Below are 576,716 nucleotides of genomic sequence, written 5' to 3' on the forward strand. Positions count from 1 at the left end.
GCTAGCTAGCTAACACACATTCATGTGTTTTACTTGAGGAACAACTTCCGAACAAGAGCAAGTTGAGTATTGGTATTGGGGCAGCTGTTTCAGCTGATACTGTGTTTGTCCAGTGTATTACTGGTTTGACTGGGCTGTTCCCACACCTGAAGTTTAATGCCTTTAGATACATTTCCACTCTTTAATTTTGCAGATCCATTGGCATCAAAGTCAGGTAAAAACCTTCAAAAACTAGCATAACAGTCAACTAGAACCACTATAAATCAAAACTTAGCAGTATCAAAAATAGAATGTGAAAATATTTTACACAATACATCATATTAACAGCATTAAACACAAGACCATATTTAACAACTGTAGAATACAAATACTATTACAAAATATAAGCTCCAATTAATGAATCCAGCAATTAAATAATATTACTTTGACTTAGTATTTACTTAGATGTATAAATATGTATATTGCACATTAACCCACCTAAATAAATGCTACATCACACCACAACATAACAGTTATTTTATTCATATTGTAGCGACCCTAGTCTCTAGTGCGCGTGCGTGCGGTCTCTGGGGCGGAGCTAAGAGCGGCTCAGGAGACGAGGTGGTTTTTGATGTTCCTGTTCCATCACCATGGTTACGGCCAACAGTAACCAACTCTGTTCAAGAAATAAAGTGACAACTTTTGAGCACTAAACCATTACTGACCTGAGCGAGAAGTTACAATATTTACACCCAAACCAAAGCACAACCCGCTCCTTTAACAAGCGTTAAACTAACTCACGGAGCGGCACAAGCGGCGACGCACGCGGCGGCTTCAAACGCTTCAAATAAAGCCAGCAATCTTACAGCTGCCGCCTCAATGTTCGGTCTCTCGCGTCTTTAAACTCATTGCGCCGGCTTCAACTTCTGCCGCGCGGAAGACGCGTGCGTCGCTAATGGCTCCGGGTGCACCATTGACAGTGTGTCAGTGTTAACGTCTTTTCCAGCGCGAATTTCGCGATCTATGGAAGGTTTCAGATGGTTTAGATTCTAGAACGTAAAGGATATAGAATGTGAGTGGTAGATTTTTAATGAGTCCAGAACCAAATCACCGGGGTTTCGTTTTTTTTGGACCTTAACCGAAACGTTTTTACAAGTCCGGATTCGGTCCGTCGTAGCGGTACACATCCCTAGTTGGGAGCGCTAGATACTTGTTAAGTAGAATTAAATACGTACTTTTCCTTTCGCAGTTTGAAAATAGATGGTCCAGCTTTATAGAACATATTCCACGATGTCCTCCACAGGTTTGTTCAGTTGAGGAGAGAATCCAGCCTTCTTTTGCCTTCTTTTGCCTTGGACCCAACACAGATTGACATTTTCATCCAATACCAAGCCACAATTGATTTTAGACTTCGTTGCAAGTAATTAAGTGTGGCCAAAAGCATATTTAAAAGCCCATTCGACCAACACACGTGCATAATGTCCACTTTAGGTCACAATGTATGCATGGCTAACCAAGGGTAGCTCGCTGATTGATTGAACCTTGTTAGAGTTTCCAGAGAAAAAAACTAACACTTGACTAATTATTGCATGTTGTGCCTGGCTCAGTGAAGCACAGACTGATTAAATGACTGAGGTTGAGGTTTTATCAAGGTTCTTTAGGGTAATCTGTAATGGAGGAAATGAAATCGTATACACCTCCAGATATATTTTTTGATAAATGACATAGGGAAGATATCAACAAAAACTAAATGAGCATTTCTTGGTAGCTAGTTCTAGCAATATTGACAGCACAGTTGGGGTGAGTATGTTGAGTGCTTGCAACTAAATGTTTCTACAGAATATCTATTAGTTGTTCCACCTCCATTTTACAGTCATAAATACCTTTAACCATTAACCAGAAGTTGTTTTTGGCCTTTCTAGGTCCGCAACATGTTTCGCTCATTTACCTAATGCCTTAGCATCCAAAATATTCACTGCGATGAGTTTATAAATGCGTTTCACAACTCTTTGAATGTCGTGACGGCAAAGCTAACAAACATTAGCATGCTAACGGCACACTTCCTGCTTTGCGGAGAATAAAACTCTCTATAATTAGATGCAGACCTGAACAGATGCTTCTACAATTATGTCTGTACTGGCGTACTGCTTTTGAGGACTTCTACTTTGGCATTCTCATGTTTTAGAACTTTTTTCTATTGAGAGACATTACTGCAACATCTGTGAGGCGTTCCATTGTAAAGATTTTTGTTAAAACTCCATCTATTGGCAGCATGTGGAAATAAACAAAAGCTAGCTTTCTCCAACATAGGAAATTTCTGAGGCTTATAGCGGAGAGGTCATACTAATCCAGTACTAATACTCAACAACTCCAGGTATGTTTTTGATGTTGGTTAAAAGCTCAAAATATGTTTACTTTAAATTAAACAAGTAATAAAACCCACAATGTTGTGTATTTTATTGTTGTTGATGATATTAAATAGTGTAAATATATTTTATAACTGGCCTTTCAAATTTTCCTGTAATTTAACAGCTTTGTTATCATTTCTAAACAGTAATCCTTGTATCCATGCCTTCTGCATTCACACAAGTCGCGTCTTTTCTTCAGGTGAAATGCCGGCGACGCAGATGACATGTTTTGGCGGTGAGCGGTGTGATGGATGGACTATAGTCGCCGTCTGACCCTGCCAGAGGCACTTGGACATTTGCTCTATGTTCCGGTGACAAGGTGCTGATGAGATGTAACCTTGCTTTCATAATATCAAGGTTAAAGTCCTGTTAGGTACCAATCAAACCAGACATAATCACTATTTGTCCTGCAACTGTTCAACATTTCAACCTAGTGATTACAAGGCCATTAAAGTGTTATGACATAATGAAGTATCAGCTGGTGTCCATTTCCGAACCAGACAAAACACAGTTAGATACATGATGGTAGCTCACTAGGTAGACCCATTAACCCACACATTAGAGCATTAGGCAGTTCAATTCTGGGTCGCGGCGTTGGATACAGTTGTTGTGTCCATTGACTGGACACTTATCCTCTTTGTGTAGACTTTTGAGCCTATATGTGCTTATTGGGGGAGACAAAACAGTAATATGAAAATGATGGAAACCCACATTAGGTAGATGATAGTTCAAATCCTGTTACTTTTGTTGGGTTCTCAGCAGTAGCTTTCCATCTTTACACAGAGGAGGAGACTTGAACAGCGCCACATACTGCGCTCAAAACAAGTATGCGCGCATGTGCGCTCTAAATATGAGACATTTCTGTCCCCTGACCATGGGGAAGTGAGCCATAGCAGCAGTGTGTGCTCGTTCTTTGTTCTCTTGTTGCTGTTGTAAAGAGTGGGAAATATCCATGCACTGCTTATTTCATACTTATGTAATATATCAATAATCACATTATAATACAACTTCAAACTTTTGTGTCACCAGGGTCCGGATCCGGTCTGGAGTCTGCCTTTCCAGAAATGGTGTGTAGGGGATTAAATTAGGCCTAGATGTTTGGAAGGAATACAACCTGCAAAAAACACTTAATGCACTTATTGTTTAACAAAAATAACTTCTACATTATGTTATTTTATGGTGAAGTATGGTAATTTATGGAATAACATTTACACATTTGATTTAGCAACACAAAACATCAATTATTCATTGATAATTGATATTATTATATCATCTTGTAGCATTGTGCTTACGCATTTCAGAAAGTAATTGTAGTCATGCAATTCAACAGGTGGCGCTAATGATTGTCTAAAAGGAAATTACTACTTTAAAACAGAAGTAATTTTGTGGATTTTGGTGAGTTCTTGATGATTAAAAAAAAAAAAAAACTGTTCGTAATCTCAATGACATCAAACGCAGATCGCTGCACACAGACACATGAACTGAGACTGACAAACCAATACATGGGGAAGGTGGGGCATGCGGCAGATAAGCCAATCAGAGCTGTGCATAGAGGTGGCGAATCACAGCGTTTCAGCGACGTACGGAGTCGCTGTGTGTGTCTGTGTGTCAGCCATGCTGTATTTGGTTTAAAGGAGACTTACTGTGCTTTTTATGTAGTACTTTGTATATAACATCCGTAGATCATTATTTTTAAAAGCAATTCATTGTAAACTGCTAAATTGATATAAAACAACTTAGTCATATAAATGGGACTACTGACTTCAGAATTGACAAGCATTTACATTTCACTGGTTTTATTGTTGAAAAATGACTACACAACATTTGTGCATCTTACTTGTTTGACCAAGTCTAATCTTTGTCAGCAGAACAACCCCGCCCCCTTTTAGGTAAAAGCGAATGCAGCGTCCATTGAAATGTATGGGATGTGATCAGTGGAACTTCAAATAAACGTCCAACATCTATATTCAGTGATTTTTATCAAATGGCCAAAAAAAAAGGGTTTTGTTTTCAGACAATTCACAAACAATTGTAATTGTTTTTAAACTGACTGACTTGACTCAAAGCTAATCATACATGCTTGTATCAGATGCATGTGTTTTCACATCAAACACATGTTAGTGTTCACATTTTATAATAAAATAGTAGGCAATGCAAATAAAATATGAATCTACAGTATGATTCTTTTCTTTTTTACATGAGCTTTTTGTGTCTTTATTATGCCAATATTTATTGAGTGGGATTTCATATACTGTACTCACGAAGCAACTAAATGGATGAATGAGTTTGTTTTATTTACATTTTTCATTTTACATATACTGTACAACAAAGACAATAAACAGGAACAGCGACAAAACAACAATAACAAGAAAAAAAAAAGAAAAAAAAAATGCATGAATGAAAGAAACACCCCACATACACACACACACACACACACACACACATGACATAAATAAATAACAAAATAAAAATACAATAAACAAGAGTGGACAGAGTGGCTTGTCATTGTCAGTGTTATTTCAAGATATATTCCCATATGTTTAATTTTGAGTGTTTGTATGTCTAAATTACAGCCACTATGTTGAGCCAGTCATTCACCAGAAGCCGAGGAAAGTTAGCAATAATCGGCTGCTAACGCTATTTCCAATCAAAACACTCTTTATCGTCCATTGGTGGTGATTTCATACATCCGTGTGAATGAGCGGCTGTTTTCCCATGGTTCTGATGCTGGTTCATAATAGTTTAAGACTAAAAGGAGAGAAGATCTGTCCATTTGAATCTGCCACCATTGAACGAAGCGGAATGTGTTCACCCAAAAGAAACACTGTTGTAACATGGCTATATGCTTTTAAAGGTTGATTTTGCATAATATGTCATCCTTTAATAAACATTTATGTTATTTTATGTCATTAGAGGCTGATTCTTGAAAACACACAGCTTTTTCTGAAACAAAAGAGAAACAAATCAAACGTATGACTCACCAATCGTTTATCCAGGTAGGTAACAATAGGTGCATAATGTCTTTGGCTTCTGATTGAAAAGCATGGAAAAGTTAGGCCGAGTCAAGTCAAGTGCACCAGACGACGGACAAAGAGCAATACACTATAAATGATACACAGAAAAGGATACAAAATATCTCTAAATACAAGTCAGATTTTCAGGTCTCCAATGTTCTGAAAGATATCCGCAAGTCAGTGAAAAATTGCAATCATTTCAGTATTTGCAATTTCCTTCTACCACAGCCTACATTCAACAAGCAGAAAACAAACTGCTTCGACTGAACTGCAAAGTGGGGTCATTAGTGCGATTAGGGTGGGTCTTTGAAGCTATCCGCGGTAGATGCAGTGTGCAAGCATGTTCAGTCGTCACGCTGCTCTAAGAAAATGACCAATTGAGCTGACACAAAGTGATTTCTCGGTATACAGATGTGGGGGAGCTGAGGTACTGTAAGTGTGAAAGGAATCATGTTATTGTCACCGTGTGTTACCTCTGGGCTGTTGATCATATCTGCGGGCTGAATGTGTTCGCGCAAGAAATTTGGAGCCATTTAAAAAAACATGATTATCTGTGCCCACGGGTTACAGTGAGAGAGCATCTGCGAATGCACCTGTTTTGGCCTGAAAATAATGGGCCGCCTATAGAGAGTGGTGTATGCATGCAAACCACTTGTCAACCATTGGGAATAAGAAAAGGGGAGGTTATCGGGGAAGCTATGCATTCTGTGTTGGTGTATTAATAAGCCCCATTCGCGCATCATTCCCAGTAAGTTGTCCGGTGCAGAACACTCTGACGCTCGTTCACACATTGCCAGGTTTGCTCTGTTCACACTTAACCTGGGCATTTGTCACTTTGTGTTCTGTCACTAAAGTAATGTGCTGAATCCTTAAATGAAATGAAAAATGGAACTTAACTGCATAGAGTAACCTGAGAAACCAAGCACGTAACCAAAGAAACGAGCAGTGGTACAGACAATGTTCTGGCTTTATTCACAAATACACCTTTCCTGCATTAGTCCTGGCAATTAACCAGGGAAATTGCTGGGAAATCAGTTATGTCTGGTAAATTCCTAGGGTATTATAAGTAGGGCGGCATGTGTGAGCAAGTTGTTAAACAAGGTGTTACTGTAAAGTGATTGTTCACACGTGGTTTCTCCGGATTAAGAAGTGTTCTAACACAATCCTCATTGATCTTTATGTGTAAAGTGGATGGTGTATACTACAGTATTGATACTGTAGTATTGAAATATCAATACTCACTCGATTACTCATTTGGGTAGTGGTACTTTTAACTCCTTCATTTTCATTGTTAATATTGATCACCATTGTCAGTATCTAAAAAGAAAATAATGAGAGTAAATTATACAATGTTATATTGATTCCAAACATGTAGGATTGCTCATCACAACCATTACCTTACAAAGTTTTTCTAAAATAGGTTAAAAATGACCAAAATAATAATGTCACCTTTTACAAGATGTCATCTAGTTGGGGGGTGAAGCTAATTGGAGGCACTGCTCTGTTTGAAGCTCTGTCAAGTTGGACTTTAATCTGAGCTTTGTTTGAACACAATCTGACCATAAACACAATTCAAGACAACTGGAATTCATGTGGATAACAGGGTCACCAAAAATTTCAGTCTTTTTTTTTTGTCTACAATATCACATATCTGTATATATAAAATAAAATGAAGAAATTTAAGTAAATAATATATTATTAGGGCCTATTTATAATTGCATATTATAATCATTACTTATAATACTATAGGGCCTATAGTATTATTAGTAATATTTATAATATGCAAAGCCTGTATAGGCCTACTACTAATAATGACAATATTTCATATGATAAATCACGACCGCCCCTTAAATTCATGAGTGTTTATTGGCATTCACTGCATCCCCTACATCAAACTCAGAGTTTCACCTCTGGTCTTAGCTCTCTACAATATATTTCTTGCTACCAACTAATCTCAATGCCAGCAGTTATTGATTTTGGCCTCATTTAGACTGCTTTGCTCCCCACTGTTCTTGTTTGATTTAGCCCTTTGCCATGCATTTTGACCACTGAACCCCTTAGTTCCTACATAAACATGATGTTAAGTGATAATGGACAGTCCAAAGAGTCTACATAAAGTATATTATAGGAAATTTCATTTTTTATTGACTTACACTGTTGCTAATGCTAATCAGGTACTCATGGTGGGTGAGCCAGGATCTCACAAAGACAAAGAGGATACTAATAGCCCATTAAAAGTCTGAATAGGCTAGCTCGGTAGATACAAGGGGGGAGTTTCTGTTGAAACAAACAACTCTTTCCACTTCAGGAAGTCTCCGCCCAATGGGCTGGACTTGCCACAGAATAGTACAAAGATCGGAGTTCTCGACCTCAATTCTTTTATTGACAATGACTCTTGGATGAGAGTCGAAATGTCTAATTTTTCTAACTGAGTCCAGATGATACAACTGAAGCTTTTTCTACAGCTTTTTCTACAATCCCTCATTCGACGAATGAGGGATTACACCGACACTGTTGGTTTTGATTTTTGTGTTGTGGAAAGTGAAATGAGACAAATAAGAGTTCTATATTGGTAAAGAAAGAGCTAGACCGAAATGTATTTATATATTGATTGGGACCCAAGTAAACACCATCTGCTACAGTGCCATGGTTATAAAAGGCACATACTACTTTCTAAAGAATTCTATTCATCTTCTTCCTTTTATCCGGGGCCGGGTCATGGGGACAGCTTTCCAGACTTCCCTCACCCCCGACACTTCCTCCAGCTCCTTTGGGGGATCCCGATTCCCCGGGGCGTCTTCTTGGTGGGACATGCCCGAAACACACATCCAGGAGGCATCCGTAACAGATGCCCGATCCCCCTCAGCTGGCTACTCTCTATGTGTGGAGGAGCAGCGGCTCTACTTCAAGTTCCTCCCTCTCCTTGTTATCACTGCAGACTGCAGTGATAAAAACTTGGACAACTACTGCTTGTAGACAGACTCATCCCTGCCCGAGATGAGCCTGATGAGTGTAGTGTTGTCTGCAAACTTGATCATTTTTACGGAGTCGTGGCTGGAGGTGCAAAGTTTGTGTAAAGGGAGAAGAGCAGAGGAGAAAGTACACAGCCCTGTGGAGTTCCTGGGCTGATGATCCGAGTGTCTGAGACATTCTTCCCCAGCGAATGCATTGCCTCCGATCCGTCAGGAAGTCAGTGATCCACCTGCAGGTGGAGTCAGGCACGTTGAGCTTGGAGAGCTTGTCCTGGAGCAGAGCAGGGAGGATGGTGTTGAATGCAGAGCTGAAGTCCACAAACAGGATCCTGGCATAGGTTCCCGGGGCGTCCAGATGCTGCAAGATTAAGTGGAGTGCCAGGTTAAAGGCGTCGTCTACAGACCTGTTGGATCTGTAGGCGAACTGCAGGGGTCCAGCAGGGGGGAGGTGAAGGACTTGAGGTGGATCAGGACCAGGAGTTCAAATGACTTTATGACAACAGACGTCAGTGCCACAGGCACTAAGTCCAGTGATCCCGAGCTTCTTGGGGACAATCATGATGATGGGGATTTGAAGCAGGCTGGGACATGGCATGACTCAATGGAGGTGTTAAAAATGTCTGTGAAGACAGACATTGCACCATTTGGAATCCTGCCTGATCTGGCATGGTTTTTAAAACTGCACAGGCCCAGATCCTTTGGTGGAAGAACTGAAGCCGCTATAGTAACTGTACTTGGGACAAACCTAATTTTAGTGATTTGATTGATGAAATTTACATTTGGAATATAAACTGTTTACCATAATAAATACATGTTTGTAAAAATGAATAACGTTAGAAGATGGAGATTAAGTTGTATAACAGCTAACTTTGAGGATGATGAGCTAAAACAATTACTTTTGTTTCTTTTTCCCCTAATAAACTATTCAAAATGACCACTGTTTTAGGCCGCAGCAGACAGAACACAGAATAAGCACATTTTAAAGAGTTATACAATTTTATTGAAGGATTTGGGCCGGATTCTAAATTGGGCAACCACCAATGTTTTATTTATTCAATTCAATTTATTTTTGTAACACCCAGCGGTTGCCACGAAGGTCGACAGATACTCCTGGAGCACCCCCCACAGGACACCAAGAAGGACTTGGTAGAATGCCTTCTCTTGATCCCCAAAGTACATGTGGACTGTTACTGATGATGATTTATCTCCATGGCGACAAGCAGTTGGCACCATCAAGAGTTTTTTTTTATTTTATTTCTTTAAATGTATGACAAATTGATGCTAGCAGACTTTGTTTATAAAAGCATTGGATCAAAGATCATCTTGTGATTGGCCTCATTGATGAAGCATTCTTATGCACACATTTGTAACTTCAGGCCTTCTCTCAGAATCTTCTTTAAGTGGAAGTATATTTCAGGGCAGAGCTATCCCAGTTTTTATTTTCAATTAAAAGCTTGGTTGAAAAAGGAAGTATGAGCGGTCTAATTTTATATCTGGATAAGGATTTTATTCCTTTTTTCAATAATAATAGGTTTTGTTGTGAATGAGAGTGGAGCCCAAGGCAACACTCTGTACAGTAACTTGTATCCAAAGCACATCAGAGCAAAATTTAGTCTATGATTTAGAGGCGCTAACTTCAGCCTCTGGTAATCAGTGTCTTGAATTGATTGTGGGTTGGAAAAGTGCAGTATGACCCTTATGCTGCTGGAGCTTTTATAGAACAGGAAAAGAGCGGCCCAGACAGGTGACGTGTACTAAAAATGGGGCAAAATATAATCAACACAAGAAATGTGTGTTCTGTAACAGTCTTCGGGAGAAATATTTGAGATGTCACATTTTTGCAAACATAGTCCTCTTGTTTATCAATGTTTGGATTATTAGTTTATCAGAAGCCTTAATGATTAGGTATTTTGACTATTTCAACTAGATTAAATAAACTCTCCACCAGAACACTTTAAATGAAGGTAACAGCCACACATGTAATAGTTGTATGTATTTTATTTGCACATATTTCATAGTCTAAATAATATAGCCTTATTTTAAGCACTCACACATCACATTAACTGTGTGTAACATGTACTAGTCTGGGTGGGATTGAACTGATAGCGTTCTCTGAGTAATGTACATAAAATAAAAATAAATGCATTTACTATAGTAGTATATTGTCAAGTTTTACTATCATATTTCCTTGTTTTATGATAATGATGCCCAAAATATGGCTGGGTACACAATACACAGCTCTCAAAAAAGTGATCTTTGATTTTGTCATACAAGCTATAATCGGTCATATATCACAATTTTTAAATTGTGGTTGCCAGGAAGCACACATTATTGTGTTCTGGGACTGTTCTGTTGCACAAAAATGTTGGACAGAAATGAAAAATGCTTTGTGGACTGTTTTTGACTCCACCATCTATTTCAGAACTATGTATTTGGGCCTCAAAACTCCTGCCATGGACAGCATGAATGGATACCATCACAAAAAACTGATGACACAAACTGCATCTACAGTCAAGGACTGGACTGACATTATAATTGGAATACAGACGATTGAAAAAAAACTTAATTTGGAAATGGACTTTTCTATTCTGGGTTTGATGTGGCTTGACGTTTGTTTGTTTGTTTGTTTGTTGATGTTCTGTGTTACCTATGTTCATTTTGTTTTGTTGGTCGCTCCCTGGTCTTGCTCAGTGTTTTGTTTATTTTTGAATATCGGGGGGGAAATATATACATATATATTTGAACAAAAGTTTTTTCTTTACTTGACTACTACATGCACAAAGTTGTTTAGAAATACACCAATTTTAATAATAAAGTCAGTGCGAATGTTTTGCATAAATAAGTTCCCTTCCCTAAACAGGCAACGAAATTGTTGCGCTGTCACAATTTTTTTTTAAATATTATACCAGATAAATATTTCATATATATTGATACAGCAGCTACTGTATCAACACATTTAGCATCACATAATTTCAATATTTTAGTACACCCTTAGTCCAAAATCCTCCCAGATACTTACACCATTATACACAGTACAATATAAATATCAGAACTTAAATGTTGCTTTTCCATTTCTTGTAGTGACTTCTTACTTTCACTTATCTCATATTTCCTTATCAACCTGTCCTCTCTACAGAGCACAGACCTCTCCCCAGACACTGCTATCTATCTGTTAGCATGCACGAGAAGGCAGATGAGATAGCCTCCTGGCTCACTGTTCGGGCACTTCATATCTTTTTAATTTTATATATTTATCAACCTTTACTTGTTTCTCCGAGGAACGAGGCGCAACTGCTGCTGCACGACACGGCTGGAAAATGGCACAGCGGTAATTGTCAAAAAACGGAGCTATAAAGAGCAGCGCGTATCTATGTTTCAGCGCGGCGAGGAGAGGAACACGAGAGAGAGAAAGAGGAGAGAGGGTGGGTGTGTGTGCGAGTGGGTGAGCGAGAAAGCAAGCAAGGGAGGGAGGGAGCCAACCCGTTCGTCTCCTCATTCCGCGGCTTTCTCAGCATCCATTCCGGAGAGGAGAGCGCAGAGAACAGGCAAATTTGGATGTATTGTACGTTAAAAGCTTTTTCTTTCGCTCTTGAAGGAAACCAAAATTGAGGAACTACCTCTGACACAGCTTGTTCTGGTGCCTGTTAGGGCCACCGTTGCCTGGGCAAAGTTTATCCCCCTCTACAGTCTTGGAAGATTGGATTTCGATTCCGATAGGCAGTGCCGGCGCAGGGAGCACAGGGAGGGAGCTTGGATAGACTTGCTTGTGGTGGAGCGCGCGTTTGCAAACCCATTTTTTCATTCCGCACAGAAACAATATTTCAACCGTGCCAAGGCAAAATACCACTAGGACGCGGCAGAAAGGAAGATTTGTCCACCCCTCAAAAAGTGGGGCTCCAATAAGAGGGAATGGATTACAAGCGGTGAAGGACATCCTGTTTCAGAAGTTGTGATCAGCTTTCAATTGGAAATCCGAGAGACTTGGAAAGGATTTAGGAAGCAGGATTGTCTTTTTGTTGTGGAGCAGCCTAGATTATCCAGTGGACTATACAGTGCGTTACGGATTTCTTATTTCCAAGGTAAGCCCTCCACATCTCTGCGCTTTTGTGTCCTGATTGAATTCATGTGTGCTGGCTATATATATCTGTGTGGATGCAGAGGCAAAGCAGAGATGCTCAATTTTTGGGCAGTTGGACAAAGTTAAACAGAATTCTTAATTGTGTTCCATCCATACCGTTGAGGGAGTCGGATAGACTGTGTCTGCAAACCGAGCTCTTCTACGTTGCGCCTGTCACTGGGGGAAAAAGCGTGTGGAAGCAGCATAATTGCAATGATTGTTGTTTTTTGTCCAATTACCGACACAATACTGTGTTACTTTTGCTTGGCATTTTGCATAGATATCAGCATGTGCCTTCCCATACATTGTACAGGTACGTTTCAATCCTTTATTAAGAACCAACAAATGTACGGTAATAATTAGTTAACAATTTTTTACCCCCTACTGAACGTGCTGCCCTTTTGATCAAATTGAAAAGACTGCCATCCCTCACCTGAAATATTCATGACTTGCATCCTGTCCAGCTTTGAAATATTAACAATCATTTAAATACCTTTTCGGTAGCTTGTGCACTGACCTGTCTGGGCGCTATAATGTCGCTTACGTGGAAGGAAGAGGAGGAAAGAAAAAAAAAAGCCTCTGCTAAATGGCTTAGCTTTTGGACATGAAATTTTCAATAGTCGCGTCTCTCTCCTCTTGCAGAATGCACACTGGGGGGACGTGGAGGCTGATAGGAGCTGTTGACAGCTCCTTGCATGTGGTTACATCTGCTGTAAATGCCCATTTGTTCTGCACACACTTTGCTCTTCTGTGACTTTTATGTAACTTCCATACCGTGCAATGTTATCCATCTTTCCAATGCTTATTTTATGCCAAGTCAGACAGGATTAAGAACCAACAAATGCATGGCTTCAAAAAGGTTTTTTTTCCAAGTGTACTCCGTGGCTGAATATGTGTCCAGAGCGTAGATCTCTTTCGCCCTTTTGATGTTTTATTGAGCGTTAACCATGCCAACATTGACGCAACGCCTCTGATATGGAACAGCATGCGCTAAGGGAAGGTCTGAGACGGGCTTTGCTCCTGCTTGCACACGGTTGGAAGTGTGAATTAGCAATGCTGTGACTGGAATCTGTCAAACAAGGTTGGATAAAGAACAGGCCAGTGGATTGGTGCAAGGGTGTAGCATTTGATTTTCACTGTGGACAGGTGAGAGTGGTCAGCAGTGCTTTTTTTGTTTTTATAATCCCCTTATCGGTGGGGGAATAGATCTTCAAGCAATGAGGAGCAAAAGTACAGGAGGCTATGGTCATTTTAGGATCATGGCAAGAGCGTGTTTGTTTAATTCACAGTTTGCTATTTCTGTATGGATTCTATATTGTTGTTTTTTTGAACTTTTGCTCTTCCAATTGTGGATGTTTGAGGGGGAAGGTCCTGCTTAGCTTTGGGTCAAATTACAGGAACTGCCCCACCTAAAACCCATAGGAGCTGGGTGTGTCGTCTGCAAATATGGCATTTACAAATTCAAATATGTTGTATCAGTTGTATAAAACTCCATACAATTTTGCTTTAGTTTTTAAATACATTATTACTATCAAGACTTGGAGATTGGTCCAAATATTCAGTTTGAACCTTGTAATAAACTACCTTCTGAAACCTGGACATATAATTTTTTTTGAACATTTCAATTTAACATTATACTGGAGTGTCTTGTTACCTTTTCCAGTTTGTGATGTTTTTTTTCTATCAATATATTTCTTCCTGCTAATTTCATTCGATCCCAGACACGTGTGGTAACGCTATACCAATCTAAAGGAGTCTAGGAAATTGAGTATCTGATGCTGAGTGGTGAACACCATCTGCCTACTGAATCTGCTATTGACCCAAGCTAACAGGCTCTGCACATGTTATTAAGCTACTCTCTATACATGCAGTAGTAAATAGACATAGAGGCACAGGTTTTTGTGCCTGCCAGGCTCCATAGGCCTAAGCACTGTTAAAAGGTACCAGTACAGTACCAAAAAAAGGTACCAAAAAACTGATAATGAAAGATATTTTTCTTTTAATCTTTCTTTTAAGTTTTGATATTTTGTCGATGTGATACTGTCATACACTCATTGCTACTGCCATCTTGAGGACGTTAGCCGCATGCTCACTGCGGGCACTGCCAACAAAAAGTCTCAAAACAAAGGGTTCCTCTTTTGTAACATAATTGTTTGTCCAGAAATGTATTACTGTGGTCAGGAGGGACCAGTGGACTTACAGAAATCACTCCAGAATGAGGCTGAGCTGTATGTTTCAGGTAGTTAACAGCTGGCTAATGCTAGTTTACATATTATTGCGTGCGTATGCAATAAACGTTAGCCTACTTCAGACGGTGGGGCTGATTTCCAATATTTTAGGCTCAGATACTAGCTCTTAAAAGCGGCGGAGGGCTTGTGGACAAGGAAGAGCAGATGGCAATGTTCACAAAAGTTTGGACTCGCTGCTGTAGATAAGGATCGAAACCCAAAACTTCATTTCATTTTCAGTTTCATGTGGCAACGTCTTCAAAATCATGTCATGTTACTGAAACCCAACATACTACTTATAATCATATCTTTTCAATGGGTTAAGCTCCTCAAAATATCAATGGATCAAGGAAACGCAAACAATATATGAACAATAAAACATACTGCTTCTATAAATAAATAGCATTCATTGGAATTTATGCCCAATATAATTCTGTTTTATCACTGAAAACTATGTCTCAATATGTAACAATCTATCCTCAAAGTGTGATATACCAGTCAAGACCCAGCACATTATGGGGTTGTTACACAGCTCACACTTTAATTTTGCCAACAATTTGTGGCATTTGATCCTCTAATGCGGCAACACAAAGTCAGAAAACGACAACATCTCAACTCAATTTCAAGCAAATACGAAGCCATTTCTACTTTATTCTGCTTTTGGGTGAATAAAAAAAGTTCAGCGCAGCAAAGAAAAATACTCTCTCCCTATCACCCAGCGGAAAGAATTTGCATGCTCTTCTGCTTAATACAAATCTTGCAGTTCTCATCTTTGCTCTGTCAGTTCACTATAATTCACGCCTATCGATCAGCACTTGTAGACAATTTGCAGATGTATATAGTTTTGCATTGGGTTTCAAACTTAGAAATTACAAATGCAAGAACTTTTGGGGTTCAGTTCCTAATCTACATGAAATTACATATTGAGTTTGTCATACTATGCTGGATTCGCTCTTCAAGAACTTAGGTTAGAGGTTGTTAAATAAATGAAAACCTCCCAAAACTATGATTGAATATATTCTTGAGGCACAAATGATTGATAACTTCTGGACTATATTAGAAGATAACATAAAGCACTGTTCTTGAGCTTGCTTCTGTGTCCTCCTGTGCCAGTTCTCCATTCACTCTTAATGAAACCTCCATTTGCAGAGCTAGAACAGAATTATATCGCAGTGTGGAGTGAATCAGCAACTGGACAGAGAATTGCCATGAGGAATTACGTTATCCGGTCGACATCTCCACTTTTTGGATAGATAGAGATGGAGTGACTTTTACCTGGAGTTGTATTTAGCTCCGTTTGCGCTTCTTTCGTGAAGCCTGTTTACGAGGTTCTCTTCTTTGAGCGCTTGTTGTTGTTGCATTACAGGAAAAAAAAATCTAGACATGTTCTACACAGTTTTTATGTTCATTGGAAAAGGAGCTGTTTGTAAAGTGTGTTTTCAAAGTTAGAAAGTGTAAAATGACCAAAAGCATGTTCAAAAGCCACATGAATGCATAACATATACACTTTAAATTGCCTTTTTTTTTTTAGATTTTGCACGCGTTTGAAAAATGATCTCATGAGATTTTCTTTTCATGTGCCACAAACAGAAACAAATGAGTTAAGCCTGGAGAGTTGTGTTTTGAAAAAAAGCAGACAAAAAAGCAAAAAAAATGTCAAAGAAAAATAACTCAAAATCTCAATCTTGTCTCATCCAAACCTGGGGCCTCATCTATAAAGCCCAGTACGCACAAAACTCAGCCCAAAATGTGCATTATGCATATTTTTTTCACGCAAGGAGTGTGATCTCTTAGAAAATAAAACAAATAATTAAAAATGCCGCGCAAAGTTTGGGAAGAGGTGGGCAGAGATGATATTACGTGGAAGCTTGGTCAAATGAGACCATAAACAAAAGCGTCAATTCAGTAAAACCAACATTAAAATGTGCTTTACGATCTTTGTGAGGGTCCGCACAGTCGAATCGGGGAAAGACCCTTCACGTGCTCTCTTCATGCACGCAGACCAGTCACGCATTTGAACGTTTCCCGATGCCCTCCCTCATGTCACAGATCCTCCCACACACTTACCTGACGCACGGAGCTCTGGAGGTCCGCGCTCCTCGTCGCTCCGTGTCCTTAACGGCTGTTCAGTTCAGTCTGGCAGTTTCCAGTGACATTACTCCCATACAATTAAAGTTTAGATTGATCACTTTGCGTACAGGGGATTCTGATGCAGGACGGTGTTGGCTACAGTCTGATCCGCCCACATTTGTCACAGTCTGGCCCATATTATGACAGATTTCCTCCTGCTGTCCGGTCTGTGCCACCGCGATTCACACTTATGAATATGCTAAACGTGTTAATTCGGTAATTTCCATAGCCATATATGGAATGTTAGGGCGGGCTCAGGGCGGAAACTTATGAGGAATCGGCACAGATGTGGGGTTGGTTGGGATTTAGGAAGAGGGAATTGCGTACGTGTGCGCTGCTGCGGAAGTTTTTATAAATTGTATACATTTTTATTTTATTTTTTACAAACAGAATTCGTTTGTTGAATTTGTTCTTGAGCACAGATCACCAGCTCGTGACTGTGTCCGTTGCATTCACTTTTTCAATGAAACAGCAGTTGTAAACAAGAGCCTCCATTTGCAGAGCTAGAACAGAATTACATCGTAGTGTGGAGTGAATCAGCACTGGACAGAGCACACTCCTCCTCCTCCCACTCTCTCACAACTGTTCTCTCTTCCCTCCCTCTTTCATTTCTCCCCCTCCCTTCTCACTTCCTCTCTCTTCCTCTCTTGACAATTTATATCTCTTCTCTCCTTTCTTTTTTCATTTTTTTGTCTTTCTCACCTCTCCCTTCTTTCTACTCTGTCTTTCCTCTCTCTCTTTCCATCTCCTTGCTTTCTTATTCCCTTCTCCCTGACTCCCCCTCTCTTTCTTCCCTTCCTCTTTCCCTCACTCTCACACACACATTTACCTCTTGTCTCCCTCCCTCTTTCTCTATCTCTGATTCCTCCCTCTCTTTCTCTACTCTCACATGTTTCTCTCTCATCTACCCTATTTCCCTCCCTCTCTTCACTCTTCACACGCTTAATGTCTCTTTTTCCTTTCTCTCTCATACTCCTCTCTCACTCTTCCATCTCTCCCCTCCTCTCTCCATCCCACTTTCTCTCCATCCCTCTGTCAATTAATATCCTCCTATTTTGCCCTGCTTTCTTTCTTTCCCCCCTTCTTTTTATGCTTTTCCCTCCATTTCGTCTTTCTCTCGCTTCCCTTCCTATTTCTTGCGCCATCCCTCCCCCTCTCTCTCTCTCCCCCGCTTTCCTTGTCAATTTCTCTCATCCTCTATCTCTCTCTCTTCCCTCACTCTCTCCCCTTGCCCTTTCTTCCGCTATACCCCACTCTCTTCCCTTCCTCTTCCACTCTTTTTCTCTCTTTTTGTGCTTTTCTCTTCACATCCTCTTTCTGTTGCTTCTTTCTCTCTTTGCCCCACTCTCTTTCTCTCTCCCCTTCCTTCTTTAAACTTATTTTATGCCTTTCAATGTTTCTCTCTTTAATGCCTTTTAATTCACTTCCTCTTTTTCACTTTCTTTCCTTTTTTCTCTTTTTATAGGCCTTTATCTTCACTTCCACTTCTTTTTGCACCCCTTTCTCTTTATTTACCCCACTCTTCACTACCTCCTTTTCCTCTCTTCCCACCGTCTTTCTCTCTCGTTATCCTGCTCTTTTCCCTTCATTCTGTCTTTATACCTCACTCTCTTCCCTTCCTCTTTCTCTCTCTTCCCTTAATCTTTCTCTCTTTTAAGCATTTCTCTTTCTCTCTATTCCCATCCACTTTCTCTCTGTTCCCCCCTCTGTTTGTCTCCTCTTACTCTCTCACTCTTTCTCCTCTCTCACTCACTTTCTCTCTCTCTCCTCTTTCTCTCTCGCCCCTCTCTCTCTCCTCGATCTCCCCGCTCCTCTCCACTCCTCTCTCCCTCTCTGTCTCTCTCGCTCCCCCTCTGTCTCCCCCTCCCCTCTTTCTCTCTCTTTCCCGTTGCATATACACCAGGGGCTCGGCGTCACAGCTAACGCTCGGCATCATTAAAACTGTGTGGATTTTGATTTATTACGGCCACTCTCTGGATTAGTACGTGTTGATGGCAGGTGGAGAGCTCAAGTCTGACACACCTGCCTTGATGGGTAATACATCATGTGCAATCTCGTGCGAGGCGCTGGCGTTTGAAGACCACAAATGTCAGCGAGGTGCACTTTTGCATTCAGAAACTTTATTTTGAAATTCTAATCACCGTACAGAACACTGATTGATGGAAGTTATGGGTCAGCTGGCAAGACTATTACAACATGTCTTTATTCAAATGTGTAAATATGACATGACGCACAGCACATAACAACTACACCTTCATTAGCATAAACAAAGACTTTATTCATAATGGTGAAATACATTTCTTTTCTAAGCATGATTTAGGCTTTTTAACTACTATTAAGATGGTAGATTATGGTATTAGTTAAGTAGCTACCAAGCTTGACTTGTACTTTATTTGTTCATTATTTATTAAGTAATTGTTCATGCTTTATTAAGGGTCATAAAATGTAGTTATTAAAAGATAAAGCCAATCACTAGACTGGATTATGTATATTATATCCATATTAATGCGAGACACATTGTGCTTATTTTTTTAATAAGAGAATGACATTTAATTGTAACACGCAGCAGATTGACATTTACATGACGGGGATAGGGGGTAGGTGTAAACAGCAAATTTCCGAGCGCTCGAGCCTCAGTTGCAGGACAATACAGGATAAACTCAAACGTGCAGACATCAATCAAAACACTAGTAAACTAATAATGAGGAAACACTGTTGTACCAAGGTTAAAAGCTCATTAAAGTTGCACAATATGTCCCCTTTAACTTAAAAACACACTTACTGAGCATGAGCCATTATCTTGTAGTAATTACCAAATACTTACGTTGATATTTGAAAACGTTTATCGCGGTCCCTTTCTTATTGATGTTTCCAGAGCAAATACGCACACACTCCTAAACCTCACATGTCACATTACCTATTTACTATTGCGAACAATGGCGCTAATTTGAACCGTTCCACCTTAACACCCGCCGTCATCCTCCTTAAATTAGTAACAGTGCCTCCTACCACACTAGTGCAGGTGATGGAGACGGTGTGGGACGCGTTCTGCCAGCTCAAACTCACGCCTTATTGGTCCAAACTTTTTTTTCATTTGCAGAGGCAGTGAGATAATGGCGCCTTCATAACCGCCTCATCAAGCTCACTAACATCGCAGTAACTTACGAACGACACCCAGAGGCACAAGGAGGAATGCAGGAAGTCTCTGTATGTTCCAAATGTTGTTAATTGTGTGTTTGAGATTTCAGATATTCAAAAACAACGCTGCATCTTTCATTCACACTATCAGTGATTGGTAACCACAGCTGCCCAGAGACAGTCGGATAGAGACGTGGCATTAAATCCTGCCATCCTCAACCCATTTCTGAAGTATTCCGAGTATTGTATTATCATGGCATTAAAGGTGCACTATGTCACTGTATGGAATTATAAAAAAAAAAAATATTTTCAAATTTTGAGTTTATTTGGTGCAATAAAACTTGTTGTAAATAGAAATTATAGCTTTGCACCAGAAACCTATTTTTAAAAGTCCTGGAAGTAGAGTTTTGATAGCATCACACTCGGGAGACTCGGGAGACCCAAGAAACCCTTTAATTCAACAAACTAAAGGTTTTTTTTATGTATTTGTAAAATATTCATTTCTATGACATTTCAATTTGTTTTGCTCCTGTGTAGAACATAGTTGCTAGGTAACAGTTATGTAATGTCCTAGTCGTGATTCCCATCCAAGTAAAATGATACAGCTAAAACATTGCAAAATTCGATTTAATTTTATTTTTGTTTTATAGTGCATTATATGAAGATGTGTAGTCCAACATGTCATTGGCAACTGAAACTATTCTATTATAGGTGATCTTTGGACAGGCCGTTGGTGCAGAGTAGCAGCAGGTCTCACAGTCAGCCTCTGGGCAGCTGAGACTTCAAAAAACACACACACAAAAAGCTTGGCACCTTAAAACGAGAACAAAAAACAACAAAAAAACAAATCTGAGCCATTAGAACAGTCGTTCAGTTTATTTGATTTCCCAGTTCAACTTATGACAAGCACGTACAGTAAATCCTTGGACTCCTAATAGTGCTCCTACATTGTCAATTAAATCTACCCTGACAAAAAACGCAAAACAGATACTAGAAATATGTTATTGCTCTGTTAAAAGTTCCTCAGTTTTCTACCTGGTGTGTTTTAATTTGTTTTTAGAGGACAGGTACATAAAGCAGTGTCATGATCAGAGGGAGAGAGACGCACCCTGCAGCACTAAAGAGTATTTTTAGCCGCTCCATTAAGAACACAGAGAAATCAATGATCACACGCCGAAACAATGAGACTCTCCGGCTTTCTGCTCTGTTTGACCTTTGGGGACGACTGGGAATATGCTCTGTTAATATCAAATTCAAAAGACGAGACAGAGACGGGAATTTGCTTGGTGCTAACACAGCTGAACTAGAGCCGCAAAGTCTCTCAGATAACATGAAGGCCACCAAGCGTTATGTGGAGTTTAGATGTCCAAGAGCACCAAGTTTGGACCAAATGTAAAGAATCTTTCATCTTTTTGAGGTATATCATTGCCAAACTGGATTGAATTTGTAAAACATCCATGCGTGGCAGATTGGATAGCATGTACTGTTTCGCCCTGTGTCGTTTCTGTTTCCCGTGGACAAGGATAAACATTTATCCTCTAATTAAGGCGGCTAGACAGCGTGTATGTGTTTCTGGACAAGTTATAAGTTGGCCCACAGTTTTTGTTTTCGGCCTGAACTTCCAGCAGTGTGTGATACAGCGATGTTTATTTTGCTCTGCTTTTCTGAGGATTTTGCGCAAACGACCGGCATGAGTGTATTGTTTTGGCTTTGTTCATCATCTGTGTCCACTCCATGGCAGGTAACAGGCTCATGAGTTTTAATATTTTGTCTATGCAGATATTAAATTGGGTTTCCACCGCTCGTTGCCCGGTGTACACTTACTGCAAGTCGGGGGCGGTCTGGGAGCTGCACAGACTTAGAAAGGGACAAAATTGCGTCCAGTTACACAGACCCCGGAGCACTGGGGGTGTGGGCCCGGGTGAGTTGTGCTTCTGCGGAAAGAATCTACAGAAGGAAAGACGGTCCTATTTTCCCAGACACTGCAGCGGTCTGGGGCAGTTTTCAGGTAATCAAATGAGTTTTGTGCAAAATTGTGTGGATCTGCACAGTATTTGCCAAATACGTACTGCAGTGGAGTTGGTGTAACAGGAAGAACTAACCCGCTGAACCCACCTTGCATTAGACATACATCTGGCGTTAGGAGATATGTGATCATACATGTTTATTAGTCAGATAATAATGATTCTGTAAATTATACGAGCTTTGAGTTTTGGCCCTTGTTTACAGCATGGTTGCTAGGTAACATCTATGGAATTACCTCTACATTTTTTTATTACCTGTGACATAGCCACATCGGTGCCCATGTTCACCAAAAAACTAGGGAAAACTATGCAATTTTTTTCAAAATCTTAGAGCAAAACTAATTAGCTCTTGCGATAGAGCTCCCCCTGCAGCTCCCTGGTGAAAATACTTGCCAGAATGTATTCTATCTTTCTTTATCATAAAAGACAGCATAATTACATACAAAACAAATATATATTTTTCAAAAAGAGCCAGGGTTTCTCGGGAGAGTTATCGTCAGGTCCATGTGAGAAAATGTTGCAAGGCTGGTTTTCCTCCCCTGAGACAGCAGGGGACAATGATCGACACTTCAAATACCCTGAGAATTCAAATTTGACCTTCACAGGGACTTACAAAGACGTTAAGTAAGGTGAACAACTTTAAAGGTGCATGAATGAAAAATAAACACATTAAAAGTATACAATAATAGGGTTCAAATGGCATAAGAAGATTAAAATTGTATCATTAATTATGGTAATTTATTCAGCAGAACACACGTTTCCCTGTATAGAAAAGTAATTTACCGTGCATGTGATTTAAACTTCTTGTGTCATCATGTTTTCACATCTTTCCCAAGCCATCTTCGAGGCTAATTCACTGTAATTACACGGCACATTATCAGACCCTTACTGATCGGCACACATCTGCAGCATATAGACCACCAGCTGGCTCAGTGCATACCCCCGTGCAGGTCTCTTTCACCATCGGGGGGCGCTGTCACAGGGCCCCTGAATCTGTGATGGAGCGAAACACAACATGATCTTGCAGCTATGGCGGTTTATGGGAAATGCTGAGTCATCATGGAGCTGCAGTTAACAGAGCAGAGGAGAAGAACGGTCGTCTAATCATCGGAGCTCGGCAGGAACAGGCCGCTCTGATTGGAGAGCGTTGGCACAGAACAGAAGTTGGAATGGAATGGAGAGCGAGTTTGTTGGACATGACGACTGCACAGAGTGAGAATGTAAGAGGAGCTGATGTAATTGATATAGCAGGACAGTTCATTATGATTTTGCTATTGCTTGGTTTTACGTAACACCACTACACAGGTCTGTAGTAGGGCTGCACTCGAAATATCAATACGGCAGTATATTCTGACAGACTTCTTTGCAATAACTGTGTCAATACAAAGGCTGTATTATGATTGTCATGAAATAAACATAATAATCAATAAAGCAAGTTAGCTCCTTCCCATGTCTGAAAGAGCTACACCAGTCTTCAAAGCGTTTTTATTTGAATCTTTATTTTAGGGACATGTATGTATAGACATACCGGTCACGTAAAGATGCACAAATATTCAAAGATGTTTTAAGTATTTGAAGATGATCAATTAATGGACCAGTGAGCTGCATATGCATCAGAATCAGAAAAGGTTTATTGCCATTGTCAGTGAATAGTGTTGGATGAGTATTGTTAAAGTGGAAGGTGTTAAGTCCAACGGCAGACGGAAAGAAACTGTTCTTGTGGCTTGTCCTAGAGTCCTGGAGACGTACAGGTCCTGCAGAGATAGAAGTCCGCAGCCGATCACCTTCTCAGCAGAGCGCACAATGTGCTGTAGTCTCTGTTTGTCCCTGGCTGTGGCTCCAGTGTACCACACGGTGATGGAGGAGGTGAGGATGGACTCAATGATGGCCGTGTAGAACTGCACCATCATCTCCGCTGGCAGCTTGGCTTTCCTCAGCTGCCGCAGGAAGTACAACCTCTGCTGGGCCTTCTTGATCAGAGAGCTGATGGTGGGCTCCCACTTGAGGTCCATTGGCTCATTGGATTCGTTAAAAGTGTCTGAGTTACTGAAGGCCAGTTTGCTTCAGACATGTTTCGGGCTCTGATGGTTGCGGAGGTTCCTCATCATTGGTGTCAGTTTACAGTTGGATGAGGTTATCTTACAATCTCAAATCCTGTTGCAGTTCCTCCTCTTTTCTGAGTTTTGCATTCACTTGTAAAGGTAAGTGTCTGACATCGTCATTGGGCCTGTTGTTTTTCCTTTGTTTTTGCTGCCTCCTCTGTCTGAGGTGTCAAAGTGCACAACACCTGGCTCTTCATATGCAAGCTTGACACATGCTTCAACATCTAGACAAGCGGGGCCGCCCTCTTTTACTCTGTAAGACACCTGAACAAGAGAAGCAGCACCTGGCCTGTGTGTCCTCCTGTTGGTGTGACTCTGAAAAAGGGTGACCTCACCAGACACAGCGGAAATGAGTGTCATGACACCAATGGGCGCACCTCGCTTTGGAGGAGGAGGGTTAGCCATGGGCTATTTTTCCAGGTACTAAAAGGAAATGTCAAGGTTTGAGGTTAAGAAGGGATAGATCTATAACTACCTCGCGTGAACTTTTGGCTTGTTAGGTTCACGTTACAATCCCTATCCCATCATATTTTGTTTTGAATTGGTATTTGCTAAGTAGCAAGTCTCATCAGCTACTGGCATTAAATCTCCAACATGGACCGATATGCTGGTTCCTGATTTAGCTTTATTTGAACACAACTCTCTTTTGCAGTAAAATGAGGTTGTGGATGAATCTGTCACTATTTCAAATTATATAATTTTGGGAAAATTGGTTTTACATATGGACCAAAAAATAAAATCCGGTCTATCTTTAGTTTTTTTAGCAATATCTTTGTAATTACTGGGCCTATCTACACAAAACAGTGGCAGTATAAATGAAAGTGGTGCCATTATCCCATCACAAAAGGCTGAACAAGATGAAAGAACTGAACATGGCAAGTCTGTGGAGTCAGTCCCTAACAACAAGTCATCGAGTGTCTGCGTGATGAAGCTATATGTTCTTGTATTGTGAGTGATGTCACAATTTTTTTATTGAGCGTCTGCGTGATGTCACGCAGAAACTATATGTTCTTGTATTTCACATATTTTTTATTATTATATTTTCCATGATTTTCCATTTAGCCAGTTTCAACTCCTTAACGCTTCAACTGATTTCAACATGTTATACCTCATTATGATCGCTTTCACAGTAGTACGTGTGCTATTACTTTTGACATTTGAACAACTTGTACTTTTTGCAGAATTGTTGAATTTTCAAAAGTATTAGTTTTCCCCATTTAAATGAATTTGGGCATTGAGTGTCTGCGGAATTCTTTAGACTTTATTCTTTAGGCTTTATTCTTTAGAATTTTGGGACGGAGCCAGTCGAGCGAGAGAGAGAGAGAGAGAGAGAGAGAGAGAGGGGGGGGGGAGGGAGGGAGAGAGGGGGAGAGGTAGATTTTATTCTTTAGGCTTTATTCTTTAGTAGTTTGGGATCTCTGTCAACAACAGGTAAGATTATCTTGTGTTTTATATACATTGATGCAATATATATACTCTAATTATATAATTGTATACTGAACGTGATTATGTAAAATAATCACGTTTATTCGTGATTATAAATAAAGAGACTTTATTCTTCGCCTGTCCAGAGGCAGGAAAATAAAGAGGAGGAACTACAAAAATGGAGTGAGACTACAAGAATAAAGTCTAAAGAATAAAGCCTAAAGAATAAAGTCTAAAGAATAATAATTCTAAGCGTTTCAACTCATTTAGCCAGTTTCAACTCCTTAACGCTTTAACCGATTTCAACATGTTATACCTCATTATGATCGCTTTCACAGTAGTACGTGTGCTATTAGGTTTAACATTTGAAAAACTTGTACTTTTTGCATAATTTTCAAAAGTATTAGTGGGGGGGAGGGAGGGAGAGAGGGAGGAATGGAAAATATAATAGTAATAATGACATCACTCACAATACAAGAACATATAGCGTCTGCGTGACGTCATCACGCGCAGACACTATGTTCCTGTATTGTGGAGAGAGAGGGAGGGGAGGGGGAGGGGGACACTCCAGCAATGGCTTCAGCCATTGCAGATTTTCTAGTTCTACATGCCGGTTTTCTGTTGACAGAACTCTTCCATGGACAGTACATCTCAAATAGTCTGTAATAGTAATCAAATGATAGAAGGCTGTAAACATTACTATTTAACAGTTTCACAGCTTTATATCACAGCATTCTATAGGCGTGTAGCATCTAGTTGCAATGGTTGCAGAAAGTTGCAGAAAGGTTTTCCCTTATAAAAATAGCTGCTGTTCGATGCTAATGTTACATGATTATACCGTATACCATACCATTTAGTACAACAAGAATAAACAGCACTCTCTCTGCTGTCCAAGTCCCTCCACGTCGTATAAAGAGTGCAATTGCATAAACTGGTGACTGGTGTTTGAAAAACAGTTTGAAAGGTAAAGTTGATTTTTGCAAGCAGTATGTTGATTGTAGTAAGATGCTGTTGACTTTTGAATACATTGCTATATAAAGACTTAACTGCTAGCCACCGACCTTTTTTTTTTTTACATTTTTGAATAAGATGGCACTAATCTGCTGTTGCAAATTAACTTTTCATTTCCACTGTAGGAAAAACAATCATCAGCTTCCTGAGAATCTACATTGCCTCCTCTTCACTTCAACCACGTCTTACAGGATGCATGTTGTACGTTGCCAGTCTAATATGTTTTTAGTTCCTATTTTAGTGCATTATTTGTCATTCTAATTGATTATAATTTGTAATTGGAAGGTATAAACATGAAGCTGGTATGTTAAAAGGATGGACACAATCCTTTCTGAGGGAGCGGTTCAAGAAACACAAATGTTCAATGAATCCTTGTTGTCAAAATAAAGCTTTTCCCACTTGTAAATTTAATCACAGAAGAGAGGATAATATAATTTAAGAGTGAAAGTATCGGGACTGAAATCTATTCCAAGAAGCACAAGTTCATAAAAAGAGTACTACCCACTTCTGCACATGAACTTGATGGTATTAGTATTTTAAATGTTCACGTGCGTAGGGGGCCCGCCATTAAACATGTTGATGTTGACATGGATGATAAGTTTAGCCTCAGCAGTAGAGCCAAACAAAGATGTGATTGGGCTCCCACCTGCTACATTTCAGCGTGAGACTCCAGAGTGTTCAGGAGAAAGCAGTCTTCACGGTCTCCGACACAAGACAAAACCCACGAGCCGAATTTACGAGGCGCTCTTGAGACGGCGTGAGAATGTGGGAGGCCAGATGGTTAAGCCCCTGTCAGAAATCAGATTCTGTTCCATTGTTGATCCTACAGTAAAGCAAAGGAAATAGTGAAACCATTTGACCTCCTATGGTTTTAATCAACGAAATAAATACAAACGTGGCTTCAGATAAACCGATAAGGAGCAGCATGTGGATTTCCTGTTTCCTTCACAAATTGCCCGTAGGGTTACAGCCGACCTCTGAAACCATATCATGCATTTCTAGAACGTTCCGAATGGCTTTGACTTACCAGGGTTTTGGTATTGGTTGGCTGTCGGTTTCATAATTCTCATCAACTTCCTGGCTCAAGATCTGGAAATGGGTCACAGTACGTACTGTTCCTGACAAACATCCCATAACCTCCCATTGATGCATGGTTCCAATACAGCCGGGATATCCCTGCAACAACAGTAAAGTCTATAACACTAAATGCATAGAAAAAGGTAAATTTAAAGTTGTAGTAGCAAAAGTTTCTTCACAAGAACACAAGACCATTTCTAAACTACATCCTCCATTTCCGTTACAGGGGAAGCAAAAAGCAGTCACCCTCTCACACCACTTACGTCCCATTACTGCCCGGGCCTAATTAAGCTCCATTAAATATACACACAGTAGAATAACCTGTCTATAGCCTAATAGCAGCGCAAGATTAATCCTGGCGTGTGTTGTTTGGGGGGGCTTTTGTTGAACCATCCATTTCATTTCTGCCTCCCTCAGCCACTTTGCCTGTCCTCTCCGTGACTTTGCACCTCTATTCTTCTACGGGACCCCAACGCACTGTATTGTATTGACTTTTTGCAGTTGTGCCTGTTGGAACAAGACGCTGAAATGGACTATTAATCATGAAGTGTTGGGCGTGAGTACAGTGGGGCTGCAAACAGGAATTTTTAATTTTACATGGCAGCTCACCGGGTCGTGTGGATGTATGAGGCAAGCTGAAAATAAATATGAGGTCATTAATATTAGTTTTATTTTCATTAATCGTCTGCTGCTTTTTGAAACTGAGAAATGTATAATGTTTGTAACTGCCACTTGCAGCAGTTGCAATTATGTAAACAGCTATTACAAAAAAGATTGGCTAGCTTGTAGTTAGCTGTTTATTAATCTAAAATCTCTTTTTGCATATTGTATCTCTATCAAAACATTCTTAACGTTGTATTTTGTTTCATTCATGCAGATTTGACTTGTCTTGCATATTTTAAAACCATTCTAACATTTTCCTTAGGTGGTAAACCAGGCAGTCTAGTCACATTCACCTGATCTATATTTATCAAGCTAAACATAATGCCAGCAACTTGAGTCATATAAGGCCTTGAGCAGCCTCCTCCTCCTGCTTGCAATGGAAATGTTATGCTTTTGGCTATGAAGTGATGAAAATAATAATAATAATAATAATAATAATAATAGTACATAGACCTGTGTAGCACTTTTCATGAAACTCGGTTCAGGACGGACAAAAATACAATCAAATAATAAGAGGCTGTTCGTAAAAGATGGAGAATATAAAAAAAAAAATTACGGAATCATGCCTTCTGCTCCTCGTTTCTCACCATAGTCTGCATCGCCACAGCTTTTTCAGAGTTTGAGCGGTGTACTTTTGTGTTTAAGCCTTGAAAATTATCTTTAAATAAATAATTCTAAGCACATATTCTATTTATGAGAACTGGACCACGAGGCTTCGACGAGGAGGACCGATGCAGAGTTGAGACAAGGACGAGTCGATGTGAAAAAAGTATCACAACAGAAAACATGAGTTCTGATTCACCTCCGTTCTACCGGCCTGCAATTCACAGTTCACGCCAGAAATCCCCAAGCGCCCCAAAAAAACTTCACATATTTAGATTCTGCATCGTCATCAACCCCTGAGTTTCCTGTTTGCGCATTCGTCATTGTCTTCAGATGAGATATTGCAGATGTGACCCAGACTAAACAGCGTGACTCTTTGGTTAAAGTGGGTGCGGGCTAATTCCTGGGCTGTGACAGTAACGGAGCAGGTCAATGATCCGCACTGTTTACACACGGCGCAAAACAACCAGCCAGAATGTGACTTTCAGTGTAGGAAAGTCAGCTGAAATGACTTTATGTTTTGTTACAATGTTATTCTCACGCAGAGGTTGGTAGAGGAGCAAAAATTGTACTTGTTATTTCAAAAGAATAGTACAAAGCAGTAGTCAAATAAACTTCATATTGTCAAGAAACAACCCCCAGAAGCAATAGTTTTTTGGTCAATTTGCGCTCATTATAAGTTTTCACCTAGAAACAACAACATGGTTCAGTCTGCACGTAAATATGTTTTAATATTTCATTGATTCCACTTTCAATATAATTCAATTATATTTATTTTTGTAAAGCCAAAAATGTCAACAGCACGTGCCTGGCAGGGCTAGACAAAATCGTTGGTTTTACCAGCAGAAAATCCATCCAATCTATCAATTCTTCAGATTTTCATTTCCTCCTATTGTGGCATTTTTACCCCACATAAAATACCTTATTATATGAAATGATGACATAATAATATTACATGATGAAAATACCCTTTTTATATCATTTATAATTAAATAAAGGCCAACCCCTTGATTCAGTCGTTACAAAGCCTGAATCATTCTTAATAATGATTTTTTTTTTATTGTTTGTCTGTTCCTTATTAAGGAATTTGAAAGTAGATTTTTGAGCCGATACCGATATTTGATATCAGTATTGTGTCGATCAACCGATATTTAACCAGGCCCACAAATATATCTTAAGTTGAAGTAAAGATCACAAATGTATTTTTCACATTATTAATAATTATAAAAAGAACAGATTGCATGCATCTGGTATAAAAAATAAGAAATGTCTGCATAATTGTATAAACATACAGACACATTTTTAGCCTAATTACTTTTCTATTTCCATTCTCACTCATTAGTCTGTTCAATGAGACAAATCTGCTGCAGTTAGGATAAACTGACACAAGGCACACAGACCGGGACAAAATTTCCTCTGTTTTTCAGATATCGGTGAAAGTTGATCGATACAAATACTGGAACCGATATGTTACCTGTAATTTTTTATTTTTTTTTATTTCTCAACCTGCAATTTTACTGGAGCCGGTAACGGGGCAGAAATGTCTTATGGGACACGACAGCCGCACGACGTGGAAATTGAACTGGCAATCCATTAGTTTATTCATGAACTAAATTTACCAACTCGAATGCACTGATAGACTCTCGAGAAATTGAACGTACACCTGAGAATCGGCGCAATACGAGGCATAATATGTTGTATATGTAATTTTTTTTTTTTTTTTTTTAATTCGCCGCCCTCTGCATTATTTATCCTGATGAATTCTTTGTGGTTTCATTGAAGTGCACATAAGTGTAGGTTGTAAACACAAGGCCAGGACCGTGCCACATTACTCCCGCACCTATAGCTCTTTATTAAGACAGCGACACTTGGCCGCGGCCCAACTCCGTTACACCACAAGCAGGCCGGCTCTTTTATCACGCCTCCCAAAGTGAAATAAAGGCTAATAAATAGGCAGCAGCAGTTGTTCATTGTCTTGGCGGTGGCGGCGGTGTTTGGCTGGCAGAGGAGTCGTGACAGCGCGCTAAGCCAAAATAACTCGGACTTGAAAAGCAGCGGGAGGCGAGCGGGAGCTTGCGAGGAAGGGAGAACGGGAGTGCGCTTGATGCGAGGTGTAAATAGATCTGCATGCTTCCCGTCAGGCTGATAAAGCGGGCGACACAATCCGGCCCCTGCACGTGTTTCAATCAAATATGTCCCCGGGATGGATTTCCGAGGAACAGAAGTAAATGTACATCGCTCAGAGAGACATTTGGATCTGTGTCAGGAGTGTTTCAGTTGGTTTCAAGGCTAATGAAGTAGTAAAAAAAGTATTTTTACATGTGGACCCAGTTAATGACATTGCTAGGTTGAGCTCCGCTAAGAAGCTGAGCAGCCTGTTTAGCCTGTTTTATTTTTGTTTTAATTTTACTTTTTTATTTTCAAATTGAATAGAACGCAATAAAAAAAAAGAGTAAAACACAACAAGACAGCAAAGAGAGAACAGCAGAAACAAATCAAAGGCAAATAGACATCCAACAAAAGAGACTAAGGAACAGAAATATAAATGAACAAATAAACAGAACAAAACAGAACAGAACGACCGAAGATAATGACATAAAAAACAACAACACACAGATAGACAACAACTAAACACAAACATAATCTTGGCATATTGTTTAAGTGCCCAGTTAAAAGTACTGAAATCAAAGGAGTAAATATGTCTTTTAGAGGTTTGCACCCATCACTGCACGCTGCATCTCCAACACTCATTGGTCATTTCAGCTCCCTATTTGTTTTTTCATCTTTCCTGCGAGTTTACAGTTGTGTAGACAGGAGCATGTTCACCTCGGGCCATTGTGCCTACATCTGCCTCAGTGATTTTATACCTCTCTTTATTGAATCTAAAGAAAAATAAATGGAATATATTGCACGTGGATTAGATAACTGGGTACCGTGCACTCTTTCCCTGCCTCCCCGAGAGTTTTTACTAAATTTCAACAATATTCATAGCCACATAGAAAACATTTTAAGGTGTAGGTTTAGCCACAAGCCACAGTTTTGCTAGAATTTACATTTGAAAATACATGTGTTCATGTTGCACATTGAAATCTGTAAAAAAAGAAAAAAATGCGTTTAGATGTGGACAGCACACAGCAGTCTCAGAAGTCTACTTCTACTAACTGTGGGGCAAAATAGATTTTACTTTATCACCTGAACAAAAAATAGATTCAGCTCCTTTAAGTGTAGTGTAAAACTAGATCGTTGATGCAAATGTCTTTAATAATCAGTTAATAATCCAGCTGCAAAACCAAAGCTATCAAGACAAAGAAAATCCACATTTCTGCTCTCCCAATCCGCTTTTCAGAGATGCCATAGTTTTCCAGGCTCTGCCCTCTCACTGTAAAGTGTATTCCTCTGTGTCCTGGTCGTGGTCTGAATTATAACTCAATGAGCAAGTAATAGTACTAGTCTTAACAGTGTGGGGCTGGTCTTGTGATGGGGCCCCAGGGGACGCTGCACTCAAGGCACCCACCCTCAACATGACCCCCTTCATGTCGATGTGCACTGACACAGACTCAGCAGAGCGCCCCCTGTGAAGTGCTGGTCTGGGAGTTAGACTTTTCTTTAGGGAGCAGGAAAATCTAGAAATGAGAACAGGTTGTGTACAAGGTGGAGGAGTGTACAAGGATATACTGTATACATAATAAGTCCTATTGTGAGACTCATCTTTCCACAGGCAAAGCAATAACACCCTTGTGGTGCCAAGCCAGTGGCCATGACCTTCACCAGAGATGTTACATAAACCACGTTTAGACCTTGGTCGCCCTGACTGCTTCACTTTACAACGCTTTGGAACGGTTCTGTTCGTGGTGGATGTGTATTCATGCTCAAGGCCTGGCTCTGCATCATGAGGCAGAGGTCTTTGACGTGTGCAGACGTCATTCAAACATAACTCATGTTTTCTTGACAATAAAACCTCTTTTTAATCATGAGGCTAATCTCAGAAAGTAATTCCAATTGTCTACACTTAATTTTAATATCTCTTTACGTAATGCATTGAGTTTTGGTTCATGTCTGTGCATTTATAAAAAGGAAACCGATGATGAGCTTAACGTCACTGGAAACGTGAAGATTTATCATGACATCTAATCAGCATTCAGTGACAATCTATTACTTTCTGTTTATATCTGCTTTTGCCTGTCTGGTTTTCACCTGAGTCTGCGCTCTCTCTTGTCCAAACATCTCACTAAAAAGCATTTTGAGAGCGAAAAGCGAGTCGGACCACTTTGGAAGCTAGCTAATCAGTCGGATCACTTAAATGGCCTGGTAAGGTTCACTTACTACAGAGGAAGGTCCCAATCTGCTCCAAAGTGAACCCGTCGAAACGTGGCTTTAGCGCCCCATTCAATTGGCAAGACAATATTGATATTGCAGAAAACTGAATACAAAATATTAGTTTCATTACATTGCTTATTTGGGTAGAATAATAATTTGTTTTTTTATGTAATACAGCTTGTTTTCATGCAGGAGTAGGCCATGGCAAAATATTTAAAGATAGTCATCTGAACTATCCTTTTGTAATCCAGTTTTCACCACCATTTTCAACCTGAAGGTACTGCTCTGAGAAACTGGTACTGCCTCCTCTATTTTAGCTCAAAGAGGTGTCCAGATAACTACCTTTAAAATTTCGGCCGTGGCTGCAGAGCTGCGGAGTTTCAGGAACCGCGGGACTTCTCTTATAGCGTCATGGCTAACCCTAACCTTAACCTTAACCTTAACCTTAACCTTAACCTTAACCTTAACCTTAACCTTAACCTTAACCTTAACCTTGACCCTGACCCTGACCCTGACCCTGACCCTAACCCTAACTCTAACTCTAACTCTAACTCTAACCTTAACCTTAACCTTAACCTTAACCCTAACCCTAACGCGCTAAAACGCGGTCAAATAGCGGCGCAGTTTCAGGAGCCGCGGTCGCGCTGCAGGCACAAAAATAGCATGGCAGTTTTGACTCCCTAAAATTTGACTACCAAAGCCTCATGTAGTATATAACTATTTATACATGCATGCTACTGAGTTACTAGAACACCCACAGCAAGAATGTTCATGGGTTTTCCTCCTGGGTGTATGGGGTGTGGATTTTGCATGTTCTCTCCATGTCTGCGTGGGATTCTTCTAGCACTCCAGTTTCCCCTATCAACTTTGAATATGTACAAAAGGCTCATCCTCACGACTAGAAACGTCTTACAACAACCTTAGCTCAAGATTTGGAGATGGTTGACAGGGAGAACATAAAGTACAGCTAAACATTCACAGGTTTCAAAGGCTTTGAAACTGTTGTTACCATGGGCTGCAAATGTGTTTCTTTAAATAGTTGACGTATCGCAGGTTACACGGTGCATGAAATGAGTTGAGTAGGTTTCCAAAGCTGGGAGCGATCCACGGGGCAGTACTGCGTGTTTACTCATGTAGAGCAGAGCGTATTGTGTCTGAACGCCCTTGTGCTTGAACATTGGCTCATGGCAACCGCAGTTTGACCTCTCTGTGGGTCACCAGTCAAAGTAAACACTGCGCAGCCTGACTGACTGCATAGAACTATACAGCATAAAGTATTTAAATTGTCAAGGTTGCAAATGCTAGTTGTGTGAGTTGGGTAAATTGGTGAATTACAGACAGAAGTGTAAAATAAATTTAAAAAAAAACAATGTCTGGTTTGGTCCTGTTCTTGTTCAGTTTATGACTATGTTTTGTATGAAATTGAGAATGCAGGCTCTTTGTAATCTATTTCACTTTTATATATCAACTCCAATATAAAAATATCAATATATAATGATACTTTTTTTTGTGATACATCAATAAATCTACTATAGTAGCATCTACTGTTTTGGTAACTAAATTGTGTCAGAACAGATGATTTTGTTGCTAATTTAGAGAAGGTATTGATGGTTTTGAATACTGAAAATGAACAGAATATGCAGGTTGTGGTTTAACAAAGAAATGTAATAGTAAATGTGTAAAAATAAATGGGAACATGTCTTGGTTGCGGTTGAAGTATTGTACCCATGGGGAATGAAAGTACAAGTGGCCAAAACCATCTATTAAAGCCAAATACCCTTTTTTTTAGTTTAAAATGCGGGTTTATTTAATTTCAACGGTTTATAGGAGCATTTTGAGCACTTTAAGTACTGAATTATTCAAGACAACTATTTTATGGAGCAAAAACTGACCTTTCTTTGTTTAAAAAAATTGGTATAGAATTGAATGAAAAAGCAACAATGGTAAGAGCAGATAACGTTAGTCAATTAGCATGAGGAAAACAATAAAAGATAGCCTGCCCCAACATGGTAAGATAAGCACGCAGTTGTAAATGAAATGAGATGTAACAACAGAAATGCTCAGAACGAGTCTTTGAATGATGTACAGACATAAGAATGCCACGGAAATCTCTGGTTTTGTACCATGAAGTCATAATCTGAAGACAATTGAAACAGTGATTTCCGAGGCTCAGATTAAGATGGCCTCATAAACAGGATGAATGAAATACACATGAACGAAGCTAAATACAACTCCTGGTATGTTTTTTGATGAGGGAACAATGGTTAAAATCTCAAATTGTCAATTTTGCATTTCACTCAACATACATGACATTACACAGCTGTGTCCCCATATAACTTCACATTACAGCTAGCAAAGATACACATGTGCTCGGTGAAATTCTACCGAAATTCCCAATTGCAAATGAATGTCAGTGTGATTTGTTGCCCGTGCGTGCCTCTACGTCAGCTCTGCGAATAGCTGGGAGAACCAATTTGGCCCGTTGGTTGCAAAAAGCGCTCAAACTCCTCTCGGACCGAATATTTCTAAATTTCTTATGGTAACAAGCCTGAACTCCATTTTAAATCGACATCGGCAGAACCTTAGGCTTGGTATAATTGACTCCTAAATGTCCAACTCCCAAGTCTAATAACCCCAAATAGTACTGAAAGAGTGATAGAAAATACCGTCCAGCAGCACTTACATACTTCAGCTGCCTTTTTCCATGGCACAAGCCCAAGTTAAAAAAGAGCTAGCCTCCCCAGAGCGCTAGATGGAAGCTTGAGACTGAAATATAGTGTTGTCCGTCCAAAATGTTTGTGTGAGTTTGTTTAGAGAGAGCACTGCAGGATGTTCTCAGTGTGGCACTCGATAAATCAATGAGGACTTTTTTTGTTCCTGGACTGAAAAGGCCAGAGTGAAGAATTTGGAAGGGAGGTTTATATTTTACTGTCCACAACATTCTTTTATGGATGCAGCTGCAGTGTACGAAGGTCTGCGATTGAATGAAAGCTCACTGTGTACAGTTACATGGCCAGTACAAACCCAGTAATTAGATATGGTTTTATGTTGTGTGTTTGCGTGAGAAAAATACATCAGATTGTGAAAACCACCTAGTGACATGTGTCAGTTAGTCATTGGTTTGGAAGTACAATGGGTATTAAAATAACTATTTCAATCTTTAATCAGAAAGAAATCAGATCACATCTCACATCAAGTTACACTTGATGTGAGATCTGAAAGTGCACTTTACTTTTCCATTGTTCCTTCACTCCATGGTAGTAAGTTTATTTGTAGCTACAGCGTCTGTAAGTGAAGTTCCCAGTGGGCTCCATCAGCCCCTTCGACCAGCACTGATAACTCACACCTCAGGACCGTCATACACAGGCCAGGTCTCCAGAGTGTCTTGCCCAGTGACACAAAAACAGTCTGCACCTATCACATCTGGTATCAACTGGAAAACGCTCAAACCAGTGATCTTAAAGGAATGTATGCAGTTCAGTAGTAAGAGTTTTCGGCCTACCAAACTGAAGGTCGAATGTTCAAATCTCCCAGTTTTGCAACATCAAAGGATCTAGAGTTTTCCTGTGCTGTTTTGAAATCCATAAATCATTATTCTCATTCTGAGCATTTCTGACATCAAATCATGTTCATTACAAATGTGCGTTTGTATTGGAATAATAATTTCCCTATGGTAATTATTTCTGCTGCCAGTATGATTGGTCGAAACTGGCATGAATAGTGACTATTTCAGAGCTTGTATCGAATATTGCCACTAGAGAAATGCAAGTCAGTATTATCTACAGTGCATCCAGAGAGTATTCACTGCATGTCACTTTTTCCACATTTTGTTCTGTAACAGCCTTATTCCAAAATAAATTAAATGTATTATTTGCATTCAATTAATTCATAACCATAATGATTAATGTTTGAATTAATTCTTATTCACAGCCTTTGCTCCATACTTTGTTGATGCAACTTTGGCACTAATTACAGCCTGATGTCTTTTGGAGTCTAATGCTAAAGCCTTGGCACAGCTATTTATGGACAGTTTTCCCCATTCTTCTGCAGATCCGCCCCAATAAGTCGGTTTACAGCCATTTTCAGATCTCTCCAGAGATGTTCAATTGGGTTCTGGGCCACTCTAGGACATTCCCAGAGTTTCCTGTAGCCACTCCTTTGTTATTTTGTCTGTGTGGTTAGGGTCATTGTCTTGTTGTCTTCTCCTCAGTCTGAGGTCAGGAACACACATCAAGGATGTAAACTGCTGCAGTGTACATTAAGACAACCGTTGTTGTGATTTTGGAAGTTACAAAAATAAATTGAATTGAATTGAATCTTTCCATTGACCCTGACAACTCCTGGTGCTAAAAAACATCCCAACAGTCTGATACTTCACTGTAGGGATGGGACTGACCAGGTGATGAGAGGGGCCTGGTTTCCTCCAGATATGACACTTGCTTTTCAAGCAAAAGAGTTCAACCTTTGTTTCATCAGACCAGAGAATTTTGTTGTCCTTTGGGGCCTTTTTGTACACTCCTTCACTTTTGCTTTTTTTACTGAGGAGTGGCTTTTGTCTGGCCACTCTACCATTAAGCGTCATTACGCAGACACTTAATAAATACCCCTTAATTAGCCTTGTGTAGTTTTTATATTGTGGGACCAACTTATTTATCTAGTTCATTTGTGTGTTTTTATGTTTTCTTTATTTAACCCTTATTCTTAGTTAAGTTGATTGAGAACAATGGGCCATAATTTGCCCTCAGTTTTGTTATGTGAGCGTTGAGGAGCTAATTACCTGACATCTTGCTTCTCTGCAATTGCTGACAGCACAGGGTGTGGAAGAAGAGGTGTGATCATGCCAAAATATGAGGAGGCACACATCTCTGCCTGAAACCTCCCGCACTGACCATCATCAAGGGCTCAGAGGCCTGGCACCAGGACTATGCGGGTCATTGCAGCAGTCTGGGAGTGTGCACTTCGGGATCATCCACTCACGTGCCACTCCCATGCTACAGTTATCAGTCATTGGTTCAAACACTATCACCATATATGGACTGGCACCATCCCACTTCAGTCCAGCAAGTCCAGCCTCTTTACGCCAGCGTTAATGTCGGGAAGGTAGCAAAATAGCGCCCTGGAACCGGTCCCTGGCAAAGGCTGCCGTTAACGCCAAGTCCGGGGGCAAAATACGGCCCTAAATCTCATTTACACCGATGACCTGGTCCAGAGGCTGCAGTATGAAGAGCAGAGCAACAAGAGAAACATTCAGATAAAACACATAATCTTTCACACTAGACTATTTATGTAACCATGCTTTGAACGCACTGAGCTGTTCATGTACAGAAATGGAGCATAAATGAGCCTTCAACCCTCTTCCGTAGTTGGAATGGGGTCTTTCACTTCAAAACCTATACTGGAATGAAGTCAAAAGCCTGTCCATAAAAAACACCACATATTCTCTGCCAAATCGTGAGTTGGCGGTGCAGTTCAGTGGACATGTCACACTGCACATTTTGAGGGCATCTGTGAAAAGGCTTCATATTGGCTCTGTCACGGAGAACTCAGAGGTGAGGAGCCTGAGAGACTGAGAGAGTGTGAGTGCAATATCAAAATGGCCTCTTAAGTACTGCTAATGACACTAACGGAGCTTTAAGTTACGCTACAGCACTGAGACCACTTTATGACAAGGCGAGTAACTGCGGAAATGATTGTGTGGATAAAGCCTTTGACAGCACTTCTATAGTAGAGATGAGCAGTATCGAAAAGCAAAAACAGGGTGGGGAATTTGTTAAGAAATATATAGTTCAAATAAAATATATACACGTGAAGATAAAAAAAAAAAAAAAAAAAAAGTATTTTAATACAAAACTCATGGTCTCAATTTGAGTTCAGGTTTTCTTTTGTATTTCTGAATTCTTTCAACTTTGTTTTCTCTTGTGACTGCAAAAGTATCTGTCCATCCGATAACTGATACTAAAGCAAGCGCTTTTATATGTTTTGAGCCTTTCACATTTTTTTCTGGATCCTTACTTGCTGAGTGACCACTGCGAAGAAGGTTAATAATGAAAAAAATATTGTGTTCCTAAACTGTGTTTCCAAACTGTTGCACTACACGGATGGCTATTTTTAGCTTTAAACGACACATGTTATGCTCTTAACCATGTTCTAACCTCGTTCCCTCATCAAAAACATACCTGGGGTAGAATGTAGCTTCTTTCACCCTCGTTTGATGAATCCTTGTTAGAAAATGTTCTAAAACACAAAATTTCACCAACGTGTGACATTTTCTCATTTTCTTCATCTGTGCTATTTTTAAGCCCATAAATCATAGTCAGGCTCATTCTGAGCATTTCTGCAATCAAATCACGATCATTTCAACTGCTCGGCTACATTAGCCTGTGGCTTACCTCAGATCAAATATGGGATGAACCAGAGACAGTGGAAACCTTCTTTTGTTCTAAAACATGAGATGCCAAACTAAACGTCCTCAAGAGCATGTTTAAAGGCCAATAGCAACGGCAATAATATGTAATATATAAAGGATGAAACAAATGTAAACATCTAAAACAAAAAATAAAACGCAAAAGCTAAAAATAAAAAACTACCATACTCAAATCAAGCTTAATTTTCAGAATTTCTTAATTCTTATTTTGCCACACAGTTTTAGTGTGAGATCTTGATATTTTACTGTGATGTAAAAATAAATAAATACATAAAAAAAAAAAAAAAAACTCAAAAGGTTTTATGCAGCCCTTTCTACTGTATTACCGTATTTAGCGCACGAAAAAGCGCACCGGATTATTAAGCGCACCATCAGCTATCTGTGTACCATGTGTACTGGTCCATACATAAAGCGCACCGGACGATAAAGCGCATAAGATGAACAAAACAGACGGATAAGTCAGAGTCAGTTGAGCTTTATGAAACGCGTTCAACTCATTCAGATCAACATTGTTCAACATTAAAACACACTCTGCTATCGCTAACAAACACGTTAGCATATCCAAATCAATTCTCAGTCAAGATCACTTGTAAACACATAAAATACAAACACAGAACACACTCTGCTACCGCTAAAAGACACGTTAGCGTATTCACAACAACTCCCAGCCTCGCTTAGTTGCAACACGTAAAATACAACACAGTCTGATATCGCTAAAAGACACGTTAGCATGTCCACAACTCCCAGCCTCGTTCAGTTGCAACACGTAAAATACATCACAATACACTCACTTTTTCAGTTCATTCCTCGTCATTAAATCCTTCAAATGCAGCTGAAGTACATCCCGCATAGCTATGACCAGACGTCCCGATTTACCTGGGACAGCCCCAGACTTTGTCCCGTGTGTCCCGGTTTAATGTCTGCTGGGGCGCATAATGGTAAAAGCAGCCAAAGCGCTGATAGTGCTCCGTGCTAAAATCTCTTTGGTCATGTGATCCCGCATCTCGGATCCACGCAGCAGTTCAGTGATGAGTCCGGCCTTTTGATTCCCACAGTTGACTGATAGTTTAGCCTGTAAGCGCATAATATAAGAGTTCCAATAGTCTCTCGGCAGCAGCCATCTTGGGCCATCACCGGTAGGTGTCTGCGTTGTGCCTGACTGAAAATGTTGTTTACGTTTTGACAAAGTGTCGCGTGTGCCGCATGCAGGTAGACTACTATTCCCAGAATGCTTTGCAAATATGTTGTTGGGACTTTCGGTTCCGGAGTACTGTAAATATAGTCGCGCATCGGCGTCTCGTGTCCCAAATCTTCTTTATACACAATGTACCACACAAAATATCTTCGCGGTCAGTAAGCACAACCAGAAATAAACCATATATTATGCACACCGGACTATTAAGCGCACGGACGGCTTTTGAGGACGTTAAAGACCTTCACGTGCGCTTTATAGTGCGGAAAATATGGTAGATCAAAGTTTTTTGCACTAGGTAAATTCTCTAGTTTGTGATCATACGGGGAGCTCTAGTCTTCTAGTCGAGCTACTTCACAACAAATCAAACTTTTCCACAAACATTATTATAAACTCTGTATGCTTTGCTGAAAGCACCGTTCAATCTGACACGCACCTATACAGTTCTGCTACGCTTTGGACACTAAGCATATGCGGAGCCTGGAGGCTTTTTCTATGCTAAAACCCGCTTCGCTCTGCTGTGCACTCAGGCATCCTCCCCCCGTATTTAAACTCTTAAGACACAAAGACAAATATGCATAATTTATGGCTTGTGAACATGTTAAGGCACATTATTTCCTTTGGCACTCGGCAGAGAGAAAATCACATTATCATTCATGAGCGAATGCAGCAGGAAGTTGTTTATGTTACTTAGGAGATGGGAAACGCTTAGGTCTTATTCCACTAATTAGAGGCAGAACGACCTGGGATGTGAGAAACTTTGGCTTAAATTCATATGCTGATCTGAGTCATATGATAAAATAGCTCTTGCAAACAGTTACATAAAGAGGAGAGGCAGAAACAGCCAATGACGCTCGTTTAGCCTGAAGGAAGCTCATGGACGATAGCATAAAGATGTAAGGGACTGAAGCCGGGACTAATGTCATTTGAACTCAATATGTATGTGTGAGTGTGAATGTTGTTGATGCATATTATGCTGAATCCACTCTTTGGCCTTTTTTGCAACTTTTCTCTTTTCTTACTCAGAATTGTATTTATATGGGTGCATTTGGCCTTTTCAGACAGAAGCAGGGTGGACCACGCTTGTACGGCCAATCAGCTCTCAGCCCACTGCGTCATATAGTGACTCACATGGCTCTGTCTCACAAGTTTGCAATAGATAAAATTAGGGCTGAACAATTTGGGAAAAATATCGAATTGTGATTTTTCACGTAAATAATTGCGGTTAGATTTGTAATTTAATAATACGATTACCGTATTTTTCGCACTATAAGGCGCACTTAAAAACCTTTCATTTTCTCAAAAAACGACAGGGCACCTTATAATCTAGTGCGCCCTATATAGGGATTAATTCACGTACACGTTTTGTTTTGCTTAATGCGCCTTATAGTCCGGTGTGCCTTATATATGAAAAATTATCCAAAATAGACCATTCATTGACAAGTGCGCCTTATAATCCAGTGTGCCTTATAGTACGGAAAATACGGTACGTTCAAAGTTAACATTTTAGTCAGTTTTATGGTTTATTTATCATTTGCGGTTTAAAAACACTTATAAAACAGGTAAAAAGTTCAAAGTGCACAGTAAAAGTAAAAGACCTCCAAGAGAATTGAATAAAAGACTGAAATATGACGAAATACAACAATCACATGCATTTGTTGTTGTTTGTGGAGTAAATTTTGGTTCTTAGAAAATTGCTCATAATAATTGCGAGTTGCTAGTAGTATCCATTCAATTTATGATTTTGATTTGATTGTGATTACTCCTAAAGAATATAAATAAACAAATGAGTTGCAGCACGCAGCTGTCTGATTTGATACTTGATACTGCTTCTTTTACAGAACACTTTTTGAAAAAAGTTGGGTAATGCAAATTTTATAATTTTTCTCACTGTAGGAAATTCCATAACAATTACCTAGCAAGGTTTGTACACTGGGGCAAAACTCCTCTAATGTACACAAAAATATTGTCCGACAAATAAATAAAATACACTTATTTTGTAGAATTAAAGGGTTGAAAAAAATAGTTTATTGTATGTCAATTCTGTCAAACTTTTGAATTCTTCTTCCTGAGTCATTTTCAAAAAATGTCTTCACAAACTATACTGTAATTTATATTTACAGGTATCAAGTCAAAACTCCCTTGAAAAAAAAAAAAAAAAAAACGTTTCTCGGTTTGAACTGGCATTGTTTTGATTTGTGGCCATTCCTCAAACTAAACCTAATTCTGACTCTTAAATGCACATCGACATTTCTCTCTCGTCTTTTTCTTTCTTTTTTACGGTATGGCATAAAACACATACTTATACAACTACAGAAGATGTACAACTACAGCAGGTGGCGGTAAATGCACCTTTTCAGTTGGCTGCCAACCGCCATTAAAAGTAACACAACAACATCATCTTACGTAGTATTATTTTTAGCATTAGGTTTTCCTTCTTTTACTTAAACAAGCCTTAAACGTACACGTTGCCTCTCCTTTGTACCGCTCACCTCTCCCTTACCGAAAGTGCATTTGAGCTCTTCATCATCTGCACAATTAGCCCTGTGTTTGGAGATGAAAGCCGGGCGCTGTTCCGTGGGTCCTTTCCATCCCTGCTCAGGTTTTTACCCGCACAATCACCGCGCCACCCCTCCGCTCCTATTACCACTGGTGACTCACTGCTTTCAACTGTCAGGAGCAGAGCAGCCCGCCATAAATAATGTATCCCTCTGGTGAATCCGTCCACCCCGCGATCAATGGCAAAAATACAAAGACCAGCTACAAAGAGTCCTGGCTCAAGGGCCCATTTGATCACATCCACGGAGCAGCACCCAGCACCGCGCCTGCTTTTTGTCATCCCGCCGAGACGTAATTATTTCCAAGTGTATGTAAGTTATTGTTGAAAGAGGAAAGGGGTATTTAAAGAAGGCTGGCGGGGGCGCAGGAGATCTTTGTTGGGACGGGGGTGTTCAGTGTTGTACGGAATAAAACGGATAAAGACAGTGGTTCTGGTTCTGGAGGATCAATTGGTGAACTCCAAAAGGAAAGGAGAGTGTGTGGTGTTATTCATGGGTTCGAAGTGACGTCACATGCTCGTTGGTGCTGCCATCTTGAGGACGGAAGCTGCTTGTTGCTCTGTGGGCCCTGCTTGCCGCTCTGTGGGCCCTGCCAACCACAAGTCTCGAAAGGAAGGATGACCCTGTTCGTCGCCAGGAAGTGCTTCACAATTAAGTACAAAAGTAAAAGTGCACGTGTAAGTCTCATTTTACAGTCGATACTTTTAATTAATTACATTTGAGAGCAGGTAGCTGTACTTTCTACTCTACTTCACTAACACTACAGAACTCAAAATGAAGAATACAAGAATGTATCAACTAAACATCAATAGAAAACAAAATTACGGCACAGTTAATCTAAAATAAAAGTCCCACTCAGGCCAAAGTCTGAATGTCAGTCCCGTCTTTGATCGTTGGTGAGGTTTGTGTCATCCGTTTCCTTGTGATGCCTTTATGCTTCAAAGGAATCCATCCATTTGTTGCAGTGCATTGTTAATTTTAGTCCAGTCTTTTTGAGTGACAGGACAGTCCCAAAACATGTGATGGCCGTTTGCCTCCTGGCGGCCACAGTTTCTCTAACATTTAGCATTTTCCCTGAGAATAATGGGTACTTTGACATGGTGCTGTGAAAAAAACATGACACATTTTACTGGCAGAATTCCCTCCAAACATGTGACTTTTGCGGTCCTCCACTACATGCACTCTTTAACAGCTCTTTATCACCACCACTGGTTTCAGCTGGTTTACTCTTTAAATTACCCAGTTAATTGTGTGGCTATGCTAATAAATGCTATTACCGTATTTTCCGCACTATAAAGCGCACGTAAAAGTCTTTAACGTCCTCAAAAGCCGTCCGTGCGCTTAATAGTCCGGTGCACTTAATATATGGTTTATTTCTGGGTGTGCTTACTGACCGCGAAGATATTTTGTGTGGTACATCGTGTATAAAGAAGATTTGGGACACGAGACGCAGATGCGTGACTATATTTACAGTACTCCGGAACCGGAAGTCCCAACAACATGTTTGCAAAGCATTCTGGGAACAGTAATCTACCTGCATGCGGCACACGCGACACTTTGTCAAAACGTAAACAACATTTTCAGTCAGGCACAACGCAGACACCTAGCGTGTCTTTTAGCGGTAGCAGAGTGTGTTCTGTGTTTGTATTTTATGTGTTTACAAGTGATCTTGACTGAGAATTGATTTGGATATGCTAACGTGTCTGTTAGCGATAGCAGAGTGTGTTTTGATGTTGAACAATGTTGATCTGAATGAGTTGAACGCTTTTCATAAAGCTCAACTGACTCTGACTTATCGTCTGTTTTGTTTATATTTTGCGCTTTATCGTCCGGTGCGCTTTATGTAAGGACCAGTACACATGGTACACAGATAGCTGATGGTGCGCTTAATAATCCGGTGCGGTTTTTCGTGCGCTAAATACGGTAGTCTACTTGCAGACAAATTTTTCTTCTGTCCAGTTGCTATATTTTCCATATTTGAGTATCAGACACAAAGCAGCCTTGGATATGTTGGCTTGACGAAAATATTGCTGCTTTTAAGGGGTGCAGTGGATAAGGATCAAAACCCCCAAACTTCTGTCTTCTTGAAATGGCGACGACAACAAGCGTGATTGAACTTTCGAATAGTTTTCCCAGACAACTTTTTAAGATGTCCAAACTTGGGCTTAAAACTACTTTAAGGGACAGTATGTGAAAAATAAGAGTACTTATGCGTGGTCATGTTAAATTTTATTGTCTGATACTGGTCTGGATGATTAGAGTTGTGTCCAAGACGCTGAAGCATAGATGTATTTTTTATCATTATTTTATTTATTTTATGTTTTTTTCCTAGAACTGTGACACAAAAAAGCCTTTTCATCCCAGCTGTAATTTGTTACGTCCTCCTGAACATCTGCAGTCCCCAGCAGCTTCGCACCTCTCTGACTTTTACCACAGCTAATGGACAAAGGCCAAGGACAAGTGCTAAATATAGATCAAACATGCAGCGGCCTCAGACGGGACACCGTGGGGCCCTTTACCCAAGCACTTACCTTATATGTTACCTGCTTGTAACCATGTTCAGGTTCTTTGGTATTCCACTCATGTATTCCTTTGTTATTTCATTGTTATTTTTTCCATTTTGTTTTAAAATGATGTACACTTAAAAAAACAGTAACTTATCACCACTGATTATTTTGAACAACGTTGGTGCAGCAGTTAAAGCGAGATCAGTTCTCTCTCCCTTTCTCTCTACTCTCTACTGTCTTTCCCCTCTCTTTCTAACCCTGCGCTTTCCTCTCTTTTTCTCCTTAACCACGTTCTGACTGGCCCCGGTCCCCTGTTCCAAAGCACAAGGAGCGCTTTGGAACGGTTCTTATTTGGCAGAGTGTGTTTCCATGTTCAGAGCCTGGGTCCAGAGTGAGCAACTGACCTCACCCAAACATAACACATATTTTTGTGATCAATAAAATCAACATCATACCTCAATCACACTTTTCAGAAGACAAATCTGAGCCTTCAAAGAAAGACGTTCAGTAATTCCAAGTCTTGACGTGGCTAAAGCTTGAGTAAACAGTTTTTCTGCATTAATTCCCTTATGTAGAAAAAGCTTCAGTTGTAGTCATCTGGACTCAGTTAGAAAAAATAGACGTTTCGACTCTCATCCAAGAGTCATTGTCAATAAGAGAATTTAGGTCGAGAACTCCGATATTTGTACTATCCTGTGGTAAGTCCAGCCCATTGGGCGGAGCCTTCCTGAAGGGGAAAGAATTGTTTGTTTCAACCGAAACTTACCCTCTATTAGTATCCCCTTTGTCTTTGTGAGACGCTGGCTCACCCACCCTGAGTGCCTGATTAGCATTTAAATGTCCTGGTCCTCTACCTCTCCAGGGGTTCAATATTCCATTATAGATTACAGGAAGGTTGAATATTAGCCCTCCATTTCTGTTTAAAGAAGGTCTTTCTTTCTTTTCTTTTTTTTTTTTCTTTCTTGGACTCTTGGATGAGAGTCCAGATGACTACAACTGAAGCTTTTTCTACAATGGAACACGCCTGGACGAATGAGGGATTACACCGACTTAGTTCCCTTATCTTCGCCTCTACACCACACTTAAAGTCTCTTTATGTGATGCACTGGGTTTGGTTAATGTCAGATGCATTATGCTATGGAAATACCATACATGGTTCCCGTGCGTCAATATACAGGAAACCGCTGATGCTAATCAGCGCTAGCTTTGTTTTGCTACATCATCTCGCTCTGGTGTGTAGCTGCTACTTACTGTAGCTAAACCCTTCCGGAAACCAAAGTCCTGTTTTGAAACTTTGGATGGTTTAAATGGGTTTAAATGTTTAGAGGGTTCTTTTTGACTTGGCCTCAGTAACATTGCTGTTTTCCACTTTGAGCGAGAGCGGGACAGAGGGAGGGAGTCTGAAATAGGTCAGTGGGGGCTCAGGAGAGGTGTGCTGAAGTCCCGGCCCGGTCCCTGATGTGGAGCACAGATATCTGAGTCTACATGCAGGCGCCGTTTATTAGCTCTGCGGTGGAGGAGCAGCTTCTGATAATGGCATGAGTGTATAGGCTAAGGATATGGATCAAGCACTCTATTTATAGACCCTTAACACATTGTAAAGTAAAACATTCTACATTCTGGAACATAGGCAAAAGAGAAGTATTTGATTTGATTGGAGAAGCTGGAGTTAAACTCAGAATAGCACAACATATGGCAAATGAAAACCCCTCAGACACATGTGAGTGGGCCTGGGTTAAAGACATTTGCTGTAGTATTTTAAGATAAGATATGCCTTTATTGTCCACACATGGGGAAATTTTGGTGTTACAACACAGGTAGACACAGAGAAAAAGGACAGATAACTTATAGGGAGTTTAAAAAACACTCTTAATAGAAGAACTCTTATGAACAAAAACTCTTATTAACAAAACTCCTGTAAACAGGTCCTCTCATATCTTAATAGGGAATGGAGGGAAGAATAAAAATAACGATAAAATAAAATAATAATAATAAAAATAGCTGGCATAAGACAAATAATACTAATAATAATGGTAAAGTAAACACTCTAGTTTACATCAGTTATATGCACATGAGTATGACATTAATTGCGTATGAGTATAACAGTAATTGCACATGAATATGACGGTATTGCACATGGTTAAGTCAGTATTGCGCACACGCGTTCAGGGCTAGCAGTGTTTGTTATAAAGTCTGACAGCAGCAGGAAGGAAAGACCTGCGAAACCTTTCCTTCACACAGCGAGGATAGATCAGTCTCTCCCTGAAGCTGCTCTCCAGAGCGGACAGAGTGTCCTGCAGGGGGTGAGACTCATGGTCCAGCATTGATGTGAGTTTCAGCCAGGACCCTTCTGTCCCCCACCTCCTGCACCGAGTCCAGAGCGCAGCCCAGGACGGAGCTGGACTTCTTATTGACTTTATCCAGCCTCTTCCTCTCCCTCTCTGTGATGCTGCTGCTCCAGCAGACCACACCGTACAGGAGGGCTGATGCCACCACAGAGTCACAGAAAGTCTTCAGGAGTGGCCCTGTCACTCCAAAAGACCTGAGCCTCCTCAGGAGGTAGAGCAGACTCTGGCTCTTCCTGTACAGTGCGTCTGTGTTGTGAGTCCAGTCCAGTTTGTGGTTCAGATGAACACCCAGGTACTTGTATGAGTCCACTCCCTCAATGTCCCTTCCCTGGATGTTCACTGGTAAGGGGGCAGCAGAGTGGCGTCTGCAGAAGTCCACCACCATCTCCTTGGTCTTCCCCGCGTTGATGAGGAGGCAGTTTCGCTGACACCAGTCCACAAAGTCCTGCGCCACTCCTCTGTACTCCGCATCATCGTCGTCCGTGATGAGTCCGATGATGGCAGAGTCGTCAGAGAACTTGTGCAGGACATAGCTGTCCGTGTCATGTCTGAAGTCTGCAGTGTAGAGGGTGAAGAGAAAGGGCGCGAGGACAGTGCCCTGGGGCGCCCCCACCCTCCAGGTCCTGGTGTCAGACACACAGTCCCGGGCTCTCACAAACTGGGGTCGGTCTGTGAGGTAGTCCAGGATCCACTCTGCCAGGTCGTACTCCACACCAGCCGTCTCCAGCTTGTCCCTCAGGAGCAGCGGCTGGATGGTGTTGAAGGCGCTGGAGAGATCAAAGAACAGGATGATCACAGAGCTGTCAGGCTTTTCCAGGTGAGAGAGAGAGCGGTGCAGCAGGGAGAGGACGGCGTCCTCCACTCAGGATGCCAGGCCGGTATGCAAACTGCAACGGGTCCATGGCTGGGCTCACGGTGGAGCAGAGGTGGTCCAGGACCAGCCGCTCCAGTGTCTTCATCAGATGGGACATAAGAGCCACCGGCCTGAAGCCCATGTTCAGGCTCATGTTGAGGACATGCTCCATAACTCCACACAGTTCGTCTGCGCAGGACTTAAGGAGCCTGGGGCTGATGCCGTCAGGTCCTGCTGCCTTCCTCACTTTAATCCTCTTCAGCTCTCTCCTCACCTGTGCTGTTGTGACAGTTAGTGGATGTCAGGGGGACTGTGTGCTGGGGAGATGGGTGAGTCCAGGTGAAATGGGGAGCTGATGGGCCGGAGCATAGGTGTGAAGAGGGACAGGTGCAGGGCATTGTCCAGCTGTGGAAGAGGGAGCATGCAGCTGTGCAGGGGGAGGGGTGGGTGATTGATCAAACCTCAGAAAGTGATAATTTAGCTCATTCACCCACTGTAGGTCCCCCTCCGTCTGGGCAGGGGGGGGGTTTTGAAGCCTGAAATGGTTTTCAGGCTCCTCCACACTCCCTGAATGGTCTTCTGCTGCAGCTGCTCCTCCATCCTCCTCTTGTAGCCGGCTTCCGCCTGCCTGATCTTCCTCCTCAGCTCCTCCTTGTTCCCTGACCTGAATGCTCTCTTCTTCTCCTTCAGCAGAGCCTTCAGTTCACGGTTAATCCACAGCTTGTTGTTTGGAAAACACTGCTCTGTCCGGGTGGGTACAGTGTTCTCGAAGCAGAAGTTAATGTAGTCCATGATGCACTTTGTGATGTGGGTCAAAAAGCTCAGTCCAGACAGTGGTGTTGAAGCAGTCCCTCAGAGCCTCCTCACTCTCAGCAGACCACCTCCTCACCACACGGGGCACCACAGGCTGCCTGCGCACAATGGGTTCATACACAGGCCGCAGATGTACAAGATTTTGGTCCGAGTCGGGGAAGGGGGGGGGGGGGAGAAGCGTGGTTAAAGTCACCAGAGATTAGGAAGAGGGCCTGCGGGTGCTTTGTTTGTAACCTGCTTGTGCAGCAGAGCAGTGTTTCACAAGCATTGTCAGTGTTAGCAAATGGGGCTACGTACACTGCTAATACAATAACATGTGAGAACTCCCGGGGCAGATAATATGGCCTCATGCTAACCGCTAAAGGTTCAATGTCTCTGTTACACTGCTGTTTTTTAACTGTGATGTGACTGGGTCTACACCACTTCTCATGGACAAACACTGCCAGCCCTCCACCTCTTTTCTTTCCACTCTCCTTCGTCCGGTCTGCGCGCAGGGGTTAGCCAGGTCTCTGTGAGCAAAATGATGCTAGAGTCTCTGTATTCCCGTTCGTACCTTGTGAGACACGCCAGCTCCGCTGTCTTATTTTGAAGGCACCTCACGTTTCCCATGACGAACTTTGGGACCGCAGGTCTGAAAGGGCGCTTCTTTTCCCGGCCCCTCTGTGTCTTTTTTAAGATCTCCCCCGGTATGGAGTGCTTTTTCTCTCTTTTACATGTTTTATTTCATGGGAGATTATAATAGACACGGCAGGAGAGGTTTTAATGAATAAATACTTATTACTCTATTATTATTGATATTAACACAAATTGTGCTTTTGTGAAGCTCCAGTCCAATTTTACGGCTAAAAATACAAAATTTTTGCTTTTTTTATTACAATGATTATTCTAAAATCATTCGTTTTTAGATCAGATATTGGTTTACACTTGCAACCTTACACACACAGCCTGTTACAAACAAATGGTTGGAGTCTTTGTGAAGCTGGGACTCTGTAGTTTTGGCTTCTGATGTCTGATTTACTCTAATTATAAGAGGTCATGAGGTCTGCCCAGAGGAAAATCTGATTTTAAAATAATGAATGAATGGACAAAATTAAATAAATCAAATAAATTCTGACATCCCGCTGGTGGGTCAGTTGCCTCTAAGGCGAGAGTTTTTTAATAAGCGAGCCCACCGACGTAAAAAAAAACGTAGATCCGAAAAAAATAAACAAAAAATTCCTTCTGTGTTTGCAGATTTTTCTCAGTTATTTTTGCCAAAACCTCAATGAAAATAAAAATACAAATTTATTCTGCACCAGCAACTCTGACAGCGAGTTAGATCACTTGCGTCAGAACGTCAGAGAGCTTTAAAACTCTTGCAACTCACGGCTTCCTAGATCGACCATAGATCCATGAGATCGACTGGTAGATTAACATGAAGGATGCGGGGTGGGTGTGGCTTTGGCTCGGGCTCCCATTCATTGAACTCGTCGTGTTCGAACGAGGAAATGAAGAATAAGCGTCTTGACCGATTGATCAGAATAATTTTGTTGCTGCCATTTAAATGAAGATAAGATTGTAATCTTAAGTTCGGGAGCAGGACCACACCTCTTCCTACGCCCCTTCCTGCGGCTACACTACTTAATCATCCAGATCACATACACCTGTGTTCGTGATTTTTGTGACCCTCCCTCCCACCCTCTTTTAAACCGTTCCAATTATTCTAATTTATCTCCTAGATGGGGGTATCGAGGCCCGGGAGCCTTCAGCCCGCATCGCAAGAAGCCCTAAAACGGCATCAACTTCTGTACATTTGTGTTGTTCATGTTTCTCCCCTGCCAATAAACACCTTGCATCCTATCTGGGGTTGTGGTCCTTGCTAGTGAAGTAACACAAGTCCTCCTCATGTCGACATGTCCAGCTCGTCTGTGGAGTCACGCGTTCTCATCTGAAGGCATTGTAAGACCACTACTTGTCCCGATGAGTTGATCTGAGCTGCGTCTACACTACTCGAGCGTGTGAAAGATTCCTACGCCACAGCGTTGGATCAAATCAGTGTGGCCAAATTTAAGCTAGCCCAATAAGACATTTTCATTCATTGCACATTGTTCCTGTCAAGACTCAATAAAGTTTATCAAACCGACTTGTTTGGTCAAGGGATGATTCATTTTCTGAGAAGCTGTCAGTTTGGGACTACTTTCTGTCTGATCACTATGAGTTCCACCTTCCATTAAATGGTTACCCCCCACGAGTCCGAAGGTTCGATAGTCCAAAGGTTCGCTTGCACGGTGCGCCAGTTAGGGACCGTTAAATTACGACTGCACAAGTGTTTGTTTAAAAATGTGTTATCTTAAAAAATATCAAACATATTTACACAAAAAAAAAAAAAAATAAGTGATAAGTAATAATAGTAGTTTGAGTCTCTAGGTAACACCTTTTACTTTTTTTTTTTTACTATGTTTGATATTTTTTTAAGAAAACACCTTTTTAAATAAACACTTTACGTACTTTAGACCCTAACTGGCGGACGAGCCACGAGGAGAGCTGTGCAGGCTCACAGTTTCGGACTAGTGAACCTTCGGACTTGTGGGCAGCCTTCCATTAAACAGTTAGTTTATGACATTGCAACGCCAGCGGTCCATCTCTGAAACCTATGGAAGGAATGTTTACTTTAAAAAACAAATTACAATGGATGTAAGGGTGTTAAACATGAATACAGGATATCATAGTACTCAACATTAAAGGTGAAGTTAATTCATTCACCAGGCTTAGAGTCAAGGCAATCACTTTTTGTCGTCTACTTTATTGTGCAGTTGGCCAACATTCAATCAAAAATATTGTGAGCAGGCTACACACCAGTGGTGCATCTATTAACTTACATCGTTGACATTTTGCTGGAGCCATCTTTTTTGAAGGCATTTTTGTACACCGCTCAGTATAATAAGGGTTATTTTAAATTTCTTGCTTTGATAACTATAATTATGTAGATAATGTAAAGAGGTGGTAGTAGGGCCTATATTCGAAGAATCCAAGAAATGTATTTGGAACATTTTTTTATTTTTAAATTCAACTCCGACTTCTGGATGGTAGAGATGTGATTGGAATGTGAAAATAAAATCTTATTTTTATTCTGTCCTCTCTTAAAAAATGCCAAAGAAAGTCTGTGAATCAACAAATTAAAAAACTCTCGCCTTACGAGGCGAAGTCCATAAACTGTATTCGCTGTGAGCTTCTTCTGCACTCACAGTGTGCTCACTACAATCACATGGATTTATCACCATGACAGAGCTGTTGTGACTGTCATGCTCCTGACTGCTTTTTCCATGATGCCTATTGCTGCCAGGGGGAGGAAGTTTACATTTCATTTCATGTTTATTGTGAATTGTTTACCTGTAAAATGACAGTGTTTAGAGAGCTGCACACACATAAGCTGTATCAGTAAAATCATGTCTGACCAATTGAAAATAGGACAGTGCTGTTTCCCAAACACAGGCACTATTTTAGGGTCTAAAACCTGAAATGCTAATGCTGATGTGACAAAAGCATGTTTAGGAGCCAAAGAAGGCACAAATTAGAGATGGACCAAACTATCGGTTGACTGAGAAGTGCAGTTTTCTCGTCTCTCAGCCTGAAGCCTCCATCACAGGTTAATGTTTAGTTTAGACTGACCAGTTGTTTGAATGAAAGACATAAAGCTTTCATTGCGAAGAGGACACTGAGCAAAATATGACTGCACTGCCGTCCTAAAGGTTAATAAAGAAACAGGTTTGTGGATGTCTTGTGGATATTTTTTTCCAAACATACACTGCCAATTTTGCACTATTGCACCGGTGTTCTGCCCACACTGTACTTAAAATTCAGATCTGTATGGAAAAAAACTGAACTTCCTGAAGGACAAAATAAAGTTTCTGGGACAAAAACAGCTGGATAAAAACCTTTTTTTTTTTTACATTTAGATGTATTTTTTTAATTATGACATCAATTAAAAAGACAAAAAATTGCTTTTAAAATTATCACAATTATTATTTTGTGATTCTCATGATTGTGTTGTGACCTGAATAATCATTTATTACCGACTAACCCAATAATCTTGACTTCCCTAGCTGTCCATTTTGTAAGATATTTAAGACATTTTTTAAAATTGTCTTTATTTAGTTTGTTATTCCACCTCTTATTTTTCATATATGCCTTATTCTATCATATTTTATATTGTACTATATTGATTTACTGATTTATTCTGCATTTGTTCTCTGAAACTGGCAACAAAACCTACTCTGATTCTGAATTGCTGAGCTCAAAATGAGACAGAAAGGCTTAATGTAAACTCCCAAACAAGAGTATAAAGTGATATTTGAGCAATACTTGAACCTAAACCAAGACAATAAAAAAATATCAATCGATCTTTAATGGATATGAAAAATTTAAAACAAAATAAATGGTGAAAAGTCCCTGCGCTAAAACAGGAAACTGACAAACCCCATGAATGGAACATTTATGGTGAACAAAACGGAGAGAAAGAAAGAGGCCGCTGTGTTGATAGAGTGGACTGGTCAGTCAGAACTAGAACTGGAGCAAGAGGAAGAGAAATGGCCCTTGTGTAGGTCAGGCCTGAATCTGGGGCTGGACAAACAGAGGTCATCGAGAGGCTGATGGAATCCTGAACGAAGTGTGCCACGATTTGAGGTCTTAGAATATTGAAGCTGGTTACTATGGTGTTATGACGTAAAATCAGCTTTGAAAGGAGACATGTGATAGTTGTATTCACGTTTTACCATGTTTTAAAGGTTTTCCCCGCATCATTCGTTAAATCAGAGTCATTCAAGTACAGTTTGAGTTATCCTGTATTGTCCTGCATTTACCGTTGTCTCCCTACTGTATTGCTTCCCTACGGCCCTGTATTTTCTTAGTTGAAAAACAATCAGACCCAGATAAACCGATCAGCTTTCGGCTCGGCACTTGATAATCCGTTTATTTCTGCAATAAATAAATTCCTCCAAAACGAGTCAAAATGCAGAAAGGAAAGTCAACCAGCTCTTCTTTATTGGTGTCCATGATCTAGCTCGTCTGGCCTTGAGAAAAAATCTGCACAGATCCTGATGAATTCCCCAGGATTCTGCATCATCCAGGCTCAATTGTTTATTTAATTTAAGCTCATTTAACCTCATTGATGTTTTGTCGGTGATGTGTTATGTTTAATGGCGGTTGGCAGCCAAATTAAACGGTGCCACCTACTGAAGTTGTACGACATCAAAGTATGTACCCTAACCCATACCGTAAAAAGGAAAAAAAAAAGGAGAGCGAGAAAGAGAGAGAAGGATTGAGAGAAAAAAGCTAGCCATTAAATGTTGTCAATCACTGTAAATTAGTCAGATACAATGAAATGTCACAATGAATAGGACACTTTGTTTTGTTTTTTAACAGAAAGACAATGGGGCAGTCATTTTTGTTGACATTTTCATAAATGTTTCTAATGTATTTATTAACCTTTATTCAACCAGATAAATATGAAATGTAACATGCAAAATTTAAAATATATATTGAGATATTTGGTTTGTAGTCAAGACTCAATTACTTGAGGGCTTTTACTTTTAATTCATATAATTTCACTGTCTGAAAAGAAAAGAAAAGAAAGACATTCCTTGAATAAACAATCTCAGCTTGGATTCCCTTGGTTCAGAGGGAGCGTGGTTCTGCACACCTTCCACACAGGAAGTAGGTCACACAATGTGATGTGTCGAGCAAAACCTTTGAGTGTGGAGTCAGCAGCTCTTTTCTAGGATCTCGGTTCACCTTACAAAGAGGTTTCTAAATTAATGCATTGTTTTGTCTACATGTAATATTAGCCAAGCTCTCAAGGACATACTGTACTGTATATTTTTTGCTAAATACACTTTTTAGCATAATATACTTTCCTTATCTACATTACACCTGGCATTGAGTTTTGTTTCATTCACATTTGCTCTTATGTGTTTAAAATAATAATAACGGTAATAATTTCCTCGATCAGCCCAAACCCAACCCAAAACATACAACCTCAACCTTAACCCTGTGCACTAACCCTAGGGGGGCTATTTCTCCTAAAACGCCTGGACTCTTTTTTTACTAGTTTTGGAATCTGTTTTACTCTCATTTTAAGTATACGAAATAAGCTCTGCGCAGAGAAAATCAGGTTTTAAATCCTGCCTAGATTTTCTTTGTTAAATATATAATATGTAAAGCTGGTTTCAGGAGGGATCTGCTGATTGGCACTAAAATGAGCATCTGTTGGGTTTTGACAATTCTCTTTGAAAAGCGGAAGGTAAATTCACTAAAAATGAGCAGGCGGGATCCATATAAAAGTCCAATTCATTTTTCATTTTATTTTAGGGTAACTTGTAGGTAAGTACAAACTACTTCCCAGAATGATTAATTTGAATTAAAGTACAGCATATAAAGCAGCTTGAGAATTCCCTTTTATAAGATAGTGGACAAAATGGAATAAATAAAGAAAAAGTCCCACGTCCTATGCGTAGGATGCCCGAAGTGTAAGGGGTTGCACATAATGGGGGGGGAAGTGTACATAACAGGTTGTGGAGGACGAAAATGAGCACATCCAGTGTCCAAAGCATGTGACTCATAATATACAATCTAATTAAACAAAGCAATGGAAGTTTGTATTTCCGTTTGTATCAGAGGACTTCAAACCACTTCTGAGTGTATGGCTTTCTTTTATTCAATTAGCTTGTGTATTTCCTGTATCGATTATGACATGATTGTTGCTGAAGTGATGTGGATCTTCACAAAGGAGCAAAGGAGACTTGAGGAGATTCTTGCGGTTTCACCCAGAAATGAGTGCTCTAATGTGGCCATTTCCTCTGTCGCAGGCCTCTCTGGACTCTTATGACTGCTCACAAGTCACAAATGTATGTTCTGCAGCGAGATGGGAAATATGTGTGTTACTGTTGAGTGCAATAATGAAGTCACTGCTGTTGGGGTGGAAATGAAGCGTAGCAGTATTTAGTTTGTTTGTTTATTATTTAGTTTGTGATTTTATTATTTCTGTATTTATTTAGTTTGTTAGTTATTTAGTTAGTGTTTTATAATGTTGTATTTGTTTTATTCAGTTATTGTTAATTTCCATGGATTTATTGCTTTATTTTTCTTAATTGGTTTAGGACTAGTAAAATCAAATTGAGCCCGTATAATACTTTTTGATGTCTTATGTTTTGACGAATTGTTGCATTTGATTGTATTGCTTTACCTCTGATGTCACAAAATATAGAACCAAAGACTCAGATGTAGAGTAATTGCTACACAGGATGAATGAAAAAGCGGGAATGAAAGGTTAAAAACAAAGAATAAATAAAAAATAAAATTTATCATAATATGTACCCTTTAAATATGTTTGTTTAAAGTCATATAAAAATACCCATTATAAATCTACCTATGTTGATATTTTTCAAATACAGGATTGTATGTTGAAAACCCTAACAACAATTATATTATAATTATACATACATTTAATTATACTTCAAAAAGTATTTGGACAACCAAGCTTAAAAAGCAACTACATCATTTTAAACATATGGACAGCATACAGTCCAAATGCCCGTTAGAGGAAAATAGAGGAGGCTGGAAAACATGTTGTCAATGTAGATTTCAGCACCATGGACAGCACCAGTGCTGAAAAGAGTTTTGTTTCTAAGGATACAGGAGCATTTTACTAACAGTGTGTTCACACACTGTTCACACACATATATTTGGACTAAACTGAGACTAATCCCAGAAGTAAACCTGAACCAGACCAGGACCGAACCAGGACTACATCAGAACACAGCTGAGCTCACGCCAGGACCAAACAAGGGCTGGTGTGAACACGGGCTAAAATGCGTGCAATCTTGTGAACTAAACTAAACAAATATAATTAAGATTATTATATATCTATCCATCTATCTGTCTATATATCTATATATATAATGTATGCAAAATGTACATACTAAAGATGCAAGCTGTTTCAGCACGAACCGGGGGGCATATATATGACTTCATGTGACATGTAGTTCACTAGCCACATTTTCAAGAATATAAGATAAGATAAGATGAGATATTCCTTTATTGTCCCACATGGGGAAATTTCATTGGTGCAACGCAGGTAGATACAGAGATAGATACCGAAGAAAAGAACAGATCACTTATAGGAAGTTTGAAAAATATTGTGTTACATTAAACATATAAATGACAAACTATTGCATGTTACAGTGACATTTCACTATAAAGAGGCGGGGCTTATCAGTGCTGCGATTTTGAACAGGAAGTCATTGGACCTGTTTCTATGCCCCAGCTCCAGTATAATGCAGGGCACGAGCCACCCCCTGAACGGGCTGTTGCAGTACCTGACATCGGGGCAAAGACTGGTCCTGACAAAATGCAGGACCAAAAGATATAGAGACAGTTTTATCCCAGCAACTGTAATTGATTAATCCATTATGTCAGTTTTATATTGTGTGCATGCATGTTTGATGCCTCTTATTCACTGCAAAACAATTTACCCAATGGTATGTAGAAATAGCTTCAGTTGAAGTCATCTGGACTCGTTTCGACTCTCATTCAAGAGTCATTGTCAAAGTCAATGTATTGACAATGACTCTTGGATGAGAGTCGAAACATCTAATTTACTGAGTCCAGATGACTACAACTGAAGCTTTTTCTACAATGGAACACGCCTGGACGAATGAGGGATTACACCGTCATACCCAATGGTATGAATAAACCACCTAACCTGACCATACCTGATCCAACCTATGATCAAGTCATTTTAGATCTATACTGCAGTTTACAATGAACAAAATGTTAAATGATTGATGATCTGCTTATGCTACAGTTCTATACTAAGTCACTGAAAAAAGTCTCCTTTACGCATGCATTTGCTACTCATTTATAGCTAATTATTAAAGTGAATCTCGCAACTTAAACCCACAGACACCGCAAGCGCTTTCCCATTTCACCAGCTAATTTCACTGCAGTGTAACAATACACCCTTTAATTAGCATTTTCCCAAACTTGCTAATTTCACTCAAAAAACTCGTCTCTAATCACCCGTATAATAACTCATCTTCATATCCCCAGACTGTGGTACTTTTTAATACCGGCCCCCAATGTCAGAGCGCAGACGTGGGCAGAATCAGGACACGAGGACGTCATCCCGGAGCAGACAGCAGCTGCTTTACGGCCGCGGCAGCAGATTGTAACGTGGCACTTTGTGATTTAGCACGGCCGACGTTTTGTTTCGCTCCAGACACGGGCATATATAAGCAGCAATGTGCCAGTCCATGTTCATAATTACAGCAGCAATATATTCCACGCCTTTTGTGATTTATGGTGCGGCTGGCAATGCGGGAATTGTGCTTGATGATTAGTACAGTGCTTAAGGGTAATGGAAGTCAGAAGTGTGAAGCTAATAGAGTTAGAAAGGGGTGTTGTCATGGCGCTAGTACCGAGTCTGATGGCAGTCCAGATCCATTTATGAGATTTTGGTGGAATTTTAACCGGCTCCAAGGATTGGTATAGGGCTTTTTAAAAACGTTTGACAAAAATAATGAACAAATAAATAATAACAAATATAGTTTTATTAATGTAAAACAGATATTTTATTTTAATTTATATATTTTTGATAGCTCTGTTTCTTCTGCTGGCTAGGTGCTAGTCTGTAACAAAAAATAATTCCCCTTGGATATGAATAAAAGTCATTCTTATTCATATTTGTCTCTGTTGGACTTTTAAAATTGACATATCCTTCATTCTCTGGTCTTTTAAACATGCTTTTGGTCATTTTAGCATTAGTATTTCACATTTTCAAACTTCAAATAATAACATCATTTGGGATACACACTCTATTTCCTCTCCTTCTGAGCACAATAAAAAAAACACTCTGGGCATTTCTGTGGTCAAATCACAAAATTAGCATGTCGAGCCAGGCTAGCATTTTAATTTCCATGGTACTTCCCTCTGCGCCGTGCTCTCTCCTGTTGCTGTAAATAGGAGATGATTTTCTTCAGGGATCGCCAGGTCTCTTCCCGGATCAAGACCTAATCTCGGTTGGATAACGTTTAATAGTTCTGCCTCCCCTTTAAGGCAAACGGCTTCTCTTTTAAGCTAACTACAACTATAGGATCCACGCTTTCCGATGCACACAGAATATAGATGTATTTTGTGTCGGTGTGGTGTAATTCCTGGTGTATTTTTAGCAGGGCTTTAGCTAGCACTGTTACCTTGTCAGAGATTAGTGTCTGCGCGGCTCCATTAGTCTAAATTTAAGGAACAGGGTTGAAAAGGTTGTCCCAGAGATTCCCCTAAACAATATTACACAGTGATGGATCTTTTTGGCTTAATTTTCTATCAGTCTAACTTAACCTCCTGCAGGTTTCTGAACAGCTGCAGGGTCTTATCCACACTGCACAATACTAGATAGGTATTTGACCTTTGAATGACTTGTTTTATATTTCAGTATGATTTGATCAATTACAGATACAGGAGCAAATATTGACTCAAGAAAAAGTTTAAATATCACATGAAGATTTTGAAGTTTTTGAGTAAAAAGAAAAGTATCTCAGATTTTAAGACGACTCCGTAAAACTGATCAAGTTTGCGGACGACACCAAACCACCCTCATCAGGCTCATCTTGGACGGGGATGAGTCTGTCTACAGGAGGGAGGTGGACCGGCTGGTGTCCTGGTGCAGCAGTAACAACCTGGAGTTCAACGCCCAGAAGACAGTGGAGATGATCGTAGACTTCGGGAAAGTCCACAATCATCTATCAAAGACTCCCCCATCACCACTGTGGACTTCTTCCGCTTTCTCTGCATCATCATCACCCAGGACCTCAAGTGGGAGCCCACCATCAGCTCCCTCATCAAGAAGGCCCAGCAGAGGATGTACTTCCTGCGGCAGCTGAGGAAAGCCAAGCTGCCAGTGCAGATGATGGTGCAGTTCTACACGGCCATCATTGAGTCCATCCTCACCTCCTTCATCACTGTGTGGTACGCTGGAGCCACAGCCAGGGACAAACAAAGACTACAGCGCATTGTGCGCTCTACTGAGAAGGTGATCTGCTGCAGACTTCTATCGCTGCAGGACCTGTACGTCTCCAGGACTCAGGGACGTGCAGGTTGGATCACAGCTGAGAACTATTTGAACCACTCCCCTCAGGCAGGAGGTTATGGTCTGGATGGACCGTAGCCGCCTGCCTGAGGGGAGTGGTTCAAATAGTAATAAGAACAGTTTCTTTCCTTGGCGTTGGACTCATGAACACTTCATAAACACTTAATTGAATCACTCACCCCACTGTTCACTTTCTGCACTTCATATGTTTTGTTCTTCTTTACTTTCTACCACTGGAGTTTACTTCAGTGTTATCCCTGTACAAAATGAAAGTACACTTATTTACTCCATTCCAAATGTCAAACTTCGAATCCAAACTAAAGATAATTACTTCACCACCAGTTGATACATGTCATTGTTGCGACATACTGGGGTCATGTACTGTATATCTTGCTTTATTTAATCTAGCTTCTTCTAAGTCTTTTTAACTGCTGAGAGATCTGAGGCAACTGATAAGCTGTGTGGGTTTAATTAATCATAAGTCAATTACATTGCTGTTGCCATGATGGAGTTTGCCTGTCCCCTTGTTCTACATGCTTATCATTGTCCCTGAATAAATGCGCCGCTGATAGTCTGGCAGAGTGTGTACAGGGCATTACACTTGAAAGGTGTAGGGATAACTATAGGCACATGTTTTATTATAACTGATCTACGAGCCAGTTATATATGCTCCAAGTTTGTTCAATAGAACAACAGAATGGATGGGATCTTTCTATATGACGTTTGCATGTTCTTCCCATGTCTGTGCGAGTTTCCACTGGGTGCTACAGTGTTCCCCATCAACCTAAAACAGTGGAATCTGAACAATCCTCCAGCTAAGGTAAAAGACTAGCTAAAGATCTGGTAAAACTGACAAGTTGCTCTTGCTGCACTGATAGATGGGAAAGACGTTTTGGCATCTCATTTTTAAGAACTTAAAATAATGAGCGTGATTTGATGGCAGAAATGTACAAAACGAGTCTAGTGATGATCAATGTACTTGAAAACACATCTTGGGAGTGAATTTGAATGTTTTGTGAGTGCTCAGAGCATGAGGACCTTGTAAACAGGATTAATGAAACAAACAGAAATGAAGCTAAATACTACTCCATATATGTTTTGATGAGTTATAACATGATATAAAAGCTCAAAAAAGTAAATTTTACAACAGAAGAGAAGCACTCATCTGCACAACTACTTATACCGTACATGTTCATAAATATATATGAAAATGTATGGTACAATTTTGACATCGCTTTTAGTACTTGAGAAGATTTCTATTGTCCCTTAGACAATCCTCTACTGATGACATTATATCCTTCATTGTTACATGTATTGCATTTTGTACTACTCAATAACCAACCTCTGATATTGATATTCACCAAAGCATGTTCAAACAAACCCGTGGAAATATCACACATAATCTTAGTTATAATTACCCAGCGTTGGATTACAAGCTTCAGACAGTGAGAACACATTAAACCTTGTATCCATTGATTTCCGATGGCGACAAAACAATTCCAAGTCTCTTCAGTATGCACCGGCATGTCCCCCCAACCTCCCCAGCCTCCCCCCAACCTCCCCAGCCTCCCTTCCCTCCTCCCACACCACATACGATCCACACATCTTATGGTAATGGCTTTCATGCTTAACCAAGCCGTGGAGCGGGTTTAGAGTGGTTTTCTGCTGGCGAACGTCAGAGCGGGCTTGACAAATGTGGAGGTTCAGCGTTTCTACAGCTTCCGCGGATCGGGAAGGGGAAAACGATTGGCCTTTCCCCGGCGTTTTCAGAAATCAAGGTCACACGGCACACGCAGTAAATCAGTTTGAAGACTTAAGTCGTGGCGATGGCAGAACAGATAGCACGATAAGGCTGGGTTAGCGTCACTTGCTGGATGGCTGTGTTAGAGCTGAGGATTAACATAGCAACAGCACGGAACTGATACTATTCAAATGCACTATTCAGGCACCATATCAGAACTGGGACAAAACTGTGTCTAAATCTGGAACTAAAACAGGACTAGACCAGGACTAGTATCGGACCGAACCATGTCAATAAAGTGTGAACTGTCAAATCTTCAAATGTTCAACTATGGAGAAAATTAAATAATTATAGGATAATTAGAGTTATTTAAAGATTAGAAATATATTGTTTTTGCTGGTAATACAGTCTTTTTAAACAGAACAGCAACATTCTATACTTAGCTTTAATGCATTTTCAGTGCAACAGTCAGCATTAGCCTCCAAACATCACGGTGTGAAAAACCAGGGCTGTTTTGGTGACTCGACCACACATCAGTAACATGTTGTTCTCTTGTTAGAGAACATTACCACGTGTAGTTTATTGACGTAGCAATCTGTGCCGAAATTAGCATCTGTGTTATCAATGACATAATACAATTGGACGCTATGCCGGACAGTAAGGCATCAAAAATGTATAGGGCCACAACAGTTTGACAATTATATTTAATGTAGTTTTAATTTATTCCAACATAAATTTGTGAAATGAAAATGGAGCTGGAAGTTAGATATCGCCTTGTTACCAACTGTTAAAAACAAAAAAAAACACGTATCTGCGTAGTCTACAAATATCAAAATGTGTGTCTATTTTGCTGCAAAGTATTCTAAACACATCCAGCTGTAAAGGTCTATAAGAAAACCTGTATTTGCCCCACAGTGGGAAAACTTCAGTTACACAATCAACCTTAACCCTCACTATTACTGTTACATTACCAATTAGTGCTAAAAATCAAGCTGTTATTTCAATTAGGGTCTGAACACTGAAAGGGCGTTTTCTGTATAAATGTGTAAATTAGTCAAAGCGTGTTCATGTCTCGTTCTCATTGCACATGGAAACAGTGTGTTGCCCCCTACAGTCTATCTCTAACATAACTGTGTAAAAGCTTGAGCTTGTCACACACTTTTGGGTTTGGGTGAGTGTGCATTAGAAAAGAGGCAGATGTTTACACAGAATGCCCAGGTGGGTCTTGGAAAAGGAGACTCAGACAGCACAAACACTCTCAGACCAGACTGTACCAGATGGCCCACTAATGAGCATTATTACAGCTAAACATATCTGTATAGAAACAACACTCTCGATTGCACAAGACCTGACAGCTTGCAGTGTAAGCTTTGTTTATGAACATTGTCTGGATTTAGATATATTAGTTTGACCGCACTTATTTCATTTTGGCTCATTTACAAGTGTTGGTCATTTATTATTGTACTTCCTGGTTGAACATGGGCAGCGGATGTGACATAATGTAGAGGTAATTCCATAACTGTAACCTAACAACCATAATGTAAACAAGGGGCAATGGGCAAGTTAAAAATAATTTGTTTGTCCATTATTTGCTATTTGTCCATTATTGGTAGTAGTAGTAGTGGTGGTAGTAGTGGTAGTAGCAGTAGTAGTAGTCATCTCAGTTTTAGTAGTAGTAGTTGTGTTTTCTGTATTTTAAGCTTCAAAACACTGTGTTTTATTACAATCCAACAGATATTCACTGAGAAATTAGTACAATTAGTCCCACAGCGCAGCGGACCGCAAGTGCACCGCAAGTGCACCGCAAGTGCACCGCAAGTGCACCACAAGTGCACCGTGAGATCCCTGGTTCAAAAGACGTGTCACTACCGTGTAGTAAATGTGTAAATATCTCATGTTACAACGTGGGCAAATGTGGCCCGTTAATGAATTTATTTATTTTTGTGCACCGCTGTATTCTGTTTATCCCGAAAAGTATAATATATTATTTTAACACTGTACAACCAGTACTCTAGGAAATGCCTGCTAAGGCCCAGTCAACCCCTGCTTGCCTTTTTGACAAGCCTTTCCATAATCGTTAGACACTGATTGGGGCCGTCTCCCCACTGGCAAAGCACCGCCTCTGGCTACTTTTGCTCCATCCTCCTGCACTTTTGCCTTCCATAAATAACCCGGGCCAGAACGGAGACAATGAGGAAGTGTGAGCGGACAATGCGGCGAGCAGGCTGCGAGTGTGAATAAGAAGCCGCCAGCCGCTTGTCGCCCGGAAACAAAAAAAGAGCACAAGTGTGATTTGTTGTGGAGAACACAGGCAGATTGGAGGATGAATGGTAGCATGACATTGGCGGAACAAAAAGCGCGGCGCTGCGGAGGGGAGATAAGGCAACGTGTACCGAGGTAAAGAGAACACAAGATGGTTGTCCGCACTCGCAAAAGGGTTTAGGCTACGTCATTCTGCAACATTTATATCATTATGGTAAGACCCGGAAAAAATCTGTGCTGGGGATTTGGACAGTTTGGTCTTACATGGATATGTCAGAAAGAAAAGTTAAATATTATTGACACTGAAATTGAGGTATTCATATTTTCTTGTTCCTGAAAAGCTTCTGTACTTTGTCTAGATTTTGACGGATCTTTTTTAGGTTTATATGAGCAAAAACTAATTTTACTCTTACATAGTTGTGCATGAGTGTAGCAGTGCGGTCTGTGGTGTTTTAGGGGTCTGAAGGGAGCCATGAGAGGTACGTGTTTCTCGCTTTAGGCCTGTGGAGTGGTTTAGCAAAAGATGACTGGGCAAAAGAGAACAAAAGAGAATGCAGACTCAGATGAAAACAAAAGGGCCAACACAGATATGAACAGAAAATAACCAGTCCTCACCGAACACTGACATGATATGTTGACAAGCGCTGTATTTCCAGTGATGATAACTGTATTTGTTGCGCTAACAGATTTAGATTAGTATTCAGGTATGATTTGGATTTTACCTAGCTTTTAGACACTCCGAAGTGAACCGGGTGGACCAGGGCTAGAGGAAAAGTGGCTATTCTTCGGCCTTTTTCACATTGACAGTTAAATGATTCTTGGACAACCATTACCAGTACTAAATATAAAAAGCATTGTATAATATTTACATCAGGATGGGAGTTAAAATGTATGTAATGTATCGTCTACACACAACGTCTCAAATTGGCATTAATGTTAGGAAGAAAAAGTAAAGGCCCGAGTATGATGCCTTGCAGGACTCCCATAGCTCAGATCCCACTGTGACCTGTTACTCTGATATGGTTTCAGAGAACTTTGTTACAGTTGAAGAAAAATGTATGTTTGATCAACAAAACTGATTCATCTTATCCAATCAATAAAAATAACACTTGTGACAGAACCTTTGTTTAAACATGTTATGTGAGAAGTTAAATATGTATATGTATATGTGTATATATGTCTTTATTAGATAGGACATTTGAGCACTAAATGCGGATGAGAGAGAAGGGAGGACATACATTAAAGTGTCAGAGCCAGGATTCAAACTCGCGACACTGTTACCGGCTGCACATGGAGCCCGGCATGTGTGCACTCGACCACCAGGCAACACAGAGTAAATAATATATTAAAATTGTTTTGATGTAAACAGCGTTTGTTGAAGTGTTCTTTACTCTCACTGCCAAGGTTTTGATTACCCAAGATACCCAAGATGTTTTTTTTCTTCTTTTCATTTTTTAAGATAAAAACAAGACTGCTTGATTTTGTATTTACTTCATTAATATTATTGGCAATAAACATGACAAAAAATTGCTTAAATGGAACAAAACAAAAATCCCTGTTATGCAAATCCCTCATTCAGCACACAAGCATTTATGAAGTGTTACACAGCAGCTAAATGTGATTTATGCCTCAATACACATTTCAATCAGCAATTATGGAACTGTCTTCCCTTTATATTGTCACATTTGACATCCAAACCACATAAGCGTAGTTTTATAATACAATATTTAGATGATAATGATTTCCATTTTTGTCAACCAAATCTCATTAAATGGGCCATTTTCACAAAGGCAAATAGGAAAAGTTATCATTTCTGATGTATTTGATGCTATGATTAGACGACACGCTCTGTTGGCTCTGTCACGCTCCCATGGCAACATTTCAACACACAAGCAGGCAGTTAATCACTATATGACGACCAAAATGTATCGAGAAAATAATATTGTTTCAAATTCAGTATCATAAACGTCCAAGACACGGTTTACGAGCTACTTTGACCATGCACGTTTTGTGGACAAATGCTAATCAATCATTTTAATTCAGTTTAGACATTACAATGACCTATTTTATTGTGACCGTTGCCCACCTACCATAGCTTTTGGATTTGATTCAATCTCGTCTTTCAACGATGCAACTTGTGGTTCAGAGAGTCATGTTAGCTTGTCTCAGGGCAGATGTGGCTTCATAAAAAGCCTACCTAACTTTTTAGTATTGTTTTCCATTCTTAATCATTTATCTAAAGTTGTATTCAGAGTCAATCAAATAAATGATAATAATGTCCTCTTTACACCCTGTAAAATCTGTCCCCTGCATTTGACCCATCCTTCCATGAATCGCTCTGGGACACATCTCCATCTCCAGATCTAGGCTTGGTCTGAACAACCTGAACTGGAGGATATTTTGGCCCGTGGCTTTATTTGGCAGGACAGTGCAGTGTGAAATGGGATAAGACTGGGGCAAGACATGCAGTAAATTGCTGAGAGCTGGATTCAAACTCACAACACTCCACATGACATGCATATGTGCTATCCACTCAACCACGAGCAGAACTATTAGAGGATTTTACCGTGTATTTTTACAGTCTATGTGAAACTGCGTCCATAACATTTGGGTGTTTTTCTATGAGTGAAATAAAGCTGTTCTTGATGCAAACAACTTGTGACCACACACTTTTTGACCGCGTGGAAGTGCTGTAAACGGGAGCACTATTCTTGGACTTAAAGCTTAGGTTTAAAAGAAAGATAAATATTTACACCAATGGCTTCCTTTCAAATCCTTGCTCAGAGTGTGGCCGACGTAGTCAATGTCATTTTGGCTGGTAAACGCTGTCTGAACGCTCTGCCTTTAAGTCAGTGAGCAAACATTGGAACATTGGAAACCCATTCAGACTTCCACCAAGTCCAAGCTCAAACTTTCTCTGAGCGGAATGAAAACTCTTCCAACTTTTTACTGATAGAACATGGCTTAAAAACATTGAGGGCTACTTTGTGTAACTAAAATGTAGCCTGCTCGTTTTCTGGAAAAGAAAAAGCCTGTACTAATCAATCAATTTATCGAGACTAGTCAATTATAAAAAAAAAATATTGCAGATGTGTTTTGATAATAATAATCACTATCTGGATGGTACAGACTCTTAAACACATACTTTTTACTATTTAATCAAATGCAAAAAAGAATAAACTACTTCTGATCACTGAATGTTCACTATTCAGAGCCTTCGGTCACCATATTTCAGCTTTTAATTAGAAAATGCTCTATGTACGACAGAAATAATCGTTTGACCCCATAGATTGTAAAATAATTCATATGCGGGATTGTCCTGACCAGGCCAAGCACAAGCTATGAAGACAATAAAGGCAAATCTAATCCATGCGCAAAAAAAAAAGACTATAAATCATTAAAAATACTTTTTCATACTTGTGCTTAACCCTTTTCCCTTGTCTAGTTTCCTAGGACTTGGGTGTCAAATTGGCTTTAGTTACCAGAAGGTCCTTGGTTGGATTCCCAGATTGGGCAGGGCCTGCTCTGGCTTTGTTTGATACCTCCAAACTAGATCTGAAACCTTCATCTCATCCGTTGTACAACCTCTTTGTAGAGTAGACCCTAACCCTACTAAAACACTTCATTTAAAGATGCATTAACCAATTTGACCAATTGTATCTGTTTGTCTGCGCTCACAAACCCTTTGGCACATCACTAGTTGGGTTTCCGGTGGATCCTACGCTTACAGCCCTTTCTCCCGGGTTTGTGGTCAATAAAATACTTTGTTATTAGATGTGGCCAGTGCGTAATATAGTATAGAAAGAAGAAAAGACATTTACTTATTTACAAGAACAAAGTGGGTATATACTTTTTGACACCTTTGCTACTGTAGGACCTTTAAAGTAGATCTAGTATTGTTTGACATAAGTATAAGTAGATCATCATTTTACGTTTTGTTCATTGTAAAACACCATAGTATTGATCTAAAACGGCTAGGTAATAGAAACTACTATTTTTTTTATTTTTCAAAGTGGCTACGTGATATTTAAGAACTCTACACAGTCAGAGTCTGTGATGGGTTTTTACGATTTTCAAATTTTGACTTTATTTTGTGAATTTAAAGCTGTTGTACAAACACATTATAGTTTTACACCAATCGGCTGGGTATTTGTCAAATAAAAAAGACTGTGACATTAGATGAGTTTGTGTTTGTTGGGTAATTTCACAGTGTGATGTCATCAATTACAAACAGGAAGTGAAATTATAAACCTCAAAAAAGTGCTGTTCTGTGAATTTATTATAATTTTTAGCAAAATTTAAAATATATTTATCTTTACTGCAATCCAATGAATCCAATGAGTAGTCCGACCTGTCAGAGGCACTTAAGGGCGGGGATAGGGGGTAGGTGAAAACAGGAATTTTCTGCACACTCGAGCCTCAGTTGCAAGACAAAACATGATTAACTCAAACATGCAGGAATCAATTTAAACACAACTTTGACCAAACGAATGATGAGAAAACAAGGTTGATGTGTACCCTCTGTGACTGATTTGTCTCACTACACTACACTTTGGTCCTAAGCTAAACAACATGTTGAGCTCTCTACAGCAGGATAGAGTGGATTAGTCGGGAGCTCTTCTTCTTCATCTGGCCTAGTCCGTAGGTTCTTTGCAGATTCACAGTGCGCCACAGATTCAGCTCCCTGTGGGGAAAGTGACAGTGTTTACAAGAAGGCTCCAGACATTTCATTAAGCAAGCGCCCTCTCAATCAGAGCGGTCGGGCCGTGGGAGCAAAGCCAAGATGGTGGAATGTGTTGGTAATTGGTGAGCTTTTCAAAGAAGTGTCCATGTAAGAAGGGACTTTTGCTTTGGGTTAAATGTAGAGAGGATAATGGTACTGATTGACAACATATTAAAACACAGGGATGATACTGAAGGTGGAATTTTGTTGTTTCTGTGTTGGAGAAAGTGGTCCTCAAACACTTCAAGGAAACATATTGTGCAAAAAAATGACTTTTAACGTGTTCTATTATGGTATTCAGAGTGATTCATGAATGTTTCAGTATTTTGTATTATTCTGCATTCAAGACGCTAATGCTTTGAAGATCCCTATTTCCCCTAACCCCCAAGACCCGCCCACTCATCTGTACTTAATCTGTTCTCCATTTATTTTTACATTTTTCTGAAAGCGGTTAGAAACGTAGAGGCACATTGAGAACAGTAGAATACACATACATTGTACTCAAAAACAAATATAAAGTGTGAGTGAGTATTATGGTGATTTAATAATGTGTTTTATTAAATTATTAGTTAAATACAATAAAAGCCTGAAATGTAAACCGGATATATGTTTTTATTTAGCATTTTTCCAGCAATATTTTGAATGTGTTTTTTGTCCCTTTTAATGTTTTTAATCTTAATTTTCTAGTTTTTCTGTTGATTAGTGGCGTATGTCTGTCACAGTTACAATGACAACACGTATTATGTAACAGATTCAACTATGTACTATGCATGCAGAAGTAGTTAAAAAGAAAACTGAAAAAAAGAGAAAAATAATTGTCGTCAAAAATCTAAATGTAACACCGAAGTCGTTACACGCTTCCTCAGTCTGTGCACATTAATTCCAGAGCTTCCATAACTTGTGCTGTTCTGAATAAACTCTTGTATGTTTGAAAAGCAGGCATTAGCGTCATCTCTTTTCTTTTCTTCCGACACACAAAAGCCTTTTGAAGTCGTCTTCCTGCGAGGCCTTGGAGATGAAGCCCGCATTGTCTCCTCCAAACTACTTATTATCACTGCAAAAGTCTCATTTCAGAGAGTTACAAAGGAGAATTTAGACTTTATCAAATGCATTTTTTTTTAATAATCATTTATTTATACAGGGGGAGCCCAATGAGAGAGTCTGTCTTTTTCGTAAGTGTCAAATACACAATCCCAATAACATCCAGACAATCCAAGAGAAAACTGTGAGCTACAGAATTAAAGGAATTTGACAAATTGACAAAAACAGCAGCACATTCTTTATGATTGTCCAAAGCAACAGCAATATCATTTATAACTTTGGCAGCCGCTGTGATAGTACTAAAACTGGACTGGTGGCTATTTAAACTGAATATTTGGTTAAGAGAACACACACTTGGTAATTTATGAGCTTCTACGGTATAGATTTGAGATTAAATAATTCAATGAGATTAAAAACATGAGTTAAACAATGTACTCTTAGTCGTGTTGATAACAAAAGTAACCTAGGTTCGAGGGTGTCAGCTACGGTGGACTTTTATGGATCTATAGACAGCAACATATTTAATACTTCATACTGTGTAAAGGGCTTAAGGGAAAATACTTGATCATCAGGTCTATTCTCATGTCTTGGAGTAACAGCAACATAAGGAGCAGCAGCATCAAATGTATTTCAGGAAAGTATTTTCTTTGTCAAACTGATTTAATCTGAAATAATTCACTTTGGTGAAGAGGGAGTCGAATTTTGGATTTAAATTTTGCAGAATTGCCTTGAGATTCCGTTAAAGTTTTGATGTAGTAAGACTTATGACAAAACTGCTGCCAATCTGCTGCTGATTTGGTTGCCGTGGCTTCTGCCCAGTCTTTGTCACGTTCTCAAGATAATTCTGCAATGTCTGGACAAAACCAAATGAATATGTCATCAACACCAAAACAACAGAAGCCTAAAAAAACATTCATTTATCTTTTATTGTATGGAAACACTTTATAATAACTGCATTTGTATTAGCCTTGAACTAGCATGAACAAAGTCTTAATTCATAATGGACAAGCAGTTTATTAAGAAGGTTATTTGTTTTAGATTCAGGTGTTTGATTAATAGCCAAATCCCAACCCTATAATTAAATAAGCCTAAATCTTTCTTATTTAAGTATTTTTTCATTATCAAATATATTAAAAATCTTTGTCATGCTTTATTAAGGGTAATTGAGCTGCATTTTCTCATGCATTATATCTTGCCTGTTTATTTAGATGACTGAAAACTAAGATAAATATTATGTCGACACAATATCACGTCGCACCAACAATTCTATACTTTTTTTCCACCAAAGAGTTTCAAGTTTTGCTGGCTTATCCTTTCTTGTGCTCGAGCCCGAACAGCTCCAAGTTTCATCAATAATTGAGAGGGTGCTGCCTTCAGGGAACGCTGGAGAAATGATGATGATGCTGAATGCAATCAGACGGAGGCAGAATCGATATATATGTATGTCAAAATGAACACGCAAAAAAATCTGTCTCAGGTTTTGAAACATGCATTTTAAAAGCGTATTGAAAAGTAACGGTACACGGTTAAAATATAGTTATTTAACCCTTAAGTTAAAGATTTTGAAGCACATATATTTGCTTTATATTGGTTCAAGCTGAGGTGGAGAGAAAATATTGATAGGTGAAACTATGTTGTAAAGAAGTTTCGACACGCTTAGAACGGGAACGATACTGTTTTGATTGGATTTTTGTTTCAATACATGGTCAGCATTTCGATATAATGCCCCAGAAGAACCAAAAACTTGCACAGCTTTTTTTCAGTTTTTTGTTTTTGCTAAATAAAAGTGGGCTTTTCATTAAATTACATGATAGTCTATAGGTAATTAAGTCAGGAATGTGTTATGTATTTGGTTTAACGATGAGACTGTAGCTGTGAATTGTTTCTAACTGAAGTAAAATAATTTAATCTCATAAAGAGCACGATATTAGACAGACATTGAATCATTTTTTTCTATTATCATTTATTTATTTTAAAGTCGGTGTTTCTCTGCCTTGTCCCCAACAGCAGCTCCTCCTCTGCCACTGATAAAAACTCCACTCTTCTTCGATTTCACTACTAAACAAATTCAAAGGAAAACTTGGAAGATAATGTCATGAGAAAAGGTCACGTTCTTGCCTTTAATCACTGATACATGAAGCCAAAAGTGGTGTTTAAAAGTTCATATTTGAGTCATTCGTGGATCGATTTACATAAAATAAAAAGTGACAGAAAGATAAAACGCACCACTATCAGACTATAAGTGCAGTAAGTCAGCTGTGTATGTCTTGTCTGTATAAAATGCCAGGCTTTCTCTTTTCCTAGCTCACCAAAATGCCAACACGTGCGCACCGAGGGACACATGAGAATCCAACGCTTAAATCAGATCGAAACACCAGAATCAAAAATGTTGATCTATTTTAAAAATGGTCCCAACTCTAATATTAATTACTCACTCATTGTTACTCGTATCAGACTGATATTGCGATACTGGCCATGCTATTATTACTTGGTACCGAATGAAATGAGATTATCACTGGTATCGCCCAACACAACTTAACTATAGTGTCCCCAAATCTCCACAACCTTCTGTTCGACGTCCAGAACTAAAAAAGGGTCAAAACAACAACAACAAATGCCAAGGTCAATACCACAGTGTCACATAGATATGACACAGACTGACCCGAGACATCATGGGAAGAAATGTTTAACAAAATATACTAAATAAATAGCATACTTTCCTTTGTACCTTATTTGATATGTTGGGGTTTACTTAATATTTGAACAATATTAAGAACAAGCTTTTCCTCTTGGACCTTGGGGAATCTGTAACAACTGGTTCTGACTGGATAAGCACGGGTCAGGACAGAGTTTGAACTGGTTTTCACTGGGTTATAATTACTTGTCTAGACTGTGTTTGATCTGGTTCATACTGAGATTTTAATGGTCAGGACTGAGTGTGGACGACTTCTGATACATTTGAACTGGTTTCATCTGGATTTAAACCGGTCCAGTCTGGTTTTTGGATTAGTTCTGACAGATCTACAGTGGGTCGAAGCAGGGGCTGACCGAGGTTGGACTGTTTTTTTAGGAAGTGCAGGACATGGTTTAGCATCTACTGGATGTGGGATTACCTCTAAACCTAATCCCTCAGTGGTCCAGGTGGGTTCCATAGCAGGTTAGAGGCCAAGTACAATCTAGTTAAATCAAATATTTTAGCATAATCCTTCATGCCCCTAATGGCCCATCTAACTCATATTAGCATACTCTGATTGTTCTTTTTGGTTTAGGCCTGAGGAAGACTTTTTTTTTTTAAATCACTAAATTCTAAATATATTTATCCGACCTGTCAGAGGCACTTTAATTCTGCATACAAAATGTGTCACGATTATTTTCATGATTATATTGTGACCTGAATTATCACGATTATAATAACTTTAACATCCCTCTTTGACAGTCGCTGGAACATCTCTGCATGTCAGGCTAAGAAGCATTCTTCACGGTCGCTCCTGCTTCTGTACACTGTGTGCTCAATAATGCATCGAATCTGTGACTTGGCATTGATTTCTATACATATGTGTTTGTTTATACCGCTGGGAAGTGCTGAACTTGTATGCGCGCATTACCACACCCGGCAGATCCCTACAAACTCAGGCGGCACAGGGAAGGACCACAAAAAGCACTTTCCAGCTCCTCTACTGTTTTCTGCGACTAAATACCCATAAGGACCCTGTCTCCTGTATTATGAATCAGCATGAATGTTTCACAAACGTTAACTAGTCTAACATGCGGCAGGAACGGGAACATTGTTTTTGTGTCTCATTGAACTTTTATAAGACGACCGGCAGATGAGCCCTTAATGGAGGGTATGGATTAAATTGAAACACTAAATAACCTTTTAGAGTGGAGTTGCAGTCTGGCTTTGGGGACTCTTGGTACTACAGTCAGCCTTGGTTACGGTGCTATAAAGAGGGCAAACTGAAATTGCACTACTAAAACATTGGTTAGAACTGTCTGTGGCTATAGTAGGAAATGAAGGCTTGGGCTGGCGGGCGAAATCGCACATGATTGCCGTTCGCTTGCATAATTACCCCGCTCGAAACTAATAACACCGGTGCTGCATTCGTCTCTTAGGGTCCGGAGCTAAAGTTCTCCAACCAGATATCACCACATTCATAATCTGAAGCCGTATTCGGACGAAGATTAGATTTACCTAGGGACTTGTAATAATGTGTTTCTAATGCCGTGCAAATTGGCCATGCCTGCGAAAATGTCCATAGAAATGCAACAATTCTCAAGTAATTCTAGTTCTGTGCAAATGCTCAAGGCTTTGGGCTGTTTTTAGTCCGTGCGTTGAAGTTTATAACGATTAAAAGTGTCTCTACCTTCATTTTGAACTATAGAACAATGTTACTAATTTGTCACGTGCTCTTCTCCAATCGAATTAGCGTTTTTCTCTATAAATAAAAAGTAAGATACTGTGTTTAAAACGTGATGCTGGAAGAAGAACACCGTTGTCGTGGCAATCGAGGACCAAGCAGTGGTCCATGCTAGTGTACAGCTAAAGCCACATAACGCAAAAAAAGAGTTTAAAATAGAAGAGACACTACTAAGATGGATGAATTAAAAGGTTGTTGTCATATTTAAATGTGTTAACCTAGGGGTGTCCAAACTTTTTTCACCAAGGGCCACATTTTGAAACTTAAACGGAGCAGAGGGCCACAAACAACTTGACGATGTCAAATTTGTTCAATGACAAAGTGAATCATTTGAAATTTTGCATTTGACATAATTGCGATGAGCCTCCACACCTTTAATTAGACTTGGAACATTAATATTAGATTGGTATAACATCCATTTGCCTGAATTTTCCCAATTTCCCAATTAAAAGTACTACTTTTTGTTGTTTGGCCCAACATAGCAGGAAGCTAGAGGGCCAACAGAAATTGGTCTGAGGGCCGCATTTGGCCCCCGGGCCCTAGTTTGGACATGCCTGTGTTAACCAATATGTAATTTCTAGGAATAAAGTCTGTACAAACAAGTGAATTACTGACATTTCGGATTCTTTGCCAATAGTCACAAAAAACAAGGACGTGGTGGGGCAATTTCAATTTAGATGTCATTCCCATGTGTATGTGTGAGTGGGAAACGACTTCAATGATTATCTTTCATAAATATCACAGCATTCGTAGGGATTTCTCAAGCTCCAATAGTGGCATAGTAATGAAATGCAGTGTGATTTGTTTTAATCTTTTTTAAGTTTAACATTTTTTTAAAACAATAAACACAACACATGACACTGGGAGAGAACAAAACTGATGATAATAGCACAAGAAATTGAACGAAAAATACAGAATCCTTTCTTTAACAGCATTTGAGTTCCATTTAGTCCAAAGTCTGTTAAATAAGTCAAATGTTGTTATTTAGTTAGTTAGAGTTCATTTTACTTTGACAGAAAAATAAAAACATTAATTTTGACATTTGAAGACAGCGCAGATGTTGTTCATTTATATGTTTGTTAAATGTGGCAACAAGTTATAAGAGCCAATATAAACCTTCTAGCTCCAGTTTCTAAAGTTCATTTTTACTGTCATCACTGTGGCCTGGTATATTTCTGGTGCATCATTGTGGTAAGTAATAAGCACAAGACTTATTATGTTTCTGTTTTTATTAACCACTAAAGTATTACAATTCAGCAGAATTTAAAGTTTTACATCTGTTTTTTGGACTGAAAATAAACAAAGCTGCTTAATTGTCATTTTGACTTTCTAAATAATTTGGGCAAAAATGACATGGGCGGGACTGTCCAAACGGGGAGGATGCAGGTTACCTCAGAGCTGTGTCCTGCCTCGTCCCCAGCCTCAGACACTTGAGCGGTCGCATGTGAGGCCTGTCAGTGGAGACACTCTCTCTCCCTGAGCAAAGGTCAATGTGTTCAAAAGCACATGAAAGCAGCTCTGTCACCTGTCACTACATCATCCGGGTCTGGGCTAGTCAGAAGCTGCTGTTGAATCAAAGGAATATCCAGCACATACTCAGAGTGACAATCTACTGTGCCATTAACAACAGTGTTTTGGAACATTTGCTGTTAATTCCTCTTCTAATTTTTGTTTTCAAAAATTGAAAGATGAAATTATTATAAAATTAGTCAAATCACAGAGACATGTTTGGTGCTGTACTCCGTCTGTGCTTATTTGGAACTCAAACAATTTGCACCATCTGTTTTATTTGGATATATGATGCATGTGGCTTTACTTGGTTTTTTAATATACTTTGGGCATTTGAGTAGTGGAAGTGTATGATGAAATAATAAATAAACCAAGCCATTAGGCAACGCAAATGTTGATATAGATCCATGCATTTATTGTGAATGTAATTTGACTGCAGAATGATTAACAATCACCAAAACAGCCGGCAGCAGCGTTGTGAGTTCTCCATTTCACACTACACTGTTGAATAAAGTCTAGAGGCCAAAAACTCTGCCCAATCCACACAATCCAAAAATTCAAACGGAGTGATTTGTGAGCGCTCAGAGAAGACAACCTTATAAGCCGTATTTATTTATTTTTTAAAAAAAAACTGTAAAAGCTTAAACTCATACACAACAAAGTTTGCAAAATATGTGTTCTTTATATTTCTGATGAGTTTCAACATCTATAATTTAGCTGTCCATATCTGTTTTCGAGGGCAATGACATGTTCTGTGCTTGTTCTTCTTGGGGGCAGCATGCTAACTCAACTGCGCTAACCTGCTAGCTTTGCGGTGCAGTTTCATTTGGAGAAGTGCTGACCTCGGCATACTGTGGATTTCCGTCTCATCCCTCTCCCGGCGTTCCTCCTCTCCTCTCATCTCCTCACCTCAATCCCTCTCCCAAATCCTCCCGGGATGTAGCCTTTCTTCTCATTAGACACACTACATGCAGAGGGCGGCTTAGCTTCTGTCGTTTGGACCACCTGGCTGTACGCAGGACACAGTATTTGACGGGGAACAATTCATGAAAGTCTGGAGTAAAGGTGTGCAGTATACAGTACAAACAACTGGACTGCAAGTTGATGGACAGCAAATATGGAGAAGGTGACAGGTGAAATAACTACAATCACGACGCTCAGGTGTACAATTGTCACAACAATTACTACTGTATATTGACTTTTAGTTCAATAAATGAAAGCTAAAAATTATATTTTGGGGGGCACAATGAACAGTTTTCTTTTCACTAACAGGACACTTTTGTTATATTTTTTTGCAATATATAATGACATTTCAGCTGCAGAAGGTTGAATAATTAACATACAACTCATAAATTATATTAATTACTTAAAGGCGCAATGGACGATTTTTTGGCGATTTGAGAACGCAGGCGGAAGTGCGCATGCGCACTCCCCGTGCGGACTGATACAACACACACGTGCGTTTGTTTATTAGCGTGAAAGATCGCATTGCATCTCTCGTCTCCCGTAGATTTCCGTCTACTTCTGAGTCAGCTCGAACTGTCTTTCTCCGTCTTCATTTTGCCCCGTACACTGAGGGAACTATATTATGATAGATCCATGCGCTTAGGCACGCGGAAACGTGGGACGAGCCGCACGCGGCTGCACGTGAGCGATAGGTGCGTTTTATGATTGATACGTGGCAGGACTAATCGGCAGTCCACGCCACGAGGAAATAAGACTCAGATTTGGGCCCAAAAAATCGTCCATTCAACCTTTAAAGTACACACATCGTTTTTATTGTTATTTACCTTTAAACATGCTCTTATACCTTTGGCATCTTATAATGTAAAATAATGCATGCATTGAAAACCAACATCACTTTCTAACATGTAGGCGTTCCCTTACCGAAATTTGTGTTAGCACGCCATCTACTGACAGCATGAATTACCATGGTAAAATGGACAAAAGATAGCCGACATGCGCATAAGGATGTTTTGTGGATTTAAAAGCAGCAGAAAAAGTCTGGATCGCTAACTCTGACGCCATCAATCTGGGAAATTTGAATTTTATGAGGACCAGCTAAGATGGCCTCGTGAACAGGACAAATTCAAGTGTGAATGAGGCTAAATACAACTCTGGGTATGTTATTGATGTGGTTACAAGCTCAAAAAAGTCAATTTTGCATCATATGTGCCCTTTAAGTGTGTCATTCTGCTCTTTAGTCATTACTGCTCCTTCTTTTTACAATAAGGTTTATTCGTAACACTGTGTTTGTGTGTCCTAAAGTAGTTTCAATATTATTGTTTGGCATGGAATTTCTGGAATATATTACAAATATATATATATATTTTTATTGTGACAATCCTATTAGGTGCATTATAATATAGTTTACTTCTAGGGGGTCGGCCACCTGAGTGCTATTGGTTATTTTTCTTTGTGTTATTGAGATAGAGAGTCAGAGAGCCATCTGCATTATCCGCTGGGCCTCGATTAGCTCTGTACACAGAGTCATTCAAATATGGATGGAAGAATGCTCACTCATTTGTGCTGGCTCATGCCTTCTGGGCCAAAGAGTGCCGAGATCTCATTATTTCAAGAGCAGCGCTGTCAGAAAAGCTGAAGATGCACAGAGTGGCAGATTTTTGTTTGTCTCGCTCTCTCTCTCGCTCTTTCCTCGCTCTGTACATTCGTCAAACTGCGTCTGCTTGAATAGAGGAGACACACGAGGAAAAGGAAGAAGCAGCACACCTCAAAGTCGGAAAGGAAGGAGTTGTGTTGTTCTTTGATTGTGGACAAATACGACGTTTGGGTGTTTTTGAGTTAAACAGACTAAACAGACTATTATTTGTATCATTCATACATATATGTTTGAGTAATACAGGTGCTCCTCTTTGCTTTTAAAGTCCACACAAGGGTTAAAGTCATGGTCATGGTTATGCGTTCTTTTGGTATTAAACTATAACATAAGTAGATTATTATTTTACATTTTGTTCATAGTGAAGGAATTAATAAGCATTTAATATTGTAATGCATTAATATACCTATCATTGTTATTGCAGACTGAACACACACACACACACACACACACACACACACACACACACTGCACATTCTTGCTCTGTCTGCTTGTGTCTGTCTCTGCTCCACCAACTTCTCTGTCTGGGTCAAGGGTCGTATCTCACGACCATATTAGGATGTCCTGGAAGGTAGAGCCTGGTACCAAGAGGTACCAGAAAAGATCCACCTTCTTATGAATATTCATATTCTTTGTTCTGTGTGTGAGAAGCCCCCAGATGAGGACCAGATGTCTGATGGGAAGTTGAGGGACATGACATGCGTTTTTAATCTGTTAGTTTTGTAATCGTAGGGAATAAATACTTTTATTTTAAAGACCATAATCTTGTCTTGTTATTCTCAGTAATTAGAACCAACAATAGTAAGCCACATTATTGATCTTAAACAGCTTTATAATAGAAGCAGTGCCTTTGACAAATCTGCAGAACTGATAAGCTCTTCATTGTGACATTTAAGCTTTCTACATGAGCTCAAATCTCACTGGAAAATAGTGAGAGAGAAGTCCATTGTTGCAACTCTGACACCACATTGAGTCACCAGAGCAGGGCCTTGTGTCTAAAGTCTGAACGTTCTGCTTAATAATATCCACATCTGCTCGGAGTCTGCAGTGTCAGTGTAAAGTTGAAGCCGAATGCAGACTATGAGATGATCAAATCCCTGCCAAAGTCCTCCACCTACGTCCAGGTAAAAGTGTTAGAGTGGAGCTCCACATAATGCTGCAGTCTGTATAAAGAATCCTCCTCCTCAAGTAAATTGAATTATGATTGAACAAGTTAGAAATTGGTTAAAAGCTTGAACTAGATTTACTTTTGCATGATATTGGCCATTAATTTTCATTAAAAAACTACAATCATCGAAGAGAACTGTTTGTGTATTGGTATCAAAAAAGCGGAAAATTCTTAGATACTGGTTTGAAAAACTGAAACGTGCCCAACCAAACTTTGACCAACATAACGATGAGGAAAACACAGTTTATAACATGGTAAACCATTTGTAAATGTACAATTTGTCTCAAAAAAGTCCCATGTGCACAAAGATCCCTGACAATATTTGCCTGCTCTGCACAGGTCTTGACGAGGCTACTGCTGTTGTGATTTTGGGCGTTACAAAAATAAACTGAATTGAATTGACAGTTCCAACCAACAAAGACATGTGTTTTTTTAGAGCCCTTGCCCCCGCCTGGCCTTGGTCAAACTTTACAATTGCTGCACTCACAGTAGAACAACCTGGTCTGCAGGCCATTCCCAGCTCATCTTGTGATTAGGGTTGTTATAACTGAAAAGGTGAGATGTTCTTTCTAATTATGCTCTATATAAAGCCTATGGTAGTTCACTATTAGCCTCATTTAAACTGCTTTAAATGTATCTGACTGCAACCATGGCGTTTTACATGCACGGGCATTTATTATTTAAAATGTTACATCAAAGCTATCCTCTTACCAGAAGGTTATCAGTTCAAACCTACACTCCCTGTTCAATACAGCAGGTTCTCTCCTTCTCCTGGAGAACTGCTGCAGGTGATGATCTTTCAGCTTTAACACAGTATTTAAACTCGAATGATGCAGTGACCGGCTTCTCATTTCTGAAACAACCATGTGGAAAGACAAATCCCATGGTCATGGAAAATATGTCAGTGTGTTAGAGAAGAGTCAAATCATTAACATCAAGCAGAGAAAACCTCTAAGGAGAAGCAGAAACTAATCTACTCCTGCTCTGAACCTCAGTGAGAGTGTTTGTGACGAGCTGGAGACAATTGTAAATAACAATATGGAACGATCATGTAAAACTACATTTCATTTCACAGGCTACTCATACCTACGGTTTCAGGGGGTGCATTTACATGGTCAGGGGGAATTGGATAACTAGAATAATAACCCAGTAATTAAATCAGATTTTTGGTGCACAAGAGAAATATGATCAACCATTCCTTGTCAAAACCTGCCGGACAATCATAAAGAAATCAGATGTAACTGTTCACATTTCACTAACTGGATCTGAACTTCAGAGATCTTAATCTGATACAAAATAAGAATATAGCAAGTATTATGATATCGATCTGATATCAATACCAATGAGGTTTTGTTTTATTAAAATGCCAAACTATTGCACTATAAAGAATTTGTATCGCCTAAAAGGTGAATTTATGTTCAGACTAAAAGACTGATCTCAAACCTTTCACACCAAGAACCACCTAAGATCATATTTTACTTTCTGACTACCACCAGATCTACACCTCAAATGTATCAGGCCTGAATTATGGCTAAACACGCTCTAAAATGAGACTAAACCAGTTCTAAAAGGAGACTAAACCATGAATATAGTAATGAATCCAAAAGGGGACAAAAACATTAGAAGATATGAACCAACACATATAGCACCACTGAATCACACTGCAATTTGAAAACACTGAACACAAATCCAGTACAATATGATTTAAAAACAGAAGTGTAAACTTTTAACCCCTTCTTCTCTCTGGTGAGCTGCCATGTGCTCCCGTCGAGCCTCTAAGCCTCTGTCCTGTATCTTCCTTGCCGTCTCACTGTAATCGGCACTAATGGCATCCCATGTGACCAAATCTATTGCTTATTACATTTCCGTCTGATCATAATCACGTCTCTAACCGGGTTTCCCAATCAGTGGTATGAACCAACTGTTTATATTAAACTAAAGAGGTTTTATTGAAGGCCAAGTCAGGTCTGTGAAGAGGCAAGCACAATCGCATTAAGCACACCGGATTTTCAGACTTGTGTAATGCAATAAAACTCATGTGATGAAACATTTTTAATGTAGTCCAAAGATTATGCATCTCACTTGTGCAAATTAGGTATTGATGTTTGTGTAATTTTGAATATAATTTTATATTTGTGGGTATTGTTCTTTTAAAATCCAAATAAATATTTAGGAGTCATGATCTATCGTTGTAATATCGTCCAAAAACTTCTTCACGTGCATTTGAACACATCAAAACTGTTTTTGAAACTGTTGTTAGCGGAGACTGTGGAGTTTCAATGTCCAGAACATCTTTTAGACGGTCCAGTTAATCAGGGCAGAGTTACACACATGATAAATTTGAGTGAAATGCATGTTGTTATTTTTTTGTATTGTATTGAACACTTGAAACAATACATTGGGTTCTCCATATAAAAAATTGATGAAGACTGTAAAGCACTTTTTGGTATAAACAGCTCTTTATAAATGGTTTGGTTTGACTCGACATGACAAATCCCCCACATTCTAGTGCACTGCACTGCACACTTTAATGATACATGAGAACACTTCAGGGAACACATGTAGTGGAAGGGTAAAACATCCAGCATTGAAAAACTGAAGTTAAACTACAAATTATGCTAAATTGACTGTTCAGTCCTCTCCCTCTGAGCCTCAGAAACATTTTCCAGATTCTTGTCCATTTTATCCCGGTAGCGCTCGCTACTAAGTAACTATAATACAAATGTTGCAACGCACACTTCGCTCCACATTATCTGGAGAAAAGTGCGTCATTAAGTGCGCAAAAACCCCACAAAAACAGTCTAAAGAATTAGGAAAAACTGCACAATTCAGCTCTTCACCGTTAACAAGAGTTTGAATGAGAATCATGAGCAAAACAACTGATAAAATGTGTTTCTTTGCTTTTTTTTTCTATTATTGGACGCTTTCCTTTGGTTTTCTACTACTGTTCACTACTAAGTCAATATGAAGCGGAATTGCAAACTTTAAAGTGTTATATTAACATATTTTTCACTTGTCAGTTGTGTTTTACAGGGTAAAATGTCATTACTCACCAACAACACATACAATTTTGCCTTTCTTTGCGAAAATCTGAACGTTATTTAATTTGCATAACGTCTATTCGAGCAGGTATAACATCATATCTAAAAACAATGTTGTGAATTACAGACACATTGACATGCCCTTAACCTCGAAATGTCTCTGTCCGTTGTAGATCGCAGTGGGCACCTGCCGACCCGCTCCTGGCACAAGCGGACATGCTCCTCGCGGCCGCTCTCGAGTGGTGAGTTAATTGCTTGTGTGCTGCTGTGGTTTTTGCATGAGTAAATGACTTCCCGGGGCACGGCGAGGAGGATTTTCATGCCTGACTTGCGCTCCTGTATTTGGTGCCCGTGTGGCTGGACTCAGATAGAGGATTGGGGCTTAAAATAGGGAGCGGTCAAGTGGTACCAGAATTGGAGCGTCCCTGGCGATGTTTGCTCACTGACAGGATTACTACCTTCACTCGCTCTGGCCCAAGATTGATATTGTACAAAACTAAGGTTAAGTTTGAATTCATTGTTCCTGTTGGGGAAATGTATCCTCTGCATTTGAGTCATCCTTTAAAGCCATAGTCACCTGTCACAAGCATGACAATCAAAAAGAATAGCCATATTTTGCTAAATTCTACATGGAGAAATGGGTTTTATGATATGGTGTGGAATGCTAAAGCCAGTGGGGTTTTAATAAAGGCTAGAAAGGGCTTTGCCATGGTAACCTATGGTAACAAACAGTTCAAACTTTCTACTGAAGAAATCAGACGAACAAACTTTTTAATGGGCTCTGTGCACCTGTCAGTACTTCCTGTCTAATTCTATGGGCTCAAAAAAGAGCTGGAGAAGGCGTGGAAGGTGAAGGTGAAAGTGGTCTCAGTCCAGAAAAGTGCAGTGTTAGGAACAGAAAAGATACTGCGAAGGACCCTCAAGCTCCCAGGACCTTGAAGCTTAGAAAAAGGGACGAGACCACCTGCAGAGGGTGACAAGGAAATTTTTCACACACACACACACATATATATATATATATATATATATATATATATATATATATATATATGATTTTATTGAATTTAATTATTTTTTTTATTATTATTATTATTTTTTCTTTATTAATGTGATATTTTCCTATTTGCCCATGCTCTACCATACGAATGTGGATGTATTGTATTTATTTGTTTGTCTTTAAGTAATACATTATTTTATAGCCGAGCCGCGGCGCGGTCAAATGGCCCAGCAGTTTCAGGAACCGCGGCACTGCCATACAGCCTCATGGCTAACCCTAACCCTAACCCTGACCCTAACCCTAACCCTAACCCGGCGCGGTCTAAAACGGCGCGGTCAAATTGTGCAGCAGTTTCAGGAGCCGCGGCTCTGTAGACACGCCCTTATTTTATAGACCTGTAATAGTGGTGATGTAAACAGTCATGATCAATGGTTGTGTCCTTATGTCTATTGAGACACAAACATTGTTTGATTCTGCCTGAAATACAGACCAGTGCAGTGTTTTTAAAGTAAATATTCATTTTCATAATTCAGTGAAAACAAATTGTGACAGAGACCAGTAGAGTGCAATATAATACCCACAGTAATACATTAAATTAACTTTAAACCCTTTAATCAATGCACTTTCTGGCCCTGTTTTTTACATAGTTTTTACAATGTTGCTGCTCCTCCACTCTAGCCACAAACCTTAGCCTTTATTATAACTCATTCCATCTCAAGACAACCACACATGTTTTTCAAGGTCATAAGCAATTTACAAAACCTGTATAGAAATACGTGCGTTTGTAATTGTCAATTATTGGCTGAAATGTTCTGCAGTTAAATTCATCTATTATTATGCATCTCCCTTCTGATGGGTATTTTGTTTAGGGCGTGCGTAATGATCAAGGACTATTTACATAATTGTCCATCATTCTTGCTATACAAAGAACTAACACATGTCATTTCCAATCACATATATTATACACTACCAGTAGAAGGTTTGGATACACTTTTTATGTCATGTTTTTCTGTATTTTCACGACTAAGAGAAGGGTGGTATATTGAGTAATCTGAATCTAAAAAATATGTTGAGCTATTTTCTCTTTTGTTATTTGCTGTGCATGCTGCGTACAGTACATGTAAAGCAAAACATTGAATCAGAATGTGTTTGGTTAGTAGTGCTGACAAATTTTAATCATTGTAAAAGCAATAAACAATTCAAAACATGTTATATCTTTTGAACGGGGAAAACACAATTCTCTGATCCGAAATACTAAATACTCTCCGTCAATATGTCTCCCCTTGGTATATTTTAGGTTCGATATTATAAAAACAAAGTATAAACGTTGACTACTAAAAAGATCGTTACTTACAGTCCTAATTTGGAAGGCTGTAGTGTTGATTTTTTACTTTTGATTGTTGCCTAGTATTGGAACGGGACACAAGGCTTTAACTCGCAAGCCAAATCCGGAATTTGCATGTTCTCTCTATGTCTGAATTGGGTTCTTCCTGATGTGGCTTCCCCATCAGCCTAAACATGCAGTAAATCTAAAGATGCGTTCCTGATTGAAGGACGGGTGAAACACACAGCTCATAAAACACATTAAAGTATGACTGAAACATGTATTTTGTCTGCCGAGCATACGCAGGTGTAAAGAGAGTGCGAGCGAGGGTGAGTCCGTGTGGGTGGCGGTCCAAAATAGAGCGGGCACAACTTGCTCTTCTGTTCTTTCTGTCGTTTGAGCGAGCGCACAGATAACACTGCTGACTACATAACCCGTCATTAAATGCATGAGTCTAATGAGTAATGAGAACGCCCAAACAAGTCAACAAACGGACAAAAATAGGAACAGTAGAGCGGTCAAATGATGGTGGAAACAGAGAGGATCATGGGGGACGCACCAGCTCTGGTACTGAACAGAAACCTTACACAACTGACATATTTGAATACTATTTTTCTTAGTATTGTTTGGTGAAAATGTTGGTTGGTGGGAGCTTCTCTTGAATACATTGGTAGTCATTGAAACCAGGAATAAACATGTTTTTAAAAGGGAACTCTGAAACATTTCAGCTTGTCTCCATGGAGATGTTTTGTTGCTTGGCTTGGAATGTTGTACGAAATGGTTTTAAAAAGATGTAACTTGCTTTAATTCAATCACAGGTGTTAAATAAAAGACACTATATTTTTCTGTGAGTGGGGTCTCCTCAGATCTGATCGTAACCTGGACCTTCTCTCCATGGAGATAGATAAGGGTAATGCCATACTGTGGAACATTGGCATAACAAGTAGGTGGCAAATCCTCTTCCCGAAAAGTCTCTCTTCACTCTTTTAATTCCAGTGCTTTGATTTGCTATTTCGATTGTTGCCTGTTGACAAAAGTAAAACTCATCAACATATTACTACATCATTAGACAAAATAATTCTGTTCACAGACTCATTTTTCATAAGAAATGTTCACATTGTAGAGTGTAAATGTTCTACCGTAGCATCACTGGAGTAGTTTGAGAATATTACAAAGATCTGATATTATTCTTATCCTATCCAAAAGCTTTTTGGATTAGTTTAGCAGCTCATATTTCACTTTTCTATCAAATGCTAATGCTCATTGACGTTTTTGAAATGAAACCTTTAACGGTAAGAAAGCTGATTTTTAGATTTTAACAGAAATAGTTCATTTGAAACTCTTTGCAATAATCCACATGTATCAGTCACTAACCAAAAAAAGCATTTTTCTGCCCTTTCTGAGGCCAGAACGAGTTTTGCCGCCACGCCAAAGCTAACAAACTTTAGCACGCTAACAGTGCTGCTTCTCAGAGGATAAAACGCTCTATAATTAGAGAATGCAGAGAAAGCGCTGTGGTCTCATTTTCACCCGTATAAATGCTTTTAATAAACAATACAAAACAATAAACAATACATCTGTACGGTTACATGGAAAACATTAGGAACTTACCATTAAAAACCTCAATATTTTCCCAAAATTGTTTGGCTTCCATTAGCTTAGCATTAAGCTAACTATCTTGATATATTTGTTCGCCCACTAAACAATATCAGCCAAGTAATAATAGCAACAATACATATTTTACTTCAATTGCGATCTGTCATTGCCATGCTATTTTTTTATCCAGTTTATGCTTTTTCTTTTCCTTAAATAGGGTCAAACCCCGCTGCCTCCCCTGTCAATCAGCTAAGGAAGGAAAAAAAAAATGTGTCTAAAAACAATATCATTTGTTCCGAATTATCTTTTTATTCTTATTAGTTTAAATATGTAAAAGGAAAAAAAAAATATATATATATGTAAAACTCTCACTTCACCCTCCGCTGGTGGTCCCCTTTCAAGCTCGGGTCCTCTACCAGAGGCCTGGGAGCTTGAGGGTTCTGCGCAGTCACTTTTTTGAACCGATATGTCCGATGTTTTTCCTGGGATCTGCTCAAGCTTTTCCTCCAGTTTGGAGCTCACTGCCCCTAGTGCTCCGATCACTACAGGCACCACCGATACCTTCGCGCTCCAGGCCTTCTCCAGTTCCTCTCTGAGGCCTTGGTATTTCTCTAGTTTCTCATATGTTCCTTTTTCCGGATGTTACCATCCCATGGTACTGCAATGTCTACCACCACTGCTTACAAGTTACAGTATCACTGAGATTTTTGTATTGCTCTTTACAAACTGATGTTTTAGTGTAAAATGCCATTTTATTTCAAATGTATTTTCTCACAAATTGTATGCGCCTCTTAGTCATTGTATTGTCATTACCAAAAGTGGAAATAAAGTGTGTTTACTTAATTAATTCAGTCGTAAATGTGTATTCAAAATATGTATTATACAGTCAATGTTAAATATTCAATTTTGGACATTAAAAAAAAACACACGGTCATGTCAAATAGCCCCCTCTATATTTTGGACCACCAGCCGCCACTGGTCAAACCAACACCATGCAAATCCGTGTCCTCCCTGCATTATCAGCACAAGTGAACTAACAAAATGGCTGTGTTAGCTTTCCCGCTGCCCTGAGCGCGCCTGAGTGCTAGTTCTCACCTGAGGGCCTTACATGCAGTGTTATTAGGCCTTTTCCAATGTAACTCTGTGCTCCACATGATAAGACCAGAGCCAAATCTGCTGTTACACACTGTACCAGCCTGGTTAGAGGCAAGGACATCCAACCCAGCCATGCACAACGTGGCCAATTATTAACAAAATCTCACATTAATTATCTGCAGAGTTTCCATGTAAATGATGACACCAACAGCATGTTCCTGTAATTTGTAATAAGATACAGTTAACCAAAAGAGATGCTATATATATATATATATATATATATATATATATATATATATATATATATATATATATATATATATATATATATATATATATATATATATATATATAAGCAGGCTGCTAAGCATTACTGTGTGGGAAGCCTGATTCTTCTTCTCTCGCTCCTTTACACTTTGTGGCCGTGTTCAGACAACCGCGCATGCTTCGCTCTCTCACATAAGCTTTTTAGAACCAGAGCGGACAGCAGCTTCTTTTAGAGGTCTGCACATGCGCTCTGAGGACCACACTAGGAATCTTGGATGTTTGAGGGTTCTGCCCAAACTGAGCATGTGCAAAGGAGTTTCAAAAAGTGACTTAAAAATATCTTTTGTAGCTAAGGCTCTGTTCTTGTTTCTAATGTTTCTAATGATTAGACATTTGACACTTGGCTAAATACAATAGGTGTTTGCCCTTAACGCCCATCCATAAAAGTCACTGCATGCTACTTCAACCAACAGCATGTTTCTGTAATCCGTAATACAATTGAAAGAGATTATGTAAAAAATTACGAATGAAATGATCTGCAATACACGCTTACAGTATATTTACAGGTTCTGTAATTGTAGCAATTGTAAATGAACTGCACATGAGAGTGAGAGAAATTGTTTCCCTCTGCAAAGTTTCTAGCAGAGGTCGTCAGACACTTAATCCAAGCGTAGTGTTTCAACCCACGTCTGTTGCTTTTTAAAATTTGAAATATGTCCCAAAGTATATATTAAGTCACAAATTGTAAGTCATTTTTAGCCCAATACTTATCTATAGCCTAACAGCTTGTCTGATGACGCGACAATAGCTTTCTGTAATTCTTACTACAGCAAAGTTCCTGGCAGAATGAAAAAAAGTTGATAGCTTTGGGAAAAGTGACAAAATGGAAGCTGACTTCTGTGCAAGACTCCGGTGTTATAGGACTGCAGTTAATGCTATTGTGATGGCAGTAAAAATTATATATCTCCATCTTTTGTACAGCTTGTCTGCCTTGAACGGCCTATCAAGTGCTGGGCTACATAGGAACAGGAAATGGAAGGAGAAAGAGCAATTTAGTCCCAAACTTTAAAAGTAAATCCTATTTGAAGTTTTTCTTAGAACAAACTTCCTGGGTGTTTTTGGCATACCTTTATGTCAGAAAATGTTTATTTGTTAATGCATTTGGGCACAAAGGAATGACACTGCACATTTAAAGTTGTTTTGTAAAACAAAAAGTTAATTGATACAATGAAGTTGCATAAATGTACTCATGTAATAGCTTTTTATTCACTAGAAATGTGCCATATTAAAGAAAAATATAATAACTTGCCCAATATAGCTATATTAGGTACATACTGTAACTGTCCCTTGCTAAAGGATATGTTTTTGCAATTAGAATTGTAAAAACTAATCTGAAGCTTAAACTCTGGACCCAGAGTTTGTCCTGGATCATAAATGACGGATAAGCTTCTGGTTTTTGTGTAACGGTTTCATAAAATGTAATATTTCATGTCAAACTGCAGGACACACTTTTGATCAAATGAATAAAAATAGGTTCCAAAAATTTGAAGATGATGTTAAAAAGTCATGAAAAAGCACACAAAACTGAAATGAAAAGGGTTGATACTTCAAGAAGACAGAAGTTCTGGGCTTTGATCCTTATCTTCAGCGGCGAGTCGCTGACATTTAAAAGCAGCAACAACTTTTGTTTCTCTTTGCTCTTCCTCGTCCACAAGCCCTCTGCACCGGACAAGCCCTCAAAGCTTTCAAGAGCACGGACTTTGTGTCTGATCCTAAAAAATAACAGCAGGACAGTTGTAAATTAGGCTCATTGAAATGTTCATTAGCATAGCAAAGCAATAGTATGTAAACTAGCATTAGCCACCACTGTAATACATTTCTGGTGACAAACAGGGTCTTTGGGAATGTTAGAGAAGAGGAATCCTTTGTTTGGAGACTTTTTGATGGCAAAGGTCTCCAAAGTCCCTGTGCGGTCAAGACAAACAATGTAAGCAGTGATGTCACAGCTATATTTAAACTGTTCAGAAATGTATCCAAATAATTTAATAATATTTTCTGTTTTCCACTCACTTCTGCTGCTGAAGCTTGGCGGAAAGTCACAGTGTCTTTTAGTGGCCTCTACAGGCCGCTAAGCAGTACTGCAGGAAGCTTGGTTCTATGTCTTTTGTTTTTAATTGTAAAGGGACAACACATAGTAATGGACATTATACATATAAATATGTAAAGATTATAGCCAACATGGCTAATTTCCATCTTCAGTCCCTTGGCAGATTGATGCCAAAATATCTACAGGACAAACTTCTGCTCCCACAGCTGCTCAGTCTGGGATCGTGTTCAGAGGCTCGTTCATGTTCTGCTCTCTAACATGAGCTTATTTAACCAGAGCGGACAGCAGCTTCTTTTAAAGGTCTGCAAGTGCGCTCTGAGGACCACACAGCTTCAAACCACGCTGAATAAACCTGTGTGGGAATCTTGGATGTTTGCAGGTTGTGCCCTAACTGAGCATGTGCAGAGGAGAAGCGAAGAAACATTAGCGCCAAGTTTCAACAAGTGACTTAAAAACTATCTTTGTTTGAGGAAGATTCTGGTCACATTTATGATTAGAAGCTAGTTAGAAATACAGGCAGTATTTTAATAACGCTTGTGTAATGAATTGGTAAGACCTTTTCACTTTTGCATGCAAATGTTTTCCACTAAATATTGATGAGCGCCCAAAGTCTGCTTGCCCATCCATAAAAGTCACTGCACGCTACTGACACCAGCTACAGCTGTGTCCTGCAGAAGTTCTCTGACGACTCTGCCATCATCGGACTCATCACGGACGACGATGACGAGGAGTACAGGGGATTGGAGCAGGACTTTGTGGACTGGTGTCAGCGGAACCACCTCCTCATCAACGCGGGGAAGACCAAGGAGATGGTGGTGGATTTCCGCAGACGCCACCCCACTGCCCCCTCGCCAGTGAACATCCAGGGACGGGACATTGAGAGAGTGGACTCATACAAGTACCTGGGTGTTCATCTGAACCACAAACTGGACTGGACTCATAACACAGACGCACTGTACAGGAAGAGCCAGAGTCGGCTCTACCTCCTGAGGAGACTCAGGTCTTTTGGAGTGACAGGGCCACTCCTGAAGACCTTCTACGACTCTGTGGTGGCATCAGCCCTCCTGTACGGTGTGGCCTGCTGGAGCAGCAGCATCACAGAGAGGGAGAGGAAGAGACTGGACAGAGTCATCAAGAAGTCCAGCTCCGTCCTGGGCTGTGCTCTGGACTTGGTGCAGGAGGTGGGGGACAGGAGGGTCCTGGCTAGATTCACATCTATGCTGGACCATGAGTGTCACCCCCTGCAGGACACTCTCTCCGCTCTGGAGAGCAGCTTCAGTGAGAGACTGATCCACCCTCGCTGTGTGAAGGAAAGGTTCCGTAGGTCTTTCCTTCCTGCTGCTGTCAGACTTTATAACAAAAACTGTTAGTACTGAACACTCGCAATACTGACCTAACCTAATACTGATGTGCAATTCTGTCATATGTGCAATTGCTGTTGGAATTCATGTGCAATTCATGTGCAATTACTGTGAAATTCATGTGCAATCTATGTGCTGTCGTGACACATATTCATGTGCAATTACTGTCGTGATCACATGCAATGGTATTTATGCATTTATTTATTTATTTATTTATTTGTCTATGGGAGTTTTTATTTATTTATAGGAGATCTTCTACTGAAAGTGTTTTTCAGACTTCCTATAAGTGATCTGTTCTGTTCTTCTGTATCTACCTCTGTATCTTCCTGCGTTGCACCAATGAAATTTCCCCATGTGGGACAATAAAGGAATATCTTATCTTATCTTAGCAGCTCAGTGAAATGCCATGAACTGTGTGCACTTAACGTAAATGGAGTTGAGTTTAGCCAAATATTGTTTTTGTTTTTTAAAATATATATCTGCCAACACCAATATCAACAAAAATAGATTGAAATCAGTCAATACAGATTTTGGAACCAATATATTGCTCATCCCTAATCATGTTTTTGAAATGCACTTTAAATATAGTTGCGTTGGATGCAAAAATGTTCAAAGAAGGGAGTAGGAGCTATTGTCTTACAGCAAGAAGGAGGGAGAGTTTACTGTATCTATTTAGGGCGAGTTCATTTGATCTGGTCTGGACGAGCCTTTCATGAGAGATTTTGCATATGTCATCTTCTTATGTTTATCATGAATATAGTATAACAATATAACCTGTTTTCTATCAATATTATACAAAATTAATGAAGAACTACTTGTATCATAGGATGCGATGCTATTGAAATGGCAATTATGCTCCTTAGACAGCTGGTAGAACATTTCTGGGGGTAATCCCATGTGCTCCTCTACATTTTTTAAGTCTATGAACTTTATCAGAGTCATTTGGATTATTTTAGGGCACACATGTACAGTATGTAACTACGCAGCTAACTGTTTTCCGTGTTACCAGAAACGATTGATTAAGTAAAGTTGTTTTGAACTCTCTAAATCGTCATACAATTTTAACAGATGCATTTTGACGGCGGAAATGCTGAGAACAATTTTCCCCTCAAATTGTGTTTGTTAAAATTGCGTACATATATTTACATACCCGCTACACTTCTTCAGTGTTTTATGGCGGTTGGTATCCATAAAGTGTGACATTACAGCCACCTACTGTAGTATGTCTTCAAAGTATGTGTTTTATGCTACAGAGAAAGAGAGAGAGTTGCTAATGTTGATAGCCTTTAATTCCCACTGTTGTCATGACGATAAGGGAACACGGACTGATGCGAGTAAATGTATCTTCTAGAGGCTTTTCTGTAATTCATGTAAAGATATGAAATGCCAAAGCAGAGACACTCAAGAGCATGTTTAAAGACTAATCACAATACAAATAATGCATAATATCTGTCCTTTGAATTAGAAAATGACAGAAACGCAAATGTTGTCCTTTATGTTATTGAATCGACATTATAGCTTACCCTGTACTCTGCAGTAATATACAGGCTAATATGCAGTGGCAAGGCAAACTTTTTTCATATTCAGACTCCACCACTTTTGAAGCGTCTCTCAACCCTGTCGCTCTATATAAATGCACTGATTTGTCTCCATAAATTTTAATCTTATCCCTTGGAGTCTCCGCTTTGCCTTTTACTGACGCCGTCTCACATGTGCACCGGCAGCAGTCTCGCATCTTTGAACGTGCACTTTTTCAAACAGTCGTCGCGGCAGCCCAGAAGAATCACAAGCGCTTTGGAGAACAGAGAAGAGGCTTTAAAGAGCGCGTATACATCAACCGCCTGCATCCGGGTTAAGGCTTTACGCCGCTGTCGAGTTGTAAGGTGTGCTAAAATGAGAATCGGGAAGGCGCCCTGAAAGATGTCAATGTGTTTATCCGCACACAGCGAGGGGCGGCCATTGATGCTGCCGTATGTTGTGGGGAAGGGGGGGAAGAAGGGCTATATGTGTGTGCCGGGTGCAGTTTTCCCTCTGTAGATCAGACACGTTGCGGTTACATGCAAGATGGCAATGTTGCAAGATAAACATAGAAATAGGTGCGTTCATATAATGTCACATCGAGAACAGTGATCTTGAATCAGTAGAAATGGCTTGGATTAAAGGACACATATTATACATTCTTTTTTGTACTGTTGTTGGCTTTTAAACATGTTCTTGAGTAACTATGCTTGGGAATCTTATTGTATACTATGAAAACCATACATGATCAGTGAACTTGATTTGAGATGACAAGCCGGAATTAAGTTAATAATATAAGTCCAGTTATGCTTTCATGGGGGAACATTGTATCAGGGTTAAAGTTAGTACTGTATTTTCCGTACTGTACGGCACACTTAAAAGCCGTTAATTGTCTCAAAAAACGACAGTGTGCCTTATATATGGATTAATTCTGTTTGTGCTTTCTGACCTCGAAGCGATTTTGTGTGGTACACGCTTTCTTTTGCTTAATGTGTCTTATAGTCCGGTGCGCCTTGTATATGAAAAATTATTGGAAATAGACCATTCATTGACAGTGCGTCTTATAATATATGGAAAATATGGTACCGAAAAAAATTGAAAAATGCATCCAGATTTTTGCTCTAATGGAAATAAATGCTTGTCTTTTATTGGAATACAGTATGACTTCTTTTGGCACATAATTGATTAGAATATTTTTTTTAGAGACTGACATAGTTGGATATACAGTAGGAGGGCTTCACAAGATATAGCTAAAGCTGATATTTACCACTGATATTTATTCCAAACTGTCCTCGTTTGTCTTTGCCCATGTGTCATTCCCAGTTCATCAGTGACTTACAATGGATAAGGAAGAACAATTAGGCTCGAGGTATGGCTGTATGCAATAAATGACTTTATATCCTTGTTAATGCTTTTAATCATGAGTAAATTGAACATTTACTATACATTAGTGCTTCGATTACATACATTTGCGGGCCTTACGATGGATTTTAAGACCCTAAAATATCGGCAAATAGCGGTTATCAGCCATTGCATATCGGTATGAAATCAAACAATCCATATTAGAACATCCCTTGTAGTAAATCTCTGTTTTGTGCAAACATTTCTCATCTTAATGCCCGGATAATATAATTTACATTCTGCCATCGTCTTACACTGGAGGCAAGGTGGGTTAAGTGCCTTGCCCGAGGACACAGCATCAGCGTGCACGGCAGCTGCCAACCTCTATTTGAGCTACTGCCACCAAGTGAGGTGCAGAACAATTCTCTAGTTTATCAACGTCTTCCCTGACAATTCCAGGTCACAACAATTATTAAACTTCGTGCCAAATTCCTTTTTTACCATTTGTGCTTGGTAGCTCATCCAGTCTTGTTTAGAACCTAGCTTGGTGCTTACAGGGTTCCGTCGGTGAGCCTTCAGTGAGTGATGTGCGAGGCAGTATACAAGTCTTGCCTAATACAGAATGATGCATATTCCCTGTTCGTCTGTCATTTTGGCTTGCGTCACTTGATAAAGAGCTGTGCGGGGAGTGGGGCTGACAGCTTGAACCTGGAAGTAGGCCATTTGACTGACAGCTGCATGTTCCGTAGAGGGGCTGATGGGAAATACATGAACGTTGTGAATATTCAACACGGGGATAATCCGACATCAACTCTGCTTCCAGTTACAGCAGGGGCAGGCCGGTGGGAGGGGTTTGGTGCTGGCCAATTGTAATCTACGGGACAGTCGTTCACAACCTTTTTTTTCCCTTGAGACTTTCCAGGTCCGAGGTCCAAAAATGTGGCTCCGACAAATGTATTACATGATGAGAATTATTACCAACAAGCTTTTATTTCAAACATATACAGATTATTTGTGGTGTTTATCTTCTTACACCCAACTTCCAATGATTTCTTTGAGATTTTTACCATTTAATTTGCTCCATTTATTAGTTTGATGAGCTGACCCTCTGACCAGACAAAGCTTTGGGGATCCCTTGTTATCTCTGGTTTACATTCCCCCCTGGGCACCCCACCCCTCAGGTTGGGAACCACTGCACTACCGGACAGTGTCATGGTTAAACCAGTAGAGACTATTCTGACTCTATAGTGAGATAAATGTATTTACCAGTAGCGACCCAGCAGTTTATCAAGTTCTTACTTTTCTTTTGCGCACATTTGTTTTTGCTTATGTATCCGTACAGCCACGAACAAAAAGGTTTTTGACATTCAACCCTGAGCTCTATTAGGGTTGGACTCTTACCAACACTGTCTGAATTCCTGTAGAACAAAATTGTTTTCTGTCTCATCCAAGTAGCTTCCTCAGTCAATGGGAGGACGACTGAAGACGGACGAAGGACAATGACTCTGAAGGGAAGAGCTAACTACACTGAAACTAACACACACTAGTTGTTTACAATAAGAAGTAAATGTTGTTAGTCAAGTCTATTGAACTACCCTAATGTGTGAACTGTTACCTGAGTCATCATCATAATCAAGCCCCTAATGGGCCATCTTATGCTATTAACATATTCAGATATTTAAGGCGGTGATTTACCATAACTTTGGGTGAAGGGCCAAACGTATCCACTCTTAAAGTCTTGTGTCTTGTTATAGAATTATATTTTCTTTTAGAATGTGACACTAGCACAGAAAACACTGTTCAAAGTTACAGTATCATCTTTCCATTCCTTACGTACATTTGTACATTTTGCAGTAACGATGTAGTGAAGTTTGGAGCCAATACCTATTACCAGACTTCAAGCGACATACATGTAGTAAAACTCAATACTTCCCAACTTTATTTGTCAAGTGTTGTCAAATCAAAACCCTAAAAATACCTAACTTTTAGAAGTATCCAAAGCTAAACTAAAACTAAACTGGGCTGCCCAGATTGCGCACACTCCATCAACCAGTCCTGAAATAAAATGGCCGCCTCTCAAATATGGACGTCTACAAATACAACCCGTGCTCGAGAGACATGAAGTGAAGCTAACACATTCACTCATTGTGTTAGCTCTTCGGCTAGTTGTCCCGTACAGTGATGAGGAGACAGGAGAGGAGCCAGGAGCTTAAATAAGATGCGAGAGGAGCGGTGTGTGTCGGATGAGCCCAGTATTGATGTGTCTAAGTGCGTGTCCTCCTGGAGGGCCGCGGGGAGGGGAGCTGTATGGATTGTTTGGGACACCGTTGAGTGGCGTGTGCCCACAGTGCTATCCTCTTCAGCTCTAGTCAATCCTCACAAGGATCTGGATCAAAGAAAGAAGATCACACTAATTATGTTTACATGCACAGAGCAGTCTTTTTCACTCACATTTTGTTGCAAATAAAATGCTATCGGCGAGCGTAGATAAGTGACAGCACATTTACGTTGAACATTTGATTTCACAGTTTCTTCTTTCCGGTGCAGTTGAATGCCTCTCCTCGTCTGCTCGTAGTGTAATAGGACGACATTGTTACGGGCAGCAGGGTCACCACGACACGTACACTTCTACACATGTCTTATTGGGATCCTTGAGTCATTTTGTAGTCGATTTCTTAAGCAATAAAAATGAATACATGAAAGAGGGACACGTTTAATGCCACAGTGCATTTCAGGCAAAGCATTAACATCGCCATGGAGACAAGCAAGTGTTTACCAGAAAATGTACAAGTACCTTCAACTCTCCACCACAGACAGAAGTAGATATTGTGACAATGGAACTTCTTGGAACCCATTTGATTGGTTTCCAGGAAGACGGTGCTCGGTGGTAGTCCATTTAACATTAACACAGCTACTTATAAGGATTTGTTAAGAGCAAGTGCAGTTCAGGGCAGCAGTCGTGGTTTGGTATAATGTAGATTCAAAAATGGAAACGGAACCACAATCGATATAAGACGCCTCTGCTCTGGAGGTGTATTATGTTCAATAGAGATGTGCATTCCAGTTAATAAGCAGTGAGGAAATTACTCAGTTGCTAACTATTATGTGTTAAAGCTATCGATTTTCATGCATTGTCTTAATGTGATTCGTTTGTGAATGGAGTTTATGCCATTGCAGTGAAATTAATTTGTAGTAGAACATGAAAAAGTCAATATTTTCAAATAATTTAGCAATCTTAATTGAATAAAGCTAATCATCTAGAGTTACAATTATTTCCCAATCATAATTTGTACATTAGAAAACAAACAGACTATACATAGCCACTAGCAGTCATTGCGAGCCCAGCCAGCCTGATTTCTCAAAGTTCTAAACAGCCAGCTGAGTTTTGCTTAAAGGTGCCATAACATGCTTTCTTTCACGTTTCGTAGTCTATCCTAAGTGTATAATTGATAATAATAAGGGTTGTGCAACACCCTTAACATAATAGTTAAGAAATATCACCCAGACCTTGGACCCCCTCACCAACCCGGAAATGCAAACGGCTTGATTTGATATTCGCCCCCACCCTTGCGAAGAGCGATCTGGATCCCCCGCCCAACCCGTGACGTAGTCTCAGAGCGCGTGTGTGTGCCCCGCCCACCCGTGACGTAGCCCCACAGCTGTCTGCTCCGCGATGCACAGCTCCGCGCCAGTGAGTGAGAAAGGGAGAGGGGGGAGGGGGAGGGGGGATGATGACGCGTGCCTGTGATTATGTCGCGGTCCTGTGAACACCCCCCGTCAGTTTGGAGATTCAAGGAAAGGAGATAGTCTGTAATATAGCTAAACACTGCGGGAATCAATCAAAAAAACACTCTGGGTACATATCCATCCATCCATCCATCCATCTTCTACCGCTTGTTCCCTTTCGGGGTCGCGGGTGACTGGCGCCTATCCCAGTGACTCCGGGCCTTAGGCGGGGTACACCATGTAAGAAGGTTAAAAGCTCTGAAAAGTCGATTTTGCATGTTATGGGACCTTTAATGGAGAACTTATAACACATTTTATCCAGAAACTGACAAACAACTAATAACCACGATGTAGTTTGAGTTCTTAAAGATACTGTACCAAATTTTTACTGGCGTTATACATGAAAAAAGGAACAGGTTCATTTTAAACTGTTTAGAAACGCTACCGTCATGGTAAAGCTAACAGCAACTAGCATGCTAACGGCGCACATCCTGCTTCGTGGTGGATATAACACTCTAATTAGATGCAGAAAGCACACAGCAGTCTTATTTTGATGCAAAGAGCTGCGTTTAAAATTTATCTGTACTGGGGCAAAACAGATTTTACTTAAGTATATGAAAAAAACACAGGTAGCTCTTTGGACGAGAGTATTTCTCCTCAGCACTGTCCCACCCGCGACCTCAGACAAGAGGACACTAACCTCCTCGCTCCCAACTAATCACCAGGACAAAGCACCAAGGCCTTTTGGGACCAAGCCTACGATGCAGGCGCTCTTAACCTCCAGAACTCACTTCCACAATCCATCAGAAAGTCCGACTCATTACAGAGCAAATCTATACTCAAATCTCACCTGTTTAATCTCGCATTTCCTTGAATTTTACCCCATTGTTCTCTTTTTACGAGGTTTTTGCATTGTAAAGTGTCTGTGAGTGTACAAAAAAAGCACACTATACACACTATACTGTATGTGTTATGTATTATTATTCATATTATTTGAAGGAAGCGGACTGAATATCCATGGGGCTTAGCGGTTACGGTAGATTACCAACCCAGAGTTGCAGTTTGATCCAGTGCATATTGTGCAGTAGTAACACACTTCACACACTTTGCCTAAGCATGAAATATAATTGAGTAGTCCAGTGATTAAGCAGGTTAATCTTACTTTATTGTGTGTGTGAAAACAGACATTTTCATCCTTAAGTCATGTAGTTTCTGATAGTTTCTGATAGTGCAGCTGTTTTTACGTGGCTCATTCATGCGCAAACGTTTAATGTGTATATCTTGTTGATCCCGGTCGTCTTTGTAAACAATAATTTATTCCCCATTATCCTATTTGGATATATAAATGTAAAATTGTTTTTTAAAAAAATACACAAGCAGTTATCCCTTAAATGCAGGGCGATACAGAATTACTCAAACACGCAGAAATCAATCAAAATACAACAAGTAATGATCTTACAGCTACCTTTACATAATGTTAGCTATAATGTAAACCATCTAAAATCATCTTAAATCATATTAAAGCCTCAGTAGACCATGAACATTACAGCGTCTATTGGCCTCACTCAGATATCAGCACAGAAAGTATTTGATGACGTCCATATCCCTGTCATATCAGCACTATTATTAGATGGATAACTCACTCTTATCTCTTGCTTCATTTTCCGTCCTCTCATTGTTTCCAACGTAGATTTCTCCTGCGGGACACCTTGGAGTCCCAGTGCCCCTTCCCCGCCTCTATAATTAGCCGTTCGATTGTGTGGCCACTGAGAGAGAACCCTCAGACCACTGGCCTTGTCGGGGCAAAGGTTTCCCCCCCGCTCTCCGATATGACTTTGATTAAAATCTGCAATTACCGGAAGGAACGGCGGCTCTCGTTTTTTCCTTTCTTCGCCCGGTGCTGAGGAGTGCGGCGACGGATTGGCTCGACCCACGATGCACCTCTCCGCTCCGGGCTTGTCAGTGAGGAAGTCCACACCGCCAAGCTAATGACTATTCAATGCTAAATCAATAGAGTCAGTTTTTCAGGGCGGTGAAGGTAGAAAAACTAAACGGGAATGCATCTATTCACCGTCAGACAAAAGTGGCTGTGATTAGTTTGGTAAAAGTGTGTAAAGAAGTGAAGTGGTTGATGCGGTGATGGATAATGGAGTTATTGAAGTCGACCTGATGCAATGAGGTCGGATTCTTCATCAAGACATTTGTGAAGGGAGTTTGTGGTCAGTGTTTGGGAATAATACTTTAAAATTGTACTGTATTGAATAACTGCCACATGGTGCAATCAGAGTACTGTGTTCTGAATTCTTTCAATACTTTCACATTTACTCTCTTTATGTAATAATGTCAAAATGCAACATTGAATTAAAACAGCTGTATTTTTGTGGCACCGTTTGCTCTACATTTATTTATCACTAATTAGAAGAAAAAATTGCACATGCGCTCACAGCAAATGCAGTGTGTTCTGTTTTTTTTACTAATTCCGAGCAGTTTGAAGCCTAAATGTTATGATTAAAAAGGACAGTGTAGTTCTTTGATTTTAGGAAAACAACTGTACTGTACTGTAAAAGACTGTACTTTTGAGCATATCGACTATCAGCATAATTTCTACAGAAAAGGCCGATATTTTCTTTTTGTCCTCTGCCTAAAGCTTTACTGTTACGGAAAAAATATGATGCGTTATTGTGTGCTTTTTATGGCCTTTAAAGTGCACATGAAAAGTTTTCACGATTTTTAATGTTGACTTCATTTGGTGCAGTTATACATATAAATGTTAGTTTTACACCAATCGAGCAGGTATTTGTGGAGAAAAACATGTTAAATCTGAAGAAAATGACAGGAAGTGACATCACAGAAGGGACACTGTAGTTTATGCAGAATTTACACAAAAAAAAACAAAGTTTTTGACTCTCTTAACATTAATTTAACAATATAAATGTGCTCTCATATATAATTTATTTGTCAAATAAATCAAATTGTGACATTAGATGAGTTTTTGCACAATGTTTGTTGGGTATTTCCTAGTGTGATGTAATCAATTACAAACAGGAAGTGAAATTATAAGCCTAAAAAATGTGTTATTCTGTGATAATTTTTTTAAATATTTTTTAAGCAAAATTCTAAATATATTTATCTTAACTGCATTTTAGTTCAATGAGTTGTCCGACCTGTCCGAGGCACTTTAAACATTATAAACCAATCCAAAACGAAACATCAAAACATCTTGATTTCTATCACTATGTCCTGACGAAACCTTTTCTACTTTGGACGAATTAATTATTACATGGATTTAGGAATATTTATGTTTTCCTGTTCTCTATGCAAACCTCCTTTTTCATACCACGGTGACATTCTGCACATAATGGGACGAGGGACGGTGCGGGCATAAACCCTCCAGCGACAATCCATGAAGGTAACCGCTCGCCCGTCTTGCTTTCCAAAGACACACAAATCTTGGCCACGTCCCCTCGCCCTCACTTTCACTGCCATTTGAATGTTCTAATGAGTCCCGTGACCCTTTGATTTGTGCGCGCTGTCACCTACAACCTCCTCACAGCGAGCGGATATTTACCCTTTTCACATTTTCTGAAGGTGAAGTGGGAATGCGCGCTGTTAATGAGCATCACTTTGGACAGTATCTAATTACAATGGCACAAACGTAGATTTTTAGAGCGCAATAATTAGCCTAACGCCAAGGATGATATGATGCGAGGATTTGTTTGTTTTTGTGCCACGACCAAGGATTTTACCGGTGATTTGAAGGGCAGCAGCCGAGATTAAAGGAGCGAAGTTGTGCGGATAAAGTTTTTATTCTATTAAATATTGATGGGATTAAAAATGTATATGTTTGCATCTAGTAGTGCTTTGTCTAATAGGCTTTGGATCAGCGCTGTTACATCATAAGGATCGTCCGTGTGAGCACATTTAGAAATAAACTTAATATTTGTTTTTTTTAATTTAAGCCTAAAGTAGCAGTTAAAGCAGATTTAAAACTTTTTTTGTGTGTGTGTAAACCATTGAAATAAGGCATTGTTTAATGTGTGTTACTGAATAAAAAGTTTATTCTGCTGTTGCTGTACGAATATAGTTAATTAGTACTTTTCTCAGTTACATACAGTGTCAGTTACATACAGTATTAGGTTCGTTTTAATACTTTTGTGAGCTTTTCTGACGCCTAATTCCCAAACTTTCTTCCGATTCAAAATACACTGTTATAAACTTATATAATGAGTAAAACAATACTGAGTAAAGAGCATAGCACGGTTTGTGGGCATGTGCAAGAGAGCAATTCAAAGTTTGAACTTCAGCGCAGTCCTTTTTGTATGCCTGTTAGGAAATAAATCCCAACAGTTTCAACATTTCTATTTCAAATCTCTGCATTCCTTTGAGCCCATGTGTGAATGTACAGTTTTACTTTCTTGTGAGAAACTATTTGTGAACAGCAGCACTTACAGTCCAGTTTAGTGCACGGCCAAACCTCAGGCTGGAGTGGAAATGGTGAAACGTCGATGGGCCCCCTTTGACCCCCCTCTGACCCCCCTCTGACCCACCTCTTCTGTCCAGTTTCATGTACGTTCAAGGCAAAATCTACTGCCTTTTACTGCTCTCGTATTTTTGGACAAACATTACAACACTCCTGATACTTTAACAAACAACAATAGTGTTTTCTTTAATCCAGTTAAGAATACTATTAATATCTCATTTAGCCTAATTTAAGGCTGTCAAAGTTCTCATTCAACTAACCATAGGAAATTGACGCATTAATCCTGAAATTTACGCATAATTATTATCACGCGGTCTGTTTAGCCAAAACGCAGATCAAATCCATCAGTCCTCAGAGCGGTATCATTTTTCTCTGCGCTGTGGAACAAACAGTGCACTGTGATGAAAATGAAAAAGTTGCGTGTGAGCGATGAAACAGATAAAGTGGGTCTAATAGTCCACTAAACTATTATACACAGAAAACCAGGCCAATCCAGGTAGCGTGCATCTGTCACCTTAAGCGCTCTGTCCCACAAGACCTGTTGTTTGGTCTTGTAGCCTACATTTACCTCAAATGTGTGACAAAACAGCATGGAATACAATGTCTAAACTTATTGTATAACCAGTTGGGCTTTAAAATAGTTCAAATTGTGAAATAATTACCCTAAATTATGTCTTTAGGGGTGAGACAGCTCTGATTGGCAGAATACAAGGAGTAGACTTTGAACCTAAGTGTGGTTGAGGTGGCTATTTCAGTAAAAAAAAAAAAAGGTCACAAAACAGCATTTTCTTGCTAAAATGATCACATATTTCCAACAGTTTTCTCCAGATTTACACCCGACAGCATATAACATAACACTCAATGGAAGTAAATTCATGACAGTTGTGTTTCGGAGCTCAGAATTGCCTTGAAGTTTGCAATATGTACGCGTCATGTGGAGTGACAGGCTGACGGACAGGAGGAGTCTGGCGAGAACTGGACGTCCGCTCCCTGCACCAGACTGTCCACAGTGGGCTTGGAATGAGGCGGATTGTGGTTGTCAATTACACTCCAACAAAGACCGGAGCGCTCAATTTCTGCATCAAGAAGCTCAACAGTATATGCAAGCTCACTGTAGAATTTCACAAACCCCAAATGATATGCTCAAAGAGTTTGTATTTCTTTTTGCACTCTTGTCAATTGCTGCTACAATTAAATTTTTGTGACATTTTAATATACTTTTGGGCACAATCGTTGCAGTTATATTAAAACTAAAATGTACATGCATTCATTTATTTGTCAAACTAAATACAAATTTCTGTCAGATGGAGGAGTTTGGTGTGATTTCAATATTATTAGTCAATGCTTTTGCAAAATAAAGTGCAGCTATAGTTTCTTCAATACTAATCAATGATAAAACCAGTATAAAAACTCTAGATCATTTTGAGCGAGCGACTTAACTGTTTGACAAATGTATTATTGTTTTGTTGTGGCACAAATCATTCTTTAAAACTAAATGAACTTAAAAAAATAGACCTGGCATTTAGACGTTAAACTTTTTTGGCAAATGTACCAATCATATAAACATAAATCCAAAATATTACCATTTTTATTTAGCTGTCTCAGTGCCAGGCTGTGTGCTTTACTGTTCGAAGCACGTCACTCCTGGAAGGGTCGATAACATGTTTATGAGCTCAAAAAAGGGAATTTACTGCCAAAATAATCATAATAATCCATGATATATCTTACAGTTTCTATTGGCGTAGGGATTTCCACAATGACAGCTTTTATGTTTATCTTTAGCTATTATTGAATATATAACCTACTATAGCTGTCAATTCCATTCCTGCAAAGACAGGAGTTTGAAATGTTTGCATCAAGTGTGTCAAATCGTTCCCCATCACAATTTTAGAGGAACAAGTCTAGTTTTTCTTCGCTTTAACTACATCTAAGTTGACAGAGGGATATTGCAAAAACTCCAATGTTAGAGGTGTTTTGCCCACTTACCTGAAGGTTGATGGTTCAGTCCCTGGACAAAAACCTTGCCTTAAAGGGGCACTATATATAACATTTCTAGTGGCGAGTACATCACATGCTTCTCTTTAACAGTATGACATAAAAATCCTCTTTCTTGCGTTTTATTTTGTTAGCACATTTTTCAGTATAACACAACAAACACAAACAATAAATTCACATACAAGTCACCGACACTGTTTTACACAAAGAAGAAAAGGAAAATGAAGAAGCTAAATCTCTTAATCCCTGCTCTTTTTCACAGGTAAGATTCAAAGCCAAGCAATACCATCTCCATGGAGACAAGAATGTGTTCCTCTCTCCACCAGAAAGGTTACAATAGGTCTTGGTCCCCCAGACAGGTTCTTTTTGGAGTGATTTGGAACCATTCTGTTCATGGCAGTCTTTTAATGCCGACTCTCTGCCTTTGTACATCTCTAACATATCTCTATGTTCTACGCAAACATGAAATAGTAGATTTCTTATTTCCCAAAATGTGTTAATTTTAAAGGGGAAAAAAGCAATGCTAACACTTTTTATTGTATGTATCAAACTCAATTCTGCCTGGAATATTACCACCTAAAAATATCCAGAGAAGCTACAGCATCAGTGTTAATGATCTGCGTGAAGGTCAAACGTGTCTGTAACAAAAGGCCAATCAGTGACAGGTTGGTGTCGCCATGTTTGATTACATTACGTCTCGACCTTTGACCTTTGGAGTTGGAGCCCTGATTGGTCAATGAGCCTTGAAGGTGATTATGTCGCCCGCCGTTGCAGAAGAAACAAATGTTGGCCTCATTTCCTGCTCAGGTGAAAACTAGGACTGTGGGGCTGGAATAGAGGGGAATAGCTGAATGGTCTTTTATTCAAATTATATTCTAAATAACTAAACATGGCATAGTTATTGAGCACTCTCTGCTGACTGCAGAAAGATTCACGGTTTGATTTCAATATTGTGTTAACCCTTTGTTTGTACAATATATATATATATAAATATATATTTTTTAACCTCTATATGGAAAATTCATGAAAATTAATTTACACATTTTCACATATATTGTTTTTAGCAGTTATAATTGCTATTAGTGGCCTACAAAACATCAAAATGTATGTTTTATGATCATAGAGGAGCTAAAATTGTAATAAAACAGTTTGGCACAGTTGGCACATATTTGGATCACTTGTTCCGAATATACTTTTTGATACAAAAAGGTCAACAGCACCAAAATGCCTGTTCCTAGAGATCTGAAACTTTACACAGTTGTTGTCAACAAGATAAACATCATGTACAGTGAACAACATATGCACACAATGAAGTATGTCATGCTCAGAACCATTACAAATTGACAATATTCAGGCGAGACTAAAAAAGGATGTTTTGTTTATGTTTGGGCCTCTGTAGTGTAAGTTCTGAAGCCCTGACAGTGTTCATGTGCACATCTGCAGAAACTAGAAGGCCTAAGCTTTCTAATGATGCATCACACTTGCATGTGGGCTGTAAGATCCTCTTTTAATAAGCAATGCCATTTGGGTATGTCCAACCATTGTGCACAGGGCGAAAATAGGTGGATGGTAACAGGACACATGCAATGTCAAATTTACTTTCTTGAGCTTTTAGCCTTGTGATAACGTTGTTCCCTCATGAAAAACATACCTGGAGTTGTATTTAGCTTCACTCACACGTCATTAACCCTGTTAATGAGTTCCTTTGGTTCTGAGCCTCACAAAAACACAGATATTTATGACATCACAGGAAAGTCATTACAACTGCCTGCTTATATCATCATGTCAGGGGAATATTTCCATATAGTAATTCACTTTGCTGCCAGTAGATGGAGTTCTAACACCAAATTCTCATGTGGTTTTCAATACAAACATTATTTTAAGCTCTAAAATGAGTTACAGGCTATACAAATAGCCTTTAACCACAGAATAGTATAAATATACGGAGTTCTCGACCTAAATTCTTTTATTCAGATGATTATTGGATGAAAGTCGAAACGTCTATTTTCTCTAACTGAGTCCAGATGACTACAACTGAAGCTTTTTCTACAATGGAACACGCCTGGACGAATGAGGGATTACACCGACATATACAAATAAAGTAATACAATTATACTTGGATACTTAACAAAACACCAGTCTTAACCTCTGCCTTATCCAAAATCCTATTCCAAACATTTTCCTGACTCTAACCTATCCAAACCTGTTCCTAAACCCCACCTCTTCAAATGACCAATCACAGCAGCATCAACCATTGCATAATGGGAGTGTCTACAGGCCGAAACTGCTGGGCTATTTGACCGCGCCGGGTTAGGGTCAGGGTTAAGGTTAGGGTTAGGCATGAGGTTTAAAGGTCCCATAACATGCAAAATCGACTTTTCAGAGCGTTTAACCTTCTTACAATGCTATTTGTGCTTCAGATATGTACCCAGAGTGTTTTTTTTATTGATTCCCGCAGTGTTTAGCTATATTACAGACTATCTCCTTTCCGCGAATCTCCAAACTGACGGGCGGTGGGTGCAAGACAGTGTCATAACCACAGGCACGCCTCACCCTCCCCCCTCTCCACCACCCTCCCGCCTCCCGTCTGCCGCCTCCTTCCCCCCGGCTCCGCGCTGCTCGTGTCTCCCAATACAAGCCTCGGAGTTTTTCTGCTTCGATTTACGACGAAACACGGTTCAAAGAGGCCCAAAACGTCATTAATGATATCACACTCTTTACTATTATCACAATGGTGAAGGTTTATGTGGTTGATGCAGCAACCAGGAAAATAAACGGAGAGAAGTTCTATCCGATACCGAAAAACCAGGAAATAAGAGCGCGATGGACATAAGACTTATATATATATATATATATATATATATATATATATATATATATATATATATCTGTTCTGCGCACGCTGTAGAATAAACACCAGATTTATTTAGTCTCCAAGTAGACTCTTTCTCACTCACTCGCGCAGAGCGGCGCACCGCGGAGCTTACAGCACACAGCTGTGGGGCACACACGGGTGGGCGGGGCACACACGCGCTCTGAGACTACGTCACGGGTTGGGCGGGGGAGCCTGATCGCTCTTCGCAAGGGTGGGGGCGCAAGCCATTTGCATTTCCGGGTTGGTGAGGGGGTCCAAGGTCTGGGTGATATTTCTTAACTATTATGTTAAGGGTGTTGCACAACCCTTATCATTATCAATTATACACTTTGGATAGACTACGAAACGTGAAAAAAAGCATGTTATGGCACCTTTAATGGCCGTGCCACGGCTCCTGAAACTGCTGGGCTATTTGACCGCTCTGTAGCCACTGTCATGCATAATACGTTGTTTTTACTGGGCCGTCCTATGCTATTGTCATACCAATAAAGGTTTGGATAGATTTATCATTTCATACCATTTATTTTTGAAGAGCCCAAAATCACAACATCAGTCCCCTCACAGGACTTCACAAAACAGTTGATTTTACCAACATAAAGTTAGGGAACAAACATTGAAACAGGCATAAAGATAAGCAAACTTGGTATACCCAAAAACCCGAGTTACATCAGGGGCTCCCAAATATGGTGTTGCTAGTCAGCGGCCTGTGTCTCTAAATGCTTATGATAAATGTCAGCTGATCACAGATAGGCAGAGTTATAAATGAGGGGTCATTGCGCCAACAGACTCCATGTATCACTGAGCATCAGCAGGAGACCAGGGCCAGAGAAGACCCAAAAAAGGTCAGGTATACAGATGGCTTTTCCCCACATGAAACCTGCCCCCCCACAAGCCAAATCCCTTTGAGATAAGTGCAGCTCTGTCAATGCACGCAGCGGGGAACAAAATGCTGTGGAATACACTGTAAAGAACCACTATGCAAGTTGATCATGTAAAAAGTGGAAGGTTTCTCATGTCAAACAGTAGATTTTCAGTGGTGTTTGCACATAGTCAGGAGGACTGGGCAATATGACGAAAAATTACACATCATTTGTCATTTCTCATGTTGATTGATCACAGTTTTTTATTCTATTTCCTTTTGTCCGACTAAAGCTGGGGACACACTAGTGTACAGGACTTGTAAGAAATGTAGAATGTTGAGGAGGGTCCACACTACACGACTGGACTGAGAGTGATTACGGAGTCTGAGGTCATGAGAGGATTCCAAAACAAAGGATTTCTCTTCTGTAACATCCCCAAAGACCCTGTTTGTCCAGAAATGTATTACTGTGGTCAGGAGCGACCTCTAGACTGAGGCTGAGCGGTTTGTTTCAGGTAGTTAGCAGCTGGCTAATGCTAGTTTACAAAAACAAATTCCGATATCTTCCATTTTTCAAGACAGACTATTGAATAATACAATTTATTCTACTCCAAACAACCCAGCTGTCACAATTATGTGTGTGTATTATATTAGTATAGGACACAAAAAAGGCCGACATAAAAAAGATTCAAGTGGATTTATTGGAGATGGGATGGTAAGTAGCTGGCAGGCTAGTTGAAGGCAGAAAGACAGTCATGTCCTGGACAAAAGCTAAGCATGAGTGGCAAATTTCTGAATAACTAGCGTCAAACAGGTACTAACATGCACAAGAAGCAACAACAAACTAGCAAGGGCCGTTTCTCAATCCCCGTACTTGTGCAGACTTGTGTGCTTGTGAACTTGGGAAACGTGATCCTCCACGTCACAAGTCCTGTTCCAATTCAAAGTTCACATCTCGGCAAGTTCGCTTTGCCGTTTGCTGTACCGTTTTACCGAGGATGCATCATACTCAGCTCAACTTCATATAGCGCTCGCACTGGTGGCTGATCCTTATAGATCCATGGGCTGATCGCTGCGAAACTCCACGCTCCAACCACTGCCCTCTCCTCAGTGAGCACAAAGAGCAGAGCGCACGGCACGGTCAAGCAGACAGGTCAGCCCACTGCAGCGCACGGATCAATGATGTGTATGATCAAATCCATTTATTTATTTCTCTTCAACAGTGTATACATTTCCTCTCAATTAATTAATACCACATTTATACCAAAATTATTAATAAAAACCTAATAATAATCACTGAGGCCTAAATTTAGCCATAAAGCTTATTAAGCTACTTAAAATGTTGATTTACATTGTATTATAGTGTAGAAACAGAGAAAAGAAATCTGTTTCACTCTTCATTTATCACAAAAGAAAGTAGAGAAACGTTGTACATACACTCACCTAGGGCTGCAGCTATCGAATATTTTAGTAATCGATAAATCTATCGATTAATTGATAAATCGGTTAATTTTTTTGTACAATCCGTAAACCATTTAAAAGCATATTAAATCGTTTTTTAAATAAACGTTATAGTTCATTGTAATAAACAAATAACAAATTGATTTTCTGCCTTAAAAAAACACATTTTATTCTTAATTTCACATAAGTTTGTCCCCAAAACAGCAAAATTTCACTTCACCAGTCCAAGTGTTCTGTTTGAACATAAAGAATATATAAAGAAATTATATAAAGGGCTAATTAACTTGTCACCAGACTGTTTGTAACAGTTACAGTATGAATTAATTTGCGTTTCTGTCACATAACTTAATATAGACATTAGTTTGTAAAACATTGTGTGTGGGACAGTGATGCTGGTGTTTTGGGCGGTGGCTCTACATTTTGTATTTTGTCACTTCACGGCGTTGTCTCCATAGTCCAAGGAGGCTCAATTCATTGCCCTGTATATTTTCAGCCGAGATTCCCTATCAGCTCCCCAGTGTGACCCATAGTAAATGTATAACCTTATAATTTGTTTCTGTATTTTCTATGTGTTTGTCTGTGTATTTATCATCAAACCACTAACACAAATACACAAAAGCATCCACTCGCTTTATCGAGCCGCACAGTAAGCTCTGGGACATTTGCCAACTTTTATTGGTAACAACCATGAAGCAAGATTTTTCAACTGACATTTTAAAACCCCAGTTATATGACCACTGCGCTACAGTCCTAATAGCTTTTTGAATACACTTTACAACATGTGCATTTTGAGCCCTTTTCCAAATAGTTCCATCATCTGCATACAGGGCGAATTTGATCAAAAACGTCATTAATCATCACGTTGAAAAGAACAGGGCTAACTGTACTGCTCTAAATACCATCATAATTTCAGACTCAATTTTTTTTTTTTTTTTTTTTTGTCCAAATAAAGGACTTTCCACCAATACCCAACTGACCATCTCGCCACATTGAGTCATCGGCTTTCTCAATGTCAATAAATACAATTACAAACCTTTCTTTCATATTAAAAGCCTATTCAAATTCTACATCAGTTGTAGACCTACCTCTTCTAAATCCATTTTGATAGTTACAGAAACAGATTTTTTCCCCCCAAATGATAAGAGATTCTGTTACCTACCATCTTCTCCATTCATTTGCATGAATGAGATTTGAGCGCAATTGGTCTATAATTTCCAGGGCTATCAGCATCTTTACCAGGTTTGACAAATGGTCGAATAACAGCAGACTTCCAACTTACTGGTAAAATACCTCTGGACAAAATGGTATTAAAAACATTGCAAAACAACATTCCAATGCATCATGTGAGAGATGCTTGAATATAACATAGCTGTAGGATATCCAGATATCCTCCCCCTGTTGCCATGGTGACAGGAATGTGGGCTAGGTGTTATCAACTGCCTGTGTGGAGTTTTACGGCCCTCAAAAGAAAGAGGACGTGATAGCGACAACAGAGACGCTCGGAACTTTGAAAAAAAACTTTTCATCAAATGACTCCTTTTGGATTACAGAGAGTAACGATCTCTCCAAGACAAACGCTAAAACACTAAAAGACTATGCGGTTATAGTGGTTTTAATAGACAATCATCAGATTGCAAAAATGTGTCCACCAGATGACTTTACATGTACATATTGTGATATCGTGTTTAACATGTCATTTTAACTGTTTCATAACTTGTTTTGTGGACAATTTTACCTTTTGTGTAACTCTTGTTGCCTAAAGCCAGATCTCGTCTCCTTATCAGCTCTGACCCCAGCGTGCATGCTGATTGGCTGAAGCCACGGCGATAAAACCCCCGCGGGGGAAAGACAAAAGGAAAGAGCAGGGAGTTACAGACCAGTACCATCCGAGCTCCAGAGCGAGTTCCATCAGAGTTTCTTTCGAAGCTCGACCCTCCATCCAGGGTCCCACCAGCAAGGTCCATGAGGCCTTGGGAGCAGGCCTCGGGCCTAGTTAGCGTGAGCGATGCTACGCTACGGGACAAAGACTTTTCCAAGAGAAGCTAATGTTCCCTCCCGGAACTAAGAAACCTGTCCCCGTTTTTAAAAACGTGATTGATGCTGCATCACGCAAACTCAAGCAAGGACCTTTTGCAACTTTTCCAAGACCACAGCCTTTTAGACCAGCCACATCGGTGAAGCAGCACGACGGCCTTTTCATTCGGGAACGCCTCAAAGCCAAGGAGAACGCCTCAGAGCCAAGGAGAACGCAGATTGCAGAACCTGATCCAGTCCTTCTTTGGCCAGACAACGTCAGAGCCGAGCTCCAGAGCAGCCCTGCTCTGGCCAACGTGTGGACTGAGCTGCAACGTGACCCCTGAGTGAAGCCTGGAGGAGACACGAACCCCACGCAGGCCCTTGGACCACATGCAGGCCCATCTCAGGATCACAGCTTCTGGTTCCGTTCGTATGAATGCACTTCACAGGCTGAATTTCTTCTTAGAGTTAACTCTTGCACACACCTAAATAGATCTAGAACCATCATGTCTAGTGTTTTCCATCTGTTATCGACTAATTTGCATATTCCTAATTCATCTGTTTAATTCTTTGGTCATTAAATCTTCACAACCCACATTTGGTTAAGTGTTCCTTCATTTCCAGAAAAGGGGTCAATGTCACGGTTACGTTCTCAACCCTTTAGATCAATGAGCAAATTAATTTCTAATTAATTAATTAATTTAGATATCTGATTATAGCGTTGTTAAAATTGCAGATTATCCGGCTGGTGCCCCATTCTTCTCTTAAAAATATGATTCAGACTTACCCACACTTATGCAGTGTGTCATGTTTGAATTCTTGAACAATTCTTTAATCAATATCAACCTTGAATGCCCCCCCTCCTCCACAAGTGGGTGGACATTCATAACCTTACAGTACTTGTACTAGTATGTTACCCTACATAGCTAAGCAAATTTTGGCCTGGGGCTGAGTTCTTACCTCCATCAAGAGCTCTTATTAGCTCAGTCAGAGTGAAATCCAAATCCATTATGGAGTTAAAACTATTTTTCCTGCTTACTTTACCAACATGTGCCCCAAACATTTCTTCTTTCCTATTCTTGTGAATATCCGACAGATGCTTTTTCTCAGTTTTGAATAGCTATTCTATCACCATTGACCAAGACAGGGATTTTAATTGAGGTTCTTCTTCCACTCATCTTCTTAAACCTAAAATATCACAAAAGCGTCTCCAAGAGTTCTTCTGTGCTGATTTAATAGTTTTCTGAGCATATTTTCCTTTTATAAGCTATCAAATTTCCAACTGTCAGGTTATTCTGATATTTCCTTAAAGCTTCATTTCTCTCCTTAACTGCCGAAGCACCATCATTATTCCCCCATGGGACTATTTTCCTGTTCCTTTGAATGACAGATTTTGGGATTGCCTCAAATACAGCGATACTAATCATTTTCTGTCACAGTGTATACAGACTGCTCAATACTCCCCTGATCCAGGGTAATATCCTGGGCTAACTGTTTTAATAGGCGTTCCACTCTGTCTACAGCTGTCAAGACAAACCAGATTTCTGACATCAATCATGTCTTCAACTAGTAAACCATTATTATCAGTCTGATCACTCACCCACAAATTGTTATGTGCACTAAAGCCGCTACAACATATTTCTTTATGATTACCCAAACCTAATATTTCCTCCAAACCATCCAAAGAAAGGCTAAGAAAAGTATTATAAAAGTTCATGATGATAATAGAATCTTGAACACTAAAAAACTAATGCACTGTCCTCTGTGGCTTTTTGGTCTATCATATCTGGATAACAGAATAGTATTTGATGAGATCATCATTAGGGTGTGGACAAAGCCACCTGGCTTCAATAATTTCCTAAATTCATGACCATTAGAAATCCTCCTAGCATTCTATTGAAAAATGGAAAGCGCCAAAATAAAACTAATCAGAGGTAACTTTCATAATTTAAAGGGTCCATCTTTTCTTGAACAGTACTGCACTCCAAATTTGACATACCCAAATTTTGTTTAGCAGCCTCCACAATAGTCTCAGGTCTATCACTTTTATCACTCTGTTTCATAGCAATAAACACAACTTTATTGAGTGTCTGCGTGATGTCACGCAGGCACTATATGTTCTTGTATTGTGAAAATGTTGTATTATTATATTTTCCATGATTTTCATTTAGCCAGTTTCAACTCCTTAACGCTTTAACCGATTTCAACATGTTATACCTCATTACGATCGCTTTCGCAGTAGTACGTGTGCTATTACTTTTGACATTTGAACAACTTGTACTTTTTGCAGAATTTTCAAAAGTATTAGTACTTTTTCCCCATTTAAATGAATTTGGGCATTATGAGTGTCTGCGGAATTCTTTAGGCTTAATTCTTTCGAATTTTGTGCCGGAGCCAGTCGAGAGAGAGAGAGAGAGAGAGAGAGGGGGGGGGAGAGGGAGGGAGGGAGGGAGAGAGGGGGAGAGAGGGAGGGAGAGGGAGGGAGGGAGAGGGGGAAGGAGGGAGGGAGAGGGGGGAGAGGGAGAGACGCAGACACTCCAGCAATGGCTTCAGCCATTGCAGATTTTCTAGTTAATAAAAGCTACAGAAATGACTCACTTTTACCCTTCATTTTAGGAAGCTTTCTGTTTAGCTTGTGAATTCATCCTGTTAACTGCCTCTACACTGGCAGACCATGTAAACTATTCACCCAGCACCAGCTGCACTGTGGTGACCAACGCAGTTACAGCATTTCACCGAGGCTTCTGCTTCACATTTACCATAGCTTCCACATACCATTTCCACCACATCGGGCACATCTTTCCCTTCCTTTCCTTGCATTGATTACTGGTAACTGTAACTGGTCCTAATTTCTGACACTTGAAACACCTTGGCACAGGAGGAATATATTCTCTAACCGGGTAGCGGAAAAAACCTTACCATAACTTTACCAGGAAGATCTCTTTTAAGTCATTTCTCCCTCTCCCATTTCCTCAATAGAAACAGACTCCAGAGATAAACCTTCTGTGGCCCCCGTTATTGAATATGGACCTTATCTTTTTTACCATCAATGGCACTAACATTGTGATTTGTAGCTCTCGGCTAACCCACCATCTTCTTTCAGTGATGATTTGAGTGTTACAGCACAACACATATTTCCAATTGAATAGTGTTCCTCATTGTAGATTTGTATTACACAAATTTTAGATAAACGTTGGATATAATAGGCCTGGGCACAACCTTTTTTATACATTTAGCTGAAAAATAATCAGGAAAAAAGGTTGAGTTAGCATTTAACCACAGCAAACAGAAACCAACTCATTCAAAAAAGACGATACCATTAAATATTGTATGAAAGTGCCTGAGGTCAATGAGGAAATTCAATCCACAATCTCCTTGCAGGATGGCACTAGCACAACCCACTCTTGTATCTTTTGTCCAACCTTTAAAACCCAACGGTCTCAAATGCTAATGCACATCCCTCAGGCTTCGTATGTGTTTCGTTGATCGAGGCCCAGTGAATTATTTGTTTTTTTGCCACTGGTACATTACCATAAATATACCCACCTAACGAGACTCCCCGTTCACATTTTTACATCCTCGCAGCTGCACATCTAAAATTATTTACCGTTTCTTTGTTTCCGAGATAAGATGATAGCCAGGCATCCCAATTTAGCAAGCTAAAAGCAAACAGAGATAAATTACAAATGAAACGTGGCATTACCAAAGGGGGAGACTGGTAATGTATTCTTATCTTGGCGTAACTTTACACAAATTAAGAAATGGCAAATACTCCAAAGCCATCTCTTGCCTGTCATTGATTTTTCTCAGACTTTTTGGATGGATCCGCCATCGATCGTAGCGGTGTCAGATTCTTGTCAAGGAGGCCAAGACTGCTTCCTGATGCTTGCTTTGGATGTCTGCGAGAGAGAGCCAGAGAGAAGGGGGAGAGCGGCAGTGGGCGCGCGTGGGTGGAATTCTTCAGAAATACAAGCCAAATTTTGACACGTGTTTGAACTGCGCTTTCTTTTTATAATACAATCAATGGGAACTAGAGTTCTTGATACTCGTTGGGTCGCGCGAGTCAGAGCGTTAGCAGCGCTTCTGCATGGATTTGGCCTCTTGCAGGGGCTCAAGGCGCCACGCGATGCTTGCACATGTCGGCCGTCTTGGTTTAAAAATAAATGAAAGGTGTAGAGAAAGGGAGCTGGAGGTGCAAAAAGTCCTTGAGCAATGCTGGTACATGCAATGGAGAATATATAAGGGCATTTTTCAGACCGTTGGAGCAGAAATAGATGTGTGTACAATGAGGGATATGCAGAAACAACAGAACAGAAAGATTGCCAAATGTTTCATCCGGTAGTAGAAGCTGAAAAGAGGATGATGGGAAAAATGTAAATCCTGTAGCTAGAGGTTTGATTGAACAAGCTAGCAAATACTGTTTGACAAGGTAAAGAAAAGAGCAATTGTGCAATCTTAGAGGCCAGATTTGAATCCATCATTGGTCATACAATCAGTGTTGGGAAAGTTCACTTTCTACATGAACTAGTTCAGTTCATAGTTCACACATTTTAAAATGAACTATTTCAGTTCATAATTCAAAATTTTGAACTAAGTGAACTAGTTCAGTTATTTTTTGCAATATTATTCAATAATTGTTCTAAATTATTTCCACAGCCCATATACAACCACAGGCAGCAATTATTTTATCAGTTTAATGCTGAAAATATGTGTGAGATTTCATCTTCATATCCAATTTTGAATCCTTACCCAGGATTTACATTCACATTGAGGGGACAGACTTCCCCCATGTGTTGCTGTCCATTCAGTCCACACTAGCAGCAGCAGCAGCTTTCAACCCCACAGTATATTCTCAAAAACATGAGGGAAAACTTGCTGGGCAAAGTTTGCACAGAAATGTTAGATTGTTCCCATCCTCACCGACCTTATCATAAAACACACGTAACTGGTCGTAGCAGGGCGAATCGTTGCTGTTCTGTTGACTACACGTTGCGGTCGTGTCCATGCTGCTTTTTGTTTTGATGCGCATGCGCAGTGTGGTGCGACGCGCGAAATCTCTGTCTGCGCTATCGGCCTCTACAACTTCGAAGCTCTCACACTTGCCAGGCATAGGCTCTTTTTGGGCGACTTAACGGTGTGTTTTTCGCCTGGAAGTCTCTATAAATCTGACACCTTATTGAACGAAAATCAAAAGAACTAATTTGCCGGTCACAGACACCAGAATGAACGCGTTCATATTATCGTTCGTCAGCAGTAATACCGTTCGTTCAGTTCACGTTCACCAAAATTATGAACGCGTTCATGAACTTTCGTTCAATGAATGCGTTCAGGTACAACACAGCATACAATGATGTCACACTTTTTGTTAAATTTGAAGAAGTCCACAAACTGAGACATATTGGACTATGCTGTACAAAGTCAAATCACAATAAACCATAATAGGAGTTTCACTAGAATGGACCACAACCCCAGCTGAGATGCAAAGTGTTTATTGATATACAAGAAACATGAAAAACACAAATGTACAGAAATGGATGCCATTTCGGCGCTTCTTGCGGTGAGGGCCTTACGCTCCCGGGCCTCAATACCCCTGTCTAGGAGATAAATTAGAATAATTAGAAGAGGGTCAGAAGGAGGGGCACAAAGTCACGAACGCTGATGTGTGTGAGCTGGATGCCACGGTCCTGCTCTCCAAATTACTTGCTTTTACTTAGTTACTTTTTAAGTGTTAGTGGGAAATTTCAAACCAAGAATTGTTGTGAGGCCCACTGAAGGAGCAGAGAAGATGACCTCATAAACAGGGCAAACGCAAATCAAGCAAATACTCCAGGCATGTTTTGTATGAGGGAAAAATTTTGAAATAAATGCTTGGTGGTCAAGTGGATAGCACATATAGCACATGTGAGAAACCAACTGCATCGTGAGTTCCAACCCGGCTCTCGATGGTTTGCTGCTGTGTCCTTTCCCAGTCTCATCCCCATTTCACGCTATGCTATCTTGTCTAATAAAGGCCCAAAAAATGTGAAAATAAGATAAAAAGATAAATTGTTGAATACACTTTGCATCATATGTTCTCTGTGGTTTTAAAATCTACAGTAAGTATCTTTATCAGACATTTACATTTCTTCCACTAACATTACGTTGACAATTGCATAATAATATTTAATTCTAATACTGCTACTCTCCACATAATATAAATATAAAAAAGTCCACCATTCATTGTCCACCAATATTCATAACACCAATAAACTCACATAATAACACCAACATATATTATACTTGTGATGCTCTTGTGGAGATTCGCTGGTGCCATCTGAAGGACAACACCACGGACCAGGAAAGTCCCAGCGCGTCATGTGACCTGCGGCATTCAAAGCTTTCAATTGATTTTCTCAAAGTCAGCGCTAACCTGTGAACTGGAGCTGGAGTCTACCTCTGCTGCTCCTGTGTGGGCCCGAGTCATATTAGAGGCACTCCTCCAAGGATTGAGGTCAGAGGAAGTGGAAATATATTAAACCTACAGCAAATATTTTGGTTTTGAATGCATGGTCAGCAATGCAAGTTCAGTATTAAAGGATATGTAATGCAAATAAAGGGAAACATGCTCTCAAAGGTCTCATAGGTCACAAAGGCGCCGGTCCAGCTGGCAGCCCGGTGCAACGCTCCGCTCTTTTTTCACACTTTTTTCACACTTATTGTGCTTTATCTTTTGTATTTTGTAAAAAAAATTCTACTTTAGTTGTACGATCGGGAAACACGCTCTAATCGTTTTAATTAACTTGTTTCGACTTTGTTCGGCTGGATTATTGAGTGTTTTTCGTCGTGATTTGCGCTAGCTCCGAGCTAGCCCCCCCGGCCACTGCCGCCGTACGGAACGGCACCGGTGCGCGTTTATACAAAGGAGGAACTCATGAAACTGTGGAGAACCATCGTCTTACCTGGGAGGTTTTGTCTATAGGAGTTTTTGTTTATAAGAGTTCTTCTATTAAGAGTGTTTTTTAAACTTCCTATAATCTGTTATCTGTCCTTTTCCTCTGTATCTACCTGCGTTGTATCAATGAAATTTCCCCATGTGTGGACAATAAAGGAATATCTTATCTTATCTTAAAATTAATCAAATGGATATGACTTGAAGAAGTATGTTGAAGACGATGCATTGAAACCTGTCAAACATTGCTTTGAACAACTTAATTGAGTTCACTTCATTCTTAATCATAATTTCAAATGGAGATGCCTCTATAAATTCAATGTTTTTAAAAGCAATAACTTAACAGCTATTTTGAAATGTATTATTTAAATACGGTCATGTTTAGTTTGTTTGTGCTGACTGTTGAAACCAGTGGCGGACCGTGGGTCTGGGGCTTGGGGCTTCAGTGAGGTCATACACAGTCCCACCCGACTAAATCCACCTCTTATTACCATCATATTACCATCATTATGATGCCATGGCTCTAGACACTATACATTTAGACACAAACTCAGTTTAAACAGGCGTTGCCTCACCTTCTCTGTGCCGATGTCCGTGTGTTCTCCGCTCCGCTCTCCTCACGTTGTCTGCTCGTTCTCCACATCGTTCTTAACGCGGGTGTCCGCTCCGTGGGTTCTTAACACAGGTTTCCGCTCCGTGCATGCTTAAAGGTCCCATAACATGCAAAATCGACTTTTCAGAGCTTTTAACCTTCTTACATTACTATTTGTGCTTCATATATGTACCCAGAGTGTTTTTTTGATTGATTCCCGCAGTGTTTAGCTATATTACAGACTATCTCCTTTCCTCGAATCTCCCACTGATGGGGGGTGTCTACAAGACCGCGTTATAACCACAGGCAACCGTCATCATCGATGTCATCATCAATTATACACTTAGGATAGACTACGAAACGTGAAAAAAAGCATGTTATGGCACCTTTAACGCAGGTGTCCGCTCCGTGGGTTCTTGACGCTGGTGTCCGCTCCGCGCGTTCTTCACGCGGGTGTCCGCTCCGGGCGTTCTTCACGCGGGTGTCCGCTCCGCGCGTTCTTCACGCGGGTGTCCGCTCCGGGCGTTCTTCACGCGGGTGTCCGCTCCGCGCGTTCTTCACGCGGGTGTCCGCTCCGGGCGTTCTTCACGCGGGTGTCCGCTCCGTGCGTTCTTCACGCGGGTGTCCGTGCATTTTCCAGCAAATGTCCACGCGTTCTCCACGCCGTTCTCCGCTCGTTGTCAACGTGTTTTCAACGCGCCATGTCCAAACTCTGAAAGTGGGGAACAAACCCGCCTGTAACAGCGTCGGCGTAGGACGACCTCTCCTTACAATGTCTAACTTTTGTTGAAAAGTTTGTCTTGAGAAAGGCATTATAATTATCCTCGATCAAATCGACATATTGTCCTCCTTCCGCCATTGTGGGTTAAAAAAACAGCTTTGTAATACACGGATTAATGTGTCTGTCAAATGCAGTTTCCTCCATCAGTTTGTGAGGTTTCGCATAGCCCCGCCCAGAGGACCTGCTTCTTAATATTGGTGATCCAATCAAAAGACGTGCACGTGATGCACCTGCTGCTCCTGAGCAACAGCAGCAGACGTACAAGAGCCAACTCTGAAGCTGATTGGTTGACACATAATTTTCATTTCCATTCACTTTAAGCTACAAGAACCAGCTCTGTTGAGTCTGAAGGCCTCGGCAGATTTTAGATCCCTGGCAACACATGATGGCTGAATATGATTGGATAAAAGCTCTAACATAAAGACCAGCCCTCCAAATCTCAACCTGGGGCAGAAGTAGTGCAACCAAGAGGAAAGCCATGAAATGAAGAGTATAACTCTCACTTTGGGGAATAATGTAATAAATATTTGTGGAAAAATATATATATATATATATTTTAATCATATTCTGATTATGTTTAGGCCAGCAGAGAAGGTCTTGCTTGCCCTGACGGCCCACCACTGGTTGAAACCAGGACAAAACATCTGAATTGTGTTGTATTTCATCAGAGAATCCCGACTTGTCCTGTAGCTCAATGTTCAAGGATAATATATGAAGTATAGGCAGTTTAGAGTTGTGGTCAAATGAACCCAACCCATTGAAGAGGCTGTACTTCTTTTTGTGTGTAATAAAAATAAAAGCAGATCTCAAGGTGAAAATTAAACCACTGTGCTGTCTGCATCTAACTATTATTCCCTCTGTTAACACGGTAAAACTCTGCTTTGGTCTGTGAAGGATGTGAAAAGTGCTTGTAAACGGTGAATAATTAGGACGCTCAGAATGCATTAGGAAAGTGAGAAATGAACTAGCTCTGAAAAATTGGCTACATTACCTTTTAATTAAACATATAAGCTATGTTGTAACGTATTACCATAAAATGCATTATTTATTTATTTTTGACTTGATTGTAATATAATGTAATGTGTATTTGAACATAGATATACATTTGTGTTAAATACAGTGGTTCATCATTATTATTATCCTATTTCTCATAAGAAGCCATCTATTGCCGATTTGCTGAATGCTTTTCCTGATCTCAACCCCCATTTCACAGTATGCTGCCGTGTCTAACAAAGCCTATGGGCCTCCTTTTAAAAAATAAAATAAAATAAATAGATAAGGAACGCCTTATCTGCTGAACGCCATATAAAGAATTACAGTTAGTTGCAAATAAGAATGCGTGATATAACATAAAAAAGCAGCAATCTTATGCTTGACATTTATTAAGCAGCATGACATTTATGGATATTACGTCAGGGGTCCCCAAGCTTTTTTGCACCACGGACCGGAATAATGTAGGTTTTATTTTCACAGATCGGTGTGCCAGGTTATGTCGCGATCAGGTTAACTTGCGCGGAAGTGGGCGGGGCTTAGGCTTCCATTCGATTCAGCTCAGAAGACGAAATGTTCTCAAAAGACGCCTTTGTACATTATTAAGTGTACCATACCAAAAGATCCGAATTGGAGTAACATAACGTACGTGTCCTCGCTGTTCTTCTGACTGGTGGAAGCTCATCATTTAAATATGGCAAAAATAAGTGCATAGAAATTACAACTCACCACACGCTGAATGCTCTGCGCGTGTTTCTGTGCAATGAGATGGTCCCATCTAGGAGTGATGGGAGACAATGACCCGCAGTGTGTTTCTAGTTTTGTCTTGTTGCCGTAACTGCAGAAAAGCCCGCTTCACACAGATAGGATGTTGGAAATGGTTTTAAGGTTTTTAGTGCTCTTGTGGCGATGTCAGGGTATTCTGGCTTGATTTTCATCCAGAATGTCAGCAGAGTTGTTGCATTCAATCTCCAACAGCTGATCCTCTTGTTGCACATGCTCGATTTGCCCGGTTTAATCACAATTGGGTCGCGGATCCATTCACGTGCAGTTCATGGATCTTTTGCGCACGGGAAGTAGCGCTCAAAAGTAAAAACAGGTGATCGCATAGCAGTTGCAGAATGCTGGCCCAGGTGACGTGTCCTCCAAAATCCTCGCTGGCTCCTCGTCTGCTCCTCACTTGGCCTTTTCCCCTTTGCAAAAATGCTCTTTGTTTTTTACTCATTTTCGCTGGCTTGTGGGTCTACTTTTGGGCAGCGCGTTTGATGCGACGCATTCGCGATGACGTATTGCGTGTAATGCACGTATCAGAAATTTTATCATAATTTATAAGAGCAGAGATATAATATACTTGCCTTGATATTTAATGGATTTCATTGGCAATTTCCTATAAGGCTTTTCATTATATATCCACAGACAAGCTTATTAGCGTGTCATGAGGGACAGGCCAAAGTTACGTCGGTGAAGATGCTGTCACTGATAGATTATTTCCAGCGGCCCGGTAGCAAACGCATTGCGGACCGGTACTGGCCCCCGGCCCGGTGGTTGGGGACCCCTGTATTACGTTGTACATTGTCTAACTATGTCACTTTGATTGCCATGATGATATTGAGCAAACCAAAAAGTCCAAACCTGTGACAGCAGACATGTTCCTTCAGGAGATAAGCCCATTGATTTTTGAGCAAGATGGAGGAAAATGAAAATACAGAAGAAGAAAAAAACCTGTCTGCGAAGTGTTGATAAAGCCATACTTGCCCGGTGACACATCCTCTACTTCCAGACTTAAGCTAATTCTGTCAACACGTCTTCAAATTTGACATGCGGCCTGACGACTGGGGCCCAGAAATAACCTGTTGCGATGTAAGAAGGGAAATCAATTAAAAAGCATGCAGATAAGAGTGACATTTTGTGCTAACAGGAGTGCGATGCTATCTGGAAAACGAATACTCAGGTCGAGATTGGCTCGTCTTCTTCACCAGCTGGGGCGGCACAAGGGGATTAGACTGCACCTGTCTGCTTCTTACTGGACTATTTTCAATGTCTTGGTACAGATACCATCGGGAACTATTTGTTCTATGACTGTTAATATTAATAAGTGAAGATAAGAAACGGATGTGTTTTGCATAGAAGAGCTTGATTAAAAGGGATGTCTGATGCTTTTAAATAGCTCAGACAACCTTTACATTTTGTCTTCTGATGCAAATTCATGTACTCCCTCATTTGTTCAGGAGTGTTCCATAGATGGGTGGATGGATGGATGGATGTTCCATAGTAGAAAGTGCTATCATCTGGAAACTGTTTAGAAATTCTAGATGCCTTGACTTTGCCTAAATTTCACTTGAGATTATCTTCTTTGTTACCTTAACAGGCTGCAATGGGCCATAGCAATCCTATTGTTTGCTGACTGCAGCTCCCTTGTCACAGATGAGTACCTGATCAGCATATGAGTGACCTGTACTGTTTGCTGAACAGGGCGACAAAATGCTGTTGTAAACAACTGGTAAACTGAACATTAAACCACCATTTCCGTTTAAAGGGGATTCTGTTTTTTTAACAAAAGTCGCCTCTGTAAAATCCTCTTTCAAACCACCCCTTCTCCTACTGAAAATCTTCACCTCACTGTTTTCAAATAGGTGGTTTGTGGCTTTCAGATGGAAATGCTCATCGCTCTGTAATCTCTGCGTTGATACAGCCTGTTGTGCAGTCTCGCTTTTTGCAACTTTCCTCACTGCATTGAACTGAACACACTCTGTTTTGTGTAGGCATCTAGTCCTTCGGATGAACCAGTCTTAAAGTATTGCTCAGTTTGAAGTAAACCAAAATGTTGCGCTGTCTAAAAATCCGTTGTAGTTTTCCAGACAGCTAAATACATTCTTACTGTCAACGGGCTTGCATTTCCACAGACCTGCCTCATAACTTACTTGTCAATGGAAATCTCCATTCATTGTCTGAAATGTACTTTAACTTTCAGTCTTCCTGGATTGCAGGTGACCTATGTATTTACAGGGTTTGGTGGTAGAGGGGGCTTTATTACTGGTAATTGCTAACGTATTGTGATTGACACCTTTTTTACACTCAACACAGGTTTACAGGGGTTCACGAGAGAACAATATTATATTTGTATGAAAACCTCTCAAGACACCTTTGGTGATTCTTTCTGCAGACCCGCAACTCCCCTGAACCTGCAGCCACAGTGCTCTGAGGTCAATTTAACATCACGCAGGGATTTTATTCACTTTGTAAGTCTTGCAGGACCTGCACGGACCAGAATTGCACCCAACTAGCAATTGGTAATGGTAAATCCATACCTATGTTTCCAAATGTATAAACCTGTGGAAATAGGTACCTTGCTCTATCCTTAACCTGTTCCAAATCCTAATCTAAACATTTACCCATTTGAGCAATTTGAGAAAACGTTAAAAAAGGTTACTTGGGAGCTTAAGTACCTTCATACCTTCAAGGCAACTATGTTTCCCAGGGAAGTACTGAGGAACATTGGTGCCAGGGCTTACCCTGGTATAAACCGAGTGTTAGTCCTCCAGACCCTGCATCTGATCCCACTTTTCCCACTTTAACGCCTCACTCAGATCTATGCTGATCACTGGCATCCATCTTAAATTGAATCCAAATGAAATACCGATATGGCTCCTCTGCGGGTACGGCCGGACCTGCACTGCATGTAGTCTGAGTTCCGGGTAACGCCGGGTGTACACTGACTCCGGGTGCGGGTCCCGCCAGACTTAGAACGTACTTAAAATCATTGTGCCCCGTTACACGGACCACAGAGCAATGCGGTCTGTGGAAAGAATCTGCAAGAAATCTTTCTTTGCCTGAGACCATAGCAGTCTGGTGCGGCAGTCATTAGATGAGTGTTCTCACGCAAAACCAGGTAAATCTGGTGTTTGTCAAAAACAGACCGCAGAGGACCGGAGTCAGCGTACACCCAGCATAAGACCTCCAGGCACTGCCCACTTCAGCAGCTCTTTTTGAAACGTAGTTGAGTGCAAAGAGGTTTAGTACCTCCCACTTAAACTGTCTAAGGGTTATTTCAGGTATATTTTCTTCTATAAAATGTTAACAAAAGCTTAGGAAAATTTTAAATAATAAAACATGAATAATATATGTTACAATACCCAAAAGAGGTAAATCATAAGCATAGTCTGTTCCTATTTAGTTCTAATCCTTCATCATGTGCACTCCATCCTACACCTGGCGTTGGACCATCTCATACACACAGACACGTTGGCAGAAGACCACCACAGCCACGATTCGGAGGAACTCTTTCAAACCCGCAATTTGGAGAAAGACAGCAGCTGCTCAGCACGGAGAGGCTAATCAGTTTATCCGAATGCGGCGGATTATACAGTCAAAGGAGAGTTGTTGTCGGGTGCACAATGGAGCTCACTGGAGGCACATGTGCACAGCTTTTGTTATCGGGGAAAGCCGGACTTAGCCTTGTTATTTGCTGCCGGCTGCTGTTTACCCCAGGCTGCGTGTAATGGAAGTGTCCAATTAAGAGTGGATTTGCCGAGGTGCGATCACGCTCCAGTCCCCGGCGTGTCCCGTGGCTGCTGGGGTGTGGACGATGTGAATGGGGAAAGGGTTAGACGACAGCACAAATCTAACTCGAGGTCTTGTAAGGTGTGCTGCGTACATGTGCCGGGGAATTTAGATTTATTTATTGGCAGTTGCTGAGTATGTACACGAAAAAGACATCTGCTGTAGTTATGAGTTGTAGCTCTATGATTTTCTGTGTTCGGTTAATTAGGCGAATACATTGATTATATTGTACCTTGAAATGTTTCGCACCTCGGTGGCCAATTGAGGTGCAAAGCTGTTTATTCTCAAATATTTGTAAAACCACCACATTTTTCAACTTCACTTTTTGATTCTTGGGTCGTTTCAGTCCCGGAGATGATATAGTAGTTGCATATAGTAATGCAGATTTGAGCATTCCTTATTCGAATGTCTAAAGGAAACTGAAGGGGCGGCACACACTGGTAAAAATGTGGATGAATGGATTGATACCACATTTTTAGAATACAATACACATGCTTGATGTTAGTACTTACGTTAGTACAGCTGGGAATACCAGGTGCCACAGTGGAGTGGCATTGGCTGCATTTCATACTGTTGTTATGTCCTTGAGAAAGCCACTTCAACCACCTTTCCTCCAATGCCCATTTATGCTGGTGTATGAATACGAGTTTGTGAGAGCGAATGTGACAGATGGAAGGATGGAAGCCCATGGCTACAATTTGGCAAATTTAAAACATGTTTTTCATGTATGATCATTACCATCTACCAGTACTATCCCAACCAAATAAAGACGTAATTATAATCGGTTCTGACACAAAAGACTGATCTAGGTCATCATATGTCTACAGTTGATGCCTCGCCTTACATTGTATGAGTTAAATACAGGGTTTGAAAATGTATCACTTCTGTTTTCTTTGTAAGTATGTAAGTATTATTGGACAAGACAGTGAAGGGGGATGACAGAGGGAAGGCAGAAAATTGTCAGAGCCAGAATTGAATTCACTACACTGCAGCCACACTATCCACTCTGCCACCGAGCGGCACAAGATTCATTCAGTCTTTTCTTATAATCGATCGATTTACTATAAAGAATCAGACTTTGGAGGAAGAAATCTTAAAAAAAAGTTAGATGGGACTGATTAAAAGTTTGTATTGTTTATGTTAAGCTGCTGTATTCATCAATATATCGATACCCTGGTATTGATACTGAAAACACGATGTCCATTGGATTTTACCCATACTTTGATTTAACAGAATCAAATCGGTCTGGAGCAGTGATCAAGTGCAGAACGGTGCAAAGAAAATCCCACAATTGATATGCAATAAATGTGATGAAAATATTCCACGGATAGTGGTCATTAATAGAAGCAGTAGGAGTGTGCAGTCCCTAAAATGTAGGGTCTTCATTGATCAGCTTGGGTCTTATTAATCTAGAGATCCAAAGCAGTAAAAGCAAAAATATCGACTATTTTGTTTATTATAAAACAAAAAAATGCCATATATCAATATGAGGAAAAATGTTGTCCAATGTTTGTCATATCGCTCAGCCCTCAGGAGCAGTCCTTTTGAATTAGCATGTTTTCAGCTGCATCTGAAAGAATATTTTTTACTTTTTGTTACAGTTATGTTCTTATCTGGCACTAACTTGACCAAACGCCACCTCCAATGTGTGCTCCAGTGTTCATGTCTCTGCAGGAAGCACAACCTGTACTAGGGTAAGGGGGGTGATTTTTTATTTTTTTTCTTTGCAAATGGCCTCATTTTCTGAGGGTTCTGAGGTTTAGACTTGGCATGGAACCAACATGATGCAATGAAGGCTTGTTGCACAGAGGGGAACACAGAGCACAGCCAGAGACAAATGTGATAGGAATAAACGGCAATAAAGTGTAAATACATGCAGATGATCTTGTATACAATATAGGGCAAGTGTCTGGGAGAGGTAATGGCTTAGTGGGTTGAGTATTCACCCCCATTAATACATTTGTAGTTGGTTCAAGCCATACTGTGCTATACTAGCACATACTGTTGCTAACCATGAATTGTCCTCTCCAGGTCAAAGAAGATGTCACGATATGAAACTGTAACGTTACGATTATTGTGAAAAGGAACAATTATTCACGATTGTTGGCACCATGACCAAACAAGAATGCAATCCTCAATTCACGTTCTAAATGAAAAAGTAATGAGGTTTTAGGTGAATGAAAAGCAACATTTACTTGGTTTTAATCATGTTATTAACTAGGGCTGTCCAAATTAATGTGTAATTTATCATAGAAAATTGACACATTAATCATGAATTGACGCATATTAATCACGCAGTCTGTTTAGACCAAATGAGCACTTTTAGATTACGCAGGAGGCTTTCCCCAAGCGAAGGAGGAAGGATCAGGAGCTGGGATTGATTTTACACACTTAAATTTACCCGTAAAGTCCGTCAGTCCTCACGTGATGGAGCTCACTCAGCGGCTGATGTTTACGAGCATGGAACGTTGGAGAGGGCTGTGTCTTTCCTCTGTGTGGCAGAACAAACCAAAGACCGTACATATTTACTAAACAGATTTCTTATGAAATAGACAGCAGGTGACAAACCAGAAAATGTACATTGTTCTTTAAATTTATGACTAAACGCACCAAAACAAAAGGTTTCTAAGAACACAAAAAATATACTTTGTTCAGAAAATCCTTACAACAATAACAAATAGTTCAAAGAGTCGTTGAAAAGAGGCAGACAGATCAATGGGGCAAGGCACACTGTCTTTATTTGACTTTAAATGATATGTAACTGGGACTCCAACAATGGAAACAATTGATGGATACCTGTGGAATATACCTTTAGCTGCAGCAAAAAATAAAAATTGACTCCTTTCTCCTATTAACCTTTCTGCAAACTATTAAACTCTTCACCCATCCATTCTTTTATTCCATCCAAACACGCAGCATACAAAGAGACACTAATTACGCTGTGTATTTTATTCCCTTTGACAGTTAGCCAACCTAAAGCACTTCAGTTGGTATATACTGTGGGGAACATTCATGTATTAGAAGGTATTTCCACTAACGTAAAGACTTGCATTTGTGTATGTGAAATAGGATTAAGCAGTGAATGCGCCTACACAGGGTTCTAAAGCGCGGCTAAAAGTGAGTCCGCCGTGTGACGGTAATGCTCCTCTTTATGCATGTAATTCAATTGGGCCTTGTGTCCGTGCAGCTGGGCCTGAAAGCCTCATTTGGTACGTTGGATGTTGAGGACATTAATTGAATTCAAAGAAGCAGCGTTGACTCCAGCCAGTGTATGGCCGGGGTTCAAACTTGAATCGTCAAAGGGAACCTATAAGCAGCCATGAAGAAAAAGGCTTTGGTTACATTGATCATTGGAAATTATGGACGGTTCAAATGGTAAATTGATGGTTTGGATCAAGTGAGTCTCATGAAATTAAAGTTACTCAATGTCAATTTTCAACTTTCATGAGTTTTCCATTCGCTCAAAATTGGTCTCTCAGCGTATACGCTTTCACCTGGAATCAACACCACTGTATAGTCTTGACTTAAATATGTTGTATCATTCTATTTGATCCACTTGTATCTTCTTAAAGTGCATTTTTCTCCCAGAGACATAACAATCAGCCTTTGAAGTTGCACCTACAAGCACCAACATTTACAGTCTTGGACAAGATTTTGACAGATCGCACTGAAGGATTTGTTGATAAGCTAGAGTAGGGGAATGGAGATGGACATTCCACGGCCAGATATCAGAAAATCTCTCTTTGAACATTGGGGGTTTTTCGTTCTCCCTCTGTCCCTCACCGCAGGGAGCCGCTGTGACTTGTGTGATAACAGATCTTCTCCCCACAGTCTTACAGGAGGACGCCCCGATGAAAACTATGTTTTATGTGATTATGCCATGAATGTTTGTCCGAATCAACTCCGTACACCGCATGTTTCACCTTGTGTTACGTATTTTTCCACTGTTTAAGGTTTTATATTCCCAATGCTTTAACTCGAGTGCCCATCACAGGTGAAAGAAGATGTAAAATGTATCTACCTCAAGAAATAATGTGTACAAACTGCCCAAAAGTGTTTAACGTGTAAATGTTAAAACAGGGTTTAAATGTTTTGCCATTACTCTAGCTTTATTTTCTCGACCAGGAAATGTTAAACGGGAAGTCTGCGCAGTAGCGCTCGCCCCTTTCGCTCCCAGCATGCCCTGCGGGCCAGGTATCAGACGGACGCTCCAAGCTAGAAACGTTCTCTTTTCTCTACTCTTCTCTTCTCTTCTCATCCACTTTGTCTTTTCTCTTGGGAGCCGTCTCCACGGACGAGCCTTTCACTTTTTTCTTTGTCTCAACAAAAATCCGTCCGTCACGTGGTCGACAAGGCCATGCCAGCCCTGGACTCTGAAACCACCTGAAACCACCTGGAACCACCTGGAACTAAGCTTAAGCGCTAAACCGGACAGAGACTTTCTTTGCTACTTCGTTTCTTTTCTTTTTGAAGTAATCTACGCCGTTTACGTGGATCAGCGCTACGCTCTCATCTGAGTAAAGGCCGCGTGAGGAGCTAACACGCCGCTAAAGCGTTCTACCGCTAAGGAACTCTCGGATATCGCCTCCGTTGCCACCGGCGCCAAGGACCTCACAGCCGCCGCTGCCTTCCTCGCTCCACGGCCAGCACACCGCTCCACGGCCGCCGCCTGCTTCACGAACCTTCGCCGCCACACCGCTACACGCGACGCCTCGCTACGGACCTCGTCCGCGGACAAGGACCAGCCGGACCGAGTCTCTACAAACCGTAAGCCGAGTTCAGTGTGCGGTTCTTTTGTGACGTGGTTTGGGTAGAGCTCAGCTGTTCCTCCTCCCTTTAGCTTCTCACTTTCCCCCTTTTTGATATAGATTAGCATAGACACGTTTGATTATCAAAGGCAAAACCCTGGTTTAACATTATCTGCATGAAATTTGCTGTCAAATCTGATATAACATCACCTGTGATTTACCTGTGCACATTTCTGCTCCGGTGTTTTTGATTGCCCTTTGGATAAATAAACTACACGAAAGAGTTATTGACTATTGTTTGTTTGAATAGACTATGTGTAAGTCCCTGAATCGTGAAACACCCTTCAGACCTTTTTAACGAGCGCGATTAAGGACCGTATCTTAGCTCTTTGGGTTTTACCCTGGTGCCCCGTCTTGTCTCGTTTCTGCTAAGAAATCTCCCTTAATCATAAACTGAATACATGTAGTTTGAGACCCTACATATTTGATGCCCCCGCGTGAGCCGATTAAAACTTTTCATAGTCTTTGAATCAGATTAGTACTCATATAAACTTTTGTGGACGTTTGAACTCAAACTGTATGCTGCTGTGTCGATGCTGGAATATGAGACTGCTTTGTGAACTTGCCTGCGCTGTAGCGATGCTTGGATAAACCGTACGCTGCTGTTACCGTACGCAAACCGCCTAGTTACTTCACGAACACGTGCACAAGATAATTATCGAACCTGGGGAAGCTTATTAGGGCTGGAACGCCGCATAAGCACATCCACCCCAAGACGGCAGGGGCAGTACGGCGAATTTCCCGTCCCCGAACAACTGCCACGCTCGTGAATACTTTTGGCTCGCTACCAAATGACACGAGCAGAAGCTAGTACATAGGCTATGGCCCTGAGCTAGCACAAACACGAGCCGAGCTAGTATGCTAAATGCCATGTTGTTGTGCTAACCGCCATTTTGTCCTTACAAACCATGCGGCCGAGCGTGGATGCTAACGCTAACACATGAGCTAAATGCTAACAAAAGCCGTGTAGAGCGTGCTGAGTGACGACTCGACGCTAACTCTGACCCCCCCTAGAGGCGGTCCCAAGCGCCCTGCGCCCAGCTGGAATTCCTCCGGAGGAAAACTGTCCAGCCCAGGAGCTTTGTCTCCACCTAGTGGTCATTAAATTGAATCACACCCTTTGCGGAGCTCTGTCTCCACCTAGTGGTCATTAATTTGAATCACACTCTTAGCGGAGCTTTGTCTCCACCTAGTGGTCATTAAATTGAATCACACTCTTTGCGGAGCTCTGTCTCCATCCAGTGGTCATTAAATTGAATCACTCTTAGCGGAGCCTTGCCCCCACCTAGTGGTCATTAAATTGAATCACACTCTTTGCGGAGCTCTGTCTCCATCCAGTGGTCATTAAATTGAATCACACTCTTTGCGGATCTTTGTCTCCATCCAGTGGTCATTAAATTGAATCACACTCTTAGCGGAGCTTTGTCTCCATCTAGTGGTCATTAAATTTAATCACACTCTTAGCGGAGCTTTGTCTCCACCTAGTGGTCATTAAATTGAATCACACTCTTAGCGGAGCTTTGTCTCCATCTGGTGGTGGGTAAATTGTACTACACTTTACCCTTAGGCTGACCCTGTTCCCCTGTCAACACACACCGGGGGGTGACAATTAAGTCTCACCTAGACACTAACGAGATTAGTGTTTACTTTCGCACTGCATGCTCCTCGCTGCTAACACAGATTGTTTAAATGCTTTCACAGTTTCCCCACTGTTGTTTTAACGCTTTAATCAATATTTTTCTTTTAGAAGTGCATGGCCTGTTTTAACTAACCGCTTTGTACCTGTTCTGCTGCAAGTGTGTACACGCCCCAGAACAACACCTTGTTTAACGCTCGTTCTGCACAGCTGACGCTGTTTCAACGCGTTAATCAACATTTTTCTTTTGAAATGCATGGTCTGTTTTAATTAACCGCTGTGTATCTGTTCTGCAAGTGCTTGCATGCTCCTAAGCTCACACCAATTGTTTAAATGCCTTTTTGCACAGTTTCCCCACTGCTGTTTTAACGCTTTAATCAATATTTTCCTTTTAGAAGTGCATGGCCTGTTTTAACTAACCGCTTTGTACCTGTTCTGCTGCAAGTGCGCACACGCCCCAGAACAACACCTGGTTTAACGCTCGTTCTGCACAGCTGACGCTGCTGTTTAACGCTTTGATTAAACAAATTTTTTCCTTTCTATACACTGCATGATTTTCAACTAATCTCCGCAGGTGTACCCCGGCGCTAAGTAACACTTCACTGAATGCTGCACTCTATCAGAATAACAGCTTGTTGTTTACCTGTTTGATTGCCAACTGAATGCCGGTCAAGAACAGCGCGTGTCGCCCCGATCAGACCTCTTGTTTCGTAATTGCATGGCCCTGACCCCGCTAAGCCTTGCCGTGTAACCTAGTGAATTGCCGTGGACACTGCATGCGTCCATGGTTGATGTCTAATTGCAATACCATTTAACATGCCTTGTTAACTGTTGTTTCATCCAAACATCAACACCCGCACGACTGCATGCCCCGCTCACGCACGAACTAGCAAGCTCCACGCAGCTACACGCACAAAGGTTTAGCCTAGCCACCATAACTTAACACGAACACTCTAAAACGTTTCTTTAATTTCTCCTAAGCGAGTGATTGTAATTCAGAAACTATCGGCGTCCCGACATACCTGCCCCACTTGACTGTTGGCAACACACAGACCTGGCAACCTGGGACCTTCTCGTCCCGACCCTGCCTAAAGTAAACATGGCGGACTCTGATAGTAATTTCATTCACTGGCCTGTAGACAACCTACACGAGTCCATGGTAGACTATACCAGTGAAGTAGCCCCTGGTGTCCTGGGAAGGAACAGGCTCCTCTCCAACAGGAACCTTCACGAGGACCTTGCGCTGTGGATTGGACTCCAACAGGGGCCAAAGGCTAAGGACATGGCCGAATGGGCCAGCCATGTTGCTATCGATTTGTATCTCATCCTGGAAAGGATCTGGGAACTCCTTGAACTTGAGCGCCACAAATCGGAAGCCAGGAAGACAGACCTGGAGGCACAGAGAACTGAGACCGCCGACCTCAGAACGGAGGTCGACCGAGCCAACGCAGACGTTGCGCTGCTAACACAGAGCGTTGACGCCAGGTCAAGATCTGAAGGAGCAAAAAGGAGGACAAAACCTCGTACCTCCAACAGGAGCTTCAACGGGCGGAGCAGAAATTTGCTGACCAGGAAGCTGATCTGGAAGATGCTAAGCACGCGCTCCACCGATCCATTCAGGCGACTGAAAAGGCAGAGACTGAGCTGCATGACCTTAGACTCCAGATAAGAGACCTGACTGACAGGCGAAGCCGTGCGAAACCGTCCTACGACCGACCGAGTACAGACAACCGGGAGGACCACGGGCGGGGGACTCAACCCAGTCCAATCCCCGTGGCCCGCCTGGATCCACAGAGGCTGTACTTCAAGGAAGAAAGGGGAGACTGGACAGACCGTAGCTGGCCACCACGGGGCCACGACTACGACAGACGTAAGAGCCCCACCCCGTACGCTGACAATGACCGACCCAGAGACGATTGAACCTCCGACTCTGACACGCATGGACGAACCTACGGGGGGAGGAGCCCAAGCCGGACCTACACTGACGGTAGACGACTGGGGGGCGGCCGTGACCGAGACAAGTCCCGGTACCACGCCGGACCCGACTCTACCAGCTCCGCCCGACGTTATTCGGACTATCACCTACGGGACAGGCGACGCGACAGACGTGACAGACCCCGCAGACATTACGCCGAACTACAGGAGGCGCGACGAGACGACCACGGTAGCCCCCGCAGGCACTACGACGACCACAGGGATGCGCGACGAGATGACCGTGGGGACACTCGCAGGTACCCCGATGACTTCAGGGACACTCGTGAAGACTATCGCGAGGGCAGAGACCCCGATAGACGCCATCGAGGCCCGACCGACCATGACTTCGACAAAATAGCCAGGCATATCTCTCGGTTTGAGCCCAAGCCAGGCGCCGCTAACGACACCAGCGCGTACCTTAGAGACATCGACTTCTATGCTGGACACCTGTCGGATCCGTCAATCAAAGACAAGATCTTCTTGATCAAACTAACGTCCAGCCGAGACGTTAGCAGCTTCATGGAACGCCAACCTCCTTACGTCCTGAAGGACTATGAGCTCTTGTGTCATGCTCTCCTCGAAGAGTACTCAGATACAGGCACCTCAATAGGGTTGCCTGCTGCCCTGATGTGCAAGCAAGACAGACACAAGGCTCCTCAAGCCTACTACTACTGATTGAGGAAAGCGTATTTTGGATCACAAAATGAAGCAGGGATGGAGGAGGACAAACATTTCAAATCTTTGTTCCTACAGAACCTCCAACCAGCTACCACCTGGGCGTGGCAGCCTGCCCAATAACTCAAAGCAGCCGCCAGCTGCGAGATTTAGCGGTAAGGAGCTACACCAAACAGGCAGGAACAACAATCAGAACCCAAGGCCACTCTTCAGTCCTGGGCGTCGAAAGACCTCTCGAGCTAGAGGGCACCTTGGAAAACCATCGCTCGGGAGACACCCGAGGACCGCCAAGACCGTTTAGGGAAGGGGAGAACGCCTCAGGTAGGTATAACAACCGAAGGGATGCCAGACCGTTCAAAAGGGACTCCCGGCCTAACGGCTCAACGAAGGAAGAAACCCAAGGAGACTCCGCAGGTAAGTCTTCCTCTAAACCGAGTCTCGACGCTTCGAACCTCAGTAAAGAACAGCTGAGTAAGGTGCTGAAAATGATCCAAAACATGAAATGGAACCAGAAAAGTAAAGCGGAGGTCCTCGCCGTAACCTCCCTCGGACCTGAGACGAGTGATAACTCAGCGCTCAGCCAATCGGAAGACGAGTTAGAAGACTTCTATCGGAGCCCTGTGGACCTGGACCCTCTGTCGGAAACACCTGTCACTGGGGACCAACCCCCTGAAGACCAGGAACTTGACAGCGACGATCAAATGTCACCGGAGGCCAACGACGTCTTTGTGGTCCAGGTAAGTTCTATCTCCAGCCCACAGGATTACGACCCGTCGATCATCCAATGCGAGCCCCCCTTTACCCAGTTTCTTGGTAACCTTTCCGAAAAGGGAGCCGCACGCAAGCTTTATCTTTCAGTCCTCTTGGAGGACAACTTCGTGCATGACGCACTCCTTGATACAGCCGCCGACATCAGCTTGATCTCTCGCGATCTTTTCAGAACCTTACAAAAAGTGGCCCAGCACTCTCAATGAGAACTGAAGTCACAGCCCTGCTGCTTGGAAATCCGACCTTACTCTCAGGTCAACACCACCCTTGACGAGGTGGCCCTGATCCAGATAACGATCGGCCCCATGAAACTGATGCATCCTGTTTACGTTTCACCTATGAATTCTATTCCCCTTCTTTAGGTCAAGAGCTCCTAAGTCGCTTCGAGCCACTGGTTGATTTTAAACGACTCAAAATCTGGGCACAAGTCCGTCGACCTCTGCCCATGCCCCAATCAACTCCGCCAGTTCAGTGCTGTGCCATCGTGACCCCTCCCAAGGTCGACGTGCCACCAGACAAAGACCTCAACGACCTAGCCGACTCCCTGGCAAAACAAGGGGCCCTTGAAGGGGCTCCCTGTAACTTACAGGCTGACTCACTGGACAGTGAGTTGATGCCCACCCAGCCCACCCTTTCGGTGGCCGCGATCACACGGCCCCGTGCTGTCACCGGACGGCCCCACCCCGATCGCGCCCTTCTTGAAGTGTCTCCGACCTTCGCCTCCTCTGACCTTGTGTCTCTACAAGCAGCCGATGGGGCCATAAGCCGCATCATCGGTTTCCTTCCTGACCCTGCGCCAAGTGCCATCCCTCCTGATGCACTTGCTGCCGACGCATCTCTCGCCGCGCTGTGGCGCACGAGAGAACTTCACCTTGCGTCATGGACTGCTGGTGTTTGCCTCTGAGATCCTCACTGCACCTGCATTTGTGGTACCTCAGAGCCTCGGGGGGGTTATGCTGACGCACGCACACGACGCGCCAACAGCTGGCCTCCGGGGGGTCAATGCCACATACGAACTCTTGACTGACCGACAGATGACCCTCCCCCTACACCTGTTGTACAAACCGGGAGAGGTTAGCATCGCAACCGCCTACACCACCCACCAATACATGTCGGACTTACAGGAGCACCTGAAAGCGACCTTCTCTCTCGCTCAGAAGAAGCTTGAGAAAAGTGCAGAGGATTGCAAGGCTTACTACGATCAGAAAGCCCCAAACGACGAGCTCCAGATCGGGGACAAGGTATGGTATTATATCTTAGCCCACCCGATCGGACAGACAAGAGACTGGCTAACCAAGCTAACCCGAAAGCTCCTCCCACGTTGGTCGGGACCCTACGAGATTGCCAACAAACTATCTCCGGTGGTGTACCACGTGAAGACCACCAAAGGACGCGGAGAACCTACTCTGAAATGGGTTCATCGCAACCAAATCAAAGCGCACCAAAACCCCATGGGACATGTCAGGGATGCCGATAGTTCCAACTAGAACACAACTCTGACAAACACACGCCCGTTAGGGACTGTACTAACAATTGTTTTGCACGGATTGTAAAGTCTACTAACCCTAACCACTAAAACCTAATCATCAAAGAGTTATGTGTTAACTAAGTGTCTCTAAAAACATCCCCAGATGTGTGTTGACAGAAGCATGTGGTCACAACGCCTCCTCCTGGTGGCATGTGACACTTACAGACCCCAGACGCTAGTGCGTATCGTGATAGCAATACATGACATTACCGGCGGCGTTTGCGGTTGAAAACCTGTGACAGCAGGCAGCGCGTGCCCAACCTTCGTGGCGGTGCGAGACCAGGTCACAGAGACCCGGGCTAAAACAGTTGGGGGGCCGTTGACTCGTGAACACTTCCCTCCGAGAGGTGATCCTCCACTATGACGAGCATGACACAGCAGCATGAGTTGTTCTGCCCCGACGACACCTAACACAGGCGCCACCTACTGGAGCTTGGAAAATTTTAGCCAAATCCCCGACTTACAGCTGGTCCTAAGCCCGCAAAGTCCCTACCACTAGCCTCGTATGTTAATCTCCCCTGCATGCAAACCATAGAGTAGAATATTCTGTCACCCGTTTCGAACAGAAGCGGTCCAACCTAGAAGTTGCCCCTTTGCTAGGGTGACACGTATGTCAGGAACCTTGTTAACCGCTTTCATTTTTCTTTCCACCATAGACATCCACTTTGATCTAATTTTGTACCTCGATACTACGTAAGCTACCTCGGTGTCTTGGAATCTTGCTTCTACGCCCAAATTCTTGCACTAGGAGTCAAGAGCTCTTGCATGGTTTACCACTCCCTCTCAGGATGATGTGCTGAGAGTTAGTAGCCTAGGGATAGTGTAACACCCACTAGCACCTGCCCCTCAGCCCAAATAGGATAAAGCGACCAGTCCAGGTTCAGAGGTTTACCCAAATCATGCCACTCTGTGCCGCTCACTGACTTGGTATGGACATTCCCTTTGACATTTGCCCGATGCTTCTTCATCGGAGAACCAACGGCCAATCGGGGGGTTGTAGGGGAATGGAGATGGACATTCCACGGCCAGATAACAGAAAATCTCTCTTTGAACATTGGGGTTTTTTCGTTCTCCCTCTGTCCCTCACCGCAGGGAGCCGCTGTGACTTGTGTGATAACAGATCTTCTCCCCACAGTCTTACAGGAGGACGCCCCGATGAAAACTATGTTTTATGTGATTATGCCATGAATGTTTGTCCGAATCAACTCCGTACACCGCATGTTTCACCTTGTGTTACGTATTTTTCCACTGTTTAAGGTTTTATATTCCCAATGCTTTAACTCGAGTGCCCATCACAGGTGAAAAAAGATGTAAAATGTATCTACCTCAAGAAATAATGTGTACAAACTGCCCAAAAGTGTTTAACGTGTAAATGTTAAAACAGGGTTTAAATGTTTTGCCATTATTTACGTTACTCTAGCTTTATTTTCTCGACCAGGAAATGTTAAACGGGAAGTCTGCGCAGTAGCGCCCGCCCCTTTCGCTCCCAGCATGCCCTGCGGGCCAGGTATCAAAAGGACGCTCCAAGCTAGAAACGTTCTCTCTTCTCTACTCTTCTCTTCTCTTCTCATCCACTTTGTCTTTTCTCTTGGGAGCCGTCTCCACGGACGAGCCTTTCACTTTTTTCTTTGTCTCAACAAAAATCCGTCCGTCACGTGGTCGACAAGGCCATGCCAGCCCTGGACTCTGAAATCACCTGAAACCACCTGGAACTAAGCTTAAGCGCTAAACCGGACAGAGACTTTCTTTGCTACTTCGTTTCTTTTCTTTTTTAAATAATCTACGCCGTTTACGTGGATCAGCGCTACGCTCTCATCTGAGTAAAGGCCGCGTGAGGAGCTAACACGCCGCTAAAGCGTTCTACCGCTAAGGAACTCTCGGATATCGCCTCCGTTGCCACCGGCGCCAAGGACCTCACAGCCGCCGCTGCCTTCCTCGCTCCACGGCCAGCACACCGCTCCACGGCCAGCACACCGCTCCACGGCCAGCACACCGCTCCACGGCCAGCACACCGCTCCACGGCCGCCGCCCGCTTCACGAACCTTCGCCGCCACACCGCTAAACGCGACGCCTCGCTACGGACCTCGTCCGCGGACCAGGACCAGCCGGACCGAGTCTCTACAAACTGTAAGCCGAGTTCAGTGTGCGGTTCTTTTGTGGCGTGGTTTGGGTAGAGCTCAGCTGTTCCTCCTCCCTTTAGCTTCTCACTTTCCCCCTTTTTGATATAGATTAGCATAGACACGTTTGATTATCAAAGGCAAAACCCTGGTTTAACATTATCTGCATGAAATTTGCTGTCAAATCTGATATAACATCACCTGTGATTTACCTGTGCACATTTCTGCTTCGGTGTTTTTGATTGCCTTTTGGATAAATAAACTACACGAAAGAGTTATTGACTATTATTTGTTTGAATAGACTATGTGTAAGTCCCTGAATCGTGAAACACCCTTCAGACCTGTTTAACGAGCGCGATTAAGGACCGTATCTTAGCTCTTTGGGTTTTACCCTGGTGCCCCATCTTGTCTCGTTTCTGCTAAGAAATCTCCCTTAATCATAAACTGAATACATGTAGTTTGAGACCTTACACTAGCGATCAACAAATCCTTCAGTTAGCGTCAACTGTTTCCTTTTTATCCGTTGCACAGCACTCGCGTCAAGATCCAAAATACTTCCAGTGCCTAATGTATCTAACATCAGCCAAACCGTATGCGTAAGGAGATTTTAGAATGTGATGTAGAGATGCAGAGAAATAAAGGCAGAAATTTGATAACAATAAACCAGAAGTAGTTTACGGTTGACTACGAATTACGGTTCGAAATACGGTTGATTACGAAACGTTTTTTTGTGTGTGACAGATTTGGCTGCAGCATTTCAGCTTTGTCAAGGTTTTCAATACGGGAGGAAGTCAAGTTGTTGGACTGAATGTCATTTCCAAAGACAGAACAAAAGGTGCAGAGTAAACAACTAAACCAACCATGGACACAGTCGATGTGATGTGTGTTCATTTTATTTAGAAGTGAAGACAGACAGCTTCGCAGTAGTGTCATTTTTATAAAGAAAAGGTGCCAGTCACTGTGGTTTGAAATACATGTCGTGGTCATTCGTTCAACGGAACAAAGGAAATCCTATCTCTGTGGATCAATACCTGACAGATATTCTCTGTAAAAGAACACAATGAAATGGCCAACATGACTATCATTTTGAAGTTGCGCTTTGGAACTTAGGTATAATTGATGTTACACATTGCAATGTCGGACACAGGTTGGACAACTCATTAAACTGAAATTCAGTTAAGATAACTATATTATGAATTGTGCTAAAAAATATTTTAAAATGTTTCAGAATAGCAAATGTTTTAGGTTTATAATTTCACTTCTCGTTTGTAATTGATGACATCACACTAGGAAGTTAAATACCCTGCAACCACTGGGCAAAAACTCATCCAATGTCACACAAAAAAAATATATATCTGAGAGTACCTTCATGTTGTTAAATTAATGTTTTGTTTTGTATAATTGATGCATAAACTTTGACTGGAATGAGTATCTTAGTGTGATGTCACTTTTTGTACATTTCTACAGATGTCCTCCACAAGTACAATTGGGGTAAAACTAAAACTAACAGGTATAAATACACCAGATAAAATCAAAATCATAAAAACCTGCCATGAGCCCTTTAAGTGACTCTGGGTATTGAACCCTTAACCCAGAGCACTTAAAGAGCTCTGGGTTCAGACTTCAAGCTTCATTTTGTCTGTCGTTATTGTTGACATGATCTTTTAAAAAGTTTCAATCTTCTTAGCGTTTTACTCATACAAACTGCTATTTCGATACCCTTGTCAGGAATCTTGCTGCACAAAAAGCAAACCTTTTAAACTTTAAATATTTGCTGTAAAAAATGTGATGATACCTACATTTTGTCTTGGGTCATATCTATTTCTGTGCGTCCGCTGTGCCAACAAAGGGACTGCACTTCTGTTCTGAGTGAGCTGAGCCTTGTTGACAGTGTGGCATTTGCTCTCCTTGGAGGACACTCGTCAGATTGAATTGCCCTGACTCGGGAGCTTAACCATTCATCTTGGTCATATCTCGAAAACGTCTGTCACGGCAAGGTGGGCTTAGTCCAGATACAAACTTTGTGCTTTTCTTGCCCTATAGATCCCTACACAAAGACATTCTCGCAATTGTTGAGCTGTATGGAACGCTGATGAAATGGGGGGCGACAGAGAACAGAAATGTCACTCAACTAAGTAAAAGCAGTTTGAGAATGAATCTAATGTCAAGCGATGTATTCGGACAGTCACTGCAATAATATAACATGTTAAAATTTAGTTCCGTTTCCATCTGACCATTCAAGCGCATATCTAGGTGTTGGTTGCCCTGGTTACGGGAGCCACCTGTCTGTTCTGTGTTGTGACACTACAACTAGTGTCCTCTTTTTCATCATGTCAAAAATTAGCAGGTTGTTAACACTTTATTGACGCTATAAGCCTGGATTTTTGCCAAAATGTTACGCTGCAGTTTAGTGTAGGCTGCAGGCCTTCTTGTGCGTTGTTTGTTTACCTCTTTTCTGGAGGATTTGTGGCAAACAACCTGAACTTGATGTGGATCATGCGGATTATTCTGGCTCTGTTCATCACCTGAGTCCGCTCTGCCTGGTGCAAGTCTGTAGTATTATGGTCACGTGAGTTTTAATATTCACTTCATGAGTTTAACTGACTAAATGTGTTTTGACTGCGCATTCAAAATAAGGGAGTGGAAAAGCAGTTAATGACAATCCCCTTATCAGTTCTGCAGATTTAAAAAGTAACTAAATAGACCCAATTCTGTTACTAAGTCATCAATAAATCAATATTGCAGTTTATAAGAAACAGAATGTAAAATGATGACCTACAAATGTTAAAGTAAAGTAAGTATTGTAAATCTTTTGTCAAAATAAATTGCCCTACCATCACAATCAGAACTTGTCCCTTCCCTTCCTCTTTACCCAGCTTGCTTTAGCTTCACAGTGACATTGCAACAAAATGGCCGTCAAAGTTGTTGGATAGTGGTACAAACTGGACCACACTGTTGTATATGCCAATCCAGAGCCTCCCAAATATTTAGTTCTGCCTTGGGCTGGATCCAGTTCTGGTTGTGTTTTGGGCAAAAGTTTTTCATTGTGAACTCTTTGAACGTGACAAACCAAAAGTAAACCATAAACAATTACAATGCAGCTTTGTTTTGGGGTCCATTTGAAGTAAAAATCATTGTTCGGAAATAATTCATGCGTCAATCTGTTTTCTCCAATAATTCTAAGTTAATTAGTCCATGGCCAATGATATAGAAATAAACAAAGCTGTATATTGTTTTTATGTACAAAACTCTGTGTCAGACTTATAAAATGATAATTATGCTAATACTGGAGCAGTTGCAGTGTTGAATGGCTGAATGCTCTGTCGCCTCCTCTGCAGTCACAGTCGAACAATACCTCACAGGGATTTTCTCTCCCTCGCTCTCACCAGACCTCCTCCGTGTTCTCCGCGAACAAATTCACCCTAAACTAAAAGATTTTTAAAACACTGCAAAACAATATGTTGTTAAAGCTTAAATTCAGTACATTATTTGACTTGTTTCACAGTACTTGTACCTGGTTTAACAAAATAAAAATCTGATTTCAGTGTGACAAAATTTCAAAAAGAATGTAATTTTGTCACTCTTGCACTAAAATAAGGAAAAATCAAATAAAAAAAAATACCTTCCACAATCATTTTCTGAATGTCTATACCCTCTCTTTCTGTCTTGTTGAATAAAAGATATTTCTTTAAAATATATTAAAGTCTGTTTTCTTTAAGGTATTATTTCTTTAAGGTATATTAAGGTCTTTATTTTCTTTCTCACTGATGATCACTCAACCAAATTGTTAGCTTCATAGCGTAATTGCCTCAGTATATTTTCAAGCTTTTTGAGAAAATAGAAACACAAATTTTATCTTAAAGGACCTTTTAGACATAAAGTGTTTTTTGGCTGCAAAAATCTTTCTGCTTGACCAAGGATGAAGCCAGTGGCACCTGTAGCGTCTGGAGAGTAGAATAGACTACGCAGTTATTGTTCTTTCATGGTTTTCATTGTTATCGATGACATCAGCAACTTAAAATATATAAAAACATATCTTCAAAATGACAAATTTCAAACGTATATTGTTGATGGCTCCCTGTGGCTCAGAGAATAGACTTTAAAGCAGCTCTGCTTGTGTACAAGTCTCTCCATGGCCTAGCACCAAAGTACATCTTGGATATGTTAGTGCCATATGAACCATCTCGGACTCTGAGGACCTCAGGGACCGGCCTCCTGCTGGTGCCCAGAGTCAGGACAAAACATGGGGAATCTGCGTTTCAGTTTTATGCAGCTAAAATCTGGAACATTCTTCCTGAAGATGTGAGACAGGCTTCTACTCTGACAATGTTCAAATCTAAGCTAAAGACAGTTTTGTTTAGCTGCGCATATGACTGAAACAATTTTTTCTTTGCACTCTTCTCTTTTGTTTGTGATTTTATTAGTTTAGACAATCAGTTGGATTGATAATTTTTAATTTAGTTAATTTTATTGTATTTCTGTTTCTGTAATTTCTTTGTGATTTGAATGCATTTTTCCTGCTGTGTGAAGCACTTTGAATTGCCTTGTGTATGAAATGTGCTCTACAAATAAACTTGCCTTGCCTTGCCTTGATACACAGCCAACCTCTGCTAATCGACTGAAGCAAGCAAAACTCAAACACACACCAATTTACTATTTTGTACTTACTGAGTTTAGTTTGGTTGGATTGTGCTGAAGGATTTAAGCCTGCAAGTCAAGTCTTTACTCCATAAAATTAGGCAAAATTAGAATTTTTACACCAATTTCCAGCAAGATCTAGTTTATTCAAATACTAAAAAAGAAATTGAGTCAACAAAATAAATCAAGACATTCAAAACTTACCAACCAATAATATTTGGGACGTATATACATATACATATGTGCAATTTTGGTCATTTTCATGCCTTAATTATATGAAATCATGCAAAATTACATTACATTTATACCAGTAAATAACAGAATAAGTTTCAAATTGGTATGTTCCCACTCTTCTCCGTTTGTGCAGCGCCGTCACTCATCTTCCTAAATGCCTGTCTGTGAGGCCTGTCGTCTCTACCTGCCCATTCCTACACCACACACGCTAATCCTGCGGGGTCGTCATTAAGCCTTCACTCCAATTAAACGCCCTCCCATTCTCACTGCCGCACAATCCGCGTCGGGGCTAGCAAATCCTCCGACACAGGGTTAGCTCGATCAGGGGGTGGGGATGAAAATGAAGTTGTTACATGATGAGGAGAACATATTTTGTCAAAGTATGTAGCAAAGAAGTATCGTCTCCACAGAAAAAATATCCCCGAAAAAATTTAAGAATTACGCTACGTTTGGAGGCGCTAATTTGACAAATTTGGTTTAGCGCCGTAACGGTTTTGATATTAGGGGAGCAAACCGCGAGGCATCTAACGTTACCTCGGAGTGTTAGCATGTTGGAGTCAATACGGGAGACTGCAGGGTTTTCAATGGAAGTAATCATGGCAGTGCGGCTTCAGTGGGTGCGGTAATCAGTGATACGCGGTGGACTTTATGAAGAGCACATTGAGCTGGCAGACTGACTATATCACAAAAAACTTAACGACATCACGGCTGAAAATGAGATTATTTAGTGATGTCGGTTACTAAAAATGGTGCTTGTAGGCTGCCGGTGGGGCTTGGTCAAGATAGATCACTGGTGAAATCTGGAATAGGGTCGTGTAATTGCACATGGGCATATGGGTTTCAGAACTATTTAAAACAAATTATTATATCTTATGAATGGGGACAAGACCTCAAAATGTTGCATGAAGTAACAGGAAGTTGAAACCCTTGAATACTGCAGCTGATTTTACAGTGTTTACAGTGGAGGAACTGTAGTTTGTCTTCACTGCAAATGAGTGAGTCCATCTCCAAAAATATGTCTAATATTTTCCATTTTGGTGCAGTTGAATGCCTCTGCAAACATGTTACATTGGTATATTTCCAAATCTTGCACATTATTCATGATCTTGAACCCTGGAGATTCTCTGCTATAACCCATAGTATAGATGTCCTTCTGGTTGGCTGTGCTGTCAGTCAGTTAGCCGCTGATGGACAACTGAGTCCAGTAAAATGGCCTTTCTCTTCTCTCCCTCTCTCTCTATCTCTTCTCATATGTCTTGGTCCTGTGATGTGATGGAGTAATGAGCCGTTGCCTGGCAGATGTTTAGGCAGAAAACTAATGGGATCGCCAAACCCACACACACGCGCACGCACGCACACACACACACACACACACACACACACACACACACACACACACACGTCAGAGCCTCCTCTCCCTCCTCCTTTCCTGCCACTCTACCCCTAGTGTTCTGTACAGCGCTGACATTTCCTGGCTGGATGTTTATTGTGGATCGCTGGGCATCGCTTTAAATGGTGGAAGAACGTGATCTGATTTGGTTGCCGCTTCTGTTTCCACTTCAGAATGTATGTGTGTCCAACTGATAAGGAGTCTGCTGGGCTATGATTGCCAGTGGGGTTGTATTGTATTGTACATTAGTGGAAGTAGCAAGTTGGTGTAATCCTCTTTTGCCCAAGAATGTTCCATGTTACAACAGCCTTATCAAATATTTGTCAAAGGAGAAATCAAGTTAGTCAAATGCTAACCAGCACTGTTCCCTCTAAGCTGCGCACAGGCGCAATTGTGCACTGCTTCAAAGCCGCACAGAAAATGTGCACTGCAAACAAAAGAAAAATCCAACCTGAATTGAAAATAAACTAAACACATGAATATGTATACTGTGTGATTCACTGAGTGACAGGCAAGAGTTGACTGGCATACAGGGATTTTCCCCGTGGGTTGATTGGTAAATGGTAAAGGGTGTAGGCCGAGCTGTAGAGGAGGCGAGCAGCGCCGGCGGGGCCCCATCAGCCTCAGCTTTAGCTGTGTCGGCTCTGACCAGAGACCTGTGGCAGATGGGATTTCCCGCGGGTCAAATGCTGCAGGATCAGGCGGATTTGCGTGGCTTCGTCCAAGAGCGCCCCTGTCCCAGAGACCAGCAGCCACTGCAGAGTGGTGATAAAAAGGCAGTACGAGCGGTGTATGCGTGTGCGTGAGAGCGCGTGACCACTCCCATAACAGAGGACTGAGTGGGTGGAGACGAGAGGAGGAGAGCTCTGCATCAGGTGGATGTATTATCATAGGACACTTTGACCATGTGAGTAGAACAACTCTGGTGAAACTTTATGAATGACCGCAATACAGTCTGTGAGTGAGCTTTTTGGTGTCATACATTTATCTCGCTAAACAGTTTTAGTGGGATTTGTTCAATTCAGTTCAGTTTTTTAGAGTTCTGTGCATTAACATAGCCCTCAACTACTAGGCCTATATGAATCAGGACACTGTATTGTGTATGTTTAAGTTAGTTTAAAGCAGTGGTTCTCAATCAGTGGATGAATGTCCACAAATGGGCCACAGAGAGTAGACTATAGGCCCACAGAACATTGAAGTGTGAAGGTGGAAGATGTAAGTTTTCTAGATTCCTTCACCTGATTTTCACCTGATGTTTTTGCTTTGTCTGGAAGGTTCCACAGCATGATATAACTCATCTAGCTTTCATTTATCTAGTTAAAGGAGTTTGTATTGGCTCAAAAGTACTTGCTTACATGCTGTATTAAACAAATGGGTGCTGGTCATGAAATAAAAAAAGAATCTATACAAACCAATATTCAGCTCAGTTTATTTAACAAACCAATTGGATCAAGCTGACATTATATTGCAGAATATCAGACATCTATGGCCAACTCTATAGTCTATAAAAAACACAACAAAGTACATGAAACTTTCTCCTGAGATGTATAGGACTCACAGTAGTATATTACTCAACTCCCGGGCCACTTTTTAATCAGTCTGCCCCTGCTACACAGGTCATGAGCACGAACAAGATTTTAGTCTTTTTCATTGTTAGTGGATTATATCACTTAATTTAAAAGTAACCAGATAACAGCTGTGAGGATAAGGCTGGCAGAGAATATGGTAGAATGACCCATAACTAGGCTTGCAGATTAACAATAGGGCTGAGAATTGCCTAGTTTTGTACGAGGCAATAAGTGTAAACAAACAGGGTTTGTACGTTTACTACAAATATATTTTTGATTATGTAGAATACGATGGGAAGTTCCTGTTCACAATGCTCCTTTCTTTGCAATGTCAGGAGTTCAAAATAAGCATCCAGGGGTCTTATTTATAAAGCGTATACATACGTACAAAAATGTTACGTGCATTATTAATTAATTGAGTTTGCAATCTGTAAAAAAAGAACACTTTACAGAGAAATGTGTGGTCCGGTCCACACACCAGAGACAAGGCATAAGACAATTTGAGGAAATGTGTGTTTTGTCTGTATGCACACTTTAAAGAGGAATTCCAGATAAAGTTTTATGAAGTAAACTTTTTTACAACAATTATGTGATAGAAATAGTAGTGGTGGTAGTACCTTTTGTAATTTCAGAGGAATTATGGACAAATTGTGTATACTGTCATTATGTCCTCAGGCACGACACCCCACCTTGACTCCAGTGTTTACGTACCTACACTGGTGTATGAAAGAGACATCCCAATTATGTGCAATTTTAGCCATTTTGACACTAATTTGGATAGTTTCCTCAAAATGCCTTCACTACGCAGGTTATCAAGTTAAGTGCCATCAACCATTTTTTTTCTTATCTCCAAAGGTAGATGTGATCATGCCATGCTGTGGAAAATTCTAAGCATGCTAGAATACCTCATGTGACATGTACTGGTTTGAAAATGGCAGTACCATTGCGACAAAACCTGGGACACCAATAGCTGTTATATACTGGACTGAAGAGCCGACATATCACACAGAGACTTGTTTGGGTTTTATTGATTTCAGTAGCAGTGTCTCGCAAGAAGGATTGACACAGCACTACTTGAGAAATGTCCTATACTTTCATACTCTCAGTACGCAAATGCTATACTTTGACCATACCGACAAGCCCGGCTCTCGTGTCATGACTAATATTCTTTTGACCTTTCTCTTTTCTCCGTATGTTCCTTGTGGATGACTGGGCATAGTTGCTGCTGTTCCATGCAGTCCACCGTCGGAGGCCCTCTTCTCATCTTTTTGTCCCTTTGTTTTCCTTTCAGACCCCGGAGTCGGTGAGCTGTGAATGCGCAACCGTCCGTGACCTCTGAGGGACTTTCTTCTGTCCATAACGCTCTGTGGACATCTGACATCGGTCGCCCAGCAGGTAGGTTCACGTGGTTTTCTCTTGTTGGAAGTGGATGTGCATGCTGCTGCCACACGCTTGCTCCAGTGAAAGGCTGGATGGACAGTCACGAACAAGGAAGCACGCCCCGGGATGGCCTCTGGGGACATGGCATACACGAGCGCACGTCACTATGGGAGACGTCGTGAGTCGCCACATCACATCAGTGTGGAAATACAAGCGAAATAGACTTAGGGTCATCAACAGATGCTACAGTGAATTGAGCAAAGTTTGTGGTGAAAAATAACAGTACAAACAATTACATACATTTTTTTTTAACAATTTGAATAAAAAAACAATTAAATTAGAAATTGACTTTAACTGTCAATGTTCACCAACAATTACCATAATTCTTTATCATTGTCACTACATTTACCACTTCAACAATTCTCAGTCTGTGTGAAATAGTTTTACATTTGTATTACATTTTAAATGGATGCTTATAAGCTGTATCCATTTTATTTATATTATTGAGCAAAATTTGTTTTCCCCAGCACAGATTGTAAAAGCAGCTCTTTGTGTCAAAATAAGACTGACAAATGTGTTCTGCATCTAATTATAGAGTGTTTTATTCTCCAGAAAACTTGCATGCTATTTGTTGTTAGCGTTACAGTGATGGAAAAACGCCACTTTGGAAAATGTTAGTGCTTATACTTTGAATGTTCGGAATAAGTTATGAAGTGAAGAATTCCTTTGGATTGCAGTTTAAAATGAACTTTTGTTATGCACATTTAAAAAAAAAGAGTGTATTATACTTCCATGTAATTCGTTGTTATTGTGAATATTTAAATGTGTATCATGTAACTTTTAAAGCACTTTGAGAGGCTGGTAAAGCTTGAAAACCACAGTTATTAGTATTATTATAGGAGGGTTAATGGAAAACACCACCTCTGCCTGTCTATAATCTTTTTTTTTTTAAACATTTGTGGAACTTTCTCAAGGTTAATGACATTAACATTAACATGTGGTTATGTGACATTGTGACAACTGCAATAACAATGTATTTTTCATGAAAACCCAAGGAAACTAATGTCCCATATACAATGCACACATGTAACGTATATATATATGTTTTCCAATTTCCTGCTTTGTGTAACCCAAACACAAATCCACCTGACCTCTAGCTATTAAGTAAATTGAGGTGTGACGCTTAAATGTGGGTAAGAATATGCAAAACAGCCCTTTGAACATTTACTGTAGGGCTGTTATGGCCCACGTGAAAAGCGGTCGTGTTTTTTCAATTTGCATCAGCCTTCAAATATGTAAAATTTCAATCAAATAGTTTTGGCAACTATTAACCAATCAATCATGTGTGATGTCAAAATGTAATTAGTAATATTATTGTTGCACATTTTCAAATTAGCATGGCCATTTCAAAGTCATGATCTGAACATTCAACCAGGCTCCTACAACAAGAACTTTTGTCTCGATACATTTACAAATGGCTGTGGGATTCAATTTGCCAAAAAAAATCACAAAAACAGTTGCCTCAAAGGGCGACAGTGAAATAGAGAAGTAAATTAACTAATGTTCACAGGAAAATAGAGATCCTACTCCCACGGACAGACAGGCTGCAGATGGTCCAGGACTCAGGCACTTGCAGCATTTGCAGATAGACTTTGAAGCCAGAAACACTCAGGAGGAGAGAGGGAGGTCCGTCTAGGGACAGTTCCTCCAGGCAGATGAGGAGAAGTTCATCTAGAGTAGAGCGGTCCTCCAGGCCGATGATGGCCAGGTCTGTGGCATGAGAGGGTTCATCTGAGGGGCGGTCATCACTGGAGCAGCATCAGCAGTGTCTGAAACAGTACCACTCCTCAAGGGGAGTGAAAAAATGGGGCTAAAAATTAAATCTGACTTAAGGTCATATGTTTAAATTCAGCAACATTTGGACCCCCCTGATACAGTCCTGACTGCCAACCTGCATCAACAGCCCATCCAGCCACTGAACATGGTGTGGTGAGCTTTGGTACGGACATAAAATCAGCTGGAACACATATGCCAGGCTCCTAGTGCAGCCGCGCACAGTGTCGTGACTTCGAATCACGACTTTGACATATTACTGCATGTCCTCCCTACTCTCTCATCCCCCATTTCATGCTGTCTTTCCTGTCTAATTAAGCCTACGGGCCAAAAATCTTAGAACAAATTAAAAATAAAATGTAATCCACGGGAAGGGGGTTTAGGGACAGGGGTTTCAAGGTCCTCCCCCAAGAAATATGTCATTTTGTCTCTCATACATTAGACTCACTATTTTTAGCAGCTCTTGAGTTTCCCTGCATCACTCATTCACAGGCTCCTCCTCTCCATCTCCGCTCTGCCTCTGCGCTGTGGACAGAGGAGATCCAGAAAAAACCACAAACTGCAAACTCTTCTATCTGAACATGTTTACATATACAACACAGTGTTTCCTCCTCCTCCTCCTCTACAAGGGGGTGAAGAGACCACCGACACAGCACCAGTATGCCGTTAACACTGCGCAACAAATGTAATATAAAAGAAAAAATGCTCAATATAATGATAGAGAATATATTTGGAAACATGTTTAATGTGGGTCAATCAATAGATCCTGCGATGTTCTAAACTGTAACTTAAACACATCGTCTGGGTTGATGGAAATGCTTTTAAGAATAAAGAAAGCACACAAGAAAAAGGTAAACCAAAGTCGGGAGGGACAAACTTTGCACTCAACGACATCAAAGTGTCATTTGTCTCCTAAAGGCCAGAGCTGACAGCGAGCGCCAGTGTCCGCTGTCACACACGTCCAGCCGCTCCGTCGCACACGCTGCAATGAACAGCCAAATGCCAACCCTGCCTTCACCCAATATAAGCCCATCGTTTTCAGTAGTTTTAAATCATACTTTTTTCTGTCTTAACAAGATTGATATCAACAAATCAGGTGGTAATATTACAGCAATATAATATGAACTTGATGGATTCATTCATCCTCTGCATTCTACCCATATTGCTTTGCTTTTTAATTTTTTTTAACATTTTATTCATCGTTTTATTCACCACAGCTTAATCTACAGCTTAATAACAGAAATTTGACTGCGGAACTCTTCATTGTGACATTTCACCGTAACAAGGAGCAGATTGTCATTTACATGTGATACACCATGTGTCATTTTTTAACCCGCCTTTTAAGACCCAGAGTCTCATTTCAGGATGGTGATAACGGACATTTTCTGAGCAGCTACGCCTCAAATGCAGGACCATACAGGAAATCCGACTCTGAGTAAGCGAACGATGAGAAATTGTCCCTCTCTCTCTCGGCTGTACCATCGGGTTCGCGTCACTAACTCACCCTCGCAGAATTGCCCTAATGCGCGGGCCCCTGAGTGCTCTCACCGATCACTGCAGAGGCTTATCAGTGTAGTGGCTCCTCCGCAAATTGGCTCCCTTCATTTAGTCTGCGCCCGTCGATTCTTCTGACGGAAAGGTGCCAGTGCAAAGGCAAGATAAACATACTTTTGGCGAGGAATCTGGAATAAAGAGTGTGTTTGTCGTGTTGGTTTTGAAGATGGAGAATTGTGCTGGGATTGGTTTAAGAAATACATCTTGGGGGGAAGTGGTGAGGAGAAGTAGAAGGCAGTTAAGTGCAAATGTGTTCACAACTCTGAATGAACGGTTAAGTTGTTTCTTGTACTTGACAAGTCTGTAGCACTGAAAAAGGGAAAAGAAACTGAGGTGGGTATTTATTTAGTCGGAAAGCACCAACTTGGAATTTTTCGAAGAAATTGTACTTCTCTTCCAAACCTACTGACACACTTTTACTGGTGCTTGAGTAATATATTGCGGTGTAACGGTCTCTTGCTTCAGTTAAAGGGTTGGGAGTAAATCTACAAGTCACGGAAGCGTTCTGTTGACAATATGAAAACCGCTCCTTCATCTCATATTTGTTCCTACAATTGAATTGAATCATAAATCAGGTTTTAAATACATTAACGTCAGCTTGTTTACATCATTCCATCCATAGTTTTGTACTCATACTTTAGTAATTGTTTGGGCCATCATTTACCGTTTTACTTTTAGTTGAGTAATAATGAACAAATATTGGTAAAAAATAGAATAAGAGGGTTAAAGAAAAAGGAGTAAAGTGGAAACAAATGAACAATGGCAAACAAAAGAACTGAAAGTGTCTGTATTTAAACAAACAAATTAAGAAATAAAACAAAAAGCCTTACAATTTATACTAAACTGTTAAAAATATCCCTTTTTGTGCAAATCTCTACTGTACTGTTATAAATAACACGTGCAGAAGATGGGGGGAAAGCAATACATTTTTGGAGTTCTTGCAGATCTGTTTTGGCACATGAACTCTTTGTGTCTTGTGTCTCTACCTTGTTATGTTAGACACTACACACTACTAAAAGGTAGGTAATTCGTAATAAACAAATTTCCCTTTTGCCCGGCGTATTTCCACATAACCATTCTGTCGACTTTGATTGCTGTGTTCAGACTGTTCCGCCCACTCAGCCTGAGCTGCGAGCTCCACACACTGACAGGTGAGGAAAATCTCACTCGCACAGACATGACAATAAACGATTTATCTTCAAACTATATGTGCAATAACATCTCTATCCACTGTGTGAGGGTTCAAACGACGCCCACTTCAACACTGCAACACGCTGAATATCAATATGAGTTAACATCACACTGTTAAAGCAATCCTTTTTGCTTTTGCTTACCACTTTTGTATTTGTTTTAATCTATTTCAGACCCATATGTTTGTTTCTTTTATGTTTGGCTCAATTAAAATGGTCTATCCATGACTTACGCAGTATAGTATATACTGTACTTTTTGGGCTATAAAGCGCTCCTGAATAAAAGCCGCTCCAACGAAATTTACAAAGAAAAAATAAATTGTACATAATTGCACTTGTCAATAAGCTGCAGGTGCCCACGTTGTAACATGATATATTTACGCATTAGTACATGGTAGTCACGCGCTGGTCTTTTGTGGTCTCGCGGTATTCCTGCAGTGCAGCAGACCTAATTAAACTCATTTCTCAGTGATTATGATTGGATTCTAATAAAACACTCATCATTTTGAAGCTTAACAAACACATCACAGCTGTCCCTACTGTCCCACACACAGCGTTTTGAAGCTTAAAATAAAGTGACCACTGTCCACTGACATCTTCTTCTACAGTGTGTCAAATGCTTGCTCTTCCTGCTGGAGTGCCCCTCGAAGTCCGAAAAGTACGGTATATGTATCTATCTTGCATTTATTCACAATTACATACGTTTTTAAGGCTAAGAAATACATTAAAAGCACCTCTCAACAGGCGGAAAGGTGCAGCTGCTGCAGTGATGCAGTCGCTGCATCGCACTGTTGTGGTGAAGAAGGAGCTGAGCCGAAAGGCAAAGCTCTCAATTTACTGGTCAATCTACGTTCCTACCCTCACCTATGGTCATGAGCTTTAGGTAATGACTGAAAGGGCAAGATTGCGGATACAAGCGGTATAAAGGAGTTTCCTCCGCCGGCTGGGCGCTCCCTCCCAGATTTAAAACAAAATGTTACTAAAGTTATCATGGTAGAAGATTTTTTGAAAATGCAATAAAAAGTACTTCCCTGGACAATTTTGGACAGTTCACCATAAAGCCTGAGGGCCAAGAAAAAGAGTTTGGACACCCCGAGCAAGAGCTCAATTTATTCCAAACTGCTAAAACCAAATTAAATATTCTTAATTCAAGTCATTTAACTCAAGTATCTGATCATTTTTTTGCAGAAAACTACCCCCAAAAACCCAAAATGTTCCATTATTTTCCTTTTTCATGAATTTGGAAACCCCAGCTGAACATTGCTCTATGGCTGCACTTCACTGGAACAAATGTGGAGGCATGATTAAGCCATTAAAGCCACATCTGCCAGACTAATTCCTTTTTAATTTGCGGGGAACTGTGCTACAGTGACATTGTAATTATGCCAGCTCAGTAAAAATGATTACCATAAGGCTATTGCTCTTATCAGTGGGGCAAACAGTGGTGAACGCTGCCAGGGAAGCGCGGCCTGGACATGACATGTCTAATTCCAGCATTAAACTGTGATATGAGCGGTCAGCAACCCAAAACTCAAATCTGATCTAATTTGTTATTTTCATCTGTAGAATCATTTTAAATATGTAATATCTAGGTATTTCTTGTTTGTGAGAGTAGCTCAGTGGGTAAAGGTTTCGTTTTATAATGGAAGGTTTGAGTGTTTCGAAATCTAAATAGTCTATAATGTTGTTGTGTCCTTGGGAAAACCACCTTACCTTATGTCAACATGAATATGTGTGCAAATGGTTAGAGGCAGCCATGTATTTAAGAATGAAGGAGTAAAATAAAATGTAAAAAAGATTATCGTTTTCTCAAGTAAAAAGTAAACAAAAATGTATACTATTTTTTGTTTTTCATTTTGTGTTATCCCTTAGTGAAGAGAGCCCATTGGTAGAATATGAAATCAGATTTACCTCTGTGCAGAGCTTCTATTATTATAATTAGAGAAGATTAGGGGTAAGGCAGGACTGTGCCTGGTCCTCCCTCTAATTTGCTTTGTACTTGGAACCATTGGCCCAATATATTAGACAATCAGAAACAATTCATGGTGTTACAGGAATAACACGATCTCCAGATTGATTGGCATGGTAAAAACCTTGGATCCAATTCAAGACCATGCAACTACCAAAAGGAAAAGGACCCTGGAGTGTTTGTCTGAAAAAAATATATTATTTCAGCTCAAATCAGAGCACTGCTGTACTGGTGTGACCCGGAGTATGAGGCACAACCATCTTCTTCTGCTTATCCAAGGGCCGAGAGCAATGTGGTGCCAGAGGTTCCAGTACAGGCCTTACTGGCAGACGACAAACGGCTCGGAGTTGAAAATCCCTGGGTAATATATTTTCTTATAACGTGGACAAAACTAATCAAAACATATAAATTGAACAAAAAAATCACATTTTAAGCTGGTTGGTTTATGACCAACATTTCAAGCCAAATAGAACCAACCAGAGACATATGATTTTTTTTTTTTTTTTTTTACCAGATCATAAAAGAAGAAAAGAAGATTTTCTTTTATGATCTGGTAAAAAAAAATCCCCCCAAAAAAAGCTTTGATATGTTGAAGGAGTCCTTTGGCTTGGAGAACCAGGATTTATATTTACAAATAAGGAATTATTATATCAGGAAATCAAACAACATTTATATCCCTCTGAAATCTTTATTAAAGCATGTGGAAGTCAGACCTTTCAAGGGGAATAATATCTAAAGTATAAATTTAATTGGACAGCCAATCTACTAAATATATTAACATAAACAGGAACATTTTGTTTTGACGAATGAGGAGTGGGAAGAATCATGCACAACGGCCACCACAAAATCTTATGTTTGGAGGGAATTTTGAAGGAAGAATGTTACCTCTTTTTCATAACACCATGGCAATACAGACTATTTTTGATACAAGCATCCCACTCAGTTTTGGAACATTGTATTTAGGCCTTAAAACCCCCATCACGGACTCGATGGACGGATATCTTTGCACATATTCCTGGTAGCTGGGATGAAAAAATGTTATGAAACAAACTGCTCCAAGAATTAAGGACTGGACTGACATCATAACTGACATACGCACGAAAAAAAAAAAACATCTGGACTCAAATTGAAAAAAAAACAAACCTTTAATTTTGGACTTTAATTAGGCCCGAGCCCCAGCAGGGCGGAGGGCCTATTGCTCCCGCAACGCTGCCTTCGGCAGCGTTGCAACTGTCTGACCAAACATGCGGGCGCAGCCCGCATGTTTGGTACCCCGTCGCCCCTGGTAAGTACAGTGAACTAGCCCATGCCGAAGGCATGGATCATGCATACTTACTCCTGCTATGACAGAAATAGTCAACAATTAGTGAATGGGCGTAGCCCATTCACTAATTGTTGACAACAGCAGCGCGAAGCGCTGCATTCCTCCAAAAACCCTCCTGGCATCGTCCGTACGCGAGAATCCATGCCGCAGGCATGGGCCATGCTTGTATCTGCTCAAATCAATGGAAGTCTATGGGGAGTGGGCGGGGCATCCCGACGGAATAGGGAGTGACGAGCGCGTAAGCGCTCGTAATGATGATTCCACCCCATGGCGGCATGGGGAAGGCTTAGAGCTTTCAAACGATGTATAATTTGTTGTTATAGTGGAAACGGCTATATTGTTTTTGCTAAAAATATTATTATTTTTATTATTATTTTTCTTGTTCTTCTGCTTTTTGAGCTCTAATTTGACCCCCTGAACATGCTCAAAAACTCACCAAACTTTGCCCAAAATTCAGAATCGGCGAAAAATTTGATTTTTTCAGGGCCATTTTTTTTTTCGTTAAAAAATGGCGCGACAGCGCCACCGACAAAAGTCAAAATACATTGCGCCTATGGGAGACGCCCCGAGGTCAACTTTGTCGTAGAGCTACGAAATTCGGGACACGCATTCCTCTCTTGAGGACAAAAAAAAAAATATTACTGTGGCCACGCCTCCAGACTTACCCTATGCCCGCCATCTTCCTTTGAAAATGAAAACAAGCTGTGTTAGCCATTTTGTTCACGTCAAACTTTGACGAACTCCTCCTAGGGCGTTTTGCCCACCGACTTCAAAATCGGCGTACGTCCTCTGGACAAGTGGGGCATCTAAAGTTATTCAATTTTTTGAGATACCTTTTACGGTCTGTGTGCGGCGCGGCCGCAAAGTTGGACAACTTATTTTGGAATATTGCAGATCTAAAAATTGCTCCCTTTTGATCAAAACCAGTCCGATTAGGACCAAATTTGAATCAGTTGTTAAACTTTCTAGTTTGGACCAGTTTAGGCTGACAAAATTGAAATGGCCGCGATAGCGCCCCCTACAGAGTGACCTTTAAATTAACATTGAAGGTCAAAAATTAGTTTTACCAAAATTGTCTAAACTTTACCCAAAATTCTATTTTGCCGTCCCGATCACAAAAGCCAATCACAAAAATGCCTAAATTTTTACGGCGTAGTCGTAGCGATGACAGAAACCTCCCATGTTATCCCTATGGGAAAACCGCAAAATCTCTCAAATTACCACATTTTTATGTTTTACACTTTAACGAACTCCTCCTAGTGCGTTTTGCCCACCAACCTCAAAATCGGTGTACGTCCTCTAGACAAGTGGGGCATCTAAAGTTATCCAAATTTTAAGGATAACATTTACGGTCTCTGTGCGACGGAGCCGTAAACGTTTCCCAGAATTCTGACTATTTGGCCTTCAGAGTGGCCTATAAACAATATAGTTTTTCCAAATGACATGATATTTTGAACAAAATTCTAATTTGCCATCCTGATCATAAAAGTATGAGAGCCAAAGTCATATTTTGTACGGCGTAACCGTAGCGATGACAGAAACATCCCATGTTATCCTTATGGAAAAATCGCAGAATCGCTCAAATCACCACATTTTTACGCTTCACACTTTAATGAACTCCTCCTAGGGCGATTGTCCGATCAAGTTCATATTTGGAGAATATCATCTACACAAGTGGGGCATCAAAACGTATCCATATTTTGATTCTAAGTGCTACAGTCTCTGTGTGGCGGACCCGCAAATATATGTCAGAAATGGGAAAACCGCGATATCTCTAAAATGACCACATTTTTATGCTTCACACTTTAATGAACTCCTCCCAGGGCGATTGTCCGATCAAACTCATGTTTGGGGAAAATCATCTACACAAACGGGGCATCAAAAGTTATCCATATTTATATTCTAAGTGCTACGGTCTCTGTGCGGCGGCGCAGCAAATTTGACTGACACTTGTGTTCATTTGCACTGGATTGGCCATGTCGAATGTGTCGCCGTCTGTCAAGTTCTTTTTTAATTCAAGACACAATAAGGGCGCCATCTTTATCAAGTCGAAAGCGCAGAGTCGGAAGGCCGGCGGCCCGCGAGGGCCGTTGGATGCCGCTTGCGGCTTTAATTTTCCTTGGACCCGCTTATTTTATAATTTTATTCTTTATTTATTTTGTGTCCTCTCTGGTCCCTCTGTTATTTTGTGAGTGTTTGTTTTATGTATGTTTTTGTTATTTTATCCTTAATCTGTGGATCTTATGAAATTTCCCCATGTGGGACAATAAAGGATTATTTTATCTTATCTTAGTCTGAGAACTCTGATATTTATCCTACTCTGAGTAAGGCCTGCCCACCAAGCGGAACCTCCGGATAATAGCCTGTCCTGATGGTCTATTTGTTTACACTGTCTAAATTTCACCTGAATCAAATCGTCTTAGTTCCCTAACAGCCATAGAAATCCTATTGTTAGATTTCTATTAGACACTTCACAGAGGGGCTTCAAACGCCAGTCACACATCAGTAATTGCACAGTTTGTGGGAGTTTATTGCTCAACAATTAGGACAGTTTTTTTTTTCCATCCAAAGTTGCACACACAAAAATTAGAAGTAAATGTCCTGCGTGTATTATCTCTCGTAGAAATGATTTAAGACACTAAGAGTTGACATATCACCAACACCTTTGAATCTATTTAGGAATTTTTATCCACACCAAATGCCTCATGAGATTTTTTATTTTTCATGGCGCCTTTGGCATAAACACGGAGATGGAAATAGCAGCAGCTGACTCTACATTAATTTGACACAAAATGAATGCAAGACAGAGCGGTAGCACTCGATATATGTGAATACTGACGATGAAATAGACATTATTATATTACACTGACTTCTATACAAATATTTTGCACACAATACAGGATAGTTTTGGTTTTTTTCTTATTATTTCTTCTTATCACATTATCAGAACAACAGTACACTCACTTGAATAACAATATTTTATCTACTTGTGGTTATTCCCAAGTTGTTTGGTGCTGTGTGGTCCTGACCTAAATGGGATTATTAGCTTGTTCCATATATTCCACTCATATATGTATTGTATATGTTGTTGAATGCACATTAAAGTGAATATTAATGAGTATAAACAATAGATATAGTATTTTTTGGCAGTGCAGATCCCCCAAGACTTAAATGTAATGAATTGAGCCAAAGATTCATGTTTTTCCCCATAGAATAACAGTTTGAAAGGGAATAAGAGTTCTTATTATTTAGCACCATGTTCTCCCAAAGCACATAATTAACGTCCTTTGCTGTACACTTCTACAATACAGTAAATAACAAACTGATTTGTTTTGTTGAGGTTTTCCCTGAGAACACAATCCCAAAATACAATCCCACACTGCTTCTCTGACCTGCTTCTTTAAATTATACAAGGAGAGCTGCTGTTTATTTAATGTATCAAATCTGAAACGACACGAAAATCTGAGAAAATGTAACATTGAGCATACATATTTAACAGAGCTGTTCACAAGTGCAGATACAAGTCCCATGTCTTTGGTCTCAAATCCAGTCAAATCTCAAATCTTCTGGCCCCAAGTCCAAGTCAAGTCAACTCTGAATTCCCAATACAGATTACCACAATACAATGCCATACAATAAACCAGTGTATGCTTGTCCTCAGGCAATGAAAAACATCCCTAAAACAAATTTAGTGGATTAGCAAGACCTCCGACGCACGACAAGAGATGTTTTAAAACTCACCACATCACCCTAAATCAGTGGTTCTTAACCTTTTTGGAGGTACTGAACCCCACCAGTTTCATAAGCGACTGAACCCTTCTTAATTGGAAAGATAAAATATGATTTTTTTGATCTCTCTGGGTGGAGTCTGCATGTTCTCCCCGTGTTACTGTGGGTTCTCTCCGGGTTCTCCGGCTTCCTCCCACCATCCAAAGACATGCATGTGTTAGGCAAAATTGGTGACTCTAAATTGGCCCTAGTGAATGAATGTGAGCGTGAACTGTCTGTAACGTCTATGTCTCTGTATTGACTCTGCGACAAGTTGGCCACTGTCCAGTCACCCGCGACCCCAGCGGGTGACTGGATAGAAAATGGATGGACACAATTAACCGTGCATCAACATCACTGTGTTCAAAGAACAACATTTTCACACAAAGACAAAAACATAATCATGAATATTTACTGCAAATCAGTGTGACTTCTGCTGTTGCCTTTCAGAGACCAGTTCAGAAATGCACCTTCACCTTGGCAAGTGCCACTCTCATGTCATTTTCGCAACAAAGTCTGTTCCTTTTCTTAATTTTTATGTCCAGCTTCCTCGAAACGGATTGCTCGCAAATATATTATATTATAGTATAATAGTTATAGAAAAGGACAAGGAAATTGCCCCAGAGGCTGACCTTTTGGCCCTTTTGGCCCTTTTGGGGCCAGGCTGGTGCCAAGACTTTTCCCAGAAAGGAGGGCTTTGATATAGGTTAGTCTCTTGGGACTCTGGCCTTGTCGTTTTGGCCCTTTTAGGTGCAGGCTGGTACCAACCAAGACTGTGAGAGCCAAGTTTAGTTTATGTATAATTTCGTATGGAAATCTACTCAGTGATAAATAATTTTGTTGTTTAAATAAGGTAAATTAATTTGATTACATTTGTTTTATTTGTAGAATTTGTTTGTAGTCTTTTGCCTACTGTTGTAAATATGTTACTGTCACTTTAAGAGAGCTAGCGCTCAGGGGTCGTACAATAAACACGCAAAGAAGGAGCGCAGGAGACAGCGCAGAATTCAAGAGCCAAATGGTTTTCTTACCGTAGTATTCTATTTTTTGAGAATAGCTGTATTTGATTACTCCTGCAAGAAGTGTCACAAAACTGTGGATTCAACTTTGTTAACTGGGAGTTATTTCTCATCAATTAAAGTACACGAGTAATACCATTGGCAAAAACAAGACCTTAGCACACAGAAATACTTTGCCCAGAAAGGTGGTCTTCGATTCAGTCTTAAATATTAAGAAAGAAATCACAGGACGGACATCACGACAGTCACAAGTCGACTACTGAGCGCACCAAATTCCCTGCAGCACAGGTAGGCCAAGCGGGGCGTGTCACGAATCATATGAGTCGGATGTGTGTCTTGACCTCCGCTGAACTCCTGAGATTGACTCACCGAACCCCTGGGGTTTGATCGAACCCAGGTTGAGAACCACTGCCCTACATTTACTCCTGAGATACAAAATAGTGGTTATAACGATGGAAAATTAGTTTTTCAAAACGTGCATCTGACACTTTATTTCTCTTTGGCGTAAGGACAAGAGTCCCAGTCAAATTGTGCAGTGCGCAGTGTGCATGCTCACAACACACCAGGGATTGAGGTGACGAGATGAGATAGGCACAAAAATCTTAATTTACTAGATTACATCGGTGTTAATGACTAATTGGCTAAAATTACTCGTTACTCTAAAAAAGTAATTTGGGTGCTCTTACATGTTACCAGCTAACCCATTACCTCCAACTCTGGTTGAGAGTGACAGAATTGTCTATGATTAAAGCTGCTGAGAAGGACGCTCACACTGGGATCTGAACTGGACCCAAAGCTGCTCAGATGGACCTCGTATCCCAGGCATATGGGGCTGCTTTAGGGTCAGGGATTAGCTGCTCACACTGTTAGCCCATTGGATTAAATGTTTTTTCTGGACCTGGCACGTAACAGAGGCATCACGGGACTATTACAGAGATATGGATTGTCTCGCCATATCTCAGAAAATGAAAAACAAACAAGAGGAACACAGGGACTGAAAAGACCAAGTCTAAAAATGTCTGATAAATTTGTCCACTTTCAAATACATAGTGAAAGTACATTTTTCCATTTCGTTAATTGTCCAATGTCCAGCACAGTATCTTCAACTTTAGGGCCAATGTCAACACATAAACTTAGAATAAACAATAAACAATAAACTCACACTCAACAATGAACATATTCTGTATCACTATTACAAACTATGGAATGATTTGATACAATATTCCAGCATGATGAAATTTAAGAAATACAGTTTAAGAAAAATATGAACTATGAAATAAATATTGTTAAATTTGATTAGAAGATTTGTCGTTATTATTAGGAAACGGGTTGGGATTAAATAAATGGAACTTCTTCCCACTCCTTTTTGAAGTCCATTCATTTTGACTTGTGTTCTTGCGATGTTGTATCACTTATTACTTAGGCTACCCCAAATAAATTGTCTGTTTGCTGTAACCCGACCCACCATTTTTCAAGTGGGTGGGTAGGTAGGTAGGTAAATTCTTTTTTATTTAAACTTTAAAAAAGATCCAAAATTATTTGTATGTTTGGTGTAACCCTACCAACATTTTTCAAGTGGGTAGGTAGGAAGTTAAATTATTTTTTTCTTTTTTTTTTACTGTAAAGCATACAAAAATTCAAATTTGTATAAAGAATTTAATGATAATTTGCCTATGAAATTAAGTTAATATTATCATTTATCAAAAGAGATGCTACCGTAAATGTACAAAACAAAAAAAATGAATAAGTCCAGCCAATAAACTATTTTTGTACAGGACAAATGATTTTATTTTTTGGCCATTTTCATGTCGTAGAATCGTCGACGTCTCGGTCATCATATATGACAAATTCTGCATTTTTCAGCCCACTGTCAAATCCTGTTTTTTTTATTCTGCCAGTGACAGGCAGTGACACGCGGTGACCGCCAGGGGTCAGACTTCAACAGACAATGAGTTGAACGTTCTCCGCTCGTGTTAAGTTTCATTTTAATTTCTTTTTCGGCTTCGTAATATTTTAAGCGAGTTCCAGTGATACAAAATTATTCAACACAGCGCTTTTTTAAAAAAACGGTCGGTGAGTCTGCGAAATATAAGAAAAATAAAAGAATTTAGCATAATTTGGACAAAATGCTGATATTTCTTTTCAGTCGGCTATAATTTTGACGGCTCGGTCGGGTTACGGCAAACAGACTCTGCCTTATGTTTTCTCATTTGAAATAAATTAATTTATTCTCTGTTTTTTCAGTCCAGTCCTTGACAGTTGGTTTCATCCATTTCATCCATTGAAAATGGATATATATGAAAATATGTTTTTTGCTTCAGCCAAAAGTACACAAGTATCCATCTATCCTTTCCATTGTTGGAGTTTTACGTTTGATATACAAATTTTTCAAGTCAAATGAAGTATGTGTGTTGAAGACAGTTTCCAGCACCACATTAATATCAGTCCGGTATTTAAGATAAGATAACCTTTATTTGTTCTACAATGGGGAAACTCCAGTGTTGCAACACAGATAAGGCACAGAAGTGAATAATAAAAAAACAGATAACATATAAAAACACTCTTGTAGAAAACTTCTTATACTCTTGATAAAAAATAATAATAACGCTCTATACAGCTGTTATATGGATGGAAAAATATTGCACGAGGATGATTGATATTATTTCACAGTATTGCACATGAATATGACTGTATAGGGGGAGCGTTGCAACGAGCAGCCAGTTCTCACCAGCGCCGGAAGTCAATTTATGAACAATAGTCCCAAGACACACAGTAGTTATGTGCTATTTGGCTGTCACTGTTTCTCTAGCACAGGGGTGGGCAATTATTTTCCTCCGAGGGCCATATTCGAATCCAGGCAAGTAGCGGAGGGCCGGCCTGCGATCATTGGAGTGAAAAAAATATATACCAAAAATTAAATATCAGATAAAATATCACTTTTCTTTCAAATAGGCTATTGAATCTATTATTTAATTCATTTCACCTCATATTTATTAAGGATACAAGTGCAGACAGATGCCTGAGGGCAAAAAAGGGAAAAAATAAATTAAATTAAAATTCTTCTTAATTATTTTTTTTTTTTTAAATATTACTTGGACAAGCTTGGCGGGCCGAATTGAAAGCCCCAGCGGGCCGGATGTGGCCCGCGGGCCGTAGTTTGCCCACCCCTGCTCTAGCATCAAGTATTTCACATCTCAGATCATTTTCAGTTAGCCTAATAGCGATTTTAACATGCTGAATATTAAAGAGGTAACAATAACATAAATATGGTCATATTGTTATTTCGTATTGATAAAAATTTCACAATAAAATAGTGGGCTCACACAATATATCCTGTCTCACAAACTTATTTTCTTAAATGTTTTGAGGGAACTACATAGACCATCCTTTGCCCATTTCAGTGCAGACAACATGAAATAAAAACTGGTAGTAAGCACTTTTATGTCTTAGTTCTTTTGCAGAAATGATACAGCACCAAAAGACAGCATTTTAAACACAGTACATTTTGCCATTGTAAGTTCAAATAGAGCCTCTGTTCAGGTTGGCTAAATAAAATATAATTAAATGTGTTAAAAAAATGATTGTTGCAAAAATTCGAATAGAATGAACAGAAAGGACCATTTTGTGAAAAACGTTTTTAACTCTGTCTTGAACAGGCTTGTGAGCTTGTGATCCGGTGACGCAAGTCTCTGATTGGAGCATTCATGCAGTTGAAAGAGCAGCTAACAAGCTCTCCAAGACCTAGCTTTTCTTTTTATGACCCTACAAATGCTAAAGCCAGGCACATGCAGTATTTCACTACACTGCCAAATACCTTTCATTCCCTTTCAGGCCTTTTCCGTGCTCTTGAGCAGTTCTAGCATCTCAGCTGTTAAAATAATGTATGTATTGAAAACCGCACATGCCTTTCTATCCGTCAGGCGTTCTCTAATCAGCATTTGGTCTTAGCACAACATTTACTGACAGCAGAAGAAATCACCATGGAAAAAATGCCTCCATCAAGTTCATGTAAGCACACAGTTGTAATGAAGACAATTTGAGGCAGCAATGCTTCAAAAAAGTTGGCAATGATTTATGAACTTATTATTAAAACAGCACAGACGATCTCAGAGCTTCATCTGTAACATCACACATTTGGGATCACACATATTTATGAAAATGTTTTAAATTTCTGCAATTATAATGCAATATCTTATACTGCTCATACTCAATTGTGTTTAGGCCAAAAGTTTGGTCTGATCCGACATGCTGTATCGCCCAGACCCTTCAAGTGTGAAAGTTTCTAATCAGTTTTTACTCAGTGAGGGCTTTTAAATGTCACATTACAAGAAGATTTTTGAAGGGTGTAACAACACAGTGTAGTATCTTTAAATGTGAATGGGAATCTTAAAAACAACTTAAAAAGGATGGAGGTGTCTGACCTCCTGCTGGTGCCAGAGTCAGGACTAAACATGGACCGGCCTCCTGCTGGTGCCAGAGCCAGGACTAAACATGGACCGACCTCCTGCTGGTGCCTGAGCCAGGACTAAACATGGACCGGCCTCCTGCTGGTGCCAGAGCCAGGAATAAACATGGACCGGCCTCCTGCTGGTGCCAGAGCCAGGACTAAACATGGACTGCCTCCTGCTGGTGCCAGAGCCAGGACTAAACATGGACCGGCCTCCTGCTAGTGCCAGAGCCAGGACTAAACATGAACCGGCCTCCTGCTGGTGTCCAGAGTCAGGACTAAACATGAACTGGCCTCCTGCTGGTGCCAGAGTCAGGACTAAACAGGGACCGGCCTCCTGCTGGTGCCAGAGTCAGGACTAAACATGGACCGGCCTCCTGCTGGTGCCAGAGCCAGGACTAAACATGGACCGGCCTCCTGCAGGTGCCAGAGTCAGGACTAAACATGGACCGGCCTCCTGCTGGTGCCAGAGCCAGGACTAAACATGGACCGGCCTCCTGCAGGTGCCAGAGTCAGGACTAAACATGGACTGGCCTCCTGCTGGTGTCCAGAGTCAGGACTAAACATGGACTGGCCTCCTGCAGGTGCCAGAGTCAGGACTAAACATGGACTGGCCTCCTGCTGGTGTCCAGAGTCAGGACTAAACATGGACTGGCCTCCTGCAGGTGCCAGAGTCAGGACTAAACATGGACTGGCCTCCTGCTGGTGTCCAGAGTCAGGACTAAACATGGACTGGCCTCCTGCAGGTGCCAGAGTCAGGACTAAACATGGACTGGCCTCCTGCTGGTGTCCAGAGTCAGGACTAAACATGGACTGGCCTCCTGCTGGTGCCAGAGTCAGGACTAAACATGGACCGGCCTCCTGCTGGTGTCCAGAGTCAGGACTAAACATGGACCGGCCTCCTGCTGGTCCATGGCTGGCTGCTTCCTGAAGATGTGAGACAAGCTTCTCTGACAATGTTCAAATCCAAGCTAAAAACAATTATGTTGATATGACTGAAATAATTTAATTTTCACTCTGTTTTGTGATTTTACTGCATTTGTTCCTGTTGTGTGAAGCACAATTCATTGCCTTGGTTATGAATTGTGCTCTACAAATAAACTTGTATCTGAATCCACGCAGCGCCGGTGGAATTGACTTTCTTAGGATTCTTTCATGTTTATGTTTGGATGTGGACAATAGTTCTTCGACTGGCTGTTCTCCAGGATTCGCCCCCTGTGTTCCCGGCACACGACCCTGTCACACCTGCTGTTCCTGGGTGAAACCCGCTGTTTTCCTTGTCAATCCAGACGCCATCGTGAGATCGATCAATATACACCATGATATGAAGTGCATTTATGGCATGCTTTTACAAATGTTGCACCAGACACGCCGAGTATCAGTGGAGTTTAAAAGGCTGGGATTGTAGATGTTGATCTGGATGGGAGCAGTTTGGATTATAGTCAGTTAGACCTTTGGACATGTTTCAAAGTAAATGTAGAGGAGAAAAAATATATATAATATATAAAAGAAAAAAAAAGAAGCTGTACAAAGCTAATACAAAAGTAAATCTGCTTTAAAAAACAAAAACATAAAAGAAAATTGCAATCTAGTCCTCTTTTTAAATGTATAAAGTGATATTTCGGCTCTTTTGTGGTTAATGTATACCATTCTTTCCTTTTTTGTGCAATATTGAAATCTCAGGCACATTTTCACATATTTCAAATGGATTGCAAAAATATTGTAAGTAATGTTGTCAGAGAACAAAAGAGATTTTGTACTTGAATTTGACCTTTGTTCAATTGGTATAGCGTCAATTGTAAAAGCTGCATATTGAAACCAAATCAAACCACAGTGTGCTCTCTGCATCTAATAATAAAGTATTGTATTGGTTTCACACCAGGAAGTGAAAAAAACACATTTGATGCATGTGTGAACTAGCTTGGAGCAACTCAACATAAAAAGATAATTTAATTTCATCAATACAAAACAAAATGTTCCCAGAGATCTTCGACATACTCCATGTATATTGGTTTCATTGCACTTGAAATTCTTGTATTATTTCATTGTAGTGAATCACGTTTCTTTCAACTGTCACTTGTAGTTCTGCATTGAGATGGATACGAACTCAAAATGCATTAGATAAAATGCGGCGAGTGCTAATGTAATGTTTGATGGAAATGCCAGGAGGGGCACGTGTGCCATTACCGCCTCTGCTGTCATGGTCACGAGGAACAAGATCTAGAGGGTGAAAATAACAGAAGAATAACTCATGGTGGCGTGTGACGAGAAGCAGTTACAGTCCGAGCATGATCTACAGTGGGCCGGGCTTTTCAAAGGACTTTTCTGCATTTCTACATATATAATTAAACACTTGCAATTTTTAGTCCTTTCTTGCCCATTTTGAGTCTAAATGTATTCTTGCTTTGGTCCTTCTGTAGTCCTGGTCTAGTCCAGATTTGGTTTAGTCTTAATTTTGACGTGTGCAAGTTCTTTGTTCTTGTTCTTCTTGGTTAGAACTACATGGGCGATGGTGTCGTCCTGTTTCGGACCTGGGTCAGATCTGGTTAAGATCTGGTGTTACTGTACCCGGAAAGTCAAATCATGACTTACTTTTAGATTACAAAATGATGTGTCTGTTCCAAGATAAAACAAGACATTTTTCAGGCAGTCATCCTCAACTGCTCCGCTACAACACATCCTTTAACATTCTATTTATTTATTTGTTGGCAGAGATAGTGAACATTGATATTGTAAACGCACCAGATTTAACTACAAAGCTGATTTAATTTGTAGTCTCCGGACAGATGTTACCGTGTCACCCTAAAAAGTGTTTACTGTTGAAAGAATGTTCGTGCAAAATGATTTATCAACTACCGGTATTTGCATTTACAGCCATTTGAACACATAAGCAACTCTTACATTTACTGAACAACAGAGGCAAAATTAATGTGACAAATATATCAACAAACACTAAATCAAGTACATTTTGTTACCAAGCAAGCTTTAAAGGACCTCCACATGAAACCTTTTCATCATCATCGTTGCTTTCGGTCAATCTGCTTTTTCAGTACAAGCAGTTTTGCAACACGATACCATCGCACACACACAATGAAAATACACACAGAACTTTTAAACATATGTTGAAATCATGGTAGTTTCCTCTGCTGCTCTTGTGCTGCTGCCTCATGAGTCTCCGTCTAGTGTTAGGCTTGTCCATCTTTTTGTTGTCTATTGTTGTGCTCTTGCATATTTCTGTACATGTTTCACTCAGTAATCTGTTTTTACATGGACTCGTAATCTTTTATATTTTTATACTAATCCTAATTGTACTGTATATAATGTAAATGTGTGTTTTGTATATTGCTGGCATTTTATACTTTGCCTGGGACTACAGTTGGAAACAAGCTAAACTACAGCTAATACTGGCATATAAATGTTGATTAATGTGCACTGTCCCAGTTCAAATTAACTAATAACAAATAAATGGTTGATCCAGTTCACAGTGCACATTTTAGACACATACAGGAGCATTAAAGGTGTAGTAATTCTAGTAGTACAAGTACTGTAGTGTTATCCATGTCCTCCCACTTAAGAAAGAGGGTGACATTCAAAGTTGATATTGATTTAAGATTTGGATCAACATTTCAAACATGCTACACAGCATGAGAGTGTGGATAAGTAATTATCATGTTTTAAGAGTTATGTGGGGCACCAGCCTTTATTAGACATATCTCAATTAATTCTCTGAAGGTTATGAGAACATAATCACTGGTAAATATGAATGCATGAAATACAGAATATGCAAATTGCTCAGACAGTAGATATGATTGATGATCTAGTTGTGTGTAGTGTTAAAGTTGATACAAAGAGGATATTATCAGCCAAACTGTGAAATATGTGCATTTATAAGAGCAGAAGCAGGAGCTGTGGGATCCAGCTGAGATGGGCCTGCGTGTCTGCGTTGGTGGAGCCGATGCCTCCAGGGTTTGACTCTGCAGGGGTCACAGTGGGACGTGGGCCCCTCACTCTGGAGCTCTGGCCCTGACAACAAAGGCTAAAGAAGCGCTGGATCAGGGCCGCTTGATCTGCATTTTCCTGGGCTCTGAGGCTTTCCTCCATGACAAAAAGGCAGTTCCCCCGATTTGCAGATAAGGACATTTTTAAGATCTTCCTGGAGCCAAATTTTGTTGTGCACTTTAAAAGTTTCAAAAAGACCTTTGCATGGGTTTGCGTGTTGCAGTTTATAGTAAAAATTACGTCCAAAGAGAAAATGACTCTTGAGGGTTTTAATTCAGTTTCAAATTGAAAACAATAATTGCAGGAAAAGTTTATTCCAATGTTCGCAGAAGGAAGTGGGATGGGGTGAGTAGTGGGATTCCTGTCACCAAGGCAACGCTCTGAGGTCATCTGCAGATGACTAAAAACGTGCACTGCGTAACTTTTCCGGTGGATGGTTCTACCCCCACTTGTCTCCATGGAAACGTTATTGCATGCAAGTTCATATTTTGCATTTATTTAATTGCTGGTGTTGTTATTGCTCAAAAATACCTTGAAAACATCCAATATTACTGAAAATGTATCGTGGAGACAAAAACTTTTAACATTGGAGGAAATTCTGAATTAACCGTGTTTGCAAAGGTCTAAAACTACAATAAGATATTTTTTTGTTAATGCTAAATCAACTTAGTTTGCATTTTTCCAATCTCATCTGTATTCCTCAAGTTGACATTCTATATGTGCAAAAAAAAAAAAAAACTGGAAAAACAAGCTTTGATGTAAATGAGAGTATATGCTGATAGCTTCTTTTGAACGTCACACACATGCGCAAAATGCTGACGTCAACTCAAGAAAGCACAATTGAATCGCCGAGACTGAACAATGTTCCCGCAAAGAGCTGCTTTAATGTAATGCATAATAGAATCGTCAATCAAAAGGAGACATTCAAACAGATTTTAGTTACATTTCCAGGTAAGATTAGAACACAATAGCTACCTTTGTTTTCCCCATAATTGCACCGGCTGAGCAAAAACAACCGTTGAACAATGTGACTACAAACATACGTGACACAAAGAAATCAATCAAACAGAACAATGGACTCCAGCAAAAAAGCGTTATTTTATTTTATTTATTTTTTCTCTGACTGATGCTTACAAAAACACATTTCCTTAAATTACATGCAGACTAAAACGCTATTTCAAACCGCCCAGACAAAAAGTGCATTGTTGTCACACTTTTTACACAAATCTGCCTTCTGTATCCATGGGTTTTGGAGCGATGAAAATGTAGCACCGTTTCCATAACAGTTAACAATTCAAACAAAATATTAAAGTTTTTGAATCATTGACACTTTTAAACATACTAACTGACTTTAGGTTTTATTTCTTCTTGTGGTTTTCTTGTGTCTAGTGACCACTGAACATCTTTTACATTTTACTGGCGATGAGACGGATAAAGGACATAAATATCATGAAATAAAGGTTTTATTTACTTCAACATTCATTTGTACGTGAAGGAGCATTCGATTTGACCCTAAGTCCCTGAGCAATGCACAGTTAAAGTTTTGTGTTAGTAAAGGTTTATGTTTTGAATGAGCATCACTGATAAACAGGAAGCTGAAACCCTTGAATATAATATTTTAGCTAGTTTTACATTAAAATGAATGCTGTTGTGGAAATATGGAAAGAAATCAGACGTGAACGAGGGAAAGGCAGAATAAGAATAAGGGCGAATAGATGAAAAAAAAAAAACCTGATATTTTGATTTCATTAAATTTGATCCGGCAGTTGCCGGCAGTGAGTCAGACCTGTTCCCAGTGCATGTTGGACTCCGCCAGGGCTGCCCTTTGTCACCGGTTCGGTTCATAGTTTTTATGGACAGAATTTCTAGGCGCAGTCAGGGGTCGGAGGGTGTCCGGTTTGGGGACCACAGGATCTCATCTCTGCTGTTTGCAGACGATGTTGTCCTGATGGCTCCATCAAACCAGGACCTGCAACATGCACTGGGACGGTTTGCAGCCGAGTGTGAAGCGTCTGGGATGAGAATCAGCACCTCCAAATCCGAGGCCATGGTTCTCGACCGGAAAAAGGTGGCTTGCCCTCTCCAGGTGGGTGGGGTGTCCTTGCCCCAAGTGGAGGAGTTCAAGTGTCTCGGGGTCTTGTTCTCGAGTGAGGGAAGGATGGAGCGTGAGATCGACAGGCGGATCGGTGCAGCGGCTGCAGTGATGCAGTCGCTGCATCAGACCGTTGTGGTAAAGAAGGAGGAGTCAAAAGGCAAAGCTCTCGATTTACCGGTCGGTCTACGTTCCTACCCTCACCTATGGTCATGAGCTTTGGGTAATGACCGAAAGGACAAGATCGCGGAAACAAGTGGTCGAAATGAGTTTCTGGGCGCTCCCTTAGAGATAGGGAGATGAGGAGCTCGGCCACACGGGGGGAGCTCGGAGTAGAGCCGCTGCTCCTCCACGTTGAGAGGAGCCAGCTGAGGTGGCTCGGGCATCTGTTCCAGATGCCTCCTGGGCGCCTCCCTGGGGAGGTGTTCCAGGCATGTCACACCGGGAAGAGGCCGCGAAGACCCAGGACACACTGGAAGGGACTATGTCTCTCGGGTGGCCTGGGAACACCTCGGGATCCCCCCGGAGGAGTTGGAGGACGTGTCTGGGGAGGAGGAAGTCTGGGAGTCCCTGCTCAGATTGCTGCCCCCGCGACCCGGCCCCGGATAAAGCAGTAGAGGATGGATGGACGGATACATTTGATCCGGCTTTTGAAAACACTGCTTTTTTTCCTCGCAAATGAACTCTTTTTCAAAGTAACTGACGATACATTTGAGAACATTTGAAGAGACAATTATGTTTTTAAAAAAAAACAATTTGTCCAATATATTGATTTTGCATTCAAACAACTCAACCACTGTCAGAAAGATCTAAATAAAAGTTAAAATTAAGTATATAAAATAAACAAACATACAATATATATGTTTTGCAGTAGTCGTTACTCCAAGACCTCAGTGTTTTCTGAAAGCTTTCCTCCTCAGTTATACCACACTTGAGTAAATTGCCCCACATGCTCTGACAAGTGTTGAATGTGCTGTCCTCGGCGCACTCTCGGCTTCTGCAGGATGAGACTTGAGGCACTCGCCGAGCAGCCCCGGGACCCTCTTCAGACCCGACCAGGCGCTAATTGGCTCTCCAACAAATATGGCCGCTCCGCTGTGTAGAAGTCTAATTAAGGTCATCGTGAGCGTGACTCCTTTGGTCATTTCTTTTTATGGACCCGAGTGTTAATGTTCTGGTGTGGGGCATGGCCTTTGGGCTGCCATGTGCATAAAACGACAAGTGAGGATGAAACGAAACCAAATCTGAGCCATGACAAATTAAAAATGTGAAATTACATTGTAGTATATGTTACGTTTGGGTTTAGAGGATTATGGGGTGTTACATGTCAATAATGAGAGGGTACATTGTAATACAGGCAAGGCAAAGTACATTATTTATTTCAGAGCCTTAAAAAAACATTAATAAAGAAGTAATTCATAATGGACTAATTGTTTATTACAAATGATTCAGGCTTATTAACTAATTATTTAATACCCTGACTCCTAAGCCCTTACTTAAGTAATTACTAAGCCTGAATCATTTTTATTTATATATTCGTTTATTATGATTTAAGCCTTTATTAAGCCTAATTAAGAAGTAGTTATTATAAAGTACCTTATTTTTTTTTATCATTTTCTGTCGTAGTTCATAGGTACATGTGAATGTTTGAATGGAGTTGTGCAATTACTACATAAAAATACACAAAACAACAATTAAAATACTACATTAAAAACTAAATGAAATAAAAATTACAAATTAAAAAAAAAACTCAATACAAAATTACAAATAAAAACTAAATCTAAAATAAAAATTGCAAATAAAAAACTCAATAAAAAATCACAAAGAAAAACTCAATAAAATAAAAAACAAAAACCTCAATAAGATAAAAATTGCAAATAAAAAAAACTCAATAAAATGTTCTCACAATTCTGTTTATTCACCCCAACAATAAATTTATGAGGTGATAAAACTATTTCTTCTTTTCCTATTTTGAATTTCACAATGATTTGATGACGTCGGTGATACCTTTGGTCAAGATTATTGAGGGGTGTGAAGCTATTGGAGGCACTGCTCTGTCTGCAGCTCTGCTCACCTTTGCCTTCAAAGGTCGATTTTTACTTTTGTGAAAGACAGAACTAGTTTGTTTCAAGCTTGTCTGTACTTGTCCATCTTAATTATTCACTGTAATGATTTTAATTGCCATGCCAATTGCAAGCTAATAGTGCACTTCTGTTTCGCAGTGAATAAAACGCTCACACCGGTCTCACCTCAGTATCTGCTTTTTTTATACTGTACTGGGATAAAGATAGATTAGCCTTAAATACATGCAATGGGTACATATTTTTTAATTAGAGTTTTGATGTTTTAACAGAATTGGACAATAAAGAACTACAACCACTGATTTGTGCTATTAAACAAGTCCCTCCATCTCAAAGCCACTTCTCTAGCATTAACCACCTTTTTACTGTTTGTCACATTCACCTTTTTTGTTGAAAATCAAACACTTAAACAGGAAAATGAACATTCAAATTTATCACAGGCTCAGGAAAACATAGTGTTAAAATCTTTCCCCGTTCAAAAGACATACTACTTTGATGTTTAGTTCTTAAACGCTATGACAACGGTCCTAATTCCTCCATTTCTGAAACTCATGGATAGGAAGAGAGGACGTTAATCACATTACACTTAAACCGCCTAAAAAACATTTGTCTTTCCATCGCTACATCGCACACACATAAAAACAAACACACCATTATCTATCATTGAATCTCCGAACCTGTAAGTTTATCTTGGAAAAAAATAAGTCGTCGTGGTAAGCGTTTGTATCTTAAACCGTCTGCTCGATGATCTATTAGTCTCTTATCTCAGCTACAAGGAGCAGATTTAGTGCGTGGAGAATTGAAGGGAGGGGGACACTTTCCATCGTCCCCTGAACCTTAAAGGCCACGGGGCGCAGAAATATGGCCTACGCCTCCTTCGAATGATGTCTTTGAGAGATCTCGCCGAAGATGGGCATCAATAACATGGCCACGCGGGCTGACAACCGCCGAGTTATTTATAGTCGCGGTGAAATATTTGCAACACAAGGTGGCAGGGAGAAATTGTGGTGCGGATAAACCTACACACAGCTTATAAGCGGTATGAATGGGTCTATTTGGCTTGCATTGATTTCCTTTAGTCTTCTTTTTAACGGATACAAGGCAGCTCTGGTTGCGGCCGTTACCGGAAAGGGAAAAATGATGGTGTCGATCTGATGTTCAAATCAAATCACAGCGTTGGCATTGGTGTTTAAGGGGTACGAGGCGGTGGTGGATATTGGATCGGTGAAAGTGGCAAAGGACAAAAGAGTAAGCTTATGTCTGTGCGGTGGTAAATATGTATGGTTATCATTACTGACAGGCACACGCCGATTATTATGTTTCCAAAATCCAATTGTAAAGACCTCGTCAACAGAGCTGGTGCCCTTTCCGAACATCGTTAACCACGAAAAGTACATGTAACTAACACCAGAGCCTCTTTAGAAAACATGACCACGTGCAGAACGGTTTAGTTTAATTCATCAACGTACTGACTTGCATGAATGCTAATAACCCTAACCCATGTAATCAACATTTCTTCTATCTATAACTTTGTGCTCAACCAATCACACCCACAATGTGCTGGGCCACAAGAAAATGTGTTTTTTGTGTCATCAAGTTCTACATACAATCAGGGACTGGACAGACATTACTTTGGACGTTCATAAAATGGAAAGGATTACTTTTGGACTTAATTTGAAAATGGACAAATTCGACAGACCGTGGACTAAATGGGACGCTTTCATGGGGTTCTACGTGTCATGATTGCTCTTTTTTTTGTTCTGTTTTTGGTGGATGTCTACCTATTTTCACTAGTCTTTTCTCACTAGTCTTGTTATCATTATCTGTGTTTGATTTTATATGTTTATACATTTGAAAAAAGAAAATAGAGTTGGTATTTGGATATTGACTCTTGCTGGATATTGATAGTGTAGATTTGATAGTAGGGTTGCCAATCCGGGACGTCCCGGATTGCTTGCCCGGGACGTCCCGAATTATGGGTGCTCCAGTCCCGTATTCCAATCACAGGCTCGCCGGCCAATAATTGGCTACTGCAAACGCGCTACGCATACATTTACCACGCGCCTCTTGAAGCACCACTTCCTGGAATTACCGTGACAGACACGCGTCTCAGCCAATCAGCGCGCAGCAGCCGAACTCCGGCTGCTGCGCGCTGATCCGAGGTTAGATTGAATTAAAATACCTGGCCTGTCCTCGTTCTCTGACTGCCACCGCCAGCTCAAGATCAAGTATTATTCATATTCATAAAGGGAAACAGAAGGTAAAGCGTCAGTTCAGTTCAGTGTCTCCAGCATATGGTTATAGAAGTGGTGGCTGGTGATTTTTTTTTTTAGGTGGGGCTATTTAAAATGTTGAATTTCGTAAATGTGATTTCCTGCATTCTGGTGCATTTTAGGCATAGTTCTCAACCTATTTGTCATCCCAGGGGGAGATAACGCGTAGTAAAGTGGGAGATTCCCCCCCAGAGCGACCGCGGTAAAGTGGCCCGCACGAGAAAATCTGCTGCGCGATGTGGCTGTTAATTACGGTAATCGTAAAAAGCACGGCAGTGGTGTTTGGTAAAACCACACATAACTACTAATTTACCACAACAGTGTGTCATCCCAAACAAAAAAACGTATCAGCCATGCAATAGCATAGCGCTCAGTTAAAACTAGTGTGCTCACATTAAAGCTAGCTCGCTAGCCGGCATCACTTTCTTTAATCGTGTCACGCCGCTATTGACGGAAAATACCTTTCAAACTCGGTGATTGTATTCACAACTAATGTGTCCTTCATCCTACCAAATATAAAGAAACGGTATGTAGTATTGCACCCGTGAGCCAAGCGGGAGCAGAGTTTTGTTCGGTTATCCTTCAATCTACTCTATGTAAACAATGAAATCATGAATCCACATGGCTGAGCACAATACTAGAACTTCCCATAAATATCACAATTTCATCACCACAAAAAAAAAAAAAATGATAGCCTACCTGATGTATGCTGTGAGTGAACCTCTGGGTGATCCTGCCATGAAGACAGAGTCCAACTATCACACGCACAATCTCGGGAAAAGGTTCTGGTGTATGTTTTCCCCTTTTCGCTCGTCTGTTGGGTCATGTTCACTTCTGGCTTGTCAGGTCCGAGTTGTTTTACAATAAGCTTTTCCTCAAAAGTTCTTCTTCAAAGTGATGCAGATGTAAGGATTTGACTGAATTTGCGACAAATTCATCCGACGTCGCCATTTTACACACTTTGCTGCTGGAATGAAAACATGTGTAAACAAGCAGCTGCAGCGGTGCATCTTGGTACTTTGGGGCGCTAGTCTTCAGCGCCCCAAACCCATAAAATTCATCGACGATGATTGGCGGATATGTATTCTTTTTTTGCCTAGCAACAGGGAGGCCATTGGCTTAAATACAGCACAATGGGGCTGAGCGAACAAGCGGCCCGGCAAGACAGCCTATTGGCTACTACACCAAACATGATAAGCGTTCACGTTTTAAACGTGGGACTTGAAAGTTAATGTAAATATAATTCTGGAGAGTTCTAAACCCATAAAGCAAAATCATCAATAGCATCTAATTAACACAGGTTATTTTTTCAAAATGAGAGATTATTTAAAAAATAAAATAAAATAAAAACAGGCAGTCAGGTCAGGTGGGGCGGCGCCCCCTATGGGCGAGCCGCCACTGGGTTATAGTCTAATGCTAACATGACATTTGAGAGAAACTTAATAATAATTAATAATTGTCTTCACTATTCCCATGAACAATACATCCAAGCAAGTACAGTAGTGGTTTGCCAAAATTACACTGAAATTAGTAGGTTTATGGTATGGCTAATGAAACCTTGTAATTTCTGTAATTTTTATTGGTCAGCTGTTGGCGTGCGCACCTGGAAGAAAGTGTCCCTCATTTCAGGTTGAGATAGTTGGCAACCCTAAGTGTAGTCCATATGAAAAAAAAGGCGCTTCTTAAGATGGAAAAAGAAAGAGCCGATGAAAGAGGCGTGTTATTCTGATGTGAGAGATGTTTCACATGGATCACTCAAGTAAACACGTCTGACTCTTTTTAAATTATTAAAGAACACACAACGAGAGCGAAACTCAAAATAAGAACATGAGTAAACATCAGCTAAACACCACTGAGTCCAAAGTCTGTCAAATAAATCAGCAGTCTGAGATCATAAATTCTACCTCAGGTTATGAGTTCAAACCAGGCGATACATACCTTAAATATATTCCAGAGCTGAACCATAGCTGGCTTTCAATAATTCACAGAGCAAGCCGGCGTGCCGTGTGCAAAAGGGAGCTAAGGGCTTGCATGGAGAGCCGGGGTTGGTGGGCGTTGACTGTCTAGGTGTCCACTGGATGAAGCGTTTGTTAGTTTTCGAGGCATGTTTGGCTTTGATGCAGCGTTCAAGTGAGGCTTATGCAACTCACCGCTCGTGTTACACCGGTGTATGGAACAGAGCCCTGGTTTGAGGATAGAAATCACAAAAAAATCACAAAAAGTCAATTCAAGTTAGCGTGGAGTAAGTGCAATCGTGGATGGTTTGATGCTACATTTGTCTTTTGTTTGAAGAGAATATGACAGGTTCTCAAGTAAACATTTAATAATTATAGTTTTACTTCCATCCGGTTGTAATTTGGGAAGAAAAAAAATTAATAAAAAGGTGGAAAATTGCAGGAAGTAGTGCTGAGTTCTCAAACAGAATCCCTCTGTGATGTCATCAATAGGAGACATTTGATCAAAAATGCACAGACAATTTAAACATATTGTTATTTGTCAAATCAGTAATATATTTTTCCTTATATGAATGTTGGCTGTTGTTTACTGTATGGTTGCTAGGTAACAGTGGTGGTATTACCGCTACCTATGTCACATCTGCTGCTCATGTCCAACCAGGAAGTAAAATGTAAACTCACCCACCACATTCAAAGGAGCAAATGGATGTGTCTTTTGAGCAGTTGAACAGTATTCACTGGTCAAAGCTGGAAGTGACTTGCCGTGGGTAAATGCTCTTACCACTGTGTAAGTGTCTGCTGTTGCTATTAAACCTAATTTAGGTGATTAGGTTTAATGGCGTTTAATAGTGTTTTACTAATTTACAATTAAAATTATTTACTCACATTTGTACCATTAGTTTAGAAAATAAGGGTTAACATTGCAGTTTAAGTGCATATTACAGGTGTTCATGTTTTGTTTTGTTTTGTTTTGACCTAATTATTATCTTGTTTGGTGGGATGGTACCTGTTCGAATTTATTGTTAGTTTTACTCGCAACAAGTGGGGGGAAATATTACCAAAAATGTAGCTTTGGCGATCCAAACTGCAGAACATTATTATTTACATGGAACAATTCTTTCTGGCAGTTTCAATGCACATTTAAGAAAATAAAGATGTCGTGTATTCTATTTTTGTATGTTCCTTTTGTCAAATATTAAGGTATTAAGATAGACTATTGCTTCTGTCGGAAAGTGTGTCTGCATTTGACCCATCCTTCAATGCCCTGAGGCCGTGGCGGTGATTTTTACATGAGGTGCATGTTTTGATTTGGTGGAGGAACCAGAGCCCGGTAACCACGCCACTAGGGCGAATTCTTTTTCTGAGTTCACAAACTCTTCTTTTCTGTTTATAAAATCTTGTTAGGCTCCCTCTGATTAGTTTGCACCAGTGGTTCAAGGGGCCAATCACATGGCATTTAGGGCTCATAGGTGGGACTAGAACCAATCACTGTGTACCTTATATAGAGGCACAGCATTGTGGTTTGGGTGGAAGTCAAAACAAACAATATGGTGCCAATTGCCGTACTTTGGTCTATTTTAGGAGAAATACATGTATATACATTTGTGGATGAGAATGAGAACTGTGCTTTTCTGAAACACACAATTTAGATTGACACTTCTACACTTCGAGTAGACGTCTTTTGGTGAGAGACTTCCAGACTGATTCATGTGAAGAACTCAATTCAGAGTGCCACACGGAGCAGTCTGGTTAGGAGCCTGGAAGAAACCCACCCAAACCCCGCAGAGAAAGACCCGGGAGTCAAACCTGTGACATTCTTACTGTGAGGCAAAAGTGCTAACCATTTTCCCACCATGCCACAAACTGAATATTATATTTGTCGAGCTTTACAGTCTGGTTGTTTGCAATGACCATTTAGACACATGGTCTTTATTTGAGTAATTTAACACTTGTGTTTATTTACTATGTGTTGATGTGGCCCCAAGTAGTGCTGAGTTTTAATGTAGATATATAACTTTTTCACAGAGTTTAATCTTAGAAAGAAATCCAAAAGTACTGTTTTTGTTCCTTACCATTAAAGTAAGTCACACGGCTTTAGCCTTCTCAGCTCTCTTCTATTTTATTAACTGTTAAAATATCTTTTTACAGACTTTCAGCAGGAGTTTTTCAGTAAAGGGGGTTATATTCTAAGGTTGTCCCTATGGTTGCAACTTTTCCTTGCGCAAATTATATGGATATTCATCATCTATTGCCCATGTGCTACCAGAAAGTACAATTATAAAGTTCACCAACATTTTCAGACATTTTAAAAATATTTTCGATTATGTGAAATGAGTAGTCTATGAGCAGTCCATTGCATTCACTGCTAGTACTATATCATACAAAGTGTTCCTTGTTCTAGCTCCTCTTTCTGCATGTTATCTTGGGTCTTGGTGAGATGGTATCTTCTGGAACATCTCACATGCTCCTCCAGTGTCCACTCATATCAGATTGGCTACTTCACTCTATATGCAAATGAACATTGTATCAGAGGACTTCACCTCCGTACAGCTGGGATCTCTTATGTGTCTTACTCAACGCATGCTGTTAAATGCGCACAGAATCCTATTACTACACCATAGAATGTAGGTGAAGGGTTGCCTTTGGTTGCTTGTTGGCTTTAATTGGGTAAATTTCATGGACGTCCTTTGAATTAATAAAGGCCAGCAGAGGGGGCCAGAGTAATGATTGTATTTATTAAGTACATTAAAGGAGCACTGTGTAACTTTTCTGGTGGGGGATCGACACCTGCTTGTCTCCATGGAGATGTTATTGTTTTGGCTGAAATGAGACTTAAGCTCAGTAAGCACCAATCTGCCCTCCACCATGTATCAAGGAAACAAAGTGACCCGCAAAGTGACCCGCAAAGTGACCCGCAAAGTGACCCACTGTTTCCCTGCATTTTGTCCCTCTGGAACCAAACTCCAAACAAGCCCGAGTGTGACTGACTGTGTGACTGACTGTGTGAGTGTGAGTAAGCATAAGCACCACTTTTAATCGACAAGAAAAAACACAGACTTTAGTATATTGTAAGAAATGCAGACACAAAGACATGGAGAAGAATAAAGTGATCCAACGTCCCACATTTGTATGAATATGCTATTGATAGCTGTGGGCTACATGCTACTGCTATGCTAGCACCACCTATTGTATATTACTTATTACATGAACTACTGAATAATCTGGTTACTTTTCTGCCGCAAAACCATGTCAGCAATGTCCGTCAAGACTCAAGTGTGCTTGAAATGCACACAATCTGACATCTTAAAAGAGTTGGGTTGGGTTTCCAATAGAAGTCTATCTTTGTTGGAGACCTCAGCAGTCTGGTGCAGCTTCCCGGGCATCTGACGAGTGTTCTCACATGAAACAACATGAATCTGTCTGACGGTTGTCAAAAGCGAACTTCAGTTGACAGGAGTTGGGGTAACAGGCAAGTAACCCGCACAGGCCCAGTTGCACAATCACCACATTGGGAATAAACTGGGACTAAAGCAGGAAATAAATCAAGACTCGACCAGGACTAGAATGGGACTAAACAAAGATCAGATCAGAAAATAATGAAGGGAGAGTACCATTTCCTTTCTCAAGTATGAGTACTATTACTTCAAAGCAACAGTGTTCAAGTGAGAGTAAAACACACACACACACACACACACACACACATGGATGTGTTTTTGTATAAAAATATGTATATTGTCTAAATGAGATCTTATGGGGGTTCTTTTATTTATTTTTTATCTTTGCACGGCTCGCATGTAGAAAGCCTGCTCCTTATTTGCGCCAACACTTTTAAAAACACACCATTATCTCTTTTCGTTCTTGCTTTCCGAAAAACAAAAGCCCAGCGCGATGACGGACACGCTGGTGTGATGAGCCATTCCGACCAAAAGCTGCTTGTTTACACTAATACAGCCTGACAGCCTGCATTTGCGCCGCCATTTTCCTCTCTTCTCCTTCCATTTGAAGTTCCACTGCGGCTCGCTCTCAATTTATTCCAACATTTCTGTATTTATTTCATCTATTTTTCAGTTCTCGTATGCGTCTGGCTTTCTTTTTTTTGTACTGAACATAATTATTATTTGCGTTACATGACTGCGGGGAAATGACAATATCTATTCAGTGGCTGATATGGGTCAGTCTTGTTTATTCCATGCCCTTTTCCGTGTTCAGTGTTGTGGGGCTTTTTTGGCATTATTCGGCCAGCTTGTTTGTTGTCATAGTCGCTTTAGTCAACTCTCGGTGTGGCGCGGGCTGGGTTGAATATTTGCGGAGTGCGCGGTGGTGTATTTTGGTGGGGAAGAGTAGGACGAGGAGAAAAGCAGGGTCAGGGAAAGCCCAAAAAACACAATCATGCGCTGCAAAATGTGTTCAACGAGAGGCAATGGGTTGTATTAAAGGTGGCAAGGCAAGGCAAGTTTATTTGTAGAGCACATTTCATACACAAGGCAATTCAAAGTGCTTCACAGCAGGAAAAATGCATTCAAATCACAAAGAAATTACAGAAACAGAAATACAATAAAATTAACTAAATTGAAAATTATCAATCCAACTGATTGTCTAAACTAATAAAATCACAAACAAAAGAGAAGAGTGCAAAGAAAAAATCCTTTCAGTCATATGCGCAGCTAAACAAAACTGTCTTTAGCTTAGATTTGAACATTGTCAGAGTAGAAGCCTGTCTCACATCTTCAGGAAGACTGTTCCAGGTTTTAGCTGCGTAAAACTGAAATGCAGATTCCCCATGTTTTGTCCTGACTCTGGGCACCAGCAGGAGGCCGGTCCCTGAGGTCCTCAGAGTCCGAGATGGTTCATATGGCACTAACATGTCCGAGATGTACTTTGGTCTTAGGCCATGGAGAGACTTGTACACAAGCAGAGCTGCTTTAAAGTCGTTCTCTGAGCCACAGGAGCCAGAGCAGAGACCTGAGAACAGGACTAATGTGATCATACTTCCTGGTTCTAGTCAGGACCCGAGCAGCAGCGTTCTGGATGTACTGCAGCTGTTTTACAACTCGTTTGGAGAGGCTAGTGAGCAGGCCGTTACAGTAGTCTAATCTACTGGAGACAAACGCATGGATCTCTCTAAATCTGGTTTTGACACTATATTTTTGATTTTGGCAATGTTTTTTAGATGGTAAAAAGCTGCTGATGTTATTGATTTGACGTGGCTATTAAAGTTCAAGTTTGAGTCCATTATTACCCCCAGATTTCTAATTTGTTTTGTAGGTTTTAGAGCGAGACTCTGGAGGTGACCGCTAACACTTTCTCTTTGTTTCTGTGGGCCAAAAAATGATTATTTCAGTCTTGTCTGAGTTCACCTGGAGAAAGTTGTTTTGCATCCACAAACTGATCTGTTGGATGCAGTGACAGAGTGAATCCACTGGTCCATAGTCACCTGCCGACAAGGTGCTGTGCCTAGGTCATTTAAAACCTTTTGCTGTCGTCCAAAGTTATTCCTCGCTTACCTAATTCCTTCTGAGTGTCCCAATTATTCACCGATCGCTTTTCACAACTTTCAGAAACCAGAGAGGCTAAAAGCTAACATTCATTAGCATGCTAACAGCGCACTTTTGTTGAGAATAAAATAATAAAACCCTATAAATCTGCACCGAGGCAAAACATATTTTACTTTATTACATGAAATAAAGTGTATACAGACCCTTTATTTATTTCCTTTATACAATGTTTAGCATCTATCCCGTTAGCATCACATTGCCAAATCCATTTCTTTAAAGTTTTTGAAAGTTGCATGCAAGTTTTGATAGTTTGTGACTTGTGGAGCTGAACTTTCACATCTTAAAGTGTGATTCTTAAATACTTTTATGGTCTATTTCACAACAATAGACCCAGAGTTTGACTGAAACGTAGTCTGTTCAGCTAATTCATAGCTTACCTTCATATCAGCCTTGTGTAGCCTCATGTAATAATCCTGTATGTTTGCTCCATTTCTGGGATGCCATGTGCTCATTTCGACTTCAGAACCATAGTTTATTGCTAATTACGTTGGTCAAACACATGTTTATTTCAAATTTATTTACAAAAGTCCTTTCTACACAGTTCAGCCACTAGCTGCTGTTGTAGAAACTATGTGTATTTCGGTCTCTGCATGTGGGGAGACGTGGGGAGACATGGGGGGACGTGCTGTCACCTCAACTCAGTGACGATACTGGGACGTCTGATTGGTAAGAATGAGCTTTGGGTCTCTTGGTACTATACAAGTTGACAGACGAAACCCACCCAGACACAATCGGAGCATGCAAACTCCAGTAACCTTCTAACTTTCTAACCACGATTTATTCCTGTCTAGTCCGGATCTGCATGGTTTTGTTCCATTAGTCCTTGGGTTAGGATTAGGATGGGTAAATTTGGATTAGGTGCAGTTTAGTGCGCCTTGAGACCTGATTAAACCCCAATTTGGGCATTCACAATTGGGTTTTCTGAGCTGTGACTTTTGAGAACCAATGGTGAAACGAATAACCTATACGCTAATACCTTACAACGCATGACTTACTATTAATTTTGATTAATTTGTTATAAAATGTTACAATTTATAAACTCAATCTACTTCATTACATTGCAAACAACCTTCGCTGAAATTACTTTTTTTTTATATACACTGTAATCATAATGAGTTGACGACCAAAACAGAATGAAAAAGGACTTGGGTGTTTGTCGTTTCGTATTTCGCTGCAATCGCTCCGTATACACCAGTGCATCATGTTTTACTGTTGTGCCATAGACGACCCCTTGCTACGCTATAAAGGTTGACATTGCACCAAGCCAAAATATGATATAAAAAATGTAGAACCTCTTGTGGGAACCGGTGGAAATGCCAGGCCTCTGTGGTAGTGGTGAGAGAGCTCTGGGGAGGCACTGACCGCTCTGACACCCGCAGAGCTTCGTAACCTTTGCCCTTTAAGATTAGCTCGCTCTGCGTTTGATCTGGGTCACACTCGCACAAATGTCGGGCCCCTCCAAGTGAGAATAGTGCTAATGTGGACCCCGGGGAGGGCTGCTAGCGAACTGGTTATTAGCTTTGCATCGCTGCAGTAGTTAAGATACATTAGTGTTAACAAGAAGAAATACAGTATGTTGGAAGGAGTTTGAGATTGTCATGATAAATGGGCAAAAAAATGGAAATCCTTAGTGTCCTCTGCATTTGACCCAATCTTCATGACGCTGGAGTAAAGATAACTATATTAAAACGTAGGCAAGTTTCGGGAAGTGTCTTGCTCCTGGAAACAACAGGTTGCACTGGTGGTTGGAACTGGGACACTAAACTCAGAGGAATAGAACTTGTTTCCATCTTTTCTTCTTCTAATGATTACATTTGTTGATGAGATAGTACTTAGTTTTACATCGGTCAAGTGGCAGGTTGAGAAGGAAAGTGTAAAGAAAGAAAAAAGAAAAAAACAATTACAGACAACGTAGCACTGAGTTTGTTCATTCTCGATACATGGAGCGGATCGCAATAAAACAAATGTATTACCAATGACTGATGATTATATAATTATAATTTATTTCTTTTCAGCCTAATTATTGACAGTGGGTTCATTCTCTAACTGATTTCTTAGTGATTACTTTTCTATTTAGTATCCATCTACTGTTTCCATTGCAGGAAATGTATGTCCCAGGTACATTGTTTGAAAGCCAAGTGGGATGTTAATATTGAAAGTAATTTGCAGTGCTTTATTAGTCTCAGTCCAATAATTAGGAGCAGTCAGACAAGTGACTTGGGAACTAATATGTAGTAACCCAGGATGGTTGCTAGGTAACAGTTATGGAGTCACTCATGTCAGATCTGCTGCCTATGTCCACCCATGAAGAACAACTATAAACTTCACCACCATTTTCTAACTATGTTTTGGCAAAAGCAGCGTAACTTGTTTTTGAGAAGGAAGAACTCAGCATGTTGGCTCTTTGACATCTTTAGACAAACATTCTCTACATGAAGGGAATTTCCAACACATTTCTGATCTTCTCCGACTGTTTTTGGGCATAGCTTTCCCTGTGTCGTGCCATCACCCAACATCTCCTGCGTGTGCTGGGATCCGCTGTGATGCAGTGTGATTCCCCCTTCACCAACTCAAATCTGAGAGGATGGCATGGGGCTCACAGGGTCTCTCCGTCGGCAAACAGAATCAGGGCAGGGATAATGCTTTGTGGCAGAGGTCTGGAGCACAGCTGCTGTGTGTGTGAAGGACTGATCGTGCCACTCTGCTCTACTGAAGAAAGAAAGAAGGGTCTTAAACAAACATCATTGCAGGAGTAGATGGTATTGCCCAGTGTTCGGGTCGCAGTGTGCTTGCAGGCTTACAGGAACGACATTGAAAAAAGGTTATCGACATGTTAAACGTCGGTGCTTAAAGAGAGCGATTGTTAGACTAAATGCCAAGGTGGAAAGTAACTCATTATAAATACTCATGGTACTGTAATGGAGTAGCTTGTAGCATGTACTTGTTTTATAATTCTAGTCAGTTAATTGTAAGATATTCCTTTATTGTCCCACATGGGGAAATTTCATTGGTGCAACGCAGGTAGCTATAGAGGTAGATACAGAAGAACAGATCACTTATAGGAAGTCTGAAAAACACTTTCAGTAGTAAATTGATACATTTAAAATAATTTAATTACTAGTGTGACACTATAGCTATAGCAATAATCCGGCATGTTTGCAGCATGTACGTATATCAAATATCCCAACCAAATAAATTAATATTTCAAAAGTCCAAAATGGGCCCATGCATGGTTTTCACTGTCTGCTCCTTTTTACCTACAAACTCAAATTGTAGCACTGAATCGACTGCGCTGATTAGGCAGAGCTCTGATAATATGTGGATTGTGGTTCCAAACATGTCACCTGTATGTTTCCTTAAATAGAAAATTAAATCAGTACTTTGTAACTCCATGAAGATAGAAATGTGTCATGCCATGTTGTGGAGTATTATAAAACATTTCCATGGAGATGAGCAGGTGCAGGCTCGTCAGGCTTGTGGAGGTGCAAACAGGTTTTTAATTGAGTAAAGTATGCATTATATTATGCCGTGTACTAGAGCAAAGGAGGGGAGATGGAAAGGCTGAAGCGGCGCATGGTTCTGCTCATGTGCTGGTGGTGAGTTGATGCAAAGGTGATGAAGCAGCAAGAATAGACAGACCAATACATTTTAGTTTGAATGCAGAAGTGTATGGACCAATTTTCAGCAGTCCGAATAGAGCTGTTGTTGCAGCATGTGTATCAGATATTTATTCTCAGACATCCTCATATCATTAAGGCTCTGACAGATCATTTCTTTCACTCTTACCTGTTCGCTGCTATGTTTTGATGTGTTGATTCTACAGACTCACCGTTTCTCTGATTGGCTAATTCATCTTAAAATCTCAGAAACTCTGAAATATCTATGTAATATGGAATTCCCAAAATCAGCCAGTCCATGAAATCAGCAACAGAACTACTAACGTTTTCTAGAACTGGACAGCATAGAGTGAACTTGATCATATTTGCGGATGCATTGGAAAGCTGTAAATTCTAAAAAAAAGAACGTGATGTGTAATATTTTGTTGGGAAATCGCTGTGAAGTTGAGCCATCATCCCAGGCTAGGTATTTATACAATAGAGGAAAACGCAGGTATCTGGCAAGGCTAGAAGAGTATTTATCTGAAAGGCATGAGGAGGGATTGGTCAAGAGTCAAAGGTATCAGTAGACAGAACGTAGTAAATGGAGTCTTCCTGGTTGAGCTCGCCTTCAGAAACGTTTGAACCTTTCCTCTTTTCGCTAACCAAACAAAATACAACCAAACAGCATCAACAATTTTACGTTTTTGCTACAGGTGAACTTACCCTGGCACCAACATTCCGTAGCATGCTGTAAGTCGATACTTTCTAACGCCACGGCCGCTTCAGTTCAGTTCGCTCACACACAAACCTTTTCCCTCCGTGCTGCAGGTGAACACGACTCTCTGGAGCATTTGGAGACAGGCGCCACTTTGTGAAAGTCTCATTTGCAATGTGCTGAAGCGCCGACCGTGAAGCATGGCTACAGCGGAAAAGGGCACGCACAAAATTTTCTCCGTAATTAGATGTCACTTTGGATTTATACACAATGCAGCATAATGCAAACACCTATTAATCCAACGCCGAGCCATTTGTCTGGGGTGTTTGTTGCACAGAGAATTCAATGAAAAGCCGAAAAAAAAAACCCAAAAAAACTACTTGTTGAAGAATTGGATTGAAAAGAAAGGCAGAGGTTTAATTCACGTTACGGCTAAGCTAGCGTGGCGATTCGAAGGAGGGGATGGTCAATCTAGCAATCTTAACGTAATATCCTTCAGCGAGGTACTCAAAGACAAAGACCCTGGTGCATATTTTAACAGGGTTTTATGGGTTTTTCTCAAACTTGGCTGACTGATCCTGACAGCGGTGGTGAAGAATGGCTCACACGCACACAAAAAAGGCCAAATTGCATCATACAACTAGAGTAAGGAAGGTAAGGACGTGTTCAACCGGCGATGTAATCCCCTCTAACCACCAGTCACTTGTTTACACACCACGTGCATAGGCAATGTCTGTGAAGTGTCTTGCTCAAGGACACAATCGTATGCACGGGTCAGAGATGGAAAGAGATAGAAAAAAACTATTGAAACCAGTCAAAATATATTTTAGCAAGTCCAAAAAGGACTAGACATTTTTGTAAATACAAATACATTGTTTTTAAAAAAGTTGATATTACATTAAAGAACATGCTTTTTTGTTTTTTATTTGACATTTTAGAATAGGTTGGTAGTAGATAAAACAATTTACCAATGGAATAAGATTTTGTCTTATTTCAATAGGATAACTTTTCTTCTTCTTCTAAATTCAAGATAATATTATCATTTTTATAGTTTATTTTATATTTCCAATACAATACAATACAATTACTTTTTTTCTCAAATAAAGATAAAGTAGTATTCTTCCCAGTTAAAACTTTTTTTTAAAAATGCATTTTGAAGCCAGAATGTTTTTATTCTTAGGTTTAGTTTCGGAAACCAGCTTTGAAAGACAAAGGAAACCATTGCAATTCCACACACACTCCAATATATATTGTCATATATATATATATATATATATATATATATATATATATATATATATATACCCCGTGTACCCCGCCTAAGGCCCGAAGTCACTGGGATAGGCCCGAAGTCACTGGGATAGGCCCGAAGTCACTGGGATAGGCTCCAGTCACCGCAACCCCGAAAGGGAACAAGCGGTAGAAAATGGATGGATGGATATATATATATATATATATATATATATATAATACCTTCTTGTGATTGTGCATTGAGCTGTTTGCACGGTTCTGTCCATGCCTCACCTTGTAGCCTGCAGATATCGACTGGCGCGGCGAGTGTGCCAATGGTATATTATGTGCTATCCTTATGCTTGCTCTCCTCGGCTGGAGATATTAGCGATCGGATGAGAAACTGCTTGGAGTTCTTACAGCCCAGCACGGCGGATCAATTCCACTGTCAACACAATTAAAGGCGTAAAGATGCACGGCTTGAACTCTGCAGCGGGCCGAACGCGCAAGTGTGGGAAAGGTGATACATACGGCAGACAGCACGCACTGACTGGACTGGTGAGCTGAACTCTGCAGGAAAACGGATACGGAACATATGGAATCCAGGTTCAAAAGCACTGCAGCAGAGAAATGTTTGTAAATAGTTACAGTTGAAGTTCACCTCTGGCCAATAGTGTCAACATATCAGAAATATATTTGAAGAAAGTGTTGTTTTTTGGTTTAGTTACACTTATAAGAAATCTTTGATATTTGATTTAATTTGTTTTAAGTCAATGAAACTTGCACTGTGCTTGTATGTAATGCTACATGATGGGACATTCCAGGTAAAGCAGTTACATCTCCATGGAAACAAAGAGCTGCTGGTACTTTTAATGGTTATTTTCATTATTATTTTTATTACTAATCGTATAAATGGCATTAATTGATATTGGGGTGAAAAAAGCCCTAGTTTAGTTCAGGCAAATGGGAACAGAATGGGAGTGGCTTGTTCTTTGTTTTCAAGGCAAAATGAAGAAAATGTTGAGTAGAAAGACTTTCGCACAATTCAGAAACAAATATGAATTAAAAATGAATGTTCCTCTCATCCTCTCCTTTCATAATTGTATTTGTCTGTAGGTGAACTTATGATTTGTGATTTTTATAAAAGGGATGTTAGTGGCACTTATCTGGCCTTAAAAAAGCATGAACAAAGACTTGACGAAGACTTATTATGAGCAAACCGTTTATTAAGAATCATCAAGTTAGGCTATTCATAGTTTAGTTACAGAATCATTCTTTATAAACTGTTAGGTTATGAATCATGTATTTGTTCCTGCTTTATTAAGGCTGATAAATATTATTATTATTATAAAGCATAATTAATAACTTTATGTGGTGGAGTGTAGGCCACCTTTTCATGTCAGTGGAGATGCTATTGCTTTGCTTAGAATTTTCCACGGTATAGCTTTAAACTTATCTGTTTCCATTTAGACAAACAGGCGACATCGCAGGTCAAAACTCCTGTATTTTATTCACATTTTCGGTCAGTTTGCACAAAACTGTCCAAACTGCATTGTATTTATGATTTCATTTAGGGATCATCTCAAAATGGGTTGAAGCTGAAAATACTTAATATATTTAGTCTTTTTGTTGGTTTGAAGCTTCAATACATCGTTGTGGCAGTAATTATTTTGAAATGCTAAAAAACTCTATCAGCAACGAGCATTAGGCCAACATTAGGCGGCAAGTGCGTGCGCGGAGTGGTCAGCGCGGGGAGCGGGCGTCGTCGTCGCCAACGCGGCTGGTGCAGAAAAGTTGGAAAAGCTTTTTTGCGGCAAGACGCGGCGCAGCAAATGATCAAGAGATTTTGCTCTAGTAACGTGCCTTCTCACTGACCGGAAGAAGGACCAACACAAACCCGCATGAAAAAAATTAAGTCTTTTCAGCTTCAACCCATTTTGAGATGATCCCTTAATAGACTTACATCAGATTTATACGGAACATTGCTTTTTTCTCCCATAGACAAAAATATAAGCCTTTTAAGTGGCACATACCAAACGTAAACATTTTGGACATATCAACATTTTGATTATTGTAAGCCTCATTTATTAAAGTTTTAACAAAACATTAGGCAAGATTTTATTTTTTAAGTCTTTTCAGTAAGATCTAGTTTCCTCAAATTGCCTCAGTACATTATTATTAATTTAATTGTAACTAACATCAGCAAAATGCTGAGGAATTCAGACCTGTAGATTTAACATTGTTTAAATTACTTTACAATATTGTTTCCTCTTCAATTGCACTCTTGCCTTGAATAATTGCTGCATATAAATGTCTAATGTTAAACAGTGGAACTGCAGGACGAGATATTCTGTTTGAACTAAATCAAGCACGTGACACTAGAGTCTTACAGTCATGATCTCTTCCTCTCGATGACAAACGTGGTAGTGCATTGATTCTATAATAAGCTCCTCCACGGGGAAAAAGACAGTAGATTTGCATGTTTTATATTCTAATTGATGTAAGTCTGACATTTACCGCCCAAGGCTCAATGTTCGGAGCGCTAATGGTGATCGTTAGGAATGAAACGTCTGTCATGGTGTCACTTACACACGTTGTTAAATCTGTATGTGTCTTTACGATACACAAGTGCTCCCAATAAAAAATGCAAAAGTAGCAATATAGCTTTAAAATAAGTTGGCACCTTGAGCAAAACGTGGTCAATCACTTCTAAATCCATTGTGTCTTTCTGAATATTTGTATTGCATGAATTGAATTGCATTTCTGCCTAGAGTGGAGATATTTTGCATTTTTGTGGTTTTAATAGTCTTTTTAAACCTGCTTTTAAGTCACCTTGGGATAAGTATTTCACATTCTCTAACCTAAACTAAGTTTACATTATGAAAACACACTTTACAAACTACATCTCCGTTTCCAATGAGGTATTTAGGCTTTCCAGCGCTCTCTGTTGTCAGCAATGGGAATGAACAGTGACAAATAATAATAAAGGAAGCCCTTAAGCAACGTGACTGCTATGTTAATAGAGAAATGTGTTTTTTGTGAACACAATTTGACAGCAGAATGAGTCCGGTGAGGGTTTATAGCACAGGTGTCAAACATGAAGCCTCCCAGACGTTTTAATCCGGCCCACCGAACATATCTAGTTCATATTTATTAATTTCTGATCGATATATAGCGTTTTTATTACAGATAAGGAGTAAAAGGTAAAAACACAGGTCAGAGTGTAATAAAGTGTGAACATGACAGGGTGAAGCTGCTGTGAGCACTCTTGATTCACTACATGAATAATGTGTCACTAAAATAAGCACATATTAAGTTTTTGCAGCAACAGCAACATGTCTTGTGATATCAACATTTAAGATCAGAAATCATATCACAAGTCCATATTCCTGTTCCTGCTGCTGATGCATGAATAATATTCATATGGTCTTTCACCTGCTGCAGATTTGTGCAGCATAGAACTGTGTCTAAGCTATATAAAGCTATTTATTTCTTCTGTTTGTAATTGTTTTATTTTTTTCGTTACGTTCGGCCCGCGATCCATAATTAGTTTTACACCCCTGGTTTATATAATCTGTGCAAGAGAAGTCCAGATCTTTAACTGTACTGCAACTATCTGGGGAAAATTGAAACAGAGTGATTTGTGAGAAAACATGCTCGTAAACAGGAGTAATGAAACAAGCATAAATAAAGCTAAACACAACTCCACAAATGTTTTTGATGAGAGAACAATGTTATAACATGGTTAAAAGCTAATACAGAGTGTGAATGATTCCATTCAAAGCAATACTAACATCTCCATGGAGACAAGCATGTGGCAGAACAATAGAGAAATGACATAGTGCCCCTTTAGCGTGGATCATTATTTGAAATGGCATTGCAATCAGAAAGTTAATCAGATCTTTGAAAATGATTGAGTCCTTGACATTTTCCTTCCTCCTAATTACAAATTCCAATCACAGCTCCAAATGCATGCTGCCCTTATGTCCTTGGGCAAGACACTTTCTCTCAGTGTTTATGTATGTGGACTTGGTAATTTAATGTATAGTTCAATAAACTTAATATTTGACAAACAAATCTCAAAGTAAGAAACTGATAATAAGCAGCTTGTTGTTTACTTGTTTTCTAAAGGAGTCCAGTGTTTGTGGAGCCCTGCGGTGTCCTGGGAAGGGACCCCGGAGCCTCCCGTGGGGCGGAGCTTGGTTCTCTGTGGACAGAGGCGGTGACTGCCCTGTGAGGAGGTGTCTGATGGTGGTGTAAGTATGTTCTGGCAGTTCCATGGAGGCTTTGGTGCTTAAGGAGATTTTGTAGTGGATTCGTTGTTGGATGGGGAGCCAGATCTTGAAGGGTCTGAAATGGGAGGACAAACCCAAAAGGGGGGGGGGGAAATTGTGGATAAAATGTGCTTTAAATTGAGACGCTACAGGCAATACAATGTTTTTTTGTCAGTTTGCTTTCTCAAGATTTAAACTTTCATATGGAAACAAAAAGTTGGCACCTAAAGATGTTTTTTTATTTCACTGATTTACACGAGCCCTTAAAGGCGCAATGGATGATTTTTTGGAGATGTGACCCCGGATGGATGGAGAACGCAGGCGGAAGTGCGCATGCGCACTCCCCCGTGCGGACTGATACAACACACGTGCGTTTGTTTATTAGCGCGACGGATCACATTGCATCTCTCGTCTCCCCTAGATTTCCGTCTTCTTCTGAATCAGCTCAAAGAGTCTTTCTCCGTCTTCATTTGTCCCGTACACTGAGGGAACTATATTATGATAGATCAATGCGCTTAGACACGCGGAAACGTGGGGACTAATCAGCAGTCCACGCCACAAGGAAATAAGACTCAGATTTGGGCCAAAAAAATCATCCATTCAACCTTTAATGTAGTAAATTTACACTAACCAAACTTTACAAATGTGTACTTAAAAGATTTTGACGGATTGTACTTCAGGATTGGTTGATTGTATGTGTAAACTCCCAAAAATGTTTAGAATTTTTCCGCCAATGTTCAGTCAAAACTAGTTATATACTAAATACTTAGAAAAGTATTTTTTTTTGTATATAATATGTCAACAAAATGAAGCAAGACTTTTAGCAATTTTTCAGATTTTTTCCCAAATTAACAATTTTGGCATTTTTACACACAAAATGGCTTAAATTTATATGAAAACATGACATAATGAAAAACTCACAACACATTTTTTTCTTCCATGTATCTTAATAATCAGCAGAAGAAGTTTCCCACTGATATATTGAAATGTAATATTTTTCCCCATTCACTGAAACTAACTATGTATTAGAACAGCAGAGGAGAGATATTACCATTTCCGATCACAACCACCACCACTGATTGTCTCTCTGCGCGGCGCCCGTTGTTGCCACGTCATCTCGTACTTTAAAGAAACACTGAGCAAACACAACCTCTCATTAGCATGTCCGATCCGACGCTAGTGCTTGTTTTCCCAAGAAGGCGGCCATCACAATGAATTCTGATTGCGGATGATTCAGAGCGGAGAGCGAGCCGGGGCCCCGCTCGCAGACACAAAAAGCCCGGCCTGCGTACACTTTTCATCCGGCCATAAAGTGCAGTCGCCCACGCGCTCCCCCTCTCTCCCTCGCCGCCCGCCGCCTCGCATCCCTCTCCTCTGAAAAGGCATTTGATCGGCGCCGCTACTGCCAAGTGGAGTCAGTGCGCGAGTTGGGATGCATTGTGAGGAGTGGGCCGCTGTGATGTCTTTATCTGTGCTCATGCAAATATGGAACCAGACAGCAGCTCCAGCCGCCGCACTTTGCAGGCGTTTGTCACCGTCCATAGGCGCTTTTTATTTGAATACGGCATGCCGAGTCCTAGTATGTCCTGGATGGGTTCTTTGCTTCTATTTCCATTTCATTTCATTCACCGCTTAGACTTTAACACTGAGGTGCAGGGAAAGTCAGTCTTCTATGATCGAGCAGAGGTTTGTGCACATAACGTCGTGCAATTTAGAATTATTGCAGTGACTGGCAAAAGTGGTTTGTTTAACTGTGATAGGGGATGAATTGTGCTGCTGCAAGAACTCACCTAAAACGTGACAGTGCTGTTTAATATCTGCAATTCTGCTTGATATTTTGATATGCACACATTTATTACAGACGTAGACTTTGGGATCATACACGGCTGAACTGTTACGTGCTTGTGGGGCTGAGAGAAAGGGCCCATTATATTCTCCTGAGTATTGCAGCGGTGTAAAATAACAACAACAACAACAAATATTTGATCATTTATGCTACCTCTCACTCTGAAATGTAGGAGGCACGTATTTAATAAAAACAGTAAAAAAAGATGTGCATGCATAATCTTAGTTGGTATATCTTTTTACTGTTTAGATACAATAGATATGTTGGCGTGGCGTAAAACACATCTTCTTAGTCTTGTCAATATAAAAAGATTAAGTGAGGTTATGGTTTAAAGGGCACATATGAAGGCACAATTTATATATATATATATATATATTTTATCTTTTAACCACATTTTCCCCTCATAAACATACCTGGAGTAGCATTTAGCTACTTTTATGAATCCTGGTTAGAATATGCTCTCCCCTTCCAAGCGTCAGGTCTGAATTTCCCTGATGTGTGACGTTTTCTCAATCTGTGACGTGGCTCAGAGAATCTTTTCTGCTGTTTTTTAAGTCCATGAATCATCACCAGACTCATTGTGGACATTTCTGCCATCAAATCGTTTTAATTACAACTGCATAGATACATCAGGAAGTCGGCAGGCTAGTTTGGAATGATAAACATGAGTAATTCTCTCTGGAGCCAGTAGATGAAGCCAAAGCTCAGTTACAAGACATGACATGATAAAAACTAAAGGTACTCAAGAGCATGTTTAAAGATCAATAACAATACAAATAATGCGTAATATTTGCCCTTTAAGAGCTCTTTATCTTGCTACAGCATCATCGAAACATGCACAGAGTTTTATTTAGCCTCATTTACTATTTTCATTCATTCCAAGTCTTTTCCCTCTGAGCACTCTCTGCCAGGAAATGTTCTCAGAATTTCTGCCGCTAAACCTGATATATTACACAGGGCTCAGATTAAGGATTTTCACTTGTATAGCGGTGCTGCTAAACAATCCGTAAATTTTTCGAAATTTGTATAGCAATTTCATAATTGCATAGCAAAACACGAAAGTGACTAACAATCAATATTTTCCATTGATATAACACAATCGTTTATTTAAATGTATTTGTAAACATTCTATTAAAGAAAACTCTTAACAAATTCACTTTTAAACACTTTTTAAACATTTTTTCTTTAAATAAAACTTGCAAATAAAATTAATTGTTGAACAAATGAATCAACACAAAGTCAGATGGCCTTATTTACAACTTTCTTCCATATCATCATCAATCAGATGACTTTTTGCAGGAGTCTCATTTACATATTAATTGTCTTTACACTCACAAAAAAAGGTATTAAGCTTCTGATGGAAAAATGAAGGTTGCTGTAGTGTCCATCATGGTGTATTTTATGTGTTATTCAAATTGTACCGCTCCATTTGACGTTCCTTTCAATTTTTCGTTTTTCCACTTGATGACGGTCCCTAAGTACTCTCGTCACCGCTCCGGCTGCACATTTGATGATGGTCCCTAAGCACTCGCCTCGGCTCCGGCTGCACATTCAGAGCCGTGTAATTCGCTGCGCCCAAAATACGCATCTGATTGTTAAAAACGAGGATGTGGTCACTTGGCAGTGTAAATATGAATATTTTGGCATGTGTATGATCTGCAAAAACTTTTGCGTTTAGGAGCTATTGACCTTGGAAGTCTGTATCTGTGACGCTAACTTTACCGACTATCTGAGCAGCAGCGGGACTCGTCATGTCAACACAGCGTCCTACATGTGTCATGATATTATTGACGATCGATTGACGAGTGATCAGTACTTTTAGGCGCTTTGGTTATACAATTGAACACACATTTTTCTATCGCAAAAGCTGCGATACAAACACACTTTTTTCTGACGAATCCATCACATTTGAGAGAAATTGCGTCGCATTTTGTGATGCGATACCGCTTATTCTGAACCCTGTTACAACTGCATGATCATCTTATCTTATCTTAACATGTGGGGCCTCTCTGCTTAACGGCAAGCTTTTTTTTTCATAGTGATTCCCATTGCTGCAAGTAGATGGTGTGCTAACACAAAATCCAAGTGTGTTTTCTATTCATAGGAATTGTTTTATGTTGAGAAAGCAAATGTACTCACAAGCATTTGGTTATAAAAGCCAATAACAATACGACTAATATAATGTTCCCCTTAACTCAAGATTGCATTATTCAAGCATTAGGACTAAACTGTTGCCAGATAAAATTATTTTAACTTCCCAAAAACTGATCCATTAAAACAAAAAGCTAGCATGAACGACACTGCTCACAGTTGGCTGACCTAGTTCATTGAAGACACCAGACCTGAAACACCAATAGAAAGTTCAACATATTTTTACTTCCTCATCTGAATAAAACAGTGCGGTAGAGTGTATAGTACGATCCATAATGCTGCTGACGCCTTCGCTGTGGCTTTTCACACGCTCCCATTCTGCAGAGGTGGACGCGATGTGTCAAAAGCTGTATTTTTTTTTGGTCAGATGCCTCTTTAGCTACGAACAGACCGCAGACGCCTAATCGCGCCCGACGCTCAATTTGAGCGCGTGTACATTTGAAAGGTTCACGCACCGGACGCGCGCTCTCCACGCCCCGGGCACTATACACAGGCGCGCGTTTGGCGCGCTCGAGCTCTCTGCCTACATGTGCAGTAGAGGTGTTGTCGCATGAGCAGTGGAGCTGTTGTCGGTGTGGCCTTTCATTGTGTAAAATTGCAGATATCGAGAGTGTTGTTTTCGCGTTTATGGTTTGTTTCTGTCTCTGTATTCCACCGTGAATACATTGTACAGCTCCTTTCTCCCACAAACAGCCACAATCAGTCTTTCGTCTGCCATTGTTGACGAGCAAGGAAAAAGTGGCTCTTCTTGGGGAATTCCACGGGGAATACGGAACGGGCAATACGTACGTACGTACGTCACTGGAGCGTCAGCTCTGATTGGCTACTGCGGCGCATCTGCTGCAGAGACCTGAACATATCTGAGCACGTCGCGCGAGGCGCTTTAGCTTCCTCGGTCGCATCATACGCGCGCTCAAAGCGTTGAGAGCGTAAAAAAATGCATCAATCACGCCGCAAAAACGAAGAAATCGCGCCGCGGATAACGCACTACGCACTCAACGCGCGTTTACATAGACTTTGAATGTAAACTGGACGCTTCGGCGGCCGCGGTGTGGAAGCCCCTTTTGTGTTTGTGGAGGTGTCTGCTCGTCTGCCAGGGCCTCAGAGCAGGCTGAAGGTTGAGTTATTTGAGTTATTTTGTAGATTTCTGCAGCCATTGAATCGGCCCATTGTGCCTGGCAATACTTAAAGGAGACACACTGTGCAGAATTGACTTTTAAGAGCTGCAAACAATTGTTTTCTCTCATTTACTCGCTTGAAGTTGTATTTAGAGTGATGAATGATTTGGTTATCTCTAGGACTAAACCCGGAGCTATAAATGGATAAGCCAGGGCTAAAACAGGACCAGGTCAGGTCGACATCAGAATTAAACTGGAAGTGTGAACAAAAGTGAGTACCAGCTTGTTAAAACTATCCAAAATGTACCCTGCAAAGTACAGTATTAGCTCCTGAAGCGATCCGGAACACTTTAACCCATGACCTGAGCATGGATACACGCTCTGCCATTTAAAGAAGCATTCCGAAGCAAACCGGTCCAGGAGAGCGGTCGAAATGTGGCTTATGTTCTGTACGTGTTCAGTCTATTCACTACAGACAAAGGTGAAAGGGCCACTCATATTTCCCACACTGTGATGTAGGACCACATAATCCCGGGACAATATCGATCCAGCGATATCAGTCTGATTGGCTGTGGCCTCCGCGCTGCTGTTACATGCGTGCAGGATCATACACAGTAATACAGCCGCAGAGGTTCGATATACGGACAACTGATGAGTGCGACACAAGAGGAGCAGGGCGCACGTCGCATTGTCCCGGAGTCAATCCTGTTGCAAACTCAGCACAGAGAAAATTATTGGACTTGGATAGATTTGATCACACTTAAACACACTTAATCAGTGAAACTATTATGTTTCTTACTGTAAAAATACTCTGTTATAGTTATATTAATGGCAGTAATATGTGACTGTGCTATGGGTGCACTGTGAGCAAATTCATCTTATGGTACAATTTAAAAAGAGGTAAATGGAAAGTGATATGTGTTTGATGCCTTTTTAAATCAATACATTTAAAGGTCCCATAACATGCAAAATCGACTTTTCAGAGCTTTTAACCTTCTTACATTGCTATTTGTGCTTCATATATGTACCCAGAGTGTTTTTTTTGATTGATTCCCGCAGTGTTTAGCTATATTACAGACTATCTCCTTTCCTCGAATCTCCAAACTGACGGGCGGTGGGGCAAGACCGCGTCATAAGGGCAAGCACGCGTCATTATCCCCCCTCACCTCCCGCCTGCCGCCTCCCGCCCCCTTCCCCCCGGCTCCGTGCTGCTGTCTCCCCACAAGCCCATTCCGGAGTTTTTCTGCTTCGATTTACGACGAAACACGGCTCAAAGAGGCCCAAAACATCATTAATGATATCGCACTCTTTACTATTATCACAATGGTGAAGGTTTATGTGGCAGTTGCGGGAAAATAAACGGAGAGAAGTTCTATCCGTGTTTGTTGGAGTACAAGGGCATAGGAACTAGAAATGATCACAACACGTAACTAAACCCTAAAGGAACTTGAAAACGTGTTACCCCAGTATTACAAGGCTTCCAGTCCCTCATATAATTCACTTCAAAATACTTCTGTCGGTCCACACATCTGTAAGTGGCAGAGGTACTATGTTTTAATAAAATGTACAGTCAAACCTGTCAAATGCACTTTAAGGAGAGGCAAGTATTCATATTTTCATTGAATTGTTTAGCCTTTGTCTTTATATGTGTAAAGTACTCTCAGTTGTCTGCGTGCATGAAAGGAGCTCTAGGACTATTATTTACTGGTTGCTATGATCACTGAAAAACAAGGGATGGATAAAGACAAACGCTTTATAAACATGTCACTATCATGCTAGCATCCGGCTTATTCAAATGCGCTTGTTTTACCATTATTATGTTGGTATTAGCATGTCTTTTCATAGCATCAGATTATTGCTTCTGGAGTGTCATCACTTCTGAACTTACAAGACTTCATGTTGTCACTGGTGCATGGATCGATAGCGTATGTGTCAACGCTAGCTGCTAATTGCTCATTTGACCGGATTATAAGTGACGCTGCTTTAACTGGTGCTTTAAGAACATTACATTTTTGAATCTTGTGGAGTGTCGGGGTCAGCCGGAGCTCCTCTGATGTGCTTTTATAATTACCTTTTATCAGAGTCATTATTTATGGGCTGCTCTGAGCTCACTTAACCTCGCTGGCCTTCACTGGAACAGGGAGGATTTAAACAGACCTGGGCACTCACCTCTCTCAAACGTCATCAAGTAGATTAAATAATACGGAGAAAAGGAATTTATTGGAAAATTGCAATTACAATGATCCATGACTCCAGTAATACTAATGGATTTATCTCTCTTATCACTGAACAAACCTGAGTTGTGGATTTACACTACAATAAATAACACTTTAACACTAAAAAACTGACTGGCTTCTACATCTGTTTGCCTCAGATGGAAGTCGAATGGTAAGCGACTAATGCTAACACTGTGACTCTTTCTTTAGGAGTGGTTTATTCATAATCGCGACTAAACAGTGCATTAAAGCAGTATTTGTAGATGCTTTCATTCAGTCATGTTGTGGACAGTTCAGAGATTTGTCTGTCGCTGTCCTGTGGCTCTGCGTTCACTCTTGTAGTGCACTGTGGTCTAAAATGGCCCACGCAGTGAGACAAACAGCAACAAAAACCTCCTCTAGTTTCCTCTCTGTTTGTCCATATGTCTTTCCCGGTTTGTGCATTAGATCTGTTTTTAAAGTCTTGCCTAAAAAAAAAAAAGGAACTACAATGACACCTGAGCCTGTGTTGCCAGAGCCTTTTAACCTGCAGAAAGAGACAGATAAAGTGTGTTCAGGCCCTTTCTCTTCTCTCCTTCCTGCCTCGCTGAGCTGAAGAGGCTGCACTAGCTCTGATTCATGATGGGTGCAGCTGCTGGGCTTTAGGGTATGAATATTTAGATCACAGAGACTTAAACACAATTAATTAAGCTTTTAAACTGGTAACGCCAATTAGAGACTCATGAGAGACACATTCAGCTTTCTGATTTCATTTTAGAAAAACTCAAACAAAAACTGTGCTGTCTGTCTAATAGACAGACAGCACAGTTTTTGTTTGAGTTTTTAATGTAAAAGGCATGGGGTTTGGTGTGTACGTGGTTTTCCTTTGTCCTTGTGGCTCGATTCATGCTCCGTCCTCACAAATGAATTTCTCAAGGTTGCTAGGATATAAATCGTTTCGGTGCAAAATGGCTTGTGCCCAGAAAGCAGTTGTGTTTGAAGGATACACACTTTCGTACCTGAATGAAAACCATATTTATTATTGTGCTGCCCGGTGGTCGAGTCTGCCAGGCTCCGAGTGCAGCCGGCCGCAGCTTCGCGAGTTCAAATCCCGACTCTGACAGTTTCCTGCATGTCCTCCCTTCTCTCGCATCCCCATTTCACACTCTCAGGTCTAATGAAGCCTACATAAAAAAAAGGAAAAAAAGAAAACCATTTTTATTATATTCAGTTTCAAATATCTGCAACTACTGTACGTAAAATTGCTTGATACTTGATACAGCATTACAAAAATTGATTAACACATTAAATCTTGCCTTTTTTCCTGTTTCTGTGTTGATGGAATTGTAAGATAAAAGTATCCTGAGACCATGACTGATGTGCAATAAACTTTATTATTATTAAAGTTATGTCTGAGGCGGCTGAACTTCACATCTCCAAAGCAGGGCGCTGGCAGTGGACCTGAAATTACACACTGTATTTCCCTGATCAACACTGTGAAAAGCACTGGAACAAAGTCCTCTAAAACGTTTGTGCCAACGACCACAGAAGACACAGACGGGTGATGACGCAGAATGTTTGGAGCGGTGGCGTTTATGTCCTGCACAAGGGCACCAAGATGACAGGAGGTGTAGGCCTTTCGCTCGCCCACATCTCTCACCATGGAAGATCCCAGGACGAGTTCAGTGGATTTCTGTGTGAGGTGCGAAAACTCATTCTCGTGCAGTGGACCCAGATGTGACGGTGATCTGCTGCACCTACCCTGGAGGGGCTGGTGTAACATGTAGCTGCCCGCGCGAATCCTCACAGCCGAGCCACAGGGCTGAGCGCGGGCAAAAGATGGGGGAGACTCCAGGGGACCAAACCGATTTTTAGGTCCACAAATGAGCTCGGTGCCCTGTCATGCATGACCCGACCAAAGTCCATGAGCTCTTGATGGGCGAATAGCTCACCGGAGCCTTGGCTACCTGACGGAACCAGTCTTTCGAGCAACCGAGACGCAGACTGGAAATGGGTTAGCAATTTCCACTCCCACATCGATAATAACACTCATTCTGCTACTTTCACCTCAGTAATATGTCTCGTCTCCGCCCTTCTCTCACTCGTCACTACCACACATGTCCAGTCTCGTCACCTGTCGGATCAATTAATGTTACTCTCGCCTCTTTGGTTTCCTTGGCATCATCACCAGGACACCCTCATACCACCACATCAGAACCATCCTTAAACAACTTCATTGGCTCCCCATAAAACAACAGATTCACAGATTCAAAATCCTCTGAACCACTTTCAAAGCTATACATAACCTGGATCTCTGGCCTCTTCCAAATCTCCACTCCTCGCACCCGCCACATTGGATGCAAGAAGAGAACAGCACTGCCTTTTGTTAATTGATATGGCTCTAGTTTGCACTCTCTAAACAGAGCCTTGTTACAGTCAAAAGTTAGTGACAACACAGAGTCCAAGAGCTTTCAAGACCAAGACAAGACCAAGTGCAAATGTGCACTAGACGAGACAAAGACCTTAAGAAAATCTTGAAGCCGGTTTAGAGTACTACGACACTACCAGGTGCACTTAAACTGGGCAGACCGTTCGAATGAGTTCAAATGAGTATCTAGTTTTGATAAGTTTTAGTGGCAATTCATATCTGAGTGTTGATTTCTTTTGATCAAAATGTCTATAGATAACATCCACACAGGTCTGTCGGTTCAGTGTACTCGTGTCCCTGAAGAGCACAGTGGAGTTTGCCAGGGACACAGCAGCTGATGGGTGCATTTGCAGCGCGTTGCCATGGTGACGCCAGCAGAGCAGATCGTAATGACGCACTTTGTACACACCTTGAGCATCCAGCTCCGTCCTGGCTCTGGAGAACCCAGAGAGGAAGGATACCATATTGGGCACGAGTCTGTGTCCAGGTGCAGCGAACAGATCATTTCTTATCCTCTGTTTGCTCGGTCTAACTTTAGAGAGCACAAAATGGCGACTTGTCTAACGCATGACATACATTTTCACCAAACTTGTTCAGATCAACAACATATGCACTGGGACGGTTTGCAACCGAGTGTGAAGTAACTGGGATGAGAATCAGCACCTCCAAATCTGAGGCCAATGCATTATAGTGACACAACACAATATTTTTATTTATAGAACATTCATCTTTATAATTAATTTTGACCTTTATTGACAGCTGTGTCCATATGGAACAAACATTTGGAATTATTTATAGTGATCAGAAACGATAATTTGGAGTTATAGTTCATGAATAGTTATGTGCAGATTATTATGGATAAAAAAAAAAAAGACTGTTGTTTTAACATAATGAAATAATTACCAACATGAAGTACAATGTTGTACTTCACCCAATAAGTGTGCACCCACTTATTCAAAAAATACCCCTTCAAATCTCTGGATAAAATAATTGGGTTTTATGTTTTAGTGTAACTAATTTTGGGGGTCATAGAACACAGACAGTGGTTGCAAACTGAACACAGGTCATTGAGTTCTGGAAGTAAATTATTAAGAGTTTAAAGGCACAGAGTTCAATAAACATTGGCAAATTGTTTGACAAATTTAGGGGTTTGTAAAATTTCAGAAAGATTATAGGTCTTGTGCTCATTACTTACCACATGCTTGAAAATATAGATGGATGGGTAGATTCGCTTCGTCGTCTTTGTATCCCAGTCAAAGGTCTCAGTGTGGCTTAGCAGGAGGATTCATCAGGTAGAATCAGCAGATACTGTGCCAGGGCAGTATGAGGAGAATAACCCTCGGGACAAAGCAGCAGTTCTGGCATCGCAGCCCGTGTCCAGGAGCCAGGTGGCCTCCGGAGCCTCACTCATACTTCGCTCTGTTGTTGTGGTCTATCATGAATCCAGCCTTCTCGTCGACGCAAGTCTTCTGGAACAACATCTGCAGCATTTCGATGTCCACACTGTCTCCATAGATACATCATCCAACAGTCCTTAACTTCTGTTTTTTGATCTGCTGAAGCTGCTCTTTTTATTTAGTAAATCCCAATATTCGTGTTAGCCAGGTAGCCTCAAGAGCAGCCAACCACTCTGTCGCAAAACCATTAATAAAACAGTCTCATTAACTCTTTGTAGGCTGAATATGTTTAAAATGTATGAAATAATTAAAATAAGCAGTACGGATTGATAATTATCTTTTTCTTACCATTGTGGAACTAAATAAATAAGTTGCTGTGATAAAATGATGTTCCTCACAAAACCCAATATGATATAATGCTCATGTATATATATATAGCGCTGATATACAGCTCATTATGTTTATTTCAAAATTTGAAATGAGAATTAACTCAGCATGAAGATTCAAGTGCAGAATGTGAGCCTCTGTGAGACCCAGCGGCTGCGCATACTCCATCATTTATTCATAATTTCCACAGGGCGCCTCATCGCGGCTTTGTGAATGATTTATGAGTTATTTCATACAGTAAATAACAAAAGGTGAATCCGGGGGTCCGCGCAACGCTAGCTTAACCCAATATGACCACACCCCCGCTGCTAACTTTTGCATGCCACACTCCCGATTAAAATTTCATGCATTTTAACAAATTTTCTTCCGGCTAAATTGGAAATAAAAATCTTTCCCTACTTTCCATTCCAGACAAATGACTTGGCACTGTGGGAAAATATTGGGGAAAAGGAGAAGAGAAGATGGATAGTCTCTCCTCATTAGCCAAGACCGCTATTCCGCCGCAAATCAGGAGGGTCCGACCCAGAAGCATATTCAGATCAAACTGAATTATCAAGTAGCCCTGCAAAATTGGGGTCACTGATGGAACTCTTTGATTTTCTCTCTGCCGTGCAGCTGTGTGTTCAAGGTCTGATCTGAAAGTCAAATTTTAGTAAGGACAAAAAAATCATAGTTTTCATGTGACAAAGAAATGGCAATGGGTTTGTTTTTAAGTGCCTTCTGTGGCGTGAAACCTCATTCTTTTCCACATCATTGCAATCAGAATGACATCCACACAAATTCGTCATATTTGTTACGAAAAAAGCATCCAAACTTTCCCAAAGAGCCTTCATGCTGCTTGGGCTGCTATGGCGACGCCAACAGGGTGTACTACGGGGTCACGTCTTTACCGCAGGTTCTTTTATGTTTTTTACTTTTTAATTCAAGAAGTAATTGATTGTGGAATGGTCCATGGCAAATTAATACAATTAACATGGTCGTAAAATGGAGTCCAAATCCCAGACGTGAGCCCACAACTTGAATGACTTGAGTTTTTTTTAATAGATACAATTTGAAGGAGTTTGCACAAACATTTTCACACACATGGACAATTCGCACCAGATTAGAAACACAAATGACAATTACAATTTACCGGGTGTGTACCTATATTCTCCGGTACATTCTATGTTCCCCCTTTTCTATGAACAGGGGAAATACGCAAACACAAGCATAGGCTACTGGTTTAGGTTCCACATCCCCAATAGTTCTTCATAAATGTCTGGTTTTACAGCATAAAATATGGCAGCATATAACACTAATCCAAATCCTAACCCAGGTCTCGGGTAACGTAGGTACCGGGGAACAATTTACCTGAGGGCCCTAGGTAAAATTTATCCTGTCTGAATAGGATTTTACATTCTTTAGCATTCTACCCTAGGGCAGATTAGGTCATGGTTACCACCATCAAATGTGGAGTGAATGTCATACTCTCAGATTCAGAGAGTATGACATTCAAACATTCAACATTCAAAGGTAAATTCATACATGTTGAACCCAATAATTTCTAGTATTGTCTAGACCCAAGAGCTAGCTAAATGACGACATGCATTTGATCAATATTCAGTTTAGTTTACTCAGTTTATTTTCTTATAAACTCAAGGTTCTGAATTGTTTCCAGAGATTTAAAGAAGAGTGTTTCAGTGTGAATTTACATGTCAGAACTCTGTAAATTCAACACATCTGCAGACATGTTGAAAGCTCCCCTTCCTCTCTGTGGCGCCCTTGTTTAAGTGGCGTTCTGCTGTTTGAGTGCTATTTTTGATGTGAGCAGATGTGTTTTTCTATATATCTTCCCGGTAGCGCTCGCTGGGTGGAAAGGAGTCCCCCGCGGTGCCAGGCAGGGGGGCCACAACAATCAGGGCTGTGACCCCGACTAAAGCAAAACAAGTCTCCCGCTCATTCACCAGCGCTTTTTCACTTTGAGCATGTGTAACCAGAACGACGGGTGCCTAGTCCAAGGGCGACGGTGTATTATGCTTAATTTCTGTTTTTTAGTCATAAACTATGTCTGTAAATATTGATTGTACATTCATTTCATTGTAAAGCACAACATTGATCTAAAACAGTTCTAAAACGGAACCATTCACTTCCTGTTCAAAACTGCAGATCTGATCAGAATCAGAATCAGAAAAGGTTTATTGCCATTGTCAGTGAACAAAATTCACAAACATAGGAACTTGCTTTGGTGATTCGGTGCAACATACAACGATGAACATTTATAAAAGCAAGATATATCAAATCAAACTGGGCATGCATTAGAGAAAAACAATTTAAATGTACTATAAGATAAAAATAGACTTAGTAAGTACACGACAGCCTCTTCATAGTGGCACTTCAGTGTATCAAGCCGAAGAGTTGTTGTTTACCGTGCTTTTCATTTTAGAGAATTGTGGATAACTAATGTGGAATTATTTGTTATCAGTTTTTTGATAAAATGTTGGAAATGGTCATCAAAAAGATATTAAAATCCATCTTTGACAAACATTATCGGATTTGAATGGACCTAATGAAGCATCTAGTATTAAGGTTCTCTAGCGCTCTCTTAAGGTTTTGTTGGTAACACATTAGAATCCTGCATAGCTACAAAGCTGTTAGCTAATCATTGATAAAAAAAAACTAATAAGTTACAAATGTTAAACATTTACTTATCATGAACAAAAATTAACTAATAATTAACCATAAGGAATATTCGCAAAGCATTTATACATGTATAAAAAATAATCACTTAACAAAAATAAACTGATCATTAACATTAACTAAACCTAAGCTTAACTCTAACCTTCGTAAATGATTATTACATTATTTGTTTGCTTATCAATGATTGATAAATAAGTATACATGCTTTGTATCCATGCATTATTCTAAAGTTTTATTTGTTTATTTTGAATTAAATAGTGATTACATAAAATGACTAAAGGGACATGTGGAATTTTTTTAATCAGATTTGTCATAAACCATTCAAATTGATTACACAATCCCCATCGTACAAGAACAAAAAAGTGAATGAGCATATTCAGATTGTTAATTTAACAACTTTAATAACTACGCAAATGTGATTGGACACACTTTTCTCTACAATTTATTTTATTTGCCAGTGAAACATAAATGCATGTTGTAGTACACGATGAAGTTGCCCAAAAAAACATGGCTCCTCATTAACACAGATAAAATGACCCATAAACGTTTTCCATTTGGACAATTCATTAGCCGGGCGGTGTTCTGACACTGTGCATTAGTAATCGTTATGAATATTCACATGAGTAATGAGAGCCCGTACAACAGGTGAGCGCCGCCCGCACCGTCGTGGATGATAAAGCTGCAAATGTTTGATTACGACCATTAAACCGCAGTCGAAGGACTTACATCTGTCACTGTGAGAGCTGAATGGAGCTCCAATGAAAAGTGTGTGAAATCAGGCAGTGCGGGAGAACGGGACAATTTTACTTATATTCTGAGATGGACCTTTGCAAATGTTTGTTCAATTGTTAAGTTATTGTACAATTAGTTTAGTTTCAGATAAATCACATGCCACATGCAGTAGTTAAACAGGACATTAAAAAAACAGGAATAAATTCTATTATTATCTATTATTATTATTATGTATTCATTATTATTTGCATTGCTTTCTTAGATTAATCCAAACTGGAAAGAATAACAACTGGGTGTTGTAAGAATTGTCAATGACCTCAATGATTTCAGGCTATAATCCAAAAATAAATGACATTACATTTGATCTATTGTTCACCTTTGACACCTAATAGAGAAACAAAACAACAATTAAAAAAACAACAACATTTTATTACAATTTATTCAAACTGTTGTTTAATGTATCATCTATATTTTATAATGAGGGTTCGAAGCTTTTCAGAGTTATTTTTGAGGTTGTTGTCGGAAAAGATTATCACTTTAAAACGCTGCACAGGGAAAATAATGCCCTGTTTATTTTGGGTACAAATTACACAACAACAGGACGATATAGTGTTTAACTATTGGGTTAGGTTAGAGTTATTTGGGTTGAGGTTAGGGCTTTGTAACATGGAGCGTTAGTCCTTTCCCACCACAAATTGTGGTGGGAAAAAAAACGTTTAGGCTAGGCTTGGGTTTGGGGGTTGGGCCTATTCAAATTAAGGCCTGCGGGCCAGATTAAGCCCTCCAAATAGTTGGATCCGGCCAGTGGACCATCTTCCATATAATAAGAATACACATGTTCTCTTGTTTATTGCTATAGTACTGCTTTGGTTCTGGTTTAGTCCTTGTTTAATTCCGTTTTAAACCTGTAATAGGTCCTGGTTTAGACCTGAATTAATTCTGGTTCAGTCCTAGTTATATTCTGTTAGAGTCGTCCAGGTTTAGACCCTATTGGTACTAGTCTAGCCACACTTTAATCCTGGTTCAGTACTGGATTGGCAGAATTTATGATTTATGCTATTTTTTAACAAAAAATGAATATAGCTTTTGTTATATAATCAGTATTGAAACAGATCTAGTGTTGAGTGTTGTTGAGTGTGTTTTGTGCAACACCAAAACTTCAATAAAACTGTCCCACTGGAAAATGTTAATGATTCAGCCTGATCCATGGAGTCCCTCAAACTACTGTGTGACTAGCTTACTGTGGAAAAATGAAGCTTATTATCTGTGGTACAATTAACTGATGCATACAATTACGCCACCATTTCCATTATTCACCCTTCAACAGAGCACCTAAAGAAATAATTAGTGGTTGCTCAAATTGAAACAGTTGCCTATTTCTGTACCAGTTGTAGATATGAACCATCATTCATACAGTTTACCACAATTAATGAAACGCAGCTACGTTAGAAATAACAAAACTGAGCTTTCTCATTCATCAGAGCTACAATGGCACACAAAGGATATCATGCTCGACACAATATGGCACAAAACGTCCTGTAAGGCCTGTGTCAGCACCCCATCCATCTGCCTCACAAAAGAACCAGCAGCCCACTGTAAATTACACAGGCTAACAGCTACGCTAACTCTCTCTGGCACACACACACACACACACACAAAACCCCCATATTCCTAAAGAAAAGAGAAATATCTACGCTCCGGTTAAGCTTTATGGTTTGCTAAATGGAAGCATCCATCAAAGGCGTTATATTGTTACGGTCTAATCTCCGAGCGCAAAAGCAGTTTTCCAGTTAACCTGCACAATGCTGTTAGCGCCTTCTGGCTAAACGCAGCGATTTAAAAGAGTTCAGGTGAAAAAAAAAAAAAAAGAAGCAAATGGGACTTTCTGATGGAGTTTGGTCCAGATGTTGATGTACAGATGTTGGAATGCCAGAGTAGCTTGCATTAAACTAAACTAACCAAATCAGGCAACGTTCCAGGCTATTTCAACCAGGGGAAAAGGCAATGCAGAGGAGAAGATGTAGATGTAGCGGCTGAGGAGGTTGATGGTTCTACTGCACTGTTGGAGGCTGGATAAAAGAGAATTGAAGACTGTTGCTGACATTGCAAGAAGTAATTGGGGAGAGATTGAGAGTTGATGGGTTTTTCCAAAGAGTTTACAATTCTGTGTATTGTACATTCACTCTCCACAGCAGACACTTCCACAACACATTCGTTGGCAAGGTGAACTTCACTTCAGTCGGATTATTATCTGATTTCTGGATCTTAAAAGAATGACGTCCAAAATCGGATGTGAGTAATCAGAGAGCTTATGATCAGTTTATTTTGCTTTTTACATATTATTCTAAGCGACCACAGCCACTGACACTCAACATTGCTTTAGACTTTATTTCAATGACACATTACATCATAATTTTTGCTGTTCGGGATGATATATAATTTATCTTTGATATTTGAGGGTTTCCCCAGATATTGGTATCGGTCGATATTTGACATCAACATTTTTTCCTGCATTTCCCCAGTGTACGTTCGGTAACAATGTATTATGGGATACACAACTAGCTGATAATTAGCCTACTTGTAATTTGTTATTCAGTTTTGATTAGTATTTATTCAGCCCTTATTAATAAACTCCTTATTACTACTTTTTAGGATGAAGTTAAGACACAGATTATGATCTTACAAACTTGGAAAAAAATGTCCGACATCAAACTGATAACTTATAAGCAGTAACAAATAATTTATTGATAAGAAATAGCACGGACGTTTCTAAATCAGCAGCAGAATAAGGTTATGCATTTGTAAGGGCCGGATAAATATAATGTAACACCAAATCATCCACTTACAATTTAGCAGGTAGTTGTTAATAAGTGCACCCTAAATGAAAGTGTCACCAAACGTACTTCTTGCCTTTAACACCAGTGTGAGGTCTTCCAAAGTCACCTACCTGCCCTACTCTAGTAGAAGCACAAATAATAGTGCTAACAAAGTAGCACAAGTCCCACCATCTGACCAATCCCAGCGGCACACGCCCCATTTGGAACAATAGTGGTGAAGAGACACATTATCAAAGCGCTTGCGTATCCCAACATCTTTGATCACACGGCAATGGGGAAAACCCCATGCCCATCTGCCAAGCGTACATGAGCCCCAAAGTCTAATCCAGTTACTATACATCATGAAATATTCATTCATATCTTGGCAGAGAAAAGCCAGCTGTTGTGTCGGCATATTTAAAACGGCTCTTCTCATCTCTTTTTGAAATCTTGAAAGCTTTGGAAGAACCCCCCCTTCCTCCAAAGGCTCTCCCCGCTAACTTTCCGAGCCCATTGGCATGACAGATTGTTGAATAAGTAGTGTGTGTCGGATAATTTTGATAAATGGGACAGGGGGCAGTGGGTAGGTGAGGGCGGGCACTTACCAGAACCACGGTTTGATTGAAATGTCGTGATCCGAAATATAGCCATCTTTTCGCCACGTCCTTGAGCCTGACAGTAAATCAGAGGAAGTTGCAGGTGCGTTACTTCACGGAGATAGAGCGCAAGCATTGGCATCCCACGAGAAATTGCCAAGTGGAGAGTGAAAGTGAGTGGAAATATATAGCGCCTTGTTCAGGGTTAAATATCGAGAAGTTTGATGGAGTTGTGATTGGGCTTGTTTGTAAGGGATTCAAAAAGACTGTTTGCATGCATGCTCAAAAATACGCCGGACTTGTGAAATATAATTTAAAATCAGATCTCTGACTACAGAGGCAGAGTGCACATGAGCCAGTTTAGGAAACACCATCAGATGTCTTTTTTTGTGTCCTTCTCCTCCACAACTTGCTGAGAATGTCCCTTTTTATTTGATGTGTTATGTCATTTTATTTTATTTAGACACATGCATTTAGGGATATGTATTTATTGATCAATTTCACTTGCATTCTGTACATACATGAATGAAACAAAACACACACCCTGATATCGTTGTGAAAGTGTAACTATTTTGTAGCATGGTTAACAGCTACAAATAAAAAACAGTCCTCCCTTTAAAAACTGCTTTGTAAACTTGCTAAATAGTCATCTATGACAGCCATGGATCATTATTTTATATTTTGTGCATCTCAAATGACAATATTGATCCAAAACCTAATTAAAGAAACAAGGCACATCACAAACCGTCATCACAACAAAATGCCAAGTGCCTGATTGGCATTTGACAGGTTTGATCTCTTCGAGGGTTTGAATGGTAATTGATACTTTAACCTACCATTGTTGACTGAAGGCCTCGTTTGTGGCGAGCTGCCTATTACAAGAGCAATTAATGAAATCAACTTAAAAAGTATAATCATTTGTTCCAAAATGGCTACAGGATGCTACTGAATCTTTCATGTATCATTCATCATCAAGAAAAACAACAGTGAAGAAAGTGCAAGAAGTGGTGGTGTAGCTCAGTTGGTAGAGTGCTCGTCCTCTGATTCAAAGATTGGTGGTTCGAAAATAACATTGTTGGTAAGTCCCAGCTCCCTCAGGTGAATACTGGCACTTAACCCGTCTCACCCCCAGTGTCTGTGTGCACTGGTGTGAGAATGGGTGAGTGGTTCCTTCCACTTTGAATGCCTTGAAGGGTGAAAAGTTAAATGTGACCATTTACCATTTTTAGTTTTTGGGGAAAACAATGAATGCAAGAAAATAAATGAATAACTAAATAACAAACATGCATGAATCACTCCAAACACAACTTTGAGAGGGGAAATGAGAAGGGGAAACAATGATACTATGGTTAAACTACTGGTCGATGTTCCACATGTAGCCGTTAAGTTCACTTAATCAAATGATATTGCTTGATATTAAAATGTAAATAATGATGCTTTGTAGCTCAAGAGTCCAGTGACAATTTCTTCTCTTTTATAATTATGCGTTGTCCTATTAAATCTGTCACTTAGTTTTTCAATAAGATGTATGTTCCACAGAAGATTGCCAAATAGTATGCCAAACATTTGAAAGTATGACTCAATTACTCCAGCCAATGCACCCTGTGGGACAACATGCTGACTAAAGTGAACCTGCTGTACTTTGGGGAAAAGAAAGCAGACAAAACAAAAATGTGTTCAGTATTGAATTCATTTGAGACGTGAGAAAATAGGGGGGGAAATATATACATATTTGGAGCATCCCTGTAGAATACTGACCTAAATATAAGAAAACCGGCAAGTTTTCCACCATGGGCTTAAATGGAAATAAGGCATTTGATTTTCAGCACCAGAATCTGAATACTGCGTAAAGGAGATTATGTTGAAATATCAGATGCAACTACATGCCACGGGAATAGAAAACAAATTAAAAAATGCATCAGAATGAACATATACAAAAATAACATCTCCTTTCTAAGCATATATATTATTCAGCCTTTTGGTAGAGTAGTATTTTGATAAACTACTCAAGTAAAAGTAATGTTCACATGTTCACACCAAAAATCTGATCATTATCTGATTTCTTGAGTTATCAGATTTTTTTTTTAAATAACGTGGCAAAGACAAAATTGAAGAGAAACTTTTAAAGATCGAAAAGGTTATTCTATTTTTTTTTTTTTTAATTTCTCCCAAACACAACAGTTAAAAATCCATTGATTAACTGACACATGTCACCAGATACTTGTGATGATCTGATTTCTCTTTGGCATGTAAACCCATATTATTCTAGTTATCCCATTTTTACTGGCCATTTGCATGTACACTATCTGGACAAAACATCGGCTTTATAATGTAATAGTGATTTAATTGTGACGACAAAACCCGCAAATAATCCACTAGAACGGTCCGCAAAACTTAGAAAAGCCAAATCCATCTTCTTTTGACAGTGACATTTTTAGCAATTCTCAGTCTGAGATGTACTGACTTAAATCCATACCCTACCATACTTATATCCACACCCACCATACATTTAAATATGTCTCCCTTTTAATATGAATTCAGGGTCTTGTAATGTGAAAAGTCATCCCCCAGGTTAAAATGCAATATAGTTTTCACAAGAGGAACCTGCAGCTGAGCATGTCAAGGTTGCGCCGCACGTATGAATACCAAATATTCTATTCATCTCTATATATGTATGCATGTGTCACCTGCGTATAGGGCCATTATACAAGTTTCCCGGTGCTACGCTGCTCTTATTGAGGTTACAGATTCAGAAATTGTTCTTTTTTTGACAAATGCCTTACCCGGCCTGCGCTGTAATAAGAGATTTGACAAGGCGGCGCACCTCGTTGATGTATTCTTGGATTACTTTTGCACTAAGGTTGTCATGCATGGCCCGAAAAAAAAAAAAAAAAAAAGACGTGTAAGATTGGCACGCAACATTCGTCCAGGAGTGGTAGATGATAGAAATGGGTTCAAAGATTATTGTTGTTGTTGTCATTTCAAATGTACTAGTTTCAGAATGTAGAATTTATACTATCCTAAGGTAGATTAGTCCTGCTCTAAATACTATAACCTGAAACGGCTCTGTCTGTGTTACCTGAAGGCCCAGTTTCACATTGATCTACCCTATTGTTTTCTAGTAACCTCTCTGTTTACAGCTGTTTACCTGCTAAAGCTTGGGTCTCTCTGCCCCATTGTTCTATGCAGCCTTTCCCAGCTGAGTCATGGGTTGTTTCTATCCTATTGTTCTCTTGTTGCTGACTCTCACAGATGTTATTTGACAGGTTATGTTTGATCTCTGCCACGGTTTGAGGATACTGTTGTCAACTGAAGGTGGATTATACCATTTCTGTTCCAAAACTGATATTCTTTTTTAATAGCAATAGCTTCCTTCAGCCCTCTTTCCTTTACTGTGTTCAGATGAGTGGTTTGTGGTGTTTAAATTGGACGATCGGATGTAAACCCAAATCTGAATGTATTTTTTGGTTCTTTTTTTTGCAGATATCTAGGACTAAGAACGATCTCATCAGTGGAAACCATTTCAGACCTCCAGGATCTGATGATGGTAAGAATCCTTCCCACTACCACAGCAGTTTTTCAACTGACATAACATTTTATTATAGGTTATATTACAGGTATTTTGTGTCTCAAAAGCAAACAAAATCAAGCTGCATTTACATTTACAATTCCTGGTTTGGTCTTAGTTTTGTCATGGCCTAGTCCAAGTTTAGTTCCAGGATTAGTCACAGTTTTGGGAAATGTGAATTCATTGTCTAAAGTTAAAGGCGGTATGGACGATTTTTCGGCGATTTGAGAACGCAGGCGGAAGTGCGCATGCGCACTCCCCCGTGCGGACTGATACAACACACACGTGCGTTTGTTTATTAGCGCAACGGAGCGCATCGCTCGTCTCCCATAGATTTCTGTCCACTTCTGCGTCAGCTCAAACTGTCTTTCTCCGTCTTCATTTTGCACTGAGGGAACTATATTATGATAGATCCATGCGCTTAAGCACGCGGAAACGTGGGGACGAGCCTGACGCGGCTGCAGGTGAGCGATAGGTGCGTTTTATGATTGATACGTGGCAGGACTAATGATTTATCCACGCCACGAGGAAATATGATTAAAAAAATTGCTGAAAAAAATCGTCCATACCACCTTTAAGTTCACTTAAAATGTTCTATGTACGTAATTGAAACCAAGAAGTGTTATTTGTGTTTTACAATTAGTGCTCAACTATACATCATCTATCTCTAAGCGCTATAATGACATTAGCCATGCTGCTAATTTGTCTTTTATAAAAGCTTCAAAGGGCAGCAGACAAATACCATGGTAAAATATTGAAATAACAACGTAACTAATAATTTTGAGCAATAAAAGCACACATATCTCATAGTAATCTCTGTAAATGTCATCTTGGAAGAAAAAAAAACCCATAGGATTATCATGATTATCACAGGCCCATGTGTAATATATTGAGAACACTCTCCCAATGTCAGCGTTTCAAGTGCGTTCTCATCAGCGACAAATGAAGTGATCCTTTAGCGATTAACAGTGAAAGGAGCCTGATGGATTGATGAGCACGTCAGCCTGTAGCCTGCTCCCCATCTGCTGGTAGAATGGAGGGAGAATCAACATTTATTACATAAGACCATGGGCGTCGCAGTGGCCTGGGAGCTGCACACTGCCAGACAAGAGAGGAGAGCAGCGGCATGGCCATGTGGAATTATTTATAGCACGAGAAATACAATTCGAGCATTATACGTCTTTCAAAATGTTATTCAATGTGTACTATCTAACGTTTCTGCTTTGAGTTTGCCATGGATATACAATTATCTTGCATTGTACTGCTGTTTTCATTGCAAAACATACATATATCTTGAAAAAGCATACATTGTCCATGCTATGTTAATGTATCGTTTGGGAGACATTGGATTGGATAATATTTGATAATAAATAATATTATACCATCTTCAATTGCACATGTTTTACCATAGACAGGAGTACAATGCTACTGCTGTATATTAATCACTATAAAGCGACTACGGTAAAGTTGTTCAAAGTCTGCAGCCTGTATATTTTAAGTGTGCAATAGCGTTCAACCACTGCAAAAAGAATTATGATTTTTCACATTTTGAGAGGGTAAAATCAGGTACAGCCCCTTTGACCACTATTGTGTCCAGCTGACATCTGATGATAGGATTGAAATTTCTGACCTTGAGTGGTTCTGGCATAGTGACCACTCGATCTCTGATTACCTCTGTTGATGATGAGACACATTCATTACCAAATATGACTCAAAAATAACATTATATAAATGTTTATATGGGGATTGGCTTCACTATTCATTTGTATGTGATGGTTTATGATGTAACTCTGGGGTAGCATGGGCAACATTAGCATTTTAGCAACAGGCAATCATAAAGATCAGTGACATCTTCATTTGTCTTTATGACATGAGACTACTTTACCACTTTGGGTTGCTTACTTTTTATGATTGGGAGTTGTGAACGCCAACGCTTGTTATTTTGGGGGTCGTGACTGACAAAAAGGACCACTGATTTAACCAACAAAGTCTCATGTCTTAATCTCTACTCTTTTTTAAAAAACCTCATAATGAAAAAATTGGCCCAATAATTAACTTAATGACTACTTACTACTAAATTCCTGCTTAACTCGGAGCAAGAGGAAGACTTCTTTTGACCAAATACCGAAACAATGGATTCAAATGCACGCAGAACTGCAGCCATAGCTAAAGCTTATTGGGGGATAGCATCATGTTATTTTTAAATGACTAGTGCAGTGTATGACGCTTGCGTTTTTGAGCACTGGGTCATTTTTCAGGCCATTATCGCTTTATTATATTGATAACACCCACTATTTTACAGTATTCCAGGTTACGAGCCTAGTCAATTGTCAATTGAGGTTCGCGTTGGTCCATATTTCTCCTGTTTATTTGAGCAAAAGAGAATACTTAGCATACATGTGTACACGCCCTCCGGCTCCTATACGACTAGATAAACAATGATTATGAAATGCCTAATAGCTTTACATATGCGCTAACAGGCCGTGCCATATGAAAGAAAGCATTTGAGTGCACGTGTCATATTGGATCTCTCCATCACTGATCTGCAGCCCATTGTACTGTCACTTCATGGGATCGAGTGTAGACTTTTATGCTCACACGCCCACCCAGGCTAATTTTAACCCGGCGTTATGCTAACTCGGACGGCGTGCACAATCGGTCGCTTGGTTAGCTGCTGTGCTCCAGTTCCTCGAGTCTTGTTCTAGGATGATTCCATTATAGTTTGATAATGTCATGGTAAAAGTACTTTAAGTGTACATGGCAGGTTTTCAGAGTTTTCTAAATAGTTTGCTGCTATGATACTTGAGGTAAATATTCATCACAGTTTCACACCTGCCAAGTTTGTGAAAAAAGTTGATATAGAATGTTATATAGAATGGTAGAGGGACTCCATTCAAACTGAACAGTATTCTCATGCACCTGAGTACCTTTGGCTTTAGCATCTAATGTTTTAGAAATAAAGTATACATTAAACATGTGACATATACAAACTGAATAAAAACAAAACAAATACACACACATACACACATACACGCACACACATTCACATACACACACACACACACGTAGCGTTCCTTTATCAGGATGGATGTTAGCGCCAGAGGTTTCTGTCTCTTGCTATAAATATAAAATATATAAATATATATAATTTTTTTTGTTAAAGATCCCATATCATGCTATATTTCCTGTTTCGTAGGAGTATGTTTGATATTAAGTGTTGTGCAACACCCATAACATAATAGTTATGAAATATAACCCAGACCTTGGACCCCACTCACAAACCCAGAAATGCAAACGGCTTGGTTTGAGATTTGCCCCCACCCTTGCGAAGAGCGATCTGGCTCCCCCGCCCAACCCGTGACGTAGTCTCAGTGTGGAGACGGTGTATGTACAGCTCTCGCGCTCCATCGTCTGTGCCAGCACTCAAATGTAACTTTGTTGTAAGAAACACAACACAAGTCCGAAGATTCACAGCGCAGCAGGCTCTCCTGTGCAACGTGAAACTAACCGCGGTGGCTTTTCCGCATACACGCGGAGCAACAGTCTCCGCGGCACCTCTCACCCTCCCTCCCCCTTTCCCCCTCGGCGCGGAACCGGGGGGGGGAAGGAGGAAGGGAGAGGGGGAGGGGAGAGGGGGGAATGGTGGCGCAGGACTGTGATTATGACGCACCCTTGTGAGTAGACCCCGTCCATTTGCTGATCCGAGGAAAGGATATAGACTGTTCTCTAGCTAAAAACTGCAGGAATCAATAAAAAAAAACACTTTGGGCACTTATACGAGGCACAAATAGCACTGTAAGAAGGTTAAAAGCTCTGAAAAGTCGATTTTGCATGATATGGGACCTTTAAATATAATGTATGTGTATTTCCTCCTTAAAACTCTTCCTTTATCGTTTCACACCAACACATGCAGACGCCATCTCCTCTCCTGTACTGCCACATTCTCTGTATTTTTTGTGGTATAAACTAGTGGCTAAGTAACATAACGTAGTAAAGCGGGACAATATGACAAATGAACTAGCCCACTCGGGGGTCTTCACATCCACTTCCAGCCACATGTGTCACAGTTCTGTGTTTTTATAATCTAAACATGCTTTCTGCTGGTTATGCTGCACATTTATTGTGTCAGATCTGAGGTACTAAAAGGCTGTATTCTGGAGAGAAAAGTGAAGTTGTGCTGTGGAAGAGGTGCCCTGAGAAAAGTTCGGTTTTAGTTCAGTTTGTATATTGGGTCGCCAATACATTCAAGAAAGCAGCAATAGAATTCATTTTTATTGTCAAATAACAATTATATATAATTTCGTACACAGCATTGTAGTTATGCCATTATCTCTACCTATATGTCACCTCTGCTGCCTTTGATCAACCAGGAAATAAAAATTAAACTACCAAAAATTTAAAAGAAGTGAAAAACTATGCGCAAATATAATTTTTGATGCACACATATTTTTTTTCTAAAACTAGCTAGGAATCTTGCTTGGTAACACAAAACCCCTGAGCTAGATGTCATGTTATAATGTAGCACGCTTATGGAAAATGTATGCTCTTATGCTCTCCAGCCCACCTAGGCTAAATATAACCCAGCGCTTTGCTAACCGCTGCTGTGCTCTAGTTTCTCAAGTGTCGTTGTGTTGGAATTTAACTATAGCCTCATGGATCAATGGCCTGTTTGCCTCATCAGAAACGTTACTGAGTACATCATAGGGCCTTTAGAACAGTCGCACCCATTCTTTCCCTTAATAGTGGACGCAACAACATCAATCTATTTCCTCTTTTGTTCATCAAAATAACAAAAGGCAATTTCAAATAAATTCTCCAGCCTAGCGACTCCAGCCTAGCGACACCAGCCTAGCGACTCCAGCCTAGCGACACCAGCCTAGCGACTCCAGCCTAGAGACTCCAGCCTAGCGACTCCAGCCTAGAGACTCCAGCCTAGCGACTCCAGCCTAGAGACTACAGCCTAGAGACGCCAGCCTAGCGACTCCAGCCTAGAGACTTCAGCCTAACGACTCCAGCCTAGCGATTTCAGCCTAGCGATTTCAGCCTAGAGACTACAGCCTAGAGACTTCAGCCTAACGACTCCAGCCTAGCGACTCCAGCCTAGCGATTTCAGCCTAATGACTTCAGCCTAGCGACTCCAGCCTTGCGACTTCAGCCTAGCAACACCAGCCTAGCAACACCAGCCTAGAGACTCCAGCCTAGCGACTCCAGCCTAGCGATTTCAGCCTAGAGACTACAGCCTAGAGACTTCAGCCTAACGACTCCAGCCTAGCGACTCCAGCCTTGCGACTTCAGCCTAGCGACACCAGCCTAGCGACACCAGCCTAGAGACTCCAGCCTAGCGACTCCAGCCTAGCGACGTGTGAGTCAGTGGCTCAGCAGTTTAAATGTTTGTTAAAGAACCAGAATGTTACCGGCTTGAATCCTGACCAGATTTAAAGGCGTAATGGACGATTTTTCGCCGATTTGAGAACTGAAGTGGAAGTGCGCATGCGCACTCCCCCCGTGTGGACCTACACAAGAGCATCGCGGCTAGACGTGCGTTTGTTTATTAGCACGACAGATCGCATCTCTCGTCTCCCGTAGATTTCCGTCTCTTCTGAGCCAGCTCGAACAGTCTTTCTCTGTCTTAATTTTGTCCCATACACTGAGGGAACTATATTATGATAGATCCATGCGCCTAGCCACAGGGAAACGTGCTACTCTCCTGGGGACGAGCCGACTAGGCTGCAGGTGAGCGGCAAGTGCGTTCTATGATTGATATTGTGCAGGACTAATCGCCAGTCCACGCCACGAGGAAATGAGACTCAGATCTGGGCCAAAAAATCGTCCTTTACCTTTTAACTACCAGTAAAGGCAAATTTATATAAATTTTCACATGTACGGATCCTTGCCTTCCAAGTGTGGTTACCATCACTTTTTACATTCAACTGTTTCCAATGTTTTGTGTAACATTTTGCCTGACGATAGTCTTTATTGCCTAAATAATATAAATAGAAATGCACCTTTCAAGTAAGTCAGTGTGCAGGATTTTTTCTCAGTTGATTCAGCGTCACGCATGCTTTCTCCAGCGCACCTGCTGTAGAACATGAGGTGCAAAGCATCGTCTTCATATGAACTGTTTCTAAATCTGTGTTCTGTTTAACAAAATACAGAAAGCACTTAAACAGACAATTTACCAAAATGAAAGTTTTTAGATCACATTTGTTGAAAAAGAGAAAAAAGAAAGAAAAAAAAAGTTTTCTTTGTAATTGCTAGAAAATAGATTTGTTTTGCTGCTTGTTACAGCCACTATAAAAAAGTGTGAGCTGTGTTCAGCACATGTACAGCTCTGTTGCTATGCATCCACAAGCTGAGGAGACGGGCAGAACAAGGCAGAGGACGGACAGAAGCCTCCGCGCGTATGTGTTTGGAACATAACCATACGTCATAAGGCGCTGGTACAGCTGGCAGCCCGGTGTAAACGCTCTCTCTTCTTTCTCACACTTATTGTGCTTTATCTCCTATATTTTGTAAATATAGTTAGTATATTTTTTCTATTTTACTGTACGATAGGGACACGCGCTGGAATAGTTTTTTAATTCAACTGTTTTTGACTTTTTTCGGCTGGATTTGAGCGTTTTTCGTTGCGTTCGTTGTGTTGTTGTGACGTGAGCTAGCTCCGAGCGAGCCCACCAGCCCCCCCCCCGCGCCCTCCGGCCGCGCTAAAGTACGGCGTGTCGTCAGTACACGTTTATATACACGTTTATATGAAAGAGGAACTTCACGAACGATCAGGACACGCACTGGAATCGCTTTAAATTAACTTGTTTTGACTTTATTCGGCTGGATTGAGTGTTTTCGTCGTGTCGTTGCGATGTGTCTTGGCTCTGAGTCCCCCGGCTCCGGCCCCGCCCCCCGCCCGGCGCCGTACCGCGTTTACACAAAGGAAGAACTAATGAAACTGCGGAGAACAGTCGTCTTACCCGGAGATCGTCACGTTATCCCGGCGGACATCCTAAGGAAAACGCAACGAAGCAGACGGGCTGGACGTAAACTCCGAGAGAAGAGAGGGACAAACAGGAAGTCGGTTCCCGCCGTAGTCATGGGTAACGTGAGGTCCCTTCAAAATAAAATGACGGAAATAGCGAGCCTCATGCGGTCCCAGAGGATTTATAGGGACAGCAGCGTCTTGATTTTCACAGAGACCTGGTTAACAGCAGAAATGCCAGACTCTATTGTAGGTTTGGACAATTTTCATCTGCTGCGGGCGGACAGAACGAGAGAATGCTTGAAGAAAAGAGGTGGAGGTCTGGCGGTGTATGTGAACACGAGCTGGTCCAAACCCGAACACTGCACAGTGAAGGAGCAGCTATGTAACAGGGATATTGAACTATTGGCTATTGGCATGAGGCCATATTATCTGCCCCGGGAGTTCTCACATGTGATTTTGATCGCAGTCTATGTGGCCCCGTCTGCCAATGCTGAAGATGCTTGTGAAGCACTGCTCTCCTGCACTTGTAGGCTGCAAACACAGCATCCACAGGCTCTCTTCCTCATCTCTGGTGACTTTAACCACGCTTCTCCCTCTTCTGTTCTACCAACATACACCCAGTATGTTACCTGCCCCACCAGAGAGAATAGAACATTGGACTTGTTTTTTGCCAACACCAAGGAGGCTTATTCTTCTTCCCCCCTCCCTCCCCTGGGCAGCTCGGACCACAACCTTGTACATCTGAGGCCTGTGTATGAACCCATCGTGCGCAGGCAGCCTGTGGTGTCCCGTGAGGTGAGGATGTGGTCTGCTGAGAGCGAGGAGGCTCTGAGGAACTGCTTCAGCACCACTGTCTGGACTGAGCTTTATGACCCACATTGGGAGGACATCAACACCATCACAGAGTGCATCACGAACTACATCAACTTCTGTTTTGAGAACATTGTTCCCTCCCGGACGGTGCGGTGTTTTCCAAACAACAAGCCATGGATTAACCGTGAACTGAAGGCTCTGCTGAAGGAGAAGAAGAGAGCCTTCAGGTCAGGGAACAAGGAGGAGCTGAGGACTGTGCAGAAGGAGCTGAGGAGGAAGATCAGGCAGGCTGAGGCCGGCTACAAGAGGAAGATGGAGGAGCAGCTGCAGCAAAAGAACATTCAGGGAGTGTGGAGGAGCCTGAAAACCATCTCGGGCTTCAAAATCCCCCCTGCCCAGACAGAGGGGGATCTACAGTGGGTGAATGGTTTAAATGCTCACTTCTTGAGGTTTGATCGGTCACCCGCCCCTCCCCCTGCACAGCTGCATGCTCCCTCTTCCACAGCTGGACAATGCCCTGCATCTGTTCCTCTTCGCTTATCTGCCCCGGACCATCAGCTCCCCACTTCGCCTGGACTCACCCATCCCCCCAGCACACGGTCCCCCTACCAACCACTGACTGTCACAGCAGCACAGGTGAGGAGTGAGCTGAAGAGGATTAAAGTGAGGAAGGCAGCAGGACCTGATGGCATCAGCCCCAGGCTCCTTAAGTCCTGCGCAGATGAACTGTGTGGAGTTATGGAGCATGTCTTCAACATGAGCCTGAAGCTGAGGGTGGTACCACAGGTCTGGAAGACCTCCTGTCTGGTACCTGTGCCTAAGACACCGCGCCCCAAAGACCTCAACAGCTTCAGGCCAGTGGCTCTCACGTCCCACCTGATGAAGACACTGGAGCGGCTAGTCCTGGACCACCTCCGCTCCACCGTGAGCTCAGCCATGGACCCGCTGCAGTTTGCATATCGGTCTGGCGTCGGAGTGGAGGACGCCGTCATCTCCCTGCTGCACCGCTCTCTCTCTCACCTGGAAAAGCCTGGCAGCTCTGTGAGGATTCTGTTCTTCGATCTTTCCAGCGCCTTCAAAACCATCCAGCCGCTGCTCCTGAGGGACAAGCTGGAGACGGCTGGTGTGGAGTATGACCTGGCAGAGTGGATCCTGGACTACCTCACAGACCGACCCCAGTTTGTGAGAGCCCGGAACTGTGTGTCTGACACTCGGACCTGCAGTGTGGGGGCGCTCCAGGGCACTGTCCTCGCGCCCTTTCTCTTCACCCTTTACACTGCAGACTTAAGACATGACACGGACAGCTGTGTCCTGCAGAAGTTCTCTGACGACTCTGCCATCATCGGACTCATCACGGACGACGATGACGCGGAGTACAGAGGACTGGCGCAGGACTTTGTGGACTGGTGTCAGCGGAACCACCTCCTCATCAACGCGGGGAAGACCAAGGAGATGGTGGTGGATTTCCCCAGACGCCACCCCACTGCCCCCTCACCAGTGAACATCCAGGGACGGGACATTGAGAGAGTGGACTCATACAAGTACCTGGGTGTTCATCTGAACCACAAACTGGACTGGACTCATAACACAGACGCACTGTACAGGAAGAGCCAGAGTCGGCTCTACCTCCTGAGGAGACTCAGGTCTTTTGGAGTGACAGGGCCACTCCTGAAGACCTTCTACGACTCTGTGGTGGCATCGGCCCTCCTGTACGGTGTGGCCTGCTGGAGCAGGAAGAGGCTGGACAGAGTCATCAAGAAGTCCAGCTCCGTCCTGGGCTGTGCTCTGGACTCGGTGCAGGAGGTGGGGGACAGGAGGGTCCTGGCTAGATTCACATCTATGCTGGACCATGAGTGTCACCCCCTGCAGGACACTCTGTCCACTCTGGAGAGCAGCTTCAGTGAGAGACTGATCCACCCTCGATGTGTGAAGGAAAGGTTCCGTAGGTCTTTCCTTCCTGCTGCTGTCAGACTTTATAACAAAAACTGTTAGTACTGAACACTCGCAATACTGACCTAACCTAATACTGATGTGCAATTCTGTCATATGTGCAATTACTGTGAAATTCATGTGCAATCTATGTGCTGTCGTGACACATATTCATGTGCAATTACTGTCGGGATCACATGCAATGGTATTTATTTATTTATTTATTTGTCTATGGGAGTTTTTATTTATTTATAGGAGATCTTCTACTGAAAGTGTTTTTCAGACTTCCTATAAGTGATCTGTTCTTCTGTATCTACCTCTGTATCTACCTGCGTTGCACCAATGAAATTTCCCCATGTGGGACAATAAAGGAATATCTTATCTTATCTTATATTATGCAGTATTGTACCGTTATTGTCCTTTAAACATGTTCTTGAGGACCTTTACTTTGGCATCTCATGTTTTAGAACTTCAAATAAAGTATCTATTGAAAACATAGTTAGAACTCCCTCTTCTGGCAGCAGAGGGAATTATTAAAGGAAAATATACAAAAGCTAGCTTGTCCCTGACTTGCTAATACAAGCATGCAGTTGTAATGAATGTGATTTGACAACAGAAATTGCAATTATTTATAGATGTGAAAACAGAACAGAAGACATCACAAAACTGGGAAATTTGTTTTGTGAGGCTCAGAAGGAGAGGACTTACTTAACAGGACTCATCAAATAAGCATGACAAAAAAACAACTGCTGTATCTTTATAATGTTATAAAATGGAAAGAAAAAAAAAAGTCTGTTTTGCATTATATTTGTCTTTTAAGTGGCTGGTGACCATGAAAAGGTTTTACTTTGAAGAATTGCAGTAGGTGACCTTGTTATCTCTGTAAATTCTCTTTTCTCTTTCTAAAATGTAAATGGAGAGAATAAAAAGTTGCTCGAATGTGCGGTTTGAGGGACAAGAGCACCAAATGGCTTTGCTGCACCTCCAAACCGGCCCTAGAATGTGTGAATGGGACGGCTGATGCTGCATGATAATGAGGTGGCTCTATTGAGGTTTAGCGGCGAGGTGAGTGAGGGATGGCCATTAGGAGACGATCGGGCACAAGTGCACGGCTTAATTGGTTCGTTTCATCACGGCCACGGAGCTTTAATTGGGCGACACACAGGAAGATGGATGGAAGTGCTGCAGGAAGAAATCAGGTGCTGAGAGGAGCTGAGACTTGTACAAGGTAATGAAAGTTAGGTAAGCTAGGTAGAGTCTAAATGCATTGTAAAGCCAAAGCTAACCGCTACCGTTCTTAGCTATAGATAAATATACATAATAGAGAAGAAAAAAAAAACATATATAAGTCTAAGTATAAAATTATAACTTAGAGAACATGGTAAATAATGTGAACGTATGCTAACGTAGCGGCTTCAGCTACATGACGCATAGAAGTGACGAACTGGCGTAAGTGTCTGGTATGTTAACGTAACATATGAACAGTTATTCAGATAATTATAGCATAAAGAACATGCTAACAAGTTTTCCAAAGCATCAGTATGATGCTTCTTCCTCTGTGTCACTTCTAAACAACTCCACAAACTCCAGACGTAGAGGAAGTGCATTCTTCTTCTGTGTTGCTTAGAGTCTAGCGCACCCTCTTGCGGTTGCCAGTGTGAAAATAACGAACAAAATGATATAATAATGGGTTGATAATTTCAGATAAATCGCTCCGGAGTATAACACGCACCCTGACCAAACTATGAAAAAATGCGACTTATAGTCCGATAAATACGGTACACTCAAATCCATGGGTCTTCTGCTGGCAATAATGACTTTTTGTACATACAGAGGTTCGGGTAGAATTATATATTATATATATATATTATATAATTATGCACATTCAAGATTCAAATTTCAACACTAATGCTTATGGCGTCAGAAAATTGATGATTAATCAGTTATCATTAAGCCCTTAAAACATTACGGGACATTTTGCCTGATTTAGGCCCTGATTTTCTTCTCCCCGACTTCAGGGAGGCGTAACACGAGTGTCTTGTGTGCTCCTGTCATAATGTAACCATAAAACATCACCACGACTGCAGCAGCCAATAAAGCAGAGCATCAGGGGCAGACGGAATGACAGATACACACAGGTGCAGAAAACACTTGGAAAATAATGACTTTATTACTCACCTCTTTTAAACTGTAGAATTTGAATCCATTTCTGAGCAAATTCTCCTTCTACTTTAAGCATTCTTTGAAAAGTGAGAAAATGGGTACAATAGTTCCTCACATGTACAGTATTTATGCTGCAAACATTGGTGAATATCTCTCTGATCCACGGTTTGATTTTCATCTAAACTATAAGGTAAGTGCTCTGGTCGTTTTGAACACAGTTTTGTAGTTTCAAGTCGGTGTAATCCCTCATTCGTCCAGGAGTTTTCCATTGTACAAAAGGATTCAATTGTAGTCATTTTGAAAATCATCTTTCATCTGAAAATCATTCTCAATCTGCAGATTTGTTTACACTCCTTGTCACTTTAGAATCTTAGTTAGTTTATTTGACACAGGGACAGTGCATAATATACATTAACCTCATCAGGAGAGATGCATTGTACCTAATTGTAGCTCAAGTGCTAATTTCCAGCCATGTTTTTGTTGTTGTAGGAAAAGAGTCGACACTAAATGCAGTAGCTTTGTTTGCACCCACCCTTTGACTCTGCATTCTTTGCTATCGGAGAATCATAAGATTTAAACACGTAAAGTAAATTCTGTAGTGCATACCAGCCTTTAGTTAGAAGTGCAGTAACTTTAGTATACTTCAGTGCATGCGCCCTCCACAGGCAACAATGGCATTTTGAGTTAACATTATCTCATTGTAAAATCACAGTAAGGCCATTAGCAATATGTTCCTTTAGTGAAACAAGTTTCTCCCTCATTAGAAGTTCAGCGATGTGTTGCTAAAGCAAAAGAAACAGAAAAAGCTCCTTGGACGTGTGGAGAGATGTTTACACTTTTTTGCTTCTGCTTAATCTTGCCGATAGCTGCTTTTGTTTTTAGTCTTATGTATTTACACTAAAGTCCATTTATTTACACTACTGGCAAAAATGGCATTTTGTACACATGGAAATTAGTAATCATGAAAATAATTTATCAAACTTATTTAGACACTTTACATGCACTTTATTTAGACACGAACCGACAAACGACATTAAAGAACAACATAAGGAAAGGCCAAATGGAAAAGAGGAGTTTTATGCAGTGATTTGAAGTTCTGTAATGAGTTTGTGATGGTTTCAGACGATGGGGGTAGATTTCGGAAAGACTTCGGGACAGCTCAGTGACCAGACAAAGCACCGGACCTTTGGGGAACAATTACTGTTACAAGATTTAGACTCCAACTCAATAGCCCTTGTTACCTAATGATAAAATGACACTAAAGCCATTATATTATGTTTTGTAACTGTAAAGTTCTGAATCATGCATTTGTTATCATTAGCTAGTACAATGACAAACATCCATCAGCAAAAGCTAGCTGCTATTGTTATATTTTTTGTCTCATTTATATACTCTTAGTCTTAATGACTTTTACATATTTTTCTCTGCATGATTTTACTGATATGACCGAATCAATGTCTTAACTGTTTGAATTTTGGTCAATTTTAACTCAAAACTTTAACAGAATTTGACCAAGAATGTGCTAAATGAGCAAAAATTCTGTCCAGTTCAAAAATGTGGTTAAATAGAAAATAGAACAACCTCTTCTCAACGTTGTGATTATAAAATAAATAACGAAGAGTTCCTGCCATTTACATAAGCAAAAGCAATGTTATTATCCAAACAGATCTTGAGGACATGCTTTACACCTATGTGTACGTGTTACGCCCGGATAGCAACCTCAGCGGCATTGACGAGGACAGAGCAGAGCTGAGACGGTTTAGATGATGCAGATCCACGTGCATTTATTTTACAGTGATTTCCAAACAAGAAACTGGTTTAAAATACAGCAACATGTTCACACAGCAGCAAGACACGAGCAACTGCCGCCAGGCGCCTTTTATAGGCCACTGGGTTAACTGGACCCTCCTACTCCGAGGACCAGGTAAGTTTCAATCTTCCTAAAACCGCACAGATAAAAGCTAACTGTAGAAAAACAGTGTCACTATACATACTTCAATTAAATACAAAAATATATTCTTTATTCAATTTACTGTGCACAATTTCAATCTCAACATATATTCTAAAACAGTCAATTCCCTAAAACACCCCTCCTATTTTCCCCCAATGTTCTGCCCCGGAACCTACTTAAGGTGCTCCGTCTCCCTGGGGACTCTTTTGTCTGGCGCACCTAAAATGGCTGACACATCAGGTAAGGTATAATTTAATTTTGATTAACCAACAGTTACATTCTCTTTTCTGTTGCAGGTCAACTTACACCACAACCTTCTCAATAAATCCTTTTAAACATCTACTTGTTTCCTTGTACTCTTCCTAAGCCTATGTAATGGTACATACAGCTACATTACAGTACGCCTTTGCTTTTTATGACCCATTGTGATCCCCAGGGGCTTGTTATGGGTATGTTTAGTCTTTTTCACACCTTTAAATGTGGTAAAAGGCCCAATGATCATTATCATGGTTAACAACAAGAAACTCTTGTAATAATGCTCCAGACTCCGAGGTTAATGCATGTGGGATTCTCAAACGCTTATGCTTTTTTTAATTTAATATGTTAATATGTTCAATGGGAGAAGTAACTGCACCTTACGTAGAAATATGAACCTCCGCTTTCACACAAGGACAGGGAATATTTTTGAGATTTTTTTTTGTTGAGGTTTTTTGGTTCATAGGGTTCCCGCTATGTTCCATCATCAAAAACATACCTGGAGTTATATTTAGCTTCATTCGCGCTTGTTTCCTTAATATTGTTTACGAGGTTCTCTTCCTCCATGTCTGAGCTTCACAAAACAATCCGTTTTAAGTGTCAAAGATGGAGCGCCGACGCCTCCTGTGCTTTCCACAAATCAATGTCTCGTTCTGAGCTTTTCTGCCTCAAATCACGTTCATTACAACTGCACGTTTATATCAGCATGTCGGGGGGGAAAGCTAGCTAATGTTTATATCCTCATGGTACTTCCCTCTGCTGCCAGTAGTAGCTAACACCAAATCCTGATACGAAGATAGCGTGTGCTTTTTCAATACCTACATTATTTTAAGTTCTAAAGCATGAAATGCCAAAAGAATACATAATGTCTCCATGGAGCTAGGATATTTATTCAAATGATAGAGTTGTTTTTACTGCATAATGAACATGCATCTTACTTTGTGTCGGATCATTCCTCAGCATCTGCCCTGTAACCTGTGCTTGCTGCAGTATGTTTAATTTGGAACATTCCTGGCTAAGCAATAACATAATGGAGAAAAGCGCCATATAAAAGTGTGTTAAACTACAGGTAATTCCTTACTAGTGTGTCCAAAGTAGTTAATAATAATAATGAAATAAGACCACTGTGTTAGATGGAAGGAACATTGGATTGGCTCAACGTTCCAGACTTAAGCCGAGTCTAGCCCTGCTTTGGGAAACACTATCCACAATGCTTTGGGAGTGCATTGGCGTGTTTTCCTCCCATTTTACCGCACCAGGAGGACGTCTGCTTATGCCGTATAAAGAAATGACACAGTCTGCAGGCTTTACGACTCCCCGCGCCGTGCTCCCAGCTCTGAGTTACACTGTGGTGTAAAGCTGCTGTTTAAGGTGAGCCAACGGAGACCTAAGACGGCCTGTGCGCTAGCGCCGGGTGCAAATTATGACAAGGGAAACACAATGTTAAATTGTCACTTTTCTCAATTATTTCTCTGGAATTTTGTCCCTTTTGGCTTGCCGTAAAGTGTATTGAAGGCACTGGAGACATGAGCAGATATGGTACAAGGAGAAGCAGAAAAGTATGTGTGCAGCAGAGGCCTTTGGGAGTTCCAATGGCAGTGCAGGTTACTCAACCAGGAATGTTTGTGCCGCAAGGATTAGATCTGTTGGGATGGATGCCTCTTTAAAGGAGTGGCTGTAAACAGAAGCACAATAGTCATATTTTGGAATATGTCGGTATTTAATCTAACCCTTAAATAATCTGGTCCAAAGGCTTTATTTGTCAGAACAGCTGTAGAATTAAATGTGGAGCAATGATAATAACATAAAAAGGGCCCACCTGGTCCAAAGTATAATTCATGTTTGCTTGTTCAAGTTGAGAATGGAAATACTTGTCGTAAGCTTCATTTTCTAATTGAATTCTTCAACTTGGAGAAATGCAGGAAGCTGCCAAACGTAAATAAAGATCATTGGCTTCAGTCACTGGGATAGGCTCCAGTCACCCGCGACCCCGAAAGGGAACAAGCGGTAGAAAATGGATGGATGGATGGATGGTCTTCGAAGCTTAAAGGTAATATTTGTAGTCTGTTTTGTTTAAAAAAGTAGTGATCAGAACAAATCATGATCAAGCTTTGAAGCCGTAAGCCGTAAAATAACAGACCACTGACTGTGTCTCCGAGCCACAGCTGCATTAGCCGCATTCGGACGGACAGACCTGATTCCGAATGGCTCTGAGCTGTATTATGTCATATTTAGTAATTTATAAATGATCATATACATGGATCATGATTTGACTTCATTTTAAACTAAAAATAACTTATAATAGAAACAGTGTGTGACGTTTTCAAAGAATTGCAAATAAGTAGTAGTAGAGTTGTGGGCGGGGCTAGGTGAAAACAGAACAGTTTTTGAGTGCTGGTACCTCAAATGCAGGACAAAACTGGAGATAGCTTAGGATGAGAGAAAGACATTCAACACTATGCTAAAATCTCAGCTCATGACTTACGGTGTTTGATTTATTAAGCTCTTTTGGACCCTCATGACACATTATCAGCTGGTTGTGCAGACATTGTTAGATTTTTGTTTGTTTGCTTTGTCATAATAGAAATCATTTTCTCTTGCACATTTTTACTAACAAAGCAGTCCTAGACACTGACTCAGAATCTGTGTGAGTTCAAGTTTAAAGAAAAGCACAAGTACAAAAGATCAGAAGACAGCTTGACTTGACTACGGCAGTGAGCTAAATAAAGCCTTTTGTGAATCTAATGGAGACTTTTAAACAGATATTTTCATTCATTTTCTTGTTCACTTTTTCAGTGCTTGCTATAATTAAATACATTATCAATTGTCAGTGCAGCAGTGGTAAAGGTAGAGAGGCTGTTATAATCTTAAAATGTCTTTGTATAGCCTTTTGTGAATGTTATATTGTGTCGTCGACCAAAAATATTTGGTGTGTCTTTTCTTAGTTTTTAAACGAAGCTATAACAATTCCCCCTCATCAAAAACATACTTGGAGTTCTGTCTCTTCATTTAAGCTTATGTCATTGTGATCGCCGTTTGAATTGATTGTGATGTCAAAGGTCGAGCACGGGGATCTCCTGCTCCATAAGCCTGACTCGTTTGGCACATTTCTGCTGTTAAATTGCGTTAATTACAGGGGGCATTTTGCTTAAAGCTGTCAGTAGATGGCGTGCTAACACCAAATCCAGACAATAGAGTGCCTGACTAATGGAAAGTAATCGTTGCTTTAGTACACATTACGTTCTAAAACATGAGATTTCCAAGCAAAGACACTCAAGAACATGTTCAAAATCCAGTATAGAGATGGGAGTATTGGTATTGAAGTATTGAAATATCAATACTAATCAACATATGCAAATTATAAGCCAAAGCATTCATTTAAGGTCCATTTGTTCATTGTTTTGTGTCAAACACTTCCAGCAGCAGCAGACTGGACTGGTCCATCTGTCAGGTGTTACGTTTGTCCTTTAAAGCCTATTTGAAACTTGTTTTTAATTCATATATGAAATGCCTTCAAAGATAATGCTAGACCAGTATCAAGTATTGGTATCTGTAGAAAAAAAAAAGAAAAAAAGAACCCCAAAAGTATTTTGTATTGTATTAATGTAAAAAAATGTGGTATTGCCCATAACCAAGCCAGTAACCATACAAATACTACATTTTGACCTTGAATAACATTTACGATGCTGTAATATTCTTCTTGAGATGTTTTTTGTAGTTAATATTAGAAAATGTCTCATGGCTGACTCATACTTTCCTTTTGTAACACTAGGGTGCTCAGAGAGGCAGCACAACATTGATTTTTTCGCTGTTGACATTTGCCAAAAAATAAACTTGAAATAGAAAACCTTTCATGTTGTGTCACATTATAGCATGAGACATGTACACCAATAACACCAATAAGTGTGAGCAACAGTGACTTCAGCAGCAGAATATTTAAAGTGGATATATTTTACATTTATGTTTCTTTAATTGGCTTTTAAACATGCAAGGCTGTAGCACTCCCCCTATTCAATTAAATTTATTTTTGTAACGCCCAAAATCAAAAGAGCAGTTTTCTCGAGGGGCGACAGTGAAAAACAGATTAAACATTGTTCATAGGGACTTGGCAATGTCCCAGCATCCGGTGTCTGTCACTAGTTATAATTAAAGAATGACAAAAAAGGCTCTTACATAGCGTGGCCGCTGACCACAGAACTGCTAAGAACGACTCTGGTGATGGTTTTGGGCATAAAAGCCGTACGGCAATTCCTGTATTCTACTTGATAGATATATAAACAGAGTGATTTCTGAGTACTTGAAGAAGACAACCTTGTAAAGTTAATGACATGTGTCCCTGTTATTAAAGCCCCTGGGTGTAACATTCCAGCCTAAAAAGGAGATTCAAATAAACAGTTCCAAAAAAGTATGGCTAGCCTCTATACATACATACTGTATATCTGACCTGTAGCCTGAACTGATAGATACCATTAGTGTAACAGTTTTAACATTAACAGAACATTACTTGATTTAGTTGTGTTTAAAATACACATAATCCCACAAGAAAGAGGGAATAGTAGCATTTTGACTAGGGGATTGTTCCACACATATACTGTACATAAAACATCTATCTACACCACAGACGTTTTAATCCGACCCTCAAAACATTTCTATATATATAGCGTTTTTGTCGCTAGAACTACAAGTCCCACAATCCTTTGCTGCAGCCGATATCAACATTTCATATCAGAAATCCTAAGTCCATGTTCCTGTTCCTGCTGCTGATGCATGAATATGGACTCAGTCTTTCACCTGCTGCAGAAGAGTGTATTTCTCATATTTTGAATTGTTTTATGTTATGTTCGGCCCACGACCAAGCCTGAACGTCAAAATTTGGCCCAAAACGAGACACCCCTGATCCTCTCCAGAAATCTTAGGTGGTGCTGCTTTAAGTCACTTTTGCATTTTTGTTTAAACTAAAAATACATCATCCAGCTGCATATTTTTGCTCTCCACATCCTTCCCTTTTCACTGCACCTGATTCTACGCCTGTGCGCCGTTCCTCGCCTGCATTTGACCTATTTTCCCGTCCCTGTGAATGAACTAAAACAATGCCTCGACGAGAAGACTATAGCGTTGCAGGTCAGTCTCCTTGCCTCACCGCTCCTCTCTTCCCCACCAGTGTTTTTTAATTACCCTGTGGCTCCTCGCACCCGATATCGTGCTGTGAGCGAGGAGACGCTCTTAATCAATAATGCATTTTCGGGTCTTTCCATTTAATTTGCACGCACACACCAGCATCTCCTTCCAAAAAAACAAAAACAAAGTACAACTGACACCTGATCTCCAACACTCCACCCCTAAGACTCACCCACGCTCCGTCTACAAATTGATTCCCGAAAGGAATACAGAATACTCCCGTGGGAGTAAACGGATACGGCAGCGTCTTGGATTAGCAGAGGCTTTTGTTCAAATTTGTACTTTTTTTTTGTCGGTTGGAGTGCTCTTTATTGTTAAAGGACGGCTAATGCTGGCTTAATGCGTTGTTTGTGTCGTAGGAAAGGAATAAGGGGCGACGCCAGGTCAAGCTAACGGTCGCTAACGGGTAGGTCATCTGAGCTTGTGTGTGATTTATCGACTGTTTGTTTGTGCGCTTTGAAAGGAGAGACAGAAAGTCTCAACCTCGTGCTCGTTTCTTTGTGGTTTTCTTGAGTTGCTAATTGACCGGTCACTCTCGCACGCTGGCCGGGATAGTTAGAAGTCTGTCCAGGTAAATTGGTGGTTTCGGGTCAAAAGCATGACTCCTTGAGTGAGTCCTTGAGTGAGTTGTTTGTTTAAAGAGAAGTTCAACACATTGAAGGAGTTATAGAGGTTCAAAATGGAACATGTGTGGATATTATTTGATAGACTTCACCTTTTTCAATATTTTATAAGTAAAACACTAGAATTTTGGGTCAGAAATGTTGAAAATAATGACTTCAAATTGATACTGGTTTGAGACTCATTTTCAGTCATTTTTAAATAGTCTGAAGATTATTTTTAGTGCTACAGTAAGTGCAGTGTCTTGCTATTTTAAGTTTTCAATGTTTTTTTGATGATTATGATGATAATTATGATTTTCTGATTTGGACTTGAAGCTAGGAATAGTTCTTGTGTGTGTTTGCTCTCTCAGCCATTTCTTTATTTTCAACTTGGAAACATTGTCCATTCTGCACAGCAATATGATTTATTATTTAATTTAATCAATTTGCACTCGCAGAGCCATAAAGATCAGCCCTTAAAGCTGCACATTGACCATATCCCATGGCCATAAACGTATTTACTTTACTCTATTGTATTGTATTGTATTGTATTGTCTGTTTTGTCTGTAACTGACACAGAAGAAGTGAGCATTCCTTGCTGTACCGAAAACAAATTCCTCCAAAGTGTGGCCATTAATCAATTATTCTGATTCTAAATAACGTATCCAAAATCCTGTGTACGCTTGTGTAAGTGACCTGCATCTCGAAAAATGCATCTGGTAAAATCCTCCAGCTGCAGTAGTCCTGACCAAGCTGAGCTCAAGCCCTGGAGGTGGGTCCCCGGGCGCTGCTCCTGAGGTGATGCCCCAATAGCATTGAAGGATGGGTCAAATGCAGAGGACAAATTTCCCTATGGGGACAACAAAGTGTACCTTAATCTTAATCTGAGGTCAGAACTTTAACTCTCTGTCAGCTGACTCACTCCTCTGGCAGCCGACTCACTCCTCTGTCAGCCGACTCACTCCTCTATCAGCCGACTCACTCCTCTGGCAGCCGACTCACTCCTCTGTCAGCCGACTCACTCCTCTATCAGCTGACTCACTCCTCTATCATCTGACTCACTCCTCTGTCAGCCGACTCACTCCTCTATCAGCCGACTCACTCCTCTATCAGCTGACTCACTCCTCTATCAGCCGACTCACTCCTCTATCAGCCGACTCACTCCTCTGTCAGCCGACTCACTCCTCTGTCAGCCGACTCACTCCTCTATCAGCCGACTCACTCCTCTGTCAGCCGACTCACTCCTCTGTCATCCGACTCACTCCTCTGTCAGCTGACTCACTCCTCTGTCAGCTGACTCACTCCTCTGTCAGCCGACTCACTCCTCTGTCATCTGACTCACTCCTCTGTCAGCTGACTCACTCCTCTGTCAGCCGACTCACTCCTCTATCAGCCGACTCACTCCTCTGTCAGCCGACTCACTCCTCTGTCATCTGACTCACTCCTCTGTCAGCTGACTCACTCCTCTGTCAGCTGACTCACTCCTCTGTCAGCCGACTCACTCCTCTGTCATCTGACTCACTCCTCTGTCAGCTGACTCACTCCTCTGTCAGCCGACTCACTCCTCTGTCAACTGACTCACTCCTCTGTCAGCCGACTCACTCCTCTATCAGCCGACTCACTCCTCTGTCAGCCGACTCACTCCTCTGTCATCTGACTCACTCCTCTGTCAGCTGACTCACTCCTCTGCCAGCTGACTCACTCCTCTGTCAGCCGACTCACTCCTCTGTCATCTGACTCACTCCTCTGTCAGCTGACTCACTCCTCTGTCAGCCGACTCACTCCTCTGTCAACTGACTCACTCCTCTGTCAGCCGACTCACTCCTCTGTCAGCCGACTCACTCCTCTGTCAACCGACTCACTCCTCTGTCAGCCGACTCACTCCTCTATCAGCCGACTCACTCCTCTGTCAGCCGACTCACTCCTCTATCAGCCGACTCACTCCTCTGTCAGCCGACTCACTCCTCTGTCAGCTGACTCACTCCTCTGTCATCTGACTCACTCCTCTGTCATCTGACTCACTCCTCTGTCATCTGACTCACTCCTCTGTCAACTGACTCACTCCTCTGTCAGCCGACTCACTCCTCTGTCATCTGACTCACTCCTCTGTCAGCTGACTCACTCCTCTGTCAGCCGACTCACTCCTCTGTCATCTGACTTACTCCTCTGTCAGCCGACTCACTCCTCTGTCATCTGACTCACTCCTCTGTCATCTGACTCACTCCTCTGTCATCTGACTCACTCCTCTGTCATCTGACTCACTCCTCTGTCAGCCGACTCACTCCTCTGTCAGCCGACTCACTCCTCTGTCAGCTGACTCACTCCTCTGTCAGCCGACTCACTCCTCTATCAGCCGACTCACTCCTCTGTCAGCCGACTCACTCCTCTGTCATCTGACTCACTCCTCTGTCAGCTGACTCACTCCTCTGTCATCTGACTCACTCCTCTGTCAGCCGACTCACTCCTCTGTCAGCCGACTCACTCCTCTGTCAGCTGACTCACTCTGTCAGCCGACTCACTCCTCTATCAGCCGACTCACTCCTCTGTCAGCCGACTCACTCCTCTATCAGCCGACTCACTCCTCTGTCAGCCGACTCACTCCTCTGTCATCTGACTCACTCCTCTGTCAGCCGACTCACTCCTCTGTCAGCTGACTCACACATTAGCACATGTCTGATGTCTGATTGGTTGAAGCTTTCCGCCAATATTCAAGGCGTCGCCTAAAATACACAGGCCAGCCCCAACCAGTTCCACCCAGGTCCTCCAGGACTGAAGAGCCCGTCTTTAGTTTGAATGCGATTTTGGCTTCAAACTTGACCACATAAACTCAAGCGAAGCATTCTCCAGCTATCAACTTTTACTCAGCCTTAATTGGTGATAACCGTGAGCCTTTAAAACCATCTCTTCTAGACCATTGCTCACTCCTCTCAAGGAAAAGAGAATCCAACACTGTCTGAGCCAGAGTTTCAGACCAAATGACCCATGTCCTTTTCAGCGTGACCCCTGCAGAGCTGGGCCCCTGGAGGCATCAGCTCCACCAACGCAGACAGACCCATCACGGCTTGATCACACAGCTCCTGCTTCTGGTCGTTTAGACGCACATGCTTCACAGTTAGACAGATACAACTCTCAGCCTCAACTCTAGATCACAGTCCAGGCCACTTCTTTCACTCAGGCCTAATTTGCATATTCAATAAATCTTCATAAACAACAACTGATAAAGAGCTAATTTTTTTCCAGAAAAGGGGCCGATGTTGATTAACTAATTAATAACTATTCATTATTGATACAAATAAATTAATTTTGATATTTGATTTAGAATTGGTGGTGCCCCAGACTACTACACACTCAGAAATGACATCCTCTAACTTCTATTCCATTCAATATCAACTTTGAATCAGTGGGAGAACATGAACAGCACTACAGTTCTTGGATCAGAAGTCACACTACATTTGTTGTATCTAATATGTCAACTAAATGAAAGAAGACATTTAAACCTGGCTCTTTACATTTATCAGAGTTATACAGAATGCAGTTTTAGCCATTTGGACACAAAAATGCCTGTCTTGTCATGACTTGTCATGATGAAAAAATGAAGATGCATTTTTTTTCCCCTTACATTAGTATAAGTAAACTGAATAATTTAAAAATTGATATTTCTAAATTAAATATTTTTGTTGTTGTCTTATTCACTTGCAGTGTCTTGCCTTAATGTGGGCAACCAAAATCAATACATGTGATGGTACTTGATTCTGGTTCACACAAAATTAGGGGCAAAACACAAAAATCATATACAGTTATAGTAACTTCTTTTATTTGACAAGTTCCTGGTTAAAAAATGAATATATTCCCCATTAAAATTCATCTTCAAGCATTGCCTTCCATTATGTCTCACACAGACTGTAATGTCGGAGCTGGACCCACACATGGGCTAATGATGACGCTGAGAGTGAAAGTGTTGAAAGTGTCGAGTGGGACCACCACAAGGACACACTCGTCCTGGGTCAGCCTGGTCCTCCTCATGCACTGTGTATAGATAATAAATGAGCTCCTTGTCCTGTCAGTGCATGGCTGTAATTGCGGGGCTTGTATATTAGCCAGCAGACACACCATGTATAATACATGAGGAGGGATATGCAGTCATGTATGTGCTGGAAATGATGACGTTTTATGTAAGAGAAAACCGTTCGAGCTCTGAGAGTTACAATCTGTGGGGTCAAAGTTGAGGAGCGCTTCGACACATGCAGCTCCCAGGCCCTGGGAGAATGCAGCAAGGAGTTGTAGAGTTTGCTAGATTTTTATAACTACATTATTATCAATACTAAATTTAAATAAAACATACATTGGCATTAGCATATAGGAAGAAACTAGCATTTGTTTATCTTGCCTATATAATTCTCTCTGGAGCCAGTAGAGGGAGCAAAATCCAATTCCTGGAGTGGGAAAATATTTTTTTTTAAAGTTTAGTTTAAAGTTTTTTGAGCTTTTAATCATGTTCTAAGATTGTTCCCTGGAACAAAAACATAACTGGAGTAGCATTTAGCTTCATTCACACTAGTTTGATACGTTCTGATGAGAAATCTGATTGGCTCCGATAATCTACTCCTTGTTTTTAAGTCCATAATCATAATCAGACCCTTTTTGTGAATTTCTCCCATCTAATCACAATCACACAATCAATACAACTGTGCGCTGAGACCCTGAAGTGAGAGGCCAGGTTGAAATTCATTGAAATGTTTAAGATAAGATAAGATATTTCTCTTAAACTGTGTGTAATTCCCTCTGCAGCCAGGTAGTTCAGGTTATAAACTCAAAAAATAAGATAATCTGAAACATGATATGCCACACTAAATGTACTCAAGAGCATGTTTACAGGCTAAAACAATACAAACAATTTACAATGTGTCCTTTGAATGCCAATAACTACAACAGTGCATAATATGGTTGTCCTTTAAGAATGCCTTTGTTTCACTCGTGAATCAAATGTCTATATGTCTAAATGTGAGAAGAGCTTGGTGTTTTGCTGAACGCCAAACCAATTAAATCCAACCATGTCCCTGACCTGTGCAAATCAAGTCATCCACTGACCACCTCGCTCCGCCGACATGCCCACTCCTCCAGCTCATTTACGCTAAGTGCAATATTATTTCAGTCTTTTATTATGTTTGGCTTGTGAGGAGATAGTTGCTCGGAATTAATAGCTGATTAAATAAACATTAACCTGGCGACACCATTTGCCTGTGTATAATTCCGCTGTGGCACCGGAGGGAGATTAAATAGTTTTTTTTGTTTTTTGTTCCCTCATCTTGTTGGCACTGTTGTAAATAGAACAGGTGTGAAGCATGATGACAATAGCAGCATATGTTTGTGCACTCCGTTTCGGTTACATCGACGGTCATTTACACTGTTGCTTTGGTAATTGAGACACTTGTAGGTCCATACATCTGTCAGGTAGACTTAAGTTAGACGTCAAATGTGCCCTATTTTGCATTGAAGTATTGAGAATTCAGTTGACTTTAAAGGCACATGTTTAGCAAAATGTACTTTTTTGAGCTTGTAGCCATGTTATAATATTGTTCCCTCATAAAAAAAAAAATACCTGGAGTTTTGTTTAGCTTCATTCACAACAGAATGATTAATCCTTCTCTGAGCCTCACAAAAACAATTTTCCCAGGATTGTGACACTAAAGTTGCATGGATGACAGGGTCCAGCAAAGTCGCAATCCAGAAGTCTCCTTTGGTGTTTTTATGTCCATAAATCGTCACCAGACTCTTTCAGAGCACTTTTTCTGTCAAATCATTACAACTGCATGAATAAGTTAGTATTTTAGAACAAGCTAAATTGTGTTTGTTTCCCCATGATAATTCCCTTTGCTGCCAGTAGATGGTGTGCTAACACCAATCCTAATCAGAGAATTCCAGAGTGCTCAAAAATCACATAATTCTCAGCTCTAAAACATGAGATGCCAAAGTAAAAGATCATGTTTAAAGGCCAATAACTACAAATAATGCAGAAGAAGAAACAGTACATAAATATAAGAAAATACCTCAAGAGTTGGTCAGTACTACCTTTGCTGGAGGATTTGACCTATTCTCCATCCTTTTGGTTATAATAGGCTAAAAATTACGCAACAGGTGAGTCACAGGTGATAATTACAGACAGCATGATAACTTCCGATGCAAGGATATGGTTGGTGCTAACTTAACAATGGCGCAGAGTCAGATTAGAGAAAATGTGTGAATAAAGCAAAATAAAACTATTTTGGAGCATTGAAATGATATCAAATTACGTTGGTAAATCTGTTAGTCAGAGCATCATTTTGCTACGTTATTTTGCCACAAAACTTTTTCTCTTTTCTTTCAGCTGTCTTTGTATCTCTATTACCAACAGAAGTACAACCATAAAAGCCTCACTCTGATGTAGCTCACACAAAGCTGGCCATTCTAAATCATACTTACACACGTGGGGTTCTTATTTGGCCCGTATTCTCTGTGCCTGGTAACAGAAGAGAGCCATTTCCTGACGGTAGCAGGACATAACGCGCGGCATGGGAGGCTGTTAGGTGCTCGGGTAAGGCCATCCAGGAGCAGGAGATGGACCTTCTGCGGCCGTGGTGACCCTTTGTCATTGCTTTGGGAACAAGGTGGATCGAAAGCAAGTCATTATTGAGAAAAAAATGTTAGACTCTAATTCATGGTCTCATTCTGCACAGTGTTGTACTGTAGATGAGGCTGGGACCATGCCATGAGTCTAAATTTAGCAATAATTATGATATTTTTTGCTTCTCAAGCCTTTCGTAGCTTATACTGTAAATACCCTTCACCCCATCTTCATTGTATCACAGCAGCAGAACTATCAGCCTCCCCAATCTCCCCATCTCGTCCTGTTCATCAACACTGTTTGGTTGGCCGAAGGACCATTTATCCATACAAATAAATCAGGAGGGCTAATGCTGGTTTAAAAGACTATCATTTTATTTTTAATGGCATTTATAGACCGTTCCAGGATGTGTGAACAGAACTGGTACGATTCAATCCACTGGCTTCACTTCCTGTGCAATGGGGAAGTTAGCGTTAGCCTTCAAACTTTGCAAGCTACGAAAAACTAGGGCTGCTTTGGTGACTGACAACCACTTGACTGCACGTGAGTAACACCAGAGCCTCAGCAGAAAACATAACCACATGTATACCCTTTTTCATAGTTTTGGCCGGGGTGCAACTTATACTTATATTTATACTTATATGCTTATACTCCGGAGCGACTTATATCTGATATTCTTTGTTATTTTCACACTTTCAACTGCATTTCATACTCCAGTGCAACTTATATGTGACCCGCCGCCGTAAAACCCGCCACAAGTCGGCGCAGACGGAACAGAGCAACAGAGCTTTTAAGTTTTTTTTTTTTTTTTTTAAATGAGTGATTTTCGTTTTTTTGCAGAATGTGCAAATTAAAGTCACGTAGAAGCCACTTGGTGTTTCAGATAACAATATTGGTTGTCTTAAAAGTACACATTAAGCTGTTAAAGATGGGTAGTTTTCGGGTCTTTGCGTGCTCCGCTCGGGTTGTCACCTTCTCCATTATGCATTTTTTGGCTGGTACAACTTATACTCCGGTGTGATTTATAGTCCAGAAAATACGGTAAGTGTTTAGCGTAGTTTCTTAACGTAGCTATTAGCGCTCAAATTAGCATAAATCATAGTGACCATGTGAGAAACATTTAAAATATATTTATAAAATATTGACAATTCAATATTTATGGTTTCCCCAAGCGCCACAAATCCGTCGTTGGCAAATCGGCAAATGTAACAGACATTTAAACAACAACTGTTTGTTAGCGCTTGACGACAAGATTCATGATTTTAACTTGCATGAATTGGACAGAATGTTTACATTAGTATCAAGTTGTGTGCACAATTGTTCTAAACACGTCACACCTTATGAATGTTTTGCCTGGTGGCTCCATGGCGATGGCAAAGTTTAATGCCATACTTTGAAATATTCCAGGCATTACATTGTAGAAAACGATTCAGTTGTAGTCATCTGGACTTTTTGGGAAAAAACGAAATGTATCGACTCTCATCCAAGAGTCGTTCTCAATTCATTCTCAACCATTTAAATAACATTTGACACCACAGTGCTTGAATTAAAGCTGCAGCACTTCATTATAGGGTTTTCGTATAAAATTGTCTTTCTTTTCAATATAATAATACAATATTAAAATGGCTTTCATAATTGATTTCCTGAACATAAACAATACTGACTGTTAATTATTTCAGTAATTTAACAACAAAAAAAGCCGAATATATTTCTCTAAAGTCTAAACTCTGATCCAAAGACATGCTTTTACTGACAGCTGATTAACCTATCGATCAAAACAAATCGTAGCATTGACCTTTAGACATGACTCCATCCATCTTCACCCGCTTATCGCAGGAGCAGCAGTCTCAGCAGACACCCCAAGCGTTCCCGGACAGCTGAGAGACATAGTCCATCTAGCGTGTCCTAGGTCTTCCCCGGGGCCTCAGGTCTACCTCAAGAGGAGCTGCGGCTCTACTCCGAGCTCCTCCTGTGTGACTGAGCTCCCGTATCTGCGATCTTGTCCTTTCAGTCATTTCCCAAAGCTCTTGACCATAGGTTAGGGCAGGAACATAGATTGACCGGTAAATCGTGAGCTTTGCTTTTCATGCCCGGACATGACTCATAATTCAAAACTGTCCAGCCACCAAAGGAGCAGGGTCATACAGTGGAGCACATGGCTCTTTCCTAGATGTTTGTGATAGATGGGGGGGTAAAAAAACATCAATTTAGAAGAAAACATTTGGGTAATGCAGCTTGTATTTACTAGTTCAGGACGACGCCCTTTACATCATACAGCTATTAGTGTAAACAATGTAATCATCTATGCTTTTGAAAAGCACATTTTTATTGAGAAGCATACATGCATGTGGACCATGTGGAAACAACTGCATGTGTCTTACATCTGCATCAGAAATAAAGGACACAGTGGGCGCACATTTGCCTGGTTTTCAGAGAGCAACAAGAGAGCAAGCCAATGAATGAGTGCAAATGTTGTGCTCATATTTTTACAGCACATTTTACATCAATAATGGTTTTAAAATATGAGCGGCTTGGATTTCTGCCATTACTGGGTCGATTAACAAGAAACAGAAATGAAAAGGGATAACATTCACCACTTTCATAAACACAACCTGTGACTCTGAGAATGTTTAATCAACTTTCCTAAAATAGATGCCCAAAATCACTTTAAAGAAGCAGACTTGGCAACTGTTACTAGGCAGGGTGGAGCTAAACCATGTTCCTCACACACAGTTTTCCTCTTCTTCACAGAGAATTGTAAATAGCTTTGCCAAACAATAAAGTTTGTGTGTCTCTAGCTCAATCAGGCGAGATTTAGATAGCAAGATCGACAAGATAGTTTTGTTCTATTCCATTCAAAGTGGATTCCTGACAAATTAAAAGTCAAGACTAAGTATATACAATCAAACAATGTTGAAAAGATGAACAAATGTATCGTACACAAGTTGTCAGCTCTATTTACAGAGGCGTACGGACTTCTGAGCCCATATGCTTTCAGTCTTCTATCTCCAGCTGTATCTTGACACACAGGCCCTGGAATCCCCACCAAGTCCCGGTTTTGAAGTCCATTTTACCCACTACAACACTCGAGCAAGCTTGACCTTTCTCAGCTTGTTCTGACACATCCAAACATCTCCTTCAAGACCGCCCCAGATACTCGACGGGTCAGGAGAAAGATGACTGGCTCAGGGGCGAGAGGAGGCGAAACAGGCCCGTGCTGTGAAGTCAGACCAGATCGATACAGAACTCTGGTTTGAATCTGCACTGAGTAAAAATCATTAGCATTAAAAAAACGGAAAGAAATCGATGCATCTCACTTGTGTGTGAAGTGAACTCTAAATTGCTATCTTGTCCAAACCTTTGATAGCGTTTGAAATGCTCGTGACAAGACGGTTGTAGGTTCTATTCTTGCGTTTGCAGATTCTCCCTGTGTCAGAGTGGGTTTTCTTTCGACGCTTCTTTTTTCCCCATCGACATAAAACGTGCACTACACCACTTCTTGGTCAAGTCGAGATCAGGAAAGGGCCTTGGACGATTTCTGATCGGTCATATTTCGTACAGAATGCAAGAACGGAACACATTGGAAGTATTTATCTTCTTCCATGACTTAAATTGTTGGCGACTTCAATGTTTTTAGGTTTTATATTTTGAGATCAATTTTGTTTTGTGATCACATTTGTATGACACGCTCCAACTTCCAAAAAGGCACATCGACCCATTTAACTGTTGTGCTAAAATATTGATATACTGTGATTAGGGATGCGTACCGCTACGACGGACCGGATCTGGACTTGTAAAAACATTTCGGTTCAGGTCCAGAAAAAAACGAAACCCCGGTGATTCGGTTCTGGACTCATAAAAAAATATAGCAGTCACATTCTATATCCTTTTCGTTCTAGAATCTAAACCATCTTAAACCTTCCATTGATTGCGAAATTCGCGCTGGAAACGACGTAAACTCTGCCTTGCACCGCTGTCAATAGCGCACATGGACCCTAATTAGTGACGCACGCGTCTTCCGGGCATAAGTTGAAGCCGGCGAAATAAGTTTAAAGATGCGAGAGACGGGAGCGCCTCGTACGTGTGAGACAGGAGCGCCTCGTACGTGTGAGACAGGAGCGCCTCGTACGTGTGAGACAGGAGCGCCTCGTACGTGTGAGACAGGAGCGCCTCGTACGTGTGAGACAGGAGCGCCTCGTACGTGTGAGACAGGAGCGCCTCGTACGTGTGAGACAGGAGCGCCTCGTACGAGTGAGACAGGAGCGCCTCGTACGAGTGAGACAGGAGCGCATCGTACGTGTGAGACAGGAGCGCCTCGTACGTGTGAGACAGGAGCGCCTCGTACGAGTGAGACAGGAGCGCCTCGTACGTGTGAGACAGGAGCGCCTCGTACGAGTGAGACAGGAGCGCCTCGTACGTGTGAGACAGGAGCGCCTCGTACGTGTGAGACAGGAGCGCCTCGTACGTGTGAGACAGGAGCGCCTCGTACGTGTGAGACAGGAGCGCCTCGTACGTGTGAGACAGGAGCGCCTCGTACGTGTGAGACAGGAGCGCCTCGTACGTGTGAGACAGGAGCGCCTCGTACGTGTGAGACAGGAGCGCCTCGTACGTGTGAGACAGGAGCGCCTCGTACGTGTGAGACAGGAGCGCCTCGTACGTGTGAGACAGGAGCGCCTCGTACGTGTGAGACAGGAGCGCCTCGTACGTGTGAGACAGGAGCGCCTCGTACGTGTGAGACAGGAGCGCCTCGTACGTGTGAGACAGGAGCGCCTCGTACGTGTCGAGCTGTGTGGAACCGTGTATCCACATGTGAACATTGAAGTGAAGCCGGTGAGATCGCTGGCTTTATCTGAACTGTTTAAGCTGTGGCCGCCGCGTGCGATGTTGTGATGGTTAAAGGGGCGGGGTCAGCTTGGTCTTGTCTGGGTTGTGCTTTAGTCTGGGTGTAAATATGAATGAAATAACTTAAGTGTTATGTTGTGGTGTGATGTATTTGGCATTAAGCAAATACTAAGTCAAAGTAATATTGCTTAATTGCTGCATTCATTAATTGGAGTTTATATTTTGTAATAGTATTTTGTATTTGTATTCTACAGTTGTTAAATATGGTCTGGTGCTAATATGATGTATTATTTTGATTTGTTGTGTAAAATATTTTCATATTCTACTTTTGATACTGCTAAGTTGATGCTTTATAGTGATTCTAGTTGACTTTTCTGCTAGTTTTTGTAACTCTGTTATTTTACACTGTTATTTAATTATTTACACTGGTGTATTGTCTGTTTGAAGGTTTTTACCTGACTTTTGATGCCAATGGATCTGCAAAATTAAAGAGTGGAAATGTGTCTAAAGGCAAAACATAGTATCAGATGAAACAGCTGCTTTGACCCTTGACCCAGACTGACTCAACATACTCAACATGCTCTTGTTCAGAAGTTGTTCCTCAAGTAAAACACATTAATGTGTGTTAACTGTTAGTTAAGATATAGTTTAGCTGCTACCTCGTAGCTTGTGATTTGTAAGGTGTAACTTCTGTTAATAAACAGTGAATAAACCAGATAAATTGAGTTTCTTTCAATCTGCAGTTCAGCCTTGTGTTTGATAGTCGTCCTTGTTCAAGTGTCTTCAACTTAATTTAGCCAAGTAGCTTGTGTTATGCTGTTATAATATTTTGCAAAAATGGCATGAGTTCAGGTCCGGACTCATTAGGTCCAGACCTGAACCTAAACCTCTGGATTTGAATCCGGACTTGAACCTGAACGTGGGTTTAGGTATGCATCCCTAACTGTGATACTACATTTGGTGATACAGTATCAATATTAATTTTGTAAGTAATTTTTTTGATTTTTGAACATTTTGTGACAGCGCTACAATTTTATTCCTTGATTAGACAAAAAACATTTGAATGGGTGTGTTTCATATTAGGTTCGTGCATATAGTGGTTTTACACAGACATATTGTTGTCAAAAAGTTATCGATTATCGCATGTATTGCAAAATTGTGATATTATCGTATGGTGAGCTGTGTATATACTTAGTCATTTGGGACCCTGTCATTCATGCAAAAGTGTTGGCAAACGCTGGAGGTAAGATCAGTGAAGTGTCTTGCCCAAGAACAGAGATCGAATTGGCAAACTTTGGCAATGGAGCAAGTGACCTTCGTGAACTTAGCTGCTGTTTTACTACACCATTTATTGACTGGGGCATTTATCCTTTGAACATTTGCAGTTTCCTCATCAGGATTTGGTGTTAGCAGCTTGTGGTTGAGTGGATAGCACATATGTCTGCCATGTAGTGTTGAATCTGGCTCTCTACATTTTACTGTATGTCATTCCCTCATCTCCATTTCACACTGTACTGTACTGTCAAATAAAGCCTATGGGCCAATAGACACAAAAAAAAAGTAAAATAAAATAAAAATAATAGTACGTTAGACATTAAGCAACGTGCCCTGACATGCAATTACAAGCATGCAGTTGCCGTGAACACAATTTGATGCCAGAAAAAGGATACCAGGGTTCTACCTTCCAGGGATATGTTGAAACCAAGTGTTTCTGTGAGGCTCAGAGAAGGAGCGGAGAAGATGACCTCATAAAAAGGATTAATCAAACAAGCGTAAATTAAGCTAAATACAACTCTAGCTATGTTTTTGATGAAGGAAACATTATATAACACGGTCAAAAGCTCAGGAAAGTCCATTCTGCATAATATGTATCCTATAAGCGTGATCTTTCACACCCTTCTTCTTCTGTCCCCTCTAATTTAACACCACAACTTCATTCATATCCAAGGCCGGCATTGCGCTGGCGTCTATTAGCAGTTATAAATGAGGGCAGCGGCTAATGGCTTTATGACATAGCACCACATGCACAGGCGTTCTCTATCCTCATCTGTTACTGTTACCACTCAAAATGGCTGTCACCACTTTGGCCTGGCACACCAGCTCTGAGGATCTGCAATGGCACGTGCTTCTTCATGCATGGACATCCTGAGGGGGAGTCAGCTGATTGGCTTACAGCAGTATTTTGAAGATTTATTGTGTATCGAATTCCTAATCTGTTTTGTTGAGGTTTTAGGTCATACTTTATATATGATTTATTAATTGGACACATGTATTTGAAGTCGTCTCGTGTCTGTACCCCATTTTTATCGATGTCATTGAGCCGAATTACTTTTGCTTCAGCACAGATATGTTGTAAAAGTGGCTCTTTATGGTGAAAATGAGACCTCTGTCTGCATCTAGTTGTCAAGTGTTTTATTGTCTGAGAACCAGGAAGTGCCCTGTTAGCGTGCTAGTGGTAGATAGCTCAAAACTCGCTCTTGTCTCTGAAAGTTCTAGAAGGTTCATACTGTATACTTGTAAACATATAAATCGAGCCTACTTAAAATGTATTTTATTAAACATTTGAATGTAGAGTTGAGTAATTTTGACTAGAAGAGATTTGTTTGGGACAATGGGATAAGAAAAATGTCTGTAACCCACATTTATATCCTGAAATTAATAATGTTTAACTAATTTATAAATAAATATTCATATTTATATGTGCAAACATTCATATTTTTTACACATTAAAGGAAAATATAAAATACTTAATTATAATTTTGTCACTATTATACATTTATAAAAATATTTTTTTCTTATTCACCTGCCGCATTTATTTTCTTGTATGTATTTCTTGAAATGCATTTTGATGAGAAAATACTTTTTTCCCCCTTCTTTTTTGTAATCTTCATTTTTTATTTTTTTATTTCCTACTTTCCTTTTCACCTGCAGCATTTATTTTCTTTCCAAGTTGCTGACATAAATGTTGCTCACATAAAATGAAAATATAAACTGAAGAAAAAAAACAATTGAAACACTTCATAGTGCCAGAGCTGTTTTTCTCCTCTTCACCTGCATCATTTTTTTTTTTATGGAGTAGTAGAAACACATTTGTTGGCGCGTCTCCGCACACTGTATGGCAGAGGGGAGGGGCGGGAACGTTGTGACAATCAATAGGAGCGCTTCATTACCTTTATGTGCAGTGCCGAACACACCGAGCTCTCTTGGCCGCCTGTTATTATCGCCGCTCCATCATCTCAAGTGCCAACGCTTGTCACATCCGGCTCGTTGTTTAGCCAAGGAGGCGTATAAAAGTTCTTCATGTGCAATGCTGTGATATTAAGGGCGGGCGTTCTGTTTTATGCTTTATTCTGGCTTTTTCAGTTACTCTTTGACAACTTTGCACTTCTATTTGGTAAAACAATGTGAATATATGGAACATGTGTGTTTTGGCAGAAACCTGGCGTCCTCTACTGGCATTATTTGAGAGTGAAACATTTTGGAAAGATATATTAGCAGCGTGGCTATTGATAACATGATGCTACACAATTTAATCAATGCAATTATTGGGAACAAACTTGGATAAAAGTCTTACCAGAAACATAATGTTTCATTGGCTTTTAAACATTTTACTTTGTTCCTCATCTTTTTGAATTGTGTTTCTATTGATTCGTCCAAGTTGAGTCGGTTCTCACCGTTCACAGTTCCATGTCACTGGGTAGATTTTTAAACTTGTTTTTTACTCTGCAAAAGAAGGTTAGTAAATAGCGTATATTGGGGAATATACACAGATATAAATAATTATACCACGGTCAGCGAGAATTCTCATGCTAACTGGAGCGCGTTATTTTTTAATAACCATACAGGTTGTTCCGGCAACAGTTAATCACATTCATATCACTATGCTGTGGACCATTGCAACAGGTAAAAAAAATGCTATTGTTAAAAGGGACTAGCTTCACCTAAAACTGAGATAACTGATCCTGCAGAGAGGACTTTGATTTTTGTGTCCAGTTTAGTGTCACGATACAAACATTTATTTTCTTTATCCATTGTAAATCTTGTTGTCATAAAGGTTACGTTATTACACAAGTCAATTTAGCATAGTATGAATAGCCACAAATGTTGAGATGAAAAAAAGTGTATTTTAAACTTGATTTCCATCACCACCAATATTTGTTTGATCCACTTAAACATCTGTGGTAATTGCAGTTTTGGTTATTTTCTGAACCCAAGAACTGCATTTAAAACATTTATTATTGCAATTTTAATCCATGGTGATTGCAAGAAGATCATTTTCGTCTTTTTTTTCTCACATTGAAAATATATTACATTTTACCACAATTTACCACCAGCAAAATCTAAATATCGTTGGTCTGTTTGGAAGAATTGCACACAAACATGACAAAAATGACACAAGGAGAGCATGGCACATTTCTTATCCGCACTTGAAAACGCACCTGCCAGCTCCAATCTCCAACACGCACCTTGCACTCTCCTCGCCCTTCATCAAAGTGTCAGTCTACTGAAAACCACTGCATCCTTGGCGAAGAAAACTTTATAATTCTTTTTTTTTTTTTAATGTAATCACATGCACGGGGCAAAAGTCTGGCTTAAAAAGACAAGAAGGCGTCCTATTGAATCCACCCATTAATCCTCTGTCCATCTGAATTAACCGCCGGCATTAACGCATTTATGGAAAGCCTATGAGGAGATGAATAATGGGCATAATACTGTTTTTCAAATTCAAAGACGTGTGTAGGTTTACGGTAATCTTCTGTAGGACGGTAGCTGATTTTCTGGGTGTCATTAGAATTCAGGATGTCAGAGTCGACGCGCCCACACAAGCTGACAAGCAGGTGGTCTCCCATCGCACCCCCGCCGCGCATGGACGGTGTTAACGCGACACATATAGGAAACTTCCTACACCATATTTTTGCATAATCCTTGCACGCAGAGGGAATAGATCAGATTGCCACGGCTGCATACATACGTTTGGATCAATAGTAAAATCAGTATATATTCGCAGCTTTGTTGTTTGTCAGTTTGTTTTAAGGTTATTGAAGAATGAGTCACATGTACATGGAAATGGAGCTCAATAGTGACTGCACACCACTTGGTTCTGGAAGTCAATTTCTCATTCATTTTTCACACAAACGTTCCAGAAAAAAATTAAGTAAACGTTCAAAAGATCCCCCAAGGCTAATAAACTATGTGGTAAAGTTTAAAATGTGGTTATTTGGATGTAAAATTACTGCGTTAGGGACATTAGCTGCCACATAACTGGTTAGCAGGGCCGGATAAACAAAGAGGCCATATATGCGGCTGCCCAGCCCAGGGCCTCGCCAGCAGGGGGCCTCAAAAAGAACTTGACTAAAAAACCCTGAACATGTCCAACAATTTACTAATTCCAAAGTGTTTTAGAATACAGAGCGTTTTACAGTTTTAAAAATAAAATAAAATGCTAAAATGGACCAGAACCACAACCAAGGGCCTCCAAGATCCTTAAGCTCTGCTTTGTCATGTCTTTAAACTCTTGCTATTAGAATTTTTCTAAATCTATGGGTAATCTATATATTTCAAAATTGGTGGAAATGTTGAGTAGATTTAATTAATTACTTGATTTATTTATTTTCTTTTTTTTTTGGTGGAAAAAAAGGGAATAATTAAGAAAAAGTACATTGTCGGGACTGGTGGGACGTTGGAATTATTGTCTACTCTGTATAATATGAAGACCATTTTGCTTAATTTTTCCATTACGAATAATCATTATAAATATGTCTTTTCTGTCACCAGTTCGACCTAAACATGCAAACAAATAAGATAAGATAAGATAATCCTTTAATGTCCACACATGGGGAAATTATGTTGTTACAACGCAGTAGAGACAGGGGGAAAGGACAGATTATAGGAAGTTATAGATTATAGAAAGAACTCTTAATAGAAGAACTCTTATGAACAAAACAAAAAACTCTTAATAACAAAACTCCTCTCATATCTTAATAGGGAATGGAGGGGGAAAAATAAAATAAAAAGATAAAAATAAAATAACAATAATAAAATAAAATTAAAACTAAAGTAAAGTAAAAAAAATGCTAGCATAAGACTAAATAATACTAATAGTAAGTAAGTAAACAAAATAAAACACTCTTATTTACATCAGTTGTATGCACATGAATATGGCCTTAATAGCTTGTGAGTACGACAGTAATTGCACATGAATATGACTGTATTGCACATGGTTAAATCAGTATTGCACGTGTTCAGGGCTAGGAGTATTTGTTAAACAGTCTGACAGCAACAGGAAGGAAAGACCTGCGAAACCTCTCTTTCACACAGCGAGGGTGGATCAGTCTCTCACTGAAGCTGCTCTCCAGAGTGGACAGAGTGTCCTAAAGGGGGTGAGACTCATGGTCCAGCATAGATGTGAGTTTAGCCAGGACCCTTCTGTCTGGAGGTAGAAGTAGAGAGAAACGTTTTGAACTCATCATCAATCATCAGCATGAATCTGTATCTGTAAAGCAGCATTTTGAGCTCATCTGTCATCATTCAAACCAACCTACGTCATTTTCTTCATCAACGCGTTTGCACTGCCCACACAACCTTGGGAGTACAGCTGTTCAAAAAGCAAACTCACGCACACTGGTTTTGGTGCAGAGAGCGAGTGCAGCCTGCAGATACAACCTTGACCTTTCCGTTCATTTACTCCAGAGATAATTAGTCAGCTGCCTTCTCCTAATGATTAACTATTATCCACACATACATAAAAAATACTATAAAGAATATGGCTGAAAAGGCACAGCAGACTCCCGTGTCCACGTGTCGTTTGTACGCAGCGTAACCATACTATCCCTGAAGGTTGGACCCTGCAGCGCATCCCACACGCTCCACGTTTTTACAAGATTAAAGGAGACTTACTGTGCAAAATCAACTGTTTTTGCTTGAGATTCGCAGACATTTCTGTCTTGTTAGGTCGTTCTGTGACTGTGGTTTGTAAAATGCTTTAATACAGTTTGGTGTTAACTTCAAATATCTATGTCCTGATTTCTGTGCGTTCAGAAAGCAGCTGTCGGAGGCTTTTTAAAGGTCCTGTATTTAGCTAGATCAACTTTAGCATATTTGTGTTCCATTTTTCTCGCACTTTTGAGCAGGCTGACAAATTTAATTTCAGTCACTATCTTTAGGTGCTGTTTACAGTTCATATCAGTTCAGTACATAATACTTTCTAATCAGAAAGCCGATCAAAACACTTCTAAGTTTGTGTTGCTGTGAGACGTGGATAAAGCTGAAGGAAACAGATTTATTGTCAGCTTTTTCTGCATTTTTTGAATTTATTCACTTTTTCTGCAAAGCCTCGACTGCATTTTAACATATTTTTATGTTATAAAAAGATGTTAAATAATGGTGTGAATAATGCTAGAGGTAATATGCACTGAAAATATTCAATTTTCGGTTTGCGAGGGCATTGAGAGAATAATAGAAACAGCGGTTGCTAATGTGTGGGACCCGTGATTGCAGAATACAACACATTTAGGTCTCAGAAATTGGCAGTTTCTCACTTTTAATTTAAAACGTGACAGAAATGCCCCTGAGAAGCATAAGATCCCAGCGTTATCTCCAAACAATAAACGGGGTAAGATGTTTTCTCTCATAATACAGTGCGCCAGTAGCTTTGTTTGCTGTACAAATGCATGTACCGCCTGTACTTTCACACTTAAAACAGATTATCCTCATCTGCTACGTCTAAAAACAGATTAAATATGATTTTTTTTCCTCACCAGCGTCGCATTATTCTATTAAAAACTTTCAGTAATAGCGTTAAACATCCAGGCAAAGGCAAAGATAGCCTACAGTCGCCTGAATAACACATCACGTATGACCTTTAAATCCCAGTTAAACCAATAAAGTGTAGATTCGTTCTATTCTTTACTTGCACAGAAAGTTAAAACAGAAATACGGCAGTGGCGAAAGAGAATGAGAAAGAGAAACTGCCTTTCAACCACGAACAATTTTCAGAAGACTTAAGTGATTCTCAATCCCTGCGTGTCCCGGCCCGCCAGCGCCATGACAGATGCTCTAAAATTGAATATAGATTTCGGTGAGCGGGGCGGGCGGGCCTTGATGAATCTCAATTTGGTGCTGTCCATTTTTCATAGCCGCCGGTCGGGGCAGCTCAAGGGGGAAAGGAGAAAGACGGAGAGGGAGAACGAAAGATACTGAAGCCCCTGCCAAACTGTCAGAAGACCTGTTTCAAATAATGATGGCTACTTCATAAAAAAGGCCTATATTTGTCCCATACTAATTCAGTCTGAGTGCGGTTTTATCAGTGGGAAGCACATGGAGGCGCACCTCATTGAACCGCACCAGTCTAAAAGAGGAAAAGAAGAAGACGCAACATGGATGAAATGTGCTGGAAAAATGGATGGATACAAAAACCTACAATAACTGGACAATTGGAATGTCGCTTTGTCATAATTCAGCACTAAATTTGTTGCAGCTAATGAACAAAAGCGTACTGCTGGGGATAATAACGATGAATCTCGTATTTTCTCGTTCCTTGTTTCCTCGTTATTATTTTCTCACTGTGAAAGAAGGAGTAGGTTGTTAGCGATTATGCTAACGGTTCATTTACAGTACGCGTTACATTTGAGATGCATAGATACGTCTTCTGTTCATGTACTGGCCTCTGAGGGCAGTAGAGAACACAGCTCAACATCAAAATGTGATTACAAAACTGTATTGACACACAAAAATGCCATGGGTGCCTCCATGTTTGTTTTTCTTGTTGTTTTCTTCTGTTCAGTAAATTTTCTATCTCTGTGATTCTTGAAAAATATTTTTTTTAATCTCAATGAAGTTCTGGTAAAATAAAGGTGGAATAAATACAATAAATAAATCCTTTTTTAGATTCCTTTCGAACTGCTTTTTCAGATTGAGAAGTAAACAAGAGCTGACACGCTCTTGTTCCAAAATGTAACATTATTTATTATTTGACACACGCCGTGCTCTGATTTTATGTTAAGGCACGTTTATTTGCACAATCCGTAAACAAAGTAATTCAAAGTGCATTAGAGAACAAGGAAGATTCATCACAATCACTTTACAAACAACTATCAACAGAAAGAGAAGAATCTGGTCAAATCCTTTTAGTCATTTGCAGCTAAACAAACCTGAGCCTGGATTTGAACATTGTCTGAGGAGGAATTCTCCGGAAGAATGTTCCAGATTAAAACTGAAACACTTCCCCAGGTTCAGTCCTGACTCTGGCCACCAGCAGGAGGCCGGTCCATGTGTATTCCTGATTTTGGGCACCAGCAGGAGGCCGGTCCATGTTTAGTCCTGACTCTGTCACCAGCAGGAGGCCGGTCCATGTGTATTCCTGATTTTGGGCACCAGCAGGAGGCCGGTCCATGTTTAGTCCTGACTCTGGCACCAGCAGGAGGCCGGTCCATGTTTAGTCCTGACTCTGGACACCAGCAGGAGGCCGGTCCATGTTTAGTCCTGACTCTGGCACCAGCAGGAGGCCGGTCCATGTTTAGTCCTGACTCTGGCACCAGCAGGAGGCCGGTCCATGTTTAGTCCTGACTCTGGACACCAGCAGGAGGCCGGTCCATGTTTAGTCCTGACTCTGTCACCAGCAGGAGGCCGGTCCATGTTTAGTCCTGACTCTGGGCATCAACAAGAGGCCGGTCCACGTTTAGTCCTGACTCTGGGCACCAACAAGAGGCTGGTCCACATTTAGTCCTGACTCTGGGCACTAGCAGGAGGCCGGTCCACATTTTAGTCCTGACTTTGGGCACCAGCAGGAGGCCGATACACATTTTAGTCCTGACTCTGGGCACCAGTAAGAGGCCGATCCATGTTTAGTCCTGACTCTGGGCACCAGCAAGAGGCCGGTCCCTGAGCTCTGAGTCTTGGATGTCTGTTACAGTAGTCAAACCCAGGAGTCGCCAAACTTTTCAGATCTGAACCCCTAAAATAAGGGGAAAAGGATCCAGGACCCCCACTGTTAATTGACATTAGCATCTAAGATAATTTCAAGATGCATAACATTTAAAATGGTTTATTTGAGGGAATTATAGTGTAATTGCACCCAGTTTCACTCAAATACACAAGTCAGATTTAGACACCTTTCTAAAATCATCTCGGGAAAAACTAAATGTACCCCTCTACAAGAACAGAAAGTTTGTTATCGCGGCTCTAAAAAATATGCATTTTCTCTGAATAAAATTATATGATATGTTGCATTTCTCTAGTTTACTCGTCTCACCTTGAAATACTATTCAAATCAACATGTACCTGCCGTATGAGTATTTTTAGACGCCACGCCAGAGCAGCTCATAAACTGCTGCGGATGCTATTGTTTTACGAGGCGCTCTTTCACTGGGGCTTGTGTTGACTGGTTGATGGCTGTCTGGAGATGTCGGATTTTAATGAACTCCCTCACCTCCGTGCGCACATTATGACACCTCCAGAACCGCTCCCGCCTCCCCCCCACTGGGAGGAGAATGTATGTGTCAGTCAAGCCACTTTAGAAAGAAGTACTTCAGAAAGAAATGAGTGCATGTCATCACTGCTCCTGATGAAATGGAATATCAGACTATTTCTTAATCAAAATAATAACTATAGGAAGACATGAAATTGCACTTTTGGTAACAGGGTAGAAAGACAAAAAATACAGCTGGAGAACAGAAACATGCAATCAAAGATAAAGACAAATCATTATTATTTAAATAACCGTTTAACAACTACAGAAAGTATAGGTTAAAAAAATACATAAATATGTGCATTTATACAGTTTATTTTCCTGCTCATTTTGATCATTAAAAAAAAAAAGTCATAGCCACACAAACAAACATGGAATAAAGAAATAGTCATTAAAATAAATTGTAACAAATATTGAAGAGCAATTATCAATAATAAGACTAGAAATGATAATTAATAATAATAGCAATAGTAATGGTAAGAAATATAAATAAATAAAGCAAGTTCATAAAAACGTAAAATAAATCAAACGAATTACAATTAGATTAAAGAAGACATTTTGTGCTATTTCTTTTTTCTGGTAAGCAAATTATAATTTCATGTTTTGTTCACTGCAAAACTGCAAATTCTGATCATTTCTGCCGCAAAACAACCTTGCCATTCATGTTTGCTTATATATATATATATATATATATATATATATATATATATATATATATATATATATATTATATTTGAAACAATGCAACAGAGGCCAAACCCATATGAACACACTTTTGTATTATTATTGTCTGTATTAGCATTGATAACAGACGGCAGGCAAACACACATGGGTGATCCAGGCTTGGTTTGTCTTCCTACTGGTCACAAACAAACATAAAGCTGTTTACCTCTTCACCACTACATTATTTAGAACAAACCTTTACAGCTCAGCGCAGACAGAGGACACGCCCAGTGGGTATAGAATGCAGGAGGCCGTCTGTCACTGCAGTGCAATACAATATGTACCACTGACCTTATGTTGCTCACTCCTGTCAATGAGCAGATGTGGTGATTAAGAACGGTAAAAAGTGCACACATTTAATACAATAAAAAAATGATACATTATTAGTATTCACACATTTTGATGTACTCACTTAAAGAGGCCCAAACACACACAACAAACAACAGTATGTTAGCCGCTTGTGGGTCATCCAGACATAAAGATAGCACGAGGGTTAAGCCTCTTTGTGTTTGTGGTGTCAGCGCCATGTCTGATCCACATCTTACACACTAATGATTGCATAGTTAAATCGCTCTGACCATTTTCAACACTATTTCGTCTCATACAATTTTCCTCAAGTCTGTGGTCAGCACTTTTAGTCTCACGTTTATTCATTGTTTCAGACTCAAAACTCCTGCAGTGTCCCCCAGCCATTAGAATGGAATTAGGACCATTTGATTAACATTAAGTGAGCACAATTGTACATAAACAGCACCCAACTCTGACATTGCTGCTTTTGAACTGATTTTATCGGAAATTGTTTTGTTGAAATCACAACAGTGTAACATTTCTGTCAATAAACAGATTACAATCATAGCATTCATTTGACATACCGGTACTCAAAATACCTTGAAAAAGTGGGCTCGCCTCTCCGCAGATATGAAATGTAAACCTTAACGCCATACCGTCCGCCAGCCTGTGCATGGGCTAAAACCAGATTTTAGACGTACTATTTTATCATCACTCTTATTTTCATTGTCAATACCAGCAAGCTATACGTAATTTTAAAGATGATTCTCTCAACTAAATTAATATGTCATTGATTTGGATTGAATAATATGCCCCAATAAGCAATTACCAATAGTCTGTGATAAAAAAAAAAAATCACATTTCTTACCTGTATTCCGGTTCTGGCGGACTCAAATCCATCAGTAGCTGTACTCATTCTGTCCGTAATAATCCACAGAAAAACAATATCCACTTGTAATTTTCCTGAAGTTATCCCATTTGGAGAAATAGTCCAGTAAACAGTGTTTTCTTCTGTGAAATTAAATCACAAATAAAGCTCGTCCGAAACGTCTCTGTCCATATCTAACTATTGTGTACAGGGCAAAATAGGCGAATATCATGTCTTTGAATGTCCTGGAAAGCGCAAATGTAAATACAGTAATTTGTAGTATAATTAGAGGCATGGTTTTGGTATCCTTAACACATATTGAAATAAATGTTGTTAACTCTAGTGACTGACTGAAATGTTCCGCTGTGGTGCTTTAAGTCGCATGCATAAATGTTAACCTTCATCACCACCACTGTCTAGGCCCTGAGGAGATATACTGTACTTTCCCTCTTTCTCTTCATGTATCATTGGGTCTCTGAATTACTTTTTCTTGACAGTAAAATTGCTTAACAAATTGATGACTTAATTAGTATTTAGAAAATTATTTCATGAGCAGTCTAATGGTGCCACTGAGGGCAAATGTGTTTAATTACTACTACTTGAATTCATTATTTTATGCATCTGTAATTCAATCAGCAATAAGTGAACAATGAGCTCATGTGTGATGATTTAGGGGCCACACATTAAACCCAACAACAGTTACGACTTCAGTTACTTACACAGGTTTATTTGAATTCAAAAAACAAACTTGAGAGCAAAGGATCTAAGATGTTTGGGAATAAAGACAAGACTGTGATTTGGGAAAAAGTAATTGGACTTGGCTTATGATCAAAACTTGAGATTAGACTGGGCACAAGGGAATCAATTTGGGATCTTGGACTTGAGTTGAACTTCAAACCAACAACTCTGACTTGTCTTTGAACCCAATACTTGGACTTGACTTGGGACCTAAGACGTCGACTTGACTTGGAACCGGGGAATCAATGTGGGATTGTAGACTTTACTTAAACTTGGGATAGGAGATTTGGACTTGACTTGGGACCAATTTGTTGGACATAACTTAGGACTTAAATACTTGTACTTGGCCCCCAAATACTTGGATTTAATTTGGGATCCAAGACTTGGACTTGACTCAAGACAAAAGACTGGGCCTTTATCTTCAATATTTACTGTATTCTTATATGTAATTTGTTAATGAACCAAATACTTGAGACTAGACTGGGAACAAATCAGTTTGGACAAAATATTTTGACCTGACTTGTTTTAAAGACTTAAAGGCGCAATGGACGATTTTTTGGCGATTTGAGAACGCAGGCGGAAGTGCGCATGCGCACTCCCCCGTGCGGACTGATACAACACACACGTGCGTTTGTTTATCAGCGCGACGGAGCGCATCGCATCTCTCGTCTCCCGTAGATTTCCGTCTTCTTCTGAGTCAGCTCGAACAGTCTATCTCCGTCCTAATTTTGTTAGGACTAATCGGCAGTCCACGCCACGAGGAAATAAGACTCAGATTTGGGCCAAAAAAATCGTCCATTCAACCTTTAAACTTTTTGGTCCACATTTGACTGTTAACATGGACTTGATACCAAAAGATTTCGACTTGACTTGGGACAAAGGACTTGGACTTGACTTGGTACCAGACTTGAGGGTTGACTTTGGACTTCATACAAAAAGGCCTTGACTTGAAATACATAGAACTAACTAGTACTTGTAATCCAAAGATCTTGGCTTGACTTGGGACCAAATACTGGAATATAATCTTTGGTGCCTTTCCCCCCCTCTCCGCTGCTTCTCTTTTAACCGCCATAGTACTTGTCAGCTCTCGCCCCCATTTCCGCCCCAGCAGTAGTGAGACGTGAGTTGCCACCAGGGGACACCGACGAGTATAATTAGAGTAGACTGGCTACATGTGTCCTGCCCCCTCACCCCCCACCCCCAACTACACACATGCACAGACACATGCACAGACACACATGCACAGACACACATGCACAGACACACATGCACACAGTATCCACAGTGAAGCGTGGGCCCCCAGGAGTCAGTCAGGCCTAGTCAAAATGGCTCCACTTGACGAGAAAGGCCCCGCTAGGAACGCACTGTCAGAACGAGCCGAGTCTGTGGAGAGGCTGCAATGTCAAAGTCAAACTGATGAAGGACAGTCTTGGTAAATAAATGAAAAAATGTTATGGATATGGAAATTGAGTTGGGTCTTTTACATTTGAGCGCATGGTTGAGTGTAATGTCTGAAATATTGCAGTCACATAGAGATGTGTTGTTGTTTTTTCCTTTTTTTCCACTATTCATTATAAAATACCTATATACAATAGAAAATTACAAAAAAGAATCATGAACTTTTGACACGAAGGCCAATAATAACATTCTATCACACCATCCACAAAAAATAAATAAATAAATAATACATTTAAGAATATTTTTTGCGGCCATTTCAGTGTTGTAATGTCAAGTGCAACAATAGAAACCAAATAAGAATTATAAACAATTTGCCAGATAAATAATTGGAGCTCGGAATTAACGCTAGACTATAAAATATGAATAAAATTATACTGAAAATAATAGAGTCAATTAAAAAAAGTAAAATAACATAAGCTTTAACCACCCCAGTCTCAGTAAAACATTATACCTGAATAATTTTGACATGTTACGTTTTATAACTTAATACTGTATAATATGTGGCATGATTGGAAAACTAAGACCGAGTTATTATTATTAGTTTATTTAAAGAAGCGACAGAACAAAGAGCTTTGTTACATTTAAAATAGCAACCAACTAAATCAAACTGTCTGCATGCTAAACACAGTTGTGGTCCGTAGAGGCTGCATTGACTGGAGTGAAGTAGTTTAAGCATATTTTGTAGTGAAGGTTTAATTTGTGCAATACACAACACAAGCTACGTTTTTCAAAAGTTATAAGAGCTAAAAGAAAGCAGAAGCACACTATCGACCCTTTTAAGAATACTAAAAATGATAAGCATGCAGACAGAATGTGACACGTATAGTATGTTTTTAACCAAGATTTAGAAGAATATTGACTTTCTGACACATTTCATCATTCATTCCGCTCTTTAGCCTGCTGCCTCTGATATAGCTCAGGCACAGACCACGTGAGAGACCAATGAAAACACTGCAGACCATTTCCAATAAACCTAAGTTTCGATTTATTACCACATGCTGTTATGAGATAAGTTTGTGTTTCTATCCACTTTCTCATTAGGACTGTGTTAGCACCTGGAGAACACGGGGCACATACTGTACTCTGTTCCCCGCCAGAGCAGAAATCACTGGAGTCCCATATGAGTGTATTTAATAATGTGCATACAAGTATATTCTATAGAAGGGCGGGTGGAGAATGTTTGTATCACTCGCAGATGAAGTGCACGTTACTGACGGTCTCAACAGAATGTACATGTATGAAAATGCTCTGTTTTGTATGTAGTATTAGTATTAAGTATTTTACAAAGCTTTCTGAGTACAATTGTGTCTTTAGAAAAATGTACTAAGTTCCCCCGAGGACCCAGAACCTGAAGAAACCAAATGAGATGAAGAGGATGAGGTGGCTAAATGTTCTGCTGTAGTGGAAGTACAGCTTCTTTTAACAAATCACCTCCTTCACATGTATTAGACTGTAAGTATTAAACAGTAAGGAGCACAAAATGGCAGTCAAGGCAAGGAGAGGCATTCACCAAACTGTCAGAGCTATAACCTTTTGCTGTGTACTGCACTGAATCCTTGGGGGGTTGAAGCTAACTGGAGGCACTGCTCCATCTGAAGCTCTGTTACGCTGTTAAAGACGTAATGGACGATTTTTCGCCGATTTGAGAACGCAAGCGGAAGTGCGCATGCGCACTCACCCTCGTGCGGAAGCAGAGAAAAGCCTCGTTGCTACACGTGCGTTTGTTTATTAGCACGACGGATCGCATCTCTCGTCTCCATAGATTTCCGTCTCTTCTGAGCCAGCTCGAACTGTCTTTCTCTGTCTTAATTTTGTCCTGTACACTGAGGGAACTATATTATGATAGATCAATGCGCTTAGACACAGGGAAACATGCTGCTCTCCTGGGATGAGCCAGAACGAGGCTGCTGGTGAGCAGTAGGTGCGTTCTATGATTGATACGTGGCAGGAAAAATCTTTGATAAGATCTTTTTTTCTTTTTTTTTACTGTAACGCAATCTGACCATAGAGAAATGACTTGCAATAGTTGGATCTACAAAACGTGAGCTGGTTTGTGCAATAAAGTGTTGCGAATGTTTGTATGCAATGGGCAATGATAAATGATAGTTTAGTCCATCCGTCTCACTGTTCAGCACAGAACCTCGCAGGGGCGTTCGTCACATGCCAGTTTCACATGCCACAATATGATACATCACAATCTGATAACAGTTCTTCCCATTTATCTTTGACTTCTGTGACTTTGGAAGCAAAATGAAAGCATTTTTTTTATTTTGTCAGTTTTGTTGAGTCATGGAAGAAGATGCACGCATTTTTATGAAAACTTTCTGCAGTGTTTCCAAAGAAATAAATCATCATCGTCCCCTCTAATAAAGCCAATCATTTTAAATATTAACTTGTATGGGACGGTTTGACATAACGGTCGGCACTAGATCATACAGTCCTAACTCACGGAAGTCAGAATTCCACTATTTATTTATTTTTAAAAAATTAAATAGAAAAAAATTCTTTGCTACAAAACATTTATAACAGGCAATAAACAGTTTCCACTAGTTCATATATGGAATCGGGGCGAAAATGAATCTGAATCCAACATGGCTGCGACCCAGACCGGTCCCGCTGATACAGCTCAGGCAATAATTTTCTCTCTCTAAAAAGCTTTTTTTTTCATTGCATTACAGTCTGTTCCATAACTGGTGATTAGATGCACAATGCTGCCCTCTACTGTCCTGGTATTATTGACCAATTTTGCCCCTCTATTGAAATCCAAAAGACCTGGATCTGATTTTTACAGTCTTAACATTTTTTTTTTTTGCTGCAGTCCACATGAATTGCTCACTTACCTAATGCCTTCTGAGCATCCTAAATATTCTGAGCCAAAAGCTAACAAAAATTAGCATGCTAACAGCGCACTTCCTACTTTGTGGAGAATAAAGGACTATAATTACATGAAAAGGGTGCACAATTGACAAAAGTTCACTCGATGCTTTTACAATATATCTGTACTATATAAAAAATAAATTAAAAAAAAGGCTCAGCCCCTTCAATATGCGTGACAACAAAATATCACAATTCTGGTTGCGAAGTATCCAACATATTAAGGTGAAACAAATGTTCTAATATCTCCAGAACCTAGCATGTGTGTTTCAACCAAACTCCTCAGCCATAGTGAAGTACACATACATACATACACTAGACTACAAAGTGTCTTGCTCAAGGAATGCTATGCCCTGGCTGTAGTGGTGACTGTATCTCTTAACACTAAACCATGGACATTTCTTGTAAAACCATCACACAACAAACAAGATGGTTTCACAAAGGAGAATATTAAGTAGGCCACGTCATATAAGTATTTGGGCACGAATGTGGACTACCTCTGTACAAAAAGGTAACTGCGAATAAAGTAATGCCCCTTTCTTTCAGGGTTAAGGTCACAAATGAATAACTTCACCAAGAGAGCTGGAAAATGATGGGTAGGGCCCTCCACTCTCTACAAGACATGTTTGAAGAGGCTGCCATTAAACAGAGTCAAAGAATAAGCAAATGATCCCACACACACCCCGTCCGATCAATATGAGCTGATGCCCTCAAGCAAAAGGTACAGAAAGCCCCGATGTAAGCGTAATCGATGAAAATACTCATTTATCAATTTCAATAATGAATCAAAAGAACTACAAAGGCGTAGTAACCGCGTGGTCTCAGGAAGAGTGCAATATTAACTGCACTTTAAAGGCCATTTGGGAGAGTGCAATAGAAACTGTACTTCAAGGCCTTATGGTTTGTACGACTTGTTTTTATTCCATGCGGGTTTGAATCGCGTGTAGTGCTTTTTCTGTTGTGTAGCTCTGTCGTACAATCTTTGCTGTTTTTCATCGTGCCCTTGATGTCCAGGCTTATCTTATCGCATCCCTAAACTACATCCAGTAGAGCGCTCCACCATGAAGACAGTTTAAAGACCTACTGCTGGACTTCTCATGTGGATCTGGAGTGCGAGGTAGTGCAAGTCTGTAATTACCCGCAAACATTAACTCCCCAAGTTCCCCGCCTCCCCGGTTCAGCCTCACCAGCGCTCCTCTACTTTCACTGCTGCAGACCCACTTGTTAATTGGCCCTCTAATGTGATTAATTGGTTTCTTGTCAGTGGGACCAGCGCGCTCTAGTCGGTAAAGAACTCTAAATCAAGCATGTATTTACAAGCAATCAAACTCGGGCGAATGAAAAGAACCTATAAAAAAGGTCCAGCTGTGCACAGTAATTGGGCAGGCTTAATTAGTATTGTATCGTTGGATGAAGGAAAGTACATCAGGGGAGACAGAAGGGCTGTTGTTTGTGCACAGTTAGTCTACTTTGTTAGTTTTGCATGAATGATCAAGGGTCATTTTTGTGATTGCCAAAGAAAATATTTGAAATTGGACTGAGAATAGAAACCGATTAAAACTGGAATTAAAGTGAATTTTAGAATTACATTTTGAAGCATGAAAAGTACATTTGAGCAGAAGGCTAATAATTATCTGCATATCCTCCCAGCAACGCAACATGGCTAATGACTCTATGTATTTGCTGAATATGCATAACATATGTCATGTTTAGGTATACTTGAGGGTTTTATTTTATAGTTTATTCATTTGTTAAGTCTAGAACTCCAGTGTGGATTTTTTTCCGATAAATCTTGCTCGTATAACAACTTTAACATCATGACAGGGGAAACTGAACTTTCACCTAGGTCCAGTTTGAGAACATTTCTGCAAGCTGAGGTCCAGAATATCAAAGTGTCTCTTTTATGCCTTACATTATACAATATAAAGAGTATTAAAATAGTTCTCGTTATTTTCACAATGTATCTATCTAACAGCCTAATAATTCACATTAATTTAAATATTATATTGTTTTTTTGTAAAGATTATTTATGGTAGAATATAAAGCTTACATGAGCTGATCAGAACATCACACACTGACAGACAAAGCCGTCTTGAATGCAGCGATGTGATTGGCTGATTTGCGTTACATGCAAAAAATCTTTCCACATTTACGATCCTCTAATAATTTGAAAAGTTGAGTGTCGCAACATTTGTCTGCGCAGCACTTCTGTCTTACTTAGTCAGACAGGCCTAATAACAGACTTCACACTGATCTCTGTAAAAGCGTTCTCCAGCCGCCTCGCGATGTGACTGACGCAGCATGCGTGTCAGGCCAAGAAAATGGGCCGAGTTGGGCGGCTCAGGAAAGGCTGACAGTGACCGCAGTTGAATGTGTCCACGGTACATGCACCTTTGCATTTAGGCACGTCTTAATCCATTTAATCATCAGGCTCTGTTTTCTGTAAATATGAGTGTGTTGTCCCCACTGTCTCTCCTCCACGTGTTTGGAGCGAGCGAGGTGGTAAGGGAGAGAGAGAGGGAGGGAGGGAGGGAGAGAGAGTGGATCTGAAGGAAAGACACTGATTCCCATTTCATTTTAAATTAGTTAGAAACATTTTCTCAAAACCCACTCATCTCTAACACACTGATTCTCATGGTTAACTCCACGGATTTGTGTCCGAGATTTGGGTCCGCCTATGTTTTTTTTTTACATATTTATTGACACATTTTATCAACAACAAAAGATCAAATGGCATGATGGTAAATAAAATAGAAATGCTGTATAGTAAAAAGTAAAATATTAAAACTAAGACACTGAAGCAGACATGTATGACCAAATAGTTTAGTCACTGTTACCATGGAGCAATGACCATTCTTTATTGCATTTTAAAACACTTTCATTCATTCATTATTTCAAGTCCGTATAATGATGTGGGGTGTGTATTTTTGCAGTGGATACCGTTCCATGTCATTATTTCAGGAAGACTGTGATTGTGTGACTCTCGTAGTTGGGCAGCTGCATTAGGGGACATTAGGGGGGCCGCCATGCTGACAACCAAGGTCCTTGCTCCTGTCCGTGTCTCTGAATCCCACCTAAATTGCCACAGCAGAAAGGCGAAATGGTCATGATTAAATCCCACTTTAGACTGCAAGCCGCCACATTTGCTACGCACATTTTAATACGGCTAAGATGATGTCCTCAAAGTTCAGCCGCGTATTGAATATAAAGTATTCATGCCAGGGTTATTGAAAGGACTACATCGACTTCAATGACTCAATTTTTCAATGTGAAATGTCAAAGGCATTTTGCTAATCTTTAATATCAAGGGCATGACAAAACGGGGATTATTAGGAATTCTGTCAAAAATGCCCCATCAATATTCTGTGGCCATGCTCAGCGCAGGAGCCCGGGCGGTGCATAAACCCTCAAAACAGTACTATTGTCCTTGAACTCTTAACAGCTTTCTAAGAGCGCTGAGTGTCAAAAGTGATTCGAACCAGAGTGATTTCGGAGGAGATGACTGTATCCATTCTGGGGGTATTGCCGTGTTTGAATTAGCCAACCGGACACGCCTTTTGCATAATGACCAGCGCTGTATCCTCCCACCGTCTGCAGAGGCTCATCACACGGACATGCGGAGGCGGAGGTCACTCAGACTTTTACTCTGTGTTTTCGATTGGATAATTGGGGACTTGGTTGAAGGAGAAAAAAAGTGTCACTTCAAAAGTGACATCACGGAACATACAAGGACACTTCTGCAACACACATGGAATGATGCAGTATATTCTTCATCAGATGTGGGATTAGGATTATTAATGTGATGATCGTGTGCAAAGTTGGAGGTGGAGCTACCATAGTAACAATTAGGTTTGGGCCAAACTATAGAACCATAGAGAAGGATTTGATAAGCAACATGCATGTATGAATGAAATAGTTTGACTAGAAAGCAAAACATATTTCCATTACACCACATGTGTGCAAGCTAGGCAAATCCATTTTATTTATAGTACATTTAATACAAGTGTTGCACAGTAGTAGGCATGTAAATAAATGAGGGATGTGTTAATAGAAGTAGCTAATTCTTGCTCTATAACTGTTTTTATTATTGCACTCATAACTTTACCCATCAAGATTGTTTACATTTCTTTTACTAGGATACACATTTTTTGACACCTTTTTTGAAGTTCAGCGAAAAGAAAATCTGTCGTACTGTGACTAGATCAAAAGTCCTTGATTGAACAGGATTTGCCAGCATGTTTCAGCCACATGGGGCCTTCTTCAGGGCATAGATGAGTAAAATGACAGATGCAAGTATTTTTTTTTTGCCAGGTTAAAAAACAATTGCGATAACAAAATACAAAAAGTGAAAGAGAGCATTGCACAATGTAGAACAACCAGATGTACAGTGCATTAGGAATGTATTCACTAATTCCACATTTTGCTACGTCCTTATTCCAAAATAGATTAAATGTATTATTTGCCTCAAAATTCAGTCCCATCCATACAGTGAAGCATGGTGGTGAAAGCATCATGTTGTGAGGATGTTTTTCAGCACCATGATCAACAGAAAGATGAATGCAGCAGTTACAGAGACATCTTTGATGAAAACCTGCTCCAGAGCACTTTGAACCTCAGACTGGGGCGAAGGTTCATCTTCCAACAAGACAACGACCCTGGCTGTGACCAGGAGAACAAAGGAGTGGCTACAGGACAACTCTGTGAATGTCCTTGAGTGGCCCAGAGCCCAGTTGTGAACCCAATTGAACATCTCTGGAGAAATCTTAAAATGGCTGTGAAATGACACTCACCACCCAACCTGATGGAGCTTTAGAGGTTCTGGAAAGAAGAATGGGAGGAACTGCCCATAAAGAGGTGTGTAAGCTTGTAGCATTAGACTCAAAAACACTTGACATTAAGACTTCTTCCAAGTTGTCACATGGTGTATTGTGTATTTTTCAACAAATAATGAATTGAATCCTGTTTAGAATGAGGCTGTTTTGCACAAATTCAGATTATCTAATTCATTACCATTACTACCAGGTCTCCAGATCCAACCTAAACGTCATCAATAGGCGACATTTCTGGGATAAACGTCACAATTCTTAGTTAAAGTGGTGAGAAATAGCAGATGAAGGAGCCGAAAACTATCAGTGAAAGGAAGAAGTTTGTTAACTAATCAATATATGGGGTGACAAATCAATTCAGGCAAAAAAAGAGGTTTCGTACCGTAATCGGGCAATATTTGAGGAAATCGGACGGTATTTGAGGAGATAGAGAAGGAGTTGGTTGAGCGAGGGATTAACCGCTCCTGGCCGCAATGACAGCGTGAATAAAAAGCATTTGTGCGGAATTTAAATAAACTTAAGGACATCAATAAAAGGAGCAGGCAAGACTGGGGAACCTGCCCATTTTACTCCCTTAAACACAGTGTGCTACGTGTGACCATGCGTGTGACGTCGTGTTCTTTTGTGCGCATGCGGGACACATCGAGCTGCATTCCTTTCACACCAGACACAAATGGCAGTCGCCTTTATTGTAATATAAAACAATCTGATTCAAACCAAAAATCCGAATTGGACCTCATACCCTGCAATGTGAGCGTAGCTAATGTAACGTTTCTGATGGAGGGTTCAACACATGCTTTTCTCCATGCATATGCTATTGTTTTACCTCGAATTTTTCACGGTGTATGGTATTAAACTTATCCAGCATGCGTTTATTGATAACACTTTCAATAACTAGGCTACACTTTTAATAACCTTAAAAAAGCATGAACGAAGCAAAAGACCACAATGCATTTATTATGTCGTAATTACTGTCGAGGAGCCTCAGGTTTAATGCTCTGCTCCTCCCAGGCCATCCACCTCTTACTTCACTATTCTGTGTGGTTCAGATGCGCCGTGCACATTAGATCAATTTGATGTGGTGAAAATATTGTTGCCACTGCAAACGTTTTATAGAAGGCACACTGAACGATATCCGATTGAGATCTCGCACTGACCCTCGCTGCTCTCCCTCTCTTTTCTAAATAGCAAAACTTGCCCTCTGCTTTGGCAATTGAGTGTCTGACAAATTGATGTAGCGTGTGCATTTTGCCCCTAATTCCATGCACGTGGCAGTGTAACCCACTGTGCTCTTTCGCTCTCTTTCTGTTCAAGTCAAATAAGTTAAATTTTTAAACTACATTTTCCCATGCACGTTAGAGAGAAATATGAAATATGATCTGTGTGAGCCATGATGGTGATCTTCATTGACGTGATGATCCATCGTGGTGATCCATCATGGTGACCGATTGTGAATCCATCGTGGTGATTCATCGTGGTGATGATGCGATGATCTGTGATGATCCACAATGATATGATGATCCACGATGGTGGCCAAATTTGTACGGTCCCAATGCGGACAGGTGAGGAGTGGCGCTCTTGTGTGTTATGTAAAGCAGTCACAAGTAGGGATGCATACCTAAATCCACGTTCAGGTTCAAGTCCGGATTCGAATCCAGAGGTTTAGGTTCAGGTAAACCATGCCATTTTTGCATAATGTTAAAACAGCATCTGGTTTATTCACTGTTTATTAACAGAAGTTACAACTTACAAATCACAAGCTGCTAGCTAGCTAACACACATTCATGTGTTTTACTAGAGGAACAACTTCCGAACAAGAGCAAGTTGAGTATTGGTATTGGGGCAGCTGTTTCAGCTGATACTGTGTTTGTCCAGTGTATTACTGGTTTGACTGGGCTGTTCCCACACCTGAAGTTTAATGCCTTTAGATACATTTCCACTCTTTAATTTTGCAGATCCATTGGCATCAAAGTCAGGTAAAAACCTTCAAAAACTAGCATAACAGTCAACTAGAACCACTATAAATCAAAACTTAGCAGTATCAAAAATAGAATGTGAAAATATTTTACACTACACACAATACATCATATTAACAGCATTAAACACCTGACCATATTTAACAACTGTAGAATACAAATACTATTACAAAATATAAGCTCCAATTAATGAATCCAGCAATTAAATAATATTACTTTGACTTAGTATTTACTTAGATGTATAAATATGTATATTGCACATTAACCCACCTAAATAAATGCTACATCACACCACAACATAACATTTATTTTATTCATATTGTAGCGACCCTAGTCTCTAGTGCGCGTGCGTGCGGTCTCTGGGGCGGAGCTAAGAGCGGCTCAGGAGACGAGGTGGTTTTTGATGTTCCTGTTCCATCACCATGGTTACGGCCAACAGTAACCAACTCTGTTCAAGAAATAAAGTGACAACTTTTGAGCACTAAACCATTACTGACCTGAGCGAGAAGTTACAATATTTACACCCAAACCAAAGCACAACCCGCTCCTTTAACAAGCGTTAAACTAACTCACGGAGCGGCACAAGCGGCGACGCACGCGGCGGCTTCAAACGCTTCAAATAAAGCCAGCAATCTTACAGCTGCCGCCTCAATGTTCGGTCTCTCGCGTCTTTAAACTCATTGCGCCGGCTTCAACTTCTGCCGCGCGGAAGACGCGTGCGTCGCTAATGGCTCCGGGTGCACCATTGACAGCGATGTCAGTGTTTACGTCTTTTCCAGCGAGAATTTTGCGATCTATGGAAGGTTTCAGATGGTTTAGATTCTAGAACGTAAAGGATATAGAATGTGAGTGGTAGATTTTTAATGAGTCCAGAACCGAAACGTTTTTACAAGTCCGGATCCGGTTCTACGGAACGGTACGCATCCCTAGTCACAAGGCAGTCAATGCCAAAGGTTTAATTAACTTAATAATAACTTGGGCTTAAACAGGCAAAAAACAGATTCAATATCCAACTCAATCAAATAATACAATGTAGTACAATAAAACGTTCATTGCAATAGCAATTTCATAAAAATTTAACAACCCTACTAAATTAAAAAAAAAAACATATATTTAATTCTAATGCAGTGAAAATAATAGGAATTAAATCATAATTGCAGTATTCATTGAAAAAACTGCATTTATGATTTTTGTTCAGCTCTAAAATTGTTCAGCCCCATCATGTAGAGGAAATGTTGCTGAGTACTTACGACATTCACCTTATCCACTGTGACAAGCAGGTGCACGAAGGCAATTTGCCCTTGACATTTCTGCTTTGTACTTACTTTGTAACATCTCAGGTTAAAGACAACGTGCACTTGGTGATGGAGGTCATTTGAGGACTTTTATGCTTCTGTATTCCAGTACCTTAATACAGTTTCATCATCAGAAAGGTCATCATTCACAAACTCTGTGACGAATCAAAAATGACTCCCGAGTACTATTAGTACATACTAATATTTCAGGACACATGGGAAATTAGTGTTAGATGAGAAATAGACTTGGAAAGAGAAGTAATGTCGAGGAATGAACTCTTGTAACGGAAGTGGCAGTGGTTATATGGCCAGATACATTTGATAACTGGATTTCATCAGACCATGCAGTAATCTGATATGATTCGTTTGCATGGATTTAAGAAATCTGATATCTAGGTTGATCACCTAGATATCAAACTGGTTCTCCTCCTGAGTGGCTCCAGCTCCACTGTCTATCTCGCGTCCGTCTGACCATCTGAAGGAGTCGGATCTCTCCTTCACTGTTGAACTCCTCCAGGTTTCTACTACTTTTTCCCAAAGAAGAAACCTGGAGGCGAGAAGGAGGGTCTAAGGACTGGGGAGCTTGGGACATTAACAAGTCCCTAAGAACAGTTCTGCAACTGCTATTGTGATTTGGGGCGTTACAAAAATGAATCAAATTGAATTGAATCACAGGTGTCAGGTCATTGAAGTATTTTGGTAGAAATATTTTAAATTATATTTGACATTTCATATATAAGAAAAAGACAAAAAAAGTTTATTTCAAAAAGCAATATAACTTTGGCACAGCCTTGGGGGATGCCAGAGTAGAGTTGCTCCATCTACCCGCTGCAGATTTAAAAATTTAAAATCAGCACTGTTTGCTAATGCAGCTGTTTGCTGACTTCCTAAGTGCGCAGTTGCAAGGATCGTGATTTAAGGGCATAAATGTACAGAATGAGTCCAGTGAAGATTTATGGCCTTAAAAAACAACAGAGACGATTCTCAGAGCCACGTCACAGAGAAAACATCAGTTATAGAGGAGATTCAGAACGGAGCGTTTGTGATGCTCGGAGGGGAGAGGACTTGTGTTTTTGATGAAAAAATTAATTTAAAAATTACATAATGTGTCCTTTAAAATCAAATCCGGTTTTACTTTTTAAAGTCATGAATCTTTGTGAAATATGCCTTTTGTACCATAGAAACACCTATAAAGTGAATTTGTCAAAGCCATACTGTGGAACATTCTAGGCAAAGCAATATCACCTTCCAAAAGAAAAATATTTGGCAGCCATTTTGTTCTTTTTCATTCCCTGTCTTTTTTATTTAACTTTTGCAATGATTCAAATAAGGCTTTTAATATTTGTCTAAATCCCTCGTGTGCCAAAGAAATGTTTTACTTTATGTTTTGTTCTAACTTTAAATGGAATATGACTTGCCTAATCTGGAAATTTGTATTCTAAACTAGTAAACAGTTCTTCCCAATGCATGTCAAAATCAACAGTTGTTTCTTCTTTGATCTCATCTCATCCTTACACATGCATCTCTACCATCGACCTGGACTCCATTAGGACGCTCTAGTTCTGAAAGAGCTGCTTATCTTCACATATTGATTCGAACTGTAGCCGAAAGTTCATTCTCTCTCCTCCTCTCCCTTCTCCGCAGCTAAAATCCTGAAAAACTGATCGGAGCGCAGCAAAAGAGAAGCGACGGAAAAGGCCATGGCTGAGTGGATGATTACATATCCAAGTGGTAAGTAGTTGCTGTTACGCTCTTCGCGCTGTATTTGGGCCTATTTCTATGTCAATCTGAGTGCATTTAGTTCAAGAAGGATGCCGTTAATGGGGACTCTTTGGCTGTGACGTGACGAGGTTGGCTATTGTATGTTTTAAAGTTCTGTCACGGCACCAATGCACTTAGCACAATTTTCATGCACTATTTATTGTTCCCAGAGTGACGAGTATGTTTCCAAAAAAGAACAAGGACATAAAACATTTTGTCATGTTGAGTGGAAGTTGTTTCTGGGTGTCTTTGGCGAATGATTTCAATTGCAGTAAGTTGTACTGCATGAAACGGAATGACATATTGGCTAAATTGGGCATTCATAATTACGGGTTTATGTTAAATTAGTTGCATTAATGACCAAAACAAAAGTTTATTTTTTCTTACAGGTAGACAAGATATAATGTGTGATTTACTAGCAGTGTGAGGTTGGAGTAGGCTAATGGCACGTTAATATCAGCATCTTTTAAAAGGAAAGGAATTTTAATGTTTAATTTAATGTATGTATTTTTGGCATATGATTAGGTGTATTTAAAAAAAGTGTTGTCAATGTCCTGTGGTGTTTTATTGATTCAGCAAAATGATTTAAAACTTAAGATGCCATTGTAATAGGGACCGAAAAAGGTTTTGATGGGAATTTCTTGTGGAACACTAGGCTCTAAACGGATCAAAGTGGATATTTGAGAACGGAGAAAAAAAAGAAAAAAAAACTCTTCTCACATTTGTAGTTTTTTTTTAAGAGAGCTGCGAGGTGAGCTCTGTCGTCAAAGTTACTTACTTTTGATATCAAAGGAAGTGAGAAGCAGTGAAAAACACATTCAGCCCCTAAATTAAACCTAACCTGAAATAAATTGAATATTTACATTTAAAACAGCACTACAGTTTAACTCATGTATTGTATAAAAACACCTGACTTGACCTGTCCTTAATTGTGATTTTATTTAATTAGCTTGGGTTAGCATTAGCGTACGCCTAACACCAATTATGTGGTTATGTCGTGAATTAAACTCGTCTGTTGAGTAATCTTTAAATATTGATTATTTTGGCGTGGCTCTGGTGGAAACCCAATCAGGATAGAACTCAGGCAGAAGGGCAATCACGGACAAGCGAGCCTAACAGAAGTAGCGCCACAGGGCTGGATATCTTTACAGTTGCCAAATAGCATTATTTTGTAGTGAGAAATAATTTATTTGTATCAGACCCCTTTTTAAACTTTATTCTTCCCAATGCTATATCACACATATAATATGATCAGTGCAGTATCAAAGTAAGTATAGAGCACTTTACCTTATCTTATGGTGGATAAAGGAAGAGTTAAAGTTTTGGTGTAAATATGTCATGTTTCTTGTCAGCTAACAATAAGCTAAACGGACTGAATGAATGTTAAAATCCCCATTTGCTATTATCATCCTTGCCTCGCCAAATGACGACACAATCCAGCGCTGTTTGAATGAGGAGCGTTAGCCTGGAGCACGATTTCACCCATCTTGACTATTCTGAGCTGTTTTATCTGTGAAATCCTCCGTCTTCCAATCCTTCATTCTCGTGTCGCGGCCCTCCTTGTTCCGCACATCCCCTTGTCTTTACGCGCCTCGGCATGTCACTGCTCCGGCCGAGCTGGCGCTGCTGACCGCTGACACGTAAATGGGCGCTGAATACGGGCCAGAGTCTACATCAATGCGCCGGGGTCGTGGAGGTGAGAGCTCGTCCATCTCGCCTGCTTCACGTGGAGGACGGCGGGTGTTAAATTTACAATAAGGGCCTGAACTCGCCGCAGCCTCAGAAGGAGAGTAAAGCATCATGCATATTTCAGGGCTGTGGTTCTGACGAGCAGGGAAAGCACGGTGCTGGGGTTTCTATAGATGCAAGGTACTAGCGAGGTTCTCAGAGGCAGACTTAAGTTGATTTTTTTTTAATTTATGCATGAATGCTGACAAATAAATGGTGAGTCTCACATGTTTTAAGCGTTAGCCATCCCACAATGTATAATTTAAAGGACAAATATTATGAATGAATGAATGAACAAAAAGTAAAAAAAAAATACAAATTTAGTTTCTTATGCTAGTAATTGACTTTTGAGCTCCATCTTTTGGCAGAAACGTGGATTACACAGGTGAGATGCCACAGACGTTCTAATGAAGCCACACAGTTGTTCTGATTGTGATTTGAGGCAGAAATGTTCAGAACAACTCTGGCATGATGATTTATACTTAAAAACAGCGCAGAAGGATCTTGTAGCCCTGTTATAGACTAAACAGGATTTCATCAAAGCATGAAGCTAAATAAAACTCAAAATGTATGTTTTTGATGATTGTGCCATACTGTGCTCAAATTAGCACAATATATCTACTTTAAGTCCAATAGAGCTTGGAATTATGTCATCACACTTCATCACAAATTTCAGTTAGCAAAATGTTAAACCGATGGAGATTTGAAAATACTAAATACATAATTAAATGTGTATACAAAAGTATTCTGAAACTGTATAAATGTGATAAATGTTTTTATCGCTTTAGTCTACTTTTTAATATTATTTTGGCAACTGTATCTTTATGGACATTTACCGCTGCTGCCAAAAAAACATGGCACTATTTAGTGTTTGATCTGAGCTCTATATAATGTGTTACTCTGAAATTGTCTTTCTTTCTTTTGTGTTTGTTTTTTCACCCCAAAATATTAGTATTTATGAGCATAAAGCATAATGATAGAGTAATAATCCAAAATAGACTACACTGTGTTTTAATGTGGATGCATTGATGGATATGTGAATGTTTAGATGGAGGAACACTTAATGATGACACAATGAGCATGTTATATCTTAGCCTGCTGTCCACTGAACTTGGTTTTCGTGGTTTAATAAAGTACTCCTGTAATTTCTGTGGCTCAGGAGCTCGAGTGCCAGCCATGCCTCTATCATGCTACAAGTTGTTTGCTAAAGTCAGAACAGAAATTCTCGACCTGAGTTGTGACGTCACATGCGTTAGGTTTGTGGAAGTCAAATTCAAGTTTATTTGTAGAGCAGAATTCAGAACATGGTTAAAGTGTTAGCAGCATAAGATCACGTTTGTTTTTTTTTTGTGGAGGAAATTATGATTAAAACTGCTGGCCTTACGATTTGCTCATAGCCATTTTAATTCAATTGTGATTAATCTTGCAGCCCTAGAATGAACTTCTCTGACCAACTTTTCTACTTAAAATTGGAGTCGTAAAGAGATACAAAGTGTGTTCTCAGTACCAAAATGACAGCGTTATCGTGCTGTTGCCAAAGCTTTAGATATTATCACTTTTTGGTCAAACTTACCTTGCAAATCCTATATTCTCTCTCTCTGACACCAGCAACAGCAGCTCCACGGATAAACAGTCTCTAGTGCGTCTCTTAGAATCGTGCCAACCAAAGTTCACCCGCATTGTTCAACCTCCCTGTAAGGCTTGTCTTCAACTCCCGAACACATTACTCCCGAACACATTCTTGTCACAAAAACAACATCCTGTCTTGTATCTTAATTCACCAGTCAAAAGCGTACAAGATTTCTTGAGCGCTATCTGCATCACGCCACGGTTTACTTGTTGAAATTCTTATTTTTGGAGATAGAGATGTACAATGGGCAACGTGGTGTGAAGAGACAGAGAGGATGTCATTAAATGTTAATACCCCATTCTCGTGGGAAGGGCCGCCGAGCGTGGAATTGTGTTTTTGCATCTAAATCAAGACGACGGCAGTAGCAGTAGCAGCAGCCGGTTTGATGTGTCTATTGTGAACTCTGCACGCATTAGCCTAGCGCGCTCACTCGCACGCTAAAAATGTTGTGCTGGATGCAAAATTGCCTTGTAAAGAGAAGCGTCTTTAATCAGTTAAAGGGGAAACCAAAGCAAACAAAAGCATCCATGGGAGAGCGACGCGGTTGTCAGTGAATCTTTCAGACAGTTGCATCATGGGATGAATGTTGGAGGCGGAGGAGATGAAGCCAGAGCGGTTAGCATCATACGAGCTAAGCGCAACAAGTGTTCAAAAACATCTGTGATAAACGTGTTTGTGCTGTCAAAAAGTGTCTGGGAGATAAAGTAAATCTCGCCAAAAGGTGAAAATACCACCAAAAGGCCACAGACATGGACTGGAATTTGAACAATGCTGCATATTGTAAAAGCAGACATTTGTAAAGAAGAAGAATAAATCCGACTTCAGCATGACCACAAAAGAATATAAATATATTTTAGTATTAGATGTGTGACAGCATTCATCTGCATGTCTTTGCAAACTCTATTTAACTTTATTAAATGTCAAACATAGGCCACAACTAACAGATAATATTTCGAAGTATTTCTGTCCATTTATATATGAAAAATGTCAGGTTTATGGAGTTGTGTGATTGATGCCACTTTGGTAAATGACTCAAATTGAGAAATGACAGTCCAAACAATGCTCCACCTGACACTGAACACGAAGGCTTGTGAGATGGCAGCAAGTAAGTGCTGTGGCAAATTCAAACTTCCAAACTTCATTCAAACTAAGCTATCTCTCTCACATGGTCTGGACACAAGATAAACCAGCTAATGGAGGTCAACATTTTCTGAGTTGTTAAGGTTACAAAGTTTGTGTTCCACATTTGACCCAACCTTCTATGTGAAATGGCAGAGGTGGAATCTAGTCCTTATTTTGCAAAACTCAAGTCATTACCCTTATGTCCGAGCCATTGGACATTGAGTTCAAGTTTTTTCAAGGCTTTTTACAACATGTTCCTGATGTTCCTGTGTTCATGTTCCTGTGTGTACTTTTGCAATAAAACATACAACTTATGTTTATGCTATTCTGGACACTGCTCTGCCAGAGAAACTTGGTGTGACTTGGAAGTGCAGCATCTTGGTGTTCTTCTCCTGATCTTGAGCTGGGTCAAGTGCACGCAACAGTAAACACATGCAAACAAAATGTGTGGGTTCTTTACTGAGTTGGTCCTTTCACAATGAATGCCAGTGATTCAATCCGATACTAAGTAATGCTCTGGCAAATATCACAGTATTGATCCAATACCGATACAAATTAGTTTTATACTACAATGCATCAAATCTCCTCAACTACGAACATTTTTTGAACCTCTGCTTGAACTTGAAATATGAATATTAAATATATGTGCAGAGAAGATCAAATATAAATAATGTATTACATAATATATACACAAAATGTATCTGAAAAACTGCTTCTTCTTTTTTTTTTTTGAGACATTTGATATTGTTGATACCTCTGTCAGTATCAATATCAATATATCGATATTTGGTATCCATCTGCCCATCAGTAATGAATGCATGGTGAGTATGACCACTCCTCTGGGCTTGTAGACATGACTCTCTCAGTCATATGAGACACAGTATGACAGACTCACTTCCTGTGCCTGTCCGAGATGGCACTTTTGGCTCTTTACTCTTGTTGCTGTTGGATGTCTCCCATTCTCAGTATGATTGCTCCCAGGGCAATGTGAAAAAGCTTTAGCATTAGCAAATTATCAGCATCAGCTTTAAAGCAGTGATGCCATTGCTGAATGATTAATTATAGGGCTGAAAGTCCTTTCAACTGAGAACAATCACATCTTTAAAGTTAAATAATGGCACCACTTTCTGAAGCTATTGTGAATAAATCATTTCATTTTGTGTATTTCTGTCGACAGAGACGATGTTGAAGAGACTTTGTGATGCTTTTTGTTTTCTGTGGATTGGCCCTGTAACAGGACAGTTAAACATGTGAATTCCAAAATAGAATTCTAACCTGACTTCCAGATCAATTTTAAGTTATAGAATGCTATAGAATGTTGTGATGTCAGGTGAATGCAACCTGTTTTGCTGTGGATTACCGTGTAACTTTTCTTATGGAGAGCACTTACATGTTTCTATAGATATGTTATTATTGTACTTAGAATATTTCATGGTCTGGCATTAAACAAGTGATGGTGATCACTTGGTCACCAGGTCAATTGCTGAGGCGAGCCCGCTCACATATAAAATGCATGCTTTTTTGTGTCAGTTTTGTAAAAACAAATGACAGTTAAATAGTGCATCTTTAAGACAATCCAATACTTGGCTCGAGTAAACTTTCTGCAGTGTGATACGGTGGTCTTGACCCTGCGCTGGCAGTGTAAAATCAACTCTCTTCTCTTTACATTAGATTAAAATTACATTCCTACTCTTCACCCCCAGTACACACTAATTATGCCTTATCTGTAATGTTATTGGCCTTTTGATGCTATTTGGTTCCTCTGCTTTGGCATCTCATGTTTTAGAACGTAAAAGAAAAAAGGCTACAAAAATACACTATAATTACTATTATAGTTCAATCTACTGGCAGCAGAGGGAATTACAAAGCAGTGATAAACAAGGGTTAGGTCAGGTTAGGTGTCTTTATTCATACCCTTGGGTAAATTGGTTTGCAATGATTAAGAGACATCAAATACACAGTATAAAAACACAGACATAATGGATTAATAACATTTAAAAATTGTGCAAAGTGAGCTTGTTCAAGAGGACAATAGCTGCTGGGATGAAACTAACTATATCTTGCGTTTTGGCACGACCAGTCTTTGCCCCGATGGCAGGTCCTGAAACAGAGCATTCAGGGCGTGGCTCCGGTCCTGCATGACACTGGAGCTGAGTCTCTGCAGCTGGCTGATATATATAGACTCCATACTTTGTTGTGGCCGTCTGATCATTTCACAATCTGAGAAAGTGCATTTTTGTTCTTCACTGACACATTTCCAAACCAGATGGCACGCAGGAGGCCAAGATGGACTCAATGAAAGCAGAATAAAACAATGACAGAAGAGTCTTGCCCACAGTTTCCTGAGGCAGTGCAGGTGCTGGTGTCCCTTCTTGCACACTGCCTCACAGGTGGCATCAAAGTTAAGACAATCTCACACTCGAGCTCACACTGCAGTAGAACTAGAGTTCTACTGCAGTGGCTAGTTCTACTGCAGTGGCTGCAGCCTTTCCGTAGCATTGAAAGTGTGAGAGGAGCTCAGACCGCTGTACAGTTCGGTGGTGCTGGTGGAGGTGATTCGGCATGAAGCCCACCGCAGGCATTTTCAGTAAAGAAGTCAAAATGAAGCATGCATACAGTGTTCAAGCTCATCTATTCAAGCTTATGCATATATGGTAATTTATCATGTGAACTCGTGGTCTGGCGAGGTCGGCAGTCAGACAGAAACAGCTCCTCACTGCCCCGCTCTAGTGGCTGGACCGCCTGCTGTCCGAGCTCAGCGTAATGCTGGGATCTAGCTGCAATTATTTTCATCTGTTCAGAGCGAGTTTGCATGATTTATGGAGTTCAGTTGTTAAAGCACCACTTATGATATCACAAATCTGGTCAATTTGGAACCAAATGTTTTCTGAGGCTCAGAGAAAAGACGACCTCGTAAACAGGATTAATGGAAGAAGTGAACCAAAATGCAACTCCAGGTGTGAGGTGACATGGTTGAAAAATTTAAAAAAGTAATTAGTGCAGAATATGTGATCAATAACTGGAGAGAAATTTTAAAGAGTTCAACAAACACTGATACAACGTGATATAATACCATATTATTATTATTTTTTACAATTTCTGTAAACATTTTCAATTCTATGTTCAATTATTATTATCTCATGTCACATCATATTTTTCTGACTTATTTCCATATTCATGGCAAACCCAGCTCTTCGTTTCCCCCAGCATCAAGCACATGTGTCTGATTAGATGTCACTGTAGACTAATCCAATTTACTGTACTTTATCTACTACTGACACATGAATGTGAAATGGCTGTCAGTGGACTCCTTTTATGTTTATTTCTTCATGATTAGTGTCAAAAGTCGGCTCATTATTTTGGAGTATTGTAATTAGTCTGCAACGATCCATTTATTCAAGCTACTCTTTTATTCTGGGCATTGTCATGAAAGTCATGAAAAAATAAAATGTTGAAGAGTGCATTTTTTACAGCTCTAAATTCAAATGTAGATGAAATTGTGTGTGTGGCGGAGTATCGATTGGGAATAGAAAAATAGTTTCAAAATTAAAATTTCACAAGAGTAATATAATTTAATGTAATTCATATCCCGGCACATAAGTGATGATGAAGCCTCAAGCCTCTAATCAATGTATGAATTACAGACATTGCATACATACTGCTTCACCGGTCTGATATACATGTAAGGGTGGGCGACTTACTGACTTAAATGTATATATCTTTTAAACAAAAAAATATTGTTATATTTTCTACCCCGGAGGCTTTATTTGACAGGACAGTTGTAGCGTTACATGGGGAAAGAGAGGAGGTTTAGACATTCGGCATATGGTGGAGGGCTGGAATCAAACCGATTGCAACTACACATGTGCAACGCCATAAACCACTGTCCTCTTTGTCCCCTCTGTCCCCTCAGTCCTTGATTACTCTGTGTGAGCTGATTTACCTGTGTCTTCACATCTGGTTCATCTGCTCCTGAGCTTGTGCTTATGGAGTGAGTGTTACTTTGTAACATGAAATATTTACGCAGAAATATTGTTCACGGTAGTGATGTACGGGTCAATCTTATTCAATACGGCAGGTTCTAAACTGCAGGCCGCTGTCAATCTAATATCTGTATATCTATTGTAGATTCACTTCCTCATTAGACTAATTTCTCCGTGAATATGAGTCTGATTGTAATAAAACACACAGCGTTTTGAAACTTAAGATACAGAAAAAACAATGTGTCCCCTGGACAGCAACTACTCTCCTCTGACTTCTTCTACAGTGTGTTAAACACTTGCCCTGCTAGATTGCCCCCCAATGGCATTTCCAGTAATAAATAAGACATATAAATGTCTCATTTTTGTTTATGTTCTATGTTGTGCAATTATTATGCAGTATTGTGAATAGAGGTTATGCAGGTGACTTCACAGCACTTCAAAGAGTCAGGAGAGTCAAGGTCAGCTCAAAACACATCTGAAATGTGAAAGAGCTGCTACAGTCTATTAACAAATAAAAATATCTTCAACTCTGTTAAATGTTTAGTTTGTATCCGACATCTAGAAAAACAACTCAAGTCAACAGTAGAAAACCAGATAAACAACAGGAACACTGCAGCTACGCTCACATTTATCATTAATACAGACTTTGGGATCACACACAGTTGAATTGATTATTTATCTCTTCATATAATATGTTTCTGGGTCAGTGCGTTGAGGGAATTAATTGCTGTAGTGTGAGTTGAAGTGTCATAAATCTCTGCTGTTGGTAAACAAGTTAAAGCAGAAACAAGAACAGAGAAACTAAGCAAAACGGAGCAAAACAACACCTCCACTGAGCACAAAAATGAGGCCGTTGTCCCTTTTTTGTAAGTAAATGCAGCATATTTCTGCAAAAAAAAAACTGATACTACTGTTTAATTAAGGTGTAACATTAGCTGGCTAAAGTAAAATTAGCTAAACACCCCAACGATCAACGACTGGACTGACATTATAAGACATTAGGCATATGGATAAAAAAAACTGAGGATGTTTATGTTCATGTAACTTATGGTTACTTGTGTTATTGCTACTTTCTTTTGCTCTTAGTTTGTGTCCCCAGCTGATGTGTTTTTGTGTGTCTGTAAAATGAAAAACTTAAATAAATAAAGCGCTATTACTGGTCACATCAAAATCCCAACTTTCTGAAATACACATGAATGCAAACGAGTGGTAAACTTTACTTTACATCACGGAATCCCGAGTTAGCCTAGGACCACATGAAAGCAACAATAATATATTATGTTCCATAAATCAGACTTTAATCCTCCCGCCCAAAAAACATTACACCACACCTATAGTAAATGTTGTTATTTTTTATTTGTTATTCCCGTGCGGCCTCTTTATGCCCTACATTTGGCGACATTTCACAGAACGTAGCCTGGTGTATCGGGAGCAGAGGGGACGTGTTGCTCTGACAGCGCTTTGATGCTCGGTGCTGTGAGCCTGAACTCTGACTGAACTGAAGTATGGCGTACGTACAAAAAAAAAGACTCACTTTCCCAGGGTGCTTTGCTGACTAAGCTGTTTTGTGCTGTGTGATGCACCGCCTTCATGGATTATAACTCAATACGACTAAAGCTGCAAAGCTGTTACACCGTAGAATATAACTATAATAACTACACTTCGCCTACTAATAACTACTTAATTATTCAACAGGTTACGAGAACTATGGTTGTGTTGAATTATTTATCAGGCATTTTTGTTATAATAAACTATTTGTTGATTGTTCATGCTGTGTTAACACTATTAAAGGTGTTGTAATGAAAGAATAGCTAACCGTGATCAATCGCTGTAAAATATATGCTTTACTCATAACTTCATGACCAGATTTAACACAAAAAATCCCTACATATTTTGGTTGATTTATAAATTGTTGAAGTATAATTGGACATGTGGCCAAATGTGGAGGGAACTGTTTGTTTAGCTCCATTCAGCTCTGATGTTCTTTCCCTTACAGAGACTGAAACAGAAATGTAAATCTTTTCACATACATGTTGATAAGACATGTTTAATTCTCCTTTCATTCCTTAGATTTTGTCAAAGCTCAACTAGTGAAAATGTACATGATGTATGTAGTTTCTTAATTTATTTGCTCAAAAATGTCTTAAAAAACAGATCTGACTTGTCACTTGACACAGTGGGATCACCTGCTTGTCTCTATTGAGATAGATAACATTGTGGTGAATATTTGTTGCTTGTCTTTTATTGTCCCATCTCTGTTGGTAAAATCAACACATTGTGAGGCCCTGAGACAAGATTACAGTGGTGATTTTGAGCTGTGCAAAAATAAATCCAGTTTAATTAAAATTCTAGGCAAAGCCATAACATGTGAAGCAAGCATGTGGTGGATCTTCTGCCAGAAAAATTACATAGTGCACTTGTTATTGAAGTGTCAACATTTTAAAGGCCAACAATGATGGCAGATAATGTGAAGGCAAATATTAGACTGCAAGATTCATTTTTCTCATTCTTCCATGGTTGGCACTTGATGCGTTGAACGACCCTGTCAGATGCTTCTTGTCACAGGTCCACAGAGTGTCCTTGTACTTCTTAATTACTCGGTTGCTAATATCACAAGTGACATTTAGATCCCTCCACGCCTGTGCTTTTCTGACAAACCTGAATGAGCTACATCTGTGAGCGCAGAGGAACGGGCGCCGCACCGGCATGTTAATATGGAGGGGCTGGGCTTACGGAGACAAAAGTGTTTCTAGTCACGTTCCATCACTTAACCAGCCGCGAAGACAATTGATCACTGCTGACAAGTCACAAAAGGCTGGCATATTCAGGAGTCTCTGAGAAACGCTGATAGGAGATGGTGTTCCACTGACTAGTTAATAATGGTGATTGCAGATACTGACCGTGATAGGGCATTGGCCACCGTAATTATCAATTCACTTTACCTCATGTTAGCCTTCATTATCCAATATAGGCTGTTTGGTGGGATACTGTACTGAAACTCTCTTGAAGTCTGCGATTAGAAGGGTTTGCGTTTAATAAATCCCCAAACATACATACACACATGCTGTAACCACGCTGGATTGTTGCCATGGGCTACTTATGTCCTACATTGGCCCACACAAACTCACTCATACACCTGTTCATACACCAGCATACTTAAAAACTGGAGGCAAGGTAGGTGAAGTGTCTTGCCCATGGACACAATCACAGTTTGCGCTTGAGCCACTGCCTCCCGAACGCGGCACCTGCGGTCTCAGAAGATGGACACGCGCTGAATATATATCTGTTTCTAATGCCGAGAGTGTGACAAACTAGTTTAATTTCTCTGTTAGCTTTGAATAGTTAGCCGTCATGTCACTCTCCCCATTTCCCCTGCAGATTACAGACATGCTCTTGCTGTGTGTAACTCCAAAATACAGAGGTATTCTGCGGCCTTTATTGACATGTATGCAGTGCAAACAGCAGGAGAAGAGCCTGGGACAGCACCTCGGGATCTCGTGTTTGCTGTTTGTACAAGGGGTTCTATGAGCAAAAATGCCTCCCTTGAATGTCTCCACTTTCTACTGCTCTTTTCCCCATTCGAGATTGGCACTAACCAATCCAGAACCCGTTGTCACCCAAATTTAGACAGTACTGAATGCTAATTAATTATAATACTTATTGATTTTAATACACGTTTTGAAGCTACCTGGAACTTCTATTACTACTGGAACACAGCCATTTTGATATTCTAGAACATGGTGAATGAAAACCTCATTTAGCCGTTATGCTAATGTGCCTGTAGCATGTTCAAAAAAGGCGGAATGCTATTTTTACTGCTGCAAGCACACCCTACTGTGATTAAAGATTGAACATGGATACAGATGCCAACAGCACATACAAGATCAAAACAATTACTGCTCCGTGCATAAAGCTACCGCAAGTGACGTGCACATCATCCCGCCTCCATTATTCATGTTGTCGGCATGTGACGGCTTTTTGTTGTATGTTCACGGGTTTTAAGTCTGATGCAGTGCACGAGTGTTCTGAGCCGTGTGCAATGTGGTGAGAAACTGGAAATGCAGCCAATGGTCTTTGAGTACTCTTCCATAAAGGAGTCGGGGAGAGGGTGGACTAAAAACACTGCTGGATAAAAGAAAAGAGGCAACAGAAATCCAGAAACGTGCTCACAGTACATTTAACCAAGACGAGGGGGCGCTGTTGCTTTCTCGTACTTGTGATACTGTTCTAAAAAAGTTTAGAGGGCGCTGGCAAGCCCACAAGACACGTGACGCTTCAGAAAATTACAAGGAAACAAGCAGTCAAAGCAACAGACAGCTCTTTGGAGGGTAAATTAATTGTTACATTATTGCATTCGCAGTGAGCCTGGTAAAAAGGTTTTCTCCTTCTCTTGCCTCGACCCGGAGCAGTTTTCTGCCAGACCTGAAGCTGTATGCAGGAAAATTAAATATAATTAGATTAAATTATTGTAAATGACATCTATAAAGTCCTGCTTCCATTGAATGACTAAATTGCACAGTAAAATGTGTACACATTGAAATGCAAATTCAACATTCACTCTAAAGCAACCAGCCTGTATAAATATATATATATATACATACATATATATAATTTACCAAAGTAAGTTGAACCTTAATGCCCCAAATTAAGTTAAACTGCAATTCTTGAGGTTTTACCATTTCATACAGTTTATTCGTCAGAACCTGGAGTTATGATTATGTAATCCAGAATGTTTATCGTACTCATGCATATTTAGGCCTGCTGTCTCTCCCGAGATCCACTACTTTGCTTCGTACGTCATATAGTGGTAACTTTCTCCTCAGGTAAAAGTGTATTTTAAAGCCATAGACATTCATCAAACTCATTTCATTTCAGTGCTCAAATTGCCGTATAAACCATCGCTTTCTCATACCCAACCTCAAAGATATTGCCATGAGACTTTTTTAAACTAAAATTAAGGAGTTTAAATTAATATTATTTATTTTTTCACAAGTTTCACATAATGAAGTTACAAACTCCAAAATATTATTGCTAGAATGTTATAGAATAGAATATAGAATGTCGGACACCTGACTAATTCATAAAATAGAATAAACTGCCATTGCATCTATGTTAAATAAATGCATATGTATTTATTGCTGTATTTTATGTATAAAAAATCAAGTTCCAATTATGCTTTTCTAATAATAAAGAGTTTAATTGAAGCAGAAACTTCTATTATTATTTGCTTACACACTGTATTACACCGCCTTAAAAAATCTAAAGGAACGTGCAACAAGATGTGTCTCTAATTAATGCTTATATCATAGTAAACCTTTGAATGGAAGCAGAACTATTTAAACACATTTTCATACTTACTTGCTATATTACATCACTCATGCATCCCCCTCTTTCATCTCTTCCTTGTTAGTGCAACGCTCCTCTGGGCTTATATTGGATTACTTTGCAAAACGCAGCTCTTTTGCATGTTTTCAATCCAAAGAGGAGCACGTCAGGGATGCCCACTGTCACCTTTGAAGTACATGCGAGGTGAACTTTTGTAAACAAGGTGCTTTTTAGACGTCAATATCTCCAAGGCCTTCTTCCTGAAATGAATGCACACTGTAATAACAGAGTGCATTGTGGGAAATCAAAGGCTTCACTCCCTTTGGCTTGTTTTACTCCTTCCTCTTCTAATTAAGGCTAGAAGCAAATGCCGGCAAGCACAAACCTTCTGTTGATGTTTAATTTAAGGACTCTGTATTATTTATGGGTATCGTGATCCGTGCGCACATATTGGGGACAAAAACTAGGCTAACTAAAATGTGGAATTTGAGTTTTAAGACAGTAGAGATGATCAAGATGGTTAGCGGTACAGAGGTAGTTGTGAGATTATGTCAGCGCAAATACAGTTGTTTCCTGTCTGTAGTTTAGTTGTCTTAAGTTTTTGTCTCATATTAGTAAGTTTGATGTATGAAACCTGTAAGATATATAGCAATGGAATCTAAATCACAATTTGAAAAGTCCTAATAACAAAACATAAATTGCAATTAAAAGCCCTGCATGCCACTATAAATGTTTTGCGATTAATAGTTGCCCTTTCTAAAAGGAGATATCTAAAAGTAATTTCTCTTTCAACGCAATTACATAATCGGACTGCGTTTTTAAGATCGAGATTCATTCATTCTGAAATAGGAACTGCTTAACTAATACAAAAATCACAATTCACAGCATGTTAATAGAGTTCTACACTAGGGTTAACAAAGTTCAATAATGAGCGCCCATGGATAGGATGAAGTAGTATTACATTTATTGCTACCTTTCTATCAAATTCGTGCCAAACGAATAAGTGGCCTAGTCTAATTCAAACAGATGCATGTAAATCTTGGATGTACAATTGAGCTGTTGCGATTAGACTCTCGATGATCCGGCTAAGGTGTGTGTAGGAGTGTGTGTAGAAGTGTGTGTAGAAGTATGCGTAGTTGTGTTCCTGCTTCTTCTAAACGTGTCGTCCCAGAAGAGGCATTCAACAGCACCAGGTAAGAAACTCACTCGTATTAGATCAGTGGAAATGACTATTGCTCCTCCACCGCCGACTAGCACGTGTTATTTTGTTTTGATCCGCTGTGTTAAAGCGAAAATAAAAACCGCTGGAGCTTCAATGTGCTTGTTTTCTCAAATAACACCAAAAAAATAATCAAATGCTCAATGTAAAAAAGGTGTTTCTTATCGGTATGACAGCCAATTTTATTTGCAAGATATAGCGGCAAAGTTTTGGGAGTTATATTACACATTTCTGCTTGTTGTATTGAAGAGAAAGTAAAGGTAACAGAACAGTAGCTGGTAACAGGCTTAGTTTATGAGCCAACATATGAGACAAAAAAGCTGAATCCCAATAGGGCTGTACTCGACTTTAAAAAGTTTGGGTCGACATTCCCTGGCAATTGTTTAGTCGACTAAAGGAGACAGTGGTGCAAAACTGGCAAAATATCTCAAAGCAGTTTAGATATCTTAATGATCTGAGAATGTATCTGACCCAAAACAGCACTCACAAGACCACAACTGCACTGTTCATAGAGAAAAGTACTTGAAAACGGTGCCTTTATATACTGTATGTCAACGGTAGATTCGCGATACAAATTCACTCCCAAACGTTCAGCTTTTTAACCACTCCCTGCATCCTCCTTTCTACTCTTGTCCATATGATTCCTTGACAGATTAATCGAGTCAATGATGAAAAGCCCTAAATAGTAGTTTACCAGTACAAGTACAAAAGGGATCAGTTAACAAAGGGCACAAAGGTACAAAGGGTACACACGACAACATAATTAACGTGATAAGGGTTCAAACTAAAGAGGCCTACAGTATAACGAAAGGCACGTGAAAACCTTTTGAGAGCATCAAAAAAACAGAAACAAAAAAAACATCTCTCAGCATCTTCTTCTCTTCTTCACCTACAATGTTTTCCAATACCTAGTGGTTGAAATTCTCCCGTGCAAATACATTTTTCATTCATAGTTTTGATGTCTGCTTATCTTGAGGTCTAAGGGCCGAAGTTAATGCTGAGCTCTCACGCCAACTTGACTATCTTAGTGAGGAGATAAGAATACATCATGTTCAGAAGCTGTGTTCAGGTTCAAAGTTAGGGCAGTGCTCAGGTACGGTTCACGGATAATTCAGCCTGACCAAGCAGGAAGACTCCCCTTCTGTCTTCACCCTGATGAATTATACATTGTCTGCATAACATTACAGACTCCTCACTCCTCACATATGCACATGAAACAGCATGTTGTGGGTATATTTCTGCGCAAGGAAATCACACTGAGTTTAAACACTTGGAGGATACTGAAATATGAAATAATATGCAGCGTATCGAGGTGGGTTAGTGGTTAGGGTTGCGTAGCGGTTTGTCTGTACACAGTAATCTTCCACACATCTATCAAGCATTTATTTCATGATGGTGTAGAGCAGTGGTGTCCAAACTTTTTTCACCGAGGGCCAATTTTAAAACTTATATGGAGCAGAGGGCCACAAACGACCCGACGATGTTGAATTTGAAAGTGAATACTTAAAAATGTTGCATTTGGCATTGTTCGATGAGCATCCACACCTTTAATAATACTCTGGACATTAATAATAGGTTGTTGTGACAAAAAAATGCTTGAATTCTTCCAAATTTACAGTAAAAGTACTACTTTTTGTTTAGCAGGAAGCCAGAGGGCCAACAAAAATTGGTCTGCGAGCCACATTTGGCCCCCGGGCCGTAGTTTGGACATGCCTGGTGTAGAGTGAACTGGTTACTATGAATAGATTGACCAGCAGGGAGTTAATGGTGGAAGCTTTACCCACAAACCCAAAGGTTGCTAGTTGGATTTGTTCAGTGCATGCTGTAGAGCAGTGGTCCCCGAACTACGGCCCGTGGGCCACATCCGGCCCGTTGTGCCTTTCAATCCGGCCCGCTAAGCCTGTCCAAGTTATATTAAAATATATATATTTGCCCTAGGCTTTATTAGAGAGTAGATGGTGTGGGGTCTCAAACTACATGTATTCAGTTTATGATTACGGAAGATTTCTTAGCAGAAACGAGACAAGACGGGGCACCAGGGTTAAACCCAAAGAGCTAAGATACGGTCCTTAATCGCGCTCGTTAAAAAGGTCTGAAGGGTGTTTCACGATTCAGGGACTTACACATAGTCTAATCAAACAAACAATAGTCAATAACTCTTTCGCGTAGTTTATTTATCAAAAGGGTAATCAAAACACCGGAGCAGAAATGCGCACAGGTAAATCACAGGTGACGTTATATCAGATTTAACAGCAGATTTCATGCAGATAATGTTAAACCAGGGTTTTGCCTTTGATAACCAAACGTGTCTATGCTAATCTATATCAAAAAGAGGGAAAGTGAGAAGCTAAAGGGAGGAGGAACAGCTGAGCTCTACCCAAATCACGCCACAAGAGGACCGCACAATGGACTCGGCTTACGGTTCTGTAGAGACTCGGTCCGACTGGTCCTTGTCCGCGGACGAGGTCCGTAGCGAGGCGTCGCGTGGAGCGGTGTGGCGGCGAAGGTTCGTGAAGCGAACGGCGGCCGTGGAGCTGGCGGCGGTCGGGGAGCGATGCGTCGCGTGGAGCGGAGGAGGCTGCGACGTGCTGTAGGGTCCTTGGCGCCGGGGAGCGGTGTGCTGCGCCGGGGAGCGAGGGGTCGCGTGGAGCGGTGTGCTGCGACCTCCTTGAAGCGGCGGCGGCAACGGAGGCGATGTCGGGGAGTTCCTAAGCGGTAGAACGCTTTAGCGGCGTGTTAGCTCCTCACGCGGCCTTTACTCAGATGAGGACGTAGCGCTGATCCACGTAAACGGCGTAGATTACTTCAAAAAGAAAAGAAACGAAGTAGCAAAGAAAGTCTCTGTCCGGTTTAGCGCTTAAGCGTGGTTTCAGGTAGTTCCAGGTGGTTTCAGAGTCCTAGGCTGGCATGGCCCTGTCGACCACGTGACGGACGGATTTTGTTGAGACAAAGGAAAAGTGAAAGCTCGCCCGTGGAGACAGCTTCAAGAGAGAAGAACAAGAAGAGAACAAAAGAAGAACAAAGAGAGCGAACAAGAGCTTGGAGCGTCCTTTTGATACCTGGCCCGCAGGGCATGCTGGGAGTGAAAGGGGCGGGCGCTACTGCGAAAACTTCCTGTTTAACATTTTCCTGACCGAGAAAATAAAACTGGAGTAACGTAAATAATAATGGCAAAAACATTGAACCCTGTTTTAACATTTACACGTTAAACACTTTTGGCAGTTTGTGCACATTATTTCTTGAGGTAGACACATTTTACATCTTCTTTCACCTGTGATGGGCGCTCGAAAATCAAGCATTGGGAATATAAAACCTTAAACAGTGGAAAAATACGTAACACAAGGTGAAACATACGGTGTAGGGAGTTGATTCGGACAAACATTCATGGCATAATCACGTTAAACATAGTTCATCGGGGCGTCTTCCTGTAAGACTGTGGGGAGAAGAAGATCTGTTAGCAGAAAAGTCACAGCGGCTCCACTGCGGTGAGGGAGAAAGGGAGAACGAAAAACCCCCAATGTTCAAAGAGAGATTTTCTGTTATCTGGCCGTGGAATGTCCATCTCCATTCCCCTACAATGGAATGAGAAAGAAAGGAAGGGGAATGATGAGAGAGAAAGGAGGACATGCAGCAAATGTCGGAGTCGGGATTCAAACTCACGATACTGTGGCTGGCCGTTCATACTGTGGTTCGCCTGTAATGCCCACATTTCCCCAAGAGATGGCCACTGTTCCCTTTAAGCTGCGCACCGCTCGCACTTAGTGCACCGCTCGCACTTAGTGCACCGCTCGCACTTAGTGCACCGCTCGCACTTAGTGCGCGCACAAGAAAATCTATGGCGAGCAGAAAACAAAATTCACCACAAATGGCCACCGGGGCCAATCAATATAAGCCTAGAGGATCTTGTGGAGAGTAGAAGACAGTAGATAATTAATCATTATTTAATGCATTTGGAAAACAATTTGTACATTGAGCCTTGCATTTGTTGCTTTGTTACAAGTTACAGGTCAAATCTTGCCTGTAATTTATAGTAATTCATTAGTTCACACAAACAAACCATATTTTCCTGGCCCGGTCCCTCGGCCAAATTTTAGAACCCAATGTGGCCCTCGAGTCATAAAGTTTGGGGACCACTGCTGTAGAGTAAACTACATGGAATTAATATGAAAATGCCTGAAATTATGGAGCAACGTTTAGGAACTGAAAAATCGCTTTTTTAAGGGTGAGTTCAAGGGATGTCACGATTCCTCAAAATAAAATCAAATAGGACAAAAAACAGGTTACCGTACTTTTCGGGCTATACAGCACTCCTGAAAAAAAGCACTTGTCCATTACACCGACCGCATCTGACAATAAACCGCAGATGCCCACGTTGTAACATGACATATTTACACATAAATAGACGCGGTAGTGATGCGTCTTTTGAACCGGGGGTCTCGCAGCGCACCCGAGGTCTGCGGCGCTGCGTTACTAATTAGATAATACAATTTCTAAATGAATAGGAGTTGGATTGTAATAAAACACAGCATTTTGAAGCTTAACAAACACATCACAGCTGTCCCTACTGTCCCCTACTGTCCCCTCTGTCCTTGATTACTCTGTGTGAGCTGATTTACCTGTGTCTTCGCATCTGGTTCATCTGCTCCTGAGCTTGTACATATCGAGTGAGTATTATGTTGTAACATGAGATATTTACACAGAAATATAGTCCATGGTAGCGATACACATGTTGCCTTTTGACTTGTGAGTCAAGTCTGGCCAAGAAAGTTTCATTTCAATGCGGCAGGTTCTATATTGCAGACCCGTATATCACATGTCTGCGCTCTGTGTGTCTTTGTGTTCAGCCGCGTCAAGATTCACTTCCTCATTAAACAAATTCCTCCGTAAATATGAGTCCAATTGAAATAAAACACAAAGCTGAAGCTTGAATCTTAAACAATAGAAATCACGATATCTCCCTTGGACAGTGCTTCCACTGACGCCTTCTTCTACCGCGTGTAGGTTGGGCGACTCGTTGAACTAAAACGCAGTTAGGCGAGAGGTTTTAGACAAGTTGCTTTGCGAGCCCGCCGACGTCAAATAACGGAGATTCAGAAAAAAATAATGGTTCTGTTTTCGCGGATTTTCCGTTGTTATTTTTGACATTGCCTCAATAAAGATAAAAATACAAATTTAATCTGCACTAGCAACTCCAACACTGAGATCACTTGCTGGCTGCTGGCCGGAGCTGGCCAGAGCCCCGGCGCACAAGCGTCTACTCTCTCTCAATCATTCTGTTTTATTTGTTTCTTTTGTGTTTCTTGTGTTGTCTGATGTGTGTAACCGTGTGTATTCTTTATTTGTTCGTGTTTGGGGTGGTGTTTTGGGTGTGTTTTGACTCAATCTTCGTGTTGTTTCTTCCTGTTAGCCGCGAGCTAAGTTGGGAGCTAGGCTAGACTAGCGCCTTCTTTGTTGTTCTCAGCCTCACTGCGGCTTATTTTTCGGTGTTGTTCTCTATTTCTTGACCCGTGGGTTGTGTGGGTCGTGTGGGGTGTGTTTTATGGTGATTTGGTGTTAGTTTTCGTGATTTTATTGGCACTTTTGCCGGCTTTTGCCTCCGGCTAGGCTGAGTTCAGGCCCCGGGGGCTAAGCTGTTAGCTCCAGGGGTTGTGTGCTGAATCAAAGTAAATTTAAGAGAAAAGGGTGGGCAAATTAAAAAATAAAAGTGAATAAAAGCAAATAAAAACAAAGAGAGCGTGTTGCTCTGTCTAATATAACCAGTTTTTGTTGAAATAAACCTGTTTAATGAAAAGTTTTCAAATAAAGAATAGTCATTACTTCAGAATGTTGTTTATTATTTTCCATTTCTTGCTTTGATAACTATAATTATGTAGATAATTTAGAGAGGTGATAGTAGGGCCTATATTCTAAGAATCCAAGAAATGTATTTAGAATAACATTTTATTTTTAAATTCAACTCTGACTTCTGGATGGAAGAGATGTGATTTGACAACGTGAAAATAAAGTATATTTTATTCCGTTCTCCCCTCTTAAAAAATGGCAAGGAAAGTTTGCGAAACATCCATCCATCCATCCATTTTCTGCCGCTTTATCCGGGGCCGGGTCGCGGGGGCAGCAGTCTGAGCAGGGACTCCCAGACTTCCTTCTCTCCAGACACTTCCTCCAACTCCTCCGGGGGGAGCTCATGGTGATTAATAATGGTGATAATTAGGATGTCTTATTGGATGTCAACGACAGCAACTTTAGACGGCTGTGAACAGTTTAAAATTAACTACTAGTTTTTCACATTTCTAAGTAAATATTCAGACATTCATAAAAGTATATTTATTATAGAGACGTATAGAAGACAAGCGCTTTCTTACTAGATCAAAGCACTCTGCCAGTCCAGAGGCACGGTCCCCGACCGCCACGCGATGTTGCAGAGTTTGCGAAACAACTTATGGTATTGATGTGAACTAAATAATATTTTAGTTCTTTCTGACTAGATCAGGGGTGGGCAAACTTTTTGATTCGAGGGCCACATTGGGTTCTAAAATTTGACCGGGGGGCCGGGCCAGGAAAATATGGTGTGTTTGTGTGAACTAATTACTATAAATTACACGCAAGATTTTACCTGTAACTTGTAACAAAGCAACAAATGCAAGGCTCAATGTACAAATTGTCCGCTTTAGACCCGCTTTAAACCTGCTTTAGACCCGCTTTAGACCCGCTTTAGAACAAATCACAGCTGTCTCTAGTGTCCCCTCTGTCCCCTCTGTCCTTGATGACTCTGTGTGAGCTGATTTACCTGTGTCTTCACATCTGGATCATCTGCTCCCGAGCGCGTACTCGTCGAGTGAGTGTGACGTTGTGACATGAGATATTTACACAGAAATTGGTCCAGATAATGATGCACATGTGTCTTTGACTCGTGAGTCAGGTCTGGCCAAAAAAGTTTCATTTACGTGACACGCCAGTCTTCTGAATGCGCCCGCGGTCCGCTGCGCTGCGGGACTAATAAGACCAATTTCTCAGTGAATATGATTCTGATTGTAATAAAACACACAGTGTTTTGAAACTAAAAATATAGAGAACACAACGTGTCCCCTGGACAGTGCTTCTACCGTCCACAAGAGTCTTCTACAGTGTGTCAAACTCTGGCGCTTCCTGCTTGATTGCCCCTGGTGGCCGTTTGTGGTGATTTTTTTTTCTTAGATGTTCTTGTGTGCGCGCAATGTGCGAGCAGTGCGCAATTGTGCAGGCGTGCAGTTTAGAGGGAACAGTGCCATCTCTTGGGGAAATGTGGGCATTACAGGCGAAAGGTAAAATGAACGGCCAGCCACAGTATCGTGAATTCGAATCCCAACTCCGACATTTGCTGCATGTCCTTCTTTCTTTCTTATTCCATCTACTGTCTAATAAAGCCTACAGCCAAAATATATATATATATATATATTTTTTTATTATATTTTAATATTACTTGGACAAGCTTGGCGGGCCGGATTGAAAGGCCCAACGGGCCGGATGTGGCCCGCGGGCCGTAGTTTGCCCACCCCTGGACTAGATCAAAGGACCTATTAAAGCTACCGGTAGTTTTGCCATTATCGTAATGAAATTGCAATCACGCTGGTTTCTAAAGTTGGAATTGTTAGCATTGTCTTACGCATATATAATTTCTATCCAAACCATATTATACCAATTCAAATGACTCAAAGTTTTCACAATCCTTCGCTCTATCCTGCCAACTGTACTCCAGTCTGTAATCCCACATTACACGCACACTTTTCTCAGCTAGCATGACTAAACTGTATATTATCCGCTCGATATTCGCCCCACAGTTGAAAAATAGTGCTTTGGAATGAACAGCAGTGTCCCAGTATCTGTCTGTGTGCAGCTAGAGAGGCTAAAAGAGTGCGCTACTTCAAAAACGGGGGCATCGGCGGCAGATATAAAAATACAGTGGGGTAATTTGGTATTTGGGTTGCAGCAAAGTCTCCCCCAAAACCTTGAAATATCAGACAGTGCCGTGAATGCGTGCGAGGAGATGCATTGCCGGCTATAAATCCAAAGGGCATGCTAATGTTATGGTGGCGATAATTCATTATTGTGAAGGATAAAGGGGACTCGGGGGAGAGCTGTCCTGTTAGCGTATTCCTAAAGATAAAATAAAAAATATACGGTATTTTCTGCTTAAAGTACAAGATAACCTTTGCTATAACCAATTAAATGTAAGTGTAGTTATGAGAGGTGTAATAAAATGAGCCATGTGAATGAAATGGGCACAGTGCAGATAGGATGGAGTGACCTTTATTCTACTTGTGTTTTAAGATTTTGGCTTACCGGAAGAGAGTTAATATACTTTACTTCACTTAACACTGTGTTTATGTGCTTTGAAAGGTCAATAAGTCGTGTATACCAATCTACCCTTTAAGGACACGTACATTATTTGTATTGGTTTTGGCTTTTAAACAGGTTTTTGTACCATTACTTTGGTGTCTCATGTTTAGGAACTTACTGTGAGGTGAGGCACTGCAGCTGAATAGGAAAAACATCTTAAAGGCGCAATGGACGATTTTTCGGCGATTTGAGAACTCAGGCGGAAGCACTTCCACGTGCGGACTGATACAACACACACGTGCGTTTGTTTATTAGCGCGACGGATCGCATTGCATCTCTCGTCTCCAGTAGATTTCAGTCTTCTTCTGAGACAGCTCGAACTGTCTTTCTCCGTCTTCATTTTGTCCCATACACTGAGGGAACTATATTATGATAGTTCAATGCGCTTAGACATGCGGAAACGTGGGGACGAGCCGCACGCGGCTGCAGGTGAGCAATAAGTGCGTTTTATAATTGATACGTGGCAGGACTAATCGGCAGTCCATGCCACGAGGAAATGAGACTCAGATTTGGGCCAAAAAAATTGTCCATTCAACCTTTAAATTTAGAGATACCAATTTTAAACTTCTGTATCTACTTCTATATTTAAAATGAAAGGATGTTTTTTCCCATATAAAAATAAGCATTTTATCAGTAAAAATTGCCAAAATTGCACATATTTGAAACTTAAGTCTGTAAATGGATTGAGCCAGGTTTAAATGGATTGCTTCATGTTGTTGTCATATTAGATTAAAAAAACTAATTACTGAAAAATACAGTTACAGTCAATGTGAATTGTGGGTAGAAAAGCTGAGATGGAGAGGACTTATTCATTGATTTTTATTTGGGACCAGTACCACTGGGATAAAGAATCTCTTTTTCTTTTATGGGAGTCTTGGTCCCAGAGGGGTGGAGCCTATTGTACATGTTTCAAACACGGGAAGAACATGCAAACTTCACACATCATCAGGAAGCAATCCCAGGACTATCTTAAGCACTAACCCCTGTGCCACCGTGGCAATACAGGATTCATCAACAGTGCCGCCGCTCCCTTTACGCACACAACACCAGGCTGTGTGCAGTTAACAGAATAGGCTATTTGTGCAGCAGCTGCACTGTTCCTTTTGCACTTAAACGGGGGAATACAGCAGGCCTACTTTCAGGGGCAGCTCCACTGTACAAGACACAGTTTAAATAGACACAGACAGATCAGAAGCACAGCTGGGAGTGGTTTCATATTCAATTCGAAACAGTGAAAAAAATCCAATGTCATAGATCCAACAGCAGAGCTGTTACTGCAGTGCGTGCAAAACCATGGTTCAACTTCTTACAAATGTCTAAATCTTGTTTTCATGAATGCAACACAAAGCATTGTTGCAGAACCTGGATATAACCGGCAGAAGAGCAGAAATGTAGAATTAAATTGGCTGTATATTCAAAAAATAAAGAAAATTAGAAATAGTCACCTTAAGATCAAACCCCTATGTATTTTTTTAAAAATTCAGGGGGACTGGGGGTATAGGGCCAAGTGTAACTGAAGCTAAACACAACTCCAGGTATGTTTTGATGAGGGAATAATGTTGCAATATGGTTAAAGACTAAAAGGTGTCCTGCAAATTCCGCCTTTTCCTCTGTGCAGGTCATACCAGGCCCCACGCACACACCACTCCACCTCAGTCAGATCAGTTCAATCAGCCTGCAATATTAGGACCTAAGAGCTCCATAAAGCACGGCCCGGCGGACTCCTCAACCACGGCCCGGAAATGCGAATAGGTAAATAGGCCTTTGTCATGCAGGAAATTACACTGAGAGGAGCAATACTGCGGCTAACAAGCTTACAGCAGTGCCAATGGGCTGATTTACGGGCCAGGCAGCGCGCACATTCACATATCCTTTGGCCCTTGTCCGATAATTACGCACACAACAAGCAGAGGGAGGCTTCAGATGGCCCCCGCTTCACTGGACCAGCAAACACTGTCGGAGAGTAAAGATATGAGATGGGAGCAGAGGTGAGGCTCTTCGTAAACGTAGATGGGATAGTTTTCCAAAGCGTGTTACTGCAGCCCATTATCATGCTAACGACGGCGCGGTTTGGGTCAATGGTTGGTTTTATAAGATGTGATCCAATGACATGTTCTGCTTGCGGTTTGGACATGAGTGTAAACTAGATGTATGTTGCGTGGTAAAACAGAGACAGCTGAACAGCGATAGTTCTGGGTTTGAAATCATTACTATCTTTCAAGTAGATGGACGGATGCTATGTTTACTGCACTATTTACTTTACACATCACTGCTTTACTATCCATGTGTTTCAGACAGATGAGAAATAGGCTATTACCAGAGTGATTAATCATTTAAAACACTATATTGTGTCTTTTAAATGAGAAAAACAACACACTTGGGGAACAAATTTAAAAAATCTAAATGTTGCATATATCAAGAATTTGAAATCCATGCATAGCAGTTCTATTTCATCCCTACTGACCACCAGAGGCAGTGCTCAAAGCTTTGGCTGATTATCCAGGGAATTGAGCACTGCTTCTGGCTCAAAGCACTTTGATAGAACCGGATTTATAGCACTAGATTCATAGAACCGTAGTTACAATTGTAACCTTTGTCATGAACTAACATAATTTTCATTAAAAAATGCCCCTGGTGGCGGCAGCCCAACTGATAAAATGCTTTTATTTGGGTTTTTTTCCCACCATGTTTGTCCATGAAGCTGTTTTGCTCAAATCAACTTCATATGGTGAAATTTAATCTGAAACTCCCCACAACAATTAATTTCATCTACAAACAGACTTAGTAACATCTTATCTAATGACAGAAAGGTGATCAGTTCTACCGTGTTTGAGCGTCTAGTCTGTATCAGTGATAAATGTGAGCGTAGCTGGTTTTCTACAGTCTAGATTTGAACACTGTTAAAGTAAAGGCGAATATTTTATCAGCATAAAACTGAAACACTGATTCCCCATGTTTAGTCCCGAATGGTTGATATGGCACTAACATGTCAGATATATGTACTTTGGTGCTAGCCCATGGAGAGACTTGTGCAGAGATGTGCTCGTACTGTTTAGAAAGTATTTTAATAGCTAGACAAAGAAATAGACAAAAACATTCTCCTTTAATTTTGAATATTTGCAGCTGCAGTACATGTGCATCCGTTTATTGAGCCGTTGGTTGTCGATAGTCCTGTTCTGCAATGTTTGGCGCAGGCTCGGCAGGCTCGGCAGGGTGCTCGCTGTGTCCGCGGTGTCCAGGAATGACCCGTGGGGAGCTAATTGAAAGCTGCTAACCTTTTGAAAGGAACATTATTTGGTGTGCCGCATTCAGAGCGAAGATGTCTGCGCTGCCTTAAATGTCAACCCAATGATCTAAGTGCTCTCTTTGTGTGTGCAGCTAACACGGGCTAATGCCAGGGAGATTTAGCAGATCAGAGAGGACGCCGCGTATCACGTCTAGTGCGGCAATGGATGGAAATATGTAACAGTAGGAAATATATAAGAAAATAAATTTGTCCTGAAAAACAAATCAGTGTAATTGCAACTAACTAATTACAAAAATGATTGTCAACTAAGTCTGTAATTGGATAAATGCCACTTAAACCACTGCACCACCACTTTTTATGATGATGATATGATGCAATGCATAAAGTTTGGGTTAGGGTTAGGTAATCACAGTCATAGTATTAACGTGATTACCATCTTGAGATTATTATTTTTTCCATATAATATTGGTAATTTACATTTTCAAAAATAAATGCACACACACACACACACACACACACACAAATGCTGTTCAGGTATTCGTATCGAAAAGCCGGCATTGTTAAAATACTGGTAAAAACGTGTTACCCAGATAATATAAAGCCAGTGGTTAACACTTAATCTGGTCCAGATTATTATTGCCAGTGATATTGTTAGGTTAGCATAATAAACTATTGCGGCCCAGTAATAATCATAACTTCATTTTAACCATATTCTAAAATATTTCACAAAGCTATAATGATCACTGGTGGAATAAGTCACGTTCAAGAGATGCCACTCCAGAATTACGCACAAATCTACTCAAAAATGTAAAATACAAAAGGATCCAATTCTTCTCCAGCAGCCCTGAGTGTGGCCGTATGTGTGGGTCCCTCCTGACCACCTCTTATTTGTTCTTACACCCTCAACATCGTCCGGTTTAACTGCTGGCCCTCTGTGGAACTGCCTTGCGGCCACATATGTGGAGAAGGCTTCTGAAATGCATTAAAAGAAGAGTTAGAAGCAGAAGCAAAAAACAATCAAATATTTAGAGCTCTCCTGGGCAGTGGCACGCAACGGCCCTGTTAACCCGAGCTGAGTCGCGGCTGTCGCCAAATGGAGCCGCGCGCCGCTGAAATATTAACCGCCTCAATCTGTGACACATGCACCTTATGAAAGCCATAGCCGCCCCGCGCACAGCGAGCACGCGAGTTAGGAAAGGTTCCGGTGTGTGAGGCATGTTTTACAAAAGCCGGGTTGTGTTTCCAAAGTGATGTTGTCATGTCAGAAAAGTACAATTTGATTATTTTCTTTTTATGGCGAATGTGCATTGTTTGCGACCTACACCAGTCACATGACTAGGCAAGTTTATTTGTAGAGCACAATTTGTACACAAGGCAATTCAAAGTGCTTCACACAACAGGGGGAAAATGCATTAAAATCATAAAGACATGACATAAATCACAAAACCTTAATTTCTATTCATTCAATTTAACACTTTTTCTGACATGAGTCATACATTTTGTCTGTGCATAGTGATCCACTAGATGGAAAACCAAATCTATTGGCCCACACTGGCAGACACTCCAGACACTCTTTCCCATATGTATTTGACATAGCCAGCGTGACAGGTGGGCACATCATTTTTAGATTAATTCTTTCCCATGTTTGATCGTCCCTAGACGTCAACGCGCTATCTGCCTCTGCACACGTTTGCCATGTTGAATTTGAGTAGCTAATGTAAACAATTGTTAAACTCAAAAGGGACAAAAGTTATTAAAGACACGTGTATTGTATTGTTCTTGTCCTTTAAACATGCTCTTGTAGCTCTGCTTTGGCATCTCATGTTTTACAACTTGAAAATGATGTACCTAAATCACACAATACTTTCTATATGAAAGGATTGCTGTTAGCGCTCTCTCTACTTACAAAAGAGGGGGTAAACAAAAGCTAATGTAAGAACACAGTGGTAATGAACTAATTTTAATTTGTGAGAACGAGTTATCAATACGAGTTTGGTAATGATTTACGAACTTCACATGAGCAAAGAAGATTTAGGATCTCTACCTATGATGTCACAAAACAAGGACATTTGGAACCAAGTGTTTTTGTTAGGTTCAGAGGGGAGACGACTTCAGGTACGTTTTTTATGTTAAAAGTTAAAATAGTCAATTTCGCTCATGTCCCTATAAGACATGAAATATAAACGACAAAGAATAATGATAATGAATGATATGTTCCCTTTATTGTTGCTTTATTTACTATTATACTATGTAGATATAAATGAAACAATCCTGCTCTCTTTCCATAGGTTCCATAGCATGTTATGAAGCCACATGATTGACGAACTATTGCTAGGTATAAATACACTGACTTTCTTATAATAAGTTGTAGTCAGACAGAAGGCTTTACTATGCTGTGGACCATTCTCTTGATTGTACATTTCATATCAGCTCACTGAGGCAGCAGCTGTCAGCTCCATAATAAACACAACAAAGATAAATAAAATTCAATGAAGCTTTATCGTCGTCCTCATTCATATGGCATTAAGTAGAGCCCAACATGTCTCAGGGCTGTCAGCCTTATCTAAGCATGCGGCCATTACAGAGCAACTCATCATCTCAGCCTGCGCCATGACAGAACTGTAAGGAAGGAGAAACGACGACTAATTTAACTCGAAAATTCAAATTCACAAGCTTTATTTATTTCATTTTAACTTTCTATAGTTTTACCTAAGGTAAAATGCTATGACAGGTGTTTAAGATTTTCTACTTTTGACTTTATTTGGTGTATTTATACCTGTTGTGAGTATGAATTATAGTTTTACGCCAATCGAGCAGGTATTTGTGGAGAAAAGCCGAAAAATCTGTGGAAAAAAACCACGAAGTGGGCAATCATACTTCACAGTAGGGACAATCATTCCAGTAAAAGTTTATTCAGAATTTAGATAAAAGAAACAACTTTTTTAAACATTAAACATTAATTCAACAAAATTAATGTGCTCTCATATAGTTTTACTTGTGAAATAAAAACAATTGTAAAGTTTTTGTGTTTGCTGGGTAATAAGTGTGATATCGTCAGTTACAAACAGGAAGTGCAATTATAAACCCAAAAAATGAGCTGTATAATAGAATATATTTATCTTAACTGCATCTTAGTTAAATGAGTTGTCCGACCTGTTAGAGGCACTTTAAGATACTATTTATTGTACCGTAGTCATTTGTGTCCTCTGCATTTGACCCATCCTTCACTGTCGCTGGGGAAAACTTCCCATGCTTGTCCCTGATTGGCTAATCCAAATCATGTCCATCTGAAATTGGGTAGGTGATAACAGTGACTGGACTGGTATGTATCTGTATAATAAATATTGAGAGAGTTTCCAGACAGTGTTTGGCCCTGTCCCAATACTCGCACCACACTCTTCTGAAAGTGCATGAAGTGTGTTAGAATACAACTGGGACAGCCTGCACTTCAGGACATGGGGAATGTGATCTAATTAATGTTGTGGAAAAATATAATCTGGCCCTTTGCTTTTTAACTTTAATCCTATTTTCAATTGAATTTAGTTCTAACACAGTCAACAGCCTGAAACAACTCCTCTTGGCCTGGAAATTTACATGTCCGGACCTCCTGGAGTGACTAGGAAGTCCCACGTTCTGCTTCACACTAGAACAAAGCCAGCAAGACATGTGAATTGAATTAATGCAAATGTTATGTACTGTCTCCTTCCTGAAACCACTGTGTCTTTGATGTCCCATTTGCTCCTTGGTTCCTTTGTACCTGAGAGACCAGTGACCGGGAACTTCTGTGTGTGTGTGGTCATGTGACCATCTGTGATTTAAGGAAGGGGACAGACGTGGGACGGGAGAACTTGGGAGATACACATTTTGGGGAGCAGGCGAGAGACAGACGTGTGAACTCGGCCTTCCATGAGAATGGCCGAGTCCACACGAGTTTCTTTCTGATTCAGCCACAAGATTAAACAGTTTACTTTTGAAACGAGACAACTTGCTTCCTTGTCTTATCGAGAGATTTTTGCCACCACATTAACAGCAGTTAAATGAATCACAAAGTACACAGCACACTGCACACTTCAGCGGCTCGTCGTGAATGCGCTTCTGAAGTGTGAGCATTGGGACCGGGCCTTAATGCACTCAGGACAAATCTAGTAGAACCATTTTAAAGGAGAAAAATTGTGTTTTTTTCAGGTGGTTAGTATTGAAGTTTATCCTAAGTATGTCATAATTTTACATTTTGTCCATTAGAAATAGCAATATTTATCTAAACTTCCTGTTCAAAACTGCAGAACTGATAAGCCTCTTCATAGTGACATTTCACTGAAACAAGGTTTTTATTTTTGAAAAGTGGTTTTGGGACATTTTAGAACCCTACATGTGTCACTAGTAATGTAACACTTGGATACCAACCGCCATAAAGCACTTAAGAAGTACAGGAATGTGGGCGGGGATAGGGGGTAAGTAAAAACAGGAATTTTCTGCACACTGGAGCCTCAGTTTCAGAGCAATATAGGATTAATTCAAACATGTAGGAATCAATCAAATCACAACTAAACACATAATGAGAAAAAACTGCCGTGACAAGGTTAAAAGTAAGTGAATAATTATTAAGACCCGGTGAAAAAGTCCATCTGTGTTGTACGTCACTCTGGGTGCACTTCTACACTTCTACACCTCTATTCACATTTCATTTGTTGTTGTTTCTCCATCGCTTTCTCTTGACATAATTGCCTCTGCATTCAGTTTGACGTGATGCGGGCGCAGTGCTATTATCTGCCTCATGCGTCACGCTCCACTGGCACAATCTTTGTTCTGTACATGACCCTGCCCTAACGATCTTGGCAAAGATATAAGCCGAAAAAGGTAATATCAGGATGAGCGCGTCGCCATTTTCAAGTAAGGCAAGACAAATTAGAAAAAAAATAAAATAATAATTAGTCTGGAGCGTAAAGGAAATGATGTATGTAATCAATTGTGTGTTTGTCTATTTGACGACTGTTTCATTAGTAGAAGCGACTTGATTGGTTGTAATTATCAAGCTGTTATTCAAGCAGATCCCATTATGTTACTTCAGTGTAGCCGGCGTGTTAATGACGAGACTGTAGAAACCAATCAAATACTGTATAACAAGAACATTGTTATTGTGCACTGGGGTACCTTTACTTTTGCAATCATTTTATTGTAAACCGCATATTATTTTCTGCCACTAGGGCGTTCCCTTATCCAGATTTATTTCAGAACTCCATCTACTGGCAGTCGTGGTAATTACTGTAGGGATACAACTAAGAGTTAGCTCGCCCCGATATGCTAACACAAGCACTGGGGATGATTCAAAAGCTAAACATAAAGTACATTTTTCGTTTGTTGTGTTTTTCAATATAGTGATTTCTCTTCTTTTATGTTTTTACTGTTATTCAACACTATGAATGAACGATGAAGTTAAGTAGATATAAACAAAACATAATTTACATAAGGTCCTGCCTCCATGATTCTCCATGGGCTTGACTGACAGGCGAATTAACCAATCAGAGAAAAGTATAGTCCGTTAAACAACATGGTGGCTTATGAGTAAAAACATACAACAACCAGCGCTAAACTGTGGCAATCTGAGGTAAAATAAGTTACATAACTTGTTCTGATGTGTTAGGAGGATGTTCAGAGGAGAAAATTGTGATTTATACTCAAATAAAACGGGTAAAGTTGGTCGTTTGATGTATTCTTTGGTCCGATCCCAAACCCTCCTGCACTCGAACAGAAACGGAGAGCCAGGAAATCAAGTTCTGCCACAGGAGCCGAACAATATCCTATAACTCAACTGACCTGGTCCGTCAAAGATGTTTCAAGACTTTGGCACAAACCCTATCTCTCTCTATGTTCTCTATATATTTAAAATGCACATAAAACTTACTAGCTTTTTCTCACTCAGCTACTAAAATTGGCTATTTTTATTAATGTGTGAAGCAATTTGTGACTATATGTCTGTGAAAAGCGCTATACAAATACATTTTTCTTGCATACTTACTTACTTTAACGCTGTCATTCTGCAGGAAAAATAAGTCATACAGAAAGAAACATATATTTAGAGAAGGAATTAATATAGCAGAGGGATGAAACACTCTTTGAAATATAATTGCATTGACAAAAATGTGTCTGCATTTTACAACCGTTCCTGTTTTCACTGTTTACTCGGAGCCATGTTGACAAAATTAACTCCTGAGTATTCCGCACTTCCATGAGTCACGACGTGTGATGTTGAACCAAAACACAATTTAGAGACTTTAGCACATCGACAGGAAACAAGCAAGGGTTGGCAGGCTGTAGCCCTCCGCCGCTCCCGGGAGGTGCACACCGACTTCTGATGGAATTAAGACAAGACCCGGGCACGAGATAACAGCACCATCTGACTAGAAACCCTTCTGTCCAAACTGCATTAGAGAAGTAGTTGTATTCAGTTATATCGTAGTGTAAAATATGTGACCCAAGGTTAAAACTAGGGATGTCCCGATCCGATCACGGAAATCGGGCCCGATCACGTTGTTTCAGACTTGATCGAAATCGGATGTTGCGTCCCGATCAGATATACATTTTAATCTTATTAGAGTTACCAGCCTGACTGGCCTTTTAAGAGAGAGGGGGGCATTGTGGGTAGCCTGGAAGTGTTTTGGTGTTTTTCGTTGTATTTTCAGGGCGCGCGTGTGTCTGCCGCTGCCAGTCCGTATGCTCTCTGCATTCTGGTTCATGTAACTAAATAAAATGGTGTTGCAAACAAGTCATATGCCTGCTCAGCCTCTCTACTACGGTTAGGAGATTACTGGGCAGAAGATTGTAACATTAGTTTGATCAGCGCTATACATTTCAAGCTTATTATTAGACATGAAAACCGCAGTAGAAGTCTCTCACCTTCGTATAATGCATGAATGGATCACGACATTTTACACTTGCCTGCTGGGTATTTTAAATTGAGCTGCTATTTTTATTTAATTCAAATGTTGCACTATTATTTCTTATTCAAGCTACCGCAAAGAAAGGAGCACTGTTAAAGTGTTAAAAAATAAAATAAAAACTGGGGACAACCTGTTTATGTTGCATTTGTGCATTTTTTTATGTGTTACAAAAGTATCGGATCAGGACTCGGTATTGGCAGATACTCAAAATCAGATTACTCGGAATCGGATCGGGGCCAAAAAAACCTGATCGAGACATACCTAATTAAAACTGCTTTATGTTTTAGTGTACATCTGTTGTGCATTTATTCATCACTGATTAGAGGCACATTCATGCACCACAAGAACAGTTTTTTTTTTTTTTTTATATATAATACAGTGAATACCACAGGTAACTATATTCTGAATACCCCTAAATGAAATAGTAATTGGAATACATTTACTCAGAATTAATATTTTTGGCACATGTAATTAGGATAAGTATTATTGCAGCCTTTTTGTTATATACCAACCAAAAATATAAACACAACACATGAGCTGAACTCAAAGACAATTTACACAAAAGACACATTTCTTGGCGATACAAGAACTGGGATGTTTCAGCTTCTAAGAATTGTGTAGAGATCCTTCATCATGGGGCCGTGCTCTTCTTGTCACCCCCTGAGCACGTTTGGTCTCTGGATCAGTGTAAACAACAGTGTGTTCCAGTTCCTGCCAACATCCAGCAACTTCAGGGGACATTGTCTTGTTCACACCAGACACTGACCCCAGACCCTCACAATAAAGCAAACACTTCAGAGTGGGCTTTTACTGTGGCCAGCCCAAGGCACACCTGTGCAATATCCAGGCCGTCTCATCAGCATCTTGATATGCCACACCTTTGAGGAGGGAGCGATTATTAACATTAATATTAATTGCTCAGGAAAACAAATTTTGACAAATTTGTGAACAATATTTGAGAGAAATGGCTCTGTTGTGTTTATAGAAAAGTGGGAATTCAGTTCTGGCGTCATTCACACATGTCACTGCTCTGGCAAAATGTCAGGTATAAGGTTAGGCTGCATAAGGGGCCACGCCTCCTGCCTGGGACCACGCCTCCTGCCTGGGATGTTTATTTATTTATGGCTGCTTACATGATTAGGTTACAATGTTATTTTCAATATTTCTTTTTAGTTTGACTGACCGAATAAGAACACTTTACTCACTATTTCAGTCCATTGTATCCAGTGTCTTCACTGTGTACAACCAAATATAAAACGCAACCAGCTCTTCATACATCTAACCCATACACTACGTGTGAGATACACAAAAAACAAATAGCCTCACTGGCATATGCATTCATGCAAACAGTGCAGAGTTAATTAACATGGCCACCCACGATGCCACACGCTCGCTAATACATAGACGTAACCAGGACTTAAGTGAATGCAGGGCCGGTCTTCAGGACGCACTGGCCTCTCATGTTCTTACAATGAGATTAAGCGCCGTGTGTGAAATCCCGCTGGACGCTTTATCCACTTCTGTGCTGCAGCCGTTTGCCAGGATTTTAATTATTATAATGTCATTCATGCAGCTATTCATTACTTTAAAGAAATAAGCAGGCGGCGTGTCATGACTTACAAATATTAAGTTGAAAAATAAACAATGTTTTATTGTAATTTTTTTTTATATTACACATTTGGTTATTCAAATATTATCATAACATTAATGCTGGTAGTATAAATAAAGTAAGCATGCTACATTGTACACACTGGGCTACTCATCATACTAAAAAGTAATTAAGATAATTATATTCAAGATTTTGCAACTTTATCTGAGTTCGGCCGTGTTTTAGTTGTATACATTTACTTCTGATTGGAAATTAGGACATAACTTGTTACCTAGCAACCACGGGCCAAAACACATCTAATATAAAAAGCATTGAATTATTAGAAAAATATGTTTGTTGTTTCTCAGTAATGTGATGTTGTCAATATGTTTGAGATCTCGCCTCTATTCCCTTCTTTTCAACATACTTTTCCGCTTTTCATCTAAAACGCTTGCCCCCCCCCGATGGCCGATAGCCTGTAAAATTCTATCATTTGGATGCACCGATGCACCGTGGGAAAAAAGTAGCGTCTTGAAGTCCGAAAAGTACTTACTAAGTACTTACTACTTACTTACATTTTATCAATACATTTTATTTATTTTATTTTTATTTTATTCTATCGATATCCGGTATTTGCTGTTGTGGTTTATACTGATTTTAAATTTAAATAAAGTTCACAAATTATTATTTTTTTGTCATAAATAAGTAATAACAAGTAACAAAAATAACAACAAAACTGATTTATCTGGGATATTGAACACTTACTAAACATAGGGCCATATTTTTAGCCCAATAATTATTTTATTATATAAATACATTATATAAGTAATTTTTCTGTAAAAAATATATATGTATATCTGCGCAGTTTTCTAGATGAAAGCTCCATGGAGGCAAGAAGGTGACATATCCTCTACATCTAATTAATATAAATGTTGTAATACTCACATTTTATAATCCTGTTTGAATAATAATGTAACTCAGGCTTGTGTTTATGTGTTAAGAATATAAAAATAAGCAGGTCACATCATTATAACCCTGCAGTCAATAGTTTGCTTACCTACTGACCTTATCCACACTGAAAAATTACCAATTTTCTTCACATTGAGTCGGAGCATGCTTTGGAATTCCTTATTTACTCAGCTTTCTAAATGCCATGTTCGTCCCTGTTTATTCCCAAAGAGCCTTATTTAGCTCCAGTCTTCTCAGGGAACGAACCCAAAAATCTTCAAACGTGTACATGATTTTGAATGTAAACCTCTATGACCTTTTCAAAAGTGTCGAGCAAAGCAAAAACACAACAGTTAAAGGCAAAGTGACAATTTTGACAAAATAACAAAAATGAAACTGTTCCTACTGAATGTGATTAGATCGAAACATCCAATTGTCTAAGGTAGTTTTGAAGGTTGATTTTTACCGTCTTAAAAGTGTGGGGGGAAAAATAAATAAATCAGAACCGGTGCATTTATAACTATTTGCAGAGGTCCAGATGTATGTCTCACTTACTTAATGCATTCCGAGGATCCTAATTATTCACTATAATGAGTTTATAAGTGCTTTTCACTACTTCTCGGACGTTGGCGACCTGATTGGTCTGATATTATTGTTTATATAATAATTAACAAAGACAATAGTGAAGATGAGAATAAACTAAATGCATCAGGAGCATGTAGAGAATCACAGCAGCAGTAATAAAGAGATGCAGATGTTTCAACACAAAGTGAACGGGAGCCAGCGCTCACTTGCTGCTTGTGCGGCGCTGCGGTTAGCATGCTAGCTACACCCATTCCTATATACAGCCAAGTACATTAACATTGGGTACATCTCCTTTAAAACAGACTCTGATCATTGACAATTTGAAATTTCAATTGTGCCCTTGTGGCATATGGGTTAAATGCAGAGGAACAGTAACTTAACCTGTTGTCTGTGTCTGTTTATTTCTCTCTTGTCCTTTTTAAAGCAATGCCAATCCACTCTACAGAACCTCTTCAGATGCACCATGCTCACTCCCACTACTATACCAAGTCACTCCCACAGGCCCATGCCAGGGTCAGGTTCAACCTCAGTCTGGCGATAAAACTACAATACATCGGATAGTATATCAAACCCATCGTCCAAAAGCTCAAATAAAAGACATTAAAGTTTACTTTTCTCTTTTTAAAGTGTCTGCATTTTTTTTTTTTTTTTTGCCAAAGTACAGAGTAAAAGCAACTCTTTGGGTGAAAATATGATCACTGTGTGCTGTCAGCATCGGATTATAGAGTGTTTTATTCCAAGTTAAGCAGGAAGTGTGCTGTTAGCATGCTAGCTGTCATTAGCTTTTCCATGCTCTGGTCTTTTAAAGTGACGTGTGAGGGTGAATAATTACAATGCTCAGAATGCATCATAAGTGAGCACTACATGCACTCAAAATTAAACATGAACTCAGGTACTGCACCTCTCAAGAAGCATTTCTTGGATCTGATGTTAAACAGATGTCAATTTTATGTTATAAATAATTAAGAAAATAATAATAAAAAAAATATTGTGAGATTGTGATTTCTCTGTGTATTTTTTATATTAAAACAAGTTTTCATTATATTATATTCCTATGCAGTCACACGGTTGAATAAAAACAGATAAAGCCCCATCATTCAAGAATATTCCACCTTCCCCGTTGAATAAGCTTCATAACGCTATCATAGACTTAAATGAATGTAACCGTATGGCCATTGTTGGCATTACGCTCCTATCTTTATTCATCCTGAGTAAAAAGAGTTTGCGTGCACTTCCACGGTGGCCCTCATCTCTTGACGTGGTTAACAGTGCAAGGATCAATGACTTGGCATAGGCCTCTTTACTTATACATACAAATGAAGCCCAGATTCAATCAGCAGTATGCGGCACGCGGGGTGAGTGCCTGGTCAAGCGGACACGGGCGCATCGAGAATAAATGTGGGGAGAATCCATGACTGTTCAAGGGTGCAGTGAGTGAGAGGTTAGAAATGTGTTTAGTGTCAATCATGGACTCAGAATACATTACTTACACAATGATATATGGAGGACGGTTGACTGAACTTTACAGGTTTCAAAGTGGTCAATATTGAGTGGCACAAAGAACGAGAACGACGGGAGGAGCTCTGTTTGAATGGGATTACACGTCCTAAAACTAATAATGGGATTTGTTGATAGATTTGTAATGGGAGGCAGGCCACAGCGTCCACAGAGAGACACAGCATTCGCAAAAGAAATCTTAAATTTGAATTAATCAATTTGAAACTTCTTGAGCAGTTTTACTAGCATAAATGTAAGGGGGAAATGTATACTATGTTTTTCATCATGTCATTTTATTTAATGTAAAAATAAGGCCAAAATCTGACAAATGGATAGAGCCAGGTTTAATGTCTTGTATTTATATATGAGATACAAAAAAGAAACGTACATATGGGATTCTTTTACTAAAAACTGTAATGAATCCGGCTTACAAATAGACATCAACAAATCTTTCTGTTGGATTTGTCAAAACACCAAAATCACTTTTTTTAACTGATTAACTGTGTTAATTGGTTTAAAATAGACATATATGTACACATTCTTGGCCTTATTTGGACATTTTAGTGCATAGTTGTTATAAATCTGACTTTTGGGTCCAAAGTTGTGCTTGCATTGTCCTCTTTGGATTCAACTGTGGCCACTACGTTTGAATTTCATAGTTGGACCTGCGGTTGCTGCTGAATCATAAGCTTGGTCACCGTCAAGACTGACCCCTGTGAGCCCCGCCCCTGTGTCTGACGTGGTGCGTGAGAGCAGAGGGGGGAGGGGCCATGTGAGCGGAGAACGCCGTGGACATGCTAGCATTATTATTAGCATCTTAGCAGGTGAACGTCTGCTCTTATCCAGATTAGGCAGTTCGTGCCATGTTTACTGTCGGCAGCCACTGTCAATCACTAGAAACCGCCTCCTCATCTGCTCCTCTCACCCCCCCTGCGCCTCCCCCAAACCTCCGGGCCCTGCCCACAGAGCAGTATTTTTAAAATGTTGCTTTCGGCTGAAGAAGGCTCAGCCACGGGTGTTCAGTGGCTCTTTGAGGTCTGATCTTTTTGTTGATTTGGGGGAAATACATTTGGGGAAATACATTTGAGAAAACTGCCTTTGAGGTTGCAATTTCCCATATACATTATGGACTAAGTTGATTCAACAAAAATAAAACTTGTTTAGGTGCAGATTGGACAATGTTGTCCAGGTGAAAGCTTATATCTTGCAAGAGCAAAGGGATCTCAGCAATAAGCACTCTTCATTCAGTGAATAGGGTTTTAGAATTTAGGGGTGTGTCCAGAATGTGTAGTCATCCTTACCCTTTGCATGTTCTTTCTGGGTTAAGTGGAGGTATCTCAGCTTGCTGCCGAGGCCCAGTGTCTAAAGCATGTAGATATATTGATGACTTGTTTCTCCTGAACAGCTCCCAGATGACATTTGGAATTTTGGCAATGAGGTTTTGCTCCAGTAAGAGCTCAAAACACAACCAAAATAAGTCAGTGAGGAAAGGAAATACATTTTTGTAGGCCAATGGAAGATCTCCCCCTTACATTAGCTAACAAACTTCATAACACTTCATACGCCAACATGAAAAGTGAAATGCCCATCATTTTGGTCTTTCACAGTGAGAATGCTGAGCATGGTTGAAAAGAAAATTATGTCAGTGCATAATTTTTATTGTGCAGATCCATTCAATAGCAATGTTGATTTGAAATGAAAGGTGCCTCTGTTTGGTGTTCAAATATACCCTTATTTACCCTAAGTAATCATGGTAATAAAGGAAGCATGGAAAAGAGATTTATTGCACACATTAAACTTAAAATTATTCCAGATATGTCTTTGTGAGGAAACACCAATCTGCTCTAATTACTTTTTTTAAGTATAATGATTTCTAATTTATATATAAATGACAAGCATAAAGTTTGGGGGTAATTTAGCCCCGCTGACAGGTAAGAGATGGTGAGCGCTGTGCCCTAATGCCTGGGGGATGCTGGGGACATAATGGAAGATGGATTTAGGAGGAGGGCCGTGCAGGAGCAGAGCAGGAGAATGGCAGCTGGCACAATGGAGTTTAAATACCAACGTCTGGCAGCACACATTGGGCTGGACTAACACGTGTCAGACATGATGATGTCAGTGTCCAGTGTGGCATGATGGGAAGGTTCTGTGTACCTATTGTGGGTACATTCAATTTGCCTGGTCTGCCAGGACCACCGTACTTTAATATGACATAATGTAGTCTGGAACATGCCCTGTCTTTGTCCAATGGCTGTGATTGATGGGTGGATCAACCAATCGGGGAAATGCATAGTCCTACAAGTAGGTTAACAAAAGGATAATGTAAATGTCACAAACATCAGCACAGTATGACAAGCTTGTACACAATATAAGTTCAATATAAGTTTAACTGATGTAACTAATCTTTCATTACCAACGGCCAAAATGGTAGTGGACAGTGGCCGGCTTTAGGGTTAGAGGGGTCAGCTTACTTTGTACAGTGCAATAACTGAATAAGAAAGTGTTACTTAATCATTAAAGGCGGTATGGACGATTTTTTGGCGATTTGAGAACGCAGGAGGAAGTGCGCATGCGCACTCCCCCGTGCGGACTGATACAACACACACGTGCGTTTGTTTATTAGCGCAACGGAGCGCATCGCATCTCTCGTCTCCAGTAGATTTCTGTCCACTTCTGCGTCAGCTCGAACTGTCTTTCTCCGTCTTCATTTTGCCCCGTACACTGAGGGAACTATATTATGATAGATCCATGCGCTTAGGCACGCTGAAACGTGGGCACGAATCGCAGGCGGCTGCAGGTGAGCGATAAGTGCGTTTTATGATTGATACGTGGCAGGATAAATGATTTATCCACGCCACGAGGAAATATGATAAAAAATTTGCTGAAAAAAATCGTCCATACCACCTTTAAAATGCAAAAGTGAATGCAGAAAAACTGTCTTCTGCGTTCTCTGAAACCCAAAATTGCACAAGGACTTGAAAAGGTCACACTGAGCTGCATTGGGCGCTGTACCTTCTGCTCACACTGCTTCTGCTCTGGGGTTTTTGTGACAGTTGAAAGAGCGTTGGAAAGTGGAGGTTGAAAAGATTGTCGCTAATGGCACAGTTTAGACTCAGGAGAAGGGACGTAATGGTTTCATAAAGACATGCTTTTATCATTGTGCACCTGGCTTGGGCTCAGTCACCTTGATGAGTCACCGTAGACGCACAAAAGAAACACTGTGGGACATTTAGGATCTGAAGCTGTCTATTAGAATGTATACTGTAATTATGTGCAGCTATTCTTTTTTTCCCGACCATGTTTGTTTTATTGTCCAAAAAAATAATGAAAGATTTGTGTTCTCTTCTAGAATTGTATATGATATACATTTTCTTTTTAGTTTTTTTCCCTTATAGTCCTGAGTATAGTACCGTATACTTGAACAGAACTGGATTATTACAGCTTTTGGCCAAAGAGGGAGATATTTACTGTATGTTTGGATATACCCAAGGCTAAAATGATTCAAAGTTGTGTGAAAAGAAAATTTGCAGAGCGCTCCTCTCTTTTCTGAGCCTATTCTGTTTAAAAGAAACAAAAACATATATCACTTTTGTGTATTTCTGAGAGATATGACGTAGAACGTTTTGCCAGTTTTTGTTTCATATGATTGACCCAGAGTTAGGAACTATAAACCAGATCAACAAATATGCAATATGATTTAATTTGAAAGTATTTGTGTTCTACATTTGTGTGACAATTAAACAACTTTTTTTAAACATATTTTTAATAAAGAGAAACACATAAATCAACATTCATTCATTCAATGTTTTGCCATCTCTAATTACTTTTTATGTTGTTGATGTCAGCTAAAGTAAGTACGTCAACAAAATACATAGAGTATAATTGTCAGTGGTGGAAAGTAGCAAAGTACTGTATTTCAGTAAAATTTTGTCTAATTTTTACAGTGGATACTTTATTTGAGAAGAGACATCTGTACATTCTACTCCAAAAATCAGCACTAAAACCTTTACAATAGTACAGATTTTCTTATGTGCTTCTTTTAATTGAGTACTTCTTTCACTCATCTGTCTGTACTTTTACCGTAAAATAGTACTGGTCCCGCCGCCGGACCTGTTTTCCGCTCCGTCACTAACTAAACGACCAGAGTAGCGCTCGTCAGACATCCGTCCAAATGAAGTCCCGCTCTGCACTCCGTTGTCTCTAAAACCCCTCGCCGACACTTAACCCGCTCCCAACACAACTCAAACTACTGAATCGATAGCAATTTGGGGGACTACCACTCCTCCTATTGTCCCACCGCCCGCTCTCCATCTCCTCTAGCCAGCCCAAGCGCGGGGACAGTGTTCAGGCGGAGACGGAGCCCTGACAGGACAACAAAGAGGCGGAGCGCGAGAGAGAGGAGTCGACTGATGGAACTGCAATCGGACGGACGTGCACTGATAAACATGTTCCCCATTTTGATTAGGTGTGGGGCCGGGGACTTTCACTGCAACCTGGGGAAAGGGTTGTATTGGTGAACTACAAGGGCTACGAGTTAAAGAGGTTTTAACTCTAGAAAATGATTTAAAAGTAGTCAACTGGACAATGTTTTTATAATCAAGACATTTTGACTTCCACCTGAAAGTCATTTTCAGTCTTAAGGAGCTGGTATTTCTACTGCTCTGCCACCAAACCATACCTTAATCCAGCATTACTGTTTTATCTATAAAAAAAAACACTCCTCATGTACCCTCTCAAATTTGTATTTTAAGTGTTGTATTATGAAAAACAAAAGGATATAGCTGTTGATAGTTTAGTTTTCTTAGTAGTATTAAATCATTTTAGATGTCCAAAATATAAAATAATGATTCAGAGTCATGAATCATGTGCAAAAACATGCTTCAAGTACATGCCAAAAATGTATTGTTGTACTGTCCTTGGGCAAGACACTTCTTCACCTACCTTGCATTCAGCGTGTGTGCACTGATGTCTGGTGTATGAATGAGTTTGCACAATGATTCCAGGATGATTTACTTTTACACCATAATTCTAGCTTCAAACACACAAAATAACCTCTCAAATCCTGAAATAAAAGTAAAACCTTCCAATTCCAACATGTCCATAAGTAGTTTCAAAATTCAAACTAAAGCCTAACATGGATTTTACGAGTTAAACTATAATAAACTGAAAACTACACGTTGCCACAAGGCTGCACAATTAAACCAAATTGAGTCAAAATTGCTGGTTGATTTGGCGCAATTATCAAATTAGCACAACCGTCCAATCGAATCCAAACACTGAATTGTATGAGTTCATTTCTCAGTCTCCTCGCGTCGTACTTCAGCAGCAGCAGCAGTTCAGCGTGAGTCTGTTCGTCTGTTCGTCCATTGGCGGCGCCGGCGTGAGGAGCTGGCGGTTTGAAAAAGGTGAGCCGTGAAATGAGAGCCAAGGCAGTCTTTGATGTTCCGCTGAACCCTATTTTCTGTCTGAGTGGATTTTAGCTAGAAACACCGGGATGTGTTTGCTAAGTGAAAAATGTCGCCCCAGCACTTTTTTTCCCTCACACGACTTCATGCACTGATATAAAAACACTGCGGTTTGTCACAAAGTTAAATTGGACAGAATAACTAATCATGTATAGAATTGAGAAATGTAGCGCTGTTTCTATGGGATACACATTTGCAGCAGATGTAATGCTAGTATTTGCAGTTATTATACATATATATTATGTTCCTGTACATTTTGGTAAGTTACACACACATCAGGACTGAAAGGGTTTGTTTCTACTCAAGTGAAAGTACAATTACATTAATTTAGATAAATTAATTAAATTAAAAATCAAAAGCGAGCAACAGTTACAGTTCACAGACTAATTTATTTATGTTTTTAAATTATATTTGGATATTTCATTTGGATCCATTCTTCCCCTCAATGCCTTTATTTTGTATTTATTTTTTAATTAACAGGAGTATACATTATTTTATTTATTTTAGACTTAGATAAGGGAAAGTTTACAGACTTAAACTTGTCTATACATTTGAATTAATTAATCAAATAAATAAAAATAATACATCATTCCAGAGCTCTGTAGAGTTTTATCATTTTACATATTATGGCTAAAACTTTGGCTAACTATTTCATCCATGTTAATACACTGAAAACAATGAACAATCTGTGGAAAAGGACAGGAAGAGATAGAGACTCTTTCCAGTCATGCGTCATGTTCAAGTTTATGTGTAATTAACACACACACACAAACACACACACACACACACACACACACACACAAATTGACTCGCTAAACATGAATTCAAAATAAAGTCACTCCCTTATATTTTATTAGTCAAATTAAACAAATTGTGTCATTCAATGAATTTCTGTCCAGTGTTTGCTGGGTAATTTCCTAGTGTGATGTCATCAATTACAAACAGGAAGTGAAATTATAAACCTTGAGAACCACAGCTGTAGGAAATGTTTGACGTCGCAATAACATCTCCATGGAGACAAGCAGGTGGCATACCCTCAAAAGTGACATAATGCACCTTCAACCAGAAAACATTTTAAACCTTACATTTTAGACATATTGTTGCAATCCTATGTCAGGTATGATTGTATTTCAACCTTGTTCTATTACAGAAAGTCTCAGCTTCTCTTTCCACTTTTGCGCTTGTGAACGGGAGGTCCGACACGCTCCGACTCCGACCTGAGCATAGGAGACGCGTGCTATAAAACATTAAAAGGCATTGATCCTCGCCGCGTCCCTGTGCCTCTGTACAAATATTGATAGACATGAGGCGCGGTACACTAGCTGTAGTAAAGCTATCGACCTGAGAACAAGTGAGTCCGGTCCGCCGCAAAGAGAAAAGACGCCAAACAAGATGTGATGGATTAGAAGTGCGGGTCGATGATTGCGCCTCATAGTCCCTGACAGGAAGACATCTCGGGCAGCGTTCAGGCAGCAGTAAACGCAGCAAACAGGGCCAGCCAGGGATTGATTCATACCTGCAAGCCACTGTGCCCATAGAAAAGCTGCTAATGTGCGTACTCTCGACTGCTGTGCGTTTGAACATCCAAGATTAAGACACATTCTTTGTTAAATGTCCTTTTTATTAACCATGATGTAATCAACACTCAACAAAACATACCTGGAGATGTAATTATCATGTTTCATTCATCCCTCTGAGCCTTAGAAAACACGAGATGCAGTGCTGTATAACTGTGAATGATGAGGTCTATTGTAACGTTGAGAATTGATAATTAAAGAGGCAAATATATTTCCGGCCTTGTACATATTATGCACTCTGAGCCCTCCCCCAAGGACTACAGATGGAAATGAGCTGTTAAGCTACAGCCTGGTATCTCTGCTTCTATGCTGAATGTAATTGTACATTGTGCTGATTAATAAATGAATGGAATTAAATAATAATGTAACATCAAATCATGTTCATTACAAATGCATGCTTACATCAGCTTGCTTAGAGGCACTTTCTGTAGGTGGAAGGTCAACTGTATAATTCCATGGAAATAGAAAGTTAAAACCATACTTTGGAACATTCTTCATATCTATATAGTTATGTTTTAAACCATAATAGTATCGCTAAAGCAACAACATTGCCATGGAAACAAAGAATCCACCACCTGGACAAGTAGGTCCTCTCCCAACTCTTGAAATGCTCGCTGAAGTGTGTGGGGTGTCCCAATTCGTAAAATATTTCGATCCACACTTCACCTCGGGCTTCTCTTCTCTGGAGTGATGCAGACGTCAGGCATGTACATTCCCCACAATGCATTTCATTGTAATGTTTTCAAACAGCACAGCGCTTCTTCCTTAGCAACTCAGCAGTGAGCACTAACTGGATACAATGAATAAACTGATGATATTTTAAATAAATATGCGACTGTCCAGAAACAACGATGTAAAAACATTAAGCCTGTTCTTATTTGTTTGTGGTCAATTCAGCAAATGATCTAAACCAAACTGAGCAACAAGAAACTGACAGCTGTTTTTCATTCACAACACTCTGAAGTTCAGATTGCAATTCTCATGTCTACCTCCAGCGCCCTTGTACACTTACACACTTCAGTCAGGTTGCATACCTATACTACCTACTTTCCCCGGTACCTATGTTCCCCCTTTTTTATGAACGGGTGAACTACACACATACTAGCATAGGCTACTGGTTTAGGTTCCAAATTCCCAATATTTGTGCATAAATGTATGGTTTTGCGGCATAAAATATAGCAGCATTTAATTCCCAGATATTTAAATGAACTGTGAAAATTTAACTTGTGAAAGACATGTGAAAATTACAGAACTAAAACAATTGTAAATGTGAACATGTAAAGCTGGAACCTCGTAGATTTAAACCAGGTCTCCTTGACTGGAGCAAAGATAATGTAAGATTAACTACAACATCTTTGTAGTACAGGAGTTTCAAAGCGCTTGACTCATTGGTATCGGATCGATATCGCGATACTTGCCATACGTGGTGCCGGATTCAAACACAAAACCCACCACCACTAGTTTGCCATGGAGATATTATTGCTAAGCCTAGAATATGTTTCATTTATTGCTCTGTTAACACTTAATTATGTTCTGTGAGAATAAAACTAAACCAAGGCCTAAAAAAAAGTTCAGATTAGAGTCATTTATAGATACAATTTTAAATGCTTTTCGCACCAAATATGACACAATGCAACAAAGTGGACTGAATGGAAGGTGTGAAAAGCCACTGCCTCCACGGAAATAGGCTGCTGTGGACAAAAGTTCAAGTCTAAGGTAAAAGCACAGTCGAGTTCAGTAATTATGCCGTGTGCATTTGTTCCTGTCTCTATTTAGAGAAATTATATAAAGAAAAAGAAAGTTAATGTGGTCAGTTGCTTGATTGCTGCTCATTTCCTTGGTCAAGACGCTGAAGTGTGCCTGAAATGTAAATGGTACAGAGTGAAGAACACTAGAAGAAAGAATGATCACGTTCTTTTTATGATCTATAGTTTCAAGTGTATATCTTACTCTTCAGCATTTAATTAATCAAGTTGTCTAATTTCCCATCAGGAATTTGTGAGCGCTGGAATGGTGACTAAGTCATGCCCTCTTGCCTCACAACAACTAGGTCCCTCTTATGTTTCTTGTAGTGTCCTGTGTGGGAGTTTGAGTGGGTTTTCTTTGCCTTTTTCCCCCATCAGCGTTATTCTGCAAGAGGCAAGTCTTCCAACTGCAGTCATGCATCTTCTCAGATTATTATTAAAGTGCTTCAAGATATCAAAATCGCAAAGTGAAAGGTCGAGATTGCGAGTAATTAAATGAGACTTGTTGGCAAAATCAACGTTTAAGAGCTTTTAAATGTTATCAAAAGTTGTATTTACAGGGATTCATGCGTTTGAGTCAAGTGGTGCTACACTTTGGATTAATAGTGTGATTTAAAATATAAATAATTATCCACAGGTGTTATCTCATAACTATAAAGCAGTCAAAAGTACAATAAGTCTTCTCAAACTACCACAGTTTCCTGCATAGAATTAAATGACTTAAAATAGTATCTAAAACAAAAACTTGTAGACCTCCTATAGACATTATGAAAAGTTCTGAAAGGTATGCAGTAATTGTATTAGTGTAGGAGTTCTTATATCAGTCTTGATCTTGAGACTCTGACAATTAACCATGAACGTCATTTATTTTCATTCAAACATGAACGTCATTTATTTTCACTCAAACAAAATACATGTTTTCTTAAATCATGCCTGATTTATCATGTTTCTACGTTAACAGTTCACAAAAAGACATTTAGTAATTCCAGGTTTGTGTGGCTGAGACGTGGCAAAAGCTATTGTAAATTATATCCAATTTAATGTCATTTTATCTACATTTATTTCACAAAGCACTACACTGCGTTTTAAAATATTTTTATGAAATTCATTGGGTTTAGATAATATTAGATGCATTATGCACTGGAAATATAATATTTTTGCTCTTGATGAAATGTGCTGTGCGTCGATAAACAGGAAACAGCTGATGCTAACGTCCGCTAGTTAGCATCACAGAAAATACAACAGTTTCTCACAAGAGCAAGTCAGCGTTTGATGAGAAATTATTATGTTTTGTTTGTAGCTGCTTTTCAACATTTTGCGTCAGAGTTTGCAGCTGTGTAGCTCCATTGTCTCGCTCTGGTGTGTAGCTCCTCCTTAGCTAAAGCATTTCAGGAGCTAAAATGAGCCAGACCGCTTTGGGAAGTAGTACCCCGCTGTGAGCTTTTGGTTCGCTTTCCGTTCTGATTTGCTTCAAAGTAAACCAATGGAAAAATAACCCACTTCTAATGCTATATCGTGGGTTATTCCAGGCAAAGAAGTATGAGCAGTTTGAATCGTTCTTGTCCCAAAGTATTTTCAGGCCCAATTTGTCAAAAAATCATTAAAAATATCCTACTTGAGAAAAATTTGAATCTGTCTCTTTGATTCATCAGTGTTCCTGCTCTTTCACATTAGGAGTTATATCAGCACAGAGTGTTACTTGACTTTCACTTGGTTATTAGTTTTTGCCTCTAAACCATCTATTCAAAATGGCAGCCGCACTTCACACCTTATTAAAGTCAGATTTAGCTTCCAGATATTTTACGTGTTAAATTATGTATGTAATTTTCCTCTGTCTTTTTTTCTATATTAGAATTGTTGTTTTTACACAGAGGTGGATAGAGTAGACAAAGATTGCACTATTGTTACTTCTAAATAAAATTACTCAAGAAGAAGTACAAATATACTATGACTAATGTATCAATCACTTAGCAACATATTATATGTTTTCATATAGCCTTTAGCATTGGCCTGCAACAAAAAACAAAACAAATCATGAACAGTCCAGAGGGTTTAGGCTGGTACCAACCCATCGAGCACATTTAGTTTAAACCTTTAAAGTCTTTATTTTTTCTTTTTCTTCTTTTTTTAATTGAAATAAGACAGTATTACGGTAATCATATACAATCATAAGAAGAAGAAAAAATTCAAATGTAAAAAAAGAGCCGGGGTTTCTCAGGAGAGTTGTCGGCAAATGTTACAAGGCTGGTTTTCGGTCCTGAGACAGCAGAGGGCAACGACAATACCCACATACCCCGAAAATACATATTTATCCATAACAGGGATTTACAAAGACTTTTAATAAGATCAAAATGTTAGTTAGTTCTCCTTAGTGGATATTTCTGGAATCATCCGACACTAAACATCCACTTTTACATGTTACTGTTGAGGAGAGCAGATAAATCACACATATCATAAAACACAACATGCTTACGGTATATATATTTTAATATGGCTTCATCATTAATTTGCATGAGAAGGAATGTTTTATTTGACATAACTCCGGTCAGCATCAGCTAAGAGTTTGATCAATGGTCTATAAGTTTGTCCGTGGAGCTACTGTCTCACTCAAATTGATTTTGAGATTCCATTTTGCCGTAGAAGTTGTTTTTCCACTGTTCTGTTGACAGTCAAGAGCTAGCTTGTTGGCTAACGGCAGGGGGGATGAAGGACTCTTTGCCTCGACCCTCAACAATTCATTTCTCAACACGGACTGAGATACAACTGTGAATGATCCCATAATGATCATTCACAGTGAATGTGAGCGTAGCCTGCTGTGTTTCCGTTGTTTATCTAGTTTTCTACTACTGTGCACTTGCTTTTCTTGTTTTATACGCAGTCAACTAGATTATTTAACACAATGTAAGACATTTATATATCACTCGCTGCTAAAATTCCACAATTGACAATCGAATTTGTTTGTAGAAATCACCTTTTAACTGTGAAAATGCAGCTACATTATGACCTGGTTAATGTTTACTGTCTCTGTAATTACCAGGACTAGCCATTTAAAATGATCTTCTTAGAATCAAAAAGTGGAGGCAATAAGCAAAGCTGTTGAAAGGACTTTAATCCATAGGTTTTCTATAGCAACTTTGTGAACCCAATTCCGAACAAATACTAGTATAGTTGGATATTTGTTGGTTGAATTAGAATATTGAATTGCCTTTATAAAGACTGCTGACCTCTTTTCTCCAGAATGGCTTCTTTTCAAACAAATCTTTGGTTGTTTTTACACTTTCTATAGTTCCCTTTCTCGGTGCGTTCATCTGTGTCCTGGCCTCCTCTCTTTTTTTACCTGTCTCAGGAACGCACGCACCACATCAATAACAGTGCGAGCAGCACAAATATTTCATCGGAAGCATTCCATCAATTTGAACGGGTTCCATCAAGCCCGGCCCAATTTGCATTTCTTAAACTAGGCTACTGCGATGCATTATGCAACACTGGCAGTGCCATCTGCATAAATCCGCTAGTTGGGTACATATTTGAAAAGCTAACACCTCATGGATTGCATTTTCTGGCCATTTGATTCCAATAGAAATAACCCGCTTTTCAGGTGAGCTCCAGTTTGGTGATTTGAATAATTTTAGGGAAAATCTTTTTTTTTTTCTTTTCGAAAAGTGGAAGAGAAAAGTAATGAAGTTAAAATGTTTGAGGGAATATACCCAAAGTTGAATACAGAAAAATAGGTAACTGTTAAGATAAGATACGATAACCTCAATTTGTCGCACAATGGGGAAATTCCAATGTTGCACAGACAAGATAAAGTATAATGATACAAAAAAAAAAAAGATAACTTATAAAGTCTTATCAAAAGTCTTATACTCTTAATAAAAATAACAACGTTCATGAAGAAAATAGAATCCAATCAGCCAAATCCCTCAAATCATAATTCCCCGTAATTTATCCTTAGTCAGATTAAAATGTCCATGCATCCATCCATCTTCTTCCGCTTTATCTGGGGCCGGGTTGCGGGGGCAGCAGACTAAGCAGGGACTCCAGACTTCCTCCTCCCCAGACACTTCCTGGGGACAGGCCAGCCGAAAGACATCCCCGGGGCCTCTTCCCGGTGGGACATGCCCAAAACACCTCCCCAGGGAGTCGCCCAGGAGGCCCATAGGCCGAAACAACCTTGAGAGAGCTGTCCCCCACCCGAAGGCACGCGACCCTCTCGTCCACCGGGGTGAACTCCAACACGTGGCGGCTGAGCTGAGGGGCTATAAGCAAGCCCACACCAGCCCGCCGCCTCTCCCCGCGGGCAACACCAGAGAAGTGGAGCGTCCAGCCCCTCTCGAGGAGATGGGTTCCAGAGCCCAAACTGTGTGTGGAGGTGAGGCCGACTATATCTAGTCGGTATCGCTCAACCTCCCGCACAAGCTCAGGCTCTTTTCTGCCCAGCGAGGTGACCTTCCATGTCCCCAGAGTTAGTCTCTGTGTCCGGAGATCTGGTTGTCGAGGCCCCTGCCGTCATCTGCCGCCAAGATCACTCTGCACCGGCCCCTATGGAGTCTCCTGCGGGTGGTGGGCACACGGGAGGGCGGCCCCACGTCGCTCTTTCGGACTGTGCCCGGCCGGGCCCTGTGGGGAAAGACTACCAGGCACTCGCCGTCGAGCACCCACCTCAGGCCTGGCTCCAGGATGGGGCCCCGGTGATGCCAATCCGGGCGACGTAGATTAAAATGTATTAGAAAATAAAGAAATATGCATTGGGATGAAACATTTGTCTGTGAACCAAATGGTTGTTTGGTTCCTCTTCACCTTATTCCAGAAGCCCGTCTGACCTGGTGCATTGTCGACTCGTTGGTCATATGAACATTGGACATTTTACACAAATGAATCTACTTTATAGCATATTTTAGCGGCAAGACTTTTCCCTTGTTCTCCATATAAACCAACAGAGTTCCCACTGGACCAATTTGCGATTTCAACTAAAGTGCTGATCAGGTGGGAAAAAGAGGAAAAAGTGAGCGGCATAAGGTCAATACTGTTGGCTAAAATTGCAGCATGAGGAGCCCTTTCTGGATTATCACGGCATCAATCAAACAATCAATCAATTTGGATTTATATAACTCATTTACAACATTCAGAAGGCGCACAGGATACTTCTAGAACAATAAAAAACAGTTGAATATGATCATAAAATACACAAATACATATTTATTAGAGGTAAACATTACTTTGGGTTGACTGCATTAAAAAGGGCTCATTTTTGTGAATGATCTTTGTATATATCTGAAAATTTCCTCTCATATAAACATTTCATAATTTTTTATAACATATCATAAGTTTGTTTAAGTTTTAATAAGTTACGTTTAGCCATCTCTAAACAACATGCAAAATCAAAATAAAGATAAGCCATTAGTTTGTCTCCCACAAGAGAGGCCATACATGAAAAGCCATAAATGGTTAAATTAAACCAACACAACTAAATCATTGACAAATATAATCTTAGTACAACTAGTTCATCATTTTTCCCACACAGAATCTGCCTGTTTTGGGAGGATGAAATGAATGTTCCAATTTCATGGAGACATTTCTTTCTAACAACGATAGACTCTTATTGTACGATTTCTCAACTAAAATAGTTTTACAAAATTACAAAAAAATCTTTAAAAAAAATTGCTGATACAAAATTGTCCTTACTGCAAGTTCTGTGAGGCGGAAGGAGAACATTTGTCTTATTTTTGTCTGTATTAGAACACGTTTTGGGTTTGTTTACAGCCTTAACCCAAATCCTAGAAATATAATGAGAGGAAATGTATACCTTTTTTTAATATAATTGTATGTTTTAATATAATTTTATTGTTTGCAGCGTTTTAAACTCTCAATTCATTATCAGCATGAGCAAACACAACAACAGGTATTTTATGATTAAAAGATTAGTAATAAGCGGCTCAAATGGCTCGAGCATTGGCCCACAAGCCCAAAGATTGACAGTTAATTTCCTACTCGGACTAGTGCAAAAACGTTTAGATTATTTAGTTTTTCAAGTTTGGTATAAAAGACTGATCCCAAATCCTACTAAAATTGTGTGCTTTTAACTTTTACTTAAATTACATTTTGGCAGCAGTACCCTTACTTGTGATTTGCTACATTTTTAGTAACTATGGACCTAAAAACCTCCCGATTTCTACCTTTGATGTTGTAATCCTTGGAACGTTTAAACTGAGTATTATCTCAGAAAATATTTTAAAAGCTCAAACTGTTATTTATTGATAATATAAATATGGGCCACTCATTGTAAAGTGTTTTTTTCCACATTTATAGAGCTTATTCTTACATAGAGAGAAACATTTTTGGGCGCATTCCCCTTCCTCCACCACCCAGCTTGACTCAGCCTTCCACCTCAATCCAAACTGAACCTACTTTATCACAGCCAATACCCCGGGTTAACTCCCCAAAGTTCATGGGCCTAACCCTTAATCCTTGCTTCTTCCTCGTCGCGGCTCCACTCTTGTTACAGCCGCTGCAGCTAACAGTGTGGGCAGAGTGCTCCGACCTGATTTGGCAGACATTGTGGGCCTGCTTGCTGCTTACTGATGTGTGCGAGAGTGTGCAAAGTGTGTGTGTGTGTGTGCTCCTGGCTGCTACTCCCAGCTCTCAAGGCTCATTGGTGTGGAAGGCGGCATTCCGTTTGCTAGTGTTGGGAGCGCTCGCTGGAGAATACGGATCAGGTAGTGCTGTCTGGTCGGTTCATGTGTGCAGGTTTCGCTCGTCGAACTGTGGAGCGTTCTGGGAGGTTTGCCTCGTTGGCGCTTGTGAACATCATGCCACAGATGTACTAGAAATGTTTGCCAGTGGTCACAGGAACACAGACTGGAGATAAAAGGTTCAGGGTTGGTTTTCCAGGCTATGGAGTAACAAAGAGGGAAGGTGTGCTAATATATAATGGTATTAGGAAGCATGCTTGAGTAGTGCTGCATTGATCTGGTTAGGGCAACATTAGGGATGGATATGGATATTTTCCTGCTGATGCCTACATTTCTGTTGTGGCATATAACTTTTACCAAGAAAAGTTCACAAATGGTCTTTTCAGCACCAAACTAAATTTACATTAGGACCAAACTGGACCAAAGCTAGGAAAGATAAAATACGAGTTTCTTAAATATTACAGAGTGGTAAAACTTGTTCAGATCTAGATAAATACCATCTAAAGAGGTAATATTTTGTCATAAATGTGTAATTTTATTTTATTTTTTTACTTTTTAGTATCTAGTGTATCTAGTGTCAATAATAGTTTGGGTATTGATTAGTGTATCAATACTTTTGACAACCTGAAGCTAGCATGTTAGGATTATATAATAATTACATGTTCATCTGTTCCAGGTTTTTAGAGCCTTATAAAAACCCTTATTTAAAGCGGAACTAATTAACTTTAGCGATAGAGCTCCCCCTACAGCTCCATTCTGAAATAACACTGTCAGAGAACTGACCCATAAGTAACATTAATCAGTAAATCACATAAAAAAACATTTAAAGTTGCCAAATATAAAAACATATATATTTTTTAAAAGGGCCATGGCAATCACTCTATACGACAGTGTTCTGCTAATACATTTAAATATTGTGACACTAAATGTGGCGATAAAGTATTGATGTTGGGAACTGCTTTATCCATGTATCTGCAAGATTTTCCTAAACTATTTTGTGGGATTGGCACATGGTTGTGTCTGATCAAAGTTTGTCCAGCTCGTGGTTTAACACATAAATATGGTTGTTATATTGGATTATTGGCTTGACTATATTAGGATAGAAAGCATTCATCCATCTTCATGGCCCCTTCAGAGGCCCCTGGGAACACCTAGGACATGCTGGAGGGACTTTGTCTCTCGGCTGGCCTGGGAACGTCAACTTTCAGATTATCAGTACGATTTTTCTACCTACTTTTCACATATACTTTTAAATATAAACTCCATATAAACAGTATTTACCTGCCTAATGCCATCCTCATATTCTCAAACACAAGATAATATGTTATAGGAATCCTAAAGTAAGCCCAGAGCCAACATCCCGTCATCTCAGCTTAAATCGAGGAGAGAAGTAGATTTATGGCGCTGGAGTGAAAAATGGGGTTGTATAAAAAGCCAATTCAAACAGCAGAACAGTCCAGCACATAAATCAGACCGGCGCATAACGCATTAGAAACAACTCAACTGCAGCTTGTATTAATGACAAAAACAGCGAAGGGCCAAAATCCGTCAACACACATTTCCCTGTGACTCTTCGTCTCCAGATCAGACGGAGTGGACATTCAGGAGCCTCTGTCGATGTTTGTGTCATCATCGATTCCAAAGTGTTTGTATTCTTATTGGCCTTTAAACATGCTCTTGGGTATCTTTACTTTGGCATCTCATGTTTTAGAACCTGAACAAAAAGGTTCAGGCGACCGCTCTTATATTTGCTTGATGGATGACATCAAAAAGGTGGAAAATTGATGATTGGTGAAAGCATGTTTTTTGAGGCTCAGAGGAGAGAAAACAAGATGACTGAAACTAGTGTTAATTAAGTTATATATTGAATTATGTAATACAACTCCAGGTATGTTTTGGATGAGTGAACAATGACACAACTCAATTTAGCATAATTGTTGTCCTTTAATCATCATGGTTTTTGGCATTTTTAATTAATTTATTATTTCATGACAGTCAGACAATTAAATACATTGCATGATCAAAAATATGCATCATTATTGTAATAAATGTTTAATTATACATGTTTGTTGTAGGACTATGATAGATTTAACTTTTGAAAACACAGCTAGACAAAGAGTAACTTGAAAGCCTTGAAAAAAATGTGTTTTTTTATAAAACATTTTATGTTTGTGTTTCAGTTTAATCCTCACCATTTCTATTTAGTTATCTATTTTTGTAAGATCTGCTAAATATTTATGATTGTTTATTGGGAACTACATTTTTATTTAGATGTAGAATGCATTTGAGTCGTTTCCTTGATTTTACTTCAATTTTTCGTGATGCGTCAGAAGCCATCTGACAACAGCAGTTCTTGAAAAAGCCTGCCTTGAGCTCAGAATAACACTGCATTTTTTCATCAACTGCAGATATACAGCGATTTTGGTCAATTATGTGTCTACAGCACGGACCTGAAGTATTAACCCAACCTAAGAGCTGAGTTTAAATATGTCCGCCGTGAGTCAGTGCCACGTGTTGTTTGTTCTAACCCTAAATGAATCACAATGTAACGTGCCAACTCGTCTGCACCGAGACTTCATAAGCATCCTCACTTCAAAAGCACGCTGTTGTGATAATAGGGAAATGGACAGAAATGTGCTCGCACTGTTTTACGTAACCATCCATCTGATCTATTTGTAACTCTATAACAAGGTCCTGTACATTGCCAGATTTCGAACTAGACCAGGGAAGATATTAAGTGCTTTATAACAGTTTTTTTTTGTTTTGACTGCGCTTCAATGGAGCAAAGGTTCTTGGTTCATGTAGATCCCTCTGGTTTTAGCTGTTTTTCCAATAGACCAATGCAAAGATGTGTATAATTTGATATATTGTGGTTATTGTGAGACTTGTGCTGATGTCATGATATTTTAGCCATTGTTACATCTCTAATCTCAGGGTTGGCATTTTGAAACCTATACAGAGTAGAAGGCAACTAACAACATGAGAATTATTATTATTATTCATCCTAAATTTTGCGGTTAACTTGGTTTGATGAGCCACCATAGCTTTTTCTAAGTCTTGGAATATTCATTTTAGGTCTTATTTAAGTTTTGATACCAAAATAATAGTAATTGTTCTGTAAAAGGTACAAACAAACAGAAGACCATATTTGGCATTCACACAAATGCAAAGTTGACTTTTTTGAGCGTTTGACCTAATAATGTAGTGTTTCTTTGCCCTCTGCACATGCTTAAGGACCAAGCTTAACTTTCGTGCAATGTGCAATCACATTCATTACAAGTGTAAGTCCCTCTGCTGTCCATAGAGGCCGTACTTAGACAAATCCTTATGATGGAACCCCTGACTAGTAGAAAGTCCTATGTGGTTTTCAGTTTAAGTTCTAAAACATGAGAAGCCAAAGCAGACTCTGCAGACTTGTTTCTTGTATTAGGGAATTTTAGTTCAATTACTGCTTTTCAAAATGTCAAAATATAAAACAATGACTCATGTGCCATAGATTGGAACTATAAACCTGATATAAAACACAGCATATCTCAGAATATATTCTTTGAGATATTCATGCTTAATACAACATAAGTAATATAAGTCTTTCTTTATTCTGTACTATGGCCAATACTACTTTGAATGATCTGACTTTTAAATGTAATGTTTCCATCTCTGTCTGTGAGCAACTCAATTAACACTGGTAATTAGCTGAGGATGTTTCACACAGTATCCCACAGTAGAGACTGATTTGTAATTCACACAAGTTTGAAAACTTTTAATTTGAATAATTCATTTGATGGAATTATTCCTCTCATAATACTGCCACTCTGGAGGAGTGTCATTCAAATTTAATCACAGAGAGGAGAAAAGGTTAGGCTTATGAACTATTCCATCCATCCACCTTCCGCTTCCGCTTATCTGGGTCCGGGTCGCAGGGGCAGCAGTCCAAGCAGGGACTCCAAGACTTCCCTCTCCCTAGACACTGCTGCCAACTCCTCCAGGGGGATCCCGAGGCGTTTCCAGGCCAGCCGAGAGATATAGTCCCTCCCGCTGGCTCCTCTCAATGTGGAAGAGCAGCGGCTCTACTCCGAGGGGGGGTGGGTTTATAAGTACAGAGTGCTTCCTGGAGGATGGGCTGAAACAGGGAAGCGTGCTGCGGGACTAACCCTGACTCATCCTGGTGAGTAGGCCTCCTCCGTCTGCTCATCCGAGGGGATGAGCTTTAGCTATCTCTAGCTAAAGACTGCAGGAATCAATTGAGGCACCAATAGCACTGTAAGAAGGTAACAAGCTCTGAAAAGTCGATTTTGCATGATATGGGCCCTGTAAAGGGCTATTGAAGTTTTGTCATTCACTCATTGAAATAATCTAGACATTTCTATGTATGATGCTAACCCTACTTGAGCTTTAAAACATTACACAAAGTTTGCACCTTTTTGCCTTAGCGTTGTAAATTTGACTAAAATGACAAATCTCTTTCCTAGACAGAATTAGACATTTACTTTTTTTCCCATTTCAGTCAAACTGAAAGGCTTTTCTCCAGCATGTTTGATTCCTCCTGGTCCACTCTGTCTCCTTTAAGGACACCAGGGACTATTTTTTTCTCCCTGACACTCAACTCTGACCGTTTGAATTAGCACCAAGGCCTTTGCTGCCTCAGCGATCAATAGACGAGATTACTTTTAGCTGCTAGAGTGCTAGGTTTTTCTTCATTGTGCCACGTATAACCACAAAAAATCTATTAATGTGTTTCTGCTTTCAGTTCTATGCAACATCCTCCTAACCTCTTCCTCACTCTTCTCAAACTTCACTCACTCTCATGTAGTTCTGCTTTGGCTCCTTCTGTCAAAGTCACTCATTCTCCCTACCATTTATGTTATGTGTACAAGTAGCAGTGGTGGAAAGTAACAAAGTACAAAAGTAAAAGGGGAACTTTGTGTAAGTCTATTGACTGTATTTTTTTTAGATACTTTTAATTTTTACTTCACTACATTTGAGTGCAGGCATCTGTACTTTCTACTCCACTACATTTTGGAACAGGACTTAAAAGTAGTAAATTCTTGGTCCTGTAACCCTCTTAGACTGTCTCTACGTGTGGTCCCAGTAATCTCCGCACCCCCAGCGTCAGGACTCTGCGTTGTGTTGAGGTGAGGTAGGAGCGGCTAGGTGTGGTGCAGGGAGAAGGAGCACAGCAGACAAGATAGTTCTTTTGGATTGTGGACCGAGCAGTGAGAGGCCGGCACATTTATTTTCAAGTTTTCGGTTGGTGAGGTTTAATGGTGTTTTGCTGGCTCTTCGAGCCTTTCGGAGCAAAGGCGGGACAAACAGAGCAAGCATAAAAAAACAATTAATCAACTAATACAGCACAGGTAGTATGTAACATAAATCAGAACCAGCACCACTTGACCTAATGTACATTTAAGTTTCACAATACAAATGCTGGCCAACCAAAACAGGGCCAAAACTAAGGAACAATAGCTTAGACAGACTATTTAGTGCATTAAACATGTGAATGGCGAATAAAAACAAATACATTTACAGATTATATCAAGAGCAAGTGGCCATGCGTACCTTTCGGAGCAAAGGCGGGACAAAGAGGAAGAAGCGCCGTCCTACGGCGGCATGAAAGGGCCAAAAACACCTGATAGCGAACTCACAATGAAAACAAAGTACGAGTGCACCATCTAGTGGTCACTCCCTTACATCCACCCCTCCTTTAGTTGATGGCGTCTCAGCCGTCAGACACAAAAATAACAATATCACCATCAACATAAAACAAAAACACCAGTGTCGGTGTCTATGTGTGTCCAGAGGCCCTTTTTGCTTTCACCCTCTGCCATATCTCCCTCCCTCTCTCTATCAGTCTTTGGTCATTGTCAATCATAGTCACTTGTGTCTCATATGAAAGTCTTTTTGGGGGACGTCGTTCTCTTGGAGGATTTCTCTTCGGGATTTTGGGCCCTGGCAACAGCACAGGGGGACTACTCTCAACCTCGTCATCCCGCAAGCCCGTCACCGCTTCTGCCCGGTCGGTGCTCAGCTGGTCCGGCTCCTGACAGGCAACTCCAGGACTGATACAACCAGCTGAATCCTCCCCATTCTCCTCATCCGACTCTTCCATATCGTCAGTGTCTTGTTGCTCATTTTCACTCTCTGTCGCATCCTCGTGTCCCTCAGGAGCTTCTGTTTGTCTTTGCTGCACTGGAAGGAACATGCACTGTGTTAAGAGGTTCCGATGCACCACTCGCTCCGCTTGCCCATCCTCTCGCCTGATCACATACACTGGCACATTAGGCTGCTTTTTGACCACAATGTATGGGCGTGACTCCCACTTGTCACCCAGCTTCTGGCGGCCCTCAACATGACAAATCTTCAAAAGCACCCTATCCCCCGGGCTGAACATTTGCCCCTTAGCTTTCTTGTCATAGTGCTTTTTCTGCAACTGTTTGGCCTGATGGGAGGAGTGATTGGCCTGGGCATAGGCTTCGGACAGGGCTGTGTGGAGGGTTTGGACATATTCAGAGTATTCAGCAGGCTCATTAGACGTGGAGAGTCCAAAGACAAGGTCAACAGGAAGCCTGGGGTGTCGGCCGAACATAAGATAGTAAGGTGTGTAGCCAGTGGAGTCATGCTGTGTACAGTTATAGGCATGGGTCATGGCGTCAACATGTTCATGCCAGCGAGGCTTTTGGTGGGGCTCAAGAGTACCAAGCATGTTCATTAACATGCGATTGAATCTCTGAGTGGTGCCATTGCCCTGTGGGTGGTATGGCGTTGTGTGGGTTTTTGTGATGCCAACACATTTACACAGTTCTTTCACAATGGCACTTTCAAAATTTTGGCCCTGGTCAGCGTGGAGCTTAGCGGGGAAGCCGAAACGACAGAAATAGTTTTTCCACAGTGTTCTAGCTACTGTATTAGCTTTCTGATCTCTGGTGGGGTATGCTTGGGCATAGCGAGAGAAGTGATCTGTAACAATGAGCACATTTTCGATGCCACCTCTGGATCTTTCCAATGTTAAAAAGTCAATACAAACCAGTTCCATTGGGAAGCTGGTGTGGATACTGACTAGAGGCGCTCTTAAGCCTGCGGTGGGGGTCTTTCTCAGGCAGCACCTTTCACATTGCTCACACCAGGCTTTAATCCCCTGAAACATCTTCGGCCAGTAAAACCGTTCTCTGATTATTTGCAAAGTCCTTTCAAAGCCTAAGTGCCCCGAGTCATCATGAAGGGTGGTTTTGACTTTAGTGCGCAATGTCTCAGGCAGTACAAGCTGCTCCACCATGCCTCTTTGTTGGTCCTTGACTTTGCGGAACAAAACTTCATTTTTTATTACCAACCTCCTCCACTCCTTTAGGAGAAGGCGCCCCTCTTCGCCCATCTCAGCTCTCTCACTGCGGCTTGGCTTTTGGTTGCGACTCTTTGAAAACAGGACAGGACCAATGTCACAATCCTCTCTCTGAGCCAAGCGGATTTCGTTAGTGGTCATGGCTGGAAGAGACTCCGTCCCCACATCCAAGTAGGGCTCATTCGCACTGCCCTTTATCTGGAACACAGGGCGCGTATCTGGGGCCCTTTCCTGTGTCTGAGGACTGCTGCTGCTTGTGACCTGTTGGGGGCAAGACTGCAGGGCTTCGGCAACATCTTGGTTTGACATGCGTGAGAGTGCATCAGCGTTAGCGTTATTTCTGCCCCTGCGATACTGAATATCAAAGTTAAAGATGGACAGCTGTGAGACCCATCTCTGGCCTGTAGCGTCAAGCTTTGACGAGGACATAACATACTTAAGAGGGTTATTGTCTGTTAGAACTGAAAAACTCCGCCCATAAAGATGATCATAAAATTTATCAGTTACCGCCCATTTAAGGGCAAGAAACTCCAGCTTATGTGCAGGGTATCGGGTTTCAGGTGGAGTTAAACTTCTGCTACCATAAGCTATCACCCGTTCATGCCCCTCCTGGATCTGCGCCAACACAGCACCCAAACCCCCACCAGACGCATCTGTCTGGAGCACAAAGGGCCGGTTGTAGTCTGGGTAGCCAAGCACCGGGGCAGTGACCAACTTGTCTTTTAACAGCAAGAAAGCACTTTCACACATGTCAGACCAAACAAAGGGGCGGGAGATCTCAACACTTTTCTTTGTGCCCCTTTTCTTCCTTCTAGGGTCACCAGATGTGAGGCAGTATAAGGGGGCAGCAATGGAGGAGAAATTTGGGACATACCTCCTACAATACCCCACAAAACCCAGAAACTGGAGCACCTCTTTTCTGTTTGTAGGTCTTGGCCAACCTTTAACTTTGCTGATTTTCTCAGGGTCTGTTTTAACTCCTGCCCTAGATACTATGTGCCCCAAATAATGCACCTCTCTTCGCACTAACTGGCACTTGGAGGGTTTAAGTTTCAGCCCGTGTTTTGCCAAAGACGGTCAAACACAAGCTGGAGCCTCTCTAAATGTTCCTCAAAAGTCTTTGCAAAAATGATCAAGTCATCAAGATAGATTAGGAGGTGAGTGGAGTTGAGGTCGCCAAAGCAGCATGTCATTAGCCTCTGAAATGTTGAGGGGGCGTTCTGCAGGACAAATGGCATCCTATTTGCCTCAAACAGTCCCATTGGTGTGCTGAATGCAGTTTTGGGTTTATCCTGTTCTGCCACTTCTACCTGCCAGTAGCCTGATGTGAGGTCGAGAGTGGAGAAGTATTTTGCCTGCCCCAGTGCCTCCAGCGCCTCCTCTATCCTTGGCAAGGGAAAGGCATCTCTTGTGCTGTACGAGTTTAGTTTCCTATAATCGATACAAAGCCTCAGTGACCCGTCCTTTTTTGTAACAATTACCACAAGAGAGGCATAGGGGCTTTTACTGGGCCGAATGATTCCTGCCGCCTCCATTTCAGTTAGCAACTGCCTAACGTCCTGCCATTGTGAAGGAGGAATTTTTCGATAGGGCAGCCGAAATGGTTTTGAGTCAATGAGGGGTATTTCGTGTTGTACTGTCTTAGTGTGGCCATAGTCTGTTGAAGATTGTGAGAACACATCTATGTTTTTGTCAATCAGCTGTCTAAGTAGAGCGCACTGTTCTTCATTGTCTGTTGCAGCCCCACTTATGTCCACAACGCTTTCGGAAATGACATGGTTAAGACTCACACTAGTTTGAACTGCATCAGGGGGACTCACACTGTCTGGAAACTCCACCACCTTATCAATGAGAAAAGCATGAGCGAGAGGAGTTTGGGGTCTAATTGTGATGCTGCGTAAGGACATGTTCATAACTCTGACTGGGGTGTAGCCTCTCTTCACATTTGCCAAGACTTTAGCAACAAGGAGGTCTTCGGGGAGACCTAAGAAGGTGTGGCCTTCTAGTAGGACAGTGTATGTTTGTTTTTGAGGGCCATCTTTTATTTTACACCTTAAGTCCATTTCTTTTCCAGCAGGAATTCTCAGTTTGCGGCCAGAAAATATAGCGGGGCCCACCAGGTCACTTGTTTTCTTGGTCTCCCTGTTTTCAACTTGAAGCAGGGCTGTGTACCACTCAGGGTGTTTTTCTTTCACTTGGTGGAGGAAGTGCTGCCCGTAGGTTTCTTTAAGATTATGTCTGGAGGCTCTGAGCACATTGGTTCCTACTAACAGAGGGACAGAGGAGCGATAGTCTGAATCAGGCACAACAAAGGTAGGCACTGAGCTGAACACTTGGCCCAAAACATTCAATTCTATGTGAATGAAGCCACTGTAGGGAACAGCATGGCCCGCTGCCCCTTCTATAGGCACTGTGGAGGGTTTTAGCTTCTGCTCTCTTAATACTGGGTGACTACAATAGAAGCTGTTGGTGATTGTAGTCACCTGGGAGCCAGAATCAATGAGCGCAGTGCACTCTAAGCCATTAACCACCACCCTTCCTTCATTTCTTGGTCCCACTAAAAGCATTTTCTCCCTCGTTTTGACACTTTTTTTTGGGAGGGGATATTTTGAGGTGCCCATGGTGGCCCCTTCTATTCTACCATGGGCTCTAAGAGTTTAAAGGCTGAGCGGGTGAAGAGGGTTTGTCGGTGGTATCAGCGGGCTGGGACCGCACAAACCACCCAGGGCTGTTCTCTGGGAGGACGTCCCTGCAGACACGAGCTATGTGTCCCTGTTTACCACACCTGTGACACTTGCACTCTGGGGCCTAGTTCTCAGCTCAGGCCTAACCGTGGGTGTAGAATCAGACATTTTAGACTCAAGTTCAGCAAGTTTAGTGATTTGCTCTTCCTGGTTAAGGGCCAGTCTTTTTACAATCTCCGTTAGCTCAGTCAACTCTGAAGTATATTTGTTTTTTCCTCTTTTTGTGTCACTGTTCTGCTCTTCGGAGGTGTGGACTTGGGCATACAACTTTCTTTGTTTGTGTGTAGACTGAAACCTATTACCTTCCCTGGCCAGGTCACGGAGCTCAGCCTGCAGCTCTCTGAAAGTCAAATGTCTGGGCTTAAGAGGGGCAATTCTGGTGTACACATTTTCATCCACAAGTCCCCTCAAGAACTGCCGGGTGAGCTTGTTATCTCTGTCAGGGAAAGGACGACCACCCCTTTGGCTCTCTTCAACTGTTCGCAGAATAGCCTCCAATCCTATAGCAAAGGAACAGGCGGATTCCCCAGGTTTTTGGTTGCGCTCATAGAAGTCCGCTAGTGGGTCTAGGGAGGAGTGTGTCTCACTGTATTCCACTCATAACAGGTTGCCAGTGAACTGAACCGTCAACCGGGCAGTCGGTGGCTGGGTTGCGGTCCAAGGTGGGTGAGGGCAGCAGTTTGGAGATATCAGGAACGGGCGGACCCGTGGAGTGAGCAGGAGTCGGGTAATAGTCCATGTGGGGGGCTTGTGTGAATGAGCCTATTGGGGGTCCCTGCTGTTCTACTGGTATGTCGATGGTTATCTGGTGCTGCATTTTACGTCTGTGACTAATGTGCACGTGAGTTTAAATGCAGTATAGCTCTTAACAATATCAAAAACCCCTTTAAAAGTATAAATAGCAACAGGTACAGCAAAGGTTTACACTGTTACAGACGTTTCATTGAAAAGTAAATACACACAGGAAAAGCTCAGTTAACACTACACCTTGTGTATGTCACGGCACTACTCTTTACCACAAACAGGAAACTGCCTTGGTGTTGTGGCTCGCCTTGACAGTGTGGATGCAGGGATAGCAGGTGGTATCCAACCAGGCTCAGTGTCTCTACCCCTGAAGATGGCGAAGGGATCCGTAACAGGACAGCCAGCAGGGGGAGCAGGTACAGCCAGTCCACACGTCGACGGTCACCCAGCTTACACGATCGGCGGTGGGAAGAACACCATCCAGAAGTAGCCCAGCAAAACACCTCTCTTCACTCCTCTCTCCGTAATCTGCACGTTCGGAAGCACCACAATCCGGGTCACGGCACCAAAAAGATGTAACCCTCTTAGACTTTCTCTACGTGTGGTCCCAGTAATCTCCGCACCCCCAGCGTCAGGACTCTGCGTTGTGTTGAGGTGAGGTAGGAGCGGCTAGGTGTGGTGCAGGGAGAAGGAGCACAGCAGACAAGATAGTTCTTTTGGATTGTGGACCGAGCAGTGAGAGGCCGGCACATTTATTTTCAAGTTTTCGGTTGGTGAGGTTTAATGGTGTTTTGCTGGCTCTTCGAGCCTTTCGGAGCAAAGGCGGGACAAACAGAGCAAGCATAAAAAAAACAATTAATCAACTAATACAGCACAGGTAGTATGTAACATAAATCAGAACCAGCACCACTTGACCTAATGTACATTTAAGTTTCACAATACAAATGCTGGCCAACCAAAACAGGGCCAAAACTAAGGAACAATAGCTTAGACAGACTATTTAGTGCATTAAACATGTGAATGGCGAATAAAAACAAATACATTTACAGATTATATCAAGAGCAAGTGGCCATGCGTACCTTTCGGAGCAAAGGCGGGACAAAGAGGAAGAAGCGCCGTACTGCGCAGCCTCTCTGCTCCGCTTCCGTCCTACGGCGGCATGAAAGGGCCAAAAACACCTGATAGCGAACTCACAATGAAAACAAAGTACGAGTGCACCATCTAGTGGTCACTCCCTTACAGTCCTATACGGTTTAAGGGGTAAATTTTGATACGTTCATGGCGATATTCTGTGAAAAGTTTTAGAATTCAATCCTGGCTTTGAGTAAATAAAAAAAAGTTGCACTGGAGTATAGGTCGCATTTTTGGGGGACATTTCTTTGATAAAATCCAAGACCAAGAACAGACATTTAATCTTAAAATGCAATTTAAAATAACAGATGTGAATATGTGAACGTATGCTAACGTAGTACCTTCAGCTACATGACGCACAGACAACGAACTGTGGTAAGTGTCTGCTATGTTAACGTAACATATTAACAGTTATTCAGATAAATATAGCATAAAGAACATGCTAACAAGTTTATCAAAGCATCAGTTTTACCCCAAATCTCTAAATCCATTGAATTCTTCTTCTGTGTCGCTTAGAGCCTAAAGCGCCCTCTTGTGGTTGTCAGTGTGAACATAATCAACATGTTGCCAGTGTGAAAATAACAAATAACATCACATATAAGTCTAAGGCCCAAAAGTCACTGGGATAGGCTCTGCGACGTCTAACGGGAAAAAGCAAAAAATACAGTAATGAATTGCTTCTGTTCTTTAACAAAAATCACCACATGTAACGCTTTAACAGTTCACTTGAGTACTTTTTGCTCCAGTATCTATACTTTTAGGGACTAAATTTAATACTTCTTACACCATTTACTGATAGTAGTAGTAGTAATAGTCTTGTAATACAAAAAAATCCCTCTTTCTCTCACCATCCGTGTTTTGTGTGTTACTGAAGTCTATCTTCTCTTGCCTGAGCGCTGGAATTAGCTCTGAGCCAAACCGTGTTCTCAAATAGTCTGTCGGACAGATTCCAAGCTGCGATAATTCCAAAGTGAAGTTGGGCTCTTTCACTGGCCCTCACGTCTCCTCAAAGGCAGAGGCTCTGACAGCTCCGAAAGAACCTGCGGAATGCTAAAGAGTCTGGAACACATCCGCTGGCTTGCAACTTTCCAGGAAATAAGCCAGGAGAAAATGCAAGAGATGCCTCGTTTAGGATGCAGCGCCGATCTCTGTTCAGCCTCTCGGAGTTAAAATGCGTTTGGGAGATAAGGCTGTTCACAAGATATAGCCCGTAGCACAGACTTTGGCGTGAAATTTCATCCCGATAACGACATGTACCTTTTTCTTGGGTGCGCTGCCTTCTGTGGCGTCGGCGATGTGAACACTAATGGGGTATGTTATATTTCTGTAGTGGAGCGTTAGTGTCATAAGCAGATTGTTTTAAAAGAAATTGTATTGGCAAGGTGGCATAGCGGTTAGCCTACCCCACATTAAGGATCCAGGTTCAATACCCAGAAAGGTGCAGTCCTAATCTCCCGACCTACAGTATGTCTGTACCCAGGTAAAGATACGGCGACCCAAAGCGGTATCGATGAGGGGAGTTACGGAACATGTAATTGCGGTTGATTGCTAAAAACAGAACCGGTTCCACTTGAAAAACCTTAATTACCATTATGACGATGCTGCAGTTATAGTTGTAGTAGTTTTTGTAGTAATATAATTTGAAACCTTAGTTAGAATCCTTGTGTAAAACAACATTGAACCACTTTCTCACCCTCTTTCACAATGCCATAATAGGCTTTTATTTCAAGTCAGTTCACAAAACTTCTTTCAAAAACCCAAAGCCTCAACAATAACTTGGCACTCAAATGTGTTTACCTGAAGGTTTTACATGTCATAGTTTTATTTTAACTTTTGATTGGTAGCACAAACCCACTTATTTTGTTCAACGTTTGTCAAAGATTTGATGCCAAACAAAACAAAGCCAGTTGGTATGTGTGTTCTGTCAATAGTTCTACGCTCATTCCCCAAATTCTACCATTCAAAAATAAAAAATAAAACAATATTTTACACAATATTAACAGATGATGTTGAAATACACACTAACGTAAATGTAAAAATATATAAAGTAGTTGTCTAATGTGTAATAATGAAATGATAATAATAAAAATAAGAGGGAGCTTACGTTGTTGCTAGATAATTTGCTAAATTAGGGGAAGGGGAACTATATGACAAAAACAATAATATGAACAATTTATTATTATTGTTGTTTATGTAGCTCCTCAGTCGTCCAGGTACTGTAGGTTGCATAGCCAAAGGAAGTTGAATTCTGTCAACTGTTTTTAAGACGTTTCATCACTCACCCAAGTAGCTTCTTCAGTTCCTCAGACAGAGAACTGGTGAGTTACTGCCTTGTATCTGTTTGATGGGAAGAGCTAATCACACTGAAACACTCAAAGTAGCCGTAGTACTGTCAGGAGTAGTTAATTCAGTCTAATGATCTGCTTTAAGGTGTGAACTGTCACCTGATTCATATTTTGCATAATCGTTCATCCTACTATTAGCATTCTGGAATTAGCACAGATTTTACCTTAGATTCCATTTCTGTACAGAGATGAATTGCCTTACCTGAAAAATATTGCCTCTTTGACACCACTCTCAAGCCATTTCTCCTTTGTCAAGAATTGTCCTTCACTGTCGTCAAAGCTGTGGTTAGTGGCATTGAGATGGAGCTCTGCAGACGGGAGTCCCGAGCAGCTGTCGCCATGGTGTTGATGCCTTCTCTTATGGAACTGCCATAACAGCCATTCAATAAGAGAACGTACCAACATTGCTGCGAGAGCTGCTCAGGATCAGCAGTAATGTTTTTTATTTATTTTTTTGGTACGTTTTTTAAAGGGGGTGTGTACAAACCATTGTCATGGTCCAACACATTTGCTTCCGATTATATACTTCCTCAATTCTTTACAGAGTGAGTCTGGTCACCCTTACATCAGACTAACAACATTTTATGCCTTGCTCAGAAAGCCGCAATGTTTTGCAGCCTCTGTAATTTTATTTTTTTAAAAACAACAACTCATAAGCAGCCATTTTTGTTTTGTATGGACTGACCATGCCTGTCCCTTATTGGCTGTCAATCACGGCCATCTGAACTCATGGACATGGAAACTGTGACCAGACTGATATCGATTTGTATAAAAATACAGAGATACTGTTCTGGATCTGCATACAGACATTTTGAGGGCCCCTTCTTGCTTTGCAGCGAAAATAAGGGGGGTAAAGAGTACCTGCTTATTTTGGGCCGAGTCCAACACCCATGGTGGGAAATGTAGCGGATTAGGAGAGAGGAGTGGAGAGAGACATACGCATGCCTTGTTGATAATGATGGGTTAAGAGGCAAAACCAGCATGCTGATTGAACAGAATGATGTAGACCATAATTAGAAATGGCTTCACCGGTCTCTATCACCACAAATGCTACCATCAGATGTGAGGTGTAATCCTGGCTCGAATCCCATCCAGATTATGGTTATTATGGGATTAGACAAAAAGAGCAGTTTACGGCAGATGGAGGAGGAATAACAACTACGCGCATTTTCCAGCAGCATCACTCATATCCACCACAGCCAATTTACCCACTAACAACCTTGTTTTATTCCCAGCACAATGATGCAGATTGGACTGTATTTACAGTGTAGCATTTATAAATGCTGAGGAGTTAAACAGTGACCTGTTTTATAGATAAACAAGTCTGTGTCTGGCTTAAAAACTTAGTATGCAAATCATTTTATATGTGGGTATAATTGTTTGTTTATTTGGTGGGAACAGTGCATATAAATGAACATATGATGTAAACAGCTTGGGGCTTAATTCTATCCATTGTCTCCAAACACACTCGGATAAACAAGCATGCATAGATAATGGAGGCAAGGTAGGTGAAGTGTCCCAGAGCACAGTGCCAGTATACACGGACCAGAGCTGAACTGCCATATGCTGGATCTCATAGTACGACACATTAGGCTCTTCCAGTGATTGTAAACGGAGCGGCTGCATTCAAAAGGCTGGTGCCATTCCATGAGTTAGCTCGGATGCGTTTTCAATGGGAGAGTTAGCATTAGCCACCAAGACCTAAAAAAGAAGAGCGCAAAGAATATCGGTCAGTCACACAGCTAAATAAATCAGTTTTTAGATTAGATTTGAACATTGTCAGAGTAGAACCTGTCTCACATCTTCAGGAAGACTGTTCCAGATTTTAGCTGCATAAAACTGAAACGTAGATTCCCCATGTTTAGTCCTGACTCTGGCACCAGCAGGAGGCCGGTCCATGTTTAGTCCTGACTCAGGGCACCAGCAGGAGGCCGGTCCATGTTTAGTCCTGACTCTGGCACCAGCAGGAGGCCAGTCCATGTTTAGTCCTGACTCAGGGCACCAGCAGGAGGCCGGTCCATGTTTAGTCCTGACTCTGGCACCAGCAGGAGGCCGGTCCATGTTTAGTCCTGACTCTGGGCACCAGCAGGAGGCCGGTCCATGTTTAGTCCTGACTCTGGGCACCAGCAGGAGGCCGGCCCATGTTTAGTCCTGACTCTGACTCTGGGCACCAGCAGGAGGCCGGTCCATGTTTAGTCCTGACTCTGGTACCAGCAGGAGGCCGGTCCATGTATAGTCCTGACTCTGGCACCAGCAGGAGGCCGGCCCATGTTTAGTCCTGACTCTGACTCTGGGCACCAGCAGGAGGCCGGTCCATGTTAATTCCTGACTCTGGTACCAGCAGGAGGCCGGTCCATGTATAGTCCTGACTCTGGCACCAGCAGGAGACCGGTCCATGTTTAGTCCTGACTCTGGGCACCAGCAGGAGACCGGTCCCTGAGGTCCTCAGTGTCCGAGATGGCTCCTATGGTACTAACATGTAACACTGTATTTAAGTGTTCTCCGGCCTGCACACAAAGGACAACACTATGAAACATATAGCCTAAAACTATTTTTTTTTAAAATTTGGGTCATATTGGTGCTGCACACTTGCACCCCCTATTGACCAGCCACCACTGCATCAGCCTATTCATGGCCATTTCTTTGGTACCAAAGCCCTTTCCAAAACATGCCACATCTGTTGCCATTGATTCTAATGTACATTGCGCTCACATTCTTCCATTGTTCTGGTAGGGATCCATTAACTGTGCTATTCTTTGATGTTATGAGCAAATCAATCCATGTAATGCCATTTCTTGGAACCAATTCTTCTGTAATGTAACTCTATACTTGACCTTCAATCATCCATGTGCTGTGTTTCATAGGAACAAAAGACACAACATCAAGAGCCAGTGAATAATTTGTTGAAAATGGCTGATCTGAATTCATACGAACCAGTGGCACTCACTCAGGCGCAGTAGTAATTTCCTGTGTAATATGATAATATGAGCAGATAGCAATGGCGCTGTTAGCAAGCCAGCTCACTGTGCGCTAAAATCAATAGCAGACTTTTAATCCGTGTTTTCTGTCGGCGCAAACATTTGACCCTGTTTGATACGACTTGTAAGCTTTCTCAGCTTGTTTTTTTTACTTTCAAAGATGTTCATTTCGTGAGTTTTAAGTGGTGATAATGCGGTGTGAAACTGAGATTACGGTTGAGCAAATGGAGAATCAAATATGTGGTGGTTAAAGACGGTTTTGAACTTAAAAAAAGGAAAACTTAGTAATAGCTGCCATCATTTTGTGTGGCATCGTAAAGGTGGATTGTGTAACATTCTGGTGAGGTGCCTGGCATCTGCTCGTATTCATGGAAATACTGTTGCTGTGCCTGGAATGTTCCACACGCTCTCATTTAACTTTCTTTGAAAAACCTGCATTCATACTGTGAGTGGCGTCACCTCTCCACAGATCAAGGGTCTTCTTTAAAAAGCGCGAGTACGTACAAAACTGTTCCGAACATGGCTTTTCACGCTAAGTTTGTGATCTATTAAAAGACAAATTGACCTGGAAATGAGACAAAAATGGTATTTGCACTTTAATGTTTTCCGAGATGTGGTAGAAGATGATCTGAGCCAAGAGAGAGAAGAAACCTGCAAGTTTGAAGAAGTGTATTCACAGGCAAAAATTACAGGGGGGGCTTGGGTACATTGCCCCCCCCCCCTTCTCTTACAGTGTCCCCCCCCCCCATCCCTTTACAGTCTCCCCCCTCCAATCCTCTCTCTGCATCTAAATAAAAGATCAATCTCTTCTCCTGTTCACTTGGTTCAGTCCATATGCGTGGTACATTTGTTGCTTCTGCTGCAGCGACGCTACAACCCGCCTCGCACCCCGGCAAAAAGTACCTGAAATCTCTAAACTGGTGATAACGTGTAAAGATCTGCACCTGAGTAATGACACATTTTAACAAAATAATCAGCACGACTAATAATTGGGAGTTGGTTGATTTCTCATCTTCACTCTCTCGCTGTTACTCAAGTACATGTGCAGGTGCAGAGCCAGACATGCAGGAAGGTGGACACAGGTAAAGCTCACACAGAGAAAGATTGCTTGGAAGTGTTCTCTGTATGTTGAGTTTCAAAATGTCCAAAATCCAAATCATATTAACGGAGAAATTAGTTTGAGTCTGAGTAATGCGGAGCTAAATCTAGACTTGTGGCTTAGTCCAGTTTGTGGGCGTTCATTCCAGCAGGGGCCTGGTTAGTACTTGGATGGCAGATTGTTTGAATACCAGGTGCCACAGTGGGGCGCTAGAGGAAAAGTCGTGTCCTTAGGCAAGACACTTCACCCGCATTGCCTAGTAAAGCACTTTTAAGGTGGAAAAGCGCTATTCAAGTACACTGTAATAATAACAATAGGCCTACTACTATTAATAATGATAATATTCTATATGATAAATCATGCATGACTGTGCCCCCTACATATTTGCAATAACCAAACCCATTTCCACAAGTTTACATCTACAAGTTTACGTTGTATCCCTCAATTTCCCTCTGTGATGGAGTTCCTTGAGCCCAAAGTAGCTACACTCAACTGTCAGTGTTTGAGAGCGTCAAATTATTGCGAGGGGGAAATGGCCATATCTTTGGAATGTTTTTTGAAAATATCCCCTCCATCCTCTATCTTCTGTGTCTGCCATTGCAGCGCAGGCAGTGTGTTCTGGCCAATGCCTCCCAAACCTCCTTTTACTTATCAGTTTGTGCTTCAGTGTGGCTCGCGCTTGTGAAATGGTTGTTTGGTCCTGCCAGGTGCTCAAAGTAGAAATTCCATTATGTTTTTTTCTTTTCCCTTTTCCCACAGATTCCAGCCTAAGATGCACAGGTAGCAGACAGGCCCCTCAGAGCCAACAATGACATGGGACAAACATTTGCTTTAAAGTGAGCGGCAGAAGAAGACAGGAGGTTACTCTGATAAAATAGGTAATTTACTATTTGGAAAGCAGCAATGGTGGGTTTTAAGTGGATCATTTGAAATGCATTTAACAGGACGTCAGTGGACTGGTTTGAAAAATTAAGCTTTATTTGATCAATATTGCGGTTTACAATGAAAACCACAATAAAATAACAGTAATCTACAGTATATATGTTATAGTTAAAAAACATAACCAGCGTTTAGCAAGTTTTCATGTGTAATTTTTTTTAGAAAAGTCCATAATTTCAGTGACAAATCCTCATATCTAAAGCCTTTTGTACTCTGTGGAATTTCATTTTGAGCGTGAACAAGAGCAAGGGCAGGTCTGTGTCAAAAGAAAAGCACAATCGCCCCAGACGATCCGTGGGTTTTGGGCGTATTTTCAGACATTTTTGTTCAGGTTTGGCTGCTGAAGCCTGACAACCCTGGATCAGCCTTACCACACCCAGTAAGAACAACCAGACTGCGACAGGCTCCGTTGCCTAGAGACGGCTTAAACTGTAGAAATAGTGGGCGAAAGAAAGAGAGTTTCTGCAAACTTTTTCATTCATCATCATCGACAATGACTGAAACTGACTGCTCATCTCGAGTGACTATAGAGCTCTTCTGTGGCCCTTTACAAGCAGGTTTCAATCCACACATCTTTCTGTTTCTATTTTGCTGTGAATACGAATGAATGGAAAGCCAGCTGACAATTACATTGTGTGTATATATTTTTTTCAACATTGCAAGACTTTCAGAGTCCTTTGTATGAAATATTTCCTTCAATTGGCAAGTGTGTGGAGTGCTCTTATCTAATGTTCTGGATTGGTACTGATGACCTGCTCATGGAAAACTAGTCTTCTGCATTTGACCCATCCATCAATGCCACTGGGCCAACCTGTGCCAGGATTCAGTTCATTCATGAATATCATAGTTTGAGATAAGATTAAATTATGAACCGCTAAACTGCTTGAACATTTCGCACATGCATGGGTCTAAACTACAGGGTTAGCAAGTGTTGTTTCTGTTTTGTTTTTGTCAGATGGGAAATTGTATTACCTAAACAATCACAGCGCTAGTTTGTGATGAAGTGTACCTCGCTATGTGGGCCTCGGGATCATTTGTTTGGTGATCGCAACCAGGTCCTTGAATAGTAAGCGAGAAATTATGTTGGATTCCATGAAAAATGCTGCGAAAATGACACAAAATGGTTTGTGAAAGAAAAGAGAAAAGGTCCAAAATGTCCGGGAAATCAAATAATTATTGTCTTTCGAAGGAGCTTTTTGGTGTTTGGTGTGAAACAGAAACATGCAATGAAAAGCACAGCATTGTTAAGTTTTAGTTGTAGATGTCTATTCATTAATTTCATTCAAGACAACTCCAAAAACAGTGTGTGCTGAGTTGTAAACTGCCCCATTCGGCGACCAAAAATCATGCTTTATTGCTAAAATGTTCCAGAGTATGTCACTTCTATCTTGCATTTACTATTCAATTTCAAACGTTATTGCTGGAAATGTTGACTGAAAAGCAGGTATTTTGAGTGGGCTCGCCTCTCCACAGATCTGACTTATAACCTGGCCTGTTGGCTCCCTTGCTTGTCTTCGTCTTTAGAGATAGATAATGTCACACAGTGGAACTTTCCAGGCACAAAACATATCCATGGAGACCAGCAGGTGATGGACCCTCAGGTATACATGCATAGAAAAATTATGCCAGTCAAATATGCAAAACGTTTTTCTTTAGCTTTGTTTTTGGGTAAATATAGTTTGAGAATATTTTAATATTTTATGCAATCACTGAAAAATATGACAGGAACAAAGCCCAACTCTTCCCCTAATTCAACAAGCTGAGCACATGTTCATTGCACAGTGTACAATTGTCATGATAAAAAATATTAATATTTGCAAAACATAATATAAAACAGTCAGGGGACATCGATAGCAGTCTGTGATTAGTTTGTTTGTTCGTGCATCAACAGAAATGGAAGTTAAATCCTTAAAGCCCTTCAGAGAACATTTTACTTATTCTCATTTTAGGAGCGACATTGTATCCAGTAGCCAGGACATAATAGATGAGGGGATTTGCTCTCTTATAGTAAAAGTATTCTACGCCGAGTAATGAGTGGAGTGGGAGATATCATATCGTATGTCTGAGAGAACTTGACTCACTCCAGATTGATTTGTGTCTCACTCTGAATTGAGTTCTTCACATGGATCAATCTGGAGAGCTCCCAAAAGCAGTCGAAACGTGAAAAAACAGCAACTTTGCGCTAATTGGTGGAAGCATCGCAACAGTGGAAGGAGCAGAACATTCTAAATTGTGTTAAATCCAGTGTTCAGAAAGCACAGTCCTCTTTCTCATCCACAAAAACAAAATAGTCTGTAGCAGTAAAACAGGCTGAATTATGGCCGTTGGCGCCGTCATGAGGTTCATTTTGGCTTGTTTGTTTGATTCGGGGTGTTTGCACTTCCGCCCAAACCACATGCTGCGCTGTGATTGGTTCCAGTCCTGCCAGAACAATTTTAAAACATGTGTGCATTCATTTAGGGCCCCTAAATGAATGCACACATGTTTTAAAATTGTTCCCTCATCAAACACATACCTGGAGTCGCAGTTGGCTTAATTCACGCTAGTTTGATGAATTGTGTCAAAAACACATGACATGAACCAGAGATCCATTGATCTTCACCAGGTTCAATCTGAGCATTTCACACCTATGGCGACTGCATGACTGTATTCACGTGTGTCTATTCTTGGCGTGGAAAACCCCAGAGTCACATGTCTTTTTTATTTATTTTTTTGTCGTGCCAAATTAAAGGTACTCAAGGACGATACAATTAAGGCATTTTCATTTTCTATTATACCCTCTGCCACAGTGGACAAATTATGACTTTTACCACATCTAAATGGAAATATGAGCTGCAATAAATACCGTATTCATGAAATATACAAATCAGCAACAAGTTCCTAAAGAAATAATTAGGAGAATGTTTCTGACAACGGCGAGATGCTTTTAAATGTCTTCTGTAGTTTACAAAAAAACAGATTATCGTGTAATGTGTTTGAATATAAAACTAGGGTATGCATGTTTTACACTAAATACACACTGCAAAAAACATATTAAGAACAATTATTGTGACAAGCTTCTCTTCAATTCCAACCCAAAGTAATATTGAATATGTTTTGACGTTTCCGCAATTTAACTTTCAGGTTTTTATTTTTACAATCCAGCAAATGGCCCTTGTGTCCTCTGTCAAAGGACAAGTCTCAAAAGAATAATTTAGCAGAAATAATACTTGAGAGAAAGCCTTGTGACATGTGAGCTTTGCTAATTAGCCAGAAGCAAGTGCGCGGGCCAGGCGAAAGCACCCGAGTCCTTGAGAAGACTGCGGAGGGTGGCAGAGGATTGGAAGCGTATTAGTATTTCATTAACACGCTTTTTACCTTGTGCTCCAGTGTTGCGCCAGTAATTAACCGTTTGTCGACTTTGTCCGCGGATGACTTTTCGTGGGAGCCAATTCTTCCCCCAGCGAATGTTCTGGCCCCGAGCAGTTTGAAGAGAGGGAAGGAAGTCCGTGCTTTGTAAAAGTGCTAGCGCTGGCTGGATTTCTGGCTGTAGCAGTATTTTATTATGATCCTACAATTTGCACGCACACTGTAGTATTTCATATTTTACACACTGATGTCATTGTGGACGGTTCTGATTTATACTGACTTTTTATTGGCAAACTTAGTTGTTTCCATTGACCGTATAAAATAACATAAACTATTTAAGATGTTAATAAGCACTTGCATTAGTAGACTAAATAGTAGTCTTACGAAGTAGCACTGCCCTGACACGCAGAAAAAAAAAGTGTGTTTGAGCTCTGTAAAAAGCACATAGACTAAATATGGCAAGTTATGCCGATAAAACAAAACAAAACACAACTCCAAGTATGTTTTACATGAGAAGATTTACCCAATGTATTTAAAACCGTATTGTAGCCTAATACTTTTCCCTCCGCAATATGCATGTCCCATGAGTTTACACTGTATTGTTTGGCCAGGAAGCACTTTAGATTTGGCCTGCACAGACAATAACTTCACTAATTAATTTTTGTTATTGCTACATTGTCGTCTGTTAGTGGCTTGATTGAATTTCCGTCTTTAGTCCCACACAAGGTTGTTATCTGCTGCCCAAAAAATAATTACTCCTCTTATCGGTTATGACCTTTCAAGCCAATGTTCTGTCGAGCCTTGCAAAAAGAAAAAAAAGGGGGGAAAAGCGGCAAAGAAAATCCAATCGTGCCAATAATGAAAAGTAATCTAGTGTCACCCGGAAAGAATGGATGTTAGCGTAGCCACTCAAGCGCTTTGCAGCTAATCCCGGGGCTAACAGCTAGGAAAGGACCTTGGTGCTGTGTCTCCATTGAAAGCTGTGACAGTGCGTGAATTAGCGGCCGGCCCCTGAATGATGCATGGCCCAACCTGTCATCTTTCCACCCATCAGAGAAAGATGAAATGTCAGCTGCAGTGTCTATATTTCTAATGGTCAAAGGGAGATCCACGGTCTTGGATACAGTATAACGGTTTGACAAGAAGAGCTCTGTTGTTTGTGTTGGGCTGGTTCAAAATAGTGCTGTCACTCAAAAGTAATATTAATCTGATACAACAAGCTTTTAAAGTAAGAATAATCATGATTAATCCTGCGTCATTTTCTTTATACATAATATATAATTTTATTTTTGCACATTTATTTCAATCTAAATACATTCAGATATTTAAGAGCCCTATTGGCTATAATTTAAGTCTATTTAAGAATAAATCTGTGTCACATATTTCAAGTAAATGTACAAACAAACAACAAGCTTGGTGGGGTTCAAGGCCCTTCATTGCCGCTTGCGGGTGTAACTGGCTCTTAAGGTGTGGAGGCTTCCAGTGGTCTGTAATAGTTTGGTGAAAGTATTTATATTTTATTGTATTGGTTTCAGAGCTCAGACATGACCTTTATTTACCTCACGGAGCGTAAGGTGTTCAATTCGACATCTCTGTAGCGTCTTTGGTTTGTTTTGCGGCACGGAGCAAAGCCGCAGCGCTCTGCCCCGCTCTGCCCCGCCCCACTCAGTAAAACATGTGGTTTGGAACAGAGTATAGACTTTTGAGGAAGAAATTGTTCTTTTGTTTGTGCTAAATGGCAACGTTTAAGGCTCAGGTTACGGTACAATTTATTCTCTCAGCAGGGTAATGTGTGGTGTACATTTGACCCATTCTGTAATGCTGCTGGGGCAACCTGTATGGAGCAGCCCCCGGGGACCCATCTCCAGATCTTGAGCTAGGCATGATCAGGACCAAAACTGGAGGATTTGACCTGTTCTGCATGTTTTGGGTTGATGGGGAAACCTGTAGCTTGATTTACACCAGACTGATGTGTATTTCTTTAAACAAAGTTCTACACATCAATTTGGATACACACAATAGTGCTCTGTGATTGGTCCACTCTCCACACCGCTTGGGGTTTGGGTCCGATCATAACGGAACACAACAGCTGGAGCCAAACAAGATGGATTCTCAAGAGTTTGAGTCCATCTTTCTGGCGAGGTTGAGAAAGCGGAGCGCAGAAATGTGGAGAAACATGCCAAACCACACACACAAACCCAGTCCGGTCATGGAATCGAACCCGCAACTTTCGTGCTCTGAAGCTAGAGTGCCTCACTCTGCCGTCATGTGGTGCGTGAGTGACTGCGGTGGTTGGAGGGGCTAAAGGGTTCAGATTGGCAAATATGGCTACAGCTTATCCTCACAGTGTTGAATGAGTGGAAGTATAATGCATGAAATTGTGACGTGACTGAACTGCTGGGAAAGCGCCACATTAAACTAGTGCAAGGTTTTTATTTTTAAAATCTAGATGTACCCCTAAATGGAACAAGATAAAAAAATGATATCTATTACTGTCTTAATGCGTGTCATATTCATCCACAAACACACTACGTTACTTACAGTTTTTTTTTTTTTTTGTCTTTTTCTTCCGCTTCCACAGAAAAAGTGCCTCCTCTGATACCAGTGTGCATTTGTTTACCTGAAGCTTCTAACACTTCTCTCTCTCTTCTCTTTTCCATTTGCCGTCCTTGATCCAGGTAAGTGTGTTTTGTTTCTCTGTTATTTATAGGCCTCTCCGCTCTTATGCATGCATCCACTCCATTTCATCCAAATTGCTGTTGGCAAAAAGGAAGCTGCTCGGCAAAGCACAAAGGAGCCGAGGGAAGAAACACTCTGGAGAAGGCTGGGAGACTGACACCACTGCTTTAGATTTGAAATGGCAATTATACAGAGGAAGTGAAAGAAGTACGGCAACAAGTCATATCCAGGTTGTGTTCAAATGACTTGAAATGAGAACATATTATCTTGATTTGAGTGATTTGAGTAATCCTAATTCAACAAAGTTTTTTCTTATTTTAAATGCAAATTTGTTTTTTAAATTATTATTATTATTATTAATAATTGATTTTCTCTAGTCTAAAATAAGTATTGCAATAATTCAACATTTAAATGTTCATGTCCATCTACTCAAATAAATACAAAATAGTTGGTACTTTGTAATAACTACATCTTTATTAGCCTCAATAAATTAAGAACAAAGAAGAGTTAATTCCGTATTACTAAGCCTGAATAATTCTTAATAAACAATTTCTTCATTATAGTTTAAGTCTTTGATCATACTTTATTAAGGCTAATTAAGGTGCAGGTACTATAAAGTACTTAGATAATATTTTTCAGGACTCATTACATATTGGCTGTGATCCCGGTGAGCCCTGGTGTAGACTGGGTTTAGGCCTGGTGTAGACTCGGTTTAGCCCTGGTGTAGACTGGGTTTAGGCCTGGTGTAGACTCGGTTTAGCCCTGGTGTAGACTGGGTTTAGCCCTGGTGTAGACTGGGTTTAGGCCTGGTGTAGACTGGGTTTAGCCCTGGTGTAGACTGGGTTTAGCCCTGGTGTAGACTGGGTTTAGCCCTGGTGTAGACTGTAAAATGAAAGGGTTGTTTTGTCCAGCCATTTGAACTGAGCATGACTGCTGCATGATACGGGCTGCGAGCTCTTGTAATTGTGAAAAGGCAAATGGTTTTGGCTTGAATTATGCTTCATGTCTTTGTTATTATGGAGTCAACATACTGTATGTTTTTATACCCTTACCTGACTTCACGATGCAACTAACCAACTTCAACGCTAGCACCAATAGCAATATTAGCAAAGACCTACACACATTTTCTTGTTTCCCATAATCTTAACCCGCACAGCCTAACAAATGTATATGCTAATAAGTACAGAGTTGTTTTAAAGTTGTTTTGTTTAAAGTGGACATATTATGTATTTGTTTGGGTTTAACAAGCTTTTAAACATACTTTGGTCAACATGGGATTACTATTTCACATGCTATTTCAGCTAATGCTAATAGAGCTGTGTGATTGGTGAGCATGTAATTTGACCACAGAATATGTCTGGTTATTGTTTATGGACTTAAACTGTGCAGGAGGAGTCCAGCTTTTTACTTGTGACACAATCAGTCATTTGTGAGGCAACCTAGTGAACAGGATTAATGATGTGTTCTGTCCTGCTGCCAGAAGTACGTTCTAGAGGTATCCATTTCTTGTGTTCATGGCAGGAGTTTATCACAAATACAGTACATAGTTCTGAAGTCCAGTGGTGTAAATCAAATGGAAACTATTGTGGAGTCTCTAATCCCCTCTTAAATAAACAAATAGCATAAAATACAATAGTAAATGTATTCAAATCAGGCTCTGATCTCACTCACATGTATCACAGTTTTTTTTTTATGCCAAAACTACATTGATTTGTCATGTTTTATGATATTCTGAGACTAAGGTGAGTTTCCCTATCGACATCACATTATGTTCCACTTCAGTTTTGTCTCTAATTCACAATTTTGAATGTGTTATTTGTTTATACACTTTTAAAGGGTCTTTATAACATGGCTAAAAGCTCAAACATAATGTGTCCTTTACAAAGCATTTTCCATTGAAGCTACAAGAATAACTGCAAGTCGTGTACCATCGGGCTGCGCCTCCCAGTAAGTTGTTAATGAAGTGAGTTGGTGTTGCGTGCGTTTTGCCCGTTATCCGCGGTTAGACCAGGACTGCTGGAGCTACTGTTGCCATGGAGACTGGAGCAGTGAGCAGACCCAGTCAATGTCTGGATAGATCCTCCAGCCCTGCCGTGCTTTCGTGTAAAGGACGAGTCATGAGATTTGAATGGTTTTCACTATACACTTGGTTTTGTAGATTATTAATACTGAGCGACATAATAGATGTAGGTTAGAGTAAACATACATTTTAGTTGTAAAATAGGAGGAGAGGAGAATTTTAAAATCAGTGGAAGAGGAGGAGCTGCTGTTGGGGACAAGGCAGAGAAACACAGACATGAGAGAGTCAGGACGGGCACAGACTTAAGTCAAATGTATGATCAAATTAAACAAAAAAGCAAAGTAAAATGCACAGAATTGAAAGATTGTGATTGTGTGTCAAATTACCAAGAATATCATAAACACACATGCTCCTGACGAGACGGATTCTTTTTTCTTCAATCATTAAAAATTCAGAGCTATCATTAATCATTAAACCACAACAACAACAAGAACATCCTGACTCAATTGCCCATTGACTACATTCATGTATATTGTCATTTTATTGAAACGTAAAACAGAACTTTTCAATAAAATTACAGAAAGGTAGCAAGTTTTTGCTCCTCTGGCCCAACCAAATCTAAATCACTGCATATCAAAATCTTGACTCATGTATCGAGACAAAATCGAATTGTGAGAAAACAGAGTTCCATTCCCAATGTTAAAGGGGTTGTACCTGATTTTTACTGTTTTGAAACATGAAAAACAGAACTAGTTCATTTTGAACTCTACAGCAGTCCACATTCATCGCTCACTTACATAATGCCTTCCCAGCATCCTAAACATTCACCATGATGATTTTATAAGTGATTTTCACAATTTTTTGAGCCCAGGGCAATGTTTGCTGTTCTGGCTGCCAAAGCTAACAACATTAGCATGCTAACGGGACACACACTTCCCCTGCTTCTCGGAGAATAAAACACTCTATGAATAGAAACAGAGAAAAGGCAAAACAGATTTCACTTTATTACATGCAAAAACATTGGGTAAATGAAAGAGTTCTTCTGTTTATCAACATTTCAAAATATTAAGAATCATGCACAGCCACTTTAATAAACATGTATGATACACATGCACAACACTCTAAAGATACAGACACATAGGACGCAAATGCACAAGTGTTTTTTTATGTTAACCCTATGTAAAGGCGAGAGTAAAGTAATAATCAGAAGTCAAATCTTCCTTTCACCATGTACAAGTCCATGTTTGTCAGTGATCCATGAGCTGTAAAACGTTTGTAAGACATTGACGTTTGTAAGATGTTTGTAAGACGTTTGTAAGACGCTTGTAAGACGTTTGTAAGACGTTTGTAAGAAGTTTGTAAGATGCTTGTAAGACGTTTGTAAGACGCTTGTAAGACGTTTGTAAGATGCTTGTAAGACGTTTGTAAGACGCTTGTAAGACGTTTGTAAGACGTTTGTAAGACGTTTGTAAGACGTTTGTAAGACGTTTGTAACACGTTTGTAAGACGCTTGTAAGACGTTTGTAAGACGCTTGTAAGACGCTTGTAAGACGTTTGTAAGACGTTTGTAAGACGTTTGTAAGATGCTTGTAAGACGTTTGTAAGACGTTTGTAAGACGTTTGTAAGACGTTTGTAAGACGTTTGTAAGACGTTTGTAAGACGCTTGTAAGACGTTTGTAAGACGTTTGTAAGACGCTTGTAAGACGTTTGTAAGATGCTTGTAAGACGTTTGTAAGACGTTTGTAAGACGTTTGTAAGACGCTTGTAAGACGTTTGTAAGACGCTTGTAAGACGCTTGTAAGACGTTTGTAAGACGTTTGTAAGACGTTTGTAAGACGCTTGTAAGACGCTTGTAAGACGCTTGTAAGACGTTTGTAAGACGTTTGTAAGACGCTTGTAAGACGTTTGTAAGACGTTTGTAAGACGTTTGTAAGACGTTTGTAAGACGTTTGTAAGAAGCTTGTAAGACGCTTGTAAGACGCTTGTAAGACGCTTGTAAGACGCTTGTAAGACGTTTGTAAGACGTTTGTAAGACGCTTGTAAGACGCTTGTAAGACGTTTGTAAGACGTTTGTAAGACATTTGTAAGACGCTTGTAAGACGCTTGTAAGACACTTGTAAGACGTTTGTAAGACGTTTGTAAGACGTTTGTAAGACGTTTCTAAGACGTTTCTAAGACGCTTGTAAGACGCTTGTAAGACGCGTGTAAGACGTTTGGAAGACGTTTGGAAGACGTTTGTAAGACGTTTGTAAGACATTTGGAAGACGTTTGTAAGACGTTTCTAAGACGTTTCTAAGACGTTTCTAAGACGCTTGTAAGACGCTTGTAAGACGCTTGTAAGACGCTTGTAAGACGTTTGGAAGACGTTGTAAGACGTTTGTAAGACGCTTGTAAGACGTTTGTAAGACGTTTGTAAGACGTTTGTAAGACGTTTCTAAGACGTTTCTAAGACGCTTGTAAGACGCTTGTAAGACGCGTGTAAGACGTTTGGAAGACGTTTGGAAGACGTTTGTAAGACGTTTGTAAGACATTTGGAAGACGTTTGTAAGACGTTTCTAAGACGTTTCTAAGACGTTTCTAAGACGCTTGTAAGACGCTTGTAAGACGCTTGTAAGACGCTTGTAAGACGTTTGGAAGACGTTGTAAGACGTTTGTAAGACGCTTGTAAGACGCTTGTAAGACGCTTGTAAGACACTTGTAAGACGTTTGTAAGACGTTTGTAAGACGCTTGTAAGACGCTTGTAAGACGCTTGTAAGACGTTTGACCTTAATGGTGCGTTTAGGCCACGGCGATAAAGTGTTGAGTTTATATTCAACATCTATGTGGATATGCGTCCAGGGCGCTCTATTTGTGCATCCAGAGCATCTACTGACGGAGTTGAACAAAGAGCAACGTTTGGCTAATCAGAGATTACGCTCCAGTGACACACCCACATTTTTCATTATCCGGAAGAAAGACCAAATCTCTAATCTGGCAAACATTTATGATAAAGGAATTGTGGCCGTGTGTAAAGCAAATACACAGAAGCCACTCTCAACCTGGTCTGTCAACGCACAAAGAGACCAACCACACCGGGAAACACAACAAAAACTCCTCAGAGGTGTGTCCAGAGTGTCTAGAAAACACGTCTGAAACGTCTGCCTTCAAGATGCACAGGCGACTACAATCATATTCCCAGCTGAATTATATCAAACACTAAAAAAGAGAAAAATAGCTTCATTATAACATTAACTAAATTATAATAAATATTCATTAAGTTACTGATGAGTTATTTGTAAGTTGTATTGTAAGAAAGAGAAAAAGTGAATGGAAAAAGTGAGTTTACCATTAACTGGAAGGTTGTTGGTTCAAACCACATTGAGACCCAGACATTTTGATCTCATGAGAGTGTGACCTGCCATAGTCCACTTAAGCATTATTTTACATTTTTTCATGGTCATTTCATGGTCATTTTTCATGTAATTATTAGGTCCATCAAGCTATGTTATACACATATATTACAAATAAGACCAAGTTCAATACTTCAAATAACTAAAATGCCATTTTTTTTTTTTTACTTTCCGTATTGAAAAAATATATATAACCAATAGAAATAAAGGACAAGATTATCTAACATTATAACATTTCCCCAGTGGGCCCTCTGATTTTTCTTATTCATTCCTTTTTGTCCGCCATCTGATAAAAGGACATTATCAATCTGTAGGTCATATTAAACATAAAAATAGTTTGCTCTCCAAACCCACAAATAAAAATGACCCTAAAAGTCAAACCATTTAATAGGCTTTTAATATTGATTTACTTTATTACAAGCCCTTAAATCAAATGTTTAGTCAAATTGGCTTCAGCATTTAAAGAGAAATTGTCAAAACCCAACAAATGACCAAACCAAAGAAAATCTAGCCGTGATTAAAATCACATTTTCCTCTGAGCAGAACTTATGAGCACTTATAATTACTATATAATGTACTAAATCAAGCATTAGAAGCCAAGTCTCAACTTCAGAAAGAGTGCATACTTTATTTGTTTTCCAAAGAGTTCAGAAACAGCTTCAGTTTAAATTGGGGCTCATTTTTGTCTTCAAAATTAAAAAAAGAAGGTAAAGGACGTATAGGTAAACAATGCCATTTTAAAGTTGCAGTATTGTCAATAAATTATAATATTGTTATCTCTGTGTAATGTTACAGTCCAGCCCTGGTGATTAAATCAAAATCACAACCTACAGACTATGAGAAAATCATAATTAGATCGCATCGGCTCAATCCGAGCACTCAATCGTCCAAACATGACCGGGCAGAGTGAGAGCGAGCCATCTCCACTTTAAAAACTTCCGTCGGCTCTTGAAGTGAACGTCTCTGGGGAACGACACTGTCCTACTTTCACTAAAAGCGGGTGTGAGAGAAGAGAGAAGTCGCTTTGGCCGGAGCTTGAAGACAGCAGGTACCAGGACAATCCGGCTCCCAGGAGGCGGCACGGTTGGGGCGGGCGGATGTGGTGCTTGACATTTGGAGTGATGGTGGTTGAGGGTCCGAGGGGAGAGAGAGGGGTCCTGCGAGGTGACGTTTGACAGCGCCGACACCTTATTGTTACACCGGTGCACGGGGATATTCTGGGTCTTGTCAGGCACTTGTGTCATGTGTCCCAAAGCGTGCTGTGTCAGATCTCCGAGGCGGTGATAAAGTGCTGGGACAGAAATACAATACAGAACATTTTCTATTCCATCATAACATCTATATTTCTATTAGTTGAAAATAATCTTGTAGTGAGTAGTTTTAATATTGATATTTATTTAACCAGATGATTTCGGTCTTCTCACCTAATTATATAATAATATGTAACTTTGAATATATCTAAACATACTTGCAATATTGAATGTAGAATCATTTCTTCCCGATCGTTCAAGATTGAAGCTGTAATTTTCCTGGAATGCTAACCACTCTGCCACCGTGTTTGTGCTGCTCCCACTGCTTCCACTTCATTTATTGGTGTATTTATTTACACTTTTTTTTTAAATTGTATTAACTCTAAGACCCTCAGGTTTCGTGCTAAATAAAACTGGAAACATTAACATTCCAAGCCTCGTTAAAGATAAGATAAGATAAGATATTCCTTTATTGTCCCACATGGGGAAATTTCATTGGTGCAACGCAGGTAGATACAGAGGTAGATACAGAAGAACAGAACAGATCAATTATAGGAAGTCTGAAAAACACTTTCAGTAGAAGATCTCCTATAAATAAATAAAAACTCCCATAGACAAATGAATAAATAAATACATAAATACCATTGCATGTGATCACGACAGTAAAGGTTAGGTGGCTCATATAAACTACGTCAAATGCTAAATTTTGAATGATTCCCTTCATTGTTATGTAGTCTGTGTTTCAAAATGCAGGCCTCTGTGAAAAAGGTCTGGACACCCATGCTCTACATTAATATTGTTCATACAAAACAGTTGTCAATGTCTGACTAAGTTTTAGAGACAGGAAATTGTATAGCGCAAAGTTATTCAATAAAAACACATATAATTTTCTTTGTTTTGTTAATCACCATGGCAACAGTAATTTCTCATCATTCTGAAACCTCTGGGCAGACGCTTCCAGGACTGACATGTTTGAACAGTTGCGCACATATCCTGGTACTTGTGTAAACGTCGATTCCATTCATTTTAATGAGGCAGCAGTTTTGTCGACAGCGCAGGCAACTGCTTGTTACATTTGGCAACTATTAAGAATACATATCTAACTTCCAGCTCCACTTTCCAGTTCACGTATGTAGGATTTACAGAGCTTGGTTAAACAAAACAAGAATGTCATTGTCAAATTACTGTTGCCTGCTACAAATTCATGCATCATAACACACAATTTAGATGTATGTACGCTTAACAGTGCCACACATGGTAATCTTCTGGTGTTGTTCACGTGTGGTCGAGTGTTGTCAGCAAATAAATTATACCAAAATTCCAGGCAACGCGATCATATTTTCACGAGACAAGCAGGTGACGGACACTCCATATTTATCTCCTTAATATCAATAGTATTTACCTTAAACTTCAGATAACTTTGAATGATGTTACTAAGTTTTAAATTGCCCTCACACCTCCACTATGGCGTCCTGTGGGATTCCCAATCAGGCCACAGTTTGTATACAGTAGATATGGTTAAGTAGAGCCAGCCAGTCACTATACATTGATCTTAGAGTTGTTTTGAAGGTGCCCTTTGCTGTTAATTGTGCCAGTGTAGGAGGACATGCAGCACAGAGCAGAGGCACTACAGGAGCCCGGGAAGGACAATTACAGCCGCTACTCTGGGGAGATGTGTCAGTGGTGGATAAATGTTTCATAGCTTCTGGCAAATTGGAGAAAAAAAAAAAAAACATTTCAAGTTGTCACAGAGAGGGCGTGAAAAATGATGGGAAAATAGTGTGTGACACAGATTTTCTACTCAATTTATGGCTCCAAATACCTTGAATAGAATTTATTTTATGTTTGTTTTTGTACATTTGCATGTTTTATTTTACATATCAACTGTATTGTCCAAGCGTCTATTGTTGTATCATTTTTGAAGCAGGAAATGCACCATTAGAATGCTAATATTTGTTATTGTTATCACGATGGGAAACTCTGCTTTGGCCTCTGAAAGTTGTGAAAAGCTGTTTTGAATGTATTTTAAATTGTTCTAATTGTTCAGTTATTGTTTGTGCCCATTATTTGATTGTTGGTTCAGTTTGTGTCATTGCTCTGTTAATGCCTTTTTCCCTGCAGTCAGAAATATGTTCCAACGATATACATCAATTGTTTCCATTGCAGGAGATTTGAGACCCAAATTCATAGTTCTGATATCCAGCGGGATGCCAATACTGAAAACAGTTTGTTTGTTAATCTCAGACTAACTTTTCTGAGCAGGACTGTCCCAAAACACTTAGATGTATTTGGATGGGAGACGGCTGAAACACCAAATGCCACAGTGGGATAATAGAGGAAATATTGTTGTGTCCTTAGCCAAGGCATTTTCCCCACATTGGCTAGTAAAGCGCTTTTAGTGCTTTGAAGGTAGAAAAGTGTTATATAAATACAAGGTAATACTAATAATAATAACAACACGTGGTAATGATGGGCCACTTGGCAGCCATAGTTTCTCCAACTGTTTTAGACATATTTAAAGTACAGAACCTTTAAAACATAGAATGTCCAAAACATTGCTTGTTTGGAGCTAAAGGTGAACTTACACATGTCTTTCCTCTTGTTGGGAAGTTGCCCTAAGACGATTACCACAGCTCTTTTCTGATTGTCTCTCGTCAAAACGGTCTGCCAGCTGTCAGACACATTCGACCGCTCCTGTCAACACAATCACTTACAATGACGGATCCTGTGATGAGCACATGTCAATTAGTCATCTGCATTAGACCCCAAAACCCGGGGAATGGTGTAAAGGGGCTTTGAGCATGACTGTTAATTGTAAAATGTGGTGTTTCCCATCTTTCGGCCACACTTTGTAAGTCTAAATGTTGCTGACCTGAGTACTGTTGTTAGCCAATAAACATTTAAAATGATTATTTTGGATGGCAGAGTCACCACAAGACCGCAACCATTTTAGCATATTTGTGATTGGGAAAAATAAAGTTCACATTTTCATATAGAAAGTAAATGTTTAATCGTTAATCGTGAACATTAAAGTGCACATTTTCATATAGAAATAACATTTTCCTCTGTAATGTAATGTAATATTAAGTTTTCCTTATCATTCTCTATTGATTGCCCTAGATCAGAGGTTACCAACCAATTTGGTTACCACCAAATTAAATATTTCTGAGTACCACCAGATCCAAACCATTTCTAAAACAGAACTATTTCAGGTTTGAACTAGAGCTAAATCATATCCAGCAAGGGCTAAATTAGGGTTAACAATGAACTATACCTTTGCTGCAGAAGTTATTACCAAGGACTGTCCTAGGAGGTGAAAAATGCAGTGCAGTCAAATGTAGAAAATACATCAAGGACTACATATGTTTTATAATAATGATGAAGGCTGATTTGTTAAGGGATACAGCAAACAGTAAATGACAGTTTTCAAGTTTTCAATTTTGAAATTAGAATATAGAATGGAAAGTTTTGGATTACTCCCCTCTCCTTTTATTGTCTCCCTGTACTCCTATGGTGCTCTCCCTAAACCCTGCTATGCACTCGCTTAAATCATCTTCAGCTAACACAGTAATTATCTATAACTGCACCTTATAACTCCACTTCAAAACTCCCTTTAATTAAATTCACGGCAGTTGGACATCCATTTCAATGCTCACAAATTGGCGTTGCCGGCAGCATCCACACCCTCCCCGCTGCTGTTCACTATGTATGAGTCAGTGTATGATTTGAATTACCTGGGTCTGACTTAAATCCCCTTGACACATGAGAGGAAGTTCTTCTCACTTGGTAGTCTGTGTGCAGTCATTGTAGTGCACTGGGCGAGGATCTGAACCACAGAGTCACTTCACCATCTACATTTTGGCACCTCGGGGAGAGAAAAACTGAAAGAAGTCTTTTTTTTTGGCTTTATGTCTTCTGTTCTCTGTTGGTTGTCTGAGGAAGCACTCTGAAGTAGGTTAGACCACACAGCACAGGGAGGAAATTGAAATGTCGGAGTTAGGAGTAGTAGGGAAGAAGATGGAGGAGCTGGAGCTGGGACGGAATTGGCTTGCAGAGGTGAGAGGCGGACGTGCTGCTTGAGTTTGGGTACCAGGTGCTTTTGGTGATGACAGATAAAGAACTGTTACAGCGGTCATTTCAACTACTATTCATACTTCAAATACATCTTGTCGCATGGGTCAAATGCATACTAGACCCAGCATAAAAACATACAGCATTGAGACAAGAATAACTCTTAAGACCAATCTGCACATAATTTGAAATAACACCTGGGTAGTAGTAGCTGAATGTTTAGAACTTTTGTTCACAACCAAAATGTTGATTGTTTAATTCTAACTCAGACCAGTGCATACTGTCATTGTGCCCTGAGGTACTTCGCCCTTATACACCTTGTTTATATGAGTGCGAGTGACTGGTGATGCCATTTGGAGGTGCTTGTAGCAACCTATAACGCATTAACGGCCAATAACATATTCACTTAGTATATCAACATGACATTATTACGCTATTGGCTCACCCAAGTTATAACTCTATTGGCCGATTATTACGTTATTGGCCATTATTACATTATCAGTTATTGCAGGGCTGATGGTGCAGTTTGACAGCCTCGCTTCCATTGTCTACTCCAGAGAAGCTGTAGGTTAGTGAAGGAATAATGCAACATACTGTAAAGGGTTAAGAATTTTTTTTATACATTTAATACCTTTATACATTTAGTACCTTATCATTATTTGTATTATGCAGCTCCTATAACATGTAAATCAGAAACAGAACAGAGGTAGTAATATAATGTGATCTCTAGTTAAGCTTTACCAATATATTTGTTAGAGTGTTACTTTAAACTATGTTCAGATAAGAACCTCATTAGGGGAGGGAATTTACTTGTTATGGCTCATTTCATTATTATCTTCTGTCTTATATACAAATGTGATAATATAATAATAATAATATGTGCCTCTATAGATAGCACCACATCAACAGTTTTACTTCACACCAATTATGTATAGGCAACAGTGAAAAACTAGTACACAGACAGTTTGAATTATGAACAGTATGTGGTTCAATAGTGTATCTGTGGAATATATGGATGGTACATGGATACTGCAGCAGAGCACGGAAATGATAGTAAAGAGCAGATAATATGGGCTTTGAAAACTGAATATGTTGATGGTTTCAAAGCAAAGCAAGAAAAAAGATCCATAACACATAAGACCTATGTAATTTTCTGATCTGCTCCCAGCACTGTGCCATTCCCTGTTTGTCTTCAATAAAACGGATGTGTCTTTAAAATGTATGTGTTGTCCAGCTGCATTTCGTATGTACTCAAATCCAGTTAAACTACTACCTACTCAAATCAAGAGTTCAAAGTATGGAGTGAAGCAAGGTAAGTTTATTTGTAAAGCGCTATTCATACACAATGCCGTGCAAGGTGCAGTAAACTCACAATCAAAACCAACAAATGATGTTTCTGTCCGCATAAAAGAGAAATAAAATTGACTCAAAATGTTAATTACATACATTTTAACTTTATACATCAAGCTTTCTTAGTGTAGGAAATGGAGCAGCCCAATTTTGAAGTTTCAATAAAGTCTGCCATCCACCAGTTGGTATCTATGACGCACAACTGGATAAAAGTGAAATAACACGCTTATATCTCAGGGACTTTTAAATCCATTTGCGCAACTTTTTGACCACCTTCATTCTGTGTTTACGTTTGTACAAATAGCAAATAGCTTGTCGTTTTATGAGAAGGCGACATCGGCAGTCCCAGCTCAATAACCCGTTTTCTGCGTCATAGTTCTTCCTGCCAAGTTTGCTTAAGGTCCATGCTCTCCATTGAATATTTAATACCCAACCATTTTGCGGGGCAATATTCTCTCCAACTGAATCATATAGAATAGAAATTGTGTGAGTTTTTTCGTGCCGCGGTGGGAAACAATATTACTGGCAGCCGTGTGTGTGTGTGTGTTCCAGATTGTTGCACTCTTATTGTTGACTGACTCATGCACTATGGGATGTCATGAAGCTGCGCAAATGAAAAATATATTACAAAATCACTTTCAAAGATGTGATTGACCAAGGCAGTTGACAAAATAGAATAGTCAGAGTAAGCTTACATGCAAAGATATTGGAGTTTACTGCTTCTCTTCCCAGTGCTACCGTACACCACAATTTCATGGAAAAGAGAACATAAGATTAAGTAAAGTGCACATAGACTTTTGGGAATGTGCAATCAAAACTGCACAATGGTTTTAAGGGGCATTCAGACCGTGGCGTCAAAATTTGGACGCTGCAGTGTGAGCGCCCCTTTAGGGAATGTTCAATCAAAACTTTTTAAATTACATAATCAAGTGGGGTAAAAGTATAGTGTCTCAGAGAAGTACAATTGTATTTAAAAGTAAATTTACCTGATGAAGTCGAATGGGAAATAAAACAAACTCACCTGGTTATGTATGAAAAAGTTAGTGCTGCCGGTGGTCGAGTGGCACTTCATACCATTATGCCAGGCTCCAAGTGCAGCCGGCCACAGTGTCGTGATTTCGAATCCTGACTCAGACAATTTACTGTATGTCCTCCCTGCTCTCTCATCCCCCGTTTCTCACCCATCTGTCTTGTCTAAAAAAAATGCTGAACAGTCAACATATCCTGCCAATTGTACACTCTAACAGCCTTTATGGTAGAGCTGCAGTAGCCAAGCAGACTGCGCCCTCAGTTCTATTGGGACTCAGCATTGAAGGACTCCGCTGACCCCATTATTGACCTTGTATGAGCTCTTTGTCCCCGCAGACCAGCAGCAGTCACTTTGACCCGTGTCTCTGTTAGAGGGGTGGCTCGTGACCTCGGTCTGATCACCCTGGGCAAAGGTCTCGTGCTAATGTCCCAGAAGAAGACAGTCAGAAGGCCTTCACGTTGTAGCTCAATGGACCCTTGTGTGAACATGTAAGCACGATGGTGATGTGGTTAGACCTCTGGCCTTGCTACGAGGAGAACCCAGGTTCGATATCCAGATATGGGTATTTTGATATGTGAAGTTTGCATGTTCTCTTTATTTCTGGATGGGTTTGCCTTGAGTGCGTTTGTTTCTATTGACCTAAAACGTTCACAATATTAATCTTGACCATCTTGACACATGTAGTTACAGTTTATTCATATATAATCCTCAGTTGCTAAGGTTGGGGGCTCATTCGAGTTACAATCGTTAGAATCAGCATGAGAATCTTTCCTGAAAATGATAGATACGCTATCATTTTCAGGAAAGATTCTCATACTGATTCTAACGATGTGTCGTGGTTCATCATAAGACTGTGAGACTCGTTTCAAAATGTCTTTATATTTGCAATATGTAAATATAATCTAAATCTAAAATACCATATATTAGATGGCTTCTGCTCAGATTTTTTCAGTTGTATTAGATTCAGGAAAATGTGCTTTTGTGTACCCTAAAATAAAACAGATTACTTCTACTACACAATAGGATAATCCAGGAAGTCCTGACTAAGCTTTTAACTCTTACTTTCTTTTTTCCCCCTTTCTTAAGTGACTTCCAAAGGATTCACTTTAAAATCACATATTATGTATTCCCGTGGCTTCAATTGGCATTCAAACAGCTCTTAAACATGTTTTTGGTCAATTTGGAATGGAATCTGCATTTGTAAAACACAGTATACAAATTATACCTCTGGTTCTAATGAAGTATTTAGGCTTTGGACTGTCCTCTGCTGTCAACAGTCAGAATGAGCAATGAAAAAATAAATAAAGTGAGCACTTAGGCAACGTGACTGCTATGCTAATAGAGCAATGCTGCTGTCATGAACAGTTTGATGATGGTTTATTGATATAAAAACTGTGCAGGAGAAGTCTGGATTTTTACCTGTGGCGCAACAAATTCAAACTGTGTGATTTATCAGCGCTCAGCAAAGACGAGCGCTGTATATTTTTGATGATATCATAATGGTTAAAACGCTTTAAATGTAATATTCCAATACTACACTTGGTTATAACTGCTGCTCATACCTATTCATTCATTCATTAATTCATTGTCTGTCATTAAATATGGATTAATCCTTCCAACAACCAACACGTTTCTTTACAAGTCTCCCAGAGCCTGCACATACACTGTAAACCCTCCCTGTGAATAAGAACACGCCCAGTTTATTCGCCCATTTGGATTGCTATTGGCCTTTTGAGAAGCTGCGAACAGAATACAGACATACATTACTGCGCACTGTGGTCTCATTCCGGGGCATTCCGTACATCCCATATTTTATTATCCACAATGATTCCTACTTGGTGCGTTTTTATTGTAGCTGCACACGGCCCATTTGTTGCAGAGATGGCAGTTTAAGAAATGGAGGCTGGTGGTTTTTAATGGACTTCACAGCGATGTGAGGAGAATAAACCTATAGTCTTCCCTGTAGGACGAGTACATAAAAGAACATGTGCTCCCTGAAGCTAACGGGGACTTCAACGGAATCCAAAGGGCAGAGTGGGAAGATAGTCCCATGACGTGTCTTTTTTAGCATGCTAGACCCAACAAAAATCACTTGAGACTCTCCAACTGTAATTTGTTTTTTAGAAGAAAACAGAAGTAAATAGCTGAAACCCATGGGCTACACTAGCAACTATGGTTTGGTGCATCTGCTCCTGCTCCTTTCCACATTTAGCACTCCCTTTTCCCTCATCAACTCTTGCATCCTCAACTGGCATTCTTAATTTATTATTTATTTAATGTGCCTATATTGTGCATTTTGGGTGCTTTTTATCCTACTTTCTGTAACTTACCGTCAGCAGAAATGCAGGTCCCCAAAATTGACTCTCTTGGCCTGGAGGAAACGTCTGCTTGATTCCATATAAATGTTCCTCCTGTAGCTATAGAATTCCACAGTATGGCATAAAACGTATCTTGATAAAGAATGTTCCGAAGTATGGTTTTAACTTTCTATTCGTTTCCACAGAATCATGCATGTGACTTTCCATCTCCAGAAAGATCTTTTTAATAAAGCATGAACAAAGACATAATTTATTATGAACAAATAGTTTAATAGCAATGATTCAGGTTTTGTAACTACTTAATAAATATCCTTCCACAAGTATAATCCTGAATCATTCTTAATAAACTATTTGTGCATGAATTAAGTATTTGTTCATTTTGCATTATCAATTCTAATTAAATTATCAATTCTAATTAAAGTGTTACTTCCGACAACCCAACTCAGAAAACAGATTGAAACCCACCAGGAGGAAGCAGGCAGACGTTTTCAGCTCTGGAGAGGGAGTGTGAGTGATTATCCACGGAAAACATGCGATAATCATGAGCACTCCAATTACAATTATGATGACGACAAAAAATTATACCATGGTTAAAAGCTCAACATTATAACATAGGTACATTAACCTTTGGTCCAAATAAAGTCTCATTCTTAATTAAAAACAAAAAAAACATTTGTTACTGTATCTTCCTTTGTTTTTCTTTGGTTTCTATAAAGTGTATTGTTTTCCCTTTCATACACAGTATGAAAGGGAAAACAAATTACATACAGTCGTACGCCGTAGCGATGACCTCTGTGTATGAAAAGCATGAATATCAAATGGACTAGATCAATGCTTTATGTTTACTACAGCACATTATAAATATGTATTACCAGTGCAGTTTGTAGGAGCCATATATTACAGAAATAAAGATAATGCGTTCTTAGATCAGCCTTGGGGATCATCACACTGCCTGGGGACTGACCAGGGCAGATGTACCGGAACTGCTGTCCACAAAGTCCCCTGTGTCCAACCAGAAAGATGGGATAAAACTATTAAAAAACTGTAAATGTGGAGTCCAATTCAGATAGGAAAATGTAGAAAAAAGGGACAAAATGTTCTCGTGTCAAAGTTCACAGACAGTCAGGATGTATTTTCATTAAACTATTAAACTAAAATACATGTTAACCTTGCACTTGCCTTCCCAGGAGATATCAGACAATGGACAAAAGGACATAAATGCCGAAAATGTCAACCAGGGGACAAAATTATAAGGGGTTAACAAGACCGACATAAGTGTTTTGGACATAGATAAATAGTTGTTTTTTTTGTTTATCGATGTTTGAAATAGGGAATAAACTATTGCCACAATGTGTGAGTTCATTTTAGTGAGGGGCAATACCAGTCATTTTTGTTTGAACAGATACAATAATAGTAAAGAAAGTATTGCAATATTGTTCAATACCAATCATGTTTGTATTAAAATAATTCAACCTCGGATCTAATGATTAAATAGATAAACTAAAATATAAACAATGTATTAAAACAATTCTGTCAAAAATATACAAGGGTTTTAGATCCTTTTTATTTTATTTCATACCTAGATCAATTAATTTAGTTATTATTTTTACCAAAGTGAAAAGTTGATAGATGTGTGGATTTAAATAAAGATATCTGTATCGGCAAATATCAGTTATTGGCTACAACAAAAAGCCACGTACCGGACATGGTATCTGCGTCCTGCTCGACTGCTGCGTGGTTATGGACCAGAATGTGGGCCCGTGGTACACCGGCAGCAGGGCCGGTGCGTGGCTGCAGGCTCGTATGGGCAAAGCTGTCATGATGAATTTGCCTTGGAATGAGCTGTAACAGAACACATGAGGCTGTTGGGTATACGCAGCACGTGGACTGTATTTATGAACAGTCTGAGAGGGCGGACATTTGTGGAGCAGTAATCGCATTAGCGTTGTTATGATCTGCACAGTGCATTTACCATAAGGTATGTGGAGCGGTCGTACTCGCACTCCACCCCAAACATCCTAATTATTTACACCCATGAGTAAAATGTACGTTGCACAGCTTTTAAGATTAAAAGCCTGAGGAGCGGGTCCAGCTCGCCCCCGACGGTCCCTCATCTGCCTGAGGAGTGGGTCCAGCTCGCCCCCGACGGTCCCTCATCTGCCTGAGGAGTGGGTCCAGCTCGACTCCGACGGTCCCTTATCTGCCTGAAGAGTGGGTCCAGTTCGCCTCAGTCGGTCCCTCATCTGCCTGAAGAGTGGGTCCAGTTCGCCTCAGTCGGTCCCTCATCTGCCTGAAGAGTGGGTCCAGTTCGCCTCAGTCGGTCCCTCATCTGCCTGAAGAGTGGGTCCAGCTCCAGTCTCCCTCGTGTCCGTCTGTCCGTCTGTGAGAGTCGGATCTCTCCTTCACTGGAACTCCTCCAGGTTTCTACGCTTTTTTCCCAAAGAGGTTTTTTTTGTAGTTTTTCCTGGCCGAGAAGGAGAGTCTAAGGACAGAGGACCCTGGGACATCGTCCCTCGCCACCACAGACATTGTCTGACTCCCTCGCCACCACAGACATTGTCTGACTTCATCGCCACCACAGACATTGTTGATTCATTTCTCCCTGTGGCCCTCAGAGGCAACTGTTGTTGTGATTTTGGGCCTTACAAAAATAAATTGATTTGATTTGATTTGATTTTATAATGGTAGACTACCCCCTGTTCATTGAGGACTGAGGAAAAGCAACAAATGTCCAGTGAATGATCTTCACAAACCTGCAGAAATCTTTGTGCTGTTGGTTTAACCAGCCAAAAGTAACGTCCATGTCTCTACTTTCATTGAAAAAAGTAATTGCTATTGTTTATTAATCTGTTTCTTTTTAAAGGCATTTGAAAGCTCAGTTAGGTTTTGCGTTGTTTTTAATTTTGGTGAATAAATATGTGCAAAGGCAATGAAATAAGGCCTAGGATTATAAAGGTGCAACAAGAGCAGAGAAAAGATGATTATTGTATTTTTTACAACTTCAAACAAACAAAAGCAGAATTGCATATAAGGAAGCGCCTCATAAATTGTCTCTTTCAGGATCCACAATATATACGCAGCTGTACATGTATGCAGATATTAATTAGTTTTATTACTCTCTGGGCCACGGGAGAATAACGCCCACTCTCTTGCAAGTAATCATCTTTGTGTCCTGGGAAACACCAGCTCCTCCTCCCTAAACTCCAGTATCAGACTTTTCCTTCTTTAAAATATAAAATATCTGCCCCAAGCTTGCTAAACAGTAACATTTTAGTTTAGCTGGAGGTCCATTTGGAAAGGTGCTGTCGCTGCAGCGTGTAACAGGATGATGTCACACGGACAGGGGGTCCCCAGGGTGAGTGAACATGTGTGTAAGGGCCATGGATCTATTCAGTTATCTGGACAAGACACTCCCCCTCTGTCTACCTGTGAGATTGAGTAGTGGCTGCTCTGTGGTACTGCAGCGTCTGGGCTCAGAAAGAAGAAAGAAAGCATTGACCATCTATAGATGGTACATTTTTTGAAGAATAAAACTGCTCATGTTCAGCTGACAGCGCCACCTACAGCCTTCAAGGGATTCCTTTCTATTTTTACAACATGAACTTGATTTTTTCTTTTTTAAGTGCTCAAGTTAGGATTAGGCTAGCTTCGCGCTCATCCGGCTCTCCCCCTGCTCTCCCCCCATGCTTCCCCCGCTCTAGCACCAGCATTGATTGCTGATTGGTCAAGGATGCTCTGGCCGTGCATGTCTCTATCGTCTTTTAGGAAATAATGTGGAAGAAAATTACTTTTTTGGCATAATGCGCCTATGAGCACGGGCCACAGAGACCAATGCACCCCAATTTTGGATTAATCTTCCCGAGCTCATTATAGTTCCCCCCATCACATAGTGTTTAGGATGGAGATTTGGCAGGCAGCGAGTTAAACTTTCATCCAGTTGAGAGGAAGTAATTTTCTTTTGCTATGGAACCTTCCTGGACGAGTCACAGCCTTTAAACAAGACATATTATGCTTTTATCTGTTTTTAATATTAAAGTAAAATTAAAGATATGTGTTATTTTGTTATAATAGTAAACTGCAATATTGATCTAGAAACAGGTGAGTCCATTGATTTTCTGTTCAACTTTGCACTCTTCAAAGTCGTACTTCATCTTCATGTTCAAAACTGTCACTGAATTGTTTGACTAATCGCAAGTAAATATCAGAAAGTGAGAGGGGATAGTGGGTAGGTGAGAACTGACATTTTCTGGGCACTCAAACCTCGAATACAGGACAATACAGGCTTACTAAAGCATATCTGTAGTCCGAGTAGAGACATCAAGATTATGTGGTTATCAATATTTGCAATTATTCAGGTCACAATTGTAAAACAAAAAATAGGAAAGGAAAAGTCTTTTTAATTCAATTAATGACAGAAAATGAACAATTTCCCTGTTGTTTGGTCATGTTCTCCATGATAGTGAATGCATTATACTGTGTTGTTTTTTCCTCACAATAATCGTAACACAAACATTCGACATTGTGACATCCCTTGCTCAGAGTAAGCTGATGATGAGGGAACTCCATCGAAATAAGCTTAAAAGCTGATGAACATTGGAGTTACATAATACGTCCCCTTTAAGATCGCCAATCCCAGTAAGCCAACAAGAAATCACAACTCTAACACCACATGCTACTCTAATAACCTCCCCATAATGACCCAATACAGGCCCCTGAGCGTGGGAACGAGCCCATAAATATCCCCACATAATTCAAAGCGCGTTGCTGCTTACATTCCCAACCGTTTATAACATACGAGTCGAGCTAAACACTTTCGATCACGCGGCAATCTATTCTTACCTAATTATTGGAGCAGGGTGGGCGTGGGACTGGCCTTAATTTGCCACTGTGCAGCGTACAATTAATCAAGGCGCTGGCTAACTGACAGGGCTAATGGACGCGCTAGGCTTCTCTCTGTGATTGTCTGCTAGCTGCCTGTTCCGTTAGCAGCCCGGCGTGTAGCTGCAGCGGTTAGTTGACAGGCGTATTCCTCCAATCACAAGAACCCTTCCGCTGAATTGGACGGTTAGATGAAGGGGTGGAGAGCTCGCTGGAGTGCGTTCATCTCCGCTCACACACCCACCTCTCCCTGAACGGGAAGTCAAGGTGCTTCATCACTGAGTAAATAGAGCAGAGGATGGTAAACAAGAGATGTTTATAGAAGATTACATCACAGGAATATGGCAACACTATAATTACAAAGGTGCACTAAGTGTTCTGCTCCATGCACACCAGCAGGTGGAGGACCCTCCTGCTTGTCTCCATGGAGATCTCTGTACTTGACACGACATCCATTGTCCATTCTTTCTATGTTATTTTCTTTCGCCAACATTCAACTCTACAATGCACCATTATGTATGTAAAGTACACAGTTTTAGAATGAAGTTCTAAAATGTGCGAGTTTGTATATTTGATATTAGATAAATGAAAAAAAAAACATGTTTGGACTTGGCATTATTTCTGTTTTGTTTAATAGATGTCATGATTTTGTTACATCTATTTACATCTTTATCTGTGTCGTGTTTTTTTTTTTGTCTTTTGCTAATATTTTAATACCATGAAAAAAAGAACAGAAAAAGAATGTGCTATATTGATGTCCTGCAGTGTGGTAGTTTTATTTTCTAAGAAATATATCATGCTAATTGTTGAAGAAATGTCCTTTAGGATTGGACAGTTTAGGGATGTTCATGGTTAACAGATTAACTGTCACTTACCGAGTGACGGTTAAGTGGGGCGTTTCATTCGCCTTTGTAATACACAATTGCTCCACCAGGAGGCACACTCTGAGTGGAAAAAGCTTAGTTAACTTAAACTCAAAAATATTGGATTCAGCCCATAAATACTGCACAAACCTGAGGGATCCTGCCATATTTCTGGACTAGTTTGAATCATACATGGATTATCTGACTTGGATTTCATCTTGGTGGAAAAAACAGACTGAATTATTCAGTTTTCTGTCTCAGATAAGAAACTAACAACCTTTTACCCGCTCAAGCAAAAACTAACATTAGAGACTTAACAACAACGGTTAAATGAAGAGTGCTTTATTGATAATCATTAAAACATCCATCTTCTTCCGCTTGATATGCGGGGCCGGGTTGTGGGGGCAGCAGTCTAAGCAGGGACTCCCTGACTTCCTTCTCTCCAGACACGTCGTCCAACTCCTCCGGGGGATCCCGAGGCGTTCCCAGGCCAGCCAAGAGACATAGTCCCTCCAGTGTGTCCTGGGTCTTCCCCGGGGCCTCTTCCTGGTGGGACATGCCCGAAACACCTCCCCAGGGAGGCGCCCAGGAGGCATCCGGAACAGATGCCCGAGCCACCTCAGCTGGCTCCTCTCGACGTGGAGGAGCAGCGGCTCTACTACGAGCTCGCCCAGTGAGGCCAAGCTCCTCACCCTATCTCTAAGGGAGCGCCCAGCCACCCAGCGGAGGAAACTCATTTCGACCGCTTGTTTTTGCGATCTTGTCCTTTCGGTCATTACCCAAAGCTCATGACCATAGGTGAGGGTAGGAACGTAGACCGACCGGTAAATCGAGAGCTTTGCCTTTCGACTCAGCTCCCTCTTTACCACAACAGATCCGCCAGTCAATCTCACGCTCCATCCTTCCCTCACTCGTGAACAAGACCCCGAGATACTTGAACTCCTCCCCTTGGGGTAGGGGCAAGCCACCTTTTTCCGGTTGAGAACCATGGCCTCGGATTTGGAGGTGCTGATTCTCATCCCAGCCGCTTCACACTCGGCTGCAAACCGTCCCAGTGCATGTTGCAGGTCCGGATTTGATGGAGCCATCAGGACAACATCGTCTGCGAACAGCAGAGATGAGATCCTGTGGTCCCCAAATCGGACACCCTCCGACCCCTGACTGCGCCTAGAAATTCTGTCCATAAAAACTATGAACAGAACCGGTGACAAAGGGCAGCCCTGGCGGAGTCCAACAGGCACTGGGAACAGGTCTGACTCACTGCCGGCAATGCGAACACAGCTCCTGCTCCGGTCATGCAGGGACCTGATAGCCCTGATACCCCGGGATACCCCAAGGGACACGGTCAAAAGCCTTCTCCAGATCCACAAAGCACATGTGGACTGGTTGGGCAAACTCCCATGAACCCTCGAGCACCCGATGGAGGGTATAGAGCTGGTCCAGTGTTCATTAAAACAGAGCATCAAAATATTGTTTGTCGAGGCTTTCATTCAGTCGAGTTGTGTCCAGTTCAAAGACCTGTCGCTGACGCACTGCTCTGGGTTTACTCTTCTAATGTGGGATGTTATGAGTCATACAGAAAGAAAACAAGTTTAACCGAATATTGACCACAAGGGGCTCCAACTAACGGTTAAAGAAAAGCTATTTAAAACGTGCATCCCTAGGACAGTTTCATAATTATGTAACCATTAGACATATTTCGGTGTAATCCCTCATTCGTCCAGGCGTGTTCCATAGTAGAAAAAGCTTCAGTTGTAGTAATCTGGACTCAGTTTGAAAAAATAGACGTTTCGACTCTCATCCAAGAGTCATTGTCAATAAAAGAATTTAGATCGAGAACTCCGATATTAATACTGTTCTGTGGTAAGACCCACCCATTGGGAGGAGCCTTCCTGAAGTAGAAAGAGTTGAGTTGACAAAAGGGAAACTGAACAGAGAAGGAAGGGTGTTTCTATCCCTTATGTGTCTGGCCTGTCGGAAAAACTGCAGAGAATTTTTAGACAACACGAAGTCCCTGTTTATTTTAAACCAGGAAACACTTTAAGACAAAAACTGGTTCACCCTAAGGACAAGTTGCCGACTCAAAAACAGAGCAATGTAGTTTATTCGATCCAATGCAGTGAAGAAAGCTGTAAAGAACGGTACATAGGTGAGACGAAACAGCCTCTACACAAGAGGCTCTATCAGCACAGAAGAAATACAAGTTCAGGACCTCAGAGTGCCGTGCATCTCCATCTTGAAGCCTCTAATCACTCGTTTGAAGACGGTGCACAAGAGGCTTTATCAGCACAGAAGAAATACAAGTTCAGGACCACAGAGTGCCGTGCATCTCCATCTTGAAGCCTCTAATCACTCGTTTGAAGACGGTGAGGTGTAGGTTTTAAGCAGGGAGAAAAGATGGTTTGAAAGAGGAGTCAAGGAAGCTATTTTTGTTAAAAAAGAAAGACCTTCTTTAAACAGAAATGGAGGGCTAAGGTTTAATCTTCCTGTTATTTATAATGGGTTACTGAACCCCTGGAAAGGTAGAGGACCAGGACAAGGACATTTAGATGCTAATCAGGTACTCAGGGTGGTTGAGCCAGGGTCTCACAAAGACAAAGAGGATTCTAATAGCCCATTAAGATTCTGAATAGGCTAGCTCGGTAGATACAAGGGGGGAGTTTCTGTTGAAACAAACAACTCTTTCTACTTCAGGAAGGCTCCTCCCAATGGGTGGGTCTTACCACAGAACAGTATTAATATCGGAGTTCTCGATCTAAATTCTTTTATTGACAATGACTCTTGGATGAGAGTCGAAACGTCTATTTTTTCAAACTGAGTCCAGATGACTACAACTGAAGCTTTTTCTACCATTAGACATATTACATAACTTGGGAGGGTTAGGTGTTAGGGTTAGGGCTGCCCATATATTGCATTATATGTAGCCTATATATTATTTTACGTTCTAAATCATAAGATGCAAAAGTAATGTACTCAAGAGCATGTTTTAAGGGCAATAGCAATACAAATCATGCATAATATGTGTCTTTTAAAGCCAAAAACTAACTGTGCCGCCAGTTGAACATGCCCCACAGTTTTAAAACCACAAGAATGAGTTTGTTTAGTTTTCAGATATAGTCCTCTTTAAGGCCTGATTTAACCCTGGACATTTTGAGAATCACTGGCGTATCTTTTAAGGGCTTAGCTTTCATTATTTCTACTTTAAAATGGTCAAGGCAGGAAAGTCAAATATTTGTTTCTCTTGGATCAACAAAAGGGCAGCGGGAGTGGAATAAAGCTTAGAAGCCACACACAAAAAGAGAAAATGGAGAGAGGGGAAGAAAGAGATAAAGCACAATGTTGCTTTGGTATCCGCCCAATTCCATTTCTGCCAGGAGAAATATTTTATTTCGAGCACTGTAATTGATTTGAGGTGGCGGTCAAACGTGCCCTCAAGTTTCAGATCAATATTTTAAAAAAGGACTGTCACCTTTTAAGTCTGAACACACAGGACAGCTTTTACCGAACAATACGCCGGGGGTTAAAGGTCGCTGGCTTCATAGTAAATGCACATCTCAAAAGAATTGTTAGGAACACTTTGAAACGCCATCAGAACTCATATACTAATATGATATACAATTACTCATACTAATATGAAAAAAAACAGACAGACAGAGGTGACAGAGGTTCGAATTTTGTCATACCAAAAAATTCAAAACAAAATGTAGTGAGATTAAAGGAGACATATTGATGTTTGTTTGTTTTTTGCCTTTTTCAGGTACTTTGAATACAAAGCACGTTCAGTAACTATAATATTCAAGTAGCTCATCATTGTACATTTTTTGCGCATTGAAAACCACAATATTGATCTAAAACGGCTTAAATAAATCGAAACTGGTTAATTCACTTAAAAACGTTGATGTGATAAGCCCCGCCTCCTCATAGTGACGTTTCACCGGAACAAGGAGCAGATTGTCATTTATATGTTTTTATTTTTGAAAAGTAGCTATGTGACATTTTAGAAGTCTACATGTGTCACTCAGAGTCTTAACTTTTCAGTGGATAACAACTAAGTACAGGGATGTGGGCGGGGATAGGAGGTAGGCGAAAACAGGACTTTTATGGAGCACTCGAGCCTACTGCAAATACAGGTTTACTCAAACATGCAGGAATCAATCCATTAGAATATACTTTTAAGTAAGGCAGGGGTGTTCAAAAGTTTTTTCACAGAGGGCCGTATTTTGAAACGTACACGGTGCAGAGGGCCACAGACAACCTGACAATACAACAGTATTTGACATAGTTTCGATGCGCAATAAACCCGCAATAACATACACATTAACAACTGGAAAAATCTTCTCACCGACCTCATTACAATGGAATATACATCTCCCCCTTATAATCACTCACCTGAAACAGACCTTCCCCACCCAACGCTCTCTGACCTTTTACAACTCTGATTCACTTCTCTTCTTCCTCCATCTTACACTCTTCACACATTTCAGGCATCTACCAACTTTATGTAATTGTCTGTGAGCCAACTCCTACACAACCACCACCCTGCCACACAAACATATTATTAACACTTACACTGGGAAAAAAAGACTTGGGACCTTAATATTAGGTTGTTATAACATAAACACGTTTGATTTTTTCCAATTTTACAGTAAAAAGTAATACTTTTTGTTGTTTGGGACACCTTAGCAGGAAGCCTGAGGGCCAACAAACATTGGTCTGATGGTCGCATTGGGCTTGGACACCCCTGAAGTAAGGTAGTGACGAGGAAACAGAAGTGTAACGAGGTTTAAAGCACATTAGAGTTAGTTTTTGAAATATGTCCCCTTTAAACATTCCATACAGCACCCCAGCACAACAGAAAAAAACAAAAACTGTGTAAAGGTCAACAGTCTCCAAATGTAGTCCTTTTAGTGCAGTGTGTGGAGAGAGCGATATCAGCGTTAAGCGAGAGCCATGCGTCCAGTTAGCTGAACATTACCTGCTTTTAGCGCGGAGCTTATTCTAAGGCGAGTATGTTTCTCAGACGGGGGTCCCTATACAGTGCTCCATAGTACATTGGTGTCAGGTCACATTTAAATGATATTTGAACGTTCTTTGTAGGACACTTGACACAATATGTAGCCCTTACTTAGGTCCAGTGGAAGCGGGACTCAGGTGTACACGCAAAATATATTCATCTACATTAACGCCTCTTCATGATTTACTGTGTATCCGCATCTTATTTTAGATAATGGCATCACAGCCCATTAGACTAGGACTGAAGCTTTGAGTGCCTTGAAGGTGAAAAGTGCAATATATAAACACTGGAATAATTATATATAATAATAATCATTCCATTACTGTGAGACCAGAAGTTCATGTCTTCTGTATATTTTAGATCCATGCTGTATATTCACAATCTCTGCTTAGTTGTGTTTTTGCACTTTTCTGCCATGCCCCGTGTATTCTTCTGTATTCATTACTTTCTGTGTCAGCATCACAGCGCCACACTCAGGCCTGGAATATGTAACGATGGTTTAAGGCGCTTTGAATCCTCTGTATGGATGCACATATTTACTGAACCAGTGCCATTTTTGTACCAGTCGTTTTGGAAACTAATGCCTTTTTTAATCTCTGGGGACATGTATGTATTAAAAGTCAATCCAGCCGTGTTACAGAATGAGGGAGAGCTAATTTTGTGGCTTATACGTGTTGTGACCGCCGGTAACATGTAGAATCTTTTATTAAAATATTGGCCTTTTCTGTTTGTGGTGTGTCTTTGTATGTGTTTGGTAACTTAAACAAAGGAAATTATAAATTGTAATATGATCTTTAGCTACAACTACATACATTCTAATACAAGACTCAAATGATAATAGCTCTGTCAATACTAATGCTGTTAGTATTTAGCTCGAGACACTTAGCAATTAGCAATGGAACAAAATATACAATTAAATGGTCTTAAAGTTCACATATTATGCATTATTAGTATTGTTAGCCAGGTATCAGTATGCAGTTGTACTGAATGTGATCAGACGGAAGAAACTCACAGAACGAGTCTGGCGAGATTCTGAACCAAGTGTTTTTGAGGGTCAGAGGAGAGAGGATTTTCTAATCAGGATTCATCTAACTAGTGCGAATGAAGCTAATTGTTACTCCAGGTAAGTATTTGATGAAGAAACCATGTTGTAGTAAATTTGACATCCTTGGAAATGTTTTTATTGGATGATTTTGAACATAAATGTAGAAAAAAGTCGCACGATTTATGAGTGAAACAATCAAATATATAACAAATTCATAAGTAAACATGCATAATTTCCCTTCAAAAATACTCCACAAAAGCACTCCAGGCAGGACATGCCTGGAGTGCTTATTTGCTCTTTGTGACGCACACATTCATTGCTTCAGTAATTATGTGAAATCTTTTGAATTGTTCCGGGGCTATTGGAAAGCCTTCCCTCTGTGCAGTGCCAATATTGTGTAATGTTTATGAAAATGTTTATGAATATGTTAACCATGGAAGCAGATGTGTTATTGTGAGGCTGTGTGCTTGACCCGTGGACTGGGCCAGATTGGATGCAGTGGCTAAAGGCTATTGTGTTTACTGCAATAAGTCATGCTCAAGCTGTTTCTCATGGGCCAGTCTATACATGAGACATTGTGGAGTGTTGTGTTGTTAGCCTTATTTTGACTTACAAGAGACCTTTTAAGCAACATTTACTTATGTATTGTTCAAATTACTGCGGTTCGTTCCTATGTTTGCTCGTTTCGCTTTTTTATGTTCTAATATTGCTCCCTCATCAAAAACGTACCTGAAGAAGCTTTCGCTCTAGTTTGAGGAATCGTGGTTAGAAAACATTCTGAATCTCCTCGATAACTGACTTATCCTTGATAACTCAATAACTGATACAACTTTGAGTAAGCAAATGATGAGGAAAGCTCATTAAAGTTGATTCTGCATAATGTCTCCAATTTAACACGCTTAAGATCCCAATAAATCTTTGCAGTTCAAATAGAAATCACTATTGTTCAACTCTGGTGCCCCCGTCTCCTTTCCACACCCAGGTGTAGATCTGCTACAGTGATGGAATAGCCCTGAGGTTACATCCACATAAATGGCCGAGTATTGACCTTTGCCCCAATGCCACTTTCCCCCTGCCTGTGAATAAATGACCCTAATGGAGCTTCCCCGGAGGATTACCTCTGGGGCGCAGGGACAGAGAGATATCAGCGTTAAGAGATAGTGATGCGTTCAGTTTAGCTGCACATTCGGTCCCATTATCTGCTTTTAGCACGGAGCTTGTTCTGAGGCTGAGTATGTGGGCTGGCCCATTTCTCACACACGGGGGGTCCCTATACAGCGCTCTATATACTGATGCAGTGGGGGGTTTTCTCAGCATGGGGGAGAATGTAGGGTATTGTAAAGACATGATTTGTGTATACTCTGTATATGTATTATGTTATGATACTGACTGTTAATAGTAGCTAATATAATTTTAATATATATATATATATATATATATATATATATATATATATATATATATATATATATATATATATATACATATACTTCATAATTTGGCCCGCTAGTGTAAGTTATGTATTATTTAAATAAAATGTGGCCTTTTTGCCTGAATTAACTGGACCTGTAGACCTCTGGTTAAATTTGATTTGCATTTGACTGCCTCGTATAGTGACACTGCGTCTCGCGTGTGATTTGTTTTCTGAAAACTCAAATGTGAAAAAAACTAATCCTCAGATAAGTACTGGATTTCTGGCGGTCACTGATGTGGACAGCTCTATTCCAGAGAAAAGGTGGGCACACACCAGCAGTCTTTCCTGCAGCCGTCCCTTCTGCAAAAGGAGGGACGAGAGGCAGTAATAGCCTCTGTGTGCACGCAATAAAGACATTATTGCTGTCATTAATTATGAATTGTCACCTCTTGATTAATTCATTTGATTCATTGCACAGCCTTACAAGTAATGGGTAATATTACACCAATCAATCAATAAAATGATAACCGTATATGAATGAACATTTAGCAAACATAATAGCTTCTAAAATAACTTCCATATTGTGTTATTGGCCAACAAGAAAATCCCTAATAGAGCTAACACACTGAGCACATTCAGTTTTACTCAGCTAAGCATTTCGCAGCAGGGGCCTGACTGATTTAAACCTTTGCCGTCGTGGGAGAATAATTTTAGGAAAGCCTGGTAATTGCTACCTGCACATTTGCACAAGTCAAAGGAGACATTTTAAATTGGCCGGCTAAATGAGGAGGTCACTAACGGATGGCAATATAACAGGACATTTTATTCAATCCCACTTTACAATTACATAATTTCTGCTCAACCTGAGCATTTTCACCAGCTCTCCGTTAATGAGCTTCTGATATGGAGAAACTATGTGCAAAAACAAAGAACTATTATCGTTTTATATCGTTTTATATCATTGTATCATATTCATCAACAGTTCAGCATGGAATAATTGGGAATTCTCCAAGCAGGATGTATCCGATATTGTAGTATTTTCTTCAAAAATGCACTTAACAGTTGGAGGCCCATTTGTCACGTGGAGCTGTGGATCAGTGCAGAAGAGCTGCATGATCTCCACAGCCTATAAGGTAACTCCTACTGAGTAACTCCAGCTCTATAAATGTATCTATGAAAGCACTGGAATTCAATTAAACTGCAGTACAATCAGAACGCTGCTGCTCGGGTCCTGACAAGAACCAGGAAGTACCATCACATTAGTCCTGTTCTCAGGTCTCTGCACTGGCTCCCTGTGGCTCAGAGAAGAGACTTTAAAGCAGCTCTGCTTGAATACAAGTCTCTCCATGGTCTAGCACCAAAGTACATAGTGCCGTATGAACCATCTCGGCCTCTGAGGACCTCAGGGACCGGCCTCCTGCTGGTGCCAGAGTCAGGACTAAACATGGGGAATCTGCTTTTCAGTTTCATGCAGTTAAAATCTGAAGATGTGAGACAGGCCTCTGCCCTGACAATGTTCAAATTTAGGCTAAAAGCTTGCAACATTAATGTCTTAAACTGTTTTGTGAATTGTGTCATGTCTTCATAATTTTAATACATTTTTTATGTATTCTCTCAATGCATTGTTTTGTGAAGTACTTTGTGTACAAATTATGCTCCACAATAAATGTGCCTTAGGCTACCCCAAATAAATTGTATGTTTGCTGTAACCCGACCCAACATTTTTCAAGTGGGTCAGTCGGTAGGTAAATTCCTATCTTTTTTACTTTGAAGGCAAAAAAAAGATCCAAATTGTCGCAATTTTTTGACTCGGAGTGACCGCCAGGGGTCAGGCTTCAACAGTCAATGACGGATTTTGAAATATTTCAATCGATCTTTTGTACATTGTTATCCTTCCAAACACGGGTGCCGCCATGTTTGTTGTGATGACGCTGCTGGGTGTGTTTCCCTCCCAGAATGCAAAGCTCAGGTCAAATTTGACATGGAGCTACACCATGACGCAGAACAACATGAGCGGTGGTCAGGGCAGTGGCGCCGACAGAGGCAAACCAACAGGTAAAAGGCAATACAGGATCCATCCTACATGGTCTGTTCCATACAGAAGCATAAGGAGGATCGAATATATAAGCGCGTGTGCGTTGCGCAATGCGTTATTTGTCCGTTAGGATGAAAAATAGTTGATAAAAATGGCCTGACCTTCGCTATGACGTCTGCTTTAAGATTGTTTAGACTAGTCCACAGATAATCAGCAAATACAGAATAGTTAAAACACACAGAATAGTTCATTGTGACCCATATGCAGCAAGATCGTCTTGACTCATGATAAGTAGGACACAGACATGACAATATTTTGATCAATATCCACACCAGCGCGATAAAATTATTCAACACGGCGCTTTTGGAAAGTACGATTGGTGAGTCGGCGAAATATTAGTAAAATAAAATAATCTGGCGTCATTTTGACAAAATGCTGATATTTGTGTTTCATTCCGCTAGTTTTATACCGGGTCGGTCAGGTTACGGCAAACAGACATATTATTTTGCTCAGCCTTACCTTGCCAGCAACTGTCGCCTTGCAGGGCTTTCAAAAATATTTTATTTAACAGTAGTTCAGGTCAGAAAATCAAACAATGAAACAAATCTCTCTTCTCCTCGCATTCCAGAGACTGAACTCTATGCTAACTTAGTGCCACATTTCACTCCTCTTGTGTTTGTGCATGTGGAAAACAGGTATGAAATCCTTTACACAAACACACAACAGACTCGATCACATGCATAACGACTGCTATCCACTTCGCTGCGGTCTGGCCTGTGTTCAGAAGACTCATATAGCATACTCGAGTGGCATCTCCATTAAAAAGCCTCCACGTATACGTTTCTCCTGCTCTCGTCTGACAGCAGCGCTTTGACAAATGCAGCGGCAGGGCGAAACGCTGGTACATATCGCCGCTATTTATTTTCCACCACGAGAAAGTGCGTCAGAGTTTGAAAGCATAGCCAACGCCGTCCATTTTGTTTAGGGATCACAGCTGACAATAACTGGCAGCTGGATATAGCGTACGTGATCGATGGGAAGATGGAGCAAAGCATTATTTTCTGCTCAGGTTTTATATAGACATGGCGTTGACGGAATTCAAAGCGTAATGTGTTTTCTGGGGTGAATTAGCTCAGGTGGTTGGGCGGTTTTGCTGAAAGTTTTCTGGTTAAAATCCTGTTGAATGGTTGGATGATAATTGGGTGATTGGTGGTGGATTTAGAGAGGTCTTGGTGGGAGAATGGCGGTCATATTTTCATCGGCCCAGGGCATATGTAGTTTCAGTAATAGTTTTAGTATTGATACTTATCTGGGTACTAATAGCAATAAGGTGTGAAGATCAGCAGCAGCAGCAGCAGCGGCAGCAGCTTCTTATATGAATTTGTTTATTTCAAAAGGTATGCACATTGTGAGTTCACTCTCAATACATTTGTCATGGACCTTGTTTTCTTTTTTTCTCACACAGAGAAAAGAAAAACCTAAGAGAACAGCATAATAAGTTTTAGTACATTTGTAAACCAGCCAGTATGTTCGGTTTTGTTTCATTGAACCCAGGGGTGTCCAAACTATGGCGCTTCACAATTCTTTTTTCTTGGCCCTTTCAGATAAAATGGTCCAGATAACCACGAGTAGTTTACATTTACCGCAATTTTTATAACATCTCTACCATTTTAAAGTGTGAAACAGACCCAAAATGTAAGTTTCCAATGGAATTCTGATGCAGAATCAAATCTACATACAGTATCTGCATTCATATCCGATGCCCAGAATGTATTAGGCAGGTGGACAGCACATATGGACTGCAGCAGAGTTTTAATTTTACCCTTTCTGTTTTTGCATGTTTAAGATAAAACTTAGCTGCAACACTGTAAATCTGTGGATGGCATCTTCAGGTGACCAAAATGTCTATTTGTAACCAATTATTATTTTATTGGGATTATATTGGATTTATATGGACTGCAGCAGAAAGATGGTTGTCAGTGCACTTTTGGTCAAATATATGGTCAGATCTTTAGCAAAGTCCACACTCTCTATTAGCTGACTAATCGATGCACAGGCAATGTCACTGTTAGTCAACCAAGAATTTCAAAGTCAATTACGGTCTTAGCGCTCACATATACTCAGAACAAGACCACTTCACTCTAAGGGACAGCCTGAACGGACAAAACTACTCTCACCATGTTTTGGAGGGGCAGGACAAGACCCTGATGCAAAGTCAACAGGGCCCTGGCAGCTGCTTGGGAGCCCTGTGGAAGTACAGTACACGTTGAACTGTAGGGCCTAATTAAGAGCCACACTGCAGACCAGGAGAGCACAGAAGAGAGGGAGGAAAGAGAGAGTAGGGGAGAAGAGAGCAGAGATGAAAGGAGAACGGGGCGCCCAGAGGTAGCGATGGCATGACACATCATTTGACAGGTAAAAATCAGGATCATTCACGTACTTACGGTCCTACAGATCATGGCCATACTCGTTGCATTATACTTAACGTCATATTCCACACCATAATCTTGAGTTTTGAGTAGATACTGTTGGCCAGTGGTGCTCGTCTGCATACATTAAAGGATTTACAGCACCATTACAGTTTTAAATGCTTTGAGCTTTTTTGACAATTCATCCAAACGCAAATTACAGTAAATCAAACTGGGGACAGAATTCCTTGCCGACTCTAAATTACTTAATCCCCACTTAATCTGCATAGTTTATTGTGCATACCAATAAATTAAACTGTGCACAATATTATTTCGGTGCACTTGTCGAACACTTTGGCCGCATCTAAGAGAGACTGTGGGACCAAGGCAGACATAGCAATGACACCTCCGCGGACACGAGCAGAAAAGTTACATAGTGCGCCTTTACAAAAAGTTTTGAGCAACAGCCATTGGTCTGTCTCAGCGGAATAAGACCTCTGATTGTTCCATCTGAAGAAAGGAGTTAACACGGACGGGAGCAACACAGCGTTAAATTGAAAAATGAGTCGCGTTCCAAGAGTGTTCAGGGGCGGAGATTTCAACGTTCAATAATCACAGAGAACCAAAACGCAAATGCCACCGCGCTAGCTACATCTTCACAAGCTAAAATGACTAATATTATTTGTGTTTAAAAGTCATATCGGTTCATATTTACGACAAGTTTCATCACACCGAATAAAGTAAAACAGAACATTATAAAAACCTGTCATACGCAATTTAAACAGTTTCAATCACTCTGAAAACAGTAGCTGGCAGAATTGTAAATAGTTAGCCATGTAAGGAATATTTTGTGCTTAAATAATGTGTCAAAGTGGCTTGGCTTTAAAAATACATATTTCAAGTTTTTTTGAATGTCAGTTATTATTTCTGTCCAGTCCTTGATTGCTGGACAGTTTGTGTCATAAATGTCTTTGTAAGCACCTTCTTTCCTTCTGCTTAAACTATGTTCCAAAGATATCCAATTATTGTGTCCATGGCAGGAGTTTTGAAGCCCAAATCTATAGTTAACCTCAGTCCAATATACATAAGGACAGTCCCAAAACACACAATAATCTTTGGCCGAAAATCCTGGGCCAAATACTTTCAATTCATCATTTGCACAGACACAAAAAAAGTAGTTAAGGTTGATTTTGTGTTGATGGTTTCTATATCAGAATAATGTACTCCCCCTAGATTGTATGTGTGGACATTTCTAATAAATCACAAATATTTCCCCCATGTGAGAGAGGCAAGTGCACTCTAAAATGCAAAAAATACTATTCATAATTAAATAAACTTAGTCATGTTCAAGCAAAGTTTTTTTTTGTAAGATGACTTTTTTTTTGAGCAATCTCATTGATTATTTGTAAGACAGCTGCGGCTAATATATTTTGCTTGCAATGAATTAAAAGAAAAACACACATTTAGGATCTGTGCAAAAGCCTTAGCCACAAAAACATATGGTTAGTATTAGGAATCCTGCGGTTGTTTACTCAAAAGCCAGTTGTGTTACGTACTTTAATTTGATATCGCCGCAGCATCTGTTACACATATAGAATCCTCGGGCCATGGATTCTTCATGTCAAAGCAAAAAGACTTTCGGGTGTATATAGTAGATAAGGTATTTAAAGTTGCACTTGTAACTGTGGTATGGCGTTAAACTTATCCATCTTCATTACAGGTATTTGTATTGCTTCGCAGCCGTCATCCCCACATAAAACGCTTGTGTTTGTTATTAACTCACCAATTTAATACCAATGTGTAATGCAAAAATCAAACTGTATTATTGTACAGAGGCCAAATAAGACACAGTGGGTGGAGCCCGCTTGAAATCACCACCAATAAAAGGTGACCCACACCATGACGTAGAAATGCTTTCCGGAAATCTATAGTTTATGATATTTTAAAAAATATTTTTAAAAATGTATAATTTGTTCTAAATGTTTGGGACCAACCCCACCTCTCCTTTTCAAAAAATGTCAAACCTGAGCTTTTCTACCTTTTGGCCCTACAGAAATCTTACATTGCGAGGATAGATAACATTTATCTTAGAATCTTGATTTTTGTAATTATTATTTTTATGTAATTTGCAACGCAATATAAATATTACAACAATGCCATTCAACCAACCAGATGTCGGCCATATTGGATCAGTATTTGCTAAGCAGGACTTAGCAGTTTTTGTATATGTCTTTATGGATTCCTCCACGTTTACCAGAATAAGCTCAAATTTGGTGAAAGGATATTGAGTTGAGTGGCATCAAAAGTCATATATTATATATAGTATATTATATAGTATATTATATATATATATATATATATATATATATATATATATATATATATATATATATATATATATATATATACTGTATATATAAAATGTGTGTATTTTTTTAATACGTTTTACGGCCTCTGTGCTGAAATGCTGCAAATTTGCTAACTTGTATATGGGGAGCAAATGCACGTGTCCTTTAAACTCTGTGGTAGATTAGCCGTAGTTTTGGGATCCCTGGAGGATAAGACGGCTCTGAAGCTTGGCACGAGAAGAACATTGCAGTGTGTGATAACAATCCAAGTGTCTCTGCCAGAGCCAACAGAAGAGTGGAGTGAAGTGTGCAGAGGAAGGAAACCTTTATGGGATTAGAACGTAGGGCAGAGCTCACAATCCACCAACAACACCATCTTCAATAAGAGCCACAACATCCCATATCTTTGAAACTCATCATTTTAAAACGAGTACAAACCAATAACACTCTTGAATGATGATGCCATCTTATTGGACTCTGATGTCATTAGAAAAATGTATTGGCTGAAGGCTGCACCTGTAGCAACTGACTAAACTGTAGAGTGAAGAACTGTCTTTAAAGACAGAGACATATTACGCTTTTTTCACATACTTGGTATTCAACATATTAGATCATCAATGTATATTTTTTTCATTGTAAAACACAGTATTGATCTAAAGCAGCTTACTAATAGACAAAGATCCATTGACTTCTTATTCAAACCTGCAGAACTAATAAGCTCCGCCTCTTTATAGTGTAATTTCACTGTAACAGAAGAAGCAGATTGTCCTTTACAAGTTTTTAGTAGCTGTGTAAAATTTTTGAATTCTACATGTGTCACTCGGAGCATTCATTGTTTAAATAATCACCTCTGAGTATAGGGATGTGGGCGGGGATAGGGGGTAGGTGAAAACAGGAATTTTCCGAGCACTGGAGCCTCAGTTGCAGGACAATACAGGATTAACTCAAACATGCAACATGAAAATACAACTGTTGTGACAAGGTTAAATGTTCAGTAAAGTAGATTTTGCATAATATGTCCCCTTTAAAGGAGAGGCCTTATTATATTCATTATGAATATTGTTTTTCCTGTTGGAAAAAGGAAATAAATAAATACATGACATGAGCATAACATTTTAACAAATGATTTGGAGAGATAGACACTGCACCATGTGATATTTTACAGTTTGAAAATGTTATGATAAAATCTCATCTGATACGATTCACATAAAACAAGGATCTGATAAAGATTAAATGTGGCTGCATTTTTTAAAGATATATTTGAGTTGGTGTTGTAGGTAATAATGAGCATACTGGAAGCTGTGAAATCAACCTAGAAAGGATCGAAACTGCTAACAATTAGTGCCGCTGCTATTTTGGGGCTAAATCACAATGAAGCTGCTGTGATGAAAGCAGCGGAACATGTGTCGTACTGACAGCGTTAGTTGAAGTGTAAATTGGTTAATGTTGATTTGGATGAGCAATGTAGGTCTACTTGCAGTAATTTAATAAATTAACCAGTAATTATAGTATTTCTGAATGTATAAAGTATATTTAAAAAAGCATTAGCAATAATATTGTTAGCATAAAACGAAACATTATTGTGCAATGTGTTCAATTGAACGTGAAAGATTTCAGGTTGTGATTAGAGCGTGACAAACAGGTAGGAAAAAACAAGTGTTTTTTATTATTATTATTTATTTATTTTGATTGAAATGATGCTCAAATCAAAACCTACTTCACATTGTTTAATCCCTTTTTCACTGTCGCCCTCAGAGGCAACTGTTGTTGTGATTTTGGGCGTTACAAAATTAAATTGAATTGAATATTAATTTTGGGAGTCAACTTGTTTTTCTTCTTAAAGAATGTGACCTAATTTAATTTTAACAGTTTTTCACTCCTCACAACAGTCTGAGCATTCTAAATATTCACCTCAATGAGTTTATAAGCGCTTTTCACAACTTTCAGAGAAAGTTTATTTTATGGTCACGCTAAAGATAACACAGATTAGCATGCTAACAGCACACTTTCTGCTTTGCCTATAACGTCTCTAACTGAACAAATACCAGTCCTCTGAACTATTCAGGCAAAGTAATAACATCATAAATACGAGCGGTTGACTCATCTCTGCACCAGAAAAGTTACAAAATTTAAGTTTGACTAAAGTTAATTTTCATCAAATACAGATATCTCTAAATCACGGCTCAGGAAAAACTGAAAGCGGCTTCAGAGCGAATTATTCATTAGTTTATTTCATCAGTCACTCGGTATAATCAACTCTGAGTACAGTTATGCAAAATACAAACCCAATGCCAGAACAGTTTTAATGACTTCAAAAGTGCGCCTATTTTTAAGTACTTGTGAGTAAAAACAAAATTTTATGATTTTTTTTTTAAAAATGTCCATATATTGAAGATATTTTATGTGAAAATATGTTGCAAAAAGCATTTTGTTTTTAAGCTGACCAGGCATTCTTGTGGTATTTGTTTCTCAAGCTCTTTAGAATCATCTGGTCAGGCTGGTCAGAGTCTTGGACCAATCACAGAGCAACTTTGCAGTTTGAGCAGAAGTCAATATGACGAACCTAAACCAACATGGGGACACCGACAGATGCACTTAGGTCTATTTTAGTAGGAGTATTTTGTTTTTTAAAAAGGTGCACAATGAAAGCACTTTGTGTGTTTGAGGACAATAAAGAAGTCTGTGCTTTTCTCTGAATGGATTTAACAACAGCGCCTGTTCCTGTTGTTGTATATATATATATATATATATATATATATATATATAGGTTGTCATAATTGATTAGCCACAAGCAAGCTTTCAAACTTATATATATGTTTTTTCAAATGTATACATTTTTTTATTCAAGGGGGGAAATGTATGTGACATGTACTTGAACCTCAAAGTTGGCAGTCATTGCTGAGCTTTATTTGTATATTATGTTTTAATAGTTTATTATGTTATCCGACACTATTACCCAACACTATTACACCAACACATACTATTTTCAATAAAAAAATATAGATTACATTATGAAATCATCTCATGCTTCGCGACCCCCACTGCGGGACCCAGCGTACCTACCTCTACATAGACAAAGTAAAACATCTTAACACATTCCAAGTCTCGTGCCTCTGGTTGGGCGGCTCTTCTCTGTTGTGTATGCGGTGAATCCTGGAGGAGTTCATTTAAAAGACTCCCCATCCCTCTGTCTTTGGCTCTCACGTGATCTCCGGGGACAGACAATGTGTTTACTCCCAACATGTTTATGCCATATACAATGTAGAGTCTACGGAGCTGATTGTGCCCAGTAGACCTTGGGAAATGGTCGCCCCGTGCTCCTGATAAACCTCCGGGGGTTAATTAGTCCGACTAGAGGTAACCAGCTTAGCAACCTCCCCGAGCATTAGCGCATCGTTCAGGAGTGGGTAGAAGAGGGACATTCTGCTAATGTACGCCAGAGCAAGCACAAGAGGAGTTGTTAGCGCGTGGTGTGCACGAGGAGTTTGGAGTTTCTTGGGGTCGGGAAAGTTTCAGAAAGACTGTTGCAGAACCAGAAACGAAAATGTGGAATTACGTTTTTTTCTGCAGTAGGGGTAAGTGGTAGTTTTACATGTTAAATGTAGTTAGAGATGGTAAGGAAAGTGTTGTGCTGGCATATTGGAACATTTCTTTTAGTCTCAGGTTCACACAGGAGTTGGTGTTTGTTGTGTGGTTTTATAACGTTTATTGGTGTTTTTATTTGGATGTATTGTGATTCTCATGCATTTTTTTCCTGTTAGGTTTTTTTGTTATGAAAAAAAAAGAGAAGAATCACCCAAATATTAGGGATGGGACAAGATATTGCAATATAAAATTCTGCAAGTTATTTTTTTTAATCATTTTGTTTCACTTGCATTTGCTTGGATGAAAAAAAAAGTGTTAACCTTACACCTCTTCAGAAGCTTTTGTTCAAAAACGTTTCTGTGTTTTCCACTTGTTAATCACTCTCAACAGGTGAGTGTACTAAAAAGAGATATGCAAGTTTAAGGCCATTTTGTGGAACAGTCTGGGAAAAGCAATAACATCTCATTGGAGATATGGTCACATAATTGTCCCAAAGTGTCTCCACTGTTAAATGAACCGTACCGGGCCGTTGAAGTTATTTAAAGTGGACCCTGAGATGAACTAGCTGCCTCGTTTCTCGCTCCCGGAACGCTTCTGAGTGAGATGACATTTCTAACCATATACTGACTTGATCTTGATCTATTTCCAGTTATGGTAACTTATATGATGAACTGACAGATTTAGCATAACAAAGCTAGCACACGTTAGCATCTGATGTTTCCTGTTTATGGCGCACTGCTCTCACCTGAAGATCTTAAACAGTATATTTCCAGTGTAGGATGACATTATCCGACCCCAATACATCACTAAAACAGATGTTAAAATGCTGCGTAGAGGTGCAGATATGTTAAAAAAATGCAGAAAAAGTTGAGGATACATCCGTCTCAGTCACAAACTTGACATTACTAAGCATCTTTGTGCAAATTAATGAGATCAACCCCATGATTGAAAATTATAACTTGGTACAATTCAAGTTTTATTAATCAACAAAACACTTCACATCAGCTGCTCACATATCAGACCCCTGTTAGTCATTTCCGGCCTAAAACTGACCTAATAGCAAAAAAGTTGTTCTACAAGTTTTGCCTCCATTGGTTCACTTTGACAACTCTTTTCCTCTCCACCCTGCCAATGATGTGTGGGGTTTGTCTTGGCCAGTAGCGGCTTGTGACAATTAATTTGATATATATCATGTATGACAAAGCCCGTGGGCCCCATTACAGCGAGCAGGGTTTCCAAAGGGTCCGGCTGGCTTCTCAGACCGATCTTCTGTGCGCAGATACAGCGCTCTGCAGCCTGCTAATAGGAGCGTCTACCACCACTGCTCTGTCTGAGGAGAAGAATGAGGGATGTGTAGAGGCAGACGAGGGCCAGGACTCTCGAGGTGGACAGGGGATGGAGATCAAAGGTTATAGAATACCCAAACTGATTTTTGTTAGTTTTGCGGCTTTTCACTTTGAGAATCTTGGAAACTAAGCACAATTGGGCCTGGCTTGTACTGGGAATACAAGGTGCTACTATCGTTGTGTCCTCGGGCAAGACACTTCACCCGCTGCCTTGTATGAATCTAGTGTGTGACTAAATTAATAATGCTACAATTAACAATTATTTTAGGACGCAACTTTTTTTTAAATTTTTAATTATCTGACTTAAATAAATAGAAATAGAAATAAAGAATAAAACAATAAAAAATTAAATAAAGAAATATATCATTTTGGACTTTCCAGGCTCGTCAACGTTGAAATACTAAATAAATACAATCATTTGGCTCTGATAGCTTCGTAATTGTAATTCTGTTTTATAACTGTCACCGTATGATACATCATTTTTGGTTTATCCTTCTTGACACCAAATTTGCTTTCCGAGATTGATCATTTGAATGGAGAGGCACGGTTTGGGAGATTAGCTGACTGCAACCAGAGCCATCCTTTTTCCCGTCTTCTAAAGTGTAAAGGAATCTTTTAATTAGCACTACGCTCTGTAAATGTAGTGAATAGGCCCCCCTCCAACACAATCCGCGCCGTGCTATCAGGTTTACCCTTGACGTGGAGATGATCCCTATTAAAACTGCATGGGATATAAATAAAAAATAAGCCAGAAGAAAAGGGAAAAAAATGAAGTGTGCAATGCAATCCTTGTTGTTTGTCAATGCTGATACCGCAAATGAACTTAGCGGCCTTTTGTCCAATGCGTATCGGAGCAATTATGTATGAGTGAAAATGAAATAGCTCTCCCTCCAAGCATTGTTGTGAAGGCAATTTGAAATGATAAGGAGTGAGGGGAAGGTACGCAGGACTTTGTGTTGTGATTTTTCATCTCTTTAGAAGGCTGAAAATACAGGGTTATTCAACTGAAGACTTTTTTTTGGTTGTAAAAAACGTAACAACAATGTCACCTCACACGCTCTGACCTGAGTGGCATGTCCCTTGTGGATCAATAACGTTGTTTTGTGATGTTGAATGCAGCTTTTTCCGTATTTATCAACAGTCAGTTATTTCCAATGTGCATTGTATGTACTGTAGTTCTTGTTGTTTTTGTTAGCTAGCAAATTCAGGGAGATTTTAAGATATATTTTTTCGATTTTATATATTTATTTATTTATTTGTGTCTGTAAAGCCAACACACACATGTTACCAATAAAAAACATCTGCAATTAAATAGATGCAAGCTAGTGGGGCTGCAAGTTCAACCGCAATCAAGTGGAGATCACAGTTGAAATGCAATTATAAAGCGCAATTAGCAAATCATAAAGACGGCAATCATTTAAGTAAACAAAATTATCTTGTTTTATTATAAAAAAATAAATAAAACATAACTGCTAACCCTGTACTTTAAACCTCTTCAATTTCCTGTATTTGTTTATTATTCATCTTCTCTTTAAGGTTAATGCTTGTGAACTTTTTATTAAAACACAGCACAAAGGAAGAAAAATTGTAATTAGATATATTTCAAAAATTGTTCAGCCCTACTGGATGGCTGTAAATAAATATCATCTCCATGGAGACAAGCAAGAAAATGGAAAAGTACCCGAAAAGTACCATGAATATTCACAAGTAAATAAAACAGAGCAGAAACTGATTTACATTTCTGAGATATTTGGTACGTACTAAAGTCATCTGCTTTAGTAAACTTTTACGTTTGACTGACAAGTGTAACATGATCACCACGTCGCATGTTACGCAAATGTGTAAATGAAACACAACGCGACCCCAGATCTGTTGAGGACCAAAGAACAACAATATACCATGGTTAAAGGTCAGTTTGTCATTATATATCGGTCTTTCACACTCGGTTGTATTTAATCATCTCAGACCATAGTTTGTTCTCACCTTCTGATGCGCCTGCCGTGTGGAGCACACGCGCACAGAGTAATTAATATTTTGGAAGTGCTACCTCTCCTCGCCATCTGGAGCGTGATCGTCCACAGCGCCCTCCAGCTCGGGCCCGTCACAGCAGACCGTTTATTTTTAATTTTTTTCCCTCCTTGGCCAGATTGGAAGCAGCGCCCTTTCCCCTGAACTTTTCTCTCTTCTCAGTGCTCTGTCCTTACACTCCTGCCTGAGGGGCACCTTGGGACAAATGGAGCACAGTTTGGGAAGTTTTCCATATGGCAGCAGAATAAAACTGGGAAGAGCAGGCGGGAAAGCAAGAGGAAGAGTTCCACACGCACGCCGAAGTCAAAGGCAAGGTGGCTGAGTGGGCGAGAAGGTCAAAGGATCTATTCCTAGCTAGCATTTCAGCGTGGTGTAGTCGCAATATCGATATTCACGACGATTTTACTTGTAAAATTTTTGGTTGCAGTTCAAGTATTGCACAAAATGTGAACGAACCATGAAATTAACCAGAGCAGTGCAGAAATATAACTTTATACTATTGTTTGAGAGATTACACTAGACATTTTTGACTCTTTCTGAGGTTGTTTTTAATAGTTTTAATGATAGACAATACACTTGAATTCTATGTTTGCATATCTACAAAAAAACATTTCAATTCAATTTATTTTTGTAACGCCCAAAATCACAACAACGGTTGCCTCTGAGGGCAAAAGGTCAAACAGATCATCTTCAGACTCAGATCTCTGCCGACAAAAAGCATTAATTACAACTGTACCAGGAGAAAGCATTTTTTATTTTTTTTTTCACCATGGTAATTCCCCTGGTGCCAGAAGATGGAGTGGTAACACCAAAGTAATGTGCTTTCAGTACCGTAGATACATTCATTATATTAATTTAGTAAAACATGAGATGCCAAAGCAAAAGTACAAGAGAAAAACATGGATTTCACAACCTTTTTTTTAAATTAAAATTAATCTCAACACAAACTAAACTGACTTCATAACATCCCCATGTTTATCCTTCAACTCAAACGTTGTAGTGTGACTTTCAACCTCACTTCACTGTCTTCATTGAACTTAGCACTACCTGGAGCATTTCGGTCATGGCTGATCACCCCCAGAGGACACGTCTTATATGTTCTCGCTCTGGAACAAACATTGAACAAATAAATAGCCTTGGATGGCTGGATCTTCTGTGCTGTATTGTGTTTTGATAGACTTTCTTCCAACGCGACCCACAGTCAACCCAAGTCAACAAAGAAGGCAAACATTGATATAAAGCAGGCGAGATGAGTTCTTTATGGAACAGCATACGTTTCAGAGCGACTCGATGTGGAAAAGTATACACACGCGCACACACACGCACACGCACACACATACCTGAATGTTTGTCTGTGTCTTTGTCTCTATATTTACCCTGCAACGAGCTGGTGTACCCCACCAAAGGCCCCTTATGGGATCAAATAGTAGAAAATGAATGCAAAATGGGAACATAAAATACATGTCGTCATGTGATGAGCTCAAATCACCAGCTGATGTTACGAACATGAGATACGTGCGGCGTTGCTCTGTGCGGGAGAACAAACCAAAGAAGCAGTGATCAAGAGTTGAGGAAAATAAAAGTTAGTGGTTAGTGCTACAAGGAAAAAAACTAGTACAACTACAACAAGACACTAAAGATTCTAGGCCAGTTACACTCGCTGGTCAAACATGTGGCCACACAGATTCAATACAAATGATAATGATTTAGTCAATTAGAATAATGATTTCATTTTCTAAAGAAACTGTGAAAATACTTCTAATTAGGCTTAGCAAAATATGTCTGTTTGCTGTAACCCGACCGACCCGGTATGAAACTAGCCGACTGAAAAAAAAATATCAGCAATTTTTTTGAAAAAACGTCAAAATCTTTTATTTTTCAATCATTTCGCCGACTCACCGAGCGGTCTTTCCAAAATTGCTGTGTCAAATATTTTATCACGTTGGTAAACCTATCTTTCATCCCAAAGGACTGATAACGCACTGCGCAACACATGTACGTCATCATATGTGACTCGCCACGAGAATTGTCGGACCATGTCGGCCTCGGTGAAACTGAGAAAAACAGCATTTTACTTTTTTTTCCCCAAATTTGTAATTTTCGTTTTTTTGCAGAATGTGCTAGTTGAAGTTATGAATAAGCCCCTGTGTGCTTCAGATAACACTATTGGTTGTCTTAAACGTATACATTAAGCTGTTAAAAATGTGGAGTTTTCGGGTCTTTTTCCTGCTCTCCTGGGGGGCGTCACCTTTTTCTAGCCAACGTGTTGTTTACATTTTCCACCAATCAGCTGTGATCCGCATGGCTACAGCTGCGTGCCCTGTGTGCTTCTCTCATTACTCCAGACCGTCTGCAGAGCACAGTCTTCAGAGCTTACATTTCCTGGACTACATTGCAACGGAACTGTTTACTCAGGTACACTTTTACTTTACTACTAAATTATTGCTTTAACGCTGTGTTTTAAGGCGGTCTCGTGATCACTTTAGAATCTTACTTGTCTGCTCCGGTGGAGCTAATGCTAAGCTAACATGTTGCTTCAGTGCACTCTGCAATACGGGCTTAATGTGACTACTTGCTGTTATCACCATGTTATCGGGTTATTTTTCGGCGTGGGTTGGCCCGCGGGTTGTGTGGGTCGTGCTTTGTGTCTATTTTATGGTGCTAAACCGGCTGTTACCCCCGCAGCCCGGAGCTAAACGCAGCTATTCGGAGCTAAGTTGTAAGCTAAACTTTGCTATGTTATCGGGTTATTTTTCGGCGTTTTGTCTGTACAAATTATTTACTTATGTAGTATTTCTTGACCCGTGGGTCGTGCTTTGTGTCTGTTTCGGCGTGGGAAGAGAAAAAAACTACAACTCCCGATACCACTTCTGGTCACGTGGCTTACGTACGTTGCACGTCACGCACGCACTGCGTCACTCGAACCAATCACGCGCTAGCCTGGCCATTATCAGCTTCCTGTGTGTCTCTGCACGGTGTTGGAAGAGACAACAGGACGGCTGAACCAGGTAAGCTTTGCGACTAAAACACCCGCTTTTAATCACTTTAATGTGCGCCGGTTTTAAACTTGAGTGTATGTTTATGTTTTGGTGTGCTGTTCTGCAAGTGTTTTGCTTTTACGAGCAGTGTTATCTCAAGTGAGCTAGCTAGCCCCGCTAGCCGAGGGCAGATGTCCCAATATCTCAGCGTTTTGCATCTTAAATACACCGTTAACGTCACAATGTGAACTGTTATCTGTGAAGCGTGTTATTCCCATATTACTGTTAACCCTAATCCTTTTATCCCCCTTTTCAGAATTGGCAAAGACACCCTGACTGACATGACCTGTCTCTACGTGAAGTCTGCTAAGGAGCGTGGTAAGTGTAAAACATTATTTTGGTGATTTTTGTGTTTTAATGATTAGAGTATAATTAACCATAAGCAACATCTGTTTTTCAGGTGAGCCAGCAGTTTGTAAATCAAGCTTCAGATCACTGTGGAAACAGCTTCTCCCACACATCAGAAGCTGCAGGCCACGCACAGATCATCAGATTATCAAGCGAGCATACATGAAGACCAGGGTTGACACTTTGGAAGACATCGCTGAGGTTAGTTTATATTATTTGACTACTGTAATGTGTAAACATTAGCCTGGCAAAACTTCAGTGCTGCTCTCTGCTTAAGATATGTTTCTTCTGTTCTCATTTTTTTACAGTGTCGCCCTTGTCATCAGGTAGTGGAAAACAGCTCTCCTGAGTCTCACCTCAATATCCCACTTCTTCAGACGGCTTCCAAAGATCAAGAGTTATCAGCACTTCAGGTATTTATATTGAAACTCTCACGTTGTGTTAAAAAAAAAAAATAGTTAATGAGTGTTTTATGTGAAATAGTTAGCCATTTCTTAAATGTCCTGTTATTTGTTTACAGCTTGGATGCCAAGAGCCGAGAGTCACAGCACAGAAGAGTGCACAGACAAAGAAGAGGATGAGGATGTGATCTCTGATGTAATTGGACTCTGGTGGTGTACATATCATATCTATTATCTCATATCTCATATATTCAAAGCCATGGACCCGTTGCAGTTCGTATACCTGGCCCTGGCATCTGTTTATAAGAGTTCTTCTATTAAGAGTGTTTTTTAAACTTCCTATAAGTTACTGTCCTTTCCCCCTGTATCTACTGCGTTGTAACATTAAAGGCTATTTTATCTTATCTTATCTTTTTGTTGTTTGTGTTGAATCATCACCTGTGAATTATGTTTATCGACAAATGCAATGAACCCTATTCTCATTCTGATTCTTTGATTCTATTCAGGGCCTTTTGTAATCCAAGTATTTCCATTTTAATATATTAACTTCTAATTCTGATTCAAGTCCAGTTACCATCAATAACAACACTCCTCTTGAGTCTTCAGTGACAGCTGTAGGGGGAGGTGGTGTCAGTGTGACAGGGGGGAGGGCTTATCTCAATGAGATGCAAATGAGTCCCCCTGTGACTCTGGGCTCGCTCCGGTGAGAAACTTTGGAAGCCGTTTTCTCAGTGAATGGGTTTGAGAGTTGTATACATTCAAATGATACTCAAATATTATCAGATCTACATGAGTGAGACATCATTGGAAAGCTTTGAATTCACACTTTCAGAATCTGTGAATAACTCAAAATGTCTCCGGGTAGACATGTAACTGGGTTTCATACGGCCGGTCACATATTCAGACCTCCATGAGTATGTAACAAAACACGCTTACGTGTCGTTATATTGACTTTTACAAGTTAGTTTGCCTCTGTCGGCGCTACTGAAGTATCCATAGTACATGTCACGCTCTATCACGGTGTGAAATTTGACTTATGCAATGCATTCTGGGAATTAAATACGCCCAGCAGCGTCTGGGATCATTGTCGATCGGGTTGATAGATGTTTTCCATCGACTGTTGAAGCCTGACCCCTGGCGGTCACGCCGAGTCAAAAAAAATGGCAAAATGTTGATCTTTTTTTGCCTTCAAAGTAAAAAAAAAATAAGAATTTGCCTACCGTCTGATCCACTTGAAAAATGTTGACTCGGGTTACAGCAAACAGACAATTTATTTGGGGTAGCCTTAGAAAGGTTTTCGTTACGGTTGACATTTAAATAACTGCGAAATGCAATAAATTCTGATCATTTTTTGAAAGTCAGATTCAAGATTCAGCTTACATCTATAAAACAGTACTTTTTACCACTAGTTCTATATATATATATATATATATATATATATATATATATATATATATATATATATATATATATATATATATATATATATATTATTAAATATAATATATAATGTTAACAAAAAAAACTCAAAATTGTGGATTCAAGTCCTACCAAGATTTCCACCCGCCATTGCTTGGGTGAAGTTGAAGCACCATTTGTTCTGTTCTATAATTGGGAGGCGTCTGACATTAGTGAATGAGGCAGTGAGTAATGTGTACAGCAAACACTGGTGCTACCAGCAGATGGACTGTCCAACTCCAAAATGATGTTGTTTCACACTGAGGACACAAATGGAAACTGCTGAGGACATAGTGAGTGCTCTTGAAGACATTGTTTACCCCCGTCAGATCTTGCACCTCCAAATGTGGTGTTTAATCCATTAAACTTTAAATAATCCACTTTACAGTGAGGTTGTCTATGCTCTATGGAGTGAGCGTGATACCAAACAATGAATAGGATGATTTTCCTAGAGCCAGATCATTTTAATCACAATCCATTAACTTAGGTTTGACAAAAGTATTGATACGTGCTAAAACGTCATAAATTGGGCAAAGTTGGACCTTTCCTGGACAGTTCTAGAATTAAGAAATTACAACCTCTATTTAAAAAAAAAAAGTATTTTATTATCATTGTGGTATTGCCAGCATCAAGTCTGAGTTGAAATCAAATGTTGGTATAGTGACAACACTTATGTCGTATTCACAATACAAACTGAACTGACTAATTGCACCATTGCCTCTTTCGGAGTCGTTGTATTCACAACTTTTAATCAGCTGAACCAACTGACCAGAGAGATGCTTCTCCCCCACCGCGCCTGTAGAGGCGCTGTGTTTCAGAATCGGCCATCAGAATGACATCTACCTGATGCACATCATTAAGCGTACGTCTCAATTCTGTGTCTTCACTTCCTTTCCTGTCCTTGTCCTTCATTCCTTCCGTCGTCGTCTACTCGGTTCTTCAGTTGTCGATCAAATGTGCCATATTTGGTGTCCCAACGCTCAAGAGGATACGAGAGAAGGAAACGACAGAGGAACCATGAGCAAGAGTTCAGGAAGTAGACAGTAACACATTATCCATCTCACAGCGAGCAGTTTGCACTTGGAGCATTAATAGAGGATTGATTCTTCACAACCTCCCTACATGAGCACAACCACTTTTTCCACAATAAAGCAGTTTGTTGTAATACTCCCAAGGGAAAATTACCAATCAAAATTAAATATATTGGGTTAAGATTTGAATATACTTTGCCGCTGTGATGTGCTTTTTAAAAAAACGGGAAATTAAAGAGACACAGCTTTAAACAACAAATTATATTGGGAAACTTTAAATTATAACAATATTTTTCCAACAAAAGTGTACTGCCCCTTTAAGTTTAGTCTGTGCCCTTGGCGCAGGTGCTCCCAGCGTCCATAATTATCCCCAAAGTTCCCGAAGTCAAAAGGTCAAAAATTATATCCACTCCGTTAGGTATTCCAAACAGAAAAACAGTTCTTAAATCCCGGAAAAAGGTAAAAGTCCGAATGACACGCGTCGTGGAGCGTGCAGCGGTGCGCGTGTCCGAGTGAAGCAGACAAACAAAAAACAGAACGCTCTCACTGGTCTGCGGCACTGGGTCCGGTTTGTCCAATCCGCTAGGCAAAGAAGCACCGCTCCAAACTCCAGGTAATAATCCTTTATCCGTTTGGCCTGGTGTCCGCACTAGTCTTTCCAGCTCGCAGCAGCCTTGCCTTGTCCAACAAAGAGCGTGTGTCCCCCCCCCCAAGGAGAGAAGACGAGAGGAGATTGAGGAGAGACCCAGAGCGTGCACGCACCTGTGCCTAAGTACCTCCAGCCCCGCCCCCGCATCAGCTGAAAACAATCAGCTGAGCTGAAGTACCAAAACAACTACATGACATTAACAAAGAACACATCACAACTATAAATACATTTTTGCCACTTTATGTTGCATGTGCTACAATGTTTGTAACTATAAGCACTGGAAACTGATACATTTTCTAGTGATCATCATCAATTATAGTTAAACCAGACTCTGACCTTCTTCTGTTACTTTCACGTCTTTCTGCGTCTCATTTGTCCCGTTATCGATCTCACAGTTTGTGTTGATCCTGAGACTCACGTGCGTCTCAGCGTGGCTCACTTCCTGGTTTTATTCCGCTCACTGGTTTGTTAGCGTTCACAATTCAGACCAATTGCACCAAAGTTCACTTCTTTGATCCAGTTCAGAGTTCGATTGTTCGTTCACAATTACCCAAACTCTATCCAGGCAAACGGATCCTGACTCAAATGTATTGTAAACACACCTTGAAACTCAGCATCTTTCTCGTGCCTTGAAGAGGTAAATACACTAATCTACTTCTTCTGAAAGTTCAGATTTTGTGGTAATTGGTTAATTTTAGCTCAGAGTCTGACAGTATCGTTATATAAATGCTTCCTTTGTGAAAATGTCCTTATCTGAAACAACCAAGGAGAACTGAAACTTCAGGTGTGTTTTCTAATCATCCACCACTATTATTTATTTAGATATTATTTATTTATGTGTTAAATTGAGATTGCATCATGTTGTTGTTGTCTTGTTGCCTGCTGCTTAAAATATAGAAGCAAAACTTACACTTTGAAAACTTACTCACTCATTATTGGACTTTTGTGTTTCCTGACTTCACAGTTCATAATCAAGAAACTTTGGAAACTATTTAGCCCCGCGAAATATTGGCTTTACTAGCAGTGCTGGGATTAATTTGAAAATAAATTTGAAAAGTTATTTGACTGAAATGAAATCTTTGGTTGATACATTTTTGGTAGAAACTTTCTCCCCCTTCTTATCGAGGAAGCGGCGGACTTTCAGAGTGGTTTGGGGAAGAAACCTACAGCAGAATATTAGCCGTTTTGTAAAGCGCAAGCTAATCACCAGACGCCATTGTGGCTCTAAAAAGCAGTGGATTCAAACGCCTTCAGTGTGGCCCATCTTCACAAAGCACATTTTCAAAGAGATAGAGAGACGAAAGCGCAGCAATTTGAAAAAGACTTTAAACGATACTACAGAGACAAGGACCAAATGAATATATCTGTATATTGCAGAGTAATGAAGTATTTACTCAATTTGCCAAGGCATTGCTTACTTCTATTTGAGTAACGGTAGTCCAATATGCACGAGAACCTGCGGTAAATATTTATCATAGTTTTACTATGTCTCCTCTCTCCTCGCTTTACCTCCTCTCTCCTTGCTGTGTCTCCTCTCTCCGCGCTGTGTCCTCTCTCCTTGCTGTATCTTCTCTCCTCACTGTGTCTCCTCTCTCCTCGCTGAGTCTCCTCTCTGCTTGCAGTGTCTCTTCTCCTCACTGTATCTCCTCTCTCCTCACTGTATCTCCTCTCTCCTCACTGTATCTCCTCTCTCCTCGCTGTGTCTCCTCTCTCAATGCAGTGTCTCTTCTCATCACTGTATCTCCTCTCTCCTCACTATGTTTAATCTCTCAATGCAGTGTCTCTTCTCGTCACTGTATCTCCGTTCTCAATACATTGTCTCTTCTCCTCACTGTATCTCCTCTCCTCGCTGTATCTCCTCTCTCCTCGCTGTGTCTCTGCTCTCAATGCAGTGTCTCTTCTCCTCACTGTATCTCCTCTCCTCGCTGTATCTCCTCTCTGTGTCTCCTCTCTCCTCGCTGTGTCTCCTCTCTCCGCGCTGTGTCCTCTCTCCTTGCTGTATCTTCTCTCCTCACTGTGTCTCCTCTCTCCTCGCTGAGTCTCCTCTCTGCTTGCAGTGTCTCTTCTCCTCACTGTATCTCCTCTCTCCTCGCTGTGTTTAATCTCTCAATGCAGTGTCTCTTCTCCTCACTGTATCTCCGTTCTCAATACAGTGTCTCTTCTCCTCACTGTATCTCCTCTCCTCGCTGTATCTCCTCTCCTCGCTGTGTCTCCTTTCTCCTCGCTGTGTCTCTGCTCTCAATGCAGTGTCTCTTCTCCTCACTGTATCTCCTCTCCTCGCTGTATCTCCTCTCTGTGTCTCCTCTCTCCTCGCTGTGTCTCCTTTCGCTGTGTCTCCTTTCTCATTGCTGTTTATACTCTCCTTGCTGTATCTCCTCTCCTTGCAGTGTCTCTTCTCCTCACTGTATCTCCTCTCCTCGCTGTATCTCCTCACTGTATCTCCTCTCCTTGCTGTGTCTCCTTTCTCATTGCTGTGTATACTCTCCTCGCTGTATCTCCTCTCCTTGCAGTGTCTCCTCTCTCCTCACTGTGTCTCCTTTCTCATTGCTGTGTATACTCTCCTTGCTGTATCTCCTCTCCTTGCTGTGTCTCCTCTCTCCTCGCCCTGTCTCCTTTCTCATTACTGTGTATACTCTCCTTGCTGTATCTCCTCTCCTTGCAGTGTCTCCTCTCTCCTTGCTGTGTCTCCTTTCTCATTGCTGTGTATACTCTCCTCACTGTGTCTCCTCTCTCCTTGCTGTGTCTCCTCTCTCCTCGCTGTGTCTGGAGAGGAGCTGGAAGGATTGCCCTGGAATCTAAATGGGGTCGATGGGTTTGTACCAGTTGGCAACCTCTGGATTAGTCATAATTTGCATTTTTAAAGGCTAAGTATCCAATAGTGTATATATGTATTTATATGTGTATGCTCTGTCCAATCAGTGTCAGTTTGAACTGTTTAGTACTCCAAAACCCATCGTGACAAAAGTATATTGTAAAAAATAACAAATTTGCTAGCATAGACCCGAATGCAAAGTAATTAATAACTGGGTTGGGGTGGGGGGGAGAAACTGTTCAACTTGGTTAGAACCTGGGCTAAGCAGGTATAAAAAAAAATATCCGATACAGGTAAAGAAGAACTGATGGAAATGCTCCAAACCAGGGCCGAGTAGAGTAGAGTCGGGCCATGTAGGACTAGTGGAAATGCCTCGACTGGTTGGGCTGCTCATTTGACAAAAACACTGTTTTTCAATTTTTCATCTTTTCTTCAGAAACTGCTATTCGATTGGTGGTAAATTTAATCTATATAGACTGGCGACTGGCGAACATTTGTATTTTCATTTAAATGCAGATGCAGACACATGTGACATTGTTTTCAATGCACATCTAACCATCCACAATCACTGTTGTTCACTCAGAAGTCTTAAATGTATTAGAGTGAAACGCTCCCACTTGTCTCCACCTCTTTGTCACATCAACAAATACAACTAGGTTACACAAGAGAACTCAACTGTTTACCACTGCACAAAGCCCGTATTTGATCACACATCGCAGTTATTACACTGAGGTCACACTATTATTACACTGAGGTCACGCTGTTATTACACTGAGGATACACTGAGGTCACATTGTTATTACACTGAGGTCACGCTGTTATTACACTGAAGTCACACTGTTATTACACTGAGGTCACATTGTTATTACACTGAGGTCACACTGTTATTACACTGAGGTCACGCTGAGGTCATACTGTTATTACACTGAGGTCACACTGTTATTAGACTGAGGTCACAATGTTATTATACTGAGGTCACACTGTTATTACACTGAGGATACACTGAGGTCACGCTGTTATTACACTGAGGTTACACTGAGGTCACACTGTTATTACACTGATGTCACGCTGTTATTACACTGAGGATACACTGAGGTCACGCTGTTATTACACTGAGGATACACTGAGGTCACACTGTATTACACTGAGGTCACACTGTTATTACACTGAGGTCACGCTGTTATTACACTGAGGATACACTGAGGTCACACTGTTATTACACTGAGGTCACACTGTTATTAGACTGAGGTTACACGGAGGTCACACTGTCATTACACTGAGGTCACGCTGTTATTACACTGAGATCACACTGTTATTACACTGAGGTCACAATGTTATTACACTGAGGTCACACTGTTATTACACTGAGGTCACGCTGTTATTACACTGAGGATACACTGAGGTCACGCTGTTATTACACTGAGGTCACACTGTTATTACACTGAGGTCTTACACTGAGGTCACACTGTTATTACACTGAGGTCACGCTGTTATTACACTGAGATCACACTGTTATTACACTGAGGTCACGCTGTTATTACACTGAGATCACACTGTTATTACACTGAGGTCACGCTGTTATTACACTGAGGTTACACTGAGGTCACACTTTTATTACACTGAGGTCACGCTGTTATTACACTGAGGTTACACTGAGGTCACACTGTTATTACACTGAGGTCACGCTGTTATTACACTGAGGTTACACTGTTATTACACTGAGGTCACACTGTTATTACACTGAGGTCACACTGTTATTACACTGAGGTCACGCTGTTATTACACTGAGGTTACACTGAGGTCACACTGTTATTACACTGAGGTCACGGTGTTATTACACTGAGGATACACTAAGGTCACGCTGTTATTACACTGAGGTCTGTTATTCCACTCAGGTTACAGTTATTACACTGAGGTTACACTGTTATTACACTGAGGTCACACTGTTATTACACTGAGGTCACGCTGTTATCACACTGAGGTCTGTTATTCCACTCAGGTTACACAGTTATTACACTGAGGTTACACTGTTATCACACTGAGGTCACTCTGTTATTACACTGAGGATACACTGAGGTCACACTGTTATTACACTGAGGTCACGCTGTTATTACACTGAAGTCACACTGTTATTACACTGAGGTCACATTGTTATTACACTGAGGTCACACTGTTATTACACTGAGGTCACGCTGAGGTCATACTGTTATTACACTGAGGTCACACTGTTATTAGACTGAGGTCACAATGTTATTATACTGAGGTCACACTGTTATTACACTGAGGATACACTGAGGTCACGCTGTTATTACACTGAGGTTACACTGAGGTCACACTGTTATTACACTGATGTCACGCTGTTATTACACTGAGGATACACTGAGGTCACGCTGTTATTACACTGAGGATACACTGAGGTCACACTGTTATTACACTGAGGTCACACTGTTATTACACTGAGGTCACACTGTTATTACACTGAGGTCACGCTGTTATTACACTGAGGATACACTGAGGTCACACTGTTATTACACTGAGGTCACACTGTTATTACACTGAGGTCACAATGTTATTACACTGAGGTCACACTGTTATTACACTGAGGTCACGCTGTTATTACACTGAGGATACACTGAGGTCACGCTGTTATTACACTGAGGTCACACTGTTATTACACTGAGGTCTTACACTGAGGTCACACTGTTATTACACTGAGGTCACGCTGTTATTACACTGAGATCACACTGTTATTACACTGAGGTCACGCTGTTATTACACTGAGATCACACTGTTATTACACTGAGGTCACGCTGTTATTACACTGAGGTTACACTGAGGTCACACTTTTATTACACTGAGGTCACGCTGTTATTACACTGAGGTTACACTGAGGTCACACTGTTATTACACTGAGGTCACGCTGTTATTACACTGAGGTTACACTGAAGTCACACTTTTATTACACTGAGGTCACACTGTTATTACACTGAGGTCACACTGTTATTACACTGAGGTCACGCTGTTATTACACTGAGGTTACACTGAGGTCACACTGTTATTACACTGAGGTCACGCTGTTATTACACTGAGGATACACTAAGGTCACGCTGTTATTACACTGAGGTCTGTTATTCCACACAGGTTACAGTTATTACACTGAGGTTACACTGTTATTACACTGAGGTCACACTGTTATTACACTGAGGTCACGCTGTTATCACACTGAGGTCTGTTATTCCACTCAGGTTACACAGTTATTACACTGAGGTTACACTGTTATCACACTGAGGTCACTCTGTTATTACACTGAGGTTATTACACTGAGGTCACGCTATTATTACACTGAGGTCACGCTGTTATTACACTGAGGTCTGTTATTCCACTCAGGTTACACAGTTATTACACTGAGGTTACACTGTTATCACACTGAGGTCACTCTGTTATTACACTGAGGTTATTACACTGAGGTCACGCCGTTATTACACTGAGGTCACGCTCACCGCCGTTGCCTTCTCCAGATGAAAGGTTTATCCGCGCGTTGTACATCTTATTTTCTTGTGCATCTCAGAGCACTATGAAATTCCTCACTCCTTCTCGACTGCCCGTCTTTTACGCACGGCTTATGCATGCTAATTGCTACTTAGAGTCTCTATTATACCCATCCTTTGACCTCAAAATTAGCCCTAGCTTCATTTCCAAGCGCAGTCTCTACAGAGCCAGGGCGACCCCTCGCTGAGAACATTGATTAGCACCCACACCCCCACCTCGCACCCCAGGGCCCAGCCGAGAGGCAAACCATCCCCGAAACCCACTCACAACAACCCACCGCCATTTAGATTGCAAGAGGTGACAATCCCAATTTCCCAAAAAAATTAAGAATTGCATTAGCCAAATGTATATAACAATGGTGACTATAACAATAGTTTAAAAACATCTTGAAAATAGATTTGGGAATCACAGCAGGAGCTTAGTGGAGTCTGGTTTGTAGACATGTTCATGCTTATTTTTCATCCCCACATCAGCGGGAATGTGCCTAGAAAATATGAATTGAATTTTTCACTTGCTATTAGCAAATTTACTCGCCAAAATCTAAACTAAAACTGAGAAACTGTTGGTTACTGCTATACTGTACATGCTCAACAATATTGGGGTGATGCTGTTAAATTAAGCAAATATGTGGGGAATACATAATTATGGAATAACCTCGTGCTTACAACCCACAAATTCTATAAAGGACACTATTACATATTCTGGGTGAACCAGCGCAATGAAAAAAATAATGCAATGTTACAAAAAATGTAAACCAGTAAGCTTAAGTAAATGATTGACTCTCTTCATAAATGTTATAGTTGTATGTTGTATTTATTTATTTTTTACAAATGGGAAGGAAATATGAATACATTTCAAACTAGGAGGTCTGCCAAGAATCATCACATGAATCCATGTAAAACCTGCCTGGGCCTTCAGGGTCATTCCATAACCATAGATGTTGTTATTGTAATGTTATGCATCCATGGAAACAAACTGGGGACTTCTGTAGGATAAGTTACAGGTCAGATCTGTGAATAGGTGGGACCTCTCACAGTATGTTAATTTCAAGACAATAAAAAAACTATAAGTGATGGAATGCAAGATAGATTCAATGCCATGCAGTGGAACATTCCAGGCCAAGTCATAACATCTTCATGGAGGAGCTGGAGGCAGATGCTCCAGGAGAAAAGATACATCCATTTAGGGCTGGGTAATCAATACGAGTGATTAATTGAGGTCGAGATTCAGTCATTTCTAATCATCACTTGGACAGTTGGATCTTTTCAATGGAGAGTTCCACAACCAATCCTGTCAATAAAAGAGTTTATTACAATCACATTTAACACTGACATTATCACATCAACAGTAACAATGTGTTAGTGATAGTTAAGATAGTGACTGAAAAGGATTAGGCAAAAGGAAAGCTAAACTGGAGAAGAGTTCAGACTTTGGATTAGACGGAGAAATTAGCCTTTTTTAATTTGTGTTGTATGGCCAATAGATTAGATTTGATTAGATTAAATTAGCCTTTATTGTCCCTGTAGGGAAATTGATCCTCTGCATCCTTCAGCCAGTGCTGCTGGGGCATCTCCTCCATGGTTAAAAGTCTTTATTGTTTATGATCATGTTATCAATACTGAAGACCATTTTTATTTTGTGTTTGAAAGACAAAATTAAATTGAATTGAACATTGAAATTGATCAACAGGATTATTTTTTGTGTTATTTTGCCCAGCCTTAAATTCATTACTTCATTCAGAATAAAAGCTCCTTGAGATGAAAATCTCTCACACCTTTAGAAAACAATATTATTTATTTTAGAAGTCTTTAATTTGATGATTAAAAAAGTAATTTGACTTGTAAAACTGTTTCAAACTACTATCAACATCTTTTTTCTTATTGTAAAGAAAATGATCAATTAGTTGATTTAGAAAATTATACTTTAAATATGAAAAACAGGTCAGCAACTGTATTTGGACATAAATTAGAATACTTCAGTTTAACAGATCATAAGTCAAATTATTCAGATCTAGATTAAATAAATAAGTCTACCGTAGACAAAAGTAATCAACATTCTGCATTCGAGTCATTTAAGTTTATGCAAAAGTCCTTTTTTGCAGTATAAACTTGCTACTCGCTAATCTCATTCTATTGTTTGGACCAGGGGCGATGTGCAAGGGAGAGAGGCCTTTAATTAAAACGCTGCTCGTTTGCTTTGATTAAACTCAGGCGACATTGTTCCATGCTGTTTTCACTAGTCAACATTGTTCTGCTGCTGACGTTCGCCTAGCTGCCGCGGGCGACGCTAGCACGGATGACGCTAGCTTGGCTGACGCTAGCACAGCTGACGCTAGCTCAGGTGATGCTAGCTTGGGTGACGCTAGCTCCGAGCCCACGTTGCCGCTAGCTGTTGCCTCCATTTCCCATCAATTATCACACTATGTACAATGCAAAATAACTTCGATCTGGATTTGATTCGATTCGTTTTGAGTTTTTGTTGTTAAAATGAGAAAACAAATCTTATCTCGCTTGTATTATGACAACATGTTATATTCCATTGGTGGATAATACGGTAACACTTATTTCCAACTAAATTTTTATCAGCCATTTAGCCACAATATTAATTTAACACATTTGAACAAATTTACGATTGATAATTTTCTGATGGATTATTCATCACACCTAGCTTTTGTTGAAGTCAACCAAATGTGGAGCAATTTCTCAAACGTTTCTTGATCAAATGTAGGGTTAGCAGTCGTGGAAATTGTAGTTGAAATGTTGCAGATATTAATGATGTATTTGTTAGTGTCGGTCGGTGTGAGGGTTGTCCATGTGCGCTGAACAAAAGCTGTGTTGTGTTTTGCTCGTGGCCTGATTAGTGCTGGGTTAATTACAAGGACACTGATGTGCAAAGTGATTATGTGAGCAAACGAGCTGCGTGCGTAAACAGATAATGGCTATGTGCGCACTGCTTTGGTAGATTCTAAAATGGTTTACTGTGGTTCATGTAAGTACTAATGTCTGCTGTAAGTAGGTTCTGATTGTGAATGTATAGGACCTCTTCGGCCACTAGGGGAGCCAGAGGGCCTGTTCTTAGGTCGATCCCGAGGCCTTAGCGATCAGGACACGCTGTAAGAAAAAAGAAGTTCGGACTATAAACAATGGCTGCTGGAGTTAATGTTGCTAAGCTGCTGAACAGAGGCAGTTTAAGCCCCGACATGATAAGAACAAGTCTGCTAAAAATTTATGACCTTAACAACACTTTTGTTTTGGCATTTAATAGTCACAAAACTAAATTTTCAAACTCGATTTTTATACAAAAGTATATTTTCAGTACACATTTTGATACCACAATGGCAATTGAAAACTCTCCTTTGTGGAAAATAGAATGTAATTATTGACGCAAAATAATAATAGTTTAATAAATATTACTATGTGGTCTTATACTAGTTTTATAAATCGATCAAGATCATTGGAAAGACTGGAAAGGTCCTATTTTCATATTGATGTGATTTTAATTTTTTTCATCTTTTTTCAGTATTGATACATGCTTATGCTTGAGTATCTGTTTTCAATACTTGTTTGAGTTTTGATTAGTATCAAATTTGTTGTGCTTTTGACAACATATTTTGATACACGTGAGTAAAATCTCGCGATTTTTGAGAGTTCACAAACTCAGTACGCACCAGTGGTTTAACGGGCCAATCACATGGCATTTAGTGCCTGCAGGTCGGACTGGAACCAATCACAGAGCAGCATTGTGGTTCGAGCGGAAGCCAAAACAACTGAACCAAAACAAACATTAGGGAGTCTGTAATTTAGGAAAAATACAGACTATTTTGTTTTTCAAAAACATAATGGCACTTTGTACATTTGTGGATGAGAAAGAGGACTGTGCTTTTCTGAACACTGGATTTAAACAGTTTAGATTTTCTCTGCTGCTTCTGCTCTTGTGTTGCTTCAACCAACCAGTGTGAAGTATTGTTTTTTACATCCCGACAGCTTTCAACGATTGCCTTCCCAGAATGATTAATGTGAAGAACTCAATCCAAAGACACAGATCAGTCTGGTGTGAGCAGGTTACAAGTGAGGGTCATTTTGAGGAAACTGAAGGGAAGAAAACTAACTTATCTGGCCACTCAAGACTACTTTATTGGAAACACAGTGAAAATATGCCCAGGTGCTTCAATTATTCTTTCAGGCTCTATTTTCGTCGGACGCCGCATTTTTCCTGTCCATACTGTATCGTTTGTTATCATATGAGCACATGGTCTCCCGAGTGCTACTTTCACAGGCTTTGACAGTAACTCGTGCAGTATGAGTGGCACTACTCAAAAATGCCTGTCCAACACAACAGTCACAGTTGGGATGCAGAGTGCGCCGAGCAGGGAACCGCATCATGTCAACACAAATTACTTTTTCATTTATTTATTTAATTTCTCAATTTTATCTAATTTGAACACATTGGAACACAAAAACACAACCGAAAAAATACAAAATAAAATATGAAATGACATTTAACAAATCAAAATCACAGAACATATCCAGACCAACATAAATGTCCCACCTAGTCCACAGTCCGTCAAATAATATCATTTTCGATTTCCTCAACTCAACTTAGTAACTGTGATTGGACTGTCCCAACATTGTTAAAATGGGATGTGGTATGGTCCCAGTTCCTCTTGCTGGCTGAACCGTGTGCGAACATTCCTTTTGGATACTTTGGTTAAGCTAATTGGACGTGAACAGGTTGACGCTTCCTAAATTAGCCTTATCATTGTGCAAGATAACATTCCTACGAGAGACATTACGGACATTATCTCCCTGACCCAGCTGCTGGCATTTGTCATGTGACCAATCAATATCCAATAAAACGCTGTAATCCGTACATGGCTCGGAATCCCTGGGGTCGAGCTGGTATTGACCATGAAAATTAACAGTCTGCTATAAAAGTGACTGCAAATTAGATTCTCCTCAGAGGGTTTATTGTTGTTATTGAGAGGGAATTATCTTAACCTTTTGGCCGATATGTCTTGAGTGGGAAAAAGCAAAAATTATGTTCCTTCAGCCAAAATCTGTTGTATCTTTCAGATAATACCGTATGATTTTGTATGTTTTAATTCTATGAGATTAGTTAAATTGACTGGTTTCTTATGGTAATTTAGTTTAGCAAAATAATGTGGTATAACATTGTGGATTCCCATTGGATATAGGTCTCCATCTGATACCCAGATATACACCAAAGATATAGAATAAAAATGCTGTTCTTTTGATCTCATTATCAATCATTTGTATGCATTGAAAATGGATTCAGATATATGTGATCGACCACGGGAAAAAACGCCACAAGTCGGCCCGGACCAAACAGAGATAAAGCGAAAACAAGTTTGTTTTTTTTCAAATGTGTGATTTTCGTTGTTTAACAAACTAGAAATATATGCATGGCAGTCAGGTCTAAATTATGGATCTGCAATAGCTCAATAGCGCCCTCTATTCTCCTAATACAGTATAAATTTATCCTTTATTCCTGCTGCTTCATTTTTTCTCACAGACAGAGGTGAGGAGGAGCCTTAATTATGCCCAACTCTTTTGCATACAGCTCTCAGTTATGGTTGTTGTTTACTTGTGGTGCAATGCATGCTGGGAGCTACTGAACATTTTGGCTGCAATGCCACTTTCTAGGTTTTATTCAAATTGGTGTAATCCCTCATTCGTCCAGCAGTATTTGTTTTTGTTTGGCAAGCAGTTTTGACCTTCAATCTGAAGGAGCTGGTTTGGGAAGTTAGACCAGTGTTTCTCAAACTGTGGTCTTTCTACTCGTGGTAGACAGGGCTCTCTGCTCTTTGATTATCCCGTTTTGTGCAGCGACAACTGTATTCATGTTTATAATTGTTTAGAACTTCTTTATGCATGGTTTAGTCTCCTTTGAGATCATGTTTAGCTCTGATTTAGGCTCGATATAGACAAAGTGGCATATTATTTATGCCCGTCTCTTGTGCATATAACTCCATGCCATGGTTATGTATTTTGCCATTTACTTTATAATACCTTAATACCTTAATTCCTTATACAATATTTGTGGGTATTTAATATATGTTGTAAATTGGATAGAGAATCACAAAATAGCATGTTTTAAAAGGATCTTAACATTAAAAATGGTTTGTACATTTTACCAACACATACGGCATGTTAATTTGTGGAGCCTATGGATGTGTTTTGGCTCTCAGGGAAACGTACCTGGTGGCCCCTGGTGTAAATGTAAGTGGTTTAGGTAGTAAAGGTTGTGTTGACTATGGGAGATTCGTTATCGTGGTGTGTGAGTGATTAATGGTGGTTGCATCAATAATCAGGAATTAGAAAATAATCAACTTAAATTGCTTTATATGCGTTTTCCTCTTTGCCTTCTATGTACTGCGTTATCTGGAAAGTGCCGCAGTATGGCATTAAATATATCCATCCTGACCTTGCTGATTGTAAAGGCCGTACTCAGGGACAGACGGAAAAAACAACAGAACATTTATTTACAAGTGCTACGACTGCACGGCCCTGAAAGGAAGCACAATGTAAACAAAAGGCACGTGATGTGAATAGAAGACGAGCAGAAAGCTTCCAAACACACCTGCTATTTGCAATGTTTTCATTGCATTTCTATTTCATAATTTATTTTACATTTGTCAAGTTGCGCTAGTGTTTGCACAACACATGAAATAGTAAAATCAAATTTGATACAACAGAACAGGGCAAAATATAAAGCAAAACTGTTAGAAAGATACAAAATAAAAAAGCTCAATGTCATTCAAAACTGGTGAGTAAAGGTCACTGGTAATGTGATTTTGTTTTTCTTTTCTTTATTTTTTAATCAAAAGTGGCTCAAATAACAATGTAGTTTCAATACTTGTAATATTGATTAGTATTCATAATTGAAAGTGGCTAGTTTACATAAGAAATTCAATTCCCTTTTGATTTATTGTAGAACAAACCGTTTGCAACTTATAATAACCAATCAAATCCAATCCAATATCTCATTTATTTATTTATTCATTCATTCACTTTAATTTGACCAGGTAAAAAACAGGTCAAGATTTATCAAAATGAAGAGCCAATGAATCCAAGTGTGAGCATTTTCACACCGGCATGTTAGAAAGAAGCTTTACTTTTTTCTATATTTCCAAACATTATTATGATTATTCTTTTTTCTGTAATCTACAACCAAATATAATCTGTAAAAACAAAACCCTCCATCTTTTTTCTCACATTAAGTGCCAGGCTTGAAGCACTCTATCGTCTCCCCCAACCCCACAATGGGACCAGTTACTCTGCACTGAGCGACAGGGTCAGAAGCCACGCGCTCTGATTGGCTGTCGGAGCTGGAGGAGGGGAGGAGACACGAGGTATAGGAAAGGAAAGGAAAGGAGGGAGGAGAGGAGAGGCATAGGAGCCGTAGTGCTTCATGCGAGGACAGGACTGCGCGCTGGCTGATCTCAGCGCTCGGAGGAGACGAAGGAGAGATGTGGAGATATGTCCGCCAGATATTTGCTGGAGATGCTGCTCTGCCAAGTGGAATGAGACGCCTGGAGACATGTGAGCAGATGCCTGGGTATGTTTCCATCCCTCCTGGTAGAAGAGTTAGCACTGTGGAGTGCTACAAGCTGTTGTGGATCTCTGTACGATACATATGTGTGCGACGTTATACTGGCATTCTGTGTGATACAAACGCTTTAAAGAGGACTTATTCTGCTTGATCCACTTTAATGAGCTTTTAGCCTTGTTAAAACGCTGTTTGTTCTTCATTAGTTTACTCAAAGTTGTATTTTAATTGATCCTTGCATGTGTGAGGTAATTCTGTATTGTCCTGCGATTGAGGCTTGAAAAGTCCTGTTTTCACCCTCCCCCTATGTCAACCTACATCCTTGCACTAGTTGTGATTATTGGAAAAATGAAGACTCCGAGTGAAACATGAGTTCTAAAATGTCTCGTAGCCACTTGTTTTTCATTTTTTAGCAACAAGAAACCAAAAAAATGTAAATGACAATCTGCTGCTTGTTACGGCAAAATGACACCATAAAGAGGCTTATTAGTTCGGCAGTTTTGAACAGGAAGTCAGTGGACCTGTTTCAATTATTAAGCAGTCTTAGATCAATATTAATGATCTGATCTGCTTATGATATAGTTCAACACTAAGTACCTGGAAAAAATAAAATAAAAGCTTAATGTGTAATATATAATTTGGGGTAAACATTTTCTTGCAGTGTTTTTACCCCATGACATAAATTGTAAAAGCAGCCTGGTTGTGTGAGAGAGGAAGCCCTGCCTCTCATTTTCACATAACTAGAAAAAAATCATTAAAATCACAAAACAGTTGAAGACATAAAATAGAAGAATGTAAATAAAATATTTTTAAAGCTGTGTAGCAAAAATGGGAAACATATATATATTTAAAAAAAATTTCAGTCATTGATAGCTGGCCCCTTCTGAGTCATCCATTTCTTGGCCATGCGTTTGTTTTCCTTGCTGCCCAAAGAACATTCCGAAGGTATCCATCTATTGCTTCCACTGCAGGAATGTTGTGTCCCAGATACAGTTTTTTGGAAGTGGAATATTAGGGTTGAAAATACTCGCGATTACTATTGCTATTTTTTGCTGCTATCACTGCTATTACTATACAAGGATTTATAAACTAAAAAAACTTGGCAATGCTCTAGCATTTATTATCCCACATTGTCTAATATTTGGAACAGCCAATAATAAGCAATACCAAATCAATCTTCTGGGTATTTCAAAATCCGCTATGCACAGTTTGTTGTGTACAATTCCATATTTTGGTCCAGTTTGATCACTCGGTTCTCACAGAGGTTAATTTTAGAGTCACCCATGGCCTTCAGCTCTTTCTACTCATATCTATGTTAAAACCTGATAGTGACGCACAGGTTCAAATCCCAAAGGCTCAGAAAAGTACCGTCTTTTCTGTCGCTTCTGTTACTATGGCTTCACAGAGTTGGCGGCCTCTCCAAGCGCTCCCAGCTATGTAGTATTTACTCATTTTATTTTAGCACTGGCTTTCTGGGACATGCTTTCTGGGACGACCACAGACATAAAAAAAGAAATAACATATTCTGTAAATGTGCTGCATCACTGTTTAAGGGAATAAATAGTACAAGGAGAGTAATAAAAAATAATGGGCACAACATAATAATAAAGTTGTGTTGTAAAGGCGCACAATGTAACCTTTCTGATGGGAGGGTGTTGAAGTTTAGTTTCGCGTTATGTCTGGAATGTTACAAAGAATAGCACTAAACGAGTCCATGGAGACAAGCAGGAGATGCAACCAGGTCAAGTTACAGGTCAGATCCGTGGCGAAATGAGTCAGCACGCAGTATGAATGAATGTATTTATTTGTAGCATTCCAGGCAATGCAATACGGGTTACATTGTGCACTTTCAATAACCAATAAATGCAATGTATTACTTTCAAGTTGAAGAAACTACCGGATTTTGAACCCTGAGAGAGTCAATGTTGAGCTGTTAAAATAGTTTTCCCTTCTCATTTATGCATCCAAAGTTGTATTTAGAGTGACCCATGCATGTTTGAGTCATTTCGAGCTCTTTTTCCACTACTTCGACATGACGTACTCCTTTCTTCTCTCAGTTGTTGTGATACACGTAGGATTCTGCAGCGTGAACAAAATCTACTGCTCTCTGTCGTGACATTTGCTGTCTGTGGTCTGAGCCTGCGTGGTCCGACATTTACCGTGACGTACTGTAACGGGGCAGGCGGTGCAGCAGTTTTCACTCTTTCAAAAAAAATCAATCAAAAGTATTTACAAAGAAGATTACTAAAAAGAAGCTCCTCAGGAATGGCTCTGGCTGCGGTTCAGATGAACACCCAGGTACATGTATGATGGGTCACTCTCTCAATGTCCCGTCCCTGGATATTCACTGGTGAGGGGGCAGCAGAGTGGCGTCTGTGAAAGTCCAACACCGTCTCCTTGATCTTCCCCGCACTGATGAGGAGGTGGTTCTACTGACATCAGTCCACAAAGTCCACATATTCCACGTTATAAAAGAGGAAAGGGTAGTTTAAAGGGGAAAAAAAGAGTTCAGGGTGTTCTCCTAAACTAGAAGTCACAATGGCGAGTTTGTTGACCCAATCTTGGATATTTTCTAAAATAAACCTTGTCTTCATCTCCTATAGTTTATCCTATAGTCATGAACGCACCCAATTAATGTACAAGTCTTTTTAACATAGCAACTGGCAAGTGCTGAACATAAAGATCAATTCATGTCTATTTTGAATGGCGCGAGCAAGATTCATTAATTAGAGAGATGCAGCTAAGCTTTGCTCTTTTAGTTCCAGGCATTTGTGCTTTCTAAAGTCTTACAAACAATTGTTCTGGAGAGCTATTTATTTATAGCTGTTTTCCCAGTATGCTGTGGTGTACTGTCTAAAAACTGTACATAATGTTTTAGAGGAATTTGCCTTCTTTTTGGGGGGGAATAAAATGTTCTTATCTTAATCTTAATAAATCTTAATTTTTAGCATGAAAATCATTACTATTCATATTTTGTTAATTTGCTAACACCTTAGTTTAGGGACCACATATTTTAAGGGACCATGTATAAGGCGCTAACTATGTGGAAATTGTTCATTACTATTTCTAAAATACATAATGCTTATTACTGTGACAAGTTGCAATGTTAACACAAGCATATATAGCTAATAATGGCAATGAACACAACCTTAGAAGAAGAAAATAGTTGAATGCTGAATACAACTTTAGACAAAATAATAATAATACATATTTAAGCACTTATTATGCATTTTACTATTAGTTAACTATTAATACAGGTCCCTCAACTAAAGTGCTACTCTTATATGTTACTTGTATTTGATCATATATTAATCAATAATAGTGGTTGTGTTATTGAGTTATGTTTGGGGCCGTTCGACTAAGTGTATCTTGATTTGTAATATTGATTAAGTTTATTTTGTTAATTCACTTTTTAATATATTCATTTGAGCTTATTCTATTACATAAAATACCACACTTGGTTTTGGAAATACATTGGAACATATTTGCATTGTTTTTAATGTATTATAACTTATTTTGTGTCAGCTTTCACTTTCACATAGAATGCTCAGATTACTTGAGGTTTGCTGCCCCCTCTTGGTAACAGTGTGTAGTGGTTAGAACACATTTAGCATGTGTTAGCAGCACTTTTCCTGGTGGCTCTGTTGAATATTTATTTAGATTATGTGAATTTAGAGAAAAAAAAAGAACTGTGTGGGAGTGAACACAAGTCAGTCTTTGCTGTCAAAATGATGAGCATCAAATGAGCTCTGACTCAGACCATAATGTGAGCTGTCCAGTCAAAGCCGCACGCAACAGCTGCGGCTTCTACATTTATCTCCATAAACTTCATTTTAGATTTAGGGCTCTGAAAAAACTGTGGGCGGAAACAGGTGGGAGCGAAAACAGACAAAAAGTCTATGTTAGTAATGTTTTGGAAAGTAAATAGTAAGTGTGTGAAGTCAGATCCCGGCTCATCAGCAGGCCAACTTCACTTGGGTCAAATAGTATTCTGCAAGGCGTTCTCCAACTTATGTACCTCCTCACAGTGTTATGTCCACTGATAAAGAAGCTCAAAGGGCAGTGAGCGTAATATTATACTGCATGGCAAAAGGACAGAGCGAAGTAGCATCCCCAAAGTCAAATAATGTTTAAAGGCAGTGGGTGTACAATTTAAGGTAAAGGGGAAAAGAAGCCGCTATACTAAGGTTGTGAAAAACATTGAAACACAGATAATGGGGGGGGGGGGTGCAATGACAACAGTAAGGTCATCAATTCAGAAACTGAACCTGGACATAGTTGATATTGGCAGAAAAATGGTTCCAAAAAAAATTACATGCCAATTTAATTAGAAAATTAACAAATTTGACAAACTCTGGCCTAAGTGAGACATTTTTGTGCAGTGTTCCAGCCGTTTACACTTTTTGCTCTTGCATTTAGCTGGTTTACACTCACATTTGCAGCGTTGTGGGTATTCATTTTTTGGATCATATTACCAATCATTTCTGGACCAAGATTATTAACATGCTTCATTCTTTTTTTGTTATAAGAATACCTACAGAATTATCAATACTTTATCAATGCAAATTTCACCGCATGATTATGCAAAATGGTTACGCTATATCTTATTTAAAATGTCTTAAAACGTGAAAAAAAGATTTAGTTCATTTTAAACTCAGTAATAGTCCACATGTATCGCTCACTTACCTAAAGCATTCTCAGCATCCTAAATATTCACTGTGCCGTGATGGTAAAGCTAACAAACATTAGCATGCTAACAGCGTAGGATAAAACACTGAAATTAGACTCAGAGAAAGCGTCTTGGTTTAATTTTCACCTGAATAGATGCTTTTACAAAATATATCTGTACTGGAGCAAAACAGATTTTACTTTATAATGTGCACAGGGTTGAGGCCCTTCAACATTAAGGTAAAATATTCCAATATAACTTCTAAAAATGTTTCTGTATTTTAAGTCAAGTGTCTTTCATGCTTAAACGGCGCTCTGATATGTGACACCATTGATCTAGCTCTCACAGAATCTCCGGTGACACACTATATTTAGTCCGTATATGATAAATAATCTCACTACTTTACCTTACGCGACTTAGCAGATGGCTTCAGATCTTTCCCCATTAGCAGCAGCGTGTGTCCGTGATTAACGCGCCCGGGGCTTTGTGAACCTCCGAAGGCCAATCAGAATATGTTGTGGGTAAATAAAAGGCTGGAGATGTTTATCAGGGAGATGCCATGTTGTTTTGTTGCAGATGAGGATGGAAAGAATTTAGCGGCTAATGGCTCCGTTGTGGCTTACATTAGCGCAGTTGAATGCAAAGCGAAAAATCAAACAGTCTAGACTTGGACTAAATGAGTGCAATTTACTCCTTCATTGCCACTAAAGGTAGAGGATGAAGAGACGGGAGTGCTCGTCAGGCTGTTGTTCCAAAGGTAAAATTAGCAGAGAAGTTTTTGGAAGGTCCGGTAAATATCAAATGACAGAAAATAGGGTTAATACTGCTGCGATCAAGATTTGCAACTGCCACCTGCATCACTACAACTTGTTCATTTAAAAAAAAAAAAAAAAAAAAAAAAAATTGATCCAAAACAAGTTAATAAAAGGGAACACTGACTTCCATTTCAAAGCTATGGCATTGATTTTCCGCCTCCTTTCCTCCTTTACGGCTGCTCTGTTGTTTCCTTGGCTATAATATTACACAATATGGCATAAAACCTTTTTTACTCCATGGAGAATGTTCAGAACAGTGACTTTCCACCTCAAATAAGTAACTTTGACGTTAGAGCTCCCCCTGCAGCTCCCTTGTGAAAATACATCGTCAGATATTAGACAAAAATATGTCATTATATACTGTATCATAATAAGACAATATAATCACATATAAAAACATTTCACGTTGCCAAACATAAAAAAGAGCCAGGGTTTCTCAGGAGAGTTGTCTTTGTGTTAATGTCTGCAAATGTTTTAAGGCTGGTTTGCCGCTCTGAGACAGCAGGGGGCGATGACAGACTCTTCAAATGTCCCGAGAATACATATTTAACCACTGCAGAGATTTATACAGACATTTAATAAGGTGAAAATAGTACTTAGTTCTGCTTTAACCAGCAAGATGCACAGCAGAGAGAATGTGCTCCATGGGTTACACACATACAGTACATTGGTTTGGACATTTCTACTTTTCAGAGAGGTTTATACAGATAAAAAGGATCTTCTGAGTATTTATTATGATAGTGTCATGGTAAAAACGATTTTGACTAGGGTTATACATGTTTTGTCCTTACGTGAAAAAAAGCAACAGGAAAAACTACGGTGAGAGGAAACCAGATGATTTAGCATCTGTCTCCTTAAACAAATAAATACAGTATCAATGCTATTTCCTTTTAAGGCCTTTTCATACCGGGATCCTCTCCAATCCAAACTGGTCAGGTGCTTGTGTTTAGTGTGAATAAAGCTTTCGGACCTCAGAGGAGCAGGAGGAGTTTGTGAGGGCCGGGTTTGGATCATTCGTAGAATCTGTGTCTCCAGTCGCCACAAGACAAGAGCTCTGATTGGCCCCATGCTCTGTTCAGAAAATGTTCTTTTCACTTGCGTTTAACTCTTTACTTTAAATCAAACCACTCTCAGTGTGTATCTTCTATCTGTGATGAAATTGCTGCGTCAGTCCAAACATAAGCCTCATTCTTAGGCCAAAAGCTGTAATAATCCAGTTCTGTTTTATTATGTGACTATAGTTCTATGAAAATGATTTTGGTCAAACACAAGCTTTTTAACAAGTTTATATACAAAAGTCCTCTTCGCACAGTTTAGCCACCAGCACCGCCTGCTGTTATAGAATATTGCGTTGTTTGGTCGCTGCAGTGAGAATGAAGCTTATATCTTTCATGTGTAGACAATCCCCTGTGCCTCTCTTTAATAAAATGTTAAATAGAAAAAGCATAGTCTAAAGTACTTTATCATATTTTTGAAGTGGCTCTTGAACAACTTGAACATGACACTACACATTAAATTGTAGTGGAGTAGGTTGCGGTACTTTGGGCTAACTGCTGCCTCTCAGAGAACCCTGCAAGCTCAAGTCTAAGTGCGGAGATGCATTTATTTATTTTATTCTGGTCTTGTCTATTTAATGCTTAATATGCATGGATTAGTTTATGTTGTAAAAAGTGAAGTACCACTGCTTAGGCTAAATAATGAAAAGTAGTTCATAAAGCCTGAAGGTCACACATGTATTTTAATTTTAAATCAGATGCATTTATTGATGCGATAAAATATTGTTTATTTGTTATATAGTACGCAAAATGTACTTTTTTTAAAGCTTTTAGCCACAATGTTCCCAAAGACATACCTGCTGTTGTCTTTAGCTTCATTCACGCCAATTAGATGAATCCTGTTTGGTAATTCCTCCCCTCTGAGTTTGACAAAAACTCCAAATTACAGATTTATCATAGGTTTAGAGCTCAGAGATATTCTGTGCTGTTTTTAAGTCTATAAATCATCTCCAGACTTGTTCTGAGCATTACAACTGTGTGCTTACATGAATGTCAAGGGCAAGGTAGGTTTGCATATCTCCCCAATGTAATTCACACTGCAGCCAGTTGATGGAGCTCTAACTTAATTCCTGACATGGGAAATGCCTGGCTGATATGAAGTAATGTACTTTTTGAAGCTATTTTTTTGTTTGAGTTCTAAAAAGATACTCAAGAGCATGTTTAAGGCCAATACTAAAGGACACATATGCAAAATTTACTTTTTTGAGCTTTTAACCATGTTCTAAGATTGTTCCTCATCAAAAACATACCTGATTCCATGAGAACTTTCCAATTGTTTTTTTATGAGCCTGTTCTAATTCTCTTTTTTAGTTCTGAAACATGAGATGCCAAACTAAAGGTACTCAAGAGCAGTGCTATATATTTAATTTCAGCATGCTTTACACAAACATGTGACACATATTTTATTTAAGGTCAAAATTATTCCAATTGAACCTATTTGAAGCTAAAATGGTCTTACCTTTACATTTTGATAAGCCGGATTGTAACTAAGAAAACAATTAGTTCAAGAACGAAGAAGATAAAGCAGCAGTCGACGGGCTCAGGAGCCGTGAGTCAGGTGTATTGCCTATCTCACCGAGTGAGAACTTTTACTGCTGTTTTATTGTGAATCTGCGAGCCTGAAATACGTTTCAGAAATACATTTCATACAGTATCCAGAATATGGAAGTACAGAACATGTTTTATTTTTTGGAATTATACTGTGCACCGTGCAGCAGAGCAAGATGCTGCCTCATCGCCTCGCCTCCTTTTGAACGGAAGTTACGGGACATGTGATAATCTGATAATCCTATGTTAAAACTATTGCTCCATTTGATTAAAGGGAAAGGGGGTTTATAATACCTACCAGATGACAAATAGGAGGCTCTGCCTCCCCTGAATGCACGTCACTGCTCAATGCCAATAACAATTCAAATAAGATAAGATAATCCTTTATTGTCCCACATGGGGAAATTTCATTGATGCAAAGCAGGTAGATACAGAGGTAGATACGGTCTCGGAGCCAGCGCATATCACGACGACACGACGAAAACACTCACTAATCCAGCCGAAAAAGTCAAAACAATGATGCATAATATGTGTCCTTTAATACAAATAATGCTTAAAAAATGTGAACAGGTTTATTTACGGGTTTCTAGACAAGAGCACGCGGCTCTTTCCCTCGGCCTTTCTCCTTTCCACAGTCCTCCATGTTGGATCCGGCCCTCCCTCCCTCAGCCCGTCTGATCTATCTTTCACAGAGCTGGGTTAATCGCCTGCCCCATTGTGAACTCACCTACAAGTTAATAACATCTTTCCATTGGGGCAGAAGTGTTAGACAGAAGGTTTATTAAAAGAAAATCATGATTTAATATCATGCACGTCAAAGATCCCATGGAGTAGAGGTACTTCAACTAGAAACTGTTGGTTAAAAGCGCTGTACCTGATATTTACTTCTTGAAAAAACGTAGAAAACAGGAGCAGCGGTCGGTGTTTTTCAGTGACTGTAATGCCATTAAAACATCAGCTAACATAATAAATGGGATTACGCCATTTTTATTCCAAATACTGATCATGACGTTCCTCAATCAGGACAATAATTGCGCATTCGTGAACTGGTTGTGTTATTGTGTAATTCTGGCTACACACATTGTACACACTGTTCCATAATTCTTCCATATTTTACCTATAGTGCTGAAAAATGGGGAAATAACTGCAAATCAATCACTATTTCGGCAACAACTTGATACCACCAAATATCCCAAAACTATTTTCTTTGTTGTTCCAATGGCAAGAAGCACCAGGAGAAGCTTTTTTTGTTTCTAACACTGTGGTTTCTAGTTATGGAATAGTTTAGATCTGGATCTCAAACAAAGTTAAAGCATTTACCATTTTAAATTCCAATACATTTACAATTACAATACAGAGAGCGTGGTTCACTAACACAACTTAACTGTATTCATATTTTAGGAACAGTAGACGAGTTAACTTACCCTTGTGGTATTTTCTGATTACCATTGTAGGTATTTAAGAGAAGAAAAAAAAACTTGTTTTAAGAATGTTAACTGTGGTAATATGTTTTTGAATTAATTTTTACTTCTTCCCACTCCATTTTGAGCACCGATATTTTATTTGAAATGGCAATCTTAGATAGTGTCTTGCTTTTCCAATTGAGTAATGGTTCCTGTGCCCCAGAAAATCCCAATAAATTACAACTGCAGAACCTGATTTAAAAATAATGTTTTAGAATTGGAAAGTCTTGAAAACTGCTGCACAGAATTACTGTAATTTGATTTATAGTGGTAAAAGTACAAGCATCATGGAAGTATTTTGGGTCTCGAACAATTAGTAAGAGCTATAGCGTTCGGACATTTCTCTCGCAAAGTGTAAAAGTTTAATATTTTGGGGGCCGTCAGGAACTCTGTGGGAGAGAAGCAAAGTGTGGATTGTGCAGCGTCAGGAGAAGAAAAGCAGCAGGCTTATCCAGCGGGTTGAACAAGATGCACAAGTCAACAAAAAAAAAAAAAAATTTAAACTGAAGAAAAAGATTACTGTATGACAAAAGGTCAAAGTTCAAGAAACGTGAAGCATTAAGTACGTCAGGCGTCAGGTAGTTTCACAGTGAAAGAGAAAAGAGGGAGAGTTGAGTATTTATTATGCCTTATTCAGTGTTTTCTATCATACTTTTGGAATACTTTTGCAAAATTAGAATGTGTTTTGTGTATGGAAGTGAAAACTAATTCAGAAATACTTAGACTGGTGATTTATAAGAGACCTCTGTATCTCTGCCCATGATGTCACAAATCTGGGACATTTGAAACCACATATTTTGTGAGGCTCAGAGAAGGAGACGAGCAGAATACCTCATAAATAGGATTAATGAAACAAGTGTGAATGAAGTTAAATACAACGGAACAATGTAATAACATGGTTTAAGATTTTAAAAAGTCAGTTTTTCATAAACAGTGTCCTTTAAATCGATTAAACTAATTCCTAGCGCTCAGAAACTCTTTGACACAACACTTATATTCATGTGCATGTGTTTATTGTCTACTAGCACAGCTTTGGAACAGCTTTTTCAGACACAAAAGTGAAGCAGGGCGGGTCAGCCTTGCACAGCTAATCATCTCCCATGTGATTCTCATTAAAAATATATGTGAATGGGCAGAAAGGTAGATCTAACTCTTTCAGAAAAGACATGAAAAGTATGCCAAAAACAGAGAATATACTGGAAGCACAAATGAAAGTAGGCTACTAGTGCAGAGTAGTCCGTATTGTGTACGACAAATTTTGTCGGTGACAACCTAGATCTACTTGCACCCACTAGCCATTTTATTTATTACACTAGCAACAAACTAGAAAGGCCTGTGCTGGGGTCTACTATCTAAAGAGTCTTTATTTTCTTACCCTACGCTCTACCTAAGATATATATGTGTCACCTCAAAAGGGAATAGAACCTTTGCCCTTTCAGTTGTAGGCTAAACTGAGCCGCCATCTGAGAACACTAGATACAGCCGGCTTTATCCACCAGAAAGCAGGTCAAATATAATAGCAAATTATTACATTTACCAATAGGTGCATTTATTCAGCTTACTTTTAGTGTTCTTCTTCTTTTATTCTGTTATTTCACATTGTTAAATAGTTTTCTCTGTCCAATTGGTTGCCCCTGGTTTGGCACGACTTTCTCAAGGAACAGTCAATCTCTCAATCTCTCTTGTAAAAGTTATGATCTAATCTGACTTCAGCACGCACAACAATGATGCAGAAAACCAATCTAATCAGCAGTTGTAGTCCTATAATATTATTGTCAAACTGTTTTATTAATTTCATTAATTTCTTGAAGTAACTACTTGACAACTAATGTATTTTAATCCAGACTGTGAATAACTTTATTTAGCACATACAGAAGGCAGCCCACCACCTCCGCCGCTCGTAAACGCGCCATCTTTTATAAACGCAGAGCACATTATGCGCTGAACGGAACCCAGGGACCCTCGCCTGAAAACCTTTAAGGCCACGGACAATTTCACAAGCGGCGTTTTATTGGTTGATTGCGCCGAAGCCGAGTCGTTATCTAAATCCTCGGACTACTTGAGGGAAGTTAGAAGTGGCTGTGGAGAGTGTGCCGCGGTGAGCCCCTTGATGGATGGCCACACAAAATGTTTGCAAAGTGGAGTTGCTCGGTATTAAGTGGACAAGTGACAGCGGCGTCTGTGAGTGAGGTATGTACCGTGTTAAACATACAAGGACAAGCATTTATTTATTTATCTACGCAGGACAATAAAAGGGTATAGTTAAAAGTTCTCAAGTGGACACGGATGGACTTTGTTATCCAAAAAAATGAGCACCTACTCTATGTGAAAATATCATGGCATGCTAGAATATGCCAGCAGTATTCAACCTTCCCTATATTAAAACAATTAATCCAAGACAATGATATTCACTCCCAGTTCAAATACAGCTAAAAACATTTGCTGTAAGGGTTGATGTTGGGTCTTATTAAATGCAAGAGGTGGACAGCTTGTGCAGGTTGACTTAAGGACGTGTGAATTAAATATTATAAGATTAAAACTTTGAAAAGTAGACATAACATCCTATGTTTCAATGTATTTTCACCACTCTTGGAAACTAGGCCATTCGCACAAAGAACAGCAGTCTGTGTGGAACTAGTCAAATAAACTTAATGATTAAGCTTTTTTACACAAAATACCAGCGAAAATATGGTTCTAGAAAAGCGATTAGCTGCTAGTGCTGTGTTCAGTTAGCTGCGTAGTGGGATAATTTAATCAGGAAAGTGGGTATGGAACATTAACTTTCATAAAACGTAGCTTTATGAATTAATCTAGCATGAATAGTGGGCTGAACAAAAGTCAACTTAAGGTATTTTTATAGCATCTTTTACCATGGTTAGATCTCAAATAAGGCAGTCTCTTTTAAGGTAAAAAGTAAGCGCGTAGTCCATTAAAACAGATGCCTAATTTATCAAGCGTTTGCTCGTGCGCTAAATAGACACGACATGCTAGAACTTGTGGTAAATCGATATTTGCATTTTCCCTGGATACTAATGAGAAGCAGCATAGATTTGGCTCCTGGGAGTGAATAAATAAGCAAAAGTTGAGGTGGGAAAATGCTAAAGTTATTTAAGGGACAGTGTCCCCTAGTGATGATTTATCATCACTAGAAAGGCAAAACCGTTGGGAGAGAGTCAAAGTTTTTTTGCAGGATAGAACCGCTGCAGTTTGTACACCAATAGTTTATACTTGATCTCTTTTTAAAATGCATTAAAAAGAGATCATTAACATAGTTTCAGTTTATATTTGCAGTTTAGCACTTAAATGATAAACTAAACCCATTTATTATAGTTTCTGTATCGTTTTGGGGGTCATTTGTGATTTTTGTTCTTTTGATAGTCCAGGATATTAGTCAAAGGAAAATTACTTTGATTATGATGTTATATTTCACCCGACGTACCTTAAAAAAAAAAAAAAAAATACTTACGGTAACATTCTCTGCTGCCTCGAGCTTAAGATACAGATTACTCTGGTGGACAATTGGATTTTTATGGTCTATTTAACCGAACAGATCATGCACCAACAAGCCCAGTCCGTCTATTGTTAGCTCTCTCCCCAATTCCATTCGGCAATTCCGCATAATTGCATTGCCGATATTGGTGCTGTGGGACTAATTAGTTGGTAAATAATTGGAAATCAAACATGAATGGCGGGTGAGCACTCTGCCTGACGGGGGAACAGCGTTGATGAGCAAACTGACCCCTGATCGTTCGCTCCAATTTGCACCGATTATGAACAAAATAGCCTTGTATTTGGAGTGACTCAGAGCTCGCCGGGACCACTCCGGACTCTATTTTGTGGATTGAGTGTAGTTAAACATGTGCTGCAATGCAAATTAATGGTCAAACTATGCCAAAATGGGGACGCAACAGATGGACGTTGGGGTTATTATTGTAAATGATTGTCTAGATTGGTCTTTGCAAAGCCTTGGGCCAAATTAGAAAGACTTTTTTTGTTGAGATCCTAGTTTAGTCCCGATTTCAACTTTTGGTATGGACATAGTTTAGATCTAGTTCTTGTATATAGTACTTTTATCTGTATCTAGTCCTGTTTAAACTGACCTAACCCTGACCTGGTCAATCTCTCCCTGCCCATGCTTCTTTTCCCTGGTTAAGACCTGTAAAGTGTACATGTGTTGACACAATACTTTTGGAGACTGTAATTACTGTATACATGTGAAGCAATAGGACTAATATTAAATGTGAATGGCTAGATCAAGGGTTCTAAACCTTTTGGATATCAAGGCCTGAATTCTTCTGCACAAAGTCATATTAGATGCCCAATTTTGTATTAAATGTAATGTATTTTACTGATTGTGCGGCACTCAAGAAGGCACTTGCGGCCCTAATTTGGGCCCCGGCCCTATGGTTAAGTATAGGTAGTCCAGATTGGTCAATCCAATTGGTCAATTGGTCAAGGCTTTTGACAAAAGCTTGAAATACCTCATGATTTTCATGTGCATTACAGTCCTGGTTTGCCCGGGTTTGGACCTGATTAAGTCCAGGTTTAGATGAAGTTTGGGGCGTGACCTAGTTTAACTCAAATCCTGGTTTGGTTTTGGACATTGTGTAGATGTTTGGTCAGGAGGTTGCTTAATCCCCATCAATCTTTCGAATGCTTGGGCAAATAGTTAAAATCCATAATTGTATTGTGCTTTTCTGTCCATGATTGACATGGTTTAGATACTGGTCCTGGTTTGTTATACCTGTTGTACCGATCTTATCGGTTTAATTTTAATGTTTGCTAGTTTAATTATGACGTTTTCTAATCCTGATGTTGACACGCTTTTAGATTTTCGTGAGATTATTAAAGTGCATTCATTTTTTTATTAAATACTCTCAGAGGTTAACAGATTATGAAACTCTAGATTTAAAAAATTGCATTAATTACAACTAGGACAATTACAAATCCCGTGGTCATGGAAAAGATATCAATGTGTTTGAAAAGGATTGGCATCAAGCAGATAAATCATCTAAGGACAACAATGGATGGAAATAAATATTTTACTATTGCAGAAGCGTATTGAAAGTATGCAGCAGCAAATGTGTGCTGTAATCCAAGCTAAAGGCGGTCCTTCCAAATATTAGACTTTTTTCTACACCGGCAGTGAAGAAAAATCCTGATATTATGCGTGTAGAGAAAGTAGGCCAGCCAGAAGAGGTATTTTTGGATATATGGTGATTTTAATGCATGCATTTAGGTCTACACAGCGGAGTAACCGATATACCAAGATAATGCAGTTACAGAGTGTCCTACTTGCATTAAGAAACAATTGTACAAATAGTTCAACATCTACATATTTTGAATTTAACTTGCACAGGAGGGATTCAAATACACCCAGAAAATAGAGTTTAATTTTCTTTAAAAAAAAATGATATTTGGCTAGTAAAAAGCACATCCTACAACCTTTCCAACATGGCAATTTATTTTACATACATTGTCTCTATTGATAGATTGCTGCACTAAATCTGTACCTTCCAATGTTATCATACACTCATATTTTACCTGTAATCTGATACGATGCACCACATTAAGTACAATGTAACGTGTAATGTTTATCTACCATTAATAACATGTCATTACATTGTACTTGGGGTTATAATTAGGAGTATTACAAGTTATGATATCACTTTTAATAATCACACCTTAAAGGCGGTATGGACGATTTTTCGGCGATTTGAGAATGCAGGCGGAAGTGCGCATGCGCACTCCCCCGTGCGGTCTGATACAACACACACGTGCGTTTGTTTAGTAGCGCAACGGAGCGCATCGCATCTCTCGTCTCCCGTAGATTTCTGTCCACTTCTGAGTCAGCTCGAACTGTCTTTCTCCGTCTTCATTTTGCCCCGTACACTGAGGGAACTATATTATGTTAGATCCATGCGCTTAGGCACGCGGAAACGTGGGGACGAACCGCACGCGGCTGCAGGTGAGCGATAGGTGCGTTTTATGATTGATACGTGGCAGGACAAATGATTTATCCACGCCACGAGGAAATATGATAAAAAAAAATTGCTGAAAAAAAACGTCCATACCACCTTTAATGAATCTGACTAAAGCATGAACAAAAACGTAATTAATAATGAACTGATAGTTTATTAAAATTGATTGAGGCTTAGTACCAATTTAATTAAGCTGTTAGGGTTAGATTATTGATTCAGTAGTTACTTTATAAATTATGTGTTCATTATGAATTAAGCATTTGCTCCTGCTTTATTGAGGCTAATTAAAAGTGTAGTTCCATTACACTGTCACCCATGCCGTTTCACAATGAGAAACGATAGCTCTTCCTTTCATCAACCATGGAGATATATACTTCGAAATACAAAACTCTTTCAAAAATCTATATCTGTCAAATATTCTTTTAAAACATGAATACCAGCACAGTCAAAGCGCTTTTCTCTAAAGTCGTTTGAAAATGCTGTGCCAAGTGCCCACGTCACAAAACCCACTCATTCTGACATGGCCCCGAGCTGCACAGGAAACACAATCACAATATGAACTCTCTATTATGAGGGACAAACAGCTCCACTCTTTCAGTGTCACAAATCTCTTGAATCTCATTGCAAACGTACCTGGATAATAATTAATTTGTCTATACATTTGTGTACAGCTCATAGAAAGTGCACACTAGGCGTTACATTTATTAGGCCCGAGCGCCACAAGCTGGCGAGAGGCCTATTAATCTCGTAAGGCCGTGCGAAGCACGGCTGCGAAAGTGCGCACGTAGTGCGCACGAAATCGAGCGCGAAGTGCTCGCCCACTTCCAAACACTCACTAACGCACTCCTTCACTCACGCACGCCCCGTGCATACTAATTAGTAGTAGGAAAATGGAACATTACCGTTGTAAACGGGCGAAGCCCGTGCAAAAGTGCGCACTAAACGAGTACTGTACATTGGGATGACGACCGCGAAGTGGTCGTCATCCCCATATAAAGCACTCATTTGCCCTAAGTAGCTCACGAATATGTTCCCCATCTCTTGCATGTTCCGTGCATATAAGCATGTAATGCAAAAATTGAACATTATTACTGTATAGAGGGCCAAAAACACAAAGTGGGCGGAGCCCACTCAAAATTAACGAAAGTACCCATCAGTGACCAGGGACCCACACCATGAGGTAGGAAAGCTTTCCGGCCAAAAACACAAAGTGGGCGGAGCCCACTCAAAATTAACGAAAGTACCCATCAGTGACCAGGGACCCACACCATGAGGTAGGAAAGCTTTCCGAAAATGTATAGTTTATGATATTTGAAAAATGGGAAACATTGTTTTCGCATCGGAATATTATTCTTTCTTTCTTTTTCTTCTTCTTCTTCTCGGGACCAACCCCCCTATTTTTCACCCAGTGAACATTGACGAAAAGTCACAAAAATTTGCACACCTCTAAAGATCGTGCCTCTCTACATTCTGGCTATTTCCCTTTTCTAAAATAAAAAAAAAATTGGCACGTCAGCGCCCCCAAATGTACCAAAAATGCATCGAGAGATAGGAAATGACCCAAAAAAAATCTGATCGTAGAATCATGAAATTTGGCGCAGAGGTAGATGGTGACAAGAGAAGTAAAAAATATTATTACGGCAACGCCGTCCGCCCAACTAAATGTCGGCCATATTGGTTCAAAAATGGCTAAGCATGACTCCGGAGTTTTTCCAAATGTCGTACTTTAACGAACTCCTCCCAGGGCGTTAGCTCTAAAAAGCTGAAATTTTGTGAAAATGGTACTGAGGAGTGGGACATCAAAAGTTATCCAAATTACATTGATACCTGTCACGGTCTCTGTGCGGCGAAGCCGCAAACTTTAGCTAGAATTTCAGAAATCTCCCAAATTTAACATTTCTGCCGTTTGCCCAGATAAAGTCCGAATTGCGTCAAATTAGAATCAGTTGTTAAACTCTTTGCCCTAAACCTACACAAAGTGAAATAAATTAATTTGGCGCCACAGCGCCCCCTACAGATTCTCAACTCAATTTTAGCATCCCCATCAAAAAAGACCCATGTCATAATTGTTATGGCTTTGCCGTAGCGATGACCAAAACCTCCCATGTTATTCCAATGGGGAAATCGCCAGAACATGTTTACACTTTATACTTTCACAAACTCCTCCCAGGGCGTTAGCCCTATTAACCTGAAATTTGGTGAGACTCATCTTCAGGGGTGGACCATCAAAAGTTATCTACATTTTTATTCAAAGAGTCACGGTCAAGAATTCAAAATAAAATTGCTTTTTGATGGTAAAACAAAGGGAAGATGTGACAGCGTCACAGATTCAGCAGTAGGCGTGATAAAAGGACCATTGGGGCGCGTTAGCGCCCCCTCCTCTTGCGGCATGGCGGCGTAGCGGCGGCGGCATGGCGAGGGCCGATCATTGCCGCTTGCGGCTTTAATTTTATTTATTTTCAATATCAATGGTTTTGTAATTCATATGACATAAAAGTTAATGCATCTCAAAGACATTACAGTTGACAATTTACTGATGTGTCAAAGAGCATCAAATCTCGTTCAGTACAACTGCATGCTTACTGTAAATTAGCATGTTGGGGCAAGCTAGCTTTTGGTTATTTCCCCCTGGCAATTCTCTCTGCTCTATTAGAAGGTAAGGGGTGCTTTTCATTATTATTCATTAATTATTCGACTAATCTCGAACATGAAATGCCAAAGCAGATGGACTCGAACGCATGTTTAAATGCCAATAACAATACATCCATCCATCCATCCATCCATCTTCTGCCGCTTTATCCGGGGCCGGGTCGCGGGGGCAGCAGTCTGAGCAGGGACTCCCAGACTTCCCTCTCCCCAGACACTTCCTCTAACTCCTCCGGGGGGATCCCGAGGCGTTCCCAGGCCAGCCGAGAGACATAGTCTCTCCAGCGTGTCCTGGGTCTTCCCCGGGGCCTCTTCCCGGTGGGACATGCCTGAAACACCTCCCGAGGGAGGCGCCCAGGAGGCATCCGGAACAGATGCCCGAGCCACCTCAGCTGGCTCCTCTCGACGTGGAGGAGCAGCGGCTCTACTCCGAGCTCCCCCCGTGTGGCCGAGCTCCTCACCTTATCTCTAAGGGAGCGCCCAGCCACACGGCGGAGGAAACTCATTTCGACCGCTTGTATCCGCGATCTTGTTCTTTCGGTCACTACCCAAAGCTCATGACCATAGGTGAGGGTAGGAACGTAGACCGACCGGTAAATAGAGAGCTTTGCCTTTCGGCTCAGCTCCCTCTTTACCACAACGGTCCGATGCAGCGACTGCATCACTGCAGCCGCTGCACCGATCCGCCTGTCGATCTCACGCTCCATCCTTCCCTCACTCGTGAACAAGACCCCGAGATACTTGAACTCCTCCACTTGGGGCAAGGACACCCCACCCACCTGGAGAGGGCAAGCCACCTTTTTCCGGTCGAGAACCATGGCCTCGGATTTGGAGGTGCTGATTCTCATCCCAGCCGCTTCACACTCGGCTGCAAACCGTCCCAGTGCATGTTGCAGGTCCGGGTTTGATGGAGCCATCAGGACAACATCGTCTGCAAACAGCAGAGATGAGATCCTGTGGTCCCCAAACCGGACCCCCTCCGACCCCTGACTGCGCCTAGAAATTCTGTCCATAAAAATTATGAACAGAACCGGTGACACAGGGCAGCCCTGGCGGAGTCCAACATGCACTGGGAACAGGTCTGACTTACTGCCGGCAATGCGAACACAGCTCCTGCTACGGTCATACAGGGACCGGACAGCCCTGAGCAAAGGGCCCCGGACCCCGTACTCCCGGAGCACCCCCCAAAGGACACCCCGAGGGACACGGTCAAAAGCCTTCTCCAGATCCACAAAGCACATGTGGACTGGTTGGGCAAACTCCCATGAACCCTCGAGCACCCGATGGAGGGTATAGAGCTGGTCCAGTGTTCCACGACCGGGACGGAAACCACTCTGCTCCTCCTGAATCCGAGGTTCGACTATCGGTCGGATTCTCCTCTCCAGTACCTTGGAATAGACCTTACCCGGGAGGCTGAGGAGTGTGATCCCTCTGTAGTTGGAACACACCCTCCGGTCCCCCTTCTTGAACAGAGGGACCACCACCCCGGTCTGCCAGTCCAGAGGCACGGTCCCCGAACGCCACGCGATGTTGCAGAGACGTGTCAACCAAGACAGTCCTACAACATCCAGATACTTTAGGTACTCAGGGCGGATCTCATCCACCCCCGGAGCCCTGCCACCGAGGAGTTTGCGGACAACCTCAGTGACTTCAGCTTGGGTGATGGATGAGCCAGCCTCCGAGTCCCCGGTCTCTACTTCCTCTTCAGAAGACGTGACTGAGGGATTAAGGAGATCCTCAAAGTATTCCTTCCACCGTCCGACGACATCCCCAGTCGAGGTCAGCAGGCCTCCACCCGCACCGTAAACGGTGTTTGTGAGACACTGCTTCCCCTTCCTGAGGCGCCGGACGGTTTGCCAGAATTTCTTTGGTGCCGACCGATAGTCCTCCTCCATGGCCTCCCCGAACTCCTCCCAGGCCCGGGTTTTTGCCTCTGCGACAGCACGAGCCGCGGCTCGCTTGGCCTGCCGATACCCGTCGATGACCTCCGGAGACCTACAAGCCAGAGTGGCCTGATAGGCCTCCTTCTTTAGTCTGACGGCATCCCTTACTTCCGGTGTCCACCACCGGGTTCGGGGGTTGCCGCCACGACAGGCACCGGAGACCTTGCGACCACAGCTCCGAGCAGCCGCATCAACAATGGAGGCGGAGAACATGGTCCACTCGGACTCAATGTCCCCAGCCTCCCCCGGGACATGGGAGAAGCTCTCCCGGAGGTGCGAGTTGAATACCCTACTGACAGAGGGCTCCACTAGACGTTCCCAACAGACCCTCACAATGCGCTTGGGTCTGCCAAGTCTGTCCGGCTTCCTCCTCCGCCAGCGGATCCAACTCACCACCAGGTGGTGATCGGTTGACAACTCTGCCCCTCTCTTCACCCGAGTGTCCAAGACACGCGGCCGGAGGTCTGATGACACGACAACTAAGTCGATCATTGACCTCCGGCCTAGGGTGTCCTGGTGCCACGTGCACTGATGGACACCCTTGTGCTTGAACATGGTGTTCGTTATGGACAATCCGTGGCTAGCACAGAAGTCCAATAACTGAACACCGCTCGGGTTCAGATCGGGGAAGCCGTTCTTCCCAATCACCCCTCTCCAGGTGTCACTGTCATTGCCCACGTGGGCGTTGAAGTCCCCCAGTAGAACAACGGAGTCCCCGGTCGGTGCACTGTCCAGTACCCCTCCCAAGGACTCCAAGAAGGCCGGGTACTCTGCACTGCTGTTCGGCCCGTAGGCCGCCACAACAGTGAGAGACCTGTCCCCCACCCGAAGGCGGAGGGACGCGACCCTCTCGTTCACCGGGGTAAACTCCAACACGTGGCGGCTGAGCTGAGGGGCTATCAGCAAGCCCACACCAGCCCGCCGCCTCTCCCCGCGGGCAACACCAGAGAAGTGGAGCGTCCAGCCCCTTTCGAGGAGATGGGTTCCAGAGCCCAAACTGTGCGTGGAGGTGAGGCCGACTATATCTAGTCGGTATCGCTCAACCTCCCGCACAAGCTCAGGCTCTTTCCCCCCCAGCGAGGTGACATTCCATGTCCCCAGAGTTAGTCTCTGTGTCTGGAGATCTGGTCGCCGAGGCCCCTGCCGTCGACTGCCGCCCAGATCTCTCTGCACCGGCCCCTTATGGATCCTCCTGCGGGTGGTGGGCCCACGGGAGGGCGGCCCCACGTCGCTCTTTCGGGCTGTGCCCGGCCGGGCCCCGTGGGGTAAGACCCGGCCACCAGGCGCTCGCCATGGAGCACCCATCCCAGGCCTGGCTCCAGGATGGGGCCCCGGTGACGCCGATCCGGGCGACGTGAACTGCCTTGATTGTGTCGTCGTCATAAGAGGCTTCTGAACCGATCTTTGTCTGACCCGTCACCTAGGACCTGTTTGCCTTGGGAGACCCTACCAGGGGCATGAAGCCCCCGACAACATAGCTCCCGGGATCATTCGGGCACTCAAACCCCTCCACCACGTTAAGGTGTCGGTTCAAGGAGGAGATACACATAATGCATAATGTGTGTCCTTTAAAAAGAAAAGAATGGACATTGATTGGAACTTGTATTGTTTTATCATCTGATAGGATATTAGTTGTCCATAGGAAACATTTCCAATCGTGTCAAAACTGTTTTCTTTTCGTCCTGTCCACGCCATATTCCATTGTGTGAGATTGACGTGGGGTTGATGATGTACGGGTCAATGTACGGGCTATATATGCACCGGTGCGTGGGCCAGCCTGGGAGCCTTGTGCAAAATGGGCTGTGCGCTTATTTATGCTGAGTCAGACACCATTAGCCGCTATCGTCAGGCTCTCGGGAGCTCACCCCGCGCTAATGTGGGGCAGGGGCCACATTACGGAAACACCTCCAGCTCAGGACTTATCTGCCAACCACTGCACCGCTGCCACTTCTCACCACGGATGGAAGGAAGGATGGAGTAGTCCTACATCAGCGGAAATCCTGAGCAGTAATGTGCACGATAAAGGGAAATGGCGTATTGAGAGTTGTGTAGTCATATACTGTATAGATTAGGAGTGTGCCATGAAACTAAATTTGTTGATACAGTATCGATAGTGTGGGCTGATGTGCTATATCGATATATCGCCATGAGTCATTTTTGGTATACTTTTCCGATTATTTTGCTTCTTGACGCAAACCATTGGATATTTTGACTATTTGGTTGATTAAAATGGGTGTATTTAATTTTGGAATTAGTTTTTATACCTATTTAGAAAGCATACTATAGAAAGAATTGGTACATTTGAATAGATCGCGTTCATGTGAAACCACAACATTCTCGAACCCCTATCGTTTCAAACTGAGCTGGGGACAGGTCAGAATGCTACGGTAGAATTTGCTGTTTCACTGTCAGATTGCAGATTTGTTGACCTGGTTTCCATATCTCTGTAATTACTGGGACTATCCACATGAATAATAAGTGAACCAAAGGTAAATAAAAAATCTTTCCATGTCATTATTCAACTCCAAAGGTGTTGTATTGTGTCAAATACAGACGCAAAGACATGAAGAAGAATTTGTATATTATAGGCTACGGCGCCGCCTGCTGCATTTTAACATCTATGGAACAATTTAACTTTGAGGCAATGCTGCCTCAAAAAAACATTAATAAGACTCAGATGTAACTTGATTTGAATCATTTATGCTTAAAATAGACATAATTCACCAGGAAATGTATTAGAAGAGGGGTAAAATGTGAGTTTCCTATTGAATCAACCAACAGTTTTTCCCCGGGGCAGACCACGCCCCCAAATATGACGCGCTGCCGACTGTATCTATGAGACTAATTTTGCAGGTTTATGGAGCAAATCCCAAATAAATAATGACGGTTCAACATTTCTGCATTTCTATTTTGGATATTGCATTCAAACGTCTTTCACAGAGTTACACAGGCTTTTGCATGATCTGAGATCATGACATTATCAAATTCTAGAACGTTAACCCAACCTATTTTAATATGACAGATTGTATTGTACAGATGTTGGCAGAAACTAGAAAATTCAACCAAAAAAACATATTTATTTATCAGAAACAAGTCGGTGTAATCCTTCTTTTGTCCAGGAGTGATACAAACTATTTTAAAAAGTAGTCATGAATGGTAAATGGTCACATTTCAAAGAACTTTACATCAATTAACCATTCATGCAGACACTTGGGGCGATGAAACGACACGAGACCAAAGAGCGTCATGTAAAGACACAACCAAACCACAAGACATGAGGAAAGAGAATAACCTCAGCCAGCCTGATAACAATGAGGAAAGTTGGGTGAAAAACCGGACCAAAAAAACAGGTTCTTTCTAAAGGTCTGAACTTCTCAGTGTATTTAGCTCGTCCCTTCAGACAGGCAATTGACCAGTTGCTTCGATGTCCATGGCAACAACAAAAATCCCAATAAACGATGGTAAATTTGGGCGTGTTCACACTTCAATATTATTGTTCTCCGCACTTCAGGACAAACTTCACACCAATCCTCAAGACGATGCTCCTCTTGTTCACATGAGTTCTGTCAAACAAAACTGAAGCGAGGGAAGAGGGCCGTGCATCCTGTAGGGGGCAGTGTATCATATTATGGCAAATTTGTGTACGAACATGATAAGATAAGATAAGAGCTAAGATAAGATAAAATAATCCTTTATTGTCCACACGTGGGGAAATTTTGGTGTTATAACGCAGTAGATACAGGGGGAAAGGACAGATGTTTAAAAAAACACTCTTAATAGAATAACTCTTATAAACAAAACAAAAAACTCTTAACAAAACTCCTCTCATATCTTAATAGGGAATGGAGGAAAATAAATAAAATAATAATAAAATAAAGTAAATAATAATAAAGTAAAAATAGCTAGCATAAGACTAAATAATACTAATACTAATGGTAAGTCAACACTCTTATTTATATCAGTTATATGCACATGACTATGGCCTTAATAGCTTGTGAGTATGACAGTAATTGCACATGAATATGACGGTATTGCACATGGTTAAGTCAGTATTGCACATGAAAATGACGGTATTGCACATGATTAAGTCAGTCAAGTATTGCACGTGTTCAGGACTCCTCGTGTTTGTTATACAGTCTGACAGCAGCAGGAAGGAAAGACCTGCGAAACCTCTCCTTCACACAGCGAGGATGGATCAGTCTCTCACTGAAGCTGCTCTCCAGAGCGGACATGAGTGTCCTGCAGGGGGTGGCACACATGGTCCAGCATAGATGTGAATTTAGCCAGGACCCTTCTGTCCCCCACCTCCTGCACCGAGTCCATGGGTTATGTTTTTGTTTTTAAACCTGTTCTTATTTGTCATCCTGAGTGTGTTGCTGAATAATTCCAATGTGTATGGACATCTAAATTTAAAGGTGCCATAACATGCTTTTTTTCACGTTTCGTAGTCTATCCTAAGTGTATAATTGATAATAATAAGGGTTGTGCAACACCCTTAACATAATAGTTAAGAAATATCACCCAGACCTTGGACCCCCTCACCGACCCGGAAATGCAAACGGCTTGGTTTGATATTCGCCCCCACCCTTGCGAAGAGCGATCTGGCTCCCCCGCCCAACCCGTGACGTAGTCTCAGAGCGCATGTGTGCCCCGCCCACCCGTGACGTAGTCTCAGCGAGAGCGTGTGTCCCCCACAGCTGTCAGCTCCGCGGTGCGCCGCGCCGCTCCGCTCCGGATGGTGACGCGTGCCTGTGGTTATGACGCGGTCTTGTAGACACCCCCCGTCAGTTTGGAGATTCGAGGAAAAGAGATAGTCTGTAATATAGCTAAACACTGCGGGAATCAATCAAAAAGCAAAATATGAAGCACAAATAGCAATGTAAGAAGGTTAAAAGCTCTGAAAAGTCGATTTTGCATGTTATGGGACCTTTAAGTTTAGAGCCATATTTTGACACAATATAAAGTATGTCGGTGTACAACTGAAGCTTTTTCTACAATATAAAGTACAACTTTAGAAATTCAGTCAATTTAAATAAGGTGGCAACTTTGCTTGGTACCCCATTTAAATGCATTTTTCTTTACTTTGTCCAATCGCTGCTGTCTACTTTCTCTCACTTGCTCTTGTCAGCCACATATTTTTGTGTTTTTATGCCATTTTCAAACCAATTTCTAGTTCCTAGTCGATTTCCCACTTTAGTATTTAGTTGGTTTATGTGCACATCAGCTACTACATCCAAAAACATTAATATTTGAAAGAACTGCTAAACTATTAAAAAAAAACTAACCCTAACCCAGACATTTGACTATCTGAGGTCAAAACTACTTTTGGATATACTTGTTATTTGCGTAGGAAATGATGAAACTTGAATAGTTAATTTCGACCATTAAAACTGTGATTTCAATTTGATCGGGATTGATTTTGCCCCCTTAATCCAAAACATTGGCAAATTGTAAATTGGTGAGTACGCTTTCAATAATTTACTGTTTGGATGAAAAGAAATATAATTGTTACAGCACTTGCTTCCAAAAGAATAGTACACACACAACAACAATTTCCATCAAACATCACAAAACGAAAACTGTGTAACAAAGGAGCAAGTCGACATCAGATACTACCGGCCTTGTCTTGTATTAAAATAATATTTACCCGTGACTTGATTGTTATAGATTGCAAAATAAATTACCAGTGTGCGCTCTGTCTTGTCAACAATTAAGTTTGAAAGACAAGCACGCAATCTGCACCAAATCAGACGGGAGCGCGGCGTACGACTCATTATTTGTTGTTCACAGTGAAATTGGGGAGATTATGGCAGGAATCAGCCGAGCATCCAGCTGTCAGCGCACTGGAGAGGTTTTATAAAAGCTGCGCCGTGGCAACAGTGGGTGGATAGTCGGTAAACGCCACAGCTGCACCGTGTAGTAAAACCGTAAGGATGTGCAGTAAAAAGAGCAACATCTCTATGATTTAATAAGAGTCATATTAAAAAACATGGCTTTTTAGACAGGAAAGGTAGGTGTTAAGATGGGGAGTGAGAGAGATGGGAGGACAGGACATGCAGTAAATTGTCAAGATTCATACTCATGACACTGGCCGGCTGCACTTGGAGCCTGGCATATGTGCTGTGACTTAACCACTCGACCGCCGGGCAGCACAACAAAAAAATTGGACTTTTAAAAGCCTTCTTAGCATGTGTTATTAGCTCACTCAGAGTTGTATTTGATTCAAGCGCATTTAAGTAACCTTGTTTTTTGAGGCTTGAATGCACAGAAAATGTCACCATGTCACTTATAACCACCCACAACTCCGAACTCATGAATAAGTGCTCAAAAAAGGTTGCAAAGTCTTTTTCAAAATCACTACTTGCTACAAGGGAAAGTGACATTGAATTTGCAGTTTTGAACAGGAACTCAAACCAGACCTGTTCAACCCTGAACACTGCAGTTTATAATAAACACAATGTAAAATCATGATCTATGTAATGGTATGTCACTAAATATGTATGCGTGCGTGCCTGCGTGAGTGCGCATTTGTGTGTTTGTGTGTGTGTGTGTGTGTGTGTGTGTGTGGAGTAAACCAATCAGGCAGAAAGGCTTTATTAAGGTACATTAAAAAAAAAAGGTCTTCATTTATTTACATAAATGTGCAAAGTATTCAATCAAAAATAGACTTATTAGAGTGTTGACAAAACAAGCAAATCCTGATATATTCATATTCTGTGAACAAAGAATATCTTATGTATAAAATATTTTGTTGTCTTAATTTAAAATTTTAATGAATTCAACTAGAACTAAATGTTCTCCAAAAGACACTCTAGTGACACACAAAGTACAACACTACAAATAATTGGGCAGCTGGATCGATGATAAACTTTATTTCAATACATTTTCAACACGTACAAGAGCTGACAAATAATCTTAAAGCCAGATCCTCATTCTTCTTTAGAGATAAAACGTGTTTTCCTCTTCACTGTAGAAAACAGTTAATCCAGGCTACATTTCTCTCAGTTATAGATTATGGTGATATTATATATAGGCATACAGTCATACAGGCAACAGTGTTAAAACCTCTGAACTCAGTTTATCATTCAGCTCTAAGGTTCAGCTCTAAGGTTTTTCACAGGAGCAGGAGACAGAACTCACCAGTCACTTATACTCTAAAGTAGGATGGGAGTCGTTGGATGTGAGCAGATAACAGCATTTTGTTTGTTTATGAGGCTCTTTACCTTTAACTTTAAGTTTACCTGATTATCTAAAATGTCTGCTGAACATCAGATCAAAGTATTTACCAATTGGATAACTTTTTTAATTCAATTATTGTATGCCTTTTAGTTATTTCTAAAGCACTGATTAAGGACTATCCGGTTCGTAACTCATATTGTATGTAAGTGTGTTTTTATGTATTTGCTAATTTCACTGATCACCCTAACCCTAACCTTAACCTTAACCCTAACCCTAACCCTAACCTTAACCTTAACCTTAACCTGGCGCGGTCTAAAACGGCGCTAAAAGGCGGTCAAATAGCGGCGCAGTTTCAGGAGCCGCGGTGCGCGGCCGGCACAAAAATAACATGGCTTTTTTGGCCGCGCGCAGCGGCACTGCAGACACTCCCATAAATAAATGATACATGAATACAAAAAAAATAGTGTGTTTCTGGTAACATTGAAAAAAAATCAATTAAAAAAAAAAATATATATATATATATATTTTAGAATCCTCGCACAGGTTTTGCAGACAGTTTTCTTTTCTCAGAAGAGAGCGCTTTGCATTGAAGTGGCGTTATTGGTATGCAGATATTGAATAAAATAGTTCTCTACATCTATACTAGTCCAACCACAGGGAAAGAGCCATTAGCAGACAACCACAGAGCAGCGGTGCCTCCGCGCCGTGCGCACGTGTTCGATGAGCTACTCGTCCCAAAAAGTTTTCCAAAGCGCCATTGTTTGTAAGTGCCTAGCTGTAATTTGGAGTCGCGTTGACCAAATGGAACACTTGCTAATAGGCATTTCCAGCAGTTTTTGGAACTTTGAAAGTGGCGAACGAACCCATGACAGGCTGCCAGTGTCGGCGTCACACTATTTTTCTTATTGTCACTACGTGATGTGAGCACTTTTCAACCGTCACGCAAAATATTTTCACCGCTAATGCCTGTCGCCACTGCACAGACACTAGACCGTACACTCCAAACTGATTCTGACTTCCATGAGTTAGGAGTGTATGATCTAGTGCCGACCCAGCTGGTCTGCACGCTTAGGTTAAATGAAACCAATCAAAAGTGCGGCAATTTTCATATCTTACAATCCCCACAGGTGATTTTTTTCCCACAGCTTTTGGATTCGTTCTCACAATTTGACATTCTCGAAACGTACGGCCAGTAAATATGCAATAAAATGTTTAAGGTCAGGTTTTCTTTATTTTGAAATCCAGCTCGATCGGGTTACCAGAAACAATTTTTTCTTCTTGGCCTAACCAAAATTCCACTCTGCTGAAGAACTTTCCATATAGATTCTAACTGTGTAGTGTGTACTTACGCTCGGCAACATTTAAACGCAGGACATGGAACTGTCTCAGCGCTCTCAAGTCAAGCGGCTTTCAAAATACCACACTTATTCCCTGGTGCGTTTAGGTGAGGAGGTCGCTCTCCGCTCCTGATTGCAGCTTGTTCTACCGCTGGTCAATCATTATTATTCTGATTATCTCTCGGTAAACCAGCCAATCATGCGTCGTACTTGCGCGCTCGCTCATTACTATGCCAAACAAGTCTGCCCCAAAGACAAGGACGTGAAAATCTCCTCTTGGAATGATGCAAATTCGCTCCCATTAGCAATAAGCTCGAGGATGCTAATCAATCACTTGCAAATCAGCAAACTGAAACCAACCTCTATTGATTGGGCGCCTGTTATATCCGAGACAATGGTGTGCGTGGATTGATGAGGATTAGTGCGCCGAACAACGGAATGATGCCTATTATTCACGCCAGTACAAGATGTGTTACAAGAAGCCTCCGAAAAATACACAAAAGAGGAATGTCAATATTGATGCCTTTTTATATGAAATATTTTGTTCTTCAGCTGCTTCCTTTACCTTTCTTTAGACATTTACTGGCAAAATAACATACAAGCTTTCACGTGGAAACAACTACAATTGCCAATCTGCACCCCCAGATGTTTTGTTATTTTATTTCACAGATTTGCATTAATATATATTTTTATGGGTATTGTAAATTCAAAGGCATTTTTTCTGAAAAGGCATTTTTCTCCCAAAATGACATAAAGATTAGTTCTTAAAGTGGAACTTGAACTGGAAAGTGGAACACACACCAAACCTTACAATCTTGAACTGAAGTAGATCCTGATGGATTGTACTGAAGGATTTTATGATATATAATTCCAAACATCATTAGTTAAAGTTTTAACACCAAAAAAATAGGTGCAATTTGAATTTATTTGTAGTAAATAAGATAAAAACACACAGCTCTGTAGTTTTACTGTACATCAACAAGAAGAAATAAACCAATATTCACTTTTCAGATTTAGATTTTCCAAATATATGTGCAATATGTGCAATTGTAGCCATTTTTACACATAAAACGTACACATATACCTTATTTTTATATAAACCATTATATAATGAAAAATGGGTTCATAAATGTTTTTCTTACATTTATATTCGTAAACAACAGAAGACGTTTCAATTTGAAATACTGACCCCAAAAACAGATTAAAGTCACAAAAACTGCACACGGGAGCAAACCTTGTTTAAAAGCACCTCCACCCTAAACCTTACACATTGTACCTTGAAAGCGTCATGATTCGCCGTGTATTCAAAAAGGACCCTGCCGTTTTACTGTCAATGTTGAGTTTAAAAGATTAACATAACGTGGAAAGTTCATGGCCTCAAACATAATTGTTAAAAACCCATTTCGTAAACTTCCACACATTTGCCAGTATGATAAGTCGAGCCATATGGTGCAGAAGCGATAAACTTTAATAGCAAGCTGGGGCTAAGAAATGCCAAGAGTGACTAAAACACTCCATGAAATCTTTACAATTGGCAACATGAAAGTAAAGAGCAGAGTGGGTTGAATGATTTCAGAAGACATTATGACAGTCAATATTTGCAACGAGCCAATGGATTGATATGGATGAAATCTAATGGAATGTGGTGATGCAACTGGTGGAATTGTATGGATTATCTGAAGAAACATCTATAGTCACGGTATTCTGTAGATTGAAAGAGTGGTACAAATTAGAATGTAAAGGGAATCATTACGGGTGAGAAGCTTTCAAATGTAACAGCCTTTTGCAAACGACTTGCCTTTGTGCGTTAGCAGACAAAACAGTTAGCAGTTGGATATTGCGGGAAGGTTGCGGTGTCCTTGGGCTTGACAATTCACTTGCGTTCACTGGTTTGTGAACGTTTGGAGGCTTGTTAATGCAAATGGGTAAATGGCCAACAACGTGAAGCGTTTAGAGTAGCAGACGGTTGTGCTTGTGACATTGTATAATTTGTATCATTTGAAGTTAGAATTTGAAACGAAGTGCGGTGGCCGATACTACTAGTTACTTTAGACTTAATACTAATCAGAAATTCACTTAATTAACTCACACAAAATAGTAGGGATATCGACAAATTAGCACCAATATTGGTATCTGGCAGTATTTGGCACCGATTGTCGTTCCCAAATTGTCCCCAGTGCATCAGATTTGTCTTTTTGTACAGACTAAAGAATGCTAAATGAAAATAGACCAGCAATTATGCTTAAAAATGTGCACAATATTTACAATACCCAAAGAAACACATTTTGTTATTAATTTTACTGACATGAAAATTATATTTATATTTGCGGGCTTTGATATAGATTTGGCCAAATATTTAATATTGATATTAACTAAAATCCATGTGTGACCATCCCTAATAAGTAGCTAAAACTATTTTAAATGAGATCAATATTTATGCCACTTTTTGTTTTCAAAAGAGATAAATGAACCAGGTACAAAACATCTATGGGCAGTTTACATGGTCACATTGTCACATTCACCCAACCTAAACCAGGTAATGCAAAAAAATTACTTGCATTTTTACATGATTTGGGGCATTGTGACATTCTCCTGCTACCATAATCTGTGAACAGATTGAGGGCCCGAGGAGAAATTAGGATTATTTGTCTCATTGTTTAAATTTAGCACAGCCCATGACACACCAAATGAGCCAGGCATGGTCGTGCAGTCTCTGCAACCGCTCGCTGAGTACATTTGTGTGGAGACGTGCATTCAATTTTCACCCGGCCTCATCTTCGCTGGCTTCTGTGATCTATATGAGAGCAGTACACAGGCAGAAGAACAGCACACATAAATGGATTTCAGAGTGGCTGTTTCTTAATGGAAATTTATGCAGAGGATGCAGGTAGAGATGCGCTAGCCCTGCACGTCTGGAGAATGTAAATTGTATATGCATAATGGCAAGGTTTTCTATTTTGCATAAAGGAAAAAAATAAGAAACCCCAATTTAATATTATTTATTAGAAAGAAGTTATCAAGAAATGCTCCCTGGCCGAGTCAGTCTACTTCCATTACACGTACACATTGCCTTAGCAACTATCTTACATTTTATACCCAAATGTTGCTGTCGAATAAATCATGAACGTAATAAATCTACAATGTTCAGGTGTGAGTGTTGGGAATTATTTTTGCTTGTGTGATATGATATTGTGAAATATGGATTTACTCTTCAACTGTAAAGAAAATCATACATTGCCATGCTACATATTATAAACAGCAATAAATGCTTCGTACACAGCAACCTTTCTGCCATCATTGAACCAGTTGTGATGTAACATACAACATTATCTCAATGTATCTATATATTTATGTGTATTTCTGATTCACTGCATGTCAGGTAATATTGGAATTTGATAAAATAGCTTTAATGCAGAAAAAGTCTTTTTAAAAGGTACTGTTTCACGCATGCATTTCATTTATTTATCACCTCTAACATAACTGTTCCCATAATATGCCCTCTAATAAATGTGTCTCTTGTTTGTGTCTGTTGCAGAACCGTGACAGAATGGTCGACTGCTTTAGCAAAGTCATGCTGCACACGGTCGTCTCATGCTGGCAACCATTCCTGGGACTGGCCCTGGTGGCTGTGTTCGTGGGCTCTGCGCTGGGATGTCCCTCTCGCTGCGAGTGCTCGGCCCAAACCAAGGCGGTCGTCTGTCACCGCAAGAGGATGCCCACCATACCTGACGGCATCCCCACAGAGACAAGGATCCTGGACCTCAGCAAGAACAAGCTGACCATGATCAACCCGGATGACTTCATGAACTTTCCCGGGCTGGAGGAGTTGGACCTTAGTGGGAATATCATCAGTTACGTGGAACCGGGAGCCTTCAATGCGTTGTATAACATGCACTCGCTCAGTCTGAAGAGCAATCGAATTAAGCTCATTCCTTTGGGCGTCTTTACAGCCCTGACCAATTTGACCCGGTTGGATATAAGTGATAACAAAATTGTCATACTTTTGGATTACATGTTCCAGGACTTGCACAATCTAAAGTTTCTGGAAGTTGGGGACAATGATCTGGTCTACGTTTCACACCGTTCGTTTAGTGGCCTCATGAGCCTGGAGATTCTTACGTTGGAGCGGTGCAATTTGACCATTGTACCAACTGAAGCGCTTTCCCATCTGCACAACCTGGTCAGCCTTCATCTTCGATACCTCAGCATCAGCACTTTGCATCCCTACTCCTTCAAGAAACTATTCCGGCTGCGGCATTTGGAGATCGACCACTGGCCTTCCCTGGATCACGTTCCTGCCAATACATTGCACGGTCTCAACCTTACCACGCTGTTTATTACCAACACAAACCTGTCTTCTTTTCCTTACCAAGCTTTGAAACATCTTCCATTTCTAACCCATCTCAACCTATCTTACAACCGTATCCAGCACATTGAAGGTGTAATGCTGTCAGAGTTGGTTCGCCTACGGGAGTTACACCTTGTCAGGGCACAGCTTACCGCCATAGAACCCTATGCGTTTCAAGGACTACGACAGCTCAAAGTCCTCAATGTTTCTCACAACCATCTAGACACGTTGGAAAATGGAGTTTTCCAATCCCCAGAGACCCTTGAAGTTCTTTTGATCGATAACAATCCCTTGGTGTGCGATTGCCGTCTCATGTGGATATTGCAGAAAAGACATACCATTTTCTTCGGAGACTCACAGCCGGAATGCAGCACACCTGAGGGAATCCGGGGCAGGCCTTTTAAGGAATTTAAGGAAACGCTATTGTCTTATTACGTGACGTGCACCAAGCCAAAAATTCGCGAGAATAAAACGCAAACGGTAACGGTGGATGAGGGCCAACAAGCCATCCTACGCTGCAGTGCTGAAGGGACACCACGACCTGTAGTCTCTTGGCTGTCCCCGAGGGGGCGAGTCTTAACAAGTAGGAATCACGGAAGGGTTATGGTCCACAATAATGGCACCCTAGAGATCAAATCAGCGGAGATACAAGATAGTGGTGTGTACCTTTGCCTCGCATCCAATACTGCAGGGAACGATACCCTCATGACCTCCTTAGCTGTGAAGAGCCTTGGTTCCTTGTATGCAAACAGGACCCTATACTACACGGACCCTAGCAACTCCACCGTTAACGGAACCAGCAACATCACCCTGGGTTTGGACCTAAAGACAATTTTGGTGTCGACAGCCATGGGGTGTTTTACATTCCTGGGTGTGGTTTTGTTTTGTTTCCTTCTCCTTTTCGTGTGGAGCAGAGGGAAGGGAAAGCATAAAAATAACATTGACGTTGAATATGTGCCCCGCTCAAAGTCGAACGGCACCAACGTGGACTCGGCAGAAGGACAAGCAGCCGGACGCCGCTTCAACATGAAAATGATGTGACTTTCTTTTATAGCTCCGTGGATTTTAACTAAGCCCAAAGTGCAGTACAATGTATTTTTTGTTCAAATCGGATTACTGAACTTGAGAATGGGGTAGAGTTTAAGGAGGACTTCTAAGCGAAGACGTTATCTTAAATCAATGGAAATGAACAAAACTTTTCCCAAATGTGGAGATATAAAAAAAAAAATGCCAGGTGGACATCCTTTGACATAACTGCCAGTAATGTCAAATTTTCAACCGATGAGCAACGATGGAACTTTTGTCACAAAGGACCTAACGTGAATTTGTGTCAGTTATGAGATTTGAAATTGATATATAAAAAATTTATATACCCAAAAAAGAACATTTTTGGGGGTGGGATCTATGGACTCAACCATGTACAGGAAACATTTGTATCTAACTATTAACCTACTTTGTTTAGTCTTGCGCCATGCTTATTCACCCAATCAACACAGCAGGCCATAAATCCCTATGTTTAATACTTTGCATATGTGTACCTAATGCTTTATTATGTACATGTATGTGTAACATACAACAAAACATTCATAGCAATATTATGGGATGCATTAGCCAAAATTGGTATAAAACAGTGAGCATTGCTGACTTTTCCAAGGATGTAGGAAGGGTTTCTATGAATGATTCTCTGTCCCTATCTCCCAATTGACCTATAGATATGAATAAATATATATTATTTATCAATGAAAATATACAAATTTATATGTAAACGAGTTGAGAATTATTTTAAAATCTTGCCAACACTGTTCAGGATTCACATTACTTTTGGATCTATATAACAGTGACCCATTACTGGTCAAAGTACCCCTGCGAAACACCTTCTTGTCCTTTTTTTTGTCTTTTTTATTCCTTTGACTGTATCGTTACTGGTTGGCAAACTACATGCGTCAATTTAACTAGTGACATTTGTATCATTTTCCCCCGGTAGGAAAATTTGACTTTGTTGTGGTAGTTTCTCATTTTGTTGTTTGAATCATTTAGATTGTGAAAAAAAACTTCAAAAAAAGTTACAGTTTAAAAATGTATGTGAAATAAATCGAGATGTATTTGTAACAAGGGTCTGTCTTATGTATTTGAGAAACTGGGGCTGGGTAAGCCACAGGGTTATGTTTATTGTATTATTTTTCAATTATTCACAACAAGGTAGAGGTAGAGAGATTTTGTATTACACACAAATACAGAGGTGGAAAAAACATTTGATAGCAAGTTTGATCCCAGGACATTGTAGGGCCTGGTTGAATGTGCTCCTTGGATACAATCCATAAGATATGGATCATGGTAAGTTCCCCTAGCTAATCCAAGCAATAGTTGTATATTTGTATATGTATATATGTATATATATATATATATATATATATATATATATATATATATATATATATATATATATATATATATATATATATAAGAAACTAGAGAAATACCAAGGCCTGAGAGAGGAGCTGGAGAAGGCCAGGAGCATGAAGGTATAGGAGCACTCGGGGCAGTGACCCCCAAACTGGAAGAATGGCTTGAGCAGATCCCAGGAAAGACATCGGATATCTCCGTCCAGAAAAGGACAGTGCTAGGAACAGCAAAGATACTGCGCAGAACCCTCAAGCTCCCAGGCCTCCCAGACCCGAGCTTGAAAGGGGACCACCCGCGGAGGTTGAGGTGAGAGTTTATATATATATATATATATATATATATATATATATATATATATATATATATATATATATATATATATATATATATATATATATATATATATATATATATATATATAACTCTCAGGGTTCAGGTTAAGGATTTTCACTTGTATAGCGGTGCTGCTAAACAATCCGTTAATTTTTCGAAATTTGTACAGCAATTTCATAATTGCATAGCAAAACACGAAAGTGACTAACAATCAATATTTTCCATTGATACAACACGATTATTTATTTAAATGTATTTGTAAACATTCTATTTAAAAAAAAACTCTTAACAAATTATCTTTTAAACATTTTTTCTTTAAATAAAACAGAAAACTTGCAAATAAAATTTGTTGCTGAACAAATTAATCAACACAAAGTCAGATGGCCTCATTTACAACTTTCTTCCATATCATCATCAATCAGATGACTATTTGCAGGAGTCTCATTTACATATTAATTGTCATTACACTCACATAAAATATGTATTAAGCTTCTGATGGAAAAATAAAGGGTGCTGTGGTGTCCATCATGGTGTATTTTATGCGTTATTCAAATTGTACTGCTCTATTTGACGTTCCATTCCATTTTTCTACTTGATGGTCCCTAAGTACTCTCGTCTCTGCTCCGGCTGCACATTTGATGACGGTCCCTAAGCACTCGTCTCGGCTCGAGCTGCACATTCGGATCAGTGTAATTCGCTGCGCCCGAAATACACATCTGATTTTTGAAACGAGGTTGTGGTCACTTGGCAGTGTAAATATGAATATTTTGGCTGTGTATGATCTGCAAAGACTTTTGCGTTTAGGAGCTATTGAACTCGGAAGTCTGAATCTGACGCAAACTTTACCGCACGTGGCTCCTCCCACTTTCAGACTCGCGGTCTGAGACAGCAGCGGGACTCGTCATGTCAACACAGCGTCCACATGTGTCATGCCATTATTGATGATCGATTGACGAGTGATCAGTACTTTTAGGCGCTTTGGTTATACAATTGAACACGCATTTTTGTATCGCAAAAGCTGCGACACAAAAGCACTTTTTTATGACAAATGCATCGCATTTGAGAGAAATTGCGTTGCGTTTTGCGATGCGATACCGCTTATCCTGAACCCTGTATATATATATATATATATATATATATATATATATATATACACACACACTTCAATTAAATTAAATTCTTGTCCCTCATTCTACATAGGCATAACAGGACAAGAAAATGTTATGCATTACTGATGTCACGATATTGGTGCATTCACACATGCACATACACTGCATCAGAAGTGGGACTAAAGCAGGCCTAAAACTAAACCTGGACTAGACCAGAGCTAAACTAAAGCACTAGAACAGGATCAAAAGTCCCAGAAACAAGCAACGTGCAGCAGTCCTCCCGTGGAACCACCACCTGCAAAAAAATCCGCAACGGGCCTGTGCAGAAAGATCTGGGAAACGGTCGACGGCGAGGGCCTCGACGACTGGATCTCCAGACACAGAAACTGACTCTGGGGTTATAGAATGTTACCTCACTGGGGGGGAAAGAGCCTGAGCTTGTGCGAGAGGTCAAGCTGTACCGACCAGGTAGAGTCTGCCTCACCTCCAAGCTCTGGAACCCATCTCCTCAAGAGGGACTGGATGCTCTACTTCTCTGGCATTGCCTGCGGGGAGAGGTGGCGGTCTGGTGTGGGCTTGCTGCCCCACAGCTCAGCCGCCAGGTGTTGGAGTTATCCCCAGTGAACAAGGGGGTTGTGTCCCTATGCATTCGGGTTGGGGACAGGTCTCTCATTGTTTTGTCAGCCTATGGGCCGAACAGCAGAGTACTGGACAGTGCACTGACCAGGGACGCTGTTGTTCTGATGGAGAATTCAACCCCCACGACAGTGACACCTGGAGAGAAGTAATTGGGAAGAACGACCTCCCTGGATAGTTCAGAACAAACACCATGTTCAACCCCAAGGTTGTCCATCAGTGCACGTGGCACCAGGACACCCTAGATTGGAGGTCAATGATTGACGTTGTGTCGTCTGACCTCTGGCCGTGTGTTTTGAGTGAAGAGGGTGGCAGAGTTGTCTACCGATCACTACCTGGTGGTGAGTTGGATCCGCTGGCAGATCCGCTGGCTGTCGGACAGAATGGGCAGGCCCAAGCGCATTATGAGGGTCTGTTGGGCCCTCTGTCAGCAGGGTCTTCACCTCACACCTCAGGAAGAGCTTCTCCATGATCCTGGGTGAGGTTGGGGACATTGAGTTCGAGTGGACCATGTTCTCGACCATTGTCAATGTGGCTGTTCAGAGCTGTGGTCGCAAGGTCTCACGTGCCTGTTGGGGCGGCAACCCCCGAACTCGGTAGTGGACACCGGAAGTAAGGGATGCTGTCAGGCTGAAGAACGAGGCCAATTAGGCCACTTTGGCTTGTAGGGTTCCTGAGGCTTGTGCTGTCGCAGAAACAAAAACCCGGGGCTGGGTGGAGTTCCGGGAGGCCATATAACGCGGCCCCAAAATAAATTCTGGCAAACCATCAGCCTCAGGAGGGGGAAGCAGCGCTTCGTGTTGGTGGAGACGTTGACCTCCACTGGGGATGTCGTCGGACGGTAGAAGGAATACTTTGAGGACCTCCTCAATACCACTATCACATCTTCTGAAGAAGAGCACTCAGAGGCTGACTCGTCCATTACCAAAGCGGAAGTCACTGAAGTGGTTGACAAACTACTCTGTGGCAGGGCTCCGGGGGTAGAGCGCTATACTCTCCATCGGGTGCTTGAGGGTTCAAGGTAGTTTGTTCAACCAGTCTACATGTGCTTTGTGGATCTTGAGAAGGCTTTGGACCGAGTCACTCGGGGTGTCATTTGGGGGGTGCTCCAAGAGTATGGAGTCTGGGGCCCTTTTCTTAGAGCTGCCCGGTACTTGTATGACCAGAGCAGGAGCTGTGTTTGCATTGCCGGCAGTAAGTCAGACCTGCTCCCAGTTAATGTTGGACTCCACCCTTTGTCACTGGTTTGGTTCATTGTTTTTATGGAGAGAATTTCTAGGTGCAGTCAGGGGTCGGAGGGTGTCCGGTTTGGGGACCACATCTCTGCAGTTTGCAGACAATGTTGTCCTGATGGCTCCATCAAACTTTGACCTGAAACATGTACTTAAACGGTTTGCAGCCGAGTGTGAAGCAGCTAGGATGAAGATCAGCACCTCCAATGGTTCTCATCAGGAAAAAGGTGGCTCCAGGTGGGTGGGGAGTCCTTCTCCCAAGTTGAGGAGCTCAAGTATCTCAGAGAAGGATGGAGCATGAGATTGACAGGCAGAGTGGTGCAGTGTCTTCAGTGATGCGATCGCTGCATCGGATTGTTGTGGTGAAGAAGGTGTCGAAAGGCAAAGCTCTCGATGTACCGGTCAAACTGTGTTCCTACCTATGGTTATGAGCTGATAACGACCGAAAAGGGCAAGACCGTGGATACAAGCAGTCAAAATGAGTTCTCTCCGCAGGGGGGCTGGGTGCTCTCTTACAGTCTCAGAGCTCAGTCACAAGAGAGGAGTTCAAAGTAGAGCTACTGCTCCTCCATGTCAGCTGAGGTGGCTTGGGCATCTGTTCAGGATGCCTCCAAGGCACCTCCCTGGGAAAGACCCAGGACACGCTGGAGGGATTATGTCTCTCAGTGAACACCTTGGGGTCCCCCCGGAGGAGTTGGGGGAAGTGTCTGGTGTGTTTGGGAGTCCCTTCTTAGACTGCTTGGCCCCAGTTAAAGGTGGTATGGACGATCATATTTCCTCGTGGCGTGGATAAATCATTTGTCCTGCTACGTATCAATCATAAAACGCACCTACCGCTCACCTGCAGCCGCGTCAGGCTCGTCCCCACGTTTCCGCGTGCCTAAGCGCATGGACCTATCATAATATAGTTCCCTCAGTGTACGGGGCAAAATAAAGACGGAGAAAGACAGTTCGAGCTGACGCAGAAGTGGACTGAAATCTACGGGAGACGAGCGATGCGATGCGCTCTGTTGCGCTAATAAACAAACGCACGTGTGTGTTGTATCAGACCGCACGGGGGAGTGCGCATGCGCACTTCCGCCTGCGTTCTCAAATCGCCGAAAAATCGTCCATACCGCCTTTAAGCGGAAGAAGATGGATGAGGACAGTCCCAAAAACATGGTGGGCCTCCAGGCAACCACAGTTAGCATTTCCATTGCACTTTGACATGGTTTATGAAAAAAACTCGATATGTTTTTCTATTAAAATTCTCTTCAAACATGTGAGTTTGTGGTCCTCCATTGGGATGTACAGATTTGTTCCCAATCTTTGCCTGAGGCCCCACATTTCAAACAGTATGACAAGTTTGAGAATCACAATTTTGCTCAAAGTCTTCTACATACAAATAGCCCATCAATGTTAACAGCAATGACTTGAAAGTACCTTGTGATCCAGGTGTGAGATGTGCGTGCAGGTGAAGACACATTACCCACTGCTCTGAGGCTTATGTAACATGTACACTTAGAAGTGTGCTGGGTTAACATTTCAAAGCCCAACCTCATCAAAGTTTAATAAGTGCTTCAGAGTGTGGGAATTCCACCAGTTTGTGGGAATGGGGTCTCAGAGGAACACAATTGTGTTTTATCAATAAAAGCTCAAAATCCCCAGAGAAGGGACTCAAGAGGGGAAAAAAACTACCAAGGGTTAGAAAAAACAAATACTCATTGATCAATTACACAAGAGAGTACCTCTCTTTTAAACAATGTTGTAAAGTAGGTTGCATAAATATAAAATAACCTTACAGTGTGTGTTAACAGAATGCCTGCATTCTAAAGACATACCATCCTATACATTAGCTCTAATGTATTTTCAATGGAAGTATTAGCATTAGACTCCAAATATCACAAACTGAAGAAACTGGGCTGTTTTGGTGACCACACATCAGTCTCACAAAATATTATGAGATACCATACTGTTTAGCTGGACCCAATTGAAGCCAATTGCAGCTCGCAGTTTTAGAAGCTAATGTAGAATCAAATTCGATATTTGGAAATCCAAGTGCATTTTTATCATTTTTGTTTTGTTTCCCCAGGCACCACAATTCCTACTTTAATTTGTGAACTTGAGATAAAGAGACGGAAGTTAAATATTGACTCTTAGCCAGTCAATATAGCCAGATTCTAAACATAGAAACAGCAACAATTTGCATGCACCGCCTAAAACATTGAATCCCTTTTTTGTTTTGTTGTATCATAGATAGAATGATTGTATCAGTACCAAGCGCGCAGCTATTCTAAACACATCACTTCTAGAAGAGTCTATTAATTGGCATTAATTGGCAAATTCTCATGGAAATGCAAGGAAGCACGTAGTTGCGCTCATTGTGATTATGCGGGAGAAATTCAACGAGTCACATCACAGGTCGAGAAAATATAAGTTATCGAGGAGATTTTTGAAGCTTTGAGAGAAGAGGATTTTCTGACCAGGAGCCATCAATCTACTGTGAATAAAGCTAAATGCTACTCAAGGTATGTTTTTAATGATGGAACAACATTAGAACATGGTTAAAAGCTAAAAGTATTTTTTGCATAATATGTGTCTTTTAAGATGTTATTGCTTTGCGTGGAATGTTAAAATGTATGCCATTTTGTCAACTTGTCTGCTTCCAAGCAAGAGATGCCACCTAGCAAACGTATGGTCAGATCTGTGATTTTTTTTTTTTTTTTTATCATTTGCAGTAGAATAATTTTAAGATAAGTTCAATACAGTTCAGGCATAAAAATTGCATTCATGGTGACAAACAAGTGACTGACCCTCCACCAAGATAGTTGAATGTCTGCGTAATGACGCAGACACTATATGTTCTTGTATTTAATTATTTGAATTATTATTATATATTCCATTTAGCCAGTCTCAACTCCTTAACGCTTCAACCGATTTCAACAAGTTATACCTCATTACGATCACTTTCACAGTATTACGTGTGCTATTAATTTTGACATTTGAACAACTTGTACTTTTTGCTAAATTTTCAAAAGTATTAGTACTTTTTCCCCAGTGAAATAAATGGGGCATTATGAGTGTCTGCGTAATTCTTTAGGCTTTATTATTTAAACTTTTGTGACGGAGCCAGTCGAGAGAGAGAGAGAGAGAGGGGGGAGAGAGAGGGAGGGGGAGAGAGAGGGGGAGAAGGGGAGAGAGAGGGAGGGAGAGAGAGGGAGAGACGCAGACACTCCAGCAATGGCTTCAGCCATTGCAAATTATCTAGTTACATAACGCACTTTTAATGCAGAAGATTATTATTACTATTTTTATGTAACATTTTAATACTGTTTATTTACAAACCAAACCAATTTACGGAATCAATATGCCAATTACTGTAAAAAGCTGATATCAATGTAATACGAGTTTTGCTTGGAATCCATTCATGAGCAGTGGGTGACCATATAGTACCAGAGAACAATAACTGGAGTCGACCGAAGACGACGGTGTAAAATGCTTAAGACATTATTCAGACAGAGGGAGAAGATACAAACGCCTCGAAAAGCCCCTTGTGTTTTTGGTAAATAGGTCTTAATTTCTTTGTACTACTTTGGCTTTGCACAATACCTCCTGTGTGTGCCCTCATTTAGTGTCCCCGCTAACTTTAGTTCCTATCTTAGCTCCCTTGGGTTACTGCTGTTTCAGGAGTAGGCGCCCAAAAAGTAAATCTAGCCCTGTTTTCTACAATGAACAAGGTTAAATTCTGCAGGTCACATATCGCCTGTTTCGCTCATTCGTTCAGTGAGCCTATAAGGAAGTAATCCTTATGCATGAAACCCTTGAATTAGTCCTAATGTCCTCCCTCGTTTCATTATTGCAATATTTAGACAAAACAGTGGAGTCAGTCATGGAGCAATTCAGACACTCGCTATTTTCATGTGACACTCTCGTCTGGGTGAAAAGAAATTTGGAAAACTCAAATAAAAATGGATTTGTATATTGGTGAAACCCGTCTGACACACACATAGTTATAGATTGTTAATCAGTATTTTTGCATGTGATGGTGGTCTTTTTACAGTTGAAGCTAAAGTAAGTGGCTAACACAGAGTAAGAGGGGTTTATGCATAATTACAGGTCATCAGTGTGTTTAAACAGCTCTTCTTTCTGCTTTGATTCAGTGGTGTTGGATCCAGTAAAAATAAATGTTGATGTTGTTTTTCCTGACTATCGCAATGCATTGGGAATCCAATAAATGTGATAAAATGTAAATATATGATTATATTTGTGTGTTAAAAGTTATCTGCATCATTAGCCTGGGGGGAGGGAAAGGCATGTATTTCTAATAACATGTGTGAAGATGTTGTAGAAGCAGCCGTGAGGAATGTTCCTCCCATCCTGGGGACCAGATGGGTAGAACATTCACCAAGGTTTTTATCTCTAAAGATAATACCAAAGAGTCGTAAAAGACAAGTGCCTTGATGTGAAGCTGACCAATGAGAATTGTGACCCGCCTCCTTTTTATGTGTGATTTTAATAAAATGACTTGTAAGAGGGAGGAACGCTGAGAGTGATTTTGGAAAGTCGTTCAGGTTGCTTACAACATCTTGACGCGGCTAAGCCTTCCTCTCCCTTGCAAGCCACACAAAAGACTGACGTTTCTGTGTCGTTTAATATTCTAAGTTGAATTATGTTCTCTGACTGTTAAGTAATAGCATTGATTCATGTGTAATTTCTTGACAATAAATTATCCTTAAATTTAAATAAGATGAAAGCAATGTTCAATGGTAATTATAAATGAAAATCTGAGGAAGCGATTCATATTGGCTAAAAGTGTTAAAATTGAGTGGGTGTCCGATAATCTGGGTGTAACTGTAAACAACAAGCTAAGCTGGAAAACACAATCGGATATAAAAATCTAAGGTTGCACAAAATATTTCTGTAATTAACAAAGTAAAACACATTCTAAATCCCTAAAGTGCATTGTTCACTCATTTGAGGCAAAAATGATAAAACCTCACTGATTCCCCCTTTCAAATTACAAAAGCGGGCGGTAAGAAAAATACATAAGCCATTTGGGTGTCCTAAGCAGAAATGCCCAGTGGTGCCCCCAAGCAATTTGTACATGTTTGATTGTGTAAATATACATCAATCTCAATCTCATCTGGGATCTGGGGCCTTCGACCCACAGGTCTTCAACAAACATCATATAGTTTTCTGTATTCTGGTGCATGTTAGATTTTATTATTAGGGCCCCCCCCACACTCCCTAAATTTCTTGCCCCTGCTCCATCATCACCCGAATACCTTTTGGTCCTCTTCTGCAGAACATATTGGGATGCTAGAAAACACTACAGGCTGCAAACTATTGACACTTTCTGTTGTATTTATGAAAACATAATTTAGACATTTGTTGAGCGAAGCTGGACCACTTTGCTTTGCGGACGCCGCGGTGTCAGCACCATGGTTCAGCGCGCCAGCTGGACACATTGCATGTCTTGTATCATTCTCTCTTTTTCACTGCCAATTTTCATGATCTAAAGACAGTTTTGCTCCTTAGGGTTCATAGTATACATATGTGGAGTCAAAACTGTTGTTGCCCCTGATCTGTCGGTGTCTGTTTAAACTGACACTTGTGTAGCTGACCCTGATGCCCCACGCACTGTGCGTTCTATGTGTAATGGGAGCGGCGGCACTGGTCAGGTACCACAATCACACATATTCAAATTCAAATTAAAAATCAGCACTGAGATAAGTGTCTTATTATGTCTCTGTATTTGCAAAAAATATTATGGAATTAATTTGCCAATTATATGTAGCATTATTTATTAAGGTGATCATGTAATCACATGTTTGTAAAAAATATAATAAAAATACTTTTCTGTGGTTTAATATAAGTGTTAATTATGGTGTTATATTCTAATGGCACAAACTCAAAATAAACCAAATCAATCTATCATGTGGCCTTATATGGACCTGTCTAGTAATCATCATTGGACACTACTTTTTTCAGGCTTTTCATTAAAACGCCTAAAATAGCAGCACGCACAGACGCCCGTCCTAGAGTTACTACAACTGCAACAGTTTTTGCACTATTGATGGTGCTGTGTATTATTTTGGAGAGTTTTGGCACCTTTACTTCAGTACAATCGCACGAAACCCTACAATATGAAAACTGTACCTCATTCCTCTGGAGATCACCAGACCACCTTCCAACACACCCAGCAGCACTGCTGTTTACATCTATGCTGTGTATATTCCACCGGACACTAATGCTAAACTAGCACAGGTTTACAGTAGCATTAACAAAAGCCTAGTAGCACATCCCAACACTGTTTTTATCAATCATGCAGATTTTAAATCAGCTCTTCACAAATTCCACCAAAATGTGAAGTGTGCTTCTATAGGAGCTAAAATTATGGACCTGGTGTATACAAACGTTATACACTTAAGTTCAGAAGTGCCGGGACTACAGTCAGAACAGTGCGGACTGTAGGAGGCTGTTCTTATGCTCCAGGACTGTTTTTCTACCACACGGACTGGAGAAGGGCATGGTAACTCATGACATTTTGAATAAGTACACCTCCACTGTCTTAAAATACATCTGCTTCTTTGTGGACAATGTAACATGCAAGAGACAATTTTGGATTACAAACAACAAACAACCTTGGATGACAAGCGGAGTGCAACAACTGATCCGTGCTAGGAATGCTGCCTTCAGCTCGGGGATCCAGATCTGAAAGAATGGCATCAATACTGCCAATTACTTGCCTGATCAGCCATTCCCAACACGTTTTGACAGACTACTGAACAAAACCTGAGGGTCTGAGGCTTGACCGCTGGGTTTCAATTTCTAGGGCGGAGTTTAGAGAACAGAGACAGAACCAATCACATAAACCCAGAAGTGACGCAAAAAACACGACACGCTTAACCAGATATTACGTAGCCCATGTCAACAAGGCGTGTATCCATCCCTGAACGCAGAAAATGTCTCCTGAATCGCGATGACACCCTTCGTATAACCGCATCTAGCGCACGTTCATCATGGCAAGTAGAGCGGACTTTCCTGATTGTTAAAACCGAAACGAGAGCAGAGGTAAACACTCAAGATGGCAGCCGGGTCTGATACTTCCGTATCACAGTGTGACACATTAAAACCTCCGACTGGGTTTGGATCGGTAAATTGAGGATCGACGACTTCACTGGCTCTGACTCGGATTCCAGACCCTTACGCATTCGAACAGAATGTGGGAAGGGCTGGCGGGTCAGGCAAGCCAATTACCAGCACAAAAGGCGTATTGAAGCCAGATTTGACACTGCCGCAAATCCAAGGCAGGTCTGGGAGGGCATCAGGGCCATCACAGACTATAAGAGGAATCCACCACCTCCCTCAGATCACTGTCCCACCTTAGCTGAGGACCGAAACCTCTTTTATGCTCGCTTTGAGAGAGCCCCCCCTCATCCTCTCTACTGACTCCGCCCCAGTCCTGAGAACACATGAGGTGAGATGTGTCCTCCTCGCAAAATGCCTAGAGAGACTGGTCATCAAACACATTAAGGCTGCTTTTCCACCATCACTCGAGCCATATTTTGCATACAAGGAGGTCAACTGAGTACGCCATCTGCATCATGTATCAGACACTTTGAGAAGAAGAACACCTACGCGTCTAAACTACAGTTTGGCATTCAACTCATTAACAACAACAAGGCATTCAACTCATTAACAACAACAACAACAACAACGAGACAGACTACATTAATAAGGTGCAAACTCTGGTGTCTTGGTGCCACTGAGGACCTGTCCTGGGGCATGTCTTAGCTGTGGGAAGGACCAACAACGCCTTTACCCTCTGAAATTAAGGAGTGCCCAAATCCCGAGACCTCTGATGGTGAACTTCTACAACTGTGCCATTGGCAGAGTTCTGGCATATAGCTTTTTAGTCTGGTTCTCGAGCTGCACTAAGACCGATCAGCAGGCACTCCGGGTGGTTAAAACAGCGGGGAAAATCATTGGGATGATGTGGTTTCTCAAGGTTGGCCGAGGTGGTTGAGTAGCAAAAGAAGAACTCATTGACACTCGCTCTGTATTTTAAAATAAGTTTATTACAGACAGCAGCATCACCGCGGACTGTGCAATAGTCTGGTAGCCTCCGAACATCATGTCTGGAAGACTCCTCGATTCTAGTTTTACACCAGCTTTTATACATAGTACAAACCTCTTTAACAAAAGGCAGCCCAGCCCCTTCAGTTGTCTGCACTTCAAATCAAATCAAATCAATTTATTTTTGTAAGGCCCAAAATCACAACAACAGTTGCCTCTGAGGGCCACAGGGAGAAATGAATCAACAATGTCTGTGGTGGCGAGGGAGTCAGACAATGTCTGTGGTGGCGAGGGAGTCAGACAATGTCTGTGGTGGCGAGGGACGATGTCCCAGGGTCCTCTGTCCTTAGACTCTCCTTCTCGGCCAGGAAAAACTACAAAAAAAACCTCTTTGGGAAAAAAGCGTAGAAACCTGGAGGAGTTCCAGTGAAGGAGAGATCCGACTCTCACAGACGGACACGAGGGAGACTGGAGCTGGAACCACTCTTCAGGCAGATGAGGGACCGACTGAGGCGAACTGGACCCACTCTTCAGGCAGATGAGGGACCGACTGAGGCGAACTGGACCCACTCTTCAGGCAGATGAGGGACCGACTGAGGCGAGCTGGACCCACTCTTCAGGCAGATGAGGGACCGTCGGAGGCGAGCTGGACCCACTCCTCAGGCAGATGAGGGACCGTCGGGGGCGAGCTGGACCCACTCCTCAGGCAGATGAGGGACCGTCCACACAGGGCAGGGACCACTTCACCAGGGGAGGGGCATCTGGGTCCACAGGTCCTCAGGAGTGAGAGAAAGAAAAAGAAGGCGGTGAACAGTTTGCAAGTGGAATCAAAAAATAAATATTGTTTGATAGTATAAGTAGTCAGAAGAAGAGGATAGTGCTCAAGCTGTCATACTTCCCCCAGCATAGTTACTCCTAGGGCAGCGTAGCTAAAGCTGTGGGTTTATGTTTCTGTTCCTAACTAGTCTGACCATAAGCGATTTCGAAGAGGAACGTTTTAAGCCGGGACTTAAATGAAGAGACTGTGTCAGCGTATTTAACATGGGTCGGGAGCTGATTCCATAACACAGGAGCTTGGTAGCTAAACGCTCTACCTCCTACAGTACTATTAGAGACTCTTGGCACCACCAGAAGGCCGGCATTCTGAGAGCGAAGAGCTCTGTTTGGATGATTTGGTTCTATTGCATCTTTGAGGTAGGATGGGGCCATGTCATTTATGGCTTTGTAGGTCAAGAGTAGAATTTTGAATTTGATTCTAAACTCGACAGGGAGCCAGTGAAGAGACTTCAGCACTGGCGTAATGTGCTCTCTTCTTTTTGTTCCTGTTAGTCATCTTGCTGCTGCATTTTGAACCAGTTGAAAGCTTTTTATGGAGCTTTTAGGACACACTGCAAGCAGGGAGTTACAGTAGTCTAATCTAGTCGTTACAAATGCATGGATAAGTTTTTCGGCATCACTTTTAGGCAGGATTCTTCTGATTTTGGCTATGTTGCGCAAATGGAAATAGGCTGTTTTACAAGCTTGATTTATATGAGCTTTAAATGAGAGCTCCTGGTCAAATAAGACTCCAAGGTTTCTTACAGTAGAAATGGAGGCTACACTGACATTGTCCAGTGTGACTATCTGCTCAGATAGAGCATCTCGTAGATGCTTAGGGCCAAGCACAATGACCTCGGTTTTTTCAGGGTTAAGAAGCAGGTAGTTTAGTGTCATCCAGGTTTTTATCTCCTTCACACAAGCACTAAGTCTGTCTACTTGATCGCTCTGATCAGGTTTCATTGATAAATACAGCTGAGTGTCATCTGCATAGCAGTGGAAGTTAATGCCATGCTTTCTGATAATGTTGCCTAATGGCAGCATATAAAGAGTAAACAGAATTGGACCGAGTACCGAAACCTGTGGCACACCGTAAATTACTTTAGAGCAAGGTGAGGAGCTCTGGTTTACATTAACAAATTGGAACCTATCAGATAGATAGGATTTAAACCAGCTGAGGGCTGTTCCTCCAACACCTACATCACATTCTAACCTCTGCAGTAGAATGTTGTGGTCAATGGTGTCAAACGCTGCGCTGAGGTCCAACAGAACCAGGATTGAGACCAGTCCATCGTCAGCGGCTAATAACAAATCATTTGTGACTTAGCTAGTGCAGTTTCAGTGCTGTGGTGGGCTCTGAACCCTGACTGGAAAACTTCAAATAAGTTATTGTCCTGCAGGTGGCGACAAAGCTGTTTTACTACAACTTTTTCAAGGATTTTAGAGACGAAGGGAAGATTTGAAATAGGTCTGTAGTTTACCAATAGGTCGGGATCTAGATTAGGCTTTTTCAGAAGAGGTTTAATGACTGCATGTTTGAAGGACTGTGGAACATAGCCACTTTCGAGTGAATTATTTATTATATTAAGAATAGGGTCTATAATTAGGGGGAGAATGTCTTTGAGGAGTCTGCTTGGAATGGGGTCTAGGACACAAGTTGAGCTTTTAGAGGACATAATGGCTGAAGTTATCTCTGCTTGATCAACAGCTGTGAACCTTTCTAAGTTTACAGGTGGATTTATATGGGACGTTAGATTTACAGCTTGGGCTAGTTCAGGGCTAATAGCGGGGGTAATTTCATCTAATTTATCTCTGATTGTTTTTATTTTATTGTTAAAAAATAGGAGGAAATCATCAGAGCTAAGTGTAGCTGGGATTGAGGGCTCTACTGCACTGTGACAGTTTGTTAGCCTAGCTACCGTGCTGAAAAGGAATTTAGTGTTACTTTTGTTGACTTCTATTAGATTTGAATAATATCTGGTTTGGGCCTTACGCAGAGCCTGCTTATAGGACAGCAGGCAACTTTTCCATGCTTTTAGGGATTCTTCGGTGTGAGAGCGACGAAATAATCCCTCTAACTTTCTAACTCTTTGTTTATGTGAACGCAGTTCTTGGTTGTACCATGGGGAGGCGCGCTTTGGCCTAATGACCTTCTGTTTTAACGGCGCGACAACGTCAAGAGCAGACTTCAGAGAATTCATGGTCAAGTCGACAAATTGATCACTTAAACTGGGACTAAAACTGTTCTCAGCAGGATCACATGACATGTCACTGAATATTGGCTCTATTATTTCTTTGAATTTTGAGATAGATTTTTCAGATATTGTCCTTTTCATTATAACTTTATTTTGTGGGACTGGATGATCTTTAAGAATAAACTGAAAGGTAATTAGGAAATGATCTGACAATATAGGGTTTTGAGGGAGGACAATGAGGTCACTAATCTCTGTTCCATACGTTAGGACAAGATCCAGAGTGTTCTTGTGAGTGTGAGTCGGTTTATTTACATTCTGAGTGCAATGCTGTCTAACAAGGCGCTGAAGGCATTACTGAGAGCGTCATCACTCATGTTCACGTGGATATTAAAGTCTCCAGCTATAACTATTTTATCCCAGGCTAACACTAAGTTTGATATAAAGTTTGATATAAAGTTAAAAACTCTGAATAGGGACCAGGAGGTCGGTAGATAACTATGAACAAAACTCCTTTTTGGTTTTTCATATTTGGACATGTGATCGACAGCATGAGGCTTTCAAATGAGTGAAATGCATTGTTAGTTTTAGGGCTCATGAGTAGGCTTGAGTGTGAGATCACTGCCACACCACCACCTCGGCCTGTGCTCCTGGCAGTCTGAAAGTTAACATGGCTGGGTGGGGTGGACTCATTTAGTCTGACGTAGTCGTCTTGTTGAAGCCACGTTTCAGTTAGAGCTAGAAGATCTATGTTATAGTCACTAATTAATTCATTAACTAAGAGCGATTTGGAGGAAATTGCTCTAATGTTTAGCAGTCCACATTTACGTGTTTATTCATTTGTATATTTGTGTAATTTGCGATTGTTATTTTCCTTAAGTTATTTGGTCTGACGCCTGAAAAATTTTTCTGAGATGTGACTTTTTGGCATTATTTGTACGAGGGACACGAGGGACACGAGGGACACACACAGTCTCTATCTGTCTTGAATCTGAACACTTCACATTTAACAGAACGGGCGAGAGTTCAGCGACAGAGGAGCGTCTTAAACTGCTGCTCTGCGCCCGGGGCTCATCCCTAGATGGTCACTTAACACGACTAAGACTATCGGTCAAATTCCGAACTAATAGGGATGTACCCTCCGAAGTCGGATGGATGCCATCCCTGCGTATGAGCCCGGGCTTTCCCCAAAACACACTCCAGTCATCAATAAAGACAACGTTGTTTTGAGGGCACCATCTGGATAACCAGTTGTTGAATGCTGAGAGACGGCTGTACAATTCAGCATTGATCCGATTGGGCAGGGGACCAGAAAATATTACAGTGTCTGACATCGACTTCGCTAGGTCACACACCGCGGCTACTTGAACTTTGAGCACCTCTGATTGTCTCCGCCGGGCGTCGTTACCGCCTGCGTGAATCACGACTCGCCGGAAACGGGTCCTACTCTGCTTTAAGATCCTAAGGTTTCCTTCGATGTCACCCATTCTGGCCCCCGGGTAACACCTAACGCTAGCAGCTGGCAGCTTCACGTCTCTAACAATAGAACTCCCGATTACAAGAGTTTCTCTAGTGTGTTCAGCGGGCGTGTGATCGCTGAGGGGAGAAAACCTATTATAGACGTGAAGCTCACGGCGCTCTGAGGTTCGGCGTTTAGCGCCTTGTCCCCTCCGAACTGTCACAAATTGGTCCCTATTCTGTTCCTGGTCTAGTCCCGGCTGCACGGGAGACGCTGAGGGGCTACTGCTAATGCTAATGCTACGCCCTGCAGCGCGGTCAGGTAGCCCTCGCGCTAAAACCGAACTATAACTGGACTTTAGCTCCTCTAAACAGCGGATCCGCGTTTCTAACTCCGTAACCCTGGCCTCCAAAACTACCACTACACTGCACTTCACGCACCTGTCATCAGAGAAGGAGCCAGGGTTCTGACTCGACATATGACAGCTCAAACAGGTAAAGGTAGATCCAGCCATGACGCTAGCGGCTAGGCTACGCTAGGCTAGTTCAGGCTGGAGCTAGAGAGTGAGGAGGGCTTTTTAATCCACGAAATACTGAAAAGCGAGCGGCTTGAGGCTCCGGATTGTTTGCGGAGAAATCAAACGTTCACTTTCGTGTATATGATGCGTAAATAGTGTGTATAATTCGTGGATTAATCGGTAAAAGGCTCTAAGAACAAACAGCTCTGAAAACGCGACACACTCACCGGAAATGACGTCACAGAATCTCTGGGGCTTGAACCTCTTATCAGCTGTTCAAGCCCCAGCCTGACCGGAAACCACCTGACCTCCTGACCCCCTTTTCTTCTTTCGAAGGTGAGTAAATCAACAACAAAGTTATGTCTCAGCAGATACTTCAACAACTTTTCCAGAAATCACTACTATCCACGCCACCCGCTGTTTGAAGAGCACTACATCCTGTGTGACCGACACCACCCAGCTCATCATGGGATGTATTCTAAGGGATATTGCACCTTTGTATTGTATAAAAAAATGGGTTGTTTTCTATGACAATGTGAATAAAATCTTGAACGGAGTTCAAGCTGCATTGTGGGAAATTTTGAGGGACAACACAAAATGGTGTGAGCCCTAAATAGTGCCCTATGTAGAGAAAAGTGTGGACATTAAGATGCAGCAATAGACGTTATGCAGGTAAAGTAAACAGTAGCAGAACACAGATACACAACAGGACAGTCATTGTTGAGGAAATCAATGATTGTGCTATGGCTTCCGCTACCGTAAGCAAACAGAGCAGAGATATTAATTTTAATGGCCAGTTAAATTTGAGCATGAAATAGACACAAAAAAAAATAGAAACACATTTTATCAGTTTCTTGTAAAATTTTAAATGGTCTGAAAACTCCAGAAAAACACAAAATGGATTTAAACAAAATTAATGTTCAGCAGCCCCTGATCAATACGAGCGTTCATGTACCCATTGAGCTGTTTCATTTTCAACAAGAACACAAGTGTGACTAACTGATAAACAGTTGGCTAATGCTATATTGTGACTGTACTGTTGTTTGAGACTAAGGGCTCAGTTTAAAGTTTAACTTGAGTAACAGACAGAGTAGTGCCTCTAGTTAGCTTCACTCCCCCATGCAATGTTGACAACATCACTTGCAACTTGTCAATAATAAAACCCTTCTTTTTTTTGACAAACATTAAAGAATAATCTACGGTCAAAAATAAGGTAAATTAGGATCACAGTCTACCAACTACTATTGGTTTTATTTAGGTTGTTAAACATTTGTTATATGCTATTGAAAGTTATGTATTCCAGACACAATCCACTTATCCTAACCTGACCTCACAAAGCCGGGTTGTGCTTCTCCTGTAAGGTTATTGTAAGCGGCACCATCCATCTCCTCCTGTCAGGGGCCAGCCTCTGCTCCACAGAGGGACCCGCCATCTGACTAACGTTTACATGCACAGCACACTCTGACTTGGTGTCCGTTTACAGCTAGAGAGTTTTTTTTTTCTTCTTTCCAGTCTACATGCAAGGTCAAAATAAAAATGTCAGAGATTTTAGGGAAATTAATAGTTTTTTGCTCAGTTCATGGATAGGCCCATGTTTTACAATTAATGTTTTGGAACAGGGTTACAATTTAGGTTAGTTATGATGAAGTTTAGGATTAGGAAGATGGTTTTGAGTTTGAGCCACACGTCCGTTCTGAAGCTTTGTCATTACATTCCAGTGACATCTGTGCATAAGTCTGCTCTCCTTGTCTTTTCTGTAGCTTCTACATTCATGCGGTGCATTCAGAACCTCTACTTTGATGTGCTACACCATCACTTCCATCGACATCGAGTCGACTGTAGTCGATAAAAGCACAATGCTCATTTTTCCAAACACAAAGATACACATGGAGGCTTCTGTCAGTCCTCTGCATTGTTCTTTCCTTCATTCAGTCTCATATCATCAAAGCCCAGGGACAGTAGTAAACTCTCTTCCAACAAATGTGATCTAAAAATGTCAGTGAGTGGCTCCATGTTTGCTTTTCTTGTTGCTCTTTCTCGTTTTGGTCAATTATCTAACTGGCCTTGAGCGTCCCCTGGTGGTTAATTAACAGAACGTTGCCTTGACATTAGAAATGGTTGAAAGTATAAATGTGGTGACAGTCACTATGTTTGGAGAGCACAGATTTATTTGTGCACAAAACTCGAGCATACAGTGCATCCGGAAGGTATTCACTTTTTCCACACTTTATGTTTATTAAATTCATTATTTGCCTCAAGCTTCTAAAAACTAAAAACAACACCCCATAATGACAACTTGAAAGAAGGTTGTTAGAATTATTTCCCAAAAATATATACCTATATATATGATAAGTATTCACAGCGTTTGCCTTGACACTCAAAATGAAGCTCATCCATATTGTTTTCCCACTGATCATCCTTGAGACTCTTCTACAACTTGAACTCCACTTGTGGTAGTTGATTGGACATGATTTGGAAAAGCACACACATGAAGTGCAAGGAATTTTCCATAGACCTCCGAGACAAGCACAGATCTTGGGAAGGGAACAGAATAATCTCTACAGCATTGAAGTTTCCAATGAGCACAGTGGCCTCCATCATCCGTAAATAGAAAAAGTTTGGAACCACCAAGACTCTTCCCAGAACTGGTGACCAAGAACCTGATGGTCACTCTGACAGATCTCCAGCCTGTCTCTGTGGAATGGAGAACCTTCCAGAAGATCTCTGCAGCACTTCACCAATCAGGCCTGTGTGGTAGAGTGGCCAGACAGAAGCCACGACTTAATAAAAGGCTCATGACAGCCGCCTGGAGTTTAGACCATGAAAAACAAAATTATCTGGTTTGATGAAACAAAGGTTGAGCTCTTTGGCTGGAATAAGGTTAATCTTCCAACAAGAAAACGACCCTAAGCACACAGCCAGAAGAACAAAGGAGTGGCTGCAGGACAACTCTGTGAATGTCCTTGAGTGGCCCAGAGCCCAGACTTGAACCCAATTGAACATCTCTGGAGAAATCTGAAAATGGCTGTGAAATTACGCGCACCATCCAGCCTGATGGAGCTTTAGAGGTCCCAAAATAGGTGTGCCAAGGTTGTAGCATTACACTCAAAAAGACTTGAGGCTGTAATTAGTATTGATTTAAGGCTGTGAATAGCTATGTACTTTTTTAAATACATTTGCAAAGACTTCAACCAACCTTCTTTCAGGTTGTAATTATGCAGTTATGTATTATTATTTGTTTGTAGAATTTTGAGGCGAATAATGAATTTAATCTATTTTGGAATAAGACTGTAACATAAAAAATGGCAAAAGTTAATACTTTCCGGATGCACTGTAAATTTGCCTAAATAGCTCATCAGCAGCAGACGGGCCTGTTTATAGCTAAATGCTTTTAAATGCCTCTCCTAGCTTAATTAGAGTACACTGCATAACAAACCTCATTACCCAACTGTGTACTGTCATCCTTTATAATCAGAGCAGGGCGACCTGCTCCTGAACTTATTGACTGTCTCAGAGTGTGGATTTGAGGCAGGCCAGTTCACAGAAGGTGCAGACAGCAGAAGTGTGAAGTGTGAAGTGTGAAGCAGTGATCATTTCTGAAAGAGCACACAAGGCCATTCAGAAGATGACAGGGTCCGCCCCCTCACAAATCCACCACTATATTACTCATCCACCTTGTGACGTCAAGTAAGTGCTTTTAAGAATAGTCTGTTGCAGATGAATGAGTTCAAATATGTATGACACTCATTCACAAATTAGAAGCCCCTTATTGAGTGCCCAGATCCCTTTTGAAATTATTAATCAAAGGCTGTGTGTCTCCTTTTGATCCAGGCTTTGGGAATCAAACCAAACAGGGCAACCAATAAATAGCAGCATTGGGAAGGAGCGGCTAGTACTCAATTGTCTGGGGTTTCCCTTAGATTTCTGCCATCAACCCAAATGTGCACAACATTAATCCTCCATGTGTAATTCTGATCAATATTGTATGTTTGCTTTCGAGCGGATTGTATGGTTTGAAAGTGTCTCCATTGCCTAAAGTCAATCACACCGGCCAAGTTAAGAGAGAATGCAGACTCAAGCTGCCAGATGACTTTTCCTGTTATGAGGTACTACTACTGTGTTATTATATTAAGTCTGAGGTTCACTTAACAACTGACATGAGAGAGTCCACACTTCACCACTCTGACTAAATTCAATTCAATCAAATTTTGTAACGCCCAAATCAACTGAAGACACATTTATCCTACGAAATACAATAAATAATCCACAAAAAACTATTTTATAGTCTATAATAATTAAACAGCGCAATTTATGAATGCTTTATTTCCTTCTGTGAAGGTAGACATTATCCTGCTTCCGAAGAGTGCACACGCTTTTTTGCTCGCTCCGCTTGCTATCGCTGCTTTCCTTATTTATTTTGCTTTTTAATCAGTTTTTGTCTTCCAAACATTTTTGCTTTAGACTTTTTCAAGTAAACCAAGGATTTTAAGAACGTTTTTCCAGTTTTAACGACATATCTGACGCCAGCGACATGTCCGGGAGAAGAAGGTCGGAAATATCAAGAAGAAATTAATGAGCTGAAAACACAGATATTTGTTTTGGAATCTGAAAAAGTTCTTCACGATACCATTCCTGTGTCAACCGATGGTAAGAAGAGCCCACTTTTTGCAAGAAAAACTGCTACTTTCAACCTAAACCGCAGTGACTCTGTGTCGTTTCCAAAACTGTCTAAAAACCAGAAAGACCAGGCTGTTTCTTGGAACAAACTTGGAGCAAAGCCTAAACGATACAAAGATAACGTGAAGTCACCTAAAATACAGCTCACAAACAGATTTTTACCACTTTCAGAGATGGAAAGAATGAAAAAAGGAAAGATGACGTGGCCAAAATACAGCGAGGAGGATCTGTGCCAGGAGCAAAGGTCAAAGGCAAATTGTTTTGGTTGGAGACGGCGCGATAAGTCACGTGACGCATGAAAAGATAAACACACATTCTTTTCCAAGTGCCACTGTTTCTGAGATAACGTCACTCCTTCCAAATATTATGGCTAAGCATGGAGGAGCTAAACAGCTGATTGTGCACGTGGGTGCAGTGGACATGCGGCGGGAACAGACTGAAGTTTTGAAAAAAGACTTCTTGAAGTTATTCGACGTGCTTGATAAAATGGAAATCAAAACATTCATAAGTGGACCTCTTCCAAACATCGACAGGAGGATAAACAAGTTTAGCCGGCTTCTTCAGCTGAACACATGGCTGTCCAAAGAGTGTTCCCCGAGAGGACTACACTACATTGAGAACTTCTATCTATTCTGGAAACGAGAGGACATGTTTAAGAGAAATGGCCCCCACCTATGCAGAGGTGGAGTGAGGGTGCTGACAGAGAACCTGCTCCACGCTCTGAGGCATTGGACTGGGCCTGGACAGGGTCCTGAGCAGACAGTTAGAGAAGAGAGGAATGAGAGAAGAATTCCTGCTCCATCAGCCAGAGACCGAGCCAATGTTTCAACATCAAAAGCACCACAACCTCAGCCTCCACCAAAGGATTCATCAGCAGCTGCTCCACCACCACCAGCAAAGGATTCAGCTCCAGCTGCTCCACATTCACCTCCACCGCCTCCAGCAAAGGAACAATCTTCAAAGGCCTTGGACCCATCTGTGACAAGCCCAACAACATCCCTGTCATCGCCCCTGCCTTCACACCAGCCCTGGGTTCCCCCTGCAACATCTACTCCCACTAAAGATTCATCATTCTCCTTCTCATCTCCACTCTCACCCATGGGCCTTCCCAGCCATTTTGAAAGTCTGATCAAATCAGGCATTAAGATGGCTCCACTCACGCCCAAAATAGCAAGGGCTATGTCAATACTTATCAACTCTTCCCTGCACAAGCCGACTACACCAACAAAAGCCCCACCACCCATCCCCCCTCGCCTCTCACCTGGTCCCAAACTCTCCTTGGCTACAAAAGCCCCACCACCCATCCAACCTCGCCTTTCACCTGGTATCTCCCATAGCTAGGATGCACTGGGTCTCAGCGTTGCCGGGACTTATTTTCACATTAAAAATCAAACCAACCCGGGGCCCTATGTAAAAAGAGCCCCCCCAAGTGCTATTTCTGTAGTCACATCATCACACAGATAAACAAAATGCGAGTCAGGCCCAATCTGAGAAATGTGATTCATATTCCCTGTGAAAAGATAAAGCCCAGTCCCACTGAAACTAGTTTGAAACTTGCTGTGCTAAATGTCAGATCCTTATGTAACAAATCTCTCTCAATTAATAATTGTATTTCTTCTTATAATCTTGATTTTATGTTTTTAACTGAAACATGGCTTGACAAAAACACAGGAAATGTAGTTCTGATAGAATCTGCTCCACCCAACTTTAAGTTTGAATCTGAAACACGAGAAAACAAAAAAGGGGGTGGAGTCTGTGCTGTCTTTAGAGATGAAATAATTACCCGCAGGTTGTCTTTTGGGGTGTTTTCATCATTTGAGTATGTATCCTTTAAAATGGAGCTAAAACGGTCTCCATCCATTCTCTTCATTGTTTTATACAAGCCTCCCCAGCACTGCCAAAATTTCATTGATAATTTTACTGAGATACTTTCAGCCGTATGCACAGACTTTGATGGTTTGGTCATTACAGGTGATTTCAATGTGCATGTTGATAATGTTTGTGACAAAAACGCTAAAGAGCTTGATGCTGTCCTTGAAACCTTCAGTCTTACTCAGCATGTGAGAGGCCCCACCCACTGCAAAGGACACACTCTAGATCTCATAATTACAAAGGGGATAAATATTTCAAATGTTAATGTGATTGATGTTGCTCTGTCTGATCATTTCTGTGTCTTCTTTGACCTGTCTGTTTCTCCCAAACCACCGGTTGGTCCTGCAGTTGTTCAGAGGAGACACATAAGTGATGGCACAGATGCACTGTTTATGGAAATGATAAACTTTGAAAATGTCTCATGTTCTAATGTAAATGATTTGTTGAACTCTGTTACATCTAGTGTTTTGAATGTTCTAGACACCATCGCCCCTATAAAGGCTAAAATAGTTAAAAATAAGCAGAAGGCGCCGTGGAGAAATGATGATTCGGTCAGGGCACAGAAAAGGGAGTGCCGCAGGGCCGACCGGAAATGGCGCAAGTCAAAGCTCCAGGTTCAAAAAGAGATTTACAAAGAGAAGCTGAACATGTACAACCTAATCTTATGTAGAACTAGGGAAAGATATTTTTCTGAAATAATTGGAAGCTGCAGTAACAACTCGCGTGTCCTGTTTGCCACAGTAAACAGATTAACAAACCCTCCAGCTCAGCTGCCGTTAGAACTCATTTCCACATCCAAGTGTAATGAGTTTGCATTATTCTTTAATGACAAAGTTCAGGGCATTAAAAATGCTATAAATTCCACAATGCAAAAAATTACCCTAAAACCACCAAGACACTTAGAGCCTACTCACTTTGCACCAGTAACTGACAAAACTGTCCATGAGATCATCACCAGTCTGAGTTCATCTACATGCTGCCTCGATGTGTTACCCACCAGATTTCTAAAGTCTGTGCTGAACAGTTTGTTAGCACCATTCACTCACATAGTTAACATGTCGCTTCAATCTGGAACATTCCCAATGTCTTTGAAAACTGCGGTCATAAAGCCTCTCCTAAAGAAGAGCAGTCTTGATGCCGCAGTACTGAGTCATTACCGGCCCATCTCTAATCTGCCAGTCCTTGAAAAGGTTGTTTACCAACAGCTCACAGATTTCCTCTTAATAAACAACTCATTTGATGTTTTTCAGTCAGGTTTTAGACCTCATCACAGCACTGAGACTGCTGCTTTTGACACTGTCGATCATGGGATCCTCTTACAGAGACTAGAGGACTGGGTGGGCATCACTGGCACTGCCCTAAACTGGTTAAGGTCCTATCTGGAAGACAGGAAGTACTTTGTTGAAATTGGTAGCTGTGTCTCAGACCACATGACCCTGACCTGTGGAGTTCCCCAAGGGTCAGTCCTGGGTCCCCTTCTGTTCAACCTCTACATGCTGCCGTTAGGTCAGCTGATACGCAGCGAAAATGTGTCCTATCACAATTATGCAGACGACACTCAGATCTATGTTTCACTATCGGCAGGTGACTATGGACCAGTAGATTCACTCTGTCACTGCATCCAACAGATCAGTGTGTGGATGCAAAACAACTTTCTCCAGCTGAACTCAGACAAGACTGAAATAATCGTTTTTGGCCGACAGAAACAAAGAGAAAGTGTTAGTGGTCACCTCCAGAGTCTCGCTCTAAAACCTACAAACCAAGTTAGAAATCTGGGGGTAATAATGGACTCAGACTTGAACTTTAATAGCCACGTCAAATCAATGACATCAGCAGCTTTTTACATCTAAAAAACATTGCCAAAATCAAAAATATAGTGTCAAAACCAGATTTAGAGAGACTTATCCATGCGTTTGTCTCCAGTAGATTAGACGACTGTAACGGCCTGCTCACTGGCCTCTCCAAACGAGCTGTAAAACAGCTGCAGTACATCCAGAACGCTGCTGCTCGGGTCCTGACTAGAACCAGGAAGTATGATCACATTAGTCCTGTTCTCAGGTCTCTGCACTGGCTCCCTGTGGCTCAGAGAATAGACTTTAAAGCAGCTCTGCTTGTGTACAAGTCTCTCCATGGCCTAGCACCAAAGTACATCTTGGATATGTTAGTGCCATATGAACCATCTCGGACTCTGAGGACCTCAGGGACCGGCCTCCTGCTGGTGCCCAGAGTCAGGACAAAACATGGGGAATCTGCGTTTAAAATCTGGAACAGTCTTCCTGAAGATGTGAGACAGGCTTCTACTCTGACAATGTTCAAATCTAAGCTAAAAACTGTTTTATTTAGCTGCGCATATGACTGAAAGGATACAGTGGTTGAACAGTGTCATGTGACAGCTGGCCAACCAAAACAGCTAACTTACTCTGGATGATCTGAAATGTACATTAAAAGTGGCGACAGAGCAGAGGTGAAGAAGTTGGACCTTCAGATTTTATTAGAGGAAAACCAATGTCATTTGGATCATTTATGAGGCAGACGTGAACCGCACAAGACGAAAAAAGAGAAGGAGGGATGAACCGGGGGAATGTTTTTTTATTGGTTCAGCTCTGATTTTAAATGTAGTAGTAGTGCTGGTGCCCTTTCTGTATTGTTGATTTGATGTGTAGGCAGGAATATTAAGAATATTTCTGGCTGTTGACATTGTTTTGTGGATTGTGGATTGTTCTTTCCGAAAACCTCCGCTCCATGACATTGACCGCTGGGCTATAGAGCACGGCCGTATTCATACATATAATTCAAACATGTTTGAATAACTGCGTCTGGAGACTAGTCGCATCTTTCCGTGTTCCACACTTTGCAATTTGAACATGAGTCCAGTTATAACGACTGCGACTGACTTCAACTTTTGGCTTCAATTACTATGAGGTTTTGGATACTGACATTTCTTTGAACAATTATAATATACAGTGAGGGAAATAAGTACTTGAACACCCTGTGACTTTGCAAGTTCTCCTACTTAGAAATTATGGAGGGGTCAAGTTGTAGGTGCTTTTCCACTGTCAGAGAGAGAATCTAAAAAATATATACAGTGAGGGAAATAAGTAATTGAACACCATGCAATATTGCAAGTTTTCCTGCTTAAAAAGTATGTAGTAAATCACATTGTTTGTTAAATAATGTATTTTATTGCTGCAAATAAGTATTTCAGAATCAGAAAAGGTTTATTGCCATTGCTAATGAACAGAATTCTCAAACATAGGGACTTGCTGTGGTGATACGGTTCAACATAAAACAATGAACAATGATAAAACAACCAACATGAAATCAAAAAGAAAAACAATTGAAATATGTCATAGGATAAAAATAAAATAAAAATAGGCTTACTATGTACACAAAATTTACAGTTGAATTTACAGATGTAGTGCAGAAAGTGAACAGTGCACTGAGTGAATTATTAAATTATAGTTAAATTTTAGTTAAAGTGACAGGTGTTTAAGTGTTCATGAGTCCAACGGCAGAGGGAAAGGGTCCAACGGCAGGTTCTGGTCCGGATGGACCATAACTGTTATAAGGTCCAATAAGCATTTTAATTAGCAAGCATTTTCTGTCTGATCTGTTCTATAGTGACATTGGTTTTACCACCAATATTCCAGAACCCAACACAGCATTGAACCTTTTCATTCAAAAATGTTTTGATAATACTGAAAACATGCCCTGCTTAAAAGAGTCAGAGTCAAAAATAAGAATAATCCCTGGTTTTGTCTTATTATATTGCAGCTTTATCTAGTGAGCGGGACAAAGACTAGGCAGAAGGCAACCAGATCAGCAGCAAATTAGCAGCAGTTTTATCATAAGTGCAATAAATATGTCTCTACTGTTCCCTACTTGTTTGGTGTAAAACTATAATTTGTGTTTACAACAGTTATCAATACACCAAATAAAGTCATAATCAGAAAATTGTAAAAAACAAAAAAGTCATACGCATTTTATTTCAGGCGTTCCCTCATCAGGATTTGGTGTTAGCTCGCCATCTACACCCAAACTCCAGATCTTATGACATAACCACTGCATGAATGGAAGGGAGTGTGTTTGGGACAGATGTGAGCGTGTCTTCTGGCTGTGAGCAGTTTTATTAGCTTCCTCTTCCATACTGTCCCCACTGATAGGCCACGCTGCCAAATGAGCTCCCTTGTGCACTGCTGCGAGCCTGGGCCCTGCATGCTCCAAACTCTGGCTAGCCTTCAGGAGGAAGCTAACACACGTGCTGGAATGTGCACATCAGCTATAGCCAACATGTCTGGGCAGAAATTGAAGCACAAATTGGTGTATTTCAGAAACAAATATCTTCCCAGGGGTGCCGGCCGTAATATCTCACTCCACAAAAGAAAGCCCAGCTCAACAGTGGTTCTGAAATAGAATAACATCTAAATCAGGACCAAACCAGGAATAAGACAAAATACTCCTGTGAAATATACCTTTTTCACTGTGACGTCACGGGAAACGCCATTTTTACTCGCACAGGCCGGCTTTACTTCCAAAGCTATTCTTTCCCACGCAAAAGGTAAAAATTTGAAAATTGCTGTGCGGAGTACAATTTTAATGTATGTATTTGCAGAGGGCATCCTTAAAACTGCAATCGGTTGGTAGCTCGACTCTACTAGATTGCTCACTACCGTGCACTTGGCCCCAATACTGGAGCTGTTTCTCTGTCCTGCACCAGCACACTACAACTTGGCATCAGACAAAAAACACAGACATAAAGCATTGGATGATATTCTTATGCTCATCAGGGGCTTTGTTATCTAGAAACTTTTAGGGAATTGCATCAGAGGCTTCAAACAGATGTCATTGTAAAATTGTCTACTCTCTACAAAGCTCATCTTGGTGAGTTTTAAAAGCCAATTGGTGCATAATTAACTGTCCACACGTAGCAGAGTATCTGATAAAATGCATAAAATGTTCTACAAATTGTACAATTATACGGGTTTGTGTGGATGGACATACATTTAAAACGATTATGTGTGTACGCAATACTTTTTATAAAACGAAGGCCAGCAGATATGCGTTTATAAAAATATCCGGCTACGTGTGTACATGGCCTTAATATATTAACTGTATAAAGATTTCACCCTAGGATCATTTCAGATTTAGATACATTTACTGGAATTTTAACTTTAGAAAATGTGTTGAGAATGATGTCAGTTTGTACGTTTTGTCTTTCTCCTCTTGCTGCGTACGCTGTTTAAACCAGATATACGTACATGCTGTATTCGTCAGCATCTCTTGTGCTTTATCCTGGTGCTTTGAAGTCTTTGTATAGTTCAATGCATGCTTCAACAAAAAGGAACACACATTAAACATGTATGTCTCGTTTGATATCTAGACGTCCCTGATAGTTTGATCAAAAAACCCACAGCCCACAACTGCTTGACAGAGCCTGTCATTGAAAGTGGTACTTCCTCCTCCCATAAATGACTCTTTGACCCTGCGTATCGCTCTTTCAACTAGGATTCTGAGACGGGCCATAGCCATAGTCTTGAGGGTGTCCCCCAGGCTGAGTTGTTTGGGTGATGAGCTTTACTCCTAATTCTGACCGCGTCTTCTCAATAAGGAAGCCCTTGTCTGCCATTACCACATCACCATGCTCAAGCAGCTGCAGCAGTTTTCACATTCTTGTTATTTGTACATCTGACATGGACCCAGTGTAAAGCGTTGACACAAATGTTATATTCCATAAGGATTTACTCCTATCAAACTCTTGGAAGTTGTGTCATTTTGTATGTACCTCCTCTGTCCCATGTACCTCCTTTGTCCCATGTACCTCCTCTGTCCCATGTACCTCCTTTGTCCCATGTACCTCCTCTGTCCCATGTACCTCCTCTGTCCTATGTACCTCGTCTGTCCTCTGCGTCCTCTGTCATATGTACGTCCTCTGTCCGATGTACCTCATCTGTCCCATGTACCTCCTCTGTCCCATGTACATCCTTTGTCCCATGTACCTCCTCTGTCCCATGTACATCCTTTGTCCCATGTACCTCCTCTGTCCTATGTACCTCGTCTGTCCTATACGTCCTCTGTCATATGTACGCCCTTGTCCCATGTACCTCCTCTGTCCCATGTACTTCCTCTGTCCCATGTACCTCCTCTGTACCATGTTCATCCTCTGTCCCATGTACTTCCTCTGTCCCATGTACATCTTCTGTACCATGTACATCCTCTGTCCCATGTACCTCTGTCTCGTGTTCCTCCTCTGTCCCATATACCTCTTCTGTACCACGTACATCCTCTGTACCATGTACATCCGCTGTCCCATGTACCTCCTCTGTACCATGTACTTCTTCTGTCCCATGTACCTCCTCTGTACCATATACATCATCTGTCCCATGTACTTCCTCTGTCCCATGTACATCTTCTGTACCATGTACATCCTCTGTCCCATGTACCTCCTCTGTCCCATGTACTTCCTCTGTCCCATGTACCTCCTCTGTCCCATGCACATCCTCTGTACCATGTACATCCTCTGTCCCATGTACCTCCTCTGTCTCGTGTACCTCCTCTCTACCATGTACCTCCTCTGTCCCATGTACATCCTCTGTCCCATGGACCTCCTTTGTACCATGTACATCATCTGTCCCATGTACCTCATCTGTCCCATGTACCTCCTCTGTCTCATGTTCCTCCTCTGTCCCATGTACCTCCTCTGTACCATGTATCTCCTCTGTCCCATGCACCTCCTCTGTCCCATGTACCTCATCTGTACCATGTACATCCTCTGTACCATAGACATTGTCTGTCCCATGTACCTCCTCTGTACCATGTATCTCCTCTGTCCCATGCACCTCCTCTGTCCCATGTACCTCATCTGTACCATGTACATCCTCTGTACCATAGACATTGTCTGTCCCATGTACTTCCTCTGTCCCATGTACCTCCTCTGTACCATGTACATCCTCTGTCCCATGTACCTCCTCTGTACCATGTACCTCCTCTGTCCCATGTACCTCATCTGTCCCATGTACCTCCTAGAAGCCCCTTATTGAGTGCCCAGAACCCTTTTGAAATTATTAATCAAAGGCTGTGTGTCTCCTTTTGATCCAGGCTTTGGAAATCAAACCAAAGATAATCATTTCTCCAACAGGGCAACCAATAAATAGCAGCATTGGGAAGGAGAGGAGGTATCACATTTGATTATGTGATACCTCCTCTGTCCCATGTACCTCCTCTGTACCATGTACCTTCTCTGTCCCATGTACCTCCTCTGTACCATGTACCTCCTCTGTCCCATGTACCTCCTCTGTCCACTCTTTAAGAACTTCATGACGTAGGTGTTTTGTTTTTCGAGCATTAATAGTTGAGTGATTAATACTGAAGTAGCTTTCATTTTGAATAATGTTTACAGTGTAGCCTTTTTAATTTCTGGCGGTCCAAAATGCAGACGGCATACATAGGTCCTCCCACATAGCACATTCAAACTCAGACCTTCACCCCTGACTGAGTCATTCAATCAGTCGAAACGTTTTGTTTTTCTAAAAACAGTCCAGTTGACTACAACTGAATATTTTTCAACAATGGAACACTCCTGGACAAATGCAGGAGTACGCCGACATACAAGTGTGAACACACCTTACAAATGAAATAACAGACTTATATATTCTAGGCTTCTGGTAACCAAGCTTTTTCCCAAATCGAACAAGGAAAAATGCCCTGGAACGCCACTTGAACTGGTAATTTTGACCAAAGACTGCCTGAAACACAGCAACAGTAAATGTATACATGTATATCAATTAACAAGTAACAAATAAACTAGATAAAAGTATTGAACTTTTCAGTCAACATAACTCAATTCAAGTAATAAAAGATCTGTTATATATAACTGCAAATTGAATCCACAACTGCCTAATTAACAACTCCTTTTTGCAAGCTACCTTTTAAAGTCTGTAAAATTGTTTAATTAAAGTTGAAAATTATCTCTGCATGAGTGTCAACTCTAGCGATGAAAAAATTGCTCCATCGACTTGACAATTCACAAATTCCCTGTTTATCTGGCACTTGTTAGAAATCTTCAGACGAACCTGTCAATCAGATGTGTGCCAGTTGTTTGGATCTTCCAAAAATACATATAATAATACAATAAGAGCTCTAAAAGTTGGATTTTCTGCTTTTATAACATTCTCTTCTCTCTTGCTACAGGGTTTTGGAGGCCTTCGTGTGCAGATAACAAAGGAGGAATTATTAGTAGAGCCAAGTCTTGGACCATCTCGCCATGTATGATCCTACGAGGCACTGGTAATGTGGCTGCATTCTGTAATGATGTTTTTGCTCTTTTGTGGGAAAATGATCATGGGAGGGAGAAACACATGCTTACCTAACAGGTATTCACAGTCAGCTGATGCTACACATTCAGTTGTCCACTGAGGCAACATAAAGAGTGGAGAAGAAGGTGGAGAAGGACGGAAGACCCATCCGCTGTAATCCTAAATCACTCTGGTTACAATGTAGCCTCTAGTTCTACTGTAAGTGTCTTATTCTTGAGTCTTATTCTACCAAGAGCGCTCGTTCAAAGCGTGTAAAACAACATACTGTAATGCCTGTAAAACAACATACTTTCATCTCCGTAATATAGCTAAAATCTGAAAAATCTACGCCAAAAGTGAGGCTACAAAACATATCCATACGAGGCTGTGCAAAAAGGCTGTTGATTGTTTTTTTATTGGCAGTGTGATCAAAATATGTTAATGGTAAAAATTATGCATACGTTTTTGCCCTTAAATAACAGATTGATGAGTTGCGGTTTCTGCATTCTCAAAGTGTCACTTTCTGTCTTGCTTATGTGGACTGCCGATTAGTCCTGCCACGTATCAATCATAGGATGCACCTACTGCTCACCTGCAGCCTCGTTCTGGCTCGTCCCCAGGAGAGCAGCACGTTTCCCTGTGTCTAAGCGCATGGATCTACCATAATATAGTTCCCTCAGTGTACAGGACAAAATTAAGACAGAGAAAGACAGTTCGAGCTGGCTCAGAAGAGACGGAAATCTACGGGAGACGAGAGATGCGATGCGATCCGTCGCGCTAATAAACAAACGCACGTCTAACCGCGAGGCTGTTGTGTGCATCCGCACTTCCGCTTGAGTTGAGTTGAGTACGCCTTAATAAAGCTTCACTAGCAAGGACCACGCCACAACAATGAAATACGAAAGAATGTTTATTGATAAGTCATGATGGGTCGATGAGAGATCGATATGAGAGAGATCGATATAAGAGAGATCGATATGAGATCGATATGAGGTCGATGATGGGGATCGATGAGAGAACTTGATGAGAGAGCTCGATGAGATATGAGAGAGCTCTATGAGATGAGAGAGAGCTCGATGATCGATGAGATGAGAGAGAGATCGATGAGATGAGAGAGAGATCGATGAGATGAGAGAGGGATCGATGAGATGAGAGAGGGATCGATGAGATGAGAGAGGGATCGATGAGATGAGAGAGGGATCGATGAGATGAGAGAGGGATCGATGAGATGAGAGAGGGATCGATGAGATGAGAGAGAGATCGATGAGATGAGAGGGAGATCGATGAGATGAGAGAGAGAGATCGATGAGATGGCTGGGTCGAGACTCAGGATGGGGGCTCTATCTCGGGTAATCAGCCCAGCCGATTCAGAACCCCCCCTCCATGGATGGTTATGTATTAAGGTGACGATGAAAGAGACATGGGGTGGGAGGGTGGGGTCGAGAGAGCAGAGACAACAAGAGATGCTGGGATTGGCCTTTGCATATATAGGACTTCTGGGTAATAAGAGGCGTGGTTAAAGAGCGGAGGTGTGGTTGCTGGGGAGGTAAGAGGTTGAGGCGTGGTCCTGCTCCCGAATCTAAGTTAGCGATTACATCTCCAACTACACTTCACTAGCAAGGACCACGCCACAACAATGAAATACGAAAGAATGTTTATTGATAAGTCATGATGGGTCGATGAGAGATCGATGAGAGATCGATATGAGAGAGATCGATATAAGAGAGATCGATATAAGAGAGATCGATATAAGAGAGATCGATATGAGAGAGATCGATATGAGAGAGATCGATATAAGAGAGATCGATATAAGAGAGATCGATATGAGAGAGATCGATATGAGAGAGATCGATATGAGAGAGATCGATATGAGGGAGGTCGATGAGTGGGATCGATATGAGGGAGCTCGATGAGAGAGCTCGATGAGAGAGCTCAATGAGATGAGAGAGAGCTCGATGAGATGAGAGAGAGCTCGATGATCGATGAGATGAGAGGGAGATCGATGAGATGAGAGAGAGATCGATGAGATGAGAGGGAGATCGATGAGATGAGAGAGAGATCGATGAAATGGCTGGGTCGAGACTCAGGATGGGGACTCTGTCTCGGGTAATCAGCCCAGCCGATTCAGAACCCCCAAAATGATTTAAATGAAGGAAGTTGATCTGGATCTTGACGTAAGCCTGGCTGAAAATAATGTTACGAGTGGCACGGGGGAAGAGGAGCTGGATAGCCAAGCACTCTTGAACAGTAGCTGGATGAAATCGAAAGCAGTCCGTCCGTTACTGAGACGAGGGTTAATTCTGGTACATTTGAATAGTGTTTTAGCGTTTGTGGTCGTCGACGGAAGCAGATGGAGAATAAGATGCAGGAGTGATAGGATTGAACGGACAGTCGATAGAACTGGATTTATGGTGGAGTCTCCTTGCTCCAGAGTGGAGAGCGAAACGTTTGGAAGGATTTAGGAGTTGACGAGCTGCGGGTAGCAAAGAAGTCAATTTGAGCGATGAATGAGGGAACTTAATTGAGATGAATGAGATTGAGAATGAGAGGAATGAAAGATATGAGGGTAGTAGTATTGAGGAGTAGGAATTTAAGCGATCGTAGAGCGTCAGATTTGGGACGGTGAATCGAGAGTAGGAGTTGGTCAATTACGGTGACTTGAGTATGAGCAATGCAGGAGACGGATTGATAGAGTTGCGCATGGTAAGATATCCCTTATTGATCTACTAGAGAGATGTTGAATAAGCCTTCCGACTGATCAAACCCCCAAAATGTCCAGAACGATAGTGGGGTATAATTCTGGCATTATGTGAATGCCTGGTAGAGGAGACTAAGCGCCTGAGGACCGTGTAGTACGCACGGCAGCTGGAATGGGTTGGAAGGGGCCGGTCTCCAATGCACCAACCGATGCGCGGTGGATGAGGTGCACGTTGAGAGATGTTTCTTCTGAAAAGAAGGAGGGAATGTGAGATGGATGAGCATCCCGGTGCCCGGTGACTGTTCCGGAGAGAGACTGCTTCCCGGTGCCCGATGAGACGCTGGTGAGGACGCAGAAAAGCTTGAGTGGGATGTGGGATGAATGGGGAAGGGGTCGAATGGTTTGGATGAATGGGGAAGGGGAGGGGGGGAATAGAGCGGGATGAGTGATTAAGGGAGGGATGAATGATCGAGTGGAGAATGGACTCTGTGCGAGCAGAGGGTCGAAGGAGAGACTGTTGAGAACCAGAGGGGCGTATCCCGGTGGCTCTGTGGTAGACGTCCCTGTGCCCGGTGGCTCAGAGAGAGGCTCTGGGAAATGAATACATGGATTGGGGCGAGCATGAGGACGCTGCCGCGGGTCGGGGCGAGCGCGTGGGCGCGGCTGCTGATGAGATTTGTGCTTGGAGTGAACATGTTGCCGGCGGGGCTCTTAGCGAGCGTGTGGCTGCGGGCGGGGCTCTGAGCGAGCGTGTGGCTGCGGGGCGGGGCTCTGAGGATGCGGAAAAGCTTGAGTGGGATGTGGGATGAATTGGGAAGGGGTCGAATGGTTTAGATGAATGGGGAAGGGGAGGGGGGGAATAGAGCGGGATGAGTGATGAAGGGAGGGATGAATGGCTGCTCTGGGGCGAGCGTGGCTGCTCTGCTCTGGGGCGAGCGAGGATGCTCTGGGGCGAGCGTGGATGCTCTGGGGCGAGCGTGGATGCTCTGGGGCGAGCGAGGATGCTCTGGGGCGAGCGAAGATGCTCTAGGGCAAGCGAGGATGCTCTGGATGCTCTGGGGCGAGCGTGGATGCTCTGGATACTCTTGGGCGAGCGTGGATGCTCTGGATGCTCTGGGCGAGCGTGGATGCTCTGGATGCTCTGGGGCGAGCGTGGATGCTCTGGATGCTCTGGGGCGAGCGTGGATGCTCTGGGGCGAGCGTGCTGCCGGCGGGTTCTGAGTGGGCTGTAGTTGTAACTGAGCTGTAAGTTGTGACATGTGGGTTGGCTGAGGGCTGTAGCTGAGAGTAGTAGCTTGGAGTTGTAACTGAGCTGTTGAGCTATTGAGCTGTAGCTGTAAGTTGAGCTGTTGAGCTATTGAGCTATTGAGCTGTAGCTGTAAGTTGAGCTGTTGAGCTATTGAGCTGTAGCTGTATGTTGAGCTATTGAGCTGTAGCTGTAAGTTGAGCTATTGAGCTGTAGCTGTAAGTTGAGGTATTGAGCTGTAGCTGTAAGTTGAGCTATTGAGCTGTGAGCTGTAGCTGTAAGTTGAGCTATTGAGCTGTGAGCTGTAGCTGTATGTTGAGCTATTGAGCTGTAGCTGTAAGTTGAGCTATTGAGCTGTAGCTGTAAGTTGAGCTATTGAGCTGTAGCTGTAAGTTGAGCTATTGAGCTGTGAGTTGAGCTATTGAGCTGTGAGTTGAGCTATTGAGCTGTGAGTTGAGCTATTGAGCTGTGAGCTGTAGCTGTGAATTGAGCTATTGAGCTGTGAGCTGTGCGTTGAGCTGAGAGATGCGAGTTGGGTTGAGCTGCGCGTTGAGGCTGTGCGTTGAGGCTGCGCGTTGAGGCTGCAAGGCGAACATGGTAAGATGAGGTAGCATGAAAAGCTAGAGCTGGGGAATTGTTTTTTTTTTTTTTTTACTTAAGGTAATATGCGAATGAGAAGATGAGAACCTGCCGCAATGCTAGAAACAGAATCTTTGAAGATACCTGTGGCTAGCATGTGGCGGCGAAGCCGGACAGCTGAATGTGACATGAAAGTAATTTAGTGGAAGCATGAATTGTGAACCTACGAGGTGTGAAGGTTGCATGAGAAAAGAAAAGGAAGCTTGAGAGTTCACGTGAGAAGAGTAGGACCGATGAACAGCATGAACAGAGGCGAAAGAAAGATTAGCTTAAGCCAGAATGATAGTGGATAGTAAAGAGCCAGTGCGTAGAAGATGGTACGTTGATGGTACATGCAGTACGTTGATGGTACATGCAGTAGAATGTAGGTACAGAGGAGAGATAGAGGAAAGCATGTTGAGGGAGTCGAGTGCAGCTGCAGCAAAGGTGATGAGAATTGATGAGAAAGTTTGAGAAAAGAGGGAGCGTTTGAACTCAACATTGTTAAGACAAGCTGGGACATTGCCGAGTCCCTATGAACATTGTTTAATCTGGCTTTAAATTGAGTTGTACAACCTGGCTCCCGCCACCAGGGGGAGCTGAAAGGTCGCGCTGCGGCCCGTGGCGCAATGGTGACGTCATCAACTGCGCGCCTCCAGACGGACGTGGAACCAGGAAGTGAGGCTGACGAAAACATGGATATTTATTGACGTAGCGTCTGAAAGAAATGTCCACCGGCTTCGGCCCGGTCTCTGATGTCCACCTGAGTGGAGACGCGCGCCTGGGCGCAGCACACGGAGCGACGCACGGAGTGCGCCGGCCGGCGCGGGAGCCGTGCCCCGCTCCGGAAGCTCGGATAGCGCCCGGTTAAAATGAGGGGCAGAGAGCGAGAAGGAGCGCGTGGGTCCAGGCCGTTGCTGTGGAATGGAGGTCGGTGTTCTGTGTGGACGCCCGGAGGTGACATGGAGTGTCCCGGAGGTGGGGTCCGTGAGAGACGCAGGTGCGGAGGAGCTGATGGTGTTTGGAGCTGTGGAATCGCGCTGGGCGAGTCCTCTGGAGAACTGACCGACTGAATGTTTCAGACTGAATTGTTCGGATTGGGAACGGATCAGAATCTGAGGAAATGGCTCATGGTTGGTTTAAATGAACGCGCTGTACTGAGTGTCTCTCTGTCGAGAGAGCAGAGACAACAAGAGATGCTGGGATTGGCCTTTGCATATATAGGACTTCTGGGTAATAAGAGGCGTGGTTAAAGAGCGGAGGTGTGGTTGCTGGGGAGGTGAGAGGTTGAGGCGTGGTCCTGCTCCCGAATCTAAGTTGGCGATTACATCCCCAACTACACATATGGACCTTAATCTGAACACTGTTTCAACTTCAATGAAGGCAGGGCATACAACGCTCAGAGTAGCATCAAAATCAGAGTCCTCAGATCAGGTCTGCAGATTGCAAATTACTTTCAAATGGAAGTCAATACGTCTTGATTTTCAAAACAGTGTGCAGATGACTACACTTACATCCTTTTCTACCATGTGAACCGTGTGCAAAAAATCTTTGATGTTGTATAATTTCTTTCATCACCACTTTGAGATACAAACATGTTGTGTCTTAGGTCTTTAAGAAGCATGGAAATCAAATGGACCACAAGGCGCTAATATTAACATCTCTATACGACATATCCAAAGACTTGTTTGGACACAGAAGCCTCTGGCCTGCTCACTCACATATTAAACTGTACAGTCCTGGAGATTTTGAAACCTGCAAACATCATTCTCCAGTCCCACTTGTTGGATGTCTGCATGCTTGTAGGTCAGCCTCTCTTGAGAGTTAATGAATGTCGTTATTTTCTCCTACTGTAAGCACAGACTTGACCAGCACCACAAATCCTCAGAAATTGACTACTGGTTACAAAATCAAATTAAAAAAGAAAACAATCTTTCTACTCTTTGTTGCAAACTACAGCCATAGAGAGAAGCCTTCCCAGATCTCCGCAGGGTATACACGCTTGCTCTTATCATTGTGTCCTCAGAATCATTCTTTCTCCACTTTTTAAAGAGTCCTGAGCACTTGACCTAAGAGAAGCAAATTACAGAAGGATTGATGATTTTGTGATAATCTTTGTTCAAAATAGAAGCCTGATGCTGCAGACATGGGCCATTTCTGTTTTTTCTATCCAGTGTTGTTTTGACATCAAAAGAAAAAAAACAAAAAAAAAACACCAATCCACTTTCTCACCAGCCACAGAGGGTCACAACTGTATCTTATGTGGCTACTTCATGTCCACAAAATCTATATGTTAAGATTTTGTTTTTACCCAGCTACATTTTCTGTCAGTCAGGTTAGAGAGGGCAAGAACCGGAGGCCGGTCCTTTAGTCCAGACCAAACCAGGTTCACTTTCACACTAGCCCAAATAAACTGTACACGCGTGGTCTTCTACAGTTTTGTTACTGGTTCTTAAATCTTGATCTAAACTCATAGGTATTTTTTACAATCTTAAAACATGAAAAAAGGTAAATTGTTCATTTTTAACTCTTTTCAGCTGTCCACTTGACTAAACATCTTAAATCTTCAATGTGATGAGTTGAAAAGCTCTTAACAACTCTCTGAGCTCAGAGCTTTGCTGCTACTGTAAAACTAGCAAACATTGGCATGCTAACAGGGAGAATAAAACACTATATAACTTATAACTAGATGCAGAGATCTCATGAGATCTCATGAGATCTCATGTGATCTCATTTTCACTAGAATAGATTAGAGATTGACCGGCCGATTTATCGGGCCAATATATGCAAATTTTTGAATATCAGCCGTCGGCTGTAATTTTGTCATCAAGAACCTACGGAAGGACCCCACATTCTGTAGGTGTAGGCTAAGCTCGATGTACATGTTTTGGCGAACAAAGAATGCTCTAGGACAAAGTTTACAGCTTGGATTTAACCAATACGACATCAATGTAAAACTAAAGTAATGTCACATCACAATACTACTAGTGGCGTTAGTGGCGTTGTTAAAGGCAGTTGTAGCGTTGTTAAAAGGCAGTTGAAATGTTTCCTAATGCGGGGAACACAAAGTGTATCACTCTTTTCAGCACGATTATCTGTTTCTGATTTCTCCTCTGTGCTTTCGTCTGAAGCAAGTACGTTTTGCGTTATGTTTTGTGTTAATTGAATAGAGACAAAACTTTCTGAATAGGACTTTCCACTAATTTCTCCTGAGATTTTCCAGTGAAAAAGATGTCTCACTTAAATACTTAAATACCTAGTTACTTACTGCCTAGTTAGACTTCTCTTTAAAAGGGAAACAGTGTTAAATGGTTGTTTTGGCCAATAATTACCATTTTATTACTTGCAGGCAATGGCAAAAAAAAAATCCAATATGGAACATTTTCACCAACAGACGCCAGGGAAAGCAAAGTGCAATATCTGTTCAAAATGTTGTGAGCATGGAATCATATAAAGGTCCATCATCTTCAAAAATTCCAAGAGGCTAAAATAAGCATTTAATATTGTTTTTGCAATTTGATGTTATTGATGAAGTAGTGTTTTTAGTTTTGATTTTTAGTTTTTGTTTTTTTGTTTTACTAATGTCAAGCTTAAACCAGGCAACTACATTGTTTGTCCGTTCAGATTGTTCTTCTGCTCAAAAATGCATTTGTGTGTTAACTTGAAATGCTGCACTTTAATGTAATGTTCTATTTGTGTGCATTTTTTGTTAGCTCTAGAATAGATGCCACAATGCCTAGAAGGCCCCCTAAATCAATGTATTTTCAATACACAGTAAAACATATGCTACTCAGAAAAGTCTATCACACTAGTAAAGACCTTACATGAATCTCTTCAAAATTCAGTTCTGCCCGTGGTCTAATTGGCAAAACGCGAGACTTCTCTTCATTCAGCTGTTCTTATCAAATAGCCTAGAGTATTTCTTTAAGTTCTTCTGAAATTCGGCTCATAAATGCATAAAAATCATATCATATGCAGAGACGAAAGCGAGAGGTATTGATAATTCTTCGTCCTTTAGTTCTTTTGCAGCGGCCCGTTCTGCTGGGAGCCATATCACGCTTTGAATACCTGCACAATGATTTAATTAGGGCTTGGATCCAGTCAGACGCACTCGGAGGAACAGAGCTAATTAAAAAGTGGCCTTAAAAAGTTCATCCTACCGGTTCAACACATTAAATAAGCTAATGTGGTAAAGTCTTGAGATCACCTGCCTGAGTAAATGGGCAGAAATAGCTTTTTTGAAGGAAGTCAAAGAAGTCGGAAGAATTGCGGTAACCTTAAACAACAGCAGAAATATCAGTTGGTATTAATTAGCTATAATTAGATAGCTTTTCTCAAAGAGCACTCGCAGTGAAACTGAATTCTGCTCACTGCAGATGTGAGGTAAGTATAATTATTGAAAATGAGGAATCACAAAGCATTAAAATGGGACTAAACACCCACACACTGCCTGGAGGACTAAAGAAACAGTGTGCATCTGTCATTAAAACTTCAATCTCTGCTTTATTCACCTTATTCTAGTCGAACGTTCATTTAAGTGGACAATGAGAGAAAGGTCTGGCAGCTAAAAAAGGTTACAAAATAGATTTGTGTAAAATGTCCAATGTTCAGGTCAACCAGTCAACTGATACTACAATACTACCGGATGAAGGATTACGTCGAATGGCAGTATCCAGGCGGCTACTTAGGGACTTAAGAGTAAAGTTACTTCAAAATACTGTAATTAATATTATTCAAGTAGAAGTACAAAGTAGTGGTCCAAAAAAATACTAAAATAAGAGTAAAAATAATTTTACAGAAGTAAGAGTGACTTTAGGAGTAACTGTCTCAACGTAACATCTGATTCAAGTTTATGTAATTGAAGGGACAAAATTGTAAATAATGCCAAAATCTGATATTCTCAAAGGATCATATCATGGAGTTGCGCAAGAAACACAAATGTTTAAATAATTTCAAGTTGTCAGCATAAAGCTTTTGTCAGTTATTGTACTCACAGTGGGAAGAGGAACCTACACTTGTGCAGTTAAAAAAATACTCAAGTGGGAGTAAAAGTATAGTATCAAAAAGTTACTCCAAGAAGTATAATTTCTCTGGGAGCCTCTGTCACTCCCAGATAAACGGGGTCCCTCTGGTGCCTATCCCAGTGACTATCCAGGGTCTACCCCGCTAACCGTTCTTCCACCGAGCACCCATAAAAATGACATTCAGACTTGATTTTGAAATGGACACATTTAGCAGACTTTGGACTAAATGGGACTCTTATTTGAATATGAATGTGCCATGATAATGTTTGTATTTGATTTTGTTTGCAGTTGATGACTTCTTGTGCTTTCATTTGATTTATTCTCTGCTCGTTTTGTGTTCTGTTCTTTTTGTGTTCTGTTATATCTTTTGTATATAAAACTGGAAAAAATGACAATGAAAAACATTTTTTTTTTCTTTTTATTAATGAGAGGACAGTGCAAAAAAGAACTAAAAGAATCCAAATGCATGCTTAATTAACGTGATCAGTTCAAACAAAGCAAAGTTTCTTGCAAAGATAAGAAGCACTTCAAATGTAGTATAAATAACTATAGTTTGAGTACTATGTTAGTTAATTTATTCCACAATCCAGCTTTGACTACTCTCTCTCTATTTATTTCCACGCTTCTTCCAGAAATCCATAACAACAAGGAGAAATTGACAACGAACTTTCATCTCCAAGACAACTCCATTGTAAACTGACTGAATCTGAATCTGCACCATCGATGTCTTCATCTCCCTTTTGTTTCCATGCAGTTCAACACAATGGAATTATTCTGTTCTCGACCCACACCTCTGATCATATGTGACTCACCACGAGAATTGTCGGACCATGTCGGCCTCGGTGAAACTGAGAAAAACAGCATTTTACTTTTTTTCCCCCAAATTTGTGATTTTCATTTTTTTGCAGAATGTGCTAGTTGAAGTTATGAATAAGCCCCTGTGTGCGTCAGATAACACTATTGGTTGTCTTAAACGTATACATTAAGCTGTTAAAAATGTGGAGTTTTCGGGTCTTTTTCCTGCTCTCCTGGGGGGCGTCACCTTTTTCTAGCCAACGTGTTGTTTACATTTTCCACCAATCAGCTGTGATCCGCATGGCAGCAGCTGCTCCGTGTTCTCCTTACTCCAGACCGTCTGCAGAGCACAGTCTTCAGAGCTTACATTTCCTGGACTACATTGCAACGGAACTGTTTACTCAGGTACACTTTTACTTTACTACTAAATTATTGCTTTAACGCTGTGTTTTAAGGCGGTCTCGTGATCACTTTAGAATCTTACTTGTCTGCTCCGGTGGAGCTAATGCTAAGCTAACATGTTGCTTCAGTGCACTCTGCAATACGGGCTTAATGTGACTACTTGCTGTTATCACCATGTTATTGGGTTATTTTTCGGCGTGGGTTGGCCCGTGGGTTGTGTGGGTCGTGCTTTGTGTGTGTTTTATGCTGCTTTGTTAGTTTTCGTGACTAAACCGGCTGTTAGCCCCACAGCCCGGAGCTAAACGCAGCTATTCGGAGCTAAGTTGTGAGCTAAACTTTGCTATGTTATCGGGTTATTTTTCGGCGTGGGAAGAGAAAAAAACTACAACTCCCGATACCACTTCTGGTCACGTGGCTTACGTACGTTGCACGTCACGCACGCACTGCGTCACTCGAACCAATCACGCGCTTGCCTGGCCATTATCAGCTTCCTGTGTGTCTCTGTGCACGGTGTTGGGAGAGACAACAGGATGGCTGAACCAGGTAAGCTTTGCGACTAAAACACCCGCTTTTAATCACTTTAATGTGCGCCGGTTTTAAACTCGAGTGTATGTTTATGTTTTGGTGTGCTGTTCTGCAAGTGTTTTGCTTTTACGAGCCGTGTTATCTCAAGTGCGCTAGCTAGCATCGCTAGCCGAGGGCAGATGTCCCAATATCTCCGCGTTTTGCATCTTAAATACACCGTTAACGTCACAATGTGAACTGTTACCTGTGAAGCGTGTTATTCCCATATTACTGTTAACCCTAATCCTTTTTTTCCCCTTTTCAGAATTGGCAAAGACACCCTGACTGACATGACCTGTCTACGTGAAGTCTGCTAAGGAGCGTGGTAAGTGTAAAACATTATTTTGGTGATTTTCGTGTTTTAATGATTAGAGTATAATTAACCATAAGAAACATCTGTTTTTCAGATCACTGTGGAAACAGCTTCTCCCACACATCAGAAGCTGCAGGCCATGCACAGATCATCAGATTATCAAGCGAGCATACATGAAGACCAGGGTTGACACTTTGGAAGACATCGCTGAGGTTAGTTTATATTATTTGACTACTGTAATGTGTAAACATTAGCCTGGCAAAACTTCAGTGCTGCTCTCTGCTTAAGATATGTTTCTTCTGTTCTCATTTTTTTACAGTGTCGCCCTTGTCATCAGGTAGTGGAAAACAGCTCTCCTGAGTCTCGCCTCAATATCCCACAGCTTGTTGGAACGGCGGATGGCAAAGTGTTAAGAACTTCGACTGGCAGAAGCATCTGAGTCCCTTCTTCAGACGGCTTCCAAAGATCAAGAGTTATCAGCACTTCAGGTATTTATATTGAAACTCTCACATTGTGTTAAAAAAAAAAAATAGTTAATGAGTGTTTTATGTGAAATAGTTAGCCATTTCTTAAATGTCCTGTTATTTGTTTACAGCTTTGATGCCAAGAGCCGAGAGTCACAGCACAGAAGAGTGCACAGACGAAGAAGAGGATGAGGATGTGATCTCTGATGTAATTGGACTCTGGTGGTGTACATATCGTATCTATTATCTCATATCTCATATATTCAAAGCCATGGACCCGTTGCAGTTCGTATACCTGGCCCTGGCATCGGTTTATAAGAGTTCTTCTATTAAGAGTGTTTTTTTAAACTTCCTATAAGTTACTGTCCTTTCCCCCTGTATCTACTGCGTTGTAACATTAAAGGCTATTTTATCTTATCTTTTGTTGTTTGTGTTGAATCATTCAGTGCACCATTGTTGGTGAATCACCTGTGAATTATGTTTATCGACAAATGCAATGAACCCTATTCTCATTCTGATTCTTTGATTCTATTCAGGGCCTTTTGTAATCCAAGTATTTCCATTTTAATATAGTAACTTCTAATTCTGATTCAAGTCCAGTTACCATCAATAACAACACTCCTCTTGAGTCTTCAGTGACAGCTGTAGGGGAAGGTGGTGTCAGTGTGACAGGGGGGAGGGCTTATCTCAATGAGATGCAAATGAGCCCCCCTGTGACTCTGGGCTCACTCCGGTGAGAAACTTTGGAAGCCGTTTTCTCAGTGAATGGGTTTGAGAGTTGTATACATTCAAATGACCACAACTTACTCAAATATTATCACATCTACATGAGTGAGACATCATTGGAAAGCTTTGAATTCACACTTTCAGAATCTGTGAATAACTCAAAATGTCTCCGGGTAGACATGTAACTGGGTTTCATACGGCCGGTCACATATGAAGAAGCACATTGTTGCGTAATTGTTTCAGTCCATTTTGCTCAGGGCTTACGTATCCAGTGGTTGAAAAAGCTTGTGGAAGGTCATAGAGGAGTCACTGACCAGAGGAACATATGAAACTCTAAAATAACATTACAAAAAGATTAGAGAAGATTGGAAATAATGGGAAATAGGGTTATTAAGACAAGGCGTTGGATGGTTGTGGGTTTGTTGACTAAAAATCTTTGCTCAGTAAAATGTTCCACAATAACATGGCAAGAAACAGGCATTTCCTTCAGTTTATAATTTGATCAATGCAGGATATTTTTAACTATGTTTTATCGCATGCTATGGAGCAGTCCAAGCAAAGCAATAGTATAACACCTGAAAAGTTCATTAAACTAAACTACTGTATAGACCCTTCGAGTAGTCTATACATGTTTATAATAGTTGTGCGCACAGCCTGGTACTGACATAAACGTTCTGTCACATGCATTTAATTAATGGGGCAGCAAAACAAAGATATTAATTTAGTTAGTTGTAGCTAACTTCCAGCTCTATGTTCTAAAGTTTTCAAATTAATGTAGCATTTATGGTGCTTGGTGAAACAAAACATTTCATCATCATTTCCATGTCAAAACTGTTGTGGCCTACATTGTTGGTACTATTTGGGCAGCTAACGTTAGATTGAATAAATCTGGTCTTTTACATTTATGCTAACTTTTTTTCATAGTTTGAGACGTTTGAAAGCTAATGCTAACTCTCCCATTGAAAATAAGTTGCCTGCACCATCTCCACTGTCTTGGGGGAAATGTACCTTATATTTACGGTAAAAACTGCGTTCGGTGAGAAAGTATTATATTCTGACTTGAATGCAATGTTAACTCTTGTGGTTGAGGCAACAGACGTAGCCTCAGCTGTTTCCTATTTATCGACGGCACTTGCGCCAAGATTGAAAAATATTTCCAGTGCATAATGCATGACATTATCCAAACCCAATGTATTATATTAAGAAAATTTCAATGAGGGATAGAGGCGCAGAGAAGTTAAATAAATGCAGAAAAAGTTGACAATAAAACTCTGTTTACTCTTGCCACGTCTCACATTGTCACAAACTTAGAATTACTAAATGTCTTTCTGTGAATTGCTGAGATTGTCCTAATGATAAAAAGTAATAATGTAGGTACAATTTAGATTTTATTATATGCATTTTAATGTATTTGTTTACAATCACTGAGGACCAAACCATATGTACCTGATGTCCAACCAAAGAGGATTACAGACCTTTTCTGCCACCCTATATACTTTGCTAAACACAGCAAGCATTTATTATGAAATAAAGCATACTGTAGTTCAATTTCCTTTGGGCTGTACAACAAGCATAAACCTCCAGAAGCCCAACTTGGTCCACTGTGAATTGAGAATGATGCAACAGGCAGGCAGCAGGTTGCAATTGGAGATGTATATAAAATTGAGGGAAAATCTTTACTTAATTTTACCACAACATACCCAGAAGACCAACTCCCAAAACGTGATAAAATGTGTTATTGTTTTTGTTCATATGCTTAGTAAGAACAAAGTTTGTTCTAAAACTTTGAACTAAAATAAAAAACCTCTTTAGTAAGTAATCCGAAGGTATATCACTTTTTCTCTAAATATTTTTTCTCTAAAAAACAAGGAAGAAGATGTAATCTGAAAAATGGACGTTGACATTGTGATCGTGGAACATTTGCTCCGTGTCTGGTTGCACACGCTCCACAGAGTGCTAATAGTGGGAAATTGGGTGTGCGAGAAATTGGATACATAACAAGCTACGTGTATCCAGATCTGGGCTCCGCTCCAGCTATGGGGGTCCTGACCAAGTCTAGTAGAAAGATCTGGGTCCCCCGGACTCACTGCAGTGACCACTGGCCCTTACACGTTGCCCCGGAGCCATTGAAGGATGGGTCAAATGTGTACTGTGTAAAAGGGCACCTTACCTTTATCTTGTACTCGACCAGAGAATTTCATAGCATTGGTAAAGTAATATGAGTGAATTCAATACAACTAACACAATGGAATCTGAAAATGTACAAGTAGCATCCTTTAATGTTAACATGTGTTACATATGTTGAACCTAACCAAACTAAACCAACAACATTTTGAAAATAAAATGATTTACCTACAACGTACACACATATAAAGGAAGTTGAATTATTGGTTTTGAACTGAAAAGCTTTTGAACAGACTTTTTAACATAAAGATAAATATGGCAGATTTGTACTGGTTAAATGAGCTATTAGTGGAAAGGTGTTTACTCTATTAATTTGCTCCACCAAGTGATTTAATTTTCTATACTCATGTTATAGACCTGATTGCAAACCACTCTGAGAGAACCCTAATCTCTGGCGGGATCTGAGTCGGAAAGAAGCCATCATATCTCTAATACCAAAACAGGAGTGATCAACTTGACTTGCCTCATATAGACATATCTCGATTCTGAATATGGACTATTGTATATACACCAAGTTCAGTGTTGTGCCTGAACGCGTTCATTGGACGAAAGTTCATGAACACGTTCATGATTTTGGTGAACGTGAACTGAACGAACGGTATTACTGCTGACGAACAATAATATGAACGCGTTCATTCTGGTGTCTGTGAACGGCACCTTCGTTCTTTTTATTTTCGTTCAATAAGGTGTCAGATTTATAGAGACTTCCAGGCGAAAAACACACCGTTAAGTTGCCCAAAAAGAGCCTATGCCTGGCAAGTGTGAGAGCTGTGTAGAGGCCGATAGATCGCGGAGACAGACAGAGATTTGAAGTGTCGCACTGCGCTGCGCATCAAAACAAAAAGCAGCATTGACCCGACTGCAACGTGTAGTCAACAGAGCAGTAACGATTCGCCCTGCTACGACCAGTTACGTGAGTTTTATGATAAGGTCGGTGAGGATGGGAACAATCCAACATTTCTGTGCAAACTTTGCCCAGCAAGTTTTCCCTCATGTTTTTGAGAATATACTGTGGGGTTGAAAGCTGCAACTGCTGCTAGTGTGGACTGAATGGACAGCAACACATGGGGGAAGGCTGTCCCTTCAATGTGAATGCAAATCCTGGGTAAGGATTCAAAATTGGATATGAAGATGAAATCTCACACATAGTGTCAGCATTAAACTAATAAAATAATTGTTGCCTGTGGTTGTATTTGGGCTGTGGAAATAATTTAGAAAAAATGATTGCATAATATTGAAAAAAAATAACTGAACTAGTTCATTTTTTGGAGCTGTGAACTTAGTGCAAAATTTTGAATCATGAACTATGAACTGAACTAGTTAATGTAGAAAGTGAACTTTCCCAACACTGACCCAGTTATGTCCATTAGAATGGAACAAATACTCCCAAATTTAATTCTCAATGATCAGACAGGATTTATTAACACATGTCAAACCTAGGATTACATAAGTCGATGTTTATACATGATGATTCATATGGAAACAAAAAATAAGCAGTAATAATAATTGGTATGGACTTTGAGAAAGCGTTTGACTCTGTTAGTTGGCTTTATTTATTTAAATTGTTGAACAAATTTCAAATAGACGCTCGAGCCAAGGAACACAGAAGAATTATAGCATACACTTTATAGGGTTTTGGGTGCAAAATCTGGCTATTTATTTTGCATAGCTTTAAATGATCTAAACGGAAACAAAAAAGGTAAATTATAAGGTACTAGCAACATGTTCAAGGACTGTGTAAATTTAATTAGAGTAAAATTCTATTTAATTTATTTTTGTAGCGCCCAAAAAATAGCTGCCACAATCGTGGTTTGTTGGAATTATGAAGGGGATTTTATTGAACTTTAAAAAAAAAGTCAATTCAAGAAACTCTAAAATAGAGGAAGGAAACAAAACACAACTTCAGAAAAGATAATTTGTTTCATTAGATTTTAATTTGATATATCAAATTTAGAGCAAAATGTACAGCAAGAGTCACTTACTTATGATCAATGACTAATTCCCTTGTTATGCCAGAATATAAATTGGGATTTTTTTTTTTCACTTCAAACTTTACACTTGGAATTCAGATGGATTTGAAGGCTTGAAAAGAATTGTATTTATTTTATGTTTTGATAACTGAGGAAAAAACATGTAAACTACAAAAGTCATCAAATGATGATGTTTTTTCAGGGTAAAAAATTCAAATGTGCCTGTAAATTTGTATGATTAAACTAATTATTCTCAAATTATCTTTCAAAACTTAAGAAATTCTACTATCTACCTACTAACACATTTGGAGGCTTATAATGCTGAGAAGCTGTAAGTCTGGTTTCACTTTTCTTTTATTCAAGTGAATCCTTATTGTAGCAGTGTGGGCACCCACCTGCAGGGGCGAAAGGACAATAAACTATAAACAGATGTTCGTTTTTGTTGTTAGTCCTCTCAAACCAAAACATGAAATTAAATCTTTCATATTAAAACATTAAAAGTTACATAAATGATTGTAATATAGGTACATAACTGATTAGACATTCAAAATGTATGCCGTAACATGTCGCTTGGTTCCCCTTCAAGCAATAACCATTGGACACTTGAAAAGTAAGTATTGCTTCAACAACAAACATTAGGCCCAATTTGCCAATTCACCCTTTGTTCATACCTCATCTGCAGCGTGGGTTTAACTGCATTGTGCTGAATCTAGTTTTGTTTATCAAAGTCATCAGTTCTTGTGTCACATATGAAGACGGAGTAACGCTCTTGCCTGTAACTTTCTGTAGACCTGAGGTGATCCAGAGCATGCCATACATCAGCTGGAGTGACGTTGTGGTACCACGCTGAACCGGGGCATCTGTTCTTCTCCGCTCCGCATATATCCACGGCTGACACATAAACCAGAGCGAGCGCTTGGAGTGGTGGAGATAAAGACGAATTCCCGCTGACGGTGGGAAATGATGGCGATGTGAGGCAGCCGAGCCCACCTGTGCCGTGTGCTGATAAGACATTTATAATGCACCTCGGCCCCGGTAAGGGAGCCGTCATACGACTATTATTCTGAAGGAAAACAACAACACAGATACACGTTTTTCCTTCCTGACCTTGAGAGGGGGGATTGTGGGAGGAAGCATTTTTGGAAGTTCACAGTTCTGGTTTATGTCGGGTTTTGAAATTTGCTTTTTGTATTTGTGTTGTTTTTAAAAGGCAAATCATTTTTGTGGAGTAGAACAATTATCCTGTCCCGTTTTAGTCAATTCACTAGCAAGGACCACAACCCCAGCTACGATGCAAAGTGTTTATTGGCAGGCGAGAAACATGAACAACACAAATGTACAGAAGTTTATGCCGTTTTGGGGCTTCTTGCGATGAGGGCTGAAGGCTCCCTGGCCTCGATACCCCCAAAAGAAGCTTAACAGAGGCAGTGCGGATTGGCAGAATGGAGAACTCAGAGTTAATGGTGGGTGTAGACCTGGAAGGCCATGGAGAACCAGTGCTCCATGATCAAATCAAATCAAAACAATTTATTTTTGTAAGGCCCAAAATCACAACAACAGTCGCCTCGGAGAGCCGAAATAATATGATATAATGAGGCGGTCAACAACTCCTTAACTGGAGGCAGACATGGCAGTGCCAATGCGGGAAAAGTTTGGTAGGAAATGTGGGGACCAGGCGAGAATCAACTTGAAGTAAAGGATTAACCAGATCCTGCTGCAATCTGGCCTTGGTCAGAGGATTAAGTCCTGAGAGGAAGTGCCACTTGACGACCAGTACACAAGGTTCGAGAAGATTACAAAGGGGCTCAGAATAGATTTAGCTTGAACAAGTCAATCGTGTTTGAACTACCACTGTAGTCCTGCTTGTTTTAGGGGAAGACTAAGCGTTGGTTGGAGGTCCTTGATGCCGGGATGAGGAGAACTGTTGTGGACAAGACAACCTCTAAGAAGCTGGGAAGACCGGAGCGCTGGAAGGAGGGCGCAGGGCGACCCCAACACCGGACCAGCAGAGGTGATGCGAGACGGGACGCCGGTCTGCTGACGGAAGCCTGTGAGAACAGCTGGATGATGGGACCGGACCAATGGGATACCAGTGGAGGATGGCCCGGTATGGCTCGCCTGTGCTGGGCGAGGTGGGTCGGGCCTATGCATCGAAAGGAACGAGGTTGAGTTGATCTGTAGAAGGGTAAGGAACGAGTGTGTATTAGAGCGAGGGCTCCCGACGCCGTGGAGCGTGTGCACGAAAATCATGAACACAGGTGTATGTGATCTGGATGATTAAATAGTGTCGCCGCAGGAAGGGGCGTGGTCCTGCTCCCGAACTTAAGATAACAATATCTTCATATCTACTCAGCTTTATTTAAATTTTATTTATGTGGTAACAAAAATGAATGTTAGAAAATCAAACAAACTGAAAGTGAAACAGCTATTGGTCAATAACAGAGAGGCAGATCAACCAACATTCACAGTCATTAATGCACATATATAAACAGTAACTAACTGAGAAAAGGCCACAGTAAATGTAAATATATACAACAGGATTACTTAAAACTGTGTGTATAAAGAACTGCTTGAAATTTCTATAGTCTACTCCACCTATTCCAGCATTACAGGATTTATAAAGTATATTGATGTGGCAGTGGCTGGCTCAAGTGGTTGGAGTGCTAATCAACCAACCCAAGGTCAACGGTTGGACAATTGCAAACTTATGTTTAGATGCAATGGCTTCAGTTCAGCGCCCACTCACAAAAAAGATAGCAAGTTAAAGGCGCAATGGACAATTTTTCGGCGATTTGAGAACGCAGGCGGAAGTGCGCATGCGCACTCCCCGTGCGGACTGATACAACACGCACGTGCGCTTGTTTATTAGCGCAATAGATCGCATCGCATCTCTCGTCTCCCGTAAATTTCCGTCTTCTTCTGAGTCAGCTCGAACAGTCTTTCTCCGTCTTCATTTTGTCCCATACACTGAGGGAACTATATTATGATAGATCAATGCGCTTAGACACACGGAAACGTGCTGCTCACAAGTCGCACGCGGCTGCAGGTGAGCGGTAGGTGCGTTTTACGATTGATACGTGGCAGGACTAATCGGCAGTCCACGCCACGAGGAAATCGTCCATTCAACCTTTAAGTTAAGAGTTACCAACAATGTAGCAATAACAATATGCAGTATGTGATTAGGATACCTTATAACACATCTAAAAGCCCAAATATATACCTGCTTTCTGTATTTACTGATCTTACACTCCTACACCAACGGGTGCTTTGTCGTCCCATTCTGCCTATAGCCTTTTCTGTGCAACACATATATTTTAGTATACCCCATTTTGAACCCGATTTTTGAGAATCTTCCTGTAAACCACGGTGAAGCCATATTTTCCCTCGGATTTTGAGTGGTTATTTGTCTTGTCAGAAGAAGTTATTGCCCTGATTCATTGTAAATCCACCTGAGCAGAAACATACCAATACAGACACTTGCACCAGCCTGGCCTATGCAGATCAAAGCCCCACCTCTGGGCTTTGTTAGCTATTGAATTAGCTTTCACTCTGATTCTTTCCCTTCTGATCCATCACACTTCCTCCACACTCAGCCCTCTCGGCCCTTCCGGCGTACAGCTCCCAAAATTAAAGGCAACTCGATGTCATCATGCGGCATCCATCTTTATTTGCGTCAGGGCCTTTTGAAGTTTTTTGTTCCTTTTAGCCAACTGCAACCAAGCAAGCGCAATCACCCGGAATGTCACTTCATTTTCAAGGTTGGCACAGCGACACCTCCTCTCCGCACTGGATTCGTCACATTTGCAGGAGCAGGGGGACTGAAAGCTTGTGTGCTCTTATGTTTGGAGACATGATGTGCGTCGGGGTCTATTCATCAACACGCCAAGGCCACTTCACGTTGTATGAATTTTTCCTGCGCACAATAATGTTTTCATCTATAGTGGCTTTGGCAGAGTTGGATGGTGCGGGGAGATTTTTGGACTTGAGCCTTAAGAGTGAAGTTGTGCATGTGTTTTAGCATCATACATATTGTACATACAAAAGTTTGCATTGTTGTGTTGTGAAACAAAGAATATCTGGTTTAGATTTTGTGTGGATTTGTTTGAAGCCAATTAAAGTAATCTAATAGAAATGAGTGAAATGCAATGCAATAAAGGGAGAAACACTGTCCATCCAACAAAAAGTCGCCACCTGGATTCAACTAAGCAAAAAGGTACAAGCCTCTTGTTGGACTGCTGCATGGCTGAAAACAAATCTGAAACAATCATGTAGAAAGACAGTTCACATGGTCAACTGGTCATGGAAAAGATGTTGGTTTCTTTGAGAAGGGTGAAAATCTGGGCATGCTTCAAATAGAGAAAACGTCCAATGAGAAGCAGAAAGGAACCCACTACAGGTCTGAACCACAGTGAGGGTCTTTGGGACGAGCTGGAGAAGGCTTTGTACAGTGGTCACTTATCTTGATGGAAAAAATAATGCTAGAATAAACACTAGAATGAATTTCATCTTTCAATGACACTAACATGCAGGTTAGTCAATAGGAAACAGGGAGAATCATGCAAACCGCACTGAAAGGCCCAGTCTGACCTTCTGAAAACATACATTCATAATATGAACCGGCTGACCTCGTCACAAATCTGACTTTAAACTTGACCTTGTGGTATGACCTGCTAATCTCCATGGGATTCATACATTTAATCCCATACTATGGAATATTCCTGACTAAGAGTTAGAAAAGATTTCAACTGTAGTTTTCTGGACACTGTTTTAGAAATCATGGTTTAGAAATCGAGATTCGAGGTTTGGATAACCAGAGCTATAAATGTTTTTTACAAGATTGTAAAAGAAAATCAAATTAAAGTTTTGATATGTTGAAGGAATCTTTTGGCTTGGAGAAACAGGATTTTATACACGCTATTATAACCAAGAAATCAAACAAAGCAATGGCCATTGTAACCATCTGACTGCATTTTCTTTAGACATTAATAATCTGGACAACGTTCTACTGAATATATATATTTTTTTAAATATTTGGGAAAGAGATGGTAATTTAGTTTGACACATGAAGAAATGGAGTTTTGTTGGAAAAATGTTTTTTTTCAGAAAACCATGTAAAAGCAATACAGTCAAGATTTTGACATTGCCTTTCTACTAGATTTCATAACTTTGTATTTGGGCTTCAAAACTTGTGCGATGGACACAATAAATGGATACGTCTGGAACATACTTCGGGCCGCAGCAAAAAGGCCATCCCAAAAAAATGATGACTCAAACTGAACATATGATCAAGGACTGGACCGACTTTGTAAATGACATTCAAAACATAGAGAATTTAAATTTTTATTAAATTTTAAAATTGACACATTTTGTAGACTTTGAACCAAATGGACTGAATTTGCAGGACTACTTGTTTAGGCTTCAGTCAATTGTTTGTATGCTCTGTGTCTTGTGTTGTTACCTTGTCCTAATTTTTGTTGCAGAAAAAAGGAATAGGAAGAAATACATCTCCATGAATAACCCAAGCTGTAAGATTGAAACTGGCAGAATTGTACACCGGAGCACGCCAACTTCTCCCTTTGGGCAGGTCAAACTTGAAACCACTTCCATCAGATTGAAAATGCTTTTCGGATGGCAGTCAAAATGTCTTGATAAAAATGAAAAAAGAGAAAAAAGTGTTCAGTCTTTGAAACCTTTTCTACCAAGGACTACGCCTGGACGAATAAGCGTATTACATCAACTTGATTCCATGAAAAGAAATTACATCACAATTCTTTTTATTATTATAACCTAACCTCTCATTTGTTCTTATTATTATAACCTACAGGAAATCAGGAATTACAAAAGTCAGTAGAACATGACTGACACGTGCAGAACACACAACATGCACGTCCATATTGATGCTGGGTCCCCAAGCGCAGAGTGACAGTGATGTACAGCAAGTCTTATTGGCTTTAATAAAATGGCCGTGAAGTGCAGTTGCATTGATTGCCTGGTTACCATAGAAACGCTGACAGGTGGCATATACATTAGGGACATGAGGGTACATTTATGAATTTAGGTCAGAGCTGCTGGCTGTCTCAGCAGACGCACAACCACTCAGGATAATGCTATCTGCTTTGTTAGCTTTCTATTGTGGTTAATGAATAAGGTTGGGTGGTTGAGGGTTTTGGTTAAAAGCTCCACTGTTTAATGGGGGTGTTGCAGCAGTATAAACTAAATCTGTGTTACACCAGGTTTATACCAATATATTTTGAGGTAGATGCGTTTCAGGAGATCCATGGGACCTGCACTTGTCACGCTGACCTCAGAGCACTGCGTCCAGGGTCCAGGAGAGGTGCAGGTCTGAGTCTATCTCTCCTGAACACTGCGTTTTTTACGATCCGGGTGAACCTGGTCAAAAACGCTGGTCAAAAACGCACCGCAGGACACCAGAGTTGGTGTAACAGGCCGTCAGCAACTAACCCACTGAAAATACGTGATTATTGAAAATAATAAATGTGTACAAACTAAATGTATTCAGCCCGCCCACTTTTACTTCTGACCGCTACTGATCGGCATTTCGGTTGTTGTTATTTTTGGTTAAGCGGGAATGACAATAATTTCAATGGAGAATTTGAGAAAACTAAAATATTATATAAAGTAGGTTTTGAATAAAAATCATCAATGTTCTTGAGCACCAACAAGTCAACACAGCACCCTTTCCCTGGGTGCCTTGAAAACAGCTTTGTATTCTGAAAAGAACTTCAAGATCAGCAATAAATGGCAGTTCGTGTTACAACTTCCAGAATAAGGTCTTAGTCTTAATTTTAGACTAAATTAAAATGTAGTAAAATAACTACATTATAATTTAGACTAAATTGTTAATAATGGCCTTTATCTTCACCTTATCTATCTTGTATAATTGTTTTTCAATGATGACTAATTTTTTTTCTAACATATCTAGAAAAAAAATGCATCGTTGCTGTGAGTAGACTCACCTCTCCACAGATCTGACTGGTAACTTGCCCTGGTGATTTTACTGTCTTATCTTTATGGAGTGTAAATCCATACTGTGGGGATGCTACACCAGAGCAATAACATAACGCCCCCTCAAAATGACTGTACTAATTATTTAACACGGCTAACATTTAACAAATATGTTCCTAGGACATTGAGCGCGGTCCGGATTGAGCCTATGATTGTTCAGTTTGGAATGGTTGTCATCATTAAGTACTTCACATTCAGTTCTCGACAGCAAAAAAATATTACACTGACAAAAACTATGAGGAATAATATTGTTGGAGTAAATGAACGCTGCATATAACCCGGGTGTCCTATCACAGCTCATTTAGCAGGAGACTCTGGATGTCACAGCACCACAGAGGCCGTCCAACTGTTTTTCCTCCAGGATTAATACACTTCTATATCATCTCAGCTCATTTTCAACAAAAAACATGTAATTTAACACATCTCAGTAAAAGACAGCGTCGTGTTGCTGTGCCGATAGATGGAGATAATTTACCATTAATGATTTCCACATTGAATGCTGGGTATATGTGCTGTTTGACATCTTTGAAGTTTTGTTTTGGGAAATGTGAATTCATAATCCTGCAGTAAAAAGAGCTTTTTGTTGTTTTGACATCACAGGCCGCATAAACACAAACTGCTTGACGGCTTGAATAAACTAAATACACTCAGTTGCAAAAATTATCTTGCATAATTTTTCAAAACGACAGAGGAAAAAGTTTAGTTTAGAGGTGCTAAAAGGGCCTTTTGAGTTTTGGAAGGGATGAGAATCAAACTGGTGTAATATTCCAGCAACTTTACAGGAGAAAATGGCATGACAAAGGACATCAGCAAATGTTAACCTATTTGAATGTACCGCTTCCGATGATAACTGTCCAAAATTTTGCCTTATTTCAGGAAGGTTTATACAAAAATGACTATCAACCAGTACTATAACTAACAATATATGCTTTTCAAATAATACATTTTGTCGACACATACGCAGTTGAGATTTATTCACAAAGTGTGCTTCCGCTGCGGAGTCTACAGTGTGAATAAAACACTAGTTTGATGCCAGCTGAATGGCTTTCGTTGTGCCTTGCTCCCCACTTCGCGCTTTGTGAGCTGCAGATCAGTGGAGGATGACATTTTGAAATGCAGAAGCACCAACCATCACTGACAGCACACGCATGCTGCAAATCGTGTTTACAGTTTATCAGCCAAACAAGGGCTCCAGTCTAACGTCTTACTGTCCTGCCAACGGTAAAAATACAAGCAGAGATGATCAGTGATTCTCTGGGACAAACTTGGGCCTCCTTTCAGTCAGTTTTATAATGCGGATGGTGATGGTATGGTATCAGATGTTGGCAGAGTATCCAAAAGTTTTACTCAAGTAAGAGTAAAGTTACTTCAAAATAATGTTACTCAAGTAAAAGTACATCGTATGTGCCAAGAAATGACTCAAGAGAAAAGAAAAAAAGGATTTTGGGAAACTATAACGCAAATGATTTTAAGAGTAACTGGCTCAACAGCAAATCTGATTAATAATATGAAGTTACTGTAACTGGATGGAAAAAACTATTATTGATGTTCAAAATCTGCTATTTTCACAGGATCGACACAAAATGAGAAAAACTGAATCATAGATGGAGTGGCGCAAGAAACACAAATGTTCAAATATTTGTATATTGTCATCATAATCTTTGGCCCAAATCTGAGTCTTATTTCCTCGTGGCATGGACTGCTGATTAGTCCTTCCACGTATCAATCATCAAACGCACCTACCGCTCTCACCTGCAGCCACGTGCGGCTCGTCCCCACGTTTCCGCGTGTCTAAGCGCATTGATCTATCATAATATAGTTCCCTCAGTGTACGGGACAAAATGAAGACGGAGAAAAACTGTTCGAGCTGACTCAGAAGAAGACGGAAATCTACGGGAGACGAGAGATTCGATCCGTCGCGCTAATAAACAAACGCACATGTGTGTTGTATCAGTCTGCACAGGGGAGTGCGCGCCTGCGTTCTCAAATCACCTTTAATTAGTGGGAAGCGAGAGCATCACTTTTACTCAAGGAAAGGTGAGTTCACACCGTCAAAGCATCGAGTTTATATTCAAAGTCTATGTGGACGCGGGTTCAGGTCAAGCGGTTTTGTAGTGCTTCTAGAGCGTCTGAGCTCTGTGAATCCAATGCATGTCACTATCCAGAAGAGTACTGTCACTAAAATAAAAATGTTACTAAGGTAAGAGTAAAAGTACAAAGTCAGGAAATTACTCCAACAAGTAATATTTCTTGAAAAAGTGACTCAAGTAAATGTAACTGAGTAAATCTAACTGAATACTACCCACCTCTGATCATTATTGCTATTTAAAGAGCATTTAGTGTGCCACACTGCAAATATCACCCTCATTTTAATAAAAGCCGCCTACTTTTGCAGACTGTTTTGTGTTACTCATTTGAAAACACTTTAGAGCAAAATGCAAATTAAAAAAGATAAATAGGACAAAGGCACGCAAGCTTTTTTCTCATTTAGTTTGTCCATGAGCTAATAGTTGTGATTATTTGAAAACAAATCTGACTCTAGGTCACAAACTGTATCATAGCCACTTAAAAAAAAAAAACATGTACCAGTAAATGAAAATCTGCTGCCACAATGAAGAGGCGAGGCTTATCGGTTCTGCAGTTTTGAACAGGAAGTGAATAAACCTGTTTCTATTATAAAGCTTTTTTAGCAGTTTAAAATGACCTATAATACATTTAAACACTAAGCACCTAAAGACAGCACAATATGTCTCTTATAAAGAGAGTGGCTGCGGGTTAAGCCGGGTTCAGTCAAGGCTTTTCTATGCAGAGTTTGCATGTTTCTCCCCGTGGCTGGGTTTCCTACGGGCTCCAGTTCCCCCCAACAACTCAAAACATGCACAATAAATAAAATCCTCCAGCTACGAGCCGAACACAGAGATCTGGAGATGCTGTACAGCTGCTGCTCACTTCTCCGAACAGGTGGCCTCGGCAGCATTGAAGGATGGGTCAAATGCAGAGAATGAATTTCTCTCACAAGAGATTAATAAAGTATACCATGATCTTAATCTGTTATTTGACCTGCTGTGGACTTGGACAAGAGCGGTCGGACTGGTTTTGGGGCAAAGGCGACTGGAGTTTGGTTGTTAAGCGCAATCAGAGTTTACCGTGCATGTAAACGTAGTGAATGTCACCTAGGTTGCAGTCAAATCAAATGCTTCTTAATCAGGGGTCTGCAGGCCAGTTTTGTTCAGTAAATAAGCCCCCAAATTATTTAAATAATCAATACGTTATAATAGGCCTGTAGAAATGGCATACACACAAAATCTAAAATATATTTGGCACGGTCCCCAAAAAGTTCGGAGCCATGTTATTTAGACAGGAAAGTCGACCTTAACCATGGATAGAAATTGCCTTTGGAAAATCTAAATTGGAACACTCCTCCAACATGCAATCTCATCAAGTCAACACTAAACTCCAAAACAGGACAAATATATTGCTTTTCCTCCCATGTTCCGAGGCGTAGCTGACTCCCGCGATCTCAAAGGCAGCGCACAGATGAGATGGGGCAGGTGCGGCCCATGGCGTGTCAGCGGTTCATCACGGGGCTAACATGGTGGGACGGGAAGGCACATTGGTTTAACCTGCGTGTCAGCGGCCCACACAGGCTCACGGAACCGGCAGCGGTAACAAGACTCCAAAGCCGAAGCACCAAACGGTTGTGCCGCCTACTCTCCGACGCCACTAAATGTGTCTGTGAACCCTCAAACCCCGCACTCCTACACACGCTAAAAAGCTATTTGTTTTTTGTATGTGAAGAACACGCTTTGCTCAACGTCTAATGCATATCACAAAATTTGCCAGAAATATATCCATCCATCCATTTTCTACAGTTCACTCTCACATTCATTCACTAGGGCCAATTTAGAGTTATCAATTTTACCTAACACAGGCATGTCTTTGGACGGTGGGAGGAAGCCAGAGAACCCGGAGAGAACCCACGGTAACACGAGGAGGACATGCAGACTCCACCCAGAGAGATCATGTGATGTTGGTCTGGTCAGGGAATCAAACCCATGATCTCTTTCTTGGGAGGCATGAGCACTAACCGCCTTTGCCACCGTGCACCCCAAATATATATATCAGGACATTAAAAGGCTCAAGTAAATGTTATGATACATGGTTGTTTTTGCACGCTCAAAGACGCTGCACAAACGGTCAAATGATAAAAACGAAGCTAACATTAAAAGCAGTTCCAAACACATGGGGCTGTACCCAACTGTTAACGTGTAATAAAGTGAAATCTGTTTTAACCCAGTACAGATATCGTATTTTCCAAAGTATAAGTCAAAAAATGCATAATAGAGAAGATAAATAAATAAATATAAGTCGCACTGGAGTATAAGTCAAATTTTTGGGGGGAAATGTTCTTGGTCAAGAACATCTTGAAATGCAATTTAGAATAACAACAGAGAGAACATGGTGAATAGGTGTACGTATGCTAACGTAGCACCTTCAGCTACATGACGCAGAGACAACGAACTGTCCTAAGTGTCTGATATGTTAACGTAACATATTAACAGTTATTCAGATAACTATAGCATAAAGAACATGCAAACAAGTTTATCAGTATTACCCAAATCACTAAATCCATTGAATTCTTCTTCCTCAGTGTCACTTCTAAACAACTCTACAAACTCCGGAGGGAGAGGAAGTGCAGATTCTTCTTCTGTGTTACTTAGAGCCTAGAGCGCCCTCTTGTGGTTGTCAGGGTAAAAATAACAAAGACTATCACATATAATTCGCTCTGGAGTATAAGCACCCTGGCCAAAACTATGAAAAATATACTATGACTTATAGTCCGGAAAATACGGTATATTGTAAAAGCATCTATTCAGGTCAAAATAAGACCACTTTCTCTGGATCTAAGTATTGAGCATTTTATTCTCCGTGATGCAGGAAGTTTATTAATATAAGCAAGTAGTAAGTTAGAAAGCTTATAATGAAAAGATTGGTTGTGAAAAATAAAATAAAAATAAATAAATAAAGAAGAAAGAAAATTAAAATTGTTGCTAAATCGTAGGAAAGTTGTGGTCATGGGGGCCAGTTACTTCGGACCCATAAACAGAGAAACTTAAAACATTCCTGGTCAAATTCGTGCACAAAAATTAATGAAAAAATCATCAAAAACATGCCTCGTCTTTTTTCTACCTGTCTGTCATTCTTCGTGCAGTTATCAATGCCATGATAAAACACAGCCTGGTCTCCTTCAAAAATAATTCAATTGCAAATCCCATTATGTTTTGTTATAACAAACTCTATATTTATTCTACTACAAACATAATCAGAATGTGTCGTGAGGAAATGGGATTTGTAGGAGAAGTTTGTTTTAACTGTATCCACTGCACAAGCTTTTAAGACAATGTGGGCTTTTTCCTATTCTTTCTTTTATAGAAATAACAAATAGAAACAAAAACACTACATAGTGGGAACTACAAAACACAACTGTGTAGCTTGTATGAATCATTCATTGATAAGATCTGGCACTCCCACTTACACCGAAGAATGGAAAGTGAAGTCAATGGTGTGTCGTCGATTTCTTTGTGATACATGCTTTTCCTGCCAAAAGTACATTCTGCAAAAGTATCTGTCCACTGCAGAGACAAGTGACGTTAATGTTTATCAAATAATAACTAACCTTGAAAGAGCCTGATCCCACAACATCCTACGTTAGTGATGGGCGATACCATCATTTTTGATATCGATACAATACCATGTACTTCGATACTAATACTCTATACTGGTCTAACCTCATATCTGACGCAGATGGATGCAGTATTTGACACAAAACAATGAACAAATAGACTGTATTTTGTTTTATAATTTGCATATGCTATTTAGGAATGATATTTGTCTAGTAGTATCGAGACCCAAATTGAGTCAATATCAAAACATCAATATCAATACATCAACATCGATACCGATACATTCCAACAGTTTTACCTAGCTATCAGAATCAGAAAATTATATTATATCATGAATGTATTGTGGATATAAAATTAAATATGAATAATGGATTTAAATACATACTTTTATTTTGTTATCATAACCCATATTAGCAATGAATGCACCTCCTAAATTTGGTTCTAAAATCTCTACAGTCACTTTCACACTGTACAGAACTAGCACAGCCTTCTGCCAAAATTCCGGGATCTGGTTGGTCTGAAAAGTTTCTAGTGTTTCAAGTGAACTGTACCGGCCCATATAAGTGATCCAACGTGGACCCTGCGGGGGGTCTGCTCACTTCTGGCTTTCAGAACACTTTTGGGCGAGATGATTGGACGAAAGAGAATGCAGACACAGGTGAAAACAAGAGGAGAAAAAGCAGATATAATAACATTATAACATGAGATATTTACACATAAAGATGGTCCACAGTGGTGAATTGTCATTTCAGGGCAGGGTGGGTTATAAAAGACCACTGTATCATACATCTTATGTCTGCTCGTCCAAATTCACTTCCTCATCAGACCAATTTCTCAAAGAATATGAGTTTGATTGTAATTAAACACACAGCGTTTTGAAGCTTAAAATACAGACATCATGATGTGAACACTGTCCACTGACGTCTGCTTCTACAGTGTGTCAAATCCTGCTCGAGTGCCCCCTGGTGGCCGGTAGCCAGTAAAATCTACAAATTAACTGCACCGTTGTATGAGCCGCAGGATTCAAAGCGTGGGGGAAAAGTAGCGGCTTAAAGTCTGAAAAGTATAGTAATTATTTCTCACCCACGCTTATTTGATCTTGTGATGAACCGCTGTATTTCCAGTGATGGTAACTGGTATGCTTAGCCAAACAAAGCCACGCACATTAGTATCAGCTGTCGAAACGTGAGAAAAGTAACTTCTTTATCAGCGCTTATAGAGCATAGGCTGTTTAATATGTCATTGTACATTTCATAAACAGCTTGTCCCTGATGCGTGTCCTGCCTTGAGCACATTGATTTGAGGAAAGAATCTTCAGTTGCACTTTGCCTGTCCATGCTGATAATCCTGATTATTGTATAATATTCTTTTACTTAATTAGCTATTATGTCATTTCTGAGATACGGTGTGGGAAATATTGATGCTTTCATATTACTTAGCTCTTTACCCCCTTGTAGCTTTATCCATATGCACGTCAATATGAGCTCACAAAACAAACACAAGAGAATCAGTGCTGTAAGAATCCACTCAGCTTTCCTTAGAAAAAACTGACTATTTGATTAACAACACTCCAGATTAGAGCCCAGGTTTATATTACAGAGACAAGAATTAATTTCACTGAACAGCTACAGCTTGAAATATATTTGCTTTTTATTAAGACCATTTGTTTTACACTTGAAATTGACTTGAAAAGGAAATGCTAACTGTTAGCAAAACAAAGCCTTCCAGTCTGTTTTTGACATCACCATCCCACTTGATATCAGAACTACTGTGTGTACTCGGGCCTCAGAACTGCTGCCATGGACACAATCAACAGCTCCATCTGGAGCATACTCCTGGCAGCAAGGAGAAAGGCCCTGAAACACCCACACACGTAATAATCCCTACAAACATAATAAACCACAAACGTAATTCAAAAGCAGTTGGTTTTAAATGTAATAAACAAAATACAAACTAAATAAATTACCATGACTGTAGAATAAATGTTTCAAAACAAACCAAATAACAGTTACATCCACATTTTCATGATTAAACAGTAACATACTGTAGTGCATTACAAATATAAAGGATCCATATTTCACTAACTAACAAGGTATCGAAAGGTACTGATTCTCATGTAAAAATGTTTCAAGAATAAAAGGAGTGGTTAAGGCAGCAGCACTTATGCCATATGCAGCCGGCCGCAGTGTCGAGAGTTCGAATCCTGGATCCAACAATTTACTGCATGTCCTCCCTTCCCCCTCACCCCTCTAGTAAGGTCTATAGGCCAAAAAAATGTCAAACTAAAACGTTTTGGGCACAGGTGGAAGAGCCAGAGAAGAATTTTTTTTTTTTATTAGAAAAATAAAAAAATAAATCATGCCCCGTGTAGTTGATGTGGGCCAATTTTGAGGTATTTTTTTTTCAAAATCATAGGACTAGTTTAATACAATATCAGAGAAATCAACTCGAAAACTTGGATTTCAGTTAAATTTAACAAACTTTCTGTTTTTTGGGGGGCGGAGCTATTATTCTTTTTTTTCATTGTCTCTGTCTCAGTCAAACTCCTATCATCATTACATTTAAGATCGACAACTTTTTATTACATTTGCAGGGATTATTACATTCATGGGTGTTAAAGGCACTCGCAAAAAATGTATTACACAAATTGCACGAACAATCAAGGACTAGAGAGTCATTATATTGAACATTTGAAAAATTAATACAAATTCCATTCTGACTTGATTTGAAATGGTTTAATTGTGCCTTAATTATATTCTATTCTTCATCTACTGGTTTTGATTTGATTTTTTTTCATGTTTTCTCTGTTACCTTGTTATCTGTAAAAAAAAAAAAAAAAAAGAAGATGCACAAAATCACAAAATTAATAAAAGTCGGTGAATGAAAAGAGCAGGATGTGTTCAAATTAGAGCGCTATTGTGTCTGCACTGATTCCTTCGACTGAACTTACCGAGTCCTGAGAACTGAGTGAATGGACTTTGGAGATTAATGTAGAGGAAACAAACGAAGCAATAATTGTAATTAGTTGCATTAAAAACATAAAATAAAAAATACTGTATTTTTTGGGGGGGGGAAACGGTTTTGGAAGAGATTGCCAGCCTTTAAATCTCAGCGTGATTCCATAGTTCCCATAAGATCGTGTATTAAGAAAGCTGAGAGCAAGGGTACTTATGCAATCCAATAAGTGTCTATTTTTTTAAGAAACATACACACTGTTGCAAGAAGTGTACTATTCTTAACTCCTTGGCATGGTAACCAAGGTTCTTGACGGTCCTAATAAAGATCTGAGAGTTTAGCCACACTGAAGGCTGACAATTTCTGCTCATCTAAAACACACCTGAAGCTGTTTTTAGCTTTGTTTTTTTTATTGTGGATGTATAATCTTAAATATTGTGTTATTGGCCTTTAAACATGTTGGCGTCTCATGTTAAAATGATGTACTGACAGCAAACATTACTCTATATCAGTGAGGCAATCCCTCATGAGGAATTGAGTTAGATCTCCATCTACTGGCTGTTAGGAAAATCGGTCAATTGGAAGTACATGTAAGCAGCAATGACTAGAAAACACCTACTAGCCAAATCTTATCTTATACCATAAATAATACATAAACCAGTCAAAATGTAACAATTCAGACAAGTTTAGCAACAGAAGTTAACTCATTACCATGGCAACCAGATCACTTCCATCCCTCCGTTCCCGACTCTCCAGCGCATTGTCCAGCAGAGCGCCTGTTTTTGTGGAGCTGAGCATAAGCACAAAAGCCCTCAACTGAACTCTTTGCTTGCCTTTGTTCTATTGTTATATATTTAGTTGATTGGCCCACTCTCTGCTAAATGTGAAGTCCTTGACGTTTAATAGGACGAGTGAGTGCGCTGCCGTTCTGTGGGAGCAGCGCTGTCAGGCAGAGTGCTTCATTGTAACAGGCAATAATACCGCTGCAGTCAGGAGATCAACATGGAGTAGTTAAAGGGGCGCATGTATTTGTACACACATAAACTATGAGTGGAAGTTCCAGGAATGCCGTGTAGGGATTATCGCTACCAAAGTATCAATATACACCGATACTGACTCAGTAATTTGTAGGTATCAATACTGTAATAAAATACAAATGCTCATTAGCATATGTACATTTTAAGGTCATTATTTTGTGTAAAACATACTCTAGCAGCTCATTAGACGAATCCTGAAATAGTTAGACGAGTATTAAGTATCTAGTATTATATTGGGTTGGGGTTACCATAAATCGATTGAACCCATTGATGATTTGTCCATGTTTGAGTGATCTTTATTCTCCTGTAATCAAAACACCATTGTTACTTTTATCCTTGTTTTCATCGACCCCTGATACACGCTACTGCTCTTTACTTACTTAACTTACTTAATTTAGAACTGTTATTTTTACTCTGCACACGAGTGATTCAGCACGTTGGATTTCCTTTGACTGAAATGAAAATGTACTTTGTTACTATACTATAAGATTGCTTTTTTGCTTTAAATGTACTTCACATTTCTGGTTGCTTTTTCCTTCAGCACTTACTGTTTTAACACAAGTATTTGTACATTCTACTCCTTAAAACACGCACAGAGAAGAGCGAAGGCAATCGAGGTTCACATGAGCGCAGCAGGTTGATGCAGAAACGCTGAATCATAATTTTTGCTCAGTTGATTGTAAGTGCCTGGGTCCATAGACGGAGAAATACAGGGGACATAGGCGCATTTTTTAACATTTTTTATTTAAACTTCATTATCAGGCAATAACAAGTAAAAATGGGGGGGATCCAAATAAGTCCCTTAACTTTAATAAATAAACAACTTGATTAAAGCCAGATCAACTGCAATTAATTCATTATAAACCCATAAATCAATTGAATATTAATTTTACATAGTTTCATCAACACTGTGTTTTTACATTTTTTTGTGAATACATTTAGCTGTACTTTTACTTCATTACAGGTGTTTCTACTGTACTTTTACTTCATGGTCCAGCAGAATGGCACTTGGTGATTGTGTTGTGATGACATTTACCATAAAGGCGTAAATCAGAGCTGCATTTTGTTTTAGATCAATGCTACCATTTACAAAAAAATTAAATAATGATTTTCATAGATTATAAGTATAGAGCAGACAAAATCATTAGACGTCTTCTTCAGCTTCAAATACATACCTGTGATTGTACCTTTGTAAAATCTGCATCAAGAGAAAAAACAGGCGTTAATCAACAAAACTCTGCAAAAACACATGAGATTTTTAGATTTATAGAATTTGTGAAAAGATACAAATCAACATGTGCCATATTTTCGCTCACTGTATAATTTCACTTACTTTTATAATTGTTCTGCCAGACAAACTGTTTTATTGCCACCTGATTTGGCCATTTTAGTCAGTGCAGATCAAATGAAACATGGTTGGTTGATTGGTTGGTTGGTTGGTTTGTTTGTTTGTTACTGCATTTCAGACAGGGCCAGAAAAATGTTGTCTTAGCTTAAATAGTATTAGTGCATTTTTAAAAACGTATTAAATTGAGCAGAAATTGTCCTTCTGCTATTGTACGTGACTGCATTTCCCAGAACAATAGACAGTATTGTATTGAAGTGAAGGAGCAGGTCTGATTCTTCAAAGTACAAAGACAAAACACAACATAATACTAATCCTACTTTGTCTCGCACATTGTACATTCATTTGCACTCCTACGTTTGACATGCACAGTACGGCGTCTAAGTGCCAAAGCATTTCTTCTTCCGACAGAATGTTTCCGCACAGACAATAGACATCTTTGTGAGGTGTCGTGTGAGAGGAAACCTGAGGGGCCGCGCGGGGAGAGAAGGCGCTCTTGTGTACCCAGATCAGAGCTCGGTTTCTCGGGCCGTGTGCCAGGACAGCTGCACCCCGCTCTGGAAGTCTGAGCTGGAGCCGTGGGGGCTTCTGATGCATGGATGCTACCAGGGCCAACGGAGAGGTGAGGCTGGAAGGTACGCAGATGGTCACGGAGAGGTGCGCCGCGGGACGTTCAGGGGCTACGTCAGCCTGGGCGTCAGCAACGGCAGAGCAAAACTATTTCAGGAAGGGCCGTTAGAACTCCTGCGATGAACCAAATTGTGTTGAGCAAAAAAATCTTAAGCTATGTTAAAAAAATAAAAAAGTGATATGAAGGTTTTCTTGTATTCCTTTTTGTTTTTAAAGTCCACTTAGCTTCGCCTCACTCATTCTGTTAATTTTATTATTCAATTTACGTTAAAACTATACTTTCGTTATTCTAGTCTCCACATTCAGCTGCCCTCTGGTGGACAAATGGAAGCAAGACAATGCACAGGCTTGATTGGGATTGAACTGATGACGCTTTGGTTGGCGGGTGCACTTTCCAGCTACTTAACACCCACTTGTACCAATGGGTTACCAGTTTGAGTCCTGCCTGAGCAGAAAGTGATCTGATTAGGTTCATTAGGTCGTCAGCAGTTTCTTATGGACAGACTTTTTACCTTGATGGTTTTCGCTTGCATTCTGCTTCTTTCCTCAAAAGTGTTATGTAATGTGTCTGCTCAGCTGATTTACACATATTTTGGTACTTGGATCAGTAGAACGACAGCGCCCTCTTGTCCTGATTTTCAGTCTGGTGTGCGAGTTTCTGGATCCAAAAATTTATACGTTCATTAAACTTTTATTTTGGCATGTTTAGGGCCACCTAAGTTACTCCTCTAGGACACACGTTTTCCAGAAATGAGAGAAAATGTCCTTATGGTCAAGTTTTTTTTAAAGAAAATGTATAAATGTGATCTCTGCTTTGGCAACTAAGTTCATCATTATGATATACTGTATTTATTAGTTGTTTATGTGTACATATACAGCTAGCAGTAATAATGTTGAACTTCCTACCTGTTATTACTTGTGTCAGTTAGCATTGCACTGTGTAATTTGGTTACATATTTAGTTGATTTACTTGGTCTTTATTAGTTATTTCACAGAAACCACAGATTAAACAGTGTGAAACAGTCAAGTTGCCCTGATTCTTCATAAATGGTCAAGTTTCTATGTTCTAACCGGACATACTGCAGCGGTTATCACCCACAATATTATTCTACCAGCTAAAATATTTTCAATACTTGTTGTTATGCGTGCCTATGATCTTGGCATGTCCTAATTCATGAGATGTTCTCCCTCTTGGTCTGAGAGCAGATTTACAGCACTGGGAAATAGCCCACTCCATTCACAGTAATGACAGAAGCTGCTGATTGCAACGGGAAAAGCATCTGACATAAACAATTCCAGATGTTCCATCAAAATGATTTCATAAAACCTTCACAGCGTTGTTTGCTCATATTTGTCTTAAGTATCATATTAATGGAAGTGGCAACCCGCTGAGCAATAAGTCTAATATGTGACTACAAATTAGTCATTTACAAATACTATTTCTTTACACTACTTATGATATCATTTGGGAGTGACTCACCGCTCAATAACAGAGTATGGTAATTCAATAAACTAAATGCGTAAATCTTGCTAATTCAGAAAAGCTTTGTGAAAAATCCCATGTTGACCTGAGGAGTTTGAGTTCAGTATAAAATAATGAACTTTATATTGTTGAGTAAGGAAATGTCTGCTTGTTCAAATCCATTCTATCTGTTCCACTGTGTACTTCTTAAATGTCTAAGATTAGACAAAAGCCCTGTGGGTTTAGCATGACTTATTCATGAGGACAAGAACTGCACTTGGCACCTAGTATTCAAATGAAGCGAGCGGAAGATGAATATAAATGCAGAACCGACCGAACAGCAGTGCAGAGTACCCGGCCTTCTTGGAGTCCTTGGGAGGATCCATAAGGGGCCGGTGCAGAGAGATCTGGGCGGCAGTACTGGACAGTGCACCGACCGGGGACTCCGTTGTTCTACTGGGGGACTTCAACGCCCACGTGGGCAATGACTGTGACACCTGGGGAGGGGTGATCGGGAAGAACGGCTTCTCCGATCTGAACCCGAGCGGTGTTCAGTTATTGGACTTCTGTGCTAGCCACGGATTTTCCATAACGAACACCATGTTCAAGCACAAGAGTGTTCATCAGTGCACATGGCACCAGGACACCCTACGCCGGAGGTCAATGATCGACTTTGTTGTCGTGTCATCTGACCTCCGGCCGCGTGTCTTGGACACTCGGGTGAAGAGAGGGGCAGAGTTGTCAACCGATCACCACCTGGTGGTGAGTTGGATCCGCTGGCGGAGGAGGAAGCCGGACAGACTTGGCAGACCCATGCGCATTGTGAGGGTCTGTTGGGAACGTCTTGTGGAGCCCTCTGTCAGTAGGGTATTCAACTCGCACCTCCGGGAGAGCTTCTCCCATGTCCCGGGTGAGGTTGGGGACATTGAGTCCGAGTGGACCATGTTCTCCGCCTCCATTGTTGATGCGCCTGATCGGAGCTGTGGTCGCAAGGTCTCCGGTGCCTGTCGTGGCTGCAACCCCCGAACCCGGTGGTGGACACCGGAAGTAAGGGATGTCGGCAAACTCCTTGGTGGCAGGGCTCCGGGGGTGGATGAGATCCGCCCTGAGTACCTAAAGTATCTGGATGTTGTAGGACTGTCTTGGTTGACACGTCTCTGCAACATCGTGCAACACCGACCCATGGCGGTCGGGGACCGTGCCTCTGGACTGGCAGACCGGGGTAGTGGTCCCTCTGTTCAAGAAGGGGGACCGGAGGGTGTGTTTCAACTAAAGAGGGATCACCCTCCTCAGCCTCCCAGGTAAGGTCTATTCCAAGGTACTGGAGAGGAGAATCCGACCGATAGTCGAACCTCGGATTCAGGAGGAGCAGAGTGGTTTTCGTCCCGGTCGTGGAACACTGGACCAGCTCTATACCCTTCATCGGGTGCTCGAGGGTTCATGGGAGTTTGCCCAACCAGTCCACATGTGCTTTGTGGATCTGGAGAAGGCTTTCGACCGTGTCCCTCGGGGTGTCCTTTTGGGGGTGCTCCGGGAGTACGGGGTCCGGGGCCCTTTGCTCAGGGCTGTCCGGTCCCTGTATGACCGGAGCAGGAGCTGTGTTCGCATATTTTTATCACGCTTGTTATCCTTACAGCAAAGATAACGCACTGCACAACGCATGTGCGTCTTTATAGTCACTCCCCCATATGTGTCTGTGACGAAACAGACCACGAGTTAGAGACGACAAATTGCCTTGAACAAGGAAGTGTGCCTCCGTTGGCGCCACTCAAGTGTGCATAGGACATGCCAGGCTCTGTCTTACGCAATGCATTCTGGGATTGACACACGCCCAGTAGCGTCATCACAACAAACATGGCGGCGCCAGTGTCCCCCGCATGTTCCCCCCGCTCGCCTTCGCTACCAAAATAAAGGATAGCGGCGTACAAAAGGTCGATTGAAATGTCTTAAAATCGTAAGATTTAGTCTCCTGATCGGGTTGAGAGAGACGTTTTCCGTCATTGACTGTTGAAGCCTGACGCCTGGTGGTCACTCCAACTCAAAAAATGGCAAAATTTTGATCCTTTTTTTTTTTGCCTTCAAAGTAAAAAAATAAGAATTTGCCTACCGACTGAGCCACTTGAAAGATGTTGGCTCGGGTTACAGCAAACAGACAATTTATTTAGGGTAGCCTCAGTTTTAGACTTTTGAACATAATACATTTTTTTTTGCATTATTATAATCATACTCTGTTACATGTGTCAATCTACATTTAAAAAAAAGGATTATCGTTTAGAAAACTTAGCAGCATATTTTGCAATATTTCGCAGCAGCTGTACAGTGACCCACAACGTACACGAATGCATTATTGCAGACTGCGGCACAAAAGCTAACCGGAAAAGCACACCCCGTCTTGAGTTTCACAACCAGAACTAGCATTTGCTAAAGTGCACAGGGTCTATTCTTTACTCAAAGTGAGTTTGGTCACACTTCCTCGAACCAAACTCAGACAGAACCGTTTAACTAGATGTGTTTATTTCCATGTCGCATGTGAAACAGAGTTGTTCTTCCGGATATTATGCATATGACATGATTTTAAGATTATTTGTCATCACAAATATGAATATGAGTATGAAGATTTTTGTCCTAGGGCAAATTACATCCAGGTGGTAAAGTAGCCTAGACCACACGAAAACCCTCTGAGCCAGAATATAACCTTCTATTTGTCAGTATTAGTATCATAAGTAGCCCTAATGAAACCTAAATGTATTTATTTATTCAATATTTTACCAGGCAGGTCAAAAATTGTAAAATGTTGTCACATTTATACAGCACTTTTCTACCGTCATGGCACTCACAGCGCTTTACATCAAGGAACCAGTCACACAATCACACACTAGTTGTTCGCAGACAAGTTTGCTGAACATCAGATCAGGTATTCACCGCTTGAGATCTCAGGATATTTTTATTTTACAATTGCACCGAGTCAGAAAAAAGGCCTCCAGCTACTTTGCTCCCTGCCTGTGGAACAAAACATAGGGACCTATAAAACTTAATTATTGAATGTATTTTAATGAATTCCAAGCACTTGTTAAGGACTACCCACATTGCCAGTGCTTTTGCATGATTTTAGAACCATATTGGGGCCAGTTATAGCTATAGAACTGATGTCTTGCCCACCCAATTAAAAACGCACCCCACCTCAACGTGCATCAGCTTATGCAAAAGACGGGCCAGTCCGAACACGTTGGTGCCTTTAGGAGTCTTGCGGGAGTCTCTTTTTTACACTTTTTTTTACCGTTGGTTGCGCGCAGGATTTCCCTCACACAAAACCTATTACTAAATTAAATCAGTCATTTATTGGAGCGCTTGTCAGATGGTGTCGCGAGCAGTGATTGACCAATAAAATCTAAAACTAGATAATGTGCAATGGCTGAAGCCATTGCGAGTGTCTGTGTTTTTGCGTAAAAGCACTGCATGTGTGTAGTAAAGACTTGATTGTTGTTAGGCTCGAGCCATGGAATGGAATGTTCATTCCAAGGAATGCTCAAGTCTATTGTTCTTCCCCTGGTTTCTTATTCTTATTGTTTCTATTCTTCATGTTCATACTCGGGCATTTTTGACCCCCTGAACATTGATGAAAGTCACACATGGGCATACCAATGACACTCAGTAATTCACAGTTGATGATTGCGTAGTTTGCGACTAATACTAAGCATTAGCGTTAGCATTAGCAATTTACTTTTGCAAATACTGAAAGATATTCTGGTATTTAATAATGTTAAAAGCAATAGCCCCCCTAAGACGGTGAAAACGATTCTAAAGAGGTATAGCTTGTTGAAATAGGTGAAAGTGTTAAGGAGTTGAAAAAATATAAGCAAATACTGAAAAAAGTACAAAATGTACAAATGTCAAAAGCAATAGCAGCAATAAGACGGTGAAAGCAATTGTAAAGAGGTATAGCTTGTTGAAATCGGTGAAAGTGTTAAGGAGTGGAAACACGTCAAAAATCCTACAATCCTAAAATACAACAACATATAGTGTCTGCTTTGCCGTGTAAGCAGACACTCAATGACAACGTCTCAGGCCGCTAAGCATTACTGCAGGAAGCTTGGTTCTTCTTCTCCCGCCCCTTTTCCTTTTAGTAAAAGTGTTCATAGTTCATTCATCATTCATGTTCCGCTCTCTATCATGAGCTTATAGAACCAGAGCGGACAGGAGCTTGTTTTAGAGGACTGAGTTTGTGCAGAGGGGAAGTGAAGCAACAGCAGCGCCATTATCTTTTAGAGACAAGTCTGTGTTTGTAGCTAAGGCTCTGTTCACGTTTCTAATGATTAGACGTTAGTTAGAAAATACAGTAATTTAAAAAAATAGAACTAGTTTGTGTAATGTGAGACTATTTACTACATTCAGCAGTTCTTACAGTTATGGAAGTTTAGCTCAGTTAGAGGTGTTGGCCCTTCATGCAGGAAACTTGTATTCAAATCTCACTTTTGCATGTTCGTTTTATTCACTTTTGTGCAAATGTTATCCACAAATAATGATGAACACCCCAAGTCAGCATAAATGTCATTGCATGCTACTGGGTTGAGAGGAGGGACGTGGTGGAAAGGACTGTTTTGCGAGCATAATAATATCATGGAAGTTCTACTCTTTATGTGATAAACACAGAGAGGACAGAGGAGAGCAGTGCTGGTGTGGCCGCTCCTCGTCCTCCCGACATGTCTAATACTTGCACGCCCTGTTCACTTCTCACTCGCTGCATCTGCGTGTCCCCTCTTTTCTCCTGCTGGTTCAATGAGCCAGTCCACTGGTTTGGCTCTAGCATGTCAGATGTGAGTACTAATTTGAGAAAACGTTCAATTCACCACAGTATGTGACGGTATTAACAAGGTCCAATATTGGGTAACCCGTTTATTTTATTACATTAGTTTCGCTTCTGTCCGTGCTTTCCGTTTGTCTGTAACGTGTGGCTTTAGCTGAATGCAGACTGTGACAAAACTGTGACTTAAAACAAGTGCACCCGCTCATCCAAGCTCTTCATCAACACAGATGCTGGAGTCGGAGCGCAGAGTGGCTCAGTGTGCCAGGTGACGGTGCCCGCCCCCTGTGCAGAGCTGAGGATGTGCGCTCTGTGAGACAAAAATGACCATTGACCATTTCAGTATCAATGACTGGCCAAACTGAAAGTGTAAGCCTAAATTTACAACATACAATCCATTTAAATCCACTTTCTAAATGAGTAGAACCCCACACTGTGATGTCCAGTTAGAGTTGGGCAATATATTTTTCTCATATTGATCAAGCTCAATTTTCGATTAGATTTTATTTGGTCTTTCCAAAAAATAAAGTAAAACGGCTTGTAGTAACATAAACTAGATTTTAAATCGATGCCATTTAATACAAATCATATTAAAATCATTCTTTATTTTCATAATTCTTCTTCCAAAGTCTGACCTCTGCTCAACACATGTTTTTACTGAGGATCTTCTGTGGATGCAGAAGAGCAGCACACCCTCTGACGATCGATGAAAATGTGTAACAGTCAAAGACAGTCACACATTTACTTTATGTGTAAAAAAAATGTGGGCAAGACAGTGTATTGACTTTTATAATTGCCCGACTAAGTAGTTTTCTGTCAGACCACCCAAGTTCAGTGGGCCAGAACAAGGGGGCCCTCTCTGTGCGTTTTTATGTATTTGGTAATTTTCTTAGTTGTTTTATTGATTTTGTATTGGCATTGGATATTCTGTGCTTGTTTGTTTGTTTGTTTGTTTCATTTGTATTTTGTATTTGACAAGGTATTTATGAAAAAGAAAGATTCTCTCTTTGGGTTTCCCCTGTAAAAATAAAAAAAAACATACAGCAGTGTGTCAGTTTATGTCCCAAGTTCCGTTATGACAGTATTGTCATTTTTAACGCTAGTAGCCATGATTACAGCAACTATTTTACTTACTAGACCAAATAGGAACAAAAAGTTCTCCAGGGGTATATAATCTGGCCTGGGGTGGGTATAAATTGGCCTAAAATATACCTGAGTATAATCAAGCCAAGGCCCCTTAACCTCGTTTATAATCCAGGTAGGGTTAGAAGTTATTTTTAAAACATGATATATGCAGTACATTTGTTTGTTTAAGTGCTTTGTAGTCTAAAAACATTGCACAACTTTTTAGTTTTTTCCATTGGCAGAGCAATAGATGTGGGGTAAACCAATCAAACAAGCAACACATGATACTACTGTATGTTATTGCTTTGCATGGAATGTTCCATTGTATAGCCCCTTCCAGTAGTGGCATGTTTAGAATAGCTGAGCACATGGCCTGGTACTGATATAAACATTCTATCCCATTCCTTTTGATGAGGCAATAAATAAGTAATGGAGTTTCAATTCAATTTATTTTTGTAACTTTCAAAATCACAGCAGCAGTTGCCTCAATTTCAGCAACAATGAAATAAAGCAGATTAATTAAACAATGTTCACAGAAATGTAGCAAATGCATAACTGTCCCAGCATTCCCTGTCCTTAAACCCTCCTTCTCTGTGATTAAAGCACACAAAAACCCTGTGGGGAAAAAGTAGAACTCTCGGGGAGAACAACAGTGAAGAAGAGATCCTATTCCCACAGACGGACAAGGCTGTAGATGTTCATTTGCAGATAAGAAAATATCCAGGCAGATGAGGAGTAGTTCATCTTGAGTAGAGAGCGGTCCTCCAGGCAGATGATGGTCAGGTCTGAGTTGTGAGAGGGGGCATCTGAGAGGCAGTCATCACTGGAGCAGCATCAGCAGTCTGAAACAGTACCACCCCATCGAGGACAAGGTGAACAAAAATATAAAGTATCGTATCGGGGCAAAGTTTCTGCCAAAACATTGTAAACATGTAAAACGTGTTGTACAAATGTAACAGTGTATTTGATCATTTTACAGATATAGGGACTTGCCCACAATACTCTATGTGCATTTATAAAATAATACATTCTACATTTTCACTCTTCCTTATTTTTTTTCAATGTTTTTTGCATCTTTAGCACACTTAAATATTTCAAATCATTGAATCAACATTAATACCTCACAAAGACAACAATACTGAAAAAAGAGTGGGCCAGAATGACTTCATAACGTAAAAGTCGCATCAGCACATCACTAACATTTCCTCAGTTGCTCTCAAGGGCCAACCTGGTGTTAAGCTCAAGGTGCATTTTATTTTTTACAGTGTCAGATTTGATTCAATGTTTTTCCTTCTTGGATTTATAAACTGCATTTCATGTTTAATTGTGTTGTCTTAGTTATATTTAATTTGATAATCTGAAAACAAGGTGAGGTGCAGTGAGTCCTGTCCCTCTTCTGCTCAGTGCCCAGCTGCTGGGCTCTCTTTCTCACAGTGTCTGAGATAACACAAGCAGATACAGATTGGAAAATTACACACTGTATTTTGAATACCATTATACTGATTATTCTTGTAAGGGGTTAGTTATGGTTTGCAAGGACATAAATGTGAGCTCTTGCCTTCTCCACTCACAGACTGCTGCTTAATTAGTCTAAGTTTTTCAACAAATTAATGGTTCATCAAAGAGTCCGAACCGTTGTCCCTGCTGCAACAAAAATATAGAAAATGCTATGTGTCCCTCATGTACCTTCTATAGTGTAGAGCTTGCGCTTCCTGCTAGAGTGCCCCTGGTGGCCATTAGCCAGTAAAATCTATAAATTAAACGTGGGAAAGAAGTAGCTTGGGAAAAAAGTAGTGGCTTAAAGTACGAAAATTATGGTAAGCTTGTCAAAAACATGCAAAGAGCCTGATCCTAAGACAGGATCAGGGGATGGAAGGAAAACCATTTTCTAAAAAGAAAAAACAAGGCCTCCGGTGCAGTTGGTATAACATATGGTATAACAGATTATCAGACTGGTCAGGGGACATACTGTCTGTAAACTCTGATGCCTCCTCCGGTGTGGTAATATTTATATATTTTTCCATCCACGTTGATCTTCAGTGTTGCGGGATAAAGCAAAGGGCGTATTCCTTTCCTCTCTTTCAGACGAGATTGCACTTGGTCAAATGTTTTGCGTTTCTTGAAGAAAGAGACACATCGCTTTGTTTGATCCGGGTTGGCCCACAGCGAGACGTCTGGATGCAGCCATGGCACGCTGTTTATCACTGATGATGTGGAACTTCAGTATAATACGTCTTGGACACTGGTTTGGGCCAGGGAGTGATGCGCACAGTCAAGCTTTATTCTCCCTGCTTTTGTTGGAAGTTTTAGAAATTCAGCAATCCAAGTCTCCATGAACTTGACATCTCTCACTTCAGTGTCTTCTGTTAGACCGACAATCTTCAGATTTTCTCTGCGATTTTGATTCTCCAGCTCGTACATTTGATACATGATGAAGCTAAACTTCCTTCCATCCATCCATTTTCTTCCACTTATCCGGAGCCGGGTCGCGGGGGCAGCAGTCAAAGCAGGGACTCCCAAACTTCCCCCGCCCCAGACACTTCCTCCAACTCCTCCGGGGTATTTCGAAGCGTTCCCAAATTAGCTATGTTAGCTTGTAGGGCAGAGGCAGTTACTTTCAGGTTCGAGATTTCCTCCTCAGCTGGCGCAGCCCGATTCTGTATCTTGTTAGTCTTTAAGTATAGGAGCTGCATACCAGCGAGTGCTGCATCAATCTTCACGCCAACTGCCTTTATCTGATCCCTGGATCCATCCCGCTCCTATGCTCCTCCTCCCCAGTGCCCGAGACAGAGCAGGAGCTGGAACTCCGTCCACGGGTAGTTGAAGAGGCAGAGTCCAGTGTTCCGGCCATGAATGTATTATATTAACTGGATAAGGCACAGCACCTCTGCCAAATTGAGTAGTGGACGCTCCGTTGTACCGCAGCCTCATTGGACCACAATTGCCGACAGTGCTTAATTATATTTAGTCCAAAAAGAAAATAGAAGGAATTTCATTCTTTCACCATTTATAAAATCTTCAAAATTACAGCTGTTGACGTGCTCATAAAGCATCATGGGGAAAGGCCCAGAGCGAGCTCCACAACCAGGAAATAATGCGAAAGAAAGAATTTTTTTTGGCGACATTTGCCAATGAGCGCACGCCATTGACTTGAATTGACCGCCATCTTGTCCTCCCGGGGCTTGGTCCCAGCAGGGCCTGCTTAGCTGTAGCTTTGTTTGCCTGGGCCTTGGTGCTGGTCCACCTGTGCAATCCACTTGACATCTTCAGATCAAGGCTTTTCCAAGCTTACTTTGTATCTACTCTCACGTCAATATGGGTAATCTCCCCAGGTGAACGGGTGGTTTGAATTGATATTTCACAAAGATTCAACCGCAGCCTAGGCAAAGCAGCCATCTTGAAAAAACGCAAATCCAACATTTAACTTTTCAACATGATTTCAGAAACATTTACCTTCTAATGACAAATCTACGGTAAAACAATAGAGACTTAATATAAAGTATAGTTTTCAAAGACTCACCGTTCTGTGGAATTTAAATGATCCTCAGCATTAGAGTTATTTGACAGAGCCACGGTCATGATTGGACTGAGAGTGTCGATTCTACAAGATATGGATACAATACCACAGAAAAAAAAATGGTGGCTCTGCTTCGGCCACATCGCACACATCGGTACAAATCTAAACACATGATATTGTCGATAGGAAAGGTGAGAGGAAGCAGAAGATAGTGCTCCAGCTGCCATACTTACCCCAGTATAGTTAGTTTTTTATTGTATGTTTTCATAATGTTGAATTGGTTGTTTTTTTTTACTTTTGACAATGAGTAATCACTCACTTCCAGTTCCTAAAGTTCACCAGTGAACGCAGTTTTGTGTTACTTGAGTTTTGCAGTATTTTTTTAACAATAAGGCACAGGAAATTAAAAAATATCATCAATTCCACAATTAAACAACCAGCAAGACACCTAGAGCTGTCCCATTTTTCACCTGTGACTAAAAACACTATCTTGGAGATTATCACCAGTCTTAGTTCATCTTCATGCTGCATCGATGTGTTGTCCACCAGTATGTTAGCACCACTCACTGAAATATGTCGCTTGAGTCTGGGACAGTCCCAAGGGCTCTGAAAATACAGTCAGTAAGCCTCTCGTAAAGAGTGTTGATGCAACAGTAATGAAAAATGATCGGCCTATTTCAAACCTGCCCTTTCTAGGAAAAGTCCACAAGAAAGCTGTCTCACTTCCTCATATAGAGTGACTCTTTTCATGTTTTTCACTCCTGATTCATGTTGTATCACAGCAATGAAATGGCTCTCAGTAAAGTAACAATTGACATCTGACTGAGCAGTGACTTAGGCAAGGTCTCAGTCTTAGTCCTGCTGGATCTCAGTGCGGCTTTTGACACTGTTGATCATGTTTAGGGTTAGAGTTACGAGTGGGAATCCCTACCACTGCCCTGAATTGATTTAGGTCCTATCTAGAAGACAGAAAGTACTTTGTTGAGATTGGTAACTGTATCACCTGTGGGGTCCCCCAAGGGTCAATCCTGGGACATCTTTTATTCAACCGCTACATGCCACCATAACAGCTGATGCGTTATAGTGGTGTGTCCTATAACAATTACACAGATGACACTGACACTCAGATCTTTGTCTCACTGACGACAGGTGGATATGTACCAGTGGACCAGTCATTGCATCCAACGGATTGGTGTTTGGATGCAAAAATTGTTTTCGGGCCAGAGAGAAAGTGTTGGCAATTATCACCAGTCTCTTTCCCCCTAATTATAGACTCTATTCTTAATATAACAAATACTTCACTAGAAAGTGGCTATGTTCCACAGTCTTTAAACCTCTTTTGAAAAAGCCTAACCTTGATCCTGACCTATTGGTAAACTACAGACCTATTTCAAATCTTCCCTTTGTCGCTAAAATCCTTGACTAAGTTGTAGTTAAACAACGTTGTCGCCACCTACAGGACAATAACTTATTTTAAGTTTTTCAGTCAGAGTCCAGAGCCCACCACAGCACTGAAACTGCACTAGTTGAAGTCACAAATGATTTGTTATTAGCTGCTGCTGATGGACTGGTCTCAATCCTGGTTCTGTTGGACCTCAGCGCAGCTTTTGACACCATCGACCACAACATTCTACTGCAGAGGTTAGAATGTGATGTAGGTGTCGGAGGAACAGCCCTCAGCTGGTTTAAATCCTATTCATCTGATAGGTACCAATTTGTTAATGTAAACCAGAGCTCCTCACCTTGCTATAAAGTAACTTACGGTGTGCCACAGGGGTCAGTACTCGGTCAAGTTCTGTTTACTCTTTACATGGTGCCGTTAGGTAATATTACCTATGTAACAGCAGAAAGCATCGCATTAACTTCCACTGCTATGCTGATGACACTCAGCTTTATTTATCAATGAAACCTGATCAGACTGATAAAGTAGACAGACTTACGGCTTGTGTGAAGGATATAAAACCTGGATGACACTTAATTATCTGCTTCTTAACCCAAAGCCAGGCCATGGCTTTGGGGCTTGAGCGCCGGATCTCTGTCCAAAAGATTGAATCTTTTAATAAATTACTTTGTTGTTTTTAAAATGCCTCAAAGTTACTAAGTGGCTTATAGTGCAACAGGTAGAGCTTTTGGATGGAATGCAGGTGACCAAGGTTCGAACCCAGCAGTGTCTTCAATTCTCTTTACCCGTATCATTGGTTATTTTTGTTGAACTGATTGCATGATTGGCTGCATGTAGAAAGTGGGCGGGAGCGTAGAAAGTGCGCAGTGTTTACAGCACGTCACGCAATCTGACCAATTTGGCCTTTTCTATCATTTAACTGAGGTTTTGCAAAACGTGAAGGGCATAAATAAGAGCAGATCGACTGGAAAAAAGAGACATTCAGAACATGTGCTGAAAAACAAAGTTTATCTAACGTAGAATCGACAACAACAGCACATGATCGTTCAAACCATGAATTCATTGTGGTTGTCGGTGTAGCAGTGGCTCAGGTTTTATTCATCTACAAAGCTAAAGCAGAGAAACTACAGGACAAACAGCTCACTGAGGAAGGTGTCTGCTAAAGGTAAGACTGACTTTTACTTTCACTAAAGATCAGTCTAATTCTAAAACAGCACTTCATTCTCAAAGGGCTCACTAGCCTAGACAGCAGAGCATCAGTCTGTGGACCTTAGTGTGAGTTTGGGCCCTGTCAGGGGCATGTTTATCATATTTATTTTGTCACTGATTGTTTTAAAGAACATCAAGATGTACAATTTCTTGAATAACTAAATGTCACCTCTGCTGTTCTGTTCAACGTTTTTTGGAGGGAGGAGCTCTCTCAGAAGGCAAAAAGTCTGTCTTTGCCTTTGGAGGGTTACTGTCTGTAACTGCACTAAAACCACATAATATTGGCCAGAATGAACCCCCTCCCTTTCTTTTTGGGCTAAGCCCCGGATGTTTAGAATGTCTGGCTCCGCCTCTGTTCTTAACCCTGAAAAAAAGGAAATCATTGTGCTGGGCCCTAAACATCTACGAGACGCTTTATCTGAGCAGATAGTCACACTGGACAATGTCAGCGTAGCCTCCAGTTCTACTGTAAGAAACCTTGGACCTTTGACCAGGAGCTCTCATTTAAAGCACATATAAATCAAGCCTCAGGGCTCAGATTAAGGATTTTCACTTGTATAGCGGTGCTGCTAAACAATCCGTTAATTTTTTCAAATGTGTATAGCAATTTGATGATTGCATAGCAAAACATGAAAGTGACTAACAATCAATATTTTCCATTGATATAACACGATTATTTATTGTTATTATGTAAACATTCTATTTAAAAAAAACTCTGAACAAATTAAACACTTTTTAAACTTTTAAAAATAAAGGTTGCTGTGGTGTCCATCATGGTGTATTTTATGTGTTATTGAAATTGTACCGCTCTATTTGACGTTCCATTCCATTTTTCGTTTTGCTATTTGATGACGGTCCCTAAGTACTCTCGTCTCTGCTCCGGCTGCACATTTGATGACGGTTCCTAAGCCATCGTCTCGGCTCCGGCTGCACATTCAGAGCTGTGTAATTCGCTGCGCCCAAAATACGCATCTGATTGTTAAAAAACAGGTTGTAGTCACTTGGCAGTGTAAATAGGAGTATTTTGGAATGTGTATGATCTGCAAAGACTTTTGCGTTTAGGAGCTATTGACCTCGGAAGTACGAATCTGTGACACTAACTTTACCGCACGTGGCTCCTCCCACTTTCAGACTCGTGGTCTGAGCAGCAGCGGGACTCGTCATGACAACACAGCGTCCTACATTGTGTCATGCCGTTATTGACGAGTGATCAGTACTTTTTGGCGCTTTGGTTATACAATTGAACACACACACGCTTATTCTGAACCCTGAGCCTGTAAAACAGCCTATTTCCGTTTGCGCAATATAGCCAAAATTATAAGAATCCTGCCTAAAAGCGATGCTGAAAAATGTATCCATGCATTTTGTAACGTCTAGAATGGACTACCCTGCACGCAGCGTGTCCTAAAAGCTCCATAAAAAGCTTTCAACTGGTTCAAAATGCAGCAGCAAGATTACTAACAGGAACTAAAAGAAGAGAACACATTACACCAGTGCTCAAGTCCCTTCACTGGCTCCCTGTCGAGTTTGGAATCAAATACTACTCCTGACCTACACAGCCATAAATGACATGGTCCCATCCTACCTCAAAAATGCTATAGTACCATATCATCCAAACAGAGCTCTTCGCTCTGAAAATGCGAGTCTCTAAAAGCACAGTAGGAGCTCCTGTGTTATGGAATGAGCTCCCGGCCCATGTTAAAGATGCCGACACTGTCTCTTCATTTAAGACCAGGCTCAAAACGTTCCTCTTTGAAATCGCTTATGGTCAAGTCAGTTAGGAACAGAAATATAAACCTACAGTTTTAGCTACGCTGCCCTAGGAGCAACTATGCTGGGGGAAGTATGGCAGCTTGAGCACTATCCTCTGCTTCTGACTACTTATTCTATCAAACAATATTTAATATTTAATTCCACTTGCAAAGTGTTCATTGCCTTTCTTATTCTTATTCTCACTCCCTTCCATCCCGAGGACCTGTGGACCCAGATGCTCCTCTTCTGGTGAAGCGGTCTCTACCATGTATGGACGGTCCTTCATCTGCCTGGAAGAGCTGGTTCTCCTCCTCAAGAGCTGGTTTTCCTCCTCAAGAGCTGGTTCTCCTCCTCAAGAGCTGGTTCTCCTCCTCAAGAGCTGGTTCTCCTCCTCAAGAGCTGGTTCTCCTCCTCAAGAGCTGGATCTCCTCCTGAAGAACAGGTTTTCCTCCTGAGTGGCTCCAGCTCCACAGTCTACCTCGCGTCCGTCTGTCCGTCTGTAGGAGTCAGATCCCTCCTTCACTGTGGAACTCCTCCAGGTTTCTACTATTTGCCAAGGAGGTTTTTTGTAGTTTTTCCTAGCCGAGAAGGAGGGTCTAAAGAGGAGGGTCTAGAGGACTCCGGAACATCGTCCCCAGAGACATTGCTTAATTCGTTTTTTCACTGCCGCTCTCAGAGGCAACCGTTGTTGTGATTTTGGGCATTACAAAAATAAATGTAATTGGATTGAAGTGAAAAAAAACTGTTGAATCAATTTCAATCAATCAATCAACTGTTGAGACATTTGGGAGTAATGTTAGACCCGGACTTGAACTTCAGCGGCCACATAAAATGAGTAACATCTTCCGTGTTTTATCACTTAGAAAGGCTTATTCATGCATTTGTTTCTAGTAGGCTAGATTATTGTAACAGCCTGCTCACTGGCCTCTCCAAACAAGCTGTAAAACATCTGCAGAACATCCAGAACGCTGCTGCCCGGGTAGTACGATCACATTATTCCTTTGCTCAGGTCTTTGCATTGGCTTCCTGTGGCTCAGAGAATAGATTTTGAAGTAGTTATGCTTGTATACAAGTCTCTTAAAATACATCATGTGTGGGTGACATATGAACCTGTGTGGACTCTGGAAACCTAAACAGGGGAAGGCAGCTTTTCAACATTATGCAGCTCGGTTCCAGTACAGTCTTCTTGAAGTTGTAAGAAACGCCCCTACTTTAACAATGTTTAAATCTAGATTTAAAACATTTTTTATCTGCATTTTACTATTTTTAATACATTTTAATGTGACTATTTATTTTATGAAATTATTTATATTGTGAAGTATTTTGAACTTGTTTTTGTGGTTGTGAAGCACTCCGTTACGAATGAATGGTGCTATACAAATATCTTGATCTTGTGGTCATTAGTATGCATGTTCATACACAAAAAGCTGTCCACACAACAAACATGAAAGACAAACATGCATCATTTACAGTATTTATTAATAGTCACTTTTATTTTTTGAGTTTGTACCAGGAGAATATTCAACATATAGATTAAACAACAGAAAAGCACATTTATCAAAAGGGAGTGGGCAGAAACCTATCCCTGTTAATTACAAATATATTCATGTTTATATTTCATGAAAGTAGTATATAAATCCATAGAGTTTCTCATTTTACTTTTTACATGTTAATCTGAGTGGAGAAACATATTATTTTAAAAACAGTTGATTTATGCAAAACAATACACAACAACGCAACGTAACTAGCCCAATGACACCCAAGTGCCTGGGTGTTCATCTGAACCACAAACTGGACTGGGCTCATAACATAGACCAGGAAGATCCAGAGTCGGCTCTACCTCCTGAGGAGGCTCAGGTCTTTTGGAGTGACAGGGCCACTCCTGAAGACCTTCTATGACTCTGTGGTGGCATCAGCCCTCCTGTACGGTGTGGTCTGCTGGAGCAGCAGCATCACAGAGAGGGAGAGGAGGAGGCTGGACAAAGTCGTCAAGAAGCCCAGCTCCGTCCCGGGCTGTGCTCTGGACTTGGTGCAGGAGGTGGGGGACAGAAGGGTCCTGGCTAAACACTCTGTCCGCTCTGGAGAGCAGCTTCAGTGACAGATTGACCCTCGCTGTGTGAATGAGAGGTTTCACAAGTATTTCCTTCCTGCTGCTGTCAGACTCTACAATATATGTATACTGTCATACCCATGTGCAATACCAGTGGCGGGCCGTGGGTCTGGGGCTTGGGCCTTCAGTGAGGTCATACACAGTCCCACCCGAATGAATCCACCTCTTATTACCATCATATTACCATCATTATGATGCCATGGCTCTAGACACTATACATTTAGACAGAAACACAGTTTAAAGGTGGTATGGACGATTTTTTTCAGCAAATTTTGTATCATATTTCCTCGTGGCGTGGACTGCCGATTAGTCCTGCCACGTATCAATCATAAAACGCACCTACCGCTCACCTGCAGCCGCGTGCGGTTCGCCACGTTTCCGCGTGCCTAAGCGCATGGATCTATCATAATATAGTTCCCTCAGTGTACTGGGCAAAATGAAGACGGAGAAAGACAGTTCGAGCTAACGCAGAAGTGGACAGAAATCTACGGGAGACGAGAGATGCGATGCGCTCCGTTGCGCTAATAAACAAACGCACGTGTGTGTTGTATCAGTCCGCACGGGGGAGTGCGCATGCGCACTTCCGCCTGCGTTCTCAAATCACCGAAAAATCGTCCATACCGCCTTTAAACAGACATTGCTTTACCTTGTCCGCGCTCGTTCTGCACGCGTTGTCCGTGTGTTCTCCGTGCCCTGCTCCGTGCCCTGCCATTGTCCGCTCGTTCTCTGCGCGTTGTCTGCGCGTGCAGCACGTTGTCCGAGCCGCGCGTTGTCCGTGCCGCGCGTTTTCAACGCGCCGCTTGTAACAGGCTTTGCAGCGTCGGCGTCGGACGACCTCTTCTTACAATGTCTAACTTTTCTTGAAAAGTTTGTCTTGAGAACGGCATTATAATTATATCCTCGACCAAATCGATATATTTTCCTCGTTTCACATTGTGGGTTGAAAAAACAGCTTAGTACTACACAGATTCATGTGTCTGTCAAAAGCAGTTTCCTCGTTCAGAGTTTTTGAGGTTTCTCATAGCCCCGCCCATAGGACCTGCTTCTCAATATTGGTGATCCAATCAAAAGACGTGCACGTGATGCACCTGCTAGGGTTACCCCCCACGAGTCCGAAGGTTCGCTAGTCCGAAGGTTCACAAGTCCGAAGGTTCACAAGTCCGAAAGTTTTAAAGGTTCACTAGTCCTTAGGTTCACTGGTCCGAAGGTTCGTTGGTCCGAAAGTTCCTCATAGGCTAAAGTGAAGGTGCAGACGGCATTGGGATGTAGTCAGTCTGTAAAATGCGCACGAAGCACAAAGACACGCACTGGGGCTCGTCACGTTTAATGTACAAGCTGCTCACAGGAGGCACCGCAAGTTGTACTGTGTATGTAAAAATAACAAGGGAACATCTCCAATCCTCCGCTTTATGCCCTCATTTGATCATAAGAAAAATGTGTGAACAGAATCCTCCACTCTATGCTTTCATTTGATCATAAGTATAGAAATGATATTTGTATATATAGAAACGCGTGATCCGATCACCGTAGGATTGGTAGTCAAAAAGGAAATTCAGCTGGCCAAGACGGGAGTGTCTACAGAGCCGCGGCGCGCGGCCGAAACTGCTGGGCTATTTGAGTTAATTCATTCATTAATAATACGATAAGGAGCTCAGGCTATGGACAAAACAAGTCGGTTATGGAAAATATGTGAGTTTAATCATAAAAAGTGCATCAACACTCTTAAAAGCCAGTGTGTAGGGCAAAGGGAGGTGAGGAGAGCCCGCTGCACGGAGACACAGCTTTGGTGAGGAGAGCCGTGAGTAGAGCTCGGGGAAATTTTGGACCCGTGAACCTTCGGACTAGTGCACCTTCGGACTAGTGAACCTTCGGACTAGTGAACCTTAAAATTTCTGAATTTTCGGACTAGTGAACCTTCGGACCAGTGAACCTTCGGACTCGTGGGCAGCCACCCCTGCTAGATGGCTCCAGTGTAAAAGCCAGCAGACGTACAAGAGCCAACTCTGAAGCTGATTGCTTGACACATAATTTTCATTTCCATTCACTTTAAGCTACAAGCACCAGCACTGTTGAGGTCTGAAGGCCTCGGCAGATTTTAGACCCCTGGCAACACATGATGGCGGAATATGATTGGATAAAAGCTTTAACATAAAGACAAGCCCTCCAAATCTCAACCCGGGGCAGAGGCAGTGCAACCAAGAGTAAAGCCATGAAATGAAGAGTAAAACTCTTATTCTGGGGAATAATTTAATAAATATTTGAGGGAAAATATATATATTTTTTAAACATATTCTGATTATGTTTAGGCCAGCAGAGAAGGCCTTGCTGGTCCTGACGGCCCACCACTGTGCAATACTGACATAATCATGTGCAATACTGACATAATCATGTGCAATACTTTGACATAATGTCAGTCATATTGGTGCAATATTCTCTGTCCATATAACAGCTGTAAATAAGAGTGTTACTAGTGCTATTATTATTTTTGAACATAAGAGTATTATTTTTTCATAAGAGCTTTTTCTATTAAGTGGTTTTTTAAAGTTTGGTACAAGTTATCTGTTCTTTGTTGTTTACTTCTGTGCCTACTTTGTGTTGCAATACTGAAATTTCCCCATTGCGGGACAAACAAAGGCTTATTTGATCTTATCTTAACAATAGCATAGTTAGCGTGTTGGCAGCAATCTAGCTTTTGTTTATTTCCCCATGGTAATTTAGTTTGCTGCCAGTAGAGAGAGTTCTAACACAAAGCCTGTTAAAAGTAATTTTTGTTTTCAGTAGACACATTATTTTAAGATGCCACACCAAAAGTACACCAGCGCATGTTTAAAAGCCATTAACAACACAAATAATGCAGACTATGTGTTACTTACCTACGCACATCCCTTATGAGTTATATATTTTTGGGACTACAAGTTGGAAGTACAAAATGTGCCCATAACTCAGTGAAACTATTCTATTTCTAAAACAAATGATCTCCAAACATTTCATCAGATCCTTCTCTTCACATGCTGGTTACACAAAATTGAACTGCAGTAACCAATTCAGTCGATTAGGCACAAAAGCGTGTAGAGACAGAAGCCCTTTAGCACATGATGAGAATAAACAACAATAATTTACCTTGGTGCATATTTCTTATGTACTTGCGACATGGGCATAAGTGCTAGTCATTATTTGTCGGACAGAGAGAGGTCAGCTGTCAGCCAGTGAAAACATAGCTCATTATGGGGAAAGTGTCTGGCAAATAGCAGGTATTGTTTTGCACATAAGTATACTTTAGCAGCAAGTTATAATGACCAGGCTCAAGCAGATTGAGAATTATTCTTGTTAGTTTCGTCTTGGGGCCCTGTAACAACTTTGACAATAAGTTTGAGCATGCCATCAGTCCAGGATTGGCACATGTTCATTTGTGATTAGAAGCCTGTCCTGCTGTTCTGTGCCAACTAGTGTTTTTCCATTATGAAATAGCAGTGCTTTGGCCGGCAGATGTTGTCAGATGGCTGCTGGGGTGACACTGAGTGGGAGCAGTGCGTATGTTTTCATACAATTGTATTGTGTCGGATGAACTTAAACTCATGGGTGCCCTTTTTACATCTACATGGAACGTTTCAGCCCACGTGTTTCAGAAGGAGTGGATTTACTAGCAGAAGAGACGGCAGGCTTTTGTTCAACACCTCTGTGATGATGTCCAAAGTAACAATAGGTTGTATAAAAGTACATAACCATCTACTTAACGTGCATTCACGTTGAATCAGATTTGTAGCATACTATAGGTAGTAAAGGTAGTTGAAGGACAGCACAGGACTTGAGACAGCCTTTTAATTCAAGAACACCTGAGGAGTGCTTGAAATTGCTGCAAGATACAAGAATAAAAAGGTCTTTAGTTACTGGCAATTTTTGAATTGTTAGTTAACACTGTTAGCTAACAACAATTTTCCGTCTTGAGGTCCTTTGGTACGAGGAGAAATCATTCCATCAGCGACACAATAACATTACTCAAAGAGCCATTAAAGCCGTATAAAGGCCTTCTTTTGACAACAGATTGGTCTGGTTTGGAAACGTATCTGTCCAACTCAAAAACATGCATGCCCACAGCCACAAAACAGTGATTAAAATAACCAGGCTCAAATAATATAAATTCATAATGGACAATTATTAAGAGGCAGGGATGAGGCAAGCCAGAAGCATCATCACTGACCCTGAACAGCCTTTCTTATAGGTTATAGGTTCCACTGACATCAAGGAGGAGCCAGAGAGTGCAGAAACAACCTATTGAAGCAACAAACAGAAGCTGTCATTTGTCTCAGCTTGATTCAAACTGCTTAAATCCCCAGGAGCAGCGTCCCTTTCACAGCACTTTAGAACCCAGACTTTAAATTGCTTTGGCAGCTCTGTTTATGCCAAAATGCGTCTCCATGCTCAGGTTCTGGCTCACCACTGCTTCTTCAGTAACTGACGTCTTCCACATATAACACATGTTCTTTTAATGAATAAAATCTAATCCATACATGAATGTGCTTTTTATCATGAAGTTGATCTCTGAAATTAAAAAAAAAAACATTTAGTCATTCCTAACTTCTTTGAGTTTATTGTCAGCATTTTTATGGCGCTTAAAATGTAATGTCTCTACGAACAAACTCTACGTTTGGATAATGTTACATGCGTTTCGCTCCGGAAATAAAATATTTTCAGTCTTGACACGAGTGCCTCGTAGCGGATGCTAACGTGCACTAGCTTTGTTTTGCCAAGCATGTCAGCTTATAACATATAAGTTCAGTGGAAATACGGCTGTTTACCACAAGATCCAGTCAGCGTTTGGTTAGAAAGTATAATTTATACGAAACATGCGCAGCAGTGCTCTTCTCCCTCGGGGATAGGTGGCCTGTCAGTCGAACATATGCAGTTTGTTTCAACATTGCGCTCTATAGGAAATGCTTTCTAGCCTGTGGAGGATTTTTTTTTTTGCTGCAGTTTCAATGGACTGAATACAGGTTTAACCTAGCAAATACTCTATTCAGATAATTTAATAGATTGATACTTAAAATCTATTACTAGATGTATTTGCTGGTTTTTACACTACAGTTTTGTCCATTTTGTTCGCTTCACCTACCTCTGGTCCCTGTTATCAAGAGTGTGGTCTATGATGTTTATGTTGAGTCCAGATCAGAAGTGCTTTATGGAGGTGTTGAGAAGCTCTTCTCAAAGGGTTCTGATGTTTTGTCAATCTATAAACTGTTACAACCACCTGTCTGACCTTGCAGTCGTCCATCATTGCTATAAGAAAAGAGATGTTGCAGAAACTTTACCAACACTAGGGAAATCTTGTTCCTGAGACTGTTCACAGACGTCCATTTTGTCATCGGTCAGATGAAAAAGCACATCTGCGATGCTGCCGATGCATCCAATTCAAAGACACTAAAGACACTTGAACCTCTACTCGAGGCAAGACTCTCCAACAACCCGGAGAGGGCAAGCTACCCACTCCGAGTCAAGAATCATTACCTCAATTTTCATCCAAGCGTCTTCACACTCTCTCTTAAAGGCCTAACCTAATGATGAAGCAACAACATCCTCTTCGATAATAACCTGGTTTTCCTTAGATATAGTTATTTATCATCACTTTTTATACTTATAGTCTGATCCTTGATGTATGGGTAAAGTTACATAAATATTTTCAGTTTATGGAGCACTGTCAATGGAATTATAAATCTGTCAAAAAGAGAATATGGTTTATTTGATGGCTCTCTGCGTGCATCGGCAGTGACTAAGTATTGATTTTGAACTCACTCTGTCAAGGTCATTGGAATAACAGAGTCATTGAGGTTTGTTAGCGGAGCGGGAGTGAATTATGGGGGCTGAGATTGAAGAGTGTGCCTGAACAGGGGCCTCGAGGCGAAGGGCCCCTACTGTTGTTCACTGCGAGAGATAAGACATATTGTCAAAGGGGCCAGAGATAACATGTAAAACTGGGGCAGATTAAACACCGACATCGATATAAAATGTTAAAACGCTGATTCAACGGCACACGCATGAATAATTCTAATCCTGCTGACCATGTCCTTCACAAGGTCGCTGGTTCAAAGACGTTTAGGATTCTTTAATTAACCCTTTGTCGCGACCAAGAGCAGTGAGTAGTTTAGAATGATTGTTATGTACATTTTAATTTGGACTACTGTTTTAAAATGTGGGTAAATTTTACGTGAATTTAGAAAGTAAACAATGAGCTTGCATCTAAATGTTACTAATTTACACAAATATGTTGCTTGTTTTAATTGCAAGTATAATTATGCCAACATTTTTGGAAAAGGAACAAAAAGCTGTATCCAAACAAAGCTCGATAAGGATTTGTATACTAGTTTTTGACAACACAAAACACTAAACCATAATGACAATAATTTCAACAGACTGTTCTAGAGTTATATAATGTGTGTGAAACATAAGTAACAGATATAAAGAGAAATGCAAAATATAATTAAAATCTTGCATTAATGTGTTTGCGCATCCATTTCCCCCCACAAACAAACTGCTGTGTAGCTGCTGCCTTATACAAATTGAGATCAACAGTAAACGAGAAGTGCAGTCATTAGCAGCCAGCTACTATTCAACCTGATCATTTAGGCTGAGAATAGTTTAAGACACATTTGCTTGCTTCCAATCTGAGCTGATTACAACTCCACTTTTCCAGCATGTATATCTCTGGCAGCACCGTGTGTCTGCTTAAACTACCTGCTGTGTTTAAATGAAGCCAGTGATCCATGTGTCTGTCACTAGATTCTACACAGCAACACTCATCATGGGTGTAATTGGACCTTAATGTGTGTTGGATGAACTGTATTTAATGTTGGCAATCTGATATTCAAAGTCATTTCATTCCAGGTTTTATGGTGCATTTTAACATTATGAAGCCACAATGTTTTGCTTTAATTCTTGACACAGAACGTCATCTTCCAACATGTTATAGCAAACTAAAATGGAATTCTGTCAATTGGACAAAATAGTGAAATCTGGTGAGCCCTATGTCTGTCTGATGGGAGGCGCTAACTACTCTGAAACTAAGACACACCAGTTGTTTACCGTCAGGAGTAGGTGTAAGTCTGTTAAAGTGCCTGAGTCATATTTTGCATAATCGTTCATGGGTTGAGTTTATTGAACTGAAAAAGCTACTTGGATGAGTGATAAAAAGTATTCACTGATGAAAAAAATAAATGTGTTCAGTTGACAGAAAAAAAATGTCCTTTTGCTATGTAATCATGGCTGCAAGGTTAATTGCAAAATTTCTATTTTAAATTGACGCAAATAGCAAAGCACAAAGGCTGCAATTTTTCAAGGACTATAATTTCTTCTGCAAACAACTGAATATTATATCTAATTCTACTTTTTTTTTAAAAACTGCTGACCCTGAAGTTTGGATCTGTACAAACATTTGTGTGATTATTTTGTTAGTTGCCAATTCAGAAGGCTTTTTCAGTCTGTCTATCGATTCTCCTGGATGTGTTGAAAATGTAAACTTTGAATTGAATCATATTAATAAAACAAATTGCAAATCTAATTGCAATACTTCTCATCTATCTTCTCATCTTCTCATCATCAATCTTCACATTGCCTCAGTCATACACAGTGGTGGGAGGCTGTAGCCATAGTTGAACCATGACTACCGTATTTTCCGGACTATAAGTTGCACTGGAGTAAAAGTCACATCCAAGAACAGACATTTCATCTTGAAATACATTTTAAAATAATAACAGATTAGAGAACATAGTGAATAGATGTACGTATGCTAAAGTAACACCTTCAGCTACATGATGCACAGACAACAAACTGTCGTGTCTGGTATGTTAACGTAACATATTAACAGTTATTCAGATTACTATAGCATAAAGAACATGCTAAAAAGTTTACCAAAGCATCAGTATTATTATTGAAAAAAGGTGCGACTTATAGTCTGGATAATAAGGTAAATGTCTTGCCCAAGGACACAACAACACATGCACTGATCAGAATTTGGATTGAACTCCCAACCTTAGGGTTTGTAGAAGAATGCTCTAAGCCCTTGTCTGTTATGTCCTAGAGAGTGTATTTGAGGGCACACATCACTTAATACAACAGTGTTACTGAATGGGAAAACACAGAACATCTATATGGCACAATAGAAAAAAATTAAACTTGCTTAGATCTTCTGAAATATATTTCACATTGTCTTCTAGTGAAGCAGGATAATTGTAGGTGAAAAAATCTAGTAGTCTCATGTGTGCTCAAAATCTTCAACTCACCCAAGTTTGTAGTGACTATAGTTTCTGTTTTTGTTCAATTTATCTTCTTCATATACTTTATTCAACAAGTCAGTAGTTTAATTTTGAGGAACTGCATATTGGTAATCATTAAACCCCTTAAAGGTGCACTATGTAAATTTCACTTTTGTAAAGTTTTTTTTTAAAGATCTGGTTGTTCCCCAGGGGTCTGTTCTCGGTCCACTACTATTCATAATCTAATTCCTCCCCTTGGTCACACCTTCTGGAAACACCATCCATCCTGGTTCACCTCATTTTTTCTTAAACTCAACAGCAGTAAAACTCAACTTCTCCTTGTAACCTGCCTGTTTGAAATCAGAATCAGAAAAGGTGTTATTGCCATTGTCAGTGAACAAAATTCACAAACATAGGAACTTGCTTTGGTGTTAAGGTGCAACATGAAACTTAAGACAAGCAGGTGGCGTACCCTCTACCCTCCAGTTACATAATGCACCTCAAAGTGTCTAAGTTGAAAGTTGGTGATGGTTATATTCGTTGGAGAAAGAAAAATAAGAAACCACAATTGTATGTTTTGCTAACATGCAATGGTATTTATGTATTTATTTATTTGTCTATGGGGTTTTTTGTTTATAGGAGATCTTCTACTGAAAGTGTTTTTCAGACTTCCTATAAGTGATCTGTTCTTCTGTATCTACCTCTGTATCTTCCTGCGTTGCACCAATGAAATTTCCCCATGTGGGACAATAAAGGATTATCTTATCTTATCTCATCTTAACAAATCATTGTTTTTTGTTTTGTTCTGCTTTGTTTTTTGAGAAAGAAAATGAAGGCCAGAGTTTCATAATGGAAGTCAGTGCTGAAATGATCAGAACAAGTTTACAAATGGCTTGTTGATGTGTGTGTGGGGAAAACTGACAAAACATGCAAGAATACCAAATTAATGTGAATGAAACAATGCTAAACCATGGTTAAAAGCTGAAATGGATCAAGTATTCCTGTCAGCCTTCTTGACAGCAAACACACCTTTCAGAATTCCACAGTAAACCTCAAACTTAACTATTGAAATTGAACAATAGGCCGGTGCATACCCTGTTTGTGCAGGTTATAGACAGGCACTGATATCTTCATTATCACTGCGGCAAATATGTCTCCCCTCTGCTGCATTTTAATTTCATAACGAATCCTCCCCACAGCTAACGTGCCCTTTTATCTGGATTCTCTGTGCAAGCCTTGTGTCCTCTGGCAGTCTAAGTAGCTCATTGTTGTGGGGAGGAGTGCGTCCTCCAGGGAATCGCAGCCAGTCAAGAGTGGATTGCCTTAGTACGGAGATGCATTTTTACTTTGTCTGTCAGTTGTGATGAGGGATAAGAAATATTGTGTTCTTCCGAGACATGGAAAATCAAATGAGCGAATTGTGATGTAGAAGGCGCGGGGGGAAAAAAAGACTTTTCTTTCAAAAACTTAGTTCTACCGCAGGAGTTTTGGTCCCACGGTATCGGAAGACCTTGCTAACGGTGAACACAAGTCTTTTGATGAATTTCTGTTTGTCAGCGTGTAAAATATTGCTTTTCCATAGTCATGAAGTTAGTTACTAATTATTCTAGATTCTGATTATGTTGCCTAACAAGTCCTGATTAATGTCTATCTGTATCTTTTCAGACAGAGGGATCTCAGTCTGATCACCGCTCACTCTGTCGTGCTTCGAGCCAAACTCAGACAGAACCGTGCAATCTTTATTTTTTTTCTTATTGGTCTTTTATCAGTAAGGACAAACTCATTTATCTCATTGCAGATTTATAGCATTTTCTGCAGAAATATGCAGTGTTTTTCAGTTCCGTATGGTATTTTTCCCACTCTTTTTACCTCGTAAGCAGCCATGTTTGATTTGAGACGGACGGGCCATGCATGTCCCTGATTGGCTAATCCAATCCATTTTATTTATATAGCACGATTTACACAACCAGAGGGTTCCAAAGTGTTTCACAGCAAGGTAAAAGACTACAGAGGCATAAATAGGATAAAAGTAATAGAATAAGATATAAAAACTCACATAAAACAAAAATCAAATAGAAAATTAAATCAAACAAACACACTAAAATCAATGGAATAAAAATAAACAAAATAAAATAAATAAAAAGGTGCTGCCCTCCCAACACATATAAAACATACAATCAACACACTACATGGTGTTAAAAGCCAGAGAAAACAGATGGGTTTTTAGAAGCGATTTAAAAAGAGGCAGTGAGGAGGCTTTTCTTATGAGTTTGAGTTTGTTCCACAGTTTTGGAGCTGCCACTGCAAAGGCTCGGTCACCTCTGAGCTTTAGCCTAGCCCGTGGCACTGCAAGGAGTAGCTGGTCAGCTGACCTGAGAGAACGGCTGGGAGTGTAGGGGTGTAGCAGCTCGGAGAGGTAAGGAGGGGCAAGACCATTTAAGGCTTTAAAAGTGAATAAAAGAGTTTTAAAATGAATCCTAAAATGAACGGGCAGCCAGTGGAGTAAAGCTAAAATAGGTGAAATGTGCTCATATTTTCTTGTTCCAGTTAAAAGACGGACAGCAGCATTTTGGACTAGTTGGAGACGAGCAACTAACCCCCATATAGAGAGCATTGCACTAATCCAGCCGAGTGGTGACAAAGGCATGGATTACGGTTTCAAAATGCTGTCTCTGAAGGACTGGTTTTATTTTTGCCAGCTGCCTCAACTGGAAGAAGCTTGACTTCACGACAGCTGTCCAGTTTAAGGTCTGGGTCCACTTTCACCCCCAGATTGCTAATGATAGTTTTTTGATACTGGGCTAGAGGACCCAGGTCAACCATGGACCAGGTCAACTCAAATCAAATCAATTTATTTTTGTAAGGCCCAAAATCACAACAACAGTTGCCTCTGAGGGCCACAGGGAGAAATGAATCAACAATGTCTGTGGTGGCGATGGAGTCAGACAATGTCTGTGGTGGCGAGGGACGATGTCCCAGGGTCCTCTGTCCTTAGACTCTCCTTCTCGGCCAGGAAAAACTACAAAAAAAAAACCTCTTTGGGAAAAAAGCGTAGAAACCTGGAGGAGTTCCAGTGAAGGAAAGATCCGACTCTCACAGACGGACAGACGGACACGAGGAGACTGGAGCTGGACCCACTCTTCAGGCAGATGAGGGACCGTCGGAGGCGAGCTGGACCCACTCTTCAGGCAGATGAGGGACCGTCGGAGGCGAGCTGGACCCACTCTTCAGGCAGATGAGGGACCGTCGGAGGCGAGCTGGACCCACTCTTCAGGCAGATGAGGGACCGTCGGGGGCGAGCTGGACCCACTCCTCAGGCAGATGAGGGACCGTCGGAGGCGAACTGGACCCACTCCTCAGGCAGATGAGGGACTGTCAACACAGGGCAGGGACCACTTCACCAGGGGAGGGGCATCTGGGTCCACAGGTCCTCAGGAGTGAGAGAAAGAAAAAGAAGGCGGTGAACAGTTTGCAAGTGGAATTAAAAAATAAATATTGTTTGATAGCATAAGTAGTCAGAAGAAGAGGATAGTGTTCAAGCTGTTATACTTCCCCCAGCATAGTTACTCCTAGGGCAGCGTAGCTAAAGCTGTGGGTTTATGTTTCTGTTCCTAACTAGTCTGACCATAAGCGATTTCAAAGAGGAACGTTTTAAGCCTGGACTTAAATGAAGAGACTGTGTCAGCATATTTAACATGGGTCGGGAGCTGATTCCATAACACAGGAGCTTGGTAGCTAAACGCTCTACCGCCTACTGTACTTTTAGAGACTCTTGGCACCACCAGAAGGCCGGCATTCTGAGAGCGAAGAGCTCTGTTTGGATGATATGGTTCTATAGCATCTTTGAGGTAGGATGGGGCCATGTCATTTATGGCTTTGTAGGTCAAGAGTAGAATTTTGAATTTGATTCTAAACTCGACAGGGAGCCAGTGAAGAGACTTCAGCACTGGCGTAATGTGCTCTCTTCTTTTTGTTCCTGTTAGTAATCTTGCTGCTGCATTTTGAACCAGTTGAAAGCTTTTTATGGAGCTTTTAGGACACGCTGCAAGCAGGGAGTTACAGTAGTCTAATCTAGTCGTTACAAATGCATGGATAAGTTTTTCGGCATCACTTTTAGGCAGGATTCTTCTGATTTTGGCTATGTTGCGCAAATGGAAATAGGCTGTTTTACTAGCTTGATTTATATGAGCTTTAAATGAGAGCTCCTGGTCAAATAAGACTCCAAGATTTCTTACAGTAGAACTGGAGGCTACACTGACATTGTCCAGTGTGACTATCTGCTCAGATAGAGTATCTCGTAGATGCTTAGGGCCAAGCACAATGACCTCGGTTTTTTCAGGGTTAAGAAGCAGGTAGTTTAGTGTCATCCAGGTTGTTATATCCTTCACACAAGCACTAAGTCTGTCTACGTGATCGCTCTGATCAGGTTTCATTGATAAATACAGCTGAGTGTTGTCTGCATAGCAGTGGAAGTTAATGCCATGCTTTCTGATAATGTTGCCTAATGGCAGCATATAAAGAGTAAACAGAATTGGACCGAGTACCGAACCCTGTGGCACACCGTAAATTACTTTAGAGCAAGGTGAGGAGCTCTGGTTTACATTAACAAATTGGAACCTATCAGATAGATAGGATTTAAATCAGCTGAGGGCTGTTCCTCCAACACCTACATCACATTCTAACCTCTGCAGTAGAATGTTGTGGTCAATGGTGTCAAACGCTGCGCTGAGGTCCAACAGAACCAGGATTGAGACCAGTCCATCGTCAGCGGCTAATAACAAATCATTTGTGACTTTAACTAGTGCAGTTTCAGTGCTGTGGTGGGCTCTGAAACCTGACTGGAAAACTTCAAATAAGTTATTGTCCTGCAGGTGGCGACAAAGCTGTTTTACTACAACTTTTTCAAGGATTTTAGAGACGAAGGGAAGATTTGAAATAGGTCTGTAGTTTACCAATAGGTCGGGATCTAGATTAGGCTTTTTCAGAAGAGGTTTAATGACTGCATGTTTGAAGGACTGTGGAACATAGCCACTTTCGAGTGAAGTATTCGTTATATTAAGAATAGGGTCTATAATTAGGGGGAGAATGTCTTTGAGGAGTCTGCTTGGAATGGGGTCTAGGACACAAGTTGAGCTTTTAGAGGACATAATGGCTGAAGTTATCTCTGCTTGATCAACAGCTGTGAACCTTTCTAAATTTACAGGTGGATTTATATGGGACGTTAGATTTACAGCTTGGGCTAGTTCAGGGCTAATAGCGGGGGTAATTTCATCTAATTTATCTCTGATTGTTTTTATTTTATTGTTAAAAAATAGGAGGAAATCATCAGAGCTGAGTGTAGCTGGGATTGAGGGCTCTACTGCACTGTGACAGTTTGTTAGCCTAGCTACAGTGCTGAAAAGGAATTTAGTGTTACTTTTGTTGACTTTTATTAGATTTGAATAATATCTGGTTTGGGCCTTACGCAGAGCCTGCTTATAGGACAGCAGGCAACTTTTCCATGCTTTTAGGGATTCTTCGGTGTGAGAGCGACGAAATAATTCCTCTAACTTCAGAGAGCAGACTTCAGAGAATTCATGGTCAAGTCGACAAATTGATCACTTAAACTGGGACTAAAGCTGTTCTCAGCAGGATCACATGACATGTCACTGAATATTGGCTCTATTATTTCTTTGAATTTTTAGATAGATTTTTCAGATACTGTCCTTTTCATTATAACTTTATTTTGTGGGACTGGATGATCTTTAAGAATAAACTGAAAGGTAATTAGGAAATGATCTGACAATATAGGGTTTTGAGGGAGGACAATGAGGTCACTAATCTCTGTTCCATACGTTAGGACAAGATCCAGAGTGTTCTTGTGAGTGTGAGTCGGTTTATTTACATTCTGAGTGAAACCAATGCTGTCTAACAAGGCGCTGAAGGCATTACTGAGAGCGTCATCACTCATGTTCACGTGGATATTAAAGTCTCCAGCTATAACTATTTTATCCCAGGCTAACACTAAGTTTGATATAAAGTCAGAAAACTCTGTTAAAAACTCTGAATAGGGACCAGGAGGTCGGTAGATAACTATGAACAAAACTCCTTTTTTGTTTTTCATATTTGGACATGTGATTGACAGCATAAGGCTTTCAAATGAGTGAAATGCATTGTTAGTTTTAGGGCTCATGAGTAGGCTTGAGTGTGAGATCACTGCCACACCGCCACCTCGGCCTGTGCTCCTGGCGGTCTGAAAGTTAACATGGGTGGGTGGGGTGGACTTATTTAGTCTGACGTAGTCGTCTTGTTGAAGCCACGTTTCAGTTAGAGCTAGAAGATCTATGTTATAGTCACTAATTAATTCATTAACTAAGAGCGATTTGGAGGAAATTGCTCTAATGTTTAGCAGTCTACATTTTACGTGTTTATTCATTTGTATATTTGTGTCATTTGTGATTGTTATTTTCCTTAAGTTATTTGGTCTGACGCCTGAAATATTTTTTCTGAGCTGTGACTTTTTGGCATTATTTGTACGAGGGACACGAGGGACACACGCAGTCTCTATCTGTCTTGAATCTGAACACTTCACATGTAACAGAACGGGCGAGAGTTCAGCGACAGAGGAGCGTCTTTAACTGCTGCTCTGCGCCCGGGGCTCATCCCTAGATGGTCACTTAACACGACTAAGACTATCGGTCAAATTCCGAACTAATAGGGATGTACCCTCCGAAGTCGGATGGATGCCATCCCTGCGTATGAGCCCGGGCTTTCCCCAAAACACACTCCAGTCATCAATAAAGACAACGTTGTTTTGAGGGCACCATCTGGATAACCAGTTGTTGAATGCTGAGAGACGGCTGTACAATTCAGCATTGATCCGATTGGGCAGGGGACCAGAAAATATTACAGTGTCTGACATCGACTTCGCTAGGTAACACCGCGGCTACTTGAACTTTGAGCACCTCTGATTGTCTCCGTCGGGCGTCGTTACCGCCTGCGTGAATCACGACTCGCCGGAAACGGGTCCTACTCTGCTTTAAGATCCTAAGGTTTCCTTCGATGTCACCCATTCTGGCCCCCGGGTAACACCTAACGCTAGCAGCTGGCAGCTTCACGTCTCTAACAATAGAACTCCCGATTACAAGAGTTTCTCTAGTGTGTTCAGCGGGCGTGTGATCGCTGAGGGGAGAAAACCTATTATAGACGTGAAGCTCACGGCGCTCTGAGGTTCGGCGCTTAGCGCCTTGTCCCCTCCGAATTGTCACAAATTGGTCCCTATTCTGTTCCTGGTCTAGTCCCGGCTTCACGGGAGACGCTGAGGGGCTGAGCTCGGCCTTACTGCTACTGCTAATGCTAATGCTACGCCCTGCAGCGCGGTCCGGTAGCCCTCGCGCTAAAACCGAACTATAACTGGACTTTAGCTCCTCTAAACAGCGGATCCGCGCTTCTAACTCCGTAACCCTGGCCTCCAAAACTACCACTACACTGCACTTCATGCACCTATCATCAGAGAAGGATCCAGGGTTCTGACTCGACATATGACAGCTCAAACAGGTAAAGGTAGATCCAGCCATGACGCTAGCGGCTAGGCTACGCTAGGCTAGTTCAGGCTGGAGCTAGAGAGTGAGGAGGGCTTTTTAATCCACGAAATACTGAAAAGCGAGCGGCTTGAGGCTCCGGATTGTTTGCGGAGAAATCAAACGCTCACTTTTGTGTATATGATGCGTAAATAGTGTGTATAATTCGTGGATTAATCGGTAAAAGGCTCTAAGAACAAACAGCTCTGAAAACGCGACACACTCACCGGAAATGAGGTCAGCACCTTTCTCTTTTTCAACTCCCACCAAAGACCATGACCAGTCTTTTTTTCATTAAAATTTTAAAAGTTCAGAGACATCCAGGCTTTAATGTCTTAGGCACTCTAGCAATGACATAACACTATAGGAGTCAGATTTGTTAAGGGGGACATAGATCTGACTGTCATCTGCATAGCAATGAAAAGAGATGCCATGTTTCCTGAGGATTGAGCCAAGTGGGAGTAGATAGAGAGAAAATAAAAGAGGGCCAAGCACAGAGCCCTGACAGGACCCCATATGAGAGGGGAGCCATGGAGGACACAGAGTCAGCCTGGCTGACACAGAATGTTCGATGTGACAGGTAGGACCTGAACCATTCTAATGCAGTGCCACTGATGCCCACCCACTGCTCCAAGCGAGCAATCAGGATTTCATGGTCCACTGTATCAAATGCTGCAGTCAAATCTAAAAGTGCAAGGACAACACAGTGACCAGAGTCAGTAGCTAAAAAGATGTCATTAAAAACTCTTAAAAGCGCAGATTCGGTGCTGGGCAAGGTTTTAAAACCAGATTGGAAAATCTCAAGAATATTTTGTTCATTTAAATAATCCATGAGCTGGGAATAGACAATTTTTTCCAAGATTTTAGAAAGGAAGGGCAGTTTAGAAATAGGCCTGAAATTTGCCAAAACAGTAGGATCCAGCCCGTTTTTTTTTTAACAAGGGTTGCACAACGGCATGTTTAAATTTAACAGGAACCACACCAGAAGTCAGACTGCTATCAATAACTGTGATAAACAATGGGCCAACAGTCTGAAAAGCCTCCTTAAAAAGTTGGGAGGGATAGTGTCACCTGGAGAACCTGAGGGCTTCAAATGATCAACAATCTCCTGCACAAAGGGGAGGGTCACTGGCTCAAACGTGTCCAAAACAGCAGAGCAGGGGACATACACTGAAGGGTCAATGGCAGGAGGTGAAATAAGTGCTCTGGTAGAGGTGACTTTATCAATGAAGAAGTTAAGAAAGTCTTCACACACAGCCGGGGATGCCTCAACTCCAACAGTCTGTGGTGCATTCAGAGCAGAGTTGATAACTTTAAATAAAACACGAGGTTTGTGGGAATTCAACAGGATAATATCAGAAAAATAATTTAGTTTTGCCTCTTTCACAGTGCATTGGTAATTACACCAGCAGTCCCTCAATATTTGAAAAGAGACTTGTAGTTTCTCTTTTTTCCACTTTCGCTCGGCTCTTCTACAATCCTGTCTAGCAGCACGGGTTTTATCATTCAGCCAGGGCTCAGCCTTAGATTTAGGCTTTTGCCGTCAATTCATTAATGGAGCTGCAATGTCTTTAGCATTTTGACAGGTGTCAAGAAACCATGAGTTCAGGGCCTCTGTATTCTCATACACAGATTCAGGGATGACACAGTTTTGACTGAAAGCAGATGAGAAGTGAGCAGCAGTGGAGGGGTTAATAATTCAACATCTGTGATTGGCAGCGCGAGGTTCAACTGTTTGACGGCACACATCAGCTTCAAACAGTACAGGCATATGATCAGAGAAAATAGCATCACAGATCTCCAGGTTAAAAACAGGCAAACCATAAGATAACACAAGATCAAGTGTGTGACCACGTTCATGGGTAGGCCCACGTACAGACTGCACAAGATTGAAAGAGTCAATGATGTTTAAAAATTCATGCGCCAGCGGGATTTCACGGCAACACACATGAATATTACAATCTCCAACAATAAGGACTCGGTCATAATTAGGCATTATATCCGCCAGGAAAACAGAAAACTCCGTTAAAAAGTCTCTGTTATATTTGGGAGGCCGGTAAACCACAGCACACAACACCGTGTGAGGATGTCCCAGCTCAAATAGACTCATTTCAAAGCTTGTGAAGGATGACAGCGATAACTTTGCATTTGAAGTCTTTTTTAAAAACAGTCGCAATTCCTCCTCCTCGACCAGTCATCCGAGGAGAATTAAAATAGCAGCACTCGTCAGGTAAAAGTTCTGTGAAGACACTGGACTCACCGACACTCAGGTCTCGGAGGTGATGAGGAAATCCAGTTCCCGGGACATGAAGAAGTCATTAAGGATAAACGATTTATTCCCCAGTGATCTGGCGTTAACCAGGCCAAACCTAGCAGGAGCAATCGCGTCGGGGCGAACAGCTGGTGAGGAGGCCCGAGTCAGAGGCCGCAGATATTCCAGATTCACTCCACGCCAGCAGAGACAAGGGGAGCAAGATACGCGACAAGGCTGGAATACCACATCAGAACCAGCAACGGGGACCAGACAGGCAGGAACAAGGTCCAGGGAACGACGAGACACACACAGGCGAGGACCTGCTCCATATCCACCACGATCAGGACGTACAAACCCGGCCCTCAGCCTCACAAGACAGCCGCTACGTTTCCCCCGGCGTCGGTGGCGTTTTCGCCATGGAGGTGGCACTAGAGTCCGGCGGAGATATGGCGGGATATCCGATAAGAAATGAGACTCAGTTTTTTTGTCGTAATAGTCAAACTTGAGAAGATTTTCCGCGTTGATTCTCAGATCTAGCAGCGTTTGGCGATCATACACCAGCAGAGTGTTAACGGTATGTACAACAAGTGTTAGAAACAGCAGCAACACACACAACAGCTGGAGCAGCTGACGGCCCGCCTGACACACTGGCGCCATCAGGAAGCACAAGGCTAAACTACCTGTCAATCGTGCCCAACTGTAAAACTTGTTGGACCATCCATGAACTCAATAGAGATATGAAGATGCTAATAATCTTGGTCGCAACACTCTTTGATTTGACCTTTCATATTGTCCTCACTCCAAATCCTCTATGGTTTCTACAACCTTTCGGCCTTTTTCTTTGGTTTTTAGAGGTTGATCGTCATGATTTAGATGCATTCTCACTAGTCCTGATCTGAGCCAAGTTTAGTCCTGATATACTGATATAGTTTAGTTCCTGTTCCATCTTTGGATCTGGTTTGAAATGGGGTTAGACACACTTCACCTCCTTTTTTAGTTGAATCCAGATCTAGTCCTTATTTTTGGTCACTTAGACTTTTATGAATCATAAAACAAAACATTTATAGTCTTAGCATAGTTTGCCCTTTGTTGTTACAGCATTTGTATGTACTATACACTGTAGAAGCAGACAGCACACAGGCGCCTCATTTTCACTCTAAAAGCTGCTTTTACAATATTAAAAATCTAGTTCAGCCCGTTTAAACTCAAGGGTACACTTCTCTGCTCTTTACAGTGCCCTGAACAACTTCTACTGATGCAAAGAAATACTTAGTGTCACCCCCACACTCGTGTCAACATTCTGACGGAAAACAAACCGCATATATAGTGAAGATTGTCTACATATTGCCTCTGCTGTTGCATAAAGTGTATCTCAAGGTTGACACTATATTTCACCAAGGTCTGCTAGAGAACACATTTTTCGCTTTCTGACGTCCGATGCCACATTTCCATGGCCACATGTGACCCTGCAAGAGAAATATTTTACATGCTGACAAACAGAGATTCATCAAGAAGCACACGTTTAGAGTTAGCAAGATACTCCATTACCCAGGGACAGCAACTCATACAGTAAAACCTGTTTGGTCCATCCATACGATTGGACCTGTTAGGGGCCCTTTCTGTGTGCCTCTGTATAACACAGGTAACATTTTCCAAACCTAGCCCAAGATCTGGAGCTGGGTCCCCGGACGCTGTGGTGCTCACTGCGCTTGACATGTTGCCCCAGCGACATTAAAGGATGGGTCAGATTTCCCTATCAAGGTATTGATAAAATTAGACCTTTCTGCATGTATATATCATTGATTTACTCGGACACAATCACTTGCCTGGGATGTAGAATACACACTTCTCCAATAGAAGATGTGTGTCTGATCATCAATTTAATCTCCCCGAGTCACATTTTTTTAATGGTAACTGTGTATTTGTTGTGACGATGATGCTAAAGCCAAGATCACAATTTAGATTTTATTACAGTTCACCCGGAACTGCATTATCAGAGATATGACAATCTTGTTTTAAAATGCATTTTGTGACAGGATCAGAACACAATTAGATTTTTTCACAGCCCTACTTTATCACTTCTAGAGCTTATCAGTTGTGTAATATTTCGTCAGCCGCATAGCATAATTGACCACGAAATTTTTCAAGGTTTTCTGGGGGAAAAGAATTATAAAATGTTAATTTAATGGTTTAATATGGTGAGACTGATTAGGGTTACCAAGTCTGTATCGTTAAATACACACAAATGAAAACCAAACTTCTGTACAGTCCAAATAGTGAAATAAAACTTTCAAAAAAATATTGTGTTTTGCAAAGTTTATGGTATAAAAAAAATATTGGGAGCACATTACCTGTGTCCTCAAATCAAATGTCAAGTTTATAAATATTGGTAGGTGAAACACTGTGATTAATAATCTAATTATATAATGTATTGACACTAGTTAATTTTTAAATTTTTGTATGTGTTTCTATGGTACAAGATAGGCGCTCTGTGTTTTTTGGCAGTACTATATTTTTTTCTGCTTGGCCAAAGACGGAGCCAATAACACCCACACCATGCAACAGGGTCCGGAGAGGAAATTAGACAATACACTCAAAATTTGGCCTAAATATGACTTTGGCAGTTATGCTATGAGGCCGTCAATTTGTTTATAATATTTTTTGTTTAATGCTATTGGAATGACAAGCCACAGTGTCTCCTCACTTCCCCTCATTGCAACAGCTTTGATGTAGTGTGTATGAGAAAGACACAGTTGCAGTTCTTTCATGTCAGTCTAATAACAACAGACACATATGTTCATTGTGTTTGATCTTATTGCAATACTGCCTCCTTCCATTCCAAGGCAAGGCCAGGCAAGTTTATGTGAAGAGCACACGTAATACACAAAGTAATTAAAATTAAAATCACACAACAATCAGATGAAAACATAAATAACATTAATAAATGTACTAGATAAAGGAAAAAAAGTTCCTTGTTAGTCTAGATATAAACATTGCCAGAGTAGAAGCCTGTCTCACATCATTACATCGAGTCTATAGAGCCTCTCGGCCCCTGTGTTCACCTGCAGAGGTGCGCTGAGGCGATGCAGACACATGTCACACTGTTTTCAATGCACATCTAAGAATCCACAATTACTGCTGTTGACTCAGAAGTCTAACTGCACTGACTGAATTAAATGCATTAAACAAGTTTGCGCCACAGATTAGAGTGAAACGCTCCTGCTCACGCTCGTCTCAGTCAGTTTGTAGTTTTGTATTTCTCATTAGATTACCACTGCACAAAGCTCGTATTAGAACACTTATCACACTGTTATCACACTTAGGTCACAGTGATATTACACTGACTGCCATTGCCTTCTCCAGATGAGAGGTTTATCCATGTGTTGTACATGTCTCATCCATTCTCTGTCAGATCCGAGTATCATAAATCCTTATCCCGGTTGATTTACAGCCTTTTTTAAATGTATTCCTTTTGCGTGCTTTATTTGAAAAATTGTGTTATTATTATTATTCATTGTATTTTTCACCTTAACACCGAAGCAGTAGATAAACTGTTTCAGGACAGTTTACATAGCGAACACAAACTGCCCCTCTTTGAAAATAAATCCCATTATTAGTCCCAATATAAGATCCAAAACATTCCATATCTTCTTTAGTTCTTGCTCTTAAGCAAGAAATATAAGCTGAAGATTTGGAAGTGAATCAAGAGTTTTTTTCAGCCTACACACAGTCTACATAAACTTTTCTGCATAAATAGTTGACTTTGTATGTGTCGTTGTTGACTGGTAAGTAAAGTTTGTATCATATACTGTAGTTTTGAGAGCTTTTCCCTCATCCCCTTTTTTTGTCGACAAATTGTCTTTAACCGACCCAGAATTTCTTCAGCCGACTACAGCCCAACTCTAAACCAAGCTCAAGATGTGGACAAGGGTCCCCAAGCGCTGAAACACCGTCCCCCCTCATTACCCCCTCAATAATCAAACACTCCAGGACATTAAATGCAGATGTATAGTGTAAGGTGTTATAAAACTTCAGTGTTAAGTACAAGTTGAAAAAGGTAGAAAAAGCTTCAGTTGTAGTCATCTGGACTCAGTTTGAAAAAATAGACGTTTCGACTCTCATCCAAGAGTCATTGTCAATAAATGAATTTAGATCGAGAACTCCGATATTAATACTGTTCTGTGGTAAGACCCACCCATTGGGAGGAGCCTTCCTGAAGTAGAAAGAGTTGTTTGTTTCAACAGAAACTCCCCCCTTGTATCTACCGAGCTAGCCTATTCAGAATCTTAATGGGCTATTATAAGATTCTGCCTGGACGAATGAGGGATTACACCGACAAGTTGAAAAAGGACAGATAACATAAGATTTCTCTTCTTTCTTTCTGCTCTTTTTCATTTCTGTGTATCTTAACCATACGTCACTGTTAATGTATTTTATGTGTTACGAAAAAATTATATCAATCAAATCAGTAATACATTTTTTAGGGTTCATTTGCGATCATGTGCGGATGTGAAAAGTGCCTGAGCACCCTGTTGCTTTTCAATTTTCTGGATAGGTTGTAAAGATATAGTGTCACTGCTGTGCCACAACACCCTTTAAGCATCCTTTAAAGACGGTCAGGAGTGAGACAGGCCAGTGTGTTTGAGCTTGTAGCCTCTAATCACAGTCCACTTCAGGGCTGTGCAGGACCCACATGGAGGGGGGGCCGGGGGAACAAAAATCAATGTTACTCTGTAGTGCTCTGTTGATGTGTGCAGGGTGTAATGAAAACTTGTGTGAACAGTTCAGACCTGAGAGTCCTGGGAATAAGTGAATGCACTAGTGTGGTGACTTGATTGACGTTCCCATGGGGTGGTGTGTGGCAAGAAGAAGCCGCGGACACTGACTCTGTACATTCAAAGGTGTTTAATACAGAAGAAACAGCATCAATACAGACATGGTCTGGGCCCCTCCGAGATTGTGAGAAGCCCCGTCTCTGGGCGTACATCGCCTTATATATCTCCACCACACACAAAGACCTATATATCAAACACTTTGACAGCTATGATCTCACACATGTAAAGGCCGGTTAGCCAATAAGAGAACAAGATAGATAAAGAATATCCATATTTGGGTAGAATGAGGACCGAAAAGCCCTCCTCTGTAGGAACGGTGACATCCCAGAATCAACGGAGACTGGTACCAGCAGCTCTGGGAAAGTACATCCTGTTTAGATACACACATTCCTAAAACCAGCCTCAGAATGAGGCTTAACCTTGCATGGGCCTAACTTTAATACACTTCACTAGCACAAAGAGGTACTTGTTTCAAGGTCCTGCTGCTATTCTATGTCTACCAGAGGAAAGCAGAATATCAGTTAAAGGTGCACTGTGTAATTTTTCTGGTCACTTCCATGTCTCCTTTGTTAGGTTATTGCTTTGCCTGGAATGTGCCTCAGTATGGAATAAAATGTATTTCCCCCCCATAGAGACATCCAGGTGACACCACCAGGTCAATTTACTGATCAGATCTGTGAAGAGCATTTAAAGAGCATGCTAGTGTATAGACACTGTCACAGGCTCACAGACCTGGAACACTTTACCTGCCCAACTTTGAATACAAGTTCAACCACATTTTAAACTGGACATAATTGTAAATAAATCAATTCATAAAAGAAAGGTGAACAAACAAAACGATACATATGTGTAAATAACTACATGCATTTATACAGTAATGCAGACATACAATAGGAAAACAAAAATAAGCTTGTATTTATTTTAACAAGTATTACTTTTTTAAATATGCTTTCATTTTAAAATATATTTATCTTTCAAATATATAATATGTATATTTTTTCATGTATTTATTCCCACATTTATTATGTACCATATTTTATGGACTATAAGTTGCACCTTTTTTCATAGTTTTGGCCGGGGTGCGACTTATACTTATATTTATACTTATACTCCAGAGCGACTTATATGGGAAATTATTTGTAATTTTCACACTTGCAACCTTATTTCATACTCCAGTGCAAATTATAGTCCGGAAAATACGGTAAATTGTGTGTACATAGTAAGCCAATTTTTATTTTCAATTGTTTATTTTTGACTTATCACTACATCACTATTCATTGTTTTATGTTGCACCAAATCACAAAAGCAAGTTTCTTTGTTTGTGAATTCTGTTCATTGACAATGGCAATAAACCTTTTCTGATTCAGATGTTTTTTGTATACATTTATATTTTGTATTTTTTTTCTGTTTTACTTTTTCCACTTAGTATTTTTATTATTTTGGGCCGCTGGCTGAATTTTCAGGCTGGGTCGCGGGCCAAACATAACGTAAAAAATAAAGCCTCGTAAGAGTTATATGTGGACACAATGTAGCACAAATCTGTAGCAGGTGAAAGACTGACTCCATATTCATGCATCAGCAGCAGGAACAGGAAAATGGTGATAAGTTTTTTATGTTAAATGTTGATATCACAGACATGTTGCTGCCCAAGTGCAACATGTACTAACTATTTTTTAAGAGTTTTAGCTTAGTGAGAATAAACTATTTGTACAGTGAATCACATGCATTCTGACTGTATTCACAGTGTCCAGCTCTTCGGTCACATTAGTGTGGACATAGTCAGAGCTCAGAGCAGCTTCACTCTGTCATGTTCATACTTTATTACTCTCTGACCTGTGTTTTTTACCTGTTGCTCATGATCTGTCAAGGTTTGCACTTGTTTGGATGTTTTCCTCACAGAGCATCATCACTTAAATGTGTTTCCTTGTTGTTTTCTTGTTGTTAGCTCCACATTAGCACCGCTTTTAGCGCATTTCTAACATCCTTTCTTTCTTCCACGTGCTTCCCAAAGTTACATGTCTCTTTCCTCGCTCATAACTTTCTGCTCAATTCAAGTCTGTACAGTTTTGTGCAAGTCACTTCTTGGCACTACACGAAACCATGGCTCTATTAAAATATCTGTATGGGGTAGTGCTAGCTTAAAGCTGTCGTGAGTCGGCTCCAGTGGCCAGTCCATGAACTGAAAATATTCTCTGCAATCCCAGAAAGCATGTTTTCCTATAGAGCACAATGTGAAAAACAACTGCTCATGTTCGGCTGACAGGGATCTACAGCTTTAACAAAGGTTGAATTTTGTGTAAATTTTAGCCTATTTTCTGGTAATTCTTTCCCCGGTTCAAAATCCTTCAGTTTTCTTACACAGGTTCTAATTCACTAGCAAGGACCACGCCACAACAATGAAATACGAAAGAATGTTTATTGATAAGTCATGATCGGTCGATGAGAGATCGATGAGAGATCGATGAGGGAGATCGATGAGGGAGCTCGATGAGGGAGCTCAATGAGAGAGATCGATGAGATGAGAGAGATCGATGAGATGGCTGGGTAGAGACTCAGGATGGGGGCTCTGTCTCGGGTTCAGCCCAGCCGATTCAGAACCCCAAAATGATTTAAAATGAAGGAAGTTGATCTGGATCTTGACGTAAGCCTGGCTGAAAATAATGTTACGAGTGGCACAGGGGAAGAGGAGCTGGATAGCCAAGCACTCTTGAAGAGTAGCTCGATGAAATCGAAAGCAGTCCGTCCGTTACTGAGACGAGGGTTAATTCTGGTACATTTGAATAGTGTTTTAGCGTTTGTGGTCGTCGGCGGAAGTAGATGGAGAATAAGATGCAAGAGTGATAGGATTGGACGAGCAGTCGATAGAACTGGATTTATGGTGGAGTCTCCTTGCTCCGGAGTGGAGAGCGAAATGTTTGCATGGATTTAGGAGTTGACGAGCTGCGGGTAGCAGCAAAGTCGATATGAGTGATGAATGAGGGAACTTAATTGAGCTGAATGAGATTGAGAATGAGAGGAATGAAAGATATGAGGGTAGTAGTATTGAGGAGTAGGAATTTAAGCGATCGTAGAGCGTCAGATTTGGGACGGTGAATCGAGAGTAGGAGTTGGTCAATTACGGTGACTTGAGTATGAGCAATGCAGGAGACGGATTGATAGAGTTGCGCATGGTAAGATATCCCTTATTGATCTACTAGAGAGATGTTGAATAAGCCTTCCGACTGATCAAACCCCCAAAATGTCCAGAACGATAGTGGGGTATAATTCTGGGATTATGTGAATGCCTGGTAGAGGAGACTAAGCGCCTGAGGACCGTCCAGTGCGCACGGCAGCTGGAATGAGTTGGAAGGGGCCGGAGCACTCCGAGCGGTCTCCAATGCACCAACCGATGTGCGGTGGATGAGATGCACGTTGAGAGATGTTTCTTCTGAAAAGAGGGAGGGAATGTGAGATGGATGAGCATCCCGGTGCCCGGTGACTGTTCCGGAGAGACTGCATCCCAGTGCCCGATGAGACCCTGGTGAGGATGCAGAAAAGCTTGAGTGGGACGTGGGATGAATGGGGAAGGGGTCGAATGGTTTGGATGAATGGGGAAGGGGGGGGGGGAAATAGCGCGGGATGAGTGATTAAGGGAGGGATGAATGAAGAGTCGACAGATCGAGTGGAGAATGGACTCTGTGCGAGAAGAGGGTCGAAGGAGAGACTGTTGAGAACCAGAGGGGCGTATCCCGGTGGCTCTGTGGTAGACGTCCCTTTGCCCGGTGGCTAAGAGAGAGGCTCTGGGAAATGAATACGTGGATTGGGGTGAGCATGAGGACGCTGCCGTGGGTCGGGGCGAGCGCGTGGGCGCGGCTGCTGGTGAGATTCGTGCTTGGAGTGTACATGTTGCCGGCAGGATTCTTAGCGAGCGTGTGGCTGCGGGTGGGGCTCTGAGCGAGCGTGTGGCTGCGGGCGGGGCTCTGAGCGAGCGTGTGGCTGCGGGCAGGGCTCTGAGCGAGCGTGTGGCTGCGAGCGGGGCTCTGAGCAAGTGTGTGGCTGCGGGCGGGGCTCTGAGCGAGCGTGTGGCTGCGGGCGGGGCTCTGGGGATGCGGAAAAGCTTGAGTGGGATGTGGGATGAATGGGGAAGGGGTCGAATGGTTTGGATGAATGGGGAAGGGTAGGGGGGGAATAGAGCGGGATGAGTGATGAAGGGAGGGATGAATGGCTGCTCTGGGGCGAGCGTGGCTGCTCTGGGGCGAGCGTGGCTGCTCTGGGGCGAGCGTGGATGCTCTGGGGCGAGCGTGGATGCTCTGGGGTTGGTCGAGCGTGGATGCTCTGGGGCGAGCGTGGATGTTCTGGGGCGAGAGTGGATGCTCTGGGGCGAGCGTGGATGCTCTGGATGCTCTGGGGCGAGCGTGGATGCTCTGGGGCGAGCGTGGATGCTCTGGGGTGAGCATGCTGCCGGTGGGTTCTGAGTGAGCTGTAGTTGTAGTTGTAACTGTGAGCTGTAAATTGTGACATGTGGGTTGGCTGAGGGCTGTAGCTGAGAGTAGTAGCTCGGAGCTGTAACTGTGAGCTGTGAGCTGTAGCTGTAAGTTGAGCTATTGAGCTGTGAGCTGTCGCTGTAAGTTGAGCTATTGAGTTGTGAGTTGAGCTATTGAGCTGTGAGCTATTGAGCTGTGAGCTGTAGCTGTGAGTTGAGCTATTGAGCTGTGAGCTATTGAGCTGTGAGCTGTAGCTGTAGCTGTGAGTTGAGCTATTGAGCTGTAGCTGTGAGTTGAGCTATTGAGCTGTAGCTGTGAGTTGAGCTATTGAGCTGTGAGCTGTAGCTGTGAGTTGAGCTATGCAGCTGTGAGTTCAGCTATGCAGCTGTGAGTTGAGCTATGTAGCTGTGAGTTGAGCTTGGTAGCTGTGAGTTGAGCTATTGAGCTGTGAGCTGTAGCTGTGAGTTGAGCTATTGAGCTGTGCGTTGAGCTGAGAGATGCGAGTTGCGTTGAGCTGCAAGGCAAACATGGTAAGATGAGGTAGCATGAAAGGCAAGAGTTGGGAAAAAATTTGACTTAAGGTAATATGCAAATGAGAAGATGAGAACCTGCCGGAACGCTAGAAACAGAATCTTTGAAGATACCTGTGGCTAGCATGTGGCGGCGAAGCCAGACAGCTGAATGTGACATGAAAGTAATTTAGTGGAAGCATGAATTGTGAGCCTACGAGGTGTGAAGGTTGCATGAGAAAAGAAAAGGAAGCTTGAGAGTTCACGTGAGAAGAGTAGGAACGATGAACAGCATGAACAGAGGGCGAAAGAAAGATTAGCTTAAGCCAGAATGATAGTGGATAGTAAAGAGCCAGCGCGTGCGTTGATGGTACATGCAGTACGTTGATGGTACATGCAGTAGAATGTAGGTACAGAGGAGGGATAGAGGAAAGCATGTTGAGGGAGTTGAGTGCAGCTGCAGCAAAGGTGATGAGAATTGATGAGAAAGTTTGAGAAAAGAGGGAGCGTTTGAACTCAACATTGTTAAGGACAAGCTGGGACATTGCCGAGTCCCTCTGAACATTGTTTAATCTTGCTTTAAATTGAGTTGTACAACCTGGCTCCCGCCACCAGGGGGAGCTGAGAGGTTGAGCTGCGGCCCGTGGAGCAATGGTGACGTCATCGGCTGCGCGCCTCCAGACGGACGTGGAACCAGGAAGTGAGGCTGACAAAAACATGGATATTTATTTATTGACGTAGCGTCTGAAAGAAATGTCCACCGGCTTCGGCCCGGTGTGCCCGCTGCGGTACGGTCTCTGCGGTGCGCATCTCCACCTGAGTGGAGATGCGCGCCTGGGCGCAGCACACGGAGCTCGGATAGCGCCCGGTTAAAATGAGGGGCAGAGAGTGAGAATGAGAGCGCGTGGGTCCAGGCCGTTGCTGTGGAATGGAGGTCGGTGTTCTGTGTGGACGCCCGGAGGTGACATGGAGTGTCCCGGAGGTGGGATCCGTGAGAGACGCCGGTGCGGAGGAGCTGATGGTGTTTGGAGCTGTGGAATCGCGCTGGGTGAGTCCTGGGGAACTGACCGACTGAATGTTTCAGACTGAATTGCTCAGATTGGGAACGGATCAGAATCTGAGGAAATGGCTCATGGTTGGTTTGAATGAACGCGCTGTACTGAGTGTCTCTCTGTTGAGAGAGCAGAGACAACAAGAGATGCTGGGATTGGCCTCTGCATATATAGGCCTTCTGGGTAATAAGAGGCGTGGTTAAAGAGTGGAGGTGTGGTTGCTGGGGAGGTGAGAGGTTGAAGCGTGGTCCTGCTCCCGAATCTCCAACTACACATCATGGATGTATTATATTATCTGGATAGGGTACGCCCCCTCTGCCTCTGGCTCCAAATTGAGTAGTGGCCACTTCGCAGAATGCAGCCTTTTGGTCGGACCATTTCAAGAGTTCGGCCTCTAAAATTACCAAACATGCTAAATTGTTTTTAGTCTAAAAATAAAATAGAAGGAATTTCACTCTTCAACTGTTTCTAAAATACTTAAAAAATACATTTTTAACCTTCCGGTGAACGGTGTACGCGCACCGAGCGCGCACGTCACCCTCATGAACGAGCCTCAGGAGAACATGTGACGGAAACTAAACACAAGCAGAAGAAAGTGACGAGACGAGACCAACGATACACGTAAGTTGTTTGTATGTCATTCCTCACGTTTCACACATCGTTCCATATGAAGTGTAAATCAACGATTACACAGTTAACACGAGTTAACAAAAGTTAACACGAGCAAACGTAAGCTAAAGTTTAGCTACACAAAGATGCAACGACACGTCGTGATGGCTCGTGCTTCTGCAAATAAATAACTAATTATTTCTCTTACTAAATGTTCTAAGAGACAAGAGGTTATGCACAGATCAAGGAAAACTAGAGAAAGAAGGGAAATAAAGTGATGTTTGTATTATGTGCTATAAAAAACTACCAATAATTCAAATATAACCTGCTGAAATGGGTCATATCTTACACATATAAATGTAAACGTATGTAAAAGTGACAGTCCTGACATTTGAGGTTTTATTACCCATTTAATAATGAAGTGTGCTGTGTTTAAACAGCAAAGCACACGCTTGTTTTCTATAGGAATGTCATGGATTTACTTCCATGGAATATGTAGAGATTTAGCAAACATGTCAGTTATGTTCTAACTTCTAAGGTTTAAACTTATGCATAAGTAAATTACTTTTGGTTTTAGCTTTAAAAATTAATGTAAAACGAGGAACTTTTGTGTCACAGAGCGAAATGTAAATCTGTCAATAGCATATTCCAGCTTTTCTCTGTTAAATGTGCATGATATATCAATGTTCTAATGAGTATCTTTCTCATCTTCAGTGCTGACCAGTGAGTTTAGTCTGTCTGTGCTGTCCAGAGCTCTACAGGTCACTACAGGTCACTGCAGACACAGAGTCATCTCAAGTAAACTCCTGACGACTCCAAAGCAAAATGTATTTTAATAATAACTTCTGCCTCGACTAAAAGTAAACAGTGTAGAATCAGTACTTTGAATTTATAAAATGTCTGTTTTGTTATGACCAAAAAAACTAAATGATAATTGTTCTTCAAAAGAGCCACTGATGTGTCACATGTGAAGTGTATGTTCTATGACTTGTATAAATCTAATACATATGAAGTGTATGTTATATGACTTGTATAATCTAAACATATGAAGTGTATGTTATGTGACTTGTATAAATCTAAAACATGTGAAGTGTATGTTATATGACTTGTATAATCTAAAACATGTGAAGTGTATGTTATATGACTTGTATAATCTAAACATATGAAGTGTATGTTATGTGACTTGTATAAATCTAAAACATGTGAAGTGTATGTTATATGACTTGTATAATCTAAAACATGTGAAGTGTATGTTATATGACTTGTATAAATCTAAAACATATGAAGTGTATGTTATATGACTTGTATAATCTAAAACATATGAAGTGTATGTTATGTGACTTGTATAATCTAAAACATGTGAAGTGTATGTTCTATGACTTGTATAATCTAAAACATATGAAGTGTATGTTATATGACTTGTATAATCTAAAACATGTGAAGTGTATGTTATATGACTTGTATAATCTAAAACATATGAAGTGTATGTTCTATGACTTGTATAATCTAAAACATATGAAGTGTATGTTATGTGACTTGTATAATCTAAAACATGTGAAGTGTATGTTATGTGACTTGTATAATCTAAAACATGTGAAGTGTATGTTATATGACTTGTATAATCTAAAACATATGAAGTGTATGTTATGTGACTTGTATAATCTAAAACATGTGAAGTGTATGTTATGTGACTTGTATAATCTAAAGGTGTGACATGTTCTGTTTGTCTCTCAGTCATACGATGGAGCTGAACGGAGGAGTTTACTGAAGTACAGAAGACTGCGTGCCATGGAAACAAAGTCTTGTTAAATACTGAGATATTCAGTATTTAACGCAATAATGTCACATTCATGTGCATATAACTGATGTAAATAGAGTGTTTATTTTACCATTATTATTAGGCCCGAGCCCCAGCAGGGCGGAGGGCCTATTGCGCCCGCATGTTTGGTGCCCCGTCGCCCCTGGCAAGTACAGTGAACTAGCCCATGCCGAAGGCATGGATCATGCATACTTACTCCTGCTATGACAGAAATAGTCAACAATTAGTGAATGGGCGTAGCCCATTCACTAATTGTTGACAACAGCAGCGCGAAGCGCTGCATTCCTTCAAAAACCCTCCTGGCATCGTCCTGTACGCGAGAATCCATGCCGCAGGCATGGGCCATGCTTGTATCTGCTCAAATCAATGGAAGTCTATGGGGAGTGGGCGGGGCATCCCGACGGAATAGGGAGTGACGAGCGCGTAAGCGCTCGTAATGATGATTCCACCCCATGGCGGCATCGGGAAGGCTTAGAGCTTTCAAACGATGTATAATTTGTTGTTATAGTGAAAACGACTATATTGTTTTTGCTAAAAATATTATTATTTTTATTATTTTTCTTGTTCTTCTTCAGCGCTTTGAACTCTAATTTGACCCCCTGAACATGCTCAAAAACTCACCAAACTTTGCCCAAAATTCAGAATCGGCGAAAAATTTTGTTTTTTCAGGGCCATTTTTTTTTTCTAAAAAAATGGCGCGACAGCGCCACCGACAAAAGTCAAAATACATTGCGCCTATGGGAGACGCCCCGAGGTCAACTTTGTCGTAGAGCTACGAAATTCGGGACACGCATTTCTCTCGCGAGGACAAACAAAAAATATTATTGTGGCCACGCCCCCAGACCTACCCTATGGCCGCCATCTTCCTTTTAAAATGAAAACACGCTGTGTTAGCCATTTTGTTCACGTCAAACTTTGACGAACTCCTCCTAGGGCGTTTTGCCCACCGACTTCAAAATCGGCGGACGTCCTCTGGACAAGTGGGGCATCTAAAGTTATCCAATTTTTTGAGATACCTGTTACGGTCTGTGTGCGGCGCAGCCGCAAAGTTGGACAACTTATTTTGGAATATTGCAGATCTAAAAATTGCTCCCATTTGATCAAAACCAGTCCGATTAGGACCAAATTTGAATCAGTTGTTAAACTGTCTAGTTTGGACCAGTTTATGATGACAAAATTGAAATGGCCGCGATAGCGCCCCCTACAGAGTGACCTTTAAATTAACATTGAAGGTCAAAAATTAGTTTTACCAAAATTGTCTAAACTTTACCCAAAATTCTATTTTGCCGTCCCGATCACAAAAGCCAATCACAAAAATGCCTAATTTTTTACGGCGTAGTCGTAGCGATGACAGAAACCTCCCATGTTATCCCTATGGGAAAACCACCAAATCTCTCAAATTACCACATTTTTATGTTTTACACTTTAACGAACTCTTCCTAGGGCGTTTTGCCCACCAACCTCAAAATCGGTGTACGTCCTCTAGACAAGTGGGGCATCTAAAGTTATCCAAATTTTAAGGATAACTTTTACGGTCTCTGTGCGACGGAGCCGCAAACGTTTCCCAGAATTCTGACTATTTGGCCTTCAGAGTGGCCTATAAACAATAGAGTTTTTCCAAATGACATGACATTTTGCACTAAATTCTAATTTGCCATCCTGATCATACAAGTATGAGAGCCAAAGTCATATTTTGTACGGCGTAACCGTAGCGATGACAGAAACATCCCATGTTATCCTTATGGGAAAATCGAAACATCGCTCAAATCACCACATTTTTACGCTTCACACTTTAACAAACTCCTCCTAGGGCGATTGCCCGATCAAGCTCATATTTGGGGAAATCATCTACACAAATGGGGCATCAAAAGTTATCCATATTTTGATTTTAAGTGGTACGGTCTCTGTGCCGTGGAGCTGCAAATATACTGTCACAAATGGGAAAAACGCCAAATCCTTGAAATGTTCACATTTATGCTTCACACTTTAATGAACTCCTCTGTGGGCAATAGCTCGATCAAGCTCATATTTGGGGAAAATAATCTACACAAGCGGAGCATCAAAAATTATCCATATTTTTATTCCAAGTGTCACGGTCTCTGTGCGCTGGAGCTGCACATTTGACCGACATTTGTGTTCATTTGCACTGGTTGTCCACATGTCCAATGTGTCGCTGTCTTAGTTCTTAGACAATTGCGTTAGCGCCATCTCAGTAAAATGCAGAGAGCAGAGTCGGAAGGCCGGCGGCCCGCGAGGGCCGTTGGATGCCGCTTGCGGCTTTAATTAGTATTATTTTGTCTTACGCTGTTTTTATTTTATCTTTATTTTTCCCCTCCATTCCTTATTAAGGTATGAGAGGTTCTGTCTATAGGAGTTTTTGTTTATAAGAGTTCTTCCATTAAGATCGATCTATTAAGAGTGTTTTTTAAACTTCCTACAAGTTTTCTGTAGTTTTCCTCTGTATCTACTGTGTTGCAACAACGAAATTTCCTCATGTGTGGACAATAAAGGAATATCTTATCTTATTCAGTTTGTTCTATTTGACTTATACAGGTTGTTTTATCATTGTTACTATTTTTATGTTGCACTGAATCACCAAAGCAAGTTCCACTGTTTGTGAATTCTGTTCTTTGACAATGGCAATAAATTTTCTGATTCTATTAATGATGATAATAATAATGAACAGTACACAAGGGACTCCCACATTGTAGCTTTAAAACTCATTGGAGCTTTAAAACTCAACTAAAACTGGCTAAAATCAATTTATCATTTGTAGTTATAATCAGATTTGCATTTATTGAACAAGTTCATTCATGTTCATTATTCTTATTAAATACATTAATAAACAAATGTGTTTTGTATTTATTAAAGATTGACATGATACAAAAACGACACAAAAGGAAAGTGAATATAATTAAAAACTGTTTAACTCCATTATGTAACAGAATTGATGATTATTTTTTATATTTCTTCTCATCTGATTAAAAAAAAAGCATATTGGCCAAATTATATTATGTAAATAAATAACTGAAAAGTTAATAACAAAATAAATACCCAAACCAAAAACTACAGAAAATGATGAGGGCGTTATTACACCTCTAAATGTAATTCATTGTCATTAAACCAGACTTTTTATCTTAACACTTCTTTATAATTCTCTTAAATATGAGAGCTTTACAACATGATACACTTATATTTATAGATGGATATAACAATCCATCATTATACGTTACGTAAACAGACTATTTCAAGCCGAATTATTCCAAAAGTCTGTGTTGACTGTTCAGTCTTTCACGGTGCTGTGACGTGCGCGCTCCCAACGCCAAAGCCTCACGGCGATGACGTCACAAAAGTGGGAGGAGATATACCAGTATTCAGGAAGTAATGCGGAACTAAAAAAGGTTGGTTGGTTGGTTAAAAAGGTTGGTTTCCGGGGGCTAAAAAGGTTGGTTTCCGGGGGCTTGCTACACATATTTAGCTTTGCTTTGCTCTGTCTTGCTCTAGCAGCGCTTGCTCTGATTGGTCAGCGCAGTCACTTGACGCTAGTTCTGGGCCACACAACTGCCAGATGTAGCTTGCCATTAAAGGCTAAAGTGGTGACATGCCAGCGAGCACGCCCCATTGACATGAATGGACTGCCTTGCTGCAGCACTGAGCAACGTGGGGGATAGACGACTGCTGCAAAGGACTGTGGGATTCATAGTTCTAGCAATAATAATCCTATATTTTGATATAAATGTGACTGAGCGCCGTAAATGCCGGACCATGTCGGCCTCGGTGAAACTGGGATAAACCCAAAAAAATATTTTTTTCGTCAAATGTGTGATTTTCATTTTTTTTGCAGAATGTGCTAGTTGAAGTTATGAATAAGCCCCTGTGTGCTTCAGATAACACTATTGGTTGTCTTAAACGTATACATTAAGCTGTTAAAAATGTGGAGTCTTTTTCCTGCTCTTCTGGGGGGCGTCACCTTTTTCTAGCCAACGTATTGTTTACATTTTCCACCAATCAGCTGTGATCCTCATGGCAGCTGCGTGCTCCGTGTTTTCCTCTCATTACTCCAGACCGTCTGCAGAGCACAGTCTTCAGAGCTTACATTTCCTGGACTACATTGCAACGGAACTGTTTACTCAGGTACACTTTTACTTTACTACTAAATTATTGCTTTAACGCTGTGTTTTAAGGCGGTCTCGTGATCACTTTAGAATCTTACTTGTCTGCTCCGGTGGAGCTAATGCTAAGCTAACATGTTGCTTCAGTGCACTCTGCAATACGGGCTTAATGTGACTACTTGCTGTTATCACCATGTTATCGGGATTATTTTTCGGCGTGGGTTGGCCCGTGGGTTGTGTGGGTCGTGCTTTGTGTGTGTTTTATGGTGCTAAACCGGTTGTTAGCCCCACAGCCTGGAGCTAAACGCAGCTATTCGGAGCTAAGTTGTAAGCTAAACTTTGCTATGTTATCGGGTTATTTTTCGGCGAGGGAAGAGAAAAAAACTACAACTCCCGATACCACTTCTGGTCACGTGGCTTACGTACGTCGCACGTCACGCACGCACTGGGTCACTCGAACCAATCACGCGCTTGCCTGGCCATTATCAGCTTCCTGTGTGCCTCTCTGTGCACGGTGTTGGGAGAGACGACAGGACGGCTGAACCAGGTAAGCTTTGCGACTAAAACACCCGCTTTTAATCACTTTAATGTGCGCCGGTTTTAAACTCGAGTGTATGTTTATGTTTTGGTGTGCTGTTCTGCAAGTGTTTTGCTTTTACGAGCCGTGTTATCTCAAGTGAGCTAGCTAGCCCCGCTAGCCGAGGGCAGATGTCCCAATATCTCCGCGTTTTGCATCTTAAATACACCTGTTATCTGTGAAGCGTGTTATTACCATATTACTGTTAACCCTAATCCTTTTTTTCCCCTTTTCAGAATTGGCAAAGACACCCTGACTGACATGACCTGTCTCTACGTGAAGTCTGCTAAGGAGCGTGGTAAGTGTAAAACATTATTTTGGTGATTTTCATGTTTTAATGATTAGAGTATAATTAACCATAGGTAACATCTGTTTTTCAGGTGAGCCTGCAGTTTGTACATCAAGCTTCAGATCACTGTGGAAACAGCTTCTCCCACACATCAGAAGCTGCAGGCCACGCACAGATCTCTACAACAGAATCTAATGTGCTGTCTTTCGGACCCTCACCACCAGCAAGCAAAGACATCAGGATGCATTGCAGCTTTGACTTTGCACAGCAGGTACTAATAATAGTGCAAATGCAGAATAGCAATTATAGAGACATATATGTCTTAATCAAATGTCATATGTATTAATCTAATCTCCTTTCTCTCTCTCTGTCTACTACAGATACACTTTCCGTCATACCCTCTGCAGCCGGGGCCAATGTATTTCCTGACTCCACGAAAATGTCGCCTTTTTGGTGGCTCCTGTGAAGGGATGCAAAAGCAGGTCAATTTCCTGATTGACGAAGGCATGTCGTCAAGTAAGGGAAGCAATGAAGTCATAAGCTACATGCATAATTTCTTCAACAACTTCGGTGTTGGAGAAAAATACGTGGATCTTCATTGTGACAACTGCAGTGGCCAAAACAAAAACAATTTCATGTTGTGGTATGCTGCCTGGCGTGTTGGACACAAGCTTCACCACACAATGGACATCCACTTCCTCATTGCTGGCCACACCAAATTCTCACCTGATTGCGGCTTTGGACTTATCAAGTGAGCATACATGAAGACCAGGGTTGACATTTTGGAAGACATCGCTGAGGTTAGTTTGTGTAAACATAAGCCTGGCAAAACTTCAGTGCTGCTCTCTGCTTAAGATATGTTTCTTCTGTTCTCATTTTTTTTACATTGTCGCCCTTGTCATCAGGTAGTGGAAAACAGCTCTCCTGAGTCTCACCTCATTATCCCACAGCTTGTTGGAACGGCGGATGGCAAAGTGTTTGTCAAGAACTTGGACTGGCAGAAGCATCTGAGTCCCTTCTTCAGACGGCTTCCAAAGATCAAGAGTTATCAGCACTTCAGGTATTTATACTGAAACTCTCACATTGTGTTATGTGAAATAGTTAGCCATTTCTTAAATGTCCTGTTATTTGTTTACAGCTTTGATGCCAAGAGCCGAGAGTCACAGCACAGAAGAGTGCACAGACGTAGAAGAGGATGAGGATGTGATCTCTGATGTAATTGGACTCTGGTGGTGTACATATCATATCTATTATCTCATATCTCATATATTCAAAGCCATGGACCCGTTGCAGTTCGTATACCTGGCCCTGGCATCTGTTTATAAGAGTTCTTCTATTAAGAGTGTTTTTTAAACTTCCTATAAGTTACTGTCCTTTCCCCCTGTATCTACCTGCGTTGTAACATGAAAGGCTATCTTATCTTATCTTATCTTTTGTTGTTTGTGTTGAATCATTCAGTGCACCATTGTTGGTGCACTGAATCACCTGTGAATTATGTTTATCGACAAATGCAATGAACCCGATTCTGATTCTTTGATTCTATTCAGGGCCTTTTGTAATCCAAGTATTTCCATTTTAATATATTAACTTCTAATTCTGATTCAAGTCCAGTTACCATCAATAACAACACTCCTCTTGAGTCTTCAGTGACAGCTGTAGGGGAAGGTGGTGTCAGTGTGACAGGGGGGAGGGCTTATCTCAATGAGATGCAAATGAGCCCCCCTGTGACTCTGGGCTCACTCCGGTGAGAAACTTTGGAAGCCGTTTTCTCAGTGAATGGGTTTGAGAGTTGTATACATTCAAATGACCACAACTTACTCAAATATTATCAGATCTACATGAGTGAGACATCATTGGAAAGCTTTGAATTCACACTTTCAGAATCTGTGAATAACTCAAAATGTCTCCGGGTAGACATGTAACTGGTTTAGCCACGGTCAGTCACAAATTAATATATATATATATATATATATATATATATATATATATATATATATATTGATATAAATTAAAATATGTAAATTTGAAATGTTTTGCGGGCCAGATTATAACGTCTACAAATACGACTACTGCTACTGCTAATACTACAACAAATACTTAAAATACTACTTGGTGCAACTACTGCCATGTGTAATGGTACTAATATTTGAAGTGCTTCACAGCAAGAAGGTCGTGGGATTAATTCTCGTGATAGGCTTTTCTGTGTTGAGTTTGCATGTTCTCCCGATTTCTGCATAAGTACCACTAGAAGCATGTACAATTTGTAGTAGCAAAGTGGTCCTCCGGTGCCACGATGCATAGTTCTTTGCTAACAAGCAGACGTCCAAACACGAAGCACGCGGTCCTTGCGCATGTTTCATTTACACCAAATCTTCAATGAAGCTGTTATTTACTGTGTCTGCAGCATCACACGTTTTGTGCTTTGACAGAGCAGTGGTTCAGATGAACCAGGGCTCTCTGACCCAACGTGACCAGCGGCAGAGCTGCCGCAAAGCAGTGCAGAGTGATGCAGTTGCGCCACGGTGCATCGCGAAGAAAACAAAATAATGTTTTTTTTTATTATGGGAAACCGGCCCGTGGGCCAGGCCAAATGTGTCAATCACAATTATGCAGTCACCTCCAGAGTCAAGCTCTAAAACCTTTGTGGTGACTGAAGGTGACGTTTCCATGAGGTAACGTGAGATAGGAAGGAAACTCGCTGAGGCTGCTCTGTATGTTTAGAAGGTAGTTTAATACAGAAAAACAGCGTCAAACAGGACAACAAAATATCGCCTGGGATCTCCTGTGATTTGAAGAGCGAGAACCCCGTTTCTAACTTTCGCAGCATATTTATACCATACCATAAAAAGACCCATAAAACCATTTAGTTTGACAGCAGTGTGCTTATACATGGGAGACGATGGGTTTATCGTCCACAGACGTACACAGACCATATCCCTATAGGGGCCTCGGCCGAGGGAGGCCATTATCGTAAATTACCGCTGTCATCCTTCCAGACTTGGAGAGCAAACCGAGGGGGAAACCCAGAACAAAATGTACTTTTAGATACTTCACACCATTCACACCTTTTGAGTTGAATAACGGCATCACTTTCTGAGGCTATTGTCAGTTTTGTTTATTAAGTTGACAGACGTTGATGTGGATAGGCCCAGTAATTACAGAGGAGACATTCGGTGCATTTTTGTCTTTCCAGCGCTAAACTACAGTGACTCTAATCTTTGCTTTGCTTTCTTAATTCATATGTGCTAAAATCTGCTGGAAAACATTTGACAGATTTGGAATAAAGCGAACACTTGGCGTGGGTCTTTGCGGCTAATGCATCTAAAAACGACAGCTTCTCTGTTTTAACACTGTTAGGGAAATCCCTCTTCTGTCCTCTCCTGTGGAACACATCAGGCTGAGTGGAAATTAATTAGAAATGATACGCTGTTGCTTTAGTGACGTAATATCAAAATACTGCTATGGTATTTTGTGATACAGTATTATACAATTAATGTGGGCTGTTTTCGTGATATCAGCCACTTCCGTTATGTTCCTGTGGTACATCCCATGTAGGGGCTTGTCCTGCCATGATGGACCCTCCAGCACCTCATTATCCTCTGTTTCCCATTGTCTGAGACATTCACTGAGCAGGTTGCCATTTGCCTGTGGTATTCCCAGGTACTTGTAACTGTCCTCAATGTCTGCTATTGTTCCTTCTGGGAGTGAGACGCCCTCTGTGTGGACTACCTTCCCTCTCTTAGTCACCATCCGACCACACTTCTCTAGTCCGAATGACATTCCGATATCTGAGCTGTAGATCCTGGTGGTGTGGATCAGGGAGGGATGACATCCATGTAGAGGAGGTGACTGATTGTAGCCCCATTCCTGAGTGGGTATCCATAGCCAGTCTTGTTGATTATTTGGCTGAGGGGGTTCAGACCTATGCAGAACAGCAGTGGGGACAGCGCATCACCTTGGTATATGCCACATTTTCACTAGTGCAAGTGGCTTGCCATTGGCCTCAAGGGTGG

At 40.7% G+C, this 576,716-nt stretch overlaps 1 protein-coding gene across 2 annotated transcripts; it reads left to right on the plus strand.

Annotated features, from left to right (window-relative positions):
- The first annotated feature begins 11,889 nt into the window (after nucleotides 1-11,889).
- lingo2 (leucine rich repeat and Ig domain containing 2) lies at nucleotides 11,890-450,797 on the plus strand. 2 transcript variants are annotated; one of them, XM_072435292.1, is made up of 6 exons: nucleotides 11,890-12,452; nucleotides 83,713-83,781; nucleotides 149,036-149,139; nucleotides 215,827-215,890; nucleotides 274,374-274,460; nucleotides 448,916-450,797. In XM_072435292.1, the coding sequence occupies exon 6, from the start codon at nucleotides 448,928-448,930 to the stop codon at nucleotides 450,767-450,769; it is 1,842 nt and encodes a 613-aa protein (XP_072291393.1). In that variant the 5' UTR covers nucleotides 11,890-12,452; nucleotides 83,713-83,781; nucleotides 149,036-149,139; nucleotides 215,827-215,890; nucleotides 274,374-274,460; nucleotides 448,916-448,927; the 3' UTR covers nucleotides 450,770-450,797. The 2 variants fall into 2 exon arrangements, with proteins under 2 accessions (XP_072291393.1, XP_072291401.1); XM_072435300.1 differs by lacking the exons at nucleotides 11,890-12,452; nucleotides 83,713-83,781; nucleotides 149,036-149,139; nucleotides 215,827-215,890; nucleotides 274,374-274,460 and adding an exon at nucleotides 416,573-416,753.
- Nucleotides 450,798-576,716: the final 125,919 nt, after the last annotated feature.

The sequence above is a fragment of the Eucyclogobius newberryi genome, unplaced genomic scaffold (assembly GCF_026437365.1).
Source record: "Eucyclogobius newberryi isolate DKJ021-1_F unplaced genomic scaffold, fEucNew1.0.hap1 SCAF_11, whole genome shotgun sequence".
Classification (NCBI taxonomy): domain Eukaryota; kingdom Metazoa; phylum Chordata; class Actinopteri; order Gobiiformes; family Gobiidae; genus Eucyclogobius; species Eucyclogobius newberryi.

Excerpts from the sequence above, each read along its gene's own strand:
- lingo2 (XM_072435292.1), top strand. The coding sequence starts at position 448,928 with ATGGTCGACTGCTTTAGCAAAGTCATGCTGCACACGGTCGTCTCATGC.